Source organism: Scyliorhinus torazame, chromosome 1 (assembly GCF_047496885.1).
Source record: "Scyliorhinus torazame isolate Kashiwa2021f chromosome 1, sScyTor2.1, whole genome shotgun sequence".
NCBI classification, from domain to species: domain Eukaryota; kingdom Metazoa; phylum Chordata; class Chondrichthyes; order Carcharhiniformes; family Scyliorhinidae; genus Scyliorhinus; species Scyliorhinus torazame.
The window spans coordinates 220,269,022-220,769,778 of NC_092707.1; the positions used below are offsets into that span (position 1 = coordinate 220,269,022).

At 49.9% G+C, this 500,757-nt stretch overlaps 2 protein-coding genes across 5 annotated transcripts; one reads left to right on the forward strand and one right to left on the reverse strand.

The window, feature by feature from the left end:
- Positions 1–137,549: 137,549 nt before the first annotated feature.
- tcp1 (t-complex 1) lies at positions 137,550–210,159 on the forward strand. Its single transcript, XM_072502503.1, has 12 exons — positions 137,550–137,726; positions 140,261–140,346; positions 154,256–154,384; positions 155,569–155,666; positions 157,190–157,300; positions 164,479–164,660; positions 170,265–170,391; positions 175,785–175,960; positions 184,907–185,030; positions 202,787–202,979; positions 206,603–206,766; positions 209,615–210,159. The coding sequence occupies exons 1-12, from the start codon at positions 137,654–137,656 to the stop codon at positions 209,829–209,831; spliced, it is 1,680 nt and encodes a 559-aa protein (XP_072358604.1). The 5' UTR covers positions 137,550–137,653; the 3' UTR covers positions 209,832–210,159.
- A 43,133-nt stretch (positions 210,160–253,292) lies between these two features.
- Positions 253,293–477,646, reverse strand: acat2 (acetyl-CoA acetyltransferase 2). Of its 4 annotated transcripts, XM_072502515.1 has the most exons (9): positions 477,491–477,646; positions 434,265–434,399; positions 402,198–402,379; positions 387,708–387,825; positions 336,888–337,031; positions 317,605–317,727; positions 317,343–317,497; positions 314,389–314,499; positions 253,293–254,748 (listed from the first exon to the last, which is right to left on the reverse strand). In XM_072502515.1, the coding sequence occupies exons 1-9, from the start codon at positions 477,540–477,542 to the stop codon at positions 254,578–254,580; spliced, it is 1,191 nt and encodes a 396-aa protein (XP_072358616.1). In that variant the 5' UTR covers positions 477,543–477,646; the 3' UTR covers positions 253,293–254,577. The 4 variants fall into 4 exon arrangements, with proteins under 4 accessions (XP_072358616.1, XP_072358635.1, XP_072358625.1 ...); XM_072502534.1 differs by lacking the exon at positions 336,888–337,031; XM_072502524.1 differs by lacking the exon at positions 314,389–314,499.
- Positions 477,647–500,757: the final 23,111 nt, after the last annotated feature.

Here is a 500,757-nt window from a genome sequence, read left to right on the forward strand (position 1 = left end):
GAGAATGGAGAGGGGACGGATAGAGAGAACGGGATGGGGATGGATAGAGGGGGAATGGAGTGGGGACGGATAGAGAGAATGGAGTGGGGACGGATAGTGAGGGAATGGAGTGGGCACGGACATAGAGGGAATGGAGTGGGGACGGATAGAGCGGGAATGGAGTGGGGACGGATAGAGAGAGAATGGAGTGGGGACGGATAGAGAGAGAATGGAGTGGGGACGGACAGAGAGAGAATGGAGTGGGGACGGATAGAGAGGGAATGGAGTGGGGACGGATTGAGAGAGAATGGAGTGCGGAAGGATAGAGGGGGAATGGAGTGCGGCCGGAGAGAGAGGGAATGGAGTGGGGACGGATAGAGAGATGAATGGAGTGGGGACGGTTAGAGAGGGAATGGAGTGGGGACGGATAGAGAGAGAATGGAGTGGGGACAGCAGAAGAGAGAATGGAGTGGGGACGGATAGAGAGAGAATGGAGTGGGGACGGATAGAGAGGGAATGGAGTGGGGACGGATAGAAAGAGTATGGAGTGGGGACAGATCCAGAGGGAATGGTGTGGGGACAGATAGAGAGGGAATGGAGTGGGGACGGATAGAGAGAGAATGGAGTGGGGACGGATAGAGAGGGAATGGCGTGGGGACGGATAGATAGGGAATGGAGTGAGGACGGACAGAGAGGGAATGGAGTGGGGACGGATTGAGAGAGAATGGAGTGCGGAAGGATAGAGAGGGAATGGAGTGCGGCCGGAGAGAGAGGGAATGGAGTGGGGACGGAAAGAGAGGGAATGGAGTGGGGATAGATGGAGAGAGAATGTAGTGGGGACGGATAGAGAGAGAATGGAGTTGGGACAGCAGAAGAGAGAATGGAGTGGGAACGGATAGAGAGAGAATGGAGTGGGGACGGATAGAGATCAAATGGAGTGGGGACAGATAGAGAGGGAATGGAGTGGGGACGGATAGATAGAGAATGGAGTGGGGACAGATCCAGAGGGAATGGTGTGGGGACAGATAGAGAGGGAATGGAGTTGGGACGGATAGAGAGAGAATGGAGTGGGGACGGATAGAGAGGGAATGGAGTGGGGACGGATAGACAGCGAATGGAGTGGGGACGGATAGAGAGAGAATGGATTGGGGACGGATAGAGAGGGAATGGAGTGGGGACGGATAGAGTGGGAATGGAGTGGGGACTGATAGAGAGTGAATGGAGTGGGGACGGTTAGAGAGGGAATGTAGTGGGAAGGATAGAGAGAGAATGGAGTGGGGACGGATAGAGAGAGAATGGAGTGGGGATGGCAGAAGAGAGAATGGAGTGGGGACGGATGAAGAGGGAATGGAGTGGGGACGGATAGAGAGGGGAATGGAGTAGGGACGGTTAGAGAGGGAATGGAGTGGGGAAGGATAGAGAGAGAATGGAGTGGGGACGGCAGAAGAGAGAATGCAGTGGGGACGGATAGAGAGAGACTGGTGTGGGGACGAATAGAGCGGGAATGGAGTGGGGACGGATAGAGAGGGAATGGAGTGGGGACGGATAGAGCGACAATGGAGTGGGGACGGATTGAGAGAGAATGGAGTGGGGACAGCAGAAGAGAGAATCGAGTGGGGACGGATAGAGAGAGAATCGAGTGGGGACGGATAGAGAGAGAATGCAGTGGGGACAGATAGAGATAGAATGGAGTGGGGTCGGATAGAGAGAGAATCGAGTGAGGATGGATAGAGCGGGAATGCAGTGGGGACGGAAAGAGAGGGAATGGAGTGGGGACGGATAGAGAGAGAATGGAGCGGGGTCGGATAGAGAGAGAATGGAGTGGGGTCGGAAAGAGAGAGAATGGAGTGGGGACGGATAGAGAGGGAATTGAGTGGGGACGGATACAGAGAGAATGGAGTGGGGAAGGAGAGAGAGATAATGTAGTGGGGAAGGAGAGAGAGAGAATGGAGTGGGGACGGATAGAGAGGGAATGGAGTGGGGACGGATCGCGAGGGAATGGAGTGGGGACGGATAGAGAGGGAATGGAGTGGGGACGGTTAGAGGGGGAATGGAGTGGGGCCGGATAGAGAGGGAATGGAGTGGGGCCGGATTGAGAGGGAATGGAGTGGGGCCGGATAGGGAGGGACTGGAGTGGGGACGGATAGTGAGGGAATGGAGTGGGGACGGAGAGAGCGCGGAATGGAGTCGGGACGGTTATAGATGGAATGGAGTGGGGACGGATAGAGAGAGAATGGAGTGGGGACGGCAGAAGATAGAATGGAGTGGGGACGGATAAAGAGAGACTGGAGTGGCGCCGGATAGAGCGGGAATGGAGTGGGGACGGATAGAGAGTGAATGGAGTGGGGAAGGATAGAGAGGGAATGGAGTGGGGGCGGATAGAGAGGGAATGGAGTGGGGACAGATAGAGAGAGAATGGAGTGGGGATGGCAGAAGAGAGAATGGAGTGGGGACGGATAGAGAGAGAATGGAGTGGGGACGGCAGAAGAGAGAATTCAGTGGGGACGGATAGAGAGAGACTGGTGTGGGGACGGATAGAGCGGCAATGGAGTGGGGACGGATAGAGCGACAATGGAGTGGGGACGGATTGAGAGAGAATGGAGTGGGGTCGGATAGAGAGAGAATCGAGTGAGGACGGATAGAGCGGGAATGCAGTGGGGACGGAAAGAGAGGGAATGGAGGCGGGACGGATGGAGAGAGAATGGAGTGGGGTCGGATAGAGAGAGAATGGAGTGGTGTCGGAAAGAGAGAGAATGGAGTGTGGAAGGATAGAGAGGGAATTGAGTGGGGACGGATATAGAGAGAATGGAGAGGGGACGGATAGAGAGAGAATGGAGTGGGGACGGATAGAGAGGGAATGGCGTGGGGCCGGAGAGAGAAGGAATGGAGTGGGGACGGATAGAGAGGGGAATGGAGTGGAGACGGATAGAGAGGGAATGGAGTGGGGACGGATCGAGAGGGAATGGAGTGGGCCGGATAGAGAGGGAATGGAGTGGGGACGGATAAAGGGGGAATGGAGTGGGGCCGGATAGAGAGGGAATGGAGTGGGGCCGGATTGACAGGGAATGGAGTGGGGAAGGATAGGGAGGGACTGGAGTGGGGACGGATAGAGAGGGAATGGAGTGGGGAGGGATAGAGCGCGGAATGGAGTCGGGAAGGTTAGAGATGGAATGGAGTGGGGACAGATAGAGAGAGAATGGAGTGGGGACGGCAGAAGAGAGAATGGAGAGGGGACGGATAGAGAGAGAATGGAGTGGGGACGGATAGAGAGAGAATGGAGTGGGGACGGATAGAGAGAATGGAGTGGGGACGGATTGAGAGAGAATGAAGTTGGGACGGATAGAGGGGGAATGGAGTGGCGACGGATATAGAGAGAATGGACTGGGGATGGATAGAGAGAGAATGGAGTGGGGACGGATAGAGAGAGATTGGAGTGGGGACGGATAGAGAGAGAATGGAGTGCGGACGGATAGAGAGAGAATGGAGTGGGGATGGAGAGAGAGAGAATGGAGTGGGGACGGATAGAGAGGGAATGGAGTGGGGCCGGAGTGGGGCCGGGATGGATAAAGAGAGAATGGAGTGGGAACAGATAGAGAGAATGGAGTGGGGACGGATAGAGAGGGAATGGAGTGGGGACGGTAGAGAGGGAATGGAGTGGGGACGGATAGAGAGAGAATGGAGTGGGGACGGATAGAGAGAGAATGGAGTGGGGACAGATAGAGAGAGAATGTAGTGGGGATGGATAGAGAGAGAATGGAGTGGGGACGGATAGAGAGAGAAAGGAGTGGGGACGGGAGAAGAGAGAATGGAGTGGGGACGTATAATGAGAGACTGAAGTGTGGACGGATAGAGCGGGAATGGAGTGGGGACAGCAGAAGAGAGAATGGAGTGGGGACGGATAGAGAGGTAATGGAGTGGGGACGGTAGAGAGGGTATGGAGTGGGGACGGATAGAGAGAGAATGGAGTGGGGGCGGATAGAGTGAGAATGGATTGGGGACGGATAGAGACAGAATGGAGTGGGGACGGGAGAGAGGGAATGGAGCGGGGTCGGATAGAGAGGGAATAGAGTGGGGACGGATAGAGAGAGAATTTAGTGGGGACGGATACAGAGAGAATGGCGTGGGAACGGATAGAGAGAGAATGGCGTGGGGACGGAGAGAGAGAATGGAGTGGGGACAGATAGAGAGAGAATGGAGTGGGGACGGATAGAGAGAATGGAGTGGAGACGGGTGAAGAGAGAATGGAGTGGGGACGGATAGAGCGGGAATGGAGTGGGGACGGATAGAGAGAGAATGGAGTGGGGACGGTAGAGAGGGAATGGAGTGGGGACGGATAGAGAGGGAAAAGAGCGGGGACGGATAGAGAGAGAATGGAGTGGGGACGGATAGAGAGGGAATGGAGTGGGGACGGTAGGGAGGGAATGGAGTGGGGACGGATAGAGAGGGAATAGAGTGGGGACGAATAGAGAGAGAATGGAGTGGGGACGGGTAAAGAGAGAATGGAGTGGGGACGCATAGAGCGGGAATGGAGTGGGGACGGATAGAGAGAGAATTGGGTGGGGACGGTAGAGAGGGAATGGAGCGGGGATGGATAGAGAGAGAATGGAGTGGGGACGGGAGAAGAGAGAATGGAGTGGGGATGGATAGAGCGGGAATGGAGTGGGGACGGATCGAGAGAGAATGGAGTGATGACGGAGAGAGAGAGAATGGAGTGGGAACGGATAGAAAGAGAATGGTGTGGGGACGGATAGAGAGAGAATGGAGTGGGGACGGATAGAGAGAGAATGGACTGGGGACGGATAGAGAGGGAATGGAGTGGGAATGGCAGAAGAGAGAATGGAGTGGGGACGGGAGAAGAGAGAATGGAGTGGGGATGGATAGAGCGGGAATGGAGTGGGGACGGATAGAGAGAGAATGGAGTGGAGACGGATAGAGAGGAAATGGAGTGGGGACGGTAGAGAGGGAATGCACTGGGGACGGATAGATAGAGAATGGAGTGATGACGGATAGAGAGAGAATGGAGTCGGGACGGATAGAGAGGGAATGGAGTGGGGACGGTAGAGAAGGAACGGAGTGGGGACGGATAGAGAGGGAATGGAGTGGGGACGGTAGAGAGGGAATGGAGTGGGGACGGATAGAGAGAGAAAGGAGTGGGGACGGATAGAGAGGGAATGGAGTGTGGACGGATAGAGAGAGAATGGAGTGGGGGCGGATAGAGAGAGAATGGAGTGGGGACGGATAGAGAGAGAATGGAGTGGGGTCGGATAGAGAGAGAATGGAATGTGGATGAATAGAGAGGGAATGGAGTGGGGACAGATAGAGAGGGAATGGAGTGGGGATGGATAGATAGAGAATGGAGTGGGGACAGATAGAGAGGGAATGGAGTGGGGATGGATAGAGAGAGAATGGAGTGGGGACGGATAGAGAGAGAAAGGAGTGGGGACGGGAGAAGAGAGAATGGAGTGGGGACGTATAATGAGAGACTGAAGTGTGGACGGAGAGAGCGGGAATGGAGTGGGGACAGCAGAAGAGAGAATGGAGTGGGGACGGATAGAGAGGGAATGGAGTGGGGACGGATAGAGAGAGAATGTAGTGGGGACGGATAGAGAGGGAATGGAGTGGGGACGGATAGAGAGCGAATGGAATGGGGATGAATAGAGAGAGAATGGAGTGGGCACGGATAAAGAGGGAATGGAGTGGGGACGGATAGAGAGGGAATGGAGTGGGGACTGATCGATAGGGAATGGAGTGAGAACGGATAGAGAGGGAATGGAGTTGGGACGGATAGAGAGGGAATGGAGTGGTGAAGGATATAGAGAGAATGGAGTGGGGATGGATAGAGAGAGAATGGAGTGGGGACGGATAGAGAGAGAATGGAGTGGGGACGGATAGAGACAGAATGGAGTGGGGACGGATAGACAGAGTATGGAGTGGGGATGGATCGAGTGGGAATGGAGTGGGGATGGATAGGGATAGAATGGACTGGGGACGGATCGAGAGGGAATGGAGTGGGGACGGATAGAGAGAGAATGGAGTGGGGACGGATAGAAAGGGAATGGAGTGGGGACGGATGGAGAGAGAATGGAGTGGGGACGGATAGAGCGGGAATGGAGTGGGGACGGATTGAGAGAATGGAGTGGGGACGGATCGAGAGAGAATGGAGTGGGGACGGATAGAGAGAATGGAGTGGGGACGGATAGAGAGAATGGAGTGGGGACGGCAGAAGAGAGAATGGAGTGGGGACGGGAGAAGAGAGAATGGAGTGGGGACGGATAGAGAGGGAATGGAGTGGGAACAGATAGAGAGGGAATGGAGTGGAGACGGAGAGAGAGGGAATTGAGTGGGGACGGATAGAGAGGGAATGGAGTGGCGAAGGTTAGAGAGAGAATGGAGTGGGGAGGGATAGAGAGAGAATGGAGTGGGGACGGATATAGAGAGAATGGAGTGCGGACGGATAGAGAGAGAATGGAGTGGGGACGGATAGAGAGAGAATGGAGTGGGGACGGATAGAGAGAGAATGGAGTGGGGACGGATAGAGAGAGAATGGAGTGGTGACGGATAGAGAGAGAATGGAGTGGGGACGGAAAGAGATGGAATGGAGTGGGGTCGGATAGAGATGGAATGGAGTGGGGATGGATCGAGTGGGAATGGAGTGGGGACAGATAGTGAGGGAATGGAGTGGAGACGGATAGAGAGGGAATGGAGTGGGGACGGATAGAGAGGGAATGGAGTGGGGAAGGTTAGAGAGAGAATGGAGTGGGGACGGATAGAAAGGGAATGGAGTGGGGACGGATGGAGAGAGAATGGAGTGGGGACGGATAGAGAGAGAAGGGATTGGGGACGGATAGAGAGGGAATGGAGTGGGGACGGATAGAGAGGGAATGGAGTGGGGACGGATAGAGAGGGAATGGAGTGTGTACGGATAGCGAGGGAATGGAGTGGGGACGGAGAGAGAGGGAATGGAGTGAGGACGGATAGAGAGAGAATGGAGTGGGGACGGATAGAGAGGGAATGGAGTGGGGACGGATAGAGAGAGAATTGAGTGGGGACGGATAAAGAGAGAATGGAGTAGGGACGGATAGAAAGGGAATGGAGTGGGAACGGATGGAGAGAGAATGGAGTGGGGACGGATAGAGAGAGAATGGAGTGGGGACGGATAGAGAGAGAAGGGAGTGGGGACGGATAGAGAGGGAATGGAGTGGGAATGGATGGAGCGGGAATAGAGTGGGGACGGATAGAGAGGGAATGGAGAGTGTACGGATAGCGAGGGAATGGAGTGGTGACGGACAGAGAGGGAATGGAGTGGGGAGTGATAGATCGGGAATGGAGTGCGGACTAATAGAGAGGGAATGGAGTGGGGACGGATGGAGAGAGAATGGAGTGGGGACGGTTAGAGAGAGAATGGAGTGGGGACGGATAGGGAGGGAATGGAGTGGGGACGGATATAGAGAGAATGGAATGCGGACGGACAGAGAGAGAATGGACTGCGGACGGAAAGAGAGAGAATGGAGTGGGGACGGATAGAGAAAGAATGGAGTGGGGACGGAGAGAGAGAGAATGGAGTGGTGACGGATAGAGAGAGAATGGAGTGGGGACGGATAGAGAGGGAATGGAATGGGGATGGATCGAGTGGGAATGGAGTGGGGACGGATAGAGAGGGAATGGAGTGGGGACGGTTAGAGAGCGAATGGAGTGGGGACGGATAGGGAGAGAATGGAGTGGGGAAGGATAGAGAGAGAATGGAGTGGGGACGGTAGAGACGGAATGGAGGGGGACGGATAGAGAGAGAATGGAGTGGGGACGGATAGAGAGGGAATGGAGTGGGGACGGTAGAGAGGGTATTGAGTGGGGACGGATAGAGAGGGAATAGAGTGGGGACGGATAGAGAGAGAATGGAGTGGGGACGGATAGAGAGAGAATGGTGTGGGGACGGATAGAGAAGAGAATGGAGTGGGGACGGATAGAGAGAATGGGATGGGGACGGATAGAGGGGGAATGAAGTGGGGATGGATAGAGAGGGAATGATGTGGGGACGGATGGAGAGAGAATGGAGTAGGGACGGATAGAGCGGGAATGGTGTGGGGACGGATTGAGAGAATGGAGTGGGGACGGATAGAGAGAGAATGGAGTGGGGACGGATAGAGAGAATGGAGTGGGGACGGCAGAAGAGAGAATGGAGTGGGGAATGATAGAGCGGGAATGGAGTGTGGACGGATAGAGAGAGAATGGAGTGGAGACGGATAGAGAGGGAATGGAGTGTGGACGGATAGAGAGGGAATAGAGTGGGGACGGAGAGCGAGAGAATAGAGTGGGCACAGATAGAAAGAGAATGGTGTGGTGACGGATAAAGAGAGAATGGAGTGGCGACGGATCGAGAGAGAATGGAGTGGGGACGGATAGAGAGAGAATGGAGTGGGGACGGTAGAGAGGGAATGGAGCGGGGACGGATAGAGAGGGAATAGAGTGGGCACGGATAGAGAGAGAATGGAGTGGGGATGGATAAAGAGATAATGGAGTGGGAACAGATAGAGAGAATGGAGTGGGGACGGATAGAGAGAGAATGGAGTGGGGACGGATAGAGAGGGAATGGAGTGGGGACGGTAGAGAGGGAGTGGAGTGGGGACGGATAGAGAGAGAAAGGAGTGGGGACGGGAGAAGAGAGAATGGAGTGGGGACGGATAGAGAGGGAATGGAGTGGGGATGGATAGAGAGAGAATGGAGTGGGGACGTATAATGAGAGACTGAAGTGTGGACAGATAGAGCGGGAATGGAGTGGGGACAGCAGAAGAGAGAAAGGAGTGGGGAGGGGAGAAGAGAGAATGGAGTGGGGACGGATAGAGAGGGAATGGAGTGGGGACGGATAGAGAGAGAATGTCGTGGGGACGGATAGAGAGGGAATGGAGTGGGGACGGATAGAGAGCGAATGGAATGGGGATGAATAGAGAGAGAATGGAGTGGGGACGGATAGAGAGGGAATGGAGTGGGGACGGATAGAGAGGGAATGGAGTGGGGACTGATAGATATGGAATGGAGTGAGGACGGATAGAGAGGGAATGGAGTTGGGACGGATAGAGAGAGAATGGAGTGGTGAAGAATATAGATATAATGGAGTGGGGATGGATAGAGAGAGAATGGAGTGGGGACGGATAGAGAGATAATGGAGTTTGGGACGGATAGAGACAGAATGGAGTGGGGACGGATAGACAGAGTATGGAGTGGGGACGGATAGAGAGAGAATGGAGTGGGGATGGATAGAGAGAGAATGGACTGGGGACGGATAGAGAGGGAATGGAGTGGGGACGGACAGAGAGAGAATGGAGTGGGGACGGATAGAAAGGGAATGGAGTGGAGACGGATAGAGAGGGAATGGAGTGGGGATGGATAGAGAGGGAATGGAGTGGGGACGGATCGAGAGAATGGAGTGGGGACGGCAGAAGAGAGAATGGAGTGGGGACGGCAGAAGAGAGAATGGAGTGGGGACGGGAGAAGAGAGAATGGAGTGGGGACGGATAGAGAGAGAATGGAGTGGGGACAGATAGAGAGAGAATGTAGTGGGGACGGATAGAGAGGGAATGGAGTGGGGACGGATAGAGAGCGAATGGAATGGGGATGAATAGAGAGAGAATGGAGTGGGCACGGATAAAGAGGGAATGGAGTGGGGACGGATAGAGAGGGAATGGAGTGGGGACTGATCGATAGGGAATGGAGTGAGAACGGATAGAGAGGGAATGGAGTTGGGACGGATAGAGAGGGAATGGAGTGGTGAAGGATATAGAGAGAATGGAGTGGGGATGGATAGAGAGAGAATGGAGTGGGGACGGATAGAGAGAGAATGGAGTGGGGACGGATAGAGACAGAATGGAGTGGGGACGGATAGACAGAGTATGGAGTGGGGATGGATCGAGTGGGAATGGAGTGGGGATGGATAGGGATAGAATGGACTGGGGACGGATCGAGAGGGAATGGAGTGGGGACGGATAGAGAGAGAATGGAGTGGGGACGGATAGAAAGGGAATGGAGTGGGGACGGATGGAGAGAGAATGGAGTGGGGACGGATAGAGCGGGAATGGAGTGGGGACGGATTGAGAGAATGGAGTGGGGACGGATCGAGAGAGAATGGAGTGGGGACGGATAGAGAGAATGGAGTGGGGACGGATAGAGAGAATGGAGTGGGGACGGCAGAAGAGAGAATGGAGTGGGGACGGGAGAAGAGAGAATGGAGTGGGGACGGATAGAGAGGGAATGGAGTGGGAACAGATAGAGAGGGAATGGAGTGGAGACGGAGAGAGAGGGAATTGAGTGGGGACGGATAGAGAGGGAATGGAGTGGCGAAGGTTAGAGAGAGAATGGAGTGGGGAGGGATAGAGAGAGAATGGAGTGGGGACGGATATAGAGAGAATGGAGTGCGGACGGATAGAGAGAGAATGGAGTGGGGACGGATAGAGAGAGAATGGAGTGGGGACGGATAGAGAGAGAATGGAGTGGGGACGGATAGAGAGAGAATGGAGTGGTGACGGATAGAGAGAGAATGGAGTGGGGACGGAAAGAGATGGAATGGAGTGGGGTCGGATAGAGATGGAATGGAGTGGGGATGGATCGAGTGGGAATGGAGTGGGGACAGATAGTGAGGGAATGGAGTGGAGACGGATAGAGAGGGAATGGAGTGGGGACGGATAGAGAGGGAATGGAGTGGGGAAGGTTAGAGAGAGAATGGAGTGGGGACGGATAGAAAGGGAATGGAGTGGGGACGGATGGAGAGAGAATGGAGTGGGGACGGATAGAGAGAGAAGGGATTGGGGACGGATAGAGAGGGAATGGAGTGGGGACGGATAGAGAGGGAATGGAGTGGGGACGGATAGAGAGGGAATGGAGTGTGTACGGATAGCGAGGGAATGGAGTGGGGACGGAGAGAGAGGGAATGGAGTGAGGACGGATAGAGAGAGAATGGAGTGGGGACGGATAGAGAGGGAATGGAGTGGGGACGGATAGAGAGAGAATTGAGTGGGGACGGATAAAGAGAGAATGGAGTAGGGACGGATAGAAAGGGAATGGAGTGGGAACGGATGGAGAGAGAATGGAGTGGGGACGGATAGAGAGAGAATGGAGTGGGGACGGATAGAGAGAGAAGGGAGTGGGGACGGATAGAGAGGGAATGGAGTGGGAATGGATGGAGCGGGAATAGAGTGGGGACGGATAGAGAGGGAATGGAGAGTGTACGGATAGCGAGGGAATGGAGTGGTGACGGACAGAGAGGGAATGGAGTGGGGAGTGATAGATCGGGAATGGAGTGCGGACTAATAGAGAGGGAATGGAGTGGGGACGGATGGAGAGAGAATGGAGTGGGGACGGTTAGAGAGAGAATGGAGTGGGGACGGATAGGGAGGGAATGGAGTGGGGACGGATATAGAGAGAATGGAATGCGGACGGACAGAGAGAGAATGGACTGCGGACGGAAAGAGAGAGAATGGAGTGGGGACGGATAGAGAAAGAATGGAGTGGGGACGGAGAGAGAGAGAATGGAGTGGTGACGGATAGAGAGAGAATGGAGTGGGGACGGATAGAGAGGGAATGGAATGGGGATGGATCGAGTGGGAATGGAGTGGGGACGGATAGAGAGGGAATGGAGTGGGGACGGTTAGAGAGCGAATGGAGTGGGGACGGATAGGGAGAGAATGGAGTGGGGAAGGATAGAGAGAGAATGGAGTGGGGACGGTAGAGACGGAATGGAGGGGGACGGATAGAGAGAGAATGGAGTGGGGACGGATAGAGAGGGAATGGAGTGGGGACGGTAGAGAGGGTATTGAGTGGGGACGGATAGAGAGGGAATAGAGTGGGGACGGATAGAGAGAGAATGGAGTGGGGACGGATAGAGAGAGAATGGTGTGGGGACGGATAGAGAAGAGAATGGAGTGGGGACGGATAGAGAGAATGGGATGGGGACGGATAGAGGGGGAATGAAGTGGGGATGGATAGAGAGGGAATGATGTGGGGACGGATGGAGAGAGAATGGAGTAGGGACGGATAGAGCGGGAATGGTGTGGGGACGGATTGAGAGAATGGAGTGGGGACGGATAGAGAGAGAATGGAGTGGGGACGGATAGAGAGAATGGAGTGGGGACGGCAGAAGAGAGAATGGAGTGGGGAATGATAGAGCGGGAATGGAGTGTGGACGGATAGAGAGAGAATGGAGTGGAGACGGATAGAGAGGGAATGGAGTGTGGACGGATAGAGAGGGAATAGAGTGGGGACGGAGAGCGAGAGAATAGAGTGGGCACAGATAGAAAGAGAATGGTGTGGTGACGGATAAAGAGAGAATGGAGTGGCGACGGATCGAGAGAGAATGGAGTGGGGACGGATAGAGAGAGAATGGAGTGGGGACGGTAGAGAGGGAATGGAGCGGGGACGGATAGAGAGGGAATAGAGTGGGCACGGATAGAGAGAGAATGGAGTGGGGATGGATAAAGAGATAATGGAGTGGGAACAGATAGAGAGAATGGAGTGGGGACGGATAGAGAGAGAATGGAGTGGGGACGGATAGAGAGGGAATGGAGTGGGGACGGTAGAGAGGGAGTGGAGTGGGGACGGATAGAGAGAGAAAGGAGTGGGGACGGGAGAAGAGAGAATGGAGTGGGGACGGATAGAGAGGGAATGGAGTGGGGATGGATAGAGAGAGAATGGAGTGGGGACGTATAATGAGAGACTGAAGTGTGGACAGATAGAGCGGGAATGGAGTGGGGACAGCAGAAGAGAGAAAGGAGTGGGGAGGGGAGAAGAGAGAATGGAGTGGGGACGGATAGAGAGGGAATGGAGTGGGGACGGATAGAGAGAGAATGTCGTGGGGACGGATAGAGAGGGAATGGAGTGGGGACGGATAGAGAGCGAATGGAATGGGGATGAATAGAGAGAGAATGGAGTGGGGACGGATAGAGAGGGAATGGAGTGGGGACGGATAGAGAGGGAATGGAGTGGGGACTGATAGATATGGAATGGAGTGAGGACGGATAGAGAGGGAATGGAGTTGGGACGGATAGAGAGAGAATGGAGTGGTGAAGAATATAGATATAATGGAGTGGGGATGGATAGAGAGAGAATGGAGTGGGGACGGATAGAGAGATAATGGAGTTTGGGACGGATAGAGACAGAATGGAGTGGGGACGGATAGACAGAGTATGGAGTGGGGACGGATAGAGAGAGAATGGAGTGGGGATGGATAGAGAGAGAATGGACTGGGGACGGATAGAGAGGGAATGGAGTGGGGACGGACAGAGAGAGAATGGAGTGGGGACGGATAGAAAGGGAATGGAGTGGAGACGGATAGAGAGGGAATGGAGTGGGGATGGATAGAGAGGGAATGGAGTGGGGACGGATCGAGAGAATGGAGTGGGGACGGCAGAAGAGAGAATGGAGTGGGGACGGCAGAAGAGAGAATGGAGTGGGGACGGGAGAAGAGAGAATGGAGTGGGGACGGATAGAGAGAGAATGGAGTGGGGACAGATAGAGAGGGAATGGAGTGGAGACGGATAGAGAGGGAATGGAGTGGGGATGGATAGAGAGGGAATGGAGTGGGGACGGATAGAGAGGGAATGGAGTGGGGACGGATAGAGAGGGAATGGAGTGGGGACGGATAGAGAGAGAATGGAGTGGGGACGGATAGAGAGAGAATGGAGTGGGGACGGATAGAGAGAGAATGGAGTGGTGACGGATAGAGAGAGAATGGAGTGGTGACGGATAGAGAGAGAATGGAGTGGGGACGGATAGAGATGGAATGGAGTGGGGACGGATAGACATGGAATGGAGTGGGGATGGATCGAGTGGGAATGGAGTGGGGACAGATAGAGAGGGAATGGAGTGGAGACGGATAGAGAGGGAATGGAGTGGGGACGGATAGAGAGGGAATGGAGTGGGGAAGGTTAGAGAGAGAATGGCGTGGGGACGGATAGAAAGGGAATGGAGTGGGGACGGATGGAGAGAGAATGGAGTGGGGACGGATAGAGAGAGAAGGGAGTGGGGCGGATAGAGAGGAAATGGAGTGGGGACGGATAGAGAGGGAATGGAGTGGTGAAGGATATAGAGAGAATGGAGTGGGGATGGATAGAGAGAGAATGGAGTGGGGACGGATAGAGAGAGAATGGAGTGGGGACGGATAGAGAGAGAATGGAGTGGGGACGGATAGAGAGAGAATGGAGTGGGGATGGATAGAGACAGAATGGACTGGGGACGGATCGAGAGGGAATGGAGTGGGGACGGATAGAGAGAGAATGGAGTGGGGACGGATAGAAAGGGAATGGAGTGGGGACGGATGGAGAGAGAATGGAGTGGGGACGGATAGAGCGGGAATGGAGTGGGGACGGATTGAGAGAATGGAGTGGGGACGGATCGAGAGAGAATGGAGTGGGGACGGATAGAGAGAATGGAGTGGGGACGGATAGAGAGAATGGAGTGGGGACGGCAGAAGAGAGAATGGAGTGGGGACGGGAGAAGAGAGAATGGAGTGGGGACGGATAGAGAGGGAATGGAGTGGAGACGGATAGAGAGGGAATGGAGTGGGGACGGTAGAGAGGGAATGCACTGGGGACGGATAGATAGAGAATGGAGTGATGACGGATAGAGAGAGAATGGAGTGGGGACGGATAGAGAGGGAATGGAGTGGGGACGGTAGAGAAGGAATGGAGTGGGGACGGATAGAGAGGGAATGGAGTGGGGACGGTAGAGAGGGAATGGAGTGGGGACGGATAGAGAGAGAAAGGAGTGGGGACGGGTAGAGAGGGAATGGAGTGTGGACGGATTGAGAGAGAATGGAGTGGGGGCGGATAGAGAGAGAATGGAGTGGGGAAGGATAGAGAGAGAATGGAGTGGGGTCAGATAGAGAGAGAATGGAATGTGGATGAATAGAGAGGGAATGGAGTGGGGACAGATAGAGAGGGAATGGAGTGGGGATGGATAGAAAGAGAATGGAGTGGGGACAGATAGAGAGGGAATGGAGTGGGGATGGATAGAGAGAGAATGGAGTGGGGACGGATAGAGAGAGAAAGGAGTGGGGACGGGAGAAGAGAGAATGGAGTGGGGACGTATAATGAGAGACTGAAGTGTGGACGGAGAGAGCGGGAATGGAGTGGGGACAGCAGAAGAGAGAATGGAGTGGGGACGGTTAGAGAGGGAATTGAGTGGGGACGGATAGAGAGAGAATGTAGTGGGGACGGATAGAGAGGGAATGGAGTCGGGACGGATAGAGAGCGAATGGAATGGGGATGAATAGAGAGAGAATGGAGTGGGCACGGATAAAGAGGGAATGGAGTGGGGACGGATAGAGAGGGAATGAAGTGGGGACTGATCGATAGGGAATGGAGTGAGAACGGAAAGAGAGGGAATGAGTTGGGACGGATAGAGAGGGAATGGAGTGGTGAAGGATATAGAGAGAATGGAGTGGGGATGGATAGAGAGAGAATGGAGTGGGGACGGATAGAGAGAGAATGGAGTGGGGACGGATAGAGACAGAATGGAGTGGGGACGGATAGAGAGAGAATGGAGTGGGGATGGATAGAGACAGAATGGACTGGGGACGGATCGAGAGGGAATGGAGTGGGGACGGATAGAGAGAGAATGGAGTGGGGACGGATAGAAAGGGAATGGAGTGGGGACGGATGGAGAGAGAATGGAGTGGGGACGGATAGAGCGGGAATGGAGTGGGGACGGATTGAGAGAATGGAGTGGGGACGGATCGAGAGAGAATGGAGTGGGGACGGATAGAGAGAATGGAGTGGGGACGGATAGAGAGAATGGAGTGGGGACGGCAGAAGAGAGAATGGAGTGGGGACGGGAGAAGAGAGAATGGAGTGGGGACGGATAGAGAGGGAATGGAGTGGGGACAGATAGAGAGGGAATGGAGTGGAGACGGAGCTAGAGGGAATGGAGTGGGGACGGATAGAGAGGGAATGGAGTGGCGAAGGTTAGAGAGAGAATGGAGTGGGGAGGGATAGAGAGAGAATGGAGTGGGGACGGATATAGAGAGAATGGAGTGCGGACGGATAGAGAGAGAATGGAGTGGGGACGGATAGAGAGAGAATGGAGTGGGGTCGGATAGAGAGAGAATGGAGTGGTGACGGATAGAGAGAGAATGGAGTGGGGACGGAAAGAGATGGAATGGAGTGGGGACGGATAGAGATGGAATTGAGTGGGGATGGATCGAGTGGGAATGGAGTGGGGACAGATAGTGAGGGAATGGAGTGGAGACGGATAGAGAGGGAATGGAGTGGGGACGGATAGAGAGGGAATGGAGTGGGGAAGGTTAGAGAGAGAATGGAGTGGGGACGGATAGAAAGGGAATGGAGTGGGGACGGATGGAGAGAGAATGGAGTGGGGACGGATAGAGAGAGAAGGGATTGGGGACGGATAGAGAGGGAATGGAGTGGGGACGGATAGAGAGGGAATGGAGTGGGGACGGATAGAGAGGGAATGGAGTGTGTACGGATAGCGAGGGAATGGAGTGGGGACGGAGAGAGAGGGAATGGAGTGAGGACGGATAGAGAGAGAATGGAGTGGGGACGGATAGAGAGGGAATGGAGTGGGGACGGATAGAGAGAGAATTGAGTGGGGATGGATAAAGAGAGAATGGAGTAGGGACGGATAGAAAGGGAATGGAGTGGGAACGGATGGAGAGAGAATGGAGTGGGGACGGATAGAGAGAGAATGGAGTGGGGACAGATAGAGAGAGAAGGGAGTGGGGACGGATAGAGAGTGAATGGAGTGGGAATGGATGGAGCGGGAATAGAGTGGGGACGGATAGAGAGGGAATGGAGAGTGTACGGACAGCGAGGGAATGGAGTGGTGACGGACAGAGAGGGAATGGAGTGGGGAGTGATAGATCGGGAATGGAGTGCGGACTAATAGAGAGGGAATGGAGTGGGGACGGATGGAGAGAGAATGGAGTGGGGACGGTTAGAGAGAGAATGGAGTGGGGACGGATAGGGAGGGAATGGAGTGGGGACGGATATAGAGAGAATGGAATGCGGACGGACAGAGAGAGAATGGACTGCGGACGGAAAGAGAGAGAATGGAGTGGGGACGGATAGAGAAAGAATGGAGTGGGGACGGAGAGAGAGAGAATGGAGTGGTGACGGATAGAGAGAGAATGGAGTGGGGACGGATAGAGAGAGAAGGGATTGGGGACGGATAGAGAGGGAATGGAGTGGGGACGGATAGAGAGGGAATGGAGTGGGGACGGATAGAGAGGGAATGGAGTGTGTACGGATAGCGAGGGAATGGAGTGGGGACGGAGAGAGAGGGAATGGAGTGAGGACGGATAGAGAGAGAATGGAGTGGGGACGGATAGAGAGGGAATGGAGTGGGGACGGATAGAGAGAGAATTGAGTGGGGATGGATAAAGAGAGAATGGAGTAGGGACGGATAGAAAGGGAATGGAGTGGGAACGGATGGAGAGAGAATGGAGTGGGGACGGATAGAGAGAGAATGGAGTGGGGACAGATAGAGAGAGAAGGGAGTGGGGACGGATAGAGAGTGAATGGAGTGGGAATGGATGGAGCGGGAATAGAGTGGGGACGGATAGAGAGGGAATGGAGAGTGTACGGACAGCGAGGGAATGGAGTGGTGACGGACAGAGAGGGAATGGAGTGGGGAGTGATAGATCGGGAATGGAGTGCGGACTAATAGAGAGGGAATGGAGTGGGGACGGATGGAGAGAGAATGGAGTGGGGACGGTTAGAGAGAGAATGGAGTGGGGACGGATAGGGAGGGAATGGAGTGGGGACGGATATAGAGAGAATGGAATGCGGACGGACAGAGAGAGAATGGACTGCGGACGGAAAGAGAGAGAATGGAGTGGGGACGGATAGAGAAAGAATGGAGTGGGGACGGAGAGAGAGAGAATGGAGTGGTGACGGATAGAGAGAGAATGGAGTGGGGACGGGTAGAGAGAGAATGGAATGGGGATGGATCGAGTGGGAATGGAGTGGGGACGGACAGAGAGGGAATGGAGTGGGGACGGTTAGAGAGAGAATGGAGTGGGGACGGATAGGGAGAGAATGGAGTGGGGAAGGATAGAGAGAGAATGGAGTGGGGACGGTAGAGACGGAATGGAGTGGGGACGGATAGAGAGAGAATGGAGTGGGGACGGATAGAGAGGGAATGGAGTGGGGAAGGTTAGAGAGAGAATGGAGTGGGGACGGATAGAAAGGGAATGGAGTGGGGACGGTTGTAGAGAGAATGGAGTGGGGACGGATAGAGAGAGAAGGGAGTGGGGACGGATAGAGAGGGAATGGAGTGGGGACGGATAGAGAGGGAATGGAGTGTGTACGGATAGCGAGGGAATGGAGTGAGGACGGAGAGAGAGGGAATGGAGTGAGGACGGATAGAGAGAGAATGGAGTGGGGACGGATGGAGAGAGAATGGAGTGGGGATGGATAGAGAGAGAATGGAGTGGGGATGGTTAGAGAGATAAGGGAGTGGGGACGGATAGAGATGGAATGGAGTGGGGATGGATGGAGCGGGAATGGAGTGGGGACGGATAGCGAGGGAATGGAGTGGGGATGGTTAGAGAGAGAATGGAGTTGGGACGGATAGGGAGAGAATGGAGTGGGTAAGGATAGAGAGAGAATGGGGTGGGGACGGTAGAGACGGAATGGAGTGGGGACGGATAGAGAGAGAATGGAGTGGGGACGGATAGAGAGGGAATGGAGTGGGGACGAATAGAGAGAGAATGGAGTGGGGACGGATAGAGAGAGAATGGAGTGGGGACGGATAGAGAGAGAATGGAGTGGGGACGGAAAGAGAGAATGGGATGGGGACGGATAGAGGGGGGATGAAGTGGGGATGGATAGATAGGGAATGATGTGGGGACGGATGGAGAGAGAATGGAGTGGGGCCGGATAGAGAGAGAATGGAGTGGGGACGGATAGAAAGGGAATGGAGTGGGGACGGATGGAGAGAGAATGGAGTGGGGACGGATAGAGCGGGAATGGAGTGGGGACGGATTGAGAGAATGGAGTGGGGACGGATCGAGAGAGAATGGAGTGGGGACGGATAGAGAGAATGGAGTGGGGACGGATAGAGAGAATGGAGTGGGGACGGCAGAAGAGAGAATGGAGTGGGGACGGGAGAAGAGAGAATGGAGTGGGGACGGATAGAGAGGGAATGGAGTGGGGACAGATAGAGAGGGAATGGAGTGGAGACGGAGCTAGAGGGAATGGAGTGGGGACGGATAGAGAGGGAATGGAGTGGCGAAGGTTAGAGAGAGAATGGAGTGGGGAGGGATAGAGAGAGAATGGAGTGGGGACGGATATAGAGAGAATGGAGTGCGGACGGATAGAGAGAGAATGGAGTGGGGACGGATAGAGAGAGAATGGAGTGGGGTCGGATAGAGAGAGAATGGAGTGGTGACGGATAGAGAGAGAATGGAGTGGGGACGGAAAGAGATGGAATGGAGTGGGGACGGATAGAGATGGAATTGAGTGGGGATGGATCGAGTGGGAATGGAGTGGGGACAGATAGTGAGGGAATGGAGTGGAGACGGATAGAGAGGGAATGGAGTGGGGACGGATAGAGAGGGAATGGAGTGGGGAAGGTTAGAGAGAGAATGGAGTGGGGACGGATAGAAAGGGAATGGAGTGGGGACGGATGGAGAGAGAATGGAGTGGGGACGGATAGAGAGAGAAGGGATTGGGGACGGATAGAGAGGGAATGGAGTGGGGACGGATAGAGAGGGAATGGAGTGGGGACGGATAGAGAGGGAATGGAGTGTGTACGGATAGCGAGGGAATGGAGTGGGGACGGAGAGAGAGGGAATGGAGTGAGGACGGATAGAGAGAGAATGGAGTGGGGACGGATAGAGAGGGAATGGAGTGGGGACGGATCGAGAGAGAATTGAGTGGGGATGGATAAAGAGAGAATGGAGTAGGGACGGATAGAAAGGGAATGGAGTGGGAACGGATGGAGAGAGAATGGAGTGGGGACGGATAGAGAGAGAATGGAGTGGGGACAGATAGAGAGAGAAGGGAGTGGGGACGGATAGAGAGTGAATGGAGTGGGAATGGATGGAGCGGGAATAGAGTGGGGACGGATAGAGAGGGAATGGAGAGTGTACGGACAGCGAGGGAATGGAGTGGTGACGGACAGAGAGGGAATGGAGTGGGGAGTGATAGATCGGGAATGGAGTGCGGACTAATAGAGAGGGAATGGAGTGGGGACGGATGGAGAGAGAATGGAGTGGGGACGGTTAGAGAGAGAATGGAGTGGGGACGGATAGGGAGGGAATGGAGTGGGGACGGATATAGAGAGAATGGAATGCGGACGGACAGAGAGAGAATGGACTGCGGACGGAAAGAGAGAGAATGGAGTGGGGACGGATAGAGAAAGAATGGAGTGGGGACGGAGAGAGAGAGAATGGAGTGGTGACGGATAGAGAGAGAATGGAGTGGGGACGGATAGAGAGAGAATGGAATGGGGATGGATCGAGTGGGAATGGAGTGGGGACGGACAGAGAGGGAATGGAGTGGGGACGGTTAGAGAGAGAATGGAGTGGGGACGGATAGGGAGAGAATGGAGTGGGGAAGGATAGAGAGAGAATGGAGTGGGGACGGTAGAGACGGAATGGAGTGGGGACGGATAGAGAGAGAATGGAGTGGGGACGGATAGAGAGGGAATGGAGTGGGGAAGGTTAGAGAGAGAATGGAGTGGGGACGGATAGAAAGGGAATGGAGTGGGGACGGTTGTAGAGAGAATGGAGTGGGGACGGATAGAGAGAGAAGGGAGTGGGGACGGATAGAGAGGGAATGGAGTGGGGACGGATAGAGAGGGAATGGAGTGTGTACGGATAGCGAGGGAATGGAGTGAGGACGGAGAGAGAGGGAATGGAGTGAGGACGGATAGAGAGAGAATGGAGTGGGGACGGATGGAGAGAGAATGGAGTGGGGATGGATAGAGAGAGAATGGAGTGGGGATGGTTAGAGAGATAAGGGAGTGGGGACGGATAGAGATGGAATGGAGTGGGGATGGATGGAGCGGGAATGGAGTGGGGACGGATAGCGAGGGAATGGAGTGGGGATGGTTAGAGAGAGAATGGAGTTGGGACGGATAGGGAGAGAATGGAGTGGGTAAGGATAGAGAGAGAATGGGGTGGGGACGGTAGAGACGGAATGGAGTGGGGACGGATAGAGAGAGAATGGAGTGGGGACGGATAGAGAGGGAATGGAGTGGGGACGAATAGAGAGAGAATGGAGTGGGGACGGATAGAGAGAGAATGGAGTGGGGACGGATAGAGAGAGAATGGAGTGGGGACGGAAAGAGAGAATGGGATGGGGACGGATAGAGGGGGGATGAAGTGGGGATGGATAGATAGGGAATGATGTGGGGACGGATGGAGAGAGAATGGAGTGGGGCCGGATAGAGCGGGAATGGTGTGGGGACGGATTGAGAGAATGGAGTGGGGACGGATTGAGAGAATGGAGTGGGGACGGATAGAGAGAGAATGGAGGGGGACGGATAGAGAGAATGGAGTGGGGACGGCAGAAGAGAGAATGGAGTGGGGACGGGAGAAGAGAGAATGGAGTGGGGAATGATAGAGCGGGAATGGAGTGGGTCGGATAGAGAGAGAATGGAGTGGAGACGGATAGAGAGGGAATGGAGTGGGCAGTGATAGGTCGGGAATGGAGTGGGGACAGATAGAGAGGGAATGGAGTGGGGACGGATGGAGAGAGAATGGAGTGGGGACGGTTAGAGAGAGAATGGAGTGGGAACGGATAGGGAGGGAATGGAGTGGGGACGGATATAGAGAGAATGGAATGCGGACGGATAGAGAGAGAATGGAGTGGGGACGGATAGAGAGGGAATGGAATGGGGATGGATCGAGTGGGAATGGAGTGGGGACGGATAGAGAGGGAATGGAGTGGGGATGGTTAGAGAGAGAATGGAGTTGGGACGGATAGGGAGAGAATGGAGTGGGGAAGGATAGAGAGAGAATGGGGTGGGGACGGTAGAGACGGAATGGAGTGGGGACGGATAGAGAGAGAATGGAGTGGGGACGGATAGAGAGGGAATGGAGTGGGGACGAATAGAGAGAGAATGGAGTGGGGACGGATAGAGAGAGAATGGAGTGGGGACGGATAGAGAGAGAATGGAGTGGGGACGGAAAGAGAGAATGGGATGGGGACGGATAGAGGGGGGATGAAGTGGGGATGGATAGATAGGGAATGATGTGGGGACGGATGGAGAGAGAATGGAGTGGGGCCGGATAGAGCGGGAATGGTGTGGGGACGGATTGAGAGAATGGAGTGGGGACGGATAGAGAGAGAATGGAGGGGGACGGATAGAGAGAATGGAGTGGGGACGGCAGAAGAGAGAATGGAGTGGGGACGGGAGAAGAGAGAATGGAGTGGGGAATGATAGAGCGGGAATGGAGTGGGTCGGATAGAGAGAGAATGGAGTGGAGACGGATAGAGAGGGAATAGAGTGGGCACGGATAGAAAGAGAATGGTGTGGGGACGGATAGAGAGAGAATGGAGTGGGGACGGATCGAGAGAGAATGGAGTGGAGACGGATAGAGAGGGAATGGAGTGGGGACGGATAGAGAGGGAATAGAGTGGGGACGGATAGAGAGGGAATAGAGTGGGCACGGATAGAAAGAGAATGGTGTGGGGACGGATAGAGAGAGAATGGAGTGGGGACGGATCGAGAGAGAATGGAGTGGGGACGGATAGAGAGAGAATGGAGTGGGGACGGTGGAGAGGGAATGGAGCGGGGACGGAGAGAGAGGGAATAGAGTGGGCACGGAGAGAGAGAGAATGGAGTGGGGATGGATGAAGAGAGAATGGAGTGGGAACGGATTGAGAGAATGGAGTGGGGACGGATTGAGAGGGAATGGAGTGGGGACGGTAGAGAGGGAATGGAGTGGGGACGGGAGAAGAGAGAATGGAGTGGGGACGGATAATGAGAGACTGAAGTGTGGACGGATAGAGCGGGAATGGAGTGGGGACAGCAGAAGAGAGAATGGTGTGGGGACGGATAGAGAGAGAATGGAGTGGGGACGGATAGAGATAAAATGGAGTGGGGACAGATAGAGAGAGAATGGAGTGGGGATGGATCGATAGAGAATGGAGTGGGGACAGATAGAGAGGGAATGGAGTGGGGATGGATAGAGAGAGAATGGAGTGGGGACGGATAGAGAGGGAATGTAGTGGGGACGGATAGAGAGAGAATGTAGTGGGGAAGGATAGAGAGGGAATGGAGTGGGGACGGATAGAGAGCGAATGGAATGGGGATGAATAGAGAGAGAATGGAGTGGGGACGGATAGAGAGGGAATGGAGTGGGGACGGATAGAGAGGGAATGGAGTGGGGACTGATAGATAGGGAATGGAGAGAGGACGGATAGAGAGGGAATGGAGTGGGGACGGATTGAGAGGGAATGGAGTGGGGACGGATATAGAGAGAATGGAGAGGGGACGGATCGAGAGAGAATAGAGTGGGGACAGACAGAGAGAGCATGGATTGGGGACGGATAGAGAGAGAATTGAGTGGGGACGGATACAGAGAAAATGGAGTGGGGAAGGAGAGAGAGATAATGGAGTGGGGAAGGAGAGAGACAGAATGGAGTGGGGACCGATAGAGAGGGACTGGAGTGGGGACGGATAGAGAGGGAATGGAGTGGGGACGGATCGCGAGGGAATGGAGTGGGGACGGATAGAGAGGGAATGGAGTGGGGACGGTAGAGACGGATTGGAGTGGGGACGGATAGAGAGAGAATGGAGTGGGGACGGATAGAGAGGGAATGGAGTGGGGATGGTAGAGAGGGTATTGAGTGGGGACGGAAAGAGAGGGAATAGAGTGGGGACGGATAGAGAGAGAATGGAGGGGGGACGTATAGAGAGAGAATGGTGTGGGGACGGATAGAGAAGAGAATGGAGTGGGGACGGATAGAGAGAATGGGATGGGGACGGATAGAGGGGGAATGAAGTGGGGATGGATAGAGAGGGAATGATGTGGGGACGGATGGAGAGAGAATGGAGTAGGGACGGATAGAGCGGGAATGGTGTGGGGACGGATTGAGAGAATGGAGTGGGGACGGATAGAGAGAGAATGGAGTGGGGACGGATAGAGAGAATGGAGTGGGGACGGCAGAAGAGAGAATGGAGTGGGGAATGATAGAGCGGGAATGGAGTGGGGACGGATAGAGAGAGAATGGAGTGGAGACGGATAGAGAGGGAATAGAGTGGGGACGGATAGCGAGAGAATAGAGTGGGCACAGATAGAAAGAGAAAGGTGTGGTGACGGATAAAGAGAGAATGGAGTGGGGACGGATCGAGAGAGAATGGAGTGGGGACGGAGAGAGAGAGAATGGAGTGGGGACGGTAGAGAGGGAATGGAGTGGGGACGGATAGAGAGGGAATAGAGTGGGCACGGAATGAGAGAGAATGGAGTGGGGATGGATAAAGAGATAATGGAGTGGGAACAGATAGAGAGAATGGAGTGGGGACGGATAGAGAGGGAATGAAGTGGGGACGGTAGAGAGGGAATGGAGTGGGGACGGATAGAGAGAGAATGGAGTGGGGACGGATAGAGAGAGAATGGAGTGGGGACAGATAGAGAGAGAATGTAGTGGGGATGGATAGAGAGAGAATGGAGTGGGGACGGATAGAGAGAGAAAGGAGTGGGGATGGGAGAAGAGAGAATGGAGTGGGGACGTATAATGAGAGACTGAAGTGTGGACGGATAGAGCGGGAATGGAGTGGGGACAGCAGAAGAGAGAATGGAGTGGGGACGGATAGAGAGAGAATGGAGTGGGACGGATATAGATAAAATGGAGTGGGGACAGATAGAGAGAGAATGGAGTGGGGATGGATAGTTAGAGAATGGAGTGGGGACAGATAGAGACGGAATGGAGTGGGGATGGATAGAGAGAGAATGGAGTGGGGACGGATAGAGAGGGAATGGAGTGGGGACGGATAGAGAGAGAATGTAGTGGGGACGGATAGAGAGAGAATGGAGTGGGCACGGATAGAGAGAGAATGGAGTGGGGATGGATAAAGAGAGAATGGAGTGGGAACGGATAGAGAGAATGGAGTGGGGACGGATTGAGAGGGAATGGAGTGGGGACGGTAGAGAGGGAATGGAGTGGGGACGGGAGAAGAGAGAATGGAGTGGGGACGGATAATGAGAGACTGAAGTGTGGACGGATAGAGCGGGAATGGAGTGGGGACAGCAGAAGAGAGAATGGTGTGGGGACGGATAGAGAGAGAATGGAGTGGGGACGGATAGAGATAAAATGGAGTGGGGACAGATAGAGAGAGAATGGAGTGGGGATGGATCGATAGAGAATGGAGTGGGGACAGATAGAGAGGGAATGGAGTGGGGATGGATAGAGAGAGAATGGAGTGGGGACGGATAGAGAGGGAATGTAGTGGGGACGGATAGAGAGAGAATGTAGTGGGGAAGGATAGAGAGGGAATGGAGTGGGGACGGATAGAGAGCGAATGGAATGGGGATGAATAGAGAGAGAATGGAGTGGGGACGGATAGAGAGGGAATGGAGTGGGGACGGATAGAGAGGGAATGGAGTGGGGACTGATAGATAGGGAATGGAGAGAGGACGGATAGAGAGGGAATGGAGTGGGGACGGATTGAGAGGGAATGGAGTGGGGACGGATATAGAGAGAATGGAGAGGGGACGGATCGAGAGAGAATAGAGTGGGGACAGACAGAGAGAGCATGGATTGGGGACGGATAGAGAGAGAATTGAGTGGGGACGGATACAGAGAAAATGGAGTGGGGAAGGGGAGAGAGATAATGGAGTGGGGAAGGAGAGAGACAGAATGGAGTGGGGACCGATAGAGAGGGACTGGAGTGGGGACGGATAGAGAGGGAATGGAGTGGGGACGGATCGCGAGGGAATGGAGTGGGGACGGATAGAGAGGGAATGGAGTGGGGACGGTAGAGACGGATTGGAGTGGGGACGGATAGAGAGAGAATGGAGTGGGGACGGATAGAGAGGGAATGGAGTGGGGATGGTAGAGAGGGTATTGAGTGGGGACGGAAAGAGAGGGAATAGAGTGGGGACGGATAGAGAGAGAATGGAGGGGGGACGTATAGAGAGAGAATGGTGTGGGGACGGATAGAGAAGAGAATGGAGTGGGGACGGATAGAGAGAATGGGATGGGGACGGATAGAGGGGGAATGAAGCGGGGATGGATAGAGAGGGAATGATGTGGGGACGGATGGAGAGAGAATGGAGTAGGGACGGATAGAGCGGGAATGGTGTGGGGACGGATTGAGAGAATGGAGTGGGGACGGATAGAGAGAGAATGGAGTGGGGACGGATAGAGAGAGAATGGAGTGGGGACGGATAGAGAGAATGGAGTGGGGACGGCAGTAGAGAGAATGGAGTGGGGAATGATAGAGCGGGAATGGAGTGGGGACGGATAGAGAGAGAATGGAGTGGAGACGGATAGAGAGGGAATAGAGTGGGGACGGATAGCGAGAGAATAGAGTGGGCACAGATAGAAAGAGAAAGGTGTGGTGACGGATAAAGAGAGAATGGAGTGGGGACGGATCGAGAGAGAATGGAGTGGGGACGGAGAGAGAGAGAATGGAGTGGGGACGGTAGAGAGGGAATGGAGTGGGGACGGATAGAGAGGGAATAGAGTGGGCACGGAATGAGAGAGAATGGAGTGGGGATGGATAAAGAGATAATGGAGTGGGAACAGATAGAGAGAATGGAGTGGGGACGGATAGAGAGGGAATGGAGTGGGGACGGTAGAGAGGGAATGGAGTGGGGACGGATAGAGAGAGAATGGAGTGGGGACGGATAGAGAGAGAATGGAGTGGGGACAGATAGAGAGAGAATGTAGTGGGGATGGATAGAGAGAGAATGGAGTGGGGACGGATAGAGAGAGAAAGGAGTGGGGATGGGAGAAGAGAGAATGGAGTGGGGACGTATAATGAGAGACTGAAGTGTGGACGGATAGAGCGGGAATGGAGTGGGGACAGCAGAAGAGAGAATGGAGAAGTGACGGATAGAGAGAGAATGGAGTGGGACGGATAGAGATAAAATGGAGTGGGGACAGATAGAGAGAGAATGGAGTGGGGATGGATAGTTAGAGAATGGAGTGGGGACAGATAGAGACGGAATGGAGTGGGGATGGATAGAGAGAGAATGGAGTGGGGACGGATAGAGAGGGAATGGAGTGGGGACGGATAGAGAGAGAATGTAGTGGGGACGGATAGAGAGGGAATGGAGTGGGGACGGATAGAGAGCGAATGGAATGGGGATGAATAGAGAGAGAATGGAGTGGGGACGGATAGAGAGAATGGAGTGGGGACGGCAGAAGAGAGAATGGAGTGGGGACGGGAGAAGAGAGAATGGAGTGGGGACGGATAGAGAGGGAATGGAGTGGGGACAGATAGAGAGGGAATGGAGTGGAGACGGATAGACAGGGATTGGAGTGGGAACGGATAGAGAGGGAATGGAGTGGTGAAGAATATAGAGAGAATGGAGTGGGGATGGATAGAGAGAGAATGGAGCGGGGACGGATAGAGAGAGAATGGAGTGGGGATGGATAGAGACAGAATGGAGTGGGGACGGATAGAGAGAGAATGGAGTGGGGATGGATCGAGAGAGATTGGACTGGGGACGGATAGAGAGGGAATGGAGTGGGGACGGATAGAGAGAGAATGGAGTGGGGACGGATAGAAAGGGAATGGAGTGGGGACGGATGGAGAGAGAATGGAGTGGGGACGGACAGAGCGGGAATGGAGTGGGGACGGATTGAGAGAATGGAGTGGGGACGGATCGAGAGGGAATGGAGTGGGGACGGATAGAGAGAATGGAGTGGGGACGGCAGAAGAGAGAATGGAGTGGGGACGGGAGAAGAGAGAATGGAGTGGGGACGGATAGAGAGGGAATGGAGTGGAGACGGATAGAGAGGGAATGGAGTGGGGACGGATTGAGACAGAATGGAGTGGAGACGGATAGACAGGGAATGGAGTGGGGACAGATAGAGAGGAAATGGAGTGGCGAAGGTTCGAGAGAGAATAGAGTGGGGAGGGATAGAGAGAGAATGGAGTGGGGACGGATATAGAGAGAATGGAGTGCGGACGGATAGAGAGAGAATGGAGTGGGGTAGGATAGAGAGAGAATGGAGTGGGGACGGATAGAGAGAGAACGGAGTGGGGACGGATAGAGAGAGAATGGAGTGGTGACGGATAGAGAGAGAATGGAGTGGGGACGGATAGAGATGGAATGGAGTGGGGACGGATAGAGGTGGAATGGAGTGGGGATGGATCGAGTGGCAATGGAGTGGGGACAGATAGAGAGGGAATGGAGTGGAGACGGATAGAGAGGGAATGGAGTGGGGACGGATAGAGAGGGAATGGAGTGGGGAAGGTTAGAGAGAGAATGGAGTGGGGACGGATAGAGAGAGAAGGGAGTGGGGACGGATAGAGAGGGAATGGAGTGGGGACGGATGTAGAGAGAATGGAGTGGGTACGGATAGAGAGAGAAGGGAGTGGGGACGGATAGAGAGGGAATGGAGTGGGGACGGATAGAGAGGAAATGGAGTGTGTACGGATAGCGAGGGAATGGAGTGAGGACGGAGACAGAGGGAATGGAGTGAGGACGGATAGAGAGAGAATGGAGTGGGGACGGATGGAGAGAGAATGGAGTGGGGACGTATAGAGAGAGAATGGAGTGGGGATGGTTAGAGAGATAAGGGAGTGGGGACGGATAGAGATGGAATGGAGTGGGGATGGATGGAGCGGGAATGGAGTGGGGACGGATAGCGAGGGAATGGAGTGGGGACGGATGGAGATGGAATGGAGTGGGGATGGATCGAGTGGCAATGGAGTGGGGACAGATAGAGAGGGAATGGAGTGGAGACGGATAGAGAGGGAATGGAGTGGGGACGGATAGAGAGGGAATGGAGTGGGGAAGGTTAGAGAGAGAATGGAGTGGGGACGGATAGAGAGAGAAGGGAGTGGGGACGGATAGAGAGGGAATGGAGTGGGGACGGATGTAGAGAGAATGGAGTGGGGACGGATAGAGAGAGAAGGGAGTGGGGACGGATAGAGAGGGAATGGAGTGGGGACGGATAGAGAGGGAATGGAGTGTGTACGGATAGCGAGGGAATGGAGTGAGGACGGAGAGAGAGGGAATGGAGTGAGGACGGATAGAGAGAGAATGGAGTGGGGACGGATGGAGAGAGAATGGAGTGGGGACGGATAGAGAGAGAATGGAGTGGGGATGGTTAGAGAGATAAGGGAGTGGGGACGGATAGAGATGGAATGGAGTGGGGATGGATGGAGCGGGAATGGAGTGGGGACGGATAGCGAGGGAATGGAGTGGGGACGGACAGAGAGGGAATGGAGTGGGAATTGATAGATCGGGAATGGAGTGGGGACAGATAGAGAGGGAATGGAGTGGGGACGGATGGAGAGAGAATGGAGTGGGGACGGTTAGAGAGAGAATGGAGTGGGGACGGATAGGCAGGGAATGGAGTGGGGACGGATATAGAGAGAATGGAATGCGGACGGATAGAGAGAGAATGGAGTGGGGACGGATAGAGAGGGAATGGAATGGGGATGGATCGAGTGGGAATGGAGTGGGGACGGATAGAGAGGGAATGGAGTGGGGATGGTTAGAGAGAAAATGGAGTTGGGACGGATAGGGAGAGAATGGAGTGGGGAAGGATAGAGAGAGAATGGGGTGGGGACAGTAGAGACGGAATGGAGTGGGGACGGATAGAGAGAGAATGGAGTGGGGACGGATAGAGAGGGAATGGAGTGGGGACGAATAGAGAGAGAATGGAGTGGGGACGGATAGAGAGAGAATGGAGTGGGGACGGATAGAGAGAGAATGGAGTGGGGACGGAAAGAGAGAATGGGATGGGGACGGATAGAGGGGGAATGAAGTGGGGATGGATAGATAGGGAATGATGTGGGGACGGATGGAGAGAGAATGGAGTGGGGCCGGATAGAGCGGGAATGGTGTGGGGACGGATTGAGAGAATGGAGTGGGGACGGATAGAGAGAGAATGGAGGGGGACGGATAGAGAGAATGGAGTGGGGACGGCAGAAGAGAGAACGGAGTGCGGACGGGAGAAGAGAGAATGGAGTGGGGAATGATAGAGCGGGAATGGAGTGGGTCGGATAGAGAGAGAATGGAGTGGAGACGGATAGAGAGGGAATGGAGTGGGGACGGATAGAGAGGGAATAGAGTGGGGACGGATAGAGAGGGAATAGAGTGGGGACGGATCGAGAGAGAATGGAGTGGGGACGGATAGAGAGAGAATGGAGTGGGGACGGTGGAGGGGGAATGGAGCGGGGACGGATAGAGAGGGAATAGAGTGGGCACGGATAGAGAGAGAATGGAGTGGGGATGGATAAAGAGAGAATGGAGTGGGAACGGATAGAGAGAATGGAGTGGGGACGGATTGAGAGGGAATGGAGTGGGGACGGTAGAGAGGGAATGGAGTGGGGACGGGAGAAGAGAGAATGGGGTGGGGACGGATAATGAGAGACTGAAGTGTGGACGGATAGAGCGGGAATGGAGTGGGGACAGCAGAAGAGAGAATGGTGTGGGGACGGATAGAGAGAGAATGGAGTGGGGACGGATAGAGATAAAATGGAGTGGGGACAGATAGAGAGAGAGTGGAGTGGGGATGGATCGATAGAGAATGGAGTGGGGACAGATAGAGAGGGAATGGAGTGGGGATGGATAGAGAGAGAATGGAGTGGGGACGGATAGAGAGGAAATGTAGTGGGGACGGATAGAGAGAGAATGTAGTGGGGAAGGATAGAGAGGGAATGGAGTGGGGACGGATAGAGAGAGAATGGAGTGGGGACGGCAGAAGAGAGAATGAAGTGGGGACGGATAAAGAGAGACTGGAGTGGCGCCGGATAGAGCGGGAATGGAGTGGGGACGGATAGAGAGGGAATGGAGTGGGGACGGATAGAGAGAGAATGGAGTGGGGACGGATAGAAAGGGAATGGAGTGGGGACGGATGGAGAGGGAATGGAGTGGGGACGGATAGCGAGGGAATGGAGTGGGGATGGATAGAGAGAGAATGGAGTGGGGGCGGATAGAGAGGGAATGGAGTGGGGACAGATAGAGAGTGAATGGAATGGGGATGAATAGAGAGAGAATGGAGTGGGGACGGATAGAGAGGGAATGGAGTGGGGACGGATAGAGAGGGAATGGAGTGGGGACTGATAGATAGGGAATGGAGTGAGGACGGATAGAGAGGGAATGGAGTGGGGACGGATTGAGAGGGAATGGAGTGGGGACGGATATAGAGAGAATGGAGAGGGGACGGATCGAGAGAGAATAGAGTGGGGACAGACAGAGAGAGCATGGATTGGGGACGGATAGAGAGAGAATTGAGTGGGGACGGATACAGAGAGAATGGAGTGGGGAAGGAGAGAGAGATAATGGAGTGGGGAAGGAGAGAGACAGAATGGAGTGGGGACCGATAGAGAGGGACTGGAGTGGGGACGGATAGAGAGGGAATGGAGTGGGGACGGATCGCGAGGGAATGGAGTGGGGACGGATAGAGAGGGAATGGAGTGGGGACGGTTAGAGGGGGAATGGAGTGGGGCCGGATAGAGAGGGAATGGAGTGGGGCCGGATTGAGAGGGAATGGAGTGGGGCCGGATAGGGAAGGACTGGAGTGGGGACGGATAGAGAGGGAATGGAGTGGGGACGGATAGAGCGCGGAATGGAGTCGGGACGGTTAGAGATGGAATGGAGTGGGGACGGATAGAGAGAGAATGGAGTGGGGACGGCAGAAGAGAGAATGGAGTGGGGACGGATAAAGAGAGACTGGAGTGGCGCCGGATAGAGCGGGAATGGAGTGGGGACGGATAGAGAGGGAATGGACTGGGGACGGATAGAGAGAGATTGGAGTGGGGACGGATAGAAAGGGAATGGAGTGGGGACGGATGGAGAGGGAATGGAGTGGGGACGGATAGAGAGGGAATGGAGTGGGGATGGATAGAGAGAGAATGGAGTGGGGGCGGATAGAGAGGGAATGGAGTGGGGACAGATAGAGAGTGAATGAAGTGGGGGCGGATAGAGAGAGAATGGAGTGGGGACGGATAGAGAGAGAATGGAGTGGGGACGGATAGAAAGAGAATGGAGTGGGGTCGGATAGGGAGAGAATGGAGTGGGGACGGATAGAGAGAGAATGGAGTGGGGACGGATAGAGAGAATGGAGTGGGGACGGATTGAGAGAGAATGAAGTTGGGACGGATAGAGGGGGAATGGAGTGGCGACGGATATAGCGAGAATGGAGTGGGGATGGATAGAGAGAGAATGGAGTGGGGACGGATAGAGAGAGAATGGAGTGGGGACGGATAGAGAGAGAATGGAGTGGGGACGGATAGAGAGAGAATGGAGTGGGGACGGATAGAGAGAGAATGGAGTGGGAATGGAGAGAGAGAGAATGGAGTGGGGACGGATAGAGAGGGAATGGAGTGGGGCCGGAGAGAGAGGGAATGGAGTGGGGACGGATAGAAAGGGGAATGGAGTGGGGACGTTTAGCGAGGGAATGGAGTGGGGACGGATAGAGAGAGAATGGAGTGGGAATGGAGAGAGAGAGAATGGAGTGGGGACGGATAGAGAGGGAATGGAGTGGGGCCGGAGAGAGAGGGAATGGAGTGGGGACGGATAGAGAGGGGAATGGAGTGGGGACGTTTTGCGAGGGAATGGAGTGGGGACAGATAGAGAGAGAATGGAGTGGGGACGGATAGAGAGAGAATGGAGTGGGGATGGCAGAAGAGAGAATGGAGTGGGGCCGGATAGAGAGGGAATGGAGTGGGGACGGATAGAGATGGAATGGAGAGGGGACGGATAGAGAGGGGAATGGAGTGGGGACCGTTAGAGGGGGAATGGAGTGGGGAAGGATAGAGAGAGACTGGACTGGGGACGGATAGAGAGAGAATGGAGTGGGGACGGCAGAAGAGAGAATGCAGTGGGGACGGATAGAGAGAGACTGGTGTGGGGACGGATAGAGCGGGAATGGAGTGGGGACGGATAGAGAGGGAATGGAGTGGGGACGGAGAGAGCGAGAATGGAGTGGGGACGGATTGAGAGAGAATGGAGTGGGGACAGCAGAAGAGAGAATCGAGTGGGGACGGATAGAGAGAGAATCGAGTGGGGACGGATAGAGGGAGAATGCAGTGGGGACAGATAGAGATAGAATGGAGTGGGGTCGGATAGAGAGAGAATCGAGTGAGGACGGATAGAGCGGGAATGCAGTGGGGACTGAAAGAGAGGGAATGGAGTGGGGACGGATGGAGAGAGAATGGAGTCGGGTCGGATAGAGAGAGAATGGAGTGGGGTCGGAAAGAGAGAGAATGGAGTGGGGACGGATTGAGAGAGAATGGAGTGGGGACGGAGATAGATTGAATGGAGTGGGGACGGATAGAGAGAGAATGGAGCGGGGACGGATCGAGAGAGAATGGAGTGGGGACGGATAGAGAGAGAATGGAGTGGGGACGGATAGAGGGAGAATGGAGTGGGGACGGATAGAGAGGGAATGGAGTGGGGACGGATAGAGAATGGAGTGGGGACGGATAGAGAGGGAATCGACTGGGGACGGATAGAGAGAGAATGGAGTGGGGACGGAAAGAGCGGGAATGGAGTGGGGATGGACAGAGAGGGTATGGAGTGGGGACGGATGGAGAGAGAATGGAGTGGGGGCGGATCGAGAAAAAATGTAGTGGGGACGGGTAGAGAGGGAAAGGAGTGGGGAACGATAGAGAGAGAATGGAATGGGGACGGATAGAGAGAGAATGGAGTGGGGACGGATAGAGAGGGAATGGAGTGGGGGTGGATAGAGAGGGAATGGAGTGGGGATGGATAGAGTGGGAATGGAGTGGGGACTGATAGAGAGGGAATGGAGTGGTGACGGTTAGAGAGAGAATGGAGTGGGGACGGATAGAAAGTGAATGGAGTGGAGACCTGATAGAGGTATACAAAATTATGAGGGGCATAGACAGAGTGGATAGTCAGAGGCTTTTCCCCAGGGTAGAGGGGTCAATTACTAGGGGGCATAGGTTTAAGGTGAGAGGGGCAAAGTTTAGAGTAGATGTACGAGGCAAGTTTTTTACGCAGAGGGTAGTGGGTGCCTGGAACTCACTACCGGAGGAGGTAGTGGAGGCAGGGACGATAGGGACATTTAAGGGGCATCTTGACAAATATATGAATAGGATGGGAATAGAAGGATACGGACCCAGGAAGTGTAGAAGATTGTAGTTTAGTCGGGCAGTATGGTCGGCACGGGCTTGGAGGGCCGAAGGGCCTGTTCCTGTGCTGTACATTTCTTTGTTCTTTGTTTGTTCTTTGAGACGGATGGAGAGAGAATGGAGTGGGGACGGATAGAGAGAGAAGGGAGTGGGGACGGATAGAGAGGGAATGGTGTGGAGTTGGATGGAGCGGGAATGGAGTGGTGATGGATAGAGAGGGAATGGAGTGTGGACGGATAGCGAGGGAATGGAGTGGGGACGGATAGAGAGGGAATGGAGTGGGGACGGAGAGAGGGAGAATAGAGTGGGGACGGATAGAGAGGGAATGGAGTGGGGACGGATAGAGAGGGAATGGAGTGGGGTCGGATAGAGAGGGAATGGAGTGGGGTCGGATAGAGAGAGAATGGAATAGGAATGGATAGAAAGGGAATGGAGTGGGGACGGATGGAGAGAGAATGGACTGGGGACGGATGGAGAGAGAATGGAGTGGGGACGGATGGAGAGAGAAGGGAGTGGGGACGGATAGAGAGGGAATGGAGTGGGGATGGATAGAGCGGGAATGGAGTGGGGACGGATAGAGAGGGAATGGAGTGGGGACGGATAGCGTGAGAATGGAGTGGGGACGGATAGCGAGAGAATGGAGTGGGGCGGATAGAGAGGGAATGAAGTCGGGATGGATAGAGAGGGAATGGAGTGGAGACGGATAGAGAGGGAATCGTGTGGGGACGGATAGAGAGAGAATGGAGTAGGGACGGATAGAAAGGGAATGGAGTGGGGACGGATGGAGAGAGAAGGGAGTGGGGACGGATGGAGAGAGAAGGGAGTGGGGACGTATAGAGAGGGAATGGAGTGGGGATGGATAGAGCCCGAATGGAGTGGGGACGGATAGAGAGGGAATGGAGTGGGGACGGATAGAGAGAGAATGGATTGGGGACGGATAGAGAGGGAATCGAGTGGGGACGGATAGAGAGAGAATGGAGTGGGGATGGATAGAGCGGGAATGAAGTGGGGATGGATAGAGAGGGAATGGAGTTGGGACGGATGGAGAGAGAATGGAGTGGGGGCGGATAGAGAAAAAATGGTGTGGGGACGGGTAGAGAGGGAATGGAGTGGGGACGGAGATAGATTGAATGGCGTGGGGACGGATAGAGAGAGAATGGAGTGGGGACGGATCGAGAGAGGGTGGAGCGGGGGCGTATAGAGAGAGAATGGAGTGGGGACGGATAGAGAGAGAATGGAGTGGGGATGGATAGAGGGAGAATGGAGTGGGGACCGAAGAGAGGGAATGGAGTCGGGGCAGATAGAGAGAATGGAGTGGGGACGGATAGAGAGGAAATGGAGTGGGGACGGTTAGAGAATGGAGTGGGGACGGATAGAGAGGGAATCGACTGGGGACGGATAGAGAGAGAATGGAGTGGGGACGGAAAGAGCGGGAATGGAGTGGGGACGGAAGAGAGGGAATGGAGTCGGGGCAGATAGAGAGAATGGAGTGGGTACGGATAGAGAGGGAATCGACTGGGGACGGATAGAGAGAGAATGGAGTGGGGACGGAAAGAGCGGGAATGGAGTGGGGATGGATAGAGAGGGGATGGAGTGGGGACGGATGGAGAGAGAATGGAGTGGGGGCGGATCGAGAAAAAATGTAGTGGGGACGGGTAGAGAGGGAAAGGAGTGGGGAACGATAGAGAGAGAATGGAATGGGGACGGATAGAGAGAGAATGGAGTGGGGACGGATAGAGAGAGAATGGAGTAGGGACGGATAGAAAGGGAATGGAGTGGGGATGGAGAGAGAGGGAATGGAGTGGAGACGGATAGAGAGGGAATCGAGTGGGGACGGATAGAGAGAGAATGGATTGGGGACGGATAGAGAGGGAATCGAGTGGGGACGGATAGAGCGGGAATGAAGTGGGGACGGATAGAGAGGGAATGGAGTTGGGACGGATGGAGAGAGAATGGAGTTGGGATGGATGGAGAGAGAATGGAGTGGGGGCGGATAGAGAAAAAATGGTGTGGGGACGGGTAGAGAGGGAATGGAGTGGGGACGGAGATAGATTGAATGGAGTGGGGACGGATAGAGAGAGAATGAAGCGGGGACGGATCGAGAGAGAATGGAGTGGGGACGGATAGAGAGAGAATGGAGTGGGGACGGATAGAGGGAGAATGGAGTGGGGACGGAATAGAGGGAATGGAGTCGGGGCAGATAGAGAGAATGGAGTGGGTACGGATAGAGAGGGAATCGACTGGGGACGGATAGAGAGAGAATGGAGTGGGGACGGAAAGAGCGGGAATGGAGTGGGGATGGATAGAGAGGGTATGGAGTGGGGACGGATGGAGAGAGAATGGAGTGGGGGCGGATCGAGAAAAAATGTAGTGGGGACGGGTAGAGAGGGAAAGGAGTGGGGAACGATAGAGAGAGAATGGAATGGGGACGGATAGAGAGAGAATGGAGTGGGGACGGATAGAGAGAGAATGGAGTAGTGACGGATAGAAAGGGAATGGAGTGGGGACGGATGGAGAGAGAAGGGAGTGGGGACGGATGGAGAGAGAAGGGAGTGGGGACGGATAGAGAGGGAATGGAGTGGGGATGGATAGAGCGGGAATGGAGTGGGGACGGATAGAGAGGAAATGGAGTGGGGGCGGATAGCGAGAGAATGGAGTGGGGACAGATAGCGAGAGAATGGAGTGGGTCGGTTAGAGAGGGAATGAAGTGGGGATGGATAGAGAGGGAATGGAGTGGAGACGGATAGAGAGGGAATGGAGTGGGGACGGAGATAGATTGAATGGAGTGGGGACGGATAGAGAGAGAATGGAGCGGGGACGGATCGAGAGAGAATGGAGTGGGGACGGATAGAGGGAGAATGGAGTGGGGACGGATAGAGGGAGAATGGAGTGGGGACGGATGGGAGGGAATGGAGTCGGGGCAGATAGAGAGAATGGAGTGGGGATGGATAGAGAGGGAATGGAGTGGGGAAGGATAGAGAATGGAGTGGGGACGGATAGAGAGGGAATCGACTGGGGACGGATAGAGAGAGAATGGAGTGGGGACGGAAAGAGCGTGAATGGAGTGGGGATGGATAGAGAGGGTATGGAGTGGGGACGGATGGAGAGAGAATGGAGTGGGGGCGGATCGAGAAAAAATGTAGTGGGGACGGGTAGAGAGGGAAAGGAGTGGGGAACGATAGAGAGAGAATGGAATGGGGACGGATGGAGAGAGAATGGAGTGGGGACGGATAGAGAGGGAATGGAGTGGGGACGGATAGAGAGGGAATGGAGTGGGGATGGATAGAGTGGGAATGGAGTGGGGACTGATAGAGAGGGAATGGAGTGGTGACGGTTAGAGAGAGAATGGAGTGGGGACGGATAGAAAGTGAATGGAGTGGAGACGGATGGAGAGAGAATGGAGTGGGGACGGATAGAGAGAGAAGGGAGTGGGGACGGATAGAGAGGGAATGGTGTGGAGTTGGATGGAGCGGGAATGGAGTGGTGATGGATAGAGAGGGAATGGAGTGTGGACGGATAGCGAGGGAATGGAGTGGGGACGGATAGAGAGGGAATGGAGTGGGGACGGATAGCGAGGGAATGGAGTGGGGACGGATAGAGAGGGAATGGAGTGGGGACGGAGAGAGGGAGAATAGAGTGGGGACGGATAGAGAGGGAATGGAGTGGGGACGGATAGAGAGGGAATGGACTGGGGATGGATGGAGAGAGAATGGAGTGGGGACGGATGGAGAGAGAAGGGAGTGGGGACGGATAGAGAGGGAATGGAGTGGGGATGGATAGAGCGGGAATGGAGTGGGGACGGATAGAGAGGGAATGGAGTGGGGACGGATAGCGAGAGAATGGAGTGGGGACGGATAGCGAGAGAATGGAGTGGGGCGGATAGAGAGGGAATGAAGTCGGGATGGATAGAGAGGGAATGGAGTGGAGACGGATAGAGAGGGAATCGTGTGGGGACGGATAGAGAGAGAATGGAGTGGGGACGGATGGAGAGAGAAGGGAGTGGGGACGTATAGAGAGGGAATGGAGTGGGGATGGATAGAGCCCGAATGGAGTGGGGACGGATAGAGAGGGAATGGATTGGGGACGGGTAGAGAGGGAAAGGAGTGGGGAACGATAGAGAGAGAATGGAATGGGGACGGATAGAGAGAGAATGGAGTGGGGACGGATAGAGAGGGAATGGAGTGGGGACGGATAGAGAGGGAACGGAGTGGGGATGGATAGAGTGGGAATGGAGTGGGGACTGATAGAGAGGGAATGGAGTGGTGACGGTTAGAGAGAGAATGGAGTGGGGACGGATAGAAAGTGAATGGAGTGGAGACGGATGGAGAGAGAATGGAGTGGGGACGGATAGAGAGAGAAGGGAGTGGGGACGGATAGAGAGGGAATGGTGTGGAGTTGGATGGAGCGGGAATGGAGTGGTGATGGATAGAGAGGGAATGGAGTGTGGACGGATAGCGAGGGAATGGAGTGGGGACGGTTAGAGAGAGAATGGAGTAGGGACGGATAGAAAGGGAATGGAGTGGGGACGGATGGAGAGAGAAGGGAGTGGGGATGGATGGAGAGAGAAGGGAGTGGGGACGGATAGAGGGATAATGGAGTGGGGACGGATGAGAGGGAATGGAGTCGGGGCAGATAGAGAGAATGGAGTGGGGACGGATAGAGAGGGAATGGAGTGGGGACGGATAGAGAATTGAGTGGGGACGGATAGAGAGGGAATCGACTGGGGACGGATAGAGAGAGAATGGAGTGGGGACGGAAAGAGCGGGAATGGAGTGGGGATGGACAGAGAGGGTATGGAGTGGGGACGGATGGAGAGAGAATGGAGTGGGGGCGGATCGAGAAAAAATGTAGTGGGGACGGGTAGAGAGGGAAAGGAGTGGGGAACGATAGAGAGAGAATGGAATGGGGACGGATAGAGAGAGAATGGAGTGGGGACGGATAGAGAGGGAATGGAGTGGGGACTGATAGAGAGGGAATGGAGTGGTGACGGTTAGAGAGAGAATGGAGTGGGGACGGATAGAAAGTGAATGGAGTGGAGACGGATGGAGAGAGAATGGAGTGGGGACGGATAGAGAGAGAAGGGAGTGGGGACGGATAGAGAGGGAATGGTGTGGAGTTGGATGGAGCGGGAATGGAGTGGTGATGGATAGAGAGGGAATGGAGTGTGGACGGATAGCGAGGGAATGGAGTGGGAACGGATAGAGAGGGAATGGAGTGGGGACGGAGAGAGGGAGAATAGAGTGGGGACGGATAGAGAGGGAATGGAGTGGGGACGGATAGAGAGGGAATGGAGTGGGGTCGGATAGAGAGGGAATAGAGTGGGGTCGGATAGAGAGAGAATGGAATAGGAATGGATAGAAAGGGAATGGAGTGGGGACGGATGGAGAGAGAATGGACTGGGGACGGATGGAGAGAGAATGGAGTGGGGACGGATGGAAGAGAAGGGAGTGGGGACGGATAGAGAGGGAATGGAGTGGGGATGGATAGAGCGGGAATGGAGTGGGGACGGATAGAGAGGGAATGGAGTGGGGACGGATAGCGAGAGAATGGAGTGGGGACGGATAGCGAGAGAATGGAGTGGGGCGGATAGAGAGGGAATGAAGTCGGGATGGATAGAGAGGGAATGGAGTGGAGACGGATAGAGAGGGAATCGTGTGGGGACGGATAGAGAGAGAATGGAGTAGGGACGGATAGAAAGGGAATGGAGTGGGGACGGATGGAGAGAGAAGGGAGTGGGGACGGATGGAGAGAGAAGGGAGTGGGGACGTATAGAGAGGGAATGGAGTGGGGATGGATAGAGCCCGAATGGAGTGGGGACGGATAGAGAGGGAATGGAGTGGGGACGGATAGAGAGAGAATGGATTGGGGACGGATAGAGAGGGAATCGAGTGGGGACGGATAGAGAGAGAATGGAGTGGGGATGGATAGAGCGGGAATGAAGTGGGGATGGATAGAGAGGGAATGGAGTTGGGACGGATGGAGAGAGAATGGAGTGGGGGCGGATAGAGAAAAAATGGTGTGGGGACGGGTAGAGAGGGAATGGAGTGGGGACGGAGATAGATTGAATGGCGTGGGGACGGATAGAGAGAGAATGGAGTGGGGACGGATCGAGAGAGGGTGGAGCGGGGGCGTATAGAGAGAGAATGGAGTGGGGACGGATAGAGAGAGAATGGAGTGGGGATGGATAGAGGGAGAATGGAGTGGGGACCGAAGAGAGGGAATGGAGTCGGGGCAGATAGAGAGAATGGAGTGGGGACGGATAGAGAGGGAATGGAGTGGGGACGGTTAGAGAATGGAGTGGGGACGGATAGAGAGGGAATCGACTGGGGACGGATAGAGAGAGAATGGAGTGGGGACGGAAAGAGCGGGAATGGAGTGGGGACGGAAGAGAGGGAATGGAGTCGGGGCAGATAGAGAGAATGGAGTGGGTACGGATAGAGAGGGAATCGACTGGGGACGGATAGAGAGAGAATGGAGTGGGGACGGAAAGAGCGGGAATGGAGTGGGGATGGATAGAGAGGGTATGGAGTGGGGACGGATGGAGAGAGAATGGAGTGGGGGCGGATCGAGAAAAAATGTAGTGGGGACGGGTAGAGAGGGAAAGGAGTGGGGAACGATAGAGAGAGAATGGAATGGGGACGGATAGAGAGAGAATGGAGTGGGGACGGATAGAGAGAGAATGGAGTAGGGACGGATAGAAAGGGAATGGAGTGGGGACGGATGGAGAGAGAAGGGAGTGGGGACGGATGGAGAGAGAAGGGAGTGGGGACGGATAGAGAGGGAATGGAGTGGGGATGGATAGAGCGGGAATGGAGTAGGGACGGATAGAGAGGAAATGGAGTGAGGACGGATAGCGAGAGAATGGAGTGGGGACAGATAGCGAGAGAATGGAGTGGGGACGGATAGAGAGGGAATGAAGTGGGGATGGATAGAGAGGGAATGGAGTCGAGACGGATAGAGAGGGAATCGAGTGGGGACGGATAGAGAGAGAATGGATTGGGGACGGATAGAGAGGGAATCGAGTGGGGACGGATAGAGAGAGAATGGAGTGGGGACGGATAGAGCGGGAATGAAGTGGGGACGGATAGAGAGGGAATGGAGTTGGGACGGATGGAGAGAGAATGGAGTTGGGACGGATGGAGAGAGAATGGAGTGGGGAACGATAGAGAGAGAATGGAATGGGGACGGATAGAGAGAGAATGGAGTGGGGACGGATAGAGAGGGAATGGAGTGGGGACAGAGATAGATTGAATGGAGTGGGGACGGATAGAGAGAGAATGGAGCGGGGACGGATCGAGAGAGAATGGAGTGGGGACGGATAGAGAGAGAATGGAGTGGGGACGGATAGAGGGAGAATGGAGTGGGGACGGATGAGAGGGAATGGAGTCGGGGCAGATAGAGAGAATGGAGTGGGGACGGATAGAGAGGGAATGGAGTGGGGACGGATAGAGAATGGAGTGGGGACGGATAGAGAGGGAATCGACTGGGGACGGATAGAGAGAGAATGGAGTGGGGACGGAAAGAGCGGGAATGGAGTGGGGATGGACAGAGAGGGTATGGAGTGGGGACGGATGGAGAGAGAATGGAGTGGGGGCGGATCGAGAAAAAATGTCGTGGGGACGGGTAGAGAGGGAAAGGAGTGTGGAACGATAGAGAGAGAATGGAATGGGGACGGATTCAGAGAGAATGGAGTGGGGACGGATAGAGAGGGAATGGAGTGGGGACGGATAGAGAGGGAACGGATTGGGGATGGATAGAGTGGGAATGGAGTGGGGACTGATAGAGAGGGAATGGAGTGGGGACGGATTGAAAGTGAATGGAGTGGAGACGGATGGAGAGAGAATGGAGTAGGGACGGATAGAGAGAGAAGGGAGTGGGGATGGATAGAGAGGGAATGGTGTGGAGTTGGATGGAGCGGGAATGGAGTGGTGATGGATAGAGAGGGAATGGAGTGTGGACGGATAGCGAGGGAATGGAGTGGGGACGGATAGAGAGGGAATGGAGTGGGGACGGAGAGAGGGAGAATAGAGTGGGGACGGATAGAGAGGGAATGGAGTGGGGACGGATAGAGAGGGAATGGAGTGGGGCCGGATAAAGAGGGAATGGAGTGGGGTCGGATAGAGAGAGAATGGAATAGGAATGGATAGAAAGGGAATGGAGTGGGGACGGATGGAGAGAGAATGGACTGGGGACGGATGGAGAGAGAATGGAGTGGGGACGGATGGAGAGAGAAGGGAGTGGGGACGGATAGAGAGGGAAAGGAGTGGGGATGGATAGAGCGGGAATGGAGTGGGGACGGATAGAGAGGGAATGGAGTGGGGACGGATAGCGAGAGAATGGAGTGGGGACGGATAGCGAGAGAATGGAGTGGGGCGGATAGAGAGGGAATCGACTGGGGACGGATAGAGAGAGAATGGAGTGGGGACGGAAAGAGCGGGAATGGAGTAGGGATGGATAGAGAGGGAATGGAGTGGGGACGGATGGAGAGAGAATGGAGTGGGGGCGGATAGAGAAAAAATGTAGTGGGGACGTGTAGAGAGAGAATGGAGTGGGGACGGATAGAGAGACAATGGAGTGGGGACGGATAGAGAGAGAATGGAGTGGGGAACGATAGAGAGAGAATGGAGTGGGGAACGATAGAGAGAGAATGGAGTGGGGACGGATAGAGAGAGAATGGAGTGGGGACGGATAGACAGGGAAAGGAGTGGGGACGGATAGAAAGGGAATGGAGTGGGGATGGATAGAGTGGGAATGGAGTGGGGACTGATAGAGAGGGAATGGAGTGGGGACGGTTAGAGAGAGAATGGAGTGGGGACGGATAGAAAGTGAATGGAGTGGGGACGGATGGAGAGAGAATGGAGTGGAGACGGATAGAGAGAGAAGGGTGTGGGGACGGATAGAGAGGGAATGGTGTGGGGTTGGATGGAGCGGGAATGGAGTGGGGATGGATAGAGAGATAATGGATTAGGAACGGATAGAAAGGGAATGGAGTGGGGACGGATGGAGAGAGAATGGACTGGGGACGGATGGAGAGAGAATGGAGAAGGGACGGATGGAGAGAGAAGGGAGTGGGGACGGATAGAGAGGGAATGGAGTGGGGATGGATAGAGCGGGAATGGAGTGGGGACGGATAGCGAGAGAATGGAGTGGGGACGGATAGCGAGAGAATGGAGTCGGGACGGATAGAGAGGGAATGAAGTGGGGATGGATAGAGAGGGAATGGAGTGAAGACGGATAGAGAGAGAATCGAGTGGGGACAGATAGAGAGAGAATGGATTGGGGACGGATAGAGAGGGAATCGAGTCGGGACGGATAGAGAGAGAATGGAGTGGGGACGGATAGAGCGGGAATGAAGTGGGGACGGATAGAGATGGAATGGAGTTGGGACGGATGGAGAGAGAATGGAGTGGGGGCGGATAGAGAAAAAATGGTGTGCGGACGGGTCGAGAGGGAATGAAGTGGGGACGGAGATAGATTGAATGGAGTGGGGACGGATAGAGAGAGAAAGGAGTGGGGACGGATCGAGAGAGGATGGAGCGGGGACGGATAGAGAGAGCATGGAGTGGGGACGGATAGAGAGAGAATGGAGTGGGGACGGAAAGAGCGGGAATGGAGTGGGGACGGATGGAGAGAGAATGGAGTGGGGGCGGATAGAGAAAAAATGGAGTGGGGACGGGTCGAGAGGGTATGGAGTGGGGACGGAGATGAGGAGAATGGAGTGGGGACGGATAGAGAGAAAATGGAGTGGGGACGGATAGAGTGAGAATGGAGCGGGGACGGATGGAGAGAGAATGGAGTGGGGACGGATAGAGAGAGAATGGAGTGGGGACGGATAGAGAGAGAATGGAGTGGGGAACGATAGAGAGAGAATGGAGTGGGGACGGATAGAGAGAGAATGGAGTGGGGACGGATAGAGAGAGAATGGAGTGAGGACGGATAGAGAGGGAATGAAGTGGGGATGGATAGAGTGGGAATGGAGTGGGGACTGATAGAGAGGGAATGGAGTGGGGACGGATAGAAAGTGAATGGAGTGGGGACGGATGAAGAGAGAATGGAGTGGGGACGGATAGAGAGAGAAGGGAGTGGGGACGGATAGAGAGGGAATGGTGTGGGGTTGGATGGAGCGGGAATGGAGTGGCGATGGATAGAGAAGGAATGGAGTGTGGACGGATAGCGAGGGAATGGAGTGGGGACGGATAGAGGGGGAATGGAGTGGGGACGGAGAGAGAGAGAATAGAGTGGGGACGGATAGAGAGGGAATGGAGTGGGGATGGATAGAGCGGGAATGGAGTGGGGATGGATAGAGCGGGAATGGAGTGGGGACGGATAGAGAGGGAATGGAGTGGGGACGGAGAGTGAGAGAATAGAGTGGGGACGGATAGAGAGGGAATGCAGTGGGGACGGATAGAGAGGGAATGGAGTGGGGATGGATAGAGAGAGAATGGAATAGGAACGGATAGAAAGGGAATGGAGTGGTGACGGATGGAGAGAGAATGGACTGGGGACGTATGGAGAGAGAATGGAGTGGGGACGGATGGAGAGAGAAGGGAGTGGGGACGGATAGAGAGGGAATGAAGTGGGGATGGATAGAGAGGGAATGGAGTGGAGACGGATAGAGAGGGAATCGAGTGGGGACGGATAGAGAGAGAATGGATTGGGGACGGATCGAGAGGGAATCGAGTGGGGACGGATGGAGAGAGAATGGAGTGGGGACGGGTAGAGAGGGAATGGAGTGGGGACGGAGATAGATTGAATGGAGTGGGGACGGATAGAGAGAGAATGGAATGGGGACGGATCGAGAGAGGATGGAGCGGGGACGGTTAGAGAGAGAATGGAGTGGGGACGGAGAGAGAGAGAATGGAGCGGGGACGGATAGAGGGAGAATGGAGTGGGGACGGAAGAGAGGGAATGGAGTCGGGGCAGATAGAGAGAATGGAGTGGGGACGGATAGAAAGGGAATGGAGTGGGGACGGATAGAGAATGGAGTGGGGACGGATAGAGAGGGAATGGAGTGGGAACAGAGAGAGAGAGAATAGAGTGGGGACGGATAGAGAGGGAATGGAGTGGGGACGGATAGAGAGGGAATGGAGTGGGGATGGATAGAGAGAGAATGGAATAGGAACGGATAGAAAGGGAATGGAGTGGGGACGGATGGAGAGAGAATGGAGTGGGGACGGATAGAGAGAGAAGGGAGTGGGGACGGATAGAGAGGTAATGGAGTGGGGATGGATAGAGCGGGAATGGAGTGGGGATGGATAGAGCGGGAATGGATTGAGAGGGAATGGAGTGGGGAGGGATGGAGAGTGAATGGAGTGGGGTCGGATAGAGAGAGAATGGAATGGGGTCGGATAGAGAGAGAATCGAGTTTGGAGGGATAGATCGGGAATGGAGTGGGGACGGATAGAGAGGGAATGGAGTGGGGAGGGATAGACAGAGAATGGAGTAGGGACGGATAGAGACGGAATGGAGTGGGGACGGATAGAGAGAGAATGGAGTGGGGACGGACAGAGATGGAATGGAGTGGGGACGGATAGAAAGGGAATGGAGTGGGGACGGATAGAGAGAGAATGGAGTAGGGACGGATAGAAAGGGAATGGAGTGGGGACGGATGGAGAGAGAAGGGAGTGGGGACGGATGGAGAGAGAAGGGAGTGGTGACGGATAGAGAGAGAATGGAGTGGGGACGGATAGAGATGGAATGGGTTGGGTCGGATAGAGATGGAATGGAGTGGGGATGGATCGAGTGGCAATGGAGTGGGGACAGATAGAGAGGGAATGGAGTGGAGACGGATAGAGAGGGAATGGAGTGGGGACGGATAGAGAGGGAATGGAGTGGGGAAGGTTAGAGAGAGAATGGAGTGGGGACGGATAGAAAGGGAATGGAGTGGGGACGGATGTAGAGGGAATGGAGTGGGGACGGATAGAGAGAGAAGGGAGTGGGGACGGATAGAGAGGGAATGGAGTGGGGACGGATAGAGAGGGAATGGAGTGTGTATGGATAGCGAGGGAATGGAGTGAGGACGGAGAGAGAGGGAATGGAGTGAGGACGGATAGAGAGAGAATGGAGTGGGGACGGATGGAGAGAGAATGGAGTGGGGACGGATAGAGAGAGAATGGAGTGGGGATGGATAGAGAGATAAGGGAGTGGGGACGGATAGAGAGGGAATGGAGTGGGGATGGATGGAGCGAGAATGGAGTGGGGGCGGATAGAGAAAAAATGGTGTGGGGACAGGTAGAGAGGGAATGGAGTGGGGACGGAGAAAGATTGAATGGAGTGGGGACGGATAGAGAGAGAATGGAGTGGGGACGGATCGAGAGGGGATGGAGCGGGGACGGATAGAGAGAGAATGGAGTGGGGACGGATAGAGAGAGAATGGAGCGGGGACGGATAGAGGGAGAATGGAGTGGGGATAGATGGAGAGGGAATGGAGTGGGGACGGATAGATAGGGAATGGAGTGGGGACGGATAGAGAGAGAATGGAGTGGGGACGGATAGAGAGGGAATGGAGTGGGGACGGATAGAAAGGGAATGTAGTGGGGAGGGATAGAGAGAGAATGGAGTAGGGACGGATAGAAAGGGAATGGAGTGGGGACGGATGGAGAGAGAAGGGAGTGGGGACGGATGGAGGGAGAAGGGAGTGGGGACGGATAGAGAGGGAATGGAGTGGGGATGGATAGAGCGGGAATGGAGTGGGGACGGTAGAGAGGGAATGGAGTGGGGACGGATAGAGAGGGAATCGGCTGGGGAGGGATAGAGAGAGAATGGAGTGGGGACGGAAAGAGCGGGAATGGAGTGGGGATAGATGGAGAGGGAATGGAGCGGGGACGGATGGAGAGAGAATGGAGTGGGGGCGGATAGAGAAAACATGGAGTGGGGAGGGGTAGAGAGGGAATGGAGTGGGGACGGAGATGGGGAGAATGGAGTGGGGACGGATAGAGAGAAAATGGAGTGGGGACGGATAGAGTGAGAATGGAGCGGGGACGGATAGAGAGAGAATGGAGCGGGGACGGATAGAGAGAGAATGGAGTGTGGACGGATAGAGAGAGAATGGAGTGGTGAACGATAGAGAGAGAAAGGAGTGGGGACGGATAGAGAGAGAATTGAGTGGGGACGGATAGAGAGAGAATGGAGTGGGGACGGATAGAGAGGGAATGGAGTGGGGATGGATAGAGTGGGAATGGAGTGGGGACTGATAGAGAGGGAATGGAGTGTGCACGATTAGAGAGAGAATGGAGTGGGGACGGATAGAAAGTGAATGGAGTGGGGACGGATGGAGAGAGAATGGAGTGGGGACGGATAGAGAGGGAATGGAGCGTGGACGGATAGCGAGGGAATGGAGTGGGGACGGATGGAGAGGGAATGGAGTGGGGACGGAGAGAGAGAGAATAGATTGGGGACGGATAGAGAGGGAATGGAGTGGGGACGGATAGAGAGGGAATGGAGTGGGGATGGATAGAGAGAGAATGGAATAGGAACGGATAGAAAGGGAATGGAGTGGGGACGGATGGAGAGAGAATGGAGTGGGGACGGATAGAGAGAGAAGGGAGTGGGGACGGATAGAGAGGGAATGGAGTGGGGATGGATAGAGCGGGAATGGAGTGGGGATGGATAGAGCGGGAATGGATTGAGAGGGAATGGAGTGGGGAAAGATGGAGAGTGAATGGAGTGGGGTCGGATAGAGAGAGAATGGAATGGGGTCGGATAGAGAGAGAATGGAGTAGGGACGGATAGAGAGGGAATGGAGTGGGGACGGATAGAGAGAGAATGGAGTGGGGACGGATAGAGAGGGAATGGAGTGGGGACGGATAGAGAGGGAATGGAGTGGGGACGTATAGAGAGGGAATGGAGTGGGGACGGATAGAGATGGAATGGAGTAGGGACGGATAGAAAGGGAATGGAGTGGGGACGGATAGAGAGATAATGGAGTGGGGACGGATAGAGAGAGAATGGAGTAGGGACGGATAGAAAGGGAATGGAGTGGGGACGGATGGAGAGAGAAGGGAGTGGGGACGGATGGAGAGAGAAGGGACTGGGGACGGATAGAGAGGGAATGGAGTGGGGATGGATAGAGCGGGAATGGAGTGGGGACGGATAGAGAGGAAATGGAGTGGGGACGGATAGCGAGAGAATGGAGTGGGGACAGATAGCGAGAGAATGGAGTGGGGACGGATAGAGAGGGAATGAAGTGGGGATGGAGAGAGAGGGAATGGAGTGGAGACGGATAGAGAGGGAATCGAGTGGGGACGGATAGAGAGAGAATGGAATGGGGACGGATAGAGAGGGAATCGAGTGGGGACGGATAGAGCGGGAATGAAGTGGGGACGGATAGAGAGGGAATGGAGTTGGGACGGATGGAGAGAGAATGGAGTTGGGACGGATGGAGAGAGAATGGAGTGGGCCGGATAGAGAAAAAATGGTGTGGGGACGGGTAGAGAGGGAATGGAGTGGGGACGGAGATAGATTGAATGGAGTGGGGACGGATAGAGAGAGAATGGAGCGGGGACGGATCGAGAGAGAATGGAGTGGGGACGGATAGAGAGAGAATGGAGTGGGGACGGATAGAGGGAGAATGGAGTGGGGACGGATAGAGAGAGAATGGAGTAGGGACGGATAGAGAGGGAATGGAGTGGGGACGGATAGAGAGAGAATGGAGTGGGGACGGATAGAGAGGGAATGGAGTGGGGACGGATAGAGAGGGAATGGAGTGGGGACGTATAGAGAGGGAATGGAGTGGGGACGGATAGAGATGGAATGGAGTAGGGACGGATAGAAAGGGAATGGAGTGGGGACGGATAGAGAGATAATGGAGTGGGGACGGATAGAGAGAGAATGGAGTAGGGACGGATAGAAAGGGAATGGAGTGGGGACGGATGGAGAGAGAAGGGAGTGGGGACGGATGGAGAGAGAAGGGACTGGGGACGGATAGAGAGGGAATGGAGTGGGGATGGATAGAGCGGGAATGGAGTGGGGACGGATAGAGAGGAAATGGAGTGGGGACGGATAGCGAGAGAATGGAGTGGGGACAGATAGCGAGAGAATGGAGTGGGGACGGATAGAGAGGGAATGAAGTGGGGATGGAGAGAGAGGGAATGGAGTGGAGACGGATAGAGAGGGAATCGAGTGGGGACGGATAGAGAGAGAATGGAATGGGGACGGATAGAGAGGGAATCGAGTGGGGACGGATAGAGCGGGAATGAAGTGGGGACGGATAGAGAGGGAATGGAGTTGGGACGGATGGAGAGAGAATGGAGTTGGGACGGATGGAGAGAGAATGGAGTGGGCCGGATAGAGAAAAAATGGTGTGGGGACGGGTAGAGAGGGAATGGAGTGGGGACGGAGATAGATTGAATGGAGTGGGGACGGATAGAGAGAGAATGGAGCGGGGACGGATCGAGAGAGAATGGAGTGGGGACGGATAGAGAGAGAATGGAGTGGGGACGGATAGAGGGAGAATGGAGTGGGGACGGAAGAGAGGGAATGGAGTCGGGGCAGATAGAGAGAATGGAGTGGGTACGGATAGAGAGGGAATCGACTGGGGACGGATAGAGAGAGAATGGAGTGGGGACGGAAAGAGCGGGAATGGAGTGGGGATGGATAGAGAGGGTATGGAGTGGGGACGGATGGAGAGAGAATGGAGTGGGGGCGGATCGAGAAAAAATGTAGTGGGGACGGGTAGAGAGGGAAAGGAGTGGGGAACGATAGAGAGAGAATGGAATGGGGACGGATAGAGAGAGAATGGAGTGCGGGACGGATAGAGAGAGAATGGAGTAGTGACGGATAGAAAGGGAATGGAGTGGGGACGGATGGAGAGAGAAGGGAGTGGGGACGGATGGAGAGAGAAGTTAGTGGGGACGGATAGAGAGGGAATGGAGTGGGGATGGATAGAGCGGGAATGGAGTGGGGACGGATAGAGAGGAAATGGAGTGGGGACGGATAGCGAGAGAATGGAGTGGGGACAGATAGCGAGAGAATGGAGTGGGGACGGTTAGAGAGGGAATGAAGTGGGGATGGATAGAGAGGGAATGGAGTGGAGACGGATAGAGAGGGAATGGAGTGGGGACGGAGATAGATTGAATGGAGTGGGGACGGATAGAGAGAGAATGGAGCGGGGACGGATCGAGAGAGAATGGAGTGGGGACGGATAGAGAGAGAATGGAGTGGGGACGGATAGAGGGAGAATGGAGTGGGGACGGATGAGAGGGAATGGAGTCGGGGCAGATAGAGAGAATGGAGTGGGGACGGATAGAGAGGGAATGGAGTGGGGACGGATAGAGAATGGAGTGGGGACGGATAGAGAGGGAATCGACTGGGGACGGATAGAGAGAGAATGGAGTGGGGACGGAAAGAGCGGGAATGGAGTGGGGATGGATAGAGAGGGTATGGAGTGGGGACGGATGGAGAGAGAATGGAGTGGGGGCGGATCGAGAAAAAATGTAGTGGGGACGGGTAGAGAGGGAAAGGAGTGGGGAACGATAGAGAGAGAATGGAATGGGGACGGATAGAGAGAGAATGGAGTGGGGACGGATAGAGAGGGAATGGAGTGGGGACGGATAGAGAGGGAATGGAGTGGGGATGGATAGAGTGGGAATGGAGTGGGGACTGATAGAGAGGGAATGGAGTGGTGACGGTTAGAGAGAGAATGGAGTGGGGACGGATAGAAAGTGAATGGAGTGGAGACGGATGGAGAGAGAATGGAGTGGGGACGGATAGAGAGAGAAGGGAGTGGGTACGGATAGAGAGGGAATGGTGTGGAGTTCGATGGAGCGGGAATGTAGTGGTGATGGATAGAGAGGGAATGGAGTGTGGACGGATAGCGAGGGAATGGAGTGGGGACGGATAGAGAGGGAATGGAGTGGGGACGGAGAGAGGGAGAATAGAGTGGGGACGGATAGAGAGGGAATGGAGTGGGGACGGATAGAGAGGGAATGGACTGGGGACGGATGGAGAGAGAATGGAGTGGGGACGGATGGAGAGAGAAGGGAGTGGGGACGGATAGAGAGGGAATGGAGTGGGGATGGATAGAGCGGGAATGGAGTGGGGACGGATAGAGAGGGAATGGAGTGGGGACGGATAGCGAGAGAATGGAGTGGGGACGGATAGCGAGAGAATGGAGTGGGGCGGATAGAGAGGGAATGAAGTCGGGATGGATAGAGAGGGAATGGAGTGGAGACGGATAGAGAGGGAATCGTGTGGGGACGGATAGAGAGAGAATGGAGTAGGGACGGATAGAAAGGGAATGGAGTGGGGACGGATGGAGAGAGAAGGGAGTGGGGACGGATGGAGAGAGATGGGAGTGGGGACGTATAGAGAGGGAATGGAGTGGGGATGGATAGAGCCCGAATGGAGTGGGGACGGATAGAGAGGGAATGGATTGGGGACGGGTAGAGAGGGAAAGGAGTGGGGAACGATAGAGAGAGAATGGAATGGGGACGGATACAGAGGGAATGGAGTGGGGACGGATAGAGAGGGAATGGAGTGGGGACGGATAGAGAGGGAATGGAGTGGGGATGGATAGAGTGGGAATGGAGTGGGGACGGATAGAGAGGGAATGGAGTGGGGATGGATAGAGTGGGAATGGAGTGGGGACTGATAGAGAGGGAATGGAGTGGTGATGGTTAGAGAGAGAATGGAGTGGGGACGGATAGAAAGTGAATGGAGTGGAGACGGATGGAGAGAGAGTGGAGTGGGGACGGATAGAGAGAGAAGGGAGTGGGGACGGATAGAGAGGGAATGGTGTGGAGTTGGATGGAGCGGGAATGGAGTGGTGATGGATAGAGAGGGAATGGAGTGTGGACGGATAGCGAGGGAATGGAGTGGGGACGGATAGAGAGGGAATGGAGTGGGGACGGAGAGAGGGAGAATAGAGTGGGGACGGATAGAGAGGGAATGGAGTGGGGACGGATAGAGAGGGAATGGAGTGGGGTTGGATAGAGAGGGAATGGAGTGGGGTCGGATAGAGAGAGAATGGAATAGGAATGGATAGAAAGGGAATGGAGTGGGGACGGATGGAGAGAGAATGGACTGGGGACGGATGGAGAGAGAATGGAGTGGGGACGGATGGAGAGAGAAGGGAGTGGGGACGGATAGAGAGGGAATGGAGTGGGGATGGATAGAGCGGGAATGGAGTGGGGACGGATAGAGAGGGAATGGAGTGGGGACGGATAGCGAGAGAATGGAGTGGGGACGGATAGCGAGAGAATGGAGTGGGGCGGATAGAGAGGGAATGAAGTCGGGATGGATAGAGAGGGAATGGAGTGGAGACGGATAGAGAGGGAATCGTGTGGGGACGGCTAGAGAGAGAATGGTGTAGGGACGGATAGAAAGGGAATGGAGTGGGGACGGATGGAGAGAGAAGGGAGTGGGGACGGATGGAGAGAGAAGGGAGTGGGGACGGATAGAGAGGGAATGGAGTGGGGATGGATAGAGCGGGAATGGAGTGGGGACGGATAGAGAGGAAATGGAGTGGGGACGGATAGCGAGAGAATGGAGTGGGGACAGATAGCGAGAGAATGGAGTGGGGACGGATAGAGAGGGAATGAAGTGGGGATGGATAGAGAGGGAATGGAGTCGAGACGGATAGAGAGGGAATCGTGTGGGGACGGCTAGAGAGAGAATGGAGTAGGGACGGATAGAAAGGGAATGGAGTGGGGACGGATGGAGAGAGAAGGGAGTGGGGACGGATGGAGAGAGAAGGGAGTGGGGACGTATAGAGAGGGAATGGAGTGGGGATGGATAGAGCCCGAATGGAGTGGGGACGGATAGAGAGGGAATGGAGTGGGGACGGATAGAGAGAGAATGGATTGGGGACGGATAGAGAGGGAATCGAGTGGGGACGGATAGAGAGAGAATGGAGTGGGGATGGATAGAGCGGGAATGAAGTGGGGATGGATAGAGAGGGAATGGAGTTGGGACGGATGGAGAGAGAATGGAGTGGGGGCGGATAGAGAAAAAATGGTGTGGGGACGGGTAGAGAGGGAATGGAGTGGGGACGGAGATAGATTGAATGGAGTGGGGACGGATAGAGAGAGAATGGAGTGGGGACGGATCGAGAGAGGGTGGAGCGGGGACGTATAGAGAGAGAATGGAGTGGGGACGGATAGAGAGAGAATGGAGTGGGGATGGATAGAGGGAGAATGGAGTGGGGACCGAAGAGAGGGAATGGAGTCGGGGCAGATAGAGAGAATGGAGTGGGGACGGATAGAGAGGGAATGGAGTGGGGACGGTTAGAGAATGGAGTGGGGACGGATAGAGAGGGAATCGACTGGGGACGGATAGAGAGAGAATGGAGTGGGGACGGAAAGAGCGGGAATGGAGTGGGGACGGAAGAGAGGGAATGGAGTCGGGGCAGATAGAGAGAATGGAGTGGGTACGGATAGAGAGGGAATCGACTGGGGACGGATAGAGAGAGAATGGAGTGGGGACGGAAAGAGCGGGAATGGAGTGGGGATGGATAAAGAGGGTATGGAGTGGGGACGGATGGAGAGAGAATGGAGTGGGGGCGGATCGAGAAAAAATGTAGTGGGGACGGGTAGAGAGGGAAAGGAGTGGGGAACGATAGAGAGAGAATGGAATGGGGACGGATAGAGAGAGAATGGAGTGGGGACGGATAGAGAGAGAATGGAGTAGGGACGGATAGAAAGGGAATGGAGTGGGGACGGATGGAGAGAGAAGGGAGTGGGGACGGATGGAGAGAGAAGGGAGTGGGGACGGATAGAGAGGGAATGGAGTGGGGATGGATAGAGCGGGAATGGAGTGGGGACGGATAGAGAGGAAATGGAGTGGGGACGGATAGCGAGAGAATGGAGTGGGGACAGATAGCGAGAGAATGGAGTGGGGACGGATAGAGAGGGAATGAAGTGGGGATGGATAGAGAGGGAATGGAGTCGAGACGGATAGAGAGGGAATCGAGTGGGGACGGATAGAGAGAGAATGGATTGGGGACGGATAGAGAGGGAATCGAGTGGGGACGGATAGAGAGAGAATGGAGTGGGGACGGATAGAGCGGGAATGAAGTGGGGACGGATAGAGAGGGAATGGAGTTGGGACGGATGGAGAGAGAATGGAGTTGGGACGGATGGAGAGAGAATGGAGTGGGGAACGATAGAGAGAGAATGGAATGGGGACGGATAGAGAGAGAATGGAGTGGGGACGGATAGAGAGGGAATGGAGTGGAGACGGAGATAGATTGAATGGAGTGGGGACGGATAGAGAGAGAATGGAGCGGGGACGGATCGAGAGAGAATGGAGTGGGGACGGATAGAGAGAGAATGGAGTGGGGACGGATAGAGGGAGAATGGAGTGGGGACGGATGAGAGGGAATGGTGTCGGGGCAGATAGAGAGAATGGAGTGGGGATGGATAGAGAGGGAATGGAGTGGGGACGGATAGAGAATGGAGTGGGGACGGATAGAGAGGGAATCGACTGGGGACGGATAGAGAGAGAATGGAGTGGGGACGGAAAGAGCGGGAATGGAGTGGGGATGGACAGAGAGGGTATGGAGTGGGGACGGATGGAGAGAGAATGGAGTGGGGGCGGATCGAGAAAAAATGTAGTGGGGACGGGTACAGAGGGAAAGGAGTGGGGAACGATAGAGAGAGAATGGAATGGGCACGGATAGAGAGAGAATGGAGTGGGGACGGATAGAGAGGGAATGGAGTGGGGACGGATAGAGAGGGAATGGAGTGGGGATGGATAGAGTGGGAATGGAGTGGGGACTGATAGAGAGGGAATGGAGTGGTGACGGTTAGAGAGAGAATGGAGTGGGGACGGATAGAAAGTGAATGGAGTGGAGACGGATGGAGAGAGAATGGAGTGGGGACGGATAGAGAGAGAAGGGAGTGGGGACGGATAGAGAGGGAATGGTGTGGAGTTGGATGGAGCGGGAATGGAGTGGTGATGGATAGAGAGGGAATGGAGTGTGGACGGATAGCGAGGGAATGGAGTGGGGACGGATAGAGAGGGAATGGAGTGGGGACGGAGAGAGGGAGAATAGAGTGGGGACGGATAGAGAGGGAATGGAGTGGGGACGGATAGAGAGGGAATGGAGTGGGGTCGGATAGAGAGGGAATGGAGTGGGGTCGGATAGAGAGAGAATGGAATAGGAATGGATAGAAAGGGAATGGAGTGGGGACGGATGGAGAGAGAATGGACTGGGGACGGATGGAGAGAGAATGGAGTGGGGACGGATGGAGAGAGAAGGGAGTGGGGACGGATAGAGAGGGAATGGAGTGGGGATGGATAGAGCGGGAATGGAGTGGGGACGGATAGAGAGGGAATGGAGTGGGGACGGATAGCGAGAGAATGGAGTGGGGACGGATAGCGAGAGAATGGAGTGGGGCGGATAGAGAGGGAATGAAGTCGGGATGGATAGAGAGGGAATGGAGTGGAGACGGATAGAGAGGGAATCGTGTGGGGACGGATAGAGAGAGAATGGAGTAGGGACGGATAGAAAGGGAATGGAGTGGGGACGGATGGAGAGAGAAGGGAGTGGGGACGGATGGAGAGAGAAGGGAGTGGGGACGTATAGAGAGGGAATGGAGTGGGGATGGATAGAGCCCGAATGGAGTGGGGACGGATAGAGAGGGAATGGAGTGGGGACGGATAGAGAGAGAATGGATTGGGGACGGATAGAGAGGGAATCGAGTGGGGACGGATAGAGAGAGAATGGAGTGGGGATGGATAGAGCGGGAATGAAGTGGGGATGGATAGAGAGGGAATGGAGTGGGGACGGATAGAGAGAGAATGGAGTGGGGATGGATAGAGGGAGAATGGAGTGGGGACCGAAGAGAGGGAATGGAGTCGGGGCAGATAGAGAGAATGGAGTGGGGACGGATAGAGAGGGAATGGAGTGGGGACGGTTAGAGAATGGAGTGGGGACGGATAGAGAGGGAATCGACTGGGGACGGATAGAGAGAGAATGGAGTGGGGACGGAAAGAGCGGGAATGGAGTGGGGACGGAAGAGAGGGAATGGAGTCGGGGCAGATAGAGAGAATGGAGTGGGTACGGATAGAGAGGGAATCGACTGGGGACGGATAGAGAGAGAATGGAGTGGGGACGGAAAGAGCGGGAATGGAGTGGGGATGGATAGAGAGGGTATGGAGTGGGGACGGATGGAGAGAGAATGGAGTGGGGGCAGATCGAGAAAAAATGTAGTGGGGACGGGTAGAGAGGGAAAGGAGTGGGGAACGATAGAGAGAGAATGGAATGGGGACGGATAGAGAGAGAATGGAGTGGGGACGGATAGAGAGAGAATGGAGTAGGGACGGATAGAAAGGGAATGGAGTGGGGACGGATGGAGAGAGAAGGGAGTGGGGACGGATGGAGAGAGAAGGGAGTGGGGACGGATAGAGAGGGAATGGAGTGGGGATGGATAGAGCGGGAATGGAGTAGGGACGGATAGAGAGGAAATGGAGTGGGGACGGATAGCGAGAGAATGGAGTGGGGACAGATAGCGAGAGAATGGAGTGCGGACGGATAGAGAGGGAATGAAGTGCGGATGGATAGAGAGGGAATGGAGTTGAGACGGATAGAGAGGGAATCGAGTGGGGACGGATAGAGAGAGAATGGATTGGGGACGGATAGAGAGGGAATCGAGTGGGGACGGATAGAGAGAGAATGGAGTGGGGACGGATAGAGCGGGAATGAAGTGGGGACGGATAGAGAGGGAATGGAGTTGGGACGGATGGAGAGAGAATGGAGTTGGGACGGATGGAGAGAGAATGGAGTGGGGAACGATAGAGAGAGAATGGAATGGGGACGGATAGAGAGAGAATGGAGTGGGGACGGATAGAGAGGGAATGGAGTGGGGACGGAGATAGATTGAATGGAGTGGGGACGGATAGAGAGAGAATGGAGCGGGGACGGTTCGAGAGAGAATGGAGTGGGGACGGATAGAGAGAGAATGGAGTGGGGACGGATAGAGGGAGAATGGAGTGGGGACGGATGAGAGGGAATGGAGTCGGGGCAGATAGAGAGAATGGAGTGGGGACGGATAGAGAGGGAATGGAGTGGGGACGGATAGAGAATGGAGTGGGTACGGATAGAGAGGGAATCGACTGGGGACGGATAGAGAGAGAATGGAGTGGGGACGGAAAGAGCGGGAATGGAGTGGGGATGGACAGAGAGGGTATGGAGTGGGGACGGATGGAGAGAGAATGGAGTGGGGGCGGATCGAGAAAAAATGTAGTGGGGACGGGTAGAGAGGGAAAGGAGTGGGGAACGATAGAGAGAGAATGGAATGGGGACGGATACAGAGAGAATGGAGTGGGGACGGATAGAGAGGGAATGGAGTGGGGACGGATAGAGAGGGAATGGAGTGGGGATGGATAGAGTGGGAATGGAGTGGGGACTGATAGAGAGGGAATGGAGTGGTGACGGATTGAAAGTGAATGGAGTGGAGACGGATGGAGAGAGAATGGAGTGGGGACGGATAGAGAGAGAAGGGAGTGGGGACGGATAGAGAGGGAATGGTGTGGAGTTGGATGGAGCGGGAATGGATTGGTGATGGATAGAGAGGGAATGGAGTGTGGACGGATAGCGAGGGAATGGAGTGGGGACGGATAGAGAGGGAATGGAGTGGGGACGGAGAGAGGGAGAATAGAGTGGGGACGGATAGAGAGGGAATGGAGTGGGGACGGATAGAGAGGGAATGGAGTGGGGCCGGATAGAGAGGGAATGGAGTGGGGTCGGATAGAGAGAGAATGGAATAGGAATGGATAGAAAGGGAATGGAGTGGGGACGGATGGAGAGAGAATGGACTGGGGACGGATGGAGAGAGAATGGAGTGGGGACGGATGGAGAGAGAAGGGAGTGGGGACGGATAGAGAGGGAATGGAGTGGGGATGGATAGAGCGGGAATGGATTGGGGACGGATAGAGAGGGAATGGAGTGGGGACGGATAGCGAGAGAATGGAGTGGGGACGGATAGCGAGAGAATGGAGTGGGGCGGATAGAGAGGGAATCGACTGGGGACGGATAGAGAGAGAATGGAGTGGGGACGGAAAGAGCGGGAATGGAGTAGGGATGGATAGAGAGGGAATGGAGTGGGGACGGATGGAGAGAGAATGGAGTGGGGGCGGATAGAGAAAAAATGTAGTGGGGACGGGTAGAGAGGGAAAGGAGTGGGGACGGAGATGGGGAGAATGGAGTGGGGACGGATATAGAGAAAATGGATTGGGGACGGATAGAGTGAGAATGGAGCGGGGACGGATAGAGAGAGAATGGAGTGGGGACGGATAGAGAGACAATGGAGTGGGGACGGATAGAGAGAGAATGGAGTGGGGAACGATAGAGAGAGAATGGAGTGGGGAACGATAGAGAGAGAATGGAGTGGGGACGGATAGAGAGAGAATGGAGTGGGGACGGATAGACAGGGAATGGAGTGGGGACGGATAGAGAGGGAATGGAGTGGGGATGGATAGAGTGGGAATGGAGTGGGGACTGATAGAGAGGGAATGGAGTGGGGACGGTTAGAGAGAGAATGGAGTGGGGACGGATAGAAAGTGAATGGAGTGGGGACGGATGGAGAGAGAATGGAGTGGAGACGGATAGAGAGAGAAGGGAGTGGGGACGGATAGAGAGGGAATGGTGTGGGGTTGGATGGAGCGGGAATGGAGTGGGGATGGATAGAGAGATAATGGATTAGGAACGGATAGAAAGGGAATGGAGTGGGGACGGATGGAGAGAGAATGGACTGGGGACGGATGGAGAGAGAATGGAGAAGGGACGGATGGAGAGAGAAGGGAGTGGGGACGGATAGAGAGGGAATGGAGTGGGGATGGATAGAGCGGGAATGGAGTGGGGACGGATAGCGAGAGAATGGAGTGGGGACGGATAGCGAGAGAATGGAGTCGGGACGGATAGAGAGGGAATGAAGTGGGGATGGATAGAGAGGGAATGGAGTGAAGACGGATAGAGAGAGAATCGAGTGGGGACAGATAGAGAGAGAATGGATTGGGGACGGATAGAGAGGGAATCGAGTGGGGACGGATAGAGAGAGAATGTAGTGCGGACGGATAGAGCGGGAATGAAGTGGGGACGGATAGAGATGGAATGGAGTTGGGACGGATGGAGAGAGAATGGAGAGGGGGCGGATAGAGAAAAAATGGTGTGCGGACGGGTCGAGAGGGAATGAAGTGGGGACGGAGATAGATTGAATGGAGTGGGGACGGATAGAGAGAGAAAGGAGTGGGGACGGATCGAGAGAGGCTGGAGCGGGGAAGGATAGAGAGAGCATGGAGTGGGGACGGATAGAGAGAGAATGGAGTGGGGACGGATAGAGGGAGAATGGAGTGGGGACGGAAGAGAGGGAATGGAGTCGGGGCAGATAGAGAGAATGGAGTGGGGACGGATAGAGAGGGAATGGAGTGGGGACGGATAGAGAATGGAGTGGGGACGGATAGAGAGGGAATCGACTGGGGACGGATAGAGAGAGAATGGAGTGGGGACGGAAAGAGCGGGAATGGAGTGGGTACGGATGGAGAGAGAATGGAGTGGCGGCGGATAGAGAAAAAATGGAGTGGGGACGGGTAGAGAGGGTATGGAGTGGGGACGGAGATGAGGAGAATGGAGTGGGGACGGATAGAGAGAAAATGGAGTGGGGACGGATAGAGTGAGAATGGAGCGGGGACGGATGGAGAGAGAATGGAGTGGGGACGGATAGAGAGAGAATGGAGTGGGGACGGATAGAGAGAGAATGGAGTGGGGAACGATAGAGAGAGAATGGAGTGGGGACGGATAGAGAGAGATTGGAGTGGGGACGGATAGAGAGAGAATGGAGTGAGGACGGATAGAGAGGGAATGGAGTGGGGATGGATAGAGTGGGAATGGAGTGGGGACTGATAGAGAGGGAATGGAGTGGGGACGGATAGAAAGTGAATGGAGTGGGGACGGATGAAGAGAGAATGGAGTGGGGACGGATAGAGAGAGAAGGGATTGGGGACGGATAGAGAGGGAATGGTGTGGGGTTGGATGGAGCGGGAATGGAGTGGCGATGGATAGAGAAGGAATGGAGTGTGGACGGATAGCGAGGGAATGGAGTGGGGACGGATAGAGGGGGAATGGAGTGGGGACGGAGAGAGAGAGAATAGAGTGGGGACGGACAGAGAGGGAATGGAGTGGGGACGGATAGAGAGGGAATGGAGTGGGGATGGATAGAGAGAGAATGGAATTGGAACGGATAGAAAGGGAATGGAGTGGGGACGGATGGAGAGAGAATGGACTGGGGACGGAAAGAGAGAGAAGGGAGTGGGGACGGATAGAGAGGGAATGGAGTGGGGATGGATAGAGCGGGAATGGAGTGGGGATGGATAGAGCGGGAATGGAGTGGGGACGGATAGAGAGGGAATGGAGTGGGGACGGAGAGAGAGAGAATAGAGTGGGGACGGATAGAGAGGGAATGGAGTGGGGACGGATAGAGAGGGAATGGAGTGGGGATGGATAGAGAGAGAATGGAATAGGAACGGATAGAAAGGGAATGGAGTGGGGACGGAAGGAGAGAGAATGGACTGGGGACGTATGGAGAGAGAATGGAGTGGGGACGGATGGAGAGAGAAGGGAGTGGGGACGGATAGAGAGGGAATGAAGTGGGGATGGATAGAGAGGGAATGGAGTGGAGACGGATAGAGAGGGAATCGAGTGGGGACGGATAGAGAGAGAATGGATTGGGGACGGATCGAGAGGGAATCGAGTGGGGACGGATAGAGAGAGAATGGAGTGGGGACGGGTAGAGAGGGAATGGAGTGGGGACGGAGATAGATTGAATGGAGTGGGGACGGATAGAGAGAGAATGGAGTGGGGACGGATCGAGAGAGGATGGAGCGGGGACGGATAGAGAGAGAATGGAGTGGGGACGGAGAGAGAGAGAGAATGGAGCGGGGACAGATAGAGGGAGAATGGAGTGGGGACGGAAGAGAGGGAATGGAGTCGGGGCAGATAGAGAGAATGGAGTGGGGACGGATAGAGAGGGAATGGAGTGGGGACGGATAGAGAATGGAGTGGGGACGGATAGAGAGGGAATGGAGTGGGAACAGAGAGAGAGAGAATAGAGTGGGGACGGATAGAGAGGGAATGGAGTGGGGACGGATAGAGAGGGAATGGAGTGGGGATGGATAGAGAGAGAATGGAATAGGAACGGATAGAAATGGAATGGCGTGGGGACGGATGGAGAGAGAATGGAGTGGGGACGGATAGAGAGAGAAGGGAGTGGGGACGGATAGAGAGGGAATGGAGTGGGGATGGATAGAGCGGGAATGGAGTGGGGATGGATAGAGCGGGAATGGATTGAGAGGGAATGGAGTGGGGAGGGATGGAGAGTGAATGGAGTGGGGTCGGATAGAGAGAGAATGGAATGGGGTCGGATAGAGAGAGAATCGAGTTTGGAGGGATAGATCGGGAATGGAGTGGGGACGGATAGAGAGGGAATGGAGTGGGGAGGGATAAAGAGGGTATGGAGTGGGGACGGATGGAGAGAGAATGGAGTGGGGGCGGATCGAGAAAAAATGTAGTGGGGACGGGTAGAGAGGGAAAGGAGTGGGGAACGATAGAGAGAGAATGGAATGGGGACGGATAGAGAGAGAATGGAGTGGGGACGGATAGAGAGAGAATGGAGTAGGGACGGATAGAAAGGGAATGGAGTGGGGACGGATGGAGAGAGAAGGGAGTGGGGACGGATGGAGAGAGAAGGGAGTGGGGACGGATAGAGAGGGAATGGAGTGGGGATGGATAGAGCGGGAATGGAGTGGGGACGGATAGAGAGGAAATGGAGTGGGGACGGATAGCGAGAGAATGGAGTGGGGACAGATAGCGAGAGAATGGAGTGGGGACGGATAGAGAGGGAATGAAGTGGGGATGGATAGAGAGGGAATGGAGTCGAGACGGATAGAGAGGGAATCGAGTGGGGACGGATAGAGAGAGAATGGATTGGGGACGGATAGAGAGGGAATCGAGTGGGGACGGATAGAGAGAGAATGGAGTGGGGACGGATAGAGCGGGAATGAAGTGGGGACGGATAGAGAGGGAATGGAGTTGGGACGGATGGAGAGAGAATGGAGTTGGGACGGATGGAGAGAGAATGGAGTGGGGAACGATAGAGAGAGAATGGAATGGGGACGGATAGAGAGAGAATGGAGTGGGGACGGATAGAGAGGGAATGGAGTGGAGACGGAGATAGATTGAATGGAGTGGGGACGGATAGAGAGAGAATGGAGCGGGGACGGATCGAGAGAGAATGGAGTGGGGACGGATAGAGAGAGAATGGAGTGGGGACGGATAGAGGGAGAATGGAGTGGGGACGGATGAGAGGGAATGGAGTCGGGGCAGATAGAGAGAATGGAGTGGGGACGGATAGAGAGGGAATGGAGTGGGGACGGATAGAGAATGGAGTGGGGACGGATAGAGAGGGAATCGACTGGGGACGGATAGAGAGAGAATGGAGTGGGGACGGAAAGAGCGGGAATGGAGTGGGGATGGACAGAGAGGGTATGGAGTGGGGACGGATGGAGAGAGAATGGAGTGGGGGCGGATCGAGAAAAAATGTAGTGGGGACGGGTACAGAGGGAAAGGAGTGGGGAACGATAGAGAGAGAATGGAATGGGCACGGATAGAGAGAGAATGGAGTGGGGACGGATAGAGAGGGAATGGAGTGGGGACGGATAGAGAGGGAATGGAGTGGGGATGGATAGAGTGGGAATGGAGTGGGGACTGATAGAGAGGGAATGGAGTGGTGACGGTTAGAGAGAGAATGGAGTGGGGACGGATAGAAAGTGAATGGAGTGGAGACGGATGGAGAGAGAATGGAGTGGGGACGGATAGAGAGAGAAGGGAGTGGGGACGGATAGAGAGGGAATGGTGTGGAGTTGGATGGAGCGGGAATGGAGTGGTGATGGATAGAGAGGGAATGGAGTGTGGACGGATAGCGAGGGAATGGAGTGGGGACGGATAGAGAGGGAATGGAGTGGGGACGGAGAGAGGGAGAATAGAGTGGGGACGGATAGAGAGGGAATGGAGTGGGGACGGATAGAGAGGGAATGGAGTGGGGTCGGATAGAGAGGGAATGGAGTGGGGTCGGATAAAGAGAGAATGGAATAGGAATGGATAGAAAGGGAATGGAGTGGGGACGGATGGAGAGAGAATGGACTGGGGACGGATGGAGAGAGAATGGAGTGGGGACGGATGGAGAGAGAAGGGAGTGGGGACGGATAGAGAGGGAATGGAGTGGGGATGGATAGAGCGGGAATGGAGTGGGGACGGATAGAGAGGGAATGGAGTGGGGACGGATAGCGAGAGAATGGAGTGGGGACGGATAGCGAGAGAATGGAGTGGGGCGGATAGAGAGGGAATGAAGTCGGGATGGATAGAGAGGGAATGGAGTGGAGACGGATAGAGAGGGAATCGTGTGGGGACGGATAGAGAGAGAATGGAGTAGGGACGGATAGAAAGGGAATGGAGTGGGGACGGATGGAGAGAGAAGGGAGTGGGGACGGATGGAGAGAGAAGGGAGTGGGGACGTATAGAGAGGGAATGGAGTGGGGATGGATAGAGCCCGAATGGAGTGGGGACGGATAGAGAGGGAATGGAGTGGGGACGGATAGAGAGAGAATGGATTGGGGACGGATAGAGAGGGAATCGAGTGGGGACGGATAGAGAGAGAATGAAGTGGGGATGGATAGAGAGGGAATGGAGTTGGGACGGATGGAGAGAGAATGGAGTGGGGGCGGATAGAGAGAGAATGGAGTGGGGATGGATAGAGGGAGAATGGAGTGGGGACCGAAGAGAGGGAATGGAGTCGGGGCAGATAGAGAGAATGGAGTGGGGACGGATAGAGAGGGAATGGAGTGGGGACGGTTAGAGAATGGAGTGGGGACGGATAGAGAGGGAATCGACTGGGGACGGATAGAGAGAGAATGGAGTGGGGACGGAAAGAGCGGGAATGGAGTGGGGACGGAAGAGAGGGAATGGAGTCGGGGCAGATAGAGAGAATGGAGTGGGTACGGATAGAGAGGGAATCGACTGGGGACGGATAGAGAGAGAATGGAGTGGGGACGGAAAGAGCGGGAATGGAGTGGGGATGGATAGAGAGGGTATGGAGTGGGGACGGATGGAGAGAGAATGGAGTGGGGGCAGATCGAGAAAAAATGTAGTGGGGACGGGTAGAGAGGGAAAGGAGTGGGGAACGATAGAGAGAGAATGGAATGGGGACGGATAGAGAGAGAATGGAGTGGGGACGGATAGAGAGAGAATGGAGTAGGGACGGATAGAAAGGGAATGGAGTGGGGACGGATGGAGAGAGAAGGGAGTGGGGACGGATGGAGAGAGAAGGGAGTGGGACGGATAGAGAGGGAATGGAGTGGGGATGGATAGAGCGGGAATGGAGTAGGGACGGATAGAGAGGAAATGGAGTGGGGACGGATAGCGAGAGAATGGAGTGGGGACAGATAGCGAGAGAATGGAGTGGGGACGGATAGAGAGGGAATGAAGTGCGGATGGATAGAGAGGGAATGGAGTCGAGACGGATAGAGAGGGAATCGAGTGGGGACGGATAGAGAGAGAATGGATTGGGGACGGATAGAGAGGGAATCGAGTGGGGACGGATAGAGAGAGAATGGAGTGGGGACGGATAGAGCGGGAATGAAGTGGGGACGGATAGAGAGGGAATGGAGTTGGGACGGATGGAGAGAGAATGGAGTTGGGACGGATGGAGAGAGAATGGAGTGGGGAACGATAGAGAGAGAATGGAATGGGGACGGATAGAGAGAGAATGGAGTGGGGACGGATAGAGAGGGAATGGAGTGGGGACGGAGATAGATTGAATGGAGTGGGGACGGATAGAGAGAGAATGGAGCGGGGACGGATCGAGAGAGAATGGAGTGGGGACGGATAGAGAGAGAATGGAGTGGGGACGGATAGAGGGAGAATGGAGTGGGGACGGATGAGAGGGAATGGAGTCGGGGCAGATAGAGAGAATGGAGTGGGGACGGATAGAGAGGGAATGGAGTGGGGACGGATAGAGAATGGAGTGGGGACGGATAGAGAGGGAATCGACTGGGGACGGATAGAGAGAGAATGGAGTGGGGACGGAAAGAGCGGGAATGGAGTGGGGATGGACAGAGAGGGTATGGAGTGGGGACGGATGGAGAGAGAATGGAGTGGGGGCGGATCGAGAAAAAATGTAGTGGGGACGGGTAGAGAGGGAAAGGAGTGGGGAACGATAGAGAGAGAATGGAATGGGGACGGATACAGAGAGACTGGAGTGGGGACGGATAGAGAGGGAATGGAGTGGGGACGGATAGAGAGGGAATGGAGTGGGGATGGATAGAGTGGGAATGGAGTGGGGACTGATAGAGAGGGAATGGAGTGGTGACGGATTGAAAGTGAATGGAGTGGAGACGGATGGAGAGAGAATGGAGTGGGGACGGATAGAGAGAGAAGGGAGTGGGGACGGATAGAGAGGGAATGGTGTGGAGTTGGATGGAGCGGGAATGGAGTGGTGATGGATAGAGAGGGAATGGAGTGTGGACGGATAGCGAGGGAATGGAGTGGGGACGGATAGAGAGGGAATGGAGTGGGGACGGAGAGAGGGAGAATAGAGTGGGGACGGATAGAGAGGGAATGGAGTGGGGACGGATAGAGAGGGAATGGAGTGGGGCCGGATAGAGAGGGAATGGAGTGGGGTCGGATAGAGAGAGAATGGAATAGGAATGGATAGAAAGGGAATGGAGTGGGGACGGATGGAGAGAGAATGGACAGGGGACGGATGGAAAGAGAATGGAGTGGGGACGGATGGAGAGAGAAGGGAGTGGGGACGGATAGAGAGGGAATGGAGTGGGGATGGATAGAGCGGGAATGGATTGGGGACGGATAGAGAGGGAATGGAGTGGGGACGGATAGCGAGAGAATGGAGTGGGGACGGATAGCGAGAGAATGGAGTGGGGCGGATAGAGAGGGAATCGACTGGGGACGGATAGAGAGAGAATGGAGTGGGGACGGAAAGAGCGGGAATGGAGTAGGGATGGATAGAGAGGGAATGGAGTGGGGACGGATGGAGAGAGAATGGAGTGGGGGCGGATAGAGAAAAAATGTAGTGGGGACGGGTAGAGAGGGAAAGGAGTGGGGACGGAGATGGGGAGAATGGAGTGGGGACGGATAGAGAGAAAATGGATTGGGGACGGATAGAGTGAGAATGGAGCGGGGACGGATAGAGAGAGAATGGAGTGGGGACGGATAGAGAGACAATGGAGTGGGGACGGATAGAGAGAGAATGGAGTGGGGAACGAGAGAGAGAATGGAGTGGGGAACGATAGAGAGAGAATGGAGTGGGGACGGATAGAGAGAGAATGGAGTGGGGACGGATAGACAGGGAATGGAGTGGGGACGGATAGAGAGGGAATGGAGTGGGGATGGATAGAGTGGGAATGGAGTGGGGACTGATAGAGAGGGAATGGAGTGGGGACGGTTAGAGAGAGAATGGAGTGGGGACGGATAGAGAGGGAATGGTGTGGGGTTGGATGGAGCGGGAATGGAGTGGGGATGGATAGAGAGATAATGGATTAGGAACGGATAGAAAGGGAATGGAGTGGGGACGGATGGAGAGAGAATGGACTGGGGACGGATGGAGAGAGAATGGAGAAGGGACGGATGGAGAGAGAAGGGAGTGGGGACGGATAGAGAGGGAATGGAGTGGGGATGGATAGAGCGGGAATGGAGTGGGGACGGATAGCGAGAGAATGGAGTGGGGACGGATAGCGAGAGAATGGAGTCGGGACGGATAGAGAGGGAATGAAGTGGGGATGGATAGAGAGGGAATGGAGTGAAGACGGATAGAGAGAGAATCGAGTGGGGACAGATAGAGAGAGAATGGATTGGGGACGGATAGAGAGGGAATCGAGTGGGGACGGATAGAGAGAGAATGTAGTGCGGACGGATAGAGCGGGAATGAAGTGGGGACGGATAGAGATGGAATGGAGTTGGGACGGATGGAGAGAGAATGGAGAGGGGGCGGATAGAGAAAAAATGGTGTGCGGACGGGTCGAGAGGGAATGAAGTGGGGACGGAGATAGATTGAATGGAGTGGGGACGGATAGAGAGAGAAAGGAGTGGGGACGGATCGAGAGAGGATGGAGCGGGGAAGGATAGAGAGAGCATGGAGTGGGGACGGATAGAGAGAGAATGGAGTGGGGACGGATAGAGGGAGAATGGAGTGGGGACGGAAGAGAGGGAATGGAGTCGGGGCAGATAGAGAGAATGGAGTGGGGACGGATAGAGAGGGAATGGAGTGGGGACGGATAGAGAATGGAGTGGGGACGGATAGAGAGGGAATCGACTGGGGACGGATAGAGAGAGAATGGAGTGGGGACGGAAAGAGCGGGAATGGAGTGGGTACGGATGGAGAGAGAATGGAGTGGCGGCGGATAGAGAAAAAATGGAGTGGGGACGGGTAGAGAGGGTATGGAGTGGGGACGGAGATGAGGAGAATGGAGTGGGGACGGATAGAGAGAAAATGGAGTGGGGACGGATAGAGTGAGAATGGAGCGGGGACGGATGGAGAGAGAATGGAGTGGGGACGGATAGAGAGAGAATGGAGTGGGGACGGATAGAGAGAGAATGGAGTGGGGAACGATAGAGAGAGAATGGAGTGGGGACGGATAGAGAGAGAATGGAGTGGGGACGGATAGAGAGAGAATGGAGTGAGGACGGATAGAGAGGGAATGGAGTGGGGATGGATAGAGTGGGAATGGAGTGGGGACTGATAGAGAGGGAATGGAGTGGGGACGGATAGAAAGTGAATGGAGTGGGGACGGATGAAGAGAGAATGGAGTGGGGACGGATAGAGAGAGAAGGGATTGGGGACGGATAGAGAGGGAATGGTGTGGGGTTGGATGGAGCGGGAATGGAGTGGCGATGGATAGAGAAGGAATGGAGTGTGGACGGCTAGCGAGGGAATGGAGTCGGGACGGATAGAGGGGGAATGGAGTGGGGACGGAGAGAGAGAGAATAGAGTGGGGATGGACAGAGAGGGAATGGAGTGGGGACGGATAGAGAGGGAATGGAGTGGGGATGGATAGAGAGAGAATGGAATTGGAACGGATAGAAAGGGAATGGAGTGGGGACGGATGGAGAGAGAATGGACTGGGGACGGAAAGAGAGAGAAGGGAGTGGGGACGGATAGAGAGGGAATGGAGTGGGGATGGATAGAGCGGGAATGGAGTGGGGATGGATAGAGCGGGAATGGAGTGGGGACGGATAGAGAGGGAATGGAGTGGGGACGGAGAGAGAGAGAATAGAGTGGGGACGGATAGAGAGGGAATGGAGTGGGGACGGATAGAGAGGGAATGGAGTGGGGATGGATAGAGAGAGAATGGAATAGGAACGGATAGAAAGGGATTGGAGTGGGGACGGATGGAGAGAGAATGGACTGGGGACGTATGGAGAGAGAATGGAGTGGGGACGGATGGAGAGGGAATGAAGTGGGGATGGATAGAGAGGGAATGGAGTGGAGACGGATAGAGAGGGAATCGAGTGGGGACGGATAGAGAGAGAATGGATTGGGGACGGATCGAGAGGGAATCGAGTGGGGACGGATAGAGAGAGAATGGAGTGGGGACGGGTAGAGAGGGAATGGAGTGGGGACGGAGATAGATTGAATGGAGTGGGGACGGATAGAGAGAGAATGGAGTGGGGACGGATCGAGAGAGGATGGAGCGGGGACGGATAGAGAGAGAATGGAGTGGGGACGGAGAGAGAGAGAATGGAGCGGGGACAGATAGAGGGAGAATGGAGTGGGGACGGAAGAGAGGGAATGGAGTCGGGGCAGATAGAGAGAATGGAGTGGGGACGGATAGAGAGGGAATGGAGTGGGGACGGATAGAGAATGGAGTGGGGACGGATAGAGAGGGAATGGAGTGGGAACAGAGAGAGAGAGAATAGAGTGGGGACGGATAGAGAGGGAATGGAGTGGGGACGGATAGAGAGGGAATGGAGTGGGGATGGATAGAGAGAGAATGGAATAGGAACGGATAGAAAGGGAATGGAGTGGGGACGGATGGAGAGAGAATGGAGTGGGGACGGATAGAGAGAGAAGGGAGTGGGGACGGATAGAGAGGGAATGGAGTGGGGATGGATAGAGCGGGAATGGAGTGGGGATGGATAGAGCGGGAATGGATTGAGAGGGAATGGAGTGGGGAGGGATGGAGAGTGAATGGAGTGGGGTCGGATAGAGAGAGAATGGAATGGGGTCGGATAGAGAGAGAATCGAGTTTGGAGGGATAGATCGGGAATGGAGTGGGGACGGATAGAGAGGGAATGGAGTGGGGAGGGATAGAGAGAGAATGGAGTAGGGACGGATAGAGAGGGAATGGAGTGGGGACGGATAGAGAGAGAATGGAGTGGGGACGGACAGAGATGGAATGGAGTGGGGACGGATAGAAAGGGAATGGAGTGGGGACGGATTGAGAGAGAATGGAGTAGGGACGGATAGAAAGGGAATGGAGTGGGGACGGATGGAGAGAGAAGGGAGTGGGGACGGATGGAGAGAGAAGGGAGTGGGGACGGAGAGAGAGGGAATGGAGTGGGGATGGATAGAGCGGGAATGGAGTGGGGACGGATAGAGAGGGAATGGAGTGGGGACGGATAGAGAGGGAATGGAGTGGGGACGGATAGAGAGAGAATTGAGTGGGGACGGATAGAGAGAGAATGCAGTGGGGACAGCAGAAGAGAGAATGGAGTGGGGACGGATCGAGAGAGAATGGAGTGGGGACGGATACAGATAAAATGGAGTGGGGACAGATAGAGAGGGAATGGAGTGGGGACGGATAGATAGAGAATGGAGTGGGGACAGATAGAGAGGGAATGGAGTGGGGACGGATAGAGAGGGAATGGAGTGGGGATGGAAAGAGCGGGAATGGAGTGGGGACGGATAGCGAGAGAATGGAGTGGGGACGGATAGCGAGAGAATGGAGTCGGGACGGATAGAGAGGGAATGAAGTGGGGATGGATAGAGAGGGAATGGAGTGGAGACGGATAGAGAGGGAATCGAGTGGGGACGGATAGAGAGAGAATGGAGTGGGGACGGATAGAGCGGGAATGAAGTGGGGACGGATAGAGATGGAATGGAGTGGGGACGGATGGAGAGAGAATGGAGTGGGGGCGGATAGAGAAAAAATGGTGTGCGGACGGGTCGAGAGGGAATGAAGTGGGGACGGAGATAGATTGAATGGAGTGGGGACGGATAGAGAGAGAATGGAGTGGGGACGGATCGAGAGAGGATGGAGCGGGGACGGATAGAGAGAGAATGGAGTGGGGACGGATAGAGAGAGAATGGAGTGGGGACGGATGGAGCGGGAATGAAGTGGGGACGGATAGAGAGGGAATGGAGTTGGGACGGATGGAGAGAGAATGGAGTTGGGACGGATGGAGAGAGAATGGAGTGGGGAACGATAGAGAGAGAATGGAATGGGGACGGATAGAGAGAGAATGGAGTGGGGACGGATAGAGAGGGAATGGAGTGGGGACGGAGATAGATTGAATGGAGTGGGGACGGATAGAGAGAGAATGGAGCGGGGACGGATCGAGAGAGAATGGAGTGGGGACGGATAGAGAGAGAATGGAGTGGGGACGGATAGAGGGAGAATGGAGTGGGGACGGATGAGAGGGAATGGAGTCGGGGCAGATAGAGAGAATGGAGTGGGGACGGATAGAGAGGGAATGGAGTGGGGACGGATAGAGAATGGAGTGGGGACGGATAGAGAGGGAATCGACTGGGGACGGATAGAGAGAGAATGGAGTGGGGACGGAAAGAGCGGGAATGGAGTGGGGATGGACAGAGAGGGTATGGAGTGGGGACGGATGGAGAGAGAATGGAGTGGGGGCGGATCGAGAAAAAATGAAGTGGGGACGGGTAGAGAGGGAAAGGAGTGGGGAACGATAGAGAGAGAATGGAATGGGGACGGATACAGAGAGACTGGAGTGGGGACGGATAGAGAGGGAATGGAGTGGGGACGGATAGAGAGGGAATGGAGTGGGGATGGATAGAGTGGGAATGGAGTGGGGACTGATAGAGAGGGAATGGAGTGGTGACGGATTGAAAGTGAATGGAGTGGAGACGGATGGAGAGAGAATGGAGTGGGGACGGATAGAGAGAGAAGGGAGTGGGGACGGATAGAGAGGGAATGGTGTGGAGTTGGATGGAGCGGGAATGGAGTGGTGATGGATAGAGAGGGAATGGAGTGTGGACGGATAGCGAGGGAATGGAGTGGGGACGGATAGAGAGGGAATGGAGTGGGGACGGAGAGAGGGAGAATAGAGTGGGGACGGATAGAGAGGGAATGGAGTGGGGACGGATAGAGAGGGAATGGAGTGGGGCCGGATAGAGAGGGAATGGAGTGGGGTCGGATAGAGAGAGAATGGAATAGGAATGGATAGAAAGGGAATGGAGTGGGGACGGATGGAGAGAGAATGGACAGGGGACGGATGGAAAGAGAATGGAGTGGGGACGGATGGAGAGAGAAGGGAGTGGGGACGGATAGAGAGGGAATGGAGTGGGGATGGATAGAGCGGGAATGGATTGGGGACGGATAGAGAGGGAATGGAGTGGGGACGGATAGCGAGAGAATGGAGTGGGGACGGATAGCGAGAGAATGGAGTGGGGCGGATAGAGAGGGAATCGACTGGGGACGGATAGAGAGAGAATGGAGTGGGGACGGAAAGAGCGGGAATGGAGTAGGGATGGATAGAGAGGGAATGGAGTGGGGACGGATGGAGAGAGAATGGAGTGGGGGCGGATAGAGAAAAAATGTAGTGGGGACGGGTAGAGAGGGAAAGGAGTGGGGACGGAGATGGGGAGAATGGAGTGGGGACGGATAGAGAGAAAATGGATTGGGGACGGATAGAGTGAGAATGGAACGGGGACGGATAGAGAGAGAATGGAGTGGGGACGGATAGAGAGACAATGGAGTGGGGACGGATAGAGAGAGAATGGAGTGGGGAACGAGAGAGAGAATGGAGTGGGGAACGATAGAGAGAGAATGGAGTGGGGACGGATAGAGAGAGAATGGAGTGGGGACGGATAGACAGGGAATGGAGTGGGGACGGATAGAGAGGGAATGGAGTGGGGATGGATAGAGTGGGAATGGAGTGGGGACTGATAGAGAGGGAATGGAGTGGGGACGGTTAGAGAGAGAATGGAGTGGGGACGGATAGAGAGGGAATGGTGTGGGGTTGGATGGAGCGGGAATGGAGTGGGGATGGATAGAGAGATAATGGATTAGGAACGGATAGAAAGGGAATGGAGTGGGGACGGATGGAGAGAGAATGGACTGGGGACGGATGGAGAGAGAATGGAGAAGGGACGGATGGAGAGAGAAGGGAGTGGGGACGGATAGAGAGGGAATGGAGTGGGGATGGATAGAGCGGGAATGGAGTGGGGACGGATAGCGAGAGAATGGAGTGGGGACGGATAGCGAGAGAATGGAGTCGGGACGGATAGAGAGGGAATGAAGTGGGGATGGATAGAGAGGGAATGGAGTGAAGACGGATAGAGAGAGAATCGAGTGGGGACAGATAGAGAGAGAATGGATTGGGGACGGATAGAGAGGGAATCGAGTGGGGACGGATAGAGAGAGAATGTAGTGCGGACGGATAGAGCGGGAATGAAGTGGGGACGGATAGAGATGGAATGGAGTTGGGACGGATGGAGAGAGAATGGAGAGGGGGCGGATAGAGAAAAAATGGTGTGCGGACGGGTCGAGAGGGAATGAAGTGGGGACGGAGATAGATTGAATGGAGTGGGGACGGATAGAGAGAGAAAGGAGTGGGGACGGATCGAGAGAGGATGGAGCGGGGAAGGATAGAGAGAGCATGGAGTGGGGACGGATAGAGAGAGAATGGAGTGGGGACGGATAGAGGGAGAATGGAGTGGGGACGGAAGAGAGGGAATGGAGTCGGGGCAGATAGAGAGAATGGAGTGGGGACGGATAGAGAGGGAATGGAGTGGGGACGGATAGAGAATGGAGTGGGGACGGATAGAGAGGGAATCGACTGGGGACGGATAGAGAGAGAATGGAGTGGGGACGGAAAGAGCGGGAATGGAGTGGGTACGGATGGAGAGAGAATGGAGTGGCGGCGGATAGAGAAAAAATGGAGTGGGGACGGGTAGAGAGGGTATGGAGTGGGGACGGAGATGAGGAGAATGGAGTGGGGACGGATAGAGAGAAAATGGAGTGGGGACGGATAGAGTGAGAATGGAGCGGGGACGGATGGAGAGAGAATGGAGTGGGGACGGATAGAGAGAGAATGGAGTGGGGACGGATAGAGAGAGAATGGAGTGGGGAACGATAGAGAGAGAATGGAGTGGGGACGGATAGAGAGAGAATGGAGTGGGGACGGATAGAGAGAGAATGGAGTGAGGACGGATAGAGAGGGAATGGAGTGGGGATGGATAGAGTGGGAATGGAGTGGGGACTGATAGAGAGGGAATGGAGTGGGGACGGATAGAAAGTGAATGGAGTGGGGACGGATGAAGAGAGAATGGAGTGGGGACGGATAGAGAGAGAAGGGATTGGGGACGGATAGAGAGGGAATGGTGTGGGGTTGGATGGAGCGGGAATGGAGTGGCGATGGATAGAGAAGGAATGGAGTGTGGACGGCTAGCGAGGGAATGGAGTCGGGACGGATAGAGGGGGAATGGAGTGGGGACGGAGAGAGAGAGAATAGAGTGGGGATGGACAGAGAGGGAATGGAGTGGGGACGGATAGAGAGGGAATGGAGTGGGGATGGATAGAGAGAGAATGGAATTGGAACGGATAGAAAGGGAATGGAGTGGGGACGGATGGAGAGAGAATGGACTGGGGACGGAAAGAGAGAGAAGGGAGTGGGGACGGATAGAGAGGGAATGGAGTGGGGATGGATAGAGCGGGAATGGAGTGGGGATGGATAGAGCGGGAATGGAGTGGGGACGGATAGAGAGGGAATGGAGTGGGGACGGAGAGAGAGAGAATAGAGTGGGGACGGATAGAGAGGGAATGGAGTGGGGACGGATAGAGAGGGAATGGAGTGGGGATGGATAGAGAGAGAATGGAATAGGAACGGATAGAAAGGGATTGGAGTGGGGACGGATGGAGAGAGAATGGACTGGGGACGTATGGAGAGAGAATGGAGTGGGGACGGATGGAGAGGGAATGAAGTGGGGATGGATAGAGAGGGAATGGAGTGGAGACGGATAGAGAGGGAATCGAGTGGGGACGGATAGAGAGAGAATGGATTGGGGACGGATCGAGAGGGAATCGAGTGGGGACGGATAGAGAGAGAATGGAGTGGGGACGGGTAGAGAGGGAATGGAGTGGGGACGGAGATAGATTGAATGGAGTGGGGACGGATAGAGAGAGAATGGAGTGGGGACGGATCGAGAGAGGATGGAGCGGGGACGGATAGAGAGAGAATGGAGTGGGGACGGAGAGAGAGAGAATGGAGCGGGGACAGATAGAGGGAGAATGGAGTGGGGACGGAAGAGAGGGAATGGAGTCGGGGCAGATAGAGAGAATGGAGTGGGGACGGATAGAGAGGGAATGGAGTGGGGACGGATAGAGAATGGAGTGGGGACGGATAGAGAGGGAATGGAGTGGGAACAGAGAGAGAGAGAATAGAGTGGGGACGGATAGAGAGGGAATGGAGTGGGGACGGATAGAGAGGGAATGGAGTGGGGATGGATAGAGAGAGAATGGAATAGGAACGGATAGAAAGGGAATGGAGTGGGGACGGATGGAGAGAGAATGGAGTGGGGACGGATAGAGAGAGAAGGGAGTGGGGACGGATAGAGAGGGAATGGAGTGGGGATGGATAGAGCGGGAATGGAGTGGGGATGGATAGAGCGGGAATGGATTGAGAGGGAATGGAGTGGGGAGGGATGGAGAGTGAATGGAGTGGGGTCGGATAGAGAGAGAATGGAATGGGGTCGGATAGAGAGAGAATCGAGTTTGGAGGGATAGATCGGGAATGGAGTGGGGACGGATAGAGAGGGAATGGAGTGGGGAGGGATAGAGAGAGAATGGAGTAGGGACGGATAGAGAGGGAATGGAGTGGGGACGGATAGAGAGAGAATGGAGTGGGGACGGACAGAGATGGAATGGAGTGGGGACGGATAGAAAGGGAATGGAGTGGGGACGGATTGAGAGAGAATGGAGTAGGGACGGATAGAAAGGGAATGGAGTGGGGACGGATGGAGAGAGAAGGGAGTGGGGACGGATGGAGAGAGAAGGGAGTGGGGACGGAGAGAGAGGGAATGGAGTGGGGATGGATAGAGCGGGAATGGAGTGGGGACGGATAGAGAGGGAATGGAGTGGGGACGGATAGAGAGGGAATGGAGTGGGGACGGATAGAGAGAGAATTGAGTGGGGACGGATAGAGAGAGAATGCAGTGGGGACAGCAGAAGAGAGAATGGAGTGGGGACGGATCGAGAGAGAATGGAGTGGGGACGGATACAGATAAAATGGAGTGGGGACAGATAGAGAGGGAATGGAGTGGGGACGGATAGATAGAGAATGGAGTGGGGACAGATAGAGAGGGAATGGAGTGGGGACGGATAGAGAGGGAATGGAGTGGGGATGGAAAGAGCGGGAATGGAGTGGGGACGGATAGCGAGAGAATGGAGTGGGGACGGATAGCGAGAGAATGGAGTCGGGACGGATAGAGAGGGAATGAAGTGGGGATGGATAGAGAGGGAATGGAGTGGAGACGGATAGAGAGGGAATCGAGTGGGGACGGATAGAGAGAGAATGGAGTGGGGACGGATAGAGCGGGAATGAAGTGGGGACGGATAGAGATGGAATGGAGTGGGGACGGATGGAGAGAGAATGGAGTGGGGGCGGATAGAGAAAAAATGGTGTGCGGACGGGTCGAGAGGGAATGAAGTGGGGACGGAGATAGATTGAATGGAGTGGGGACGGATAGAGAGAGAATGGAGTGGGGACGGATCGAGAGAGGATGGAGCGGGGACGGATAGAGAGAGAATGGAGTGGGGACGGATAGAGAGAGAATGGAGTGGGGACGGATAGAGGGAGAATGGAGTGGGGACGGAAGAGAGGGAATGGAGTCGGGGCACACAGAGAGAATGGAGTGGGGACGGATAGAGAGGGAATGGAGTGGGGACGGATAGAGAATGGAGTGGGGACGGATAGAGAGGGAATCGACTGGGGACGGATAGAGAGAGAATGGAGTGGGGACGGAAAGAGCGGGAATGGAGTGGGGATGGATGGAGAGAGAATGGAGTGGGGAACGATAGAGAGAGAATGGAGTGGGGACGGATAGAGAGAGAATGGAGTGGGGACGGATAGAGAGAGAATGGAGTGAGGACGGATAGAGAGGGAATGGAGTGGGGATGGATAGAGTGGGAATGGAGTGGGGACTGATAGAGAGGGAATGGAGTGGGGACGGTTAGAGAGAGAATGGAGTGGGGACGGATAGAAAGTGAATGGAGTGGGGACGGATGGAGAGAGAATGGAGTGGGGACGGATAGAGAGAGAAGGGAGTGGGGACGGATAGAGTGAGAATGGAGCGGGGACGGATGGAGAGAGAATAGAGTGGGGACGGATAGAGAGAGAATGGAGTGGGGACGGATAGAGAGAGAATGGAGTGGGGAACGATAGAGAGAGAATGGAGTGGGGACGGATAGAGAGAGAATGGAGTGGGGACGGATAGAGAGAGAATGGAGTGAGGACGGATAGAGAGGGAATGGAGTGGGGATGGATAGAGTGGGAATGGAGTGGGGACTGATAGAGAGGGAATGGAGTGGGGATGGATAGAGAGAGAATGGAATTGGAACGGATAGAAAGGGAATGGAGTGGGGACGGATGGAGAGAGAATGGACTGGGGACGGAAAGAGAGAGAAGGGAGTGGGGACGGATAGAGAGGGAATGGAGTGGGGATGGATAGAGCGGGAATGGAGTGGGGATGGATAGAGCGGGAATGGAGTGGGGACGGATAGAGAGGGAATGGAGTGGGGACGGAGAGAGAGAGAATAGAGTGGGGACGGATAGAGAGGGAATGGAGTGGGGACGGATAGAGAGGGAATGGAGTGGGGATGGATAGAGAGAGAATGGAATAGGAACGGATAGAAAGGGAATGGAGTGGGGACGGAAGGAGAGAGAATGGACTGGGGACGTATGGAGAGAGAATGGAGTGGGGACGGATGGAGAGAGAAGGGAGTGGGGACGGATAGAGAGGGAATGAAGTGGGGATGGATAGAGCGGGAATGGAGTGGGGATGGATAGAGCGGGAATGGAGTGGGGACGGATAGAGAGGGAATGGAGTGGGGACGGAGAGAGAGAGAATAGAGTGGAGACGGATAGAGAGGGAATCGAGTGGGGACGGATAGAGAGAGAATGGATTGGGGACGGATCGAGAGGGAATCGAGTGGGGACGGATAGAGAGAGAATGGAGTGGGGACGGGTAGAGAGGGAATGGAGTGGGGACGGAGATAGATTGAATGGAGTGGGGACGGATAGAGAGAGAATGGAGTGGGGACGGATCGAGAGAGGATGGAGCGGGGACGGATAGAGAGAGAATGGAGTGGGGACGGAGAGAGAGAGAGAATGGAGCGGGGACAGATAGAGGGAGAATGGAGTGGGGACGGAAGAGAGGGAATGGAGTCGGGGCAGATAGAGAGAATGGAGTGGGGACGGATAGAGAGGGAATGGAGTGGGGACGGATAGAGAATGGAGTGGGGACGGATAGAGAGGGAATGGAGTGGGAACAGAGAGAGAGAGAATAGAGTGGGGACGGATAGAGAGGGAATGGAGTGGGGACGGATAGAGAGGGAATGGAGTGGGGATGGATAGAGAGAGAATGGAATAGGAACGGATAGAAAGGGAATGGAGTGGGGACGGATGGAGAGAGAATGGAGTGGGGACGGATAGAGAGAGAAGGGAGTGGGGACGGATAGAGAGGGAATGGAGTGGGGATGGATAGAGCGGGAATGGAGTGGGGATGGATAGAGCGGGAATGGATTGAGAGGGAATGGAGTGGGGAGGGATGGAGAGTGAATGGAGTGGGGTCGGATAGAGAGAGAATGGAATGGGGTCGGATAGAGAGAGAATCGAGTTTGGAGGGATAGATCGGGAATGGAGTGGGGACGGATAGAGAGGGAATGGAGTGGGGAGGGATAAAGAGGGTATGGAGTGGGGACGGATGGAGAGAGAATGGAGTGGGGGCGGATCGAGAAAAAATGTAGTGGGGACGGGTAGAGAGGGAAAGGAGTGGGGAACGATAGAGAGAGAATGGAATGGGGACGGATAGAGAGAGAATGGAGTGGGGACGGATAGAGAGAGAATGGAGTAGGGACGGATAGAAAGGGAATGGAGTGGGGACGGATGGAGAGAGAAGGGAGTGGGGACGGATGGAGAGAGAAGGGAGTGGGGACGGATAGAGAGGGAATGGAGTGGGGATGGATAGAGCGGGAATGGAGTGGGGACGGATAGAGAGGAAATGGAGTGGGGACGGATAGCGAGAGAATGGAGTGGGGACAGATAGCGAGAGAATGGAGTGGGGACGGATAGAGAGGGAATGAAGTGGGGATGGATAGAGAGGGAATGGAGTCGAGACGGATAGAGAGGGAATCGAGTGGGGACGGATAGAGAGAGAATGGATTGGGGACGGATAGAGAGGGAATCGAGTGGGGACGGATAGAGAGAGAATGGAGTGGGGACGGATAGAGCGGGAATGAAGTGGGGACGGATAGAGAGGGAATGGAGTTGGGACGGATGGAGAGAGAATGGAGTTGGGACGGATGGAGAGAGAATGGAGTGGGGAACGATAGAGAGAGAATGGAATGGGGACGGATAGAGAGAGAATGGAGTGGGGACGGATAGAGAGGGAATGGAGTGGAGACGGAGATAGATTGAATGGAGTGGGGACGGATAGAGAGAGAATGGAGCGGGGACGGATCGAGAGAGAATGGAGTGGGGACGGATAGAGAGAGAATGGAGTGGGGACGGATAGAGGGAGAATGGAGTGGGGACGGATGAGAGGGAATGGAGTCGGGGCAGATAGAGAGAATGGAGTGGGGACGGATAGAGAGGGAATGGAGTGGGGACGGATAGAGAATGGAGTGGGGACGGATAGAGAGGGAATCGACTGGGGACGGATAGAGAGAGAATGGAGTGGGGACGGAAAGAGCGGGAATGGAGTGGGGATGGACAGAGAGGGTATGGAGTGGGGACGGATGGAGAGAGAATGGAGTGGGGGCGGATCGAGAAAAAATGTAGTGGGGACGGGTACAGAGGGAAAGGAGTGGGGAACGATAGAGAGAGAATGGAATGGGCACGGATAGAGAGAGAATGGAGTGGGGACGGATAGAGAGGGAATGGAGTGGGGACGGATAGAGAGGGAATGGAGTGGGGATGGATAGAGTGGGAATGGAGTGGGGACTGATAGAGAGGGAATGGAGTGGTGACGGTTAGAGAGAGAATGGAGTGGGGACGGATAGAAAGTGAATGGAGTGGAGACGGATGGAGAGAGAATGGAGTGGGGACGGATAGAGAGAGAAGGGAGTGGGGACGGATAGAGAGGGAATGGTGTGGAGTTGGATGGAGCGGGAATGGAGTGGTGATGGATAGAGAGGGAATGGAGTGTGGACGGATAGCGAGGGAATGGAGTGGGGACGGATAGAGAGGGAATGGAGTGGGGACGGAGAGAGGGAGAATAGAGTGGGGACGGATAGAGAGGGAATGGAGTGGGGACGGATAGAGAGGGAATGGAGTGGGGTCGGATAGAGAGGGAATGGAGTGGGGTCGGATAAAGAGAGAATGGAATAGGAATGGATAGAAAGGGAATGGAGTGGGGACGGATGGAGAGAGAATGGACTGGGGACGGATGGAGAGAGAATGGAGTGGGGACGGATGGAGAGAGAAGGGAGTGGGGACGGATAGAGAGGGAATGGAGTGGGGATGGATAGAGCGGGAATGGAGTGGGGACGGATAGAGAGGGAATGGAGTGGGGACGGATAGCGAGAGAATGGAGTGGGGACGGATAGCGAGAGAATGGAGTGGGGCGGATAGAGAGGGAATGAAGTCGGGATGGATAGAGAGAGAATGGAGTAGGGACGGATAGAAAGGGAATGGAGTGGGGACAGATGGAGAGAGAAGGGAGTGGGGACGGATGGAGAGAGAAGGGAGTGGGGACGTATAGAGAGGGAATGGAGTGGGGATGGATAGAGCCCGAATGGAGTGGGGACGGATAGAGAGGGAATGGAGTGGGGACGGATAGAGAGAGAATGGATTGGGGACGGATAGAGAGGGAATCGAGTGGGGACGGATAGAGAGAGAATGGAGTGGGGATGGATAGAGCGGGAATGAAGTGGGGATGGATAGAGAGGGAATGGAGTTGGGACGGATGGAGAGAGAATGGAGTGGGGGCGGATAGAGAGAGAATGGAGTGGGGATGGATAGAGGGAGAATGGAGTGCGGACCGAAGAGAGGGAATGGAGTCGGGGCAGATAGAGAGAATGGAGTGGGTACGGATAGAGAGGGAATGGAGTGGGGACGGTTAGAGAATGGAGTGGGGACGGATAGAGAGGGAATCGACTGGGGACGGATAGAGAGAGAATGGAGTGGGGACGGAAAGAGCGGGAATGGAGTGGGGACGGAAGAGAGGGAATGGAGTCGGGGCAGATAGAGAGAATGGAGTGGGTACGGATAGAGAGGGAATCGACTGGGGACGGATAGAGAGAGAATGGAGTGGGGACGGAAAGAGCGGGAATGGAGTGGGGATGGATAGAGAGGGTATGGAGTGGGGACGGATGGAGAGAGAATGGAGTGGGGGCAGATCGAGAAAAAATGTAGTGGGGACGGGTAGAGAGGGAAAGGAGTGGGGAACGATAGAGAGAGAATGGAATGGGGACGGATAGAGAGAGAATGGAGTGGGGACGGATAGAGAGAGAATGGAGTAGGGACGGATAGAAAGGGAATGGAGTGGGGACGGATGGAGAGAGAAGGGAGTGGGGACGGATGGAGAGAGAAGGGAGTGGGGACGGATAGAGAGGGAATGGAGTGGGGATGGATAGAGCGGGAATGGAGTAGGGACGGATAGAGAGGAAATGGAGTGGGGACGGATAGCGAGAGAATGGAGTGGGGACAGATAGCGAGAGAATGGAGTGGGGATGGATAGAGAGGGAATGAAGTGCGGATGGATAGAGAGGGAATGGAGTCGAGACGGATAGAGAGGGAATCGAGTGGGGACGGATAGAGAGAGAATGGATTGGGGACGGATAGAGAGGGAATCGAGTGGGGACGGATAGAGAGAGAATGGAGTGGGGACGGATAGAGCGGGAATGAAGTGGGGACGGATAGAGAGGGAATGGAGTTGGGACGGATGGAGAGAGAATGGAGTTGGGACGGATGGAGAGAGAATGGAGTGGGGAACGATAGAGAGAGAATGGAATGGGGACGGATAGAGAGAGAATGGAGTGGGGACGGATAGAGAGGGAATGGAGTGGGGACGGAGATAGATTGAATGGAGTGGGGACGGATAGAGAGAGAATGGAGCGGGGACGGATCGAGAGAGAATGGAGTGGGGACGGATAGAGAGAGAATGGAGTGGGGACGGATAGAGGGAGAATGGAGTGGGGACGGATGAGAGGGAATGGAGTCGGGGCAGATAGAGAGAATGGAGTGGGGACGGATAGAGAGGGAATGGAGTGGGGACGGATAGAGAATGGAGTGGGGACGGATAGAGAGGGAATCGACTGGGGACGGATAGAGAGAGAATGGAGTGGGGACGGAAAGAGCGGGAATGGAGTGGGGATGGACAGAGAGGGTATGGAGTGGGGACGGATGGAGAGAGAATGGAGTGGGGGCGGATCGAGAAAAAATGTAGTGGGGACGGGTAGAGAGGGAAAGGAGTGGGGAACGATAGAGAGAGAATGGAATGGGGACGGATACAGAGAGACTGGAGTGGGGACGGATAGAGAGGGAATGGAGTGGGGACGGATAGAGAGGGAATGGAGTGGGGATGGATAGAGTGGGAATGGAGTGGGGACTGATAGAGAGGGAATGGAGTGGTGACGGATTGAAAGTGAATGGAGTGGAGACGGATGGAGAGAGAATGGAGTGGGGACGGATAGAGAGAGAAGGGAGTGGGGACGGATAGAGAGGGAATGGTGTGGAGTTGGATGGAGCGGGAATGGAGTGGTGATGGATAGAGAGGGAATGGAGTGTGGACGGATAGCGAGGGAATGGAGTGGGGACGGATAGAGAGGGAATGGAGTGGGGACGGAGAGAGGGAGAATAGAGTGGGGACGGATAGAGAGGGAATGGAGTGGGGACGGATAGAGAGGGAATGGAGTGGGGCCGGATAGAGAGGGAATGGAGTGGGGTCGGATAGAGAGAGAATGGAATAGGAATGGATAGAAAGGGAATGGAGTGGGGACGGATGGAGAGAGAATGGACTGGGGACGGATGGAAAGAGAATGGAGTGGGGACGGATGGAGAGAGAAGGGAGTGGGGACGGATAGAGAGGGAATGGAGTGGGGATGGATAGAGCGGGAATGGATTGGGGACGGATAGAGAGGGAATGGAGTGGGGACGGATAGCGAGAGAATGGAGTGGGGACGGATAGCGAGAGAATGGAGTGGGGCGGATAGAGAGGGAATCGACTGGGGACGGATAGAGAGAGAATGGAGTGGGGACGGAAAGAGCGGGAATGGAGTAGGGATGGATAGAGAGGGAATGGAGTGGGGACGGATGGAGAGAGAATGGAGTGGGGGCGGATAGAGAAAAAATGTAGTGGGGACGGGTAGAGAGGGAAAGGAGTGGGGACGGAGATGGGGAGAATGGAGTGGGGACGGATAGAGAGAAAATGGATTGGGGACGGATAGAGTGAGAATGGAGGGGGGACGGATAGAGAGAGAATGGAGTGGGGACGGATAGAGAGACAATGGAGTGGGGACGGATAGAGAGAGAATGGAGTGGGGAACGATAGAGAGAGAATGGAGTGGGGAACGATAGAGAGAGAATGGAGTGGGGACGGATAGAGAGAGAATGGAGTGGGGACGGATAGACAGGGAATGGAGTGGGGACGGATAGAGAGGGAATGGAGTGGGGATGGATAGAGTGGGAATGGAGTGGGGACTGATAGAGAGGGAATGGAGTGGGGACGGTTAGAGAGAGAATGGAGTGGGGACGGATAGAGAGGGAATGGTGTGGGGTTGGATGGAGCGGGAATGGAGTGGGGATGGATAGAGAGATAATGGATTAGGAACGGATAGAAAGGGAATGGAGTGGGGACGGATGGAGAGAGAATGGACTGGGGACGGATGGAGAGAGAATGGAGAAGGGACGGATGGAGAGAGAAGGGAGTGGGGACGGATAGAGAGGGAATGGAGTGGGGATGGATAGAGCGGGAATGGAGTGGGGACGGATAGCGAGAGAATGGAGTGGGGACGGATAGCGAGAGAATGGAGTCGGGACGGATAGAGAGGGAATGAAGTGGGGATGGATAGAGAGGGAATGGAGTGAAGACGGATAGAGAGAGAATCGAGTGGGGACAGATAGAGAGAGAATGGATTGGGGACGGATAGAGAGGGAATCGAGTGGGGACGGATAGAGAGAGAATGTAGTGCGGACGGATAGAGCGGGAATGAAGTGGGGACGGATAGAGATGGAATGGAGTTGGGACGGATGGAGAGAGAATGGAGAGGGGGCGGATAGAGAAAAAATGGTGTGCGGACGGGTCGAGAGGGAATGAAGTGGGGACGGAGATAGATTGAATGGAGTGGGGACGGATAGAGAGAGAAAGGAGTGGGGACGGATCGAGAGAGGATGGAGCGGGGAAGGATAGAGAGAGCATGGAGTGGGGACGGATAGAGAGAGAATGGAGTGGGGACGGATAGAGGGAGAATGGAGTGGGGACGGAAGAGAGGGAATGGAGTCGGGGCAGATAGAGAGAATGGAGTGGGGACGGATAGAGAGGGAATGGAGTGGGGACGGATAGAGAATGGAGTGGGGACGGATAGAGAGGGAATCGACTGGGGACGGATAGAGAGAGAATGGAGTGGGGACGGAAAGAGCGGGAATGGAGTGGGTACGGATGGAGAGAGAATGGAGTGGCGGCGGATAGAGAAAAAATGGAGTGGGGACGGGTAGAGAGGGTATGGAGTGGGGACGGAGATGAGGAGAATGGAGTGGGGACGGATAGAGAGAAAATGGAGTGGGGACGGATAGAGTGAGAATGGAGCGGGGACGGATGGAGAGAGAATGGAGTGGGGACGGATAGAGAGAGAATGGAGTGGGGACGGATAGAGAGAGAATGGAGTGGGGAACGATAGAGAGAGAATGGAGTGGGGACGGATAGAGAGAGAATGGAGTGGGGACGGATAGAGAGAGAATGGAGTGAGGACGGATAGAGAGGGAATGGAGTGGGGATGGATAGAGTGGGAATGGAGTGGGGACTGATAGAGAGGGAATGGAGTGGGGACGGATAGAAAGTGAATGGAGTGGGGACGGATGAAGAGAGAATGGAGTGGGGACGGATAGAGAGAGAAGGGATTGGGGACGGATAGAGAGGGAATGGTGTGGGGTTGGATGGAGCGGGAATGGAGTGGCGATGGATAGAGAAGGAATGGAGTGTGGACGGCTAGCGAGGGAATGGAGTCGGGACGGATAGAGGGGGAATGGAGTGGGGACGGAGAGAGAGAGAATAGAGTGGGGATGGACAGAGAGGGAATGGAGTGGGGACGGATAGAGAGGGAATGGAGTGGGGATGGATAGAGAGAGAATGGAATTGGAACGGATAGAAAGGGAATGGAGTGGGGACGGATGGAGAGAGAATGGACTGGGGACGGAAAGAGAGAGAAGGGAGTGGGGACGGATAGAGAGGGAATGGAGTGGGGATGGATAGAGCGGGAATGGAGTGGGGATGGATAGAGCGGGAATGGAGTGGGGACGGATAGAGAGGGAATGGAGTGGGGACGAAGAGAGAGAGAATAGAGTGGGGACGGATAGAGAGGGAATGGAGTGGGGACGGATAGAGAGGGAATGGAGTGGGGATGGATAGAGAGAGAATGGAATAGGAACGGATAGAAAGGGATTGGAGTGGGGACGGATGGAGAGAGAATGGACTGGGGACGTATGGAGAGAGAATGGAGTGGGGACGGATGGAGAGAGAAGGGAGTGGGGACGGATAGAGAGGGAATGAAGTGGGGATGGATAGAGAGGGAATGGAGTGGAGACGGATAGAGAGGGAATCGAGTGGGGACGGATAGAGAGAGAATGGATTGGGGACGGATCGAGAGGGAATCGAGTGGGGACGGATAGAGAGAGAATGGAGTGGGGACGGGTAGAGAGGGAATGGAGTGGGGACGGAGATAGATTGAATGGAGTGGGGACGGATAGAGAGAGAATGGAGTGGGGACGGATCGAGAGAGGATGGAGCGGGGACGGATAGAGAGAGAATGGAGTGGGGACGGATGGAGAGAGAAGGGAGTGGGGACGGATAGAGAGGGAATGAAGTGGGGATGGATAGAGAGGGAATGGAGTGGAGACGGATAGAGAGGGAATCGAGTGGGGACGGATAGAGAGAGAATGGATTGGGGACGGATCGAGAGGGAATCGAGTGGGGACGGATAGAGAGAGAATGGAGTGGGGACGGGTAGAGAGGGAATGGAGTGGGGACGGAGATAGATTGAATGGAGTGGGGACGGATAGAGAGAGAATGGAGTGGGGACGGATCGAGAGAGGATGGAGCGGGGACGGATAGAGAGAGAATGGAGTGGGGACGGAGAGAGAGAGAATGGAGCGGGGACAGATAGAGGGAGAATGGAGTGGGGACGGAAGAGAGGGAATGGAGTCGGGGCAGATAGAGAGAATGGAGTGGGGACGGATAGAGAGGGAATGGAGTGGGGACGGATAGAGAATGGAGTGGGGACGGATAGAGAGGGAATGGAGTGGGAACAGAGAGAGAGAGAATAGAGTGGGGACGGATAGAGAGGGAATGGAGTGGGGACGGATAGAGAGGGAATGGAGTGGGGATGGATAGAGAGAGAATGGAATAGGAACGGATAGAAAGGGAATGGAGTGGGGACGGATGGAGAGAGAATGGAGTGGGGACGGATAGAGAGAGAAGGGAGTGGGGACGGATAGAGAGGGAATGGAGTGGGGATGGATAGAGCGGGAATGGAGTGGGGATGGATAGAGCGGGAATGGATTGAGAGGGAATGGAGTGGGGAGGGATGGAGAGTGAATGGAGTGGGGTCGGATAGAGAGAGAATGGAATGGGGTCGGATAGAGAGAGAATCGAGTTTGGAGGGATAGATCGGGAATGGAGTGGGGACGGATAGAGAGGGAATGGAGTGGGGAGGGATAGAGAGAGAATGGAGTAGGGACGGATAGAGAGGGAATGGAGTGGGGACGGATAGAGAGAGAATGGAGTGGGGACGGACAGAGATGGAATGGAGTGGGGACGGATAGAAAGGGAATGGAGTGGGGACGGATTGAGAGAGAATGGAGTAGGGACGGATAGAAAGGGAATGGAGTGGGGACGGATGGAGAGAGAAGGGAGTGGGGACGGATGGAGAGAGAAGGGAGTGGGGACGGAGAGAGAGGGAATGGAGTGGGGATGGATAGAGCGGGAATGGAGTGGGGACGGATAGAGAGGGAATGGAGTGGGGACGGATAGAGAGGGAATGGAGTGGGGACGGATAGAGAGAGAATTGAGTGGGGACGGATAGAGAGAGAATGCAGTGGGGACAGCAGAAGAGAGAATGGAGTGGGGACGGATCGAGAGAGAATGGAGTGGGGACGGATACAGATAAAATGGAGTGGGGACAGATAGAGAGGGAATGGAGTGGGGACGGATAGATAGAGAATGGAGTGGGGACAGATAGAGAGGGAATGGAGTGGGGACGGATAGAGAGGGAATGGAGTGGGGATGGAAAGAGCGGGAATGGAGTGGGGACGGATAGCGAGAGAATGGAGTGGGGACGGATAGCGAGAGAATGGAGTCGGGACGGATAGAGAGGGAATGAAGTGGGGATGGATAGAGAGGGAATGGAGTGGAGACGGATAGAGAGGGAATCGAGTGGGGACGGATAGAGAGAGAATGGAGTGTGGACGGATAGAGCGGGAATGAAGTGGGGACGGATAGAGATGGAATGGAGTGGGGACGGATGGAGAGAGAATGGAGTGGGGGCGGATAGAGAAAAAATGGTGTGCGGACGGGTCGAGAGGGAATGAAGTGGGGACGGAGATAGATTGAATGGAGTGGGGACGGATAGAGAGAGAATGGAGTGGGGACGGATCGAGAGAGGATGGAGCGGGGACGGATAGAGAGAGAATGGAGTGGGGACGGATAGAGAGAGAATGGAGTGGGGACGGATAGAGGGAGAATGGAGTGGGGACGGAAGAGAGGGAATGGAGTCGGGGCACATAGAGAGAATGGAGTGGGGACGGATAGAGAGGGAATGGAGTGGGGACGGATAGAGAATGGAGTGGGGACGGATAGAGAGGGAATCGACTGGGGACGGATAGAGAGAGAATGGAGTGGGGACGGAAAGAGCGGGAATGGAGTGGGGATGGATGGAGAGAGAATGGAGTGGGGAACGATAGAGAGAGAATGGAGTGGGGACGGATAGAGAGAGAATGGAGTGGGGACGGATAGAGAGAGAATGGAGTGAGGACGGATAGAGAGGGAATGGAGTGGGGATGGATAGAGTGGGAATGGAGTGGGGACTGATAGAGAGGGAATGGAGTGGGGACGGTTAGAGAGAGAATGGAGTGGGGACGGATAGAAAGTGAATGGAGTGGGGACGGATGGAGAGAGAATGGAGTGGGGACGGATAGAGAGAGAAGGGAGTGGGGACGGATAGAGTGAGAATGGAGCGGGGACGGATGGAGAGAGAATAGAGTGGGGACGGATAGAGAGAGAATGGAGTGGGGACGGATAGAGAGAGAATGGAGTGGGGAACGATAGAGAGAGAATGGAGTGGGGACGGATAGAGAGAGAATGGAGTGGGGACGGATAGAGAGAGAATGGAGTGAGGACGGATAGAGAGGGAATGGAGTGGGGATGGATAGAGTGGGAATGGAGTGGGGACTGATAGAGAGGGAATGGAGTGGGGACGGTTAGAGAGAGAATGGAGTGGGGACGGATAGAAAGTGAATGGAGTGGGGACGGATGGAGAGAGAATGGAGTGGGGACGGATAGAGAGAGAAGGGAGTGGGGACGGATAGAGAGGGAATGGTGTGGGGTTGGATGGAGCGGGAATGGAGTGGCGATGGATAGAGACGGACTGGAGTGTGGACGGATAGCGAGGGAATGGAGTGGGGACGGATAGAGGGGGAATGGAGTGGGGACGGAGAGAGAGAGAATAGAGTGGGGACGGACAGAGAGGGAATGGAGTGGGGACGGATAGAGAGGGAATGGAGTGGGGATGGATAGAGAGAGAATGGAATTGGAACGGATAGAAAGGGAATGGAGTGGGGACGGATGGAGAGAGAATGGACTGGGGACGGATAGAGAATGGAGTGGGGACGGATAGAGAGGGAATCGACTGGGGACGGATAGAGAGAGAATGGAGTGGGGACGGAAAGAGCGGGAATGGAGTGGGGACGGATGGAGAGAGAATGGAGTGGGGGCAGATAGAGAAAAAATGGAGTGGGGACGGGTAGAGAGGGTATGGAGTGGGGACGGAGATGAGGAGAATGGAGTGGGGACGGATAGAGAGAAAATGGAGTGGGGACGGATAGAGTGAGAATGGAGCGGGGACGGATGGAGAGAGAATAGAGTGGGGACGGATAGAGAGAGAATGGAGTGGGGACGGATAGAGAGAGAATGGAGTGGGGAACGATAGAGAGAGAATGGAGTGGGGACGGATAGAGAGAGAATGGAGTGGGGACGGATAGAGAGAGAATGGAGTGAGGACGGATAGAGAGGGAATGGAGTGGGGATGGATAGAGTGGGAATGGAGTGGGGACTGATAGAGAGGGAATGGAGTGGGGACGGTTAGAGAGAGAATGGAGTGGGGACAGATAGAAAGTGAATGGAGTGGGGACGGATGGAGAGAGAATGGAGTGGGGACGGATAGAGAGAGAAGGGAGTGGGGACGGATAGAGAGGGAATGGTGTGGGGTTGGATGGAGCGGGAATGGAGTGGCGATGGATAGAGACGGACTGGAGTGTGGACGGATAGCGAGGGAATGGAGTGGGGACGGATAGAGGGGGAATGGAGTGGGGACGGAGAGAGAGAGAATAGAGTGGGGACGGACAGAGAGGGAATGGAGTGGGGACGGATAGAGAGGGAATGGAGTGGGGATGGATAGAGAGAGAATGGAATTGGAACAGATAGAAAGGGAATGGAGTGGGGACGGATGGAGAGAGAATGGACTGGGGACGGATAGAGAGAGAAGGGAGTGGGGACGGATAGAGAGGGAATGGAGTGGGGATGGATAGAGCGGGAATGGAGTGGGGATGGATAGAGCGGGAATGGAGTGGGGACGGATAGAGAGGGAATGGAGTGGGGACGGAGAGAGAGAGAATAGAGTGGGGACGGATAGAGAGGGAATGGAGTGGGGACGGATAGAGAGGGAATGGAGTGGGGATGGATAGAGAGAGAATGGAATAGGAACGGATAGAAAGGGAATGGAGTGGGGCGGATGGAGAGAGAATGGACTGGGGACGTATGGAGAGAGAATGGAGTGGGGACGGATGGAGAGAGAAGGGAGTGGGGACGGATAGAGAGGGAATGAAGTGGGGATGGATAGAGAGGGAATGGAGTGGAGACGGATAGAGAGGGAATCGAGTGGGGACGGATAGAGAGAGAATGGATTGGGGACGGATCGAGAGGGAATCGAGTGGGGACGGATAGAGAGAGAATGGAGTGGGGACGGGTAGAGAGGGAATGGAGTGGGGACGGAGATAGATTGAATGGACTGGGGACGGATAGAGAGAGAATGGAGTGGGGACGGATCGAGAGAGGATGGAGCGGGGACGGATAGAGAGAGAATGGAGTGGGGACGGAGAGAGAGAGAATGGAGCGGGGACGGATAGAGGGAGAATGGAGTGGGGACGGAAGAGAGGGAATGGAGTCGGGGCAGATAGAGAGAATGGAGTGGGGACGGATAGAGAGGGAATGGAGTGGGGACGGTTAGAGAATGGAGTGGGGACGGATAGAGAGGGAATGGAGTGGGAACAGAGAGAGAGAGAATAGAGTGGGGACGGATAGAGAGGGAATCGAGTGGGGACGGATAGAGAGGGAATGGAGTGGGGATGGATAGAGAGAGAATGGAATAGGAACGGATAGAAAGGGAATGGAGTGGGGACGGATGGAGAGAGAATGGAGTGGGGACGGATAGAGAGAGAAGGGAGTTTTGACGGATAGAGAGGGAATGGAGTGGGGATGGATAGAGCGGGAATGGAGTGGGGATGGATAGAGCGGGAATGGATTGAGAGGGAATGGAGTGGGGAGGGATGGAGAGTGAATGGAGTGGGGTCGGATAGAGAGAGAATGGAATGGGGTCGGATAGAGAGAGAATCGAGTTTGGAGGGATAGATCGGGAATGGAGTGGGGACGGATAGAGAGGGAATGGAGTGGGGACGGATAGAGAGAGAATGGAGTAGGGACGGATAGAGAGGGAATGGAGTGGGGACGGATAGAGAGAGAATGGAGTGGGGACGGACAGAGATGGAATGGAGTGGGGACGGATAGAAAGGGAATGGAGTGGGGACGGATAGAGAGAGAATGGAGTAGGGACGGATAGAAAGGGAATGGAGTGGGGACGGATGGAGAGAGAATGGAGTGGGGACGGATGGAGAGAGAAGGGAGTGGGGACGGAGAGAGAGGGAATGGAGTGGGGATGGATAGAGCGGGAATGGAGTGGGGACGGATAGAGAGGGAATGGAGTGGGGACGGAAAGAGAGGGAATGTAGTGGGGACTGATAGAGAGAGAATTGAGTGGGGACGGATAGAGAGAGAATGCAGTGGGGACAGCAGAAGAGAGAATGGAGTGGGGACGGATCGAGAGAGAATGGAGTGGGGACGGATACAGATAAAATGGAGTGGGGACAGATAGAGAGGGAATGGAGTGGGGACGGATAGATAGAGAATGGAGTGGGGACAGATAGAGAGGGAATGGAGTGGGGATGGATAGAGAGAGAATGGATTGGGACAGATAGAGAGGGAATGGAGTGGGGACAGATATAGAGAGAATGGAGTGGGGATGGATAGAGAGGGAATGGAGTGGGGACGGATAGAAAGGGAATGGAGTGGGGACGGATTGAGAGAATGGAGTGGGGACGAATCGAGATTGAATGGAGTGGGGACGGATAGAGAGAATGGAGTGGGGACGGCAGAAGAGAGAATGGAGTGGGGACGGGAGAAGAGAGAATGGAGTGGGGACGGATAGAGCGGGAATGGAGTGGGGACGGATAGAGAGAGAATGGAGTGGGGACGGATAGAGAGAGAATGGAGTGGGGATGGATAGAGAGATAAGGGAGTGGGGACGGATAGAGAGGGAATGGCGTGGGGATGGATGGAGCGGGAATGGAGTGGGGACGGATAGAGAGGGAATGGAGTGTGTACGGATAGCGAGGGAATGGAGTGGGGACGGACAGAGAGGGAATGGAGTGGGCAGTGATAGATCGGGAATGGAGTGGGGACAGATAGAGAGGGAATGGAGTGGGGACGGATGGAGAGCGAATGGAGTGGGGACGGTTAGAGAGAGAATGGAGTGGGGACGGATAGGGAGGGAATGGAGTGGCGACGGATATAGAGAGAATGGAATGCGGACGGATAGAGAGAGAATGGAGTGGGGACGGATAGAGAGGGAATGGAATGGGGATGGATCGAGTGGGAATGGAGTGGGGACGGATAGAGAGGGAATGGAGTGGGGATGGTTAGAGAGAGAATGGAGTTGGGACGGATAGGGAGAGAATGGAGTGGGGAAGGACAGAGAGAGAATGGGGTGGGGACGGTAGAGATGGAATGGAGTGGGGACGGATAGAGAGAGAATGGAGTGGGGACGGATAGAGAGGGAATGGAGTGGGGACGGTAGAGAGGGTATGGAGTGGGGACGGATAGAGAGGGAATAGAGTGGGGAAGGATAGAGTGAGAATGGAGTGGGGACGGATAGAGAGAGAATGGAGTGGGGACGGATAGAGAGAGAATGGAGTGGGGACGGATAGAGAGAATGGGATGGGGACGGATAGAGGGGGAATGAAGTGGGGATGGATAGAGAGGGAATGGAGTGGGGACGGAAGAGAGGGAATGGAGTGGGGACGGATAGAGAGGGAATAGAGTGGGGACGGATAGAGAGAGAATGGAGTGGGGACGGATAGAGAGAGAATTGAGTGGGGACGGATAGAGAGAGAATTGAGTGGGGACGGTAGAGGGAATGGAGCGGGGATGGATAGAGAGGGAATAGAGTTGGGACGGATAGAGAGAGAATGGAGTGGGGACGGATAGAGAGAGAATGGAGTGGGGACGGATAGAGAGGGAATGGAGTATGGATGGCAGAAGAGAGAATGGAGTGTGGACGGGAGAAGAGAGAATGGAGTGGCGATGGATAGAGCGGGAATGGAGTGGGGACGGATAGAGAGAGAATGCAGAGGGGACGGTAGAGAGGGAATGCACTGGGGACGGAAAGAGAGAGAATGGAGTGATGACGGATAGAGAGAGAATGGAGTGGGGACGGATAGAGAGAGAATGGAGTGGGGACGGATAGAGAGGGAATGGAGTGGGGACGGTAGAGAAGGAATGGAGTGGGGACGGATAAAGAGGGAATGGAGTGGGGACGGTAGAGAGGGAATGGAGTGGGGACGGATAGAGAGAGAATGGAGTGGGGACGGATAGAAAGGGAATGGAGTGGAGACGGATGGAGAGAGAATGGAGTGGGGACGGATAGAGCGGGAATGGAGTGGGGACAGATTGAGAGAATGGAGTGGGGACGTATAGAGAGAGAATGGAGTGGGGACGGATAGAGAGAATGTGTGGGGACGGCAGAAGAGAGAATGGAGTGTGGACGGGAGAAGAGAGAAGGGAGTGGGGACGGATAGAGGGGGAATGAAGTGGGGATGGATAGAGAGGGAATGGAGTGGGGACGGTAGAGAGGGAATGGAGTGGGGACGGATAGAGAGGGAATAGAGTGGGGACGGATAGAGAGGGAATGGAGTGGGGACGGTAGAGAGGGAATGGAGTGGGGACGGATAGAGAGGGAATAGAGTGGGGACGGATAGAGAGAGAATGGAGTGGGGACGGATAGAGAGAGAATTGAGTGGGGACGGATAGAGAGAGAATGGAGTGGGGACGGATAGAGAGAGAATGGAGTGGGGACGGTAGAGAGGGAATGGAGCGGGGACGGGTAGAGAGGGAATAGAGTGGGCACGGATAGACAGAGAATGGAGTGGGGATGGATAAAGAGAGAATGGAGTGGGAACGGATAGAGAGAATGGAGTGGGGACGGATAGAGAGGGAATGGAGTGGGGACGGTAGAGACGGAATGGAGTGGGGACGGATAGAGAGAGAATGGAGTGGGGACGGATAGAGAGGGAATGGTGTGGGGACGGTAGAGAGGATACAGAGTGGGGACGGATAGAGAGGGAATAGAGTGGGGATGGATAGCGAGAGAATGGAGTGGGGACGGGAGAGAGGGAATGGAGCGGGGACGGATAGAGAGGGAATAGAGAGGGGACGGATAGAGAGAGAATGGAGTGGGGACGGATAAAGAGAGAATGGCGTGGGGACGGATAGAGAGAAAATGGCGTGGGGACGGATAGAGGGGAAATAAGTGTGGACGGATAGAGAGGGAATGAAGTGGGGACGGATGGAGAGAGAATGGAGTGGGGACGGATAGAGCGGGAATGGAGTGGGGACGGATTGAGAGAATGGAGTGGGGACGGATAGAGAGAGAATGGAGTGGGGACGGATAGAGAGAAAGGAGTGGGGAAGGCAGAAGAGAGAATGGAGTGGGGACGGGTGAAGAGAGAATGGAGTGGGGACGGAATAAGCGGGAATGGAGTGGGGACGGATAGAGAGGGAATAGAGCGGGGACGGATAGAGAGGGAATAGAGTGGGGACGGATAGAGAGGGAATGGAGTGGGGATGGTAGAGAGGGAATGGAGTGGGGACGGATAGAGAGGGAATAGTGTGGGGACGGATAGAGAGAGAATGGAGTGGGGACGGATAGAGAGAGAATTGAGTGGGGACGGATAGAGAGAGAATTGAGTGGGGACGGTAGAGGGAATGGAGGGGGGATGGATAGAGAGGGAATAGAGTTGGGACGGATAGAGAGAGAATGGAGTGGGGACGGATAGAGAGAGAATGGAGTGGGGACGGATAGAGAGGGAATGGAGTATGGATGGCAGAAGAGAGAATGGAGTGTGGACGGGAGAAGAGAGAATGGAGTGGGGATGGATTGAGTGGGAATGGAGTGCGGACGGATAGAGAGAGAATGGAGTGGAGTTGGATAGAGAGGGAATGGAGTGGGGACGGTAGAGAGGGAATGCACTGGGGACGGAAAGAGAGAGAATGGAGTGATGACGGATAGAGAGAGAATGGAGTGGGGACGGATAGAGAGAGAATGGTGTGGGGACGGATAGAGAGGGAATGGAGTGGGGACGGTAGAGAAGGAATGGAGTGGGGACGGATAAAGAGGGAATGGAGTGGGGACGGTAGAGAGGGAATGGAGTGGGGACGGTAGAGAGGGAATGGAGTGGGGACGGATAGAGAGAGAATGGAGTGGGGACAGATAGAAAGGGAATGGAGTGGAGACGGATGGAGAGAGAATGGAGTGGTGACGGATAGAGAGAGAATGGAGTGGGGACGGATAGAGATGGAATGGAGTGGGGACGGATAGAGATGGAATGGAGTGGGGATGGATCGAGTGGCAATGGAGTGGGGACAGATAGAGAGGGAATGGAGTGGAGACGGATAGAGAGGGAATGGAGTGGGGACGGATAGAGAGGGAATGGAGTGGGGAAGGTTAGAGAGAGAATGGAGTGGGGACGGATAGAAAGGGAATGGAGTGGGGACGGATGTAGAGAGAATGGAGTGGGGACGGATAGAGAGAGAAGGGAGTGGGGACGGATAGAGAGGGAATGGAGTGGGGACGGATAGAGAGGGAATGGAGTGTGTACGGATAGCGAGGGAATGGAGTGAGGACGGAGAGAGAGGGAATGGAGTGAGGACGGATAGAGAGAGAATGGAGTGGGGACGGATGGAGAGAGAATGGAGTGGGGACGGATAGAGAGAGAATGGAGTGGGGATGGATAGAGAGATAAGGGAGTGGGGACGGATAGAGAGGGAATGGAGTGGGGATGGATGGAGCGGGAATGGAGTGGGGACGGATAGAGAGGGAATGGAGTGTGTACGGATAGCGAGGGAATGGAGTGGGGACGGACAGAGGGAATGGAGTGGGCAGTGATAGATCGGGAATGGAGTGGGGACAGATAGAGAGGGAACGGAGTGGGGACGGATGGAGAGAGAATGGAGTGGGGGCGGTTAGTGAGAGAATGGAGTGGGGATGGATCGAGTGGGAATGGAGTGGGGACGGAAAGAGAGGGAATAGAGTGGGGACGGATAGAAAGAGAATGGTGTGGGGACGGATAGAGAGAGAATGGAGTGGGGACGGATAGAGAGAGAATGGAGTGGGGACGGATAGAGAGGGAATGGAGTATGGATTGCAGAAGAGAGAATGGAGTGTGGACGGGAGAAGAGAGAATGGAGTGGGGATGGATAGAGCGGGAATGGAGTGGGGACGGATAGAGAGAGAATGGAGTGGGGACGGATAGAGAGAGAATGGAGTGGGGACGGATAGAGAGGGAATGGAGTGGGGACGGTAGAGAAGGAATGGAGTGGGGACGGATAAAGAGGGAATGGAGTGGGGACGGATAGAGAGAGAATGGAGTGGGGATGGATAGAGAGAGAATGGAGTGGGGACGGTAGAGAGGCAATGGAGCGGGGACGGTAGAGAGGGAATGGAGTGGGGACGGATAGAGGGAATAGAGTGGGGACGGATAGAGAGAGAATGGAGTGGGGACGGATAGAGAGAGAATGGAGTGGGGACGGATAGAGAAAGAATTGAGTGGGGACGGTAGAGAGGGAATGGAGCAGGGACGGAGATAGAGGGAATAGAGTGGGGACGGATAGAGAGAGAATGGGGTGGGGACGGATAGAGGGGGAATGAAGTGGGGACGGATGGAGAGAGAATGGAGTGGGGACGGATAGAGCGGGAATGGTGTAGGGACGGATTGAGAGAATGGAGTGGGGACGGATAGAGAGAGAATGGAGTGGGGACGAATAGACAGAATTGAGTGGGGACGGCAGAAGAGAGAATGGAGTGGGGACGGGAGAAGAGAGAATGGAGTGGGGACGGATAGAGTGGGAATGGAGTGGGGACGGATAGAGAGAGAATGGAGTGGAGACGGTTAGAGAGGAAATGGAGTGGGGACGGTAGAGAGGGAATGGAGTGGGGACGGATAGAGAGAGAATGGAGTGGGGACGGATAGAGAGGGAATGGAGTGGGGACGGTAGACAGGGAATGGAGTGGGGACGGATAGAGAGGGAATAGAGTGGGGACAGATGGAGAGAGAATGGAGTGGGGACGGATAGAGAGAGAATGGAGTGGGGATGGATAGAGAGAGAATGGAGTGGGGACGGTAGAGAGGCAATGGAGCGGGGACAGATAGAGAGGGAATAAAGTGGGGACGGATAGCGAGAGAATGGAGTGGGGTCGGTAGAAAGGGAATGGAGTGGGGACAGATAGAGAGGGAATAGAGTGGGGACGGATAGAAAGAGAATGGTGTGGGGACGGATAGGGAGAGAATGGTTTGGGGACGGATAGAGCGGGAATGGAGTGGGGACGGATAGAGAGAGAATGGAGTGGGGACGTTAGAGAGGGAATGCAGCAGGGACGGATAGAGAGGGAATAGAGAGGGGACGGATAGAGAGAGAATGGGATGGGGACGGATAGAGGGGGAATGAAGTGGGGACGGAAGAAGAGAGAATGGAGTGGGGACGGATAGAGCGGGAATGGAGTGGGGACGGATAGAGAGAGAATGGTGTGGGGACGTTAGAGAGTGAATGGAGCAGGGACGGATGGAGAGGGAATAGAGTGGGGACAGTAGAGAGGGAATGGAGTGGGGACCGATAGAGATAGAATGGAGTAGGGACGGATAGAGAGGGAACGGAGTGGGGACGGTATAGAGGGAATGGAGTGGGGACGGATAGAGAGAGAATGGAGTGGGGACGGATAGAGAGAGAATGGAGTGGGGACATTAGAGAGGGAATGGTGCAGGGACGGATGGAGAGGGAATAGAGTGGGGACGGTTAGAGAGAGAATGGGATGGGGACGGATAGAGGGGGAATGAAGTGGGGACAGATGGACAGAGAATGGAGTGGGGACGGATAGAGCGGGAATGGTGTGGGGACGGATTGAGAGAATGGAGTGGGGACGGATAGAGAGAGAATGGAGTGGGGACGGATAGAGAGAATGGAGTGGGGACGGATAGAGAGAATGGAGTGGGGACGGCAGAAGAGAGAATGGAGTGGGGACAGGAGAAGAGAGAATGGAGTGGGGACGGATAGAGCGGGAATGGAGTGGGGACGGATAGAGAGAGAATGGAGTGGAGACGGTAGAGAGGGAATGGAGTGGGGACGGATAGAGAGAGAATGGAGTGGGGACGGATAGAGAGGGAATGGAGTGGGGACGGTAGAGAGGGATTGGAGTGGGGACGGTAGAGAGGGAATGGAGTGGGGACGGATGGAGAGGGAATAGAGTGGGGACGGATAGAAAGAGAATGGTGTGGGGACGGATAGAGAGAGAATGGAGTGGGGACGGATAGAGAGAGAATGGAGTGGGGACGGATAGAGAGAGAATGGAGTGGGGACGGTAGAGAGGGAATGGAGCAGGGACGGATAGAGACGGAATAGAGTGGGCACGGATAGAGAGAGAATGGAGTGGGGACGGATAGAGAGAGAATGGAGTGGGGACGGATAGAGAGAATGGAGTGGGGAAGGCTGAAGAGAGAATGGAGTGGGGACTGGTGAAGAGAGAATGGAGTGGGGACGGATAGCGCGGGAATGGAGTGGGGACGGATAGAGAGAGAATACAGTGGGGACGGTAGAGAGGGAATGGAGTGGGGACGGATAGAGAGGGAATAGAGCGGGGACGGATAGAGAGGGAATAGAGTGGGGACGGATAGAGAGGGAATGGAGTGGGGACGGTAGAGAGAGAATGGAGTGGGGACGGATAGAGAGAGAATGGAGTGGGGACGGATAGAGCGGGAATGGAGTGGGGACAGATTGAGAGAATAAAGTGGGGACGGCAGAAGAGAGAATGGAGTGGGGACGGGAGAAGAGAGAATGGAGTGGGGCGGATAGAGCGGGAATGGAGTGGGGACGGATAGAGAGAGAATGGAGTGGGGACGGTAGAGAGGGAATGGAGTGGGGACGGATAGAGAGGGAATAGAGCGGGGACGGATAGAGAGAGAATGGAGTGGGGACGGATAGAGAGGGAATGGAGTGGGGACGGTTGGGAGGGAATGGAGTGGGGACGGATAGAGAGGGAATAGAGTGGGGACGAATAGAGAGAGAATGGAGTGGGGACGGATAGAGAGAGAATTGAGTGGGGACGGATAGAGAGAGAATTGGGTGGGGACGGTAGAGAGGGAATGTAGCGGGGATGGATAGAGAGAGAATGGAGTGGGGACGGGAGAAGAGAGAATGGAGTGGGGATGGATAGAGCGGGAATGGAGTGGGGACGGATAGAGAGAGAATGGAGTGATGACGGATAGAGAGAGAATGGAGTGGGGACGGATAGAGAGAGAATGGAGTGGGGCGGATAGAGAGAGAATGGACTGGGGACGGATAGAGAGGGAATGGAGTGGGGATGGCAGAAGAGAGAATGAGTGGGGACGGGAGAAGAGAGAATGGAGTGGGGATGGATAGAGCGGGAATGGAGTGGGGACGGATAGAGAGAGAATGGAGTGGAGACGGATAGAGAGGGAATGGAGTGGGGACGGTAGAGAGGGAATGCACTGGGGACGGATAGATAGAGAATGGAGTGATGACGGCTAGAGAGGGAATGGAGTGGGGACGATAGAGAAGGAATGGAGTGGGGACGGATAGAGAGGGAATGGAGTGGGGACGGTAGAGAGGGAATGGAATGGGGACGGATAGAGAGAGAATGGAGTGGGGACGGATAGAGAGGGAATGGAGTGTGGACGGATAGAGAGAGAATGGAGTGGGGGCGGATAGAGAGAGAATGGAGTGGGGACGGATAGAGAGAGACTGGAGTGGGGTCGGATAGAGAGAGAATGGAAAGTGGATGAATAGAAAGGGAATGTAGTGGGGACAGACAGAGAGGGAATGGAGTGGGGATGGATAGATAGAGAATGGAGTGGGGACAGATAGAGAGGGAATGGATTGTGGATGAATAGAGAGAGAATGGAGTGGGGATGGATAGAGAGAGAAAGGAGTGGGGACGGGAGAAGAGAGAATGGAGTGGGGACGTATAATGAGAGACTGAAGTGTGGAAGGATAGAGCGGGAATGGAGTGGGGATGGATAGAGAGAGAATGGAGTGGGGACGGATAGAGAGCGAATGGAATGGGGATGAATAGAGAGAGAATGGAGTGGCGACGGATACAGAGAGAATGGAGTGGGGACGGATAGAGAGAGAATGGATTGGGGACGGATAGAGACAGAATGGAGTGGGGACGGGAGAGAGGGAATGGAGCGGGAACGGATAGAGAGGGAATAGAGTGGGGACGGATAGAGAGAGAATGGAGTGGGGACGGTAGAGAGGGAATGGAGCAGGGACGGAGAGAGAGGGAATAGAGTGGGGACGGATAGAGAGAGAATGGGGTGGGGACGGATAGAGGGGGAATGAAGTGGGGACGGATGGAGAGAGAATGGAGAGGGGACGGATAGAGCGGGAATGGTGTAGGGACGGATTGAGAGAATGGAGTGGGGACGGATAGAGAGAGAATGGAGTGGGGACGGATAGAGAGAATTGAGTGGGGACGGCAGAAGAGAGAATGGAGTGGGGACGGGAGAAGAGAGAATGTAGTGGGGACGGATAGAGCGGGAATGGAGTGGGGACGGATAGAGAGAGAATGGAGTGGAGACGGTTAGAGAGGAAATGGAGTGGGGACGGTAGAGAGGGAATGGAGTGGGGACGGATAGAGAGAGAATGGAGTGGGGACGGATAGAGAGGGAATGTAGTGGGGACGGTAGACAGGGAATGGAGTGGGGACGGATAGAGAGGGAATAGAGTGGGGACGGATGGAGAGAGAATGGAGTGGGGACGGATAGAGAGAGAATGGAGTGGGGATGGATAGAGAGAGAATGGAGTGGGGACGGTCGAGAGGCAATGGAGCGGGGACGGATAGAGAGGGAATAAAGTGGGGACGGATAGCGAGAGAATGGAGTGGGGTCGGTAGAAAGGGAATGGAGTGGGGACAGATAGAGAGGGAATAGGGTGGGGACGGATAGAAAGAGAATGGTGTGGGGACGGATAGGGAGAGAATGGTTTGGGGACGGATAGAGCGGGAATGGAGTGGGGACGGATAGAGAGAGAATGGAGTGGGGACGTTAGAGAGGGAATGGAGCAGGGACGGATAGAGAGGGAATAGAGTGGGGACGGATAGAGAGAGAATGGGATGGGGACGGATAGAGGGGGAATGAAGTGGGGACGGAAGAAGAGAGAATGGAGTGGGGACGGATAGAGCGGGAATGGAGTGGGGACGGATAGAGAGAGAATGGTGTGGGGACGTTAGAGAGGGAATGGAGCAGGGACGGATGGAGAGGGAATAGAGTGGGGACGGTTAGAGAGAGAATGGGATGGGGACGGATAGAGGGGGAATGAAGTGGGGACAGATGGACAGAGAATGGAGTGGGGACGGATAGAGCGGGAATGGTGTGGGGACGGATTGAGAGAATTGAGTGGGGACGGATAGAGAGAGAATGGAGTGGGGACGGATAGAGAGAATGGAGTGGGGACGGATAGAGAGAATGGAGTGGGGACGGCAGAAGAGAGAATGGAATGGGGACAGGAGAAGAGAGAATGGAGTGGGGACGGATAGAGCGGGAATGGAGTGGGGACGGATAGAGAGAGAATGGAGTGGAGACGGTAGAGAGGGAATGGAGTGGGGACGGATAGAGAGAGAATGGAGTGGGGACGGATAGAGAGGGAATGGAGTGGGGACGGTAGAGAGGGATTGATGTGGGGACGGTAGAGAGGGAATGGAGTGGGGACGGATAGAGAGGGAATAGAGTGGGGACGGATAGAAAGAGAATGGTGTGGGGACGGATAGAGAGAGAATGGAGTGGGGACGGATAGAGAGAGAATGGAGTGGGGACGGATAGAGAGAGAATGGAGTGGGGACGGTAGAGAGGGAATGGAGCGGGGACGGATAGAGACGGAATAGAGTGGGCACGGATAGAGAGAGAATGGAGTGGGGACGGATAGAGAGAGAATGGAGTGGGGACGGATAGAGAGAATGGAGTGGGGAAGGCAGAAGAGAGAATGGAGTGGGGACTGGTGAAGAGAGAATGGAGTGGGGACGGATAGAGAGAGAATGGAGTGGAGACGGTAGAGAGGGAATGGAGTGGGGACGGATAGAGAGAGAATGGAGTGGGGACGGATAGAGAGGGAATGGAGTGGGGACGGTAGAGAGGGATTGGAGTGGGGACGGTAGAGAGGGAATGGAGTGGGGACGGATAGAGAGGGAATAGAGTGGGGACGGATAGAAAGAGAATGGTGTGGGGACGGATAGAGAGAGAATGGAGTGGGGACGGATAGAGAGAGAATGGAGTGGGGACGGATAGAGAGAGAATGGAGTGGGGACGGTAGAGAGGGAATGGAGCAGGGACGGATAGAGACGGAATAGAGTGGGCACGGATAGAGAGAGAATGGAGTGGGGACGGATAGAGAGAATGGAGTGGGGAAGGCTGAAGAGAGAATGGAGTGGGGACTGGTGAAGAGAGAATGGAGTGGGGACGGATAGCGCGGGAATGGAGTGGGGACGGATAGAGAGAGAATACAGTGGGGACGGTAGAGAGGGAATGGAGTGGGGACGGATAGAGAGGGAATAGAGCGGGGACGGATAGAGAGGGAATAGAGTGGGGACGGATAGAGAGGGAATGGAGTGGGGACGGTAGAGAGGGAATGGAGTGGGGACGGATAGAGAGAGAATGGAGTGGGGACGGATAGAGCGGGAATGGAGTGGGGACAGATTGAGAGAATAAAGTGGGGACGGCAGAAGAGAGAATGGAGTGGGGACGGGAGAAGAGAGAATGGAGTGGGGCGGATAGACCGGGAATGGAGTGGGGACGGATAGAGAGAGAATGGAGTGGGGACGGTAGAGAGGGAATGGAGTGGGGACGGATAGAGAGGGAATAGAGCGGGGACGGATAGAGAGAGAATGGAGTGGGGACGGATAGAGAGGGAATGGAGTGGGGACGGTTGGGAGGGAATGGAGTGGGGACGGATAGAGAGGGAATAGAGTGGGGACGAATAGAGAGAGAATGGAGTGGGGACGGATAGAGAGAGAATTGAGTGGGGACGGATAGAGAGAGAATTGGGTGGGGACGGTAGAGAGGGAATGTAGCGGGGATGGATAGAGAGAGAATGGAGTGGGGACGGGAGAAGAGAGAATGGAGTGGGGATGGATAGAGCGGGAATGGAGTGGGGACGGATAGAGAGAGAATGGAGTGATGACGGATAGAGAGAGAATGGAGTGGGGACGGATCGAGAGAGAATGGAGTGGGGACGGATAGAGAGAGAATGGAGTGGGGCGGATAGAGAGAGAATGGACTGGGGACGGATAGAGAGGGAATGGAGTGGGGATGGCAGAAGAGAGAATGAGTGGGGACGGGAGAAGAGAGAATGGAGTGGGGATGGATAGAGCGGGAATGGAGTGGGGACGGATAGAGAGAGAATGGAGTGGAGACGGATAGAGAGGGAATGGAGTGGGGACGGTAGAGAGGGAATGCACTGGGGACGGATAGATAGAGAATGGAGTGATGACGGCTAGAGAGGGAATGGAGTGGGGACGGTAGAGAAGGAATGGAGTGGGGACGGATAGAGAGGGAATGGAGTGGGGACGGTAGAGAGGGAATGGAATGGGGACGGATAGAGAGAGAATGGAGTGGGGACGGATAGAGAGGGAATGGAGTGTGGACGGATAGAGAGAGAATGGAGTGGGGGCGGATAGAGAGAGAATGGAGTGGGGACGGATAGAGAGAGACTGGAGTGGGGTCGGATAGAGAGAGAATGGAAAGTGGATGAATAGAAAGGGAATGTAGTGGGGACAGACAGAGAGGGAATGGAGTGGGGATGGATAGATAGAGAATGGAGTGGGGACAGATAGAGAGGGAATGGATTGGGGATGAATAGAGAGAGAATGGAGTGGGGACGGATAGAGAGAGAAAGGAGTGGGGACGGGAGAAGAGAGAATGGAGTGGGGACGTATAATGAGAGACTGAAGTGTGGACGGATAGAGCGGGAATGGAGTGGGGATGGATAGAGAGAGAATGGAGTGGGGACGGATAGAGAGCGAATGGAATGGGGATGAATAGAGAGAGAATGGAGTGGCGACGGATACAGAGAGAATGGAGTGGGGACGGATAGAGAGAGAATGGATTGGGGACGGATAGAGACAGAATGGAGTGGGGACGGGAGAGAGGGAATGGAGCGGGGACGGATAGAGAGGGAATAGAGTGGGGACGGATAGAGAGAGAATGGAGTGGGGACGGTAGAGAGGGAATGGAGCAGGGACGGAGAGAGAGGGAATAGAGTGGGGACGGATAGAGAGAGAATGGGGTGGGGACGGATAGAGGGGGAATGAAGTGGGGACGGATGGAGAGAGAATGGAGTGGGGACGGATAGAGCGGGAATGGTGTAGGGACGGATTGAGAGAATGGAGTGGGGACGGATAGAGAGAGAATGGAGTGGGGACGGATAGAGAGAATTGAGTGGGGACGGCAGAAGAGAGAATGGAGTGGGGACGGGAGAAGAGAGAATGTAGTGGGGACGGATAGAGCGGGAATGGAGTGGGGACGGATAGAGAGAGAATGGAGTGGAGACGGTTAGAGAGGAAATGGAGTGGGGACGGTAGAGAGGGAATGGAGTGGGGACGGATAGAGAGAGAATGGAGTGGGGACGGATAGAGAGGGAATGGAGTGGGGACGGTAGACAGGGAATGGAGTGGGGACGGATAGAGAGGGAATAGAGTGGGGACGGATGGAGAGAGAATGGAGTGGGGACGGATAGAGAGAGAATGGAGTGGGGATGGATAGAGAGAGAATGGAGTGGGGACGGTAGAGAGGCAATGGAGCGGGGACGGATAGAGAGGGAATAAAGTGGGGACGGATAGCGAGAGAATGGAGTGGGGTCGGTAGAAAGGGAATGGAGTGGGGACAGATAGAGAGGGAATAGAGTGGGGACGGATAGAAAGAGAATGGTGTGGGGACGGATAGGGAGAGAATGGTTTGGGGACGGATAGAGCGGAAATGGAGTGGGGACGGATAGAGAGAGAATGGAGTGGGGACGTTAGAGAGGGAATGGAGCAGGGACGGATAGAGAGGGAATAGAGTGGGGACGGATAGAGAGAGAATGGGATGGGGACGGATAGAGGGGGAATGAAGTGGGGACGGAAGAAGAGAGAATGGAGTGGGGACGGATAGAGCGGGAATGGAGTGGGGACGGATAGAGAGAGAATGGTGTGGGGACGTTAGAGAGGGAATGGAGCAGGGACGGATGGAGAGGGAATAGAGTGGGGACGGTTAGAGAGAGAATGGGATGGGGACGGATAGAGGGGGAATGAAGTGGGGACAGATGGACAGAGAATGGAGTGGGGACGGATAGAGCGGGAATGGTGTGGGGACGGATTGAGAGAATTGAGTGGGGACGGATAGAGAGAGAATGGAGTGGGGACGGATAGAGAGAATGGAGTGGGGACGGATAGAGAGAATGGAGTGGGGACGGCAGAAGAGAGAATGGAATGGGGACAGGAGAAGAGAGAATGGAGTGGGGACGGATAGAGCGGGAATGGAGTGGGGACGGATAGAGAGAGAATGGAGTGGAGACGGTAGAGAGGGAATGGAGTGGGGACGGATAGAGAGAGAATGGAGTGGGGACGGATAGAGAGGGAATGGAGTGGGGACGGTAGAGAGGGATTGATGTGGGGACGGTAGAGAGGGAATGGAGTGGGGACGGATAGAGAGGGAATAGAGTGGGGACGGATAGAAAGAGAATGGTGTGGGGACGGATAGAGAGAGAATGGAGTGGGGACGGATAGAGAGAGAATGGAGTGGGGACGGATAGAGAGAGAATGGAGTGGGGACGGTAGAGAGGGAATGGAGCGGGGACGGATAGAGACGGAATAGAGTGGGCACGGATAGAGAGAGAATGGAGTGGGGACGGATAGAGAGAGAATGGAGTGGGGACGGATAGAGAGAATGGAGTGGGGAAGGCAGAAGAGAGAATGGAGTGGGGACTGGTGAAGAGAGAATGGAGTGGGGACGGATAGAGAGAGAATGGAGTGGAGACGGTAGAGAGGGAATGGAGTGGGGACGGATAGAGAGAGAATGGAGTGGGGACGGATAGAGAGGGAATGCAGTGGGGACGGTAGAGAGGGATTGGAGTGGGGACGGTAGAGAGGGAATGGAGTGGGGACGGATAGAGAGGGAATAGAGTGGGGACGGATAGAAAGAGAATGGTGTGGGGACGGATAGAGAGAGAATGGAGTGGGGACGGATAGAGAGAGAATGGAGTGGGGACGGATAGAGAGAGAATGGAGTGGGGACGGTAGAGAGGGAATGGAGCAGGGACGGATAGAGACGGAATAGAGTGGGCACGGATAGAGAGAGAATGGAGTGGGGACGGATAGAGAGAGAATGGAGTGGGGACGGATAGAGAGAATGGAGTGGGGAAGGCTGAAGAGAGAATGGAGTGGGGACTGGTGAAGAGAGAATGGAGTGGGGACGGATAGCGCGGGAATGGAGTGGGGACGGATAGAGAGAGAATACAGTGGGGACGGTAGAGAGGGAATGGAGTGGGGACGGATAGAGAGGGAATAGAGCGGGGACGGATAGAGAGGGAATAGAGTGGGGACGGATAGAGAGGGAATGGAGTGGGGACGGTAGAGAGGGAATGGAGTGGGGACGGATAGAGAGAGAATGGAGTGGGGACGGATAGAGCGGGAATGGAGTGGGGACAGATTGAGAGAATAAAGTGGGGACGGCAGAAGAGAGAATGGAGTGGGGACGGGAGAAGAGAGAATGGAGTGGGGCGGATAGAGCGGGAATGGAGTGGGGACGGATAGAGAGAGAATGGAGTGGGGACGGTAGAGAGGGAATGGAGTGGGGACGGATAGAGAGGGAATAGAGCGGGGACGGATAGAGAGAGAATGGAGTGGGGACGGATAGAGAGGGAATGGAGTGGGGACGGTTGGGAGGGAATGGAGTGGGGACGGATAGAGAGGGAATAGAGTGGGGACGAATAGAGAGAGAATGGAGTGGGGACGGATAGAGAGAGAATTGAGTGGGGACGGATAGAGAGAGAATTGGGTGGGGACGGTAGAGAGGGAATGTAGCGGGGATGGATAGAGAGAGAATGGAGTGGGGACGGGAGAAGAGAGAATGGAGTGGGGACGGATAGAGAGAGAATGGAGTGATGACGGATAGAGAGAGAATGGAGTGGGGACGGATCGAGAGAGAATGGAGTGGGGACGGATCGAGAGAGAATGGAGTGGGGCGGATAGAGAGAGAATGGACTGGGGACGGATAGAGAGGGAATGGAGTGGGGATGGCAGAAGAGAGAATGAGTGGGGACGGGAGAAGAGAGAATGGAGTGGAGACGGATAGAGAGGGAATGGAGTGGGGACGGTAGAGAGGGAATGCACTGGGGACGGATAGATAGAGAATGGAGTGATGACGGCTAGAGAGGGAATGGAGTGGGGACGGTAGAGAAGGAATGGAGTGGGGACGGATAGAGAGGGAATGGAGTGGGGACGGTAGAGAGGGAATGGAATGGGGACGGATAGAGAGAGAATGGAGAGGGGACGGATAGAGAGGGAATGGAGTGTGGACGGATAGAGAGAGAATGGAGTGGGGACGGATAGAGAGGGAATGGAGTGTGGACGGATAGATAGAGAATGGAGTGATGACGGCTAGAGAGGGAATGGAGTGGGGACGGTAGAGAAGGAATGGAGTGGGGACGGATAGAGAGGGAATGGAGTGGGGACGGTAGAGAGGGAATGGAATGGGGACGGATAGAGAGAGAATGGAGTGGGGACGGATAGAGAGGGAATGGAGTGTGGACGGATAGAGAGAGAATGGAGTGGGGGCGGATAGAGAGAGAATGGAGTGGGGACGGATAGAGAGAGACTGGAGTGGGGTCGGATAGAGAGAGAATGGAAAGTGGATGAATAGAAAGGGAATGTAGTGGGGACAGACAGAGAGGGAATGGAGTGGGGATGGATAGATAGAGAATGGAGTGGGGACAGATAGAGAGGGAATGGATTGGGGATGAATAGAGAGAGAATGGAGTGGGGACGGATAGAGAGAGAAAGGAGTGGGGACGGGAGAAGAGAGAATGGAGTGGGGACGTATAATGAGAGACTGAAGTGTGGACGGATAGAGCGGGAATGGAGTGGGGATGGATAGAGAGAGAATGGAGTGTGGACGGATAGAGAGCGAATGGAATGGGGATGAATAGAGAGAGAATGGAGTGGCGACGGATACAGAGAGAATGGAGTGGGGACGGATAGAGAGAGAATGGATTGGGGACGGATAGAGACAGAATGGAGTGGGGACGGGAGAGAGGGAATGGAGCGGGGACGGATAGAGAGGGAATGGAGTCGGGATGGATAGAGAGAGAATGGAGTGGGGACGGATAGAGACAGAATGGAGTGGGGACGGATAGACAGAGTATGGAGTGGTGACGGATAGAGAGAGAATGGAGTGGAGATGGATAGAGAGAGAATGGGCTGGGGACGGATAGAGAGGGAATGGAGTGGGGACGGATAGAGAGAGAATGGAGTGGGGACGGATAGAAAGGGAATGGAGTGGGGACGGATGGAGAGAGAATGGAGTGGGGACGGATAGAGCGGGAATGGAGTGGGGACGGATTGAGAGAATGGAGTGGGGAAGGATCGAGAGAGAATGGAGTGGGGACGGATAGAGAGAATGGAGTGGGGACGGCAGAAGAGAGAATGGAGTGGGGACGGGAGAAGAGAGAATGGAGTGGGGACGGATAGAGAGGGAATGGAGTGGGGATGGATAGAGAGAGAATGGGCTGGGGACGGATAGAGAGGGAATGGAGTGGGGACGGATAGAGAGAGAATGGAGTGGGGACGGATAGAAAGGGAATGGAGTGGGGACGGATGGAGAGAGAATGGAGTGGGGACGGATAGAGCGGGAATGGAGTGGGGACGGATTGAGAGAATGGAGTGGGGACGGATCGAGAGAGAATGGAGTGGGGACGGATAGAGAGAATGGAGTGGGGACGGCAGAAGAGAGAATGGAGTGGGGACGGGAGAAGAGAGAATGGAGTGGGGACGGATAGAGAGGGAATGGAGTGGGGACAGACAGAGAGCGAATGGAGTGGAGACGGATAGAGAGGGAATGGAGTGGGGACGGATAGAGAGGGAATGGAGTGGCGAAGGTTAGAGAGAGAATGGAGTGGGGAGGGATAGAGAGAGAATGGAGTGGGGACGGATATAGAGAGAATGGAGTGCAGACGGATAGAGAGAGAATGGAGTGGGGACGGATAGAGAGAGAATGGAGTGGGAACGGATAGAGAGAGAATGGAGTGGGGACGGATAGAGAGAGAATGGAGTGGGGACGGATAGAGAGAGAATGGAGTGGGGACGGATAGAGATGGAATGGAGTGGGGACGGAAAGAGATGGAATGGAGTGGGGACGGATCGAGTGGGAATGGAGAGGGGACAGATAGAGAGGGAATGGAGTGGAGACGGATGGAGAGGGAATGGAGTGGGGACGGATAGAGAGGGAATGGAGTGGGGAAGGTTAGAGAGAGAATGGAGTGGGGACGGAACGAAAGGGAATGGAGTGGTGACGGATGGAGAGAGAATGGAGTGGGGACGGATAGAGAGAGAATGGAGTGGGGACGGATAGAGAGGGAATGGAGTGGAGACGGATAGAGAGGGAATGGAGTGTGTATGGATAGCGAGGGAATGGAGTGGGGACGGAGAGAGAGGGAATGGAGTGAGGACGGATAGAGAGAGAATGGAGTGGGGACGGATGGAGAGGGAATGGAGTGGGGACGAATAGAGAGAGAATTGAGTGGGGACGGATAAAGAGAGAATGGAGTAGGGACGGATAGAAAGGGAATGGAGTGGGGACAGAGGGAGAGAGAATGGAGTGGGGACGAATAGAGAGGGAATGGAGTGGGGACGATAGAGAGGGAATGGAGTGGGGACGGATAGAGAGAGAATGAAGTGGTGAAGAATATAGAGAGAATGGAGGGGGGATGGATAGAGAGAGAATGGAGTCGGGATGGATAGAGAGAGAATGGAGTGGGGACGGATAGAGACAGAATGGAGTGGGGACGGATAGACAGAGTATGGAGTGGTGACGGATAGAGAGAGAATGGAGTGGGGATGGATAGAGAGAGAATGGGCTGGGGACGGATAGAGAGGGAATGGAGTGGGGACGGATAGAGAGAGAATGGAGTGGGGACGGATAGAAAGGGAATGGAGTGGGGACGGATGGAGAGAGAATGGAGTGGGGACGGATAGAGCGGGAATGGAGTGGGCACGGATTGAGAGAATGGAGTGGGGACGGATCGAGAGAGAATGGAGTGGGGATGGATAGAGAGAATGGAGTGGGGACGGCAGAAGAGAGAATGGAGTGGGGACGGGAGAAGAGAGAATGGAGTGGGGACGGATAGAGAGGGAATGGAGTGGGGATGGATAGAGAGAGAATGGGCTGGGGACGGATAGAGAGGGAATGGAGTGGGGACGGATAGAGAGAGAATGGAGTGGGGACGGATAGAAAGGGAATGGAGTGGGGACGGATGGAGAGAGAATGGAGTGGGGACGGATAGAGCGGGAATGGAGTGGGGACGGATTGAGAGAATGGAGTGGGGACGGATCGAGAGAGAATGGAGTGGGGACGGATAGAGAGAATGGAGTGGGGACGGCAGAAGAGAGAATGGAGTGGGGACGGGAGAAGAGAGAATGGAGTGGGGAGGATAGAGAGGGAATGGAGTGGGGACAGATAGAGAGGGAATGGAGTGGAGACGGATAGAGAGGGAATGGAGTGGGGACGGATAGAGAGGGAATGGAGTGGGGACGGATAGAGAGAGAATGGAGTGGGGACGGATAGAGAGAGAATGGAGTGGGGACGGATATAGAGAGAATGGAGTGCAGACGGATAGAGAGAGAATGGAGTGGGGACGGATAGAGAGAGAATGGAGTGGGGACGGATCGAGAGAGAATGGAGTGGGGACGGATAGAGAGAGAATGGAGTGGGGACGGATAGAGAGAGAATGGAATGGGGACGGATAGAGATGGAATGGAGTGGGGACGGATAGAGAGGGAATGGAGTGGAGACGGATGGAGAGGGAATGGAGTGGGGACGGATAGAGAGGGAATGGAGTGGGGAAGGTTAGAGAGAGAATGGAGTGGGGACGGAACGAAAGGGAATGGAGTGGGGACGGATGGAGAGAGAATGGAGTGGGGACGGATAGAGAGAGAATGGAGGGGGACGGATAGAGAGGGAATGGAGTGGAGACGGATAGAGAGGGAATGGAGTGTGTATGGATAGCGAGGGAATGGAGTGGGGACGGAGATGGAGTGGGGACGGATTGAGAGAATGGAGTGGGGACGGATCGAGAGAGAATGGAGTGGGGACGGATCGAGAGAGAATGGAGTGGGGACGGATCGAGAGAATGGAGTGGGGACGGATCGAGAGAATGGAGTGGGGACGGCAGACGAGAGAATGGAGTGGGGACGGGAGAAGAGAGAATGGAGTGGGGACAGATAGAGAGGGAATGGAGTGGAGACGGATAGAGAGGGAATGGAGTGGGGATGGATAGAGAGGGAATGGACTGGGGACGGATAGAGAGGGAATGGAGTGGGGACGGATAGAGAGGGAATGGAGTGGCGAAGGTGAGAGAGAGAATGGAGTGGGGAAGGATAGAGAGAGAATGGAGTGCGGACGGATAGAGAGAGAATGGAGTGGGGACGGATAGAGAGAGAATGGAGTGGGGACGGATAGAGAGAGAATGGAGTGGGGACGGATAGAGAGAGAATGGAGTGGTGACGGATAGAGAGAGAATGGAGTGGTGACGGATAGAGAGAGAATGGAGTGGGGACGGATAGAGATGGAATGGAGTGGGGACGGATAGACATGGAATGGAGTGGGGATGGATCGAGTGGGAATGGAGTGGGGACAGATAGAGAGGGAATGGAGTGGAGACGGATAGAGAGGGAATGGAGTGGGGACGGATAGAGAGGGAATGGAGTGGGGAAAGTTAGAGAGAGAAGGGAGTGGGGCGGTTAGAGAGGGAATGGAGTGGGGACGGATAGAGAGGGAATGGAATGTGGACGGATAGAGAGGGAATGGAGTGGGGACGGATAGCGAGGGAATGGAGTGGTGATGGAGAGAGAGGGAATGGAGTGAGGACGGAAAGAGAGAGAATGGAGTGCGGACGGAAAGTGAGAGAATGGAGTGGGGACGGATAGAGAAAGAATGGAGTGGGGACGGAGAGAGAGAGAATGGAGTGGTGACGGATAGAGAGGGAATGGAGTAGGGACGGATAGAGAGAATGGGATGGGGACGGATAGAGGGGGAATGAAGTGGGGATGGATAGAGAGAGAATGGAGTGCAGACGGATAGAGAGAGAATGGAGTGGAGACGGATAGAGAGAGAATGGAGTGGGGACGGATAGAGAGAGAATGGAGTGGGGACGGATAGAGAGAGAATGGAGTGGGGACGGATAGAGAGAGAATGGAGTGGGGACGGATAGAGATGGAATGGAGTGGGGACGGATAGAGATGGAATGGAGTGGGGACGGATCGAGTGGGAATGGAGAGGGGACAGATAGAGAGGGAATGGAGTGGAGACGGATGGAGAGGGAATGGAGTGGGGACGGAGAGAGAGGGAATGGAGTGGGGAAGGTTAGAGAGAGAATGGAGTGGGGACGGAACGAAAGGGAATGGAGTGGGGACGGATGGAGAGAGAATGGAGTGGGGACGGATAGAGAGAGAAGGGAGTGGGGACGGATAGAGAGGGAATGGAGTGGAGACGGATAGAGAGGGAATGGAGTGTGTATGGATAGCGAGGGAATTGAGTGGGGACGGAGAGAGAGGGAATGGAGTGAGGACGGATAGAGAGAGAATGGAGTGGGGACGGATGGAGAGGGAATGGAGTGGGGACGGATAGAGAGAGAATTGAGTGGGGACGGATAAAGAAAGAATGGAGTAGGGACGGATAGAAAGGGAATGGAGTGGGGACGGAGGGAGAGAGAATGGAGTGGGGACGGATAGAGAGAGAATGGAGTGGGGACGGATAGAGAGAGGAGGGAGTGGGGACGGTCAGAGAGGGAATGGAGTGGGGATGGATGGAGCGGGAATGGAGTGGGGATGGATAGAGAGGGAATGGAGTGTGTACGGATAGCGAGGGAATGGAGTGGGGACGGACAGAGAGGGGTTGGAGTGGGGAGTGATAGATCGGGAATGGAGTGCGGACTAATAGAGAGGGAATTTTCGGGAACCTTGGATGACGAGTGATATTGTAGGCCTCGTCAAAAAGAAAAAGGAGGCATTTGTCAGGGCTAAAAGGCTGGGAACAGACGAAGCCTGTGTGGCATATAAGGAAAGTAGGAAGGAACTTAAGCAAGGAGTCAGGAGGGCTAGAAGGGGTCATGAAAAGTCATTGGCAAATAGGGTTAAGGAAAATCCCAAGGCTTTTTACACATACATAAAAAGCAAGAGGGTAGCCAGGGAAAGGGTTGGCCCACTGAAGGATAGGCAAGGGAATCTATGTGTGGAGCCAGAGGAAATGGGCGAGGTACTAAATGAATACTTTGCATCAGTATTCACCAAAGAGAAGGAATTGGTAGATGTTGAGTCTGGAGAAGGGGGTGTAGATAGCCTGGGTCACATTGTGATCCAAAAAGACGAGGTGTTGGGTGTCTTAAAAAATATTAAGGTAGATAAGTCCCCAGGGCCTGATGGGATCTACCCCAGAATACTGAAGGAGGCTGGAGAGGAAATTGCTGAGGCCTTGACAGAAATCTTTGGATCCTCGCTGTCTTCAGGGGATGTCCCGGAGGACTGGAGAATAGCCAATGTTGTTCCTCTGTTTAAGAAGGGTAGCAAGGATAATCCCGGGAACTACAGGCCGGTGAGCCTTACTTCAGTGGTAGGGAAATTACTGGAGAGAATTCTTCGAGACAGGATCTACTCCCATTTGGAAGCAAATGGACGTATTAGTGAGAGGCAGCACGGTTTTGTGAAGGGGAGGTCGTGTCTCACTAACTTGATAGAGTTTTTCGAGGAGGTCACTAAGATGATTGATGCAGGTAGGGCAGTGGATGTTGTCTACATGGACTTCAGTAAGGCCTTTGACAAGGTCCCTCATGGTAGACTAGTACAAAAGGTGAAGTCACACGGGATCAGGGGTGAGCTGGCAAGGTGGATTCAGAACTGGCTAGGCCATAGAAGGCAGAGGGTAGCAATGGAGGGATGCTTTTCTAATTGGAGGGCTGTGACCAGTGGTGTTCCACAGGGATCAGTGCTGGGACCTTTGCTCTTTGTAGTATATATAAATGATTTGGAGGAAAATGTAACTGGTCTGATTAGTAAGTTTGCAGACGACACAAAGGTTGGTGGAATTGCGGATAGCGATGAGGACTGTCTGAGGATACAGCAGGATTTAGATTGTCTGGAGACTTGGGCGGAGAGATGGCAGATGGAGTTTAATCCGGACAAATGTGAGGTAATGCATTTTGGAAGGGCTAATGCAGGTAGGGAATATACAGTGAATGGTAGAACCCTCAAGAGTATTGAAAGTCAAAGAGATCTAGGAGTACAGGTCCACAGGTCATTGAAAGGGGCAACACAGGTGGAGAAGGTAGTCAAGAAGGCATACGGCATGCTTGCCTTCATTGGACGGGGCATTGAGTATAAGAATTGGCAAGTCATGTTGCAGCTGTATAGGACCTTAGTTAGGCCACACTTGGAGTATAGTGTTCAATTCTGGTCGCCACACTACCAGAAGGATGTGGAGGCTTTAGAGAGGGTGCAGAAGAGATTTACCAGAATGTTGCCTGGTATGGAGGGCATAAGCTATGAGGAGCGATTGAATAAACTCGGTTTGTTCTCTCTGGAACGAAGGAGGTTGAGGGGCGACCTGATAGAGGTCTACAAAATTATGAGGGGCATAGACAGAGTGGATAGTCAGAGGCTTTTCCCCAGGGTAGAGGGGTCAATTACTAGGGGGCATAGGTTTAAGGTGAGAGGGGCAAGGTTTAGAGTAGATGTACGAGGCAAGTTTTTTACGCAGAGGGTAGTGGGTGCCTGGAACTCGCTACCGGAGGAGGTAGTGGAAGCAGGGACGATAGGGACATTTAAGGGGCATCTTGACAAATATATGAATAGGATGGGAATAGAAGGATACGGACCCAGGAAGTGTAGAAGATTGTAGTTTAGTCGGGCAGTATGGTCGGCGCGGGCTTGGAGGGCCGAAGGGCCTGTTCCTGTGCTGTACATTTCTTTGTTCTTTGTTCTTTGTTCTTTGTTCTTTGAATGGAGTGGGGACGGATGGAGAGAGAATGGAGTGGGGAAGGTTAGAGAGAGAATGGACTGGGGACGGAGAGGGAGGGAATGGAGTGGGGACGGATATAGAGAGAATGGAATGCGGACGGATAGAGAGAGAATGGAGTGCGGACGGAAAGAGAGAGAATGGAGTGGGGACGGATAGAGAAAGAATGGAGTGGGGACGGAGAGAGAGAGAATGGAGTGGTGACGGATAGAGAGCGAATGGAGTGGGGACGGATAGAGAGGGAATGGAATGGGGATGGACCAAGTGGGAATGGAGTGGGGACGGATAGAGAGGGAATGGAGTGGGGACGGTTAGAGAGAGAATGAAGTGGGGACGGATAGGGAGAGAATGGAGTGGGGAAGGATAGAGAGAGAATGGAGTGGGGACGGTAGAGACGGAATGGAGTGGGGACGGATAGAGAGAGAATGGAGTGGGGACGGATAGAGAGGGAATGGAGTGGGGACGGTAGAGAGGGTATGGAGTGGGGACGGATAGAGAGGGAATAGAGTGGGGACGGATAGAGAGAGAATGAAGCGGGGACGGAGAGAGAGAGAATGGAGTGAGGACGGATAGAGAGAATGGGATGGGGACGGATAGAGGGGGAATGAAGTGGGGATGGATAGAGAGGGAATGATGTGGGGACGGATGGAGAGAGAATGGAGTGGGGACGGATAGAGCGGGAATGGTGTGGGGACGGATTGAGAGAATGGAGTGGGGACGGATAGAGAGAGAATGGAGTGGGGACGGATAGAGCGAATGGAGTGGGGACGGCAGAAGAGAGAATGGAGTGGGGACGGGAGAAGAGAGAATGGAGTGGGGAATGATAGAGCGGGAATGGAGTGGGGACGGATAGAGAGAGAATGGAGTGGAGACGGATAGAGAGGGAATGGAGTGTGGACGGATAGAGAGGGAATAGAGTGGGGACGGATAGCGAGGGAATAGAGTGGACACAGATAGAAAGAGAATGGTGTGGGGACGGATAGAGAGAGAATGGAGTGGGGACGGATCGAGAGAGAATGGAGTGGGGACGGATAGAGAGAGAATGGAGTGGGGACGGTAGAGAGGGAATGGAGCGGGGACGGATAGAGAGGGAATAGAGTGGGCACGGATAGAGAGAGAATGGAGTGGGGATGGATAAAGAGAGAATGGAGTGGGAACGGATAGAGAGAATGGAGTGGGGACGGATAGAGAGGGAATGGAGTGGGGACGGTAGAGAGGGAATGGAGTGGGGACGGATAGAGAGAGAATGGAGTGGGGACGGATAGAGAGAGAATGGAGTGGGGACAGATAGAGAGGGAATGGAGTGGGGATGGATAGAGAGAGAATGGAGTGGGGACGGATAGAGAGAGAAAGGAGTGGGTACGGGAGAAGAGAGAATGGAGTGGGGACGGATCGAGAGAATGGAGTGGGGACGGCAGAAGAGAGAATGGAGTGGGGACGGGAGAAGAGAGAATGGAGTGGGGACGGATAGAGAGGGAATGGAGTGGAGACGGATAGAGAGGGAATGGAGTGGGGATGGATAGAGAGGGAATGGACTGGGGACGGATAGAGAGGGAATGGAGTGGGGACGGATAGAGAGGGAATGGAGTGGCGAAGGTTAGAGAGAGAATGGAGTGGGGAGGGATAGAGAGAGAATGGAGTGCGGACGGATAGAGAGAGAATGGAGTGGGGACGGATAGAGAGAGAATGGAGTGGGGACGGATAGAGAGAGAATGGAGTGGGGACGGATAGAGAGAGAATGGAGTGGTGACGGATAGAGAGAGAATGGAGTGGTGACGGATAGAGAGAGAATGGAGTGGGGACGGATAGAGATGGAATGGAGTGGGGACGGATAGACATGGAATGGAGTGGGGATGGATCGAGTGGGAATGGAGTGGGGACAGATAGAGAGGGAATGGAGTGGAGACGGATAGAGAGGGAATGGAGTGGGGACGGATAGAGAGGGAATGGAGTGGGGAAGGTTAGAGAGAGAAGGGAGTGGGGCGGATAGAGAGGGAATGGAGTGGGGACGGATAGAGAAGGAATGGAATGTGGACGGATAGAGAGGGAATGGAGTGGGGACGGATAGCGAGGGAATGGAGTGGGGATGGAGAGAGAGGGAATGGAGTGAGGACGGAAAGAGAGAGAATGGAGTGCGGACGGAAAGTGAGAGAATGGAGTGGGGACGGATAGAGAAAGAATGGAGTGGGGACGGAGAGAGAGAGAATGGAGTGGTGACGGATAGAGAGGGAATGGAGTGGGGACGGATAGAGAGAATGGGATGGGGACGGAGAGAGGGGGAATGAAGTGGGGATGGATAGAGAGAGAATGGAGTGCAGACGGATAGAGAGAGAATGGAGTGGGGACGGATAGAGAGAGAATGGAGTGGGGACGGATAGAGAGAGAATGGAGTGGGGACGGAACGAAAGGGAATGGAGTGGGGACGGATGGAGAGAGAATGGAGTGGGGACGGATAGAGAGAGAAGGGATTGGGGACGGATAGAGAGGGAATGGAGTGGAGACGGATAGAGAGGGAATGGAGTGTGTATGGATAGCGAGGGAATGGAGTGGGGACGGAGAGAGAGGGAATGGAGTGAGGACGGATAGAGAGAGAATGGAGTGGGGACGGATGGAGAGGGAATGGAGTGGGGACGGATAGAGAGGGAATGGAGTGTGTACGGATAGCGAGGGAATGGAGTGGGGACGGACAGAAAGGGAATGGAGTGGGGACGGATTGAGAGAATGGAGTGGGGACGGATCGAGAGAGAATGGAGTGGGGACGGATCGAGAGAGAATGGAGTGGGGACGGATCGAGAGAATGGAGTGGGGACGGCAGAAGAGAGAATGGAGTGGGGACGGGAGAAGAGAGAATGGAGTGGGGACGGATAGAGAGGGAATGGAGTGGAGACGGATAGAGAGGGAATGGAGTGGGGATGGATAGAGAGGGAATGGACTGGGGACGGATAGAGAGGGAATGGAGTGGGGACGGATAGAGAGGGAATGGAGTGGTGAAGGTTAGAGAGAGAATGGAGTGGGGAGGGATAGAGAGAGAATGGAGTGCGGACGGATAGAGAGAGAATGGAGTGGGGACGGATAGAGAGAGAATGGAGTGGGGACGGATAGAGAGAGAATGGAGTGGGGACGGATAGAGAGAGAATGGAGTGGTGACGGTTAGAGAGAGAATGGAGTGGTGACGGATAGAGAGAGAATGGAGTGGGGACGGATAGAGATGGAATGGAGTGGGGACGGATAGACATGGAATGGAGTGGGGAAGGTTAGAGAGAGAAGGGAGTGGGGCGGATAGAGAGGGAATGGAGTGGGGACGGATAGAGAGGGAATGGAATGTGGACGGATAGAGAGGGAATGGAGTGGGGACGGATAGCGAGGGAATGGAGTGGGGATGGAGAGAGAGGGAATGGAGTGAGGACGGAAAGAGAGAGAATGGAGTGCGGACGGAAAGTGAGAGAATGGAGTGGGGACGGATAGAGAAAGAATGGAGTGGGGACGGAGAGAGAGAGAATGGAGTGGTGACGGATAGAGAGGGAATGGAGTGGGGACGGATAGAGAGAATGGGATGGGGACGGATAGAGGGGGAATGACGTGGGGATGGATAGAGAGAGAATGGAGTGCAGACGGATAGAGAGAGAATGGAGTGGAGACGGATAGAGAGAGAATGGAGTGGGGACGGATAGAGAGAGAATGGAGTGGGGACGGATAGAGAGAGAATGGAGTGGGGACGGATAGAGAGAGAATGGAGTGGGGACGGATAGAGATGGAATGGAGTGGGGACGGATAGAGATGGAATGGAGTGGGGACGGATCGAGTGGGAATGGAGAGGGGACAGATAGAGAGGGAATGGAGTGGAGACGGATGGAGAGGGAATGGAGTGGGGACGGAGAGAGAGGGAATGGAGTGGGGAAGGTTAGAGAGAGAATGGAGTGGGGACGGAACGAAAGGGAATGGAGTGGGGACGGAGGGAGAGAGAATGTAGTGGGGACGGATAGAGAGAGAATGGAGTGGGGACGGATAGAGAGAGAAGGGAGTGGGGACGGTCAGAGAGGGAATGGAGTGGGGATGGATGGAGCGGGAATGGAGTGGGGATGGATAGAGAGGGAATGGAGTGTGTACGGATAGCGAGGGAATGGAGTGGGGACGGACAGAGAGGGAATGGAGTGGGGAGTGATAGATCGGGAATGGAGTGCGGACTAATAGAGAGGGAATGGAGTGGGGACGGATGGAGAGAGAATGGAGTGGGGACGGTTAGAGAGAGAATGGACTGGGGACGGATAGGGAGGGAATGGAGTGGGGACGGATATAGAGAGAATGGAATGCGGACGGATAGAGAGAGAATAGAGTGCGGACGGAAAGAGAGAGAATGGAGTGGGGACGGATAGAGAAAGAATGGAGTGGGGACGGAGAGAGAGAGAATGGAGTGGTGACGGATAGAGAGCGAATGGAGTGGGGACGGATAGAGAGGGAATGGAATGGGGATGGACCAAGTGGGAATGGAGTTGGGACGGATAGAGAGGGAATGGAGTGGGGACGGTTAGAGAGAGAATGAAGTGGGGACGGATAGGGATAGAATGGAGTGGGGATGGATAGAGAGAGAATGGAGTGGGGACGGTCGAGACGGAATGGAGTGGGGACGGATAGAGAGAGAATGGAGTGGGGACGGAGAGAGAGGGAATGGAGTGGGGACGGTAGAGAGGGTATGGAGTGGGGACGGATAGAGAGGGAATAGAGTGGGGACGGATAGAGAGAGAATGAAGTGGGGACAGATAGAGAGAGAATGGAGTGGGGACGGATAGAGAGAATGGGATGGGGACGGATAGAGGGGGAATGAAGTGGGGATGGATAGAGAGGGAATGATGTGGGGACGGATGGAGAGAGAATGGAGTGGGGACGGATAGAGCGGGAATGGTGTGGGGACGGATTGAGAGAATGGAGTGGGGACGGATAGAGAGAGAATGGAGTGGGGACGGATAGAGAGAATGGAGTGGGGACGGCAGAAGAGAGAATGGAGTGGGGACGGGAGAAGAGAGAATGGAGTGGGGAATGATAGAGCGGGAATGGAGTGGGGACGGATAGAGAGAGAATGGAGTGGAGACGGATAGAGAGGGAATGGAGTGTGGACGGATAGAGAGGGAATAGAGTGGGGACGGATAGCGAGGGAATAGAGTGGACACAGATAGAAAGAGAATGGTGTGGGGACGGATAGAGAGAGAATGGAGTGGGGACGGATCGAGAGAGAATGGAGTGGGGACGGATAGAGAGAGAATGGAGTGGGGACGGTAGAGAGGGAATGGAGCGGGGACGGATAGAGAGGGAATAGAGTGGGCACGGATAGAGAGAGAATGGAGTGGGGATGGATAAAGAGAGAATGGAGTGGGAACGGATAGAGGGAATGGAGTGGGGACGGATAGAGAGGGAATGGAGTGGGGACGGTAGAGAGGGAATGGAGTGGGGACGGATAGAGAGAGAATGGAGTGGGGACGGATAGAGAGAGAATGGAGTGGGGACAGATAGAGAGGGAATGGAGTGGGGATGGATAGAGAGAGAATGGAGTGGGGACGGATAGAGAGAGAAAGGAGTGGGTACGGGAGAAGAGAGAATGGAGTGGGGACGGATCGAGAGAATGGAGTGGGGACGGCAGAAGAGAGAATGGAGTGGGGACGGGAGAAGAGAGAATGGAGTGGGGACGGATAGAGAGGGAATGGAGTGGAGACGGATAGAGAGTGAATGGAGTGGGGATGGATAGAGAGGGAATGGACTGGGGACGGATAGAGAGGGAATGGAGTGGGGACGGATAGAGAGGGAATGGAGTGGCGAAGGTTAGAGAGAGAATGGAGTGGGAGGGATAGAGAGAGAATGGAGTGCGGACGGATAGAGAGAGAATGGAGTGGGGACGGATAGAGAGAGAATGGAGTGGGGACGGATAGAGAGAGAATGGAGTGGTGACGGATAGAGAGAGAATGGAGTGGTGACGGATAGAGAGAGAATGGAGTGGGGACGGATAGAGATGGAATGGAGTGGGGACGGATAGAGAGGGAATGGAGTGGGGAAGGTTAGAGAGAGAAGGGAGTGGGGCGGATAGAGAGGGAATGGAGTGGAGACGGATAGAGAGGGAATGGAGTGGGGACGGATAGAGAGGGAATGGAGTGGGGACAGATAGAGAGGGAATGGAGTGGAGACGGATAGAGAGGGAATGGAGTGGGGACGGATAGAGAGGGAATGGAGTGGGGAAGGTTAGAGAGAGAAGGGAGTGGGGCGGATAGAGAGGGAATGGAGTGGGGACGGATAGAGAAGGAATGGAATGTGGACGGATAGAGAGGGAATGGAGTGGGGACGGATAGCGAGGGAATGGAGTGGGGATGGAGAGAGAGGGAATGTAGTGAGGACGGAAAGAGAGAGAATGGAGTGCGGACGGAAAGTGAGAGAATGGAGTGGGGACGGATAGAGAAAGAATGGAGTGGGGACGGAGAGAGAGAGAATGGAGTGGTGACGGATAGAGAGGGAATGGAGTGGGGACGGATAGAGAGAATGGGATGGGGACGGATAGAGGGGGAATGAAGTGGGGATGGATAGAGAGAGAATGGAGTGCAGACGGATAGAGAGAGAATGGAGTGGGGACGGATAGAGAGAGAATGGAGTGGGGACGGATAGAGAGAGAATGGAGTGGGGACGGATAGAGAGAGAATGGAGTGGGGACGGATAGAGAGAGAATGGAGTGGGGACGGATAGAGATGGAATGGAGAGGGGACAGATAGAGAGGGAATGGAGTGGAGACGGATGGAGAGGGAATGGAGTGGGGACGGATAGAGAGGGAATGGAGTGGGGAAGGTTAGAGAGAGAATGGAGTGGGGACGGAACGAAAGGGAATGGAGTGGGGACGGATGGAGAGAGAATGGAGTGGGGACGGAGAGAGAGAGAAGGGAGTGGGGACGGATAGAGAGGGAATGGAGTGGAGACGGATAGAGAGGGAATGGAGTGTGTATGGATAGCGAGGGAATGGAGTGGGGACGGAGAGAGAGGGAATGGAGTGAGGACGGATAGAGAGAGAATGGAGTGGGGACGGATGGAGAGGGAATGGAGTGGGGACGGATAGAGAGAGAATTGAGTGGGGACGGATAAAGAGAGAATGGAGTAGGGACGGATAGAGAGGGAATGGAGTGGGGACGGATAGAGAGAATGGGATGGGGACGGATAGAGGGGGAATGAAGTGGGGATGGATAGAGAGAGAATGGAGTGCAGACGGATAGAGAGAGAATGGAGTGGGGACGGATAGAGAGAGAATGGAGTGGGGACGGATAGAGAGAGAATGGAGTGGGGACGGATAGAGAGAGAATGGAGTGGGGACGGATAGAGAGAGAATGGAGTGGGGACGGATAGAGATGGAATGGAGAGGGGACAGATAGAGAGGGAATGGAGTGGAGACGGATGGAGAGGGAATGGAGTGGGGACGGATAGAGAGGGAATGGAGTGGGGAAGGTTAGAGAGAGAATGGAGTGGGGACGGAACGAAAGGGAATGGAGTGGGGACGGATGGAGAGAGAATGGAGTGGGGACGGATAGAGAGAGAAGGGAGTGGGGACGGATAGAGAGGGAATGGAGTGGAGACGGATAGAGAGGGAATGGAGTGTGTATGGATAGCGAGGGAATGGAGTGGGGACGGAGAGAGAGGGAATGGAGTGAGGACGGATAGAGAGAGAATGGAGTGGGGACGGATGGAGAGGGAATGGAGTGGGGACGGATAGAGAGAGAATTGAGTGGGGACGGATAAAGAGAGAATGGAGTAGGGACGGATAGAAAGGGAATGGAGTGGGGACGGAGGGAGAGAGAATGGAGTGGGGACGGATAGAGAGAGAATGGAGTGGGGACGGATAGAGAGAGAAGGGAGTGGGGACGGACAGAGAGGGAATGGAGTGGGGATGGATGGAGCGGGAATGGAGTGGGGATGGATAGAGAGGGAATGGAGTGTGTACGGATAGCGAGGGAATGGAGTTGGGACGGACAGAGAGGGAATGGAGTGGGGAGTGATAGATCGGGAATGGAGTGCGGACTAATAGAGAGGGAATGGAGTGGGGCCGGATGGAGAGAGAATGGAGTGGGGACGGATAGAGATAAAATGGAGTGGGGACAGATAGAGAGGGAATGGAGTGGGGTCGGATAGAGAGAGAATAGAGTGAGGACAGATTGAGAGAGAATGGAGTGGGGTCGGATAGAGAGAGAATAGAGTGAGGACGGATAGAGAGAGAATGGAGTGGGGACGCATAAAGAGAGAATTGAGTGCGAACGGATAGAGAGGGAATGGAGTGGGGACGGATCGAGAGGGAATGGAGTGGGGACGGCAGAAGAGAGAATGGAGTGGGGGCGGATAGTGAGAGACTGGAGTGGGGACGGATAGAGCGGGAATGGAGTGGGGACGGATAGAGAGGGAATGGAGTGGGTACGGATAGAGAGAGAATGGAGTGGGGACAGCGGAAGAGAGAATGCAGTGGGGACGGATAGAGAGAGAATGGAGTGGGGACGGATAGAGAGGGAATGGAGTGGGGACGGTTGAGGAGGGTATGGAGTGGGAACGGATAGAGAGAGAATGGAGTGGGGACGGATAGAGACATAATGGAGTGGGGACGCAGAAGAGAGAATGGAGTGGGGGCGGATAGTGAGAGACTGGAGTGGGGACGGATAGAGCGGCAATGGAATGGGGACGGATAGAGAGGGAATGGAGTGGGTACAGATAGAGAGAGAATGGAGTGGGGACAGCAGAAGAGAGAATGGAGTGGGGACGGATAGAGAGAGAATGGAGTGGGGACAGATAGAGATAAAATGGAGTTGGGACAGATAGAGAGGGAATGGAGTGGGGACGGATAGAGAGAGAATGGAGTGGGGAAGGATAGAGAGGGAATGGAGTTGGGACCGATAGAGAGAGAATGGAGTGGGGACGGATAGAGAGGGAATGGAGTGGGGACGGATAGCGAGCGAATGGAGTGGGGATGGATAGAGAGAGAATGGAGTGGGGACGGATAGAGAGGGAATGGAGTGTGCACGGATAGAGAGGGAATGGAGTGGGGATGGATACAGAGGGAATGGAGTGGGGACGGATAGAGAGGGAATGGAGTGGTGCCGGATAGAGAGGGAATGGAGTGGTGCCGGATAGAGAGGGAATGGAGTGGGGACGGATCGAGAGGGAATGGAGTGGGGACGGATAGAGAGGGGAATGGAGTGGGGACGGATAGAGCGGGTATGGATTGAGAGAATGGAATGGGGACGGATAGGGAGAGAATGGAGTGGGGACGGATAGAGAGAATGGAGTGGGGTCGGCAGAAGAGAGAATGGAGTGGGGACGTCAGTAGAGAGAATGGAGTGCGGATGGATAGAGCTGGAATGGAGTGGGACGGATAGAGCAGGAGTGGAGTGGGGAAGGATAGAGCGGGAATGGAGTGGGGATGGATAGAGAGAGAATGGAGTGGGGACAGATAGAGAGGGAATGGAGTGGGGACGGATAGAGAGGGAATGGTGTGGGGACGGATAGAGAGAGAATGGAGTGGAGACAGATAGAAAGGGAATGGAGTGGGGACGGATGGAGAGAGAATGGATTGGGGACAGATTGAGAGGGAATGGAGTGGGGATGGAGAGAGAGATGGAATGGAGTGGGGACGGATAGAGAGAGAATGGAGTGGGGACGGATAGAGAGGGAATGAAGTGGGGACGGATAGAGAGAGAATCGAGTGGGGACGGATAGAGAGAGAATGGAGTGGGGTCGGATAGAGAGAGAATAGAGTGAGGACAGACAGAGAGAGAATGGAGTGGGGACGCATAGAGAGGGAATGGAGTGCGAACGGATAGAGAGAGAATGGAGTGGGGACGGGAGAAGAGAGAATGGAGTGGGGACGGATAGAGTGGGAATGGAGTGGGTACGGATAAAGAGAGAATGGAGTGGGGACGGATAGAGAGGGAATGGAGTGGGGATGGATAGAGAGGGAATGGAGTGGGGATGGATCGAGTGGGAATGGAGTGGGGACAGATAGAGAGGGAATGGAGTGGAGACGGATAGAGTGAGAATGGAGTGGGGACGGATAGAGCGGGAATGGAGTGGGGACGAATAGAGAGAGAATGGAGTGGGGACGGATAGAGAGAGAATGGAGTGGGGACGGATAGAGATAAAATGGAGTGGGGACGGATAGAGAGGGAAAGGAGTGGGGACGGATAGAGAGAGAATGGAGTGGGGACGGATAGAGAGAGAATGGAGTGCGGACAGCAGAAGAGAGAATGGAGTGGGGACGGATAGAGATAAAATGGAGTGGGGACAGATAGAGAGGGAATGGAGTGGGGACGGATAGATAGAGAATGGAGTGGGGACAGATAGAGAGGGAATGGAGTGGGGATGGATAGAGAGAGAATGGAGTGGGGACGGATAGAGAGGGAATGGAGTGGGGCCGGATAGAGAGGGAATGGAGTGGGGACGGATAGAGAGGGAATTGCGTGGAGACGGCAGAAGAGAGAATGGAGTGGGGACGGATAGAGATAAAATGGAGTGGGGACAGATAGAGAGGGAATGGAGTGGGGTCGGATAGAGAGAGAATAGAGTGAGGACAGATTGAGAGAGAATGGAGTGGGGTCGGATAGAGAGAGAATAGAGTGAGGACGGATAGAGAGAGAATGGAGTGGGGACGCATAAAGAGAGAATGGAGTGCGAACGGATAGAGAGGGAATGGAGTGGGGACGGATAGAGAGGGAATGGAGTGGGGACGGATAGAGAGGGAATGGAGTGGGTACGGATAGAGAGAGAATGGAGTGGGGACAGCAGAAGAGAGAATGGAGTGGGGACGGATAGAGATAAAATGGAGTGGGGACAGATAGAGAGGGAATGGAGTGGGCTCGGATAGAGAGAGAATAGAGTGAGGACAGATTGAGAAAGAATGGAGTGGGGTCGGATAGAGAGAGAATAGAGTGAGGACGGATAGAGAGAGAATGGAGTGGGGACGCATAAAGAGAGAATTGAGTGCGAACGGATAGAGAGGGAATGGAGTGGGGACGGATCGAGAGGGAATGGAGTGGGGACGGCAGAAGAGAGAATGGAGTGGGGGCGGATAGTGAGAGACTGGAGTGGGGACGGATAGAGCGGGAATGGAGTGGGGACGGATAGAGAGGGAATGGAGTGGGTACGGATAGAGAGAGAATGGAGTGGGGACAGCAGAAGAGAGAATGGAGTGGGGACGGATAGAGAGAGAATGGATTGGGGAAGGACAGAGAGGGAATGGAGTTGGGACCGATAGAGAGAGAATGGAGTGGGGACGGATAGAGAGGGGAATGGAGTGGGGACGGTTTAGGAGGGTATGGAGTGGGAACGGATAGAGAGAGAATGGAGTGGGGACGGATAGAGACATAATGGAGTGGGTACGCAGAAGAGAGAATGGAGTGGGGGCGGATAGTGAGAGACTGGAGTGGGGACGGATAGAGCGGGAATGGAATGGGGACGGATAGAGAGGGAATGGAGTGGGTACGGATAGAGAGAGAATGGAGTGGGGACAGCAGAAGAGAGAATGGAGTGGGGACGGATAGAGAGAGAATGGAGTGGGGACAGATAGAGATAAAATGGAGTTGGGACAGATAGAGAGGGAATGGAGTGGGGACGGATAGAGAGAGAATGGAGTGGGGAAGGAGAGAGAGGGAATGGAGTTGGGACCGATAGAGAGAGAATGGAGTGGGGACGGATAGAGAGGGAATGGAGTGGGGACGGATAGCGAGCGAATGGAGTGGGGATGGATAGAGAGAGAATGGATTGGGGACGGATAGAGAGGGAATGGAGTCTGCACGGATAGAGAGGGAATGGAGTGGGGATGGATAGAGAGGGAATGGAGTGGGGACGGATAGAGAGGGAATGGAGTGGGGCCGGATAGAGAGGGAATGGAGTGGGGACGGATCGAGAGGGAATGGAGTGGGGACGGATAGAGCGGGTATGGATTGAGAGAATGGAATGGGGACGGATAGAGAGAGAATGGAGTGGGGACGGATAGAGAGAATGGAGTGGGGCCGGCAGAAGAGAGAATGGAGTGGGGACGGCAGTAGAGAGAATGGAGTGCGGATGGATAGAGCTGGAATGGAGTGGGACGGATAGAGCAGGAGTGGAGTGGGGAAGGATAGAGCGGGAACGGAGTGGGGATGGATAGAGAGAGAATGGAGTGGGGACAGATAGAGAGGGAATGGAGTGGGGACGGATAGAGAGGGAATGGTGTGGGGACGGATAGAGAGAGAATGGAGTGGAGACAGATAGAAAGGGAATGGAGGGGGGACGGATGGAGAGAGAATGGAGTGGGGACAGATTGAGAGGGAATGGAGTGGGGATGGAGAGAGAGATGGAATGGAGTGGGGACGGATAGAGAGAGAATGGAGTGGGGACGGATAGAGAGGGAATGAAGTGGGGACGGATAGAGACAGAATCGAGTGGGGACGGATAGAGAGAGAATGGAGTGGGGTCGGATAGAGAGAGAATAGAGGAAGGACAGACAGAGAGAGAATGGAGTGGGGACGCAGAGAGAGGGAATGGAGTGCGAACGGATAGAGAGAGAATGGAGTGGGGACGGGAGAAGAGAGAATGGAGTGGGGACGGATAGAGTGGGAATGGAGTGGGTACGGATAAAGAGAGAATGGAGTGGGGACGGATAGAGAGGGAATGGAGTGGGGATGGATAGAGAGGGAATGGAGTGGGGATGGATCGAGTGGGAATGGAGTGGGGACAGATAGAGAGGGAATGGAGTGGAGACGGATAGAGTGAGAATGGAGTGGGGACGGATAGAGCGGGAATGGAGTGGGGACGGATAGAGAGAGAATGGAGTGGGGACGGATAGAGATAAAATGGAGTGGGGACGGATAGAGAGGGAAAGGAGTGGGGACGGATAGAGAGAGAATGGAGTGCGGACAGCAGAAGAGAGAATGGAGTGGGGACGGATAGAGATAAAATGGAGTGGGGACAGATAGAGAGGGAATGGAGTGGGGATGGATAGAGAGAGAATGGAGTGGGGACGGATAGAGAGGGAATGGAGTGGGGCCGGATAGAGAGGGAATGGAGTGGGGACGGATAGAGAGGGAATTGCGTGGAGACGGATAGAGAGGGGAATGGAGTGGGGCCGGTTAGGGAGGGAATGGAGTGGGGACGGATAGAGAGGGAATGGAGTGGGGACGGATAGAGAGAGAATGGAGTGGGGACGGATCGAGAGAGAATGGAGTGGGGACGGCAAAAGAGAGAATGGAGTGGGGACTGATAGAGAGAGACTGGAGTGGGGACGGATAGAGCGGGAATGGAGTGCGGATGGATAGAGAGAGAATGGAGTGGGGACAGCAGAAGAGAGAATGGAGTGGGGACGGATAGAGAGAGAATGGAGTGGGGACAGATAGAGGGGGAATGGAGTGGGGGCGAAGAGAGAGAGAATGGAGTGGGGACGGATAGAGAGGGAATGGAGTTGGGACGGATAGAGAGAGAATGGAGTGGGGACGGATAGAGAGGGAATGGAGTGGGGACGGATAGAGAGGGAATGGAGTGGGGGCGGATAGAGAGCGAATGGAGTGGGGACGGATAGAGAGAGAATGGAGTGGGGACGGATAGAGAGGGAATGGCGTGATGACTGATAGAGAGAGAATGGTGTGGGGACGGATAGAGAGGGAATGGAGTGGGGACCGATAGAGAGAGAATGGAGAAGGGACGGAGAGAGAGGGAATGGAGTGGGGACGGATAGAGAGCAAATGGAGTGGGGACGGATAGAGAGAGAATGGAGTGGGGACGGATAGAGAGGGAATGGAGTGGGGACGGATAGAGAGGGAATGGAGTGGGGACGGAAAGAGAGGGAATGGAGTGGGGACGGATAGAGAGGGAATGGAGTGGGGACGGATAGAGAGGAAATGGAGTGGGACCGGATAGAGAGGGAATAGAGTGGTGGCGGATTGAGAGGGAATGGAGTGAGGACGGATAGAGAGGGGAATGGAGTGGGGACGGTTTAAGAGGGTATGGAGTGGGGACGGGTAGAGAGAGAATGGAGTGGGGACGGATAGAGAGAGAATGGAGTGGGGACGGCGGAATAGAGAATGGAGTGGGGACGGATAATGAGAGACTGAAGTGTGGACGGATAGAGCGGGAATGGAGTGGGGACGGATAGAGCGGGAATGGAGTGGCGACGGATAGAGAGAGAATGGAGTGGGGACGGCAGAAGAGAGAATGGAGTGGGGACGGATAGAGAGAGATTGGAGTGGGGACGGATAGAGCGGGAATGGAGTGGGGACGGATAGAGCGAGAATGGAGTGGGGACGGATAGAGAGAGAATGGAGTGGGGACAGCAGATGAGAGAATGGAGTGGGGACGGATAGAGAGAGAATGGAGTCGGGAACGGATAGAGATAAAATGGAGTGGGTGAGATAGAGAGGGAATGGGGTGGGGACGGATAGATAGAGAATGGAGTGGGGACAGATAGAGAGGGAATGGAGTGGGGACGGAGAGAGAGAGAATAGAGTGGGGACGGATAGAGAGGGAATGGAGTGGGGACGGATAGAGAGCGAATGGAGTGGCGACGGATAGAGAGAGAATGGAGTGGGGACGCATAGAGAGGGAATAGCGTGATGACTGATAGAGAGAGAATGGTGTGGGGACGGATAGAGAGGGAATGGAGTAAACGGATAGAGAGGGAATGGAGTTGGGACCGATAGAGAGAGAATGGAGTGGGGACGGATCGAGCTGGAGTGGAGTGGGGAAGGATAGAGCGGGAATGGAGTGGGGATGGATAGACAGGGAATGGAGTGGGGATGGATAGAGAGAGAATGGAGTGGGGACAGATAGAGAGGGAATGGAGTGGGGATGGATGGAGAGGGAATGGAGTGGGGACAGATAGAAAGGGAATGGAGTGGGGACGGATGGAGAGAGAATGGAGTGGGGACAGATTGAGAGAGAATGGAGTGGGGTCGGCAGAAGAGAGAATGGAGTGGGGGCGGATAGTGAGAGACTGGAGTGGGGACGGATAGAACGGGAATGGAGTGGGGACGGATAGAGAGGGAATGGAGTGGGGACGCATAAAGAGGGAAAGGAGTGCGAACGGATAGAGAGGGAATGGAGTGGGGACGGAACGAGAGGGATTGGAGTGGGGACGGCAGAAGAGAGAATGGAGTGGGGGCGGATAGTGAGAGACTGGAGTGGGGACGGATAGAACGGGAATGGAGTGGGGACGGATAGAGAGGGAATGGAGTGGGTACGGACAGAGAGAGAATGGAGTGGGGTCAGCAGAAGAGAGAATGGAGTGGGGACGAATAGAGAGAGAATGGTTTGGGGAAGGATAGAGAGGGAATGGAGTTGGGACCGATAGAGAGAGAATGGAGTGGGGACGGATAGAGAGGGGAATGGAGTGGGGACGGTTCAGGAGGGTATGGAGTGGGAACGGATAGAGAGAGAATGGAGTGGGGACGGATAGAGACATAATGGAGTGGGGACGGCAGAAGAGAGAATGGAGTGGGGGCGGATAGTGAGAGACTGGAGTGGGGACGGATAGAGCGGGAATGGAATGGGGACGGATAGAGAGGGAATGGAGTGGGTACGGATAGAGAGAGAATGGAGTGGGGACAGCAGAATAGAGAATGGAGTGGGGACGGATAGAGAGAGAATGGAGTGGGGATGGATAGAGAGAGAATGGAGTGGGGAAGGATAGAGAGGGAATGGAGTTGGGACCGATAGAGGGAGAATGGAGTGGGGACGGATAGAGAGGGAATGGAGTGGGGACGGATAGAGAGCGAATGCAGTGGGGATGGATAGAGAGAGAATGGAGTGGGGACGGATAGAGAGGGAATGGAGTGTGCACGGATAGAGAGGGAATGGAGTGGGGACGAATAGAGAGGGAATGGAGTGGGGATGGTTAGAGAGGGAATGGAGTGGGGCCGGATAGAGAGGGAATGGAGTGGGGACGGATCGAGGGGGAATGGAGTGGGGACGGATAGAGAGGGGAATGGAGTGGGGACGGATAGAGCGGGTATGGATTGAGAGAATGGAGTGGGGACGGATAGAGAGAGAATGGAGTGGGGACGGATAGAGAGAATGGAGTGGGGCGGCAGAAGAGAGAATGGAGTGGGGACGGCAGTAGAGAGAATGGAGTGCGGACGGATAGAGCTGGAATGGAGTGGGGACGGATAGAGCTGGAGTGGAGTGGGGAAGGATAGAGCGGGAATGGAGTGGGGATGGATAGACAGGGAATGGAGTGGGGACGTATAGAGAGAGAATGGAGTGGGGACGGATAGAGCGGGTATGGATTGAGAGAATGGAGTGGGGACGGATAGAGAGAGAATGGAGTGGGGACGGATAGAGAGGGAATGGAGTGGGGACGGTTAGAGAGGGAATGGAGTGGGGCCGGATAGAGGGGGAATGGAGTGGGGACGGATAGAGAGGGGAATGGAGTGGGGACGGATAGAGCGGGTATGGATTGAGAGAATGGAGTGGGGACGGATAGAGAGAGAATGGAGTGGGGACGGATAGAGAGAATGGAGTGGGGCGGCAGAAGAGAGAATGGAGTGGGGACGGCAGTAGAGAGAATGGAGTGCGGACGGATAGAGCTGGAATGGAGTGGGGACGGATAGAGCTGGAGTGGAGTGGGGAAGGATAGAGCAGGAATGGAGTGGGGATGGATAGACAGGGAATGGAGTGGGGACGTATAGAGAGAGAATGGAATGGAGACAGATAGAAAGGGAATGGAGTGGGGACGGATGGAGAGAGAATGGAGTGGGGACAGATTGAGAGGGAATGGAGTGGGGATGGAGAGAGATATCGAATGGAGTGGGGACGGATAGAGAGAGAATGGAGTGGGGACGGATAGAGAGGGAATGAAGTGGGGGCGGATAGAGAGAGAATCGAGTGGGGACGGATAGAGAGAGAATGGAGTGGGGACGCATAGAGAGGGAATGGAGTGCGGTCGGATAGAGAGGGAATGGAGTGGGGACGGATCGAGAGGGAATGGAGTGGGGACGGATAGAGAGGGAATGGAGTGGGGCCGGATCGAGAGGGAATGGAGTGGGGACGGCAGAAGATAGAATGGAGTGGGGGCGGATAGTGAGAGAATGGATTGGGGAAGGATAGAGAGGGAATGGAGTTGGGACCGATAGAGAGAGAATGGAGTGGGGACGGATAGAGAGGGGAATGGAGTGGGGATGGTTCAGGAGGGTATGGAGTGGGAACGGATAGAGAGAGAATGGAGTGGGGACGGATAGAGACATAATGGAGTGGGGACGGCAGAAGAGAGAATGGAGTGGGAGCGGATAGTGAGAGAATGGAGTGGGGACAGCAGAAGAGAGAATGGAGTGGGGACGGATAGAGAGAGAATGGAGTGGGGACGGATAGAGATAAAATGGAGTGGGGACAGATCATAGAAATCATAGAAATTACAGTGCAGAAGGAGGCCATTCGGCCCATCGAGTCTGCACCAGCTCTTGGAAAGAGCATCCTACCAAGGTCCACACCTCCATCCTATTCCCATAACACAGTAGCCCCACCCAACACTAAGGGAAATTTTGGACACTAAGGGCAATTTAGCATGGCCAATCCACCTACCCTGCACATCTTTGGACTGTGGGAGGAAACCGGAGTACCCGGAGGAAACCCACGCAGACACGGGGAGGACGTGCAGACTCCACACAGACAGTGACCCAAGCCGGGAATCGAACCTGGGACCCTGGAGCTGTGAAGAGGGAATGGAGTGGGGACGGATAGAGAGAGAATGGAGTGGGGAAGGATAGAGAGGGAATGGAGTTGGGACATATAGAGAGAGAATGGAGTGGGGACGGATAGAGGGGGAATGGAGTGGGGACGGATAGAGAGCGAATGAAGTGGGGATGGATAGAGAGAGAATGGAGTGGGGACGGATAGAGAGGGAATGGAGTGTGCACGGATAGAGAGGGAATGGAGTGGGGACGGATAGAGAGGGAATGGAATGGGGACGGATAGAGAGAGAATGGATTGGGGACGGATAGAGAGAGAATGGTGTGGAGACAGATAGAAAGGGAATGGAGTGGGGACGGATGGAGAGAGAATGGAGTGGGGACAGATTGAGAGGGAATGGAGTTGGGACCGATAGAGAGAGAATGGAGTGGGGATGGATAGAGAGGGAATGGAGTGGGGTCAGATTGAGAGAATGGAGTGGGGATGGATAGAGGGGGAATGGAGTACAAACAAAGAAAACAAAGAACAAAGAAATGTACAGCACAGGAACAGGCCCTTCGGCCCTCCAAGCCCGTGTCGACCATGCTGCCCGACTAAACTACAATCTTCTACACTTCCTGGGTCTGTATCCCTCTGTTCCCATCCTATTCATGTATTTGTCATGATGCCCCTTAAATGTCACTATCGTCCCTGCTTCCACCACCTCCTCCGGTAGCGAGTTTCAGGCACCCACTACCCTCTGCGTAAAAAACATGCCTCGTACATCTACTCTAAACCTTGCCCCTCTCACCTTCAACTCATGCCCCCTAGTAATTGACCCCTCTACCACGGGAAAAAGCCTCTGACTATCCACTCTGTCTATGCCCCTCATAATTTTGTAGACCTCTATCAGGTCGCCCCTCAACCTCCTTCGTTCCAGTGAGAACAAACCGAGTTTATTCAACCGCTCCTCTAGCTAATGCCCTCCATACCAGGCAACATCCTGGTAAATCTTTTCTGCACCCTCTCTAAAGCCTCCACATCCTTCTGGTAGTGTGGCGGCCAGAATTGAACACTATCCTCCAAGTGTGGCCTAACTAAGGTTCTATACAGCTGCAACATGACTTGCCAATTCTTATCCTCAATGGCCCGGCCAATGAAGGCAAGCATCCCGTATGCCTTCTTGACTACCTTCTCCACCTGTGTTGCCCCTTTCAGTGACGTGTGGACCTGTACTCCTCGATCTCTTTGACTTTCAATACTCGAGGGTTCTACCATTCACTGTATATTCCCTACCTGCCCACTACCTGGGCAGCACGGTAGCCTTGTGGGTAGCACAATTGCTTCACAGCTCCAGGGTCCCAGGTTTGATTCCGGCTTGGGTCACTGTCTGTGCGGAGTCTGCACATCCTCCCCGTGTGTGCGTGGGTTTCCTCCGGGTGCTCCGGTTTCCTCCCACAGTCCAAAGATGTGCCGGTTAGGTGGATTGGCCATGATAAATTGCCCTTAGTGTCCAAAATTGCCCTTAATGTTGGGTGGGGTTACTGGGTTTTGGGGATAGGGCGGAAGCGATGACCTTGGGTAGGGTGCTCTTTCCAAGAGCCGGTGCAGACTCGATGGGCCAAATGGCCTCCATCTGCACTGTAAATTCTATGATAATCTATGATAGACCTTCCAAAATGCATTACCTCACATTTGTCCGGATTAAACTCCATCTGCCATCTGTCCGCCCAAGTCTCCAAACAATCTAAATCCTGCTGCATCCTCTGACAGTCATCATCACTATCCGCAATTCCACCAACCTTTGTGTCGTCTGCAAACTTACTAATCAGACCAGTTACATTTTCCTCCAAATCATTTATTTATACTACAAACAGCAAAGGTCCCAGCACTGATCCCTGTGGAACACCACTGGTCACAGCCCTCCAATTAGAAAAGCATCCTTCCATTGCTACTCTCTGCCTTCTATGACCTAGCCAGTTCTGTATCCACCTTGCCAGCTCACCCCTGATCCCATGTGACTTCACCTTTTGTACTAGTCTACCATGAGGGACCTTGTCAAAGGCCTTACTGAAGTCCATATAGACAACATCCACTGCCCTACCTGCATCAATCATCTTAGTGACCTCCTCGAAAAACTCGATCAAGTTCGTGAGACACGACCTCCCCTTCACAAAACCATGCTGCCTCTCACTAATACTTCCATTTGCTTCCAAATGGGAGTAGATCCTGTCTCGAAGAATTCTCTCCAGTAATTTCCCTACCACTGAAGTAAGGCTCACCGGCTTGTAGTTCCCTGGATTATCCTTGCTACCCTTCTTAAACAGAGGAACAACATTGGCTATTCTCCAGTCCTCCGGGACATCACCTGAAGACAGTGAGGAGCCAAAGATTTCTGTCAAGGCCTCAGCAATTTCCTCTCCAGCCTCCTTCAGTATTCTGGGGTAGATCCCATCAGGCCCTGGGGACTTATCGACCTTAATATTTTTTAAGACACCCAACACCTCGTCTTTTTGGATCTCACTGTGACCCAGGCTATCTGCACACCCTCCTCCAGACTCAGCATCTACCAATTTCTTCTCTTTGGTGAATACTGGTGCAAAGTATTCATTTAGTACCTCGCCCATTTCCTATGGCTCCACACAAACGATTCCCTTGCCTATCCTTCAGTGGGCCAACCCTTTCCCTGGCTACTCTCTTGCTTTTTATTTAAAAAGCCTTGGGATTTTCCTTAACCCTATTTGCCAATGACTTTTCGTGACCCCTTCTAGCCCTCCTGACTCCTTGCTTAAGTTCCTTCCTACTTTCCGTATATTCCACACAGGCTTTGTCTGTTCCCAGCCTTTTAGCCCTGACAAATGCCTCCTTTTTCTTTTTGACGAGGCCTACAATATCTCTCGTTATCCAAGGTTCCCGAAAATTGCCGTATTTATCCTTCTTCCTCACAGGAACATGCCGGTCCTCAATTCCTTTCAACTGACACTTGAAAGCCTCCCACATGTCAGATGTTGATTTGCCCTCAAACATCTGCCCACAATCTATGTTCTTCAGTTCCCGCCTAATATTGTTATAATTAGCCTTCCCCCAATTTAGCACATTCATCCTAGGACCACTCTTATCCTTGTCCACCAGCACTTTAAAACTTACTGAATTGTGGTCACTGTTCCCGAAATGCTCCCCGACTGAAACATCTACCACCTGGCCGGGCTCATTCCCCAATACCAGGTCCAGTACCGCCCCTTCCCTAGTTGGACTGTCCACATATTGTTTTAAGAAGCCCTCCTGGATGCACCTTACAAACTCCGCCCCGTCTAAGCCCCTGGCACTAAGTGAGTCCCAGTCAAGATTGGGGAAGTTGAAGTCTCCCATCACCACAACCCTGTTGTTTTTACTCTTTTCCAAAATCTGTCTACCTATCTGCTCCTCTATCACCCGCTGGCTGTTGGGAGGCCTGTAGTAAACCCCCAACATTGTGACTGCACCCTTCTTATTCCTGATCTCTACCCATATAGCCTCACTGCCCTCCGAGGTGTCCTCCCGCAGTACAGCTGATATTCTCCCTAACCAGTAGTGCAACTCCGCCACCCCTTTTACATCCCCCTCTATCCCGCCTGAAACATCTAAATCCTGGAACGTTTAGCTGCCAATCCTGCCCTTCCCTCAACCAGGTCTCTGTAATGGCAACAACATCATAGTTCCAAGTGCTAATCCAAGCTCGAAGTTCATCTGCCTTACCCATAATACTTCTTGCATTAAAACATATGCACTTCAGGCCACCAGACCCGCTGTGTTCAGCAACTTCTCCCTGTCTGCTCTGCCTCAGAGCCCCACTGTCCCTATTCCCTAGTTCTCCCTCAATGCTCTCACCTTCTGACCTATTGCTCCCGTGCCCACCCCCCTGCCATACTAGTTTAAACCCTCCCGTGTGACACTAGCAAACCTCGCGGCCAGGATATTTATGCCTCTCCAGTTTAGATGCAACCCGTCCTTATATAGGTCACATCTGCCCCGGAAGTGCTCCCAGTGGTCCAGATAACGGAAACCGATTGGCATGGCCAATCCACCTAACCCACACATCTTGGGACTGTGGGAGAAAACCGGAGCACCCAGAGGAAACCCACACAGACATGGGGAGAACGTGCAGACTCCGCAGACAGTGACCCAAACCGGGAATCAAACTTGGGACCCTGGAACTGTGAAGCAATTGTGCTAACCACCATGCTACCGTGCTGCCCCAAATGATTTTAGAGATTAGATATATTAACTTGAAGAAGCTGGGGTTTGGAAGCCTTAGAGGAAGGGAGATTTGATAAAGGTTATGACAGGTTTGGACAAAGAAGACAAACACTAGCTGATGGTACAAGGACTGGAAGACACCAATTGAAGATTTTGGGCAAGAGATGCAGAAGTGAGGAAAAAATAACTTTTAATGCAGCGAATGGAAATGACCTGAAACGCACTGATTTTGAGGATGGATGAAAGCAGAGACAATTAGTGATTTCAAAAATAAAATTGAATTGGCTCCTGAGGTGGAAAAGGGCAAGGGGATAGAGCGGGAGAATAGGAGGACTGCCTTGCTCCAGAGAGATCGTGGGCCAAATGGCCTCCCTTCCAAAGTCTCAGTGAATCCGCCATCTCAGAAGCCATTCTGCCAAGTTAACCAGATCCAGAGGGACTACCTATCCGTAGCCCATCACCCACACAACGGACAAATAAATCCCGAACAAAGCACCCTGATAAATCCAGCGTGATGGTGATTTTGTGAGCAAACCCCACAGCAACCGGGCAGGATGACCTCAAATGCTGTGACGCCCAGCCTGCCCCGCGCGCGCTGCCGCGGCTCCCAGCCTGACCCGCGCGCGCTGCCGCGGCTCCCAGCCTGACCCGCGCGCGCTGCCGCGGCTCCCAGCCTGATATGCGCGCGCTGCCGCGGCTCCCAGCCTGACCCGCGCGCGCTGCCGCGGCTCCCAGCCTGCCCCGCGCGCGCTGCCGCGGCTCCCAGCCTGACCCGCGTTCTGAGGAAAGTAGCTGAAGATGGCGGCGATGGAGGGTCCGTTAAACGTACTTGGACAGAGAACATCTGGAGACTCCATTCGCACTCAGAATGGTAAGAGACGGCAACTTTACATTGAGAGGGAGCCAATTGTTTGCGGATAATAGCACAGGCAGCAAGATTTGAGATAATGAGCAGAACCCTCACGATACAAAGACACGTGTTTTACCGGCGGCGGATGCGTGTGAGGAGGAATTGGAGCAAGTGCTTGTCGGCCAGTCAGCTTGGAATTGGCCGGCTGGGTACGGCAGTGCCGCAGTCCCGGACAGGACCCCACTCCCGAACAGGACCCCACACCCGGACAGGGCGCTCCGCTCCCAGACAGCGCCGCACTCCTGGACAGGGCCCCACCCGGCTCATCGGAATGATCCAGAACCTTCCCCGCTTTCACAACCACCCCACACGCCCTCCTCCGGCCTTCAGACCAAACCGCACCTCATGGAGGCTCCTCGTGTTCTCAGAATGTTATTTAGAAGAACAGACTCCATTTAGCTGCAAAATGCTTGAATTCAGTATTGGAGCAATTTAAAATATATGGACGGGTTATACTAATCTGGATGGGTTATTTGACTGGTTTTTCCAGTTCGTGAGTTATTTTTAAAACCGGGACCTGGGATTCATGTCACATTACATTCATCCCCCATCATCTATCTGGCCTGCGAAATCCTACCAACTGTCCTGGCTTGACACAATTCACACCTCTTTAACCTGGGGTTAACCCATCCCTGGATCTGTAAAGATTTAATTTCCTGCTAATGCTCGCATTCCAAGCATTGTCTGGCATCTTTGAATCTGTCTATATATATATATGTTTCTGGAACATACCTCTTCATTCACCTGAGGAAGGAGCAGCGCTCCGAAAGCTAGTGACATCGAAACAAACCTGTTGGACTTTAACCTGGTGTTGTAAGACTTCTTACTGTGCTCACCCCAGTCCAATGCCGGCATCTCCACATCATATTTTTAAAACGACAGCCAGAGGTCGCTGAAAAAATTATTTTTTTGCCCTTCTGTCGCCATCCATACCGATTTAATTGTCAACTGCAATGACTTTGAGGTACCGAGTCAAACATTTCCATGGGAAATAAAAGATTGTTTTATTTAAAACCCATGCTGCCACAAGGAGGCATACCAATTCTTATGGCCCTGGATTAAGACAGAATCAGTGTTAGAAGTATTGATGCAGTACCTAGAAACATACCACTGCTAAGAGCCTCACTTGGAGTAAGGGAGATTGAAGGGCGATTTTATAGAGATGTACAAGATTTTGACAAGTTTGGGTGAAGGAGACAAATAAAAGCTGTTTTCATTAACAGATGGTACAAAGGAAATTACAGCACAGGAACAGGCCTTTCGGACCTCCAAGCCTCCACTGGTCAGGCTGCCCGTCTGAATGAAAAACCCCTACCCGTCCAGGGATCATATCCGATTCATGTATTGTCAAGGCACCCCATAACTCAGTAATGCTACCATGGGGAAATTTAGCATGGCCAATCCACCTAACCTGCACATCTTTGGACTGGTGACAAATGGCCTCCTTCTGAGCCATAACAATCTCATCTCTGATGATAGGTCATCAACCTGAAACATTAAGTTTGTTTCTTTCTCTACAGGCATTGTCCAACCTGTTGAGTATTTAAAAGGTTTTATGTTTTTTAATTTTTGATTACCAGTAGTCTGAAATGCAATTTTAGTGGGACATTGTACACCAGTGCTTCCCACACTGATTCCATTTTAATGCTCAGAAATTCACCAAAGTGAGATGATGGGGGATTTGTTGAGGGAAACCAAATAGATTTGTCCATATTCAGACTACCATGAGGAGCACATCCACCCTTGATTAGCCAATGGGAGCGCTGAACTGGAAGGTCAATCACAATAACCGTTGGGGACAGCTTTTTGCTGTCCTATCGACAAGTCGTGGGTGGGGAAGATCCTATTTTGGCCACACTCGACAGTCGGCATCGCTGCCTCAGAGCTTGTAACTCCATATGATGGGTTTGTTACGCTTTGGGAACCCCTGTTGTACTCTGTGTGGGCTATTATTCCATTAGCAAAGGGTTTAAACTGTAACCTTCCTAGTTTTTGCATAATTTTTTATGTGCAAATTATGGGAGAGTATATCAAGTTCTCGGGGGGCCTGAATTGAAGAGAGGTCGAGTTGTAGTGCTGAAGTATTGTGTTCCATAACTAGCCAAGCTGTCCAGTGCAGCTACAATACTGGCAGGTACCTGATCATTCCAAGTCCTGTCCACAAAAAGCAGAACAGATCCAATTACTGCCTATCAGTCTTCTCTGGATTGAGACAAGTAATGGTAGATGTTGGCAAAGTGCTAACAAGGGGCATTTACTAACCAATTATGCTTTGCTTGGCTCCTGCCAGGGCCACTTGGTTCCAGAGTCCAATACAGCCTTTTTATTCCAGAATTATTTAATTAATTGAATTCCTATTTATTACATGCCATGATCGCTGGGTTCTACATTACTCAGAATGTTACCAGTGACATAACCACCATATCCAATTACTTGTAATACAATTCCAAAGATAATTTGCCATCTTATACTAGTATATTTGTTCTGTTTTCCAGTGATGGCAGCAGCCTCCATCGCCAACATTGTGAAAAGCTCCTTGGGACCAGTTGGCTTGGATAAAATGTTGGTGGATGATATTGGTGTAAGTAAAGTTTGTAACTGTTTATTGATTTGTCACCAAATGTTTCCTCCACTGAAATGTTGGCATGCTGTTCCTTGGGCACTCGGTGCCCTCTGATACGTCAGTCAAATTACCAATGCTTTTGAATTGTGAGCGAATGTTGATGATTGAACCAAGGTCAAACCCGAGTCTTTTCTCCGCAACCACTTTGGCAGAAAGAATAAAAAAGTAGTAGATTTGTTCAAATGGAGAGAGGTTGCAGAACTGGTTGATCTGGTACATGAATCACAGGGTTGGAATGCATGTGCAGCAAGTTATTGGGAAGACAAATGAAATATTTCTTGCGGGGTAATGGAATAGGAAAGGGATGTTCAGCGACAGTTGTGCACAAAATCCCTCTGCGAATCCTCTGCCTTCGAATATTCGATGATCCTGCCCACACTGGGGATCACTTATTAAATTGCTGTGCTTAATGCCCACACGCCTACTTGAACCTTCCACTGTATGAGGAACACTCTCCAGGTCCTAGGGGGCATTGTAGGTTGCAACTGTAGACTGATGGGAGTCAGGCAAAATGAACAGCGCACAACCTCTGGGGAACAGAGTTCCAAAGATTCATGACCATCAGAAAAAAATTATTCTCACCTCCATCATAAATGGGAGACCATTTATTTTTAAACAGAGTCCTCTCCAGTTCTCGTCTCTCCCACAAGGGAAACATCTTTTCAGCATCCATGCTGTCGAGTTCCCTCAGGATCCTATATTTATCTCAAGATCGACATATTGATCACCTAATTCGGCACAGTACCACAGTGGTTAGCCCTGTTGCTTCACAGCGCCAGGGACCCGGGTTCGATTCCTGGCTTGGGTCAATGTCTGTGCGGAGTCTGCACATTCTCCCCGTGTCAGCGTAGGTTTCCACCGGGCGCTCCGTTTTCTTCACGCAAGTCCCGAAAGATGTGCTTGTTATGTGAATTGGACATTCTGAATTCTCACTCTGCGTACCCGAACAGGTGCCAGAGTGTGGCGACTGGGGGATTTTCACAATAATGCCACCTAATCTTTTCGATACTAAGGCGCAATTTTTGTATGGCCAATCCACCTAACATTCACATCTTTGGACGAGATGTTCTATGAAGATTAATTCCCCAGGTAGCACTGCTGGTTGAGGTGCCAAAGCACTGTTCCAGCCACGGTTACTTCCATCGCCAGCAACATAAAGCTCTTGAATGATTTGACACCCTGAATTTGGAGCATGTCAACAAAGAAATGTACAGCACAGGAACAGGCCCTTCGGCCCTCCATGCCCGTGCCGACCATGCTGCCCGACTAAACTACAATCTTCTACACTTCCTGGGTCCGTATCCCCCTATTCCCATCCTATTCATGTATTTGTCAAGATGCCCCTTAAATGTCACTATCGTCCCTGCTTCCACCACCTCCTCCGGTAGTGAGTTCCAGGCACCCACTACCCTCTGCGTAAAAAACTTGCCTCGTACATCTACTGTAAACCTTGCCCCTCTCACCTTCAACCTATGCCCCCTAGTAATTGACCCTTCTACCCCGGTGAAAAGCCTCTGACTATCCACTCTGTCTATGCCCCATATAATTTTGTAAACCTCTATCAGGTCGCCCCTCAACCTCCTTCGTTCCAGTGAGAACAAACCAAGTTTATTCAACCGCTCCTCATAGCTAATGCCCTCCATACCAGGCAACATTCTGGTAAATCTGTTCTGCACCCTCTCTAACGCCTCCACATCCTTCTGGTAATGTGGCGACCAAAATTGAACACTATACTCCAAGTATGGCCTAACTAAGGTTCTATACAGCTGCAACATGACTTGCCAATTCTTATACTCAATGCCCCGGCCAATGAAGGCAAGCATGCCGTATGCCTTCTTGACTACCTTCTCCACCTGTGTTGCCCCTTTCAGTGACCTGTGGACCTGTACTCCTAAATCTCTTTGACTTTCAATACTCTTGAGGGTTCTACCATTCACTGTATATCCCCTACCTGCATTAGACCTTCCAAAATGCATTACCTCACATTTGTCCGGATTAAACTCCATCTGCCATCTCTCCGCTCAAGTCTCCAAACAAATCTAAATCCTGCTGTATCCTCTGACAGTCCTCATCGCTATCCGCAATTCCACCAACCTTTGTGTCGTCTGCAAACTTACTAATCAGACCAGTTACATTTTCCTCCAATATACTACAAACAGCAAAAGTCCCAGCACTGATCCCTGTGGAACACCACTGGTCACAGCCCTCCAATTAGAAAAGCATCCTTCCATTGCTACTCTCTGCCTTCTATGACCTAGCCAGTTCTGTATCCACCTTGCCAGCTCACCCCTGATCCCGTGTGACTTCACCTTTTGTACTAGTCTACCATGAGGGACCTTGTCAAAAGTCCATATAGACAACATCCACTGCCCTACCTGCATCAATCATCTTAGTGACCTCCTCGAAAAACTCTATCAAGTTAGCGAGACACGACCTCCCCTTCACAAAACCATGCTGCCTCCCACTAATACGTCCATTTGCTTCCAAATGGGAGTGGACCCTGTCTCGAAGAATTCTCTCCAGTAATTTCCCTACCACTGAAGTAAGGCTAGGGTGAAGGTTAGGCCTGTAGTTCCCTGGATTATCCTTGCTACCCTTCTTAAACAGAGGAACAACAATGGCTATTCTCCAGTCCTGCAGTGACTTGCTTTGCTGTTTCACCTTCCACATTGACAATGGTGTTGACTCGTTGAAAGCAATCGCTGCTACGGTGTGGATCACTATTGTTGGTATTTTGTTCAGTCATTGTATAGGTTAAAGTGGATGTAAGTAATGTAATGCACCGATTCATCTGAAGGACACATCCGGTCTAACTCGCATATGTTCATTTCGGCAAGCCAGTCTTTGCCCTCAAGTTCTGCTGAAGAGACCTGCTCTGTTGCTATGATTTCTGTACAGCACCCCACAAATTGCTGTTTTAGCTAACGTTTTAGACCACAAGACATAGAAACAGAATCAGGCCATTCGGCCCATCGAGTCTGCTCCGCCATTCAATCATGGCTGATATCTTCCTCATCCCCATTCTCCTGCCTTTTCCCCAGAACCACTGATCCTCTGATTAATCAAGAACCTATCTGTCTCTGTCTTAAAGACACTCAGTGATTTGGCCTCCACAGCCTTCTGCGGCAAAGAGTTCTACAGATTCACCACCCTCTGGCTGAAGAAATTCCTCCTCATCTCTGTATTAAAGGATCATCCCTTTAGTCTGAGATTGCGTCCTCTGCTTCTAGTTTTTTCTACAAGTGGAAACATCCTCTCTACATCCATTCAATCCAGACCTCGCAATATCCTGTAAGTTTCAATAAGATCCCCCCTCATCCTTCTAAACTCCAACGAGTACAGACCCAGAGTTCTCAACCGTTCCTCATACGACAAGCTGTCCTTTCCAGGAATCATTCTTGTGAACCTCCTCTGGACCCTTTCCAAGGCCAGCACATCTTTCCTTAGATATGGGGCCTAAAACTGCTCATAATACTCGAGATGCGGTTTGACCAGAGCCCTACACAGCCTCAGAGGTACATTTCTGGTCTTGTATTCTAGCCCTCTTGACATGAGGATGTGGAGGCTTTAGAGAGGGTGCAGAAGAGATTTACCAGAATGTTGCCTGGTATGGAGGGCATTAGCTATGAGGAGCGGTTGAATAAACTCGGTTTGTTCTCACTGGAACGAAGGAGGTTGAGGGGAGACCTGATAGAGGTCTACAAAATTATGAGGGACATAGACAGAGTGGATAGTCAGAGGCTTTTCCCCGGGGTAGAGGGGTCAATTACTAGGGGGCATAGGTTTAAGGTGAGAGGGGCAAGGTTTAGAGTAGATGTACGAGGCAAGTTTTTTACGCAGAGGGTAGTGGGTGCCTGGAACTCGCTACCGGAGGAGGTGGTGGAAGCAGGGACAATAGTGACATTCAAGGGGCATCTTGACAAATACATGAATAGGATGGGAATAGAGGGATACGGACCCAGGAAGTGTAGAAGATTGTAGTTTAGTCGGGCAGCATGGTCGGCACGGGCTTGGAGGGCCGAAGGGCCTGTTCCTGTGCTGTACATTTCTTTGTTCTTTGAATGTTAACATTGCCTTCCTAACTGCCGACTGAACCTGCACATTAACCTTAAGAGAATCATGAACAAGGAATCTCAAGTCCCTTTGTCCTTCTGATTTCCTAAGCATTTCCCCATTTAGAAAATAGTCTATGCCTAAAATTCTCCTTCCAAAGTGCATAACCTCACACTTTTCCACATTGTATTTCATCTGCCACTTCATGGCCCACTCTCCTAGCCTGTCCAAATCCTTCTGCAGCCCCCTTGCTTCCTCAATACCATCTGTCCCTCTACAGATCTTTGTATCATCTGCAAACCTAGCAACAGTGTCTTCAGTTCCTCCTTCCAGATCATTAATGTATATTGTGAAAAGTTGTGGCCCCAGCACAGACCCCTGAGGTGCACCACAAGTCACCGGCTGCCATCCTGAAAACGACCCCTTTATCCCCACTCTCTGTCTTCTGCCAGTCAGCCAATCCTCTTTCCATGCCAGGATCTTACCTGTAACACCATGGGCTCTTAACTTATTTCCTATACGGCACCTTGTCAATGGCTTTCTGGAAATCTAAATAAATCACGTCCACTGGTTCCCCTTTCTCTGACTTCCTTGTTACCTCCTCAAAGAACCCTAACACATTTGTCAGACATGACCTCCACTTGACGAAGCCGTGCTGACTCAGTCCTATTTTATCATGCACTTCCAAGTACTCCGCGATCTCATCTTTAATAATGGACTCTAGAAAGACTTCCGGTTGCGGCGATGACCAGCTAAGCCGCATTTTTTGGTGGCTCCAGCTCGAATGGACCTTCGGGCTCTTTTAAGAGCCCCAACGGGGAATTTTGTTGGGACGAAACCTGGTGTAGGGTGAGGCAACAGGGAGTGTGTGTCGTCGTCCCCCCAACGGAAAAGAAAAATATCGGCGGCGGCGGCCAGATCTCGAAGAATCCTCTAGGGTAGTGGCAGAAGGAAGAAAGGAGCATGGTAGCGGCGGAGGGAGCCCAGGCGACATGGGGACCGGACCAGGATGAATTCTTAAGACGGTGTGTGGAGCTGCTAAAAAAGGAGGTGCTGGCCCCGATGCTACAAGCAATTGAGGGGCTTAAAGAGACACAAAAGGCCCAGGAGATAGAGCTCCGTGTGGTGGAGCAGAAGGTAACTGACAACGAGGACGAGATCCTGGGCCTAGCGGTCAAAATGCAGACGCACGAGGCGTTCCATAAGAAGTGCACCGAAAGGATTGAAGTCCTGGAAAACAGATCACGGAGAAAGAACCTCCGGATCCTGGGTCTCCCCGAGGGAGTGGAAGGAGCTGACGGCGGGGCTTACGCGAGCACGATGCTACGCTCGCTAATGGGAGCTGAGGCCCCCTCGGGCCCCTTGGAAGTGGAAGGGGCCCATCGGGTCCCTGCGAGGAGACCAAAGGCTGGAGAACCACCTAGGGCGACGATCGTGCGATTTCACCGCTTCAATGACGAGAGGTGGTTCTGAGATGGGCCAAGAAGGTATGAAGTAGTAGATGGGAGAATGCGGTGATATGAGTGTATCAGAATTGGAGTGCAGAGGTGGCGAGATGGAGGGCGAGCTTCAATCGAGCCAAGGAGGTGCTGCACAAGAATAGTGAAGTTCGGGATGTTGCAGCCGGCGCGACTGTGGGTCACGCACCAGGAGAGGCATTACTATTTCGAAACGGCGGAAGAAGCATGGACCTTCATTAAAAACGAGAAACTGGATCAGAACTGAGGGACTGATGTTGGAGGGGAAACGACAATGCTGATGTATATAGAGATGTAAATTGGGGAGCGGGGGGGGGGACATTGAGAAATGTGGGCGCCGGTGGGGGGGAAGAAGAGACACAGGCGGGGATGGGGAATGGGAGTGGGGCGGTAGGGGGAGCTGCGCCATGAGGGGCGGGACGGTTCTAGAGAGCGCGGGGTTCCTTTTTCTCTTTCCCGCGTCAGAAAAATGATGGCGGGAAGATAACTGGGTTGCTGCTGCGGCGATCGAAAGGGAACTGGTAAAAGAAAAGGTGGTCGGGGCGGGAATGCGCCGCCTGGGGGACGGGTGGGTGCGCGGAACCGGGACGTGGGACTGGCCCAGAGAGGGTGATGGCTAGTCGACAGGGGAGGGGGGCAGGCAGCCCCCCAGTCCGGCTGATCACGTGGAACGTGAGAGGCCTAAATGGGCCGATTAAGAGGGCCCGAGTGTTCGCGCGCTCCAAGAGACGCACCTGAAGGTGGCGGACCAGGTTAGGTTAAGGAAAGAATGGGTGGGACAGGTGTTCCACTCGGGGCTGGACGCAAAGAATAGAGGGGTGGCCATATTGGTGGAGAAACGGGTATCGTTCGAGGCTAGGAACATTGTAGCGGACAGCGGTGGCAGATATGTGATGGTGAGTGGCAGACTGCAATGAATGGAGGTCATGTTGGTTAATGTATATGCCCCGAATTGGGATGATGCTGGATTTATGAAGCGGATGCTGGGACGTATCCCGGACCTGGATGTAGGAAACCTGGTAATGGGGGGGGGGACTTCAACACCGTGCTAGACCCAGGGTTAGATAGATTTGTATCTAGGACCGGAAGAAGGCCAGCAGCGGCCAAGGTGCTTTAGGGGGTTTATGGACCAAATGGGGGGAGTGGATCCGTGGCGATTTGCTAGGCCGCTGGCCAAGGAGTTCTCCTTTTTCTCCCATGTCCATAAGGTATACTCCCGGATAGATTTCTTCGTTTTGGGAAGGTCACTGATTTCGAGGGTGGAAGGAACTGAGTACACAGCCATAGCTGTTTCAGACCATGCCCCACACTGGGTCGATCTGGAACTAGGAGAGGAGAGGGAGCAGCGTCCACTCTGGCGACTGGATGTGGGATTATTGGCGGATGAGGGAGTCTGCGGAAGAGTGCGGGGATGTATCGAAAGGTACCTGGAGGCCAACGATGCTGGGGAGGTCCGAGTGGGGGTAGTATGGGAAGCACTGAAGGCGGTGGTCAGGGGAGAGTTGATCTCCATCAGGGCTCACAAGGGGAAAACAGGCCAAAGAAAGGGAAAGATTACTGGGGGAGATTCTGAGGGTAGATAAAAAATATGCGGAGGCCCCGGATGAAGGACTATACAGGGAGAGGCGACGACTCCAGGCGGAGTTCGACCTGCTGACCACAGGGAGGGCAGAGGCACAGTGGAGGAAGGCACAGGGGATGAGATATGAATATGGGGAAAAGGCGAGCCGCCTATTGGCCCACCAGCTTCGAAAGAGGACAGCGGCGAGGGAGTTAGGGATGAAATGGGAGCCACGGTGCGGAGAGCAGGGAAGGTAAATGAGGTGTTTAAGGCCCTTTATGAGAGGTTATATAGGTCCCAACCCCCAGAGGGAAAAGAGGGGATGCAGCAGTTTCTGGACTAACTAAGGTTCCCGAAGGTGGAGGAGCAGGAGGTGGGTGGCCTGGGGGCGCCAATTGGGGTGGGCGAGGTGACCAAAGGGCTGGGGAACATGCAGGCAGGGAAGGCCCCGGGACCAGCTGGGTTCCCGGTGGAATTTTATAGAAAATATGTGGACTTGTTGGCCCCGCTGCTGGTAAGAACCTTTAGCGAGGCCAGAGAAGGGGGGACCCTACCCCCGACAATGTCGGAGGCGACGATATCACTAATCTTGAAGCGAGATAAAGACCCGCTACAATGCGGGTCCTATAGGCCTATCTCATTCCTAAATGTGGACGCCAAGGTGCTGGCAACGAGGATAGAGGATTGTGTCCCGGGGGTGGTGCACGAAGACCAGACAGGGTTCGTAAAGGGGAGACAATTGAATGTCAACGTGCGACGGCTATTGGGGGTGATAATGATGCCCCCAGCAGAGGGGGAGGCAGAGATAGTGGCGGCAATGGATGCAGAGAAGGCATTTGATAGGGTAGAGTGGGAGTATCTATGGGAGGTGCTGAGGAGGTTCGGGTGCGGGTAGGGGTTTGTCAGCTGGGTTAAACTCCTCTATGGGACCCCAATGGCAAGTGTAGTCACAAATCGGCAAAGGTCGGAGTACATGGGAACAAGACAGGGATGCCCGCTGTCCCCATTACTGTTCGCGCTGGCAATTGAAACACTGGCCATAGCGCTGAGAGACTCCAAGAAATGGAGAGGGGTGGTTAGAGGGGGAGAGGAACACCGAGTTGCACTCTACGCGGATGACCTACTGCTGTATGTGGCGGATCCAGTGGGGGGGGTGACAGAGGTCATGCAGATATTGAGGGAGTTTGGAGATTTCTCGGGATATAAGCTTAACATGGGAAAGAGTGAGCTTTTCGTGATACAGCCTGGGAACCAGAGTAGAGGGATAGATGGCCTGCCGCTAAGGAGAGTGGAAAGAAACTTCCGATACCTGGGAATTCAGATAGCCAGGAGCTGGGGAACCTTACACAGACTCAATCTGACTCGGCTGGTGGAACAAATGGAAGAGGATTTCAAAAGGTGGGACATGCAGCCGCTGTCACTGGCGGGCAGAGTGCAGGCGATTAAGTTGATGGTTCTCCCGAGGTTCCTATTTGTGTTCCAATGTCTCCCTATACTGATCACTAAGGCCTTTTTCAAAAAAATAGATAGGAGCATCATGAGCTTCGTGTGGGCAGGGAAGGCCCTGAGGGTAAGGAGGGGGTTCCTACAACGTAGCAGAGACAGAGGGGGACTGGCGTTGCCGAATTTGGGCGACTACTACTGGGCCGCCAACGTGGCGATGATCCGTAAATGGATGGTAGAGGGAGAGGGGGCGGCGTGGAAAAGGCTGGAGATGGTGTTCTGCAAAGGAACAAGCTTAAAAGCGTTGGTGACGGCGCCACTACCGCTCTCCCCGAAAAAGTTTACCACGAACCCGGTGGTGGCGGCAACATTAAGTATCTGGGGGCAATGGAGACGACAGGGGTGTGCTGGGAGCCTCGGTGTGGTCCCCGATCAGGAACAACCATAGGTTTGCCCCAGGGAGGCTGGACGGAGGGTTCCAGAACTGGCACCGGGCAGGAATCAGGAGAGTGGGAGACTTATTTATAGATGGGGCGTTTGCAAGTTTGGGAGCGCTTGAGGAAAAATATGAGCTGCCCCTGGGAAATATCTTTAGGTATATGCAGGTGAGAGCGTTCATGAGACAACTGGTGAGGGAATTTCCGCTGCTCCCGACACAAGGGATCCAGGACAGGGTGCTTTCGGGGGGGTGGGTCGGGGAGGGCAAAGTGTCCGACATATACCGGGAGATGAGAGACGAAGGGGAGGAGCTGGTAAAAGAACTGAAGGGAAAATGGGAAGAAGAGCTTGGGGAGGAGATTGAAGAGGGTTTGTGGGCTGATGCCCTAAGTAGGATAAATTCCTCCTCCTCGTGTGCCAGGCTTAGCCTGGTCCAGTTTAAGGTGCTATATAGAGCACACATAACGGGAGCGAGGTTGAGCAGGTTCTTTGGAGTGGAGGACAAGTGCGGGGTAAGCCCGGCGAACCACACACATGTTTTGGTCGTGTCCGGCACTGGAGGGGCGTGATCTCGAAGGTGGTGAAGGTCCGGGTCAAGCCAAGCTGGGGGTTAGCTATATTTGGGGTAGCGGATGAGCCGGGAGTGCAGGAGGTGAAAGAGGCCGATATTGTGGCCTTTGCGTCACTAGTAGCCCGGCGTGGGATTTTACTCATGTGGAAGGAAGCGAAACCCCTCGGCGTGGAGATCTGGATAAACGATATGGCGGGGTTCATAAAACTGGAGCGGATGAAGTTTGCGCTGAGAGGATCGGCTCAAGGATTCACCAGGCGGTGGCAACCGTTCCTCGACTATCTAGCGGAACGTTAGGGAGAAGATAGATAGCCAGCAGCAGCCCGAGGGGGGGGGGGGAGGGGGGGTAAATTGTTTGTGTTCTAGATGGGGAGAGGGGGTGGGGGAGCATTACTTTGTGTTATTTGGTTAGTTTACTATATTATTTAAACAATGTTATTTATCAGTTATCACGTTACCGTTTTTGTTGATTTGTAAGGGGAAAAATTGTGTTTGAAAACTTTAATAAAATATATTTTAAAAAAATAATGGACTCTAAAATCTTACCAATGACCGAAGTCAGGCTAACCGGCCTATAATTTCCTGTCTTCTGCCTCCCTCTCTTCTTAAACAGTGGTGTTACATTAGCCACTCTCCAGTCCTCTGGGACCCTTCCTGTCTCCAGCGATTCCTGAAAGATCACCACCAATGTCTCCACAATCTCCTCAGCTATCTCATTTAGAACCCTGGGGTGTAGTCCATCAGGTCCAGGTGACTTATCCACCTTCAGACCTTTCAGTTTCCCCAGAACCACCTTCTTAGTAATGGTCACTACTCACTTCTGGCCCCTGGTTCTCCTGGAGCTCTGGCATCCCACTGGTATCTTTCAGCGTGAAGACTGGTGCAAAGTAACTATTCAGTTCGTCTGCCATTTCTTTGCTTCCTATTGTTACTTCTCCAGCCACGTTTTCCAGTGGTCCAATGTCTATCTTTGTGTCTCTTACCTTTTATATATTGAAAAAAACTCTTCCTATTTTATTATATATTACTAGCTAGCTTGTTCTCATATTTCATCTTCTCTCCCTTATTGCTTTTTTAGTTGTCCTTTGCTTACTTTTCGAGGATTCCCAATCCTCTGGCTTCCCATTGATCCTCGCCACTTTGTATACTTTTTCTTTTATGTTGTCCTTGACTTCCCTTGCCCTCCATGTTTCATAAGAACGAGGAGTAGGCCATCTGGCCCTTTGAGCCTGCTCTGCCATTCAATGTGATCATGGCTATTCTTTTGTGGAGTCAGCTCCACTTTTCCGCCCGAACACCATAACCCTTTATTCCTTTATTCTTCAAAAAACTTATCGATCTTTATCTTGAAAATATTGAATGAAGGAGCCTCTTCTGCTTCACTGGGCAGGAATTCCATCGATTCACGACCCTTTGGATGAAGAAGTTCCTCCTAAACCCAGTCCTAAATCTACTTCCCCTTATTTTGAGGCTATGTCCCCTAGTTGTTCTTTCACCCGCCAGTGGAAACAACCTCCCCACATCTATCACATCTATTCCCTTCATAATTTTATATGTCTCTATAAGATCCCCCCCGCATCCTTCTAAATTCCAACGAGGACAGCCCCAGTCTACTCAACCTCTCCTCGTAATCCAACCCCCTCAACTCTGGGATTAACCTAGTGAATCTCTTCTGCACACCCTCAGCGCCAGTACATCCTTTCTCAGATAAGGAGATCAAAACTGAACACACTACTCCAGGTGTGGCCTCACTAACATCTTATACAGTTGCAGCATAACCTCCCTAGTCTTAAACTCCATCCCTCCAGCAATGAAGGACAAAACTCCATTTGCTTTCTTAATCACATGTTGCACCTGCAAATCAACTTTTTGTGACTCATGTACTAGCACACCCAGGTCTCTCTGCACAGCAGCATGTTTTTATATTTTATCATTTAAATAATCCCTTTTGCTGTTATTCCTACCAAAATGGTTAACCTCACATTTGTCAACATTGTATTCCGTCTGCCAGACCCTAGCCCATTCACTTAAACAATCCAAATCCCTCTGCAGACTTCCAGTATCCTCTGCACTTTTTGCTTTACAACTCATCTTAGTGTCGTCTGCAAACCTGGACACATTGCCCTTGGTCCCCAACTCCAAATCATCTATGTAAATTGTGAACAGTTGTGGACCCAACACTGATCCCTGAGTGACACCACTGGCTACTGATTGTCAACCAGAGAAACACCCATTAATCCCCACTCTTTGCTTTCTATTAATTAACTAATCCTCTATCCATGCTACTACTTTCCCCTTAATGCCATGCATCTTCATCTTATGTAGCAACCTTTTGTGTGGCACCTTTGTCAAAATCTTTCTGGAAATCCAGATATACCACATCCATTGGCTCCCCATTTTCTACTGCACTGGTTATGTCTATAAGATCCCCCCGCAGCACGGTAGCATTGTTAAGGGCAGCACGGTAGCATTGTGGATAGCACAATTGCTTCACAGCTCCAGGGTCCCAGGTTTGATTCCGGCTTGGGTCACTGTCTGTGCGGAGTCTGCACATCCTCCGTGTGTGTGCATGGGTTTCCTCCGGGTGCTCCGGTTTCCTCCCACAGTCCAAAGATGTGCGGGTTAGGTGGATTGGCCATGCTAAATTGCCCTTAGTGTTGGGTGGGGTTACTGGGTTATGGCGATAGGGTGGAGGTGTTGACCTTGGGTAGGGTGCTCTTTCCAAGAGCTGGTGCAGACTCGATGGGCCAAATGGCCTCCTGCACTGTAAATTCTATGATGTCCTCAAAAAATTCCACTAAATTAGTTGGGCACGATCTGCCCTTTATGAACCCATGCTGCGTCTGTCCAATGGGACAATTTCCATCCAGATGCCTCACTATTTCTTCCTTGATGATAGATTCCAGCATCTTCCCTACTACCGAAGTTAAGCTAACTGGCTTACAATTACCCACTTTCTGCCTACCTCCTTTTTTAAATAGTGGTGTCACGTTTGCTAATTTCCAATCCGCTGGGACCACCCAGAGTCTAGTGAATTTCGGTAAATTATCACGAGTGCATTTGCAATTTCCCTAGCCAGGAACAGGTGCCGGAATGTGGCGACTAGGGGCTTTAGCCCCATTAGCTTGCCCATCACTACCTCCTTAGTGATAACAATGGTCTCAAGGTCCACCTGTCATAGCCTCATTTCCATCAGTCACTGACATGTGATTTGTGTCTTCCACGGTCTTTCCTCCTCGTTAGGATGAATTTCTGTTGTGCTTCCCGAATAACCGCAAAAAACCTCTGCCATTGCTGTCCTTGACTTGTCCCGTTTAATGTTGATTTAATATCAGGAACTTGTTGAACATTTAGGCTAGCCTGTGTATTGTTCGCATTATATTTTAATTTGAACTCGTGTTCTGTTCTCGGTTTGCTTTGCAAATTTTATTGGGGTATTTTTAACACGGGGCTAAATAGCTAGCTTTTAAACCAGACCAAGGCACGCCAGCAGCACGGTTCAATTCCTGTACCAGCCTCCCTGAACAGGCGTGGAATGTGGCGACTAGGGGCTTTTCACAGTAACGTCATTTGAAGCGTACTTGTGACAAGCGATTTTCATTTCATCTTTTCATTTCATATTTCAGTCATCCAGCTCACCATTTTCCTAGAAGGTTCTGAATCAGCTGGTAAATGCCGTAACCACATCATTCGAACCATGTTAACTGAAAGATTGCAGGTTTCTCTCAGTAGTCTACAAAACTACGGTAGTGGTTATAGTACCATAAACTTCTGTTTCCCAGTTTGGAAAATGTAGCAGTCAGCTAAAACTCCTGAAATGCCCTTTCCATTCAGAAGTTTCCATGATTGCAGGAAAAAATGGTCATGCTCGTGTGAAGTATTAGAGTATTTAGCACCAATGGAAATAAACTTGTCGAGTGGGGGTGAAATCTCTACCAGAGGTGGACTTTCAGGTGGAATTTCCTGAGTTTGGGTATTTCAAAATAACCACTCCACATGTTCCTTTGCTAATTTTGTGATAACTGATTTGTTTGATTCTACAATAAAGGTTTATTTTTAAAGCTACATAGTTCTAAAGGAAGGTAGGAGCTTTTCACAGTAACTTCATTGCAATGTAAACCTACTTGTGACAATAAAGATTATTTAAAAATATACAACTAATAATTTTAAGTATCAGCACTGTCTGCACAAAGTATTGTGGGGAATAAAGGAAATTACTTCAAGCTATCTTATTTAAAATACTATGACTCTAAAACATCTAGCAAAATAAAAGACTTAAATGCAACACATTTTTAAATTATACATGTTTCTGGTCTTGTGCAGGATGTCACAATCACTAATGATGGAGCAACAATCCTCAAGCTTCTTGAAGTGGAGCACCCAGCTGCCAAAGTGTTATGTGAATTAGCTGAACTTCAGGACAAGGAAGTTGGGGATGGTACAACATCAGTTGTAAGTAAATTTGTATCAATTTGCTTGATTTTTTTTAAAAGCTCAATAAATTAACCTGAATCAATCTAAGCATAAATGTGTTAAGCTAGTAACTATTTTAACTCTTTATTGACCAACACCACCGTCATCAGTCATCAGTGTAATGTCAGCACTGTCGGTTGAGAGACCACAGTATTATCACGACCTATTGTCTTGAATTAACTCTGATGTGGAGATGCCGGCATTGGACTGGGGTGGTCACAGTCCGAAATCTTATAACACCAGGTTAAAGCCAAACAGGTTTGTTTGGTGTCACTCTCTTTCGGAGCACAGTTCCTTCATTAGGTGAGTTGAATTGACCACTGCTTTCAAGGCCTACCGAAACGTGGCTGCCAATACCTCCCCATTCTGATTAAGCTCATAATTCTTAATCGCCAGCACCCTCTTCCCACAGAACTCCTTGTCTGCCAAAAGCCCCGAAACCCTTGGCTGCAGAAAAATACTTTTCACTGTCCTTCGGTACATCTGACAATAAATATCAATCGATCCAACCTCCAGCCCGGCTTCTGTGCTTCACCCAACAAAGTCTCACGTCTAGATAATGCAGAGCGTGGTCCGAAATCATTATTCTGCTCCTATCAGCCCCGCACGGCTCACTGCAAAAATGATGTAAATCCGGGAATATACCCAGATGTGAATACACACATGGAAAAGGAGCCCCCCCCCCTTGGGGGGGCGGGGGGGGGGCGCGAAGAGAGAAGATGAATGGGTGGGAGGGTAATATTTTAAGATCCAAAAACTTGTAACCTGGGTAATTGGATTTTACAAAAGTTATTTTTCTGCATCCTGTTGTCCTCAAGTTGGCAATGTGCTTAATTATTCATGAGTACTGTATTTTAGATATAGATGAATTAATTTTTCCAATTACAAGTGGAAATATCCTGTCATTTTAAATTAAGATCGGAATTGGTACATTAAAATTGGGTTTTCAGAATTTAAAATGTGACGGTGCGTAATCTCTATCATATATCAATTACTTTCTCCCAGTTGTTCAATAAGTTTGATTTTGTGTATAAAGAGATTGTTAGTTTACCTTTGGGTTTCTCATTGTTTTATGGGAAACAAATGCATCTGCCACTTGTGAAAATGGGATGGGCGGACAATTAATACTTTGAACAGATCGAGTTTCTTTGATCTTAATACAGGTTATTATTGCTGCTGAACTACTTAAGGGTGCAGATGAATTGGTGAAACAGAAAATTCACCCAACCTCAATCATTGGTGGTTATCGTCTTGCCTGCAAGTAAGTTCTGATGAAATGTTCAATATGTCCGATACGATTAATACAATTGCTTAAGGCTTGTCCAAATGTATTGCAGATTTTATCAATCTCTCTGGCATGAGATACTGGTTGTGTTTGTGTACAAGTTGAAATCTGTTTGATAGTGAACATTTTTTGGGTGTGTTGAAATTTGTCAATGCATTTGTAACATTTGTTTTATCAGAAAACAATGGTAAAGCAGCAAATACAGTAATACATGACACAATTACAGGTGAAAATGAGTAGATGAGAACAAAGTAAATTGGAGTAGTGATTAGTTGAAGCCAAGTTTCGAACAAATAAGTGGAAAGAGGACGTTTACAACAGTTATCTAATTGTTGTATGATGCAAATGAGACTTTTTTAATAAAGAAGTTTATTCATTATACCTGGCACCAAAATGTGTTAATGGGCTTGAGTTTTAATATATATATATATATATATATTTTTTTTAAATTTGCCCATAATCTGATTAACTATTCTTATACAGATAGCTTTTCCCCTGTGCTATGTGGGAAATGTTGAAGGGTTGTTTAGGGCTATTAATTATTCCTTTGAGCAGGTTACCTGTCCTTTTAAGAAATTGTTGGGGCTCAACCGTCATTAGTGATCTAAATGTGAACGTCATTAGCCAACTTCTGTTGTTTGCTGCTGTAACATTTATTTTGTGCTGGATAAACGCAAATGATAAACAACTGCTCCAATCAATGCCGTTAGCGGGAGTTATTTTGTTTCCTTTGACCTCATTTATTTTAAAAGAATGGTGGAATGATAGTACAGCTTCAGTCTTACTTTTTTAGTTTTAAAAACATGCATACCTGAATTCTTATCTTGGGAATTGTTTTACTAAATATTGCTTTCTTGTCTGGTGCTCTATTTGATAAATGATTAATCTTTCCAGGAACCCACATCGTTTGACTAGCTTGACTTTCTTCTTGGCTTGCTAGTTATTGCTTGTGGGGAGAAAAACGTTGTCTGTCATAATAATGTGCTGAATTTGTTTCTGTACAAATAATATGGCTGAACAGAAGTTGTATTTAACTTTTCTGGAATTGCGAGTTGCTGGCTTGACCAACATTTATTGCCCATCTCTAATTGCCCTTGAAAAGGTGGTGGTGAGGCTGGATATTTTATAATGTTGACGTACCCTTGATTGTGCGCAGTTGCGCTGTTCCAAATAGCTGCGTAAAGTGATTTAAATTATTGTCTTGCTGAGAATTGTTCATTACAAATGGGCCAGAAATACTCTGGCTCAGTGTTATATTTCATGTGATCATTAACTGAGAAATTTGGTTGGCAGTGAGTTTGCTTTAACCAAGAGGAACAGCTGATTTATGGTCTGATGTTGAATATTGTATTCATAAACCTGCTGTTAATTTACTTCACTAAAGCTTCTAGAATTGTACACATTTGTACTTCAGGTTGTTCATGTTCAGTAATGCTCATTTAGGAATGAAAAGTTTGTCATTTACAATTTGGTAATTTTAAAAATGTTTTTATTAACAGGGAGGCGGTTCGTTACATCCAGGAGAATCTGACTATTAATATGGATGAATTAGGCAGAGAGTGTCTTGTCAATGCTGCCAAAACCTCCATGTCATCAAAAATAATTGGAGTGTATCTTTCTAACAAAAATTGCTGGTGCATTCGAGATGTGTTCCATTTCTAATATCTTTGCTGCTGACTTCCTTCTAGCTGAGAGTACTATTGTTCAATATTGTGACTCTTGTCCTTTGTTCCAGTGAGCATTCCAAATATCGGTGTTTTTGAAGGGCCATTTTCAGCAGGGCACGAAATATAGCTATATTTTCAACATTCGCAAAATGTTGATGCCAGTGTGTTGTGCAGTTACCCTAATGAGTACCAGTTGGGAGTTTTCTGCTGTTTTGTTCATTAAAAGAATCAAGTGCAATAGGAAATTTTAAAAGTACCTTTTTCATGAATGTAATTGAAATACAAGCTTCAAAATTACATTTTTTTAATACCTGCAGTATTATATCTTGCCACAAGCATCAGGTTTCAAATTCTCCAGCTAGCTTGATATATATAATAAAAGTCAGTGAAACCTTTTTACTTCAGCTCACTTCTATTACAAAATACGGTTGGGCTTGTGATCACTTGCATTTAATTTGTCGCTGTTCTGTTTCCACTTGTCTTGAAATGACAGCATTATTTCCTGTAATGTTTTTTTAAAAATATATTTTATTCAAAATTTTGTGGCCAAACATAACAGTACATAGTTTTTCCTTTGAACAACAACAAAGCAATATAAATAACCGTGGCCAATTTTAAACAAATAAATAAATAATATATAAACAAAACTGAACTGAGTGGCAACTGCCTTGTCAAAAATAGTTACTCTCCAAAGATACAATCCAATATACATTACCTATAACAAGTGTCTATACATATACAATGACATCCCTGAGAGTCCGTCCGGTTCTCCTTTCCCCCCCCCCCCCCCCCCCCCCCCCCCATGGGTTGCTGCTGTTGTCTTCTTTTCCATTCCCTCTATCTTCCTGTGAGGTCATGATGTGGAGATGCCGGCGTTGGACTGGGGTGAGCACAGTACGAAGTCTTAAAACATCAGGTTAAAGTCCAACAGGTTTGTTTCGATGTCACTCGCTTTCGGAGCGCTGCTCCTTCCTCAGGTTCACCTGAGGAAGGAGCAGCGCTCCGAAAGCTAGTGACATCGAAACAAACCTGTTGGACTTTAACCTGATGTTGTAAGACTTCGTACTGTTCCTGTGAGGTAGTCGACGAACGGTTGCCACCGTCTGGTGAACCCTTGAGCCGAACCCCTTAATACGAACTTGATCCGTTCTAACTTTATAAACCCTGCCATGTCGTTTATCCAGGTCTCCACACCCGGGGGTTTGGCTTCCTTCCACATTAACAATATCCTGCGCCGGGCTACTAGGGACGCAAAGGCCAAAACATCAGCCTCTCTTGCCTCCTGCACTCCCGGCTCTTCTGCAACCCCGAATATAGCCAATCCCCAGCTTGGTTCGACCCGGACCCCCACCACCTTCGAAAGCACCTTTGCCACCCCCACCCAGAACCCCTGTATTGCCGGGCATGACCAGAACATGTGGGTGTGATTCGCTGGGCTTCTCGAGCATCTCCCACACCTATCCTCTACCCCCCAAAATTTACTGAGCCATGCTCCAGTCATATGCACCCTGTGTAGAACCTTGAATTGTATCAGGCTTAGCCTGGCACACGAGGACGATGAGTTTACCCTACGTAGGGCGTCAGCCCACAGCCCCTCCTCAATCTCCTCCCCCAGCTCTTCTTCCCATTTCCCTTTCAGCTCATCTACCATGATCTCCCCCTCGTCCCTCATTTCCCTATATATGTCCGACACCTTACCATCCCCCACCCATGTCTCTGAGATCACTCTATCCTGCACCTCCTGCGTCGGGAGCTGCGTGAATTCCCTCACCTGTTGCCTCGCGAAAGCCTTCAGTTGCATATACCGAAATGTATTCCCTTGGGGCAACCCATATTTTTCCGTCGGCGCACCCAGACTCGCAAACGTCCCATCTACGAACAGATCTCAATTGTACTACCCCAGCTCTTTGCCATGCTCCAAATCCCCCATCCATTCTCCCCGGAACAAACCTATGTTTATTTCTTATCGGGGACCGCACCGAGGCTCCTGTCTTTCCCCTATGCCGTCTCCACTGCCCCCAAATTTTCAATGTAGCCACCACCACCGGGCTTGTGGTGTATTTCTTCGGTGAGAACGGCAACGGTGTCGTCACCATTGCTTGTAGGCTAGTCCCCCTGCAGGACGCCCTCTCCAATCTCTTCCACGCCGCTCCCTCCCCTTCTCCCATCCACTTACACACCATTGAAACATTGGCGGCCCAGTAATAGTCGTTTAGGCTCGGTAGTGCCAACCCCACCCTGTCCCTACTACGCTGCAAAAATCCCCTCCTCACTCTCTGGGTCTTCCCGGCCCACACACAACTCATAATACTCTTCTCGATTCTCTTGAAAAAAGCCTTCGTGACCACCACCGGGAGGCACTGAAACACAAAAAGGAATCTCGGGAGGGCCACCATTTTAACCGCCTGCACCCTACCTGCCAGTGACAGGGACACCATGTCCCATCTCTTGAAATCCTCCTCCATCTGTTCCACCAACCGCGTTAAATTAAGCCTGTGTAATGTACCCCAATTCTTGGCTATCTGGATCCCCAAGTACCGGAAGTCCCTTGTTATCCTCAACGGTAAATCCTCTATTTCCCTGCTCTGCTCCCCTGGATGCACCACGAACAACTCACTTTTCCCCATGTTCAATTTATACCCTGAAAAATCCCCAAACTCCCCAAGTATCCGCATTATCTCTGGCATCCCCTCCGCCGGGTCCGCCACATACAACAACAAATCATCCGCATACAGAGATACCCGGTGTTCTTCTCCTCCCCTGAGTACTCCCCTCCACTTCCTGGAACCCCTCAATGCTATGGCCAGGGGCTCAATCGCCAGTGCAAACAATAACGGGGACAGAGGACATCCCTGCCTTGTCCCTCTATGGAGCCGAAAATAATCAGACCCCCGTCCATTCGTGACCACGCTCGCCATCGGGACCCTATACAGCAACTGTACCCATCTCCAAAGCCAAATCTCCTCAGCACCTCCCACAAATAATCCCACTCCACTCTATCAAATGCTTTCTCGGCATCCATCGCCACCACTATCTCCGCTTCCCCCTCTGGTGGGGGCATCATCATTACCCCTAGCAGCCTCTGTATATTTGTGTTCAGCTGTCTCCCCTTCACAAACCCAGTTTGGTCCTCATGAACCACCCCCGGGACACAATCCTCTATCCTCATTGCCATTACCTTGGCCAGAATCTTAGCATCCACATTCAGGAGGGAAATGGGCCTATAGGACCCGCATTGCAGCGGGTCTTTTTCCTTCTTTAGGAGGAGCGATATCGTTGCCTCTGACATAGTCGGGGGCAGCTGCCCCCTTTCCCTAGCCTCATTAAAGGTTCTCATCAGTCGCGGGGCCAGCAAGTCCATATATTTCCTATAGAATTCCACTGGGAATCCGTCTGGTCCCGGGGCCTTCCCCGCCTGCATGCTTCCAATCCCTTTCACTACTTCCTCCGTCTCAATCTGTGCTCCCAGTCCTGCCCTCTCCTGCTCCTCCACCTTCGGAAATTCCAGCTGATCTAGAAAGCACATCATTCTCTCCTTCCCTTCCGGGGGCTGAGCTTCATATAATCTTTCATAAAATGCCTTGAACACTCCATTCACTCTCCCCGCTCCATCTCTCCCTCCTCATCTCTCACCCCCCCTATCTCCCTCGCTGCTCCCCTTTTCCTCAGTTGGTGGGCCAGCAACCTGCTCACCTTCTCCCCATATTCGTACTGTACACCCTGTGCCTTCCTCCATTGTGCCTCTGCATTACCCGTAGTCAACAAGTCAAATTCTACATGTAGCCTTTGCCTTTCCCTGTACAGTCCCTCCTCCGGTGCCTCCGCATATTGTCTGTCCACCCTCAAAAGTTCTTTCAACAACCACTCCCTTTCCCTACCCTCCTGCTTTCCTTTGTGCCCTGAGAGATATCAGCTCCCCTCTAACCACAGCCTTCAACGCCTCCCAGACCACTCCCACCTGAACCTCCCCATTGTCATTGAGTTCCAAGTACCTTTCAATACACCCCCTCACCCTTAAACACACCCCCTCATCTGCCAATAATCCTAGGTCCATTCTCCAGGGCGGGTGCTGTTCTTTTTCCTCCCCTATCTCCAGGTCCACCCAATGTGGAGTGTGGTCCGAAATAACTATAGCCGTGTACTCCGTCCCCGTCACCTTCGGGATCAGGGTCCTTCCTAAAACAAAAAAAGTCTATCCGTGAATAGACTTTGTGGACATAGGAGAAAAACGAGAACTCCTTACTCCTAGGTCTACTAAATCTCCAGGGGTCTACTCCTCCCATCTGCTCCATAAAGTCCTTGAGCACCCTAGCTGCAGCCGGCCTCCTTCCGGTCCTGGACCTCGATCTGTCCAGCACCGTATTAAAATCTCCACCCATTACCAACTTTCCCGCCTCTAGGTCCGGGATGCGTCCCAACATACGCCTCATAAAATTGGCATCATCCCAGTTCGGGGCATATACGTTCACTAAAACCACCACCTCCCCTTGCAATCTGCCACTCACCATCACGTATCTGCCCCCACTATCCGCCACTATGGTCTTTGCCTCAAACATTACCCGCTTCCCCACTAATATAGCCACCCCCCTGTTTTTTGCGTCTAGCCCCGAATGAAACACCTGCCCCACCCATCCTTTGTGAAGTCTGACCTGGTCTATCAGTTTCAGATGCGTCTCCTGCAGCATAACTGCGTACAGTTCTGGTCACCGCATTATAGGAAGGACGTGGAGGCTTTGGAGCGGGTGCAGAGGAGATTTACCAGGATGTTGCCTGGTATGGAGGGAAAGTCTTATGAGGAAAGGCTGATGGACTTGAGGTTGTTTTCGTTGGAGAGAAGAAGGTTAAGAGGAGACTTAATAGAGGCATACAAAATGATCAGGGGGTTGGACAGTGAGAGCCTTCTCCCGCGGATGGATATGGCTGGCACGAGGGGACATAACTTTAAACTGAGGGGTAATAGATATAGGACAGAGGTCAGAGGTAGGTTCTTTACGCAAAGAGTAGTGAGGCCGTGGAATGCATTACCTGCTACAGTAGTGAACAACATTGAGGGCATTTAAAAGTTTATTGGATAAACATATGGATGATAATGGCATAGTGTAGGTTAGATGGCTTTTGTTTCGGTGCAACATCGTGGGCCGAAGGGCCTGTACTGCGCTGTATTGTTCTATGTTCTATAACCACATCTGCCTTAAGTTTTTTTAGGTGTGCCCTCTTAATCGGCCCGTTCAGCCCTCTCACATTCCACGCGATCAGCCGGGTTGGGGCGCTCTTTACCCCCCCCCCCCCTTGTCGACTAGCCATCTCCTTTTTCAATCCAGCTCCTCACCCGGTTCCCACGTAGCCGTATCTCCCCCCAACGGCGCCCTCTCGCCCCGACCACCCCACCCCATACCAGCTCCCCCTTCTCCCCAGCAGCAGCGACCCAGTTAACCCCCCCCCCCCCCCCCGCTAGATCCCTTTCTAGCGTAATTGCACCCCCCATGTTGCTCCCAGAAGTCAGCAAACTCTGGCCGACCTCGGCTTCCCCCCGTGACCTCGGCCCCCACTGTGCGAGGCCCCCTCCTTCCTGCATCCCTGTTCCCGCCATGATTACCATAGCGCGGGAACAAAGCCCACACTTTCCATTTGGCCCCGCCCCCAATGGCCGGCGCCCCCAGCTCCTCATCCTCTCTTTCCCCCCCCCCCCCCCCCCCCCTCCCCTACGACATGGGGAAGAGAGAAAAGTTACAGGGTCGCAGGATTAACAACTTGGGAAATCATCTCTTCCCCCATTTCACCCCACGTAATCACCCCACCACTTTGTCCCAAACGTTCTTTTTCTAGCCCTCTTATTCCAGTTTCTCCTCGACAATAAATGTCCACGCCTCTTCTGCCGTTTCAAAGTAGTGCTGTTTCCCTTGATGTGTGACCCACAGTCTTGCCGGCTGCAGCATTCCAAATTTAACCTTCCTTTTGTGCAGCACTTGCCTTGGCCCGATTAAAGCTTGCCCACCTTCTCGCTACCTCCGCACTCCAATCTTGATATACGCGGATCACCGCGTTCTTCCACCTACTGCTCCGGGTTTTCTTTGCCCATCTGAGGACCATCTCTCTGTCCTTATATCGGAGAAATCTCACCGCTATGGCTCGAGGAATTTCTCCAGCCCTCGGTCTTCGCGCCATAAGCTCCCTCCACCTCCAACGGGCCCGTCGGAGCCTCCGATCCCATTAACGAGTGAAGCATCGTGCTCACATATGCCCCGACATCCGCCCCTTCTGCACCTTCGGGAAGACCAAGAATCCTTAAATTCTTCCTCCTCGCATTATTCTCCAGCACCTCCAGCCTTTCCACACACCTTTTGTGTTGTGCCTCGTGCATCTCTGTCTTCACCACCAGACCCTGTATTTCGTCCTCATTCTCAGCAGCCTTTGCCTTCACGACCCGAAGCTCCTGCTCCTGGGTCTTTTGCTCTCCTTTAGTCCTTCAATCTCCTGTAATATCGGGGCCAACAGCTCCTTCTTCATCTCCTTTTTTAAGTTCTTCCACGCAGCGCCGCAGGAACTCTTGTTGGTCAGGGCCCCATATTAAACTGCCAACTTCCGACGCCATCTTTCTTTGTGCTTGCCTTCCTGGCCGCTGCTCTAGAGGATCCAACGCAATCCAGCCACTTTCCTCTCCTTTTTCCATCTGTGTCCAGGGGGATTCCCTTCTGGTTTACCGCACAGTGTTTTTAGCCGTTAAAATTGCCGTTGGCGCTCCTATCAAGAGCCCAAAAGTCCGTTCCACCGGGAGCTGCCGAAACGTGTGACCTAGCTGGTCATCGCCGCACCCGGAAGTCCCATTTCCTGTAATGTTAACCAACAAATTAAATTTTCATGTTAATTATTCTAAAAAGCCTTTGTTTCTTTGTGGGTTTGAGATGGCTACCATTGAATTGTGTGAATGAGTGGAAATTATCCACTGACTTGCCTTCTGTGCATATCTGACTCTGCTCCCAAGTCAGCAGATTATAAGCTATAATACTTTCTGTTTAACGTAGCTTCTTGCCAGTGAGGGGAATTGAGTTTTTAAATGTGCTTTATTTACGTAACCCTTGATTTAAACTTAAAACAATTTTGAACCTTGACTTGAATCACAGTGATGCGGACTTCTTTGCCAACATGGTGGTAGATGCAGCTCATGCAGTAAAATTTACAGATGCCAAGGGTCAGGCTCGCTATCCAATCAAGGCTATAAATTTGCTTAAAGCACATGGACGGAGCCAGAGAGAGAGCCTTTTGGTAAATGGGTATGCGCTCAATTGTACTGTTGGTTCACAAGGTAAATATCAACAACAATAACGTCCGATCTGGTTAAACTAATATTGGATTGCATTTGTTTATTGTCACGTGAACCGAGGTACAGTGAAAAATATTTTTCTGGAGCAGCTCAACAGATCATTAAGTACATGGAAAGAAAAGGGAATAAAAGAAAATACATAATAGGGCAACCCAAGGTATACAATGTAACGCCATAAGTACCGTCATCGGATGAAGCATATAGGGGTATAGTGTTAATGAGGTCAGTCCATGAGAGGGTCATTTAGGAGTCTGGTAAAAGCGGGGAAGAAGCTCTTTTGAGTCTGTTTGTGCGTGTTCTCCGATTTCTGTATCTCCTGCCCGATGGAAGAAGTTGGAAGAGTGAGTAAGCCGGGTGGGAGGGGTCTTCTGATTATACTGCCCGCTTTCCCCGGGCAGCGGGAGGTGTAGATGGAGTCAATGGATGGGAGGCAGGTTCGTGTGATGGACTGGGCTGTGTTCATGACTCTCTGAAGTTTCTTGCGGTCTTGGGCTGAGCAGTTGCCATACCAGGCTGTGATGCAGCCAGATGGGATGCTTTCTATGGTGCATCTATAAAAGTTGGTAAGAGTTAATGTGGACATGTCGAATTCCCTTAGTTTCCTGAGGAAGTATAGGTGCTGTTGTGCTTTTTTGGTGGTAGCGTCGACGTGGGTGGACCGGGACAGATTTTTGAGATGTGCACACCTAGGAATTTGAAATTGCTAACCATCTCCACCTCTGCCCTGTTGATGCTGACAGGGGTGTGTACCATGCTTTGCTTTCTGAAGTCAATGACCAGCTCAGTTTTGCTGGCATTGAGGGATAGATTGTTGTCACTACACCACTCCACTAGGTTCTGAATCTCCCTCCTGTATTCTGTCTCGTAGTTATTCGAGATCCGGCCCACTATGGTTGTATCGTCAGCAAACTTGTCGATGGAGTTGGAACCAAATTTTGCCTCGCAGTCGTGTGTGTACAGGGAGTAGAGTAGGGGGCTAAGTATGCAGCCTTGCGGGGCCCCAGTATTGAGGACTACTGTGGAGGAGGTGTTGTTGTTTATTCTTACTGATTGTGGTCTGTGGGTTAGAAAGTCGAGGATCCAGTTGCGGAGTGAAGAGCCAAGTCCTAGGTTTTGGAGCTTTGATATGAGCTTGGCTGGGATTATGGTGTTGAAGGCAGAGCTGTAGTCAATAAATAGGAGTTTGATGTAGGAGTCCTTGTTGTCGAGATGCTCTCGGGATGAGTGTAGGGCCAGGGAAATGGCGTCTGCTGTGGACCGGTTGCGGCGGTCTGCGAATTGCAGTGGATCAAGGCGTTCTGGGAGTATGGAGGTGATGCGCTTCATGACCAACCTCTCGAAGCACTTCATTACAACTGAAGTCAGGGCCACCGGATGGTAGTCATTGAGGCACGTTGCCTGGTTCTTCTTTGGCACCAGTATGATGGTGGTCTTCTTGAAGCAGGTGGGGACCTCGGAGTGGAGTAGGGACAGGTTAAAGATGTCCACGAATACCTCTGCCAGCTGGTCTGCGCAGGTTGGTCTGAGTGCACGATCAGGGATCCCGTCTGGGCCCGTCGCCTTCCGAGGGTTCACTTTCTGGAAGACCAATCTGACTATGGTGGGTATGGGTGAGTTATTCGGCTGCTGGGGCACTCGACAGCGGATTGTTGGTTACCTGCTCGAACCGAGCACAGACTGCATTGAGTTCATCGGGGAGGGGTGTACGGCTGCTGGAGATACTGCTCGGCTTAACTTTGTAGCCCGTTATGTTTAGTCCTTGCCACAACCGCCAAGAGTCTGTCTGTGACTCTAGCTTGGTTTGATATTCTCTCTTGACATTCCGGATGGCTTTGCGGAGGTCGTACCTGGATTTCTTGTATACGTCAGGGTCGTCTGACTTGAACGCCTCAGACCTGTCCTTCAGTAGGGAGTCAATCTCGTGATTGAGCCATGGTTTCCGGTTGGGGAACGTACGTACTGCTCTCTTTGGCACGCAGTCATCCACACATTTGCTGATGAAGTCTGGCGGTGGTGGCATACTCATTTAAGTTGGTCGCTGAGTTCTTCAATATGGACCAGTCCACTGTCTCTAAGCAGTCACGTAAGAGCTCTTCTGTCTCCTCGGACCAGCACTGCACGACCTTCTTGGCTAGATTCTCCCGCTTGAGTTTCTGCTTGTATGCCGGGAGAAGGAGCACTGTCCTATGGTCTGATTTCCCAAAGTGCGGTCGGGGGATGGAACGGTAGGCGCCCTTGATTTTTGAGTAGCAGTGGTCAAGAATGTTGTCGTCCCTGTTGGGACAGGAGATGTGCTGGTGGGATTTTGGAAGTACACTCTTGAGGTTGGCCTTGTTGAAGTCTCAGGCCACGGTGAACAAGGCCTCTGGGTGTTCTGTTTCGTAGTTGTTTCTAACTGTGTGCAGTTCGTTCAGCGCCTTCCTCACTTCTGCCTGGGGTGGGGTGTAGACCCTGTGATAATGGCTGAAGTGAACTCGCGTGGAAGATAGTATGAGCGGTACTTTACGGTTAGGTATTCCAGGTCCGGGAGCAGTAGTTTGCCGGGGTCGCCACATCCAAGTACCAGGAGGAGTTGATGAGGAGGCACACCCCTCCACCCTTTGCTTTGCCCGACGATGCCCGGTGAATTGAAAAGCCTTTAGGTTGTATGGCACAGTCCGGTGAGGCTGGGGTGAGCCATGTCTCTGTGAAACCGAGCACACAGCAGTCTCTTTCTTCCCTCTGAGAGGTAAGCCTAGCGTTAAGTTCATGCAGCTTGTTTTCGATCGCTTGGACGTTTGCCAGGGGTATGCTGGGGAGAGGGGTCTTGAAATCGCGTTGCTTCAGTCTAACCTGCAGACCGCCGCGTTTCCCTCGCTTCCTCGGTCGGCAGCTGCGGCTGGATGGTCCTGGGATCCGATGGGAGAAGTCTGACCCTGTAGAAGGTAGGTGGTTGCGTCTGGTGGGGACCAGGGTGCTGGTTATGTTGCTGGGGGGGGCATATTTGCGATCTGGTTGGGTCCTGGCGTTCTGGAGCGCGTTTGGATACTTGTCTGTGCCATTTCGAGAGTCCTGGGTCGTGGCAGGGGCTTCCTGAGGCAGGTTGGGCTGGGTCCCGTGGTGTGTTTCCTCCTTGGGCGCTTGTGGGGTCGGGTCTTGAAGTAGGCCCAGTTGGGCCTCTACCTGGATTTTTCTTTCTTCCATCTCCAGGTAGGTCGGGTTGCTGGGGTCGAGTTGGGCCGGGCCTCATCGTCGGGAGCTCCGGGGACTGGGCCGGGTGATCCTGGGGCTGGCGTTGGTAGTTAGGCCAGGTTGGGAGCTCTGAGGTCTGGGTCGGCTCCAAATCGAGGTTGGGGCTTCACTTCCGGTTTGGGCACGATCCGCTTCCAGGTCGTGGAGGTCGGGTCAAAAGGACTCCACGGGCCTCGGAGGATGTTCAAGCCTGCAAGAAAAGATGAAAGAGAGAGGTTAGTAATAATGTTAGTCTTAGAATCTAAATTGTAAGTTAAGTAAAAACTCAATCTGTTGGGGAGAGCTTGCAGAGAGTCACCTCGCTCCGGCGCCAGTGCTTTCAGCAGAATGTCTTAATACCGTAATCTGAGTCAGTGAGTTGGAGACAAGGCAGGACCTATTCCTCAGCAAATAGCAAAACAATCAATGTTTTGATTCACTCAGTGCAGTCTTTTAAGAGCCTCTGCAGATTGCAGCATCAGGACTCAGCTGACAAAAATGCAGAAATGCAATATGCATTACATGGAGCACTGTTATTTACTAATTATTTGTAAAATAAATTCCATTTGCTTACAGCTTACAGCGAATGACTTTTTAATGAAGGCTATCTACTTAATTAATCTGGTTGGTTTCCAATAATGCAGGTTTAGTATTAAGATAGCTTTTGTCAATTGAGCACAAAATTCTTAATAGCATATTAATTCAAACTCCAAAATAATATGTGCACGAAAACAAGATTTTGAAACTGCCGACAAATGTGTACATGTCTCTAAAATGTAGCTGGGCATCAAAAACCAATGGAATGCTAGTTTTAGTAACTGGGTACAAATGTAAAAGAGAAGAATTTCTGCTACAGCTATATAAAACACTGGTTAGTCCACTCGTGGAGTATTGTGTGTAGTTCTGGGTGCTGTGCTGTAGAAAGGATATATTGTGCTTGGGACGAGTTTAGTGCAGATTCATCGAAGTAGGCTGCATGAATTAAAATGAGAAAAAACTTCTATTCCCTGCAATGCAGAAAGTGAAGCTTCCAGGGAAGAGTGATATAAATTATTTTTTTAAATCTCAATCATGGTCGGTAAACATAAAGCTTTTCTGCTAGTCTGGGGATCGAGGGCAAGCAGGAGTGTACCTTAAAATCAGAACCAGGCCATTCAACTGAGATTTAGAATTTTTTTAGCTGTTGATGATCATTCAATCTAATTGCTGCTGACTGCAGCATCAATGTATCGTTATGCAATAAAAGCCACATTCACCTGAGGAAGGAGCAGCGCTCCGAAAGCTAGTGACATCGAAACAAACCTGTTGGACTTTAACCTGGTGTTGTAAGACTTCGTACAATAAAAGCAGAATCATAGATTCCGACAATGCAAAAGGCGGCCATTTGGCCCATTGACTCTGCAGCAACCCTCCGGAAGAGCACCCTACCTCGGCCAATGCCTTACCCTATTGCAGTAACTCAGTAACTCAACCTAACCTTAAGGGCAGCACGGTGGCACAATGTTCGTGTGGAGTTTGCACATTCTGTCCATGTTTGTGTGGGTTTCGCCCTCACAACCCAAAGATGTGCAGGGTAGGCGAATTGGCCATGCTAAATTGCCCCTTAATTGGACAAAATGAATTGGGTACTCGAAATTTTTCAAAACCAGGAAAAAAACTCCCTAGCCTTTAGGACACTAAGGGGCAATTTTAACGAGGCCAGTCCACCTAACCTGCACATCTTTGGACTGGGAGGAAACCAGAGCCCCATGCAGACACTGAGAGAATGTGTAAACTCCATACAATAACCCAAGGTCGGAATCGAACCACTGTGAAAGCGGCAGTGCTAGCCACTGCCACTACGCAGAAGTTTACTTAAAATGTATAACACCTGTGTGCTTTTGTCCCTGAATGTTAAATGAATATAAATTAACCTTTTTATACAATAATACTAATTTGTACTCAAGTGATTGGTGATCTGGTTGCACAGATACTGGCAACCCGATTGCCCATTCTTTCTTTGTGCTCAGTTCGGCTAATCAACTGCAGATTATTTAGCATCCGAGCTAAGCTCAATCGTCTTGTCAGCTAAATAAATTTGACTGGGTAACAGTAACAACTGCATTTGAATCTGACCGAGTCTGTCAGCTTGAGGACCTGTGCAGTACTTCTATATCACAACCATTGAGGAAGCATATGCACATTTTAATTTTATAATTATTTTTTTTTAAGGCTAAATTTGTGGTACACTTTTGAAATAGTTAGAACCTAAGATCTGATGGGGTTTTTTTTTTTTTTGTCCCAACAGAATTCACTTTCCACATCCATGTTTTGAATTCATTAATGCAATTTTTATTTTAATTCAGTTAAAATTAACTGAAATATTTCTATTTTCAGCAATGACCAAAAGAATAATTAACGCTAAGATTGCATGTTTGGACTTCAGCCTGCAGAAGACAAAAATGAAGTTGGGTATCCAAGTTGTCATATCTGACCCAGAAAAGTTGGACCAAATTAGACAGAGGTATGAAAGGATTGAAGCTGGAAATGGGAGAGTGTGCACTATTCTTGAATCACTTATTCTGGTGAACACTTGTGGGTACTTAACCCTTAAATTTAAACAAATATTTGTTGATTTATCCTGAGATTGCAATTGAGTATTTAGGGAGTTTAATTTTATTGTAATTGGAGTTTTGGGATCTCCCTCCACTTTCTCGTCCTCGCTGAACCCGATTGTCCATGAGATGCACCTCCTGCTTCCCTGACCTTATTACTACAAAATTGATACATACCTCTTCATTCACCTGAGGAAGGAGCAGTGCTCCGAAAGCTAGTGTTTGAAACAAACCTCTTGGACTTTAACCTGGTGTTGTAAGACTTCTTACTGTGCTCACCCCAGTCCCAACGCCGGCATCTCCGTATCATACAAAATTGATGGCCACCCAACTTCACTGCTGATGTTGGTGGTTTCTTCTCTTCACATACTTCCCCCGCTCACCGTCAAATTGCCAAATTAAATCCCACTTCAGAAAAAAACATCTCTGCTGCTTCTGTGGTCACAAGCTACTGCCCCATCTCCCTTTCTTAGTGTTTGGTCAGTTATCCCCAGTATCAATGTCCAATTTCCATGCAATTCTATTTGAACCCTCAATTATTTCTCCTACCCCAGCACTGAAACAAAATCACAAATTACACTGTGTGGTAAACTTAACACTATCTTAATTCAGCTGTCTGGAGCCACTGATATGCTGGCCACACATCCACTCTCCAATGCCTCTTCTCCATTGTCGAGCTGAGTGGTCTTGCTTGGTTCCATTCCTCACTGTCTAGTCATAGAATTTACAGTGCAGAAGAAGGCCATTCGGCCCAGCGAGTCTGCACTGGCTCTTTGAAAGAGCACCCTACCCAAGCCCACAACTCCACCCTATCCCTATAACCCAGTAACCCCACCCAACACTAAGGGCAATTTAGCATGGCCAATCCACCTAACCTGCACATCTTTGGACTGTGGGAGGAAACCGGAGCACCCGGAGGAAACCCACGCACACACTGGGAGTGCAGACTCCACACAGATAGTGACCCAAGCCGGGAATCGAACCTGGGACCATGGAGCTGTGAAGCAATTGTGCTAACCACCATGCTACCGTGTTGTCATAACCAGAAAATCTGTAATGACCAGCTTGATTGGATTTTTTGAAGAGGTGACCAGGTATGGGAAATGCATTTGACGTAGACTACTTGGACTTCAGCAAAGCTTTTGATAAGATCCCACATGGGAGACTGATAGTGAAGGTAAGAGCCTATGGGATCCAAGGAAATTTGGCAAATTGGATCCAAAATTGGTTGAATGGCAGGAAGCAGAGGGTGTTGGTTGAGGGCAGTTTTTCGCACTACCCGTCACCATCTCAGCACAACCCCAGCTCACCATGAGTTCAAAAAAGCCATCCGACAGCTGACGAACAACAAGGCCTCTGGCGCAGATGGAATCCCCACAAAAATACTAAAATGCGGCGGAGATGCACTCTTGACGAGAATGCATAACATCATCACCCTTGTCTGGAAGGAAGACAGCATGCCGGATGATCTCAGAGATGCCTTATTTGTGACCATCTTCAAGGAAGGGGACATATCCGACTGCAAAAATTAGAGTGATTTCCCTGCTTTCTGCCTCGGAAAAGGTCATTGCAACCGCAATGCTTCTCAACCGCCTCCTCCTGGTGGCTGAAGAGCTCCTCTCTGTGTCTGTGCGGCTTCCGCCCATCAAGAGGCTCTATGGACATGATCTTCAATGCATGACAAATCCAGGAACAGTGCAGGCAGCAGCATCCACCTCTGTACATGGCCTCCTTCGATCTCGCAAAGGCCTTCGACTCTGTCAACTGTGAGGGACTGTGGAGCATCCTCCTGAAATTCAGCTGCCCGCAGAAATTCGGCACCATTCTCCAGGCCTGCTCCACGATGACATGCAAGCAGTGATCCTCACCAACGGAACCACCACAGACCCAATACATGTGCAAATTGGGGTCAACCGCTGTTCTTCATCTTCCTTGCAGAAAGGGTGCGGCACTCCCAACAGGTGGTACGGTGGTTTGCACTGCTGTCTCACAGCTCCAGGAACCCGGGTTCAATTATGGGCTCGGGTTACTTGAGTTTACACTTTCTCCCCGTGTCGTTGTGGGTTTCCTCCCACAGTCCAAAGATGTGCAGGTTAGGTGGATTGTTCTTGCTAAATTGCCCCTTGGTGTCCAAAAGGTTGGGTGGGGTTATGAGGGTCGGGTGGAGACGTGGGCTTAAGCAGGATGCGGTTTCCAACGGCAGTGTCGACTCAATGTGCTGAATGGCCTCTTCTGAACTGTTAATTCTATGATTCGATGTGCACTCCACCCCGTCACCCTGAAGCTCCCTGCTGGAGTGCAGCTAACCTACCAGACAAGCGGGGAACTGTTCAAACTCCACCTCCAGGCTAGAACCCAGGCCACCCCAACCACTTGTCTAACTAGTATGCAGACGATGCCTGTATGCGCGCACATTCAGAGGCGAGCTACAAACCATCATTGACGCATACACTGAGGGATATGAGAGAATGGGTCTCGGATGAAACACCTGGAAAAGAAAGGTTCTCTGCCAGCCCGCTCCTGCCACACACAACTGCTCTCCAACCATCAAGATGCATGGTGAGCACTTGGACAATGTGAATCATTTCCCATATCTCTGGAACCTCCTCTCGGTGCGAGCAACAAAATCCAACATTGACTCCAATGTGCCATTGCAGTCTTTGGACGCCAGAGGGGCAGAATATTCAGAGACCACAGACCCAGCACCAAGCTCATGGTCTACAAATGAGCCGTAGTCCCCGTCCTCCTGCATGCATCAGATACATGGAAAATATACAGCAGGCCCCACAAATCCTTGGAGGGAGGGCAGCACGGTGGCGCAGGCGTTGGCACCGGGACTACGCCGCTGAGGACCCGGGTTCGAATCCCGGCTCTGGGTCACTGTCCGTGTGGAGTTTGCACATTCTCCCCGTTCTTGCGTGGGTTTGACCCCCCCACAACCCAAAGATGTGCTGGTTAGGTGGATTGGCCATGCTAAATTGTCCCTTAATTGGAGAAAAAAAAAGAATTGGGTACGATTTAAAAAAAAAAAAAAAAAAATTTTTTAAATCAATAAATAAATCCTTGGAGGGATATCACCAACTCTGCCTCTGCAAAATCCTGCAAATCTACTGGCAGAACAGGCGTACCAACACGAGCGTCCTCTCCTAGGCCAATATCCCCAGTATTGAGGCACTGGTCACGCTCGACCAGCTGCGATGGGTGGGCCACAATGTCCGCATTCCTGACAACTCCCAAAACAAGTGCTCTACTCTCAAGCTCCCAATGGCAAGCGATTACTAAGAGGGCAGAGGAAATACTGCAAGGACACTCTGGAGAGAAGACGTTCTCGGTGCCAATCACTTCTAGCGTTGTAGGGTGGAGCATGCGGAGGCGTAGTATAAACAGCGGAAGGGGAGTGCAGAATCCAGTGTGTCCGCCCACCCACGTCATCAAGCATCAGCTGCCAAACCTATGGCAGAGTCTGCGGATCCAGGATCGGACTATTCAGCCACTGTAGAACCCACCTCCCAGAGTGTAAGCAAGTTATCTTCGACGCTGAGGGTTTCTCCAAGAGAATGAGAGAATTTTTCTGACTGAAAGCCTATGCCCGCAGGGATCAGGATAGGCTTGGATTGTTTTCCTTGGAGCAGAGGAGACTGAGGGGGGACATGATTGAGATGTATAAAAATTATGAAGACCACAGGTAGAGTAGGCAGGAAGCAACTTTTCCACTTGGTGGAAAGATCAATGACCAGCGGACGTAGATTTAAGGTAAGGGGCAGGAGGTTTAGAGGGGATGAGAGGAAAACATTTTTTACCCAGAGGATGATGGGAATTTGAATTAGCTGCCTGAAAGGGTGGTGGAGCAAAGACCTTCATAACATTTAAGAAGTATTTAGAGGTGTACTTACAATGTCATGGCATGCAAGGCTTTGGGCCAAGTGCTGGGAAATGGGATTAGAATAGTTAGGTGGTTGTTTTTGACCGGCGCAGGCGCGATCGGCTGAAGGGCCTTTTCCGTGCTGTGTGACGATGACTGCTGTTCCTGTCTGTACCATGTTCCTTCTCGGGACCCCAACATCCACCTGTTTCACATTTACGTGATGCCTTTCGACAACACCAGGTATACTGGTTTCACAAATACGTCGATGGCGACCAGCTCTACTTCACCAACCACTTCTCTTGGCCCGTCCACTATTCTGGTTTGCCATACTAGTTGCAGACATCCAATGTTGGAAGAAGTGAAATTGCTTTCAATTGAGAAAAACAAAACCATTGTCTTTAGTTCCTGTCGCAAACTCCATTCACTCGTCACTGACTACATCTTCTGTTCGCTGCCTGAGGGTAAATCGGCCATTGCGTTTTGGTTTGCAACCTATGTGACCCTGAGCCAAGTTTCTGGTCCATATCCCCTTAATCGCTGAGACCACCTCATATCTCTGATCATTATCTACTCTGGCCCATATTGTCGCATATGATGCTGAAGCCCTTATCCATTCATTTTTTTATGTCTATTCGAAAGGCCTGCTCCTCTGGGGGGGTGGAGTGACGTAGTGGTATTATATCTGGACTCGTAATCCAGAGACCCAGACTCTGGGGACCAGGGTTTGAATCGTGCCATGGCAGATGATGAAATTTGAATTTAAAAAAAATCTAATTAAAAGTCTGCTGATGAACAATTAAACCGTTGTCGATTGTCGTAAAAACCCAAATGGTTCACTAATGTCCTTTAGGAAAGGAAACCTGTCGTCCTTACCTGGTGTGGCCTAAATGAGATTCCAGACCCACAGCAATGTGGTTGACTCTTAATTGGCCTCGGGGATGGGCAATAAATGCTGACCCGGCCAGCGATGCCCACATCCCATGGACAATTTTTTTTTAAAATTACACCTTCAATAATCTTCCGCTCGCCCAAACTTCTGTCTATATGTTAACTTTCCAATCCCCTTGTCAACCCATCACCTTGTGCCCATGTCTTGAGTTACAGCCCTAAACCAACGTTGTTTTCACATCCCTCCCTATTGATAAATGCAAAACGTGGGGGAGAGGCAGTTGAAAAGGAGAATTTCAAGAAGTATAGAAACATATAAATGTGCAGTGCAATAAATATATCCTGTGTATTGATACTTTGTCTGTAAAACCAACAGTTTTAGCCTCTGATCAGATTTGCAATGATCACATGCTTAATCAGTTTTGCCATCTGAGATCACCTAATATATGAAAAGCTTTTTGGGTAACTTCATTATAATCACTACTGTAATTTTTTTTGTATTTGGTTTCCTCTTCAGTATTCAATGTTGGCTGTGGCTTTGATTTTCAGGGAGTCTGATATTACCAAAGAGCGAATCCATAAGATCTTGGCTACAGGTGCAAATGTCATCCTGACCACTGGTGGCATTGATGATATGTGTCTAAAATATTTTGTGGATGCTGGTGCCATGGCAGTACGCCGATGTCTGAAAAAGGACTTGAAGCGAATTGCAAAGGCAAGCGGAGGCAAGTATAAAAATCAGACTTGTTGGGAATTGCAGTACATGAAAAGAGAAACCGAGTTAACATTCCAGTACGTTGACCTGAAACAAACATAAATTCCTGCTTTCCCAGTGTTGAATTTAGGGGGTACCCAAAGATGCTCTGGTGAACCCTTTTGCGACACTCTGAGCTAAAGTTTTTAAGTGGCAGGTGTCGAGAACTGCTAACTTCCCCTGATCACTTCGGATTGTGCTGGGAACCATCTGACAAAGTGATTTAAATCTCTAACTCTGGTGGCTCTGCCAGTGATACGCTCAAGTCTGGGAAAAATTAGAAGAAATAAAACCACTTCCAAATTCAGCACATCTACTTTAATTACCCAGACCAAGCCCGCAAGGGACACTCCACAGTCTGGACCCTTCCCGATTAATTCCACCTCTTTCTCTCCTCTTATTCTCTCTCTCTCTCTCTCTTTCTCTTTCTCTCTCTCCCCCCTCCCTCCCGGCCAGGGTATTCAGGATTTGTTTCCAACCACAATGCACAAAGAGGCCATTCAGCCCATCGGCTCTGACCCTCCGAAAGAGCACCATATCTCTGCCCACCCCCTGCCCTATCCCCGTAACTCCACCGAACGTTTTGACATTTGGAGGCAATTTCGCAAGACCAATCCACATTTTTGGACTGGGAGGAAACCTGAGCACCCAACAACCACCCAAGGCTGGAGTTGAACCCAGGTCCCTGGCGCAGTGCTCATTATCTCACCATGCTGCCCAGAGCAGTGGTATTTTGGGGGGTAGTTTCAGCAGTATTTGGCAGTTGCACATGCTTGGTAATATTTTTTTACACTATTCCATTTTGAATAGAGGCCATTTGGTTCTTCATTCTAATTACAGAATTGTTAGGACGCATGTCTCTGCTGGCACTCTGCACAAGCATCGGACTTGCTGCCTTTCCCCTGTAACCCTGCACATTGTTTCTATTCAAATAATTATCTAATGCCCTCTTGAATGCCTCAACTGAACCTGACTCCACCACATTATCGAGCAGTGCATTCCAGATCCCCAACTACTTGTTATGTGAGAGTTTTGTCTCGCATTACGTTTACTTCTCTTGCAAATCACTTTGCATCTGTACCTTCTCGTTCTTGACCCTTTTAGGGGTGGGTATAATTTTTCCCTATATACTCTGTCCAATCCCTCATGATTTTGAACATCTCCATCCATCAAATCTCTTTCTCTCGAAGGAGACCAGACCCAACCCCTCCAATCTATACTGATAACTGACGTTTCTCATCCCTGGAACCATTTTTGTTAACCCTTTCTGCACTCTCTCCTTATAGTGTGGAGCCCAGAACCAATACCCCAGCTGAGGTCTAACTAGTATCTTGTATAAGTTCAGCATGACCTTTGTCATGTGAGAGTACCCTTTAAGAAATGAGTGTTTAAGAAATGTACCTTTAAGAAATGGTACAAAGTCTTACAACACCAGGTTAAAGTCCAACAGGTTTGTTTCAATGTCACTAGCTTTCGGAGCTTCCTCAGGTGAGGAAGGAGCAGCGCTCCGAAAGCTAGTGACATCGAAACAAACCTGTTGGACTTTAACCTGGTGTTGTAAGACTTCATACTGTGCTCACCCCAGTCCAACGCCGGCATCTCCACATTTAAGAAATGGAGCTGCTCATGTTACTGGAGTGATGTCAGAGTGTGGGTGGAGCTGAGCTCCACTTCTGCTTTTTAGTTTCAGTTTGAGAAAGCTTTGGTGTGTCTGTGAGCTGCACTGCTGTTGATCTCTGCCATCCAAAAACTATCTTAATCATTTGGTGAATTCAGAAGAATTATAAATGTTTTCAGTCTTGAATGTAAACCCTAATGTGCTCCTGTTTGAAGATTTGTTGAGCCTTTTGGATGTTAAAAGGACGGCATACAGATTACTTAGTGTTGTATTCTTTGGGGGGTGTATTTGATTTACTGGTTGCTACGATGTTCACTCTTTGTTTTCGAAAGGTTAATTTGAGTTCATAGAATAACCATTGTTTTTGTTTTAAAAACCACTGGTTCATTTTCTGCTGTACCACACCCGTAGAGTGGGCCGTGTGCTCCCCATACCACAATCTATTATAAGTTGTGGGTCAGGTGAACTCCATGATACACTTTGGGGTTCTCTAAACCCTGACCCATAACAATTGGAGGCTCGAGGGGGATAAAAGTCTATCTATTGGATTGGCTTAGTGAACTTAAAGACAGTGAGGGATGAGCATATTGTGTTTGCTTTTCAGGTGTGGTATTCCAGTTTAAGTAGGGAGTGTGTGGTGGACAATGGCTCTTTCAGAGCCTCTGACGTTTTTGGGGGTGGGGACGGTCACACGCAGTACCTTTCGGACAGGGACTAAAAACAGGCTTTTAGATTTGGCAAAAACATTGCAGTTAACATTACCTGACAAAATGCGAAAAGATGAGGTAATTATGGCGGTGGTTAAGCATTTAAGTTGCCTGAGATAGAGTTTGACTCATTGGAAATGGCAAAAATTCAGTTGCAAATTAAACACCTGGAACATGAGAAACAATTAAAGCAGCTTGAATACGAAAGAGAGAGAGAGGAAAAAGAAAAGGAGACAGTAGAAATGAGAAAAGAAAGAATAGCCCTAGCAGAACAAAAAGAAAGAGAAAGGGAGATACAGATCAGGGAAAAAGATAAAGAGAGACAGTTTGAACTTCAGAAAATGGACATGAAAGATGACAGTCAGTTAAAATTGGCAGACCTAAAGAGAAATGTACAGTTGGATAATAGTGATGAGGATAGTGAGAAAGAGCGTCAAAGTCGAAGGCTTGGTGGGAATCTATTTAAATATGTCCAAGCATTGCCAAGGTTTGACGTGAAGGAAGTGGAAGCATTTTTCATTTCATTTGAGAAGGTAGCTAAACAAATGAAATGGCCACAGGACAAGTGACTGATTCAAACAAAGCTGGGAGGTAGAGCTAGTGAAGTGTTTGCATCACTACCGGAGGAGGTATCTGGGACATACGAGGATGTGAAAAAATCCATCTCGGGTGCATATGAACTAGTGCCTGAAGCCTACTGACAAAGGTTTAGAAATTTAAGGAAAGAATTTGGTCAAACATACGTGGAGTTTGAAAGGCTCAAACAGAGTAATTTTGATAGGTGGATAAGGGCTTTGAAAATAGACCAAACGTATGAAGCTCTGAGAAATTATACTTTTGGAGAAGTTTAAAAATTTAATTCCTGATGTAGTGAGAACTCGTGTAGAAAAGCAGAGGGTTAAAACTGCGAGGTTAGCAGCAGAAATGGCAGATGATTATGGATTCATAAATCAAAGTTTGGTTTCCAACATCAGTTTCAGCCTGTGAGACACTGGGGACATGAGAAATATTCAAGTGGTGAAGGTAAAGGTGATCTGATGGGACATAATAAGGAGAGAGTGTATCTCAGATTAAAAAAGAAATCCAGGAGGGTGGAAAAGAAATGAAAAGTTTCAAACGTTTTCACTAATAAACTAGGCCATGTAAAGTCACAGTGTTGGTGGTTGAAGAAAAGCACTGGGAAGGCTGATGTGATAAAACAGGATAAGACAGTGGGGTTTGATAAAGTGGTAAAGGAAAGCCCAAGTGAAGCGAAGGAGGTGCGAAAGATTGTACAGCCTGATCAAGAGGTGATGGATAAGAAGGTGCCAAATCTCTTTAAAGAATTTACTTGTGTGGGTAAAGTTTACTCGTGTACCTGAAGGAGCAGGTAAGAAGTCACAATTTTAAGAGATACGGGAGCTAGTCAATCTTTAATGGTAAGAGATGAGGAGTTATGTAGATTGGGAAGAATGTTGCCAGAAAAGGTGGTAATATGTGGAATTTAGGGTGAGAAGAGTAGTGTTCCGTTATATAAGGTAAGGTTGGAAAGTCCAGTGAAGAGTGGTGAAGTGGTAGTAGGAGTAATAGAGAAACTATCTTGTCCAGGAATACAGTTTATCTTGGGTAATGATATAGCTGAATCGCAAGTTGGAATGATGCCTACTGTGGTTGATAAGCCAGTGGAAAATCAGACAACTGAAATGTTGAAGAACGAATATCCTGGGATTTTTCCGGATTGTGTGGTAACAAGGTCGCAAAGTCACAGATTAAGACAAGAGGAGAAATTAAAGAGTGAAGATGAAGTTGAAGTGAAATTATCAGAAACGATTTTTGATCAGATGGTTGAAAAAGGTGGAGGATGAGGCGGATATTTTTAGTTCAGGAAAATTGGCGGAGTTACAACAAAAAGATATAGAAATAAAACTGATGTATCAGAAAGCATACACGGAAGAGGAATCTGAGAGTATACCAGAGTGTTATTGCCGTAAAAGTGATGCCTTGATGAGAAAATGGAGACCTTTACATATGCAGGCAGATGAAAAGTGGGCAGAAGTTCATCAAGTAGTATTGCCGGTAGGGTATAGAAAGGAGGTGTTGCGAGTTGCACATGAGGTACCAGTGGGAGGTCATTTGGGAATAAGGAAAACTCAAGCTCAAATCCAAAAACATTGTTATTCACCTGGACAACATAAAGATGTAGTTAAATTTTGTCAATCATGTCACACATGTCAAGTGATAGGGAAACCTCAAGCAGTGATGAAACCAGCTCCCTTAATACCCATTCCAGAATTTGAGGATCCTTTTACAAGGGTCCTAATTGATTGCATAGGACCGCTTCCGAAAACAAAAAGTAGGAATCAATATCTTTTGACTAGAATGGATGTGTCTACTAGGTTTCCAGAGGCCATTCCAGAACGCAATATTACAGCTAAAAGATTGTGGAGGAATTACTTAAATTTTTTACGAGATATGGACTACCCACAGAAATACAATCGGATCAAGGATCAAATTTTACCTCAAGGTTATTCAAAGAAGTAATGGATAGCTTAGGAATAAAACAATTTAAATCAACTGCGTACCATCCAGAATCGCAGGGAGCGTTAGAAAGGTGCCATCAGACATGAAAGACAATGTTGAGGGCTTATTGTCACGATTATCCAGAGGATTGGGGTAAAGGAATTCCACTCGTACTGTTTGCAATGAGGGATGCTCCTAATGAGACAATCAAATTTAGTCCTCTTGAACTAATTTTTGGTCATGAGGTAAGAGGACCACTTTAAGGAAAAATTGGTTGTGTGAGAATTCAGAGATTACATTATTGGATTACGTGTCAAATTTTAGGGAACGATTAAATAGAGTAGGTGAATTGGTTAGACAACATTTGAAAGTTGCACAAAATGTGATGAAATGGGTAGCGGACAAGAAATCCAAAGTTCGTAGTTTTGCCAGTGGAGATAAAGTTTTAGTGTTGTTACCAGTGGTAGGTGAACCTTTAAAAGCAAGGTTTTGTGGACTTTATCAGATTGAAAGGAAATTAAGTGAGGTGAATTATGTGGCAAAAACACCAGATAGAAGGGAGAATCACCGAGTGTGTCATGTGAATATGCTTAAAAGGTACTTTGAAAGGGAAGGAGAGAAAAAGGAGGTTTTAATGATTCTAACTCAAAGTGACGAACCAAATCCATTTGACTGAATTTGACATACCTCAAATTAAATTGGAAAATGAGGATGTTCTTAAAAATTGGGATGAATTGTTAAGTTACCTTCCAGAGGAAAAACAAACTTGCCTGAAAGAGTTATTGATATCACATGCCCATGTTTGTAGAGATAAATTGGGAAGTACTAAAATGGCTATACATGTTGTAGATGGGGGAAATGCTGTTCCAATCAAACAACATCCATATAGACTTAACCCTTTAAAATTGGCACAGGTTAACAAAGAGATTGAGAGTATGCTTAAAAATGGCATAATTGAAGTGGGTTGCAGCCAATGGAGCTCACCCATAGTGATGGTACCAAAACCAGAAGGCACCCAACGGTTGTGTGGACTCTAGAAAGGTTAATGCAGTTCCAAGAACGGACTCTTATCCTATCCCACGTTTGGAGGATTGCATTGAGAAAGTGGGACAATCAGCTTTTATTTCCAAATTGGATTTACTTAAAGGTGACTGGCAGGTACCTTTATCCGAAAAGGTGAAGGTAATTTCAGCTTTTGTGACTCCAGATGGTATATACCAATTCAAAGTTATGCCATTTGGCATGGAAAACGCACCAGCCACATTTCAACGGTTAACTAACAAAGTCATAGAACACACAGTGCAGAAGGAGGCCATTCGGCCCATCGAGTCTGCACCGACCCACTTAAGCCCTCACTTCCACCCTATCCCCGTAACCCAATAACCCCATCTAACCATTTTGGTCACTAAGGCAATTTATCATGGCCAATCCACCTAAACTGCACGTCTTTGGACTGTGTGAGGAAACCGGACCACCCGGAGGAAACCCACGCACACACGGGGAGATCATGCAGACTCCGCACAGACAGTGACCCAGCAGGGAATCGAACCTGGGACCCTGGTGCTGTGAAGCCACAGTGCTAACCACTTGTGCTACCGTGTCGTTTCGGGATTACCCAATTGTGCGGTATACATCGACGATCTGGTAATTTTCAACCAGACATGGACAGAACATTTAAAACATCTGATGGGAGTTATTCGATCGACTTTAGGAGGTGGGTTTGGTGATAAACCTAGTCTAAAGTGAATTTGGAAGTTTTCGATACCCTCGCGACAATGGGAAATAATGCGATTTCTTGGCACGAGTGGTTTTGATCGAACATTTGTGCAAAGGTTTTGTAGCGTGATTGCTCCACCGATGGACTTGCTTAAGAAATGTCAAATTTCAATGGACAGCGGCCTTTCAACAGGCATTTGACTGCCTGAAAACTGTGATAACCGATGCTCCTGTTTTGGGGAATTACTAGGGACTCTGTGATCAGATTGAACTAAGTTATCTGACTTTCAAGAGAAATGCCGAGGCGTAGAGCAATGGACAGATCGTGCAGAGACCTTCCTGTTCAACGAGACTGTTAATCGAGAAGGATTTCCGTTGGAGGAACAAGAACAGGGAAAAAAATGGACGATATTATTGTACCTGTTTGCATGTGTTGGTTTTTTTTTAAACAAAAAAGTATATTTACTGTGTGCATTTCTTAAAGGATAGTGCAAAGGTGAAAAATGAAACCATCTTGAAGTTGATGGGGTTTTTTTTTCTTTTGGGGGGGGGGTGGAGGGAGGTGTCATGTGAGAGTATCCTTTAAGAAATGAGTGCTTAAGAAATGCAGCTGCTCATGTTACTGGAGTGATGTCAGAGTGTGGGTGGAGCTGAGCTCCACTTCTGCTTTTTAGTTTCAGTTTGAGAAAGCTTGGGTGTGTCTGTGAGCTGCACTGCTGTTGACCTCTGCCATCCAAAAACTATCTTAATCATTTGGTGAATTCAGAAGAATTATAAATGTTTTCAGTCTTGAATGTAAACCCTAATGTGCTCCTGTTTGAAGGTTTATTAAGCCTTTTGAATGTTAAAAGGACGGCATACAGATTACTTAGTGTTGCATTCTTTGGGGGGGGGGGGTGTATTTGATTTACTGGTTGCTAAGATGTTCACTGTTTGTTTTAGAAAGGTTAACTTGAGTTCATAGAATAACCATTGTTTTGTTTTAAAAACCACTGGTCCATTTTCTGCTGTACCACACCTGGAGAGTGAGCCGTGTGCTCCCCATACCACAATCTATTAAAAGTTGTGGGTCAGGTGAACTCCATGATACATTTTGGGGTTCTCTAAACCCTGACCCATAACACCTTGCTCTTGTACCCTTATGCCTCTATTAATAAAGCCCAGGAGACTATATGCTTTATTAACTGCTCTCGACCTGACCTGCCACCTTCAATGATCTTTGAATGCAAGTTCCTCTGCTTCTGCACCCCCTTAAGAATTTAACACCTCATTTTACATTTTCTGTCTGTTTTCTTCCTATCAAAATGCATCACCTCGCATTGCAGTCTAATTTTGTGTAATTATGCTTTTTTAATAAATAGTGGTCAAAAGCGTACAGTTCTGGTCACCGCATTATAGGAAGGACGTGGAGGCTTTGGAGCGGGTGCAGAGGAGATTTACCAGGATGTTGCCTGGTATGGAGGGAAAGTCTTATGAGGAAAGGCTGATGGACTTGAGGTGGTTTTCGTTGGAGAGAAGAAGGTTAAGAGGAGACTTAATAGAGGCATACAAAATGATCAGGGGGTTGGATAGGGTGGACAGTGAGAGCCTTCTCCCGCGGATGGAAATGGCTAGCACAAGGGGACATAACTTTAAACTGAGGGGTAATGGATATAGGACAGAGGTCAGAGGTAGGTTCTTTACGCAAAGAGTAGTGAGGCCGTGGAATGCCCTACCTGCTACAGTAGTGAACTCGCCAACATTGAGGGCATTTAAAAGTTTATTGGATAAACATATGGATGATAATGGCATAGTGTAGGTTAGATGGCTTTTGTTTCGGTGCAACATCGTGGGCCGAAGGGCCTGTACTGCGCTGTATTGTTCTATGTTCTAAATATGCAATTACAAAATCTTGGCAAAAGCATGTTGGCTCAGACCTTGTCGTCAGCTGCGATCTGAGGACAATTGTTCCTGACTGCAAAGATATTTAGGGGCCTTCCATTTTCTGTCCTTGCAGCCATGTTTCCTGTCCCTGAGACCTGTCTAGTGTAAGCAAGCATCCAGATCAGTAACACGCAATATCCCCTAATCTCTGACACTGGCATTTTCAGAAGTGTCTGTGCAGTGCAAACCAGCCTCCGGAAGGTTAGGCTTCCTGGGCAATAACCCCACAAGTGAATGAGGTCCTCTGAAGAATCCGATGCATAACAGTCACAATGTTCTCAAGTTTTGAAGACTTGCTGTTTCAATACTAACATGCAATTGTGTACAACTGTCATTTTATTTGAGCAGTATTTTGTTCCTTTTGATTGCACTATTTTATGTTGGCATATGACATAAAAGCAGAGAGAAGTTCAGGGGCATTTATTTCACATGTTACTCCTTATTTTGTCTGTAGCAACTATGTGTTCAACACTGGCAAACTTGGAAGGAGAAGAAACTTTTGAGGTCTCCATGCTGGGCCAGGCTGAGGAAGTAATTCAAGAAAGGATATGTGATGATGAACTGATACTAATTAAAAAGTAAGTGGGAGGTGAAATGTGTTTGCAATTGATACCCTGGTTTTTAAAGGATTTGTTAAAATTTAAACCTTTTTTTGGAAAGTCTTCATTCACTAGTTTTTTTTGCCCTTGAACATTTAGATTTGCAGGATTGCTTCCTTGACATTTCCCTTTGAATTTGTTTCGCAGCATTGGTTTATTGTAGAAGGTGGAGAGGGAAGTTTTTTCCAAAATATGTTTATTCAACATTCCAACATATTTGCAACAACAGTACACTACTCTTTCTCTCTTCCTCCCGACCCCCCCCCCCCCCCCCCCCCCCCCCCCCCCCCCCCCCCGCCCCAACAACAACCAGGTGTCCAAAATGTAAAACAAACTGAGCCCCAGGCGAATAGAATAGATGGCATTGAGGTACGTAGGGAAGAGGTGTTGGCAATTCTGGACAGGCTGAAAATAGATAAGTCCCCGGGACCTGATGGGATTTATCCTAGGATTCTATGGGAGGCCAGGGAAGAGATTGCTGGACCTTTGGCTTTGATTTTGATGTCATCATTGGCTACAGGAATAGTGCCAGAGGACTGGAGGACAGCAAATGTGGTCCCTTTGTTCAAAAAGGGGAGCAGAGACAACCCCGGCAACTATAGACCGGTGAGCCTCACGTCTGTAGTGGGTAAAGTCTTGGAGGGGATTATAAGGGACAAGATTTATAATCATCTAGATAGGAATAATATGATCAGGGATAGTCAGCATGGCTTTGTGAAGGGTAGGTCATGCCTCACAAACCTTATTGAGTTCTTTGAGAAGGTGACTGAACAGGTAGACGAGGGTAGAGCAGTTGATGTGGTGTATATGGATTTCAGCAAAGCGTTTGATAAGGTTCCCCACGGTAGGCTATTGCAAAAAATACGGAGGCTGGGGATTGAGGGTGATTTAGAGATGTGGATCAGAAATTGGCTAGCTGAAAGAAGACAGAGGGTGGTGGTTGATGGGAAATGTTCAGAATGGAGTACAGTCACAAGTGGAGTACCACAAGGATCTGTTCTGGGGCCGTTGCTGTTTGTCATTTTTATCAATGACCTAGAGGAAGGCGCAGAAGGGTGGGTGAGTAAATTTGCAGACGATACTAAAGTCGGTGGTGTTGTCGATAGTGTGGAAGGATGTAGCAGGTTACAGAGGGATATAGATAAGCTGCAGAGCTGGGCTGAGAGGTGGCAAATGGAGTTTAATGTAGAGAAGTGTGAGGTGATTCACTTTGGAAGGAATAACAGGAATGCGGAATATTTGGCTAATGGTAAAGTTCTTGAAAGTGTGGCTGAGCAGAGGGATCTAGGTGTCCATGTACATAGATCCCTGAAAGTTGCCACCCAGGTTGATAGGGTTGTGAAGAAGGCCTCTGGAGTGTTGGCCTTTATTGGTAGAGGGATTGAGTTCCGGAGTCGGGAGGTCATGTTGCAGCTGTACAGAACTCTGGTCCGGCCGCATTTGGAGTATTGCGTACAGTTCTGGTCACCGCATTATAGGAAGGACGTGGAGGCTTTGGAGCGGGTGCAGAGGAGATTTACCAGGATGTTGCCTGGTATGGAGGGAAAATCTTATGAGGAAAGGCTGACGGACTTGAGGTTGTTTTCGTTGGAGAGAAGAAGGTTAAGAGGAGACTTAATAGAGGCATACAAAATGATCAGGGGGTTGGATAGGGTGGACAGTGAGAGCCTTCTCCCGCGGATGGATATGGCTGGCACGAGGGGACATAACTTTAAACTGAGGGGTAATAGATATAGGACAGAGGTTCTTTACGCAAAGAGTAGTGAGGCCGTGGAATGCCCTACCTGCTACAGTAGTGAACTCGCCAACATTGAGGGCATTTAAAAGTTTATTGGATAAACATATGGATGATAATGGCATAGTGTAGGTTAGATGGCTTTTGTTTCGGTGCAACATCGTGGGCCGAAGGGCCTGTACTGCGCTGTATTGTTCTATGTTCTAACTAGCCCCATTTCTGGTGGAAGTCCTCATCCGCCCCTCTCAGCCAATTTCACTTTCTCCAAATACAAAAACTCCATTTGATTCCCCAGCCACACCTAGGCACTGAGGGGAGAAGCTGACCTCCACCCCAACAGAACCCGCCTGCGTGCGGTCAACGAGCCCCCGCTCCTGTCTGCAACACTGGCAAGTCTTGACACCTCCGATATGGCCTCCAGGGGATCCAACTCCAATTCCATACGCAGAACCTCAGACATGGTGCTGAAAAACGCCCCCCCAATATTTCTCCCAAATTCAGGCAGAACCAGAACATATGGACACGATTGGCTGGATCCTTCCCACACCGCTCGCAACTCTCCTGTGTGGAGAGGAAAGTTAATTGTACTAAGTGGTTTGACGGTTCAAATCTCCTTTAACTCCATGAAAGCTAAGGGTTTTAAGTGCATCATGAGATTTGTACCAACATTTTGGTAGAATATAACTGAACTTTGATCTTTGCTACAGCGAACATTCATGAATTGTTAGCTGTCTTGGATAATGTTTTGTTCTTGTCTAGTTTTCCTAGATTGCTTCTGTTCTTTCAATAAGTGATGAAAGTCTAGACAGTTGATGGTGAAAGGCTCTTTGTATAGTTAGGGCATCTTAGAAGAGAATTATATTGTCATTTGAAGTAGTAAAAATCCTGAATATGTTTTGCTGTCTTGTGGGTTGGAGTGAGGCTATTTGTAATGTTCCTGTCTCCCTCACTGAGACTCGTTGATTTGAATAAGGAATTCCCCAACAGCTTGAAAGGCACAATGTGTTTCACAAACTCAGTCACTAGACGAGTCATTTTGGCCAGCACCTTCGAGCAAAAAATAAATAGTCATATTGTTAATAGAGTTAAGTTTATAGTTAAGCTGAACATAATGCTTTGGTTATGATTTATGGATGTGTGATTAAGATGATTGAGTTGCTCATTATCTGAAGGTTTGTTTGCAATACTTGGGGCTGAAGTTCCCATTTATTTGCTGCTATACTTATATCAGTAGTATGAGCAGTTATACGCATGGGATAGAGCATATTCAGTTATGCAGAACTGAAAGACACTACAGTTGTGTTTGACAGAAAGAGCATGGGCTGCACAGAAATCGTATTTTCATACAATTTGCTGATATAAAGTAGTTGTAATGATGTGATCACTAATTGTGTTAGGATCATAATGTTGTTACTGTATTGCTACTGTGTTAGTTGTACCAATGCAGATCAGATTTGTTGCATCAACCTGATCGAAAATTCTTGAATCTCGTGAGTTAATTTTGTTTCTGACTTACTACATAGAATCATAGGATAGTTCAGCACAGGAGACTATTCGGCCTGCCATGTCCATGCCAGCTTTCTGCAAGAGCAACTGTTTGTCCCACTCGCTTGCCGTTTCCCTGTAGCCCTGCAGTCTTTTTCTCTTCAGTTAATGATCCCTTTTGAAACCATGATTGAATCTGCCTCCACCGCGCACTCAAGCTGTGCATTCCAGAACCTTGATGCATAAAAATTACTTTTCTTCATGTTGCCATTAATTTTTTCAGTGTCCTCTAGTCCTTGTCCCTTCTGTCAATGAGAACAGTTTCTCCCTATACATTGACCAGATCCCTCAATTCTGAACACCTCCATCAAATCCCCTCTCATCTGTATCTGGCGATAACAGTCCCATCTTCTCCAGTCTATCCACATAACTGGAAATACTCATCCAGGATCCATTGTGTAAGTCTTTGCTGCACTGCATCCTCTCTCATGCCTTCACACCCTTTCTGAAGTCGATACCCAGAATTCAACAGTATTCCAGTTGCGTACACAGCAGTGTTTTGTAGTGGTTGACTGTAACTTTGTTGCTTTCGTACTCTGCTTCTATTTATAAAACACTCTGTATCCCATAAGCCTTTTTAACTGCTTTTGCAACCTTTTTTGCTACCTTCAACAATTGGTGCAAATTTAACCACAGATCTCTCTGCTCCTTTAGAACTAATCCTTTAGTTTATATGCCTCTCCTCATTCCAAAATGTATCACTTAAGCTTTTGTGAAGCAGTTTTTGTTTCCCCTTCTGTTGTGCCTCTAGCATTGAACCAGTAAGCTGATTTGATGCCAAATTAATTGCTAGGGAATCGTTCTGATTCCCGATCTAATTTAAATGATATGCACAGCATAAGCCCTGTGTATGGCCATTGGGCAAGTACGTTAGTCTTGCTTTGGTTTCCATGGTTAATTTGGCTGTTTTGCTCATCCACCAAGTCTCTTTCTTCCATCCTCATTCTTTTTTAAAAAAATATATTTTATTAGAGTTTTCAAACACAATTTTTTCCCTTCCAAATCAAAAAAAATAAAATAAAGGTAACATGATAACTGCAACACAACATTGTGTAACTAACATGGTAAACTAACCAAATAACACTAAGTAATACTCCCCCGCCCCCTCTCCCCCTCCAAAAACCCAAACAATTTACGCCCCCCCCCCTCCCCCTGGGTTGCTGCTGCTGGCCATCTATCTTCCCTCTAACGTTCCGCTAGGTAGTCGAACGGTTGCCACCGTCTGGTGAACCCTTGAGCCGATCCTCTCAGCGCAAACTTCATCTGCTCTAGTTTTATGAACTCCGCCATATCGTTTATCCAGGCCTCCAGCCCGGGGGGGGGTTTCGCTTCCTTCCACATGAGTAAAATCCTACGCCGGGCTACTAGGGACGCAAAGGCCACGACATCGGCCTCTTTCGCCTCCTGCACTCCCGGCTCATCTGCTACTCCAAATATAGCTAACCCCCAGCCTGGCTTGACCCGGACCTTCACCACCTTCGCGATCACTCCCGTCATTCCCCTCCAATACCCCTCCAGTGCCGGACACAACCAAAACATATGTGTGTGGTTCGCCGGGCTTCCCCCGCACCTCCCACACTTGTCCTCCACTCCGAAGAACCTGCTCAACCTTGCTCCCGTTATGTGTGCTCTATGCAGCACCTTAAATTGGATCAGGCTAAGCCTGGCACACGAGGAAGAGGAATTTACCCTGCTTAGGGCATCAGCCCACAAACTCTCCTCCCCGAGCTCTTCTTCCCATTTTACCTTCAGTTCGCCCACCAACTCCTCCCCCTCTTCTGTCATCTCCCAGTATATCTCTGACACTTTGCCCTCCCCGACCCACCCCCCCGACAGCACCCTGTCCTGGATCCCTTGTGTCGGGAGCAGCGGAAATTCCCTCACCAGTTGTTTCGTGAACGCTCTCACCTGCATATATCTAAAGAAATTTCCCCGGGGCAGCTCATACTTTTCCTCAAGCGCTCCCAAGCTCGCAAACGTCCCGTCTATAAATAAATCTCCCACTCTCCTGATTCCTACCCGGTGCCAGCTCTGGAATCCTCCGTCCAGCCTCCCTGGGGCAAACCTATGGTTGTTCCTGATCGGTGACCACACCGAGGCTCCCAGCACACCCCTCTGTCGCCTCCATTGCCCCCAGATACTTAATGTTGCCGCCACCACTGGGTTCGTGGTAAATTTTTTTGGGGAGAGCGGTAGTGGCGCCGTCACCAGCGCTTTTAAACTCGTCCCTTTGCAGGACTTCATCTCCAACCTTTTCCACGCCGCTCCCTCTCCCTCTATCATCCATTTATGAATCATCGCCACGTTGGCGTCCCAGTAGTAGCCGCCCAAATTCGGCAACGCCAGTCCCCCTCTGTCTCTGCTACGTTGTAGGAACCCCCTCCTTACCCTCGGGGCCTTCCCTTCCCCCACGAAGCTCGTGATGCTCCTATCTATTTTTTTAAAGAAGGCCTTAGTGATCCGTATAGGGAGACATTGGAACACAAATAGGAACCTCGGGAGGACCATCAACTTAATCGCCTGCACTCTGCCCGCCAGTGACAGCGGCTGCATGTCCCACCTTTTGAAATCCTCTTCCATTTGTTCCACCAGTCGTGTCAGATTGAGCCTGTGTAAGGTTCCCCAGCTCCTGGCTATCTGAATCCCCAGGTATCGGAAGTTTCTTTCCACTCTCCTTAGCGGTAGGCCATCTATCCCTCTACTCTGGTCCCCCGGGTGTATCACAAAAAGCTCACTCTTTCCCATGTTAAGCCTATATCCCGAGAAATCTCCAAACTCTCTCAATATCTGCATGACCTCTGTCATCCCCCCCACTGGGTCCGTCACATACAACAACAGTAGGTCATCCGCGTGGAGTGACACTCGGTGTTCCTCTCCCCCTCTAATCACTTCCATCCTCATTCTGAGGTTGGCCGCAATATAATCAAACCTTCTCCACTGATTCTCCGTCGCCCTCATTGCTTGTCCCATGGTGAGGCCAGTCCACTTTCTGACATCTTGGCTCTATCTTGTGCATGTTTTTGCCTTGCATTACCTTTTTCCCAACACTTTTTTTTTCACATCACGTGTCCAGAATATGTGAGCCCTTGAAACTGCAAAGTGATAAGATTTGGACATGTTTTTGTTTAAAATATTTTTATTAAGGTATTTTAAAGTTTTTATAATAATAACAATGACATAAACATGGTACAATAAACATTTCCACCCCATCCCAATCTTCACATACCCCAACCATAAAACAACAATCCGGCCCTCTTTCCCCCCCGCCCACCCCCTTGGAAAACTGCTGACATTTTAATTTTCCGCGAGAAAGACGACGAACGGCTGCCACCTCCGGTTGAACCCGACCATTGACCCTCCTTGAGGCGAACTTAATCTTCTCGAGGCTGAGAAACCCACCATGTCACTAACCCAGGTCTCTACGCTCGGGGGCTTCGAGTCCCTCTACGTTAACAAGATCCGACTCCGGCCTACCAGGGAGGCAAAAGCCAAGACATCAACCTCTTTCGCCCCCTGAACTCCCGGCTCTTCCGACACTCCAAAGATCGCTACCTCCGGCCTCGGCACCACCCGTGTTTTTAGTACTGTGGGCATTGCCTTAGCAAAACCCTCCAAGCTTTGGGCATGCCCAAAACATGTGGACATGATTTGCTGGGCTTCCCGCGCACTTCGCACACCTATCCTCTACCCAAAAAAACTTGCTCATCCTAGCCACTGTCGTGTGTGCCCGGTGGACTACCTTAAATTGTATCAGGCTAAGCCTGGCACATGATGAGGTATTAACCCTGCTTAGGGCATCCGCCCAAAGACCCGCCTCTATCTCTCCTATCTCGTCCTCCCACTTGCCCGTAAACTCCTCCACCGGAGTTTCCTCCTCCTCCGAAAGCTCCTGGTAAATATCTGAAACCTTCCCCCCCCCTCCCACCCAGAGACTGGAGACTACTCTATCCTATGTCCCCTGTGGCGGCAGCAGCGGAAAGGCCGGAACCTGCTTTCTCAGGACGTCTTGCACCTGCAAATACCTAAACCCGTTCCCTGCTGGCAATTCAAATTTATCCTCCGCTTTCAAGCTGGGAAAGCTCCCACCTATAAATAGATGCCCCAATCTTCTAATTCCTGCCTTTTGCCATCTCCGGAATACACCATCCAGCCTACCCGGTACAAACCAATGATTATTATAAATCAGTAAATAGTAACAGTTCCTCCCCTGTCAGCAAAGCAGCTCCCCCCCCCCCCCCAGCAACAACACTAGAAACCCAACCCCCCAAGTAAAGCTCCAGCTTAACACCTGCTTGCCCCCCACTGTTCTTCTGTGAGTCAGCTGACCCATGCTGACCTGATAGCGCCTGCCCCTGGCACCAAGCAGTCTGTCTCCCCATTGTTCTCGCCCCCCACTTGGACAAACATATTAAAAGCAACACATTCCCCAGTAAACAAACATATAAAACAGTGAAGAAACAGCCACTTTAGAAAAAAAACACACCCAAAGACAGAACCAGCCCCAAAGAACCCCCCCCCCCCCAATAACCAGCTCCCTGCAAGATAAAGTTACCGTTAACCATCCAAACAGCCCCTTATTACACATAACACTACTTATACTTATCCAACCCAGCACAACAAATCGCCACCACAGTACTGTCTTTTAGTTTGCCTCCTGCCTCTTTAATAAAAGTCCATGCTTCATCTGGTGTTTCGAAGTAAATGTCCCGTTCCTGATGTGTGACCCACAGGTGGGCTGGGCACAACATCCCGAACTTCACCCCCTTCTTTAAGAGGGACGTTTTTGCCCGAATAAACCCAGCTCGCCTTTAGGCCAAATCCATGCCCAGGTCCTGATAAATGTGCAGTTCACAATTCTCCCACTTGCTGTTCCGTTCCTTCTTGGCCCACCGCAGAACATGTTCCTTGTCCAGGAATCGGTGAAAGCGTGCCACCATCGCCCTCGGCTGCTAGTTCGCTCGGGGCTTCATTGCGAGGGTGCTATGCGCTCTATCCATTTCCAGGGGCCAAGGGAACGCCTCAGTCCCCATCAACTTCTCCAACATGTCCGTCACATGAGCCCTCGCATCCGATCCCTTGCTGCCTTCAGGGAGGCCGACAATTCGAAGATTCTGCCTCCTGGACCTGTCTTCCAGGTCCTCCAGCTTCTCCTGCATTCTTTTCTGGCGGTCGTTCATCATCTGCACCTTGGTCTCCAGCACGGTTATGTATTCCTCGTGCTCGGACACCTTTTTCTCCACCCGCTGGATCGTTCTTCCGTGGGTCTCTTGATTCTGCGCAACTTGATCAATCGAAGCCTTAATCGGGTCCAACGTGTCCGTCTTCAACTTGGCGAAGCAATCTTAGAAAAATGTCACCATCTGCTCCGTCAACCACTGTGTCGTCTTGCTCTCCGCCATGCTTTCCTGCGTTACCGGCTCGACTCGCGTCTTCCTTACAGGACTTTGTCTTCTCACACGGCCAATTCTGGTCCCATTCGCCATACACTGGAGCGAGATTTCTCCTCACTGTCTCACTCTTCACCGATTTATCCCATAAAATCCGAGGAAAAACAGGGGAAAAGGTCCAAAAGTCCATCACAGGCGGGAGCTATCAAATGTGCGATCTTCTCCTCCATGGCCGCCACCGGAAGTGCGGACAGGATTTAAATGTGGGTCCTCAATGTGCTATTCAGCTGATGAGTTGTGCTTGAACAAAAATTAAACATTATTGGAGCTACTGAGATACTAAATTAAGTAACTTGAGATAATTTTAAAAAGCCAAAGCCTGGCAGTACCCTCTTCTGAACTTGCACCATATTCTACTTTGCCACCAAAGAACAAAGAAAAGTACAGCACAGGAATAGGCCCTTCGGCCCTCCAAGCCCGTGCCGACCATGCTGCCCGACTAGACTACAATCTTCCTGGGTTTGTATCCCTCTATTCCCATCCTATTCATGTATTTGTCAAGATGCCCCTTAAATGTCACTATCGCCCCTGCTTCCACCATGTCCTCTGGCAGTGAGTTCCAGGCACCCACTACCCACTGTGTATATAAAAAAAAATAAAAAAACATGCCTCGTCCATCTCCTCTAAACCTTGCCCCTCGCACCTTAAACCTATGCCCCCTAGTAATTGACCCCTCTACCCTGGGGAAAAGCCTCTGACTATCCACTCTGTCTATGCCCCTCATAATTTTGTACACCTCTATCAGGTCGCCACCCCCAACCTCCGTCGTTCCAGTGAGAACAAACCGAGGTTATTCAACCCCTCCTCATAGATAATGCCCTCCATACCAGGCACATCCTGGTCAATCTCTTCTGCACCCTCTCTAAAGCCTCTGGTAGTGTGGCGACCAGAATTGAACACTATACTCCCAAGTGTGGCCTAACTAAGGCCCTATACAGCTGCAACATGACTTGCCAATTCTTATACTCACTTCCCCGGCCAATGAAGGCAAGCATGCCGCATGCCTTCTTGACTACCTTCTCCACCTGTGTTGCCCCTTTCAATGACCTGTGGACCTGTACTCCTAGATTTGGGGCAGCACGGTAGCCTTGTGGATAGCACAATTGCTTCACAGCTCCAGGGTCCCAGGTTCGATTCTGGCTTGGGTCACTGTCTGTGCGGAGTCTGCACATCCTCCCAGTGTGTGCGTGGGTTTCCTCCGGGTGCTCCGGTTTCCTCCCACAGTCCAAAGATGTGCAGGTTAGGTGGATTGGCCGTGATAAATTGCCCTTCGTGTCCAAAATTGCCAGTAGTGTTGGGTGGGGTTACTGGGTTATGGGGAGAGGGTAGAGGTGTGGACCTCGGATAGGGTGCTCTTTCCAAGAGCCGGTGCAGACTCGATGGGCCGAATGGCCTCCTTCTGCACTGTAAATTCTATGAAAATCTATGAAATCTCTCTGACTTTCAATACTCTTGAGGGTTCTACCATTCACTGTATATTCCCTACCTGCATTAGACCTTCCAAAATGCATTACCTCACATTTGTACGGATTAAACAACATCTGCCAATTCTCCGCCCAAGTCTCCAAACTATCTAAATCCTGCTGTATCCTTTGACCGTCCTCATCGCTTTCCGCAATTCCACCAACCTTTGTGTCGTCTGCAAACTTACTAATCAGACCAATTACATTTTCCTCCAAATCATTTACATATACTACGAACAGCAAAGGTCCCAGCACTGATCCCTGCAAAACACCACGAGTCACAGCCCTCCAATTAGAAAAGCACCCTTCCATTGCTACTCTCTGTTTTCTATGACCTAGCCAGTTCTGTATCCACCTTGCCAGCTCACCCCTGATCCTGTGTGACTTCACCTCTTGTACCATGAGGGACCTTGTCAAAGGCCTTACTGAAGTCCATATAGACAACATCTACTGCCCAACCTGCATCAATCATATTTGTGATCTCTTCGAAAAACTCTTATCAAGTTAGTGAGACACAACCTCCCCTTCACAAAACCATGCTACCTCTCACTAATACGTCCAAATGGGAGTAGATCCTGTCTCGAAGAATTCTCTCCAGTAATTCCCTACCACTGACGTAAGGCTCACCGGCCTGTAGTTCCCTGGATTATACTTGCTACCCTTCTTAAACAAAGGAACAACATTGGGGCATCCCCTGAAGACAGTGAGGATCCAAAGATTTTTGTCTCTAGTAATTATGTTTAATTGCTTAATTTTTTTAATTTAGTGTTGATTCCCAACCAGCCAATCAGGTCACATCTTTACTGTGATATCACTTCAGTTTTCTCCCCCCACACACAATTTGAAAAGGTAATAAAAGTAAAAATGAATAAAAATCACTTACTAACCTTCTGAGGGTCTCAGATGCTCTCTGGTTCTCTCCCTTTCCTGATTACCTCACCACCAAATTACCTAGTTCCAAATTCCCACTCTGGATGTGCCTCACTCTGGCTGTGTCTCCTTGACTTGCACCAAGCTTCACTGACCTGATTGTTTAAATGTTTTCCTCCTTGTGTTCTAATGTTTCCATGGTCTTGCTTCTTCCTTTATCTGAAATGCCATCCAGTTTTACACCATTCCAATCTTGTCTTGTGCATTCTAGTTTCCATCATTGACACCAGTGTTCAGCTGCCTAGTTTTTTTTTTTTTTTTATAAATGTTTTATTGAAAATTTTTTCCCAAACAACAATTTTTCCCCTCTTACAAAGCAAACGCAACAATAACAATACAGAAATTTTAAACAATACACAAGTAACAAAACCCCTTTATCTTTGACCTATTCAGCTGCCTAGTTGCTCAGCTCTCGAGTTCTCTCCTAATCCCCCTCTGTCCTTCTCCTTAAGTGGTTCTTCAACCAAGCTTTTGGTTATTTGTCCTATTTTCGACCATACGACACAGGAGCAAAATTAGGCCATTTGGCCCATTGGGTGTGCTCCACCATTCAATCATGACTGATATGTTTATCATCCCCATTCTCCTGCCTTCTCCCCATAACGCTTATTAATCAAGAACCCATCTATCTCTGTCTGAAAGACACTCAAGTGATTTCGCCTCCACAGCATTCTGTGACAATGAGTTCCACAGATTCACCAACCTGTGGTTGAAGAAATCCCTCCTCATCTCAGTCTGAGGCTGTGCCCTCGGATTCTAGTTTCCTAGTGGAAACATCCTCTCCACGTCCACTCTATCCAGGCCTCCCAGTATCCTGTAAGTTTCAATAAGATCCCCCCTCATCCTTCTAAACTCCATTGACCCAGAATCCTCAACCAATTCCAGGGATCATTCTTGTGAACCTCCTCTGGACCCTCTCCAAGGTCAGCACATTCTTCCTTGGATACGGGACCCAAAACTGCTCACAATATTCCTAATGGTGTCTGATCAGAGCCTTATACAGCCTCAACAGTACATCCCTGCTCTTGTATTCTAGCCCTCTCGACATGAATGCTAACATTGCATTTGCCTTCCTAACTGCCAACTGAACCTGCATGTTAACCATAAGAGAATCCTGAACTAAGTCTCCTAAGTTCCTCTGTGCTTCTGATTGAAGCCTTTTCCCATTTATAAAAAATGCCTCTATTCTTCCTACCAAAGTGTATAACCACATTTTTCCATATTATATTCCATATGCCACTTCTTTCCCACTCTCCTAGCATGTCCAAGTCCTTCTACAGCCGTCCTGCTTCCTCACCACAACCTGTCCCACATATAGAATCATTACACTGCAGAAGAGGCAGTTCGGCCCATCAAGTCTGCACCAACACTCTGAAAGAGCACCCTAACTAGGCCCACTATCCCCATAACCCAATAACTCCACATAACCTTTTAGACATTAAGGGACTATTCAGCATGGTCAGTCCACCTAACCTGCACATCTTTGGACTGTAGGAGGAAACCGGAGCACCCGGAGGAAACCCATGCAGAGTCAGGGGGAACGTACAGATTACTCACAGTGACCCAAGGCTGGATTTGAACCCTGGTCCCTGGCGCTGTGAGGCAGTGCCAACCACTGTGCTACCGTGCCGTCTTTATCTTTGTATCATCTGCAAACGTAGCAACAATGCCCTCTGTTCCTTCTTCCAGATCATTAATGTCCATTGTGAATAGCTGTGGTCCAAACACTGACCTCTGCGGAACACCACAAGTCACCGACTACCATCCTGCAAAGGACATCTTTATCCCCACTCTCTGAATCCTCTATCCATGCCAGTACCTTGCCTCTACCGCCATGGGCACTTGCGTTATTTAGAAGCCTCCTATACAGCACCTTGTCAAAGGCCTTTTGGAATTCCAAACAGATCACGTTTACTGGTTTTCGTTTGTCTAACTTCCTCGTTACCTCAAAGAATTCTACCAGATTGGTCAGGCATGACCTCCCCTTGACAAAATCATGCTGACTCAGTCCTATTCTACCACGCACTTCTAAGTACTCCGCAATGTCATCCTTAATAATAGACTCTAAAATCTTACCAACAACCGAAGTCGGGCTAACCGGCCCATAATTTCCGGTCTTCTGCCTCCCTCCCTTCTTAAACTGGGGTGTTACATTTTATAATCCTCTGGGACCCTCCCTGCCTCCAATGATTCCCGAAAGGACACCAACAATGCCTCCACAATCTCCTCGGCTATCTCCTTCAGAACCCTGGGGTCCAGGTGATCTATCCACTTTCAGTTTCCCCAGCACCTTCTCCTTATTGATGGCCACTACACTCATCCCCGTCCCCTGACTCTTGATATATGCCGATGGTGTTGTCCACCGTGAAGGCTGATGCAAAGTACTAATTCAGTTCCCGTCATTTCTTTGTTCCCAATTAGTACTTCTCCAGCCTCGTCCAATGTCTATTCATGTCTCTCTCTTACCTTTTATTATATTGAAAAAACTTGCAATCATCTTTTATATTACTAGCTAGCTTGCACTCGTATTTCATCTTCTCTCCTCTTATTGCTTTTTTAGTTGTCACCTGCTTGCTTTTAAAGGCTTCCCACTGATCCTCACCACGTTAAATGCTTTTTCCTTTGCTTTTATGCTGTCCTTGACTTCCCTCGTCAGCCATGGTTGCTTTGTCCTACCCTTAGCATGTTTCCTCATCCTTTCTGTTGTGCCTCCCGAAAAACCTCCCAAAACTCCTGCCATTGCTGTTCCACTGTCTTCCCTGCTAGGCTCCTTTTCCAATCAACTCTGACCAGCTCCTCCCTCATGTCTTTGTAGTTACCCTTATTTAATTGTGATACCGTTACACCTGATTCCAACTTCTCCCCCTCAAATTCCAGGGTCAATTCTATCATATTGTGGTCATTGCTCCCTCAGGGTTCCTTCACTTTAAGTTCCCTAAGCAAGTCTGTCTCATTACACATCGCCAAATCCAGTATTGCTTGTTCCCTAGTGGGCTCTACCACAAGCTGCTCCAAAAAGGACATCTCCACAAATTCTTATTCTTGGGATCCATATCGACCTGATTTTCCCAGTCTACCTGTATATTGTAATCCCCTGTGATTATTTTAATATTGCCTTTCTCATATGCCTTTTCTATCTCCTGATTTATTTTCTACCCCACAACCTGACTACTGCTAGGGAGCCTGTACATAATTCCCATCAGGGTATTTTTTCCTTTGTGATTCCTCAACTCTACCCACACAGATTCTATGCCTTCTGACCCTATATCGCTTCTTGCTATTAATTTAAGTTAATTCTTGTTAATAATGCAACCCATCTGCCCATCCTTTCAATCGGACACGTATCCTTGGGTATTTAGATCCCAACCCTGGTCCTTTGCAGCGTGTCCCATGCAAGCAATTGGGACTAGCTTTGTGGTTAAAAACTGGGCAGCATGAATAAACAGGGCCTGTTTTCATGTTGTGAACATCGATGGCTTTATCTCTAAAATTTGCAGCCCACAGCATGGTTTTGTATACTGCGCACATTTAGATATACCACCCTCAGTCCTGCGTTGACTGACCCCCCCCCCCCCCCTTTCATAGTTGTCCCCTCTTTTGCTGTGCCTGAAGTTAGATTCCTGCTGCTTTCTATACTCTATTCTATTACGTGTTAAATAACAAAGAACGGTACATCGTAGGAACAGGCGCTTTGGCCCTCCAAGCCTGTGTCGACCATGCTGCCCGCCTAACCCAAAACCTTTTACTTTCCCGGGGTCCGTACCCCTCTATACCATCCTATTCATGCATTTGTCAGACCCTTGAATGTCACTATTGTACCTGCTTCCACCATCACCACCTCCCGCAACGAGTTCCACAGCGAGTTCCAAACACCCACTGCCCTCTGTAAAAATACTTCCCTTGCACATTATGGGAAAGCTGGGGGCAATTGGGACTAGCTTAGTGGTAAAAACTGTACAGCATGGATAAATTGGGCCAAAGGGCTTGTTTTCATGTTGTAAACATCTCTGACTCTATCTCTAAACTTTGCCCGTCACAGCTGAAACCTCTGTCCCCAAATAATTGGCTCTTACACATTGGGGAAAAAGCATCTGACTCCACTCTGTAATTTTGTAGACTTCTGTCAAGTCGCCCCTCAACCTCTGTAGTTCCAGTAAGAACAAATCAAGTTTATCCAACCTCTCCTCGTAGTTAATGCCCTCCATACCAGGCAACATTTTGGTAAACTTCACTGTACCCTCTCCAAAGCTTCCACATGCTTTTGATAGTGTGGTGGACAGAATTGAATACTATATTCCAAGTGTGGCCTAACTAAGGTTCCATAAGCATGACTTGCCAATTTTTATACTCCATGCCCCATCCGATGAAGACAAGCATGCCGTATGCCTTCTTGACTACCTTCCCCACTTGCGTTGCCACTTTCAGTGACTTGTGGATCTGTACACCCTCTGCGTATCAATACTCTTAAAGGCTCTGCCATTTACTGTGAATTTCCCACCTGTGTTAAGCCTTCCAAAATGCATTACCTCACATTTGTGTTCTGGGAACTTTCCGAACCTCTCGTGAGCCCTCAGTCCCATTAACTCGTTTAAAGTCCTCATCATTAACCTCACGCTTACCTTTTCCCTCAACTTTAGTTTGCTAATTTTCCATACAACTGGACAACCCCGCCCCACCGCACTTCGTTTAAAGCCCTATTTACAGCCCTAGTTATATGATTCGCCAGGACTCTGGTCCCAGCTTGATTCCGGTAAAGACTGTCCCATCAGAACAGCTCCCTCCTTCCCTGGTACTCGTGCCAATGTCCTATGAATTCAAATCCATTTCTCACGCATCAACCTTTGAGCCACGCATTTACCTCTTTAATCTTATTGACCCTATGCCAATTAGCTTGTGGCTCAGGTAGTAGTCCAGAAATTATTACCTTTTTGGTTCTGCTTTTGAATTTAGTCTTTAGCTGCTCATATTCCTTCAGCAGAACCTCTGTTCTTGTTCTACCTAAGCCGTTGATACCTAGGTGGACCACAACAACCGGATCTTTACCTTTCCCCCCCCCCCCCCCCCCTTCAAGTTCCTCTGCAGCCCAGATGAGATATCCCAAACAGACCACCAGGAAAACAACACGTCCTTGTTGGGCAGGGTCAAGGGATGAGGCTCCTGCAACAATAACTCCTGGATCCCTTTACCTGCCTCACTCTGAGCTGCACTGCCCTGTCCCTGACCACTGGTCGAATTCAAGTTAGTTAGTCCAAGGAGTGTTACTGCCTCTGACCAGATATCTCTTCCCCCTCCATGATGTGTCGCAGCATCCAAAGCTCAGAATCCAGCTAATCAAGTCTGAGCCAGGGTTCCTCAGGCAACCAACAGTTAATACAGATGAGTTCGCAATGGAGTCGACGAGCTCCAACGTCACCTGGCCCTCCATCCTTTTAAGTTTTAAACTTTTTAAATATCTCCTTATGACATCAATCTGAAAGCAACTTGCAAACAGTAATTTAAAGTAGATTTTCACATTTAGCTATTAGCTAATCAAGTCGCAGCCTTCCTGTGACGTCGCTGTTCTGTTTGCCTCCAATTGGAACACTGTGTATCACTCACCTTCCCAGGGTGCTCCCCGGTTTATATATCACTCACCTTCCCAGGGTGCTCTCCGGTTTTTATATCGCTCACCTTCCCAGGGTGCTCCCCGGTTTTTATATCACTCACCTTCCCAGGGTGCTCTCCGGTTTTTATATCGCTCACCTTCCCAGGGTGCTCCCCGGTTTTTATATCACTCACCTTCCCAGGGTGCTCCCCGGTCTTTATATCGCTCACCTTCCCAGGGTGCTCCCCGGTTTTTATATCACTCACCTTCCCAGGGTGCTCCTAGGTTTTTATATCAATCACCTTCCCAGGGTGCTCCCCGGTTTTTATATCGCTCACCTTCCCAGGGTGCTCCCCGGTTTTTATATCACTCACCTTCCCAGAGTGCTCCCCGGTTTTTATATCACTCACCTTCCCAGGGTGCTCCTCGGTTTTTATATCACTTACCTTCCCAGGTTGCTCTCCGCTTTTTATATCACTCACCTTCCCAGGCTGCTCTCCGCTTTTTATATCGCTCACCTTCCCAGGGTGCTCTCCGGTTTTTATATCACTCCCCTTCCCAGGGTGCTCCTCGGTTTTTATATCACTCACCTTCCCAGGGTGCTCCCCGGTTTTTATCGCTCACCTTCCCAGGGTGCTCCCCGGTTTTTATATCACTCACCTTCCCAGGGTGCTCCCCGGTTTTTATATCACTCACCTACCCAGGCTGCTCTCCGCTTTTTATATCGCTCACCTTCGCCAGGGTGCTCTCCGGTTTTCTCCCGCTCAGCTCCTTTAGTATCGTCGTGCCAAATTTTGTTGGGTAACCGTTCCTGTGAATCATCTTCGGACATTTAAGATTCATATAAATACAAATTAATTATTGTCACTGTAAAGCTAAACTTTCAAATCTAAACCGTGTTGGAAATTGTGATTTCTGCCTGTCATTAAACTTGATTGTTGGAGATTTAAAATAAATTGAACACCATTTTTGTACATCAGCATATGCTGCCATCTATACATGGCTTTTTCACTCTTGTATTTTTTTTGAAGCACAAAGGCCCGTACATCTGCTTCCATTATCCTGCGTGGAGCAAATGATTTCATGTGTGACGAGATGGAACGTTCTCTTCATGATGCACTCAGTGTGGTCAAGAGAGTTCTGGAATCCAAGTCAATTGTACCAGGTGGTGGTGCTGTAGAAGCTGCTCTCTCCATCTACTTAGAGAACTACGCGACTAGTTTGGTATGAGTCTAGTTTGGATATTTCTGCAAAACAATTCATTTTCTAAATGTTTTCCTTGCTGGTCATTTAAACTGCTTACTTAATCTGTGTTTTGATGGTGTCCTTGGCCCAACTTAAAGCTCAGGAGCTGTAACCTTGTTTTTGGCCAAATGCTAACATCCATGATAGTTTAAGTTCTGAAATGAAGGTGTATTAGGTCTGTGAAAGTACAGCCTTTAATTGTTCAAGCAAAAGATCATGACTACCAGATGTGTTGCAGGAAGAAACTAATCATGGCTGAATGTGATGGGGGGGGGTCAAGAGGAAGATATGGAAAGGGAAGCTGAGGTTTGAGTGTTCTCCTTTCATCACAGATCACTTCCTCAAGATGTTGGATTTTAAAAAACTTTGTCTGCCTTGTGCAATTAGTCGTAATTGCCTATTTACAAAATCACAGAAAAATGCAGTGCAGAGAAGGCCCATCGAGTCTGCACCTCTGCATGAAAGGCTGTATCCACTGTATCCCACTTCATTATAAGTCTCCCATTTTGGACCTTGTCAAATGCTTTGCTGAAATCCATGTAAACTACATCGACGGCACTACCCTCATCTACACGCTTAGTCGTGTGCTCAAAAAGTTCGATCAAATTTGTTCGGCATGACCTCCCTATGACAAAGCCATGCTGACTAATCCTGATCAAACCTTACCTCCAAGTGGCAATAGATCCCCTCCTTCAGAATTTTCTCGATTAGTTTCCCCACCACTTACATGAGACTCACTGGCCTGTAGTTCCCTGGCTTATCCCTACAGCCTTTCTTAAATAGTGGGACCACATTTGCTGTTCTCCAGTACTCTGACATCTCTCCCGTGGCCAGAGAAGAATTAAAAATTTGGATCAGAGCCTCTGCAATCTCCTCCCTCGCCTCCCACAGCTACCTGGGACACAGTTATTCTGGACTGGAAATTTCTCCACTTTTAAGCTTGCCAACACCTCCAATACCGTGTCCCTCTCTATGACAACTTGCTCAATAACCTCACAGTCTCTCTCCCCAAGTTCCATATCTGCCTCATTCTCTTGGGTGAGGATAGATGTGAAATATTCATTTAACACCCTACCAATGTCCTCTGGCTTCACTCACAGTTTCTCCCCTTGGTCCCTAATGGGCCCTACTATTTCCCTAGTTATTCTCTTCCCATTGATATACTTAGGATATCTTGGGATTTTCCCTACTTTTACCGGATAGAGATTTCTCATATTCCCTCTTTTCTCTCCTAATTGCTTTCTTAAGCTCCACCCTACACTTTGTGCTCCACTAATGCATCCATTGATTTGCTCCCCTTGTAACTATTAAGAGTCTCTCTCTTCCCTCTCATTGTATCTTGAATATCTCTGGTCATCCATGTTATTCCTTCCTATTACCCTAGAGGGAACATGTTGAGCCTAAACCCTCCCCATTTCCTCTTTGAACACCCCCAATTTCTCTTCTGTATATCTCCCACCAGTAACTTGTTCCAATCTACCTTGACCAGAGCCTGCGTTATTTTACAAAAGTCTGCTCCCCCCCCCCCCCCCTCAATCCAAGGTCTTTTTCTGCAATTTGTCTATTTCCTTGTCCTTACCAACTTAAATTACACCATGTTGTGGTTGCTATCAGTAAAATGCTCCCCCATCACCTGTCCGGCTTCATTCCCCAGAATTAGGTCCAGCACTGCGCCATCCCTTGTGGACCCTCCACATGTTGAGCTAAAAAGTTCTCTTGTATGCATTTTGCAAGCTCTGCTCCATCTAAGCCCCTAACACAATGACTATCCCAGTTAATTTTGGGAAAGTTGAAATCACCCAGTATAATGACCCTAGTATTCTTACACGCTTCTACAAATTGCTCCTCAATTTTCCGCTGACTATCTGGGGGTCTATAATAAACACCTAGAAATGTAGCTGTCTTTTTTATTTCTGAGCTCTACCCACAAAGCTTAATTCACTCCACCCCAAAGATATCATCTCTCCATACTGCAGTAATTTACCCCATAACTAATAGTGCAATGCCTCCCCCTCCCCTGTCCTGCCTGAAAATTCTGTATCTCGGGATTCTAAGCTTGCCCCTCCCTCAACCAGGTCTCCATGATGGCTACGATAGCATATTTCCACGTGTCAACCCTCACCCTTAACTCATCCGTTTTACCTGTAATACTCCAGGCATTAAAGTAGAGGCCAATTCAGCCTTGTCTTGCTCTCCTGAAACTATTTCTTCTGACTTGATTGTTTTTCTGTGTCCTTGTTCTGCTAACAGTCTGCGTCCCCTCCCCCTGCCAAATTCGTTGAAAATCCTCCCAACAGCACCAGCAAGCCCACGAGCAAGGATGTTAGTCCCGCTCTGGTTCAGATGTAAACTGTCCTGCTTGTACAGGTCCCATCTTCCTCAGAAATGGTCCCAGTGGCCCAGGAATCTAAACCCCTCCCTCCTGAATCAATTCTTAAGCCACGCATTCACCTGTGCTATTCTCTTATTTCTATACTCGCTAGCACGTGGCATTTGGAGTAATCCAAAGATTAATAATAATCTTTATTATTATTACAGTTGGGCTTACATTAACACTGCAATGAAGTTACTGTGGAAAATCCCCTAGTCGCCACACTCTGGTGCCTGTTCGGGTACACAGAGGGAGAATTCCGAATGTCCAATTCACCTAACAAGCATGTCTTTCGGGACTTGAGAGGAAACCAGAGCACCCGGAGGAAACCCTGCAGACACTGGGAGAACATGCAAACTCCGCACAGACTGCGACCCAAGCAGAAATCGAACCTGGGACCCTGGCACTGTGAAGCAACAGTGCTAACCAATGTGCGACCATGCTGCCCATATGACCCGAGAGGTCCTGCTTTTTAATCTATAGCCTAGCTCCCTGAATTCTTGATGTAAGACCTCCTCTCTCTTCCTCTGTCATTGGTACCAACACATACCATGACCTCTGCCTTACCACCCTCCCCCGTCAGGATGCCCTGTTTAGTGACATCCTGGACCATGCCACCAGGGAGGCATCACACCATCCCCTTTATACTTGTAAGAGAGGGGGCCAGCCACGGGAGATTCCTGGACTGCCTGCCTGCCTTTCTAGCGGTCACCCATCTGTCTGCCTGCACCTTGGGTGTGACCACATTTCTATAACTCCTATCTCTGACACTTTCCACCATCTGCATGTTGTTAAGTGCATCCAACCGAACCACGCGGTCTGTGAGGAGCTGCCATTGGGTACATTTCTTGCAGATGTAGTCATCCAGAACGCTGGAAGCCTCACTGACCTCCCACATCTCACAGTTAGAGCTGTGCACCCCACTGACTGACATATCTAGCACTAATTAATTGAGTCAAAATAAATAGTTGGTAAATTTAGTACTAATTAGTTAATTACATTAATATAAATACTTATAAAATTTAAGTTAAAATGAACTATATGGTCCCTTGAGCTGGAATTTCTCCAATAAATATTAAATGCTAAATGTGCTATTCTCCAAGATACTCCTCTACTCAGTTAATTACTCTTAGTTTTTTGCATTTAGAACAGATCCCCAAACCGCCATTTGGGTCACTGCTTTACTGTGGGGGGGCTTAATATAGTTGAAGATTTTTATTTTGCCTTTTAGGGATCACGTGAGCAGCTTGCAATTGCTGAATTTGCCCGAGCCTTGTTGGTTATTCCAAAGACACTGGCAGTAAATGCAGCTCAGGATTCTACAGACCTGGTTGCTAAACTCCGTGCATTCCACAACGAAGCCCAAGTAAACCCAGAACGCAAAAATCTCAAATGGTATGTACATTTCTTTGTAAGATATTTTGTGTTGTTACCTGCAGCTTTAGCCCTGAGGAAAGGCATCTGCTCATCGTCCATAAAATGACAGTTCAACATCATTTTTATAAAATCCTCAGTTGGGTTTTGGTTACATGGCTCCAGTATAATTTACAGTGCAGAAGGAGGCCATTCGGCCCATCGAGTGTGCACCGGCCCCTGGAAAGAGCACCCCACCTAAGCCTGCACCTCCACCCTATCCCCGCAATCCAACCCAACCTTTTTAGATTCTAAGGGCAATTTGAATAGCCAATTCACCTCGCCTGCAGATCTTTGGACTGTGGGAGGAAACCGGGGCACCCGGAGGAAATCCACGCAGACATGGGGAGAACGTGCAGACTCCGCACAGTGACCGAAGCCGACAGTTGAACCTGGGACCCTGGAGCGGTGAAGCAACTGTGCTAACCACTGCGCTACCGTGCTGCCCATATGTGGCTTCCGTTTCACCCATCGAAATGTCTTGATTTTCCAGTGATGTCTGGGTTTGTGTAGATAAAGCCTAGTCTGACTTGGATGTAATTGCATTCCCCCTGTGCCCTCTATGGAGAATATCTGCCCTTTTGTAGTGTATTTAGAATGGTGGGGAAATGTTCTGCTTCAGAGAATTTAAGAGACTACAAGAGAATCACCAAGTCTAAAACTTTCAGAATATTAATGGAGTAGCTAGAAAAGTATTGAACAAACAGGCATATACAAAAACACTAACTTGCTTGAACTATTTGGAGATTACATTTTTAAAACCTGAGGTGCAGTGTAATTGGGATATTGACCCAATGACAGTGAAATCACGGTGGTGCATGGCTTGGACATTATCGTGTTCCTTCTAGGATATATCGAGGTGGGGATGGATAAATGGATGGCCAGGGTCAGCTATTTATCTTTGACAATGGACATTCATTCTTTGCCAAATTAATTTCTTTCTGGCAGCCAAGACCTTGTGGAAACATTTTTAGCTTGTAACCTGGACCCTTGTAGCAAGCTTGGGTTACTTCAAAGTAGACGAGGAAGGTGGTAATGATGACTGAACAAAATAAAAGTCCTTGATTGAAAAGTTTTCAAATTATTCCAGCACCAAAGTATGGATTAATTTCTCCAGTGTGATTCCTGTCGGTTTATTTGGGGATTAAGGCATCCTGTTAACCACAGATCGGCTGAATCAGGTATTGATGTTTTTGTTGATCTACTATTTATGGTGGTTTTGGGGGGGGGGCGGTGGTGAGCGATGGGGAGACCCAAAAGCACTGCTGAGTGCTTTGGACATTTGAACATGCGCATGATTTGGACACCCTGAGTTTTGTTCAATAAGTGAGTAACTCACTGTCCATCTTAGATATGCACATCTATGCAGGGATAGCCTGTTTAGTATTTGCCTACTTTGTTCTCCAAGAGGATTAAAGAATGATTGCACTTCCTCATCATGCTGAGAGATAATCCAAAACTGCACTTCATGATGAGCGTTCCATTGAAATGCAATGGTGATAATCTCTAAATGCAGGTTGTCAACACAGTGGAACAGAATTTGCTGGGCATCTAAAAGTATCTTGCTTGTGCACTCTTCCACTCAAAACATTTACGTCTTGTGGGCTATCACTGGACTAATAATCCAGTGACCTATGGTAGTACCTGGGCACCATGGCAAATGGTGGAATTTGAATTCCATTAAAGGAACTGGAATTACAAGTGTAATAATTTTTGATTGTTGTAAAAACCCATCAGGTTCACTAATGTCATTGTAGGGAAGGAAATCTGCTGCCAACACCTTGTCTGGCCTACATGTGACTCCAGGTCCATAGTAATCTGGTTGGCTCTTAAATGCCTTCTGATGTGACCTGGCAAGTCACTCACTTGTATTCAACCGCTAAAAAGTCAATAAAAAGGAATGGAGCACTCTGCATCAACATAGACACTGGAAAAGGTAATGAGAAAACCCACACTGTCGGCCTTGCAACACCAGGCTACTTGCGTGCCAAGCAGCAAGTGATAGACATCTGTGTTAAACGATTCCATGACCAAAGCATGAGATCTCAGCTCTGCTCTGCCTCATCAGGCTGTGAATGGTGGTGGACAATTGAACACTTCACTGGAGGAGGAGGCTCCTTAGTGATGGAGGAATCAGGACATTACTGCAAAAGGTAAGACTGAAGGAGTCTCAATATTATTCAACCAGGAGTGCAGAGTAGATTATCTATCTCTCACTCCAGAGGTCCCCAGCAAACTGATTCCAGTTTGCAGAAAAGATTGACAAGAAAGCTCCCAGGGATAATGAAATTCAGGTAAACCGATCGAAGCTGGAACTGTTGCGTGGTGAAGAGAAGGTGAGGCCATTTGACAGGCATTCCAAATCATGAGGGATCTGGACCAAGTAGTTAGGAAAAACTGTTCATGTTGGTGAAAGAAATTAAAAGGCAATTTGCAATAGCGACATGTAGACCAATCTTTTCATTCCGTGAATGCTTAGGATTTGGAATGCACTGTCTTGAGAGTAATGTTCAGTCCAACATATTCAAGAAGGAATTGGATTGTTATCTGAAGAAGAATCTGCATGGTCAAGGAGAGAAATCGGGGAATGACATGAGGTAAATTGCTCCGTAAGAGAGCCATCATAGATATAACCTGTGCTGTAACTATTCTGTGATTTTTGCTGCAGATTTGTTCCTCTATTTCTGTCTATTTCGAGGCCAAAGGAATATCCCCACTCCTGCGATCATACCCTTTTTGGTTTCTCAACTTACCTTTAATAGGCTGCTTGGTTGCCTGGACTGGTTTAATCTCTAATTTGGCAAACAAATGTAATCTTTTTCTTGCACAGGATTGGTCTTGATTTAATAAATGGAAAACCAAGGGATAACAAGCAAGCTGGTGTATTTGAGCCAACTATGGTCAAAACCAAGAGTCTGAAATTTTCAACAGAAGCTGCAATTACCATCCTTCGCATTGATGATCTAATCAAACTTTATCCAGAAGATAAACAAGACAAAGGAAAGAGTTACCAGGATGCAGTTCAAAGTGGAGAGCTCGATGGTTGAAGAGTGAATTTTAAAAGTTATAGCTATATCCACAGTTTCAAATTATAATTTGTATTTTGATGTTACAGACTAAAATGCAAAGTAAAATCTCACATTTTCTGCTTTCAAATAGTGTTTGTTGTCGTGGCAGTAGTGGATATTTAAGTATTCCTGTGTTTAATAAAAATTAGATGTGTGCAAAATCCCAACCTCATTCGTTTATAAGTGGTTTTCGGAAGAATTTTGGGGAGCTGTTGGGAACTACAGTATATACTACCGTATGTTTTTTTTCTTGCACAGGATTGACATTGACATCTTGAATAAAGTCTTGTCAGAAAGTTAGTCAAAATGGGTTTCTGTTTTTATTCATGCTTTGTCTGGTTCCACATGCAACAGTAGAATTTTTGATTGCCTTCTGTGATGTATCTCTGGGCACACTGGAACATTTTGACATATTTCATAAATGAATAGTGCAGACCTGATAGTGCTTTGATCTCTTGTTTTAGAGTCATAGATGTTTACGGCATGGAAAGGAGCCCTTTGGCCCAGCTTGTCCATGCCGCCCAGATTCTATCACAAAGCTAGTCCCACTTGCCAGCATTTGGCCTGTATCCCTCTATACACATCCTGCCCATGCTACACTAACTACTTTAAAAAAGAACACGGCTCCCGTGTTATGTAGAAGCCCTCTTACGACCCACGGATGGTCAATTTCAATTTCTGCGTTTGAAGAAATTCCAATAGGCCGGACACCCAGTCTGCGGTTTTAGATGGTGCTGCTGATCGCCATTCTACGGCGGACGATCAGGGAGGCGTAGAATGTCCGCCCTCTCCCCATGAAGAGATCTGGCTGGACTGATACCCCGAAGACCACCACTTTCGGGCATGGCTCCAGCCTAATCCCCACCACTTTGGACATTGCCTCGAAGAATGCTGTCCAGTACCCAGCAAGTATGGGACAAGACCAGAACAATGGGGGCGTGGTTGGCCGGCATCCTGCTGCAGCCTGTTGAAAATATGGAAAGATGTGTCATTTGAAACATTGAAGTCTGGCAATATCTGGTCTGAGAGAATACTGGGCAAGATCCCACAAAGGGTTAACAGCAGCTGCCAGGGAAGGATTGTAAAATGCAGATAGCCTTGGTCAAGCAGGCTTAGCAAACAAGACAAACAGGATTTTTGTTTGAAGTCAAAAGCAATGGCTCACACCTTCAGCTGGAAAACGGTTCAGTTAGAACATAGAACAATACAGCGCAGTACAGGCCCTTCGGCCCACGATGTTGCACCGAAACAAAAGCCATCAAACCTACACTACCATTATCATCCATATGTTTATCCAATAAACTTTTAAATGCCCTCAATGTTGGCGAGTTCACCACTGTAGCAGGTAGGGCATTCCACGGCCTCACTACTCTTTGCGTAAAGAACCTACCCCTGACCTCTCCTATATCTATTACCCCTCAGTTTAAGGCTATGTGCTCTCGTGCTAGCCATTTCCATCTGCGGGAGAAGGCTCTCACTGTCCACCCTATCTAACCCTCTGATCATTTTGTATGCCTCTATTAAGTCTCCTCTTAACCTTCTTCTCTCCAACGAAAACAACCTCAAGTCCATCAGCCTTTCCTCATAAGATTTTCCCTCCATACCAGGCAACATCCTGGTAAATCTCCTCTGCACCCGCTCCAAAGCCTCCACGTCCTTCCTATAATGCGGTGACCAGAACTGTACGCAATACTCCAAATGCGGCCGTACCAGAGTTCTGTACAGCTGCAATATGACCTCCTGACTCCGGAACTCAATCCCTCTACCAATAAAGGCCAACACTCCATAGGCCTTCTTCACCACCCTATCAACCTGGGTGGCAACTTTCAGGGATCTATGTACATGGACACCTAGATCCCTCTGCTCATCCACACTTTCAAGAACTTTTCCATTAGCCAAATATTCCACATTCCTGTTTTTCCTTCCAAAGTGAATCACCTCACACTTCTCTACATTAAACTCCATTTGCCACCTCTCAGCCCAGCACTGCAGCTTATCTATATCCCTCTGTAACCTGCTACTTCCTTCCACACTATCGACAACACCACCGACTTTAGTATCGTCTGCAAATTTACTCACCCACCCTTCTGCGCCTTCCTCTAGGTCATTGATAAAAATGACAAACAGCAACGGCCCCAGAACAGATCCTTGTGGTACTCCACTTGTAACTGAACTCCATTCTGAACATTTCCCATCAACCACTACCCTCTGTCTTCTTTCAGCTAGCCAATTTCTGATCCACATCTCTAAATCACCCTCAATCCCCAGCCTCCGTATTTTCTGCAATAGCCTACCGTGGGGAACCTTATCAAACGCTTTGCTGAAATCCATTTTCACCACATCAACTGCTCTACCCTCGTCTACCTGTTCAGTCACCTTCTCAAAGAACTCGATAAGGTTTGTGAGGCATGACCTACCCTTCACAAAGCCATGCTGACTATCCCTGATCATATTATTCCTATCTAGATGATTATAAATCTTGTCTCTTATAATCCCCTCCAAGACTTTACCCACTACAGACGTGAGGCTCACCGGTCTATAGTTGCCGGGGTTGTCTCTGCTCCCCTTTTTGAACAAAGGGACCACATTTGCTATCCTCCAGTCCTCTGGCACTATTCCTGTATCCAATGATGACATAAAAATCGAAGCCAATGGTCCAGCAATCTCTTCCCTGGCCTCCCAGAGAATCCAAGGATAAATCCCATCAGGTCCTGGGGACTTATCTATTTTCAGCCTGTCCAGAATTGCCAACACCTCTTCCCTACGTACCTCAATGCCATCTAATCTATTTACCTGGAGCTCAGCATTCTCCTCCACAACATTATCTTTTTCCTGAGTGAATACTGACGAAAAATATTCATTTAGTATCTCGTCTATCTCTTCAGACTCTACACACAACTTCCCATCCCTGTCCTTGACTGGTCCTACTCTGTCCCTAGTCATTCGCTTATTCCTGACATACCTATAGAAAGCTTTTGGGTTTTCCTTGATCCTTCCTGCCAAATACTTCTCATGTCCCCTCCTTGCTCGTCTTAGCTCTCTCTTTAGATCCTTCCTCGCTACCTTGTAACAATCGATCGCCCCAACTGAAACTTCACACCTCATCTTCACATAGGCCTCCTTCTTCCTCTTAACAAGAGATTCCACTTCTTTGGTAAACCACGGTTCCCTCGCTCGGCACCTTCCTCCCTGCCTGACCGGTACATACTTATCAAGAACACGCAGTAGCTGATCCTTGAACAATCCAGTGTGTCCAACACTTGCAGCCTACTTCTCCACCTTATCCCCCCCAAGTCACGTCTAATGGCATCATAATTTCCCTTCCCCCAGCTATAACTCTTATAATTGTGGTCACTGTCCCCAAAGTGCTCACCTACCTCCAAATCCAACACCTGGCCTGGTTCATTACCCAAAACCAAATCCAAAATGTGGCCTCGCCTCTTGTTGGCCTGTCAACAAACTGTCAGGAAACCCTCCTGCAGTTGAATTCTAGGTGTGAAATTTTGCTAATACCAGGTAAATTAAAGAAAACTGGAGACTATCAGTCTACAAGAAACATAATTCAAAGCCAAAATCAAAGTCAAAACTATGAGCCGAGGAAACAATTGGAAAATAAAAAAATAGAAATGACAGGAATCAAAACAAAATTCACACCTCTTGAAGTCAAAGCATTTTGAACATCACAAAGGACACAATGTAATCAGATCTATGAGATGAAGTCATGTCAAAATGAGTACTTAATTGGATTAGAATGTTTAGATCAAAGATACTTTTTACAATCAAAGTGAAAAGAGTTTCTTTACAATAAAGTCATAAAAACTAGATAACTGTTAGAAAAATATATAAACCCGAAGAAAAGGAACAGCAGGCAGAATCAGAACAAAGAGAGAGGTGGAGAAGCAGAGTCTGATTACAGTCAGCTCGGCTATGGGAAAGGGACAGGGCAAAGCAGCCAAGCTAAAATAGCTAATATATCTAAGGAAGACTAGAATTTAAAGAGTAGGCAGAGTCAGCTCAGAGATGGCCAGCAGTGCTAGCTCTCATATCTCGGTACATGGGAAAGATAGGACACTCCAACCGAGCTCCTCAGCGAATACATCTAAAGAAGACCAGATTTTTAAAAGATTGATTGTCAAGTTGGGCCTGAAGGTCCCTTCAACCAACCAGAAGGATCCAAAAGCAAGATCTTTTTACTTTTCTGTCAAGACAGTGATTGCATCTTTTAAAAAGAGAAAAAAACAAGTTTTAACCAGAAACAGCGGTTATTAGTCTACTGACTTAGCAATGCGGGACCCAGGATCGATGCTACTAAGTGGTAAGTCGATGAAATCGTCGGTGAAGGTATGGGTTATACCGGGGGATAACTTGAAAACATAGTTTGACCTGAATAGCACCTCCGAAGCCTGCATCGGAGTCAGGGAGTGAGAAGCCCTGTTTACCATTTAGGATGTCGGCCCTTTTTGGTATATACTTCTAAGAATAGTGGTGAGTTTTCAAAAACAAGCCAGCTTTACAGTCATGCAGTCTGGGCACTGCGTCCTGCCGCAGGCAGCATCCCAGTGAAACAGACTGGGAACGGTGTCCTGCCGCTGTAAGCGTCACTGTGAAGCAGTCTGGGAACAGCGTCCTGCCGCTGTACGCATCACTGTGAAGCAGTTTGGGAACGCCGTCCTGCCCCTGTAAGCGTCACTGGAGCAGTCTGGGAACGGCATTCAACCGCAATCAATGTCACAGTGAAGCAGGCTGGGAACAGTATCCGGCAGTCAGCATGACAATGAAGCACTCTGGGAAAGGCGTCTTGCTGGTCCCAGCTTCACAATGAAGCAGTCTGGGAACGGCATCCTGCCACAGTCAGCCTCACAGTGAAGTAAGCTGGGAAAGGCGTTCAGCCTCAGCCAGCATCACAGTGAAGCAGTCTGGGAAGAGTGTCCTGCAATCAGCATCACAGTGAAGCACTCTGGGCAAGGATCCTGCGATGTCAGCATCACAGTGAAGCAGCCTGGGAACGGCGACCTGCCGCAGGCCGCATCACAGTGAAGCAGCCTGGGAACGGCGAACTGCCGCAGGCTGCATCACAGTGAAGCAGTCTGGGAAGACTGTCCTGCCGCAATCAGCGTTTCAGTGAATCAGTCTGGGAACGGCGGTCTGCCGCAGTCAGTGTCACTGAAGCAATTTGGGTAGTGAACTGCAGTCATTATTACAGTGAAGCACTCTGGGCAAGGCGCGTTGCCGCAGCCCACGGCACAGTGAAGCAGTCTGCGCAGGACGCTCTGGTGCAGTCAGCGTCACAGTGAAGCAGTTTGGGAACGGCATACTACCGCAATCAGCGTCCCAGTGAAGCAGACGGGGAACAGCATCCAGCCGCAGTTAGTGTGTTATGGGTCCGGGTTTACAGAACCCCAAAGTGTTTCATCGAGTCCAACCGACCCACAACTTTTAATAGATTGTGGTGTGGGAAGCACACTGTACTCTCCAGGTGTGATACAGCAGAAATGGACAAGTGGTTTTTAAAACAAAACAATGTTTATTCTATGAACTCAAGTTAACCTTTTTAAAACAAACATTAAAAACTTAACACCCATTACTTCAAAGATAACCCCAAAAGACTACAACACTAAATAATCCTTCAAACTGTTCCTTTAAACATCGAAAAAGACTTCAAACCTTCAAAAATAGGAGCACAATAGGTCACATTCAATATATTTATAGTCTGGATTGCAGAAATTAACAGACCAGCTCTGTGTTTCTTCATGCAGCTCACAGCAAAACACACAGACACTCCCAGCTGCGTTCTCAAACTGAAACTCAAAAAGCAGAAGTGAGCTCAGCTCCCTGACCCTCTGACATCACTTCAGTAATATGGTCAGCTCCATTTCTTAAAGGTACATTGCTTAAACATCCATTTCTTAAAGATACTCTCATATGACACCCCCCCCCCCCCCCCAAGAAACAAAATAAACCATCAACTTCAAGATGGTTTCATTTTTCACATTTGCACCATCAATTAAGAAATGCACACCGTAAAAACACTTTACTGGTTCAAAAAAAACAACACGCAAACAGGCATAATAATATAGTCCATTTTTTTTCTCCGGTTCTTCCTCCAACCGAAATCCTTCTCGAATGACAGTCTCTTTGAACAAGAAAGTCTCTGCACGATCCATCCATTTCTCTACGCCTCGGCATTTCTCTTTAAAGTTAGATACTTCAGTTCAATCTGATCACAGAGTCCCTTGCAATTCTCCAATACAGGAGCATCTGTTGCCACAGCTTTCAGGCAGTCAAATGCATGTTGAAACTCCGCTGTCCATTGAAATTTTTTTTAACGTTTCTTCAGCAAGCATCAGTGGAGCAATCACGCTACAAAACTCTTGCACAAATGTTCGATCAAATCCACTCATGCCAAGAAATCGAAACCAAGGTGATGGCGACGAGGATAGAGGACTGTGTCCCAGGGGTGGTCCACGAGGATCAAACTGGGTTCGTTAAGGAGAGACAGCTGAACACGAACATACGGATGTTGCTAGGGGAAGAACACCGGGTATCTTTGTATGCAGATGATTTATTGCTGTATGTTGCGGAGTAGTCCACGGGGTAGTGGAGGGGATGCCTGAGATAATGCAGACACTTAGGGAGTTTGGGGAATTTTCGGGGTACAAATTGAATATGGGGAAGAGTGAGTTGTTTGTGGTGCATCCGGGGGAGCAGAGCAGGGGAATAGATGACTTACCGCTGAGGAAGGTGACAAGAGATTTCCGGTACTTAGGGATTCAGATAGCCAGGAGTTGGGGAACCTTACATAGACTTAATTTAACAAGATTGGTGGAACAGATGGAGGAGGATTTTAGAGATGGGACATGGTGCCCCTGTCACTGGTGGGTAGGGTGCAGGCGGTCAAAATGGTAGTCCTCCCGAGATTCCTTTTTGTTCTTCAGTGCCTTCCGGTGATGGTCACAAAGGCTTTTTTCAAGAGAATTGAGAAAAGTGTCATGAGTTTTGTGTGGGCCGGGAAGACCCCAAGAGTGAGGAGGGGGTTCTTGCAGCATAGCAGGGATAGGGGGGGGCTGGCACTACCGAGCTAAGTGAATACTAAGTGGGCCGCCAATATCTCAATGGTGTGTAAATGGATGGGAGATGGGGAGGGAGCGGCGTGGAAGAGATTGGAGATGGCGTCCTGCAAAGGAACCAGCCTACAAGCAATGGTGACGGCGCCGTTGCCGTTCTCCCCGAAGAAATACACCACAAGTCCAGTGGTGGTGGCAACACTAAAAATTTGGGGGCAGTGGAGACGACATAGGGGAAGGACATGAGAAATACTCAAGTGGTAAAGGTGATCTGATGGGAGATAATAAAGAGAGTGTACCTCAGACTAAAAAAAGAAATCCAGGAGGGTGGAAAAGAAATGAAAAGTTTCAAATGTTTTCACTGTAATAAACTAGGCCATGTAAAGTTGGTGGTTGAAGAAAAGCACTGGGAAGGCTGATGTGGGAAAACAGGATAAGACAGTGGGATTTGTTAGAGTGGTAAAGGAAAGCCCAAGGGAAGCGAAGGAGGTGCAAACAATTGTACAGCCTGTTCCAAGAAGTAATTGTTAAGAAGGTACCAGGTGTCTTTAAAGAATTTACTTGTGTGGGTAAAGTTTACACATGTGCATCAGGAGGAGCAGGTAAAGAAGTCACAATTTTAAGAGATACAGGAGCTAGTCAATCTTTAATGGTAAGAGATGAGGAATTATGTAGTTTGGGAAGAATGTTGCTCGAAAAGGTGGTGATATGTGGAATTCAGGGTGAGAGGAGTAGCGTTCCATTATATAAGGTAAGGTTGGAAAGTCCAGTGAAGAGTGGTGAAGTGGTAGTAGGAGTAATAGAGAAACTATCTTGTCCAGGAATACAGTTTACCTTGGGCAATGATATAGCTGGATCACAGGTGGGAGTGATGCCTACTGTGGTTGATAAGCCAGTGGAAAATCAGATAACTAAAGTGTTGAAGGATGAATATCGTGGGATGTTTCCGGATTGTGTAGTAACAAGGTCGCAAAGTCACAGGTTAAGACAAGAGGAGAAATCAAAGAGTGAAGATGAAGTGGAAGTGAAATTATCAGAAACGATTTTTGATCAAATAGTTGAAAAAGAACAACAACAGGTGGAGGATGAGGTGGATATTTTTAGTTCAGCAAAATTGGTGGAGTTGCAACAGAAAGATGTAGAAATAAAATGGATATATCAGAAAGCAATTACGGAAGAGGAATCTGAGAGTATACCAGAGTGTTATTACCGTAAAAGTGATGTCTTGATGAGTAAATGGAGATCTGTACATCTGCAGGCGGATGAAAAGTGGGCAGAAGTTCATCAAGTTGTATTGCCGGTAGGGTATAGTGTTGTATAGGAGGTGTTGCGAGTGGCACATGAGGTACCCGTGGGAGGTCATTTGGGGATAAGGAAAACTCAAGCTAAAATCCAGAAACATTTTTATTGGCCTGGACTGCATAAAGATGTAGTTACATTTTGTCAATCATGTCACACATGTCAGGTGATAGGGAAACCTCAAGCAGTGATAAAACCAGCGCCCTTAATACCCATTCCAGCATTTGATTAACCTTTTACAAGGGTCCTAATTGATTGTGTAGGACCGCTTCCTAAAACAAAAAAGTGGGAATCAATATCTTTTGATTATAATGGATGTGTCTACTAGGTTTCCAAATGCCATTCCAGTACGTAATATTACAGCTAAAAAGATTGTGGAGGAGTTACTTAAATTCTTTGCTAGATATGGACTACCCATAGAAATTCAATCAGATCAAGGATCAAATTTTACCTCAAAGTTATTCAAAGAAGTTATGGATAACTTTGGAATAAAACAATTTAAATCAACTGCGTACCATCCAGAATCGCAGGGAGCGTGAAAAAGGTGGCATCAGAAATTAAAGAAATGTTGAAGGCCTATTGTCAAGATTATCCAGAGGATTGGGATAAAGGAGTTCCATTCGTACTGTTTGCTATTAGGGATGCACCTAATGAGTCAACCAAATTTAGTCCTTTTGAACTAATTTTTGGTCATGAGGTAAGAGGACCACTTAAATTGATTAAAGAAAAATTGGTGGGTGAGAAATCGGAAAATACACTATTGGATTACGTGTAAAATTTTAGGGAACGATTAAATAGAGCAGGTGAATTGGCCCGATAAGAAATAACCATAGGTTTGTCCTGGGGAGAATGGATGGGGGATTTCGAGCATGGCAGAGAGCTGGGGTTGTGCAACTGAGAGATCTGTTCGTAGACGGGACGTTTGCGAATCTGGGAGCGCTGACGGAAAAATATGGGTTGCCCCAAGGGAATGAATTTCGATACATGCAACTGAAGGCTTTTGCGAGGCAACAGGTGAGGGAATTCCCGCAGCTCCCGATGCAGGAGATTCAAGATAGAGTGATCTCAGGGACATTGGTGGGGGACGGTAGGATGTCGGATATATACAGGGAAATGAGGGACGAGGGGGAGATCATGGTGGATGAGCTGAAGGGGAAATGGGAAGAAGAGCTGGGGGAAGAGATTGAGGAGGGGCTGTGGGCTGATGCCCTACGTAGGGTAAACTCGTCGTCCTCGTGCGCCAGGCTAAGCCTGATGCAATTCAAGGTTTTACACAGGGCGCATATGACCGGAGGAAGGCTAAGTACATTTTTCGGGGTAGAGGATAGGTATGGGAGATGCTCGAGAAGCCCAGCAAACCACACCCACATGTTTTGGTCATGTCCGGCACTGCAGGGGTTCTGGGTGGGGGTGGCAAAGGTGCTTTCAAAGGTGGTGGGGGTCCGGGTCGAGCCAGGCTGGGGGTTGGCTATATTCGGGGTTGCAGGAGGCGAAAGAGGCTGATGTCTCGGCCTTTGCGTCCCTAGTAGCCCGGCGAAGGATATTGCTTATGTGGAAAGAAGCCAAACCCCCGGGCGTGGAGACCTGGATAAATGACATGGCAGGGTTTATAAAACTAGAACGGATAAAGTTCGCACTAAGGGGTTCGGCTCAAGGGTTCACCAGGCGGTGGCAACCGTTCATTGACTACCTCGCAGAACGATAAAGGAAATGGGAAGGTAACAGCAGCAACCCAGGGGGGAGGGGGGGGGGGAGAGCCCGGGCGTTGTTTTTGTATAGATTGTTTTTGTATAGATATTTGTATTAGGCTATGTATATTGGATTGTTTGATTTTATTTTTGGAGAGTTATTATTTTTGATATGGCAGTTGCCATTTAGTTTATATATTATTTATTTATTTGTTAAAAACGACCACTGTTATTTATACTGTTTTATTGTTGTAAAAAGGAAAACCTTTGTATTGTTTTGTTTGGCCAAAAAAATTTGAATAAAAAATATTTTTTTTTAAAAACATTGTCCTGAACCATGTTTGGTGTACATGAGAGAATATCTTTCTGACGAACCTCCTTCAAATCCCTTTCATCTGTTACCATTTCCCTTACAACATTTGCAATTTAATATGCCAACAGTATTCACAAAACCACATCGAACTATCACTATTTCCAAATAAATTGTCCCTATTGTTAAATACACAGTAAAAAAAAATTAAGTCTTATCTTAACACATTACTCATTGCCTAACCACACAAATAGACCGTGTGTTACAGCCTTACAGATTTGCAACTGTAATCACAATTGCAATACTAAAAATAAAGAACAATATCGACACATCCCTTCGTAGCTTTGGGACAAATATGATGTGGAGATGCTGCCGTTGGACTGGGGTGAGCACAGTACGAAGTCTTACAACACCAGGTTAAAGTCCAACAGGTTTGTTTCGTGTCACTAGCTTTCGGAGCGCTGCTCCTTCACCTGAGAAAGGAGCAGCGCTCCGAAAGCTAGTGACATCGAAACAAACCTGTTGGACTTTAACCTGGTGTTGTAAGACTTCGTACTTGGGACAAATAGTCATTACATTCTAAATATAGCGTGTAAACAGCATCAATATTATTTGTGATGTTCTATGTAGTTAAATCAAGAAAACACACTAAACTACCACTATTCCCCCTCTCTTAAAACATTCACACAGTTTAGAAATGCTGATCAAGTTCTTGAATGGCACACATACCCCTATTATCATACATAACAGTCCCTACTAATTTACATGACATTTTCTTCTTTAATAACGTTTACAGCTCGTCAATGCAATATTGTTTGCTGCATTGGTAATTATTTTCCCACCGTGGCATCAAGCTACAAAAATTCTTAAACTATTGTCTTTTATCATATTGGGGTTCCTCGTCAGTCGCTGCTGTCTGCCGAGACCCTTAATAACTCCACCACATAGTACATACCCCGTGGAGACCGCAGATCATCCATCAGCTGATGTCCAATTAGAGATGTCTGACCGGAGGTTTCACTGTTCAGTAATAATTTGATATTTTGATTTGTTTCTAATCCGGGCTCTGTCATTTAATTCCCTCAAATATGTAGCCAATTGTATCATTAGTTTCCCCCAATCCTGTCTAAAACATTCTTCTCTGGAGAGCAGTTCTGTTCCTTCTTGTGAACTGGTTTGTCTGTTATTTATTTTTTCCATCTGAAAAATCAAATGAACAGGTCAAGGGTGTTATTCTTTAATTTATATTTTCTATCTTCGTTTGGATTCCAGAAGTGCCCTCTCCAGGACTCCCGGATTTCTTTTGCTACCATTTCTTTCCTTTTTGACTTGTTTATTTTCCTTATCCTTTATATCCTTCATACAATTGAAGCCTGTTAAGCCTCCTTCTGTCATTGCACTCCTGAGTGAGATTCGAAGAATCTCAAACTCCTCCTCTTTTGCTCACTCTGATCCAATCTTTCGAAACCTTACCCTGATACATTCCTGATATTGCTACTGCGTTTACTTTAATTACTTTATTTTGATTACGGACGGATTTTTATGAAGGTAAGTTCCAAACATGACATTTTAACTTCATCATCTGTCCTATCAATGCTGCTAACGGGTTTTAATTCACTGTCTTCCCACCAATTGGGTCATGTGTTTTAATCTCTAATTCAACTGTATGTTTACCCAGATTCTGAACAATCTTGTCATTTTACAGCTTCACTGATTATTTTGCCTGTAGTTTTAGTTGGTAGCTTCACCCAAACTTCCTCTGTGTTATCAATTGTTTCTAATATCTTAATTTTACTACTGCTTCTATTTTTATCAAATCTTTTCCTGCCATCAGATTCTCTTTTCCTTATACTGCAAGTAATTCTCTTAATTTAACTGCTGGTCCAATATCTTTATTCTCCAAAGCTCATTCTTCCATGTATTTAGCATTCTAAACATCATTATTTTTTTTGTTGCTAGTGACATTCTTGTGATGGTCGGCCACTAGGACCCTGCGGAGCTATGCAGCGTCAATTTTAACGCTCAGTTTCAAAGCCTGCAAGCAGCTGACTGCTGCCCAGTACAAACTCTTTATCTGTTTATTCTAAGACTAATTTAGTTCTGAACATACTGATTTACCACCTCATAATACTGATCACATTTCTACCTGCCATTTATAACTTCTAATTGATGTGAAACTCGGTTTTGCAAAATACAACATTTTTTAAAAATACAAACACCAAAGGAAATTCACAATTCCTTATTAGACATACACACACTCATTCATCCACTCAGATCTTGGATCTCTACTTTGTAGGGTTTCACAAATCCTTATTAAACACACACACATTTATCCACTGAGATCTTGGACCTCTATTCAGTGGGGTTTAGTTACCTTTAACAAAAATCGATGCTGATAAAGTTTCACTTATGCAGGAGTTTTTTTCCTCAGTTAATTTCTTCCACTCTGTTTCATTGCTTTAACTCTCTTGACCGTCATTCAGAGCAAGAGGATTATTCTAATTGCCATTTTTTGGAATTCTACGTTCTGTTCCTGGCTGTCCCTTTCAGTTGCAATCTGAAATTAAGGATAAGCACCCTTTCTGGGCCCTATCCAAGGCTAACTAAGGCACTATCTTCCTGTTTTAGTTAAGGGTCGATTGGTTATTGGTCTCTAAAGATTCTAGGCATCCCCCATTTCTCTAGGCTTTAACCTCCCAATCTGCCTTACTCTAAGGATTTATTTTTTGGCCTCCTTTTACCAGTAATGGATGCAAGATTTTTAGCGCTGTCACCACGATGACTTGCAGACTTTTTCTCAGGGTCAGCATCATCTAGTCTGCTGATTTTACACACCCAACCTGAGCTTCAGTCCCCTCAATCCACAGAATATCCTTACAAAAGTCAATCACACATGACCTTCCAGACTAAACTCGGCAGGTAAAGTCTGACTCACACATAGACCAGAAACTTCTAATATTCTAGCCTTTGTGCCGGTTAGAAACTTCTAATATTCCAACCGTTTCTTGGGAACTAGAAACTTCTAATATTCTCGCCTCGCTTTACCCAGAAACTCCAGGTCTCCACGCTGGATACCATGGAGAAAGCAAAACAACCGGCTGGGTATAATTAACACAGTGTTAACATGACGGCTGCCATGTAGCAAATAAAGCAACCCGCTAGGTGTAATTAACACGGTTTTAATAAAACGTTAGGCGCAAGGTTTTGAAAACTCACCACTATTCTTAGAAGTCCCACTTTACCAAAAAGGGCCGACATTCTAAATGGTGATCAGGGATTCTCACTCCCCGACTCCGATACAGGCTTCAGTGGGTGCTATTCAGGTCAAACTATATTTTCAAGTTATCCCCCGGTATAACCCATACCTTCACCGAAGATTTCATCTACTTACCACTTAGTAGCATCGATCCTGGGTCCCGCATTGCTAAGTAAGTAAAGTAGACTAATAACCGCTGTTTCAGGTTAAAACTTTTAAGTTTTTTTTTTCTCTTTTTAAAAGATGCAATCATTGTCTTTACAGAAAAGTAAAAAGATCTTGCTTTTCTGGTTGGTTGAAGGGACCTTCAGGCCCAACTTGACAATCAATCTTTTAAAAATCTGGTCTTCTTTAGATGTATTCGCTGATGGGCTCGGTTGCTGTGTCCTATCTTTCCCATATACCAAGATATGAGAGCTAGCTCTGCTGGCTATCTCTGAGCTGACTCTGAGCTGAATCTGCCTACTCTTTAAATTCTAGTCTTCCTTAGATGTATTAGCTATTTTAGCTCGGCTGCTATGCCCTGTACCTTTCCCAAGACCGAGCTGACTGTAATCTGACTGCTTCTCCCCTCTCTCGCTCTCTCTCTCTCTCTGAGTTCTGCTTCTGGTTCTGGTTCTGCCTGCTATCCCCTTTCTTCGGGTTTATATTCTCTTTCTAACAGTTACGTTTTTATGACGTTATTGTAAAGTAACTCTTATTTTCTTTTATTGTAAAAAGTATCATTGACCTAAACCTTTTAATCCAACTAAGTATTCATTTTGACATGACTTCATCTCATAGATCTGATTACATTGTTTCCTTTGTGATGTTCAAAATGCTTTGGTTTCAAGAGGTGTTACTTTTAATTCCTGTCATTTCTATTGTTTTATTTTCCAATTGTGTCCTCAGCTCATAATTTTGACTTTGATTTTGGCTTTGAATTATATTTCTCTAGATTGATAGTCTCCAGTTTTCTTTAATTTACCTGGTATTAGCAAATTTTCACACCTAGAATTCTCACCAAATTCAACTGAACCTCATCCATTCTTTTCCAGATCCTTACTAAGATAATTACTTTCAATGAAGGTGTCAGCCATTGTTTTTGGCTTCATTCAAAATCCTGTTTGTCTTGTTTGCTCAGCCTGCTTGACCAAGGATATCTGCATTTTACAATCCTTCCCTGACAGCTGCTGTTAACCCTTTGTGGGATATTGCCCTGTATTCTCTCATGTTTCTCTCAGACCAGATATTGCCAGACTTCCATGTTTCAAATGACACATCTTTCCATATTTTCAATAACAATATGGATGTTGTTTGATTGGAACAGCATTTCCCACATCTACATCATGTATAGCCATTTTAGTACTTCCCAATTTATCTCTGCAAATTTGCCCATGTGATATCAATAACTCTTTCAGGTCAGTTCGTTTTTCCTCTGGTAGGTAACTTAACAATTCATCCCAATTTTTAAGAACATCCTCACTTTCCAATTTAATTTGAAGTATGTCAAATTCACAGTCATCTGGATTTGGTTCATCACTTTGAGTTAGAATCATTAAAACCTCCTTTTTCTCTCCTTCCCTTTCAAAGTACCTTTTAAGCATATTCACATGACACACTCGGTGAGTCTTCTGTCTATCTGGTGTTTTTACCACATAATTCACCTCACTTAATTTCCATTCAACCTGATATGGTCCACAAAACCTAGCTTTTAAAGGCTCCCCTACCACTGGTAACAACACTAAAACTTTATCTCCACTGGCAAAACTACGAACTTTGGATTTCTTGTCCGCTACCCGTTTCATCACATTTTGTGCAACTTTCAAATATTGTCTAGCCAATTCACCTGCTCTATTTAATCGTTCCCTAAAATTTTACACGTAATCCAATAGTGTATTTTCCGATTTCTCACCCACCAATTTTTCTTTAATCAATTTAAGTGGTCCTCTTACCTCATGACCAAAAATTAGTTCAAAAGGACTAAATTTGGTTGACTCATTAGGTGCATCCCTAATAGCAAACAGTACGAATGGAACTCCTTTATCCCAATCCTCTGGATAATCTTGACAATAGGCCTTCAACATTTCTTTAATTTCTGATGCCACCTTTTTCACGCTCCCTGCAATTCTGGATGGTACGCAGTTGATTTAAATTGTGTTATTCCAAAGTTATCCATAACTTCTTTGAATAACTTTGAGGTAAAATTTGATCCTTGATCTGATTGAATTTCTATGGGTAGTCCATATCTAGCAAAGAATTTAAGTAACTCCTCCACAATCTTTTTAGCTGTAATATTACGTACTGGAATGGCATTTGGAAACCTAGTAGACACATCCATTATAATCAAAAGATATTGATTCCCACTTTTTTGTTTTAGGAAGCGGTCCTACGCAATCAGTTAGGACCCTTGTAAAAGGTTAATCAAATGCTGGAATGGGTATTAAGGGCGCTGGTTTTATCACTGCTTGAGGTTTCCCTATCACCTGACATGTGTGACATGATTGACAAAATGTAACTACATCTTTATGCAGTCCAGGCCAATAAAAATGTTTCTGGATTTTAGCTTGAGTTTTCCTTATCCCCAAATGACCTCCCACGGGTACCTCATGTGCCACTCGCAACACCTCCTATACAACACTATACCCTACCGGCAATACAACTTGATGAACTTCTGCCCACTTTTCATCCGCCTGCATATGTACAGATCTCCATTTACTCATCAAGACATCACTTTTACGGTAATAACACTCTGGTATACTCTCAGATTCCTCTTCCGTAATTACTTTCTGATATATATAAAAGACTACAACACTGAATAATCCTTCAAACTGTTCCTTTAAACATCCAAAAGACTTCAAACCTTCAAAATTAAGAACACATTAGGTTACATTTAATATATTTATAGTCTTTGGATTACAGATATCAACAAACCAGCTCTGTGTTTCTTCCTGCAGCTCACATAAAAACACAGGCACTCCCAGCTGCCTTCTCAAACTGAAACTCAAAAAAGCAGAAGTGAGCTCAGCTCCCCCCCCCCCCACCCTCTGACATCACTTCAGTAATATGATCAGCTCCATTTCTTAATGGTTCATTGCTTTAAACATGAACGATGTGCCCCGGTCGCTGTGGATGTAGGCAGGGAAACTGAACAATGTGAAGATGCTGTGCAGTGCCTTTATAACCGTGGCCGAGTTCATGTCGGGGCAGAGGACAGCGAAGGGGAAGCGGGAATATTCATCAACGATGGATAGGAAGTATACATTACGGTTGATTGAATATTTGAAGTCAATACTGAGGCGCTCAAAGGGCCGGGAGGCCTTTACCAGGTGGGCCTTGTCTGGCTGGTAGAAGTGCGGTTTGCACTCCACGCAGACTTGGTAATCCCTGGTCATGGCCTTGACCTCCTCAATGGAGTAGGGCAAGTTGCGGGCCTTAATAAAGTGGGTAAGCTGGGTGACCCCCGGGTGACAGAGGTCATCGTGGATAGCCCGATCTCGGTTATCTTGTGCGCTGCCACATGTGCCGCGGGACAGGGCATCTAGGGGCTCATTAAGCTCCCCAGGACGATACTTGATATCGTAATTGTAGGTGGAGAGTTCAATCCTCTGCCTCAAGATTTTGTGATTCTTAATCTTGCCCCGTTGTGCGTTGTCGAACATAAAGGCAACCGACCGCTGGTCGTTGACGAGGGTGAACCTCCTACAGGCTAGGTAGTGCCTCCAGTGCCGCACGGCTTCCACTATGGCTTGTGCTTCCTTCTCAAACAAGGAGTGTCGGATTTCGGAAGCGTGGAGGGTTCTAGAGAAGAAGTCTACTGGTCTGCCCGCCTGGTTCAGTGTGGCGGCAAGGGCGACATCTGACATATCGCTCGCTACCTGGAAGGGGACGGACCCGTCCACCGCGTGCATTGCGGCCTTGGAGATGTCGGCCTTGATGCGGCTGAAGGCCGAGCGGGCCTCAGCCGTCAGTGGAAATATGGTGGTTTTAATAAGTGGGCGGGCTTTGTCCGCATAGTTGGGGACCCTCTGGGCATAGTAGGAGAACAGCCCCAGGCATCGTTTGAGGGCCTTGAGGCTGTGGGGAGAGGGAAGTTCCGTGAGAGGGCGCATGCGGTCGGGGTTGGGCCCTAGGACTCCGTTCTCCACGACGTAACCAAGGATGGCTAGTCGGGTAGTGCGGAAAACGCACTTCTCTTTCTTATATGTGAGATTGAGAGATTGGGCAGCCTGGAGGAACCTCTGAAGGTTGGTGTCATGATCCTGCTGATCGTGGCCACAGATGGTAACATTGTCCAAGTACGGGTATGTAGCCCGCAACCCGTACTGGTCCACCATTCGGTCCATCGTTCTCTGAAAAACCGAGACCCCGTTAGTGAGGCCGAAAGGGACCCTGAGGAAGTGGAAGAGTCGGTCGGCTGCTTCGAAGGCAGTGTAGTGGCGCTCTCCCGGGCGGATTGGGAACTGGTGGTAGGCCGACTTCAGATCGACCGTTGAGAACACCCTGTACTGGGCAAGAGAGTTGACCATCTCTGCTATGCGGGGGAGGGGGTACGCATCCAGTTGCGTGAACTGGTTAATTGTCCACAACCATCCGATTCTTTCCCCGGTCCGGACGACCACCACTTGTGCTCTCCAGGGGCTGTTACGGGCCTCGATGATCCCTTCCCTCAACAGTCTTAGGATCTGTACCGCCTGCTCCTGGTGGCGACGGGCTTACAGTCGGGAGTGAGGTTCGCAAAGAGGGAACAAGAACAAACAAAGAACAAAGAAATGTACAGCACAGGAACAGGCCCTTCGGCCCTCCAAGCCCGTGCCGACCATGCTGCCCGACTAAACTACAATCTTCTACACTTCCTGGGTCCGTATCCCTCTATTCCCATCCTATTCATGTATTTGTCAAGATGCCCCTTAAATGTCACAATCGTCCCTGCTTCCACCACCTCCTCCGGGAGCGAGTTCCAGGCACCCACTACCCTCTGGGTAAAAAACTTGCCTCGTACATCTACTCTAAACCTTGCCCCTCTCACCTTAAACCTATGCCCCCTAGTAATTGACCCCTCTACCCCGGGGAAAAGTCTCTGACTATCCACTCTGTCTATGCCCCTCATAATTTTGTAGACCTCTATCAGGTCGTCCCTCAACCTCCTTCGTTCCACAGGGTCACAGCCCTCCAATTAGAAAAGCATCCTTCCATTGCTACTCTCTGCCTTCTATGGCCTAGCCAGTTCTGTATCCACCTTGCCAGCTCACCCCTGATCCCGTGTGACTTCACCTTTTGTACTAGTCTACCATGAGGGACCTTGTCAAAGGCCTTACTGAAGTCCATATAGACAACACCCACTGCCCTACCTACATCAATCATCTTAGTGACCTCCTCGAAAAACTCGATCAAGTTAGCGAGCCACGACCTCCCCTTCACAAAACCATGCTGCCTTTCACTAATACGTCCACTTGCTTCCAAATGGGAGTAGATCCTGTCTCGAAGAATTCTCTCCAGTAATTTCCCTAGCACTGAAGTAAGGCTCACCGGCCTGTAGTTCCCTGCATTATCCTTGCTACCCTTCTTAAACAGAGGAACAACATTGGCTATTCTCCAGTCCTCCGGGACATCCCCTGAAGACAGTGAGGATCCAAAGATTTCTGTCAAGGCCTCAGCAATTTCCTCTCCAGCCTCCTTCAGTATTCTGGGGTAGATCCCATCAGGCCCTGGGGACTTATCTACCTTAATATTTTTTAAGACACCCAACACCTCGTCTTTTTGGATCTCAATGTGACCCAGGCTATCTACACACCCTTCTCCAGACTCAGCATCTACCAATTTCTTCTCTTTGGTGAATACTGATGCAAAGTATTCATTTAGTACCTCGCCCACTTCCTCTGGCTCCACACATAGGTCCCCTTGCCTATCCTTCAGTGGGCCAACCCTTTCCCTGACTACCCTCTTGCTTTTTATGTACGTGTGATTTTGGGATTTTCCTTAACCCTATTTGCCAATGACTTTTCGTGACCCCTTCTAGCCCTCCTGACTCCTTGCATAAGTTCCTTCCTACTTTCCTTATATTCCACGCAGGCTTCATCTGTTCACAGCCTTTTAGCCCTGACAAATGCCTCCTTTTCCTTTTTGACGAGGTCTACAATATCTCTTGTTATCCAAGGAAGGGGGGGGACCTTGAGAGTCACGAGGCTGCATACCGTGAGGGGGGTAAGGGTCCGCCGAACTGTAGGGTCAGGCTTCGGGAGGACGTACAACTTAAAACGGGCGTACTCAGTGCCCTGCATCTCGAGGTTAGTGATACAGTACCCCCGGATCTGAACCAAATGGGATCCGGAGGCAAGGGAGATTGTTTGGGATGCGGGGTAGATGTGAAGGGAGCAGCGCCTTACCATGTCAGGGTGAACAAAGCTCTCCGTGCTCCCAGAGTCGTAAAGGCAGGGGGTCTCGTGCCTGTTGACCCGGACGACCATCATGGAATTTTTCAGGTGCTTTGGCTGCGACTGGTCGAGGGTGACTGCGCCAAGCTGCAGGTAGCCTGTGATTGGCGGTATCACAAAATGGCGGCCCCCATGAGTAGCATGTGTCGGGCTGGGTTGAAGATGGCGACCAAGATGGCCGATCCCATCGGTCGCACGTGTCGGCCGGTTCCAGAGCCGGTGGCCAAGGTGGCGGCCCCCATGAGTCGCACGTGTCGGTCGGTGTTGGAGCCGGCAGCCAAGATGGCGGCCCCCATGAGTCGCACGAGGCTGATGACGCTCCTGAAGGTGGCGTTCCCGGCTGGCACGCAGCCACATTGCAGGGTCTGCGGGCCTGTGAGTTCCATGGGTCGGGCCTGGTGAATTTTCGACTTCTGGGCTTTAGGTCAGCCCAGGCAGACTCTGGCAAAGTGTCCCTTTTTGCCACAGTCGCTGCACGTCGCTGTGCGGGCTGGGCAACGCTGCCAGGGGTGTTGACCCTGGCCGCAGAAGTAGCACCGCGGTTCCCCGGTCTGGACGGGCAGCCGCGCGGCACAGGCCTGTGGCGTAGTCGGGTCGATGGGGACCACGACGATGGTGCCGGGTCCGCGGGGAACACACTGAGGCTCTGGTAGGCGACCACTAACGAGGTGGCCAGTTTTACCATGTCCCGCAGGTCAGTGGTCCCGTTTTCCAGCAGGCGCTGCCTGATGTAGTTCGATTGGACCCCAGCCACGTAGGTGTCCCGGATATGTAGGTTCATGTGCTCCTCCGCCGTCACATCCCGATAGCTGCAGTTCCTTGCGAGTAGGGTCAGGTTTTCCAGGTATTCGTGCAGCAATTTTATATCCTTCCCCACCTCTGTGCCCCCCTGCTGCTCGGACTGGATTTCCAGTGCAGCCACCGAAGCCTGACACTGAAGTTCGGTGTGCAGCCTTGCGACACTGAAAGTCACTCCCCCTCGCTATTCGCTAACCTCACTCCCGACTGTAAGTCCGTCGCCACCAGGAGCCGGCGGTACAGTGCCCAAGATATGACTTTTATCAAATCAGAGGTCCAGCGTTTACTGGGAGAGGGGATTATCGAGGCTAGCAACAGCCCTTGGAGAGCACAAGTGGTGGTAGTCCGGTCCGGGGATAAGAAACGGATGGTCGTGGATTATAGCCAGACCATAAACCAATTCACGCAGCTTGATGCGTACCCCCTTCCTCACATCGCGAAAATGGTCAATCGGATCGCCCAATACCAAGTATTTTCCACGGTCGACCTCAAATCCGCCTACCACCAGCTCCCCATCCGACCAAAAGACCACCCCTATACTGCCTTCGAAGCAGCCGGACGGCTCTTCCACTTCCTCAGGGTCCCCTTCGGCGTCACAAATGGGGTCTCCGTCTTTCAAAGGGCGATGGATCCAATGGTGGACTAGTACGGTTTGCAGGCTACATACCCGTACTTGGACAATGTCATCAACTGCGGCCATGACCAGCAGGACCATGACGCAAACCTCGAAAAGTTCCTCCAGACCGCCCGAGCCCTTAATCTGACCTATAATGAGGAAAAATGCGTTTTCCACACAACCTGGCTAGCCATCCTCGGCTATGTCGTGGAAACTGGGTCCTAGGTCCTGACCCCGACCGTATGCGCCCCCTTAAAGAACTACCCCTCGCCCGCAGCCTCAAGGCCCTCAAACGGTGCTTGGGGCTCTTCTCCTACTACGCCCAGTGGGTCCCCAAGTATGCGGACAAAGCCCACCCACTCATAAAGACCACCACTTTTCCCCTCTTGGCTGAGGCTCGATTGGCCTTCAACCGCATCAAGGCCGATATTGTCCAGGCCGCTATGCGCGCGGTGGACGAAACTACCACCTTCCAGGTAGAGAGCAATGCATCAGACATCGCCCTGGCTGCTACCCTCCATCAGGCAGGCAAACCAGTAGCGTTCTTCTCCCGGACCCTCACCGCCTCCGAGGTTTGACACTCTGCAATCGAGAAGGAGGCACAAGCCATTGTGGTGGCTGTGCGGCGCTGGAGGCACGACCTAGCCGGTAGGAGGTTCACCCTCGTCACCGACCAATGGTCGGTCGCCTATATGTTCGATAACACGCAACGGGGCAAAATAAAAAAACGATAACATTTTGAGGTGGAGGATCGAACTCTCCACCTATACGTACAATATCAAGTATCGTGCAGGGGAGCTCAACGAGCCCTCAAATGCCCTGTCCCGCGGCACATGCACCAACATGCAGGACGACCGCCTGCAAGCCATCCACAATGACCTCTGCCACCCGGGGGTTACCCGGCTCTTCCATTTTATCAAGTTCCGCAACCTACCTTACTCAACCCCCCCCCCCTCTCGAACAGATATACCCCTTTGGATACTGTCGGGGGGGATAGCCTATCAGGGGAAAACAGCAGCAGCCAGAGCAGTGGCACCACGGCTGGCTCTGATGTTCAGAAGGGAGGGTCAAAGCGCAGAAGAGTAATAGTAATAGGGGACTCTATAGTCAGGGGCACAGATAGGCACTTCTGTGGACGTGAAAGAGACTCCAGGATGGTATGTTGCCTCCCTGGTGCCAGGGTCCAGGATGTCTCCGAACGGGTAGAGGGCATCCTGAAGGGGGAGGGCAAACAGGCAGAGGTCGTTGTACATATTGGTACTAACGACATAGGCAGGAAGGGGCATGAGGTCCTGCAGCAGGAGTTCAGGGAGCTAGGCAGAAAGTTAAAAGACAGGACCTCGAGGGTTGTAATCTCAGGATTACTCCCTGTGCCACGTGCCAGTGAGGCTAGAAATAGGAAGATAGAGCAGACAAACACGTGGCTAAACAGCTGATGTAGGAGGGAGGGTTTCCGTTATCTGGACCACTGGGAGCTCTTCCGGGGCAGGTGTGACCTGCATAAGATGGACGGGTTGCATCTAAACCGGAGAGGCATAAATATCCTGGCCGCGAGGTTTGCTAGTGTCACACGGGAGGGTTTAAACTAGTATGGCAGGGGGGTGGGCACGGGAGCAATAGGTCAGAAGGTGAGAGCATTGAGGGAGAACTAGGGAATAGGGACAGTGAGGCTCTGAGGCAGAGCAGACGGGGAGAAGTTGCTGAACACAGCGGGTCTGGTGGCCTGAAGTGCATATGTTTTAATGCAAGGAGCATTACGGGTAAGGCAGATGAACTTAGAGCTTGGATTACTACTTGGAACTATGATGTTGTTGCCATTACAGAGACCTGGTTGAGGGAAGGGCAGGATTGGCAGCTAAACGTTCCAGGATTTAGATGTTTCAGGCGGGATAGAGGGGGATGTAAAAGGGGAGGCGGAGTTGCGCTACTTGTTCGGGAGAATATCACAGCTATACTGCGAGAGGACACCTCAGAGGGCAGTGAGGCTATATGGGTAGAGATCAGGAATAAGAAGGGTGCAGTCACAATGTTGGGGGTATACTACAGGCCTCCCAACAGCCAGCGGGAGATAGAGGAGCAGATAGGTAGACAGATTTTGATAAAGAGTAAAAACAACAAGGTTGTGGTGATGGGAGACTTCAACTTCCCCAATATTGACTGGGACTCACTTAGTGCCAGGGGCTTAGACGGGGCGGAGTTTGTAAGGAGCATCCAGGAGGGCTTCTTAAAACAATATGTAAACAGTCCAACTAGGGAAGGGGCGGTACTGGACCTGGTATTGGGGAATGAGCCCGGCCAGGTGGTAGATGTTTCAGTAGGGGAGCATTTTGGTAACAGTGACCACAATTCAGTAAGTTTTAAAGTACTGGTGGACAAGGATAAGAGTGGTCCGAGGATGAATGTGCTAAATTGGGGGAAGGCTAATTATAACAATATTAGGCGAGAACTGAAGAACATAGATTGGGGGCGGATGTTTGAGGGCAAATCAACATCTGACATGTGGGAGGCTTTCAAGTGTCAGTTGAAAGGAATACAGGACAGGCATGTTCCTGTGAGGAAGAAAGATAAATACGGCAATTTTCGGGAACCTTGGATGACGAGTGATATTGTAGGCCTCGTCAAAAAGAAAAAGGAGGCATTTGTCAGGGCTAAAAGGCTGGGAACAGACGAAGCCTGTGTGGCATATAAGGAAAGTAGGAAGAAACTTAAGAAAGGAGTCAGGAGGGCTCGAAGGGGTCATGAAAAGTCATTGGCAAATAGGGTTAAGGAAAATCCCAAGGCTTTTTACACGTACATAAAAAGCAAGAGGGTAGCCAGGGAAAGGGTTGGCCCACTGAAGGATAGGCAAGGGAATCTATGTGCGGAGCCAGAGGAAATGGGCGAGGTACTAAATGAATACTTTGCATCAGTATTCACCAAAGAGAAGGAATTGGTAGATGCTGAGTCTGGAGAAGGGGGTGTAGATAGCCTGGGTCACATTGTGATCCAAAAAGACGAGGTGTTGGGTGTCTTAAAAAATATTAAGGTCGATAAGTCCCCAGGGCCTGATGGGATCTACCCCAGAATACTGAAGGAGGCTGGAGAGGAAATTGCCGAGGCCTTGACAGAAATCTTTGGATCCTCGCTGTCTTCAGGGGATGTCCCGGAGGACTGGAGAATAGCCAATGTTGTTCCTCTGTTTAAGAAGGGTAGCAAGGATAATCCCGGGAACTACAGGCCGGTGAGCCTTACTTCAGTGGTAGGGAAATTACTGGAGAGAATTCTTCGAGACAGGATCTACTCCCATTTGGAAGCAAATGGACGTATTAGTGAGAGGCAGCACGGTTTTGTGAAGGGGAGGTCGTGTCTCACTAACTTGATAGAGTTTTTCGAGGAGGTCACTAAGATGATTGATGCAGGTAGGGCAGTAGATGTTGTCTATATGGACTTCAGTAAGGCCTTTGACAAGGTCCCTCATGGTAGACTAGTACAAAAGGTGAAGTCACACGGGATCAGGGGTGAACTGGCAAGGTGGATACAGAACTGGCTAGGCCATAGAAGGCAGAGGGTAGCAATGGAGGGATGCTTTTCTAATTGGAGGGCTGTGACCAGTGGTGTTCCACAGGGATCAGTGTTGGGACCTTTGCTGTTTGTAGTATATATAAATGATTTGGAGGAAAATGTAACTGGTCTGATTAGTAAGTTTGCAGACGACACAAAGGTTGGTGGAATTGCGGATAGCGATGAGGACTGTCTGAGGATACAGCAGGATTTAGATTGTCTGGAGACTTGGGCGGAGAGATGGCAGATGGAGTTTAATCCGGACAAATGTGAGGTAATGCATTTTGGAAGGGCTAATGCAGGTAGGGAATATACAGTGAATGGTAGAACCCTCAAGAGTATTGAAAGTCAAAGAGATCTAGGAGTACAGGTCCACAGGTCATTGAAAGGGGCAACACAGGTGGAGAAGGTAGTCAAGAAGGCATACGGCATGCTTGCCTTCATTGGCCGGGGCATTGAGTATAAGAATTGGCAAGTCATGTTGCAGCTGTATAGAACCTTAGTTAGGCCACACTTGGAGTGTAGTGTTCAATTCTGGTCGCCACACTACCAGAAGGATGTGGAGGCTTTAGAGAGGGTGCAGAAGAGAATTACCAGAATGTTGCCTGGTATGGAGGGCATAAGCTATGAGGAGCGATTGAATAAACTCGGTTTGTTCTCACTGGAACGAAGGAGGTTGAGGGGCAACCTGATAGAGGTATACAAAATTATGAGGGGCATAGACAGAGTGGATAGTCAGAGGCTTTTCCCCAGGGTAGAGGGGTCAATTACTAGGGGGCATAGGTTTAAGGTGAGAGGGGCAAGGTTCAGAGTAGATGTACGAGGCAAGTTTTTTACGCAGAGGGTAGTGGGTGCCTGGAACTCGCTACCGGAGGAGGTAGTGGAAGCAGGGACGATAGGGACATTTAAGGGGCATCTTGACAAATATATGAATAGGATGGGAATAGAAGGATACGGACCCAGGAATTGTAGAAGATTGTAGTTTAGTCGGGCAGTATGGTCGGCACGGGCTTGGAGGGCCGAAGGGCCTGTTCCTGTGCTGTACATTTCTTTGTTCTTTGTTTGTTGTTCAACCAAGGAGGTCAAGGCCATGATCAGGGCCTGCCGGATCTATGCGGAGTGCAAAGCGCACTTCTACCGGCCAGACACGGTTCGGCTCGTGAAGGCCTCGGGGCCCTTTGAGCGACTAAGCGTGGACTCCAAGGAACCCCTCCCGTCCACCAATCGTAATACCTATTTCCTCACCGTTATCGATGAGTTCTCCCGCTTCCCATTCGCCATTCCCTGCCCCGACATGACCTCAGCCACCGTGATTATGTCACTGCACAGCTTCTTCACTCTGTTCAGTTTCCCCTCTTATATCGACAGCGAATGGGGTACATCGTTCATGAGCGATGAACTGCGTCAGTATCTGCTCAGCAAAGGCAACGCCTCGAGCAGAACGACCAGTTATAACCCGCGGACAAACGGGCAAGTAGAGAGGGAGAACGCGACAGTGTGGAAGGCTGTCCTTCTGGCACTACGGTCGAGAAGTCTCCCAACTACCCGTTGGCAGGAGGTCCTGCCCGATGCCCTACACTCCATTAGGTCGCCCCTCTGCATGGCCACGAATGAGACCCCTCACAACCGATTATTTGTCTTCCCCAGGAAGTCTACCTCCGGGGTCTCACTTCCACCTTGGCTGACGGCTCTGGGACCTGTTCTTCTTCGGAGGCACACGAGGAGCCATAAAACGGACCACCTGGTCGAAAAGGTCCGATTACTCCACGCCAACCCCAGTTACGCCTACGTCGAGTACCCCGACGGCAGGCAAGATACGGTTTCCCTCCGGGACCTGGCACCCGCTGGATCCCCCACTACAGACGCCCCTTCCCGCGCCGCTCCCCTGCAGGACCTGGCACCCCCTACAACACATCCCCTCCCGGCCCCACTCCCCATTGGTGAGCACCTACCGTGCGCGCCTATTCTCCCTGCCCCGATCCGGACCAAAGCTCCGACCGCCGTGCTCCCGGACGTACCCTCAACCAATGCGTCCGTGTCCGCCGCACCACCGCCCGAACTGAGGAGGTCGATGAGGACGATCCAGCCACCGAGACGGATGGACTTATGATGGCACTTAACCCCTGTCAGACTCTTTTTAAACAGGGGGTGAATGTGATGAACGGTTACTGTAACACTGTACCCTTGTCATCATGTAAGGTGATGTCCCCTTCAAGACCGGGCTTGAAACCCTGGGGAACTCCGCCTCCGGCTCCACCCATCTGGGAGCCATATATAAGGGGCCGCCTTGTGGGCGGCGTAGCTGTTAGCACATCTCTCGGCACCAGTCTAGTTCTTAGTTTACTAAAGCCTTCTTTACCATTCTCACTCTAAGCGTCGTTATTGAGGGTACCACAGAGGGCGGAGCCAGAGGCAGAGCCCACCAGGGTTCCAGTACAGTACCTGGAAGTAGACTGTATTATCATTTCCAGGTCATAGGTCACAGCACTATACACAGTTCATACTTAGGTGAATACATTCACCACAGCGTCACAGTGAAGCACTCTGGGATTGGCGTCCTGCCGCGATAAACGTCACTGTGAAGCAGTCTGGGAATGGCGTCCTGCCGCAGACAGCGCCACAGTGATGCACTCTGGGAAAGGCACCATGCCGCAGCCTGCGTCACAGCAAAGCACTCTGGGAAAGGCACCATGCCGCAGCCTGCGTCACAGCGAAGCACTCTGGGAATGGCCTCAGCCGCAGTCTGTGTCACAGTGAAGCAGTCTGGGAAAGGCACCATGCCGCAGCCTGCCTCACAGTGAAGCAGTCTGGGAATGGCCTCAGCTGCAGTCTGTGTCACAGTGAAACGTTCTGAAAACGGTGCCTGCCGCAGTCTGAAAACGGCGTCCTGCTGCAGTCTGGAAACAGCGTCCTGCTGAAGTCAGCGTCACAGTGAAGCATTCTGGGAACAGTGTCCTGCAGCCAGAATCACAGTGAGCACTCTGGGCAAGGGGTCTTGCCGCAGCCAGCATGACAGTGAAACAGTCTGGGCAGGACGTCCTGATCAGTCAGCGACACAGTGAAGCACCTTGGGTAAAGGTCTTGCCGCAATCAGAGTGAAGCAGTCTGGGAATGGCGTCCTGCCGCAGTCAGCGTCACAGTGGAGTAAGCTGGGAAAGGCATCCAGCCTCAGCCAGCGTCACAGTGAAGCAGTGTGGGAAGAGTGTCCTGCAGTCAGCATCACAGTGAAGCACTCTGGGCAAGAGTCTTGCCGCAGCCAGCGTCACAATGAAGTAAGCCTGCAGCCGCAGTCAGTGTCACAGTAGAGTTGTCTGGGCATGGCATCCTGCTGCAGTCAGTGTCACAGTGAAGCAGTCTAGGAACGACATTCTGCCGCAGTTAGTGTCACAGTGAAGCAGTCTAGGAACGACATTCTGCCGCAGTTAGTGTCACAGTGAAGCAGTCTAGGAACGACATTCTGCCGCAGTTAGTGTCACAGTGAAGCAGTCTGGGCACGGCGTCCTGCCGCAGTTCGTGTCACAGTGAAGCAGTCTGGGAACGGCGTCCTGCTGCAGTCTGGGAATGGCGTCTTGCTCCAGTCAGCGTAACAGTGAAGCATTCTGGGTCAATTGCGACAAAGACGAGAGTAGTGGAATAATCGAGGCTTTATTGAGCCAAGATGTGGTGCCTCCTGTAGCTGCTACCAGAATGGCTGCAGCACCGGCGAGCACACACATTTATACGCCGCCTACTGGGTGGAGCCAGCAGGCAGGGATTTACCCATGTACCTTCACTATATGGGCAGTGCTATAATACATGTAATATACGACTAGTGGTGACTACCACATTCACCCCGTTAAAAGAGTGCGGCGCGGGTGGTAGAAAACATTACAAGTTAAGTTTGTCGGGGGCCTTGAACCTCCTCTGCGATCGCCTCAGTCCTGGTGGTGATGTTGGCGCTGGCTTGGTCACCTGTGACTCCGGGAGCGTGTTGTCCTCGTCTTCGTCACCCCTTAGTGGGAGGACGGATCCTCCTGGGACGGGGGCTGCAGTGAGGTTCTCTGGAGGAAGGGGGAGTGAAGCAGGGGTGAATGAGGCAACTGGGGGAGGGGGGGTCAGGTCGGGGGTGGGGATCCTGTGGGTGCCTGGTCCCGGAGGCAGACTGTGTCTTGGCGTCCGTCGGGGTGTGCCACGTAGGCGTACTGCGGGTTTGCATGTAGGAGGTGGACTTTTTCGACCAAGGGGTCCGACTTATGAGTCCGCACATGCTTCCGAAGGAGGACGGGTCCAGGAACTGTCAGCCATGTTGGGATCGAAATGAAATGAAAATGAAAATCGCTTATTGTCACAAGTAGGCTTCAATGAAGTCACTGTGAAAAGCCCCTAGTCGCCACATTCCGGCGCCTGTTCGGGGAGGCTGTTACGGGAATTGAACCGTGCTGCTGGCCTGCTTTAAAAGCCAGCGATTTAGCCCAGTGTGCTAAACAGCCCCTAAACAGCGAGACCCTGGAGGTGGACTTCCTGGGGAAGGCAAACACACGTTCGTGAGGGGTCTCGGTAGTCGCGGTGCAGAGGAGCGACCGGATAGAGTGGAGCACGTTGGGGAGGACCTCCTGCCAGCGGGAGACCGGGAGATTTTTAGACCGCAGGGCCAGCGGGACAGTCTGGAAGGCCTGGTCGTCCTGCTCGAGGCAATGCCCTTGCGGAGCAGGAACTGACGCAGCTCATTAAAATTGGCAGACGTAAAGGGAAACGTACAGTTGGATGATAGTGATGAGGATAGTGAGGAAGAGCGTCAAAGTCGAAGGCATGGTGGGAATCTATGTAAATATGCCCAAGCATTGCCAAGGATTGATGAGGAGGTAGAAACCTTTTTCATTTCATTTCAGAAGGTAGCAAAACAAATGAAATGGCCACAGGACATGTGGGTATTACTGATTCAAACAAAGCTGGTAGGTAGGGCTAGTGAAGTGTTTGCATCACTACCGGAGGAGGTATCTGGGACGTATGAGGTGCAAAAATACATCTTAGGTGCCTAAAACATGTGCCTAAAGCTAACAAAGGTTTAGGAATTTAAGGAAAGAATTTGATCAAACATACGTGGAGTTTGAAAGGCTCAGACAGAGTAATTTTGATAGGTGGATAAGGGCTTTGAAAATAGACCAAACGTATGAAGCTTTCAGAAAAATTATACTTTTGGAGGAGCTAAAAAATTCAATTCCTGATGTAGTGAGAACTCATGTGGAAGAGCAGAGGGTTAAAACTGCAAGATTAGCAGCTGAAATGGAAGATGATTATGAATTAGTTCATAAATCAAAGCTCGGTTTCCAACATCAGTTTCAGCCTGTGAGGGATAGAAACTGGGGACATGAGATATACTCAAGTGGTAAAGATGAAGGAGATCTGATGGGAGATAATAAAGAGAGTGTATCTCAGACTAAACAAGAAATCCAGGAGGGTAGAAGAGGCATGAAACGTTTCAAATATTTTCACTGTAATAATCAAGCCATGTAAAATCAGTGTTGGTGGTTGAAGAAAAACACTGGGACGGATGATGTGGTAAAACAGGATAAGACAGTGGGGTTTGTTAAAGTGGTAAAGGAAAGCCCAAGTGAAGCAAAGGAGGTGCAAAAGATTGTACAGCCTGATCAGGAGGTGATTGATAAGAAGATGCCAGATCTCTTTAAACAATTTACTTGTGTGGGTAAAGTGTGTGTATCAGGAGGAGCAGGTAAAGAAATCACAATTTTAAGAGATACGGGAGCTAGTCAATCTTTAATGGTAAGAGATGAGGAGTTATGTAGTTTGGGAAGAATATTGCCAGAAAAGGTGGTAATATGTGGAATTCAGGGTGAGAGGAGTAGTGTTCCATTATATAAGGCAAGGTTGAAAAGTCCAGTGCAGAGTGGTGAAGTGGTAGCAGGAGTAAGAGAGAAACTATCTTGTCCATGAATAGTTTATCTTGGGTAATGATACAGCTGGATCGCAGCTGGGAGTGATGCCTACTGTGGTTGATAAGCCAGTGGACAATCAGACAACTGAAGTGTTGAAGGACGAATATCCTGGAAATAGAAGGGATGTATCAGAAAGCATACACGGAAGAGGAATCTGAGTGGATACCAGAGTGTTATTACCGTAAAAGTGATGTCTTGCTGAGAAAATGGAGACCTTTACATATGCAGGCGGATGAAAAGTGGGCAGAAGTTCATCAAGTAGTATTGCCGGTAGGGTATAGAAAGGAGGTGTTGCGAGTTGCACATGAGGTACCAGTGGGGGGTCATTTGGGAATAAGGAAAGCTAAAATACAAAAACATTTTTATTGGCCTGGACTACATAAAGATGTAGTTAAATTTTATCAAACATGTCACACATGTCAAGTGATAGGGAAACCTCAAGCAGTGATAAAACCAGCGCCCTTAATACCCATTACTATTAAGCTATTTTGCTGGTACGGACAGCTGGTTTTCAAACAGTCGTGCTAGATTGGCTTCATTTGAGGAACCTTTTACAGAGGTCTTAATTTATTGCGTAGGACCTCTTCCTAAAACGAAAAGTGTGAATCAATATCTTTTGACTACAATGGATGTGTCTACTCGGTTTCCAGAGGCCATTCCAGTACGTAATATTACAGCGAAAAAGATTGTGGAGGAGTTACTTAAATTCTTTACTAGATGTGGACTACCCACAGAAATACAATCGGATCAAGGATCAAATTTTACCTTAAGGTTATTCAAAGAAGTTATGGATAGCTTAGGAATAAAACAATTTAAATCAACTGCATTCCATCCAGAATCGCAGGGAGTGTTAGAAAGGTGGCATTAGACATTAAAGACAATGTTGAGGGCTTATTGTCAAGATTATCCAGAGGATTGGGATAATTGAGTTCCATTCGTACTGTTTGCAATTAGGGATGCATCAAATGAGTCAACCAAATTCAGTCCTTTTGAACTAATTTTTGGTTATGAGGTAAGAGGACCACTTAAATTGATTAAGGAAAAATTGGTGAGAAATCGGAAATTACATTATTAGATTAAGTGTTAAATTTTAGGGAACGATTAAACAGAGCAGGTGAATTGACTAGACAACATTTAAAAGTTGCACAAAATGTGATGAAACGGGTAGCGGACAACAAATCCAAAGTTCGTAGTTTTGCCAGTGGAGATAAAGTTTTAGTTTTGTTACCAGTGGTAGATGAACGTTTAAAAACAAGGTTTTGTGGACCTTATCAGATTGAAAGGAAATTAAGTGAGGTGAATTATGTGGTAAAAACACCAGATAGAAGGAAAACTCACCGAGTGTGACTTGTGAATATGCTTAAAAGGTACTTTGAAAGGGAAGGAGAGAAAAAGGAGGAGGTTTTAATGATTCTAACTCAAAGTGACGAACCAAATCCAGATGATTGTGAATGTGACATACCTCCAATTAAATTGGAAAACGAGGATGTCCTTAAAAATTGGAATAAATTGTTGAGTTACCTTCCAGAGGAAAAACTGACTGACCTGAGTTATTGATATCACGTGGGCAGGTTTGGAGAGATAAATTGGGAAATACTAAAATGACTATACAAGATGTAGATGTGGGAAATGCTGTTCCAATCAAACAACATTCATACAGACTTAACCCTTTAAAATTGGCACAGATTAACAAAGAGATTGAGAGTATGCTTAAAAAGGGCATAATTGAAGTGGGTTGCAGCCAATGGAGCTCACCCATAGTGATGGTACCAAAACCAGACGGTACCCAACAGTTGTGTGTGGACTATAGAAAGGTTAATGAAGTTACAAGAATGGACTCTTATCCTATCCCACATTTGGAGGATTGCATTGAGAAAGTGGGACAATCAGCTTTTATTTCCAAACTGGATTTACTTAAAGGTTACTGGCAGGTACCTTTATCCAAAAGGGTGAAGGAGATGTCAGCTTTTGTGACTCCAGATGGTATATACCAATTCAAAGTTATGCCATTTGGCATGAAAAACGCCCCAGCCACATTTCAACGGTTAACTAACAAAGTTATTTCAGGATTACCCAATTGTACGGTATACATCGACGATCTGGTAATTTTCAGCCAGACATGGAAAGAACATTTAAAACATCTGATGGAGTTATTCGATCAACTTCAGGAGGCTGGTTTGGTGATAAACCTAGCCAAAAGTGAATTTGGAAAAGCCCAAGTCACTTTCCTTGGCCATACAAACGGACAGGGTCCAATGGTCACATGGGATGTGAAGACAACAAAAGGGCAGCACGGTAGCATTGTAGGGCAGCACGGTAGCATTGTGGATAGCACAATTGCTTCACAGCTCCAGGGTCCTAGGTTCGATTCCGGCTTGGGTCACTGTCTGTGCGGAGTCTGCACATCCTCCCCGTGTGTGCGTGGGTTTCCCCCGGGTGCTCCGGTTTCCTCCCACAGTCCAAAGATGTGCGGGTTAGGTGGATTGGCCATGATAAATTGCCCTTAGTGTCCAAAATTGCCCTTGGTGTTGGGTGGGGTTACTGGGTTGTGGGGATAGGGTGGAGGTGTTGACCTTGGGTGGGGTGCTCTATCCAAGAGCCGGTGCAGACTCGATGGGCCGAATGGCCTCCTTCTGCACTGTAAATTCTATGATCTAAACTTACTTACAACAGTTATTGAGGAGTTTCCAATATCCAAAAGACAAAGGGAAATAATGCGATTTCTTGGCATGAGTGGATTTGATCGAACATTTGTGCAAAGGTTTTGTGGCGTGGTTGCTCCACTGATGGACTTGCTGAAGGCACATCGAAAATGTCAGTGGACAGCGGAGTTTCAACAGGCATTTGACTGCCTGAAAGCTGTGATAACTAAGCTCCTGTGTTGGAGAATTAGAAGGGACTCTGTGATCAGATTGAACTGAAGTATCTGACTTTAAAGGAACATGCCGAGGCTTAGAGAAATGGATGGATCGTGCAGAGACCTTCTTGTTCAAAGAGACTGTTAATCGAGAAGGATTCCAGTTGGAGGAAGAACAAAAATGGACTATATTATACCTGTTTGCAGGTGTTGTTTTTTTGAAACGAAAATGTATATTTACTGTGTGCATTTCTTAAAGGATAGTGAAAAGGTGGAAAATGAAACCATCTTGAAGTTAACGGGTTTTTTTTGGGGGGGGGGAAGGTGTCATGTGAGAGTAGCTTTAAGAAATGGGTGTTTATAAATGGGTGCGTATGTAAATATCTGTAGCGAGAGTACTTTTAAGAAATTGGTGTTTATTACTGCAGTGATGTCAGAGAGTGGGTGGAGCTGGGCTGTCTGTCAGCTTTTTACTTTCACGTTAGGCTTTTTGCTGCAGGGTGGATTTGGTTTCATTTTAGTTTTGGAGAAGCTGAAATCACAGCAGCATGTGTTTGAATCTCTGCAAGCTTATGAATGTTCATTTGGGATTTTCAAAGTGGTAACTGCTCTCAATAGTGAATTTAACCCTGATCTTGGTCTTAAAAAGGGTCTTTTGTCTTCTGAATGTTGTTTGGAAATTTATTAAGGATTACTTAGTGTTGTATTCTTTGGGGGTTGTATTTGAATTGATGGTTGCTAAGATGTTCACTGTCTGTTTTAAAAAGGTTAACTCGAATTCATAGAATAAACATTGTTTTAGCTTTAAAAATTACTTTTCCATTTCTGTTGTACCACACCTGTAAAAAAATACTTTTCCATTTCTGCTGTACCACACCTGTAGAGTGGCCCGTCTGCTCCCCATACCACAATCTATTAAAAGTTGTGGGTCAGGTGAACTCCATGATACACTTTGGGGTTCTCTACACCCTGGCCCATACCAATACAAACAACAAAGAAATGTACAGCACAGGAACAGGCCCTTCGGCCCTCCAAACCTGCACCGATCATGCTGCTGGTCTAGCCTAAAACCTTCTACACTTCAGGGTCCGTATCCCTCTATTCCCATCCTATTCATGTGTTTGTCAAGACGCCACTTAAAAGTCACTATCGTCCCTGCTTCCACCACCTCCTCCGACAGCGAGTTCCAGGCACCCACTGCCCTCTGTGTAAAAAGACTTCCCTCTCACATCTCCTCTAAACTTTGCGGCTTGCACCTTAAACCTATGTCTCCTAGTAATTGACTCTTCCGCCCTGGGAAAAGGTTTCTGACTGTCCACTCTGTCTATGCCCCTCATAATTTTGTAGACTTCTATCAGGTCGCCCTCAACCTCCATCGTTCCAGTGAGAACAAACTGAGTTTATCCAACCTCTACTCGTAGCTAATGCCCTCCATACCAGGCAACATTCTGGTAAATCTCTTCTGCACCCTCTCCAAAGCCTCCACATCCTTCTGGTAGTGTGGCGATCAGAATTGAACACTATAATCCAAGTGTGCCCTAAGGTTCTGTACAGCTGCAGCATAACTTGCCGATTTTTATACTGAATGCCCCAGCCGATGAAGGCAAGCATGCCGTATGCCTTTGTGACTGCCTTCTCCACCTGTGTTGCCACTTTCAGTGACCTGTGAACCTGCACACTCAGATCCCTCTGCCTGCCAATAGTTAAGGGTTCCGCCATTTACTGTATATCCACTACCCCTATTCTACCTTCCAAAATGCATTACCTCACATTTGTCCGGATGATACTCTATCTGCCATCTCTCCGCCCAAGTCTCCAAACAATCTAAATCCTGCTGTATCCTCGGACAGTCCTCATCGCTATCCGCAATTCCACCAACCTTTTGTCATCCGCAAACTTACTAATCAGACCAGTTACATTTTCATCCAAATCACTTATGTATATTCTACAAACAGCAACGGTCCCAGCACTGATCACTGCGGAACACGACTAGTTACAGCCTTCCATTCAGAAAAACACCCTTCCACTGCTACCTGCTGTCTTCTATGACCGAGTAAGTTCTGTAGCCATCTTGCTAGCTCACCTCTGATCCTGTGCGACTTCATGTGCTAAAGCAGCCTGCCTTGAGGGACCTTGTCAAAGGCCTTACTGAAGTACACATAGACAACATCCACTGCCCTACCATAAATCATCTTCGTCACTTCCTCGCAAAACACGATCACAAGAGACATAACCTCCCCTTCATACATCAAATATCCTCCACAACTTCCAGTGTCACTATAGAAAACTCCAGCAATCATTTTGCAATCTTGGGATACCGGAGATCCTCCTGTCCGACAATGATCTTTTCACCAATGGAGAATTCCAGGCTTTTGCGAAGTTCAATGCGATGAAGCACATTTGGATGGCGCACGGATACCTTGGAACTTCCAGGATGCCCAGGTTGAGCCTGCCAGGGATCAGGCCTGCTGGTGCCTTGCCGATGCCAAGTAGAAGGTGGAGGGAGTTTCCCAGAGCCTCCCCAAGATTGAGGGTGAGCGCGGGTCAAAAGAGCAGGGGGATGGAAGCGGGGCTGAGTGGAGGCGGCGAGGGTTGAGGTAGAAGATCGGGGTTGCTGGGCAAATTGGTGTCCTGTTCTGCAATGAGCCTTTCAAGCTCCCCGGCAGGAAATCCCTCTAAGTGCTGCCTCGGCAGAATCTCCCCGAGGTCCAAAATCGGCAAAGTACTGTTGGATAGTGGGATGTTTCATAGAATCATAGAATGTACAGTGCAGAAGGAGGCCATTCAGCCCATCAAGTCTGCACCAGCCCTTGGAAAGAGCACCCTACCTAAGCCCACACCTCCACCCTATCCCCGTAACCCATGAACCCCACCCAACCTTTTTGGACACTAAGGGCAATTTATCATGGCCAATCCACCTAACCTGCACATCTTTGGACTGTGGGAGCAAACCAACGCACAGTGAGAACGTGCAGACTCCGCACAGACAGTGACACAAGCCGGAAATCAAACCTTGGACCCTGGAACTGTGAAGCAACAGTGCTAACCAATGTGCTACCGTGCTGCCATTTTCTTGGCATGGCAGCCACTGACACTCCAACACTTTAACTTCAGCCCATTGAATCACATCCTACAGCTATGGACCAAGAGCTGGAAACTGGGATTAGACTGCAAGGCTTCTCGTCAGCCAAAGAGGACTCAACTTCCTTGCATGCTGCAAATTTCCAGACATTTTCCAAGGGCTGCTTTGTCAAACTTGAACAATTGAATAGTTAACAATAATGAAAGTGGGATGCAAAGCTTTAAACATTGGAATGACACACAAGAAAATCACAATGTACTGATTTTGTATTGAAGTGCATGTGTTTAAGGAACAAAAACCAAAATGTTTTAATTAAATCAGAGGCGGCACAGAGGTGCAGTGGTTAACATTGCTGCCTCATGGTGCCGAGGACCCAGGTTCGATCCCGGCTCTGGGTCACTGCCTGTGTGGAGTTTGGACATTCGCCACGTGACTGCGTGGGTTTCACCCCCACAACCCAAAGATGGACAGGGTAAGTGGATTGGCCATGCCAATGGTACAGTAAACATTGTTTGCATATCATTAACGGGCCCAACCCGGCATTTTCTGGGGCTTCCGAGATGTTTCGCCTTCGACAGGAAGAATTACCGATAGAGGTTCACTTATGGTATTTCAAATCAGGACATGTTTGCTGCGGGAGAGAGAGATACGAAAAGTGGCATCTGCTAGAGACAGGGGGGAGTAGTGGGGAAGCGGCCAGGAGGTGGGCCGTGGGGTCGGAGTGGACAGGCACGGACCACCATTGCCGAAGCCTGCAAGGCATTTATCTGGCTGCGCATGCTACTGACTGCCGTCTGGGAACTTAGCGCTATGAGTCGTATAGGTGCCCCCCACCCCCAGGCCATCCCCCTAGGTACCCTCTGGCTCCAGGTGACCCATCAGCGGGATGGGCATGATCCAGCGCAACATCTTGACTGGGGTGAGGGTCGGCATTCATTGGAATTGTGCAAGTTCTACGTGGTGCCGGTTAGCCCATTAACGGGTCCTGAATCGTTCAGGGTATTGGGGAGAGTTACAGAACAAAGAGGTTCATAACTCCTTGAAGGTGGAGTCACAGGTGGACAGGATGGTGAAGAAGGCATTCAGCATGCTAGGTTTCATTGGTTAGAACATTGAATACAGGAGTTGGGACATCTTGCTGAAGTTGCACAAGATATTAGTAAGGCCACACTTGGAATACTGTGTACAGTTCTGGTCACCCTATTATAGAAAGGATATTATTAAACGAGAAAAAGGGCAGAAAAGATTTACTAGGATGCTACCAGGACTTGATAGTTTGAGTTTTAAGGAGAGGCTGGCTAGACTGGAACCTTTTTCCGTGGACCGTAGGAGGCTTAGGGGTGATCTTATAGAGGTCTGTAAAATAATGAATAGCATAGATGAGGTAGATAGTTAACATCTTTTCCCAAAGGTAGAGGAGTCTAGAATTAGAGGGCATAGGTTTAAGGTGAGAGGAGAGAGATACAAAAGGGACCAGAGGGGCAATTTTTTCACAAAAGGGTCCAGAGGGGCAATCTTTTCACACAGAGGGTGGTGAGTGTCTGCAATGGACTGCCAGAGGCAGTAGAAGAGGCGGGTACAATTTTGTCTTTTATAAAGCATTTAGACAGTTATATGGGAAAGAAACCTATTTAGACAGTTATATTGAGTCGATTTCGGCGGCGTGAGAGCAGCTGGTTAGTCAGTTTCAGCGGGAGCATTGCGGAAGGAGGTTGCTGGGAGGTAAGTCAACCTTTAAAAGCACTTCTCTTTGCAGGGGCAGGCCAGTCGATTTCGGCGGCGTGAGAGCAGCTGGTTAGTCAGTTTCAGCGGGAGCATTGCAGAAGGAGGTTGCTGGGAGGTAAGTCAACCTTTAAAAGCACTTCTCTTTGCAGGGGCAGGCCAGTCGATTTCGGCGGCGTGAGAGCAGCTGGTTAGTCAGTTTCAGCGGGAGCATTGCGGAAGGAGGTTGCTGGGAGGTAAGTCAACCTTTAAAAGCACTTCTCTTTGCAGGGGCAGGCCAGTCGATTTCGGCGGCGTGAGAGCAGCTGGTTAGTCAGTTTCAGCGGGAGCATTGCAGAAGGAGGTTGCTGGGAGGTAAGTCAACCTTTAAAAGCACTTGTCTTTGCAGGGGCAGGCCAGTCGATTTCGGCGGCGTGAGAGCAGCTGGTTCAGCAGGAGCTGAGAATTTTTCTTTTTTTTTAAATTAGTTTTTTAGGCGGGAACAGGAAGTCGACCCGCGGACGTCTGGGAAGACCCTCACCAATAAATTCTGGTGGAGAGGAAACCCGAGACACTACACGTGTAGTGTCTCCCACCCGCCCTCCTCCTCTAACCTAATAATAAAACCCTTTGGTCTGAGGTAAGTACCATATTTTTATTATATTATTATTATTTTTTATAAAAATTTAATTTAGTTGTTAGCCAGATCTTGGTAGAAAGTTAGAGGAATGGCAGGGAAGGGAGTGCAATGTTCCTCCTGCAGGATGTTTGAGGTGAGGGATGCAGTTAGTGTCCCTGCTGATTTTACCTGCAGGAAGTGCTGCCATCTCCAGCTCCTCCAAGACCGAGTTAGGGAACTGGAGCTGGAGTTGGAAGAACTTCGGATCATTCGGGAGGCAGAAGGGGTCATAGAGAGCAGCTTCAGGGAATTAGTTACACCAAAGATTGGAGATAGGTGGGTAACTGTAAGAGGGACTGGGAAAAAACAGTCAGTGCAGGGATCCCCTGCGGTCGTTCCCCTGAGAAACAAGTATACTTGTGGGGGGGACGACTTACCAGGGGTAAGCCATGGGGTACGGGCCTCTGGCACGGAGTCTGTCCCTGTTGCTCAGAAGGGAAGGGGGGAGAGGAGCAGAGCATTAGTAATTGGGGACTCTATAGTCAGGGGCACAGATAGGAGATTTTGTGGGAGCGTGAGAGACTCACGTTTGGTATGTTGCCTCCCAGGTGCAAGGGTACGTGATGTCTCGGATCGTGTTTTCCGGGTCCTTAGGGGGGAGGGGGAGCAGCCCCAAGTCGTGGTCCACATTGGCACCAACGACATAGGTAGGAAAGGGGACAAGGATGGAAGCTCAGAACTAGAACAAACAGAGTTGTTATCTCTGGGTTGTTGCCCGTGCCACGTGATAGTGAGATGAGGAATAGGGAGAGAGAGCATTTAAACACGTGGCTACAGGGATGGTGCAGGCGGGAGGGTTTCAGATTTTTGGATAACTGGGGCTCTTTCTGGGGAAGGTGGGACCTCTACAGACAGGATGGTCTACATCTGAACCTGAGGGGCACAAATATCCTGGGGGGGAGATTTGTTAGTGCTCTTTGGGGGGGTTTAAACTAATGCAGGGCATGGGAACCTGGATTGTAGTTTTAGGGTAAGGGAGAATGAGAGTATAGAGGTCAGGAGCACAGATTTGACGTCGCAGGAGGGGGCCAGCGTTCAGGTAGGTGGTTTGAAGTGTGTCTACTTCAATGCCAGGAGTATACGAAACAAGGTAGGGGAACTGGCAGCGTGGGTTGGTACCTGGGACTTCGATGTTGTGGCCATTTCGGAGACATGGATAGAGCAGGGACAGGAATGGATGTTGCAGGTTCCGGGGTTTAGGTGTTTTAGTAAGTTCAGAGAAGGAGGCAAAAGAGGGGGAGGTGTGGCGCTGCTAGTCAAGAGCAGTATTACGGTGGCGGAGAGGATGCTAGATGGGGACTCTTCCGAGGTAGTATTGGCTGAAGTTAGAAACAGGAAAGGAGAGGTCACCCTGTTGGGAGTTTTTTATAGGCCTCCTAATAGTTCTAGGGATGTAGAGGAAAGGATGGCGAAGATGATTCTGGATATGAGCGAAAGTAACAGGGTAGTTATTATGGGAGACTTTAACTTTCCAAATATTGACTGGAAAATATATAGTTCGAGTACAATAGATGGGTCGTTTTTTGTACAGTGTGTGCAGGAGGGTTTCCTGAAACAATATGTTGACAGGCCAACAAGAGGCGAGGCCACGTTGGATTTGGTTTTGGGTAATGAACCAGGCCAGGTGTTGGATTTGGAGGTAGGAGAGCACTTTGGGGACAGTGACCACAATTCGGTGACGTTTACGTTAATGATGGAAAGGGATAAGTATACACCGCAGGGCAAGAGTTATAGCTGGGGGAAGGGCAATTATGATGCCATTAGACGTGACTTGGGGGGGATAAGGTGGAGAAGTAGGCTGCAAGTGTTGGGCACACTGGATAAGTGGGGCTTGTTCAAGGATCAGCTACTGCGTGTTCTTGATAAGTATGTACCGGTCAGACAGGGAGGAAGGCGTCGAGCGAGGGAACCGTGGTTTACCAAGGAAGTGGAATCTCTTGTTAAGAGGAAGAAGAAGGCCTATGTGAAGATGAAGTGTGAAGTTTCGGTTGGGGCGATGGATAGTTACAAGGTAGCGAGGAAGGATCTAAAGAGAGAGCTAAGACGAGCAAGGAGGGGACATGAGAAGTATTTGGCAGGAAGGATCAAGGAAAACCCAAAAGCTTTCTATAGGTATGTCAGGAATAAGCGAATGACTAGGGAAAGAGTAGGACCAGTCAAGGACAGGGATGGGAAATTGTGTGTGGAGTCTGAAGAGATAGGCGAGATACTAAATGAATATTTTTCGTCAGTATTCACTCAGGAAAAAGATAATGTTGTGGAGGAGAATGCTGAGCCCCAGGCTAATAGAATAGATGGCATTGAGGTACGTAGGGAAGAGGTGTTGGCAATTCTGGACAGGCTGAAAATAGATAAGTCCCCGGGACCTGATGGGATTTATCCTAGGATTCTATGGGAGGCCAGGGAAGAGATTGCTGGACCTTTGGCTTTGATTTTTATGTCATCATTGGCTACAGGAATAGTGCCAGAGGACTGGAGGACAGCAAATGTGGTCCCTTTGTTCAAAAAGGGGAGCAGAGACAACCCCGGCAACTATAGACCGGTGAGCCTCACGTCTGTAGTGGGTAAAGTCTTGGAGGGGATTATAAGGGACAAGATTTATAATCATCTAGATAGGAATAATATGATCAGGGATAGTCAGCATGGCTTTGTGAAGGGTAGGTCATGCCTCACAAACCTTATTGAGTTCTTTGAGAAGGTGACTGAACAGGTAGACGAGGGTAGAGCAGTTGATGTGGTGTATATGGATTTCAGCAAAGCGTTTGATAAGGTTCCCCACGGTAGGCTATTGCAAAAAATACGGAGGCTGGGGATTGAGGGTGATTTAGAGATGTGGATCAGAAATTGGCTAGCTGAAAGAAGACAGAGGGTGGTGGTTGATGGGAAATGTTCAGAATGGAGTACAGTCACAAGTGGAGTACCACAAGGATCTGTTCTGGGGCCGTTGCTGTTTGTCATTTTTATCAATGACCTAGAGGAAGGCGCAGAAGGGTGGGTGAGTAAATTTGCAGACGATACTAAAGTCGGTGGTGTTGTCGATAGTGTGGAAGGATGTAGCAGGTTACAGAGGGATATAGATAAGCTGCAGAGCTGGGCTGAGAGGTGGCAAATGGAGTTTAATGTAGAGAAGTGTGAGGTGATTCACTTTGGAAGGAATAACAGGAATGCGGAATATTTGGCTAATGGTAAAGTTCTTGAAAGTGTGGATGAGCAGAGGGATCAAGGTGTCCATGTACATAGATCCCTGAAAGTTGCCACCCAGGTTGATAGGGTTGTGAAGAAGGCCTATGGAGTGTTGGCCTTTATTGGTAGAGGGATTGAGTTCCGGAGTCGGGAGGTCATGTTGCAGCTGTACAGAACTCTGGTACGGCCGCATTTGGAGTATTGCGTACAGTTCTGGTCACCGCATTATAGGAAGGACGTGGAGGCTTTGGAGCGGGTGCAGAGGAGATTTACCAGGATGTTGCCTGGTATGGAGGGAAAATCTTATGAGGAAAGGCTGACGGACTTGAGGTTGTTTTCGTTGGAGAGAAGAAGGTTAAGAGGAGACTTAATAGAGGCATACAAAATGATCAGGGGGTTGGATAGGGTGGACAGTGAGAGCCTTCTCCCGCGGATGGATATGGCTGGCACGATGGGACATAACTTTAAACTGAGGGGTAATAGATATAGGAGGTAGGTTCTTTACGCAAAGAGTAGTGAGGCCGTGGAATGCCCTACCTGCTACAGTAGTGAACTCGCCAACATTGAGGGCATTTAAAAGTTTATTGGATAAACATATGGATGATAATGGCATAGTGTAGGTTAGATGGCTTTTGTTTCGGTGCAACATCGTGGGCCGAAGGGCCTGTACTGCGCTGTATTGTTCTATGTTCTATGGATACAGAGAGATATGGGCCAAATGTGGGAAATTGGGACTAGCTTAGTGGTTACAAACTGGGCGGCATGGACAAGCTGGGCCGAAGAGCCTGTTTCCAGGCTGTAAACCTCTATGACGCTTATTAGAACCTCTGTTTGGATTCAGCCCACTCAGCCAAATTGAACCTTTTACATTGAACAATCTGGGCTAATAAATGAAAGTTCTGATTTGTTCAAGGTAAAACATGTTTGCCTAACTTGATTCAATTCATTGGTGAAATAACGGGGAGAGGTGAAGAGGATAATACAATCGATGGTGTGTACATTGACTTCCAACACAAAGATGCACAATGGATTAAATTTATTTTCTATTGGGAACATTACCCTCATTATGTGGTGAAAGATAACAAAGACCAAGTTGGACCGCCTCCAAAAAACAGGCACATGAATCACAATTAACCTGTGTCCATTCAATGTAATGTAGCCAACATGCCAAATTTGTGCTGCCTGCAGAGTTGAATATTTGCTGTATGCATCCTAACACCACATAAAGCTAGCTGACACTGCTCAAACCCACAGTCACCATGGCTGTGAATTACAGTAGACAAAGGGGCTTATGGTTCAGCAGTCTTTCCCCCAACAGTTAACTAGGATTGCTGAGGCACCCCCAGGGTGTGATAGTAGTTTCACTGAGTATTCATCTTCCATGTCTACCAGTGCTCTTTACAGTGAAACAACTATACCACTATGCTGAGATGGTACAGTCAGCATCTGGACCTTTTAAGACCAGAGTTGCTTCCAAGGTCATTGGCAGTTTGCCCACCGAATGTCAGCAGCTACTGAGGTAACATTAGGATGGGCAAAGATACACAGGGTACTGGCAGCACAGGAATTCACAACGGTGATGCTGACTTTTGCAATTTGGCTTGAGTTCATTTATAAATGTCATTTAGTATACTTATTTTGTGATGACTTCTATTTTTGCATTGTGGCTAAGAGGGTTCTGTAATGGTCAGTAACAGAGGGATGGTAAAGTGTGGGAATGTTGGTGAATCTGGAATTGGGGGTATCATTACTGGTATTGTTTCTGTATTTCTTTTTATAATGCCCCAGGTTTAATTTGCAATCGGGTTACATGCTTTACATAGCATGTACAGAACAGTGATCATTTATTGCCAACTGGTTTCAAAGGGGAAAGTCGTGCAAACATGTATATATCCCACTAATAAGCCTTACATCAATAACAACCTTAACTTGCTGTGGTTGAGTTGAATTTGTCTCTCCAATGCAATTGCAGTTATTTCTCGACACTCACGGAGATATTGATGGGTTTATGTGAGGCCAAACAGCAGAGCAGGAAAAGTAATCATGGCGATTTGCAACTTATGTCATTTCTCATCCTCACCACAAATTGTTTTCTTTCATTACACCTTAATAATCGATTGTGGACTCCCCATTATTTTTGCAGCAAATATTGGGCCAAAGTATTGAAGGAGAATAATCAAATCATGAACAACAGTGTGCAGTCACCCTTTAATTTGATGTTGGTGAAGGGGCTGTGTGAAATGCCTGCTCATTTTTATCCATTGTTATGATTGTAGGATTTGTTGCAACCAAAGTACAAGTCTGATTCATTGCCTTTCAACACACATTGCTATTCCCATTCCCCCACCAATACACAAAGCAGCAATCCCACGCTTTCCTCCTGTTCTCTCCAAAGCGTAGATAAGTGTGACCAGGATGCGGCATCCAGACATTCCCAAGGGGTGACCCAAAGCAATAGCACCACCTTGGACGTTTACCTAGAAAAGCACAATCAGATCAAAAGTCAATCAACACAGCAACGTGTTTTCTAAAGTAAAAATCCTAGAATTTTCACACTGGTTTATCAATCCCCCAATACCAAATGCTCCTGAAGACAGTAGGTTGTGTGGAAGATATGGCTCTATGAGAAGAGGTAGCTTCTTGGTAATGAGTGGAATAATCAAAGCTGTGTCAGCGGAGTAACTTAAAACCACTAACAAAGAGTCATCCAGACTCAAAACGTTAGCTAATTTCTTTCCACAGATGCTGTTAGACCTGCTGAGATTGTCCAGTGTTTTCTGTTTTTGTACCAGATTCCAGCATCCGCAGTAATTTGCTTTTAACTTATTAACATGTCTCTTCCAGCTAATAAAAATATCTACATTGATATTCTGTTCAGAGCGATTTGAGGGATGACTGCACACCCAGGGAGGGTTACATAGAACATAAAACAGTACAGCACAGTACACGCCCTTCAGCCCACGATGTTGTGCCGACCAGTTATCCTAATCCAAGATCAACCTAACCTACACCCCTTCAATTTACTGCTGTCCATGTGCCTGTCTAAGAGTCGCTTAAATGTCCCTAATGACTCTGACTCCACCACCTCTGCTGGCAGTGCATTCCACACACCCACCACTCTCTGTGTAAAGAACCGACCCCTGACATCTCCCCTATACCTTCTTCCAATCACCTTAAAATTATGTCCCCTCGTGACAGCCCTCGTGACATTTCCCCCGAGGGAAAAGTCTCTGGCTACCCAGTCTATCCATGCCTCTCACCACCTTGTACACCTCTATCAAGTCACCTCTCTGCCTTCTTCTCTCCAGTGAGAAAAGCCCTAGCTCCCTCAACCTTTCTTCATAAGACATGCCCTCCAGTCCAGGCAACATCCTGGTAAATCTCCTCTGTACCCTCTCCAAAGCATCCACATCCTTCCTATAATGAGGCGACCAGAACTGGACACAATATTCCTAGTGTGGTCTAACTAAAGTTTTATAAAGCTGCAGCAAAACCTCACGGCTCTTAAACTCAATCCCCCTGTTAATGAAAGCCAACACACGCCTTCTTAACAACCCTATCAACCTGGGTGGCAACTTTGAGGGATCTATGTACCTGGACCCCAAGATCCCACTGTTCTTCCACACTTCCAAGAATCCGGTCTTTAACCCTGTATTCAGCATTCAAATTCGACCTTCCAAAATGAATCACTTCACATTTATCAAGGTTGAACTCCATCTGACACTTCTCAGCCCAGTTCTACGTCCTGTCAATGTCCTGCTGTAACCTGCAACAACCCTCAACACTATCTACAACTCCCCCAACCTTCGTGTCATCGACAAACCCACCCTTCCACTTCCTCATCCAAGTCATTTATAAAAACCACAAAGAGCAGAGGTCCCAGAACAGATCCTTGCGGGACACCACTGGTCACCGACCTCCAGGCGGAATACTTTCCATCCACTACCACTCGCTGTCTTCTTTCGGCCTGCCAATTCTGTATCCAGACAGCCAAATTTCCCTGTATCCCATGCCCCCTAACTTTCTGAATGAGCCTACCATGGGGAACCTCATCAAATGCCTTACTGAAATCCATATACACCACATCCACTGCCCGGCCTTCATCAATGTGTCTCGTCACATCCTCAAAGAATTCAATGAGGCTTGTGAGGCATGACTTGCCCCTCACAAAGCCATGCTGACTATCTTTAATCAAACTATGTTTTTCTAAATAATCATAAATCCGATCTCTCAGAATCCTTTCCAATATTTTGCTCACCACAGACGTAAGACTGATGGGTCTGTAATTCCCAGGGATTTCCCTATTCCCTTTCTTGAACAGGGGAACAACATTTGCCTCCCTCCAATCATCCGGTACTACTCCAGTAGAGAGTGAGGATGCAAAGATCAGCGCGAACGGCACAGCAATCTCCTCCCTCGCTTCCCGTAGTAACCTTGGGTATATCCCGTCAGGCCCAGGGGACTTATCCATCCTCCTGCTTTTCAAAATCCCCAGCACATCCTCCTTCTTAATATCACCCTGTTTCAGTCTATTAACCTGGTTCACACTGTTCTCATGAGCAACAAGGTCCCTCTCTCTAGTGAATACTGAAGCAAAGTATTCATTTAGGGCCTCCCCCATCTCCTCAGACACTATAGAACATAGAACAATACAGCGCAGTACAGGCCCTTCGGCCCACGATGTTGCACCGAAACAAAAGCCATCTAACCTACACTATACCATTATCATCCATATGTTTATCCAATAAACTTTTAAATGCCCTCAATGTTGGCGAGTTCACTACTGTAGCAGGTAGGGCATTCCACGGCCTCACTACTCTTTGCGTAAAGAACCTACCCCTGACCTCTGTCCTATATCTATTACCCCTCAGTTTAAGGCTATGTCCCCTCGTGCTAGCCATTTCCATCCGCGGGAGAAGGCTCTCACTGTCCACCCTATCTATCCCTCTGATCATTTTGTATGCCTCTATTAAGTCTCCTCTTAACCTTCTTCTCTCTAACGAAAACAACCTCAAGCCCATCAGCCTTTCCTCATAAGATTTTCCCTCCATACCAGGCAACATCCTGGTAAATCTCCTCTGCACCCGTTCCAAAGCCTCCACGTCCTTCCTATAATGCGGTGACCAGAACTGTACGCAATACTCCAAATGCGGCCGTACCAGAGTTCTGTACAGCTGCAACATGACCTCCTGACTCCGGAACTCAATCCCTCTACCAATAAAGGCCAACACTCCATCGGCCTTCTTCACCACCCTATCAACCTGGGTGGCAACTTTCAGGGATCTATGTACATGGACACCTAGATCCCTCTGCTCATCCACACTTTCAAGAACTTTTCCATTAGCCAAATATTCCACATTCCTGTTTTTCCTTCCAAAGTGAATCACCTCACACTTCTCTACATTAAACTCCATTTGCCACCTCTCAGCCCAGCACTGCAGCTTATCTATATCCCTCTGTAACCTGCTACTTCCTTCCACACTATCGACAACACCACCGACTTTAGTATCGTCTGCAAATTTACTCACCCACCCTTCTGCGCCTTCCTCTAGGTCATTGATAAAAATGACAAACAGCAACGGCCCCAGAACAGATCCTTGTGGTACTCCACTTGTGACAGAACTCCATTCTGAACATTTCCCATCAACCACCACCCTCTGTCTTCTTTCAGCTAGCCAATTTCTGATCCACATCTCTAAATCACCCTCAATCCCCAGCCTCCGTATTTTCTGCAATAGCCTACCGTGGGGAACCTTATCAAACGCTTTGCTGAAATCCTTATACACCACATCAACTGCTCTACCCTCGTCTACCTGTTCAGTCACCTTCTCAAAGAACTCGATAAGGTTTGTGAGGCATGACCTACCCTTCACAAAGCCATGCTGACTATCCCTGATCATATTATTCCTATCTAGATGATTATAAATCTTGTCTCTTATAATCCCCTCCAAGACTTTACCCACTACAGATGTGAGGCTCACCGGTCTATAGTTGCCGGGGTTGTCTCTGCTCCCCTTTTTGAACAAAGAGACCACATTTGCTATCCTCCAGTCCTCTGGCACTATTCCTGTATCCAATGATGACATAAAAATCAAAGCCAATGGTCCAGCAATCTCTTCCCTGGCCTCCCAGAGAATCCTAGGATAAATCCCATCAGGTCCCGGGGACTTATCTATTTTCAGCCTGTCCAGAATTGCCAACACCTCTTCCCTACGTACCTCAATGCCATCTAATCTATTTACCTGGAGCTCAGCATTCTCCTCCACAACATTATCTTTTTCCTGAGTGAATACTGACGAAAAATATTCATTTAGTATCTCGCCTATCTCTTCAGACTCTACACACAACTTCCCATCCCTGTCCTTGACTGGTCCTACTCTGTCCCTAGTCATTCGCTTATTCCTGACATACCTATAGAAAGCTTTTGGGTTTTCCTTGATCCTTCCTGCCAAATACTTCTCATGTCCCCTCCTTGCTCGTCTTAGCTCTCTCTTTAGATCCTTCCTCGCTACCTTGTAACTATCCATCGCCCCAACTGAAACTTCACACCTCATCTTCACATAGGCCTCCTTCTTCTTCTTAACAAGAGATTCCACTTCTTTGGTAAACCACGGTTCCCTCGCTCGGCACCTTCCTCCCTGCCTGACCGGTACATACTTATCAAGAACACGCAGTAGCTGATCCTTGAACAAGCTCCACTTATCCAGTGTGTCCAAAACTTGCAGCCTACTTCTCCACCTTATCCCCCCCAAGTCACGTCTAATGGCATCATAATTTCCCTTCCCCCAGCTATAACTCTTGCCCTGCGGTGTATACTTATCCCTTTCCATCCTTAACGTAAACGTCACCGAATTGTGGTCACTGTCCCCAAAGTGCTCACCTACCTCCAAATCCAACACCTGGCCTGGTTCATTACCCAAAACCAAATCCAATGTGGCCTAGGCACTAGGCACAAGTTCCCTCCACTATCCCTGATCGTCCCTACTCTCACTCTGATCATCCTCTTATTTCTCACATAAGTGTAGAACGCCTTGGGGTTTTCCCTAATCCTTCCCGCCAGGGCTTTTTCATGCCCGCTTCTAGCTCTTCTCAGTCCATTTTTGAGTTCCTTCCTGGCTACCTTGTAACCCTCTAGAGCCGAGTCAGATCCTTGCTTCAACAACCTTACGTAAGCTTCCTTCTTCCTCTTGACTAGAAGCTCCACTTCTCTTGTCACCCAAGGCTCCTTCACCTTCCTCGTCTCAGTGGGACAAAACAATTCAGCACTCACAGCAAGTGCTCCTTAAACAATCCCCACATCACTGTTGTGCATTTCCCCAAGAACAATTGTTCCCACTTTATGCTCCTCAGCTTCTGTCTAATAGCAGTATAATTTCCCCTCCCCTAATTAAATACCTTCCCATACTGTGTGTTCCTATCCCTCTCCAAGACTATGGTTAAGGTTAAGGAGTTGTGGTCGCAGTCACCGAAATGCTCTCCCGCCGAGACGTCTGACACCTGGCCTGGTTCGTTGTCGAGCACCAAGTCCAATATGGCCTCCCCCTAGTCGGGCTATCTACATATTGAGTCAGGAATTCTTCCTGTACACACCTGACAAAATCTGCTCCATCCAAACCATTTGCACTAAGGAGGTTCCAGTCAATATTAGGGAAGTTGAAGTCACCCATGACAACAACTCTGTTATTTCTGCACTTTTCCAAAATCTGCCACCCAATCTGTTCCTCTATCTCTCTGCTGCTATTGGGGGGTCTATAGAAAACTCCCAATAAAGTGACTGCTCCTTTCTTGTTTCTGACTTCCACCCATATTGACTCAGTAGACAAACCCTCCTCAACTATCTCCTTTTCTGCAGCTGTGATGCACTCCCTAATTAACAGTCCCCCGACTCTTTTACCTCCCTCCCTATTCTTCTCAAAACATCTAAACCCCGGAACATCTAACAAACATTCCTGCCCCTGTGAAATCCATGTCTCCGTAATGGCCACAACATCTTAGTTCCAAGTGCTGATCCATGCTCGAAGTTCATCTCCCTCGTTCCTGACACTCCTTGCATTGAAACACACACACTTTAACCCATTCCACTGAGTGCAACTTTGCCCTATCAACTGTCTATCCTTCCTCACAGACTAGCTGCATACTATTTCTGCCTGTTCAACAGTTACCCTATCCTCATGATCCATAGCTCTGGTTCCCATCCCTCTGCCAAACTAGTTCTAGCAAACCTCCCACCCAAGATATTGGTGCCCCTCCGGTTTAGGTGCAATCCGTCCTGCGTGTACAGGTCCCACCTTCCCCAGAAGATATCCCAATGATCCACATATTTGAAGCCTTCCCTCCTGCACCAGCCCTGTAGCCACGTGTTCAGCTGCACTCGCTCTCTGTTCCTTGCCTCACTTGCACGTGGCACCGGTAGCAATCCTGAGATCACTACTCTGCTTGTCCTGCTCTTTAGCTTCCAACCTAACTCCCTAAAATCACTTTTTAAGATCCTCATCCCTTTTCTTAGCTATGTCGTTGGTGCCGATGTGCACCACGACTTCTGGTTGCTCCCCCTCCCCCTTAAGACTCGATCCGAGACATCCCTGGTCCTGGCACCCGGGAGGCAACATACCTAATCCTTCCCGCCAGGGCTTTTTCATGCCCGCTTCTAGCTCTTCTCAGTCCATTTTTGAGTTCCTTCCTGGCTACCTTGTAACCCTCTAGAGCCGAGTCAGATCCTTGCTTCAACAACCTTACGTAAGCTTCCTTCTTCCTCTTGACTAGAAGCTCCACTTCTCTTGTCACCCAAGGCTCCTTCACCTTCCTCGTCTCAGTGGGACAAAACAATTCAGCACTCACAGCAAGTGCTCCTTAAACAATCCCCACATCACTGTTGTGCATTTCCCCAAGAACAATTGTTCCCACTTTATGCTCCTCAGCTTCTGTCTAATAGCAGTATAATTTCCCCTCCCCTAATTAAATACCTTCCCATGCTGTGTGTTCCTATCCCTCTCCAAGACTATGGTTAAGGTTAAGGAGTGGTGGTCGCAGTCACCGAAATGCTCTCCCGCCGAGACGTCTGACACCTGGCCTGGTTCGTTGTCGAGCACCAAGTCCAATATGGCCTCCCCCTAGTCGGGCTATCTACATATTGAGTCAGGAATTCTGAAGGTCCCTAATGTTTCCGACTCAACTACTTCCACAGGCAGTGCATTCCATGCCCCCACTACTCTCTGGGTAAAGAACCTACCTCTGATATCCCTCCTATATCTTCCACCTTTCACCTTAAATTTATGTCCCCTTGTAATGGTGTGTTCCACCTGGGGAAAAAGTCTCTGACTGTCTACTCTATCGATTCCCCTGATCATCTTATAAACCTCTATCAAGTCGCCCCTCATCCTTCTCCGCTCTAATGAGAAAAGGCCTAGCACCCTCAACCTTTCCTCGTAAGACCTACTCTCCATTCCAGGCAACATCCTGGTAAATCTTCTTTGCACCTTTTCCAGAGCTTCCACATCCTTCCTAAAATGAGGCGACCAGAACTGTACACAGTACTCCAAATGTGGCCTTACCAAGGTTTTGTACAGCTGCATCATTACCTCATGGCTCTTAAATTCAATCCCTCTGTTAATGAACGCGAGCACACCATAGGCCTTCTTCACAGCTCTATCCACTTGAGTGGCGACTTTCAAAGATGTATGAACATAGACCCCAAGGTCTCTCTGCTCCTCCACAATGCCAAGAACTCTACCGTTAACCCTGTATTCCGCATTCATATTTGTCCTTCCAAAATGGACAACCTCACACTTTTCAGGGTTAAACTCCATCTGCCACTTCTCAGCCCAGCTCTGCATCCTATCTATGTCTCTTTGCAGCCGACAACAGCCCTCCTTACTATCCACAACTCCACCAATCTTCGTATCGTCTGCAAATTTACTGACCCACCCTTCAACTCCCTCATCCAAGTCATTAATGAAAATCACAAACAGCAGAGGACCCAGAACTGATCCCTGCGGTACACCACTGGTAACTGGGATCCAGGCTGAATATTTGCCATCCACCACCACTCTCTGACTTCTATCGGTTAGCCAGTTCGTTATCCAACTGGCCAAATTACCCACTATCCCATGCCTCCTTACTTTGTGCAGAAGCCTACCATGGGGAACTTTATCAAATGCCTTACTAAAATCCATGTACACTACATCCACTGCTTTACCTTCATCCACATGCTTGGTCACCTCCTCAAATAATTCAATAAGATTTGTAAGGCAAGACCTACCCCTCACAAATCCGTGCTGACTATCCCTAATCAAGCAGTGTCTTTCCAGATGCTCAGAAATCCTATCCTTCAGTACCCTTTCCATTACTTTGCCTACCACCGAAGTAAGACTAACTGGCCTGTAATTCCCAGGGTTATCCCTAGTCCCTTTTTTGAACAGGGGCACGACATTCGGCACTCTCCAATCCCCTGGTACCACCCCTGTTGACAGTGAGGATGAAAAGATAATTGCCAACGGCTCTGCAATTTCATCTCTTGCTTCCCATAGAATCCTTGGATATATCCCGTCAGGCCCGGGGGACTTGTCTATCCTCAAGTTTTTCAAAATGCCCAACACATCTTCCTTCCTAACAAGTATTTCCTCGAGCTTACCAATCTGTTTCACACTGTCCTCTCCAACAATATCGCCCCTCTCATTTGTAAATACAGAAGAAAAGTACTCATTCAAGACCTCTCCTATCTCTTCAGACTCAATACACAATCTCCCGCTACCGTCCTTGATCGGACCTACCCTCGCTCTAGTCATTCTCATATTTCTCACATATGTGTAAAAGGCCTTGGGGTTTTCCTTGATCCTACCCGCCAAAGATTGTTCATGCCCTCTCTTAGCTCTCCTAATCCCTTTCTTCAGTTCCCTCCTGGCTATCTTGTATCCCTCCAATGCCCTGTCTGAACCTTGTTTCCTCAGCCTTACATAAGTCACCTTTTTCCTCTTAACAAGACATTCAACCTCTCTTGTCAACCATGGTTCCCTCACTCGACCATCTCTTCCCTGCCTGACAGGGACATACATATCAAGGACACGTAGCACCTGTTCCTTGAACAAGTTCCACATTTCACTTGTGTCCTTCCCTGCCAGCCTATGTTCCCAACTTATGCACTTCAATTCTTGTCTGACAACATCGTATTTACCCTTCCCCCAATTATAAATCTTGCCCTGTTGCACGTACCTATCCTTCTCCATTACTAAAGTGAAAGTCACAGAATTGTGGTCACTATCTCCAAAATGCTCCCCCACTAACAAATCTATCACTTGCCCTGGTTCATTACCCAGTACTAAATCCAATATTGCCCCTCCTCTGGTTGGACAATCTACATACTGTGTTAGAAAAGCTTCCTGGACACACTGCACAAACACCACCCCATCCAAACTATTTGATCTAAAGAGTTTCCACTCAATATTTGGGAAGTTAAAGTCGCCCATGACTACTACCCTATGACTTCTGCACCTTTCCAAAATCTGTTTCCCAATCTGTTCCTCCACATCTCTGCTACTATCGGGGGGCCTATAGAAAACTCCTAACAAGGTGACTGCTCCTTTCCTATTTCGGACTTCAACCCATACTACCTCAATAGGGTGATACTCCTCAAACTGCCTTTCTGCAGCTGTTATACTATCTCTAATTAATAATGCCACCCCCCCACCTCTTTTACCACCCTCCCTAATCTTATTGAAACATCTATAACCAGGGACCTCCAACAACCATTTCTGCCCCTCTTCTATCCAAGTTTCCGTGATGGCCACCACATCGTAGTCCCAAGTACCGATCCATGCCTTAAGTTCACCCACCTTATTCCTGATGCTTCTTGCGTTGAAGTATACACACTTCAACCCATCTCCGTGCCTGCAAATACTCTCCTTTGTCAGTGTTCCCTTCCCCACTGCCTCATTACAAGCTTTGGCGTCCTGAATATCGGCTACCTTAGTTGCTGGACTACAAATCCTGGTTCCCATTCCCCTGCCAAATTAGTTTAAACCCTCCCGAAGAGTACTAGCAAACCTCCCTCCCAGGATATTGGTGCCCCTCTGGTTCAGGTGCAACCCGTCCTGCTTGTACAGGTCCCACCTTCCCCAGAATGCGCTCCAATTATCCAAATACCTGAAGCCCTCCCTCCTACACCATTCCTGCAGCCACGTGTTCAACTGCACTCTCTCTCTATTCCTAGCCTCGCTATCACGTGGCACCGGCAACAAACCAGAGATGACAACTCTGTCTGTCCTGGCTTTCAACTTCCAGCCTAACTCCCTAAACTTGTTTATTACCTCCACACCCCTTTTCCTACCTATGTCGTTGGTACCAATGTGCACCACGACTTCTGGCTGCTCCCCCTCCCCCTTAAGGATCCTGAAGACACGATCCGAGACATCCCTGACCCTGGCACCCGGGAGGCAACATACCTTCCGGGAGTCTCGCTCGCGACCACAGAATCTCCTATCTATTCCCCTAACCATTGAATCTCCTACAACTATTGCTTTTCTATTCTCCCCCCTTCCCTTCTGAGCCCCAGAGCCAGACTCAGTGCCAGAGACCTGGCCGCTAGGGCCTTCCCCCGGTAGGTCATCCCCCCCAACAGCATCCAAAACGGTATACTTGTTTTGAAGGGGAACGGCCACGAGGGATCCCTGCACTGTCGGCCTGTTTGTTTTTTTCCCCCTGACTGTAACCCAGCTACTCTTGTCCTGTACCTTGGGTGTGGTTACCTCCCTGTAACTCTTCTCAATCACCCCCTCTGCCTCCCGGATGATCCGAAGTTCATCCAGCTTCAGCTCCAGTTCCCTAACACGGTCTTTGAGGAGCTGAAGTTGGGTGCACTTCCCGCAGGTATAGTCAGCGGGGACACCGGTGGTATCCCTCACCACCCACATCCTACAGGAGGAGCATGTAACTGGCCTAGCCTCCATCCCCTCTTACCTTACAGAATATAGCTGCTGTGTGGACTAACTAGATCTCCGCCCTCCGACTCTGCTCCCAGTCAGCTACACTTCCTGTAAACTCCTGGCTCTCTTCGCACTCTTTGCGGAAATGTCGGAAACAAAATGAAAGGAGCACCTTACTCCCTCCTCACCTAACTCCCTCGGTCACCAAACTCTCACTATCGCACTCAAAAATCACCAAATTCAGCACTCAGTGCAAATTACTAGGGGGCATAGGTTTAAGGTGAGAGGGGCAAGGTTTAGAGTAGATGTACGAGGCAAGTTTTTTTACGCAGAGGGTAGTGGGTGCCTGGAACTCGCTACCGGAGGAGGTGGTGGAAGCAGGGACGATAGTGACATTTAAGGGGCATCTTGACAAATACATGAATAGGATGTGAATAGAAGGATACGGACCCAGGAAGTGTAGAAGATTGTAGTTTAGTCGGGCAGCATGGTCGGCACGGGCTTGGAGGGCCGAAGGGCCTGTTCCTGTGCTGTACTTTTCTTTGTTCTTTGTAGTGAGATTCCACAGGTTCTCGGATAAGGAGCACATTCTACAGTGGGCCAAGCAGACACGGAGCTGTAAGTGGCACAATAGCATCCTGCGGGTTTACCAAGACCGGAGTGTGGAGGTGGCCAGGAGGTGAGCAGGCTTCAATCAGATCAGGAGGATTCTTTTTAAGGCGAAGTTTGGACTGTTATACCCAGCCCGTCTCTGGGTCACGCATGAGGATCAGCACTTCGACTCGCCTGAGGACGCGTTGGACTTTGCGAAAAAGAAAGGGCTGGTGATGGATTGAGAACTTTTGAACTTGGCTGCAACGTTCATGTTTTCGTTTTTTTCTTTTTGTTTCGCTGCTTTTGTAAAAAGTTTCTCATTTTGCGTTTTATGGAAGATGTTTGTGATGCCGTTTGCATTGATTTGGAACCAGCAGTAGAGCTGAGTGAGGTAAGGTTTTCATTTGCACTGTTGGGGGATGGAGGTGTGCTTGTTTTGATCTTGGTGTTTTTCTGTTCGGCAATTGTGTGGGGATTGTTTGACGTTGGAGTTTGTTTGTATGAGTTTTGGGGGGGGGGGGGGGGGGGGGGGGTGGGAGTGAGAGCGGGGAGGGAACAATAGGTGGGAGAATATCTTGTGCCGGGGATGGGGGCCATCAGGGGAGGGACTTGGGCTGAGGGACAGAGAGGAGGTTGGGGGTGGGGCTGCCTGGGGATGGACCGGTGGAGGCGCGGAGCACAGGCTGGAGGCAGGCCTAAAAAAGGGGGTGGCTGATTTGGGGGAGGGGGGGGGGCGCAATGAGCCCCCCAATTAGGCTGATCACCTGGAATGTTCGAGTGTTAAATGTGCCGGTCAAAAGGGCACGTGTGTTCACGCATCTTAGGGGATTGAAGGCGGACGTGGTAATGTTGCAGGAGACGCACCTGAAGAGTAAAGGACAAGGTTAGACTGAGGAAAGGATGGGTCAGTCAGGTCTTTCACTCGGGACTAGATTCAAAGACTAGAGGGGTTGCGATCCTGATCAATAAGCAGGTGGTGTTTGAGGCAGGTAGAATAGTCTCGGACATGGAAGGTCGGTACATTATGGTCAGTGGGACGCTAGAGGGGATGCAGGTGGTATTAGTCAATGTGCATGCGCCAAATTGGGACGATGTGGAGTTATAAAGAGGATGCCGGGAAAGATACCAGACCTGGACTCGCACAGGTTTGTCATGGGAGGGGACTTCAACACAGTTACGGACCCTGGCTTAGACCGGTCAAGCTCAAGAACAGACAGGATGCCAGCAATGGCAAAGGAACTAAGAGGGTTCATGGAGCAGATGGGGGGAGTGGATCCATGGAGATTTGGGCAGCCGAGAGTGAAGGAGTTCTCCTTCTACTCACACGTGCATAAAGTGTATTCCCGGATTGATTTCTTTATTTTGAGCAGGGCCTTGCTGGCTGGGGTAGTGGACATGGGGTACTCGGCGATTACAATCTCAGACCATGCACTGCACTGGGTTGACCTGCAGGTTAGTAAAGACAGTAACCAGCACCCGCACTGGAGGTTGGATATGGGACTTTTGGCGGATAAAGGGGTGTGCGAGCGGCTGAGGAAATGTATTCAGAGCTACCTGCAGGTCAACGACACGGGGGAAATTTCAGCAGAGATGGTGTGGGAAGCACTGAAGGCAGTGGTCAGGGGGGAGCGATCTCGATCCGGGCCAGTAGAGAGAAGGTGGACAGGGCAGAGACGGACCGACTGGTAAAGGAGTTACTACAGATTGATAGGAGGTATGCGGAGACCCCAGAGGCAGGGCTTTTAAGGGAACGGCGGAGGTTACAGGTGGAGTTTAGCTTGCTAACCACAGGGAGAGCGGTGGAGCAGCTGAGAAAGGCGAGGGGGGCGATCTATGAACATGTAGAGAAGCCCAGCAGAATGCTTGCACAGCAGCTTAGGAAGAGGGAGGCAGCTAGGGAGATGGGGAAAGTAAAGGACGGAGACAGGAACCTGGTTGGTGATTCAGTCAGGGTGACTAAGGCCTTTAGGGACTTCTGCAGCAGGCTGTACAGGTCGGAACCCCCTACAGGGCCGGATGGGATGAGGCACCTCTTGGAGGGGCTGAATTTCCCAAAGGTGGACGGGGAGAAGGGCTGGGGGCCCCAATCGGGCTGGAAGAGATAGTGGAGGGCTTGGAGGCCATGCAGGCGGGTCCGGACGGGTACCCAGTGGATTCTTATCAAATGTTCTCAGGATTATTGGGGCCGGTATTGTTAAGGATGTTCAATGAGGCAAGGGAAAGAGGGGTGCTGTCCCCGACGATGTCACAGGCAAACATTTCACTGATTCTTAAGCGGGACAAGAACCCGGAGCTGTGAGGGTCCTACAAGCCGATCTCCCTGTTGAATATAGATGCCAAGTTGCTGGCCAAAATCTTGTCCTCCAGGATCGAGGAGTGTGTTCCGGACGCTATTGGGGAGGAGCAGATGGGGTTTGTCAAGGGCAGGCAGTTGGTGGCCAATGTAAGAAGGCTGTTAAATGTGATCATGATGCCCCCGGAAGGTAGGGAGGTGGAGGTAGTGATCGCAATGGATGCAGAAACGGTGAAGGTGACGGTCCTCCCGAGATTCCAATTTGTATTTCAGTGTCTCCCCATCCTTATTCCGCGGTCCTTTTTAAGCAGGTCAACAAAGTGATCACGGGCTTCATCTGGGCGAATAAGGAAGGTAATGCTTGAGCGGAGTGGGGGAGAGGGCCGGCTGGTGCTGCCAAATTTTAGCAACTATTACTGGGCGGCTAATATAGCCATGATCAGGAAGTGGGTGGTGGGGGAGGGTCGGCATGGGTGCGTATGGAGGCGGCTTCATGTAATGGCACCAGTTTGGGGGCGTTGGTAACTGAGTCACTGCCGTTCCCGCCGGCACGGTACGCCACCAGTCCAGTGGTGGTGGCGGCCCTGAGAGTTTGGGGCCAGTGGAGGTGGCATGTGGGAGCATCGGTCTGGGCCCCAATCTGCGAAAATCACCGATTTGCCCTGGGGAGTATGGATGGGGGGTTCCGGTTATGGCGGAGAGCAGGGATTGAGAGGATGGGGGATGTGTTCATAGAGGGGAGCTTTCAGAGTATGAGGGCATTGGAGGAAAAGTTTGGGTTGGCGCGGGGAAACGAATTCAGGTATCTGCAGGTGCGAGACTTCCTTCATAAACAGGGGTCAACCTTCCCCCTCCTACCGCTGAGGGGGATTCAGGACAGGTAGTTTCAAGAAGGTGGGTAGTGTTATGTGCGAGGCATTTTCAGAATCCCAAAATGTATCATGGAGTTCAACCAACCTCTCCCTTTAATGGATTGCTGCTTTTCGGAGCACACGGCTTGTTCCCCAGGTGTGATATTACAATTATGGTTTTTAAACACAAAACAATGTTTATTCCATGAACTCAACTTAACCCTGTTAATAAACATTGGATCTCTTAACACCCCCTTACTTCAAAGATAACCTTGAAAATATTACAACACTAAATAATCCTTCAGTTATTCCTTTCAACATCCAAGAGAGACTTAACACCTTTAAACAGAAACACATAACTTTAAACTGAGGGGTAATAGATATAGGACAGAGGTCAGAGGTAGGTTCTTTACGCAAAGAGTAGTGAGGCCGTGGAATGCCCTACCTGCTACAGTAGTGAACTCGCCAACATTGAGGGCATTTAAAAGTTTATTGGATAAACATATGGATGATAATGGCATAGTGTAGGTTAGATGGCTTTTGTTTCGGTGCAACATCGTGGGCCGAAGGGCCTGTACTGCGCTGTATTGTTCTATGTTCTATGTTCTATATATCAGGTTAAAGAATATATATATTTTCTGTAGAATGGCAGAGATATATTAGCTTGGTTGACTTCAGCTCCAGCACCTTGCTTTCTTCCTGCAGCTCTCTGGAAACACACAGACACACACACAAGCTGCTTTTTCAAACTGGCTTTCTCCCTTCAAGCAACTCACAGCAAACCAGAACTTCTCAAGCTGCTGTCTCAAACTGGTTTTCTCCTTTTAAGCAGCTCTCAGCAAAACCAGCCAGGCACTTTTCCAAACTGAAACTTCAAAAACAGAAGTGAGCTCAGCTCCTGCACTGTGACATCACTTCAGTAAAATGATCATCTCCATTCCTTAAAGGTACATTGCTTAAACATCCATTTCTTAAAGGGACTCTCACATGATACCTACCCCCAAGAAAAAAAAACCCCGTCAACTTCAAGATGGTTTCATTTTTCACAAGCGACTATCACATGACAGTACGAGAAGGGAGCGTCTCAAACATTTATAAGGAGCTTATGGGGTCGGAGGAGACGCAGACCGAGGAGCTGAAGCGCAAGTGGGAGGAGGAGCTGGGAGTGAGATAGAGGATGGTCTATGGGCAGACGCGTTGAGTAGAGTCAACACATCCGCAACATGTGCCAGGCTCAGTCTGATACAGTTTAAGGTTGTTCACCGGGCTCACATGACAGTGGCCCGGATGAGCAGATTCTTTGGGGTGGAGGACAGGTGTGCAAAATGTGCGGGTGGACCGGCGAACCATGTCCACATGTTCTGGACATGTCCAAAGCTTTGGGGATTTTGGTAGGGGTTTGCGGACGTCATGTCCACAGTGTTAAAAACAAGGGTGGCGCTGAGTCCAGAGGTGGCGATTTTCAGGGTGTCATAAGACCCGGGAATCCAGGAGGTGAAAGAGGCAGGCATTCTGGCCTATGCTTCCCTGGTAGCCCAGAGACGGATACTATTAGCATGGAGGGACTCAAAGCCCACGAAGTTGGAGACCTGGCTATCGGACATACATGGCTAGCTTTCTCTGTTTGGAGAAAAATCCAGTTCGCCTTGAGAGGGTCATTGTTAGGGTTCACCCGGAGGTGGCAACCGTTCGTCGACTTCTTTACGGGAAATTAATTGTCAGCAGACGGGGAGTAGTTTTTAGAGTAGGGGGTCAATAAGGGAGGGACCTGTACGAGAGGTAAATGGCTTTTGCACTATGTTTATGATTTCATGTATATTGTGTATTTGGTTGTTGTTGCTACACCAAAAATACCGCAATAAAATGTTTATTAAAAAAAAAAGAAAATGTATTTGATGAGTATAAGCACAGTATATCAATTAAAATTAATAATTTAATAAGGAGATTAACTGGATTGGATTTTGTTTATGGTCATGTGTACCGAGGTACGGTTAAAAGTATTTTTTTGCAAGCAGTTCAACAGATCATTAAGTACATGAAAAGAAAAGGAAATAACACTTCCGGTGGCGGCCATGAGAGAGTGGGTCGCACATTTGGTGGCTCCCGCTCGTGACGGACGTTTTGGACCTTTCCCCCCCGACTTTTTCGGAATTTGTTTGAGGGGTCAGTGGTGGATGAGACGGTGAGGAGGAATCCTACCCAGTATATGGAGACACGGTACAGAAGTGGACGTAAGGGAAGGAAGAACCGAATTGAGCAGACACATGCAGATTCTGCAGCAAAGGAAAGCATGGCGGATCTGCAGAGTACTGGCGTGGCGGCCCAGTGGACAACGGACCAGCTGGTGGAGTTTATTCGGGGGGGGGGGGGGGGGGGCTTTGCCAAGCAAAAAAAGGAATGCCTCGATCTGATCAAGGAGTTGATCACTCAGGTGGAGCAGAGACTGGAAGCCCAGGATCGGGCGGTCCAGAAGGTGGAGGAAATGGTGGCTGAGCATGAGGAACGCCGAACTGCGCTGGAGGCACAGGTGGGACTGATGAAAGAGCACCAGAAAAGGTTGCAAGACAAGGTGGAGGACCTAGAGAATTGGTCCCGCCGGCAGAACTTGAGGATCATTGGCCTCCCTGAGGGATGTGAGGGAATGGATGCAAGGACTTATGTGGCGAATATGCTCGAGAAGTTAATGGGCAATGGGTCGTTCCCTAGTCCCCTGGAGGTGGACATAGCGCACACAACGCTCATGAGGTCGCCGCAGGCGGATGAGCCATCGAGGACGATGGTGGTACGAATGCAGAGATTCCTGGATAAGGAACAGATTTTGCGTTGGGCCAAGCAGACGCGGAGCTGTAAGTGGGAGAATAACATTCTGCGCATCTACCAACATCTGGGTGCGGACCTGGCCAAAAGAGCGGGATTCAACCGAGTGAAATCAACCCTTTTCAAGAGGAAGGTGAAATTTGGTCTACTTTATCCAGCTCATTTATGGGTCACCTATGAAGAGCGGCAATTTTATTTTGAGTCGCCGGATGAAGCAATGGACTTTGTGAAAAGCAAAGGTCTAGATAGAGACCAAGCCAGCTGGGCAGATTGGCTCACGGAAGCACAGTGGGGGGTGAGCAGATGTTTTGTTTGTTGAAAGGGGTTGCATTTATTGTGCTGGTAATGGGGGTGGGGGTGGAGAATTGCTCTGCTGACAGGAGAGGGATTGTTGCTTGGAGATAAATGGCAGGTCAGGGACGGAGGCGACCTGAGGGCAGGCCGGAGGGAGCGCGGGGCACGAGCTGGAGGCTGGCCTAAGAAGGGGGATGGTTGATCGGTTTGGGAGTGGGGGGGTGGGGGTGGTGAGATGCCTCCTGATCAGGCTGATCACTTGGAACGTCAGAGGGCTGAACGGGACGGTTAAGAGGGCCCGCGTGTTCGCGCAATTGAGGGGAATGAAGGCGGACGTGGCAATGCTGCAGGAGACACACCGGAGGGTAATTGATAAGACCAGACTGAGGAAGGGGTGGGTCGGGCAGTTATTTCACTCGGGGTTGGATTCTAAGACAAGAGAGGTCGCGATCCAGATTAATAAGCGAGTGTCATTTGAGGCGGGGAGAATAGTTGCGGATGTGGGGGGATAGATATATCATGGGAAGTACGGTAGCACAAGTGGATAGCACTGTGGTTTCACAGCGCCAGTGTCCCAGGTTCGATTCCCGGCTTGGGTCACTGTCTGGGAGTCTGCATGTTCTCCCCGTATCTGCATGAGACGGCTCGCACTGTTTCAGTATTTTTAAGTGTGTCTTGTCCTGAATATTCAGTTTAAAAAACATTTTAAAAAATGGGGGAAGTCACACATGGTGACAAATTGTAAAGGGAGAATTGGCACTGAAGGACAGACATACTAACAGACGAGATATTAAACCAAGATGGTAACAGACATTATGCTTGATCCCACAGAACCCCAGAAAAAGAGATGAAACGGAAAGGAAGAGAAGAGAAAGAAGAAGACAACAATGAAGATGGCATACGTGTTTTTCGTTATTGCAATTTGTACCCGGTTGCACGCGAACGCGAACCCCCTGACCCCAACCCCCCCCAGCCGTTAATGATTCACGTCCCCATAGCACCCAGAGCCCAGTAACAGGCAACACCACACCATCATGGTGTGATAAGCTCATAACATGGTACTCCCTTTCCTACGTAGTCGAATCCCTATTAGTGTTGGCGATACTCTGCAGCATCGTGCAGACTATGCGCATGAGGAAATGGAGGAGAGCCTACCGCACTCGCACCCTGGTATACAGGATAAGATCCCCTATGTTCAGTTATCCCCAGGACCCCAAAGCCCTCGATTGATAATAAAGGACATTCATTTGCGTTCTTCTGCAAATAAAGAAATGGAAATATTGTACACCCCTGTGCTTGACTGCCAAGCCAGGAAAAATGTAAATGCTGCTATTATTTTTGTATTGTTTAGGAAGTTAATATGACTGAATGTTTTAGTGAGTGTAGTGTATTGAGGACAGTTAGAGGTATCATTTTTTTATTTTGTAATGCATGTCCCTGTTTTGACATAGCGCCACTTAGAATGTTAGTTAAAATTTTTCTTGCATAATTATGGTCAGTGTAGAGGCCATGGAAGAGTGCTCGCCGGATCAGGGAATGAAGACAACGCAGTTATGTGATCGTTCACGCTTCGCGTTCGGGATCACAAGGAGGGTGTGTAGCCACCTGGGTTGGCCATTTCCCGACTTAAAATGGAGAATCGCAAAGACTAAAGGGAAATTCAGCCAACACAGGCAAAGACTAGCAAGTGCAGAAATCATGTATGTTGAAACCTGCAAAACAACCAAGCAGCACTGAAACCAGCAGCCATCTGCATAGTAATGCAGCAGCCATCTACATAGTAATGTGCGATTCCAAGGCACAATGGCAACAGTTAAGGTGAATAAAGCCAAGCCAGACTCCTCGGCGCCCAGCAGGAGCCAAGACAAAGGAAGGCCAACGGACACTTAGGGACCGCCCAGCGATCAGGGAACCGCTCCAGTATTGGAGAAATCAATCCAAGTGATCGGAAAGTAGTCCAATCACTTGGAACCAGGTACGGGGTCCGCCCCGAAGGGCAGGAAGCCCCTGGGGACTATAAAGTAAAGTCCCCAAGTTCAAATCGTCTTTCTTTGGCAGGGTCACTCAGCAACTTGAACCAACCCGTGAGAGTGACCTGTCTCAGCTGCCGCCAACCAGGTAAGTCTCAAGTCAACGCTCGCTACGAGATAGGTGCTCCTAGCTACCAGTCCATACCAGCTTTTGAATCCTGCAGACTCAGGACATGAACGAAAGGCCATTTGTTCCCCATACCTGGTGGGCCAGTCCGAAGCTAAGTATCGGCCTTTTAGAGATAGGAATAGCCTAGAAAGTAGAGTTTATGCATGAGTAGTGATTTACTGTGTATAATAAATGTGTTTTGATTTGAATCTTACTAATTGGTGTGTTGAGTTATTGATCATTACTTGAAGTTGAACCTCGTGGCGGTATTATAAAGATACCTGACGACTCGAGAGCAAAGGTTAAACAAACAGAGCAAATTACGAATTAAGAGCCAACCAAAAGTTAGCAACAAGATACAGTGGCGTACCAGCTGGAACCCCAATAGATATAGACGGAACAATACATGTTTTAATTGTGGCCGTACAGATCACCGGCATCAGGAATGCCCCTTTAAAAGATGGGCAGCAGAGGGAGGCCAGACGAGGTACACTGACTTCTCCCAGGCAAACCCTTTCCCAACACAAGATTGACTGGCTAATTTAGTCATAAGGACTCTCCAATCGGACAGGGAACCTATTATCTCTCTGCAGATAGGAGATCAACATTACCCATTTATAATCGACACTGGAGCAGCCATGTCTTCGGTGCAGTCAGAACTACGACTACCACTATCCGACCACACCCAGCATTTGTCGGGGTTCCAATGACAGGTGTGTGAGTATCCTATTTCTGAACCTGTGACAGTCACTTATGAGAATAAGTCTGCAGATCATCAGTTTGTGGTGACTACTGGATTGGACTGTAACTTTTTGGCCCGAGATTTACTGTGTATCTTCCAGCTACAGCTAGCGTGCGGAGACGAAGGGGTAACGGTTCAATCATGGAGGATGAGACAACAGTGCTATATTTCTATCACCCCCCAGTGGTGGACGTTAGGCATTGAACATTCACTGCACCACGTTACCCTGGCCTATGACAGAACCGGACAGAACAGGGAGTTGGAGGACAAATACCGGCCGTTAATTGGGACCAAATGGCTAATCAAGATTACAGCCACAGTCACGGGAAAAGAAGGTACAGCCGAATTTGTAACAATACCACCACATTTATGGCCACAGTCAGCTTCTGTAGGCCCTCATATTACACGTCAGGTCCATGGCCAGTACCATGCCAAGGATCTGGGGCCTATGGTAAGGAGGGCAATGGATCATTCAGACCCAACAGAGTACGCACTTCAGATCGCCGGGTAAATATTTATACTGACTCACGATACGCCTTCGGGGTAGTTCAGTACTTCGGACAGCTCTGGAAGAATAGGGGATTCCATACATCGGCCGGCACAAAAATATCCCACCAGGGTTTAGTTAATGACCGACTGCAGGCCCTCCTTATGCCCGCGCAGATTTTCGTCATTAAATGCGCTGCCCATACAAACGGTAAGACCCCAGTTGACGTTGGTAATGAACGAATAGATTGTGCAGCACGGACAGCCGCGCAAATTCAGTAAGTGATGATGCCTAAAATGTTAAGTCAGACTAAACGTTCTGCTATAAATAGGTCTGCCTCTGACAAGCCAATGTCAACCATCCAAGACGTCACAAGGTTACAGGAGGACGCTCCTGAGAGTGATAAACAAATGTGGAAACGGTTAGGTTGTACATATGATTCTGTTTCTTCTTTATGAACCACGCCAGCACATCAGACTTGTATGTCTGATGTACTGGCTTTATGGGTCATCGATGTGTACACTTTGCAACTCACTGTGGGGCTCGAGGGACTAGTGATTTGTTGCTGGACACTTGGTGGCACCCAAAAATGCAGGGGCTGGCCCAGAGTATCAGCAATCGGTGTTTGATATGTCAGCAATATAACACCGGCAAAGGTATCCCTTGTGGTATGGGGCAAACCCCGTTGCCCAGTGGTCCCCTTGAGATGCTCCAAATGGATTACATTGAGTTGGAAAAGTGTCAATGTTATAAATATGTTTTTGGTCATTGTGGATGTGTTCAGCAGATGGGTTGAGGCGTATCCGACTACCGATAATAAACTGCTACTGTGGTTAAATGATGCGGGAAATCATTCCCCGCGCTGTTTTACAGGTGTGGAGCATGATGGGGTGGCTACGCACCGCCTGTATAATCTTCGGCCTCGCCTCGCTTGGGAGTGACATCGGCGACGGAAATGGAAAAGGGAAATATCATCTACATCTGTAACCCCAACCAAACTACAAGGACATTTCACTTATGCAGAGGTGACGTTCTTCGCTGCCCCCATATACGAGGACATGGTATCGACTCATGGAAGGTCATCAGGTTAACGGACAATGCAGGACTCATGAAGCAATTGCACCGGTCCCGGCAATGGGAAGGGAACATTGCATGGACATTGCCTTGTTTTTGGAGTACATGTAAATTTGATTTTGGATGTGTTAAGATTGGTGCCATAAAAGTAAAGTCAGACCGTCAGGAGAGGGTAGGAAGAGGTTGTGGGAGAGAGAGGGGGACTAGAGAGAGGACGGAGCGTGTGAGAAGGGGAGTACAACGAGAACGTAGGTTATCAGGAAATATACTTATTTCATTTAGGACCCAGAATGAGGGGAAACCTGGGCAGTATGAATCTCTTCTACCAGATCTACCACCGCTTGTATGGCCAGGGACAGGTTGTCTGCTACCTGAACCTCGCATCGGTGTCTAGGTTATTTTCTGTTTCACCGCTTTGGGGCACTCCCCAAACGGTGGTTCATTGTCAGCGTTCCGAGCCACCGCCCGAGCAAGTCACTCTTCCTTACGATCCGAGTTCAGCACCACCGGCTGTTTGCCTTCCCCTGCCTCGGGATAATTCCCACTCACAGTATGATAAACTGCACCGGTGGAGGGCGTACATACCTAGCCACTTTATTCCCAATAGAGACTCCCGGTCGTACGAGAATTGTTTCAGCAGTGACGGGTACGGCGGTTTACTGGTAGAGGTGGAAACGAATAACATGTCTGTTCCCCACCTGTACGGACAGGAGGTGTCATATCACCCAGGCGTCCGGCCAATGCGTCTGTTATAACACCACCTGCGTTCCATTGAACGCCGGCCTCCAGCTCCTTTGTGGCTGGGCGAATGTCTCTCATATCACTGTTGGGACTAGGGCTTTCCGCATTGCTAGGAGGCCTGAATGGGCGTTCCAAAGCTGGATAGACTGGGCTACTGGGGGATCCCTACTCAACCGATATACTGATTGTGATGCTAGCCTGTACACGGAGCAAGGATACTACTTTTTTTTCATGGCACCGCGACCAATGTTTTGTCACCCCCATTTCCCCGCCAAATTGCTATTGGGACTCTAGTCCCTACCACAGTCCCCTGCCTCTCTGCGTGGATACTGCATAATCAGTTAGCACGCCGGGCAGTCTCAGCCGAATTTTCCGAGAACTGGAAAAAACCTCAGGTTCTAGCACCCAACCTAGGCCACTCAGCCAGGTGGGGGATTCTGAGCGTCTTGACACTGGGAGGTGTGGGGGGTTCCTTGGCGGTCAGCGATAGGAATTATTTTATTTGTGGCCTTACCATCCTGGGAAACGAAACCTTGTGAGCCCTCGGGGCAATAACCAAGGAATTATCTCAGCTGCAGTTGTTTGCCATGCAACCGGTATGCTCTTGACTATCTTCTGGCCCGTGAGGGTGGGGTATGCGCCATAGTGCAGGGCAAGTGTATCATGGGAGTTCAAGACCCAATCGCTAACATCACTAAATTTATGGATCGCATATGGGATCACCTGGACGGTTATGCAGGACCCTGGCTCTTGGGGTAACTGGGGATTCGGAGGTTGGAAGGACTGGTTGATAAATATGGCCATGTATTTAGCAGTGACACTCGGCTGCATCTTTGTGGGCCTGGCCATCCTTAAATGAGTGATGGGTAAAATGCAGGGTGCACTGGAACAGATAGGCGCCCCTAGAATCTTGGCTTTTAGGATCCACGAGGGTGCAGCGGATGACGGGGTGCTGCAACAGGAATTGGAAATGAAGCGACGAATCTTCTTAGATGAGGGGCCGTAGCTACGGATTGAATAGATAGGTTATCATGAAATGATAAACGGAACGAATGAGGAATTGAACAAATGAATGTGATATAAGATAGTTAGTTCAAATATTAGTTACAATAATTAGGACATTGAAAACAGTGCGAGTGGAGAGTGAGCCGGGACATTGAAAACAGCGCGGGAGGAGAGAAAGCCGGGACATTGACAACAGCGCGAGTGGAGAGTGAGCCAGGACATTGAAAACAGCGCGGGAGGAGAGAATGCCGGGACATTGACAACAGCGCGAGTGGAGAGTGAGCCAGGACATTGAAAACAGCGCGGGAGGAGAGAAAGCCGGGACATTGACAACAGCGCAAGAGGAGAGTGAGCCGGGACATTGAAAACAGCGCGAGTGGAGAGTGAGCCGGGACATTGAAAACAGCGCGAGTGGAGAGAAAGCCGGGAGATTTAAAAAGCGCGGGAGATTTAAAAAGCACGGGAGGAAAGAGAGCCGGGACATTGAAAACAGCGCGAGAGGAGAGAGAGCCGGGAGATTTAAAAAGCGCGGGAGATTTAAAAAGCGCAGGAGCTGCGAGTCAGAGCGGAGATTTTAAAAGATCGCGGCCTAGTTTCGGGAGCCGTTCGGAGGAGGAGGAGCAGTCTCTGTCAGGGAGAGAACCTGAGAACATCTAAGACACTCAGAAGGTAAGAAGGTAAGTAAGTGATTTTTACTCATTTTTACTTATATACCTTTTTCAAATTGTGTGTGTCGGGGGGGAACTGAAGTGACATCACAGAAAAGCTGTGACCTGAGTGGCTGGTTGGGAATCTACACTAAATTAAAAAAATTAAAGCATTGGTAACTAATTAAACATAATTACTTAATTATAATTTAGAGGGGTATCTAAGCCAGAGATCGGAGAGTACTATATTTAGCTTTTGCATTTATATTAGAAATCTAGTGCTAGGAAACAGATAGTTAACAGTAACTTTAAAAAAAAATGTTTTAATTAAAAAAAAAACTTTTAATTTTAATTAATTGACGCAATGTCAGTTAGAGGGGTGCAATGCTCTGACTGTGAGATGTGGCAGGTCCGGGAGGCTTCCAGCGCCCGGATGGCTCCATCTGCAAAAAGTGCACCCAACTGGAGCTCCTCACAGACCGCATGGTTCGGTTGGAGCAGCAACTGAATGCACTTAGGAGCATGCAGGTGGCGGAAAGCGTCATAGATCGCAGTTATATAAATGTGGTCACACCCAAGATGCAGGCAGAGAAATGGGTGACCACCAGAAAGGGCAGGCAGTCAGTGCAGGAATCCCCTTTGGATACTGTCGGGGGGGATAGCCTATCAGGGGAAAACAGCCAGAGCAGTGGCACCACGGCTGGCTCTGATGTTCAGAAGGGAGGGTCAAAGCGCAGAAGAGTAATAGTAATAGGGGACTCTATAGTCAGGGGCACAGATAGGCGCTTCTGTGGACGTGAAAGAGACTCCAGGATGGTATGTTGCCTCCCTGGTGCCAGGGTCCAGGATGTCTCCGAACGGGTAGAGGGCATCCTGAAGGGGGAGGGCAAACAGGCAGAGGTCGTTGTACATATTGGTACTAACGACATAGGCATGAAGGGGCATGAGGTCCTGCAGCAGGAGTTCAGGGAGCTAGGCAGAAAGTTAAAAGACAGGACCTCTAGGGTTGTAATCTCGGGATTACTCCCTGTGCCACGTGCCAGTGAGGCTAGAAATAGGAAGATAGAGCAGCTAAACACGTGGCTAAACAGCTGGTGTAGGAGGGAGGGTTTCCGTTATCTGGACCACTGGGAGCTCTTCCGGGGCAGGTGTGACCTATATAAGGACGGGTTGCATCTAAACTGGAGAGGCATAAATATCCTGGCCGCGAGGTTTGCTAGTGTCACATGGGAGGGTTTAAACTAGTATGGCAGGGGGGTGAGCACGGGAGCAATAGGTCAGAAGGTGAGAGCATTGAGGGAGAACTAGGGAATAGGGACAGTAAGGCTCTGAGGCAGAGCAGACAGGGAGAAGTTGCTGAACACAGCGGGTCTGGTGGCCTGAAGTGCATATGTTTTAATGCAAGAAGTATTACGGGTAAGGCAGATGAACTTAGAGCTTGGATTAGCACTTGGAACTATGATGTTGTTGCCATTACAGAGACCTGGTTGAGGGAAGGGCAGGATTAGATGTTTCAGGCGGGATAGAGGGGGATGTAAAAGGGGTGGCGGAGTTGCGCTACTGGTTAGGGAGAATATCACAGCTGTACTGCGGGAGGACACCTCAGAGGGCAGTGAGGCTATATGGGTAGAGATCAGGAATAAGAAGGGTGCAGTCACAATGTTGGGGGTTTACTACAGGCCTCCCAACAGCCAGCGGGAGATAGAGGAGCAGATAGGTAGACAGATTTTGGAAAAGAGTAAAAACAACAGGGTTGTGGTGATGGGAGACTTCAACTTCCCCAATATTGACTGGGACTCACTTAGTGCCAGGGGCTTAGACGGGGCGGAGTTTGTAAGGAGCATCCAGGAGGGCTTCTTAAAACAATATGTAGACGGTCCAACTAGGGAAGGGGCAGTACTGGACCTGGTATTGGGGAATGAGCCCGGCGAGGTGGTAGATGTTTCAGTAGGGGAGCATTTCGGGAACAATGACCACAATTCAGTAAGTTTTAAAGTGCTGGTGGACAAGGATAAGAGTGGTCCTAGGATGAATGTGCTAAATTGGGGTAAGGCTAATTATAACAATATTAGGCGGGAACTGAAGAACATAGATTGTGGGCAGATGCTTGAGGGCAAATCAACATATGACATGTGGGAGGCTTTCAAGTGTCAGTTGAAAGGAAATCAGGACCGGCATGTTCCTGTGAGGAAGAAGGATAAATACGGCAATTTTCAGGAACCTTGGATAACGAGAGATATTGTAGGCCTCGTCAAAAAGATAAAGGAGGCATTTGTCAGGGCTAAAAGGCTGGGAACAGACGAAGCGTGTGTGGAATATAAGGAAAGTAGGAAGGAACTTAAGCAAGGAGTCAGGAGGGCTAGAAGGGGTCACGAAAAGTCATTGGCAAATAGGGTTAAGGAAAGTCCCAAGGCTTTTTACTCGTACATAAAAAGCAAGGGGGAAGCCAGGGAAAGGGTTGGCCCACTGAAGGATAGGCAAGGGAATCTATGTGTGGAGCCAGAGGAAATGGGCGAGGTACTAAATGAATACTTTGCATCAGTATTCACCAAAGAGAAGGAATTGGTAGATGTTGAGTCTGGAGAAGGGGGTGTAGATAGCCTGGATCACATTGTGATCCAAAAAGACGAGGTGTTGGGTGTCTTAAAAAATATTAAGGTAGATAAGTCCCCAGGGCCTGATGGGATCTACCCCAGAATACTGAAGGAGGCTGGAGAGGAAATTGCTGAGGCCTTGACAGAAATCTTTGGATTCTCACTGTCTTCAGGTCATGTCCCGGAGGACTGGAGAATAGCCAATGTTGTTCCTCTGTTTAAGAAGGGTAGCAAGGATAATCCAGGGAACTACAGGCCGGTGAGCCTTCCTTCAGTGGTAGGGAAATTACTGGAGAGAATTCTTCGAGACAGGATCTACTCCCACTTGGAAGCAAATGGACGTATTAGTGAGAGGCAGCATGGTATTGTGAAGGGGAGGTCGTGTCTCACTAACTTGATAAGAGTTTTTCGAGGAAGTCACTAAGATGATTGATGCAGGTAGGGCAGTGGATGTTGTCTATAAGGACTTCAGTAAGGCCTTTGACAAGGTCCCTCATGGTAGACTAGTACAAAAGGTGACGTCACACGGGATCAGGGGTGAGCTGGCAAGGTGGGTACAGAACTGGCTAGGTCATAGAAGGCAGGGAGTAGCAATGGAAGGATGCTTTTCTAATTGGAGGGCTGTGACCAGTGGTGTTCCACAGGGATCAGTGCTGGGGCCTTTACTGTTTGTAGTATATATAAATGATTTGGAGGAAAATGTGACTGGTCTGATTAATAAGTTTGCAGATGACACAAAAGTTGGTGGAATTGCTGATAGCGATGAGGACTGTCAGAGGATACAGCAGGATTTAGATTGTTTGGAGACTTGGGCGGAGAGATGGCAGATGGAGTTTAATCCGGACAAATGCGAGGTAATGCATTTTGGGAGGTCTAATGCAGGTAGGGAATATACAGTGAATGGTAGAACCCTCAAGAGTATTGAAAGTCAAAGAGATCTCGGAGTACAGGTCCACACGTCACTGAAAGGGGCAACACAGGTGGAGAATGTAGTCAAGAAGGCATACGGCATGCTTGCCTTCATTGGCCAGGGCATTGAGTATAAGAATTGGCAAGTCATGTTGCAGCTGTATAGAACCTTAGTTAGGCCACACTTGGAGTATAGTGTTAAATTCTGGTCGCCACACTACCAGAAGGATGTGGAGGCTTTAGAGAGGGTGCGGAAGAGATTTACCAGAATGTTGCCTGGTATGGAGGGCATTAGCTATGAGGAGCGGTTGAATAAACTCGGTTTGTTCTCACTGGAACGAAGGAGGTTGAGGGGCGACCTGATAGAGGTCTACAAAATTATGAGGGGCATAGACAGAGTGGATAATCAGAGGCTTTACCCCGGGGTAGAGGGGTCAATTACTAGGGGGCATAGGTTTAAGGTGAGAGTGGCAAGGTTTAGAGTAGATGTACGAGGCAAGTTTTTTACGCAGAGGGTAGTGGGTGCCTGGAACTCGCTACCGGAGGAGGTGGTGGAAGCAGGGACGATAGTGACATTTAAGGGGCATCTTGACAAATACATGAATAGGATGGGAATAGAGGGATACGGACCCAGGAAGTGTAGAAGATTGTAGTTTAGTCGGGCAGCATGGTCGGCATGGGCTTGGAGGGCCGAAGGGCCTGTTCCTGTGCTGTACATTTCTTTGTTCTTTGGTTCTATGATGTAGATGTGAGCCAGTCTGATAGTAGTGAGTTCACAAACAAAGGACAAAGGGATTCAGAAAGCATGGCAAGGATGGGGAAAAGGATGCTGGGTAACAAGAGGCACAGGGTTAAGGAATGCGAAGTGAGCCAATCAGGATATATGGCCAGGTCAGGAGGTGTATTGGATGACCTATGAGAATCTTGTACGTGAAATTTGATGCCATTTGAATGAGGTTTGCAGAGATTTCTTTGTCTCCGATCTCACTCGGTTCTGGAGCTCCGCTTGTATGTTCTGAATCTCTGTGGAGCGAGTCAGCCTTGCAAATTGGTTAAAAACAAATGATACTATACCTACAAATCCATCTCGAGTTTTATTGAGGCCAGACTGACGGGTAAAGAATTCAATATTGTCAGTCAGAGGGGAGCTGATTTTGATTCGGGCCCATAGGTAGAAGGAAGAGAGGGCAGAGACGGATAGGTTGGTCAGGGAAATACTTCAGGTAGACAGGAGGTATGCGGAGACCCCCGAGATAGGCGGAGACCCCCGAGATAGGATTACTGAAGGAACGATGGAGGCTAAAGGTGGAATTTGGCTTGTTATCTACGGGGAAGGTGGTGGAGCAGTTCAGGAAGGCGAGAGGTGCGATATATGAACACGGAGAGAAGGCCAATAGAATGCTTGTGCACAAGCTCAGGAAAAGGGAGGCAGTTAGGGTGATAGGGAGAGTGAAGGACAGAGTAGGGAACACAATCTTGGACCCAGCAAGGGTCACTGGGGTGTTTAAGGAGCTTTACAGCAGGCTGTACGAGTCGGAACCCCCAGCTGGACTGGAAGGTATGAGACAATTTCTGGGAGGGCTGGAGTTCCCGAAGGTGGACGAAGGATTGGTAGAAGGCCTGGTAGCCCCGCTAGGAATTGAAGAAATAGCAGATGGACTGGAGGCCTTGCAGTCGGGTTACCTAGTGGAATTTTACTAAAAGTTCTCCGAGATGCTGGGCACACTGTTGGTGAGGGTGTTTAATGAGGCAAGGGAGCGTGGTGTTCTTCCCCCGACAATGTCTCAGGCCTCGATCTCACTGATCCTGAAGCGGGAGAAGGACCCTGAATTATGCGGGTCTTACAGGTCGATCTCGCCGTTGAATGTTGATGCCAAACACTGTGTCCGGAACTGATAGGGGAAGACCAGACGGGGTTCGTTCAGGGTAGGCAGCTAACGGCCAACGTTAGAAGGCTCTTGAATGTAATCATGATGCCCCCAGAGGGAAAGGAGGTGGAGGTAATGGTCGCAATGGATGCAGAGAAGGCCTTTGACCGGGTGGAATGGAACTATCTGTGGGAGGTGTTGGGGCGGTTCGGGTTTGGTCGGGGTTTCATCGACTGGGTCAGGCTGCTGTACCAGGCACCAGAGGCGAATGTTCGAACGTACCGGCTGACGTCCGGCTATTTTAGACTGCACCGGGGGACTAGGCAGGGATGCCCTCTCTCTCTGTTGCTGTTCGCTCTGGCCATTGAGCCACTGGTTATGGCGTTAAGAGCTTCCAGGGGCTGGAAAGGACTGGTCCGGAGTGGGGTGGAACACAGGGTCTCGTTATACGCCGACAACCTGCTCCTGTATGTTTCTGACCCGTTAGAGGGGATGGGAGAGATCATGAGGATTTTGGGGGAATTTGGCCAGTTTTCGGGGTACAAATTAAACATGGGGAAAAGCAAGATGTTTGCGATCCAGGCAAGGGGGCAGGAGAGGAGACTGGGAGAGCTGCCGTTCAGAGTTGTGGGAGGAAGTTTCCGTTATTTAGGGATCCAGGTGGCACGAGATTGGGAGCGGTTACATAAACTAAACTTGACCTGGCTAGTGGAACAAATGAAAGACTTCCGAAGGTGGGATATGCTCCCGTTATCACTGGCGGTGAGGGTACAGACAGTGAAAATGACGGGCCTCCCGAGATTCCGGTTTGTTTTTCAGTGCCTCCCCATCTTTCTCCCAAAGGCCTTTTTCAAGCAAGTATACAAGGTGATCTCCGGTTTTATTTGGGCGGGTAAAACCCCGCGAGTGAAGGTGATGCTGGAGCGTGGCTGGGGATGGGGCTGGCGCTGCCAAACATTAGCAACTATTACTGGGCGGCAAATATCGCCATGATTAGGAAGTGGGTAGTGGGGAAGGGTCGGCATGGGAGCGAGTAGAGGCAGCATAGTGTATGGACACGAGTTATGGGGCATTGATCACGGCACCTCTGCCGTTCTCGCTGGCCCGGTACTCCACAAGCCCGGTGGTAGTGCGGCACCGAGAGTCTGGGGGCAGTGGAGGAAACATGTGAGAGCGGAGGCAGCATTGACCTGGGCTCCAATCTGTAGCAACCATCGGTTTGCCCCAGGGAGACTAGATGGAGGGTTTCAGGGATGGCAAAGAGCAGGGATCGGGAGGATGGGAGATTTGTTTATAGATGGGAGCTTCCCCGGTTTGAGGGAGTTAGAGGAGAAGTTTGAGTTGACGGGAGGGAATGGGTTTAGGTATCTGCAGATTCGGGACTTCTTCCAACTTTCCCGCTCCTACCGCCACGTGGGATTCAAGATAGGGTAATTTCTAGAGTTGGGGTGGAAGAGGGAAAGGTCTCAGATATCTATGAAGAATTCAAGGAGTCAGAGGAAACGCAGACAGAGGAGCTAAAGCACAAATGGGAGGATGAGTTAGGGAGAGAGATAGAGGCACGTCTCTGGGGGGATGCATTAAGCAGGGTCAACACGTCCACATCATGCGACAGGCTCAGCCTGATACAGGTCATTCACCAGGCACACATGACGGTGGCCCGGATAAGCAAGTTTTTGGGATAGAAGACAGGTGTGCGAGGTGCGCGGGAGGGCCAGCGAACCATGTCCACATGTTTTGGGCATGTTCGAAGCTTAGGGGATTTTGGCAGGGGTTTGCAGATGTCATGTCCACGGTGTTAAAAACGAGGGTGGCACCGAGTCCAGAGGTGGCGATTTTCGGAGTGTCAGAGGACCCAGGAGTCCAGAGGGCGGGAGAGGCCGACATCTTAGAACATAGAACATAACAGCGCAGTACAGGCCCTTCGGCCCTCGATGTTGCGCCGACCTGTGAAACCATGCAGGCAGGGCATTCCATGCCCTTACTACTCTCTGAGTAAAGAACCTACCTCTGACATCTGTCTTATATCTATCTCCCCTCAATTTAAAGCTATGTCCCCTCGTGCTAGACATCACCATCCGAGGAAGAAGGCTCTCACTGTCCACCCTATCCAATCCTCTGATCATCTTTTATGCCTCAATTAAGTCACCTCTTAACCTTCTTCTCTCTAACGAAAACAGCCTCAAGTCCCTCAGCCTTTCCTCATAAGATTTTCCCTCCATACCAGGCAACATTCTGGTAAATCTCCTCTGCACCCTTTCCAATGCTTCCACATCCTTCCTATAATGCGGCGACCAGAATTGCACACAATACTTCAAATGAGGCCGCACTAGAGTGTTGTATAGCTGCAACATAACCTCATGGCTCCTAAACTCAATCCCTCTACCAATAAAAGCTAACACACCGTACGCCTTCTTAACAACCCTCTCAACCTGGGTGGCAACTTTCAGGGATCTATGTACATAGACACCGAGATCTCTCTGCTCATCCACACTGCCAAGAATCTTACCATTAGCCCAGTACTCAGTCTTCCTGTTATTCCTTCCAAAATGAATCACCTCACACTTTTCTGCATTAAACTCCATTTGCCACCTCTCAGCCCAGCTCTGCAGCTTATCTATGTCCCTCTGTAACTTGTAACTTGTCTTGGCCTTTGCCTCCTTGGTAGCCGGAGATGGATACTGTTAATGTGGAGGGATGCAAAGCCCCCAAAATCAGAGACCTAGGTTAGCGACTTGGCTGGGTTTCTCAGTCTTGAGAAAATCAAGTTCGCTCTAAGAGGGTCAATGCTAGGGCTCGTCCGGAGGTGGCAGCCGTTTGTCGACTTCTTTTGAGAAAATTAACTGTCAGCAGGGGGGTGGGGGTTAGTCTAGATTACTGTTCAAGGAAGGCGGGACCTGTGAGGGAGATAGATGGTCTTTGGACTATGTTTAAAGCTGTTTATATATGGTTTACTGTTTCTGTTATAAAACATTGTAGAAAATACGTAATAGGGCAACACAAGGTACACAATGCAACTACATAACACCGGCATCGGGTGAAGCATACAGGGGTGTAGTGTTAATCAGATCAGTCCATAAGAGGGTCGTTTAGGAGTCTGGTAACAGCGAGGAAGAAGCGGAGGTTACAGGCGGAGTTTGGGCTGTTGACCACAGGGAAAGCAGTGGAACTGTTGAGGAAGGCAAGGATTTATGAATACGGGGAAAAGGCAAGCAGAATGTTAGCACACCAGCTTAGGAAAAAGGAGGCGGCCAGGGAGATAGGTGAAGTAAAGAGTAGAGATGGGAATACTGTCCTGGACCCAGCGGGGGTGAACGAGATATTTAAGGACTTCGAGAGTAAATTAAATGAGTCGGAACCCCCGGCTGGGGTGGAGGGGATGAGGCAGTTTTTGGATCAGTTGAGGTTTCCGAGGGTAGATGAGGATCTGGTGGAAGGGCTGGGAGCCGCCCCAATTGAGATTTCTATCAGAAATTTTCAGAGATATTGAGCCCACTGCTGGTGAGGACATTTAATGAAGCAAGAGAGAAGAGAGTCCGCACCCCCAACAATGTCGCAGGCCTCGATTTCATTGATCCTGAAACGGGAGAAGGATCCGGAGCAATGCGGGTCATACAGGCCAATTTCTCTACTAAATGGGGACGCCAAACTGCTGGCTAATATACTGGCCACAAGGATAGAGGACTGTGTCCAGAGGGTGATAGGGGAAGACCAGACGGGATTTGTAAAGGGCAGGCAACTCAAGGCCAATGTTCGAAGGCTTTTGAATGTTATTATGATGCCCTCAGAAGGAGAGGAGGTGGAGGTGGTGGTAGCGATGGATGCGGAGAAGGTTTTTGATCGGGTGGAGTGGAATTACCTGTGGGAGGTGCTGGAAGGTTTGGGTTTGGTGAGGGCTTTATTGACTGGGTGCGGTTGCTCTATCAGGCACCAGTAGCGAGTGCGCGTACAAACCAACTGAGGTCAGGAATTTTATACACCGAGGGATGAGTCAAGGGTGCCCCCTCTCCCCGTTACTGTTTGCTCTGGCCATAGAGACTTGGCCATAGCGTTAAGAGCCTCGAGGAACTGGAAAGGGCTGGTTCGAGGAGCGGGGGGGGGGGGGGGGGGGGGGGGTGGAGCACTGGGTCTCGTGTTACGCGGATGATCTGCTCTTGTATATTTCAGACCCGTTGGAGGGGATGGGGGAAGTAATGCGAATCCTGGGGGAATTTGACAATTTTTCAGGGTATTAATTGAACATTGAAAAGCGAGATGTTCGCGATCCAGGCAAGAGGACAGGAGAAGAGACTGGGAGAAGAGACTGGGAGAACTGCCGCTTAGAATGGTAGGGAAGAGCTTTCTGTATCTCGGAATCCAAGTGGCCCGGGAATGGGAGGTACTACACAAGTTAAACCTATCCCGGCTGGTAGAACAAATGGAAGGAGACTTTAAGAGATGGGACATGCTCCCGCTATCACTGATGGGGAGAGTACAGACCGTGAAAATGACGGTCCTCCCCAGATTTCTGTTCTTTTTCAAGCGGGTGAATAATGTTATTTTGGGCTTTGTGTGGGCGGGTAAAGCCCCGGGAGTGAAGAAAGTGTTGCTGGAGCGCAGTCAGGGGGAGGGTGGGTTGGCGCTGCCGAACTTCGGCAATTACTACTGGGCGGCTAATATAGCCATGATTCGGAAGTGGGTTGTGGGGGAGGGGTCGGCATGGGAGCGGATAGAGGCGGCGTCATGCAAAGACACCAGTCTGGGAGCACTGATAACGGCACCTCTGCCGTTCTCACCGGCCCGATACCCCACAAGTCAGGTTGTGGTGGCGGCTCTGAGAATCTGGGGGCAATGGAGGGGATACAAGAGAGTGGAGGGAGAATCGGTTAGGACCCCGATTTTTAATAGTCATCGGTTTGTACCGGGTAGGCTAGATGGTGGGTTCCGGAGATGACAAAGGGCAGGAATTAGAAGGATGGGGGATCTATTTATAGATGGGAGCTTCCGCAGCTTGAAAGCCTTGGAGGATACATTCGAATTGCCAGCAGGGAACGGGTTTAGGTATTTGCAGGTGTGAGACTTCCTGAGAAAACATGTTCCGGCCTTTCCGCTGCTGCCGCCACGGGGGATACAGGATAGAGTAGTCTCCAGTACCTGAGTGGGAGAGGGGAACGTTTCAGATATTTACCAGGAGCTTTCGGAGGTGGAGGAAACTCCGGTGGAGGAGCTTAAGGGCAAGTGGGAGGACGAGCTAGGAAGAGAGACAGAGGTGGGTCTATAGGTGGATGCCCTAAGCAGGGTTAATACCTCCTCATCATGAGCCAGGCTTAGCCTGATACAGTTCAAGGTAGTCCATCGGGCACACATGACAGCAGTTAGGATGAGTACGTTTTTTGGGGTAGAGGACAGGTGTGCGAGGTGCGCGGGAAGCCCAGCAATTCATGTCCACATGTTTTGGGCATGCCTGAAGCTTGGAAGGTTTTGCGAAGGCAATGTCCACGTTACTAAAAACACGGGCGGTGCCGAGTCCAGAGGTAGCGATCTTTGGAGTGTCGGAAGAGCCGGGAGTTCAGGGGGCGAAAGAGGCTGACGTCTTGGCCTTTGCCTCCCTGGCAGCCGGACACGGAGCTTGTTAACGTGGAGGGACTCAAAGCCCCCGAGTGCAGAGACCTGGGTTAGTGACATGGCTGGGTTTCTGAGTCTCGAGAAAATAAAGTTCGCCTTAAGAGGGTCAATGGTCGTTAATAAAAATATTTTTTTTTAAAAAGAATTAATGTGGACATGCCGAATTTCCTTAGTTTACTGAGGAAGTATAGGCGCTGTTGTACTTTCTTGCTGGTAGCGACGACATGGGTGGACCGGGACAGATTTTTGGTGATGTGCACCCCTAGGAATTTGAAGCTGTTAACCATCTCCACCTCGGCCCCGTTGATGCTGACAGGGGTGTGTACAGTACTTTGCTTCCTGAAGTCAATGACCAGCTCTTTAGTTTTGTTGGCATCGAGGGACAGATTGTTGTTGCTGCACCACTCCACTAGGTTCTCTATCCCCCTCCTGTATTCTGACTCGTCGTTATTCGATATCCAGCCCACTGTGGTCGTATCGTTAGCAAACTTGTAGATGGGACTAACTAGAGGGAATATAGAGCTTTTTTTACGTTCTGGATGGATATTTGTTACTTGCAATTCCTGCACCTTGACTTCAAGACTGGGAGACCTTGTGTAGGGAGTAATTCAGCTCAAGCTCAAGAGTGGTTGCAGAGGGTTGTTTTTCAAACTGGAGGTCTGTGACAAGCGATGTGCCTCAGGGATAAGTGATTTGGATAATAATGATTTGAATGAGAATATAGGACGCATGGTTAGTAAGTTTGCAGATGATACCATGATTGGCGGCATTGTAGATGGTGAAGAAGGTTATCTAGGATTGCAACGGGACCTTGAACAATTGGGCCAGTGGGCCCATGAATGGCAGATGGAGTTTAATTGAGATAAATCAGGGGTGATGCATTTTGGTTCATCGAATCGGGTCAGGACCTACTCAGTTAATAGAACAGAGAAAGGTACAGCACAGTGTCATGTGCCTGTCCCTTTAAGAAAGCTTTTCAACTCTTTAAAATTAAAATACAGAGACAGGCCAAAACACTTCTCAGTCTAGAGTTCACAACAACCAAATGTGAAAGCGAAACCAAAAACCCCGCTCAGCTCCACCCACAAATATGACATCACTGAAGCCATGTGATAAGACAAAAACCTTTCTTAAAGGGACATTCACATGACAACAGGAACAGGCCCTTCGGCCCTCCATGCCTGTGCCGATCAATATGCCCTAACTAAATAAAAAAAACCTTCTGCCTTACTCAGTCCATATCCCTCTATTTCCTCCCTATTCATGTCCCCATCCAGATGCTTCTTAAATGTTGCGAATGTCCCTGCTTCACCACGTCCTCTGGCAGTGCGTTCCAGGCACCCACCACTCTCTGTGTGAAAAACGTTACCCGCACATCTCCCTTAAACTTTCCCCCTCCCACCTTGAACCTGTGCCCCTTGTAATTGACACTTTCACCCTTGGAAAAGCCCCCGACTGTCCACTCTGTCTATGCCTCTCATAATTTTATAGACCTCTATCAGGGCTCCCCTGAGCCTCCGTCTTTCCAGTGAAAGAATCCTAGTTTATTCAACCTCTCCTCATAGCCAACACCCTCGAGAGCAGGTAACATCCTGGTGAACCTTCTTTGCAGTCTCTCCAAAGCTTCCACGTCCTTCTGATAATGTGATGACCAGAACTGCATGCAATACTCCAAATGCGGCCTAACCAAGGTTTTATATAGCTGCTTTCCCAGTTCTTGTACTCAATGCCCCGGTTGATGAAGGCAAGCGTGCCATATATATGCCTTCTTAATCACCTTGGCCACCTATGTTGCCACTTTTAGGGAACGGTGGACCTGCACGCCCATATCCCTCTGTATGTTAATGTTCCTCAGGGTTTACAGTATAATTCATACCTAGATTTGATCCTCCAAAATGTATCACATCGCACTTGTCCGGATTAAAGTCCATCTTCCATTTCTGTGACCAAGGCTCCAATCAACTATATCCTGTTGTACCTTCTGACAATCCTCAGCACTATCCAGCAACTCTGCCAATCTTCATGTCATCCGCAAACTTAATCACACCACCCACATTTTCCTCCAGATCATTTATATATATTACAAACAACTAAATCATAGAATCATAGAATTTACAGTGCAGGAGGCCATTCAGCCCATTGAGTCTGCACCGGCCCCTACAAAGAGCACCCTACTCAAGCCCACGTATTTACTCTATCCCCGTAACCCAGTAATCCCCACTTAACCTTTTTGGACACAAAGGGCAATTTAAATTTGGCCAATCCACCTAACCTGCACATCTTTGGACTGTGGGAGGAAACTGGAGCACCCGGAGGAAACCCACGCAGACACGGGGAAAACGTGCAGACTCCTCCGCCAGACAGTGACCCAGCCAGGAATCGAACCTGGGACCTTGGAGCTGTGAAGCAACTGTGCTAACCACTATGCTGCCGTGCTGCCCACCCTAAATGGTAGGGTGTTGGGGAGAGTTACAGAACAAAGAGATCTAGCTGTTGAATCAGGGTTCATAGCTCCTTGAAGGTGGAGTCACAGGTGGACAGGATGGTGAAGAAGGCATTCAGCATGCTAGGTTTCATTGGTTAGAACATTGAATACAGGAGTTGGGACATCTTGCTGAAGTTGCACAAGATATTAGTAAGGCCACACTTGGAATACTGTGTACAGTTCTGGTCACCCTATTATAGAAAGGATATTATTAAACGAGAAAAAGGGCAGAAAAGATTTACTAGGATGCTACCAGGACTTGATAGTTTGAGTTTTAAGGAGACACAGGATGGACTGGAACTTTTTTCCCTGGAGCGTAGGAGGCTTAGGGGTGATCTTATATAGGTCTATTAGGGCAGCACAGAAGCATAGTGGGTATCACTGCTGCTTCACAGCTCCAGGGTCCTAGGTTTGAGTCCCGGCTTGGGTCACTGTCTGTGAGGAGTCTGCACGTTCTCCCAGTGTCTGCGTGGGTTTCCTCCGGGTGTTCCGGTTTCCTCCCACAAGTCCCGAAAGACGTGCTGTTGGATGGATTGGACTTTCTAAATTCTCACTGTGTACCCGAACAGGCGCCGGAATGTTGCGACTTGGGGCGTTTCACATTAACTTTATTGCAGTGTTAATATAAGCCTACTTGTGACAATAAAGATTATTTTTATTATAAAGTAATGAGGGTCATAGATACGGTCAACATATTTTCCCAAAGGTAGGGGAGTCTAAAACTAGAGGGCATAGGTTTAAGGTGCGAGGGGAGATACAAAAGGGTCCAGACGGGCAATTCTTTCACACAGAGGGTGGTGAGTGTCTGGAATGGGCTGCCAGAGGCAGTAGCAGAGGTGGGTACAATTTTGTCTTTTAAAAAGCATTTCGATAGTTATATGGGTAAGATAGGTATAGAGAGATATGGGCTAAAGGGGGGCAATTGGGACTAGCTTAGCAGTAAAAACTGGGCAGCAGGGACAAGTTGGGCCGAAGGGCCTGTTTCCAGGCTGTAAACCTCGGACTCTAAGCTGAGGATTTCAGAGTTTGAGAAGCAGCTGCAGTCACAGTAGAGAGATTAAGTTACCTGAATTGTATGTTGTGGGAGTTGGTCACCCACAGACCGAGAGAGTTCTTGATATTAGGTGGGTGGCCATCGAGAAGAATAGGAAGAGGCAGGAATTGCACAGATCTTCAGGGTGTGTGCTACTCTCAAACTGGTATTCAGTATTGGATATAGCTTGGAGCGATGCTCCCTAAAGGATGTGTCATGTAGGCCATGGTATCAATGGGCAAAGGAGTGGACAAGAAGGAATGGCAAAAAGTATTTTTGACCGGCACAGATGAGATGGGCCAAAGGGCCTTTTCTGTGCTGTATGATTCTATTACTCTATGGTAAAGAGTAGAAATGCTGTTGAATAGGAAAGGCTTGTCCAACACATGGCCCACAGGCCATATTGTGACCCCCAGAGCAATTCCACGGGGTCCCTGGAGTTCAAAATTCCAGTAAAAGAGATAACTGAAGTCGAAGACACTGCACCCCCAATCACAAGTGATTCTATCAGCAGTAAATGTGGGAGAGGAATAGTCTTTGATTCAATGACCACCAGCAGCGGTAATTGAGCTGGGTAGAGAGGACAGGGTTTGTGTGCGTGTAGGGGGAGAGAGGGAGAGGCTGCAGGGTCCAGGGAGAGAGCTCGCGGGGCCTGTCGAGAGAGAGAGCTTGCTGGGCCCAAGAAGGGAGGGAGGCCAAGGGGCCCGGGGAGAGAGAGAGCTCGCGGAGCCCAGGAAGAGAGGGAGGCCAAGGGCCCCGGGAAGAGAGACAGCTCGCAGTTCCGGGGGGGGATGAGAGAGACAGAGAGAGAGAGAGAGAGAGAGGGAGACGGAGGGGCAGGAGAGAGAGAAAGAGAGAGAGTCCGCAGGGCCTGGGGAGAATGAGAGTCCGCAGGGCCTGGGGAGAATGAGAGTCCGCAGGGCCCGGGGAGAGAGAGAGAGAGGGAGACGGGGCAGCAGGAGGGAGAGAAAGAGACTGAGAGAGAAAGAGAGAGCTTGCGGGGCCCGGGGAGAGAGATGAGAGAGGGAGAGAGGGGGAGAGAGAGAGAGAGAGAGAGAGGAGAGAGTCCACAGGGCCCAGGGAGAAAGAGAGAGAGAGAGAGGGAGACAGAGAGGGAGACGGAGAAGAGAAGGAACGAGAGAGAGTCCGCGGAGCATGGGGAGAGAGAGAGAGAGAGAGACGGAGGGAGGGAGAGAGAGAGAGAGAGAGAGAGAGAGAGAGAGAGAGAGAGAGAGAGAGAGAGAGAGAGAGAGAGAGCTTGCGGGGCCCGGGGAGAGAGGGAGCTTGCAGGTCCGTTTGGGGGGGGAGGGGGGGGGGGGTAGAGAGAGAGAGAGTAGCGAGAGAGAGAGAAGAGAGAGGGAGAGGGAGAGGGAGAGGGAGAGGGAGAGGGAGAGGGAGAGGGAGAGGGAGAGGGAGAGGGAGAGGGAGAGGGAGAGGGAGAGGGAGAGGGAGAGGGAGAGGGAGAGGGAGAGGGAGAGGGAGAGGGAGAGGGAGAGGGAGAGGGAGAGAGGGAGAGGGAGAGGGAGAGGGAGAGAGAGAGAGAGAGAGAGAGAGAGAGTCCGCGGGGCCCAGGGCGAAAGAGACAGAGACAGAGAGAGAGAGGGAAACGCAGGAGAGAGGGAAAGAGAGAGAGTCCACGGGGCCCAGGGAGAAAGAGAGAGAGAGAGAGAGAGACAGAGAGACGGTGACGGAGGAGAGAGGGAAAGAGAGACTGCGGGGCCTGGGGAGAGAGAGAGGGGGAGAGGGAGAGAGTGTGTCTGCGGGGCCCGGGGAGAGAGAGAGAGACAGAGACAGGGTGATGGAGGGGCAGAAGAGAGAGAGGCAGGAGAGAGAGAGAGAGAGAGAGAGAGACGGAGGGGCAGGAGAGAGAGAGAGAGAGAGAGAGAGAGTTGGAGGGGCAGGAGAGAGAGACAGAGAGAGAGAGAGAGAGAGAATGAGAATGAATCCACAGGGCCCAGGGGGAGATCCATACCAGGCAACATCCTGATAACCTCCTCTGCACCCTATCCAAAGTTTTCACATCTTTCTGGTAGTGTGGCAACCAGAATTGAACACTATATTCCAAATGTGGCCTAACTAAGGTTCCATAGAACTGCAGGATGACTTGCCAATTTTTATACTCAATGGCCCAGCCGATGAAGGCAAGCATGCCGTATTCTTTCTTGACTACCTTCCCCACCTGCGTTGCCACTTAGTGACCTGTGGACCTGCACACCAAGATCCCTCTGCTCGTCAATATTCTAAAGGATTCTGCCATTTACTGTATGTTTCCTACAGTATTAGACCTTCCAAAATGCATTACCTCACATTTGCCTGGTTTGAACTCCATCTGCCATCTCTTCACCCAAATCTCCAACTGATCGATATCCTGCTGTACTCTCTGACAATCCTTATCACTATCCGCAACTCCACCAATCTTTGTGTCATCCGCAAATATATTAATCAGACCAGTTACATTTTCTTCCAAATCATTTATACATACTACAAACAGCAACGGTCGTGGCACTTGTGGAACACCACTAGTCACAGCCCTCCAATCAGAACAGCACCCTTCCACTGCTACCCTCAGTCTTCTATGACCGAGCAAGTTCTGTATCCAGATTGTCAGCTCACCTCTGATCCCATGTGACTTCACCTTCTGTACCAGTTTGCCATGAGGGACCTTGTCAAAGACTTTACTGAAGTCCATGTAGACAACATCCACTGCCGTACCTTCATCAATCACCTTAGTCACTTCCTCGATAAACTCGGATCAGTTTAATGAGACACAATCTCTCCTTCACAAAATCGTGCTGCCTCTCGCTAATATATCCACTTGCTTCCAAATGGGAGTAAATCCTGTCTTGAAGAATTCTCTCCAATAATTTCACTAACACTGCCATCAGGCTCACCGGCCTATAATTTCCTGGATTATCCTTGCTATCCTTCTGAAACAAAGGAACAACATTAGCTATTCTCCAGTCCTCTGGGATCTCACTTGTAGCCAGTGAGGATACAAAGATTTTTGTCAAGGCCAAAGCATTTTCCTTTAGAACATAGAACATTACAGCGCAGTACAGGCCCTTCGGCCCTCGATGTTGCGCCGACCTGTGAAACCAGTCTAAAGCCCATTGACACTATTCCCTTATCGTCCATATGTCTATCCAATGACCATTTGAATACCCTTAGTGTTGGCGAGTCCACTACTGTTGCAGGCAGGGCATTCCACACCCTTACTACTCTCTGAGTAAAGAACCTACCTCTGACGTCTGTCTTTTATTTATCTCCCCTCAATTTAAAGGTATGTCCCCTCGTGCTAGACATCACCATCCGAGGAAAAAGGCTCTCACTGTCCACCCTATCCAATCCTCTGATCATCTTGTATGCCTCAATTAAGTCACCTCTTAACTCACCTTCTCTCTAACGAAAACAGCCTCAAGTCCCTCAGCCTTTCCTCATAAGATCTTCCCTCCATACCAGGCAACATTCTGGTAAATCTCCTCTGCACCCTTTCCAATGCTTCCACATCCTTCCCATAATGCGGTGACCAGAATTGCACGCAATACTCCAAATGCGGCCGCACCAGAGTTTTGTACAGCTGCAACATGACCTCATGGCTCCGAAACTCAATCCCTCTACCAATAAAAGCTAACACACCGTAGACCTTCTTAACAACGCTCTCAACCTGAGTGGCAACTTTCAGGGATCTATGTACATGGACACCGAGATCTCTCTGCTCATCCACACTGCCAAGAATCTTACCATTAGCCCAGTACTCTGTCTTCCTGTTATTCCTTCCAAAATGAATCACCTCACACTTTTCTGCATTAAACTCCATTTGCCACCTCTCAGCCCAGCTCTGCAGCTTATCTATGTCCCTCTGTAACTTGTAACATCCTTCCGCACTGACCACAACTCCACTGACTTTAGTGTCATCTGCAAATTTACTCACCCATCCTTCTACGCCCTCCTCACAAAACCATGTTGACTATGTCTAATCAAATTATTCCTTTCCAGATGATTATACACCCTATCTCTTATAAACCTTTAAAAGATTTTGGCCACAATAGAAGTAAGGCTCACTGGTCTATAGTTACCGGGGTTGTCTCTACTCCCCTTCTTGAACAAGGGGACAACATTTGCTATCCTCCAGTCTTCTGGCACTATTCCTGTTGACAAAGATGACTTAAAGATCAAAGCCAAAGGCTCAGCAATCTCCTCCCTAGCTTCCCAAAGAATCCTAGGATAAATCCCATCCGGCCCAGGGGACTTATCTATTTTCACCCTTTCCAGAATTGTTAACACCTCCTCCTTATGAACCTCAAGCCCTTCTAGTCTAGTAGCCTGAATCTCAGTATTCTCCTCGACAACATTGTCTTTTTCCTGTGTGAATACTGCCGAAAAATATTCATTTAGCACCTCTCCTATCTCCTCGAACTCCAAGCACAACTTCCCACTTCTGTCCTTGACTGGTCCTACTCTTACCCTAGTCATTCTTTTATTCCTGACATATCTATAGAAAGCTTTAGGGTTATCCTTGATCCTACCTGCCAAAGGCTTCTCATGTCCCCTCCTGGCTCTTCTTAACTCTGTCTTGCCTCCCTCAGTATTCTGGGACAAATCCCATCAGTCCCTGGGACTTATCTACCGTAATGTTTTTCAAGACACCCAATTGAGATCTTTTTGGATCTCAATGTGACCCAGACTATCTACAAACCCTTCCCCAGACTCAACGTCCACCAAGTCAAAAATTGGGCTGAGAAATGGCAGATGGAGTTTAACCCAGACAAATGTGAGGTGATGCATTTTGGTAGATCCAATTCAGGTGGGAGCTATAAAATAAACGGCAGAACCGTCAGGAGCATAGAGACACAGAGAAATCTGAGTGTGCAGATCCACAGATCCTTAAAAGTGGCAGCACAGGTGGAAATGGTGGTAAGGAAAGCATATGGCATGCTTGCTTTCATAGGACGGGTATCGAGAAAAAAGCTCGAATATTATATTACAGCTATATAGAACGTTGGTTGGACCACATTTGGAATACTATGTCCAATTCTGGTCACCACACTCCCAGAAAGACGTGGAGATTTTGGAGAGAGTACAGAAAAGGTTTACCAGGATCTTGTCTGGTAAGGAGGGTATTAGCTATGAGGAGAGATTGAATAAACTGGGATTGTTCTCCCTAGAGAGACGGAAGCTGAGGGGTGACCTGACAGAAGTTTATAAAATTATGAGGGGTATAAATAAGGTGAACAGTTGGAGGCTTTTTCCCAGGGCGGAATTGACAGTTGCAAAGGGCACAAGTTCAAGGTGAGAGGGGAAAGGTTCAGTGGAGATGTGCGGGGAATTGTTTTTTTTTTTTACATAGAGGGTGGTGGTGGCCTGGAATGCACCAAGTGAGGTGGTTGAGGTACATTAGCAACCTTTAAGACTTATTTGGATAGGCACATGAACAGACAGTGTCTAGAAGGATTCAGGCGTTTGATCTAGATAGGACGCGTGATCAGCGCAGGCTTGGAGGGCCAAAGGTTTTGTTCCTGTGCTGTATTGTTCTTTGTTCTTTTCTTTGTTCTCAGTCCTTCTCTCTTTGGTGAATACTGATGTAAAATACTCATTTAGTACCTCGTTCATTTCCTCTGGCTCCACGCATAGATTCCCTCCCCTGTCCTTTAGTAGGCCAACCCTTTCCCCGACTATCCTCTTGCTTTTTACATAAGTTTAAAAATCCTTGGGACTTTCCTTAATCCTGTTTGCCAATAACTTTTTGTTACCCCCTTTAGCCCTCCTGACTCTCTGCTCAGGTTCCTTCCTACTTTCCTTATATTCCTCACGGACTTTGTCTGTTCCCAGTCTTCTCGCCCTTACAAATGCTTCCTTTTTCTTCTTGACTAGGCTCACAATATCCCTCGTTGTCCATGGTTCCCGGAAATTGCCATACTTATCCTTCTCCTCACAGGAGCATGGCGGTCCTGAATTCCTATCAACTGACATTTGAAAGCCTCCCACATGTCAGATGTTGTTTAACCCTCAAACATCCACCCCTAATCTAGATTCTTCAGATCCTGCCCAATATTGTCATAATTAGCCTTCCCCCAATTTAGCACCTTCACCCGAGGACTACTCTTATCCTTGTCCACCAGTACCTTAAAACATACGGAATTATGGTCACTGTTCCCAGAATGCTCTCCTACTGAAACTTTTACCACCTGACCGAGCTCATTCCCAATATCAGGTCCAGTACAGCCCCTTCCCTAGTTGGATGATCTCCATATTGTTTCAAGAAGCCCTCCTGGATGCTCCTTAGAAACTCTGCCCCATCCCAGCCCCTAGCACTAAGTGAGTCCCAGTCAATATAGGGGAAGTTAAAATCACCCACCGCAACAACCCTGTTACTTTTACACCTTTCCAAAATCTGTCTACCTATCTGCTCCTCTATCTCCCGCTTGCTGTTGGGAAGCCTGTAGTAAACCCCCAACATGTGACTGCACCCTTCCTATTGCTGAGCTCTACCTATATTGCCTCGTTGCCCTCTGAGGTGTTCTCCTGCAATACAGCTGTGATATCCTCCCTAACCAGTAGTGCAACTCCCCCACTCCTTTTACACCCCTCCTCTATCCCTCCTGAAACATCGAAATCCTGGAACCTGCCAATCCTGTCCTTCCCTCAACCAAGTGTCTATTATAGCAACATCATAATTCCAAGTACTAATCCAAGCTCTTACGTTCATCTGCCTTACCTGTTATACTTCGCGCATTGAAACAAATGTACTTCAGACCACCAGTCCCACTGTGTTCAGCAACATCTCCCTGCCTGCTCTTCCTCAGAGTCTTACTAGTCCTATTCTCTAGTTTCCCCGCAGTTATTTTGCCTCCTGACATATTGCTCCGGTACCCACCCCTGTCACACTAGTTCAAACCCTCCCGTGTGACACTAGCAAACCTCCCAGCCAGGATATCAGTGCCCCTCCAGTTTAGATGCAACCCGTCCTTGTACAGGTCCCACCTGCCCCTAAATAGATCCCAATGGTCCAGATATCGGAAAACCTCCCTCCTACACCAGCTGTTTAGCTGCACTGTCTTCCTATTTCTAGCCTCACTGGCACGTGACACAGGGAGTAATCCGGAGATTACAACCCTCGAGTCCTGTCTTTTAACTTTCTACGTAACTCTCTGAACTCCTGCTGCAGGACCTTGTCCCCCTTCCTGCCTATGTCGTTAATACCTATGTGTACTAAGACTTCTGGCTATTCATCCTCTCCCTTCAGAATACCCCCTACCCATTCAGATATATCCTGGACCCTGGAACCAGGGAGGCAACATACCACCCTGGCATCTATTTCACGACCACAGAAGCGCCCATCTGTGTCCCTGACTATAGAGTACCCAATAACTATTGCTCCTCTGCGCTTTGACCCTCCCTGTTGAACATCAGAGCCAGCAGTGGGACACCGCGGGACCCATGGAAGAGAACGGCGAGCCATGGGGGAGAAAGTGGCTGGGGGATGCCGGTAGAAAAGCCTTGGGAGACGGGGCAGACGGAGAGGCCGTGGGGTCCAGAGGAGAGAAAGAGCAGCAAGGTCCAGAAGGGAAAGAGACTGTGATGGAACTTGATGGGACTTGGGTGAGAAGGTGTTGTTGGTGGGTAGGGGGAAAAAGAGAAACAGGCTTCTGGGCTGGAGAAGTAGAGGAGAGAGGCTACAGGCCCTGTTGCGGTAAGTGAATAGGTTCCCTACGGTGGGTGTGTTTGTGAAAAATGAGCGAATGGCAGTGTGTGTGAGAGAAATGGAGAAAGTGAGTGTGCATGAGAGAATCATAGAATTTACAGTGCAGAAGGAGGCCATTCGGCCCATCGAGTCTGCACGGGCCCTTTGGAAATGGCACCCTATCTATGCCCACACCTCCACCCTATCCCCGTAACCCAGTAACCCTACCTAACCTTTTTTTTGGTCACTAAGGGCAATTTAGCATGGCCAATCCACCTAACCTGTACATCTTTGGACTGTGGGAGGAAACCGGAGCACCCAGGGGAAACCCACGCACACACGGGGAGGATGTGCAGACTCCGCACAGACAGTGACCCAAGCCAGGAATCAAACCTGGGACCCTGGAGCTGTGAAGCAACTGTGCTAACCACTGTGCTACCGTGCTGCCCAAGGATCTGGAGCTGCAAGACATATTGAGAGAGTGATCAGGAAAAAATGTGGGGCTCTTCAGCTTCATAAATAGAGACATTGATTAGAAAGGCATGGAGGTTGATGAATGATCCATGCCTCCTGATCCAAGATGGTGCCAGAGCGAGACGACATCTTGCACGCTGTGTCCAGCATACCCTCTAATTTGATCTTTTACTCTCGTTCTATGCTTCTAAAACTTCATTCCAACGGTTTTAAACTCTCCAACAATGTTCTTATTCAATTACAGATTTAGCGATCTTTAGGACCCTGGAGACACCTGAAACTGACGACCTGAAATCGACCCAGACCAGCCGACCAGCTGTGAGCAGCTGCCGGAGCTGCAGTCCCAGGCCTGGGGATTCCCCTACAGCAGCTGCCAGAGACCAGGAAAACGCCCTAGAAGCCAGTGCCTTCACTCTACAGGCTCTCAGAGACCTGGAAAACACCACAGAAGCCGGGACCTTCACTCTGCTGCTCTCCAACAACCAGACCAGCATCCCAGTGGCTGGAGCCCTCCCCCACCCCATCTTGCAACCCCTCTGACCCGGAGAGCTGCAGGCCCCAAGCCCCCTCTCTAGTCACCCCACACTCCTAGAAAATCAACTCCCACAGCCCAACAATCATTAATACTGCTCTTTTAAATTTACTTGCAGGTCTAGAGATCCTCCGTCCTCTGAAGGAAGACCGCGATCTGGAAAGGACCCTGCAGACCCCAACACACGGACCCGGCCATCACCTCATCTGCAACTGCGATCCTAGAGACGTCATCCACTTACCGGCCTTCACCCCATCCATGCCAGAGCGCTGTCTGGACATCCACCAACCTATGAAGACAAACCGCAGCCAGATAGCGACCTGGCACGCTTCACCGTGCAGACCCACTTACCGACGCAGGAACCGCAAGCAAGGCAACAAATCCTCCAACCACACATCGACCAGAGTGAATAACCTCATTGGACACAACTATTCCCTTAACACTGCATACTCTCACTGTCTCCCAGGCTCGAAAAGAAGCAGTCACTCCAGGAAGCGTGGAAAACATGCAGGCCTGCAGGTGAGAGTGAAACAACACGGCCCCAAAGCCCCTCTGCCTAGCTTACTCTTAGCTAACGTCCAATCTCTAGAAAACAAGCTAGACGAACTTAAAGCCAGACTCACTTTTCAAAGAAAACTAAGGGACTGCTGTGTGCTCTGTTTCACGGAGACATGGCTCACTCCTGTTTCACCGGACTGTGCCCTACAACCAGAGGGCTTCTCAATCCACCAAATGAACCATACGACGTATGGTCAGGCAAGGTAAGGGGAGGTGGGGTCTGCCTCCTAATCAACACCTTCTGGTGCCTAGATGTAGCCACACTGGCGAGTTTCTGCTCCCCGGACCTAGAACACCTGACACTAGAATGCCGCCTCTACTACCTTCCACGGGAGTTCAGCTCCGTTATCCTGACGGCAGTTTACATCCCACCCCATGCGAACGTGAAAATCGCACTAGATGAAATATTCACCACCAAAAATAGCCTTGAAACGAAACATCCAGAGGCCTTGTTCATTGTTGCTGGGGACTTCAATCAGGCCAAGCTCAAAAGCGTACTGCCAAGTTACCACCAACACTTCACCTGTTCCACCAGAGGCCCAAACATCCTGGACCACTGCTACACAAATATCAAACATGCCTACCGCTCTATTGTCCGCCCATAGTATGGCAAATCTGACGACAAGGCTGTGCTCCTGCTCCCGGCTTATAAGCAAAAACTGAAGCGGGAGAATCCGTCAAAGAAAGTTGTGCATTGTTGGTCTGAGGAATTGGATGATCTCCTATGGGACTGCTTAGAGTCAGTGGACTGGTCAGTATTTAAAAACTCTGTGACTAGCCTGAACGAGTACGCCACTACATTAACTGACTTCATTAGTAAGTGTGTAGAAGACTGTGTGCCAAAGGAGCAAATCCGCATGTTTCCCAACCGGAAACCCTGGATGAACAGGGATATCCACTGCTTGCTGAAGTCTAGGTCTGAGGAGTTCAAGTCAGGCGACCCTGACCTATACAAGAAAGCCAGATATGATCTAAAGAAATCCATCAAAGATGCCAAAAGACAGTACCGGACCAAGCTAGAGTCCCAGGCTAGCCACACGGACCCACGCCATCTCTGGCAAGGTCTGCAAGACATAACGGGCTACAAGGTGAAGGCATGTAAAATCGCTGGCTCCAACGCACCCCTTCTCGATTAGCTCAACGCATTCTATGCCCTCTTTGAGCAAATCGTCAGCGAGAGCACACCCTCCACCCTAGAAGCCTCGGATGAACTTATATCTGAGGTCACCATTGCAGATGTCAGAGCAGCCTTCTCGAAGGTCAACCCACGGAAAGCCACTGACCCGGATGGGGTACCCGGACGAGCACTCAGGTCTTGCACAGATCAGCTGGCGGGGGTATTCGCAGACATCTTCAACCTCTCTTTACAACAATCTGAGGTCCCTATCTGCTTCAAGAAGACGACCATCATGCCTGTACAAAAAAAAAGCAAAGCAGCGTGCCTTAATGACTATCGTCCAGTGGCTCTGATATCCATCATGATGAAGTGCTTCGAAAGGTTAGTAATGGCACGAATCAACTCCAGCCTCCCAGGTTGCCTTGATCCACTACAGTTCGCCTACCGCTGCAACAGGTCCACAACAGACACCATCCCAATGGCCCTGCACTCTACCCTGGAACACCTAAATAACAAAGACACCTAAGTCAGACTCCTATTTATCGACTACAGCGCAGCCTTCAACATCATCATTCCTACGAAACTCATCTCCAAACTCCGTGGCCTTGGCCTCGGGTCCTCCCTCTGCGACTGGATCCTGAACTTTCTAACCCACAGGCCACTATCAGTAAAGATAGGCAACAACACCTCCTCCACGATCATCCTCAACACCTCAGCCCCCTACTATACTCCTTATACACCTATGACTGTGTGGTCAGATTCCCCTCCAATTCGATTTTCAAATTTGCTGATGACACCACAGTAGTGGGTCAGATTTCAAACAATGACGAGACAGAGTACAGGAATGAGATAAAGAATCTGGTGAACTGGTGCGACGACAATAATCTCTCCCTCAATGTAAACAAAACGAAGGAGATTGTCATCGACTTCAGGAAACTTAGTGGAGAACATGCCCCTGTCTACATCAATGTGGAACGAAGTAGAAAGGGCCGTGAGCTTCAAGTTTTTAGGTGTACAGATCACCAACAGCCTGTCCTGGTCCCCCCATGCTGACACTACAGTTAAGAAAGCCCACCAACGACTCTACTTTCTCAGAAGACTAAGGAAATTTGGCATGTCACCTACGACCCTCGCCAACTTCTACAGATGCACCATAGAAAGCATTCTTTCTGGTTGTATCACAGCTTGGTATGGAGCCTGCTCTGTCCAAGCCCGCAGGAAACTACAAAAGGTCATGAATGTAGCCCAGACCATCACGCAAACCAGCCTCCCATCCATTGACTCTATCTATAATTCCCGCTGCCTCAGAAAGGCAGCCAGCATAATTAAGGACCCCATGCTCCCCAGACATACTCTCTTCCACCGGGAAAAAGATACCAAAGTTTGAGGTCACGTACCAACCAACTCAAGAACAGTTTCTTCCCTGCTGCTATCAGACTTTTGAATGGACCAACCTCTTATTAAATTGATCTTTTCTCTACACCTTGCTATAACTGTAATATTATATTCTGCAGTCTCTCCTTTGTACAGTGTGTTCGTACAGCATGCAAGAAACAATACTTTTCACTGTATACTAATACATGTGACAATAATAAATCAAATCAAATTATGCTGAATCTTTAAAAAGCCCTGGTTAGGCCCAAATAGTATTACAGCCATTCTTGATCACATCACTTTCTGAAAGATCTGAGGATGCTTGCGAGGATGCAGAGGAGATTTACCAGAATGGTTCCAGGAATTTAGTTACAAGATTAGATTGATAAAACTGGGATTATTCTCCTGGAGCAAATGAGATTGAGGGTGGATTTGATTGAAGTATATTAGGTGGCAGAATGGTTTTGTGAAGGGGAGGTCGTGTCTCATTAATTTCATTGAATTTTTTGAGGAAGTGACAAAGAAGATAGATGAAGGTAGGGCAGTGGATGTTGTTTACATGGACTTCATGGCAGACTGGTACAGAAGGTGAAGTCCCACGGGATCAGAGGTGAGCTGGCAAGATGGATGCAGAACTGGCTAGGTCATAGAAGACAGAGGGTAGCAGTGGAAGGGTGCTTTTCTGAATGGGAGGTTGTGACTAGTGGTGTTCCGCAGGGATCAGTGCTGGGGCCTTTGCTGTTCGTAGTATATATAAATGATTTGGAAGAAAATGTAGCTGGTCTGATTAGTAAGTTTGCGGATGACACTAAGGTTGGTGGAGTGGCAGACAGTGTTGAGGACTGTCAGAGGATACAGCAGGACATAGATAGGTTGGAGACATGGGTAGGAGATGGCAGATGGAGTTTAATTCAGACAAATGTGAAGTAATGCTTTTTGGAAGGTGTAATACAGCTGGGAAATATACAGTAAATGGCAGAACCCTTAAGAGTATTGACAGGCAGAGGAATCTGGGTGTACAGATCCATAGGTCACTGAAAGCAGGTGGAGAAGGTAATCAAGAAGGCATACGGCATGCTTGCCTTCATCAGCCGGGGCACTGAGTATAAAAATTGGCAAGTCATGCTACAGCTGTATAGAAGCTTAGTTACGCTACTCTTGGAATATAGTGTTCAATTCTGGTGGCCACACTACCAGAAGAATGTGGAGGTTTTGGGAAAGGGTACAGAAGAGGTTTACCAGGATGTTGCCTGGTATGGAGGGTATTGGCTATGAGGAGAAGTTGGATAAACTTGGTTTGTTCTCACTGACAGAAGTTGAGGGGCGACCTGATAGAAGTTACAAAATTATGAGGGGCATGGACAGAGTGGATAGTCAGAAGTTTTTTCCCAGGGTAGAGGGGTCAATTACTAGGGGATATAGGTTTTAGGGCGAGGGGAAAGTTTAGAGGAGATGTGCGAGGAAAGTCTTTTTTACACAGAGGGTAGTGGGTGCCTGGAACTCGCTGCCGGAGGAGATGGTGGAAGCAGGGACGATAGTGACGTTTAACGGGGATCTTGACAAATACATGAATAGGATGGGAATAGAGGAATAGAGACCTTGGAAGTGTAGGAGGTTTTAGGTTAGACAGGTAGCATGGTCGGCACGGGCTTGGAGGGCTGAAGGGCCTGTTCCTGTGCTGCACTTTTCTTAGTTCTTTGTTCTAATAATATATATGGATAAAGGAGACAATGAAAAACAGTTCCTGTTAACTTAATAGTAGAAGAAACAGGAGCTGAAGATCCAAGATTTTGGGAAAGGGATGAAGCTGAGGGGGAATTTTTTAATGCAATACATGGTAATGATTGGGAACGTACAGCCCAGCAGAGGGTCTGAAACAGAAATAATCAATGATTTTAAAAATAAGTTGAATGGACACTTGAAAGAAGCAAACCTGCAGGGCTGGAAGAATCAAGCAGGGGAATAGGTCAGACTGGGTTTCTCCAGAGTTGGCGAGGACCTTATAGGCTGAATGGCTTCCTTATTTTCTGTAAGTGACTCTACGCAAGGTTGCGTGGGCATCCGCAGCAGGAATGCCAATCTGTAATCTGTACTACATGAGCTAAATTCAGCTGAGCACAACTGGCCTCAACCCTCAGGAAGGCAGCTGAGAAAAAAAAACACAGAAAAAAAACCTTGTTTGAAAGCAAATTTGTAAACACCAGTGACTTGGTTACAGAGCCCATCTTTGAATAGTGAACTGCTACTTGCTGGCCTGACTCATAGATGCAGGTTGAGATACGAGGAAGAGATTAGTGTGTCAGTCAGCGATCCCTCTCCAGCAGCAGCTGGTTTTCAAGCTCTGCATTCCCGTTAAGAGTGACAGACAGTTATGTGTGCTGCTTGTGAGCAGCCAGTTTGTTCCATGTGACAAATTTTCAATTGCGGCAAACACGCACATTCATGCCACTTGGTGCCAATTACAGAAACAGACCGTTCTTTATGGCAGTCCTGCTATATATTCTGTATTCAGAGCATCAGAGAATATCACTGCAAACCATTAATGTTAGCTTTGGGTATTTAAGGTGCTGTGTTATGTATCTAACCCTCCTCTCTCCATTGCTGCTCCAGAGTAGGCTTGAGGAACCATGTGGTCTACACCTGCTCCTCATTTGTATGCTCATTAAGATGGCAGATTTTCCTAGAGAATCTTTGCATTAACTATCCTGTTCCAATATATACCCTTGTCGTCCTGAGATTAGAACATAGAACATAGAACAATACAGCGCAGTACAGGCCCTTCGGCCCACGATGTTGCACCGAAACAAAAGCCATCTAACCTACACTATACCATTATCATCCATATGTTTATCCAATAAACTTTTAAATGCCCTCAATGTTGGCGAGTTCACTACTGTAGCAGGTAGGGCATTCCACGGCCTCACTACTCTTTGCGTAAAGAACCTACCTCTGACCTCTGTCCTATATCTATTACCCCTCAGTTTAAAGTTATGTCCCCTCGTGCCAGCCATTTCCATCCGCGGGAGAAGGCTCTCACTGTCCACCCTATCCAACCCCCTGATCATTTTGTATGCCTCTATTAAGTCTCCTCTTAACCTTCTTCTCTCCAACGAAAACAACCTCAAGTCCGTCAGCCTTTCCTCATAAGATTTTCCCTCCATACCAGGCAACATCCTGGTAAATCTCCTCTGCACCCGCTCCAAAGCCTCCACGTCCTTCCTATAATGCGGTGACCAGAACTGTACGCAATACTCCAAATGCGGCCGTACCAGAGTTCTGTACAGCTGCAACATGACCTCCTGACTCCGGAACTCAATCCCTCTACCAATAAAGGCCAACACTCCATAGGCCTTCTTCACCACCCTATCAACCTGGGTGGCAACTTTCAGGGATCTATGTACATGGACACCTAGATCCCTCTGCTCATCCACACTTCCAAGAACTTTACTATTAGCCAAACATTCTGCATTCCTGTTATTCCTTCCAAAGTGAATCACCTCACACTTCTCTACATTAAACTCCATTTGCCACCTCTCAGCCCAGCTCTGCAGCTTATCTATATCCCTCTGTAATCTGCTACTTCCTTCCACACTATCGACAACACCACCGACTTTAGTATCGTCTGCAAATTTACTCACCCACCCTTCTGCGCCTTCCTCTAGGTCATTGATAAAAATGACAAACAGCAACGGCCCCAGAACAGATCCTTGTGGTACTCCACTTGTGACTGAACTCCATTCTGAACATTTCCCATCAACCACCACCCTCTGTCTTCTTTCAGCTAGCCAATTTCTGATCCACATCTCTAAATCACCCTCAATCCCCAGCCTCCGTATTTTCTGCAATAGCCTACCGTGGGGAACCTTATCAAACACTTTGCTGAAATCCATATACACCACATCAACTGCTCTACCCTCGTCTACCTGTTCAGTCACCTTCTCAAAGAACTCGATAAGGTTTGTGAGGCATGACCTACCCTTCACAAAGCCATGCTGACTATCCCTGGTCATATTATTCCTATCTAGATGATTATAAATCTTGTCTCTTATAATCCCCTCCAAGACTTTACCCACTACAGACGTGAGGCTCACCGGTCTATAGTTGCCGGGGTTGTCTCTGCTCCCCTTTTTGAACAAAGGGACCACATTTGCTATCCTCCAGTCCTCTGGCACTATTCCTGTAGCCAATGATGACATAAAAATCAAAGCCAATGGTCCAGCAATCTCTTCCCTGGCCTCCCAGAGAATCCTAGGATAAATCCCATCAGGTCCCGGGGACTTATCTATTTTCAGCCTGTCCAGAATTGCCAACACCTCTTCCCTACGTACCTCAATGCCATCTAATCTATTTACCGGGAGCTCAGCATTCTCCTCCACAACATTATCTTTTTCCTGAGTGAATACTGACGAAAAATATTCATTTAGTATCTCGCCTATCTCTTCAGACTCCACACACAACTTCCCATCCCTGTCCTTGACTGGTCCTACTCTTTCCCTAGTCATTCGCTTATTCCTGACATACCTATAGAAAGCTTTTGGGTTTTCCTTGATCCTTCCTGCCAAATATTGTTGTACAACTCTTGGTTTTGCATTACCTGCTTTTTTTTCTAGGTACACCATCACAGTTACTGTGTGTGGTGGTATGTATTAGGGGTCATGTGGGACTGTGAAGCCATGATGCTATTGGCTGACAGATCCCGGGTCCTGGTTGGCTGTTGACTCCTGGCTCCGCCCTGAAGGCGGAGTATAAGAACCCAAGCTTCTCCCCGCCGCTTCATTCTGTTGCTGAACTGCTGGGGACAAGTCTCGCTTAATAAAGCCTCATCGACTTCATCACTACTCGTCTCTCTCGTAAGTCATTGTGCGCTACAATTTATTAAGCGAGCTTAAAGGACTATGGAGCTCCGGATCGCCCCGGAATGCCTGCGGATCAGCCCCCACGCAGCGAACTCAGCAGCAGTATTTAAACACTGGCAAGCATGTTTTGAAGGCTACCTCCGAACGGCCCCCGGCCGGATCACAGAAGACCAGAAAATGCAGGTCCTGCATTCGAGGGTAAGCCCGGAAATTTACCCTCTCATAGAAGACGCAGAGGATTTCCCGACGGCGCTCGCATTACTGAAGAGCATCTACGTTCGCCCCGTGAACCAGGTCTACGCGCGCTACCAACTCGCAACGAGACAGCAAAGTCCCGGAGAATCGCTCGAAGAATTCTACGCCGCGCTGCTAATTTTGGGACGGGGCTGCAGCTGCCCGCCGGTGAACGCGATCGAACACACGGACATGCTAATTCGCGATGCTTTTGTGGCAGATATGAACTCTCCCCAAATCCGCCAAAGACTTTTAGAAAGAGAGTCGTTTAGAACTCTCAGAGGCACGGGCCATTGGAGCTTCCCTAGATGTGGCCTCGCAAAACGCCCACGCCTACGGCCCCGACCGCGCGGCAGCCCCTTGGGCTCCGTGGACCCCCGTCGCAACAAACCCCCCCCCCCCTCACAGGCTTGCGTGGTTAAAGCACCAGACCATCCCGGGGGGGCCCGCAGCTATTTCTGCGGGCAAGCGAAACACCCCCAGCAGCGCTGCCCGGCCCGCTCAGCTATTTGTAAAAGCTGCGGCAAGAAGGACCATTACGCGGCTGTGTGCCGGTCCCGGGGGGTCGCCGCAATCCCCGGAGAAGAACGAGGCCAGCATAGCCCAAACGATCCCCAACCCCCCCCAGCGCCCCATGTGCAACCCGCGGGCGCTGCCATTTTGGGTCCCAGGCACCACGAGGGGAGGATGGGCGCCGCCATCTTGTGACCCCCCAGCCACGTGCGATTCATGGGGGCGGCCATTTTGTCCACCCCCGACCGCGTGCGATACATGGGCACGGCCATTTTGTCCACCCCCGGCTGCGTGCGATTCATGGACGCCGCCATCTTGGATGACAACAAAGGACCCCAGCATCGACGGCTCCACGGGGTCCGAAGAAGACGCCGTGACACTACGACCACGACTGGCTTCGGTGACTCTGGATCAATCACGGCCCCGGACGCTCCAGACGACGACAACAACGGTGCTGATCAACGGACACGAGACATCATGCTTGATCGACTCCGGGAGCACCGAAAGTTTCATTCACCCAGACACAGTAAGACACTGTTTTCTGACCACCTATCCAAGTACGCAAAAGATTTCCCTTGCTGCAGGATCCCACTCCGTAGAGATCAAAGGGTTCTGCATTGCAAACCTAACGGTGCAAGGGAGGGAGTTTAAAAACTACAGGCTCTATGTCCTTCCCCAACTCTGCGCACCCACATTACTGGGATTAGATTTCCAGTGTAACCTGCAGAGCCTAACTTTTCAATTCGGCGGCCCAATACCCCCACTCACTATCTGCGGCCTCCCAACTCTCAAGGTTGAACCGCCATCCTGGTTTGCAAACCTCACCCCGGATTGCAAACCCGCCGCCACTAGGAGCAGACGGTACAGCGCCCAGGACCGGGTATTTATTCGGTCTGAAGTCCAGCGGTTGCTGAAGGAAGGCATAATCCAGGCCAGCAATAGTCCCTGGAGAGCCCAGGTGGTAGTAGTAAAGGCCGGGGATAAGCAAAGGATGGTCATAGACTATAGCCAGACCATCAACAGGTACACACAGCTAGATGCGTACCCTCTCCCCCGCATATCCGACATGGTAAATCGGATTGCCCAGTATAAGGTTTTCTCCACCGTGGACCTCAAGTCCGCCTACCACCAGCTCCCCATCCGCCCAGGTGACCGCAAGTACACAGCCTTCGAGGCAGACGGGCGTCTATACCACTTCCTAAGGGTCCCATTTGGTGTCACGAACGGGGTCTCGGTCTTCCAACGGGAGATGGACCGAATGGTTGACCAGCACGGGTTGCAGGCCACGTTCCCGTATCTCGACAACGTAACCATCTGCGGCCACGATCAGCAGGACCACGACGCCAACCTCCAAAAATTCCTCCAGACTGCTAACGCCCTGAACCTCACATACAACGAGGAAAAGTGCGTTTTTAGCACAAACTGGTTGGCCATCCTGGGATATGTAGTGCTCAATGGGATAATAGGCCCCGACCCCGAACGCATGCGCCCCCTTATGGAATTTCCCCTCCCCCACTGCTCCAAAGCCCTGAAACGTTGCCTGGGGTTCTTTTCATATTACGCCCAGTGGGTCCCCCAGTATGCAGATAAGGCCCGCCCGCTAATACAGACCACTACCTTCCCCCTGTCGACAGAGGCTCGCCAGGCCTTCAGCCGCATCAAAGCGGACATTGCAAAGGCCACGATGCGCGCCATCGACGAGTCCCTCCCCTTTCAGGTCGAGAGCGACGCATCAGACGTAGCTCTGGAGGCCACCCTTAACCAAGCGGGCAGACCCGTGGCCTTTTTCTCCCGAACCCTCTACGCCTCAGAAATCCGCCACTCCTCAGTGGAAAAGGAAGCCCAAGCCATAGTGGAAGCTGTGCGACATTGGAGGCATTACCTGGCCGGCAGGAGATTCACTCTCCTCACCGACCAACGGTCGGTAGCCTTCATGTTCGATAATGCACAGCGGGGCAAAATTAAAAATGACAACATCTTAAGGTGGAGGATCGAGCTCTCCTCCTTCAACTACGAGGTCTTGTACCGTCCCGGAAAGCTGAACGAGCCGTCCGATGCCCTATCCCGCGGCACATGTGCCAACGCACAAATAGACCGTCTCCAAGCCCTCCACGAGGACCTCTGCCACCCGGGGGTCACTCGGTTCTACCATTTCATAAAGTCCCGCAACCTCCCCTGCTCTGTGGAGGAGGTCCGTACAGTCACCAGGAACTGCCACATCTGCGCGGAGTGCAAACCGCACTTTTTCAGGCCGGATAGAGCCCCCTGATCAAGGCTTCCCGCCCCTTTGAACGCCTCAGTCTGGATTTCAAAGGGCCCCTCCCCTCCACCGACCGCAACGCATACTTCCTGAACGTGGTGGACGAGTACTCTCGTTTCCCCTTCGCCATCCCCTGCCCCGACATGACAGCGGCCACAGTCATTAAAGCCCTTGGCACCATATTCACACTGTTCGGTTGCCCCGCATACATCCATAGCGACAGGGGGTCCTCCTTCATGAGTGACGAGCTGCGCCAGTTCCTGCTCAGCAAGGGCATAGCCTCGAGCAGGACGACCAGCTACAACCCCCGGGGGAACGGGCAAATAGAGAGGGAGAACGGCACGGTCTGGAAGACCGTCCTGCTGGCCCTACAGTCCAGGGATCTCCCAGTTTCCCGGTGGCAGGAGGTACTCCCGGATGCTCTCCACTCCATCCGGTCGCTGCTGTGTACCACCACTAACCAAACGCCTCATGAGCGCCTCCTTGTCTTCCCCAGGAAGTCCTCCTCCGGAACGTCACTGCCGACCTGGCTGGCGGCCCCAAGGACCCATCTTACTCCGGAAACATGTGCGGGCGCACAAATTGGACCCGTTGGTCGAGAGGGTTCACCTTCTCCACGCGAACCCGCAGTACGCCTACGTGGCGTACCCCGACGGCCGACAGGACACGATCTCCCTGCGGGACCTGGCGCCCGCCGGCAACACACACACCCCCCCGACACCGATCATCCCCTCCCTACCACCGGCGCACCCCGCGACCGCCCCCTTCCCGGGAGGATCGGTCCTCCTCCCGTGCCCGCCCAGGAGTGAAACAGGAACGAACACCGAAACGCTCCCGTAGACGACAACGCCTGAACAAGCACCTGCACCACCACCGGGGCTGAGGCGATCGACGAGGAAGACCAGACCGCCCGCTCGACTCGTGGCAGCGGCGTGACACCAAGAATGTTGTTGGATTGAAACAAAAAAAAAAAAAATTTTTTTTAAATTTTCTCTTACTAATATTGTAAATAGTTTCGCAAACTTTGTACATAGCCCAGTGTAGGGCTAAAACTGTCGTAACATGCCCAAAATTTTCCTCCCAGGACCAGCCTTGTAAACCCCTACCACCATGTGAACCACCACCCCGCCGGGTTCCTTTTTAACAAGGGGTGAATGTGGTGGTATGTATTAGGGGTCATGTGGGACTGTGAAGCCGTGATGCTATTGGCTGACAGATCCCGGGTCCTGGTTGGCTGTTGACTCCTGGCTCCGCCCTGAAGGCGGAGTATATGAACCCGAGCTTCTCCCGCCGCTTCATTCTGTTGCTGAACTGCTGGGGACAAGTCTCGCTTAATAAAGCCTCATCGACTTCATCACTACTCGTCTCTCTCGTAAGTCATTGTGCGCTACACTGTGAAAAGGATTTTTCTATCCATATCTCACCTTTTCTTGGTCTAAACCCAGCTCCTTGACAACAGCAACCGATTGTGCTGCGAAAGCTTCATTAATTTCAAACAGATCAACTTCATCTAGTGTCCATCCAGCTTTCTCCACCTAGTAAATTGAAGAGATCAGTAAATGAAACCCACGGTTTAGCAGTGATTTTATGCAAGTTCTGTTCCTCTTTATGTTGAAAACACTGAAGCTGCTCTTAACGTAAAATTTAATCTAAAGTGTTGCAAAATATCTTGCAGATTTATTAATACAAATACTTGCATGGCAAATACATTATCATAAGAACATAAAAACTAGGAGCAAGAGTAGGCCATCTGGCACCTCGAGCCTGCTCCACCATTCAATGAGATCATGGCTGATCTTTTATGGACTCAGCTCCACTTTCCGGCCGGAACACCATAATCCTAATCCCTTTATTCTTCAAAAAACTATCTATCTTTATCTTAAAAACATTTAATGAAGGAGCCGCTACTGCTTCACTGGGCAAGGAAGTCCATAGATTCACAATCCTTTGGGTGAAGAAGTTTCTCCAAAACTCAGTCCTAAATCTACTTCCTCTTATTTTGAGGCTATGTCCCCTAGTTCTGCTTTCACCCGCCAGTGGAAACAACCTGCCCGCATCTATCCTATCTATTCCCTTCATAATTTTATAGGTTTCTATAAGATCCCCCCCCCCCCCCCCGTATCCTTCTAAATTCCAACGAGTACAGTCCCAGTCTACTCAACCTCTCCTCGTAATCCAACCCCTTCAGCTCTGGGATTAACCTTGTGAATCTCCTCTGCACACCCTCCAGTGCCAGTATGTCCTTTCTCAAGTAAGGAGACCTAAACTGAACACAATACTCCAGGTGTGGCCTCACTAACACCTTATACAATTGCAGCATAACCTCCCTAGTCTTAAACTCCATCCCTCTAGCAATGAAGGACAAAATTCCATTTGCCTTCTAAATCACCTGTTGCACCTGTAAACCAACTTTTTGCAACTCATGCACCTGCACACCCAGGTCTCTCTGCACAGCAGCATGTTTTAATATTTTATCATTTAAATAATAATCCCTTTTGCTGTTATTACAACCAAAATGGATAACCTCACATTTGTCAACATTGTATTCCATCTGCCAGACCCTAGCCCATTCACTTAGCCTATCCAAATCCCTCTGCAGACTTCCAGTATCCTCTGCACTTTTTGCTTTACCACTCATCTGAGTGTCGTCTGCAAACTTGGACACATTGCTCTTGGTCCCCAACTCCAAATAATCTATGTAAATTGTGAACAGTTGTGAGCCCAACACTGATCCCTGAGGGACAGCACTAGCTACTGATTGCCAACCAGAGAAACACCAATTAATCCCCACTCTTTGCTTTCTATTAATTAACCAATCCTCTATCCATGCTACTAATTTCCCCTTAATGCCATGCATCTTTATCTTATGCAGCAACCTTTTGTGTGGCACCTGGTCATGAACGTGGGGTACTACCATCATGGGTAGTAAGAGTAAACAGGTGATGAATTCTGCTGGCCAGCACATTAACAAGTTAGGGGGAGATGAGCCATGATCCAAAAGCGAGCTAATTTAACAATGACACATCTCTTATCTTCTCCATGAAGCTGTGCACGGAATTATCCTCACCTGCGTGACTGTGCGACAACACAAAGTAAGTCAGACTTGTGTGAATGGAGCAGTAAATTAGCAAAGGCAGGTGTGTACACAGGAAATCATGGAGTTATGAGATTGAACAAAGAGAAATGTGTAATTACAAATATATACAGATGTAGCACGGTGGTGCAGTGGTTAGCACTGCTGCCTCACGGCGCCGAGGACCCGGGTTCGATACAGGCCCTGGGTCAATGTCCGTGTGGAGTTCGTACATTCTCCCAGTGTCTGCAGTCTCACCCCCACAACCCAAAGATGTGCAGCGTAGGTGGATTGGCCACGCTAAATTGTCCCTTCAACTGGAAAAGAAATTGGGTACTCTAAAGTTAGAAATAAAAGAGAGGCCAGTTGATCCCGGGAGTCGGTTAGAAATTACGTCGGCAGAGTTAAGGGAGCTTTTATGCTCACTAACTCTGCAAGTCTGGGTCCTGCCCTTTGTGGGCGGGATTCAGATCGCGACATCTTGTGAGATCTCATGAGGCGTAACGGCCATTGGGAAACCTAGAAGCGGTCTCTTGCAGAACATATCGGCCGTGTCCAGTCCCAATTCTGGCAGATCGTGGCTGAGATTGTGCACTGTAGCTACCCTCTACACTGTCCACTTCTCGTTCAATCTTTGTGGTGTCTGAAAATGTCCCAATTGTGGTCCCCACGTTCACGTCCAAATCGTTAATACGTAACACAAACAGCAAGGGTCCCAACACAGCCTTGTGGAACACCACTTGAAACAACTTTCATTCGCAAGGGCAACCATCGAACTTTGTTTCTTGGTACTAAGCCAACTTCTTATCCAGTTTGTCACATTACCCTGTAACCCATATGTTTTTACTTTGGAGAGATCTTGGTAGCCATGCAAACAAATTCTTATAGGTGGTTAAACACTGAGTTATTTGGGTTTTTAAGTAGAGGCATAGAATATAAAATGCAGAGAGATCATGCTAGAAATTAGGCTTCAGCTGGAGTATTGTGGACAATTCTGAGTACTACACTTTGGAAAGATGTAAAGGTCTTAAAAATGTATTCTGAGGAGATTGACCAGTGTTACCAGTGATGAGGGATTTCAATTGTGAGGAGAAATTGGAAAATTAAGGACCGTTCTCCTACAAATGGAGGTTTCTGATTTCTGAATAGGAGTTTTCCTACTTTATGGAATTATCAGACTTATCTAATGGAATAACCAAGAAAGAAATGAAATATTCTTCTATATTTTGCTCCACTCTGTAAAGATGGGAAACTGTAAGGCCTATTATTGATGTGCAATGATTTGAAGAAACTTGCTTGTCTTACCGCTTTCCTTATTGCTGGTACAGGGCCAATTCCCATAACAGCAGGATCTAATCCAGCCTGTGCCCAGGATACAACACGTGCCAAGGGTGTCAAATTTCTTTTAAGAGCTTCTGATTTCTTCATCAGAATTACAGCTGCAGCCCCATCATTTATACCTACAGGAATAGAAACAGGAACCAAAATAAGATCAGGCCAGGTATTGCAATAGCCCATCACTGCTCAGGAGATGAGCAGGACCAGGGAAAGGAGGCTCCTTACTCACCTGATGCATTAGCAGCTGTGACGCTCCCTGTCCCATCACTTAAAAAACATGGCTTCAGTTTTGACATTGCTTCATGACTGCTCCCGTGACGGGGAAATTCATCTGTCAATACTTCAATAGAGCCTGAAGAGAGATACGTTTACGATCAGTTATTTACAGACGCCCAAACCGAGCGTTTTAAACAGCACTTTGAGACACATACCGAGTGCAGTGTCATTTTTGGTGTCCTTTACCTGTGAAAACTATTGAAATTGAAATCTACTTCTCATCGCAACACGTTTTCAAAACAAGAGAATAAAATGCATCAATGATGTACTAACTTTTATTTCCGTAATACATTGCGCTTGTTTTTGTAGCCATCTGGGATGGCCACGTCCCGATTACAAAATGGACACTTGCAAAGAATGCAGGGAAAATTGGACAATACTGAAAAAGCAAGCAGGTGCAAGATCTGTCTGTTGATCAGAGCTGTAGCTCTCAGAAAAGACCGGTACTGCAGAACCATCTACATACTAATGAGCCATTCCCGGGAACAAAAGGCAACATTTAGGTAAACAATGCTAAGACAGACACCCCGGCGCCAGAGGAGACTAAAACAAAGCAGACCAACAGCCACCTAGGACACGCCCAGCAACCAGGGAACCGACCCCGCTATTGGAGGAAAATCGATAAGAACAATTGGGAAACGGCCCAATTAATTGGGGCCAAGTTCAAGGCCCACTGGTGTATCGAGTCTTTGATCAGTATTCGGTTTTGTGGCGGTGTCGAAAGATACCTGGTGACTCTTGAGCAAATGTAATTAAACAGATCCAAATTAAGAGACAACAGCAAGTTAGCAATATTTACTGGCGACATCTGACGGGACTGGATTTAGAAGTGGCCTAACCACTCCGGGAGAACCCAAATTTGAATTGAGAATCCAATTGGAAACAGAAAAACCACAAGCGTAATAACAGTACTGATCAAGTCTCTGAGATTCAGAAGTATGTTAATGCATGCGTACTAACAGGGATACAAGGTAAACCTGAGAGATCTTGTTGCGTAAAACCGTCGAGAGTTTTGTAAGCCGGAAATTAGCGTAAGCCGTATCCGTGTTTACATCTCCACTTTATCACCCCCTGTTCCAAATTCAGTAGAGAACCTAGATAGAGAAAATGGCAATGAAGACAATGGAACGCCTTATGAACCCCCAGGAATTTGAAGTTGCAGCAACCAGTAGAGTAGGACAGTGTCCCGTTTGGGAAGATGAGATCAGGAAATATCTCAAAGGGAAAGGATGGCCCCTTTGGAATGAATTCTGTGCCAATGACGAAACAGGTCCCGGGAGTATAGGACATACTTGGTGGGAGAACCTGTCAGAGATACACAAGAAGAGCTTGGGGAAAGCTCGCAAGCTGATGGCAATCGTGTCCTGTTTGGCACAATTGCGAGGCATAGAGGAGGTCGTTAGGACGCTCCATAGAGAGATACAGGAGAGAGACAGAAGTAGTGAAGTAGACGTGAGCGAAGTAGAGAAGGAGAATAGAGATTTAAAAGAGCAGTTAGCAGCAAGGGACAGAGAGGTGGATGATGCAAAGAGGGCACACCAGTTTTGTCTCGCGCATTTGAGTAGTTTCCAAACACAATACGATAAGGCCTACCAGGGCGCGCAACGTGCGGTCTTGGTAAGACAAGAGACCGAGCAACAAGCTGAGAAATTGCAGAAACAATGCAATGATTTGAAAGCAGCCCTACGAGCACTTCATACTTCCACGACGGAACAAAGGCAGAGCTCAGTAGATATTCATTCATAGAATTTACAGTGCAGAAGGAGGCCATTCGGCCCATCGAGTATGCACCGGCTCTTGGAAAGAGCACCCTTACCCAAGCCCACACTTCCACCCTATCCCTAAAACCCAGTAACCCCACCCAACACTAAGGGCAATTTCTGGACACTAAGGGCAATTTAGCATAGCCAATCCACCTAACCTGCACATCTTTGGACTGTGGGAGGAAACCGGAGCACCCGGAGGAAACCCACGCACACACAGGGAGAACGTGCAGACTCCGCACAGACAGTGACCCAAGCTGGGAATCGAACCTGGGACCCTGGAGCTGTGAAGCAATTGTGCTAACCACTATGCTACCATGCTGCCTTTCTATTGGGAAATAAGGATGGACAATGAATTGAATAAAATAACAACCATCATACAAAACGTAGCCGACTACACCGCCACTGCCCTAGATAAAATCTCTAACGAAATGCGAGCAATTTGAACTGTGGCATTACAAAATCGAATGGCACTTGACTATGTGCTAGCTGAAAAAGGAGGCATCTGTACCCTAATTGGTGCGGAGTGTTGCACTTTCATTCGAGATAACTCAAAAGAAGTTAAAGATTTGGCATTACATATCCAAAAAGAAATCAAGAAACTTGATCCACCCAAAGTTCTCTCTCTCTGGGATAAAATTTGCGGGTGGCTGGGACACACTGGAATGTCCACAATAAGAATAATATTATTCTCCTGTGTAGCTGTATTCATCATTTACATAACATACCAATGTGTTAAGTGCATCAAAGTACTATTCGCTAAACGCAGGGGACCGTCAGAATGATTCACACTAAACCAACTGCGCCACCATTAGATGAAATAGAAATGCATTATTATTGTTGAAATGTTACTGATCAATCAATTATTTGACTGTATTATTAACATATTTATAATTTATTAATACTGAATCAGTAGTATCAAATTTGATTAATTTATTAATTGTTATTCTTTTAAGAATTATAATAATTATTGCTGAAATGCTTGTAATGCAATGCTTATCCACTCTATTGTAAAACAGTAATGACAATATGAATGTAGACCACACAAAGTGCCGGAAGCAAATTGCAGAATTGCAATCTCTGCTTTCCGTTCAAAATGGGTTTCAAAGCACATTCGGACCCCAGTTAGATCAGGAAAACGGCCCCGATTGGCAGGAATTGAATGAGACTGCCCATAGATAGCTACATGGGACATGTACGCAGGAAAACCCCCAGAAAAGGAAAGCGCCCCAACCCCCAACTGAACAGGCAGAACACACCCCCATGAACCCTGTAACCACACACCGCAGGGCCACAGCAGGAGATGCAGATTACCTTTATACAACAATGGGAAAGAGGGGTTCCTTTTCATGGGACACTGGCATCAGTTTTGGGACAGGGGGGACCTATACCGTTGGGATGGTCTCCACCTGAACCGAGCTGGGACCAGTGTTCTGGCGAAAAGAATAAATAGGATGGTCAATAGGACTTTAAACTAAAGATTGGGGGGGAAGGGAAAGTCAGGGAACCAGAGGTGAAGTAATCAGTGGGAAGCATAGCTGCTTAGGAATACAAAAAAGCACGAAAAGACAAAACTCAGGAGAGGTTATGATAGTCCCCATCCCACAAAATATGACACAGTGCATGGAAAGGCTCAGTAAACCAAGGTCCACCACACTAAGAAAACAAAAAGGGACGGTCAATAGAGAATTAAAGGTGCTATATTTAAATGCGCGCAGTGTACGGAACAAGGTAGATGAGCTTGTGGCCCAGATTGTGACTGACAGGTATGATGTGGTAGGCATCACAGAGACATGGTTGCAGGGGGTTCAGGACTGGCATTTAAACATCCAGGGATTCACAACCTATCGAAAAAACAGGGAGGTGGGCAGAGGGAGCGGGGTTGCCTTGTTAATTAGGAATGAAATTAAATCAATAGCACTAAATGACATAGGGTCAGATGATGTGGAGTCTGTATGGGCAGAGTTGAGGAACCACAAAGGCAAAAAAACCATAATGGGAGTTATGTACAGGCCTCCTAACAGTGGCCAGGACCGGGGGCACAAAATGCACCACGAAATAGAAAGTGCATGTCAGAAAGGCAAGGTCACAGTGATCATGGGGGACTTCAATATGCAGGTGGATTGGGTAAATAATGCTGCCAGTGGACCCAAGGAAAGGGAATTCATTGAATCTTTACAGGAGGGCTTTTTGCAACAGCTTGTGATGGAGCCCACGAGGGAACAGGCCATTCTGGACTTAGTGTTAACAAAGAAATGTACAGCACAGGAACAGGCCCTTCGGCCCTCCAAGCCCGTGCCGACCATGCTGCCCGACTAAACTACAATCTTCTACACTTCCTGGGTCCGTATCCTTCTATTCCCATCCTATTCATATATTTGTCAAGATGCCCCTTAAATGTCCCTATCGTCCCTGCTTCCACTATCTCCTCCGGTAGAGAGTTCCAGGCACCCACTACCCTCTGCGTAAAAAACTTGCCTCGTACATCTACTCGAAACCTTGCCACTCTCACCTTAAACCTATGCCCCCTAGTAATTGACCCCTCTACCCTGGGGAAAAGCCTCTGACTATCCACTCTGTCTATGCCCCTCATGATTTTGTATACCTCTATCAGGTCTCCCCTCAACCTCCTTCGTTCCAGTGAGAACAAACCGAGTTTATTCAACCGCTCCTCATAGCTAATGCCCTCCATACCAGGCAACATTCTGGTAAATCTCTTCTGCACCCTCTCTAAAGCCTCCACATCCTTCTGGTAGTGTGGCGACCAGAATTTAACACTATACTCCAAGTGTGGCCTAACTAAGGTTCTATACAGCTGCAACATGACTTGCCAATTCTTATACTCAATGCCCCGGCCAATGAAGGCAAGCATGCCGTATGCCTTCTTGACTACCTTCTCCACCTGTGTTGCCCCTTTCAATGACCTGTGGACCTGTACTCCTAGATCTCTTTGACTTTCAATACTCTTGAGGGTTCTACCATTCACTGTATATTCCCTACCTGCATTAGACCTTCCAAAATGCATTACCTCACATTTGTCCGGATTAAACTCCATCTGCCATCTCTACGCCCAAGTCTCCAAACAATCTAAATCCTGCTGTATCCTCCGACAGTCCTCATCGCTATCCGCAATTCCACCAACCTTTGTGTCGCCTGCAAACTTACTAATCAGACCAGTTACATTTTCCTCCAAATCATTTATATATACTACAAAGAGCAAAGGTCCCAGCACTGATCCCTGTGGAACACCACTGGTCACAGCCCTCCAATTAGAAAAGCATCCCTCCATTGCTACTCTCTGCCTTCTATGGCCTAGCCAGTTCTGTATCTACCTTGCCAGCTCACCCCTGATCCCGTGTGACTTCACCTTTTGTACTAGTCTACCATGAGGGACCTTGTCAAAGGCCTTACTGAAGTCCATATAGACAACATCTACTGCCCTACCTGCATCAATCATCTTAGTGACCTCCTCGAAAAACTATTAAGTTAGTGAGACACGACCTCCCCTTCACAAAACCGTGCTGCCTCTCACTAATACGTCCATTTGCTTCCAAATGGGAGTAGATCCTGTCTCGAAGAATTCTCTCCAGTAATTTCCCTACCACTGAAGTAAGGCTCACCAGCCTGTAGTTCCCGGGATTACCCTTGCTACCCTTCTTAAACAGAGGAACAACATTGGCTATTCTCCAGTCCTCCGGGACATCCCCTGAAGACAGCGAGGATCCAAAGATTTCTGTCAAGGCCTCAGCAATTTCCTCTCCAGCCTCCTTCAGTATTCTGGGGTAGATCCCATCAGGCCCTGGGGACTTATCTACCTTAATATTTTTGAAGACACCCAACACCTCGTCTTTTTGGATCACAATGTGACCCAGGCTATCTACATCCCCTTCTCCAGACTCAACATCTACCAATTCCTTCTCTTTGGTGAATACTGATGCAAAGTATTCATTTAGTACCTCGCCCATTTCCTCTGGCTCCACACATAGATTCCCTTGCCTATCCTTCAGTGGGCCAACCCTTTCCCTGGCTACCCTCTTGCTTTTTATGTACGTGTAAAACGCCTTGGGATTTTCCTTAACCCTATTTGCCAATGACTTTTCGTGACCCCTTCTAGCCCTCCTGACTCCTTGCTTAAGTTCCTTCCTACTTTCCTTATATTCCACGCAGATTTTGTCTGTTCCCAGCCTTTTAGCCCTGACAAATGCCTCCTTTTTCTTTTTGACGAGGCCTACAATATCACTCGTCATCCAAGGTTCCCGAAAATTGCCGTATTTATCTTTCTTCCTCACAGGAACATGCCGGTCCTGTATTCCTTTCAACTGCCACTTGAAAGCCTCCCACATGTCAGATGTTGATTTGCCCTCAAACATCCGCCCTCAATCTATGTTCTTCAGTTCCCGCCTAATATTGTTATAATTAGCCTTCCCCCAATTTAGCACATTCATCCTCGGACCACTCTTATCCTTGTCCACCAGTACTTTAAAACTTACTGAATTGTGGTCACTGTTCCCGAAATGCTCCCCTACTGAAACATCTACCACCTGGCCGGGCTCATTCCCCAATACCAGGTCCAGTACCGCCCCTTCCCTAGTTGGACTGTCTACATATTCTTTTAAGAAGCCCTCCTGGATGCTCCTTACAAACTCCGTCCCGTCTAAGCCCCTGGCACTAAGTGAGTGCCAGTCAATATTGGGGAAGTTGAAGTCTCCCATCACCACAACCCTGTTGTTTTTACTCTTTTCCAAAATCTGTCTACCTATCTGCTCCTCTATCTCCCGCTGGCTGTTGGGAGGCCTGTAGTATACCCCCAACAATGTGACTGCACCCTTCTTATTCCTGATCTCTACCCATATAGCCTCACTGCCCTCTGAGGTGTCCTCTCGCAGTACAGCAGTGATATTCTCCCGAACAAGTAGCGCGACTCCGCCTCCCCTTTTACATCCCCCTCTATCCCGCCTGAAACATCTAAATCCTGGAACGTTTAGCTGCCAATCCTGCCCTTCCCTCAACCAGGTCTCTGTAATGGCAACAACATCATAGTTCCAAGTACTAATCCAAGCTCGAAGTTCATCTGCCTTACCCGTAATGCTCCTTGCATTAAAACATATGCACTTCAGGCCACCAGACCCGCTGTGTTCAGCAACTTCTCCCTGTCTGCTCTGCCTCAGAGCCACACTGTCCCTTTTCCCTAGTTCTCCCTCAATGCTCTCACCTTCTGACCTATTGCTCCCGTGCCCACCCCCCTGCCATACTAGTTTAAACCCTCCCGTGTGACACTAGCAAACCTCGCGGCCAGGATATTTATGCCTCTCCGGTGTAGATGCAACCCGTCCTTCTTATACAGGTCACACCTGCCCCGGAAGAGCTCCCAGTGGTCCAGATAATGGAAACCCTCCCTCCTACACCAGCTGTTTAGCCACGTGTTTAGCTGCTCTATCTTCCTATTTCTAGCCTCACTGGCACGTGGCACAGGGAGTAATCCCGAGATTACAACGCTCGAGGTCCTGTCTTTTAACTTTCTGCCTAGCTCCCTGAACTCCTGCTGCAGGACCGCATGCCCCTTCCTGCCTATGTCGTTAGTACCAATATGTACAACGACCTCTGCCTGTTTGCCCTCCCCCTTCAGGATGCCCTCTACCCGTTCAGAGACATCCTGGACCCTGGCACCAGGGAGGCAACATACCATCCTGGAGTCTCTTTCACGTCCACAGAAGCGCCTATCTGTGCCCCTGACTATAGAGTCCCCGATTACTATTACTCTTCTGCGCTTTGACCCTCCCTTCTGAACATCAGAGCCAGCCGTGGTGCCACTGCTCTGGCTGCTGCTGTTTTCCCCTGATAGGCTATCCCCCCCGACAGTATCCAAAGGGGTATATCTGTTCGAGAGGGGGACAACCACAGGGGATTCCTGCACAGACTGCCTGCCTTTTATGGTGGTCACCCATTTCTCTGCTTGCACCTTGGGTGTGACCACATTTACATAACTGCGATCTATGATGCTTTCCGCCACCTGCATGCTCCTAAGTGCATCCAATTGCTGCTCCAACCGAACCATGCGGTCTGTGAGGAGCTCCAGTTGGGTGCACTTTCTGCAGATGAAGCCATCCGAGACGCTGGAAGCCTCCCGGACCTGCCACATCTCACAGTCAGAGCACAGCACCCCTCTAACTGACATCGCGTCAATTAATTAAAATTAAAATGTCTTTTGTTTTTAAAATAAATATTTTTTAAAAAATGTCAAAGTTACTGTCAACTATCTGTTTCCTAGCACTAGATTTCTAATAGAAATGCGATAGCTAACTATAGTACTCTCCGATCTCTGGCTTAGATATCCCTCTAGATTATAATTAAGTTATTATGTTTAATTAGTTACCAAATACTCAATTTATTTTTTTATTTTTTTTTTGTTATGTAATGAGCCAGACTTGATCAAAGATCTTAAAGTAAGGGAGCACTTAGGAGGCAGTGATCATAATATGGTAGAATTCAATCTCCAATTTGAAAGAAAGAAGGTAGAATCAGATGTAAAGGTGTTACAGTTAAATAAAGGTAACTACAGGGGCATGAGGGAGGAACTGACGAAAATCGACTGGGAGCAGAGCCTAGCGGGAAAGACAGTAGAACAGCAATGGCAGGAGTTTCTGGGAGTAATTGAGGACACAGTACAGAGGTTCATCCCAAAGAAAAGAAAGGTTATCAGAGGGGGGATTAGGCAGCCATGGCTGACAAAGGAAGTTAGGGAATGCATCAAAGCAAAAGAGAAAGCCTATAATGTGGCAAAGAGTAGTGGGAAGTCAGAAGATTGGGAAGGCTACAAAAACAAACAGAGGATAACAAAGAGAGAAATAAGGAAAGAGAGGATCAATTATGAAGGTAGGCTAGCCAGTAACATTAGGAATGATGGTAAAAGTTTCTTTAAATACATTAAAAACAAACGGGAGGCAAAAGGTGACATTGGGCCGCTCCAAAATGACGCTGGTAATTTTGTGATGGGAGACAAGGAAATAGCTGAGGAACTAAATAAGTACTTTGCGTCAGTCTTCACAGTAGAAGACATGAGTAATATCCCAACAATTCCGGAGAGTCAGGGGGCAGAGTTGAATATGGTATCCATCACAAAGGAGAAAGTGCTAGAGAAGCTAAGAGGTCTAAAAATTGATAAATCTCCGGGCCCAGATGGACTACATCCTAGAGTTCTAAAGGAGATAGCTGAAGAAATAGTGGAGGCGTTAGTTATGATCTTTCAAAAGTCACTGGAGTCAGGGAAAGTCCCAGAGGATTGGAAAATCGCTGTTGTAACTCCCCTGTTCAAGAAGGGAACAAGGAAAAAGATGGAAAATTATAGGCCAATTAGCCTAACCTCGGTTGTTGGCAAGATTCTAGAATCCATCGTTAAGGATGAGATTTCTAAATTCTTGGAAGTGCAGGGTCAGATTAGGACAAGTCAGCATGGATTTAGTAAGGGGAGGTCGTGCCTGACAAACCTGTTAGAGTTCTTTGAAGAGATAACAAATAGGTTAGACCAAGGAGAGCCAATGGATGTTATCTATCTTGACTTCCAAAAGGCCTTTGATAAGGTGCCTCACAGGAGACTGCTGAGTAAAATAAGGGCCCATGGTATTCGAGGCAAGGTACTAACATGGATTGACGATTGGCTGTCAGGCAGAAGGCAGAGAGTTGGGATAAAAGGTTCTTTTTCGGAATGGCAACCGGTGACGAGTGGTGTCCCGCAGAGTTCAGTGTTGGGGCCACAGCTGTTCTCTTTATATATTAACGATCTAGATGACGGGACTGGGGGCATTCTGGCTACGTTTGCCGATGATACAAAGATAGGTGGTGGGGCAGGTAGTATGGAGGAGGTGGGGAGGCTGCAGAAAGATTTAGACAGTTTAGGAGAGTGGTCCAAGAAATGGCTGATGAAATTCAACGTGGGCAAGTGCGAGGTCTTGCACTTTGGAAAAAAGAATAGAGGCGTGGACTATTTTCTAAACGGTGACAAAATTCATAATGCTGAAGTGCAAAGGGACTTGGGAGTCCTAGTCCAGGATTCTCTAAAGGTAAACTTGCAGGTTGAGTCCGTAATTAAGAAAGCAAATGCAATGTTGTCATTCATCTCAAGAGGCTTGGAATATAAAAGCAGGGATGTACTTCTGAAGCTTTATAAAGCATTAGTTAGGCCCCATTTAGAATACTGTGAGCAATTTTGGGCCCCACACCTCAGGAAGGACATACTGGCACTGGAGCGGGTCCAGCGGAGATTCACACGGATGATCCCAGGAATGGTAGGCCTAACATACGATGAACGTCTGAGGATCCTGGGATTATATTCATTGGAGTTTAGGAGGTTGAGGGGAGATCTAATAGAAACTTACAAGATAATGAATGGCTTAGATAGGGTGGATGTAGGGAAGTTGTTTCCATTAGCAGGGGAGACTAGGACCCGGGGGCACAGCCTTAGAATAAAAGGGAGTCACTTTAGAACAGAGATGAGGAGAAATTTCTTCAGCCAGAGTGGTGGGTCTGTGGAATTCATTGCCACAGAGGGTGGTGGAGGCCAGGACGTTGAGTGTCTTTAAGACAGAAGTTGATAAATTCTTGATTTCTCGAGGAATTAAGGGCTATGGAGAGAGAGCGAGTAAATGGAGTTGAAATCAGCCATGATTGAATGGTGGAGTGGACTCGATGGGCCGAATGGCCTTACTTCTGCTCCTATGTCTTATGGTCTTATGGTCTAACCCCGTTAACCTTGACCCAATTACGGGACGCGTGTGGAAAAATTACACCGTTCCTTCACAGATCAGACCCCCACCAATTTCTCGCGAAAGTCAAACAGCATGCAACCATGTCCGGCCTGGACGAGGAGGAACAAGTGAAGCTCACGGTTTTAAGCCTCGACCCTTTAGTCGTGGCAGCCCTTCCCGACCCACAGAATGTAGGAGGAGGCACACTCCAAGAGATGCACACAGCGATCCTTGAAGCGATCAGCTATAACAGGAGACCACGTAGAAGGCCTAAAGAAGTGTAGGCAAAAGAAGACAGAGCACCCACAGTGTTTGCTGGACGATTGTGGATACACTTCACAGCAGTTTTCGGAGAGTTAGCCCGTGCCCATTTGTCCCCAGATAATATGGCCAAATGGACTTGCATCCTAGTCTCTCACACGACAGACGCAGGACAGAAAGCTTACGTAAATTATGACCCCTCAGACGACGCCCACAATGAGAAATGGGTTTTGAAGAGATTGTCCCGCACTTGGGAGCAATCAGTCCAAAGCAAAACCGCATTTATAAAGCCCAATGAAGAGCAGGCAGATAGGAATCCAGTTAAAGCACACCAGAAGCCCGCATGGGTAAACGAGGGCAGGATCAGCCCACCCCAGCCCAAAGCTCAAGAGTGTTACAATTGTGGACAGTTAGGACACTCTGCACGAGAGTGCAACGCGCCACAAAAGCAGCAGAGAAATCAACAGACAGGCACCCTAAACAAGAATAGGGGAAAGCCGATCCATAGCGCCCGTTCAGAGAATGCAGACATGAACGGCACCGACTGACGGTGTTCGGGCTCCCCAACTTGGGTCTGCGACACCCTTTGGGACAAGCCCGGTAGACAGGTAGTGGCAAGCAAAGTTCGGGGACACCCCGTAGAATTTGGGACACAGAAAGGTCCCGCACCATACTCAATTCTTCCACGATGTTTCAGCGAGACACGTGGCCCACAACAGACACCATCACACTCAGCGGTTTTACAGGTCATTTACAACAGGGACACATCACAGCCCCTGTAGCGAAACAAATAGGTAACATTACAACTAAGCACCCCGTAGTTTTGGTTGATCTGCCCCAGACAGCAGAACATATCCTAGGGATCGATTTTATGAGCTCCCGCAATCTTTCTTTTGACCCAGTTAACAAGTGTGTTTGGAAAATGGCAAAGGCAGCACAAGCCCCCGCCACGCTTACAATAGGAGAGTATGTAAACAGGATTAGCTCAGTAGGAGACTTCTGGCTCGACCCTCGAGCCATTAGTGCAGACAAACAGGTTAGGGCAGTCCTGCAGGAACACAAAGCGGCATTTGCACAGCACAAGCACGACTGTGGCAAATTGGCTGCCTTTGTGAACATTACAGGTCCCGACCCTAGACCCCAGAAGCAGTACGGATTTCCCCAGGAAGCAGAGGGAGAAATATCCAAAGTAATAGAGAGTTTGTTGGATCAAGGCGTACTCTGATCAGTAGCCTCCTCAAACAACACACCAATTTGGCCCGTCAGGAAACCGGATGGATTATGGCGACTGATCATTGATTACCGGAACTGAACAAAGTAACCCCAGTGGCAGCCCCCACCATAGCCACGGGTCCCGAGACCATGCTCAAACAGGGACTCCAGTCAAAAAAATTTTCGGGTTTGGACATTAGCAACGGCTTTTAGTCCATTCCATTGGCTAAAGCGTGCCAGTACAAATTCGCCTTTACATTCCAAGGGCAACAGTACACGTGGACGTGCCTTCCACAAGGCTTCCACAACTCCCCCTCCATTTTCCACCGGCAGCTGGCAAATGGATTAGCAAAACTTTCCCGCCCCAATTGTAGACGACTTGTTACGACAGACAGACAAAAGCACATTTCGCTTCTCGTCGAACTCCTAGGACTAGAAATTGGTTGTAAAGTCAACCACAAGAAGACCCAGATTTTTAAAGAGAAAGTGATTTACTTAGGAACAGTGATCACACATGCTAAACGCGAGATCGAGCAAAAGAGAATTGACTCGATCGTCAAATTGCCCCTTCCCCACAATGTCTCAGCCCTCCGGTCATTTTTAGGACTGGTTGGCTACTGCCGAAACCATATTGACGGTTTCGCCACTAAAGCCCCTTTCCGAACTTCTCAAGAAGCAGGCACCTTGGGAATGGCTTCCACAGCATACAGATGCCGTGGATGCTTTAAAAAGAGCACTCAGCACTACAGGTCCCAGATCCACTTTCCCCGTACGCTACCGAAGTAGCAAGCACTGCCCGAACCCTTTCGGCCGTGCTCGGCCGTGCTCCTCGAGGAACGCCATGACCAATTACGCCCCGTGGCATATGCCTCACGCGTGTTAGACGCTGTAGAGCAAGGATTTTCTGCCTGTGAAAGGCACCTGCTCGCAGTTTTTTGGGCAGTCCAATACTTGGCCTACATTACACTACATCAACCCCATCACCATCCTCCCAGAACACACACCGACACAGCTATTGTTAAGACGACCGACTTAAGGATGGCACAGTCAGCCAAATCCGCGCAGCCCGTTGGACCCTTCTTTTACAGGGACGGGACATCACAGTAAAAAGAACCAAGACCCACACCTTCCTAGCTGATAATTTGCAGTATGCAGGCAGCCCTTGAGTGTGAGATCATAACCATAAAGCAGAACACAGGCCCATTTATTCCTAAAACACCCCCCAGGAAAGCAGGTAATACACCCCTGAGACCCCAGCCCACAGACACGTGCGCACCCCTGAAGATTTATGTGGATGGCTCCTCCACAGTGTTAAATGGAAAGAGAATTACCGGTTGAGATATTTATGTAGAGGACACGTAGGGAGATGAGATTTCACTAAAGTTGCCAGGACACTTAGGCTCGCAGGCAGCAATCGCTTATATTGTAGACCACCCCGACTCATTCCCGACCCCAGCAGACATCTATTCGGACAGCTTGTATGTCTGTAATAGTTTGACAGAATTCATACCCCTGTGGGAAACGGGACGATTTGTTTCCGAGGATGGTAAACCCCTACCCTCAGCCCCATTACTCAATCATATCTTAGAGACAGCGAAGGATAGAAAATATGGAATAATTAAGGTTCGCAGTCATCACCGTTCTTCCCCCCCATGTAACGTTAAAGCAGACGCCCTAGCGAAGGCAGGCTCCAGGCATGGTTATTTTTGGAACCTCCCCGAAAGCACCCCAATACACGCAGTTCAGGTCTCACAGACCAATATTCAGGATCTAGCGAAGGCACAGAAAGAGGACAAGAAACTCAGGGAAGTTTTAAAAGGTACCTTCCCAGCCCCATATGATAAATACAAGAATGCAATAACCACACATGACGGTGTGATTTTAAAGGATGGCATTTATATAGTTCCCAGCCAGGACGGGAACCAGATCATTTGTCAGTTCCATGACAATCATGGACACCAAGGTATTGAACCCACCCTAGCCCACCTCAGACCGCTTTGTTGGTGGCCTGATTTAAAAGCCAATGTTACGCACTACATTGAGAATTGCTTGATCTGTGCCCAGAACAATCCGGACAGATATGCGAAAAAGGCTCAACTTAGTCATACCTGCCCCGTTAATGGACCCTGGACAAATCTCCAGATAGATTATATAGGACCCCTACCCCCCTTGCAGAAATGGTTTTAAGTATGTGTTGGTGGTCATCGACACCTTCAAAAAAATGGGTGGAAGCATTTCCATCGAGAACTAAAATGGCCAAGACAACAGCTAAAATACTAACACAGCACATCTTTACAAGATGGGGACACCCCCACAGTATAGAATCCGATCAAGGCTCCCATTTCACAGGACGTGTAATGAAAAACGTCTTCACGATTTTTGGCATTCGACAAAAGTTTCACATAGCACACCACCCCCAGTCAAGTGGTATTGTAGAAAGGATGAATAGGACATTAAAAGCCACCCTCAGGAAAATGGTACAGCAGAATAACAGCACCTGGGATTCAGTTCTCCCATTTGCTTTAATGTTTATAAGGAACACGGTATCCACGTCCACAGGATACACCCCCCACACCCTCATGACCGGACACCCCATGAAAGGACAGAGTATTTATTCGGACTGGATTTGGCCAGCCCCGCATTCACAGCCCTCACGCATGAAAATGCGGTACAACAATTGATAGAGAACACTGTCTGTGCGGAGTCTGCACGTCCTTCCCGTGTCTGCGTGGGTTTCCTCCGGGTGCTCCGGTTTCCTCCCACAGTCCAAAGACGTGCAGGTTAGGTAGATTGGCCATGATAAATTGCCCTTAGTGGCCAAAAAGGTTAGGAGGGGTTATTGGGTTACGGGGATAGGGTGGAAGTGAGGGCTTAAGTGGGTCGGTGCAGACTCGATGGGCCGAATGGCCTCCTTCTGCACTGTATGTTCTATGTTCTATGTATGTTCTAAAGGCAGCCCAACTTGCAGCAGCTGAGAGACTTGGAACCAGGAAGAAACAGAGCAAGGCTTGTTTCGACAAAACAGTACACGCCACTGAGTTTGCAGTAGGGCAGCAAGTGTTGCTTTCCCTATACAACCCCAGTTCCTTTCCCCTAAATTTTCCGGACCGTACTCCATTTCGGACAAAGTCAGCCCCTCAGCATACAAGATTACATATCCCAATGGTAAGTCTGCGTGGTTTCATATAAACCAGCTCAAGGCTTATGGCTCGCAGAATAGCCACACACACCACATCCTGCTCACAGCAGCAGACGAGCACGCCCCGCCCACAGATGACGTTTTCCTACCCTCCCCCACCCAGTCCAGCCCGCCCTCAGACACGACTTCAACTCCACCCCTGAGACACGGCTCTGCCTGTCCCTTCCTTCAACCAGCAGCGACAGTGATAGCGATCACGATGACGATAGCCACAGCACACCACGTTACGATCATCCCCCTGTACCAGGCCCCACTCCCAGCGAATCCGAGCATGATTCCACTGACCCCTTCGAGATTACATATATCAAAGCCCCTGACCCAGACCCACCGCCTGACGATTACGGATTGAAACCTAGTAGCTCCAACCTCGACACACGATTCTGGCACCGAGACAATTGTTTCAGGCTCATCCGGAATGATGAGATGGACCCCAATTCGCCCCAAGCAGCTTTAGCACGATTACTACAGTCAAGAGTTTGGCAGTCGGGAGAAGATGATGACATAGAGTCTGACTCCCACCAAACAAATCCCTTTGCGACCCTGTTCGCTATTGAGCAGTGAGGAGTCCAGGTGATGGAAAAAAGGAACCGATGGAGAGATACGGTGTCCTTTCTGATGAAACCTGCACCATGTTTGTTGTATGTTTGTTCGTTAGTATTAATGCTAAGTGTTGTTTGTAAACTTGAAACCTTTTCACGGCCCCACGTCACCACTCCTTTAACACCCCCTGGCAGTTAATGGAACAAGTTTGTCCCCAGACAACCATTCAGAGGAACTAGTTTGTCAACAGAAACCAGTTCAGAGGAACTAGTTTGTCAACAGAACCCAGTTTAGAGGTACAGGTTTGTCAGCAGACAACAAGGCAACTCCCACGACGACCACATTCTTACCCGTTCTGTCGGTTGCCCAGGCAGTGGAGAAACGGCACTGGTCCCCGCCCTGCCTGAGGACCCCCCTCTGGTCAGCTACGCTCAGGTAGAGCACAAATGGCATTGATCACCGTCCTACCCGGGGATGCCACCCATTTCATACCATACGCACCCCATTTTAGCATTTTCAGTTCAAAATTCTTTTTTGTTTTGTTTTGGCAACCCTTAGGTTGCTTCCGTAGGCTATTTACATCCTCAAACACTAGGATGGTAGATCGCACAGGCTGCGAGACAGCTCGCACTATGTCAGTATTTTCCTTGGATGTCTTGTCCCAAATATTTGGTTTAAAACAAATGAGGGAGTCACAGATGGTGACCAATTATAAAGGGAAATTGGCAACAAAGGACAAACAGACAGACAGACATACGAGATCTTAAGCAAGATAATAACAGATATTATGCTTGTGTTCACAGAACTCCGGAACCTCAGGAACCCGAGTGGAAGACAAAGAAGACAGAAAGATGAAGACTATGTCCATCTTGTTCACCTGGATCTTAGCGGGATACCTTCAGTTACGCACGGATGCTACCCCCCTGACCCCTACCACACAAGCCGTGAATGATTCCCACCCCCGCAATACACAGAACCCTGAGATAGTTAGCCCCACGACAGCTAACAATAACCCTACCTGGTGTGATAAGTTTATCACCTGGTACTCACTATCGTGTGTAGTAGAAGCCCTCTTAGTACTGGCTTTGCAGTGTTGTGCAGACACTCAGAGTCAGGAAATGGCGGAAGAGAGCCTACCGCTCTCGCACCCCGGTATACAGGATTAGGGCCCCTATTTTCGGATTTCACCAAACCCCTTGACATGAATTAAAGTGCATCCATTTCTCTTTATGTATTCTGTTAAATAAAGAAATGTAAACCTCTGTGTCTGACTGCCAGGCCAGAGAAATTTGTGTGCTGCTATTTTGTTCAGTTTATGATGTTATAGATTATTTTTGATTGTTTAAGGATAGTTTATTGAGGATAGTTAGCGGTTCCAGTTTTTTTATTTTTCTGTAATGCATGCATTAATGTCATAAGACCATAAGACATAGGAGCGGAAGTAAGGCCATTCGGCCCATCGAGTCCACTCCACCATTCAATCATGGCTGATTTCAACTCTCTATCCATAAATTTATCAACTTCTGTCTTAAAGACTCCACCGCCCTCTGTGGCAATGAATTCCACAGACCCACCACTCTCTGGCTGAAGAAATTGCTCCTCATCTCTCTTCTAAAGTGACTCCCTTTTATTCTAAGGCTGTGCCCCCGGGTCCTAGTCTCCCCTGCTAATGGGAACCATTCCTGGGATCATCTGTGTGAATCTCCGCTGGACCCGCTCCAGTGCCAGTATGTCCTTCCTGAGGTGTGGGGCCCAAAATTGCTTACAGTATTCTAAACGGGGCCTAACTAATGCTTTATAAAGCTTCAGAAGTACATCCCTGCTTTTATTGAGATAAATGACAACGTTGCATTTGCTTTCTTAATTACGGACTCAACCTGCAAGTTTACCTTTAGAGAATCCTGGACTTGGACTTCCAAGTCCCTTTGCACTTCAGCATTATGAATTTTGTCACCGTTTAGAAAATAGTCCATACCTCTGTTCTTTTTTCCGAAGTGCAAGACCTCGCACTTGCCCACGTTGAATTTCATCAGCCATTTCTTGGACCACTCTCCTAAACTGTCTAAATCTTTCTGCAGCCTCCCCACCTCCTCAATACTACCTGCCCCTCCACCTATCTTTGTATCATCGGCAAACTTAGCCAGAATGCCCCCAGTCTCGTCATCTAGATCGTTAATATATAAAGAGAACAGCTGTGGCCCCAACACTGAACCCTGCAGGGCACCACTCGTCACCGGTTGCCATTTCGAAAAAGAACCTTTTATCCCAACTCTCTGCCTTCTGCCTGACAGCCAATCGTCAATCCATGTTAGTACCTTGCCTCGAATACCATGGGCCCTTATTTTACTCAGCAATCTCCCGTGAGGCACCTTATCAAAGGCCTTTTGGAAGTCAGGATAGATAACATCCATTGGCTCTCCTTGGTCTAACCTATTTGTTATTTCTTCAAAGAACTCCAACAGGTTTGTCAGGCAGGACCTCCCCTTACTAAATCCATGCTGACTTGTCCTAATCCGACCCTGCATTTCCAAGAATTTAGAAATCTCATCCTGAACGATGGATTCTAGAATCTTGCCAACAACCGAGGTTAGGCTAATTGGCCTATAATTTTCCATCTTTTTCCTTGTTCCCTTCTTGAACAGGGGGGTTTTGGGATTTGTTTGGGATTTCCTTGGATCTGTTTTTAAACAATGGAACTATGTTTGCAACTCTCCAGTCCTCTGGTACCTCCCCTGCATCTAGTGAGGATTGAAAAATCATCCTCAGAGCATCTGCTATCTCCTCCCTGCACAACTTCAGCAGCCTCGGAAACAATCCATCTGGCCCAGGCCACTTATCAACTTTCAAGGATTCCAACCCTTCAAGTACTTCTTCGCTCTTCATGATTATCCTGTCCAATACCTCAGTGTTCCTCCTGGATGACTTTATCTGCATCATCCCTTTCCTTTGTGGACTGTGTGTGGTTGTAGGCTTTCATAGTGGCCACAGGGGTAATTTGCTGTTAAATGTTGCAGACCAGGAAGACCCAAGGTTCATTCTGCACCTCCATGTTGATCTGTTTGATGAAATTGGTTTTGCATGAATTGAGGGAAAGGCTCAGCCACTAACTGCAATGCAGTGGCTGTTGCTGGAAGGGCAAATTGAAATGAACACTTGGAAAGATCAACCTACCATTTGGTTTGGTTGAGGAGCCCTCTTCACAACTAATTGACCTGTGACCTGTGCTGTCAACTCTGACAAATGAAAGTATATAAATAAGAAAAGGGAACATTCTGGAAAAATCCATAAGGCCTGACAACATCTGTGGAGGGAGAAATAGATTTAAAGTTTTGAGTTCATATGACTTCTTCAGAGTGGAAATGTAGATTTAGGGTCAAGTATTAACACCCCAATGTTAGGCAACACTTTCAGAAGAGTACGGCAGGAGTTATTTGATGGAGTTCCTCCACCCCAAAAAGCAGAGCTAACCAAGATCAATGTTGATGATCGAACTACCTCCCACGAGGAATCGCACAAATACCTTTTCTAGATGGGACAGATACAGGGACAATTTCCTTCTCAAAATATCCTGCTTTCTGTGCCATCTCAGTTCTTTTCTGGGACTGTACAGCAAACTTGTCCTGTGCTTCCCGATTGATGTCCCATTTCTTGGCCACATTCTCAGCTGCAAAAAAAAAAAGTAAAAGAAAATGAAATACTGTGCTGTAAAAATCATGATCAGCCGTTTTTCCAATTGTGGGCATGAAGATCAGGGTTGGTGTATAACATATATTTGATCAATTTTGCCTTTATTACACTATTGGCCATAGGTCAAAATTGTTCCTTTTGTCTGAGAACTCACTGTGCCGTCGCCTGCCACCCTTGCACCTTCAACTAATGGAAAGAGTTTTTCTTTGTCTATTTTACCTAAACCTGTCATAATCTTTCTCTCCTCTATTCAAATATTTAAATCTCCCTGAGCTAGAGATAGAACCATCCCTTCCAAACTAACCATGCAACGAAACCCACCAATACCTGGAACCATTCAGGTAAGTCTCTTCTGCACCCTCTCAATGACCTTCGCATCTTTCCTAAAGTATGGTAACCAGAACTGGGTGCAATACACTATTTAGGGTTTAACCAGAACGTTTTAAAAGGTTAAGCATAACTTCCCAGCTCGGTATTCAATGCTCGGATCTGAGACGTGATATCCAGTCCACTCCGCCGCAAAATACATCAGTACGTAGAAGATCCTAAAGGGGGAGCGGTGCTGGACTTTATTTTCGGTAACAAAACTGGGCAAGTGGTTGAAGTATCAGTGAGGGAGCATCTGGCAGACAGCGTTCATAACTGTATTAGATTCAAGATTGTTGTGGAAAAGGACAAGGATGGTCCTGAAATCAAAGTTCTAAACTGGGGAAAGGCCGATTTTAATAAGACCAGATATGATTTGGCCCAAGTTGATTGGAAGCAGACACTTTTAGGTAAATCTGTGCCAGAACAGTGAGATACATTCAAGATGGTAACATAGATAATATAGATAAGCTGCAGAGCTGGGCTGAGAAGTGGCAAATGGAGTTTAATGTAGAGAAGTGTGAGGTGATTCACTTTGGAAGGAATAACAGGAATGCGGAATATTTGGCTAATGGTAAAGTTCTTGAAAGTGTGGATGAGCAGAGGGATCTAGGTGTCCATGTACATAGATCCCTGAAAGTTGCCACCCAGGTTGATAGGTTGTGAAGAAGGCCTATGGAGTGTTGGCCTTTATTGGTAGAGGGATTGAGTTCCGGAGTCGGGAGGTCATGTTGCAGCTGTACAGAACTCTGGTACGGCCGCATTTGGAGTATTGCGTACAGTTCTGGTCACCGCATTATAGGAAGGACGTGGAGGCTTTGGAGCGGGTGCAGAGGAGATTTACCAGGATGTTGCCTGGTATGGAGGGAAAATCTTATGAGGAAAGGCTGATGGACTTGAGGTTGTTTTCGTTGGAGAGAAGAAGGTTAAGAGGAGACTTAATAGAGGCATACAAAATGATCAGGGGGTTGGATAGGGTGGACAGTGAGAGCCTTCTCCCGCGGATGGATATGGCTGGCACGAGGGGACATAACTTTAAACTGAGGGGTAATAGATATAGGACAGAGGTCAGAGGTAGGTTCTTTACGCAAAGAGTAGTGAGGCCGTGGAATGCCCTACCTGCTACAGTAGTGAACTCGCCAACATTGAGGGCATTTAAAAGTTTATTGGATAAACATATGGATGATAATGGCATAGTGTAGGTTAGATGGCTTTTGTTTCATAGAACATAGAAAATACAGCACAGAACAGGCCCTTCGGCCCACGATGTTGTGCCGAACCTTTGTCCTAGATTAATCATAGATTATCATTGAATTTACAGTGCAGAAGGAGGCCATTCAGCCCTTTGAGTCTGCACCGGCTCTTGGAAAGAGCACCCTACCCAAACTCAACACCTCCACCCAACACCAAGGGCAATTTGGACATTAAGGGCAATTTATCATTGGCCAATTCACCTAACCCGCACATCTTTGGACTGTGGGAGGAAACCGGAGCACCCGGAGGAAACCCACGCAGACACGGGGAGGACGTGCAGACTCCGCACAGACAATGACCCAAGCCGGAATCGAACCTGGGACCATGGAGCTGTGAAGCAATTGTGCTATCCACAATGCTACCGTGCTGCCCTTAAGAACAAATAAATCTACACTATATCATTTTACCGTAATCCATGTACCTATCCAACGATGTTTCGGTGCAACATCGTGGGCCGAAGGGCCTGTACTGCGCTGTATTGTTCTATGTTCTATGGAGAGTACAGGGACAACATGCTCCAATCAAGAAAAAGGGTGGGTCCAACAAATCCGGTGAACCCTGCATATCGAGGGATATACAGCATTGGATAAAAAGTAAAAGGGAGGCTTATGGCAGATATCGAGGGCTCAAAACAGCAGAAGCCCTAAAGGCGCATAGAATGTGCAAGAAAGGAACTTAAAAAGGAAATTAGGACAGCAAAAAGGGAACATGAAATGATTCTGAGAGGTAACATAAAGGAAAATATTAAGTTGTTTTACGAGTACATTAAGGGTCAAAGGATAACTAAGGAAAGAGTAGGACCCATTAAGGACCACCGCGGTAATTTGTGTGTGGTGCCAGAGGATGTAGGTAGGGTTCTAAATTAATACTTTCTGTCAGTGTTCACTCGTGAGAGGGAAAGTGTGTGTATAGAAATCAGAGAGAAGGACTATAATGAAATTAAAGAAACTAACAGGCAGAGAGAAGGTTCAGAATGGTCTGGCAGGCTTAAAAGTAGACAAGGGAGGAAATAGCAGGGGCAATAATTTTCAATTCCTCCCTGGCCACAGGAGAGGTGCCGGGGACTGGAGGATACCAATGTGGTACCATTATTCAAAAAGAGTAGAAGGGATAAACCAGGAAACTACAGGCCAGTCAATCTAACCTCAATGGTGGGGGAACTATTGAAAACAATTCAGAGACACAGAATGAATCTGCATTTGGAGAGACAATGATTAATCAAGAACAGTCAGCATGGTTTTGTTAAGGGGAAGTCATGTCTGACCAACTTGATTGAATTTTTCCCAGAGGTGACCAGGTGTGTAGATGAGGGAAATGCATTTGACGTCTACTTGGACTTCAGCAAGGCTTTTTGATAAGATCCCACATGGGAGATTGATAGCAGCAGGTAAGAGCCCATGAGATCCAAGGAAATTTTGTCAAATTGGATCTAAAATTGGCTGAGTGGCAGGAAGCAGAGGGTGATGGTCGAGGGTTTTTTTATTGACTGGAAGCCTGTGTCCAGTGGGATCCCCCATGGATCAGTGTTGGGCCCTTGCTGATTGTAGTTTATATAAATGATTTAGATCTGAGTGTTGGTGTGCGGGTGATACAAAAATTGGTGGGGTTGGAAATAGTGAGAAAGATAGCCTTAGATTACAGGAGGATATAGACAAACTGGTCAGATGTGCTGATCGGTGGCAAATGGAATTTAATCTGGATAAGTGGGAGATGATGCACTTGGGCAGGACAAACAAGGCAAGCAAATACATGATAAATGGCAGGACCTCGGGAAGCACCAAGGATTAGAGGGACCTTGATCTGCATGTACACCACTCCCTTAAGGTAGCAGATCAGGTGAATACAGAGGATAAGAAGGAATATGGTATACTTCCTTTTATTAGCCAATGAACTGTATAAAACGTTGGTTAGGCCACAGCTAGAGTATTGTGTGCAGTTCTGGAATCTACATTATAGGAGGGATGTGATAGCACTGGAAAGGGTGCAGAGGAGATTTACCAGGGTGTTGCCTGGGCTGGAGAGTTTTAGTTGAAAAGAAAGATTGGGTAGACTGGGATTGTTTTCCTTGGAGCAGAGGAGACCGAGGGGGGACATGATTAAGATGTATAAAATTTTGAAGGTCAGAGATAGAGTAGACAGGAAGAAATCTTTCCCCTTAGTGACCAGGGGCATAGATTTAAGGTAAGGGGCAGGAGGTTTCAAGAGGATGTGAAGAAAACCATTTTTACCCAGAGGGTCGTGGGAGTCTGGAACTTGCAGCCTGAAAGGGTGGTGGAAGCAGAGACCCGCATATTGTTTAAGAAGTATTTAGATGTGCACTTGCGATGCCAAGGCGTACAAGGCTAGGGACCAGGTGATGGAAAATGGGATTAAAAGTTAGGTGGCTGTTTTTGGGCTGAAGGGCTTTTCTGTGCTGTGTGACTCCATGACTCATAAGTAATGACGCTGGCGCAGTTGCGGCGATGCGGAGCTAAGCCGCACATTTTGGCAGCTCCCGTTAGAACGGGCTTCTAGGCTCTCCGGAGGAGCCCCAACGGAACTTTTTTGATCAATCCTGTGTGGGAAGGTAAAGTAAGGTCCCCCTTCCGTCGTGTATGGAGGGTACTAGAAGTGGAGGGCCAAAAAAAGGAGGTTTTGGAGCAGCGGCAGAAACGAGGGGGAGAAAACAAGATGGCGGAGGGCGGAGATCGAGCAGCATGTGGGCCGGACCAGCAGGAGTTTCTCAGGTGCTGCGTGGAGGAGCTTAAAAAGGAGGTGCTGGCGCCAATGCTGTTGGCGATCGAGGGGCTGAAGGCGACCCAGAAGGCCCAGGCGGTAGAGCTCAGAGAGGTGAAGGAAAAAACTAATGAGAACGAGGACGAGATCTTGGGCCAGGCGGTGAAGATGGAGGCGCACGAGGCGCTGCACAAGCGGCGGGCCGAGAGATTCGAAGTTCTGGAGAACAAGTCGCGGAGGAAGAATCTCCGGACTCTGGGTCTCCCCGAAGGAGTGGAGGGGGCTGATGCTGGGACGTATGTGAGCATGGTGCTCCATTCGCTGATGGGTGCGGAGGCCTCTCCGAGCACCCTGGAGCTAGAAGGGGCTCACCGGGTCCTGGCGAGGAGACCCAAGGCTGGCGAGCTGCCAGGGCGATAGTGGCGAGGTTCCATCGTTTCGCGGACAGAGAGTGTCCTGAGATGGGCCAAGAAGGAGCGGAGCAGTAGGTGGGAGAATGCGGTGATCCGGGTCTCCCAAGACTGGAGCGCGGAGGTGGCAAAGAGGAGAGCTGGTTTCAACCGGGCCAAGGCGGTGCTGCATAAAAAAAGGGTGAGATTCGGAATGCTGCAGCCAGCGCGACTGTGGGTCATTTATCAGGACCGACACCACTATCTCGAAACGCCAGAAGAGGCTTGGACCTTTATCCTAACGGAAAAATTGGACTCGAACTGAGGGGCTGTGGTAGTGGGAGTGATGTTGACTGTATACAGGGTTGTAAATATGGGTAAAGAATGTTTCACGGGTGGGACGATGGATGGGGATGGGGGAAGAGTTTTTGAAGGGGGACAATGGGGAATGTGGGCGTCGGTGCTGGAGGGAGGTGAGACTCAGGGATGGGGGAATTGGGATAAGGCCGCAACAGGAGCTGCGCCACAGGGGGCGGGGCTGGCTCAGGAAAGCACGGGCTTTTTCCCGCGCTAGGGAGGGGAGGGGATGGAGGAGCGCAAGTAGGAGGGATTTCCACACGGGGGGGTGGGGGTCAACGGGAAGGCGGGGGAAGCCGGGGGCAGCAGGAGTCAGCTGACTTACGGAAGTATTATGGGGGGAGCAAAAGAGCTAGATTTGGATCTAGCGGGGAGGGGGGGGGGGGTGGGGAAAGAGGGGGGACAATAGGGTTGCTGCTGCAATGGCTGAGGGGGAACTGAAAATGGAAGAGGTGGTCGGGGCGGGGGTTCTCCGTCTGGGGGACTGGAGGGTGCGGGAGACGCGGGCACGGGACTGGCCTAAAATAGGAGATGGCTAGTCGGCGGGAGTAGAAAGAGAGAGCCCCCCCAATCCAGCTGATCACGTGGAATGTGAGAGGCCTAAATGGGCTGGTTAAGAGGGCCCGAGTGTTCGCGCACTTAAAGGGCCTGAAGGCAGACATGGTCATGCTTCAGGAGACACATCTGAAGGTGGCAGATCAGCAGATCAGGTCAGGTTAAGAAAGGGATGGGTAGGACAGATGGGTAGGACAGGTGTTCCATTCCGGAAAGAATAGAGGGGTGGCAATACTGGTGGGGAAGCGGGTGTCGTTTGAGGCCAAGATCATAGTGGTGGACAATGGAGGCCGATAAGTGAATGTGAGCGGTAGGTTGCAGGGGACGGGGGTGGGATTGGTAAATGTATATGCCTCGAATTGGGACGACGCTGGATTCATGAAACGTATGTTGGGGCGTATTCCGGACTTGGAGGTAGGAAGTTTGATAATGGGTGGGGACTTCAACACAGTGTTGGACCCAGCACTGGATCGCTCCAGATCCAGGACCGGAAAGAGGCCGGCTGCGGCCAAGGTGCTCAGGGGGTTTATGGGCCAGATGGGGGGAGTAGATCCGTGGAGATTTGCCAGGCCTTTGGCCAGAGAATTTTCTTTTTTCTCCCATGTACACAAGGCCTACTCCCGGATAGATTCTTTTGTTCTGGGCAGGGCATTGATCTCGAAAGTGGAGGGAACGGGGTACTCGGCCATAGCCATTTCAGACCATGCCACGCACTGGGTGGAACTAGAGCTGGGGGAGGAGAGGGACCAACGCCCGCTGTGGCGGTTGGATGTGGGACTGCTGGCAGACGAGGAAGTGTGCGGGAGTGCATCGAAAGGTATCTGGAGGCCAACGACAACGGGGAGGTGCAAGTGGGAATAGTATGGGAGGCGCTGAAGGCGGTGGTCAGGGGAGAGTTAATCTCCATCAGGGCTCATAGGGAGAAGAGAGAGGGCAGGGAAAGGGAGAGGTTAGTGGGAGAGATTTTAAAAGTGGACAGGAGATATGCAGAGGCCCCTGATGAGGGACTACTCAGAGAGAGGCGAAGTCTCCAGACGGAGTTCGACCTGTTGACCACAGGGAAGGCAGAGGCACAGTGGAGGAAGGCACAGGGGGCGATGTATGAATATGGGGAGAAGGCGAGCCGGATGCTGGCACATCAGCTCCGTAAGAGGATGGCAGAGAGGGAAATAGGTGGAGTCAAGGATGGAAGGGGAACTACGGTGCGGAGTGCGGTGAGAGTGAATGAGGCATTCAAGGCCTTCTACGAGGCACTGTATAGGTCCCAACCCCCAGGGGGAAAAGAGGGGATGCGACGATTCTTGGACCAACTGAGGTTCCAGAGGGTGGAGGAGCAGGAGGTGGCTGGTTTTGGGGGCGCCAATTGGGGTGGAGGAGCTGGTTAAAGGACTGGGGAGCATGCAGGCAGGGAAGGCCCCGGGACCAGATGGGTTCCCGGTGGAGTTCTATAGAAAGTATGTAGACCTATTAGCCCCGTTGCTGGTAAGGACTTTCAACGAGGCAAGAGAGGGGGGGACCCTGCCCCCGACAATGTCAGAGGTGACGATCTCTTTGATCCTGAAGCGGGATAAGGACCCACTGCAATGCGGGTCGTATAGGCCGATCTCGCTCCTCAACGTAGATGCCATGTTGCTGGCAAATGTGTTGGCTACGAGGATTGAGAACTGTGTCCCGGGGGTGATTCACGAGGACCAATCGGGTTTCGTAATGGGCAGGCAGCTAAATACCAATGTGCGGAGGCTACTGAATGTGATTATGATGCCATCGGTGGAGGGAGAGGCGGAGATAGTGGCAGCTATGGACGCGGAGAAGGCCTTTGACCGAGTAGAGTGGGAGTATCTCTGGGAAGTGTTGAGGAGGTTTGGGTTCGGGGGAGGGTTTATTAGTTGGGTTAAGCTCCTGTATAGAGCCCCGGTGGAGAGTGTGGTTACGAACCGGCGGAGGTCGGAGTACTTCCGGCTGTATCGAGGGACGAGGCAGGGGTGCCCCATGTCCCCCCTGCTGTTTGCATTAGCAATTGAACCTTTGGCCATGGCGTCAAGGGAGTCTGGGAAATGGAGGGGGGTGGTCCGAGGGTGAGAGGAGCATCGAGTGTCACTGTATGCAGATGACCTGTTGCTGTATGTGACGGATCCAGTGGAGGGGATGGTTGAGGTCATGCAGATCCTAAGGGAGTTTGGGGACTTCTCGGGCTACAAGCTCAATGTGGGAAAGAATGAGCTCTTTGTGGTGCATCCGGGGGATCAGGGAAGCAGGATAGACGACCTACTGTTGAGGAGGGCGACAGGAGCTTTCGATACTTGGGGATTCAGATAGCTAGGAGCTGGGGGCACTGCACAAACTTAATTTGATGCGGCTGGTGAAACAGATGGAGGAGGACTTTAAAAGGTGGGACATGTTGCCACTCTCGCTAGCGGGCAGGGTACAGTCGATTAAAATGGTGGTCCTCCCGAGGTTTCTTTTTGTATTCCAATGCACCCAATTGTGATCACCAAGGCCTTTTTTAAGAGGGTAGGCAGGAGCATTATGGGATTTGTGTGGGTGAGCAAGACCCCTAGGGTAAGGAGGGGGTTCCTGGAGTGTAGTAGAGATAGAGGAGGGCTGGCGTTGCCGAATCTGGGTGGCTACTACTGGGCAGCCAATGTGGCGATGATCCGTAAGTGGATGACGGAGGGAGAGGGGGCAGCATGGAAGAGGTTGGAGATGGCGTCCTGCAAAGGAACGAGCCTGGGGGCGCTGGTGACGGCACCGCTGCCGCTCTCGCCGGCAAGGTACAACACGAGTCCCGTGGTGGCGGCAAAGCTAAAGATCTGGGGGCAGTGGAGACGACACAGGGGTGCGACGGGAGCCTCGGTGTGGTCCCGATCAGAGACAACCATCGGTTTGTCCCAGGAAGGGGATGGACGGGGGGTTTCAGAGCTGGCATCGGGCAGAGATTAGAAGAATGGGGGACCTGTTCATTGATGGGACGTTTGCATGCCTAGGGGTGCTGGAGGAGAAGTTTGGGCTACCCCTGGGAAACGCTTTCAGGTACATGCAAGTGAGGGCGTTTGTGAGGCGACAGGTGAGGGAAGTCCTGTTGCTCCCGGCACAGGGGATTCAGGACAGGGTGATTTCGGGAGTATGGGTTGGAGAGGGCAAGGTGTCGGCGGTATACCAGGAGATGAAAGAAGAGGTAGAAGAGGGGGATGCTTTGGTAGAGGAGCTGAAGGGTAAATGGAAAGAGGAGCTGGGGGAGGAGATTGAGGAGGGTCTATGGGCTGATGCCCTAAGTAGGGTTAATTCCTCTTCCTCGTGTGCCAGGCTTAGCCTGATACAATTTAAGGTTGTTCACAGAGCGCATATGACAGGGGCGAGGCTGAGTAGGTTCTTTGGAGTGGAGGACAGATGCGGGAGGTGCTCAGGAAGCCCGGCGAACCATGTCCATATGTTTTGGTCATGCCTGGCACTGGATGGGTTCTGGAGGGGAGTGGCGGGAACAATATCTAAGGTGGTGAAAGTCCGGGTCAAGTCAAGCTGGGGGGCTAGCACTATTTGGAGTAGCGGACGAGCCGGGAGTGCAGGAGGCGAAAGAGGCCGGAATTCTGGCCATTAGATGGAGTTCGGTCAACAGCAACCCAGGGGAGGGGGGTATAGGGAAGGGGGGTTCTTCGGGGGGGCATTTGAGCAAGACAATACATAAACGACCCGGAAAACTGATATGTACTGGAGGAATCCAATGTACAAAGGTCTGTATCATAACCCTTTGGATTTCGGCGGAAGCGGTGCGCAGGGGCCCTCTGGGAGGTGAGTAGCGACTTTAAAACCACTTACCTTTACAGAAGCAGCCCTTTGGATTTTGGCGGAAGCGGTGCGCAGGGGCCCTCTGGGAGGTGAGTAGCGACTTTAAAACCACTTACCTTTACAGGAGCAGCCCTTTGGATTTCGGCGGCAGCGGTGCGCAGGGGCCCTCTGGGAGGTGAGTAGCGACTTTAAAACCACTTACCTTTACAGGAGCAGCCCTTTGGATTTCGGCGGAAGCGGTGCGCAGGGGCCCTCTGGGAGGTGAGTAGCGACTTTAAAACCACTTCCCTTTACAGGAGCAGCCCTTTGGATTTCGGCGGCAGCGGTGCGCAGGGGCCTTCTGGGAGGTGAGTACTTACTTTAAAAAGCCTTACCTGGTCCCGTGTCTGTTCTTCTTTTCTGTTTTATTTGTTTTTATATAAGGCGGGAACCGGAAGTTCGACCCGCGGACCTCTGGGAAGTCCCCCCCCAGATAGTTGACAGTAACTTTGAAATTAAAAAAAAAAATTTTTTTTAAAAAGACAAATTTTAATTTTAATTAATTTGCGCAATGTCAGTTAGAGGGGTGCTGTGCTCTGACTGTGAGATGTGGCAGGTCCGGGAGGCTGCCAGCGTCCCGGATGGCTTCATCTGCAGAAAATGCACCCAACTGGAGCTCCTCACAGACCGCATGGTTCGGTTGGAGCAGCAATTGGATGCACTTAGGAGCATGCAGGTGGCGGAAAGCGTCATAGATCGCAGTTATGTAAATGTGGTCACACCCAAGGTGCAGGCAGAGAAATGGGTGACCACCAGAAAGGGCAGGCAGTCAGTGCAGGAATCCCCTGTGGTTGTCCCCCTCTCGAACAGATATACCCCTTTGGATACTGTCGGGGGGGATAGCCTATCAGGGGAAAACAGCAGCAGCCAGAGCAGTGGCACCACGGCTGGCTCTGATGTTCAGAAGGGAGGGTCAAAGCGCACAAGAGTAATAGTAATCGGGGACTCTATAGTCAGGGGCACAGATAGGCGCTTCTGTGGACGTGAAAGAGACTCCAGGATGGTATGTTGCCTCCCTGGTGCCAGGGTCCAGGATGTCTCCGAACGGGTAGAGGGCATCCTGAAGGGGGAGGGCAAACAGGCAGAGGTCGTTGTACATATTGGTACTAACGACATAGGCAGGAAGGGGCATGAGGTCCTGCAGCAGGAGTTCAGGGAGCTAGGCAGAAAGTTAAAAGACAGGACCTCGAGGGTTGTAATCTCGGGATTACTCCCTGTGCCACGTGCCAGTGAGGCTAGAAATAGGAAGATAGAGTAGATAAACACGTGGCTAAACAGCTGGTGTAGGAGGGAGGGTTTCCATTGTCTGGACCACTGGGAGCTCTTCCGGGGCAGATGTGACCTGTATAAGAAGGACGGGTTGCATCTAAACCGGAGAGGCATAAATATCCTGGCCGCGAGGTTTGCTAGTGTCACACGGGAGGGTTTAAACTAGTATGGCAGGGGGGTGGGCACGGGAGCAATAGGACAGAAGGTGAGAGCATTGAGGGACAACTAGGGAATAGGGACAGTGTGGCTCTGAGGCAGAGCAGACGGGGAGAAGTTGCTGAACACAGCGGGTCTGGTGGCCTGAAGTGCATATGTTTTAATGCAAGGAGCATTACGGGTAAGGCAGACGAACTTCGAGCTTGGATTAGTACTTGGAACTATGATGTTGTTGCCATTACAGAGACCTGGTTGAGGGAAGGGCAGGATTGGCAGCTAAACGTTCCAGGATTTAGATGTTTCAGGCGGGATAGAGGGGGATGTAAAAGGGGTGGCGGAGTTGCGCTACTGGTTAGGGAGAATATCACAGCTGTACTGCGAGAGGACACCTCGGAGGGCAGTGAGGCTATATGGGTAGAGATCAGGAATAAGAAGGGTGCAGTCACAATGTTGAGGGTATACTACAGGCCTCCCAACAGCCAGCGGGAGATAGAGGAGTAGATAGGTAGACAGATTTTGGAAAAGAGTATAAACAACAGGGTTGTGGTGATGGGAGACTTCAACTTCCCCAATATTGACTGGGACTCACTTAGTGCCAGGGGCTTAGATTGGGCGGAGTATGTATGGAGCATCCAGGAGGGCTTCTTAAAACAATATGTAGACAGTCCAACTAGGGAAGGGGCGGTACTGGACCTGGTATTGGGGAATGAGCCCGGCCAGGTGGTAGATGTTTCAGTAGGGGAGCATTTCGGTAACAGTGACCACAATTCAGTAAGTTTTAAAGTACTGGTGGACAAGGATAAGAGTGGTCCGAGGATGAATGTGCTAAATTGGGGGAAGGCTAATTATAACAATATTAGGCGGGAACTGAAGAACATAGATTGGGGGCGGATGTTTGAGGGCAAATCAACATCTGACATGTGGGAGGCTTTCAAGTGGCAGTTGAAAGGAATACAGGACCGGCATGTTCCTGTGAGGAAGAAAGATAAATACGGCAATTTTCGGGAACCTTGGATGACGAGTGATATTGTAGGCCTCGTCAAAAAGAAAAAGGAGGCATTTGTCAGGGCTAAAAGGCTGAGAACAGACGAAGCCTGCGTGGAATATAAGGAAAGTAGGAAGGAACTTAAGCAAGGAGTCAGGAGGGCTAGAAGGGGTCACGAAAAGTCATTGGCAAATAGGGTTAAGGAAAATCCCAAGGCTTTTTACACGTACATAAAAAGCAAGAGGGGTAGCCAGGGAAAGGGTTGGCCCACTGAAGGATAGGCAAGGGAATCTATGTGTGGAGCCAGAGGAAATGGGCGAGGTACTAAATGAATACTTTGCATCAGTATTCACCAAAGAGAAGGAATTGGTAGATGTTGAGTCTGGAGAAGGGGGTGTAGATAGCCTGGGTCACATTGTGATCCAAAAAGACGAGGTGTTGGGTGTCTTAAAAAATATTAAGGTAGATAAGTCCCCAGGGCCTGATGGGATCTCCCCCAGAATACTGAAGGAGGCTGGAGAGGAAATTGCTGAGGCCTTGACAGAAATCTTTGGATCCTCGCTGTCTTCAGGGGATGTCCCGGAGGACTGGAGAATAGCCAATGTTGTTCCTCTGTTTAAGAAGGGTAGCAAGGATAATCCCGGGAACTACAGGCCGGTGAGCCTTACTTCAGTGGTAGGGAAATTACTGGAGAGAATTCTTAGAGACAGGATCTACTCCCATTTGGAAGCAAATGGACGTATTAGTGAGAGGCAGCACGGTTTTGTGAAGGGGAGGTCATGTCTCACTAACTTGATAGAGTTTTTCGAGGAGGTCACTAAGATGATTGATGCAGGTAGGGCAGTAGATATTGTCTATATGGACTTCAGTAATGCCTTTGACAAGGTCCCTCATGGTAGACTAGTACAAAAGGTGAAGTCACACGGGATCAGGGGTGAGCTGGCAAGGTGGATACAGAACTGGCTAGGCCATAGAAGGCAGAGAGTAGCAATGGAGGGATGCTTTTCTAATTGGAGGGCAATGGAAGGATGCTTTTCTAATTGGAGGGCTGTGACCAGTGGTGTTCCACAGGGATCAGTGCTGGGACCTTTGCTCTTTGTAGTATATATAAATGATTTGGAGGAAAATGTAACTGGTCTGATTAGTAAGTTTGCAGACGACACAAAGGTTGGTGGAATTGCGGATAGCGATGAGGACTGTCGGAGGATACAGCAGGATTTAGATTGTCTGGAGACTTGGGCGGAGAGATGGCAGATGGAGTTTAATCCGGACAAATGTGAGGTAATGCATTTTGGAAGGTCTAATGCAGGTAGGGAATATACAGTGAATGGTAGAACCCTCAAGAGTATTGAAAGTCAAAGAGATCTAGGAGTACAGGTCCACAGGTCATTGAAAGGGGCAACACAGGTGGAGAAGGTAGTCAAGAAGGCATACGGCATGCTTGCCTTCATTGGCCGGGGCATTGAGTATAAGAATTGGCAAGTCATGTTGCAGCTGTATAGAACCTTAGTTAGGCCACACTTGGAGTATAGTGTTCAATTCTGGTCACTACCAGAAGGATGTGGAGGCTTTAGAGAGGGTGCAGAAGAAATTTACCAGAATGTTGCCTGGTATGGAGGGCATTAGCTATGAGGAGCGGTTGAATAAACTCGGTTTGTTTTCACTGGAACGACAGAGGTTGAGGGGCGACCTGATAGAGGTCTACAAAATTATGAGGGGCATAGACAGAGTGGATAGTCAGAGGCTTTTCCCCAGGGTAGAGGGGTCAATTACTAGGGGGCATAGGTTTAAGGTGAGAGGGGCAAGGTTTAGAGTAGATATACGAGGCAAGTTTTTTACGCAGAGGGTAGTGGGTGCCTGGAACTCGCTACCGGAGAAGGTAGTAGAAGCAGGGACGATAGGGACATTTAAGGGGCATCTTGACAAATATATGAATAGGATGGGAATAGAAGGATACGGACCCAGGAAGTGTAGAAGATTGTAGTTTAGTCGGGCAGCATGGTCGGCACGGGCTTGGAGGGGCGAAGGCTGTACATGCTGTACATTTCTTTGTTCTTTGTTCTATATTGATTTGCCATGTTTATGTCTTGCTATGCGAGTTTTCTGTTCTTTTCTGCTACTGGGGGGGGGGTTGTTTATATGGTGGAAAATGTTGTTAAAAATTCTTAATAAACATTTTTTTTTAAAGTAATGACGCTGGCATTGTGAGATACAGCACAAATTCCAAACAGCCCCCATGACAGGAAACACTCCAGTTATCGTCCCTATAACATGACTCAATCCCAGAATGAAAGACTCCACCCCGCCATAACATTTAAAAGCTGCTTGGATATGTACCTGAATGCTGTAATCTACAAAGCTATGGATCAAAAGCTGGAAAGTGGGATTAGACTGTAAGACGTCTTGTCAGCCAAAGAGGACACAACTTCCTTGCATGCTGCAAATTTCCAGACATTTTCCAAGGGCTGCTGTGTCAAACATAGAACATAGAACATAGAACAATACAGCGCAGTACAGGCCCTTCGGCCCACGATGTTGCACCGAAACAAAAGCCATCTAACCTACACTATGCCATTATCATCCATATGTTTATCCAATAAACTTTTAAATGCCCTCAAACCTTGAACAATTGAATAGTTAACAGCGATTAAAGTGGGATGTAAAGTTTTAAAAATTGGATTTACACACAGAAGAAAACTATATAATGTGCTGATTATGAATTGAAGTACATGTGTTTGAGGGAAACAAAAAGTTGAATTATTTATTAAGGAACCCTGACTGCCAGTTCCAATTATGTTGCATTTAAACCTGTCTCTATTGAAATGTGGGTTGTGAAAGAAAATAAATCGATTTCATTTTTGACAATAAAGTGAGGTGAGAATTGAGACCCAGTAAACAGAACTCCATTTTAGTTAGGCCTCATTATTAGGCCACATAGGGCATAAACGGGATTACTTACATTTTACATTAACTCTATGCCCAACTATCTTCCACCTGCTACGAGAGCGAGGCAGGAAAAGGAATGGTGTGATTGTTTAAAGTCCAGGTCTTGGTGTCTAAACTGGACTTGGCTCGGTTTTGCATGTGATAAGAAAGGTCAATAAAGCCATGTGATACTCTGTCAGAAGCCTTTGAGATGTATTTCAGGACAAAGGTGGCAGACCTTTGGGCAAAAGAAGTAAATGTGTCACACGGATGGTTATGAGCATGATGAGTTATGGCAGATAATTTGTCTTTTAGAGCTGTGCATTGTTGGTTGCAATCTGCTCATTAGATTCAGAAACTCACAATTAGAAATTCTCTTTGGATTCAGCCCACTCAGCCAAATTGAACTTTAACATTGAACAATCTGGCACAATCTGGGCTAATACATGAAAGTTATGATTTGTTCAAGGTAAAACATGTTTGCGTAATATGATGCAATTCTTTAGTGAAATAACTGAGACCGGGATCCTGCAGCCAGCGTCACAGTGAAGCAGTCTGGGAAAGGTGTCCTGCCGCAGCCAGCGTCACAGTGAAGCAGTCTGGGAAAGGTGTCCTGCCACAGTCAGCGTCACAGTGAAGCAGTCTGGGAAAGGTGTCCTGCCGCAGCCAGCGTCACAGTGAAGCAGTCTGGAAAAGGTGTCCTGCCGCAGCCAGCGTCACAGTGAAGCAGTCTGGGAAAGGTGTCCTGCCACAGTCAGCGTCACAGTGAAGCAGTCTGGAAAAGGTGTCCTGCCGCAGCCAGCGTCACAGTGAAGCAGTCTGGAAAAGGTGTCCTGCCGCAGTCAGCGCCACAGTGAAGCAGTCTGGGAAAGGTGTCCTGCCACAGTCAGCGTCACAGTGAAGCAGTCTGGGAAAGGTGTCCTGCCGCAGCCAGCGTCACAGTGAAGCAGTCTGGAAAAGGTGTCCTGCCACAGTCAGCGTCACAGTGAAGCAGTCTGGGAAAGGTGTCCTGCCGCAGCCAGCGTCACAGTGAAGCAGTCTGGGAAAGGTGTCCTGCCGCAGCCAGCGTCACAGTGAAGCAGTCTGGAAAAGGTGTCCTGCCGCAGCCAGCGTCACAGTGAAGCAGTCTGGAAAAGGTGTCCTGCCACAGTCAGCGTCACAGTGAAGCAGTCTGGGAAAGGTGTCCTGCCACAGTCAGCGTCACAGTGAAGCAGTCTGGGAAAGGTGTCCTGCCGCAGCCAGCGTCACAGTGAAGCAGTCTGGAAAAGGTGTCCTGCCGCAGCCAGCGTCACAGTGAAGCAGTCTGGAAAAGGTGTCCTGCCGCAGCCAGCGTCACAGTGAAGCAGTCTGGGAAAGGTGTCCTGCCACAGTCAGCGTCACAGTGAAGCAGTCTGGGAAAGGTGTCCTGCCACAGTCAGCGTCACAGTGAAGCAGTCTGGGAAAGGTGTCCTGCCACAGTCAGCGTCACAGTGAAGCAGTCTGGGAAAGGTGTCCTGCCACAGTCAGCGTCACAGTGAAGCAGTCTGGGAAAGGTGTCCTGCCACAGTCAGCGTCACAGTGAAGCAGTCTGGGAACGGTGTCCTGCCACAGTCAGCGTCACAGTGAAGCAGTCTGGGAAAGGTGTCCTGCCGCAGCCAGCGTCACAGTGAAGCAGTCTGGGAAAGGTGTCCTGCCGCAGCCAGCGTCACAGTGAAGCAGTCTGGGAAAGGTGTCCTGCCACAGTCAGCGTCACAGTGAAGCAGTCTGGGAAAGGTGTCCTGCCGCAGCCAGCGTCACAGTGAAGCAGTCTGGGAAAGGTGTCCTGCCGCAGCCAGCGTCACAGTGAAGCAGTCTGGGAAAGGTGTCCTGCCGCAGCCAGCGTCACAGTGAAGCAGTCTGGGAAAGGTGTCCTGCCACAGTCAGCGTCACAGTGAAGCAGTCTGGGAAAGGTGTCCTGCCACAGTCAGCGTCACAGTGAAGCAGTCTGGAAAAGGTGTCCTGCCGCAGCCAGCGTCACAGTGAAGCAGTCTGGGAAAGGTGTCCTGCCACAGTCAGCGTCACAGTGAAGCAGTCTGGGAAAGGTGTCCTGCCGCAGCCAGCGTCACAGTGAAGCAGTCTGGGAAAGGTGTCCTGCCACAGTCAGCGTCACAGTGAAGCAGTCTGGGAAAGGTGTCCTGCCGCAGCCAGCGTCACAGTGAAGCAGTCTGGGAAAGGTGTCCTGCCACAGTCAGCGTCACAGTGAAGCAGTCTGGGAAAGGTGTCCTGCCGCAGCCAGCGTCACAGTGAAGCAGTCTGGGAAAGGTGTCCTGCCACAGTCAGCGTCACAGTGAAGCAGTCTGGGAAAGGTGTCCTGCCGCAGCCAGCGTCACAGTGAAGCAGTCTGGGAAAGGTGTCCTTGCAGTCAGCGTCACAGTGAAGCAGTCTGGGAAAGGTATCCTGCCAGTCAGCGTCACAGTGAAGCAGTCTGGGAAAGGTGTCCTGCCACAGTCAGCGTCACAGTGAAGCAGTCTGGGAAAGGTGTCCTGCCACAGTCAGCGTCACAGTGAAGCAGTCTGGGAAAGGTGTCCTGCCGCAGCCAGCGTCACAGTGAAGCAGTCTGGGAAAGGTGTCCTGCCGCAGTCAGCGTCACAGTGAAGCAGTCTGGGAAAGGTGTCCTGCCGCAGCCAGCGTCACAGTGAAGCAGACTGGGAACGGCTTCCTGCTGCAGTCAGCGTCACAGCGACATGTGAGAGTACCTTTAAGAAATGGGTGTTTATAAAAATATCTGTAGAGGATGTACCTTTAAGAAATGGGTGTTTATCAGTGATGTCGGAGTGTGGGTGGAGCTGGGCTGTCTGTCTACATTTACTTTCACTTTGGGCTTGCAGCTACAGGGTCTGTTTAGTTTCATATTAGATTTGGAAAAGCTACAATCACAGCAAGATGTGTATGAATCTCTGCAAGCTTATGAATGTTCATTTGGTGATTTCAAAGTGGTAACTGTTCTCAGTAGTGAAGTTAAACCTGATGTCTTTCTGTAATGAGGGTTCTTTTTGTCTTATGGATGTTGCAAGGAACGATTAAGAGTTACTTAGAGAGTACTATATTCTTTGGGGATTTATTGGTGTTGATAGTTGTTAAGATGTTTACTGTGGGTTCATAAAGGTTAACTGGTTTCATAAATAAACAGTATTTTAATTTAAAAGTACTGTCGATTTCTGTTGCATCACACCTGCAGAGTAGGGCCGTGTGCTCCCCATAACCACAATCTATTCAAAGTTGTTGGTCAGGTGAACTCCATGATACACTTTGGGGCTCTCTAAACCCTGGCCCATAACAAATTGGGGGCTCGTCCGGGATAAATGTCTATCTATTGGATTGGCCGAGTGAACTTGAAGGCAGTGAGGGGTGAGCATATTGTGGTTGCTTTTCAGTTTAAAAAGGGAGTGTGTTGTGGACAATGGCTCTTTCATAGGCTCTGACGTTTTTGGGGCTGGAGACGGTCACACGTAGTACCTCACGGACAGAGACTAAAAACAGGCTTTTAGAGTTGGCAAAAACATTGCAGTTAATATTACCTGACAAAATGCAAAAAGATTAGGTAATTATGGCGATGGCTAAGCATTTAAAATTGCTTGAGATACTGTCTGACTCACTGGATTTGGCACAAATTCAGTTACAAATTAAACAAATGGAACATGAGAGAGAATTAAAGCAGCTTGAATATGAAAGAGAAAGAGGAAAAAGAAAGAGATAGAGAGGAAAAATAAAAAGAGAGAGAAGAAAGGAAAACAGAAATAGCCCTAGCAGAACAAAAAGAAAGAGAAAGGGAGGAACAGATCAGAGAAAAAGATAAAGAGAGAGAGTTTGAACTTCAGAAAATGGCCATGAAACATGACAATCAGTTAAAATTGGCAGGCATAAAGGGAAATGTACAGTTGGATAATAGTGATGAGGATAGCGAGTAAGAGCGTCATAGTCGAAGGCTTGGTGGGGATCTATTTAAATATGTCCAAGCATTCCCAAGAGAAGGAGGTAGAAGCCTTATTCATTTCATTTGAGAAGGTGGCTAAACAAATTAAATGGCCACCGGACATGTAGTATTACAGATTCAAACAAAGCGGGTAGGTAGGGCTAGTGAAGTGTTTGCATCACTACCGGAGGAGGTATCTGGGTCGTATGAGGAGGTGAAAAAAATCCATCTTAGGTACATATGAACTAGTGCCTGAAGCTGAGGGTCAAACGTTTAGAAATTTAAGGAAAGAATTTTGTCAAACATACATGGAGTTTGAAAGGATCAGAGTAATTTTGATAGGTGGATAAGGGCTTTGAAAATAGACCAAACGTATGAAGCTCTCAGAGAAATTATACTTTTGGAGGAGTTTAAAAGTTCAATTCCTGATGTAGTGAGAACTCATGTGGAAGAGCAGAGGGTTAAAATTGCGAGATTAGCAGCAGAATGGCAGATGATTATGAATTAGTTCATAAATCAAAGTTTGGTTTACAACATCAGTTTCAGCCTGTGAGGGATAGAAACTGGGGACATGAAAAATACTCAAGTGGTAAAGGTAAAGGAGATCTAATGGGAGATAATAAGGAGAGTGTACCTCAAATTAAAAAGGAAATCCAGAAGGGTGGAAGAGGCATGAAATGTTTCAAATATTTTCACTGTAATAATCAAGCCATGTAAAGTCACAGTGTTGGTGGTTGAAGAAAAACACTGGGACAGCTGATGTGGTAAAACAGGATTAAGACAGTGGGATTTGTTAAAGTGGTAAAGGAAATCCCAAGTGAAGCGAAGGAGGTGCAAAAGATTGTACAGCCTGATCAAGAGGTGATTGATACGAAGGTGCCAGATCTCTTTAAAGTATTTACTTGTGTGGGTAAAGTTTACTCATGTGTAGCAGAAGGAGCAGGTAAAGAAGTCTCAATTTTAAGAGATACGGGTGTTGGTCAATCTTTAATGGTAAGAGATGAGGAGTTATGTAGTTTGGGAAGAATATGGCAAGGTTGGAAAGTCCAGTGAAGAGTGATGAAGTGGTAGTAAGAGTAATAGAGAAACTATCTTGTCCAGGAATACAGTTTATCTTGGGTAATGATATAGCTGGATCGCAGGTGGGAGTGATGCCTACTGTGGTTGATAAGCCAGTGGAAAATCAGACAACTGAAGTGTTGAAGGACAAGTATCCTGGGATTTTTCCGGATTGTGTAGTAACAAGGTCGCAAAGTCACAGTTTAAGACAAGAGGAGAAATCAAAGAGTGAAGATAAAGTTGAAGTGCAATTATCAGAAACGATTTTTGATCAGATGATTGGAAAAGAACAAGAACAGGTGGAGAATGAGGCGGATATTTTTAGTTCAGGAAAATTGGCGAAGTTACAACAGAAAGATATAGAAATAAAAGGGATTTGAATCATCGGCAGCCACAGGTGAGGTGCCTGAAGATTGGAGAGTGGCGAATGTTGTGCCCTTGTTTAAGAAGGGCAGCAGGGAAAAGCCTGGGAACTACAGACCGGTGAGCCTAACGTCTGTAGTAGGTAAGTTGCTAGAAGGTATTCTGAGAGACAGGATCTACAAGCATTTAGAGAGGCAAGGACTGATTCGGGGCAGTCAGCATGGTTTTGTGCGTGGAAAATCATGTCTCACAAATTTGATTGAGTTTTTTGAGGGGGTGACCAAGAAGGTAGATGAGGGCAGTGCAGTAGACGTTGTCTACATGGACTTTAGCAAAGCCTTTGACAAGGTACCGCATGGTAGGTTGTTGCAGAAGGTTAAAGCTCACGGGATCCAGGTGAGGTTGCCAATTGGATTCAAAATTGGCTGGACGACAGAAGGCAGAGGGTGGTTGTAGAGGGTTGTTTTTCAAACTGGAGGCCTGTGACCAGTGGTGTGCCTCAGGGATCGGTGCTGGGTCCACTGTTATTTGTGATTTATATTAATGATTTGGATGAGAATTTAGGAGGCATGGTTAGTAAGTTTGCAGATGACACCAAGATTGGTGGCACAGTGGATAGTGAAGGTGGTTATCTAGGATTGCAACGGGATCTTGATCAATTAGGCCAGTGGGCCGACGAATGGCAGATGGAGTTTAATTTAGATAAATGTGAGGTGATGCATTTTGGCAGATCGAATCAGGCCAGGACCTACTCAGTTAATGGTATGGCGTTGGGAAGAGTTATAGGACAAAGAGATCTAGGAGTACAGGTTCATAGCTCCTTGAAGGTGGAGTCGCAGGTGGACAGGGTGGTGAAGAAGGCATTCGGCATGCTTGGTTTCATTGGTCAGAACATTGAATACAGGAGTTGGGACGTCTTGTTGAAGTTGTACAAGACATTGGTACGGCCACACTTGGAATACTGTGTGCAGTTCTGGTCACCCTATTGTAGAAAGGATATTATAAAACTAGAAAGAGTGTAGAAAAGATTTACTAGGATGTTGCCGGGACTTGATGGTTTGAGTTATAAGGAGAGGCTGGATAGCCTCCTTGGAGCGTAGGAGGCTTAGGGGTGATCTTATAGAGGTCTATAAAATAATGAGGTAGATAGTCAACATCTTTTCCTAAAGGTAGGGGAGTCTAAAACTAGAGGGCATAGGTTTAAGGTGAGAGGGGAGAGATTCAGAAAGAGGGGCAATTTCTTCACTCAGAGGGTAGTGAGTGTCTGGAATGGGCTGCCAGAGGTAGTAGTAGAGGCTGGTACAATTGTGTCTTTTAAAAAACATTTAGATAGTTACATGGGTAAGATGGGTATAGAGGGTTATGGGCCAAGTGCGGGCAACTGGGACTAGCTTAATGGTAAAAACTGGGCGGCATGGACTGGTTGGGCCGAAGGGCCTGTTTCCATGCTGTAAACGTCTATGATTCTATGTATCAGAAAGCATACACAGAAGAGGAATTTGAGTGTACACCGGAGTGTTATTACCGTAAAAATTATGTTTTGATGAGGAAATGGAGACCTTTACATATGCAGGCGGATGAAAAGTGGGCACAAGTTCATCAAGTGGTATTGCCGGTAGGAGAGAGAAAGTAGGTGTTGCAAGTTGCACACGAGGTACCAGTGGGAGATCATTTGGGAGTAAGGAAAACTCAAGCTAAAATACAAAAACATTTTTATTGGCCGGGACTACATAAAGATGTAGTTAAATTTTGTCAATCATGTCACACATGTCAAGTGATAGGGAAATCTCAAGCAGTGATAAAACCAGCGCCCTTAACACCCATTCCAGCATTTAGAACATAGAACATAGAACAATACAGCACAGAACAGGCCCTTCAGTCACAATGTTGCACCGAAACAAAAGCCATCTAACCTACACTATGCCATTATCATCCATATGTTTATCCTATAAACTTTTAAATGCCCTCAATGTTGGAAAGTTCATTACTGTAGCAGGTAGGGCATTCCACGGCCTCACTACTCTTTGCGTAAAGAACCTACCTCTGACCTCTGTCCTATATCTATTACCCCTCAGTTTAAAGCTATGTCCCCTCGTGCCAGCCATTTCCATCCGCGGGAGAAGGCTCTCACTGTCCACCCTATCCAACCCCCTGATCATTTTGTATGCCTCTATTAAGTCTCCTCTTAACCTTCTTCTCTCCAACGAAAACAACCTCAAGTCCATCAGCCTTTCCTCATAAGACTTTCCCTCCATACCAGGCAACATCCTGGTAAATCTCCTCTGCACCCGCTCCAAAGCCTCCACGTCCTTCCTATAATGCGGTGACCAGAACTGTACGCAATACTCCAAATGCGGCCGTACCAGAGTTCTGTACAGCTGCAACATGACCTCCTGACTCCGGAACTCAATCCCTCTACCAATAAAGGCCAACACTCCATAGGCCTTCTTCACAACCCTATCAACCTGGGTGGCAACTTTTAGGGATCTATGTACATGGACACCTAGATCCCTCTGCTCATCCACACTTTCAAGAACTTTTCCATTAGCCAAATATTCCGCATTCCTGTTATTCCTTCCAAAGTGAATCACCTCACACTTCTCTACATTAATAAACTCCATTTGCCACCTCTCAGCCCAGCTCTGCAGCTTATCTATATCCCTCTGTAACCTGCTACATCCTTCCACACTATCGACAACACCACCGACTTTAGTATCGTCTGCAAATTTACTCACCCACACTTCTGCGCCTTCCTCTAGGTCATTGGTAAAAATGACAAACAGCAACGGCCCCAGAACAGATCCTTGTGGTACTCCACTTGTAACTGAACTCCATTCTGAACATTTCCCATCAACCACTACCCTCTGTCTTCTTTCAGCTAGCCAATTTCTGATCCACATCTCTAAATCACCCTCAATCCCCAGCCTCCGTATTTTCTGCAATAGCCTACCGTGGGGAACCTTATCAAACGCTTTGCTGAAATCCATATACACCACATCAACTGCTCTACCCTCGTCCACCTGTTCAGTCACCTTCTCAAAGAACTCGATAAGGTTTGTGAGGCATGACCTACCCTTCACAAAGCCATGCTGACTATCCCTGATCATATTATTCCTATCTAGATGATTATAAATCTTGTCTCTTATAATCCCCTCCAAGACTTTACCCACTACAGACGTGAGGCTCACCGGTCTATAGTTGCCGGGGTTGTCTCTGCTCCCCTTTTTGAACAAAGTGACCACATTTGCTATCCTCCAGTCCTCTGGCACTATTCCTGTAGCCAATGATGACATAAAAATCAAAGCCAAAGGTCCAGCAATCTCTTCCCTGACCTCCCAGAGAATCCTAGGATAAATCCCATCAGGTCCCGGGGACTTATCTATTTTCAGCCTGTCCAGAATTGCCAACACCTCTTCCCTACGTACCTCAATGCCATCTATTCTATTAGCCTGGGGCTCAGCATTCTCCTCCACAACATTATCTTTTTCCTGAGTGAATACTGACGAAAAATATTCATTTAGTATCTCGCCTATCTCTTCAGACTCCACACACAACTTCCCATCCCTGTCCTTGACTGGTCCTACTCTTTCCCTAGTCATTCGCTTATTCCTGACATACCTTTCGAAAGCTTTGGGTTTTCCTTGATCCTACCTGCCAAATACTTCTCATGTCCCCTCCTTGCTCGTCTTAGCTCTCTCTTTAGATCCTTCCTCGCTACCTTGTAACTATCCATCGCCCGAACTGAAACTTCACACCTCATCTTCACATAGGCCTCCTTCTTCCTCTTAACAAGAGATTCCACTTCTTTGGTAAACCATGGTTCCCTCGCTCGACGCCTTCCTCCCTGCCTGACCGGTACATACTTATCAAGAACACGCAGTAGCTGATCCTTGAACAAGCTCCACTTATCCAGTGTGTCCAACACTTGCAGCCTACTTCTCCACCTTATCCCCCCCAAGTCACGTCTAATGGCATCATAATTGCCCTTCCCCCAGCTATAACTCTTGCCCTGCGGTGTATACTTATCCCTTTCCATCACTAACGTAAACGTCACCGAATTGTGGTCACTGTCCCCAAAGTGCTCTCCTACCTCCAAATCCAACACCTGGCCAGGTTCATTACCCAAAACCAAATCCAACGTGGCCTCGCCTCTTGTTGGCCTGTCAACATATTGTTTCAGGAAACCCTCCTGCACACACTGTACAAAAAACGACCCATCTAATGTACTCGAACTATATCTTTTCCAGTCAATATTTGGAAAGTTAAAGTCTCCCATAATAACTACCCTGTTACTTTCGCTCTTATCCAGGATCATCCTCGCCATCCTTTCCTCTACATTTGAGGAACCTTTTACAAGGGTCTTAATTGATTGCGTAGGACCGCTTCCTAAAACGAAAAGTGGGAATCAATATCTTTTGACTATAATGGATGTGTCTACTAGATTTCCAGAGGCCATTCCAGTACGTAATATTACAACTAAAAAGATTGTGGAGGAGTTACTTAAATTCTTTACTAGATATGGACTACCCATAGAAATACAATCGGATCAAGGATCAAATTTGACCTCGAGGTTATTCAAAGAAGTAATGGATAGCTTAGGAATAAAACAATTTAAATCAACTGCGTACCATCCAGAATCGCAGAGAGCATCAGAAAGGTGCCATCAGACATTAAAGACAATGTTGCGGGCTTATTGTCACGATTATCCAGAGGATTGGGATAAAGGAATTCCATTCGTACGGTTTTCAATTAGGGATGCACCTAATGTGTCAACCAAATTCAGTCCATTTGAACTAATTTTGGGTCATGAGGTAAGAGGACCACTTAAATTGATTCAGGAAAAATTGGTGGGTGAGAAATCAGGATTACGTTCAAATTTTAGGGAACGATTGAATAGAGCAGAAAGAGAAAATGCTGGAAAATATCAGCAAGTCTGGCAGCATCTGTAGGGAGAGAAAAGAGCTAACATTTCGAGTCCGATGACGCTTTGTCAGGCATTTGACTGCCTGAACGCTGTGATAACCAATGGTCCTGTGTTGGAGAATTACAAGTGACTCTGTGATCAGATTGAACTAAGGTATCTGACATTAAAGAGAAATGCCAAGGCGTAGAGAAATAGATGGATCATGCAAAGACCTTCTTGTTCAAAGAGACCGTCAATCGAGAAGGATTCCAGTTAGAGGAAGAACAAAAATAGAGGAGTATGCTATTATTAAATGTTTGTGTGTTTTGTTTGTTAAAAAAATGTATATTCACTGTCCATGAAAACCTGATGGCTTTCTGTAAAGAGGGTTCGTTCTGTCTTATGGATGTTGCAAGGAAAGATTAAGAGTTACTTAGAGAGTACTGTATGCTTTGGGGGATTTATTGGATGTTGATAGTTGCGAAGATGTTTACTGTGGGTTTTGTAGCCATCTAACATGGCCACCTGCAAAAGACCATGGGAATTGTGGTCAACTTGAGGCACAGACAAGTACACAGCCTCTGTGTATTGTGCAAAGAAACCAGACCTGACAGAAATTTGCACCTATTGAAGGTCAATCACCATTTCCCCAGGACAATGGAACTCGAATCAAGGAACGGCAACAGTAGCAGACTAACCGGCATCACTTCCCCTTATTTGGAAAGGCATACGTGCCTGGGACAATGACAGCTAGGACCCGCCTAGCCAGACGTATCCGCCGTCTAATTGGCCAGGATCAATGAGGGTGATCGAAACCCTCTCGATCCATTGGATCCGGAGTTAGGACCGCTCCAAAGGGTGCAAAAACCCAGGGGAATAAGAAGAACTGCAAATCGAGAGATCGGCCTCTTTTGGCCCAGCCTGTGTGTGACCAATTGCAGCATATCAACCAGCCAAGTTCAAGGACCCGCGATCGCTACCTGAAGGACGAGCCCAGCTGGGACTAACCTGGCGACTTCCAACCGACCCACGTTGGCACAGAAAAAAAGGCCTTATGTCCCGCACAGAGCCGGCCCCGAAGTTAGGCAAAGGACATCTTAAGTCATTAGATATAGTTTAATGCGTAGCCGCGTGTATCAATGCATACAGGACTTCCGGTTCCGGCTTTGCGGAGCTAAGTCGCACATTCGGCGGCACCCGCAAAAACGGACCTTTGGACTCTTTTCAGGGCCCCCAACTTTACTTTTTCTTGTTTCCCGGTGTGGGAGGGTGATAATAACAATTCCCCGATAGTATATGGTTTCTACTAGGAGTGGGGCGACTAAAAAGGTGGTGGTGGACCCGAAGAAGGTGCGAGCGAAGAAGAACAAAATGGCGACGGGCGGAGACCAGGCAGCGAGGAGGCAGTGGGCGGAAGAGCAGCAGGAGGGTATCCAGCGCTGCTTCAGAGAGATTAAAGCGGACCTGCTAGAGCCGATGAAGGCTTCTATTGATAAGCTGCTGGAGACACAGACGGCCCAGGGGGTGGCGATCCGCGAGGCCCGACAAATGATCTCCGACAACGAGGACGAGATCTTAGGCCTGGCACGAGGCGCTCCACAAGAAATGGCAGGAACGGTTCGAGGAGATGGAGAATCGGTCGAGGCGAAAGAATCTGCGGATTCTGGGCCTCCCGGAGGGGCTGGAGGGGCCGGACATGGGGGCCTATGTGGTCACCATGCTGAACTCACTGATGGGAGCGGGGTCCTTCCAGGGGCCCCTGGAGCTGGAAGGGGCCCATAGAGTGCTGGCGAGGAGGGCCAAGGCTAACGAGCCTCCGCGGGCAGTGTTGGTGCGGTTTCATCGGTTTGTTGAACGGGAGTGTGTGCTCAGGTGGGCCAAGAAGGAGAGGAGCAGCAGGTGGGAGAACGCGGAGGTTCGAATATACCAGGACTGGAGTGCGGAGGTGGCGAAGAGGAGGGCCGGGTACAATCGAGCGAAGGCGGTGCTGCTCAGGAAGGGGGTGAAGTTTGGCATGTTGCAGCCAGCGCGACTGTGGGTCACCTACAAGGACCGGCCCCATTATTTTCAGTCTCCGGAGGAGGCGTGGGCCTTTGTTCAGGCCGAGAAGTTGGACACAGATTGAGGGTCGGAATGGGTGTTTGGGGACTGCTGTTGATATGTTACTTTTTGAGGGGTAGTGCCTTTGCTTTGCTCCTGGTTTCTTTTTGTCTGTATTTTTCTCTTTCTGGTCGGTGAGGGTGGTTAGGGCGGGTTGGGCACTGTTCTGGTTGGGTTGGTCGGGGGGGCTCTTGGAGGGGGGTAAGCAAATGGAACAGGGGTGGATGGCCGGCGGTGAGATGGGGCCCCGCGGGGGAGGCCCGAGTCAGGGGTGAGGGGACCGGGCCTGTCAGAGGTGGCGGGGCCGGGTAGGTGGAAAGCACGGTCTTTTTCCCGCGCTGAAGACTGGAGGGGGCAGGGCCGGGGCGGGGAAGCGAGGGTTGTTTCCCACGCTTAGGATGGAAGGGGGAGGGGGAGAGCCTGTGGATGGGGAACGGAAGAGGAGGGTGTGTCACACAATGGGAGAAGTCGAAGGAGAGGCAGGAGTGGCCGGGGTCAGCTGACTTGCGGAAGTGCAATGGGGGGAGTATATCAGCTAGGATGGGTCCTAGCCGGGAGTGGGGGGGAAATAGAGTTGCTGCTGCTATGGTCAAGGGGGAGCTGGAGTGAGTGGGGAGGCTCGAGACGGGGGTCTGCCGCCGTGGGGAATGGGTCGGGCGTGGGGTGCGGGCGCGTGGCTGGCAAAGGAGGGGTTATGGCTAGTCGGTGGGGGAGGGTGGCGGGTAGCCCCCTGATCCGGCTGATAACCTGGAATGCAAGGGGACTGAATGGGCCGGTTAAGCGGGCCCGCGTGTTCGCGCACCTGAAGGGGCTGAAGGCGGATGTGGTTATGCTCCAGGAGACACACCTGAAGGTGGCAGACCAGGTAAGATTGAGGAAAGGGTGGGTAGGTCAGATGTTTCACTCAGGGCTAGATGCCAAAAATCGAGGGGTGGCGATCTTGGTGGGAAAGAGGGTGTCATTCGAGGTGTCGAGCATTGTGGCAGACAATGGCGGTAGGTACGTAATAGTAAGTGGTAATGTTGCAGGGAGAGAGGGTGGTACTGGTCAATGTGTATGCCCCGAATTGGGACGATGTGGGTTTTATGCGGCGTATGTTGGGTCGGATCCCAGACTTGGAAGTGGGGGGCCTGATAATGGGGGGAGACTTTAACACGCTGCTGGATCCTGCACTGGATCACTCCAGGTCTAGGACGGGTAGGAAGCTGGCAGTGGCTAAAGTGCTGAGGGGGTTTATGGATCAGATGGGAGGGGTGGACCCTTGGAGATTTGCAAGGCCGGGGGCTAGGGAATTTTCATTCTTCTCACATGTCCATAAGGCTTATTCCCGAATTGACTTTTTTATTTTGAGAAGGGCGCGGACAGCGAGAGTAGAGGATACTGAGTATTCGGCGATAGCCATTTCGGGCCACGCCCCGCATTGGGTGGAGCTGGGGGAGGCGAGGGACCAGTGCCCGTTGTGGCACTCGGAGGTGGGGCTGTTGGCAAACGAGGAGGTGAGCGAGCGGGTCCGAGGAAGTATAGAGAGGTACCTGGAGGCCAACGATAACGGGGAGGTCCGAGTGGGGATGGTATGGGAGGTGCTGAAGGCGGTGGTTAGGGGAGAGCTGATCTCCATTAGGGCCCACAAGGAGAGGAGGGAGCGGGGGGAGAGGGAGAGGCTGGTGGGGGAGATGGTGAGGATAGACAGGAGGTATGCGGAGGTGCCCGAGGAAGGATTGTTGAGGAAGAGGCGTAGCCTCCAGGCCGAATTCGACCTGGTGACCACCAGGAAGGCGGAGGTGCAGTGGAGAAAGGCCCAGGGAGCGATTTACGAGTATGGGGAAAAGGCAAGCCGGATGCTGGCGCATCAGCTTCGGAAGCGGGACAGAGCTCGGAAGATCGGGGGAGTTAAGGACAAGGGAGGGAGTGTGGTGCGGAGTGGGGTTGGCATCAATGGGGTCTTCAGGGACTTTTATGAGGAATTGTACCGATCCGAGCCCCCACAGGAGGAGGGAGGGATGGGCCGCTTCCTGGACCAATTGAGGTTTCCGAAGGTGGCGGAATTGGGGGCCCCGATTGGGCTGGAGGAGCTGATCAAAGGGATAGGAAGCATGCAGGCGGGGAAGGCACCGTGGCCGGATGGTTTCCCGGTCGAATTCTATAAAAAAATATACGGACCTGTTGGGCCCGCTGCTAGTTAGGACCTTTAATGAGGCAAGGGAGGGAGGGGCTTTACCCCCGACGATGTCCCGGGCACTGATCTCCTTGATCCTGAAGCGGGACAAGGATCCCCTGCAGTGCGGGTCTTACAGACCGATTTCGTTGCTAAATGTAGATGCCAAGGTGCTGGCGAAGGTCTTAGCCACGAGGATTGAGGATTGTGTGCCGCAGATCATCCATGAAGACCAGACGGGGTTCATGAAGGGGAGGCAGTTGAACTCGAATGTGCGGAGGCTTTTGAACGTTATGATGCCTGCGAGGGAGGGGGAGGCGGAGATAGTGGTGGCGATGGAAGCTGAGAAAGCCTTCGATAGGGTAGAGTGGGGGTGCCTGTGGGAGGTGCTGAAGAGGTTTGGGGAGGGGTTTGTCAGGTGGGTTAGACTGTTGTATGAGGTCCCGATGGCAAGTGTGGCCACAAACAGGAGGAGGTCCGAATACTTTTGGTTGCATCGAGGGACGAGGCAGGGGTGTCCCCTGTCCCCCCTGCTCTTCGCACTGCTGATTGAACCCCTGCCTATGGCACTGAGGGAGTCGAGGAACTGGAGGGGATTGGTGCGGGGTGGGGAGGAGCATAGGGTGTCGCTTTATGCGGACGACTTGCTGCTATATGTGGCAGACCCGGTGGGGGGAATGCCGGAGGTAATGAGGATCCTTAGGGAATTCGGGGATTTTTCGGGGTACAAGCTCAACATGGGGAAGAGCGAGCTGTTCGTGTTTCACCCAGGGGACCAGGAGAGGGGGATTGGCGAGCTCCCACTAAAAAGGGCAGAGAGGAGCTTCAAGTATTTGGGGGTCCAGGTGGCCAGGAGCTGGGCGGCCCTGCATAGGTTTAATTTCACAAGGCTGGTGGAGCAAATGGAGGAGGAGTTCTCAAGAGGTGGGACGCATTGCCGCTGCCCTTGGCGGGTAGGGTGCAGTCAGTCAAAATGACGGTGCTCCCAAGGTTTTTGTTCCTGTCCAGTGCCTCCCCGTGTTTATCCCGAAGGCCTTTTTTAGGCGGGTTAACAGGAGAATAATGGGGTTTGTGTGGGCGCGAGGGACTCCGAGGGTGAGAAGGGTGTTCCTGGAGCGGAGTAGAGATTGGGGGGTGGGGGGGGGGGGGGGGGGGGGGTGGGGGGGGCGTGGGGGCTGGCGCTGCCCGGTGGTGGCGGCTGCCCTCAAAATCTGGGGGCAGTGGAGGCGGCACAGGGGGAAGTTGGGGCCTCGGCGTGGACCCCAATACGGGGGAACCACCGGTTCGTCCCAGGGAGAACAGATGGAGGGTTTTCAGGGTGGCACAGGGCAAGGGGGGGGAAGGGAGATCTCGGAAACTTACCAGGTGATGCAGGAGGAGGAGGAGGTCTCAGTGGTGGAGGTGAAAGGTAAGTGGGAGGAGGAGTTGGGAGAGGAGATTGAGTAATGGACGTGGGCAGATGTCCTAGGGAGGGTGAACTCTTCCTCTTTGTGTGCGAGACTCAGCCTCATACAGTTTAAGGTACTGCACATGACCGGGACAAGGTTGAGCCGGTTCTTTGGGGGAGAGGACAGGTGTGTTAGATGCTCCGGGAGCCCAGCAAATCACACCCATATGTTCTGGGCATGCCCAGCACTGGAGGAATTTTGGAAGGGCGTGGCAAGGACCGTGTCAAGGGTGGTAGGATCCAGGGTCAAACCGGGCTGGGGGCTCGCAATATTTGGGGTTTTAAAGGAGCCAGGAGTGCAGGTGGCGAAAGAGGCCGGTATTCTGGCCTTTGCGCCCCTGGTAGCCCGGCGAAGGATTCTTCTTCAGTGGAGGGATTCGAGGCCCCCAAGCGTGGAATCCTGGATCAACGATATGGCGGGGTTTATTAAGTTGGAGGGGGTGAAATTCGCCTTGAGAGGGTCGGTACAAGGGTTCTTTAGGCAGTGGCAACCGTTTTTAGACTTCCTGGCAGAACGGTAGACATTGGTCAATGGCAGCAGCAACTCGGGGGTGGGGGGTTACTTTATTCTTGTTTTTGTTATTTACACTGGAGGGTCTGAGGGGGTGTATATATCTGTTGTGTTAAGTCGGGGTGTTAATGTTAATTTATTATTTATGTACAGGGGGGAAGGGGGTATGGAGGGATGCTTTTCTAGACTGTGTTTTGTACTTAACCCTGTTGGGTTCCTTTTTCATTTTGTTATTCATTTTGTTTGTTTTGTTTCATTTCATTTTGTTATGTAAGGGCAGCACGGTGGCACAGTGGTTAGCATTGCTGCCTACGACATTGAGGTTGGAATCCTGGCCCTGGGGCACTGTCCGTGTGGAGTTTGCACGTTCTCCCCGTGTCTGCATGGGTTTCACCCCCACAACCCAAAGATGTGCAAGGTAGGTGGATTGGCCACGCTAAATTGCCCCTGAATTGGAAAAAATTAGGTACTCTGAATTTTTTGGGCAGCACGGTAGCATTGTGGATAGCACAATTGCTTCACAGCTCCAGGGTCCCAGGTTCGATTCCGGCTTGGGTCACTGTCTGTGCGGAGTCTGCACATCCTCCCCGTGTGCGTGGGTTTCCTCCGGGTGCTCCGGTTTCCTCCCACAGTCCAAAAGATGTGCAGGTTAGGTGGACTGGCCATGCTAAATTGCCCTTAGTGTCCAAAATTGCCCTTAGTGTTGGGTGGGGTTACTGGGTTATGGGGATGGGGTGGAGATGTTGACCTTGGGTAAGGTGCTCTTTCCAAGAGCCGGTGCAGACTCGATGGGCCGAATGGCCTCCTTCTGCACTGTAAATTCTATGATAATCTATGATTATTGATATTTTGTGAAAACCTAAATAAATTTTTTTTTTTTTTTTTTTAAATCATTGCTTACAGAGATAAGTCTTGTGTTTATTAATAAACTGTCTTTTGAACTAATATACTGGTTGTGTGGTCATTTGGTCAATATAAGAAACAGCTTGTGGTTCACATCGAAATGAAGAAGTCAACATTTATTGGGGACTCTGGTGGGACCTCGATTAGAAGTGACTTTGTTAGTCCAAGAGAGCCCCCAATTTTGAATTAAATTGGGAAAAGGAAAACAAACCACAAGAGTAAGTTTCATATCGACCAAGTAACCGAATTTCGGAAGTGTGCACTAACCGCTTGCATAACTAACAGGGAAGGGTAAGGTAAATTCGTCAGACTTGCATGCAAATCGAGAGGGATTATGAACCGGAATATAGCCATAAGCTGTACCCGTTGTTCGATCGACTGCTTATTCCCCCTGTTCTAAATTATAAGTAGAGAAGAGATGGCAGCGCAAATGTTAGAGAAGGTGATGAATCCACAGCAGCAACCAGAGGTCAAATCAGAGCAGTGGGAGGATGTATTGAGGAAGTATTTAAAAGGTAAAGAATGGCCCCTTTGGTTGAATTTTTGTGCAAACACGGAGCCAGGTCCAGGAAAGATCGGACAAACTTGGTGGGAGAATTTATGTGAGGTCTATAAGAAAAACGCAGTGAAGTTCAGAAAGCCAATGGCAATAGTGTGCTGCTTGGCACAGTTGCGAGGCACCGAGGAGGTCATCGAGACGCTCCGCAGTCAGTCAGCAGAGAAGGAGGAGGAGAATGAGGTAAACAGTAAGGAAAGCGAGAAAATTATTGAGGAACTCCGGGAGAAGTTAGCCGTTAAAGACAGGGAAATCGCGATGTTAAACGTGTCCACCAGTCTTGCATAGTACACCTTAGCAGCTTCCAAACCCAGTATGAGAAGGTTCTTTGAGAAGGTAACTGAACAGGTAGACGAGGGTAGAGCAGTTGATGTGGTGTATATGGATTTCAGCAAAGCGTTTGATAAGGTTCCCCACGGTAGGCTATTGCAGAAAATACGGAGGCTGGGGATTGAGGGTGATTTAGAGATGTGGATCAGAAATTGGCTAGCTGAAAGAAGACAGAGGGTGGTAGTTGATGGGAAATGTTCAGAATGGAGTTCAGTCACAAGTGGAGTACCACAAGGATCTGTTCTGGGGCCGTTGCTGTTTGTCATTTTTATCAATGACCTAGAGGAAGGCGCAGAAGGGTGGGTGAGTAAATTTGCAGACGATACTAAAGTCGGTGGTGTTGTCGATAGTGTGGAAGGATGTAGCAGGTTACAGAGGGATATAGATAAGCTGCAGAGCTGGGTTGAGAGATGGCAAATGGAGTTTAATGTAGAGAAGTGTGAGGTGATTCACTTTGGAAGGAACAACAGGAATGTGGAATATTTGGCTAATGGAAAAGTTCTTGAAAGTGTGGATGAGCAGAGGGATCTAGGTGTCCATGTACATAGATCCCTGAAAGTTGCCACCCAGGTTGATAGGGTGGTGAAGAAGGCCTATGGAGTGTTGGCCTTTATTGGTAGAGGAATTGAGTTCCGGAGTCAGGAGGTCATGTTGCAGCTGTACAGAACTCTGGTACGGCCGCATTTGGAGTATTGCGTACAGTTCTGGTCACCGCATTATAGGAAGGACGTGGAGGCTTTGGAGCGGGTGCAGAGGAGATTTACCAGGATGTTGCCTGGTATGGAGGGAAAATCTTATGAGGAAAGGCTGATGGACTTGAGGTTGTTTTCGTTGGAGAGAAGAAGGTTAAGAGGAGACTTAATAGAGGCATACAAAATGATTAGGGGGTTGGATAGGGTGGACAGTGAGAGCCTTCTCCCGCGGATGGAAATGGCTGGCACGAGGGGACATAACTTTAAACTGAGGGGTAATAGATATAGGACAGAGATCAGAGGTAGGTTCTTTACGCAAAGAGTAGTGAGGCCGTGGAATGCCCTACCTGCTACAGTGGTGAACTCGCCAACATTGAGGGCATTTAAAAGTTTATTGGATAAACATATGGATGATAATGGTATAGTGTAGGTTAGATGGCTTTTGTTTTGGTGCAACATCGAAGGGCCTGTACTGCGCTGTATTGTTCTATGTTCTATGTTGTATGACAAGGCCTATCAAGACACACAGCGCGCAGTCTTGTTAAGAGAGGAGACTGAACACCAGGTCACTCAGTTAACAATAAAATGTGCCGTTTTACAGGCAGCTTTAAGAGCGCTCCACCAGTCCACTAAAGAACAAAGCCAGAGCACCATCGACCACGCTAAATGCCAGCGAAAGATAGATAAGCTCCAGTCGTTACTTTCCGTTCAGAATGGTTTTGTGTACCTTCGGGCCAGACGAGACAGATGAAGAAGAGATGGCAGATTGGGAAGAGTTAAATGAAAGCGCGCACATGTACGTAGAGAGAACGGAGAGTCAAAAGCAACCGCCACGCATCCCAAAAAGAAACCTTCATCGACATGGATACCACTATTACTCGTGAGAACACCACCCACCAGGTACGCGGTACATACTCGTGCGACTCGGCCAACGTTGTCTACCTCATACGCTGCAGGAAAGGATGTCCCGAAGCGTGGTACATTGGCGAGACCATGCAGACGCTGCGACAACGAATGAACGGACATCGCGCAACAATCACCAGGCAGGAATGTTCCCTTCCAGTCGGGGAACACTTCAGCAGTCAAGGGCATTCAGCCTCTGATCTCCGGGTAAGCGTTCTCCAAGGCGGCCTTCAGGACGCGCGACAACGCAGAATCGCCGAGCAGAAACTTATAGCCAAGTTCCGCACACATGAGCGCGGCCTCAACCGGGACCTGGGATTCATGTCACATTACATTCATCCCCCACCATCTGGCCTGCGAAATCCTACCAACTGTCCTGGCTTGAGACAATTCACACCTCTTTAACCTGGGGTTACCCCATCTCTGGATCTGTAAAGATTTAATCACCTGCTAATGCTCGCATTCCAAGCATTGTTTGGCATCTTTGAATTTGTCTATGTGTGTGTTTCTGGAACAGACCTCTTCATTCACCTGAGGAAGGAGCAGCGCTCCGAAAGCTAGTGACATCGAAACAAACCTGTTGGACTTTAACCTGGTGGTGTAAGACTTCGTACTGTGCTCACCCCAGTCCAACGCCGGCATCTCCACATCCCAAAAAGAAAGGCTGCACAGGTCGCACCAACCCCCACAACTGCCCCAACACTCATGAATCCGGTCACTGCAGTAGGAAGGATAAGGAATCAAGTAGGTCCAGATATCACCTACACCACCCCACTTTCGGTAGCCCAGTTAAGGGATGCTTGCAGTAGAATTACTCAATTTCAGCCCACCGCAGACCCGCACAGCTTCTTTGTGGAGGTGCGCCAACAAAAGGTTATGTACGGATTAGATGAGAGGGAGGAAGTAAAATTGATCATAATGAGCCTCAGCCAGTCAGTGCAGTCAGCTTTACCAGACCCCCAAAACATAGGAGGAGGAACCCTAGAGGAAATGAAGGCCGCAATATTCGACGCTGTCGAATACAACAAAGGGGATGCGGTAGAGGGTCTAAACAAATCAGACAGAAGGGGAATACCCGACCGTCTTTGCCGGTCGCCTCTGGATACATTTCAAGGCAGTATATGTAAAATAAACCGCGCCCACCTCGATGAGGAAAAAAAACACTAAATGGTCCCATACTTTAGTTTTGCATGCCACTGAAGCAGGTAAAAGGCCTTGTGCAATTTATGACCCACAATGAGATTTGGGTACTCAGACGTCTATCGAGGGCATGGGAACAGTCACTACAGGATCAGATGGACCAGAACGGATTAGAAGCCACGATGCACCTAGTTAGAACTAGCCAGGAACCCGCATGGACAAATGAGGGCAGAAGAGAGGAACACTACCCCCGAGAACAGCACCCCAGAGCACAAGGCCCAACCCATGCACCACGAGGTTCATTGTGGACAAGTAGGACATTTCGCTCGCGATTGCAGACAAACCCCCCCCCCCCCCCCCCCCCACAATCAACGACCCCAACGGCCCAGCCTCCCACCCAGAAACAATAGGCCAGACCACGTTAGCTAGAAGGCAACGTTCACCCCATGCATACCGTAAACGCCCGCTCAGATAACCTCGCTTATAACTCCTTGGATTGACGGTGTCCGGAGTCTCCAACGTGGGTATGTGACGCGTGCTGGGATAATGTCGGAAGACCGGTAGTTACAGGCACAGTCCGGGGACATGCAGTTGATTTTCTCTGGGACACAGGACGGTCCCGAACCACACTAAACTCCTCAAACCTGTTACAAAAAACACCCTGGTCAACCACAGATACCATCACACTCAGTGGATTCACAGGGCACATGCAAGAGGGATACATCACAGCCCCTATACCCATCCAGATAGGAAATATAGCCACTAAACACAGTTGTTTTAGTCAACCTACACCCAACCGCAGAACACATCTTAGGTATCGATTTCATGAACTCTCATGACCTCTCCTTTGACCCCGTAAACAAGTGTGTCTGGCAGATGTCTAAAGCAGCTTGGGCCCCCGCTACGCTCTCAGTAGGAGATTACGAAAACAGGATTTGCTCAATCGGGGACTATTGGTTTAACCCTTCGGCAATTAGCACACATTGTGACTATTTTTGGCATCAAACAGAAATTCCACATCGCATACCAACCCCAATCCAGTGGTAATCAGAGCGCATGAATTGGACTTTATAAATGACCATTCGGAAAACGGTACATCAGAACACCACCACTTGGGACACAGTACTACCCTGCGCTCTCATGTTCATCAGGAACACAGTTTCCAGTTCCACAGGTTTCACCCCCCACACACTTATGACAGGGAGACCCATGAAAGGCATTGAATATTTATATGGGCTCGATTTGGCAAATCCCACAGTAACTGCTCTCACCCACGAAAAAGCAGTTCAACAGGTCACAGAGAACATTACTGGCTGCTGTTGTCCTACTAGGCGCTAGAAAGAAGCAGAGTAAAGCCAGCTTTGAGAACAAGGTTCACCCCATAGACTACACAGTCGGCCAGCAAGTTATGATCTTGTTGTACAATCCCAGTTCCTTCCTGTCCCCTAAATCTGCAGGACCTAATTCCATTTCCGACAAAGTCAGCCCCTCCGTGTACAAAATAGTGTACCCTAATGGTAAGACTGGTTGGTTACACAGCAACCAACTCAAACTCTACGACTCACAATGTAGCCACGCCCACCTTGGCAATGGGAGAGGATGACGCTCTGCCCACCGACGATTCAGCCCGACGCCCACTCCAATCCTCCCCCTCCTCATGACGACACCTTTCCCTCGACTCCGCCCATAGTCACTGGTTTCAACCTCTAACTTGACTCTGATGAGAGCCTCTCGGATTTGACTAATATCCCTGGCAACTGGCGTGATCCCTCCATCGTCAGCTACCCTAGCCCCTGGAACGACGGCATGTATCTATTCGACCCCTTGTATGGCCGACCCCACCCACCGACCTATCCTCCGCCCAACCCCAGCAACATTGCTTCCTTTCCAGTACATCACACCACAACCCCGAACTCCTCTTTGGCACCGTGACAATTCCTACAGGTTGGTAAAACCTGATGAATCAGACCATCCACAGACCTACGCGGCTATTGCCCGAAATCTGCAGACACGAATCTGGCAACCAGGAGAAGGTGATGATTCAAGCGATGAGCCCCTTTTGGGAAATGATTTAACGCAATTGCTGCACACAAATATCCGAGGTGTTCTGATGATGAGAAACGGACATCGGCTAAGAATCAAGGGTCCAAATTTCTACCTTATCTTCCTTTCCAATACATGGTTTTAATTAATGTCGGCCTGACATCAGATTTCTTTATACAGTCATAATTATTCTTCTCACAGAACCATAAGATGCGGTTTACTGACCACTGCAGTTAAATGTAAGCTTGTTGGATCTCGTACGACTACAAATTCTTCCCGCTCATTTCGGTCACCGAGGTAGGGAGCAACGGCACTAATCTCCGCCCTACCCCAGGGCCCCAGAATTATCCGCTCAATTCGAGCTCGGGTAGTGGAGTTACAGCACTAATCCCCGCCCTACCCGGGGATCCCACCCATTCTTCTCCCACAGCGGCCCACACGCACCATATGTTCCCTTCACGCTCCCTGGAATGGTTTACTACACGCTTCACTGATTTGGGCAGGTCTTGAATCTTCCTTTCGCCCCACAGCCTAAACCCTTACTTCTTCCACTTTTCTTTAGACCCCTTTGGGCCGCTTCCAAATGCTACTTACATTTAAACATAATGATTGTTGATCACTGCTGCTACTTCTGAGCCCCTGGGCCGAAACTTTATGAAACTGGCTGCCCTAAAGTTCGGCTGGTTAAGCAATGCCTCAACCTCCCATGGTTGTTGGTAAAGATGGAGATTGGTCGAAGAAAGCATCCGCCCACTCCTAGCATCGACCACACACGCCGTGAGACACTTGAACGATTGAATTGCGGCACTTGGATTAGTGCCTCTCAAAATTTTTTTTTTCTAAAAACAAATAGGAGAGTCACACATGGTGACAATCATAAAGGGTAATTGGAACTAAGAGAGAAAGATTAATTACACACAGATATTAACCAACGGTAATGACATGATACTATGCTTGATTCCCTAGGATTACATGGAAAACAGGATGAATCCAGGACACCTATTCTTCACATTGATCATCGCTGGACTTACCAAACTCGGAGCACAAAACACCAAAGACTCTCCACAGCCCGGCGGCTTGTGGGATAAAGCCCCAGACGCAGGGGAATGTGAGGACGAGACACTATGGGTCAAACACAACAGAAGCATCCTATTTGGGAGTAATAACCAAAGGACAATGTGTAGAAAGCCCAACGGGACCACATCAGAAGGTTACATCAGCACAACTGGGAAAGGAGATTGGTGGGAACTTTCTAATGAAGGGTGCCCCGAAATTGGATGTTTAAAGAGAAATGCAGGGAACACATTAGGAATCAGACAAAATTGCCCCGGGACACCCACTAAAGGTAACTTGGTAATACACAATTAGATTAGGACATAAGCCAGTCCCAAACACCACCACACAACAGACCACCTCCAGTCAGGATACCACCCAGCAACTGTTAGGGATCGAGACCAAAACCCCCACCTGGTGGGAAGACATTGCAAAATGGAACCCACACTCATACATAGTAGAGACCCTCCTCCTGATTGTGATAATATATATTGTCATCCTCACATTCTGACTCCGTAAATAGAAGGCAAAAGCCTCCAGCCCCCCCATATACACAGTTCGAGCCCCCTTCTTTGGAATTCAATAAAGCTATCATAAGAATGTATAACTTACAATCAACTGTAACAACCGCTGCTAAAATGGTCCATTTGTGCCTCTGTACTAATGAAATATGATAAGGAAAAGGAATGTGGTGCTGCTGTTTTAAATTTTGTGCTGTAAATAAGTAGAAGTAGCAGCATGAGTGTAGTGTAGAAAGTTTAGTTAGAAACTAACTGTCTTTATATGAATTTAAGTATTTTATATGAATCTAATTTTAGAAATAAAATAGCCATCAGTAGTGAATTGATTTAATGAATGTACGTAATAATAAATTAGGTGAGATTGTGCAATTACTTTATATGTTAAGGTCCAGGGTTTAGAGAACCCCAAAGTATCATGGAGTTCACCTGACCCTTAACTTGGAATTTATTGTGGTTATGGGGAGCACATGGGCCTGCCTTTCAGGGGTTATTCAACAAAGTGTTACAGTACATTTAAATTAAAACAATGTTTATTTATGAAACCAGTTAACCTTTTTAAAACATAGTGAACATCTTAGCAACCATTAATTCAAATACAACCCCCAAAGAATACCACTCTTAAATAATCCTTATTTTCCTTTTAACATCTATAAGGCTTTTAGAAAAAAACCTTTTAACTGAAGTACATCATGTTTAAATTCACTACTGAGAACAGTTATAACTCTGAATTCATCAAATGATCAAGAGATAGTCTTTACATGACAGAGAGAACAACATTACACCTTCTGCTACACGGTAGCATGGTGGTTAGCACAATTGCTTCACAGCTCCAGGATCCCAGGTTCGATTCCTGGCTTGGGTCACTGTCTGTGCGGAGTCTGCACGTTCTCCCCATGTGTGCGTGGGTTTCCTCTGGGTGCTCCGGTTTCCTCCCACAGTCCAAAGATGTGCAGGTTAGGTGGATTGGCCATGCTAAATTGCCCTTAGTGGCCAAAATTGCCCTTAGTGTTGGGTGGGGTTACTGGGTTATGGGGATAGGGTGGAGGTGTGGGCTTGGGTCGGGTTCTCTTTCAAAGAGCTGGTGCAGACTCGATGGGCCGAATGGCTTCCTTCAGCACTGTAAATTCTATGATTCTGTGGCTGACTGCAGCTCCAACACTGAAACTAAACCAAAAAAACAAACACACCCAAGCTTCAGGATCAAGAGGCCGGGATGTAGCCATCTAAAATGGCCACCTGCAGAGGACCATGGAAATTGTGGTCAACTTGAGGCACAGACAAGTACACAGCCTCGGTGTACTGTGCAAAGAAGCCAGACCTGACAGAAACTTGCACCTATTAAAGGTTAATCACCATTTCCCCAGGACAATGGAACTCGAATCAAGGAACGGCAACAGTAGCAGACTAACCAGAGCCACTTCCCCTTATTTGGAAAGGCATACGTGCCTGGGACAATGACAGCTAGGACCCACCTAGCCATCGAGGTATCCGCCACCTCATTGGCCAGGATCAATGAGGGTGATCAAAACCCTACCGATCCATTGGATCTGGAGTTATTCATTATTAAACAGTGTTTTAATTTAAAAGTACTGTAGATTTCTGTTGCATCACACCTGCAGAGTAGGGCCGTGTGCTCCCCATACCACAATCTATTAAAAGTTGTGGGTCAGGTGAACTCCATGATACACTTTGGGGCTCTCTAAACCCTGGCCCATAACACAGTGAAGCAGTCTGGGAACGGCGTCCTGCCAGTCAGCATCACAGTGAAGCAGTCTGGGAAAGGTGTCCTGCCGCAGTCAGCGTCACAGTGAAGCAGTCTGGGAACGATGTCCTGCCACAGTCAGCGTCACAGTGAAGCAGTCTGGGAAACGTGTCCTGCCGCAGTCAGCGTCACAGTGAAGCAGTCTGGGAAAGGTGTCCTGACACAGCCAGCGCCACAGTGAAGCAGTCTGGGAAACGTGTCCTGCCGCAGTCAGCGTCACAGTGAAGCAGTCTGGGAACGGTGTCCTGCCACAGCCAGCGTCAGTGAAGCAGTCTGGGAACGGTGTCTTGCCGCAGTCATCGTCACAGTGAAGCATTCTGGGAACAGAGTCCTGCCGCAGTCAGCGCCACAGTGAAGCAATTTGGGAATGGTGTCCTGCCGCAGTCTGCATTGCAGTCAAGCAGTCTGGGAAAAGTGTCCTGCCGCATTCAGCATGGCATTGAAGCAGTCTGGGAAAGATGTCCTGCACTCAGCTTCCCAGTGAAACCATCTGGGAAAAATGGCCTGCCCAACCAGCGTCACAGTGAAGCAGTCTGGGAACGGTAGCCTGTCAGGTCAGCGTCACAGTGAAGCAGGCCCACTGTGTTCGACCTCCCCCAGTCTACCCTTCCTCTTAGCCAGCCTGACCCTGGTACCATGCTCATCCCCAGTCTCTACACTTGCTGGCTTACTGTCCCGATTCCCACCACCCTGCCAAATTAGTTTAAACCCACCCGAACCATATTAGCAAACCTCCCAGCCAGGATATTGGTGCCCCTCCAGTTCAGGTGCAACCCGTCCTTCTTGTACAGGCCCACCTTCCCTGGAAGACTTCCCAGTGTTCCAAAAAGCTGACGCCCTCCTTCTTGCACCAGTTCTTTAGCCACGGATTCAATTGCACTATATCCCTGTTGCTAGTCTCGCTAGCACGTGGTATGGGGAGTAATCTTGAGATTACTACCCTAGAGGTGCTGCTTTTTAATCTTCTATCTAGCTCCCTAAATTGCAGTTGCAGGACCTCGCTACTCTTTCGACCTATGTCATACGTACCAATGTGGACAATGACCTCTGTCTGATTTCCCTAGGTTTTAGGATGCTTTGTACCTCCTCCTGGCACCAGGCAGGCAAACGATCATCTTGGTCCTTTTCGCGCCACAGAAGCACCTACCTGTGCCCCTGACTATTGAATCCTCCACCACTATTGCTTTTCTATGCTTTGTACCCGCCGTCTGTGCAGCAGGGCTTGTCGTGGTGCCTTCGCTCTGGCCACTGCTGTCCCCTGATGGACCTTCCCCCTCATCAGTATCCAAAACGGCATACTCGTTAGATAGGGGACAGCCATAGGGGACCCCTGCACCGTCTGCCTCCCCGTCTGGCAGTCACCCATCTACCTTGGGTGTGACCACATCTCTGAATCGATTATCTATAACAATTTCAGCTATTTGTGTGCCCCTCAGTGCTTCCAGCTGCTGCTCGAACCGATCCATGTGTTCGATGAGCTTTTGCAACAGAATACACTTTCCACAGATGTAGTCCTCAGGGACACTTGAAGGGTCCATGATGCCTCACATCGTGCAGGAGTAGCACACGATCCCGCCAACTGACATCTCTCCGTCTTTTGTTTGTTAGATTTTTTTTTTAAACTAAATACTAAGGCCTTAATGAAAAGTTACTGCTGCTGCTTTCACGAATAGGTCCCCCAAAAATTTAGTGTGTCCAAAAAGTTACTGGGTTACGAGAACAGGGTGGAGGTGTGGGCACAGGGTAGGGTGCTCTTTCTAAGGCTCGGTGCAGACGCGATGTGCCGAATATCCTCTTTCTGCAGTGTAGGAATTCTATGAATCTCTGGATTACGCCTGGTGCCACGTGCTAGTGAGTACAGAAATAGGAGAATAAGGCAGATAAATGCGTGGTTCAAGAGTTGGTGCACGAGGGAAGGTTTTATAATTCCTAGATCACTGGGACCCTTTTTGGAAAGGTGGGACACGTACAAGCGGGCCAGTTTGCACCTGAACTAGAATGGGACCAACATCCTTGTGCATGGGTTGCTAGTGCTGCTGGGAGGACTAGTTCGGCAGGGGTAGGGGCATAGGGACACAACATACAATAGGAAAGGAACCAAGACAGAGGGAGTTTGAGGGAGTACGACGAGGCTCTAGCCTCTACTGTCATACAAGCTACGTTATAGATAAAACTGATGGGTTGACATAGAAACCATAGAAATGTTACAGCACAAAAGGCCATCTTGTCCATGCCAGCCCGAGAACATCCAGGTGCCCTTTCTAATCCCACCTTCCAGCACCCGGTCCACAGCCCTGTAGCTTTGAGTACTTTAGGTGCAGATCCAGGTACTTTTAAAAGAGTTCAGGGTCTCTGCCCCCACCACCAACTCGGGCAGCGAATTCCAGACTCCCACTACCCTCTGTGTAAAAATGTTCTTCCTCATGTCCCCTCTACACCGTCTGCCACTTATCTTGAATCTATGTCCCCTGGTTCTAGAATTCTCCACCGGGGAAACAATTTTATCCTGTCCATTCGATCTCGTCCCCTCAATTTTCTGCACCTCAATTAAATCACCCCTCAGCCTTCTTTGATCCACGGAATGTAACCCCAACCCATCCAATCTCTCCTCATAGCCACATGTTTCTAGCCCTGTAAACATTCTTGTAAACCTCCTCTGCACTCTCTCCACAGCAATAACATCCTTCCTGTAATGTGGTGACCAGAACTGGACACAATACTCCAGTTGTGGCCTCACCAGTGTTTTATACAATTCTAACGTTATATCCTTACTTTTATATTCTATACCTCTAACAATGGAGGAGAGCATTGCATGCTTTCTTAACAACCTTGTCTACTTGAACTGCTGTCTTCAGGGACCTGTTTCCTGTACGTCAAGATCTCTCACTTCTTTTACCCCTATTAGTATATTCCCATTTATTGTGTACTCCCTATAATTGTTTGACCTCCTTAAATGCATGGCCTCACACTTCTGTGTTAAATGTTACCTGCCACTTTATCGCCCACTCTACCAACCAATCTATCAATTTGAAGATTAGAGCTATCCTCTACATTGTCCACCACTCGGCAAATCATTGTGTCATCTGCAAATTTCCCAATCATGCTCCCACGTTCATATCCAAATCGTTAATATATAACACAAACAGTAAGGGTCCGCAATGAGTCCTGTAGAACACCAATTGAAACAACCTTCCAATTGCAATTGTCATGGGCCAGGGTTTAGAAAACTCCAAAGTATGTCATGGAGTTTACCTGACCTACAACTTTTAATAGATTTTGGTTAGGAGGAACACAAGGGTCTATTTTCCAGGTGTTATGCAACAGAAATCTTAAGTATTTTTAAACAAAACAATGTTTATTCTATGAATTCAGTTAACATTTTATAAACACACCGTAAACATTTTATCAACTACCAACACAAATACCCCCCACGGATACAGTACTCTATATAGAACATAGAACATATAGAACAATACAGCGCAGTACAGGCCCTTCGGCCCACGGTGTTGCACCGAAACAAAAGCCATCTAACCTACACTATGCCATTATCATCCATATGTTTATCCAATAAACTTTTAAATGCCCTCAATGTTGGCGAGTTCACTACTGTAGCAGGTAGGGCATTCCACGGCCTCACTACTCTTTGCGTAAAGAACCTACCTCTGACCTCTGTCCTATATCTATTACCCCTCAGTTTAAAGTTATGTCCCCTCGTGCCAGCCATATCCATCCGCGGGAGAAGGCTCTCACTGTCCACTCTATCCAACCCCCTGATCATTTTGTATGCCTCTATTAAGTCTCCTCTTAACCTTCTTCTCTCCAACGAAAACAACCTCAAGTCCATCAGCCTTTCCTCATAAGATTTTCCCTCCATACCAGGCAACATCCTGGTAAATCTCCTCTGCACCCGCTCCAAAGCTTCCACGTCCTTCCTATAATGCGGTGACCAGAACTGTACGCAATACTCCAAATGCGGCCGTACCAGAGTTCTGTACAGCTGCAACATGACCTCCTGACTCCGAACTCAATCCCTCTACCAATAAAGGCCAACACTCCATAGGCCTTCTTCACAACCCTATCAACCTGGGTGGCAACTTTCAGGGATCTATGTACATGGACACCTAGATCCCTCTGCTCATCCACACTTTCAAGAACTTTTCCATTAGCCAAATATTCCGCATTCCTGTTATTCCTTCCAAAGTGAATCACCTCACACTTCTCTACATTAAACTCCATTTGCCACCTCTCAGCCCAGCTCTGCAGCTTATCTATATCCCTCTGTAACCTGCTACATCCTTCCACACTATCGACAACACATATGTGACCCTTAATAACTTTCCGAACATCCATAAGCCAAACACACTTTTTAACAAAGGTATAAATTCTTTACACAAGACAGTTATCACTTTTAAATTATCAAGTGATCTGGACACCTTTTAACATGTAGAGAGAGAGACAAAATTCCTTGTCTGAATTCAGCTTTCAACTGTCTAAAACGAAAGCAAAACACAAAGCCACAAACAGCTTCCAGCTCAAAACGAAAGTAAAAGCCAGAGATACAACCCAGCTCCATCCACACAAGGACATTATTGCAGCTATTTGATAAACACCCATTTCTTAAATGTACACTCCCATTACACAATGGCAGCCATTGACCATTACCATTTGTTTCCTGTTACTAAGCCAGCTTTTTATCCAGTTTGCCACATTGCCCATGGGTTTTCACTTGCTTGACCAATCTGCCATGTAGCACTTTGTCAAACACCTTGCTAAAATCCATGAACAAAACATCCATTGCACATCCACCCTTCTCATCATTCCTCAAAGAATTCAATCAAATTTGTGAAGCAAGTCCTTTCTTCAACAAGTCCATGCTGACTATCCCTGACTAGTCCATTTCTTTCCATGTGACAGTTAAACCTAGTTCCCGGGTTGATTCTACTCATTTGCCCACTATTGACGCAAGACTAACTGGCCTTTAATTGGTTGACTTTTCCTTCGATCCCCCAGGAAATGGGAGAGTATGGCCTATCTTGTGGAATGGTAATATTGCTGCCATCACATCACAGAGACAATGTTGAGGGAGGGGCGTGATTGACAACTCAACATTCTAGGGTATTGGATCTTCAGACGAGACAGGAGAGGGTGTAAAAGAGGAGGTGATGTCACATTATTAGTTAAGGAGTCAGTAAGGGGGGACGATATCTTGGCAGGGTCTTCAAATGAGGCTTTGTGGGAAGAGTTTAGGGATAAAAAGCACGATGAGGCCATTAAATCACAGGGGAGGCCAAAATCTAGAACTGCAGTTGGCGTCCATCAGATTGTGATTGGCGTGGTGGCCATCCATGGCCAGGGGTGGGGAGAGAAATGGGTGACTCAGCGCCCGCAGGGCCGCCATACCAACCCCGGGATCATGTGGTCCTGTTAGGGGGCATCCCCAGCCCGTCCGTCTGCCCCACCGACCACATAACTCCCACTGACCGCGGTGGTCTTTGGCCGCGTGGCTGAAGGGCATGGCTAATTGGGAATTGCCAATCGTAGTTAAGTGAGTACTTCACACATCCCATGTGGATCCTGTAGGTAGGTACGTTGGCCATGTAGCATGCGAGTTATTGCCTAGCATCACAATCAGACTGTGATGCCTGGACACTGCGCCTCAACACTGCAGGAGGCAACACCTAGGGTGCAGCGGCCAACATCCGAACACCCAGGGGCTAGGCCTCAGCACCGGGGACATATCTGCGACCGGGGAGGTGGCCAGCACCTGGTCCAGGTAACATTACATGCAGGTGTCTGGATCACAGGGTGTGGGGTCCCCGCTGCTGCTGAGGTGCGTGGACTGGGTATGCAAGGGGAGGGGGAACAATGGGGGGACTGGGAGATCCCGGGGTGGGGGGTACAGCTGGTTGTCAATGTCACACCCTCTCCCAATTCCTCACAGATGTTACACGGTATGGACGTTATCCCTGCAGAAGCTGCCCTAGTGGTCCTGCTGGCAGGCCAGGCAGCTGGACGCCGGAGAAGGCAGCGGCAGTGGCGTCGACAGAAGCTCGAGGCTTTGCCCCACATCCTGAGGATCCAGCTGACCAACAGGCCAGGGTGGGACCCAGAGAGGGAGCCTAGTGGTAGCCCAAAGTGTACAGATGTCGTTGGTCTTTTGAATAAATGGCGGACAACATGTACCGCAGGAGGCTCCACCTCAATAATGGAACGGTGCAGCACCTGTGCCATGTCCTCACAGACATGGCACAATGTGGAGGAGGAGGATACACGCTCCCGGTGACCATCAAGGTCATTGCAGCCCTGAACCTCTGAGCCTCAGGATCATTCCAGGGCTCGAGCTGGGACTTGTGCGGCATCTCACAAGCTACAGCCCACAAGTGCATCCGAAAGGTTACATATGCCCTGTTTGTCCGGACAACAGACTGTAAATTTTAACATGGACCAGGCCCAGGCATCAGGATTCTCCGCCATCGACGGGAGACCCCAGTTCTAGGGGCTAATAGATGGCACGCATGTCGCCTTGCCTCACCAGGCCACCTGGGAGTGCCTTACATCAACAAGAAGGGGTTCCACTCCCTGAACGTCCACCTTGTGTTCGACCACCACATGAAGACCATGCACTTGTGTGCGCGCTTCTCAGGGAGTGAGCACGACAGCTACATCCTGGGGTAGTTGGACATGACTGGCATCTTGGGGGATAAGGGATATCCGCTCAGGACCTGGCTAATGACGCCAGTACGGAGGCCGGTGACCAATGCGGAGACCCGGTACAATGAGGCCCCTGGAGCCATCTGGGCTGTCATTGAGCGGTGCATTGGTCTCCAAAAGATGCGGTCCCAATGCCTCGACCGCTCTGGTGGTGCACTGCAGTACACCGCCCGGAGGGTTGCCCGCTTTGTGGTGGTCTGCTGCGGCCTCCACAACCTGGCACAGCAGTGAGGTGGCGTGCTGGAGGTGGAGAGGGAGGAACATGTGTCCACTTCAGGGGAGGAGGAGTACAAGAATGCGCAGGACCAGCCAGAGGCTGGAGCACAGGCAGAAGCGAGGGTCCACCAAGCCTTGAGGTCCAGGGATGCTCCAATCCTTGCTCGGTTCACATAGGACATGGCCTGTCCATCATTCCTCCCCCACCCCCCCACCCCCCCCACCACCCCACCCACCCCCCCCACCACCCCCCCCACCCCCCCCCCCACCCCACCCCCCCCACCCACCCCCCCCACCCCCCACCCACCCCCCCCCACCCACCCCCCCCACCCCCCCCCCCCACCCCCCACCCACCCCCCCCACCCACCCCCCCCACCCCCCCCCCCCCCCACCCCCCCCCACCCACCCCCCCCACCCCCCCCCCACCCCCCCCCCCCCCCTTAGTGATCCTCAACCTGCTTAGCCTTCTGGACTCTACTGCTGCGTCTAGGTGTGTCCCCACGATGCACATCAAGAGGTGGAGGCATCCTGCTGCTTACCGCGTCCCATGGCCTTCGACTGGGCGACTGGGACACGCTGTCGAGGCACTCCGCCATGGCCGACTGAGCCACACATTGGGCACCTCCACTCATTTAAAAAAAAAAAAACATTTTATTGAAGGCATTTTTAATATATACATATTCACAAAAGTACAAAAGTCAACCGCGGCAACAGGTAACAAAACCCTGCCCCCCCCCCCTCCACTCCGGTACCCGCCTCCCTTTTCCAACCTATCCCCTCCTAAACAAAAAGGAAATTTTCCCCCGCCACCCCGCTGACGACTCCACACTCCTTGAAAAAGTCGAGAAACAGCTTCCACCTCAAGACGAACCCCTCCTCCAACCCGCGAACGGCGAACTTAATTTTTCCAAATGCAGAAGCTCTGCCAAATCGCTCACCCATACACCCGGTCCAAGTGCCGCCAACGCAACAAAATCCATCTCCGGGCTTTCAGGGAGACAAAGGTCAAGGCGTCAGCCTCTCTCTCCACCTGTACTTCAGGATCCTCCAACACTCCAAATATCGCCATCTCTGGACTCGGAGCTCCCTCCACCTCCAAAATATTACATCCGAAAATCCTTTCCAAAACTCCCACAACCACGGACACGCCCAAAACATGTGCAAATGGTTCACTGGCTCCCCGCACACATCTATCCTTCACCCCCAAAAAGAACCAACTCATCCTGGACACAGTCAGGTGGGCTCTATGCACCATCTTAAATTGGATAAGACTTAACCTCGCACACGACAGGGCAACATGGTGACGCAGTGGTTAGAACTGTTGCTGAGGCCCCAGGTTCGATCCCGGCGCCGGGTCACACGGTGTGTGGAGTTTGCACATTCTCCCCAGGTCTGCGTGGATTTCAGCCCCACAACTAAAAAGGTGTGCAGGTTAGGTGGATTGGCCATGCTAAATTGGGTGAAAAAAATGAAATGGGTACTTTAAATTTATTTTTTAAAAACCTTACACGTGACGAGGATGCATTCACCCTCCACAGAGCTTCCCTTCATACTCCGGGCCTCAACGCCACCCACCCTAAGTAGAGCCACTGCCCCACTCTATCCCCGTAATCCCACCTAACCTACACATCCTTGGACACTAAGGGCAATTTATCATGGCCAATCCACCTAACCTGCACGTCTTTGGACTGTGGGAGGAAACTGGAGCACCCGAGGAAACCCACGCAGACACAGGGAGAAAGTGCAAACTCCACACAGTCAGTTCCCCCAGGAATTGAACTGGGTTCCCTGGTGCTGTGAGGCAGCAGTGCTAACCACTGTACATTATTGAGGATAGTCATAGCGTAAAGTATTTAGAAGAGGCGGATTTGAAATTTTTTTTTTTTTTTTTTAAAGTATTCAGGAGAGCATTTTAATGTCAATATGTAGAAGGTGCAACTAGGGATGGTGCAGTGCTGGACCTAGTTCTGGGGGACAAAGACGGACAGGTGTTGGACAGTGGAGGAGCGTATAGTGACTGCAACCACAACACTGTACTATTTAAGTTTGTTACGGGAAAGGAAAAAGATGGTCTGCAAAAAAACAGCTTTGGATTTGTGGTGGTTGGGGGGCGGGGGGGGGGGGCAGTAAATTAAAATAAGGCAGGATCTGGCCAAAGCAGACTGGGAACAGCTTTGTGTGGGGAAAATGTACAGCAGAGCAGTGGGGGATATTGAAAGAGGAAATGGGAGAGTATAAGCCCAACATGTTTCGCCCCAATAGGAACTATGTAAATGGAAAACTTTGACTTTATCAGTAACAACGGAACTATGTACCATGAAATATGAAAATCAATAATTTTTTGACAATATCACACTGGAAAGACTTCACCTCTATCAGTGCAGCACTTTCTTAGTGCTGCACTGACATTTTAGCGTAGATTGTGTTCTCAAGACTCTAAAGTGGGATTTAGCAGTGAGAGTACCATCAACTGAGCCAAGATTGGTACTTGAACAAGTTTCTCCCCGACTTCCAAAAGCATACACTTGATTCACTTAAAAGGTAGCTAGTGGAGCTCTTACCTGTTATTCCCATGTGGTAATGATGAAAAGCATCCATCAAACCATCACAAAGAATGCTATCCTGCAGTGATAGATCACCCATTTTGATACCAGTTCGCATCAGTGCCACATGCGGAGTCTAAAATACAAAATTGAATGCAACTTTTGGTTAATCAGATTTTTGGAGGGTTCTCTGGGTACAAACGGAATGTAGCGAAAAGCGAGGTTTTCCCGGTAAATGAGCTGGGACGGCGGGCAAATTTAGGGGGGGGGGTGTCATTTACGGTAGCGAGGGATAGGTTTCGGTATTTGGGGATTCCAGGTAACGAGTGAAACTTAAAGAAGCTGGCGGAGGAGGCCAGGGAGGATCTCAAGAGGTAGGATACACTGCACTTAACGCTGGTGGGGAGGAGCACCACTGAGGAGGTTCAGGCGGCTAGTGGGAAAATGCAGACAGGTAAGGTACCAGGGCCGGATGGGTTCCTGGTGGAATTTTATAAAAGTTTGTGGACCGCCTGGTACTGCTGCTGGTGGAGATGTTTGAGGATGCAGTAGCAAGGCGGCACGCCCGGAGATGATGAGGCAGGCATCCATTTTACTGTTATTAAAGAAAGATAAGGGCGGACTTCCGGTGGCAGCCATGGAGGAGTAGGTCGCACATTTGATAGCTCAAAGAACAATGAAATGTACAGCACAGGAACAGGCCCTTCGGCCCTCCAAGCCCGTGCCGACCATGCTGCCCGACTAAACTACAATCTTCTACACTTCCTGGGTCCGTATCCCTCTATTCCCATCCTACTCATGTATTTGTCAAGATGCCCCTTAAATGTCACTATCGTCCCTGCTTCCACCACCTCCTCCGGTAGCGAGTTCCAGGCACCCACTACCCTCTGTGCAAATAACTTGCCTCGTACATCTACTCTAAACCCTGCCCCTCTCACCTTAAACCTATGCCCCGTAGTAATTGACCCCTCCACCCCGGGGAAAAGCCTCTGACTATCCACTCTGTCTATGCCCCTCATAATTTTGTAGACCTCTATCAGGTCGCCCCTCAACCTCCTTCGTTCCAGTGAGAACAAACCGAGTTTATTCAACCGCTCCTCATAGCTAATGCCCTCCATACCAGGCAACATTCTGGTAAATCTCTTCTGCACCCTCTCTAAAGTCTCCATATCCTTCTGGTAGTGTGGCGACCAGAATTGAACACTATACTCCAAGTGTGGCCTAACTAAGGTTCTATACAGCTGCAACATGACTTGCCAATTCTTATACTTAATGCCCCGGCCAATGAAGGCAAGCACCTTACAGGAGCAGTCCTCAGAATTTCAACGGGAGCAGAGTGCAGGGGCCTGTCGGGAGGTGAGTTTTTGATTTAAAAACACTTACCTGGTCCCAATTCTGTTCTTCTTTTCTGTGTTATTTTTTATTTTTTTAATATAAGGCCGGAAGTTCGACCCGCGGACTTCTGGGAAGGTCCCCCCAAACCAATAAATTCTGGTGGAGAGGAAACCCGAGATACTACACGTGTAGTGTCTCCCACCCTCCGTCCTCCTCTAACCTAATAATAAGGCCCATTGGTGTGAGGTAAGTGCCATATTATATTATTATTTTATTTTTATTTTTTATTTATTTATTAACCAGAACTTAGTTGGAAGTTAGAGGGATGGCAGGGAAGGGAGTGCAATGTTCCTCCTGCAGGATGTTTGAGGTGAGGGATGCCGTTAGTGTCCCTGCTGATTTTACCTGCAGGAAGTGCAGCCATCTCCAGCTCCTCCAAGTCCGAGTTAGGGAACTGGAGCTGGAGTTGGATGAACTTCGGATCATTCGGGAGGCAGAGGGGGTCATAGATAGCAGCTTCAGGGAATTAGTTACACCAAAGTTTGGAAATAGATGGGTAACTGTAAGAGAGGGGCTGGGAAGAAGCAGTCAGTGCAGGGATCCCCTGCGGTCGTTCCCCTGAGTAACAAGCATACCGCTTTGGATACTTGTGGGGGGGACAACTTACCAGGGGTAAGCCATGGGGTACGGGCCTCTGGCACGGAGTCTGTCCCTGTTGCTCAGAAGGGAAGGGGGGAGAGGAGCAGAGCATTAGTAATTGGGGACTCTATAGTCAGGGGCACAGATAGGAGATTTTGTGGGAGCGTGAGAGACTCACGTTTGGTATGTTGCCTCCCAGGTGCAAGGGTACGTGATGTCTTGGATCGTGTTTTCCGGGTCCTTAGGGGGGAGGGGGAGCAGCCCCAAGTCGTGGTCCACATTGGCACTAACGACATAGGTAGGAAAGGGGACAAGGATGTCAGGCAGGCTTTCAGGGAGCTAGGATGGAAGCTCAGAACTAGAACAAACAGAGTTGTTATCTCTGGGTTGTTGCCCGTGCCACGTGATAGTGAGATGAGGAATAGGGAGAGAGAGCATTTAAACACGTGGCTACAGGGATGGTGCAGGCGGGAGGGATTCAGATTTCTGGATAACTGGGGCTCTTTCTGGGGAAGGTGGGACCTCGACAGACAGGATGGTCTACATCTGAACCTGAGGGGCACAAATATCCTGGGGGGGAGATTTGTTAGTGCTCTTTGGGGGGGTTTAAACTAATGCAGCAGGGGCATGGGAACCTGGATTGGAGTTTTAGGGTATGGGAGATTGAGAGTATAGAGGTCAGGGGCACAGATTTGACTTCGCAGGACGGGGCCAGTGTTCAGGTAGGTGGTTTGAAGTGTGTCTACTTCAATGCCAGGAGTATACGAAATAAGGTTGGGGAACTGGCAGCATGGGTTGGTACCTGGGACTTCGATGTTGTGGCCATTTCGGAGACATGGATAGAGCAGGGACAGGAATGGTTGTTGCAAGTTCCGGGGTTTAGGTGTTTTATTAAGCTCAGAGAAGGCGGCAAAAGAGGGGGAGGTGTGGTGCTGCTAGTCAAGAACAGTATTACGGTGGCGGAGAGGATGCTAGATGGGGACTCTTCTTCCGAGGTAGTATGGGCTGAGGTTAGAAACAGGAAAGGAGAGGTCACCCTGTTGGGAGTTTTCTATAGGCCTCCTAATCGTTCCACGGATGTAGAGGAAAGGATGGCGAAGATGATTCTGGATAAGAGCGAAAGTAACAGGGTAGTTTTTATGGGAGACTTTAACTTTCCAAATATTGACTGGAAAAGATATAGTTCGAGTACATTAGATGGGTCGTTTTTTGTACAATGTGTGCAGGAGGGTTTCCTGACACAATATGTTGACAGGCCAACAAGAGGCGAGGCCACATTGGATTTGGTTTTGGGTAATGAACCAGGCCAGGTGTTGGATTTGGAGGTAGGTGAGCAGTTTGGGGACAGTGACCACAATTCGGTGACGTTTACGTTAGTGATGGAAAGGGATAAGTATACACCGCAGGGCAAGACTTATAGCTGGGGGAAGGGCAATTATGATGCCATTAGACATGACTTGGGAGGGGTAGGTTGGAGAAGTAGGCTGCAAGTGTTGGGCACACTGGATATGTGGAGCTTGTTTAAGGAACAGCTACTGCGTGTTCTTGATAAGTACGTACCGGTCAGGCAGGGAGGAAGGCGTCGAGCGAGGGAACCGTGGTTCACCAAAGAAGTGGAATCTCTTGTTAAGAGGAAGAAGGAGGCCTATGTGAAGATGAGGTGTGAAGTTTCAGTTGCGGCGCTTGATAGTTACAAGGTAGCGAGGAAGGATCTAAAGAGAGAGCTAAGACGAGCAAGGAGGGGACATGAGAAGTATTTGGCAGGTAGGATCAAGGAAAACCCAAAAGCTTTCTATAGGTATGTCAGGAATAAAAGAATGACTAGGGTAAGAGTAGGGCCAGTCAAGGACAGGGATGGGAAGTTGTGTGTGGAGTCGGAAGAGATAGGCGAGATACTAAATGAATATTTTTCGTCAGTATTCACTCAGGAAAAAGAGAATGTTGTGGAGGAGAATGATGTGAGCCCAGGCTATTAGAATAGATGGCATTGAGGTACGTAGGGAAGAGGTGTTGGCAATTCTGGACAGGCTGAAAATAGAGAAGTCCCCGGGGGCCTGATGGGAGTTATCCTAGAATTCTCTGGGAAGCCAGGGAAGAGATTGCTGAGCCTTTGGCTTTGATTTTTATGTCATCATTGGCTGCAGGAATAGTGTCAGAGGACTGGAGGATAGCAAATATGGTCCCTTTGTTCAAGAAGGGGAGTAGAGACAACCCCGGCAACTATAGACCGGTGAGCCTCACGTCTGTTGTGGGTAATGTCTTGGAGGGGATTATAAGAGACAAGATTTATAATCATCTAGATAGGAATAATATGATTAGGGATAGTCAGCATGGCTTTGTGAAGGGTAGGTCATGCCTCACAAACCTTATTGAGTTCTTTGAGAAGGTGACTGAACAGTTAGACGAGGGTAGAGCAGTTGATGTGGTGTATATGGATTTCAGTAAAGCGTTTGATAAGGTTCCCCACGGTAGGCTATTGCAGAAAATACAGAGGCTGGGGATTGAGGGTGATTTAGAGATGTGGATCAGAAATTGGCTAGCTGAAAGAAGACAGAGGGTGGTGGTTGATGGGAAATGTTCAGAATGGAGTTCAGTTACAAGTGGCGTACCACAAGGATCTGTTCTGGGGCCGTTGCGGTTTGTCATTTTTATAAATGACCTAGAATGGCGCAGAAGGGTGGGTGAGTAAATTTGCAGACGACACTAAAGTCGGTGGTGTTGTCGACAGTGCAGAAGAATGTTGCAGGCTACAGAGGGACATAGATAAGCTGCAGAGCTGGGCTGAGAGGTGGCAAATGGAGTTTAATGTAGAGAAGTGTGAGGTGATTCACTTTGGAAGGAATAACAGGAATGCGGAATATTTGGCTAATGGTAAAATTCTTGGAAGTGTGGGTGAGCAGAGGGATCTCGGTGTCCATGTACATAGATCCCTGAAAGTTGCCACCCAGGTTGATAGGGTTGTGAAGAAGGCCTATGGTGTGTTGGCCTTTATTGGTAGAGGGATTGAGTTCCGGAGTCATGAGGTCATGTTGCAGCTGTACAAAACTCTGGTACGGCCGCATTTGGAGTATTGCGTACAGTTCTGGTCACCTCATTATAGGAAGGACGTGGAAGCTTTGGAACGGGTGCAGAGGAGATTTACCAGGATGTTGCCTGGTATGGAGGGAAAATCTTATGAGGATAGGCTGATGGACTTGAGGTTGTTTTCGTTAGAGAGAAGAAGGTTAAGAGGAGACTTAATAGAGGCATATAAAATGATCAGAGGGTTAGATAGGGTGGACAGTGAGAGCCTTCTCCCGCGGATGGAAATGGCTAGCACGAGGGGACATTGCCCTATATCTATTACCCCTCAGTTTAAGGCTGAGGTCAGAGGTAGGTTCTTTACGCAAAGTGTGGTGAGGCCGTGGAATACCCTACCTGCAACAGTAGTGAACTCGCCAACATTGAGGGCATTTAAAAGTTTATTGGATAAGCATATGGATGATAATGGCATAGTGTAGGTTAGATGGCTTTTGTTTTTTGACTTCCCATGTCGGTGCAACATCGTGGGCCGAAGGACCTGTACTGCGCTGTATCGTTCTATGTTCTATGCCGTATGCCTTCTTGACTACCTTCTCCACCTGTGTTGCCCCTTTCAGTGACCTGTGGACCTGTACACCTAGATCTCTCTGACTTTCAATACTCTTGAGGGTTCTACCATTCACTGTATATTCCCTACCTGCATTAGACCTTCCAAAATGCATTACCTCACATTTTTCCGGATTAAACTCCGTCTGCCATCTCTCCGCCCAAGTCTCCAAACAATCTAAATCCTGCTGTATCCTCTGACAGTCCTCATCGCTATCCGCAATTCCACCAACCTTGTGTCGTCTGTAAACTTACTAATCAGACCAGTTACATTTTCCTCCAAATCATTTATATACTACAAACAGCAAAGGTCCCAGCACTGATCCCTGTGGAACACCACTGGTCACAGCCCTCCAATTAGAAAAGCATCCTTCCATTGCTACTCTCTGCCTTCTATGACCTAGCCAGTTCTGTATCCACCTTGCCAGCTCACCCCTGATCCCGTGTGACTTCACCTTTTGTACTAGTCTACCATGAAGGACCTTGTCAAAGGCCTTACTGAAGTCCATATAGACAACATCCACTGCCCTACCTGCATCAATCATCTTTGTGACCTCCTCGAAAAACTCTATCAAGTTAGTGAGACACAACCTCCCCTTCACAAAACCATGCTGCCTCTCACTAATACGTCCATTTGCTTCCAAATGGGAGTAGATCCTGTGTCGAAGAATTCTCTCCAGTAATTTCCCTACCACTGAAGTAAGGCTCACCGGCCTGTAGTTCCCTGGATTATCCTTGCTACCCTTCTTAAACAGAGGAACAACATTGGCTATTCTCCAGTCCTCCGCGACATCACCTGAAGACAGTGAGGATCCAAAGATTTCTGTCAAGGCCTCAGCAATTTCCTGTAATGGCTCCCGCCTGTAACGGACATTTGGACCTTTTCCCCCCCATCTTTTTCCCGATTTTATGGGATAAATCGGTGAAGAGTGAGACTGTAAGGAGAAATCCCCATCCGTGTAGGGAGAATTGGACCAGAAGTGGCCGTGTGAGAAGACAAAGTCCTGTAAGGAGTTTAGTGTCCTATAGAGGCTGTTTAGCACAGGGCTAAATCGCTGGCTTTGAAAGCAGACCAAAGCAGGCCAGCAGCACGGTTCAATTCCCGTACCAGCCTCCCCGAACAGGCGCCGGAATGTGGCGACTAAGGGGTTTTCACAGTAACTTCATTTGAAGCCTGCTTGTGACAATAAGCGATATTCATTCCATTTCGTTTCATAAGGGAGACGCAAGTAGAGCTGGTAACGAGGGAACGCATGGCGGGGCAGAAGGGCCGTGTGGAGACGACACAGTGGTCGATGGATCAGCTGGCGAAGTTTTTTGAGGATTGCTTCGCCAAGCTGAAGAAGGACACGCTGGACCCATTTAAGGCTTCGATTGATCAAGTGGTTCAGAATCAGGAAACCCACTGGAGAGTGATCCAGGAGGTCAAATAAAAGTTGTCCGAGCACGAGGAGTATATAACTGTGCTGGAAAACAAGGTGGGGATGATGAAGGACCGCCAGAAAAGAATGCAGGAGAAGCTGGAAGACCTGGAGAATAGGTCCAGGAGGCAGAATCTCAGAATTGTTGGCCTCCCTGAAGGCAGTGAGGGATCGGATGCGAGGGCTCATGTGATGGACATGTTGGAGACGTTGATGGGGGCTAGGGCATTCCCTCGGCCCCTGAAATTGGACAGAGCGCACAGAGCCCTTGCGAGGAAGCCCCGAGTGAATGAGCCGCCGAGGGCCATGGTGGTACGTTTTCACCGTTTCATGGACAAGGAACACGTTTTGCGGCGGGCCAAGAAAGAACGGAGCAGCAAGTGGGAGAACTGTGAGTTGCGCATCTATCAGGAGCTGGGAGCGGATGTGGCCAAGAGGCGAGCTGGGTTCAATCGGGCAAAAACGACCCTCTTTAAGTTCGGGATGCTGTACCCAGCCCGCCTGTGGGTCAGACATGAGGAACGGGACTTCTGCTTTGAAACACCAGATGAAGTATGGACTTTTATTAAAGAAATGAAACTGGAGGCGAATTAAAAGACACTGAAGCCTTGGAGAAGTACTGTGGCAGCGATTTGTGGTGCTGGATTGTATAAATTTATGTAGCTCTATGTGAAATAAGGGGCTGTCTGGATGGTTAAAGGTTGCTTTTGTCTGGCAGGAAGCTGGTTAGGGGTGGGGGGGGGGGGGGGGGGTGGGCTTTGAATTTGGTTCTGCTTTTTGGGTGATTATTTTTCTAAAGTGACTGTTTCTTCACTGTTCTTTTCTGATGTTTGTTCACTGGGGAATGTGATGATTTTAAAATGTTTATTCATGTGGGAAGAGGGGAGAGAACAATAGGGACACAGACTGCTTGGTGCCAGGGGCGGGCGCTATCAAGTCAGCATGGGTCAGCTGACTCTCGGAAGCGCAGTGTGGGGGTGAGCAGGTGTTAAGCTGGAGCTTGACTTGAGGGATTGGGTTTCTAGCGTTGTTGCGGGGGGGGGGGGGGGGGGGGGGGGGGGGGAGCTGCTTTGATGACAGGGGAGGAACTGTTACTAGGGGACAAATGGGAGGTTGAGAACGGCGACTGCCCGAGTGGGGACTCGAGGAAGCGGAGGGCGCGAGCTCGAGGCTGGCCTAAAAAGGGTGATGGCTAGTCGGCAGGGGAGGGGGGGTTTGGAAGCCCCCCAACCAGGCTGATCACATGGAACGTTAGAGGACTGGATGGGCCGGACAAGAGGGCTTGCATGTTCGCGCAATTGAGGGGGCTGAAGGTGGACGTGGCAATGCTACAAGAGACACACCTAAAGGTTACAGACCAGACGGGATTGAGAAAGGGGTGGGTTAGCCAAGTATTCAACTCAGGACTGGACTCAAAGACCGGGGGGGGGGGTTTCGATCTTGATCAGCAAACGACTGGCATTCGAGGCAGGGAGAATTGTGCCAGACAAGGGGGGGTAGGTACATTATGGTGAGTGGGAACCTGGAGGGGGAGCGAGTGGTACTTGTGAACATATATGCTCCGAATTGGGACGTGGAATTTATGAGGTGGGTTTTAGGTAAGATCCCAGAGTAACATAACCTGATCATGGGAGGGGACTTCAACACAGTCACTGATCCAGAATTGGACCGGTCAAAATCCAGGACAGGGGGCAGCACGGTGGTGCAGTGGGTTAGCCCTGCAGCCTCACGGCGTCCAGGTCCCAGTCGGCAACCGCAGTGTCAGCTCATGCCCCGCACAGGGTGGATCTACGGGTTAGTGTGGAGAGAGGGCAACTCCCGCTGTGGATGTGGGGTTGTTGGCGGACGAAGCGAGCTGTGGGTGGGTTAACAAGTCTACCCAGAACTACCTGGAAACAAATGATACGGGGGAGGTCTCTGCAGCGACGGTGTGGGAAGCTCTGAAGGCAGTGGTCAGAGGGGAATTAATCTTGATACCGGCCCACAGAGAAAAGGCGAAACGGGCTGAGAGGGATAGATTAGTGGAGGAGATACTCCAGGTGGACAATACTCGGAGGCCCCTGCCCGGACATGGGGGCTACTGAGGAAGCGGCAGAGGTTACAGGCGGAGTTTGGGCTGTTGACCACAGGGAAAGCAGTGTAACAGTTGAGGAAGGCAAGGGGGGCGATTTATGAGTGCGGGGAAAAGGCAAGCAGAAAGTTGGACCAAAGTCGGAAAGAGCACCAGCTCAGGAAAAGGGAAGCGGCTAGGGAGATAGGTAAAGTGAAGAATAGAGACGGTAATACTGTCCTGGACCCCGCGGCAGTAAACAAGGTGTTTAAGGACTTTTATAGTAAATTATATGAGTCGGAACCCCCAGCTGGGGCGGGGGGGGGGGGGGGGGGGGGGGGGCGGGGGGGGGGGGGGGGGGTGATGGTGGAGGACCGGGTCTCTACTCAGATGACCTGCTCTTGTACATTTCGGACCCGCTGGAGGGGATGGGGAAGTAATGCGAATCTTGGGGGAATTTGGCAATTTTTCGGGGTATAAATTGAACATGGGGATAAGCGGGATGTTTGCGATCCAGGCAAGAGGACAGGAGAAGAGACTGGGAGAAGAGACTGGGAGAACTGCTGCTTAGAATGGTAGGGAAGAGCTTTCGATATCTGGGAATCCAGGTAGCCCGGGAATGGGAGGTACTGCACAAGTTAAACCTATCCCAGCTGGTAGAACAAATGGAAGGGGACTTTAAGAGATGAGACATGCTCCCGCTATCACTGCCGGGGAGGGTACAGACCGTGAAAATGACGGTCCGCCCCAGATTTCTGTTTGTCTTTCAGTGCCTCCCCATCTTCATTCCAAGGGCCTTTTTCAAGCGGGTGAATAAGATTATTTCAGGCTTTGTATGAAGAAAGTGTTGCTGGAGCACAGTCGGGGGGAGGATGGGTTGGTGCTGCCAAACTTCTGCAACTACTACTGGGCGACTAATATAGCCATGATTAGGAAGTGGGTAGTGGGGGAGGGGTCGGCATGGGAGCGGATAGAGGCGGCGTCATGCAAAGACACCAGTTTGGGAGCACTGGTAACGGCACTTCTGCCGTTCTCGCCGGCCCGATACCCCACAAGTCCAGTGGTAGTGGCGGCTCTGAGAATCTGGGGGCAATGGAGGAGATGTAAGAGAGTGGAGGGAGCATCGATTTGGATCCCGATTTATAATAACCACAGGTTTGTACCGGGTAGGCAAGATGGCGGGTTCCGGAGTTGGCAGAGGGCAGGAATTAGAAGGATGGGGGATCTATTTATAGACGGGAGGTTTCCCAGCTTGAAAGCTTTGGAGGATAAATTTAAATTGCCAGCAGGGAATGGTTTTAGGTATTTGCAGGTGCAAGGCTTCTTAAGAAAACAGGTGCCAGCCTTTCCGCTGCTGTCGCCACGGGGGATACAGGATGGAGTAGTTTCCAGTACCTGGGTGGGAGAGGGGAAGGTATTGGATATTTACCAGGAGCTTTCGGAGGCAGAGGAAACCCCGGTGGAGGAGCTTAAGGGCAAGTGGGAGGACGAGCTAGGAGAGATAGAGGCCGGTCTATGGGTGGATGCCCGAGGCTGGGCGATGCCCTAAGCAGGGTTAATACATCCTCATCATGTGCCAGGCTTAGCCTGATGTAATTTAAGGTAGTCCACCGGGCACACATGACAGTGGCTAGGATGAGTAAGTTCGTCGAGGTAGAGGATAGGTGTGCGGGAAGCCCAGCAAATCATGTCCACATGTTTTGGGCATGCCCGAAGCTTAGAGGGTTTTGGCAGGATTTTGATAAGGCAATGTCTACGGTGCTAAAAACACAGGTGATGCCAAGTCCGGAGGTAGCGATCTTTGGAATGTCAGAAGATTCGAGAGTTCAGTGGGCGAAAGAGGCCACTGAACCTTGGCCTTTGCTTCCCTGGCAGCCGGACACGGAGCTTGTTAACGTGGAGGGACTCAAAGCCCCCGAGTGCAGAGACCTGGGTTAGTGACATGGCTGGGTTTCTGAGTCTCGAGAAAATAAAGTTCGCCTTAAGAGGGTCAATGTTAGGGTTCACCCGGAGGTGGCAGCCGTTCGTCAACTTTCTGGGGGAAAATTGGGGGGGGGGGGGGGGGGGCGGGGGGAGGCGCGGATGGTTGTTTTATGGTTGAGGTGCGTGAAGATTGGGCTGGGGGGAAATGTTAATTTTACCATGCTGATGTCATTGTTTATGTTACTGTTATAAAGAATTTCAAATACCTCAATAAAATATTTTTTAAAAGATAAGGGCGCAGTAGAGTGCGGGTCATAGAACATAGAACATAGAACAATACAGCGCAGTACAGGCCCTTCGGCCCACGATGTTGCACCGAAACAAAAGCCATCTAACCTACACTATGCCATTATCATCCATATGTTTATCCAATAAACTTTTAAATGCCCTCAATGTTGGCGAGTTCACTACTGTAGCAGGTAGGGCATTCCACGGCCTCACTACTCTTTGCGTAAAGAACCTACCTCTGACCTCTGTCCTATATCTATTACCCCTCAGTTTAAAGTTATGTCCCCTCGTGCCAGCCATATCCATCCGCGGGAGAAGGCTCTCACTGTCCACCCTATCCAACCCCCTGATCATTTTGTATGCCTCTATTAAGTCTCCTCTTAACCTTCTTCTCTCCAACGAAAACAACCTCAAGTCAATCAGCCTTTCCTCATAAGATTTTCCCTCCATACCAGGCAACATCCTGGTAAATCTCCTCTGCACCCGCTCCAAAGCCTCCACGTCCTTCCTATAACGCGGTGACCAGAACTGTACGCAATACTCCAAATGCGGCCGTACCAGAGTTCTGTACAGCTGCAACATGACCTCCCGACTCCAGAACTCAATCCCTCTACCAATAAAGGCCAACACTCCATAGGCCTTCTTCACAACCCTATCAACCTGGGTGGCAACTTTCAGGGATCTATGTACATGGACACCTAGATCCCTCTGCTCATCCACACTTTCAAGAACTTTACCATTAGCCAAATATTCCGCATTCCTGTTATTCCTGTCATACCAGCCGATACCTCTACTAAATGTGGATGCCAAGATTCTTGCTTGCGTGCTGGTGCTCAGGTTGTTGGAGTGTTTTCCCCAGGTGGTTGGTGAGGACCAAACAGGGTTTGTAGGCGGTTGTCTTTGAATGTGTGGTGCTCTCCCCATCGGGAGTGGGGGAGCAGAAGATTATTGTGGCTCTGGATGCTGAGAAGACCTTTGATAGGGTGGAGTGGTGTTACTTGTTTGCGTTGTTGGAACAGTTTGGGATAGGGCCCACGTTTGCGTCGTGGGTTAAGTTGCTCTAAGGGGAGCCAAGGTGTGTGTCCATACAAATGATTTGAATTCAGACCCAAATTTGAAAATGATACAGAGGACATAGTAGGAAAGCAACATGGTTTGATGGGTTGTTGCAGAGAGGATGTTTTTCCTCTTGTGGAGAATCTAGAATTAGAGTGCACAGTTTAAAAATAAGGGGACTCCCATGAAAACAAAGATGTGGAGGATCTTAAAGAAGGTTAATCTTTGGAATTTGCTTCCACAGAGAAATTAAGAGGGGCTGTTTAGCACAGGGCTAATTCGCTGGCTTTGAAAGCAGACCAAGGCAGGCCAGCAGCACGGTTCAATTCCCGTACCAGCCTCCCCGAACAGGTGCCAGAATGTGACGCCTAGGGGCTTTTCACAGTTACTTCATTTGAAGCCGACTTGTGACAATAAGCGATTTTCATTTCAAGTCATTGAATTTATTCAAGCCTGAGTCAGACAGATTTTTGATCGACAAGGGAGTCATAACGGCTTCACATGCATCACTTATGGCACAAGCTGCCTCTCATGGATTGGTCTCTTTGGTCAAAAGTGCACCAGGTGAAGCTATCCAACCCCAATGGATTTGATTTGCACAGATGGAAGGATGCTGACACTCTATTAAAAGGTGTGAAACTTCCAAAGGTTCATGTTCAAAGAGACTTTGGCGCACTCAAACACGGAACTTGGATGTGGAGATGCCGGCGTTGGACTGGGGTGAGCACAGTACGAAGTCTTACAACACCAGGTTAAAGTCCAACAGGTTTGTTTCGATGTCACTAGCTTTCGGAGCGCTGCTCCTTCCTCAGGTGAAGGATGGAGCAGCGTTCCGAAAGCTAGTGACATCGAAACAAACCTGTTGGACTTTAACCTGGTGTTGTAAGACTTCGTACTAAGGAACTTGGAAGCAAGCAAGTAGAAAGGCAATTGGCAGATTGGACTTTATTGCAAAGGGATAAGAGTAAGAAAGATTTGCTGCAGTTGTACAGGGTTTTGGTGAGAACACACCTGCAGTTTGGTCCCCATATTTAAAGAAGGGTGCACTTTCATTGGAGGTAGAATGGCAAAGGTTCAGTAGATTGGCTTCAGAGCTGAGAAGGTTGCCTAAGATAAGAGGCTGCATAAATTGGGGGTATTCTTTTTGGAGTTTGGAAGAATGATTGATGATCTCATTGAATCATACCAGATTCTGAAGTGACTTTGATACAAAACATTACCTGTGCTTCTCTCTGCACAGGTGTGGAACTAAATGTGCCAGTAACTCCCCTTCCCCTTGATGCCCTAGAGTTCCCATCAATGAATGAATTTAACGTTTCCAAAAAAGTTATGCTGGCCAAATGGTACACTGCAATGTACTTGTTTTTTCATTATACATTACTGGTCTAGTAATTCAGAGGCCTGGGTTAGTATCCGAGAAAACATGAGTTCAAATGCCATAATAGAAGTTTCAGAATTTAACTTCAATCACTAAAATAATGCGGAAATAAATATTTAGCATTTGTAAATATGCCCATGAACGATCCTTATTAAAACCTAGTTCACTCCTCTCCTTTAGAGGGGCTGCACGGTAGCATTGTGGATAGCACAATTGCTTCATAGCTCCAGGGTCCCAGGTTTGATTCCGGCTTGGGTCACTGTCTGTGCGGAGTCTGCACATCCTCCCCGTGTGTGCGTGGGTTTCCTCCGGGTGCTCCGGTTTCCTCCCACAGTCCAAAGATGTGCAGGTTAGGTGGATTGGCCATGATAAATTGCCCTTAGTGTCCAAAATTGCCCTTAGTGTTGGGTGGGGTTACTGGGTTATGGGGATAGGGTGGAGGTATTGACCTTGGGTCGGGTGCTCTTTCCAAGAGCCGGTGCAGACTCGATGGGCCGAATGGCCTCCTTCTGCACTGTAAATTCTAAATTCTATGAAAAACTGCCACCGTGTCTTATCGGACTTACTACTTGACCATTAAGTGCCATTCAGTTTTATGAAGGCACTGCAAAAAATAGACTAACAGTTTAAGAAGGCAGCCCACCATCACCTAATCAAATAAATTAGATAGGGCAATAAATGGCAGTAATAATTGACAGGAACAGTGGGAATCTTTTGGTTTTAAATCTGCACTTAAATCAAGAGGTCTGTGGTGAGAACGATCACGTAGGACAGGTGAACGGTGTTCCTACCTTACTCATGTTCTCCATGCCGCCTGCTACCACAATACTGGAGCTTCCTGTTATGATGGCCTGTGTTGCGAGACACACCGCTTTCAGCCCAGAACCACAAATCATTTGACAGCTCCATGCTGGCACCAGATATGGGATTCCTGCAGTGACACTAGCCTGACGAGCAGGATTCTGTCCTTGGCCTACAAGATAGTAGAAGAAAAATATTGTAGTAATGCTTTTTATCATAAAGCACATTATTACTGTACAAGAGGACAAAAAGATTTGGGAAAGTTTGAATCAAATGTTACTGAGATTATTTTTCCTGTATGTGAGACCTGATTTTGTCAAACTCTTTTTTTACTACTCTTTTCCCATCCCCTGCGTCTCTCCGAAAGGTGTTGATATCTTGTCGACTAACCATTGTATATAATGATCACTAGCCTTTCCTAGGGTGGTCATTATGCTACAATGAGCTTTTAAACTGAATGGTAACAGGTTGTTCCATTATGTGAAGCTTCACAGATGAGCTTGATCCTCACTATGTTAGTAGATGCATGTAAAAACATAGAGATACTACAAAAGGCTATGGTGAATGAGCTGAAAAGTAAGGGGATAGAGTCTGAAAAAATACAAAGATTGGATCACATTTGGAGATTGCCATCACAGGATCCAGAATGGCAAACAGGAGTCAGCCAGAGACAAACACAGAAATTAAAAAGACAAGAATTATAGAATGATACAGCACAGAATGCCGTATGGCCTCTTTGAATGAGAGATCCAATTAGTCCAACCACCCTGCTCTTTCCCATATCCTCGTAATTTTTTTCTTTTTCAAGTACTGGGATGGAATTTTGGGCCCACGTCAGCCATCAGTGAGAACAAAGAAGTGGTGGAAATACAGCAAGAATCAGGAAACACGACTCGCACCAGCAAGATCCCATTTTCCAGGCCCCTCACTAGTGGCGCAAGGAGAATCCTGCCATGGAAGGCCGGGATCTAGTTTATTATATGGTTAGAAAGCCCTCCCACCGGGACTTCCCCCTCATTGAATATTTGCAGGTTTCAACAGCTATATAAAAGTGAGAATCTGGCAACCTCAATAGCAAAGGGGACGTCAGAGATGGGTGCTCAAGTTACCATTATCCTCCAGAGTGCCAGCTGCACAGGGGGTAATGAAGAGGATGCTGTGCACCCAGATAAATTCAATGCGGGCCCGGGGAGAGGGGTTCAGTATTGGCATCTCAAGAGGCAGGATCACTCGCAGGCCTAAGCGGCCCTTCATAGCTGAAGCCTCGAGGTTTAAAGAGGTCTGCTGGCTGGTGTACAGGCAGCGCTTCCAGTGTCCTCCTTGCTGGGCTTGTGGCGATATCACCGCTGAGGGATTGCCCTTACGGAGTGGGCAGCTGGGAAGTGGGTAGGAGCAGGTGAATCCCATGAGATTCCAAGCTGCGATGGGCAGAATGGGGGACTCTGACAAGGGGTGTTTTCCAGCATAGTGAGCCCGAATACCCTCTCAGGCAGCACGGTGAAGCCAGAGGGCATGAGATGTCTGGAAGTTCAAGGTCACTGGTTATGTAGGCTAGGCTGTGTGGCTGGTTGTTCCAGTTGGAAAACTCCTTTGATCCATAGCCATTGAGAGCTGGGGGAATGAGTGTGCCCTAACACTAATTTCAGTCTCCACACGCATTGCCTGCAACAAGGGGAAACTGTACCTTGATGTGCCAATTGAGAGAATTTGGTCAGCATTGCAATGCTTGAGAGTGCCACTGATTGGCATCCCAAGGGGGTCATCTGACCTGACTGTCTGCCCCTCTACATTCGCGGCCGGGTGTCCCTGGCCGCAGAGGGTCTCAAGGGTCGAAGCACTTCATTCAGGTGGAGTTGAGAGGAAGCAACTGTGGGGAAGTAACTATTGTGACGGGGAGGGAGTGAGGCTCAGTGGAAAGGCACTCACATAGAGGAATGCACATCCTGAGAGGGCTGTGGGGCAGGGCATTGTCAGAACTCCTTATCGTTCACGGTGATGTTCTATTCCTTTCAGTTTGTGATTCTGGAGTATCATGGAGTCAGTCGAGCTGGCAATTCTTTTGACTGCAATTGACCAGCAGCAGTGACATCAATGTGCCACTGCACACGGTGAGGAAGGAAGCAGGGCAACAGATGCGGAGCCTCGGAGGAGACACTACTGGCCACGGGTGTTCCGACGTAGAAATTCCTACCTCCAGATGTCAGAGGTCCAGTGCCGGAGAAGACTGTGTCCCCCTTTATCTGCGGCCCTGACAGCTACATGGCGCAGCAGACTTGATGGGCCGAGTGTCCTAATTCTGCTTCTATGTCTTGTGTCTCATGGTCTTATGAACTTCTATGCCAGTGGCTCGTTTCAGGACAGCAAAGGTGACCTGCGCGACATTTCCCAGTCAGCAGCGCAAAAGTGCATATCGAGGTCACAGATGCGCAATTTGTGAAGGCCCACATGTACATCAACTTGGACCGGAAACAGGCGAGCCAGGACACCAGGACCATGGGCTTCAACTGCATAGCAGTCATGCCCCAGATGCAGGGTGTCATCGACTGCATCCACACACCTCTTCATTCCTCATAGCCACAAAGGATACCATTCCCTCAATGTCTAGCCCGTTTGTGAACAGGCAATGTGCCCGTTTCCTGTGAGCATCCATGATAATTGCATCTTGTGGCGCTTGCAGATCCCAGCTGATTTTTTCCCCAGTAATGGGGTGTAGCGCACAAAGACTCCGAGAGACGAATAGAGTGAAGTCGGTGAGGCTTTATTAAGCGTGACTGTTCCCCCGCAGTTCTGTAGTAGTAGGCCTGCGGGGGAGGACTCCTGGTTCTTATACTCCGCCTTCAGGGCGGAGCTAGAGGTCAACGGCCAACCAGGACCCGGGATCTGTCAGCCAATGACATCACAGCTTCACAGTCCCACATGACCCCTAATGCATACTACCACATTCACCCCTTGTTAAAAATGAACCCGGTGGGGTGATGCTTCGCATGGTGGTAAGGGTTTACAAGGCTGGTCCTGGGAGGAAAACTTTTGCATGTTATTACAGTATGTACAAGGTTTTTTTTTTGTTTCGAACTATTTACAGTAATCGTCAGGAGAAAAGACAAAATGTTCTCGTTAAAAGTCCACATATTGTAGTGTTAGATCGACGCCACGAGTCGGTCGGACGGTCTGGTCGTCCGTGTCGATCGCCTCGGCCCCGGTGGTGGTGGTGGTGCTTGTTCCGGTGTTGTCGTCTCCGGGAGCCTTAGGGTTTCAGCTTGGGCTTCACTCCTGGTCGGGCCTGGGAGGAGGACCGATCCTCCTGGGAAGGGGGCGGTCGCGGGGTGCGGCGGTGGCAGGAAGGGGGTGATTGGTGTCGGGGGGGTGTGTGTGTTGCCGGCGGGTGCCAGATCTCGCAGGGAGACTGTGTCCTGTCGGCCGTCGGGGTACTCCACGTAAGCTTACTGCGGGTTCGCGTGAAGGAGGTGAACCCTTTCGACCAATGGGTCCGACTTGTGCGCCCGCACATGTTTTCGGAGCAAGATGGGTCCTGGGGCCGCCAGCCAGGTCGGCAGCGACGTTCCAGAGGAGGACTTCCTGGGGAAGACAAGGAGGCGCTCATGAGGTGTTTGGTTAGTGCTAGTACACAGTAGTGACCGGATGGAGTGGAGGGCGTCCGGGAGGACCTCCTGCCACCGTGAAACTGGGAGGTCCCTGGACCGTAGGGCCAGTAGGACGGTCTTCCAGACTGTGCCGTTCTCCCTCTCTACTTGCACGTTCCCCTGGGGGTTGTAGCTGGTCGTCCTGCTCGAGGCTATACCGTTGCTGAGCAGGAACTGGCGCAGGTCGTCGCTCATGAAGGAGGACCCCCTGTCGCTGTGGACGTATGCGGGGCAACCGAACAGTGTGAATATGGTGTTCAGGGCTTTAATGACTGTGGCCGCGGTCATGTCAGGGCAGGGGATGGCGAATGGGAAGCGGGAGTACTCGTCCACCACATTAAGGAAGTATGTGTTGCGGTCGGTGGAGGGGAGGGGTCCTTTGAAATCCAGACTAAGGCGTTCAAAGGGGCGGGAAGCCTTAATCAGGTGCGCACCATCCGGCCTGAAAAAATGCGGTTTGCACTCTGCGCAGATGTGGCAGTTCCTTGTGACTGTACGGACCTCCTCCAAAGAGTATGGGAGGTTGCGGGACTTAATAAAGTGGTAGAACCGAGTGACCCCCGGGTGGCAGAGGTCCTCGTGGAGGGTTTGGAGGCGGTTAATTTGTGCGTTGGCACATGTGCCGCGGGATAGGGCATCGGACGGCTCGTTCAGCTTTCCGGGACGATACAAGATCTCGTAGTTGAAGGTGGAGAGCTCGATCCTCCACCTTAAGATCTTGTCGTTTTTGATTTTGCCCCGCTGTGCATTATCGAACATGAAGGCTACCGACCGTTGGTCCGTGAGGAGAGTGAATCTCCTGCCGGCCAGGTAATGCCTCCAATGTCGCACCGCTTCCACTATGGCTTGGGCTTCCTTTTCCACTGAGGAGTGGCGGATTTCTGAAGCGTGGAGGGTTCGGGAGAAAAAGGCCACGGGTCTGCCCGCTTGGTTAAGGGTGGCCGCTAGAGCTACGTCGGAGGCGTCGCTCTCGACCTGGAAGGGGAGGGACCCGTCGATGGCGCGCATTATGGCCTTTGCGATATCCGCTTTGATGCGGCTGAAGGCCTGGCAAGCCTCTGTCGACAGAGGGAAGGTCGTGTTCTGTATTAGGGGGCGGGCCTTGTCTGCATACTGGGGGACCCACTGGGCGTAGTATGAAAAGAACCCCAGGCAACGTTTTAGGGCTTTTGAGCAGTGTGGGAGGGGAAATTCCATGAGGGCACGCACTATCCCATTGCGCACTACGTAGCCCAGGATGGCTAGCCGGTTTGTGCTAAAAACGCACTTGTCCTCGTTGTACGTGAGGTTCAAGGCTTTAGCGGTCTGGAGGAATTTTTGGAGGTTGGCGTCGTGGTCCTGCTGATCGTGGCCGCAGATGGTTACATTGTTGAGATACGGGAACGTGGCCCGTAACCCGTGTTGATCAACCATTCGGTCCATCTCTCGTTGGAAGACCGAGACCCCGTTTGTGACGCCAAATGGGACCCTTAGGAAATGGTATAATCGCCCGTCTACCTCGAAGGCTGTGTACTTGCGGTCACTTGGGCGGATGGGGAGCTGATGGTAGGCGGACTTGAGGTCCACGGTGGAGAAGACCTTATATTGGGCAATCCGATTGACCATGTCGGATATGCGGGGGAGAGGGTACGCATCTAGTTGTGTGTACCTGTTGATGGTCTGGCTATAGTCTATGACCATCCTTTGCTTCTCCCCTGTCTTTACTACTACCACCTGTGCTCTCCAGGCACTATTGCTGGCCTGGATTATGCCTTCCTTCAGTAGCCGCTGGACTTCGGACCGAATGAAGGTCCGGTCCTGGGCGCTGTACCGTCTGCTCCTAGTGGCGACGGGTTTGCAATCCGGGGTGAGGTTTGCAAACAAGGATGGGGGTTGAACCTTGAGGGTTGCGAGGCCGCAGATAGTGAGTGGGGGTATTGGGCCGCCAAATTTGAAGGTTAGGCTCTGTAGATTGCACTGGAAGTCTAATCCCAGTAATGTGGGGGCGCAGAGTTGGGGAAGGACGTAGAGCCTGTAGTTTTTGAACTCCCTCCCTTGCACCGTTAGGGTAACTATGCAGAAGCCTTTGATCTGTACGGAGTGGGATCCTGCAGCTAGGGAAATCTTTTGTGCGCTGGGACGGATGGTCAAAGCACAGCATCTTACCGTGTCGGGGTGGATAAAGCTCTCCGTGCTCCCGGAGTCGACCAGGCATGGTGTCTCGTGCCCGATTATCAGCACCGTTGTCGTCGTCGTCTGGAGCGTCCGGGGCCGTGCTTGGTCCAGCGTCATTGAAGCCAGACGTGGTTGTAATGGTTGAGCGTCTTCTTCAAACCCCGTGGAGCCGTCGACACTGGGGTCCGTTGTTGCCGTCCAAGATGGCGTCGGGGGTGAACAAGATGGCTGCCCCCATGCATCGCACATGGCTGGGGGGTCACAAAATGGCGGCGGGGGTAGACAAAATGGCCGCCCCCATGCATCGCACAGGTCTGGGGTGGTCCAAGATGGCGGCGCCCCTCCTCCCCTCGTGGTGGCCGGGACCCAAAATGGCGGCGCCTGCGGGTCGCACATGGGGCGCTGGGGGGGTTGGGGAGCGTTAGGAACACGCAGGACTCCCTCTTCTCTGGGGACAGCGGTGGCCAGGACCCAAAGTGGTAGCGCCGGCGGGTCATACATGGGGCGCGGGAGGGGGGTTGGGGAGCATAAAAGGCGTGCAGGGCTCCCTGTTCTCCGGGGAGAGCGGTGGTCGGGACCCAAAGTGGTGGCGCCTGCGGATCTTACATGGGGCGCTGGGGGGGGGGGGTTGGGGAGCGTAAACGGCGTGCAGGGCTCCCTGTTCTCCTGGGACAGCGGCGATCTCCCGGGACTGGCACACAGCCGCAAAATGGCCCTTTTTCCCGCAGCTCTTACAGATCGCTGCGCGGGCCGGGCAGCGCTGCCGGGGGTGTTTCGCCTGGCCGCAGAAATAGCAGCGGGCTCCCCCGGTGCGACTTGGCGTTTGAACCGCGCAAGCCTGTGGGGTGTCCGGGGGGGGGGGGGGTTTGTCGCGACGGGTGCGTACGGAGCCCAATGGGCTGCCGCGCGGTCGGGGCCGTAGGCGCGGGTGTTTCGCGCGGCCACGTCTAGGGAGGCTGCTAGGGCCCGTGCCTCTGAGAGTCCTAGCGACTCTTTTTCTAAAAGTCTTTGGCGGATTTGGGAGGAGTTCATACCTGCCACAAAAGCATCACGCATTAACATGTCCGTGTGTTCATTTGCGTTCACCGGCGGGCAGCTGCAGGCCCATCCCAAAATTAGTAGCGCGGCGTAGAATTCATCTATTGATTCTCCGGGACTTTGCCGTCTCGTTGCGAGTTGATAGCGAGCGTAGATCTGGTTTACTGGGCGAACATAGAGACTTTTTAGTGCTGCGAACGCCGTCTGGAAATCCTCTGCGTCTTCGATGAGGGAGAAAATCTCCATGCTTAACCTCGAGTGCAGGACCTGTAGTTTTTGGTCTTCTGTGACCCGGCCGGGGGCCGTTCTGAGGTAGGCCTCGAAACAAGTCTGCCAGTGCTTGAAAGCTGCTGCTGCATTCACTGCGTGGGGGCTGATCCTCAGGCATTCCGGGATGATCCTGAGCTCCATAGTCCTTTAGTCACGCTTAATAAATTGTAGCGCTCAAAGACTCCGAGAGACGAATAGAGTGAAGTCGATGAGGCTTTATTAAGCGTGACTGTTCCCCCGCAGTTCAGTAGTAGACTGCCTGCGGGGGAGGACTCCTGGTTCTTATATTCCGCCTTCAGGGCGGAGCTAGAGGTCAACGACCAACCAGGACCCGGGATCTGTCAGCCAATGACATCACGGCTTCACAGTCCCACATGACCCCTAATGCATACTACCACATGGGGAAAATTCTACAGTCCATGAACAAAGATTCTGTAGTAGAGCACTTGGAACACAGTGGCAGGATCGGACAACATGGATTTATGAAAGGGAATCATGCTTGACATATCTGTTTCTTTATAAATTTAAGTTCCCAATTCATTTTTTCCAATTAAGGGACAATTTAGCGTGGCCATCCACCTACTGCACACCTTTGGGTTGTGGGGGCGAAACCCACCCAGACACGGGGAGAATGTGCAAACTCCACACGGACAGTGACCCAGAGCCGGGATTGAACCTGGGACCACAGCGCCGTGAGGCAGCAGTGCCAACCACTGTGGTGCCGTGAGGCAGCAGTGCTAACCACTGTGCCGCCATGCTGCCCTTGCTTGACAAATCTACTGGAATTTTTCGAGGATGCAACTGGTAGAGTTGAGATGGGGAAGGGAGAGGCTTGAGGATGTGGTATATTTGGACTTTCAGAAGGCTTTCGACAAAGTTCCACATAAGAGGGGGGAGGGGGAGGGGGGAGAGGGGGAGGGAGGAAGGGGAGAAACGAGGGGTGAGGGGGGCACTGGTTGCAACAAGCTACACGTGGAGGTGGCGAGAAAGGGAAGCAGTTGGCAGCCATTTTGATTAGCCCAAGAGCGAGAGCAGGCTCAATCCAATACTCCAAATGCGGCCTAACCAAGGTTTTATATAGCTACAATATGATTTCCCAACTCCTGCACTCAATGCCTCGGCTGATGAAGGCAGGCATGCCATATGCCATCCTAATCACCTTGGCCACCTGAGTAGTCACTTTTATGGAATTATGGGCCTGCACGCCCAGATCCCTCTGTATGTTAATGTTCCCAAGGTTTGACCTTTTAGGACTGAGATGAGGAGAAATTTCTTCAGCCAGAGAGTGGCAAGCCTTTGGAATTCACTATCATAGGAAGCAGTTGAGGCCAAAACAGTGTATATTTTCAAGAAGGAGTTAGATATAGCACTCGGGGCTAAAAGGATCAGAGGATATGGGGGGAAAGTGGGAACTGCCATGATCATAATGAATGGCAGAGCAGGCTCGAAGGACCGAATGGCTTCCTCCTGCTCCAAGTTTCTATGTTTCTATGTATCCTTAATGCCCCTGTCTAGTTTGGGGATTTCTCCAAGTTGGAGGGTGTTTCGAGCCTCTGTGCGGCTTGCAGCTAAAACCAACTATGGGTTGATATGTCCTAATTGGTAGCCTGTTTTCAAACTGACAAAATCTCCTTTAAACTCAACTACAATGGCAAAATTGCTGTGAATCTGACAACAAACTACAAACTGATCAATAGATCAGGCACTGCCACTGTACTGGAGGAGACTCTTAGCTTGAACGCTGTGTACAACACTAATTGAACAAACCTGTAAATTACAGCATGTTCCTTAAAGGATATAATTGTGCCATCCCTTTCAGTACATTCACTCATGACTGAGGTGAAATAAATTCTAAATTTCAGCTGTCATGCATGCTAAAAAATAGTTTTCAAGTCTCCAGCTTCAATCACACAATACAGAATAAATTAAACTAAAATGTAATATTTGATCTATGCAGTATAACTAGAGCGAATCATATTACCTGCAAACGGCCTTTAGCTTAAGCATACACAGAATCACAGTGCAGTAGAGGCCCTTCAGCCCATCAAGTTTGCACCGACACGTGAAAAGCACCTGACCTGCCTGCCTAATCCTATTTGTCAGCACTTGGCCCATTGCCTTGAATATTATGCCATGCCAACAACTCATTCAGGAACTTTTTTAAGGATGTGAGACATCCCACCTCTACCACCCTGCCAGGCAGTGCATTCCAGACCGTCGCCACCCTCTGGGTAAAAATATTTTTCTTCAAATCCCCCCAAAACCTCCTGCCCCTCACCTTGAACTTGTGTCCCTTCGTAACTGACCCTTCAACTAAGGGGAGCAGGTGCTCCCTATCCATGCCCCTCATAATCTTGTACCCCTCGATCAGGTCGCCCTCAGTCTTCTCTGCTCCAGCAAAAACAGCCCAAGCCTATCCAACCTCTCTTCATAAAGTAAATGTTCCATTCCAGGCAACATCCTGGTGAATCGCCTCTGCACCCCCTCCAGTGGAATCACATCCTTCCTATCACGTGGCGACCAGAATTGCACACAGTACTACAGCTGTGGCCTCACCAAAGTTCTTTACAACTCCAACATGACCTCCCTGCTTTTGTAATCAACATCTGCTAACATCCAGATGTTCCACAATCAACAATGTTCCTCAAAGTTTTGGAAATAGATTTGTCCTGAATGGTCAATAATATAGGCATGAAGTGCATTTGCATAGTGTGCGAAGGAGGTCTACTTGATATATTCTTGCATGTAAAACTTAGGGCAGCACGGTAGCACAAGTGGATAGCACTGTGGCTTCACAGCGCCAGGGTTCCAGGTTCGATTCCCCGCTGGGTCACTGTCTGTGCGGAGTCTGCACATTCTCCCCGTGTCTGCGTGTGTTTCCTCCGGGTGCTGCGGGTGTTTCCTCCGGGTGCTCTCACAGTCCAAAGACATGCAGGTTAGGTGGATTGGCCATGATAAATTGCCCTTAGTGACCAAAAAGGCTAGGAGGGGTTATTGGGTTACTGGGATAGGGTGGGAATGAAGGTTTAAGTGGGTCAGTGCAGACTCGATGGGCCGTATGGCCTCCTTCTGCACTATATGTTCTATGTTCTAAAACACTGCTGACTGCTTTCTATGCAGCATAACTGGTCTGGTTTGCCACACACAGTTGCATCCCCCATGAGGGGTTGAAGACAGTGTGTTATCATCACTGACATGAATGGACTGATTAGAACATCAGGATGCCAAAATTAATCAATGAATGTGCACATCTGAAATATCAAGCATTATGAAACATGTTCCGTGCCTCAAGGGCTACTCACTAAATTGCAACTGAGGGGCTTTTGACTTACTTGTGCTCAGGCAAAGTTAGTGAAAGCACTGAAGTGAATTCCTGGAGGAATTTGAAGGATTTTGTTAACCAAGGAAGGCAGTAATAACATTGGGGGCAGTTACTGTACCACTTGTGCTGAAACAGGAGCAGAAGCAAAGGAGGAGGAGGCCGAGAATGTCAGCTCTGCAAGGAGAGAGGTGAAGGATCTGCACAACAAAGGGTCTTCTGGGAGCACCACTGCTTTGCAGCAATGAGATTAGCAGCACCTGAGGAGACTACATTAATTTTTAAAAATAAATTTAGAGTACCCAATTTATTTTTCCCAATTAAGGGACAATTTAGCGTGGCCAATCCACCTACCCTGCACATCTTTGGGTTGTGGGGGGTGAAATCCACGCAAACACGGGGAGAATGTGCAAACGCCACATGGGCAGTGACCCAGAGCTGGATCAAACCCGGTCCTCAGCGTTGTGAGGCAGCAGTGCTAACCACTGCATCACCGTGCTGCTGAAAACTATACTTTACAAAGGAAGTAGGAATGAAATTGTGCCACTTCCTTAATTATGACCTAGAGCTCCAGACCAGCACAAGAATGTCCCTCCAACTGTGAAGATCACGGTCACTCTTAGATCTATGCCACACGATTCTTCCCGGTGGAAGCAGGTAACATCAGCTACATATCACAGATAGATGTACATAGAAGCATCAGGTGACAGAGACACTGGACAAAAGGCAGGTACTGCATCACTGCTTTGAAGGGATTACCATGAAAGGACACGTGGGATTGTCAGAGCAATTGGCTTACCGACAGTGCAAGATGTCTAAACAAACAACTGCAGCGTCTCCCTACATCAGCAGGGATGTCGCAAATTCAAAGGATATCACTCTCTCAATGTACAGTTGGTGGGTGACCACATCAAGGAGGTTCATCTCGGTGAATGCCAGCTTGGGGTATTTGGGGCAGCACATAGAGTTTGGGGGCCACACAGTGGTTAGCACTGCTATCTCAATGCTCCAGGGACCCAGCCTTGGGTGACTGTGTGGAGTTTGCACATTTTCCCTGTGACTGCTTGGGTTTCCTCCGGGTGCTCCAGTTTCCTCCCATAGTCCAAAGATGTGCAGGTTAGGTGGATTGGCCATGATCAATTGCCCCTTAAGTATCCAAAAAGGTTAACATTAGGTGGGGTTGCTAGGTTAAGGGGATAGATTGGGGGCCTGACCCTAGGTAGGGTACCCTTCCAAAGTGTCGATGCAGACTCAATGGGCCGAATGGCCTCCTTCTGCACTGTAGTGATTCTATTGTGACAGAGCCACAATGATTTTTTCCTGCTAAAATCAGGAAACCAACCGCCTTTGGGCCTCCAAAATACCGTACAGGATGGCTGCTTGGTGAAGAGTCACTGGCCACCAGCTGTTTGCTGCTATCCCTTGTTTCCTCTGCCTTTCACTTTTAAGTTTGACTTTTCGGTCTTTCATTTCTATCTTTGTTGACCTCTTGTGCCTTCTGCTCAGGTTCCCATCCCCTGCTACTCGAGTTCAAACTCTCCCCAACAGTACTCGCAAATATGACATTGATCTTGGTCCTGCTGGGGTACAACCCATCCAGATTGCACAAGTCCAGTCTTCCCAGACTCCATCCCAATGCCTCAGGTATCCAAATCCCTCCTTCCGACATTATCTCTCCGGCCACGCATTCAGATGGTCTATTCTCCTATTCCTGCTCTCGTTAGCACACAGCAATAGGAGAAATCCTGAGACTATCTTTCAGGTCCTGCCTTTAAATTTATTTCTTAACTCCCTCTATTTTACTTTCAGGACTTCACCCCACTTCTTACCTGAATTGTTGGTATCAATAGACCACAACAACTGGCTGTTCACCCTCCCCTTCAGAATGCCCTGCAGCAGGGCAGCACAATGGCACAGTGGTTAGCACTGCTGCCTCACGGCACGAGGTCCCAGGTTCAATCCCAGCTCTGGGTCACTGCCCATGTGGAGTTTGCACATTCCCTCCGTGTTTGTGTGGGTTTCGCCCCCACAACCCAAAGATGTGCAGAGTAGGTGGATTGCCCAATTGTCCCTTAATTGGGAAAAATGAATTGGGAACTCTTAAAACATTTTATTTTTTTTATTTTTTAAATGCCCTGCAGCCACTCAGTGATATCCTTGACCCTGGCATCAGGGAGGCAACAACACCATCTTGGTGTCATATTTGCAGCTGCAGAAATGTCTATCTGTTCCCCTTACAATAGAATCCCCTATCACTATTACTCTTTTTTTCCTCCCCCCTCTGTGCAGTAGAGCCACTCATGGTGCCAGACCTTGCTCTTGCTGCATTTCCCGGAGAAACTATCTCCCCGTTTAGTATTTTTAAAAAAAAAGCTGTTAGAGAGAGAGGTGGATCCTGCTTTGTGCTTTTCTTCCATCTGGCAATCACCCATTCCCTTTCTGCCTGTGCACTCTTTCCCTGTGGTGTGACCACCTCACTACAGGTGCTATCCACAAAGATCTCAACCTTGCAGATGCTCCCAGTGACTCAAGTCACAGCTCCAGCTTGGAAACGAGGATGCTGCAGTTCGAGACACTTCCTGAACACATGGTCACCCTGGACACTGGAATTGTCCCTGACTTCTCACATCGCACAAGAGAAGCATTCCACATAGCTGAGCTGCCCTTAAATTAGTCCTTTTACTTATTCTGGTTTATGGCACATTAAGACCCTGATCATCACCAAGTCCTACGTACCTCTGCTACTCTTCTTTTGAAGGAAAGGTAGAGAAGGAAAGGATCACCTCGCTCTTTCCTAACCAAACTCCTGCAGTCACCAAATTCAAACTTTAGCATTCTACTGCAGTCAAACACCACACTCCAGTGCAGGATGGAATCCATTTCCTGACGCACCACAGCCAGTCCACCATCTACATGGCACAAGTCAGGAGTGTGATGGAATATTCTCCACTTGCCTGAATGAGGACATTTTCAACAATATTCAAGAAAGAAGCTTGATATCCATCCGAGGCAAAGCAGTCTGCTTGATTTCCACCCCTTCAACATTCACACACTCCACCACCGATGCACATTGTCAATAGTGTGCATCATCTACGAGATGCAAAGCAGTAACTAAGGCTTCCTTGATAGCATGTTCCAAATCCATGGCCTCTACCATATAGGAGGATGGCAGATGATGCATGGGTATACCACCACCTGTCAAATTGCCCTCATAGTTACACATCATCCTGCCTCAGAATAAAATCACTGTTCCTTTCACTGTTGCCGGGTCGACTTCCTGGAACTCCCTTCCTAAAAGGGTGTTCCTTCAACACGAGGACTGCAGTGGTTCAAGAAGGCAGCACTTTCTTGAGGGCAATTAGGAAGACAAGAAATGCGGACTTGGCCCAGTGACACTTCTATCCCATGAACAAAAAACAAAAACTACCTTCTATCAAACTATTCGGAAGGACAGAGTGGATGGTAAGGGAGGTGGTGTAGCTCTGTTATTTAAGCATGACATCTGGGCAACAGTAAGGGATGACATTGGTGCTACAGAGGATAAGGTTGAATCCATTTGGGTGGAAATCAGGAATAGTAAGGCGAAAAAGGTCACTGACAGGAGTAGTCTATAGGCCACCAAATAGTAACATTATGGTGGGGCAGGCAATAAACAAAGAAATAACTGATGCATGTAGAAATGGTACAGCAGTTATCATGGGGGATTTTAATCTACATGTCGATTGGTTTAACCAGGTCGGTCAAGGCAGCCTTGAGGAGGAGTTTATAGAATGTATCCGCGATAGTTTCCTAGAACAGTATGTAATGGAACCTACAAGGGAACAAGCGGTCCTAGATCTGGTCCTGTGTAATGAGACAGGATTGATTCAGGATCTCAGTTAGGGATCCTCTCGGAAGGAGCGATCACAATATGGTGGAATTTAAAATACAGATGAGAAGGTAAAATCAAGCACTAGTGTTTTGTGCTTAAACAAAGGAGATTACAATGGGATGAGAGAAGAACTAGCTAAGGTAGACTGGGAGCAAAGACTTTATGGTGAACAGTGGAGAACCTTCCAAGTGATTTTTCACAATGCTCAGCAAAGGTTTATACCAACAAAAAGGAAGGAAGGTAAAAAGAGGGAAAATCGACCATGGATAACTAAGGAAATAAGGGAGAGTATCAAATTGAAGGAAAAAACATACAAAGTAGCAAAGATCAGTGGGAGACTAGAGGACTGGGAAATCTTTAGGGGGCAACAGAAAGCTACTAAAAAAGCTATAAAGAAGTGTAAGATAGATTATGAGAGTAAACTTGCTCAGAATATAAAAACAGATAGTAAAAGTTTCTACAAATATATAAAACAAAAAAGACTGGCTAAGGTAAATATTGGTCCTTTAGAGGATGAGAAGGGAGATTTAATAATGGGAGATGAGGAAATGGCTGAGGAACTGAACAGGTTTTTTGGGTCGGTCTTCACAGTGGAAGACACAAATAACATGCCAGTGACTGATGGAAATGAGGCTATGACAGGTGAGGACCTTGAGAGGATTGTTATCACCAAGGAGGTAGTGATGGGCAAGCTAATGGGACTAAAGGTAGACAAGTCTCCTGGACCTGATGGAATACATCCCAGAGTGCTAAAAGAGATGGCTAGGGAAATTGCAAATGCACTAGTGATAATTTACCAAAATTCACTAGACTCTGGGGTGGTCCCGGCGGATTGGAAATTAGCAAACGTGACACCACTGTTTAAAAAAGGAGGTAGGCAGAAAGCGGGTAATTATAGGCCAGTGAGCTTAACTTCGGTAGTAGGGAAGATGTTGGAATCTATCATCAAGGAAGAAATAGCGAGGCATCTGGATGGAAATTGTCCCATTGGGCAGACGCAGCATGGGTTCATAAAGGGCAGGTCGTGCCTAACAAATTTAGTGGAATTTTTTGAGGACATTAACAGTGCGGTAGATAACGGGGAGCCAATGGATGTGGTATATCTGAATTTCCAGAAAGCCTTTGACAAGGTGCCACACAAAAGGTTGCTACATAAGATAAAGATGCATGGCATTAAGGGGAAAGTAGTAGCATGGATAGAGGATTGGTTAATTAATAGAAAGCAAAGAGTGGGGATTAATGGGTGTTTCTCTGGTTGGCAATCAGTAGCTAGTGGTGTCCCTCAGGGATCAGTGTTGGGCCCACAACTGTTCACAATTTACATTGATGATTTGGAGTTGGGGACCAAGGGCAATGTGTCCAAGTTTGCAGACGACACAAAGATAAGTGGTAAAGCAAAAAGTGCAGAGGATACTGGAAGTCTGCAGAGGGATTTGGATAGGCTAAGTGAATGGGCTAGGGTCTGGCAGATGGAATACAATGTTGATAAATGTGAGGTTATCCATTTTGGTAGGAATAACAGCAAACGGGATTATTATTTAAATGATAAAATATTAAAACATGCTGCTGTGCAGAGAGACCTGGGTGTGCTAGTACATGAGTTGCAAAAAGTTGGTTTACAGGTGCAACAGGTGATTAAGAAGGCAAATGGAATTTTGTCCTTCATTGCTAGAGGGATGGAGTTCAAGACTAGGGAGGTTATGCTGCAATTGCATAAGGTGTTAGTGAGGCCACACCTGGAGTATTGTGTTCAGTTTTAGTCTCCTTACGTGAGAAAGGACGTACTGGCACTGGAGGGTGTGCAGAGGAGATTCACTAGGTTAATCCCAGAGCTGAAGGGGTTGGATTACGAGGAGAGGTTGAGTAGACTGGGACTGTACTCGTTGGAATTTAGAAGGATGAGGGGGGGATCTTATAGAAACATATAAGATTCTGAAGGGAATAGATTGGATAGATGCGGGCAGGTTGTTTCCACTGGCGGGTGAAAGCAGAACAAGGAGGCATAGCCTCAAAATAAGGGGAAGTAGATTTAGGACTGAGTTTAGGAGGAACTTCTTCACCCAAAGGGTTGTGAATCTATGGAATTCCTTGCCCAGTGAAGCAGTAGAGGCTCATTCATTAAATGTTTTTAAGATAAAGATAGATCGTTTTTTGAAGAATAAAGGGATTAAGGGTTATGGTGTTCGGGCCGGAAAGTGGAGCTGAGTCCACAAAAGATCAGCCGTGATCTCATTGAATGGTGGAGCAGGCTCGAGGGGCCAGATGGCCTACTCCTGCTCCTCGTTCTTATGTTCTTATGTTCTGAGATTCAGAGATCACCTCGAAAGGGGGAAGAGGATGAAAAAGGGAGAATACCCATATTGACCACAAGCAACTGGATGGACTGTGATGCTTCACTTAGCTGAAATGAATTTTCCCTTATGTAACATGGATACACTATTCCCCAACATGTGAGACATCGCTGGTTCAACATCACTCATAGGGGGGAGACAGTGGAGTAGTTAAAAAGTCATTGGACTAGGGATGGTGGAAATTGAATTCACCTAATTTTTTTTTTAATCTGGAAGTAAAAGCCAGACTCAAGAAACCATAAAACCCCATCAGGTTCACTAACGTCCTTTCAGGGAGTGATAGAATCTACCTTTTTAGTTAAAAAATCTACCTTTTAGTATATAATAAATTAAAGGAGTAAATGGCCCAAGATTGAAAATGGCTTCTTGAAATATATTGTGAAAATACCCACATGTCAAACAAGACAGTAAAATGCTGTTTCCCATGAGAATAATCAAGATAATGAACTTAGACAGACCAAAGACACATTTGGCCAAGTCAAAGATTTTGGGAAACACTCCCAGAAACTGTTTTCATGGCAACGGGTAAGATTCATAAGAAAGACATATTACAAATCACCCCATATTCAAAATTTGATAGACAAATACATATCGAATTGAATTAACTATGAAAGAACTTTAACTCAATCACAGCCAGAAAGGGGAGCGACATTAGTGACAGCAATAATCTTTAAAAATACGTGCCGGTTTGAACAATCCATTCTGGAATCACTTCCTTTAATCTCTGAAGCTACTTTCCTGCACTTTCGCTTTGAACAGCTATTTTGTTTTATTTTCAACTTTGTGTTCAATTAGAAGAACCATTTAGAGCTGTGATTTGTATTAAATTCAACTCAGTACTCTGTATTTGCTTTGACAAAACGAACTTTAAAAAGACTCTACTGCAAGTAACAAATACTGATCAAGAGATAACTGAATCAAACTGAATAAAAGCAATTTACTTCATACACAAAGCTGTTTCATAATCTGACGAGTAGTGTATATCATGCTGCTCGCAGCGCCAGTTTTTAGATCTGAACTTTGGTTAGTGTATCTTACATGTCATCGCCCGATATACATTACTCGTCAGATTATGAAACAGAGCTTCATGTATGAAGTAAATGTGTCCTTGGTCTGTCTAGGTTTATTATCATGATTAATCTCATGGGAAACAGCATCTCTCACTCTCTGGTATTTTACAAGAAGCCATTTTAAATCTTGGGCTATTTATTCCTTTAATTTGTTACATACTAAAAGGTAGATTCTTTACTAAAAAGGTTGATTCTATCAGGGAGGAAATCTGCATCCTTACCTGGTCTGGCCTTCATGTAACTACAGACCCACTGCAAAGTGCTTGACTCGGAAATGCCCTCTGAAATTGCCGAGCATGGCACTAGGTTCTGATTAGGGATGAGCAACAAACGCTGGCATGAAATTATCCCAGAACAGAATTTTAAAAAGGAAAATCCAATAAAGGCCAAAACCAAAACCCTTCACTCCATAACTTTATCTAGAAACCATCAACAATAGAGGAAAAGAAAACACCTCCCTTGTGCATCCCCTTCATGCTTGTATTCCAGCCCTTACTTTCCTAGGCTCCTACACAATGCAACTTCTGTGGCTGTAGCATGGCTGCTGAATTTCACTGAAGGAGACTGCAGATGGTCTTGCAGGATGGCATTGTGCAGCTTTGCATCTCAAGGGTTCTGCTTTAGACTGGCAAGGCTGAACTGAGTGTCGCCTGGTTGGCTGAGAGGCAACAGTAAGGACACTGGCACAATGCCCACGGTAGTAGGAGTGCTGGCATTCTGAGACTTGATAGTGAGCTCGTGCTCAATGGTGTCAGTGCCATTCAATGGGACAGTCCCTCAGTAACCTCCCAATCTACGCAAGTACAGATTGCTGCACTACTGGTGAGTGACTGGATTTGGCTGACTGTAGCATCAAGGAGCCCTAACCTGAAATCAATGGAATCAGGGAAATCACTATTGATTGGCATCATTCCTAGCATAAAAGTTGTGGTTCTTGGAAGCCAATCATCTTAGACCCAGGACATTCCCAGCTGCTTCATTAATGACCTTCCCTACTGCATGAGATCAGAAGTGTAGATGTTCACTGACGATTGCATAGGGTTCAATACCACTTGCAGCTCAGATACCGACGCAGTTCATGCAACAAGACCTGGACAACATTCGGGCTTGCCTTAGTGACAAGTATTACTGTGTCACACAAGTACCAGGCAATAACCATCACCAACAAGAGACAAATCTAATCATCTACCTTTGATGTTCAATACTACCATTGCTGAATTCCACATCAACATCCTAGGGATTGCCACTGGACCAGCCATATAAATACTCTGGCTACAAGAACAGTTCGGAGCTGGGAATTAAATGGTCAGTAACCAGGACATCATCAGGGGCAATACGGCCAGCCTGACTGGTGTGCTATCCATACCTTAAACATTCACTTCAACCACCATTTTGTGCACTGCAGAAACTTACCAAGATGCATTTTTTTTATTCGTTGTTGGGATGTGGGCGTCACTGGTCGGGCCAGCATTTGTTGCCCATCCCTAATTGCCCTTGAACTGAGTGGCTTCCTCGGCCATTTCAGTGGGGGCAGTTAAGAGTCAACCACATTGCTTTGAGTCTGGAGTGACATGTAGGCCAGACTGGGTAAGGATTACAGATTTCCTTCCCTGAAGGTCATTAGTGGATCAAATGGGTTATTACGACAATGGTTTAATTGGTCATTAGACTTTTAATTCCAGATTTTTATTGAATTCAAATTTCAGCATCTGTCATGGTGGGATTTGAAACAGGACACAGAGCAGCACCTTCCAAACCTGTAATCTGTACTACCTAAACATGACGAATGTGATATAAAATAGTTACTTTAGAGATATTAGTTACTGTAATGTAGAGATAGGCCAGTCTCATCCTGGTGAGTTCACAGACAAAGGATTTCAGACCGCGTGGCAAAGCAAGGAGGAGGTGTGTCCAGCAAAGGAGGAGAAAAGGATGCTGGGTAATAGGGGGCCAGAGGAAGGGATGAGAAGTGAGCCAATCAGGATGTATAGCCAGGTCAGGAGGGGTATAGGATGACCTATGGGAATCGTGTATGTGAAACTTGATGCCATTTGAATGTATTTGCAGAAATCCCTTTGTCTCCTTCTTCATTCGTTTTCCAAGGGTCAAGGAGACTAGTCCTGTGCCTCTGTGAAATGAATCAGGCTTGCAAGTCAAATAAAATAACTAATGCTGTACCTGCAAATCCATCTCGACTTTTATTGAGGCCAGACTGACGGGTAAAGAAAGTTATATTTGTCATTTGGTGCCGGAAACCCGGGATTTCTCAAGATGGTCATTGGCCAGCTGCGAACTCAGAATTAGACTGATTATGGACGGAGGGAGAGTGGAAAAAGGGGCCCACAATGTAAAGCTGGAAAATGACCGCGCATTGCTTTTTCCCCTCTTCTTATCGTCTGATTAGTCTGGTCACTCGCGGTTGGTACGGAAAGATCATCTCGACGAAATCAAAGGTCTGTCTGGGGATTAAAAAATTAAACTGATGGGATATCATAATTGATAGTTCAGTTTTGGGTTAATTGTGTTGTTGATGAATTGATGGGACATCGGAAGATGGTTCAGTTCTACGAGTGTTTTGAATAACTGATGTAACCTCAGGATGAGGGTTCAGTTCAATGGGTGTTTTTAAATCTAAAGATGGTTTAATTCCATGTGTGAGTGTTTTTGGAGAACTGATGGGACCTCAGAATAGGGTTCAGTTCAATGAGTGTTTTAAATCTATAGTTGATTAAGCTAAAATTGTACCCTTGGACTGTAGTGGCGAAAAACGCAGTTCTGAGGACTAGTTGAGATTATGGGGAATTGCTTGGATAAATTTCAAAACAAAGAACATCCATAGAACTGGATGCTGCATGTTAGTTAAAGCAGAAGTCTCTCAAAGGGTTAACACAGCAGCAGCCAACGTTAAAGACGACAGACAGTGTTTCTCACATAGGCCTTGAGATAACAGCAGCAGCCTGTGGTGTAATCGGATACCTTTCCTTTGAGTCAGTGAACACCAGCAAAGTTACGTTTTGAATTAATTAAAGGAAACCAGTGGGTTTCGCCACCTCTTTGATAAAAGTTATTATTTTCGAAAGCAATTGATTGCAATTGCCAGAATCTTAAGTTTTACTTACTTGAAATAATGTTTATCTCATCTTATTTGTGAATTAATAGAAACTGAAAGAAACTCACTGACACCATTTAAAAAAGTATAAATCTGGAGATGACAGTTGACTTTGCTCCGGTATACATCACCGCAGCTAACTGCTCCCTCATTGATAGCAGCCAACATTTTTGAGAATGTAAGAAAAACTTGTGAAAAGAAAAATTGTTAAGATAAAGAATTAATTAAGTTGTAAATGTTATACAAGTTTGCGTTAAGCAAATCGTAAATTTAGTTCTGAGTTGAGATCAGAGCTAAGCTTGCAAGTTGCAGTAATTCAATTTGAATTTTCAAACATTTTAAGTTTTAAAAGAACACTGTTAGAACCTTTTTAATAATTTTGCCAAGAAGCAAAAAGAAAAATTGCCATTGGTTATAAATAAGCAAATAAAAAATATATATATAATTTAAAAAAAGAAAGAGCCAAAGTATGAAAGCTAAAGAGTTAATTAGATTATGGAGACAATATCGTCAACATGAGAGGGATAAGATCATGTTATTAAGTTGGCAAGAAAATGCCCTTAAAATGGGGATTCCAATTAGTGAAGAAAAACAAAAACAAACAATGGGCGACGTAGTTCAATGGCTGGCCTTGCATTGACAGAGGCAGAAGATGAAAATTAAGATAATTTGACCAGGTCGGCTAGGATTTCGACTGCACCTGTAGCATTGTCTGCACTAATTCAAGAACCATCAGAGTATAATAATTTATATCCAGTCACTGCTCCCCAGATTCCAATCATGCCAGTCACTCCAGCCCTTTTGGTTGATAGCGTGGGTCCCGATTTACCATCTTCACGATCTAAGAGGGAAGAGGAGCTCTGTTCCACAGGCCCAGTTAGCTCTAGGACCCGATCTCGGACAGCGAGAGAAGGGCCTGATCCTAACCAGAAATAATTAAGCATACCACCTAAATCCCTTCAGACCAAGGGGAAACCGCAAACTTTGAGAACAAAGGGAAATGCCAGGGATGATTCGGAAGAGAAAGAACTCCCTCTAGTGACAGGGAGGGACGTCGAAGTCTTGGAAGAACCAGAGGAAATAGCTAGAGTGCCCCCTGGTGAGACTCGGAGACAGTTGCCGATTAGGAAGATACCAAACCTTGACGCAGTGACTGCCGGGGCCCAGCCCACGATAGACGTTTATTTCCCATGGACACCCAGTGAGATGATGGCTATTATGGCTACAATCACAGATAGAAAAAAATCTCCTGCTGCTTTCATGGATTCCCTGAGAACTACCATCTCAATTTATCAAGCTGATTCTAGGGACCTCTGGGCCCTAGTCCAGCAGGTTTTAACCCCAGCAGAGTACCGCAATTATCTTAACCACCTGAATTATGCTAGTCATGCCGCACTTCAGCAGGCCTATGCGTTAGACGACGATAGAAGGACACAGATCCTGAATGCGTTGAATAGCACATTTCAAAACCCATAAATATTTCTGCTATCTTAGACCTCAAACCTAAAAAGATTGAAGAGCCAGAGGAATTTCTGGAAAGTTTTAATGAAATCTACCAGTCAGGCGAATTGCCATACCAAAATGGTCAGAATTCCCCTCAATATTGTGCTGTTAATGCATTGCCTACCACCTTCCGTGGCTACTGCTGTGAAATGTAATAACATGAATTGGACAGAGAACGACCCTTCCCAGATGGCAAGGGCAGTCAGATTTTATTGAAAGGAGGGTGTAGGCCAGGAAGGAGGCTCAGTTACAAAGATTAAGACTGAGTATGTAATGAAAAAGGATGATCTGAGACCCCAACCAGCGGCAGAAACGGTGGCTTACCAGCTGCAGCCCCAATATTGTGACTTTGGGTGGGTGGATCAGCAAGGGGGAGGATATCAAACACACCCAAAGGGACCCTGAGCTCCTCTTTATGGCCCACCGTAAGTACCAACAACTTTACAACCGCCGCCCCCTCTGAGGGGCCATTGGTCTACTGGGAGAAAAGGACGGGGCAGATATAGAGGGAGCAATGCATGTTTTAATTGCGGCCGTGCAGATCCCTGGCATCAGGAATGCCCCTTTAAAAGACAGGCAGCAGAAGGAGACTACTCAACCCAAAGGAGGGGGTACCCACCAAGGGGAGGACAGAGGAGATACACTGACTTCTCCCAGGCAAACCCTTTCCCAACACAGGATTGACGAGCTAATTTAGTCATAAGGACTCTCCAATCGGACAGGGAACCTAGTATCTCTCTGCAGACAGGAGATCAACATCACCCATTTGTAATCGACACTGGAGCAGCCAATGTTTCGGTGCAATCAGAACTTCGACTACCACTATCTGACCACACGCAACATTTGTCGGGGTTCCAAGGACAGGTGTGTGAGTATCCTATCTCTGAACCTGTGACAGTCACATACGAGAATAAGTCTGCAGATCATCAGTTTGTAGTGACTACTGGATTGGACTGTAACTTGTTGGCCCGAGATTTACTGTGTATCTTCCAGCTACAGCTAGAGTGCGGAGACGAAGGGGTAACGGTCCAATCATGGAGGATGAGACAACAGTGCTATATTTCTATCACCCCCCAGTGGTGGACGTTAGACATTGAACATTCACTGCATCACGTTACCCTGGGCTATGACAGAACCGGACAAAACAGGGAGTTGGAGGACAAATATCGGCCATTAATTGGGACCGAATGGCCAGTCAAAGGTACAGCCACAGTCACGGGAAAAGAAGGTACAGCCGATTTTGTTACAATACCACCACATTTATGGCCACAGTCAGCTTTGGTAAGCCCTCATATTACACGTCAGGTCCACGACCAGTACCATGCCAGGGATCTGGGACCTATGGTAAGGAGGGCAGTGGATCATTCTGATCCAACAGAGTACGCACTTCAAGTCACGCCAGACGGCACTGCCATAAAACATTGAGGTCCCTGAAACGATTAACACTCGACTGCAGCCCCGTCTATGGACAAATTAATCCGAGAGCTGTTGCAACAGGTTATTTTGGTCCCTTGCCAATCAGAATGTAACACCCCCATACTTGCTGTGCCTAAACCAGCTAAGCCAGACCAGTACTGATTAGTACAGGATTTACGTTCAATCAATGCCATCGCACAGCCATTACATGCTCTCACTCTCCAACAGGATATTACGGTGTATAGCTCCCACTCGGTCATCGCACTACTGAGGCAACTGCAGACTCAGCATCTTACTGCAGCTCGTCAGAATAGGTATGAGATATACCTTTTGAACAATCCACGTCTGACATTTAAACACTGTACCACTATCAATCCAGCCTGTTTTCTTTGTGGTCCCCCTGTCCATGAGGACGCACCTGGCCACGACTTGGTTCAGGAAACTACCACAATAAGGGACGATTTGAGTGATATTTCGTCAGAACAACCTGACATGATTATGTGTGGTCAAATATCCCACCGGAGTTTAGTTAATGACCTACTACAGGCCCTCCTTATGCCCGTGCAGATTTCCGTCATTAAATGCGCTGCCCACACAAACGGTAAGACCCCAGTCGACGTTGGTAATGAACAAGCAGATTGTGCAGCGCGGACAGCAGCGCAAATTCAGCAAGTGATGGTGCCTAAAATGTTAAGTCAGACTAAAAGTTCTGCAATAAATAGGTCTGCCTCTGACAAGCCAAGGCCAACCATCCAAGACGTCATAAGGTTACAGGAGGACGTTCCTGAGAGTGATAAACAAATGTGGAAACCGTTAGGTTGTACATATGATTCTGTTTCCTCTTTATGGACCACGCCAGCACATCAGACTTGTATGTCTGATGTACTGGCTTTATGGGTCACTGAATGTGTACACTTTGCAACTCATTGTGGGGCTCAGGGGACTAGTGATTTGTTGCTGGACACTTGGTGGCACCCAAAAATGCAGGGGCTGGCCCAGAGTATCAGCAATCGGTGTTTGATTTGTCAGCAATATAACACCGGCAAAGGTATCCCTTGTGGGATGGGGCAAACCCCGTTGCCCAGTGGTCCCTTTGAGATGCTCCAAATGGATTACATTGAGTTGGAAAGGTGTCAATGTTTTCTTTACGCAAAGAGTAGTGAGGCCGTGGAATGCCCTACCTGCTACAGTGGTGAACTCGCCAACATTGAGGGCATTTAAAAGTTTATTGGATAAACATATGGATGATAATGGCATAGTGTAGGTTGGATGGCTTTTGTTTCGGTGCAACATCGTGGGCCGAAGGGCCTGTACTGCGCTGTATTGTTCTATGTTCTATGTTCTAATGTTATAAATATGTTTTGGTCATTGTGGATGTGTTCAGCAGATGGGTTGAGGCGTATCCGACTATCGATAATAAAGCTGCTACTGTGGTTAAAGTTCTGAAACAGGGAAATCATTCCCCGGTACAGTATACCAGCTCAGTTGAGTTCTGATAACGGGCCTCATTTTATTGGACAGATTAAACTGCCTCCCTTCTCCAGTGCTATTTTCCAGGTGTGGAGCATGATGGGGTGGCTACGCACCGCCTGTGTGATCTTCGGCCTCACCTCGCTTGGAGTGTTATTGGCGACGGACATGGAAATGGGAAATATTATCTACATTTGTAACCCCAACCAAACTACAAGGACATTTCATTTATGCAAAGGTGATGTTCTTCGCTGCCCCCATATACGAGGACATGGTATCGACTCATGGAAGGTCATCAAGTTCACGGACAATGCAGGACTCATGAAGCAATTGCACCGGTCCCGGCGATGGGAAGGGAACATTACATGGACATGGCCTTGTTTTTGGAATACATGTAAAATTGATTTTGGATGTGTTAAGATTGGTGCGATAAAGGTAAAATCAGACCATCAGGAGAGAGTAGGAAGAGGTTGTGGGAGAGAGAGGGGGACTAGAGAGAGGGCGGAGGGTGTGAGAAGGGGAGTACAACATAGGTTATCAGGAGATACACTTAATTAATTTAGAGGCCAAACTGAGGAAAACGCGGGTAGTATGAATCTCTTTTACCAGATTTACCACCGCTTGTATGGCCACGGACGGGTTGTCTGCTACCCGAACCCCGTAGCGGTGTCTAGGTTATTTTCTGTTTCACCGCTTTGGGGCACTCCCCAAACGGTGGTTCATTGTCAGCGTTCCGAGCCACCGCCCGAGCAAGTCACTCTTCCTTACGATCCGGGTTCAGCACCACCGGCTATTTGCCTTCCCCTTCCTCGGGATAATTCCCACTCACAGTATGATAGGCTGCAACGGTGGAGGGCGTACATACCTAGCCACTTCACTCCCTATAGGGATTCCCAGTTGTACGAGAATTGTTTCAGAAGTGAAGGATACGGCTGTTTGCTGGTAGAGGTGGAAACGAATATAACATGTCTGTTCCCCACCTGTACGGACAGGAGGTGTCATATCACCCAGGCGTCTGGCCAGTGCGTTTGTTACAACACCACTGGCGTTCCATTGAACGCCGGCCTCCAGCTCCTTTGTGGCTGGGCGAATGTCTCTCATATCACTGTTGGGGCTAGGGCTTTCCGCATTGCTAGGCGGCACGAATGAGCATTTCAAAGCTGGATAAACTGGGCTACTGGGGGGTCCCTGCGCAACCGATATACTGATTGTGATGCTAGCCTGCACACGGAGCAAGGATACTACTTTTTATTTAATGGCACAGCGACAAATGTTTTGTCACACCCATTTCCCCGCCAAATTGCTATTGGGACTCTAGTCCCTACCACAGTCCCCTACCCCTCGGCGTGGATGCTGCATACTCAGTTAACCCGCTGGGCAGTCTCAGCTGAATTCTGCGAGAACTGGAAAAAACCTCAGGTTCTCGCATCCAACTGGGGCCACTCAGCCAGGTGGGGAATTCTGAGCGTCTTGTAGCTGTGGTTGTTTGCAATGCAGAACCGGTATGCTCTTGACTATCTTCTTGGCCTGTGAGGGTGGGGCATGCGCCATAGTACAGGGCAAGTGTATCATGGGAGTTCAGGACTTAACCGCTAACATCACTAAATTTATGGATCGCATACGGGATCACCTGGACGGAATGCAGGATCCTGGCTCTTCTGGATGTTCTGGACCTGGTATTGGGGAATGAGCCCGGCCAGCTGGTAGAAGTTTCAGTAGGGGAGCATTTTGGGAACAGTGACCACAATTCAGTAAGTTTTAAAGTGCTGGTGGACAAGGGTAAGAGTGTGAATGTGCTAAATTGGGGGAAGGCTAATTATAACAATATTAGGCGGGAACTGAAGAACCTAGATTGGGGGGGCGGATGTTTGAGGGTAAATCAACATCTGACATGTGGGAGGTTTTCAAATGGCAGTTGAAAGGAATTCAGGACCGCCATGTTCCTGTGCGGAAGAAGGATAAATACAGCAAATTTCAGGAACCTTGGACAACAAGAGAGATTAATGGGTGTTTCTCTGGTTGGCAATCAGTAGCTAGTGGTGTCCCTCAGGGATCAGTGTTGGGCCCACAGTTGTTCACAATTTACATAGATGATTTGGAGTTGGGGACCAAGGGCAATGTGTCCAAGTTTGCAGATGACACTAAGATGAGTGGTAAAGCAAAAAGTGCAGAGGATACTGGAAGTCTGCAGAGGGATTTGGATAGGCTAAGTGAATGGGCTAGGGTCTGGCAGATGGAATACAATGTTGATAAATGTGAGATTATCCATTTTGGTAGGAATAACAGCAAAAGGGATTATTGTTTAAATGATAAAATATTAAAACATGCTGCTGTGCAGAGAGACCTGGGTGTGCTAGTACATGAGTTGCAAAAAGTTGGTTTACAGGTGCAACAGGTGATTAAGAAGGCAAATGGAATTTTGTCCTTCATTGCTAGAGGATGGAGTTTAAGACAAGGGAGGTTCTGCTGCAATTGTATAAGGTGTTAGTGAGGCCACACCTGGAGTATTGTGTTCAGTTTTGGTCTCCTTACTTGAGAAAGGACGTACTGGCACTGGAGGGTGTGCAGAGGAGATTCACTAGGTTAATCCCAGAGCTGAAGGGGTTAGATTACGAGGAGAGGTTGAGTAGACTGGGACTGTACTCGTTGGAATTTAGAAGGATGAGGGGGGATCTTATAGAAACATGTAAAATTATGAAGGGAATAGATAGGATAGATGCGGGCAGGTTGTTTCCACTGGCGGATGAAAGCAGAACTAGGGGGCATAGCCTCAAAATAAGGGGAAGTAGATTTAGGACTGAGTTTAGGAGGAACTTCTTCACCCAAAGGGTTGTGAATCTATGGAATTCCTTGCCCAGTGAAGCAGTAGAGGCTCCTTCATTAAATGTTTATAAGATAAAGATAGATAGTCTTTTGAAGAATAAAGGGATTAAGGGTTATGGTGTTCGGGCCAGAAAGTGGAGCTGAGTCCACAAAAGATCAGCCATGATCTCATTGAATGGTGGAGCAGGCTCGAGGGGCCAGATGGCCTACTCCTGCTCCTACTTCTTATGTTCTTATGTATACTCGAGGATTGACTTCTTTGTGGTGGGGAAATCGGTGCTTCCAGGGCTGGTCAAGGCGGAGTACTCCGCAATCGTAATCTCCGACCACGCTCCACATTTTATGGATGTTAGGTTGGAGACAGGCAGTGCCCAACCCCCCCACATGGAGGTTGGACATTGCCCTACTGGCCGACAAGGCCTTCAGCGAGAGAGTATCACAGAACATAGCGGAATACACGACAAATAACCAAAATGAGGTGGTCTCACCCTCCACGTTCTGGGAGACACTAAAGGCCGAGATTAGAGGGGAAATTATCGCCTTTGAAGCGCTAAGAGACAGGGAGGAGACAGTGGCTAGGCAGCAGCTGGTCGACTCCATACTGGAGGTGGACCGTAAATACTCCGAGGCCTCGACCGTAGAGCTCCTGGCAGAGGAAAAAGCTACAAATGAACTTTGACCTGCTCTCCACGAGGAAAGCAGTGCACCAATTCTGCCAGGCACGGGGACCCTATATGAACACGGGGGCAAAAGCCAGTCACCTGTTGGCGTACCCGCTGAGAAAGCAGACAGCCACCAGAATGATCGCTCAAATTAGAGACAACAGAGGCACATTGGAAACAGACCCAGACAAGGTTAACAAAACCTTTGAGGACTTTTACGGGGACTCGGGGATGAAACAGGTCCTCGATGGACTAGACATGCCAGTTGTGGGGTGAGGACAGAAAAAGGGGCCTGGGAGCATCGCTAGAACTGCGAGTGATCATGGAGAGTATCTACAAAACATTCGCGACAGCATCTGTGGGAGATGTTCACAGACTTGCTGGCAAGGGGCACACTGCCACCTACGCTAGCACAAGCCTCAATCTCGCTAATACCTAAGAAAGACAAAGACCCGACTGAATGCAATTCATACAGACCCATCTCGCTACTATGGGCAACACAGTAGCACAGTGGTAAGCACAATTGCTTCACAGCTCCAGGGTCCCAGGTTCGATTCCCGGCTTGGGTCAATCTGTGCAGAGTCTGCACGTTCTCCTCGTGTCTGCGTGGGTTTCCTCCGGGTGCTCCGGTTTCCTCCCACAGTTCAAAGACGTGCAGGTTAGGTGGATTGGCCAAGATAAATTGCCCTTCGAGACCAAAAAGGTTAGGGGGGGGTTATTGGGTTACAGGGATAGGGTGGAAGTGAGGGCTTAAGTGGGTCAGTGCAGAATCGATGGGCCGAATGGCCTCCTTCGGCACTGTATGTTCTATGTTCTATCAGGCGCCTGCTGAACGTGATCATGACCCCATCCGGGGACAGAGCACCTGGGGTGATCGTCTCCCTGGACACAGAAAAGACCTTCGACAGAGTCGAGTGGAAGTACCTTATAGAGGTGCTGGAGCGGTTCGGTCTTGGAACAGGATTCACCTCATGGGTGAAGCTCCTGTACAATGCTCCCATGGCAAGTGTACGGACAAACAACACCAGCTCTCAGTACTTCCAGCTGCACAGGGGCACCAGGCAGGGATGCCCGCTGTTGCCGCTGCTGTTCGCCCTAGCGATCGAACCATTAGCGATCGCTCTCAGAACAGCAAAAAACTGGAGGGGGATCCAAAGAGGAGGCAGAGAGCATAGCGTCTCGCTCTACGCGGATGGCCTGCTCCTCTACATCTCGGACCCACTAAGCAGCATGGAAGGAATCATCGCGTTCCTGAAAGAGTTTGGCGCCTTCTCGGGCGACAAACAAACTCAACATGAGCAAAAGTGAGATTTTCCCGCTAAACCCGCAAAGGGGAGGGACAGCACTGGTGGGAGTGCCGTTTAAACAGGCCCAGCACAAATTCCGCTACCTGGGGATCCAAATCACTCATGACTGGACGGGGATCCACAAATGGAACCTGACCATTCCGACAGAGGAAGTCAAAAGGGCCTGCAGAGGTGGAACACACTCCCACTCTCCCTGGCAGGGAGGGTACAGACGATCAAAATGAACGTACTGCCCAGGTACCTCTTCCTACTTAGATCCATCCCGATCTATATCCCAAAGGCCTTTTTCAACCCACTGGACAAATTAAGCATGGCTTTTGTATGGGGGGGGGGGGGGGGGGGGGGGCGGGAAAGAATGCTCGGATCACAAAGAAGGCCCTACAGAAAACAAAGTCCGTGGGCAGCGACGATGGAAAGAGTGATGGGATGGATAAAGGAGCCAGAAGCCGAGTGGGTGCGCGTGGAGCTGGCCTCGTGCAAGGGGATCTCCCTCCTGGCCCTTGCCACGACTGCACTCCCATCCCCGCCCAAGAAACACTTCAGCAACCCACTGCGATAGCTACCCTCCAGATATGGTTATATGGGGATTACTGGGTTACAGGGATTGGGTAAATATGTGGGCTTTTTGTGCTTTTTGTAAGGGTCGGTGCAGACTTGATGGGCCGAATGGCCTCCTTCTGCACTGTAAATTCAATGATTCTATGATTCTCTGAACCAACTACGGCAGCAACTAGGACTGACCGAGAAATCCGACAAAGCCCCCATCTGGAATAACCACAGGTTCACACCGACTCACCGACGCCACCTTCAAAAGGTGGAGACAGGGCAGGGGGACACTGACAGTCAGGGACCCATACACTGACGGTATGGCACAACACTGGAGGAACCGACGCAGAGATTCTAACTAACTAAAGGCAACAAACTCAGATACCTGCAGCTTAAAAACTTCCTACGGAAGGAGAGAAGGACATACCAGCGACCACCACGACAGACATTATTAGAAGAACTACTGGACGCAGACATCCTCGGCAGAGGGAACTGTAGTGACATGTACGAACGACTGCTAGACAGGGAAGACACCGAACTGGACACAAGGAGGAAATGTGAGGAAGGCCTGGGGTTCGAAATAGAGTGGGGATTCTGGGGCGAAGCACTGCACAGGGTCGACTCCAATGCGCAGCTAAAAGTGGTACATAGAGCCCACTTGACCAGAACCCGAATGAGCAGGTTCTTCACGGAGGTGGAGGACAAATATGAACGTGTGCCAAGGAGGGCCGGCCAACCACACCCACATGTTCTGATCTTGCCCCAGACTTGTTGGGTACTGGACAGCCTTCTTCGAGGCAATGTCCAAAGTGGTAGCGGTGAGGGTGGAGCCTTGCCCAAAAGTGGCAGTCTTCAGGGTATCAGACCAGCCAGATCTCTTCATGGTGACAACGATGAATGGTTTGAAATGGAAATTAGACTCTTGAAGGAAATAAAGCTGCAGTGTTATTGGGGTAGTGCAAGGGAATGGACATGACTGGATTACAATAGTAACTACACTTCAAAAGTATTTAATTGGCTCTAAAGGGCAGCACGATAGCATAGCGGTTAGCGCAATTGCTTCACAGCTTCAGGGTCCCAGGTTCGATTCCCGGCTGGGTCACTGTCTGTGCGGAGTCTGCACGTTCTCCCCGTGTGTGCGTGGGTTTCCTCCGGGTGCTCCGGTTTCCTCCCACAGTCCAAAGATGTGCGGGTTAGGTGGATTGGCCATGTTAAATTGCCCTTAGTGTCCAAAATTGCCCTTAGTGTTGGTTGAGTGGGGTTACTGGGTTATGGGGATAGGGTGGTGTGGGCTTGGGTAGGGTGCCCTTTCCAAGAGCCGGTGCAGACTCGATGGGCCGAATGGCCTCCTTCTGCATTGTAAATTCTATGAATTTCTATAAAAAAAGGGTTTTGAGATGGGCTGAACACAGGAAAAGGTGCCGAGATAAATAAATGAAAGCCTTGGTTTTGTTTCTTTTTTTATGTACAACTTTTACTCCTCTATTACCCAATTACCATACTGTACCTGCAGTTAAAACTTGCCCTAAAATTACTTCAGACACATCTTCAGGTTTGATATTTGCTCTCTTCAAGATTTCTTTTATCACCACTGAAGCCAGGCTATGGGCAGCCAGGCTAGATAAACTGCCATTGAAAGAACCTGCAGAGACAAATAAATCCATAACATCAAAATTTACTCAGGTACCACAAGTTATATAAATGCAAATAATAACCCAGATTCCCAAAGAAAACATTTATCAATGGGCACTTTGTTAAATTGCCATTTCTTATATGTTTTATTATTTTACAGGGGTCTGTTGACTCAATTAGCTGGAGGGCTGGTTCGTTATGCAGAGCAACAGCGCGGGTTCAATTTCCATACCGGTTGAGGTTATTCAGGAAGGCCCCATCTTCTCAACCTTGCCCCTCCCATGAGGTTAAATCACCACTAGTCAGTTCACAAAGAGCAAACTATGGTCTTCTGGGACTGTGGCGACACTTACATTACTATTTTGTGAGCCTGAAGATCTGTTCTTAACTATAGCTCTGCTACCGCTATTGTTTAGTTTATTTGTTACGGGCAGCACGGTGGTTAGTACTGCTGCCTCACAGTGCCAGGGACCCAGTTCAATTCCGACTTTGGTTGACTGTCTGTGTAGTTTGAAAATTCTCCCCGCGTCGGCATGGGTTTCCTCCGGGTGCTCCAGTTTCCCCCCACAGTCAAAGGTGTGCAGGTGGATTGACCATGATAAATTGCCCCAAGTATCCAAAGGTTAGTTGGGGTTACGGGGCTAAGGGTGGTGGATTGGTTCAGACTCAACGGGCTGAATGGCCTCCTTCTGGACTGTAGGGATTCTATGATTTTATGTGTGGGCATCGCTGGCTGGGCCAGCATTTATTGTCTATCTTTAATTGCCCGAGTGGTATTTTAAGAGTCAACCACATTATTGTGGATCTTGAGTCAGATGTAGGCCAGACCAGGTGTGGAAGATTTCCTTCCCTGAAGGACATTAGTGATTGGTGCATCAGGCGTTTTTTTTTCCAACAATGGTCATCATTTAAGACTTTTAATTCCAGATTTTTACAGAATTCAAACTTCATCATCTCCCATGGCAGGATTCAAACCTAGTTCACAAAGCAATACTCTGCTTTGTTGGATTACTAGCCCACTGAAAAGCCACTACCTCTCACCTACCCCCCCCCCCCCCCACCCCGCCTCCCCCACCGCCAACATTAGCAGATGAATTTCAAATCTGAATATCTGTATCTGTTGACAGCAATTTGAGAAACATTGAACAAAGATCCTTCAATCCTCCAAGCCTACGCCAACCATACTGCCCATCTAACCTTCTATTAGGTTCCGGGTTCCGTATCCCTCTATTCCCATCCTATTCATGTATTTGTCAAGATGCCCCTTTAATGTCACTATCATCCCTGCTTCCATCACCTCCACCGGTAGCGAGTTCCAGCCACCCACTACCCTCGGTGTAAAAAGAGTTCCCTCGACTTCCTGTGGCGGCCAATGGAGTAAACTGTCGCACATTCAGCAGCTATCGCCCTTAGTGGGTTTTTTTTTTTTTTTTTTTTAAATGGTGTTTAAGCCGGATTTTTCAGAAAATTTCTCAACATAAGTAAATCGAAGGGAGAGGAAAAGGAGGCAACCCTCAATTTATGGAATCGTGTCCAAATAAAAAGGAGAAACTAAAAGATGAGTGAAAGCAAGGCTCACAGGTCATCGAGCTCAATGGTGACAAGACAAAGCGTGTCCATGCCAGCTCACCGGTCAATGGAACAATGGGTCAAGTACCTGGATGAGAAGTTCGCCGGCATCACAAGGAGTGTACAGAAGATGTAGCCCAGATGATAGCCTCGATTAAGGAGGTGGTTGACCGGGTGGAGGAGAAAATGACCCAGCGACAGGAGATTCTAAAGTTGCAGGAGCTGGTGACTGAAGAGAGGAGGGGTCCACTGCACTGGCTTTGGAAATTAGCATACGACAGGACAGCCAGAAACGACTGTGGATAACGACTTGGGAGAACTGGTCTCGCAGGCAAAATATCCGAATCGCCGGGCTGCCAGGGGGGAGGGGGGGAGGGGGGGGAGGAGGAGGAGGAGGAGGAGGAGGAGAGGGAAGGAGGGCTCAGATGCGGGAGCGTATGTGGGGAAGATGTTGCAGGAGATGGTCGGGGCTGATGTGTTTGACAAGTTGGTGTACCAAGACTGGGGACTAGAACTCGCAAAGAGGAGAGCAAGTTTCAACAAAGTTAAGGTGTCCTGTTTGAGAAAGACATTAAATTTGGACTGTTATACCCGGCACGTCTTTGGGTGACCTACGAGAACCGAAAGCGTTACTTTAATTCTCCGGTAGAGCTGGTTACTTTCATGAAAGACAATAATCTGGCTGAAGGACTCTTAAATTCTAACTGGTGGCTGAGTTTGAGGGAAGGGATGGAGTAGGGGGCAGGAGAGAAAAATGGTTCTGTGTTCTGCTTTGTCCTGTTTAAATTTCAGTCTTTTAATTCTGTGAGTTAAGTTGTAATGTTCGGGAAGAAAAGGGTTTGGGGGTTTTATTTTTTATAAAAAGAAATTGTTTTTCTCTTTTCTTTTCTCTCGTCTTGTGTAATTTGATTTTGATTTATTCTCTGTAACAAAGATGGTTGATTCTTGCACGCATAATTTTGATTAAGCTGCTTGAAGCTTTATCTATTGTGTTTGATTCTCTTTGAAGGTGATGTGACTGATAAGAGTCAGTCAAAGGGGGAGGGGTAGAACCTGGTAATCTGGTGTAACGACGTTTCAACTCAAACTATGGTGGTCTGAGTTTGGGGCAAGGGACAGGATGGCGGGGAGGTGAGAAAAATGGTTCTGTGTTTTGCTATGTCTTGTTTAAAATTTCGGTCTTTTAATTCTGTGAGTTAAGTTGCGATGTTCGGGATACATAGAACATAGAAAATACAGCACAGAACAGGCCCTTCGGCCCACGATGTTGTGCCGAACATTTGTCCTAGATTAATCATAGACTATCATTGAATTTACAGTGCAGAAGGAGGCCATTCGGCCCATTGAGTCTGCACCGGCTCTTGGAAAGAGCACCCTACCCAAACTCAACACCTCCACCCAACACCAAGGGCAATTTGGACATTAAGGGCAATTTATCATTGGCCAATTCACCGAACCCGCACATCTTTGGACTGTGGGAGGAAACCGGAGCACCCGGAGGAAACCCACGCAGACACGGGGAGGACGTGCAGACTCCGCACAGACATTGACCCAAGCCGGAATCGAACCTGGGACCCTGGAGCTGTGAAGCAATTGTGCTATCCACAATACTACCGTGCTGCCCTTGAGAACAAATAAATCTACACTATATCATTTTACCGTAATCCATGTACCTATCCAATAGCTGCTTGAAGGTCCCTAATGTTTCCGACTCAACTACTTCCACAGGCAGTGCATTCCATGCCCCCAGTACTCTCTGGGTAAAGAACCTACCTCTGATAGCCCTCCTATATCTTCCACATTTCACCTTAAATTTATGTCCCCTTGTAATGGTTTGTTCCACCCGGGGAAAAAGTCTCTGACTGTCTACTCTATCTATTCCCCTGATCATCTTATAAACCTCTATCAAGTCGCCCCTCATCCTTCTCCGTTCTAATGAGAAAAGGCCTAGCACCCGCAACCTTTCCTCGTAAGACCTACTCTCCATTCCAGGCAACATCCTGGTAAATCTTCTTTGCACCTTTTCCAAAGCTTCCACATCCTTCCTAAAATGAGGCGACCAAAACTGTACACAGTACTCCAAATGTGGCCTTACCAAAGTTTTGTACAGCTGCATCGTCACCTCACGGCTCTTAAATTCAATCCCTCTGTTAATGAACGCGAGCACACCATAGGCCTTCTTCACAGCTCTATCCACTAGAGTGGCAACTTTCAAAGATGTATGAACATAGACCCCAAGATCTCTCTGCTCCTCCACATTGCCAAGAACTCTACCGTTAACCCTGTATTCCGCATTCATATTTGTCCTTCCAAAATGGACAACCTCACACTTTTCAGGGTTAAACTCCATCTGCCACTTCTCAGCCCAGCTCTGCATCCTATCTATGTCTCTTTGCAGCCGACAACAGCCCTCCTTACTATCCACAACTCCACCAATCTTCGTATCGTCTGCAAATTTACTGACCCACCCTTCAACTCCCTCATCCAAGTCATTAATGAAAATCACAAACAGCAGAGGACCCAGAACTGATCCCTGCGGTACGCCACTGGTAACTGGGATCCAGGCTGAATATTTGCCATCCACCACCACTCTCTGACTTCTATCGGTTAGCCAGTTCGTTATCCAACTGGCCACATTTCCCACTATCCCATGCCTCCTTACTTTCTGCATAAGCCTACCATGGGGAACTTTATCAAATGCCTTACTAAAATCCATGTACACTACATCCACTGCTTTACTTTAATCCACATGCTTGGTCACCTCCTCAAAGAATTCAATAAGACTTGTAAGGCAAGACATACCCCTCACAGATCCGTGCTGACTATCCCTAATCAGGCAGTGTCTTTCCAGATGCTCAGAAATCCTATCCTTCAGTACCCTTTCCATTACTTTGCCTACCACCGAAGTAAGACTAACTGGCCTGTAATTCCCAGGGTTATCCCTAGTCCCTTTTTTGAACAGGGGCACGACATTCGCCACTCTCCAATCCCCTGGTACCACCCCTGTTGACAGGGAGGACGAAAAGATCATTGCCAACGGCTCTGCAATTTCATCTCTTGCTTCCCATAGAATCCTTGGATATATCCCGTCAGCCCCGGGGGACTTGTCTATCCTCAAGTTTTTCAAAATGCCCAACATATCTTCCTTCCTAACAAGTATTTCCTCGAGCTTACCAATCTGTTACACACTGTCCTCTCCAACAATATCGCCCCTCTCATTTGTAAATACAGAAGAAAAGTACTCGTTCAAGACCTCTCCTATCTCTTCAGACTCAATACACAATCTCCCGCTGCTGTCCTTGATCGGACCTACCCTCGCTCTAGTCATTCTCATATTTCTCACATATGTGTAAAAGGCCTTGGGGTTTTCCTTGATCCTACCTGCCAAAGATTGTTCATGCCCTCTCTTAGTTCTCCTAATCCCTTTCTTCAGTTCCCTCCTGGCTATCTTGTATCCCTCCAATGCCCTGTCTGAACCTTCTTTCCTCAGCCTTACATAAGTCACCTTTTTCCTCTTAACAAGACATTCAACCTTTCTTGTCAACCATGGTTCCCTCACTCGACCATCTCTTCCCTGCCTGACAGGGACATACATATCAAGGACACGTAGCACCTGTCCCTTGAACAAGTTCCACATTTCACTTGTGTCCTTCCCTGCCAGCCTATGTTCCCAACTTATGCACTTCAATTCTTGTCTGACAACATCGTATTTACCCTTCCCCCAATTGTAAACCTTGCCCTGTTGCACGTACCTATCCCTCTCCATTACTAAAGTGAAAGTCACAGAATTGTGGTCACTATCTCCAAAATGCTCCCCCACTAACAAATCTATCACTTGCCCTGGTTCATTACCCAGTACTAAATCCAATATTGCCCCTCCTCTGGTCGGACAATCTACATACTGTGTTAGAAAAGCTTCCTGGACACACTGCACAAACACCACCCCATCCAAACTATTTGATCTAAAGAGTTTCCACTCAATATTTGGGAAGTTAAAGTCGCCCATGACTACTACCCTATGACTTCTGCACCTTTCCAAAATCTGTTTCCCAATCGGTTCCTCCACATCTCTGCTACTATTAACATAGAACATAGAACAATACAGCGCAGTACAGGCCCTTCAGCCCACGATGTTGCACCAAAACAAAAGCCATCTATCCTACACTATGCCATTGTCATCCATATGTTTATCCAATAAACTTTTAAATGCCCTCAATGTTGGCGAGTTCACTACTGTAGCAGGTAGGGCATTCCACGGCCTCACTATTCTTTGCGTAAAGAACCTGCCTCTGACCTCTGTCCTATATCTATTACCCCTCAGTTTAAAGTTATGTCCCCTCGTGCCAGCCATATCCATCCGCGCGAGAAGGCTCTCACTGTCCACCCTATCCAACCCCCTTATCATTTTGTATGCCTCTATTAAGCCTCCTCTTAACCTCCTTCTCTCCAACGAAAACAACCTCAAGTCCATCAGCCTTTCCTCATAAGATTTTCCCTCCATACCAGGCAACATCCTGGTAAATCTCCTCTGCACCCGCTCCAAAGCCTCCACGTCCTTCCTATAATGCGGTGACCAGAACTGTACGCAATACTCCAAATGCGGCCGTACCAGAGTTCTGTACAGCTGCAACATGACCTCCCGACTCCGGAACTCAATCCCTCTACCAATAAAGGCCAACACTCCATAGGCCTTCTTCACAACCCTATCAACCTGGGTGGCAACTTTCAGGGATCTATGTACATGGACACCTAGATCCCTCTGCTCATCCACACTTTCAAGAACTTTACCATTAGCCAAATATTCCGCATTCCTGTTATTCCTTCCAAAGTGAATCACCTCACACTTCTCTACATTAAACTCCATTTGCCACCTCTCAGCCCAGCTCTGCAGCTTATCTATATCCCTCTGTAACCTGCTACATCCTTCCACACTATCGACAACACCACCGACTTTAGTATCATCTGCAAATTTACTCACCCACCCTTCTGCGCCTTCCTCTAGGTCATTGATAAAAATGACAAACAGCAACGGCCCCAGAACAGATCCTTGTGGTACTCCACTTGTGACTGTACTCCATTCTGAACATTTCCCATCAACCACCACCCTCCGTCTTCTTTCAGCTAGCCAATTTCTGATCCACATCTCTAAATCACCCTCAATCCCCAGCCTCCGTATTTTTTGCAATAGCCTACCGTGGGGAACCTTATCAAACGCTTTGCTGAAATCCATATACACCACATCAACTGCTCTACCCTCGTCTACCTGTTCAGTCACCTTCTCAAAGAACTCAATAAGGTTTGTGAGGCATGACCTACCCTTCACAAAGCCATGCTGACTATCCCTGATCATATTATTCCTATCTAGATGATTATAAATCTTGTCTCTTATAATCCCCTCCAAGACTTTACCCACTACAGACGTGAGGCTCACCGGTCTATAGTTGCCGGGGTTGTCTCTGCTCCCCTTTTTGAACAAAGGGACCACATTTGCTGTCCTCCAGTCCTCTGGCACTATTCCTGTAGCCAATGATGACATCAAAATCAAAGCCAAAGGTCCAGCAATCTCTTCCCTGGCCTCCCAGAGAATCCTAGGATAAATCCCATCAGGTCCCGGGGACTTATCTATTTTCAGCCTGTCCAGAATTGCCAACACCTCTTCCCTACGTACCTCAATGCCATCTGTTCTATTAGCCTGGGGCTCAGCATTCTCCTCCACAACATTATCTTTTTCCTGAGTGAATACTGACGAAAAATATTCATTTAGTATCTCGCCTATCTCTTCAGACTCCACACACAATTTCCCATCCCTGTCCTTGACTGGTCCTCCTCTTTCCCTCGTCATTCGCTTATTCCTGACATACCTATAGAAAGCTTTTGGGTTTTCCTTGATCCTTCCTGCCAAATACTTCTCATGTCCCCTCCTTGCTCATCTTAGCTCTCTCTTTAGATCCTTCCTCGCTACCTTGTAACTATCCATCGCCCCAACTGAAACTTCACACCTCATCTTCACATAGGCCTCCTTCTTCCTCTTAACAAGAGATTCCACTTCTTTGGTAAACCACGGTTCCCTCGCTCGGCACCTTCCTCCCTGCCTGACCGGTACATACTTATCAAGAACACGCAGTAGCTGATCCTTGAACAAGCTCCACTTATCCAGTGTGTCCAACACTTGCAGCCTACTTCTCCACCTTATCTCCCCCCCCAAGTCACGTCTAATGGCATCATAATTTCCCTTCCCCCAGCTATAACTCTTGCCCTGCGGTGTATACTTATCCCTTTCCATCCTTAACGTAAACGTCACCGAATTGTGGTCACTGTCCCCAAAGTGCTCACCTACCTCCAAATCCAACACCTGGCCTGGTTCATTACCCAAAACCAAATCCAATGTGGCCTCGCCTCTTGTTGGCCTGTCAACAAACTGTGTCAGGAAACCCTCCTGCACACACTGTACAAAAAACGACCCATCTAATGTACTCAAACTATATCTTTTCCAGTCAATATTTGGAAAGTTAAAGTCTCCCATAACTACCCTGTTACTTTCGCTCTTATCCAGGATCATCCTTGCCATCCTTTCCTCTACATCCCTAGAACTATTTGGAGGCCTATAGAAGACTCCCAACAGTGTGACCTCTCCTTTCATGTTTCTAACCTCAGCCCATACTACCTCGGAAGATGTGTCCCCATCTAGCATCCTCTCCGCCACCGTAATACTGCTCTTGACTAGCAGCGCCACACCTCCCCCTCTTTTGCCTCCTTCTCTGAGCTTACTAAAACACCTAAACCCCGGAACCTGCAACATCCATTCCTGTCCCTGCTCTATCCATGTCTCTGAAATGGCCACAACATTGAAGTCCCAGGTACCAACCCATGCTGCCAGTTCCCCTACCTTGTTTCGTATACTCCTGGCATTGAAGTAGACACACTTCAAACCACCTACCTGAGCACTGGCCCCCTCCTGCGACGTCAAATCTGTGCTCCTGACCACTATACTCTCATTCTCCCTTACCCTAAAACTACAATCCAGGTTCCCATGCCCCTGCTGCATTAGTTTAAACCCCCCCAAAGAGCACTAACAAATCTCCCCCCCAGGATATTTGTGCCCCTTGGGTTCAGATGTAGACCATCCTGTCTGTAGAGGTCCCACCTTCCCCAGAAAGAGCCCCAGTTATCCAGAAATCTGAATCCCTCCTGCCTGCACCATCCCTGTAGCCACGTGTTTAAATGCTCTCTCTCCCTATTCCTCATCTCACTATCACGTGGCACGGGCAACAACCCAGAGATAACAACTCTGTTTGTTCTAGTTCTGAGCTTCCATCCTAGCTCCCTGAAAGCCTGCCTGACATCCTTGTCCCCTTTCCTACCTATGTCGTTAGTGCCAATGTGGACCATGACTTGGGGCTGCTCCCCCTCCCCCCTAAGGACCCGGAAAACACGATCCGAGACATCACGTACCCTTGCACCTGGGAGGCAACATACCAAACGTGAGTCTCTCACGCTCCCACAAAATCTCCTATCTGTGCCCCTGACTATAGAGTCCCCAATTACTAATGCTCTGCTCCTCTCCCCCCGTCCCTTCTGAGCAACAGGGACAGACTCCGTGCCAGAGGCCCGTACCCCATGGCTTAAGCCGTCCCCCCCACAAGTATCCAAAGCGGTATACTTGTTTCTCAGGGGAACGACCGCAGGGGATCCCTGCACTGACTGCTTTTTCCCAGTCCCTCTTACAGTTACCCACCTATCTCCAATCTTTGGTGTAACTAATTCCCTGAAGCTGCTATCTATGACCCCTTCTGCCTCCCGAATGATCCGAAGTCCTTCCAACTCCAGCTCCAGTTCCCTAACTCGGTCTTGGAGGAGCTGGAGATGGCAGCACTTCCTGCAGGTAAAATCAGCAGGGACCTTTGCTGTTCGTAGTATATGTAAATGATTTGGAGGAAAATGTAACTGGTCTGATTAGTAAGTTTGCAGACGACACAAAAGTTGGTGGAATTGCGGATAGCGATGAGGACTGTCAGAGGATACAGCAGGATTTAGATTGTTTGGAGACTTGGGCGGAGAGATGGCAGATGGAGTTTAATCCGGACAAATGTAAGGTAATGCATTTTGGAAGGTCTAATGCAGGTAGGGAATATACAGTGAATGGTAGAACCCCCAAGCAGCGTCAGACACTTCAAATAGAGTTTGGGCTCCTTTCCACAGGAAAGGCGGAGGGTCAGCTGAGGAGGGTTAAAGGGGCAATACATGAACATGGGGAGAAAGCTAGTAGGATGCTGGCACATCAACTGAGGAAACAGGAGGCAGTGAGAGAAATAGGGAAAATAAAGGATTTGAGGGGGAAGACGGTGACGGACCCGGGGGCGGTGAATGAAGTGTTCCGGGAATTTTATAGCCAGCTATACGAGTCTGAACCCCCGGTTGGGGAGGAGGGCATGAATCAATTCCTGGGGAGGCTAGAGTTCCTGAAGGTAAATGAGGAGCAGGTTGAGGCCCAGGGGAGCCCGATTGGACTTGGGGAGATGACTGAGGGACTGGGAGCGATGCAATCGGGTAAAGCCCCGGGACCTGACGGATTCCCAGTGGAACATAGAACATAGAACAATACAGCGCAGTACAGGCCCTTCGGCCCACGATGTTGCACCGAAACAAAAGCCATCTAACCTACACTATGCCATTATCATCCATATGTTTATCCAATAAACTTTTAAATGCCTTCAATGTTGGCGAGTTCACTACTGTAGCAGGTAGGGCATTCCACGGCCTCACTACTCTTTGCGTAAAGAACCTACCTCTGACCTCTGTCCTATATCTATTACCCCTCAGTTTAAAGTTATGTCCCCTCGTGCCAGCCATATCCATCCGCGGGAGAAGGCTCTCACTGTCCACCCTATCCAACCCCCTGATCATTTTGTATGCCTCTATTAAGTCTCCTCTTAACCTTCTTCTCTCCAACGAAAACAACCTCAAGTCCGTCAGCCTTTCCTCATAAGATTTTCCCTCCATACCAGGCAACATCCTGGTAAATCTCCTCTGCACCCGCTCCAAAGCCTCCACGTCCTTCCTATAATGCGGTGACCAGAACTGTACGCAATACTCTAAATGCGGCCGGACCAGAGTTCTGTACAGCTGCAACATGACCTCCCGACTCCGGAACTCAATCCCTCTACCAATAAAGGCCAACACTCCATAGGCCTTCTTCACAACCCTATCAACCTGGGTGGCAACTTTCAGGGATCTATGTACATGGACACCTAGATCCCTCTGCTCAGCCACACTTTCAAGAACTTTACCATTAGCCAAATATTCCGCATTCCTGTTATTCCTTCCAAAGTGAATCACCTCACACTTCTCTACATTAAACTCCATTTGCCACCTCTCAGCCCAGCTCTGCAGCTTATCTATATCCCTCTGTAACCTGCTACATCCTTCCACACTATCGACAACACCACCGACTTTAGTATCATCTGCAAATTTACTCACCCACCCTTCTGTGCCTTCCTCTAGGTCATTGATAAAAATGACAAACAGCAACGGCCCCAGAACAGATCCTTGTGGTACTCCACTTGTGACTGTACTCCATTCTGAACATTTCCCATCAACCACCACCCTCTGTCTTCTTTCAGCTAGCCAATTTCTGATCCACATCTCTAAATCACCCTCAATCCCCAGCCTCCGTATTTTTTGCAATAGCCTACCGTGGGGAACCTTATCAAACGCTTTGCTGAAATCCATATACACCACATCAACTGCTCTACCCTCGTCTACCTGTTCAGTCACCTTCTCAAAGAACTCAATAAGGTTTGTGAGGCATGACCTACCCTTCACAAAGCCATGCTGACTATCCCTGATCATATCATTCCTATCTAGATGATTATAAATCTTGTCCCTTATAATCCCCTCCAAGACTTTACCCACTACAGACGTGAGGCTCACCGGTCTATAGTTGCCGGGGTTGTCTCTGCTCCCCTTTTTGAACAAAGGGACCACATTTGCTGTCCTCCAGTCCTCTGGCACTATTCCTGTAGCCAATGATGACATAAAAATCAAAGCCAAAGGTCCAGCAATCTCTTCCCTGGCCTCCCATAGAATCCTAGGATAAATCCCATCAGGTCCCGGGGACTTATCTATTTTCAGCCTGTCCAGAATTGCCAACACCTCTTCCCTACGTACCTCAATGCCATCTATTCTATTAGCCTGGGGCTCAGCATTCTCCTCCACAACATTATCTTTTTCCTGAGTGAATACTGACGAAAAATATTCATTTAGTATCTCGCCTATCTCTTCAGACTCCACACACAATTTCCCATCCCTGTCCTTGACTGGTCCTACTCTTTCCCTAGTCATTCGCTTATTCCTGACATACCTATAGAAAGCTTTTGGGTTTTCCTTGATCCTTCCTGCCAAATACTTCTCATGTCCCCTCCTTGCTCGTCTTAGCTCTCTCTTTAGATCCTTCCTCGCTACCTTGTAACTATCCATCGCCCCAACCGAAACTTCACACTTCATCTTCACATAGGCCTCCTTCTTCCTCTTAACAAGAGATTCCACTTCCCTGGTAAACCACGGTTCCCTCGCTCGACGCCTTCCTCCCTGTCTGACCGGTACATACTTATCAAGAACACGCAGTAGCTGATCCTTGAACAAGCCCCACTTATCCAGTGTGCCCAACACTTGCAGCCTACTTCTCCACCTTATCCCCCCCAAGTCACGTCTAATGGCATCATAATTGCCCTTCCCCCAGCTATAACTCTTGCCCTGCGGTGTATACTTATCACTTTCCATCATTAACGTAAACGTCACCGAATTGTGGTCACTGTCCCCAAAGTGCTCTCCTACCTCCAAATCCAACACCTGGCCTGGTTCATTACCCAAAACCAAATCCAACGTGGCCTCGCCTCTTGTTGGCCTGTCAACATATTGTTTCAGGAAACCCTCCTGCACACACTGTACAAAAAACGACCCATCTATTGTACTCAAACTATATCTTTTCCAGTCAATATTTGGAAAGTTAAAGTCTCCCATAATAACTACCCTGTTACTTTCGCTCATATCCAGAATCATCTTCGCCATCCTTTCCTCTACATCCCTAGAACTATTAGGAGGCCTATAAAAAACTCCCAACAGGGTGACCTCTCCTTTCCTGTTTCTAACTTCAGCCAATACTACCTCGGAAGAAGAGTCCCCATCTAGCATCCTCTCCGCCACCGTAATACTGCTCTTGACTAGCAGCGCCACACCTCCCCCTCTTTTGCCTCCTTCTCTGAGCTTACTAAAACACCTAAACCCCGGAACCTGCAACATCCATTCCTGTCCCTGCTCTATCCATGTCTCCGAAATGGCCACAACATCGAAGTCCCAGGTACCAACCCACGCTGCCAGTTCCCCTACCTTGTTTCGTATACTCCTGGCATTGAGGTAGACACACTTCAAACCACCTACCTGAACGCTGGCCCCCTCCTGCGACGTCAAATCTGTGCTCCTGACCTCTATACTCTCATTCTCCCTTACCCTAAAACTACAATCCAGGTTCCCATGCCCCTGCTGCATTAGTTTAAACCCCCCCAAAGAGCACTAACAAATCTCCCCCCCAGGATATTTGTGCCCCTCAGGTTCAGATGCAGACCATCCTGTCTGTAGAGGTCCCACCTTCCCCAGAAAGAGCCCCAGTTATCCAAAAATCTGAAACCCTCCCGCCTGCACCATCCCTGTAGCCACGTGTTTAAATGCTCTCTCTCCCTATTCCTCATCTCACTATCACTTCTGAATTTTATCAGAAGTTCTCTGGGTTACTGGGGTCGCTCCTGGTTAAGGCTTTTAACGAGTCCAAGGATCTAGGAGTACTCCCCACAACGTCATCACAGGCATCATTTCTCTCATCCTGAAGCGAGACAAGGATCCGGAGAGCTGTGGATCGTACAGGCCAATTTCCCTCTTGAATGTAGATGCCAAATTATTAGCAAAGATCCTGGCCACTCGAATAAAGAATTGCGTCCAGGAGATAATTGGGGAGGATCAGACGGGATTTGTAAAGGGCAGGCATCCAACATTAGACGGCTTCTTAATGTAATTATGATGCCAGCGGAGGGGCGCGAGGCTGAGGTGGTAGTTGCCATGGACACAGAGAAGGCTTATGACCGAGTGGAGTGAAAGTATCTATGGGATATTTTAGGCAGGTTTGAGTTTGGGCAGGGATTTGTGGAGTGGGTCCAGCTATTGTACCGAGCCCCGGTGGCAAATGTAAGAACTAACCGAGTTTGGTTAAAATGCTTTCGGCTTTGTCGGGGGACAAGGCAGGGATGCCCGCTCTCCCCATTATTGTTTGCCATCGCCATTGAACCCTTAACAATGGCCCTGAGAGCAGCGAATGCCTGGCGGGGTATAATGGGGGCGGGGGGGGGGGGGGGGGGGGGGCGGCACAGGGTCTCTCTCTATGCGGACGATTTGCTGCTTTATGTCACGGACCCGGTTGGGGGGGGGGGGGATGACCGGAATTATGGAGGTATTAGGGGAATTTGGGCGATTTTCAGGCTATAAGTTAAATATGGGGAAAAGCGAGATGTTCGTGATTCAGGCACGGGGGCAGGAAAGGAGGCTGAAGGAGCTACCTTTTAAAGTGGTTGGGAGGAGTTTTAGGTATCTGGGGATTCAAGTGGCCAAGGATTGGGGGCTGCTTCACAAGTTAAATTTGGGCAAAGCAGTGGATCAAACGAGAAGGGATTTCCGTAGATGGGACATGTTCCCACTGACGCTGGCGGGGAGGGTTCAGACGGTGAAGATGACAGTCTTTCCGAGACAGCTTTTCTTTTTTCAGTGTCTGTCGATTTTTGTCCCAAAGGCTTTTTTCAGAAGTATGAATGTGGTGATATCAAGGTTTATATGGGTGGTTAAAACCCCAAGAGTAAAGAGGACACTCCTGGAACAGGCCCGCGGGGAAGGGGGATTGGTTCTCCCGAGCTTTATTAACTATTACTGGCTGTCAACATATTGATGGTCAGGAAGTGGGTCGTGGGGGAAGGGTCGGTCTGGGAGCGGATGGAGGCAGCATCCTGCAAAGGTACGAATCTGGAGGCTTTACTGACGGCGCCCCTGCTGTTCTCGTCGGCTCAGTACTCCACAAGTCCTGTGGTGATGGCAGCCCCGAGGGTGTGGGGGCAATGGAGGCAGCATATGAGAATGGAGTGTGCACCGATCTGGGACGGTCACCGATCTGGGACAATCACTGGTTTGTCCCGGGGGGGCTGGATGGGGGCTTTAAGGTATGGCAACGGGCAGGGATTGAGAGGTTTGGGGATCTATTCATCCAGGTGGGCTTTCCGACCTTGGAGACATTAGAGGAGTTTGATTTGCCAGGTGGGAACGGGTTTCGGTATCTTCAAGTGCGGGACTTTGTACGGAGACAGGTCCCAAGCTTTCCTCACCTCCCCCTGAGGGGACTACAGGATAAAGTGATGTCAAAAACAGGGGTTGGAAGGGGGAAGGTTTCGGACACACACAGGGAATTGTCAAGTGGGAAGGGGCCCCTATCAGAGAGGTGAAGAGGAAGTGGAAAGAGGAGCTAGTAGGGGAGCTGGAAACTGAACTGTGGGAAAAAGCCTTGAGAAGGGTAAATGCATCCTCATCCTGTGCTAGACTCAGCTTGATTCAGTTCAAGGTAGTCCACAGGGCCCACATAATGCTAGCCCGGATGAGTAGGTGGGCGGTGTGAGGGTAGCCCGGCCAACCATGTTCATATGATTTGGGCATGTCTGAAACTGAGGGAATTCTGGCAGGGATTTGCAGATGTTATGTCAGAATTCCTGGAAGATGGGGTAACTCAGAGTCCAGAATTAGCAATATTTGGGGTGTCAGACGATCCAGGGGCGGGGGGGAGGGGCAATATCCTGGCCTTCTCCTCCCTGGTGGCCCAGAGATGGATCTTGCTGAGATGGAGGGACTGGGAGCCCCAGAAATCAAGAGTGTGGGTCATCGATATAGTAGGGTTTCTCAGTCTGCAGAAAATCAAGTTCGCTCTGAGAGGATACAGGGGTTCGCCCGGAGTTGGCGGCTGTTCATCGACTTCTTTAACAAAAACTGAACGTCAGCAGTAAGGGGGGATAAGGAAAAAGTGGAGGGTAGGAAAATAGGAGGCATGGTAATGTTAAATAAGAGAATTTAGAATACAGGTAATTGGGGAGAGGGCGGGAGAAGTGGGGTACGTGGTTTATTGTTTGTTGTTAATTTAGGGGGTATTTTGTGCCTCGACCCGCGCGGTTGTTTTAGAAATGCTTCAATAAAATATTTTCTAAAACAAAAAGACTTCCCTCACACATCTCCTCTAAACTTTGCTCCTCACACCTTAAACCTAGTAATTAACTCTTCCACCCTGGGAAAAAGCGTCTGACTATCCACTCTGTCCATGCCCCTCATACTTCTGTAGACTTCTATCAGGTCGCCCCTCAACCTCAGTTGTTCCAGTGAGAACAAACCAGTTTATCCAACCTCTTCTCTTAGCTAATGCCCTCCATACCAGGCAAAATCCTGGAAAATGTCTTCTGTACCCTCTCCAAAGCCTCTACATCCTTCCAGTAGTGTGGCAACCAGAATTGCACACAATATTCCAAATAAGGCCTAACTAAGGTTCTATACAGCTGCAGCATGATTTGCCAATTTTTATACTCAATGCCTCGGCCAATGAAGGCAAGCATGCCGTATGCCTTCTTGACTACCTTCTCCACCCGTGTTGCCACTTTCAGTGACCTGTGGATCTGTACACCCAGATCCCTCTGCTTGTCAATACTCTTAAGGCTTCTGCCATTTACTGTATATTTTCCACTGTATATTAGACCTTCCAAAATGCATTACCTCACATTTGACTGGATTAAACTCCAACTGCCATCTCTCCGCCCAAGTCTCTAACCGACCCATATCCTGTTGTATCCTCTGACAGTCCTCATCACTATCCGCAATTACACCAACCTTTGTGTCGTCCGCAAAATAACTAAATCAGACCAGTTACATTTTCCTCCAAATCATTTATATATACTACAAACAGCAAAGGTCCCAGCACTGATCCCTGTGGGGCACCACTAGTCACAGCCATTGGAGTGTAATCCTAATGGCAATAGAATTAAGCAACTCAGAAATACAAAAGTAAGAGATGCCAGGATAGAATTCCTCCAAAGAATCCCCAATCTCTTGTCATAGCTTTGATGGTATCCTTGCAGAAACAGTATAAATGGATAAATTACAGTAGATCAGCAAAACAGGTTTCCATAAATTAAGGCCAGCCAGCATGGATTGGGAAAAAGCAGATTGTACTCAAATAATCCAATTGAATTTTTTGATAAAGTAACAGAGAAGGTGGATAAAAGGAATGTGGTTGAAGAAAGTGTTTATCAAGGTAGCACATAAAAGGCTGGTAACAAAATTGAGGCACATGGTGAATAAAAAGGTTAATGTCCAACTGGCCAAAAGATTGGCTTCAGGGAGGGTTTAAACTAGTATGGCAGGGGGGTGGGAACGGGAGCAATAGGTCAGAAGGTGAGAGCATTGAGGGAGAACTAGGGAATAGGGACAGTGTGGCTCTGAGGCAGAGCAGACGGGGAGAAGTTGCTGAACACAGCGGGTCTGGTGGCCTGAAGTGCATATGTTTTAATGCAAGGAGCATTACGGGTAAGGCAGATGAACTTCGAGCTTGGATTAGTACTTGGAACTATGATGTTGTTGCCATTACAGAGACCTGGTTGAGGGAAGGGCAGGATTGGCAGCTAAACGTTCCAGGATTTAGATGTTTCAGGCGGGATAGAGGGGGATGTAAAAGGGGAGGCGGAGTTGCGCTACTTGTTCGGGAGAATATCACAGCTGTACTGCGAGAGGACACCTCAGAGGGCAGTGAGGCTATATGGGTAGAGATCAGGAATAAGAAGGGTGCAGTCACAATGTTGGGGGTATACTACAGGCCTCCCAACAGCCAGCGGGAGATAGAGGAGCAGATAGGTCGACAGATTTTGGAAAAGAGTAAAAACAACAGGGTTGTGGTGATGGGAGACTTCAACTTCCCCAATATTGACTGGGACTCACTTAGTGCCGGGGCTTAGACGGGGCGGAGTTTGTAAGGAGCATCCAGGAGGGCTTCTTAAAACAATATGTAGACAGTCCAACTAGGGAAGGGGCGGTACTGGACCTGGTATTGGGAATGAGCCCGGCCAGGTGGTAGATGTTTCAGTAGGGGAGCATTTCGGTAACAGTGACCACAATTCAGTAAGTTTTAAAGTACTGGTGGACAAGGATAAGAGTGGTCCGAGGATGAATGTGCTAAATTGGGGGAAGGCTAATTATAACAATATTATAGAATCATAGAAGTTTACAGCATGGAAACAGGCCCTTCGGCCCAACCAGTCCATGCCGCCCAGTTTTTTACCATTAAGCTAGTCCCAGTTGCCCGCACTTGGCCCATAACCCTCTATACCCATCTTACCCATGTAACCATCTAAATGCTTTTTGAAAGACACAATTGTACCCGCTTCTACTACTACCTCTGGCAGCCCATTCCAGACACTCACTACCCTCTGAGTGAAGAAATTGCCCCTCTGGGCCCTTCTGAATCTCTCCCCTCTCACCTTAAACCTATGCCCTCTAGTTTTAGACTCCCCTACCTTTGGGAAAAGATGTTGACTATCTACCTTATCTATGCCCCTCATTATTTTATAGACCTCTATAAGATCACCCCTAAGCCTCCTACGCTCCAGGGAAAAAAGTCCCAGTCTATCCAGCCTCTCCTTATAACTCAAACCATCAAGTCCCGGCAACATCCTAGTAAATCTTTTCTGCACTCTTTCTAGTTTAATAATATCCTTTCTATAATAGGGTGACCAGAACTGCACACAGTATTCCAAGTGTGGCCGTACCAATGTCTTGTACAACTTCAACAAGACGTCCCAACTCCTATATTCAATGTTCTGACCAATGAAACCAAGCATGCCGAATGCCTTCTTCACCACCCTGTCCACCTGCGACTCCACCTTCAAGGAGCTATGAACCTGTACTCCTAGATCTCTTTGTTCTATAACTCTCCCCAACGCCATACCATTAACTGAGTAGGTCCTGGCCTGATTCGATCTGCCAAAATGCATCACCTCACATTTATCTAAATTAAACTCCATCTGCCATTCGTCGGCCCACTGGCCTAATTGATCAAGATCCCGTTGCAATCCTAGATAACCTTCTTCACTATCCACTGTGCCACCAATCTTGGTGTCATCTGCAAACTTACTAACCATGCCTCCTAAATTCTCATCCAAATCATTAATATAAATCACAAATAACAGTGGACCCAGCACCGATCCCTGAGGCACACCACTGGTCACAGGCCTCCAGTTTGAAAAACAACCCTCTACAACCACCCTCTGCCTTCTGTCGTCCAGCCAATTTTGAATCCAATTGGCAACCTCACCCTGGATCCCGTGAGCTTTAACCTTCTGCAACAACCTACCATGCGGTACCTTGTCAAAGGCTTTGCTAAAGTCCATGTAGACAACGTCTACTGCACTACCCTCATCTACCTTCTTGGTCACTCCCTCAAAAAACTCAATCAAATTTGTGAGACATGATTTTCCACGCACAAAGCCATGCTGACTGCCCCGAATCAGTCCTTGCCTCTCTAAATGCTTGTAGATCCTGTCTCTCAGAATACCTTCTCGCAACTTACCTACTACAGACGTTAGGCTCACCGGCCTGTAGTTCCCAGGCTTTTCCCTGCTGCCCTTCTTAAACAAGGGCACAACATTCGCCACTCTCCAATCTTCAGGCACCTCACCTGTGGCTGCCGATGATTCAAATATCTCGGTTAGGGGACCCGCAATTTCCTCCCTAGCCTCCCACAACATCCTGGGATACATTTCATCAGGTCCCGGGGATTTATCTACCTTGATGCGCTTTAAGACTTCCAGCACCTCCTCCTCTGTAATATGCACACTTCTCAAGACATCACTATTTATTTCCCTTAGTTTCCTAACATCCATGCCTTTCTCCACCGTGAATACCGATGAGAAATATTCATTCAGGATCTCACCCAACTCTTGTGGCTCTGCACATAGATGCCCTTGTTGATCCTTAAGAGGCCCTACTCTGTCCCTAGTTACTCTTTTCCCCTTTATGTATCTGTAGAATCTCTTTGGATTCTCCCTTGCATTATTTGCCAAAGCAATTTCATGTCCCCTTTTTGCCCTCCTGATTTCCCTCTTAACTCTATTTCGACAATCTCTATACTCTTCAAGGGATCTACTTGATCCCAGTTGCTTATGTACGTCATATGCCTCCTTCTTCTTTTTGACCAGAGTCTCAATATCTCGAGTCATCCAGGGTTCCCTACTTCTACCAGCCTTGCCCTTCACTCTAAAGGGAATGTGCTTACCCTGCACCCTGGTTAACACATTTTTAAAAGCCTCCCATTTACCAGCCGTCCCTTTGTCTGCCAATAGTCTCCCCCAATCTACCTCTGCAAGTTCCTGTCTGATACCATCAAAATTGGCCTTGCCCCAATTAAGAATTTTAACTCTTGGGCCAGACCTATCATTCTCCATAGCTATCTTAAAACTAATGGAATTATGGTCACTTGTCCCAAAGTGATCCCTCACTAGCACTTCTATCACTTGCCCTTCCTTATTTCCCAAGACGAGGTCAAGTTTTGCCCCCTCTCTAGTCGGTCCATCCACATACTGAATGAGAAATTCCTCCTGAATACACTCAACAAATTTCCCTCCATCCAAGCCCCTAATGCTATGGCTGTCCCAGTCAATGTTGGGAAAGTTAAAGTCCCCTACTACTACCATTAGGCGGGAACTGAAGAACATAGATTGGGGGCGGATGTTTGAGGGCAAATCAACATCTGACATGTGGGAGGCTTTCAAGTGGCAGTTGAAAGGAATACAGGACCGGCATGTTCCTGTGAGGAAGAAAGATAAATACGGCAATTTTCGGGAACCTTGGATGACGAGTGATATTGTAGGCCTCGTCAAAAAGAAAAAGGAGGCATTTGTCAGGGCTAAAAGGCTGGGAACAGACAAAATCTGCGTGGAATATAAGGAAAGTAGGAAGGAACTTAAGCAAGGAGTCAGGAGGGCTAGAAGGGGTCACGAAAAGTCATTGGCAAATAGGGTTAAGGAAAGTCCCAAGGCTTTTTACACGTACATAAAAAGCAAGAGGGTAGCCAGGGAAAGGGTTGGCCCACTGAAGGATAGGCAAGGGAATCTATGTGTGGAGCCAGAGGAAATGGGCGAGGTACTAAATGAATACTTTGCATCAGTATTCACCAAAGAGAAGGAATTGGTAGATGTTTAGTCTGGAGAAGGGGGTGTAGATAGCCTGGGTCACATTGTGATCCAAAAAGACGAGGTGTTGGGTGTCTTAAAAAATATTAAGGTAGATAAGTCCCCAGGGCCTGATGGGATCTACCCCAGAATACTGAAGGAGGCTGGAGAGGAAATTGCTGAGGCCTTGACAGAAATCTTTGGATCCTCGCTGTCTTCAGGGGATGTCCCGGAGGACTGGAGAATAGCCAATGTTGTTCCTCTGTTTAAGAAGGGTAGCAAGGATAATCCCGGGAACTACAGGCCGGTGAGCCTTACTTCAGTGGTAGGGAAATTACTGGAGAGAATTCTTCGAGACAGGGTCTACTCCCATTTGGAAGCAAATGGACGGATTAGTGAGAGGCAGCACGGTTTTGTGAAGGGGAGGTCGTGTCTCACGAACATGTTAGAGTTTTTCGAGGAGGTCACTAAGATGATTGATGCAGGTAGGGCAGTAGATGTTGTCTATATGGACTTCAGTAATGCCTTTGACAAGGTCCCTCATGGTAGACTAGTACAAAAGGTGAAGTCACACGGGATCAGGGGTGAGCTGGCAAGGTGGATACAGAACTGGCTAGGCCATAGAAGGCAGAGAGTAGCAATGGAGGGATGCTTTTCTAATTGGAGGACTGTGACCAGTGGTGTTCCACAGGGATCAGTGCTGGGACCTTTGCTCTTTGTAGTATATATAAATGATTTGGAGGAAAATGTAACTGGTCTGATTAGTAAGTTTGCAGACGACACAAAGGTTGGTGGAATTGCGGATAGCGATGAGGACTGTCGGAGGATACAGTAGGATTTAGATTGTTTGGAGACTTGGGCGGAGAGATGGCAGATGGAGTTTAATCCGGACAAATGTGAGGTAATGCATTTTGGAAGGTCTAATGCAGGTCGGGAATATACAGTGAATGGTAGAACCCTCAAGAGTATTGAAAGTCAAAGAGATCTAGGAGTACAGGTCCACAGGTCATTGAAAGGGGCAACACAGGTGGAGAAGGTAGTCAAGAAGGCATACGGCATGCTTGCCTTCATTGGCCGGGGCATTGAGTATATGAATTGGCAAGTCATGTTGCAGCTGTATAGAACCTTAGTTAGGCCACACTTGGAGTATAGTGTTCAATTCTGGTCGCCACACTACCAGAAGGATGTGGAGGCTTTAGAGAGGGTGCAGAAGAGATTTACCAGAATGTTGCCTGGTATGGAGGGCATTAGCTATGAGGAGCGGTTGAATAAACTCGATTTGTTCTCACTGGAACGAAGGAGGTTGAGGGGAGACCTGATTGAGGTATACAAAATTATGAGGGGCATAGACAGAGTGGATAGTCAGAGGCTTTTCCCCAGGGTAGAGGGGTTAATTACTAGGGGGCATAGGTTTAAGGTGAGAGGGGCAAGGCTTAGAGTAGATGTACAAGGCAAGTTTTTTACGCAGAGGGTAGTGGGTGCCTGGAACTCTCTACCGGAGGAGGTGGTGGAAGCAGGGACGATAGGGACATTTAAGGGGCATCTTGACAAATATATGAATAGGATGGGAATAGAAGGATACGTACCCAGGAAGTGTAGAAGATTGTAGTTTAGTCGGGCAGCATGGTCGGCACGGGCTTGGAGGGCCGAAAGGCCTGTTCCTGTGCTGTACATTTCTTTGTTCTTTGACAGTGAACAGTGAGTTAAGGTAAATGGCTATTTTGCAGACTGGAAGATGGTAGACAATGGTGTTTTCAACGGTCAGTGCTAGGACCACTGCTTTTTTGGTTATATACAAATGACATGGATCTTGGAATACATTCTAAGATTTCACAATTTGTCAACGATACCAAACTTGGAGGAGTGGCAAACAGCAAGGATGAGGCAAATCACTCGCAACAGAACAGATAGACCAGCAGAATGGGTTAGGCAAATGGCAGGTGGAATTTAATACGGAGGAGTATGAGGTGATGCATCATGTTAAAATACAAAGGCCCTGTTGGAATACTTGACCCTTGAGAAGGTTAAGTTCGAACTGAGGGGAAGCTCGGAGGGGTTCTACAAGTCATGGGCACTATTTATTATGCACTTTCAAGAACTGGATAACATCGAACATTAGTTTTGGGGGGGGGGGCTGTGTAGATTAAGGGTGACTATGGATAATCCCTGATTCCTTTTTGTCATTTGTTTATGTAAACATGTGGGCTGAAGTTTGGGGGCTGGTGGGCGGATGGGATCATTGTTATTATGGGGATTGACATATCTTGCTGACTATTGTTTATTGTTGATGGGTGTAAATGTGGGAGAAAATGTGAAACAGGAGAATTTTTAAAAAAATACAACGGCAATACAGACTTAATGGCACAGTTCGAAAGAGTGTGCATGAAGAGTGGAACCTGGGGTGCAGGTAGCAGGAAATATTGAAGAAAGGTATGAGGATCTTCGGCTCCGTAAATAGAGGCATTCAGTACAAAAAGGCAGGGGAGTTATGCTGAATAATAATAATAATCTTTATTGTCACAAGTAGGCTTACATTAACATTGCAATGAAGTTACTGTGAGAAGCCCCTAGTCGCCAAATTCTGGCACCTGTTCGGATACAGAGAGAGAGAATTCAGAATGTCCAATTCACCTAACAGCACGTCTTTTGGGACTTGTGGGAGGAAACCTGGAGGTAACCCACGCAGACATGGAGAGAATGTGCAGGCTCCGCACAGACAGTGGCCCAAGATGGGAATCGAACCAGGTCCCTGACGCCATGAAGTAACAGTGCGAAACACTGTGCTACCGTGCCACCTTGAACGTTTATAAAGCTCAAGTACTGCATCTAGTGTTTCAAAACAAAGATTCAAATGCAGAAGTGATTTACAAGGATGATCCCAAGAATGGGGGATTTTAGTTCGAAGGTTAGGTGAGAAAAGCACAGATTGTTGTCTTTAGCACTAACGAAATTGAAGTGAGATTTGAGAGAAGTGTACAGATTACGACAGGATTGGATAAGGTAGGCAAAAAACTTCCCATTGGTTGATAGTAAATGGACTAGGAGACGCAGATTTAAGATTTTGGGCAAGAGAAGCAGGGGCAGAGAGGTGATGTGAGAACAAAAATATTTATTTAGCAGCTAGTAATGACTTGGAATTCACTGCCCAAAAGTGCTGTGGAAGCAGGGTCAATAAATAAATTCAAAAATAAATTGGATGGGCACTTGAAGGAAATCAAGCTTCTTCAGGGCTACAGGGATTGGGACTGATTATATTGCTCTAGAGCGAGCCAGCATACAAAATGACTTCCTTCCGTGTCATAAATGACGGTCGCAAAATATACAGCAGGACTGGCAGTATCTTTAAGTTCAAAAATGGGTTGATATTTATGGGATAGATCCTCTGCCAAAATTCACCAGATCATGATTACTAGTCTACAACGTTAATCTATTTAACCCCTTAATCTCTATTCATTTCTTTGTTTGACTTGGGTACAAGGACATCCAGATCCTTTTGTACATCCATGTTTCCCAATATATCACCGTTTCAATAATACTCTTCCTTTCTGTTTTTCACACCAAAGTGTATAAATTCACATTTAGCCACTTTGTACTACATCTGCCATATGTTTGCTCCCTCATTCAACTTGTCCAAGTCACCTTGACGCCTCCTTGCATCCTCCTCACAATTTAGCCCAGTTTAGTGTCATCAGCAATCTTGGAAATGCTACATTTGATTCCCTCATCCAGGTCACTTGTGTATATCATGAACAGCTGGGGCCCAAACACCGAGCAGTACTCCACTAGTCACTGCCTGCTCCCGGAAAAAGACCCATTTATTCCCAATCGGTTTCCTGTCTGTCAACTAATTCTCGATCCATGCCAATACATTATCCCCTATCCCATGTGCTTTAATTTTTGCCCACTAACATCTTATGAGGAACCTTATCAAAACCCTTCTGAAAGTCCAAATACACCACGTCCACTGTTTCTCCCTTGTCTATGCTACTGGTTACATCCTCAAAAAAACTCCAGTTGATTGGTTAAACACGATTTGCCGTTCATAAACCCATACTGGCTTTGCCAATCCAGTGATTACTTTCCAAATGTTCTGTTATCACGTCATTTATAATAGACTCTAGCATCTTCCCCTTTACCTGATGTCTGTCAAACTGGTCTGCAATTCTCCCTTTTTTCCTCTCCTTCCATTTGTAAATAGTGGGGTTACATTTGCCACCCTCCAATCTGTAGGAACTGCTCCAAAGTCTATACAATTTTGGAAGATGACCACCAATGCACCCAATATTTCCGGGGCCATTTCATTTAATACTCTGGGATGTAGATGACAGGCCCTGGTGACTTGTCAGCCTTTAACCGTGTTAACTTAAGGTGCTAGGGGCAAGGTTGAGAGGAGATGTACGAGGCAAGTTTTTTTTTTATAAACACAGAGGGCAGCGGGTGCCTGGAACTCGCTGCCGGAAGAAGTGGTGGAAGCAGGGACGATAATGACGTTTAAGGGGCACCTTGACAAATACATGAATAGGATGAGAATAGAGGGATACGGACCCGGGAAGTGTAGAAGATTTTAGTTTGGATGGGCAGCATGGCTTGGAGGGCCAACGGGTCTGTTCTTGTGCTGTACTTTTCTTTATTCTTTGTTAATTTCTTGAGCAACATTTTCTGACAACAACTGATTTCCTTCAATTCTGCCCTCTCACTAGACTCTAGACTGTTGGTTCCCTAACATTTCTGGGAGGTTATTCGTGCCTCTTTGTGAAGACAATCAAAGCATATGTTCAATTCTTCTGGCATTTCTTTTTTCCCTATCTTTTGACTCCAAGGGGCCTACATTTGTCTTTAATAATAATTTTCTCTTCACATATTTATAGAAGCCTTCACAGTTTCTATGCTCATTCTCTATTTTTCCCCTTGTTGTCAAATGTTTGTCCTCTTTTGCAGAATTCTAAAATGCTCTCAATCTTGCTACTTTTTCTGGCAATTTGATACATCTTCTCTTTAGATTTAATGTTATCCAGCCACCTTTCCTCTTTTATTTTGCGTCAGTCGGGAATGAATAATTGTTGTAATTCCTACACAAGCTCTTTAAATATAAACCATTGTCTATCCATCATCAACTGCTTTGGTAAGGTTCCTCAATCTATCCTTGCCAGTTTGCGCCTCATAATTCCTTTTATTTAGATTCAGGACCTTAGTTTCAGATTTGACCACTTCACTCTCCATCTTAATGAGAAATTCTGCATATTATGGTCGCTCTTTCCCAAGGGACCATGCACAATAAGATTGTCATTAGTCCTTTCTCATTGCACTATGCCCAGTCTAGAATAGCCTATTCTGTGATTAGTTCCTCAACGTATTGGTCTTAAAAACCATCACGTACACTCCAGGGACACCTCCTCAACGATAGCATTGCTAATTTGGGGTCCTAAAGCCAATCGTTGGGGAACATCACTACAAACCTTCCGCCAGCCTGAAAAATATCCATTGACCTTTACTCTGGTTCCTATTATTCAACCAATTTTGTATACATGTTCCTACTGTCTCTTTTATTCCATGAACTATCACATTTCTCACAAGTCTGTTGTGTGACATTATATCAAATAGCTTTTGAAAGTCCATGTACAACAAATCAATATCACTACCTTCATTGACCCTTTTTATTACCTCCTCAAAAATCTCTAACAAGTTAGTTAAACACTTCAGCACATGCGTTAAACTAACTTGTGGCTGTGGATTTATTTCTCAACTTCTTCCCGTTTTGAATGATTGTGTGAATGTGTTTTCTCTGCGAATTGTCACATCAACCCATTCCACACTGTTGTATAGTTCCCAAGTCTGCCTTCGAACTTGTCATGTGAGAGTACCTTTAAGACATGGATGTTTAAGCAATGTACCTTTAAGAAAACAGTGATGTCAGAGAGTGGGTGGAGCTGAGGTCAGGTCAGCCATTTTGCAGTTTAGTTTTGCAGTTTGAAAAGCTTGGGAGTGTCTGTGTTTGCAGTGAGCTGGATCTCTGCCATGAAAGACTATCTCTGGATCAGTTGGGTGATTTAAACTCATAATAGTAAAGCCTTTAACCTGATGTGATTCTGTTTAAAGATGTTAAGTCTCTTGGAAGTTTGAAGGAACATTTCGAGGAATTATTTACTGTTGCAATATTTTCGGAGTTATCTTTGAAGTTAGGGGTGTTAAGAGATCCAATGTTTATTTAAGATGTTAAGTTGAGTTCATGCAATAAACAGTGTTTTGTGTTTAAAAACCCACGGGTCCATAATTGTAATCCCACACCTAGGGAACAAGCCGTGTGCTAGGAAAAGCAACAAATACATTTTGTTAAGACGTTTTAGTTGCTGTGATATGAAGAGTCTAAAGTTCTGTTCCTTTTTCACAAACACACATTTATTTCATTCCAACAGCCTTTGCACAAAACTCTATATATCACCTGACAGAGGCCACCTGAAGCCCCTTTACATATCAGTGTCAATTAATGGATACTTAACATAAATGAGACAACTAATTGCAATGTCTCTTAACCCATTACTTAACACATTTTGGGGTTCTGAAAACGCCTCGCCCATAACAAACTCGACCTCATGTTCCAGGATATCCTAACGTTTTGGTTTCTTTTAACTTTGTTGTTCTGCCTCTGGTAACACCTTTAGCATCTTCTTTCTTTTGGTCTGCACATCTTTTCCCAGTGATAGAGCGATCCACAAGCTCTACAGTTTGATCCATATGTGGGACATGCCCTTCAGTCTGTGAACTCACATTGTGCACATTTCTTGCTCATCTTTCTCTCTAGTGTGCATTTTTTGTTGCTGTTTCAATGCATCAACCTTGCTGCCTTTCTCTTGACTTAACCGAGAGCTCGTCGTTATGAAAAATGAAAATGAAATGAAAATCGCTTATTGTCACGAGTAGGCTTCAATTAAGTTACTGTGAAAAGCCCCTAGTCGCCACATTCCGGCGCCTGTTCAGGGAGGCTGGTACGGGAATCGAACCGTGCTGCTGGCCTGCCTTGGTCCACTTTAAAAGCCAGCGATTTAGCCCAGTGAGCTAAACCAGCCCCTGGTTATCTGTCTACGCATGGTTTTGCAGGGTCTACAGCCTACAATATTGTAGGCTTCTTTCTTCCAATTTGAGCTTTTTTTATACATCAGATTGTGCCGAGTCCCAAATGAGCTGACCTGCCAACCTTTCATCCTTGAATTGTGACTTGCTGGTTTCATTTCTCAATCTTGGTAAGAAATTGCCAATCTAGTTCCTTGCCTCAAGCTTTGAAATTCATATCAATAAATCAATTATTTAACTTTGGCTATGTAGACTGAGTGGTCACTTGAGAATGTGGTGATGCAACTACAGAAGAGGTCACATGGCAGGAGCGCGGAAGTTATCCCAGGGATCTCACGCAGAGCACAAGTACTGTATGTAGCTGTTGAGTTTAGGAATAAATTATCTTTGCTGGGAGTCCTTGATGTTGGTGATTCGAGGAACTCACAACATCTTACATGGTGTCAGGAGTTGGCAGAATGGCACAAGGACTTTATCGCATTAACTCACTCATCTTTGATGAAAATATTACAGATAGTATTGAAAAAGTTCCAGAAGGAGTGGCGTATTTACTGCGGTGCTGCATTCTCTGACAAGTTAAAAAGGTACAGAGTTTTACCCTATTAGACCCCGCAGACCTGAGGCTGCCGAAAAATCTAAGTAATTTGTCTTCTAGATAGACGAGAAAATTGAAGACCCCAAGATAATCCTGAAACAATTTGAGAACATTTGCCTCCCGATAAAAAAAACTAATCCTTGATAGACATATGGTTAATTCCATGGTCCAGACAGCAGATGAGTCGACACAATTTTAAGCAGCCATCCTAAATATATAGGCAAAGAAACGTACGTTCGGAACTCACATTGAAGACTTAATCAGGGATTAAAGTCTGTGGAATATATCGTGATTTAATCTGCAAGTATCCATTGCGAGAAAAAGACTTAATGTCTTCAGAAACGAAGCAGAGATTTTAGGTTGGAAACCGAGGTATGTGCAATACAGGGGGCCTCCTGCTCAACTGCAGAAGCCAGCACCCACTAAACAGAACAGCTTGTTTTGCATGTGGTAAAACACGCAACAAATGCAGGAAATGGAAGCAATTTGCCAAAAGCTGCAGATCTTCACCATTCTTAATATTTTTTCCCCTCTTTTTTCTAATAAATTTAGAGTACCCAATTCATTTTTTCCAACTAAGGGGCAATTTAGCGTGGCCAATCCACCTACCCTGCACATCTTTGGGTTGTGGGGGTGAAACCCACGCAGACATGGGGAGGATGTGCAAACTCCACGGACAGTGACCCAGGGCCGGGATCAAACCTGGGACCTCGGCGCCATGAGGCAGCAGTACTAACCACTGAGCCACCATGCCACCCTACCACTCTTAACATAATTAACAGTAATGCCAGACTTAAAAGTCAAGATTGATTCTGGAGCGAAGGACCATCCAGCCAAAGGTTGCGTGAAGTAGACTCGAGTGAAGCAGTAGAGGCTCCTTCATTAAATGTTTTTAAGATAAAGATAGATAGTTTTTTGAAGAATAAAGGGATTAAGGGTTATGGTGTTCGGGCCGGAAAGTGGAGCTGAGTCCACAAAAGATCAGCCATGATCTCATTGAATGGTGGAGCAGGCTCGAGGTGCCAGATGGCCTACTCCTGCTCCTAGTTCTTATGTTCTTATGAGTGCAGCACCAGATCCCAGCACCCAGATGGCTTATGGTGGACAAACAATCCATACTGAAGGTGTAGCGACCCTCTACTGCAAGTTCCATATCGTTCATCAGAACATAAAGCCTTTCGTAGGGCTTCAGGGAAGCATTGCATTGGGGCCCATTCAACTTGCTCCAGAAGTACATGCTCTACAACTCCACTCACCAGAGATTACAGAATTTTGGCATTTCAACAGATGATACCTTTTCAACTGTGGCATCATTGGTAAGTTGGTTCTACCACACGAGGCTGGTTGATGTGGTACCACCAGTGGTCTGTGCTCCAAGAAGAGCACCAGCAGTCATGAAACAAAAAGTCACATGATGAGCTCCATCGGGTCGGCACTAGGTGTCATAACTCCTACAGGTGAGCCACGGAATGGGTTTCAGCAATCGTGGCCACAGTAAAAGAAGATGGCACGGTCAGGATATGCATTGACCCAGTACACTTGAATAAAACGCTGCTCAGACTACATGACCCACTGAAGACAATGGAACATGCCCAATGCCAGGATGTTTAGCTTCTTGATACAAAATGCGGTTCTGGCAGATCCTGTTAGGTGAGGAATGTTGAAACTAACCACATACATGTCTCTGATAGGCAGGTATTATTTTCTTCTTATGCTCTATGGATCTCCACGGGCAGTGCGGTCTTCACTGTATGGAGCGGTGTATAGAGCAACATTTTGCACAGCAACCATGCGAGAATATTGTTGTTGACATTCTTGTTTCGGATCGTACTTTGCAGGAACATGATGCACATCTTCATCTCGACCTTGACAGAGTCAGGACCATCCAAGTAAAGCTGAACCCTGTGAAATGCAGATTCCAGGTCAACCAGATACCTTGTGAGCAATTTATTCACAGATGATGGTGCAACGTCTGATCCAGACAAGACAAGGGCTAGATCATAAAATGCAGGAGCAGAAGTAGACCATTCGGCCCATTAAGTCTTTTCTTGGTATGAAAAATTGCCTTTCAAAGTCCATCCCGTGTTATAGTCAGGTCACTGCACCTCTTTGTCAACTCCTCCAACAGGACATTAAACGGAGCTGTCAAGAGCATCATTCAGCGATCTTCAACAGACTTAAAAGACGCGCTCCACCCCACCCGTATTATAATACTTTGATCGTCAAGAACCTGTACTCATATCAGCAGACACCTCTCAGCACGGACTTGGTGCAGTCTGCATCCAGAATAGCAGACCAACAGCCTTTTCTTCAAGGGCGTAGATAGAAAAATAACTTCTTGCTCTGGTCTTGCCTGTCAGAAATGTCGTGATTTCATATACGGTCGTTCTGTAACGGTTGAAACAGGTCACCAGCCACTTGTACCTATTTTGAAGAAGTCTCTCCATAACGTGCCTGCACCACTGCAATGCGTGATGTTAAAGTTGCAACGCTACAATCTCGGCATCGTCTCCAAATGTGGCAAAGAGCTGTACTTGGCTGATGCCCTCTCCAGAGTTTTCTTACCCACTACAGATCATAGGGATCGTGTGGAAGTCATATGACAACAGAGATGTTGCCTTCTTTTCGAATTCAAGAAAGCAAGCAGGCTTTACAGGTGGATATCACATGCAGGCAAACGCATGACGCCTTCATGAGGGGCTGGCCAGAATCCTCAAGGGAGCTTCTCCATGAGCTCTGCACATTCTTTGCCATCAGAGATGAACTGACTGTACAGGGTGGACTAATCCTTCATGGCCAACGGTTATTTATCCCTCCTGCTCTCCAGAGGTACTACATACGGCAACTGCACCCAGAGTGGAAAAAAACAAATACAGGGTCTGGGAATCACTGTACTGGCCCTCCATGTCTGCAGACATGAAAAGAGAAATCTCCAGGTGAGCACCGTACGATGCACCCAAAATGCATCAAGCAAAGGAATCGCTGAATCCACACAAGATCCCAGCTCTCCCCTCGGCACTCACAGCAGCCAATATCTTAGAGTGGATTGGTAAACAACATTTTGTCTTCCTTGATGTGTGTTCCGGGTGGATTGAACTCAACTATGCCTATAGAAGAAATTCCCCTTTATGTTGTCTGCCAGCCTTTTCCCATAATCCTTTTTTGCTTCTATTGTACTTTGGCGGGTGAAGTCCTTCTGAACCTTCTGTATTCCTCTTGGCTCTCAACTGTATTTTCTACCTGACACCCGTTATAAGCACACTTTTTCTTTCTCATCTTAATTTTCATCTCCGTTTTCATCCAGGGAGCTCTGGATTTGTTTGCCTTACCTTTCCCTTTCAAGAGATTTTACTTTGACTGTGTCTGGACCATTTTTCTTTTGAAGGTAGTCCATTGTTCAGCTAGAGTTTTTCCCACCAACCTTTCAGTCCAGCCTAACTGGCTCAGCTCAGTTCTTGCTCCATTGAAGCCTGCTCTCCCCAGTTAATTATTCTTACTCTGGATTGTTTATTATCCTTTTCTATCATCATCTTAACCCTTACAATACAATGATCAATGTCTCCTAAACATTCCCCCCATGGACACTTGGTCCATTTGGCCCACTTCATTTACAAGAACCAGATCCAACAGTGCATCTTTTCTTGTTGGACTGGGCACATACTGCTGTGGAACATTTTCCTGAACACAATCCAGGAACTTTAGCCCCACTCTGCCCTTTACACTACCACTGTCCCAGTCCACATTCGGGTAATTAAAGTCCCCCATTAGAATTGCTCCATAATGTTTGCATCGCTCTGTAATTGCCCTGCAGATTAGTTCTTCTACATCCTTCCCACTAGTTGGTGGTCGAGAGGCTACACCCAGCAGCACAGTAGCACAATGGTTTGCACAGTAGCTTCACAGCTCCAAGGTCCCAGATTCGATACCCCGCTGGGTCACCATCTGTGCGGAGTCTGCACGTTCTCCACGTGTCTGCGTGGGTTTCCTCCGGGTGCTCCGGTTTCCTCCCACAGTCCAAAGATGTGCAGGATAGGTACAAGAACAACAAAGAACAAAGAAATGTACAGCACAGGAACAGGCCCTTCGGCCCTCCAAGCCCGTGCCGACCATGCTGCCCGACTAAACTACAATCTTCTACACTTCCTGGGTCCGTATCCCTCTATTCCCATCCTATTCATGTATTTGTCAAGATGCCCCTTAAATGTCACTATCGTCCCTGCTTCCACCACCTCCTCCGGTAGAGAGTTCCAGGCACCCACTACCCTCTGCGTAAAAAACTTGCCTCGTACATCTACTCTAAACCTTGCCCCTCTCACCTTAAACCTATGCCCCCTAGTAATTGACCCCTCTACCCTGGGGGAAAGCCTCTGACTATCCACTCTGTCTATGCCCCTCATAATTTTGTAGACCTCTATCAAGTCTCCCCTCAACCTCCTTCGTTCCATTGAGAACAAACCGAGTTTATTCAACCGCTCCTCATAGCTAATGCCCTCCATACCAGACAACATTCTGGTAGATCTCTTCTGCACCCTCTCTAAAGCCTCCACATCCTTCTGGTAGTGTGGCGACCGGAATTGAACACTATACTCCAAGTGTGGCCGAACTAAGATTCTATACAGCTGCAACATGACTTGCCAATTCTAATACTCAATGCCCCGGCCAATGAAGGCAAGCATGCCGTATGCCTTCTTGACTATCTTCTCCACCTGTGTTGCCCCTTTCAATGACCTGTGGACCTGTACTCCTAGATCTCTTTGACTTTCAATACTCTTGAGGGTTCTACCATTCACTGTATATTCCCTACCTGCATTAGACCTTCCAAAAGATCCCAGCACTGATCCCTGTGGAACACCACTGGTCACAGCCCTCCAATTAGAAAAGCATCCTTCCATTGCTACTCTCAGTATCCACATTGCCAGCTCACCCCTGATCCCGTGTGACTTCACCTTTTGTACTAGTCTACCATGAGGGACCTTGTCAAAGGCCTTACTGAACTCCATATAGACACAATCCACTGCCCTACCTGCATCAATCATCTCAGTGACCTCCTCGAAAAACTCTATCAAGTTAGTGAGACACGAGCTTCCCTTCACAAAACCGTGCTGCCTCTCACTAATACGTCCATTTGCTTCCTGTGTCGAAGAATTCTCTCCAGTAATTTCCCTACCACTGAAGTAAGGCTCACCGGCCTGTAGTTCCCGGGATTATCCTTGCTACTCTTCTTAAACAGAGGAACAACATTGGCTATTCTCCAGTCCTCCGGGACATCCCCTGAAGACAGTGAGGATCCAAAGGTAGTTTGGAGGGGGCGGAGGCGGGGGGAGGGGGCGGAGGCGGGGGGAGGGGGCGGAGGCGGGGGGAGGGGGCGGAGGCGGGGGGGAGGGGGCGGAGGCGGGGGGGAGGGGGCGGAGGCGGGGGGGAGGGGGCGGAGGCGGGGAGGAGGGGGCGGAGGCGGGGGGGAGGGGGCGGAGGCGGGGGGGAGGGGGCGGAGGCGGGGGGGAGGGGGCGGGGGGAGGGGGCGGAGGCGGGGGAGGGGGCGGAGGCGGGGGGAGGGGGCGGAGGCGGGGGGGAGGGGGCGGAGGCGGGGGGGAGGGGGCGGAGGCGGGGGGGAGGGGGCGGAGGCGGGGGGGAGGGGGCGGAGGCGGGGGGGGAGGGGGCGGAGGCGGGGGAGGGGGCGGAGGCGGGGGAGGGGGCGGAGGCGGGGGAGGGGGCGGAGGCGGGGGAGGGGGCGGAGGCGGGGGAGGGGGCGGAGGCGGGGGGAGGGGGCGGAGGCGGGGGGAGGGGGCTGAGGCGGGGGAGGGGGCGGAGGCGGGGGGAGGGGGCGGAGGCGGGGGAGGGGGCGGGGGCGGAGGCGGGGGAGGGGGCGGAGGCGGGGGAGGGGGCGGAGGCGGGGGAGGGGGCGAGGGGGGGGGAGGGGGCGGAGGCGGGGGAGGGGGCGGAGGCGGGGGGAGGGGGCGGAGGCGGGGGGAGGGGGCGGAGGCGGGGGAGGGGGCGGAGGCGGGGGGAGGGGGCGGAGGCGGGGGGAGGGGGCGGAGGCGGAGGCGGGGGAGGGGGCGGAGGCGGGGGAGGGGGCGGAGGCGGGGGGAGGGGGCGGAGGCGGGGGAGGGGGCGGAGGCGGGGGGAGGGGGCGGAGGCGGGGGAGGGGGCGGAGGCGGGGGGAGGGGGCGGAGGCGGGGGAGGGGGCGGAGGCGGGGGGAGGGGGCGGAGGCGGGGGGAGGGGGCGGAGGCGGGGGGAGGGGGCGGAGGCGGGGGGAGGGGGCGGAGGCGGGGGGAGGGGGCGGAGGCGGGGGGAGGGGGCGGAGGCGGGGGAGGGGGCGGAGGCGGGGGGAGGGGGCGGAGGCGGGGGAGGGGGCGGAGGCGGGGGAGGGGGCGGAGGCGGGGGAGGGGGCGGAGGCGGGGGAGGGGGCGGAGGCGGGGGAGGGGGCGGAGGCGGGGGGAGGGGGCGGAGGCGGGGGGAGGGGGCGGAGGCGGGGGGAGGGGGCGGAGGCGGGGGAGGGGGCGGAGGCGGGGGAGGGGGGGGAGGCGGGGGAGGGGGCGGAGGCGGGGGAGGGGGCGGAGGCGGGGGAGGGGGCGGAGGCGGGGGAGGGGGCGGAGGCGGGGGGAGGGGGCGGAGGCGGGGGAGGGGGCGGAGGCGGGGGCAGGGGGCGGAGGCGGGGGCAGGGGGCGGAGGCGGGGGAGGGGGCGGAGGCGGGGGAGGGGGCGGAGGCGGGGGGAGGGGGCGGAGGCGGGGGGAGGGGGCGGAGGCGGGGGAGGGGGCGGAGGCGGGGGAGGGGGCGGAGGCGGGGGAGGGGGCGGAGGCGGGGGAGGGGGCGGAGGCGGGGGAGGGGGCGGAGGCGGGGGAGGGGGCGGAGGCGGAGGCGGGGGAGGGGGCGGGGGAGGGGGCGGAGGCGGGGGAGGGGGCGGAGGCGGGGGCGGAGGCGGGGAGGGGGCGGAGGCGGGGGAGGGGGCGGAGGCGGGGGGAGGGGGCGGAGGCGGGGGGAGGGGGCGGAGGCGGGGGAGGGGGAGGGGGCGGAGGAGGGGGCGGAGGAGGGGGCGGAGGCGGGGGAGGGGCGGAGGCGGGGGAGGGGGCGGAGGAGGGGGCGGAGGCGGGGGGAGGGGGCGGAGGAGGGGGCGGAGGCGGGGGAGGGGGCGGAGGCAGGGGAGGGGGCGGAGGCGGGGGAGGGGGCGGAGGCGGGGGAGGGGGCGGAGGCGGGGGGAGGGGGCCGAGGCGGGGGGGAGGGGGCCGAGGCGGGGGGAGGGGGCCGAGGCGGGGGGAGGGGGCCGAGGCGGGGGGGAGGGGGCCGAGGCGGGGGGGAGGGGGCGGAGGCGGGGGGGAGGGGGCGGAGGCGGGGGGGAGGGGGCGGAGGCGGGGGGGAGGGGGCGGAGGCGGGGGGGGAGGGGGCGGAGGCGGGGGGAGGGGGCCGAGGCGGGGGGGAGGGGGCCGAGGCGGGGGGGAGGGGGCCGAGGCCGGGGGGAGGGGGCCGAGGCGGGGGGGAGGGGGCCGAGGCGGGGGGGAGGGGGCCGAGGCGGGGGGGAGGGGGCCGAGGCGGGGGGGAGGGGGCCGAGGCGGGGGGGAGGGGGCCGAGGCGGGGGGGAGGGGGCCGAGGCGGGGGGGAGGGGGCCGAGGCGGGGGGGAGGGGGCCGAGGCGGGGGGGAGGGGGCCGAGGCGGGGGGGAGGGGGCCGAGGCGGGGGGGAGGGGGCCGAGGCGGGGGGGAGGGGGCCGAGGCGGGGGGAGGGGGCCGAGGCGGGGGGGAGGGGGCCGAGGCGGGGGGGAGGGGGCCGAGGCGGGGGGGAGGGGGCCGAGGCGGGGGGGAGGGGGCCGAGGCGGGGGGGAGGGGGCCGAGGCGGGGGGGAGGGGGCCGAGGCGGGGGGGAGGGGGCCGAGGCGGGGGGGAGGGGGCCGAGGCGGGGGGGAGGGGGCCGAGGCGGGGGGGAGGGGGCCGAGGCGGGGGGGAGGGGGCCGAGGCGGGGGGGAGGGGGCCGAGGCGGGGGGGAGGGGGCCGAGGCGGGGGGGAGGGGGCCGAGGCGGGGGGGAGGGGGCCGAGGTGGGGGGGAGGGGGCCGAGGCGGAGGAGAGGGGGCCGAGGCGGGGGGGAGGGGGCCGAGGCGGGGGCCGAGGCGGGGGGGAGGGGGCCGAGGCGGGGGGGAGGGGGCCGAGGCGGGGGGGAGGGGGCCGAGGCGGGGGGGGAGGGGGCCGAGGCGGGGGGGAGGGGGCCGAGGCGGGGGGGAGGGGGCCGAGGCGGGGGGGAGGGGGCGGAGGCGGGGGGAGGGGGCGGAGGCGGGGGGAGGGGGCGGAGGCGGGGTGAGGGGGCGGAGGCGGGGTGAGGGGGCGGAGGCGGGGGAGGGGGCGGAGGCGGGGGGAGGGGGCGGAGGGGGCGGAGGCGGGGGGAGGGGGCGGAGGCGGGGGGAGGGGGCGGAGGCGGGGGGAGGGGGCGGAGGCGGGGGGAGGGGGCGGAGGCGGGGGGAGGGGGCGGAGGCGGGGGGAGGGGGCGGAGGCGGGGGAGGGGGCGGAGGCGGGGGGAGGGGGCGGAGGCGGGGGGAGGGGGCGGAGGCGGGGGGAGGGGGCGGAGGCGGGGGGAGGGGGCGGAGGCGGGGGGAGGGGGCGGAGGCGTGGGGACGGGGCGGAGGCGTGGGGACGGGTAAGGTGCGCTTTCCAAGGCTGGTGCAGACTCGATGGGCCAAAAAGGCCCTTTCTCCAACACTGCAATGCTCTCCTTAACCAATACCATCACCCCTCCCCCTTTCCTATCTTTGCTGAACTCCTTGTACCCAGGAATATTTAACACTCAAACTTTCCCATCCTTCAGCCAGGCCTCGGTCATCGCCACATTATATTACCACAATGCAAATTCCCCTTTATGTTGGCTAAGGACACAAAATGTACTCTGGATGGGGGCCTTCAATGTCCACCACCAGGAGTGGCTCGATATGGGGCGGCATGGTGGTTAGCACTGCTGGATCACAGCTCCAGGGACCCGGGTTCAATTCCGGCTTCGGGTGACTGTCTGGAGTCTGCACATCCTCCCTGTATCTGCGTGGGTTTCCTCCGGATGCTCCGGTTTCCTCCCACAGCCCAAAGATGTGCAGGTTAGGTGGATTGGCCGTGCTAAATTGCCCTGTCGTGTCAAAAGGTGTGTAGGTTAGGTGGGGTTATGGGGTTACAGGGATAGGGTGGGGGAGTGAGCCTCGGGAGGGTGCTCTTTCAGAGGGTCAGTGCAATCTCGATGGGAATTCTATGATCTCACCGCTACTGACCAAGGTGGCTAGGTCCTGACAGACATAGCTGCTGGACTGTGTTTTTGGCAAGTGGTGAGGGAATCAAGAGGAAAAAGTCTTCTTGGTCTTGTCCTCACCAATCTACTTGTCACAGGTGCATCTGTCCAAGACAGTATTGGTAGTGACCACCGCACAGATCTTGTGGAAACAAAGTCCCGTCTTCACACTGAGGATACCCTTCATTGTGTTGTATGGCACTATCCCATTTATCATAGGATAAATTTTGAACAGAGCTGGAAACGCAAAACTGGCTATCCATTAGGCTCTGTGGGCCATTAACAGCAGAATTGTACACAGCCACAATCTGTTCTCTCATGGTCTGGCATATCCCCTGCTCTACCATTACTATCAACCACAGGATCAAGCCTGGTTCAATGGAGAGTGCAGGAGGGAATGCCAGTAGCAGCACCTAAAAATTAAGAGTCAACCTGGTGAAGCTACAACACAGGACTACTTGCATGCCAAACAGCGGAACCAGCAATAGACACCACAACCAACATATCATAGAATTTACAGCTCTGCACAGGTCTTGCTACATCCAGTCATTTAAAAAAATATATATTTTTTATTCTCCTCCTTTTTCACTTTATCTCCCAAATTTACACCCAACAATAAACAATAATCAGTAACAAATGTAATGTCAGTCCCCATATCAATAACAACGATCCCATCCTCCCACCAAACCCCAGACATTAGCCCGCATGTTAACATAAACAAATGACAAAAAGGAATCACCCATAGTCACCATCAACACACACAGTCCCTCTCCCCCCAACCCTCCCAGCCCCCAATCCCCCTAATGTTCGATGTGATCTAATTCTCGAAAGTGCATAATGAATAATGCCCATCAATTGTAGAGCCCCTCCATCCTTCCCCTCAGTTCAAATTTGACCTTTTCAAGCGTCAAGAATTCCAGCAGGTCCCCCCGCCACGCCAGGGCACAGGGTGGAGAGGTTGATCTCCACCCTAACGGGATCCACCTTCGGGCGATCAACGAGGCAAAGGCTACATCTGCCTCCGTGCCAGTTTCCAACCCCGGCTGGTACAACACCCCTAATATGGCCTCCCGGGGGCCCGGGTCCAGTTTCACGTGCACTACTTTAGAGATTACCCTAAAAACCTCCTTCCAGTAACCCTCCAGCTTTGGACAGGACCAAAACATATGAACGTGGTTTGCAGGGCCCATGTAGGAGACACACATCTTCTACCACCTCACAGAGCCGGCTCATCCTCGCCCTTGTAAGGTGTGTTCTATACACCACCTTCAGCTGTACCAGCCCCAACCTCGCACACGAGGTGGAGCGTTCACCCTCCGGAGCACCTCGCATCAGAACCCCTCCTCCATACCCTCTCCCAACTCTTCCTCCCACTTTGCCTTGATCCCTTCTAGCGGCGCCTTCTGCTCCTCCAAAATAGCCCCGTAAACCGCCGATACTACCCCCTTCTCCTGTTCCCCTATCGTCAGCACCTCCTCTAGCAACGTGGAAGCCAGCTCTACTGGGAAGCTCTGTGTCTCCTTTCTGGCAAAGTCTAGAACCTGCATGTATCTAAATATTTCCCCCTGCTCCAGCCCATACTTCGCTCCCAGCTCCTTCAATCCTGCAAAACGACCCCCAAGAAACAAATCTTTTAGTATCCTAAGTCCTTTCTCTTTCCATCTCCGAAAATTTCCATCCCACTTCCCTGGCTCAAATCTATGGTTCCCCAGAATCGGCATTTCCCTTGACCCTGCCCCCAACCCATAGTGCTGTCGAAACTGCCTTCAAACTCTCAACAAAGCTATTACTACCGGACTCCCTGAGTATCTCCCCGGGGCCGTCGGGAGCTGCGCTGTCGCTAGCGCCTTCAATCCCGACCCCCTACCCAAACTCTCCTCCATTCTGATTGCTACATCCAGTCATGAATGGGGATGGACAATTAAACGACTAACTGGAGGAAGAGGCTTCACAAACATTACCATGCTCAATGACAGGAGAGCCCAGCACATCAGTGCAAAAAGCACTGGCCTGATGTATTTGCAACCACAAGTGTTGGGTGGATGATTCATCTTGGCCTCCTCTTGAGGTCCCCAGCATCACAGATGGCAGTCTTTAGCCAATTCAATTCACTCCATGTGATATTAAGAAATGACTGAAGTCTCTAGCTACGGCAAAGGCTATGGGCCCTGACAATATCCCAGCAATACTACTGAAGACACAACTAGCTGCACCCCTAGCCAAGCTGCTCCAGTACAGCTATAATACGGCATCTACCCGGCAATGTGGAAAATTGCCCAGTAATGCCCTGGCCAAAAAAAGCAAGACAACCCCACCAATTAGCATCCCATCAGTCTACTCTCAATCATCAGCAAAATGAAGGGGTTATCAACAGTGCTATCAAGCGGCACTTACTTTGCAATAACCTGCTCACTGACGCTCAGTTTGGGTCCCGCCAGGGTCACTCAGCACCTGATCACATTCCAGCCCTTGTCTAAACATGGACATTTGGACAAAACAGCTGAGGCGAGGTGAGGGTGACTGGCCTTAACACCAAGGCAGCATTTGACGGAAGTGTGGCATCAGGAGCCCCAGCAAAACTGAAGTCATTGGGAATCAAAGGAAATCTCACCACAGGTTGGGTTTCAATTTCAAATCTAGCACAAAGGAAGATGGCAGTGGTCGTTGGAGATGAATCATCTTTGTCCCAGAATATCAGTCCCAGGATATCACTGCAGGAGTTCCTTAGGGTAGTGCCCGAGGTCCAACCACCTTCAGCTGTTACATGAATGGCCTTCCCTCCACCATAAAGTCAGAAGTGAGAATGTTCATAAGTTCATAAGATATAGGAGCAGAATTAGGCCATTTGGCTCATCGAGTCTGCTCCGCCATGCGATCATGGCTGATATGCTCCTCATCTGTTACCTACAATGCTACAGACCAAGAGCTGAATAACAAAATCAGCCAGAGCATCTCCTCCCTAGAACACATGACCTAGGAGCAGGAGTAGGCAATTTATCCTCCCGAGCCTAACGCCCTCAATATGATCGTGGCTGATCCCATCCTGGCCTCAACTCCACCGTCCTGCCCGTTCTCCATACCCTTCAACCCATTACCAATTTAAAATCTGTCTAAATCAGGGGCAGCACGGTGGCGCATTGATTAGCATTGCTGCCTCACGGCGTCAAGGTCCCAGGTTCGATCCCGGCTCTGGGTCGCTGTCCGTGTGGAGTTTGCACATTCTCCCCATGTCTGCGTGGGTTTCACCCCCACAACCCAAAGATGTGCAGGGTAGGTGGATTGGCCATGCAAAATTGTCCCTTAATTGAAAAAAATGAATTGGATACTCTAAAAAAAATTTTTTTTAATTTGTCTGAATCCTCCTTAAATTTACTTACTGTCCCTGCATCCACCGCACTCTCGGGTAGCAAATTCCACAAATTCACAACCCTTTAGGAGTAGTTGTTTTCCCTCAAATCTGTTTTAAATTTGCTACCTCTCATTCCAAGATTATGGCCTCTCGTTTTAGAATGCCGCACAAGAGGAAACATCCGCTCCGCGTCTACTTTATCCATACCTTTTAGCATCTTGTATACCTCAATTAGATCTCCCCTCATTCTTCTAAACTCTAGAAAGTATAGGCTTAAACTGTTCAATCTCTCCTCATATGACAAATCCACCATTTCTGGAATCAGTCTAATGAGCCTCCTCTGAACTGCCTCCAATGCCACTACATCTACACAAGGGGACCAAAACTGTGCACAATACTCCAGGTACGGTCTTACTAATACCTTGTATAGTTGCAACACTTCCTTACCTTTATACGCAATTCCTTTAGCTATAAATGCCAACATTCCATTTGTTTTCCTCATTATTCACTGCACCATTTGCGACTCAAATACTAAGCAGTCCTTGTCCATATGCAGCAAGATCTGGACAATATTCAGCCTTAGACTGATAAGTGACAAATAATATTCATGACACATAAGTGCCAGGCAATGACCATCTCCAACAAGAGAGAATCCAACCATTGTCCCTTGACATCCAATGGCATTACCATCACTGAATCCCCCACTATTCTAGGGGTTACCATTGACCAGAAACTGAACTGAACTAGTCATATACTGTGGCTACACGAACAGGACAGAAGCTATGAATCTTGTGGCGAGTAACTCACCTACTGGTATCTCGAAGCCTGCCCACCATCTCTAATGCACAAGTCAAGAGTGTGATGGAATACTCTCCACTTGCCTAGAGGACTGCTGCTCCAACAGCACTCAAGAAAGCTCAACACTATCCAAGACAAAACAGTCTGTTTGATTAATACTCTATCCATCCCCTTCAACATTCACTCCCTGCACCACTGATGCACAGTGACAGCAATTGCAAACTGCAAGCACAACAGCAACTCACCTAAGCTCTTTCAACAATACCTTCCAAAACCCGATCCTCTAACATATAGCTCAAGCCATGATGTGGAGATGCCGGCGTTGGACTGGGGTGATCACAGTAAGAGGTCTTATACCACCAGGTTAAAGTCCAAGAGGTTTGTTTCGAATCACTAGCTTTCGGAGCAGCTCCTTCATCAGGTGAGTGATGACATAGGTCAAGGGTAGCAAATGCCTTGCAACACACAACCTGCAAGTTCTCCTCCAAGTCACACACCATTGCGGCTTGGAACCATATCGCCGTTCCTTCATTATTTTGCTTTGTCAAATCCTGGAACTCCCTTCCTAATAGCACAGAGGGTATACCTACACCACAGGGACTGTAGCAGCTCACCACATCCCACGAATGAAAGGAAAAAAAGTGTTCACATTCTTTAGTATAGAAACGGATGCTGCATTTGTCCATTTATACAAAAGCAATATTCTTTTTGAAATTAATTACCTTTTTCTAAACGTTCTGTGCTGTTTAAAGGACTTTGATCTTTGTTTAAAAAAATAAAGTAGCTGAAATGCTGCCAGGTTTCTGATGTTTGTATTGTGAGATGGGATTCCACGGAGCTAAGAGACATTTCATGTTTCAGTTAATTAATTTTGACAAAAGGTTTTAGGATTTGGAAAGCAGGTTACATTCAGTCCAGTTTAAGAGTGTGAATATTGTTGCTTCTTTTACCCTCACGAAGCCTTGTGAAAGAAAGCAGTCAGCCCGGTGCTGGTGTGAACAGCTGGCCAGACTATGAGGAGACGGCAGTGTGCGGCTGCCTGGCACCGCAGCCAGTGCAGGATAGGCCGCGGCTCTACAGGCCCGGCACACAGCAAGCCGGCTTCCCTCGCACAGCCTGGAAAGCAGGAGGGCCACCGCATCTTGCCCCGACTCCGCCCGCCCGCGCCCACTCCGAGCCACTATCTCACCGATCGGGGTTCTGGCAGCAGAGACAACAACCACATCCTCATCCTGCTCCATGGTAAATGCAGGCGAGTGTCCGGGGAGGAGCCACACCGCGGGCGGGGGCTATGTCCACGCTGCCCCTCCCAAACTCACTTCATTTACATGTGTAATGAGCTGAGGAAGAAAATGTATCATTATCAAAACGACTTTCAAAATGAATGTGGACTCCATCCAGGGCCGTCTATGGACATTATAATGCAGTGTGGAAGTATTTCATTTTGGATTCAGAGACTGTTAACAGCACAGAATGTCATTCGGCCATGTCCATGTCAACTCTCAATAAGAACAATCCATCTGGTACCAACCAGCCCCGCTGTTTTCTGGTGCATTGTTTTTCCTCTTCAGATAGAACCAGCCAGCCAGCACTCACTCGGTTTGAATGTCACTTGCGTGTGTCATGACATCCATATTAACATATCATGGTGCAATCACACACACACACACACACACACACCGATGGACAGGTAGACAGACCAATCAACACACACGCAACATCACAGCCAATCACCAGTGAGAGCACACGCACTATAAAACAGGGAACACCACAGTTCCCGATCATTCCACCGGGAGATAGCTCAGAGCACAGAGCTCACAGCGAGCCACTCAGACATACATCATGTGCTGAGTGCCTCACTAAGGTAGTGCTAGGGCTGGGTCCACAGGTTAGCTGGTGAAGTACGAACCACAGCCAGAAGTTAACAGTTGTTATTGTACAGAATAATAAAACAGAGTTGCACCATCTACAACCGTGTTGGTTCGTTTGTATATCGGAACACCCAACACGACATGATACCAGGATTAGAAACTCGCCAGCAACTGTGAAACCTACCTGCACCTCTTCAGAGGTCCGCCACCCTGCGCCATGGACACCATCAGCCCTCCGCAGCCGCTCCAAATCGCTGGAAATCTCGGCGTCAACTGGAAGCTGTTTAAACAGCGCTTCCAGCTCTTCCTAGAAGCCACAGACAAGGAGAATGCATCTGACACCAGGAAGATCGTCCTCCTCCTCTCCATGGCGGGGCAACATCCACATCTACAACTCCCTGGCATTCGCGGAAGGCGAGGACATGACGAAGTACAAGACAGTCCTTCTAAAATTTGAGCAACACTGCAGCGTCGAAGTGAATGAGAGCTTCGCGAGGTACCTCTTCCAGCAGCGCCTGCAGGGTAGGGATGAGCCTTTTCAGTTTTTTTTGACACACCTCCGTATCCTCACGCAGTCCTGCGGCTATGAAGCCACCTCAGATTCCATGATTCAGGACCAGATAGTTTTTGGGGTCACCTCGGACACCCTACGCCAGCAGCTCCTCAAAATAAAGTGCCTCACCCTAGCCACCGCCATCGAAACCTGCGTCCTCCACGAAAACGCAACCAGCTGGTACCCCCAATTCCAGGCGGCCGAATCGGCAAGTCAGGGGTCCTACGAGAGCGAGCGGGTCCAGTCAATCGAGTTCCTCCCGGCCCGCGGCCCGGACGAGGGCGGCCATTTCGCACGCTTTCCGAGGCCTCCCGCGCTTGTACGCACCAAAAGAGGAGACGTCGATGCAGAGGGACGTGACGCGCAGGCGCGCTCTACGCAGGACGGAACTGCACATGCACGGTGGCGCAACGAACGCCATGACGTCACGACGTGCGGCAACTGTGGAGCCAAAACTCGACAATGCCTCCCCTGTGGCAAGATGGGCCACTACGCTGCCTGCTGTCGAGCAGCTCAACCTGCCAACGCTCCGCAATTCCGCCAGCCTCGCAGGGACGTGCGGGCCATTCAGCCTCCATATACCGAGTCATACCCTGATAACGTACAGACCGGTGATACCGATGACCGTGAACCCTTCCGCGTTGCGGTAATAGACAGAAATCGGATGTCCCCAAGTAGGTCCCACCAGCCGATGCCAGTGCACAGCGTTAATCCGGGCGATGAATGGTGTGCCACCCTAACGGTCAACCGATCACCAATCACATTCCGCTTAGACACTGGTGCCTCCGCCAATCTCATTGCATGGTCAGCCTTCTACACCTTGAAGGTCAAACCACCGATTCGGCCATCCCACTGTCAGTTGGTCGATTACAACGGTAATGTTATCTCGGCCATGGGGTCTTGACAGCTCGAGGTTGCACACAATTCATACACAGCCACACTGTCTTTTGAGATAGTTGGATCCTCGAAGGACTCTCTGCTAGGCGCACAGGCGTGCAAGATCCTCCACCTCGTTCAGCGGGTGTACACTCTGTCTCCAGAAGGCAATTCCGATTTCCCGGATGCAGACTTTAGGGCACAGCTCCACTCGCTCCTCGCCCAAAACCAGGAGGTTTTCGAGTGCATGGGCACATTGCCCTACACTTACAGAATACGGCTCAAACCGGACATCACCCCGGTCATTCACGCACCTCGTAGAGTCCCAGCACCACTCAAGGACCGCCTCAAGCAGCAGCTGCAGGATCTGCAGGACCAAGGAATGTTTTCCCGGGTCACGGAGCCTACGCCATGGGTCAGCTCCATGGTGTGCGTAAAAAAGCCCCCTGGCGAGCTCCGGATCTGTATCGACCCGAAAGACCTGAACAATAACATCATTAGGGAACACTACCCCATACCCAAATGGGAAGAAATCACGAGCGAAATGGCCCGGGCTAAAATTTTTACAAAGCTTGATAATTCAAAGGGTTTTTGGCAGATTCAGCTGGATCAGTCCAGCAGGAAGCTGTGCACTTTCAACACTCCCTTTGGCAGATACTGCTACAATAGGATGCCGTTTGGCATCATCTCGGCATCCGAGGTGTTTCATCGAATCATGGAACAGATGATGGAGGGCATCGAAGGGGTGCGCGTCTATATTGACGACGTGATCATCTGGTCCACCACACCACAGGAGCACATCAGTCATCTCCAGCATGTCTTTGCTCGGATACGAGAGCACGGCCTGCGCCTCAACCGAGCCAAGTGTTCTTTTGGCCAAACTGAGCTAAAGTTTCTGGGGGACCACATATCCCGGTCAGGGGTGCATCCGGATGCCGACGAAGTGACAGCTATTGCAGCCATGCCGCAGCCGGCAGACAAGAAGGCAGTGCTACGCTTTCTCGGGATGGTCAACTTCCTGGGGAAGTTTATTCCCAACCTTGCCTCGCACACAACGGCTCTTCGCTACCTGGTGAAGAAGACTACGGATTTCCAGTGGCTGCCCGCACACCAGAAGGAATGGGAGGAGCTCAAGATCAAGCTCACCACCGCCCCCCGGTATTGGTGTTCTTCGACACTACTCAAGACACAAAGATCTCGACTGATGCCAGCAGTCCGGCATTGGGGCGGTACACCTGCAACGGGACAACACTGCATCATGGGTCCCGGTCGCCTATGCCTCGCGGGCCATGACCCCCACAGAACAGCGCTATGCGCAGATTGAGAAGGAGTGCCTGGATTTGTTAACCGGCATAGATAAATTCCACGACTATGTGTATGGTCTTCCGCAGTTCACCGTGGAGACCGACCATCGCCCCCTGGTCGGCATCATACAAAAGGACCTTAATGAGATGACACCTCGCCTCCAGCGCATTCTGCTCAAGCTCCGGAGGTACGACTTCCAACTGGTCTACACCCCGGGAAAGGACCTCATCATCGCGGATGCCCTGTCCAGAGCAGTGAGCACACCGCCCGAATCGGGGGGGTTCGTCTGTCAGGTCGACGCACATGTAGCCTTCACATCGGCCAATCTGCCAGCAAGTCTGGCCCACATTCGCCGTGAGACTGCAGCTGACCCCCTTCTACAACGTGTGATGCGCCACATGACAGAAGGGTGGCTCAAGGGGCAGTGCCCACAATTCTACAATGTCCGGGATGACTTGGCCGTCATTGATGGTGTCCTCCTAAAGTTGGACCGGATTGTGATCCCACACAGCATACACCGGCTTGTCCTCGAACAATTGCACAAAGGCCACCTCGGGGTTGAAAAGTGCAGGCGGAGGGCCCGAGAAGCTGTCTACTGGCCGGGCATCAGCGACGACATCGCCAACATGGTGCTCAACTGCCCCACCTGCCAAAGGTTCCAGCCGGCGCAACCCCCTGAGACACTTCAGCCCCATGAGTTGGTAACGTCCCCCTGGGCGAAGGTGGGTGTGGACCATTTTCATGCGCTCGGCAGGGACTACGGCATCATAATTGACTATTTTTCCAATTATCCAGAGATAATCCAGGGAACTACAGGCCGGTGAGCCTTACTTCAGTGGTAGGGAAATTACTGGAAAGAATTCTTCGAGACAGGATCTACTCCCATTTGGAAGCAAATGGACGTATTAGTGAGAGGCAGCATGGTTTTGTGAAGGGGAGGCCGTGTCTCACTAACTTAATAGAGTTTTTCGAGGAGGTCACTAAGATGATTGATGCAGGTAGGGCAGTGGATGTTGTCTATGTGGACTTCAGTAAGACCTTTGACAAGGTCCCTCATGGCAGACTGGTGCAAAAGGTGAAGTCACACGGGATCAGGGGTGAGCTGGCAAGTTGGATACAGAACTGGCTAGGCCATAGAAGGCAGAGAGTAGCAATGGAAGGGTGCTTTTCTAATTGGAGGGCTGTGACTCGTGGTGTTTCGCAGGGATCAGTGAACATAGAACATAGAACAACACAGCGCAGTACAGGCCCTTCGGCCCACGATGTTGCACCGAAACAAAAGCCATCTAACCTACACTATGCCATTGTCATCCATATGTTTATCCAATAAACTTTTAAATGCCCTCAATGTTGGCGAGTTCACTACTGTAGCAGGTAGGGCATTCCACGGCCTCACTATTCTTTGCGTAAAGAACCTACCTCTGACCTCTGTCCTATATCTAGTTTAAAGTTATGTCCCCTCGTGCCAGCCATTTCCATCCGCGGGAGAAGGCTCTCACTGTCCACCCTATCCAACCCCCTGATCATTTTGTATGCCTCTATTAAGTCTCCTCTTAACCTCCTTCTCTCCAACGAAAATAACCTCAAGTCCATCAGCCTTTCCTCATAAGATTTTCCCTCCATACCAGGCAACATCCTGGTAAATCTCCTCTGCACCCGCTCCAAAGCCTCCACGTCCTTCCTATAATGCGGTGACCAGAACTGTACGCAATACTCCAAATGCGGCCATACCAGAGTTCTGTACAGCTGCAACATGACCTCCCGACTCCGGAACTCAATCCCTCTACCAATAAAGGCCAACACTCCATAGGCCTTCTTCACAACCCTATCAACCTGGGTGGCAACTTTCAGGGATCTATGTACATGGACACCTAGATCCCTCTGCTCATCCACACTTTCAAGAACTTTACCATTAGCCAAATATTCCGCATTCCTGTTATTCCTTCCAAAGTGAATCACCTCACACTTCTCTACATTAAACTCCATTTGCCACCTCTCAGCCCAGCTCTGCAGCTTATCTATATCCCTCTGTAACCTGCTACATCCTTCCACACTATCGACAACACCACCGACTTTAGTATCGTCTGCAAATTTACTCACCCACCCTTCTGCGCCTTCCTCTAGGTCATTGATAAAAATGATAAACAGCAACGGCCCCAGAACAGATCCTTGTGGTACTCCACTTGTGACTGTACTCCATTCTCAACATTTCCCATCAACCACCACCCTCTGTCTTCTTTCAGCTAGCCAATTTCTGATCCACATCTCTAAATCACCCTCAATCCCCAGCCTCCGTATTTTCTGCAATAGCCTACTGTGGGGAACCTTATCAAACGCTTTGCTGAAATCCATATACACCACATCAACTGCTCTACCCTCATCTACCTGTTCAGTCACCTTCTCAAAGAACTCAATAAGGTTTGTGAGGCATGACCTACCCTTCACAAAGCCATGCTGACTATCCCTGATCATATTATTCCTATCCAGATGATTATAAATCTTGTCTCTTATAATCCCCTCCAAGACTTTACCCACTACAGACGTGAGGCTCACCGGTCTATAGTTGCCGGGGTTGTCTCTGCTCCCCTTTTTGAACAAAGGGACCACATTTGCTGTCCTCCAGTCCTCTGGCACTATTCCTGTAGCCAATGATGACGTCAAAATCAAAGCCAGCAATCTCTTCCCTGGCCTCCCAGAGAATTCTAGGATAAATCCCATCAGGTCCCGGGGACTTATCTATTTTAAGCCTGTCCAGAATTGCCAACACCTCTTCCCTACGTACCTCAATGCCATCTATTCTATTAGCCTGGGACTCAGCATTCTCCTCCACAACATTATCTTTTTCCTGAGTGAATACTGACGAAAAATATTCCTTTAGTATCTCGCCTATCTCTTATTGACGAAAAATATTCCTTTAGTATCTCGCCTATCTCTTCAGACTCCACACACAATTTCCCATCCCTGTCCTTGACTGGTCCTACTCTATCCCTAGTCATTCGCTTATTCCTGACATACCTATAGAAAGCTTTTGGGTTTTCCTTGATCCTTCCTGCCAAATACTTCTCATGTCCCCTCCTTGCTCGTCTTAGCTCTCTCTTTAGATCCTTCCTCGCTACCTTGTAACTATCCATCGCCCCAACTGAAACTTCACACCTCATCTTCACATAGGCCTCCTTCTTCCTCTTAACAAGAGATTCCACTTCCTTGGTAAACCACGGTTCCCTCGCTCGACGCCTTCCTCCCTGCCTGACCGGTACATACTTATCAAGAACACGCAGTAGCTGATCCTTGAACAAGCCCCACTTATCCAGTGTGCCCAACACTTGCAGCCTACTTCTCCACCTTATCCCCCCAAGTCACGTCTAATGGCATCATAATTGCCCTTCCCCCAGCTATAACTCTTGCCCTGCGGTGTATACTTATCCCTTTCCATCATTAACGTAAACGTCACCAAATTGTGGTCACTGTCCCCAAAGTGCTCTCCTACCTCCAAATCCAACACCTGGCCTGGTTCATTACCCAAAACCAAATCCAACGTGGCCTCGCCTCTTGTTGGCCTGTCAACATATTGTTTCAGGAAACCCTCCTGCACACACTGTACAAAAAACGACCCATCTATTGTACTCGAACTATATCTTTTCCAGTCAATATTTGGAAAGTTAAAGTCTCCCATAATAACTACCCTGTTACTTTCGCTCTTATCCAGAATCATCTTCGCCATCCTTTCCTCTACATCCCTAGAACGATTAGGAGGCCTATAAAAAACTCCTTTCCTGTTTCTAACTTCAGCCCATACTACCTCGGAAGAAGAGTCCCCATCTAGCATCCTCTCCGCCACCGTAATACTGCTCTTGACTAGCAGCGCCACACCTCCCCCTCTTTTGCCTCCTTCTCTGAGCTTACTAAAACACCTAAACCCCGGAACCTGCAACATCCATTCCTGTCCCTGCTCTATCCATGTCTCTGAAATGGCCACAACATTGAAGTCCCAGGTACCAACCCATGCTGCCAGTTCCCCTACCTTGTTTCGTATACTCCTGGCATTGAAGTAGACACACTTCAAACCACCTACCTGAGCACTGGCCCCCTCCTGCGACGTCAAATCTGTGCTCCTGACCACTATACTCTCATTCTCCCTTACCCTAAAACTACAATCCAGGTTCCCATGCCCCTGCTGCATTAGTTTAAACCCCCCCAAAGAGCACTAACAAATCTCCCCCCCAGGATATTTGTGCCCCTTGGGTTCAGATGTAGACCATCCTGTCTGTAGAGGTCCCACCTTCCCCAGAAAGAGCCCCAGTTATCCAGAAATCTGAATCCCTCCTGCCTGCACCATCCCTGTAGCCACGTGTTTAAATGCTCTCTCTCCCTATTCCTCATCTCACTATCACGTGGCACGGGCAACAACCCAGAGATAACAACTCTGTTTGTTCTAGTTCTGAGCTTCCATCCTAGCTCCCTGAAAGCCTGCCTGACATCCTTGTCCCCTTTCCTACCTATGTCGTTAGTGCCAATGTGGACCATGACTTGGGGCTGCTCCCCCTCCCCCCTAAGGACCCGGAAAACACGATCCGAGACATCACGTACCCTTGCACCTGGGAGGCAACATACCAAACGTGAGTCTCTCACGCTCCCACAAAATCTCCTATCTGTGCCCCTGACTATAGAGTCCCCAATTACTAATGCTCTGCTCCTCTCCCCCCGTCCCTTCTGAGCAACAGGGACAGACTCCGTGCCAGAGGCCCGTACCCCATGGCTTAAGCCGTCCCCCCCACAAGTATCCAAAGCGGTATACTTGTTTCTCAGGGGGACGACCGCAGGGGATCCCTGCACTGACTGCTTTTTCCCAGTCCCTCTTACAGTTACCCACCTATCTCCAATCTTTGGTGTAACTAATTCCCTGAAGCTGCTATCTATGACCCCTTCTGCCTCCCGAATGATCCGAAGTCCTTCCAACTCCAGCTCCAGTTCCCTAACTCGGTCTTGGAGGAGCTGGAGATGGCAGCACTTCCTGCAGGTAAAATCAGCAGGGACCTTTGCTGTTCGTAGTATATGTAAATGATTTGGAGGAAAATGTAACTGGTCTGATTAGTAAGTTTGCAGACGACACAAAAGTTGGTGGAATTGCGGATAGCGATGAGGACTGTCAGAGGATACAGCAGGATTTAGATTGTTTGGAGACTTGGGCGGAGAGATGGCAGATGGAGTTTAATCCGGACAAATGTAAGGTAATGCATTTTGGAAGGTCTAATGCAGGTAGGGAATATACAGTGAATGGTAGAACCCCCAAGAGTATTGAAAGTCAAAGAGATCTAGGAGTACAGGTCCACAGGTCACTGAAAGGGGCAACACAGGTGGAGAAGGTAGTCAAGAAGGCATACGGCATGCTTGCCTTCATTGGCCGGGGCATTGAGTATAAGAATTGGCAAGTCATGTTGCAGCTGTATAGAACCTTAGTTAGGCCACACTTGGAGTATAGTGTTCAATTCTGGTCGCCACACTACCAGAAGGATGTGGAGGCTTTCGAGAGGGTGCAGAAGGGATTTACCAGAATGTTGCCTGGTATGGAGGGCATTAGCTATGAGGAGCGGTTGAATAAACTCGGTTTGTTCTCACTGGAACGAAGGAGGTTGAGGGGTGACCTGATAGAGGTCTACAAAATTATGAGGGGCATAGACAGAGTGGATAGTCAGAGGCTTTTCCCCGGGGTAGAGGGGTCAATTACTAGGGGCATAGGTTTAAGGTGAGAGGGGCAAGGTTTAGAGTAGATGTACGAGGCAAGTGTTTTACGCAGAGGGTAGTGGGTGTCTGGAACTCGCTACTGGAGGAGGTGGTGGAAGCAGGGACGATAGTGACATTTAAGGGGCATCTTGACAAATACATGAATAGGATGGGAATAGAGGGATACGGACCCAGGAAGTGTAGAAGATTGTAGTTTAGTCGGGCAGCATGGTCAACACGGGCTTGGTGGGCCGAAGGGCCTGTTCCTGTGCTGTACATTTCTTTGTTTGCTTTGTCATACGCCTGCACGACTTGACATCATCAGCTGTAATCAGAGCATGTAAAGAAAGCTTCACTCGCTTTCACTCGCCATGGCATTCTGCTTACCGTCATGTCGGACAATGGGCCCTGTTTTGCGAGCCAAGAATGGTCTTCTTTTGCCGCTTCATATGGCTTCACACACGTGATGTCCAGCCCTTTGCATCCCCAGTCGAATGGCAAGGCGGAAAAGGGCGTCCATATCGTGAAGCGGCTCCTCTGCAAGGCTGCTGATGCCGGATCTGACTTCTGTTTAGCCCTGCTGGCCTATTGCTCGGCCCAACTGTCCACAGGCCTCTCACCAGCCCAGCTGTTGATGGGTCGCACCCTCAGGACCACTGTGCCGTCCATTCATGTTCCTAAACCCGACCATGCTCCAGTACTGCAAAGGATGCGACAGCAGCGTGCTCAGCAGAAGATGGCACATGACACTAGGGCAACTGATCTTCCTGCCCTGGCGCCTGGAGACAACGTCCGCATACACCTACCAGAGGGTGGCTGGTCGGCAACTGCCGAGGTTCTCCGCCGCATGGCTCCCCGCTCGTTCCTGGTTCGCATGCCTGATGGCTCCATTCGCCGGCGTAATCAGCGGGGCCTTCGGCTGCTTCCGCGCTCGCTACGTGATCATGCACCGGTGCCACGCCCTCCTGTTGTCCCTGATGGCGACTTCGTGGAGCTTCCTGCCACTCTGCCTATTCCTCTAACGCCCGTGGCCAGGCCCATTCATAGAATTTACAGTGCAGAAGGAGGCCATTCGGCCCATCGAGTCTGCACTGGCTCTTGGAAAGAGCACCCTACCCAAGGTCAACACCTCCACCCTATCCCCGTAACCCAGTAACCATCCCAACACTAAGGGCAATTTTGGACACTAAGGGCAATTTATCATGGCCAATCCACCTAATCTGCACATCTTTGGACTGTGGGAGGAAACCGGAGCACCCGGAGGAAACCCACGCACACACGGGGAGAACGTGCAGACTACGCACAGAGAGTGACCCAAGCCGGAATCGAACCTGGGACCCTGGAGTTGTGAAGCAATTGTGCTATCCACAATGCTACCGTGCTGCCCCCATTCCTCAGCCGGTGGATCCTGACCCACCCTTGAGGCGGTCAACCTGAATTCGTCGCCCACCTACTAGACTGGACTTATGAGCCTGTTTGCACATTGGACTCACTGAATTGTTGTGCAACAATGTTAACGTGTTTCTCTTTTTTGTCGTTCCAGGAGTTCTCTTTCGATATTTGATGATTGCACTTGTTTTGTTTGTGGTACAACCTCGTTGCTATGTTGCACCTGACACCTTCCTATGTACATAGTTTAGCTTCATGAACATGTTGTAAATATTGCACACACATACTCAGCCGCACTCAGTACACACCAATATTTATTACCATGTAGGCACATATCCTTGTGAAAAGGGGGGATGTCATGATATCCATATAAACATATCATGGTGCAATCACACACACACACACACACACACTGATGGACAGGTAGACGGACCAATCAACAAACACGCAACATCACAGCCAATCACCAGTGAGAGCACACGCACTATAAAACAGGGAACACCACAGTTCCCGCTCATTCCACCAGGAGATAGCTCAGAGCACAGAGCTCACAGCGAGCCACTCAGACATACACCATGTGCTGAGTGCCTCTCTAAGATAGTGCTAGGGCTGGGTCCACAAGTCAACTGGTGAAGTACGAACCACAGCCAGAAGTTAACAGTTGTTATTGTACAGAATAATAAAACAGAGTTGTACCATCTACAACCGTGTTGGTTCGTTTGTATATCGGAACACCCAACACGACAGCGTGGACTCTCCGCTTGTATCTCGGAATAAACCTTCTCTTTAACCTCACAACTCAGTGTGGACTCCTTCCTTTGGCAGACATAATATTGGCAACAAGGAGCAAAACTGGTCCGCTGTCGACACTGAAGCCTTCCTGCTCATCCATCTCCTGGGACTCCAGTTGCAGGTCAAGACCCACGGTCCCCTGCAATGCCTCTGTTTGGCCACATGGATGCATTCGATGCCGGGGTAGAAGACTGGGCCCAATATGCAGAGCGCATGAGCTACTATTTTCGGGCCAATAAAATGACAGAAGAGAAACAACAAACGGTGATCTTGCTGATGATGTGCGGGGCTCAGACATCTGGGTTATCTGAGACCTCACATATCCGGATGCGCTGGACATCCACACCATCGACCAGCTTGTGGGACTCATCGGGTGGCATTTTAGCATTCTCCTTTGTGATCATCCAGAATTACCATCTTACTAAAATGCACGGTGCCCCAGGTGAGTCCATGACAGAATTCATGACCCGACTACGCAGTCTCGCTGAATTTTGTGAAGACGGGACCTCCCTCTCAGATGCACCGTCGGATTGCCTTGTCTGTGGCATCGATGACGCTGAGACTCAATGATGGCTCCTGGGACAACCCACTTTGATGCTCCAGCAGATGTTCCAGATCGCCCTGTCTCAGATGAACACGGAGTGCGGCATTTAAAAGATCCAGGGGATGGAGATCAAAGCCCTGGGATGCGGATCTTTGCATGGCATCCCCCACCCCCACCCCCCTCAACCCCACCCGGTCGGGCAGGCAACAGGGCCCCAGCCAATGGTCGCCAAACCATCCACCTCACCCAGAACCTTTGGTGCACAGGCCAAAGGTGATGTGCCTCTGTGTGCAATGTGCGGTGGCCGGTTTCTGGGTGGCCGCCGACAGAGCTGGCCACTGTGGTTCTGGCCCCCTGGTCAAAGTCGGTGCCAGCCCAGCTACAGGGCCTGTCACTTTGACGCTCCAGATGAAGAGGAGTCCGAGATGCAGCTCCATTACCTGGCAGCACCCCACATCCACATCCCTGTGCAGGTAAATGGGCACTGGCTGGGCATCGAACTGGACACTGGGGTGGCAGTGTCAGTAATGGACAAGGGCACATCCGACCATATTCAGCGGGGTGTTCGGATGGTGACTTAGGCACCTACCCCGGCTCATCTGGCTACCAATACGGGGGAGCAATTGCAAAACATGCGCACAGTGTGGATCCCCTTTGCGTATGTGCAATGCCCTCTGAATGTGGTTTGGGCGATGGCCTCAGCCTCCAGGGGCACGATTGGCTATACCACCTCCGCTTTGACTGGCACCACATCCTACAGATAGGTTCTGGCAGGCTGCTCGGTAAATTCCTCAGTCTTGGGACCATCCAAGGCGCCGTGGCCAAAACCAACATCGACCCGGAGTCTCAACCACGGTCTTTCCGGGCACGGCTGTCCCCTATGCTTTGGTGGACAAGGTGAACATGGAACTCGACCGCTTGGAGAACCTGGACAACATTTGGCCTGTGCGCTTTTCCGATTGGCTAGCACCGGTGGTCCCGGTTCTGAAACCGGACAGGATCATGCACCTCTGTGGCGACTATAAATTAAATTAATGATTAATACCGCCTCGAGGTTGGACCGATGTCCCATCCCCCACATTAAGGGCCAAGCTCCTGGTGGATGCACGTTCACCAAGCTTGGTATGAGCAACGCCTACCTGCAGCTGACGCTGGAATTATGTAACTATCAACGCATCATGTAATGCAGCACGTCTGCATGAATATACCCGGTTGCCTTTTGGAGTTTCAAAGAACAACAAAGAACAAAGAAATGTACAGCACAGGAACAGGCCCTTCGGCCCTCCAAGCCCGTGCCGACCATACTGCCCGACTAAACTACAATCTTCTACACTTCCTGGGTCCGTATCCTTCTATTCCCATCCTATTCATATATTTGTCAAGATGCCCCTTAAATGTCCCTATCGTCCCTGCTTCCACTACCTCCTCCGGTAGTGAGTTCCAGGCACCCACTACCCTCTGCGTAGAAAACTTGCCTCGTACATCTACTCTAAACCTTGCCCCTCTCACCTTAAACCTATGCCCCCTAGTAATTGACCCCTCTACCCTGGGGAAAAGCCTCTGACTATCCACTCTGTCTATGCCCCTCATAATTTTGTATACCTCTATCAGGTCGCCCCTCAACCTCCTTCGTTCCAGTGAGAACAAACCGAGTGTATTCAATCGCTCCTCATAGCTTATGCCCTCCATACCAGGCAACATTCTGGAAAATCTCTTCTGCACCCTCTCTAAAGCCTCCACATCCTTCTGGTAGTGTGGCGACCAGAATTGAACACTATACTCCAAGTGTGGCCTAACTAAGGTTCTATACAGCTGCAACATGACTTGCCAATTCTTATACTCAATGCCCCGGCCAATGAAGGCAAGCATGCCGTATGCCTTCTTGACTACCTTCTCCACCTGTGTTGCCCCTTTCAATGACCTGTGGACCTGTACTCCTAGATCTCTTTGACTTTCAATACTCTTGAGGGTTCTACCATTCACTGTATATTCCCTACCTGCATTAGACCTTCCAAAATGCATTACCTCACATTTGTCCGGATTAAACTCCATCTGCCATCTCTCCGCCCAAGTCTCCAGACAATCTAAATCCTGCTGTATCCTCAGACAGTCCTCATCGCTATCCGCAATTCCACCAACCTTTGTGTCGTCTGCAAACTTACTAATCAGACCAGTTACATTTTCCTCCAAATCATTTATATATACTACAAAGAGCAAAGGTCCCAGCACTGATCCCTGTGGAACACCACTGGTCACAGCCCTCCAATTAGAAAAGCATCCCTCCATTGCTACCCTCTGCCTTCTATGGCCTAGCCAGTTCTGTATCCACCTTGCCAGTTCACCCCTGATCCTGTGTGACTTCACCTTTTGTACTAGTCTACCATGAGGGACCTTGTCAAAGGCCTTACTGAAGTCCATATAGACAACATCTACTGCCATACCTGCATCAATCATCTTAGTGACCTCCTCGAAAAACTCTATCAAGTTAGTGAGACACGACCTCCCCTTCACAAAACCGTGCTGCCTCTCACTAATACGTCCATTTGCTTCCAAATGGGAGTAGATCCTGTCTCGAAGAATTCTCTCCAGTAATTTCCCTACCACTGAAGTAAGGCTCACCGGCCTGTAGTTCCCGGGATTATCCTTGCTACCCTTCTTAAACAGAGGAACAACATTGGCTATTCTCCAGTCCTCCGGGACATCCCCTGAAGACAGTGAGGATTCAAAGATTTCTGTCAAGGCCTCAGCAATTTCCTCTCCAGCCTCCTTCAGTATTCTGGGGTAGATCCCATCAGGCCCTGGGGACTTATCTACCTTAATATTTTTTAAGACACCCAACACCTCGTCTTTTTGGGTCACAATGTGACCCAGGCTATCTACACCCCCTTCTCCAGGCTCAACATCTACCAATTCCTTCTCTTTGGTGAATACTGATGCAAAGTATTCATTTAGTACCTCGCCCATTTCCTCTGGCTCCACACATAGATTCCCTTGCCTATCCTTCAGTGGGCCAACCCTTTCCCTGGCTACCCTCTTGCTTTTTATGTACGTGTAAAAAGCCTTGGGATTTTCCTTAACCCTATTTGCCAATGACTTTTCATGACCCCTTCTAGCCCTCCTGACTCCTTGCTTAAGTTCCTTCCTACTTTCCTTATATGCCACACAGGCTTCGTCTGTTCCCAGCCTTTTAGCCCTGACAAATGCCTCCTTTTTCTTTTTGACGAGGCCTACAATATCACTCGTCATCCAAGGTTCCCGAAAATTGCCGTATTTATCTTTCTTCCTCACAGGAACATGCCTGTCCTGTATTCCTTTCAACTGACACTTGAAAGCCTCCCACATGTCAGATGTTGACTTGCCCTCAAACATCCGCCCCCAATCTATGTTCTTCAGTTCCCGCCTAATATTGTTATAATTAGCCTTCCCCCAATTTAGCACATTCATCCTCGGACCACTCTTATCCTTGTCCACCAGTACTTTAAAACTTACTGAATTGTGGTCACTGTTACCGAAATGCTCCCCTACTGAAACATCTACCACGTGGCCGGGCTCATTCCCCAATACCAGGTCCAGTACCGCCCCTTCCCTAGTTTACATATTGTTTTAAGAAGCCCTCCTGGATGCTCCTTACAAACTCCGCCCCGTCTAAGCCCCTGGCACTAAGTGAGTCCCAGTCAATATTGGGGAAGTTGAAGTCTCCCATCACCACAACCCTGTTGTTTTTACTCTTTTCCAAAATCTGTCTACCTATCTGCTCCTCTATCTCCCGCTGGCTGTTGGGAGGCCTGTAGTATACCCCCAACATTGTGACTGCACCCTTCTTATTCCTGATCTCTACCCATATAGCCTCACTGCCCTCTGAGGTGTCCTCTCGCAGTATAGCTGTGATATTCTCCCGAACAAGTAGCGCAACTCCGCCTCCCCTTTTACATCCCCCTCTATCCCGCCTGAAACATCCAAATCCTGGAACGTTTAGCTGCCAATCCTGCCCTTCCCTCAACCAGGTCTCTGTAATGGCCACAGCATCATAGTTCCAAGTAGTAATCCAAGCTCTAAGTTCATCTGCCTTACCCGTAATGCTCCTTGCATTAAAACATATGCACTTCAGGCCACCAGACCCGCTGTGTTCAGCAACTTCTCCCCGTCTGCTCTGCCTCAGAGCCACACTGTCCCTATTCCCTAGTTCTCCCTCAATGCTCTCACCTTCTGACCTATTGCTCCCGTGCCCACCCCCCTGCCATACTAGTTTAAACCCTCCCGTGTGACACTAGCAAACCTCGCGGCCAGGATATTTATGCCTCTCCGGTTTGCTTCATTCTGTGCGGCCACCCACAGGTCACAGTATATCTTGATGATGTCCTGGTCATGGACACAGCAGAACAGGAGAATGTATGGAGTCTGGAGGTGGCACTTCAACGGTTTCTGGAGTTTGGCATCTGTCTGTGGCAGGCAAAATGTATATTAAATGCCAAGGAGGTCATCTACTTTGGCTATCGCACAGACAGTGACAGGTTACACCTGATGGAAGACAAGATGCGCGCCATACAGTTGGCCCTCGCGTCAACGGACACGACGGAACTCCGCTCGTTCATTCGTTTGGTGAACTACAACGGCAAATCTGTCTCGAACCTGGCGGCAGTACTGGCCCCTCTCCACCTTTTGAAGAAACACTAGGACTAGCTCTGAGGTGCAGCCTGGGAGACAGCTTTTCATCGTATCAAACGGCAACTATCCTTGTCTTGACCCACTATGACAGGAGTAAACCCCTGATAGTCACTTGTGACGCATTCCTTACGGGATCGGGGTGGTCCTGGCCCATCAGATGCCAGACGGTAGAGAACGGCTAATCATTTTTGCATCCCAGACACTGACTGCCACCGAGCGCAAATATGTGCAGATTGAGAAGGGGGTTGGCCGTGGTCTTAGCAGTGAAAATGTTCCACCCATACTTCTATGGTTGTCACTTTGTTCTTGTTATGGACCACAAACCCCTCCTGGGTCTATTTTGAGAAGATATGGCGATTCCACCCACTGCGTTGGCACGCATCCAGCGATGGGCACTTACGAGTACTCTTTTGGGCATCAGCCGGGGATTCAAATAGCACATGCCGATGCACTGAGCTGGCTGTCCCTACCAACTGAAGCCTCACCTCCCCCTCAGGTGAACGAGATAGTGGCCGAGTTGAATTTTATAGTCTCCCTGCCGGTCACCACGACTCGCAACCGCAAATGGACCCAGATGTTGCCCGGGTGCAACACCTTGTCCTGATAGGTGGCCAGCATCGACAGTTGCCCGCGGGGCTATCGCCTTTTTCTTCCATGATGTCCAAGCTTAGTATTGAAGTCCTAATTTGGGGCACACAGATCATGATCCCAGTTAAAGGCTAGGCACTCGTGCTACGAGACTTGCACAACGGCCACCCAGGGGTGACGAAGATGAAGATGCTAGCATGGAGCTTTGTATAATGGACGGGACTTAATGCAGGCATCGAGAGGATCACCCAATTGACAGGACCACCAGCAGCACCTGCCGCTGCACCACTCCAACCTTGGCAATGGCCAGGCCACTCCTGGGTCCAGGTCCACGTGGACTTTGATCGCCTGTTCATGAGCTCGGTGTTTCTCTTGTTAGTAGATGCCCATTCCAAATGGTTAGATGTCCATTGGATGGTGACCATAATCTACCGTGACGGTGGAGAAGATGCATCTCTCTTTCTCTTTTAAAAAAAATTTAGAGTACCCAATTCATTTTTCCAATTAAGGGGCAATTTAGCGTGTTCAATCCACCTACCTTGCACATCTTTGGATTGTGGGGGCGAAACCCACGCAAACACGGGGAGAATGTGCAAACCCCACACGGACAGTGACCCAGAGCCGGGATCGAACCTGAGACCTCGGCGCCGTGAGAGTGCAGTGCTAACCGCTGCGCCACCGTGCTGCCCTCTCTCTCTTTCTCCACACATGGCATCCCTTAGGTCCTCATGATGGACAACGGGGCATCCTTCTCGAGTGCGGAGTTTTCGGCATTTCTTATGGCATCGGGGCGGCTCATGGCGCAGTGGTTAGCATTGAGACTATGGCGCGGAAGACTCGGGTTTGAATCCCGGCCCTGGGTCACTGTCCGTGTAGAGTTTGCACATTTTCCTCGTGTCTGCGTGGGTTTCACCCCCACAATCCAAAGATGTGCAGTGTAGGTGAATTGGCCACGTTAAATTTCCCCTTTATTGGAAACAAAATATAATTGGGTCTTCAAAATAAAAAAATTAATAAATTCTAATGGCATCTGGCATGTGAGGGCGGCTCCCTATCACCCAGCGTCCAACGGGATGGCCAAGAGGACTATCCAAACCTTCAAGGATGGCCTCCGCAAGCAGACAACGGGCTCCTTGGACACACGCTTGGCCAGATTTTTGTTTTCATACCGGAGCACTCCACACGCTCTAACTGGTGGCTCCAGCGGAGCTGCTTGTTGGCCGATGACACCGCACTCACTTGGTTTGTTACTTCTGGATATCGGGGCAAAGGTGCCCAGAATCAGCAGGTGCACATTCCTGCTCCGCTTCGTCCACCCTCTCATTTTGCCCCAAGGAACAAGGTACTTGTTCAAAATTTTGCTCTTGGTGCCCACTGGCTCTCTGTGACCATATTTCAGTAGATTGATGCGGTGTCCGATCTGGTTCAGGTTGGAAACCAGCAGTTACGGTGGCATTTGGATCACCTATGGGCATATCGGCCATCTTTATGTCTGCAACCGGTTGTTTGTCCCATTACAGAAGACCAGCAGGCCTGTAGGATTATCGTGTGCCCGCCCATGGACCGCCCACAAGCGGTGGCCTCTTCCGATTCGGAAATGGAGATGGAACCTCCTGAAGCATCCGATGGGGAGCCGGATGCACAGGGACCACCTGCCACTGTCCTGCCATGATGTTCCAGTCAAAAATGGTGTTCTCCAGCAAGGTATACTCCATCATGTCGAGTCATACCCCTGGCCAAGGCCTAGGCTGTGGATCACTTGGGCATAGGGACGGCGGCATTGTGGAAATGAAGGTGCTTCGTTCATTGGTATCCTTGGGAGATCCTGAGGAGTTTTTGATGAGCCTTTCATGGCTTTGGCCTTCGTGAACAACATAGATGGTCGATTAGTGAAATGTGGGCTGTGCAGTTTTATTGCAATGGCAAACCCTGAGCGAGAATCATACCCTGGGACCAACAAGCCAACCGCTTCAGTTTTACTGTTTTTTATTATGTGCTGTAATCCTTGTGGTCATGGGAAGGGAGTGCTTTTTGATCACCTCTTATCTTATGAGTGGAGCCACGGTAGGGTGACGAGTGGTTGGTTGGTGTGGAGTTGGGTGGTAGGGCTAGTTAAGTCCTCGCAGAGATTGAGGATAGTTCTCCAGTTAGAGTAAACTGCATCAGATCTTTATTTAGTTTTTTGTTATTTTGACTTTAAGAAACCGTGTTGTCTCCTTTGATGGCCTGGGCAGGTTATGTATTCTGGAGAGCACTGGGTTCCTTCTGACTTTTCCTTGAGGTTGGAGTGTTTTGGGGGGGCTATTGTTCTTTAGAGCTATTACAATATGAGGATTTGTGGTGGTGCAAGCTGAGGTGGGTTTGGTCAATCCTTGGCTGATTTGTTGAAGCAACAGACTGTTTGCCATGCCTCGACACTGTTGGAGCCTTTCTCTTGTATTGGGGTCAGTTTGATGGGATAGTTAGGTGCTCTCCTCTAAGTGGTAGTTTCTTGAGTGTCCTCCTTGTTGTGGTTGGTGCAGACTCGATGGGCCAAAGGGCCTTTTCTGCACTGTATTGTCCTGTGATACTGAGGTTTGGTGGATTGGCCGTGCTAAATTTGCCCCTTAGTCTCCAGAGACGTGCCGGTTAGGTGGCGTTACGGGTATAGAGCGGGGGGGTGGAGCTAGGTAGGGTTCTCTTTCAGAGAGTCGGTGTAGACATGATGGGCCGAATGGCCTCTTTCTGCACTGGAAGGATTCTATTTTGGTGTGCAGTGGATAATTTGAAAGTGTGCAAATTACATGAAACCTGGAAGGATTGTAAACTGTAAGGAGGACAGTACAGAAGGACATAGACAACAAGGGCAAGGAGGTCATGCTGAAATAGGCAGATAGGTGGACAATGAAGTTCAATGCAGAGGAGTGTGAAATGATGCATTTTGTTGGAAGAACATAGACAATATAAAATAAGGGGTACAATTCATAAGGGAGTTCAGGAGCAGAGGAACTTGAGTTCCTCTGTTTGTAGATCATTGAGGTAGCAGGACAGGTGGAGAGAGCAGTTAATAACGCATATATATATTCTGGGCTTTATTAATAGGGACATAGAGTACAAGAGCAAGGGGGTTATGCTGAACTTATACAAACACTAATTAGACCTTGAGTGGGTGAAAATGGCAGGAGGCAGTAACCACCATCTAGAAGAGCGAACGAAAAAGGATCCAGAGGCAATAACCGCCATCTAGAATAGGGAGAGAGGAGCAACGGGACCATTAACAGCGAGCAAGGAGCTGCGGGTGCATTCACAGTCAGAGAGAAGCAACAGCGTGAGAGGTGCAATATGGCGATTAACAGTGAGAGGCCAGAACCTCCATCATGAGATGCCACTGCACTTTATGAATCCCAGGGAGTGAGGTCCTGTGGGAAGGAGAAAGGAAGACAGGAGGAGAATGTGTGCTTATCTGTCCTAGGTCCATACAGCGGTGCCTGGTATCCAGTCACCCCCTTGCATTGGATCAAGGCCTAGCTCCATGTGGAAGCCTGTGTGCAACATGTTAAAAGAACTCCAGTAAAGACACCGTTGCACCCTTTAAAATTAAGTTTGGGCCTTGGAATGTCAGGACCTTCATGGACAACCCCAAGAGTGACATACCAGAACAGCATACTGCTGTCGTTGTCCGGGAGCACAGGCGTTTTGATGGTGACATTGCCAACCTAAGCAAGATCCAGTGGGCAGGGGAAGACCAGCTAATGGAACTTGGGGCGAAATTCTCCCCCAATGGCGTGATGTCCGCCGACTGGCGCCAAAAACGGCGCCAATCAGACGGGCATTGCGCCGGCCCAAAGGTGCGGAATGCTCCGCATCTTTGGGGGCCAAGCCCCAACATTGAGGGGCTAGGCCGGCGCCGGAGGGATTTCCGCCCCGCCAGCTGGCGGAAATGGCGTTTGTTGCCCCGCCAGCTGGCGGAAATGCCGTTTGTTGCCCCGCCAGCTGGCGCGGAAATGCGGCGCATGCGCGGGAGCGTCAGCGGCCGCCGACAGTTTCCCGCGCATGCGCAGTGGGGAGTCTCTTCCGCCTCCGCCATGGTGGAGGCCGTGGCGGAGGCGGAAGGGAAAGAGTGCCCCCACGGCACAGGCCCGCCCGCGGATCGGTGGGCCCCGATTGCGGGCCAGGCCACTGTGGGGGCACCCCCCGGGGTCAGATCGCCCTGCCCCCCCCCCCCCCCCCAGGACCCCGGAGCCCGCACACGCCGCCTGGTCCCGCCGGTAAATACCAGCTTTGATTTACGCCGGCCGGACAGGCAATTTCTGGGCGGGACTTCGGCCCACCCAGGCCGGAGAATTGAGCGGGGGGTCCCGCCAACCGGCGTGGCCGGATTCCCGCCCCCGCCCAATCTCCGGGAGCGGAGACTTCGGCGGGGGCGGGGGCAGGATTCACGGCGGCCAACGGCCATTCTCCGACCTGGCGGGGGGTCGGAGAATGACGCCCAAGGTGCCGGTTAACATCAATGTAGCCCCAAAGCAGCAACAACAGTAAAAATAATGTTGCAGAAAAATCAACGCTGAGGCACTATTCAGCTAGCGCCTCACTGCCAACTTGATGACTCATGGTGACCCAGAGACGCAGCACGTGCGCAGTACCGTGTATGGTCTCGTGGACCCCATAATCAGCACCTGCGGAGGGAGATTTGACCACTCAACCAGGAAACACCAAGGCTGGTTTTATGAGAACGACCCAGTCGATCCAGGAGTTAATAAGCCGCAAGCAATCTTCCAGGATATAGGATCTTCAGATGAGACAAGAGGAGGTAAAAGAGGAGGGGGTGTTGCAATTTTGATCAGAGAATCAATTACAGCAGTAAGGAGGGACAACATCTTCGAAGGCATATGGGTAGAACTTAATGAAGAGCTTGTCATATGAGGAACGGTTGAGGACTCTGGGTCTGTACTCGTTGGAGTTTAGAAGGATGAGGGGAATCTTATTGAAACTTACAGGATACTGCGTGGCCTGGATAGAGTGGACGTGGCGAGGATGTTTCCACTTGTAGGAAAAACTAGAACCAGAGGACACCATCTCAGACTGAAGGGATGATCCTTTAAAACAGATGAGGAGGAATTTCTTCAGCCAGAGGGTGGTGATTCTGTGGAACTCTTTGCCGCAGAAGGCTGTGGAGGCCATATCACTGAGTGTCTTTAAGACAGAGATAGCTAGGTTCTTGATTAATAAAGGGATCATGGGTTATGGGGAGAAGGCAGGAGAATGGACTTACGAAAAATATCAGCCATGATTGAATAGCAGAGCAGACTCAATGGGCCGAGCGGCTTAATTCTGCTCCTATGTCCTATGGTCTTATATGGGTAGAACTTAAAATCCAAAAAGGAACAATCACTTTGCTGGGAGTGTTCTGTAGGCCCTCAAACAGTCCGAGAGAAATAGAAGAGCAGATATGAAGGCACATTTCAGAAGTGTAAAAGTAATAGGGCAGTGATAGTGGGGGATGAATAGTCGTAGTGTGAAAGGTTTAGAGGGAGCTGAATTCTGCATCCAGAAGAACCTTTTAAACCAGTACGTAAAAGATCCTACACGAGAGTGGGTGGTCCTGGACTTAATTTTAGGCAACAAAGCTGTGCAAGTGGTTGAAGTATCAGTAGGGGAGTATTTTGCAGACAGTTATCATAACTCCATTAGATTCAAGATTGTATGGAAAAGGGCAAGGATGGAACTGAGATCAAAGTCCTAAATAGGGGGAAGGCCATATTTAATAAGATCAGTTATGATTTGGCTAGGGTGGACTGGGAGCAGTGGCATTGCTGGTTAAAGAGGAAATTAACACAAAAGTGAGAAAGGATATTAGCTCTGACAATGTGGAGCCTGTATGGGTAGAGTTGAGAAATACCAAGGAGCAAAAATCACTAGTGTGCGTCACATATAGATCCCCCAAACTGCAATGGTGATGTTTGGAATGGCATTAAACAGGAAATTAGAGATGCATGTGGTAAAGGAATATCTGTGATCATGGGTGATTTTAATCTTCACATAGATTGGGCAAATCAAATTAACCACAATGCCGTAGAGGAGGAATTCCTGGAGTGTATACGGGATGGTTTTCTTGACCAATATATGGAGGAAGCAACTAGAGAGCAGGCCATCGTAGACTGGTTACTGTGTAA

Coding starts and splice junctions, on each gene's coding strand:
- acat2 (XM_072502515.1), bottom strand. CDS start 477,542: ATGGAGCAGGATGAGGATGTGGTTGTTGTCTCTGCTGCCAGAACCCCG. Junction 402,380..434,264: donor AGGGCAAGTTTTAACTGCAG/GTACAGTATGGT, acceptor ACTATCTTGTAG/GCCAAGGACAGAATCCTGCT. Junction 314,500..317,342: donor TACCAGCAATAAGGAAAGCG/GTAAGACAAGCA, acceptor TCAATTTACTAG/GTGGAGAAAGCTGGATGGAC.
- tcp1 (XM_072502503.1), top strand. CDS start 137,654: ATGGCGGCGATGGAGGGTCCGTTAAACGTACTTGGACAGAGAACATCT. Junction 137,727..140,260: donor CTCCATTCGCACTCAGAATG/GTAAGAGACGGC, acceptor TCTGTTTTCCAG/TGATGGCAGCAGCCTCCATC. Junction 164,661..170,264: donor TTGTACTGTTGGTTCACAAG/GTAAATATCAAC, acceptor TTCTATTTTCAG/CAATGACCAAAAGAATAATT.